The following is a 576,716-nucleotide window of genomic DNA, read 5'->3' on the forward strand; positions in this document are numbered from 1 at the left end:
ATCTGACTGCTGCCTAACATATATGTGTGATCTTTGCTGGCTAGCACCTTAATTAGCCATCAGAAGATAATAATAATTTAAAAACTAGTACAAAAAGGGTGCTCATGTAAACCTCGTAGTATTTGATTACACTTGTACATTCATGACGTAACCAGTAAGACTGCATAAGCAACTGCCAGTCATGAAGACTTTGTGATCTTATAACATTTGGGTGATCTTCTCTCACAAAAACGTGTTGTGATCTTATCACATAAATCTATCCATTTCATAACAGATTTTGTACTAGGTACACCTCACCAGATGAAGATGTGTGACTATTAAAAATAGAGATGATCTGAAAATTTTTCATTACTAAATGTGGGTTGCCAAGTCTATGCAACCTTTCCAAACAGAAAAATAGTTTTGTTGTTTGGTCCTAAAGCTTGGGTTAGAAGTCTTAGAAATAATTAGATATAATCTCCATACTAATAGTTATTTAACAAATAATAACCTTTGTGTATACTGTAATATCTTTGTTTCTTTTTCCTGCATTATAAAACGTATAGTATGTAACTATAAATAATATTGCAAAAACCATATGTAGATATGTTTTTGAGCAAAATTTGGCTATTGGATTAGCTAGAACACTGTTGGGAAATACAGAAAAGTGAAGAAGCTGTGTTTGACATATTTTGCACATAGCTTACACATGCAGATCTAGGCCTCAGATATAGAAGAATCCTATATATCACATGCAGAAGATCTCCAGTCACTTAGGAAACTCATTAAACTGGAAGATACCTTCTCTTTTGGTGTGCTAGTTCTTTTTTAAGTTGCTGTACATTTATATGTAGTGATGTTTATAAGTATCTTTTATGACTTTATTGTTTTCTCCCCAGTCATTTATTTTCCAGCTGACCCCTAAATATACTCCAATGAGTGTTTTATTATATGATGTATCTAGAATGTGTAAATCCATAAATGCTTTACATTATCTATTGTCATGCATGGTGGAGAGGCCAGATATCCTCCCCCTAAATCTGCACTGGAAATTGAGTAGTGCTATAGTCTGATCAGGGAGCAGCTTCAAATGATGAACTAGGTGGACTGTAGGTGCTATTCCACACCTGCCCTGGAAATGTACAACACATGTGGAATTTATTTTTTTAATAGGAAATTTCTAAATGCAATAGGAGAATCATAGAATGTCTTATGTTGGAATAGACCTTAAAGCTTATTTATTTGCAACTCCATGCCATGGTTTGGATTGCTATCCACCAGATCATGCTGCCCAGGAAGCCATCCAGCTTGCCTTTGAGTGCCTCCAGGGATAGGACATAGAATCCTTAGAGTTGGAAGGGACATCTGAAGGCCATCTTGTCCATCTCCCCTGCAATGGACAGGGACACCACAGCTAGATGAAGTTGCCCAGGGCTTTATCCAGCCTCGCCTTGAAAGTCTCCAGGGAAGTGATATCCATAGCCTCTCTGGGCAGCCTGCACCAGTGCCTCACCACCCTCTGAATCAAGAATTTCTGCCGAACATCTAATCATGTATTCAAATTTATGGCTCTCTTCCTGCCTTGAATGAGCATGTGAAGCTCCTTTTCTCCTATTCTCTCATAGTGCTGGCTTGAAACAGTTATAGGATTAATATCCAGATGGAATTGAAAGAGCAGAGAGGACATCAGTAAAATGCCTTGATTTAGCTCAGGTGCTCAGGTTCCAAGTCTTGGTGCTGGAGCTGCACCTTGGTGGGGAGCAGCTGGTGCCTCTCACGCCTCATCAACATAAGCATGTAATGTGCCTGGGCAGTAACACCCGCCCAGCCCTGCTGCTGTGGGAATTTCACCCCTATCACCACTAGCCTAATCCATGGCCTGAGGCAGTGCAGGTGTCACTGAGCATCTTGTTGTGCCCCATACCGCTGCCATTGCTGTCCATGTGGAAGGTGGTCTGCTGCCTGGGAGTGAGGTGGGAAGGAGGAGAGTCTTTATTTCTTTCTCCGATTTACATATTGGGGGATGGATGGATTGAAAGCAGCCCTGTGGAGAAGGATGTGGAGGTCCTGGTGGATGAAAATTGGACATGAGAAAACCTTGCAGCCTGGAAAGACAACACTATTCTGTAATGGTATCCTGGGCGGTATCAGAGGAGTGGCCAGCAGTGTGAGGGACGGGCTTGTCCTCCTCTGCTTTGCCCTGGTGAAATCCCATTTGGAGTACTGTATCCAGGCCTGGGGCTGCCAGTATAGGAAAGGCGTGGAGCTGCTGAGGTGGGTGCAGAGGAGGCCATGAAGATTATTTTTATCAAGAAACAGTAATCATTTTCAGGTCATAATCAAAATGTATTTGCTTCTAAGGTCTAAGATGCAGTTGTTTCTACTGCAATCTTAGCAAAACTTTTAACACTAGAAACCACCTAGAAGCAAAGAGTGATATAGCAAGAGGACGTTGACCGTCTGGCATTTGCCCAAAGCAAAATCCCAAATTTTACATCTGTCAAAAATAGATTTGTTTCTGATTTTGTAATTTTATCATTGATTTAAGTTTTCAGAGATCTTTTTCTGAAAGAGCATCTTGGTGAATCTTCATTATGGTTATGGTTTTCATTATGGAAATAAAAAGGGGGCATTACTTTTGAAGCAACCTACATAGTTTTACTCTTAAACCCATTTGTTAATGGCTGTGGAAAAGTCCCTATGCACAGTCCACCTTGTTCTAGGATGGCTAGTGGAGATGTTACATTTCTCTTAGATACGAAAAGTAAACTTTCATGCTTTCACCTTAGATATGAAAAGTAAACTTGAGTTTGGGCTCCCAGTTTCTCCCTACACGCAGGTCCTGATGTATTCCCGGACTTATATATCCACAGTTCTCTTTCTTCTTGTTGGTATCATATAACTTTGTGCTGTAATAATTTCCTTATTTTACTTTGGTCCATTTTGGTGTTGTTGTTTTTGTTGTTGTTTTTTTTTTTTCCTAGAAAGTTTTCTAAGTAGTAAAAAGATGGATCCATAATTAAGCTAACTAAGCTACCTTGAACGTGCACATGCATGCATGCACACTTGTGCTGTGAGCGCACCTGAAAGGTGCAGAGGCCTCTTTCATCCCTAAGGTGTGTACACAATGACAATGGGGCTCCCAGAATTACTGGATGCAGGCAGGGACTTGGGAGAGAGGGAGTGAGCAGTAGGTTGAAAAGGTCCCTGCATGCAGACCTTCTTGAAGATACAGGCAAGCAAACTTTTTTTTTTTTTTTTCAAGATTTTCCTCTTTCTGTACATTCAGAATGTGTCCTTTCATCCTTCTTTCTATTAGCAGATAGCGCCTTGGGCTCTCCGATGTTGTATGTGTTGCCTCATCACATCCATTATGGACTGATATGGAAATCAGAAGGTATTGCTGAGCAATGTACCAGCCAGGTCATCTATCAAAGGAGAAAGATCCACACCGTTGGGACTCTAATCCCAGCCAGCATGGAATGATGTGTATGTGAACCCATTATCTGTAGCCAGCTCCTGCACAGGATCCATATTCAGCCTTGCACTCACAACCACATGCGTGCCCTCTCTGCGTGACCTAGCACTGCTAGGCAGGGCCTTGTAGAGGCTTTTTCCTTAACTTCGTAAGTCCCTCAATGGTAAGAAGTTATCTCGTGGGAGATAAGCTGCTAACCAGACACCTACTGTAGCACATATGAAGGCCAGGTGGGAAGGATTCCACTGGGACTTGAAACACCAGACAAAAAAAAAACTGCACTGATATTTATTACTTTTGATAGCATACCTAGAGATAAGTCCCAATGACCCAATCAGCAACATTTGGTTTTATATCCTTTTTCCTTAAGGAGGTAATAATTGGGCACCAAAACTTTCAAAGCAAAAGAAATAAAGAAATACCACTTACGAATGTGCTCCTGGTTGTATGTGGGTTGTCAGTACCTTGAAGATGCAGAAATGAGCAGGTTCGTGGTAGTGAGTATCTTTCAAGTCAAGAGATAGGAAACAGTCTTCACACAGAAGCAAAAGGATTCTAAGTGCCCACAGACCAAACCTCAATATCTAAACAAGTTTGTTTCATTCTGAACACATCTGCTTTACTTTCTCATACATTTCTTCCCAAGCACAGCTGGGATCATATCCATCTGCCAAGTCTGATGAACTCCTGCCTGAGCAGATGCTTTGGAAGGGATTCCCACAGAAGAATGCAAATGGGGAATTCTTTTATGTCAGAGAGTTAGTGGTCATGACATGTGCTGGTAAAAACTCACTTGTCTGAGAGGCTGACTGCCATACAGGTAGGAATCATGAGAGCAAGTTTCCAAAGAATTATGAAGGTCATGTAGAGCAACAAGGCTATCTCTGCTGTGCTTTCAAGACCTCTTCCGAGGTGCTAGAGCATGAGGTGTCACTTCTGGGTATTTGCAAGATGCTCTGGGCATCCAAAGGAACAAACAATACTGTTGAGGTAAATTCAGATATTAAAGCAGAAGGTTTGACTAGAATAAAGGCTTGATGCAAACCTGCTTGGAGTCCCAGTGGTGTGCAGCTGTGCTCACAACTTGACTGATGAAAGGTGCAGACTCAGGCACTGTGCTGTGCTCATCTGAAGGCACCTGGTGTGCTTTCACCCATCACTCCCTGAACAATGCCCCTCAGTGAGCTTGAGGTGGGATGGGTTAAGGGCTGGTCTCAGGGCGTCTGGCAGCATGACTAAGGCCTGTGTCATGCCACTTCCCTTTTAGTAAGAGAAGGGCACTGACACGTGTTATTTACTAGGAGAATGGTACTCCCACATGAGCTCTGGTTCTGCTCTAATAGGCAGCTGAAAGATAGGAACTGTAGCAATTCACTTTTCATTTCAGGTTTTACTACCTGTAAGACACCCTGGGTCAGCAAGGAACTTGGAAAATAGATTTGTATGGGCTTTCTGGAACCTAGTGTGTGTGCTTTACACCAACTCTGTTTTAGTACTCCCTGGTAGTGAGGGCGTGTGGTATCAGGAGAGAAAATCCCAGCCTACAGACTGGTCATCACGGCAAGTTAAAACAAGAGGGGCAGGAGGGTTAGTGGAAGAGAAGCAAAGGGAAGGGATGTGTCAAGAGGGGATGTGGGATGATCTGTTTGGGAATCATAAAATCATGAAGATTGGAAAAGACATTCAAAATCTCGTCCTAGTGTCCTCCTACCACCAATATTTCCCCATTAAACCATATCCCTTAGTGCAACATCTAAACAGAAGAAATGGCGCAAGCATTTTGTGGCTGGAGAGGAAAGCTGTACCTCCCTCTGAGACTCCTCCAGCCCTGTGGTCCTCGCCTAGAGTCGTGCTGCCCTCTTACTGAAGCAGCCTTTTTTTTTTGCCATTATTCTCAACTGAAAAGATGTGCATGCAGGAACACTGGCTTCTGGGAACATTTTATTTACTGTTTGATAGCTCTGTACAAAGTAATGTATCTGAACAGCCATGGGCTCTGGATTTATATGTATAGCTGTACTGCCAGACTGAAAGACCACTTGCAATTGTTCCGCTGCCTTTTCCAGCAATCACTAGTTCTGCTATGCAGTGAAGGAGTCTGTGTGCATCATTCTTAACGGCTTAAATTTGCACAGATGTGACACTGGGATTGGCTTTGCCACAGGGCTTGGTCACTGCAGCATCCTGCCAAGTCAGAATCTCTTCAAAGCATAAACAGAGGGAAAACTTTAAAGTCAAATCCACGAGTGCTGCCAGCTTTTCGCTGTTTGTAGTCTTCTGGTACCAGAGAAGATTTTCTTTCCTGACTATCTAGTTTTGTATGTAAGAGCCTATTCTCTGCCCCACATTAGGAACCTGAGGCTGACAGTAGCTTGGTACTGTGGCATCCTGAGGTGCACAGAGCCCTTATGCCAGGCATTTAGTGAATTAATGGAACTCCACACTCTGAATTTTACCTATAGGTACTTGTGTTAGTTATCCACAACTTTATTCATGCAGGTGGGGTGGAACAGAGTGAGGATATATGTTTGCTCATGATGCAAAGCCGTTGTGCTGGTCAGGCGTGATCACTGCAGAGGGATCCATAAACTGAGACAGCTGTTTGGCAGGTTTTCATCCAAGTAAAACCCTCTGTAAACTAATTATATGGCCACAGCTTATAAAGTTAACAAGAAAGCAATCTCCAGACTTGTTCTCTTGTCAGTTGCATATCTTGAACTTATCTGTAGATGTTGCAAAACTAATCACTGTGGTTAGAAAGCCTATCAACTGTTCTGTACTGCACAGATGTAATAATTTTCCAATCCTTCTTTCCTTTCTTAAATGCAAGCTTCTATTTTAATGTGTTCATTTTTAGTGTTTGTAAATAATGGTAAAAAATAAAAAACTTTAAGGAAACCAGTCCACAATTAAACCACTGCAAATTGTAAGCAGAAACGCCAGCTAGACACCTCCAAATAAAATATTTATAGGAACTAGATGTCTTGTATCAGGAGATGCTTCTCCTGCTGTTATCAGAAGTCAGCCCTTTGCTCCCTCTATCTGCTTTTATCCCCGGCAGCATGAGGTGTGCATCAAGCATCCTGCTTGCTTGTCAGTGGGGCTCATACACTGTGTTGTAGCAGGCAATCATCACAACAGTTGTTCACAGGCAGTGTTTTTAGTTCTACCAGCACAACCCACGAGATTCTCTATCAGCATCATCATTATTTATCTGAAGCTCTTCCAGTAAATTGAGTCTAACTAGTTTTCCTTGAGGTAAAAAGATGCAGCCTGTCTTTTATCATTGCTCATGCAGAGAAATCAGTTCCCTCCTAAGCAGTGTAGAATCTGGAGAAGGAAAAAGCCTCACGGCAGCTGTATTATGCTCCTGGCCAACATTAGCTTATAGTCCTTTTCTCAGGCTAGGACAGACTGGCAGGAAAACAACCAGAAATTGCACATTCTTTTCATTGTTGTCATATTGCACAGTTGTATGCTTAATGCTGTATCTCCCTTAGCTGAGAGATTGGCCCCATTTAGCTGTTCTGGTCAAAGCTGCTTCATCAGGCAGCTCTCAGAGACTCCATGGAATCAGTTTCTATACAGAAAAATGGTGAGTCAGTCTAGCTTTACTTTCTGAAAGATGGATGGGCCAGCTTTGGAAAAGTCTTGATGCATAAACTGGAGATCTGCACATACTGCTTTTCTACATTAGGTGATCCTGCTACAAGTAGTACTAATATGATTAACATATGTATTAACATACTAATATAATTAACATAAATTGATTCTGACAGAATCATATTTTTTTCTCATTTTTTATTATTTTTATTATCTTGCTAGAAATCAAATAGGGATTAATAAGCAAAAGCAGTGTTTCAATACAAAAGCTGGTACATGTGACTATTCCAGCCTGTTAATACATTCTTCATGTCCTATGCCTTTGTGGAAACTCCATTTTTATGACGTCAACTATAGTAGAGATGAAAATTTATCATTTTGTTATTATTGAATGGGACTTGTATTTTTTTTTTTTTAATCCCTCAATTTAGTTTACGAAGTGTGACAAAGGTCAGGTAACTCTATATTGATGGACTGCAGGTTGGAACATAAAGCTGTTTCAAATAACACTCTTAACATAGTAATCTACTCTCTTGTCTCCATTCCAGCCCCAAAACAACCAACATAAGTCATCTGCTTCAAAAATTGGTTGATAGAAATAGGAATCTACTACATTGCATACTGAACTCTAATAAGGTTATGAAAAAGTGGTTTTAGTTTGTTTTGGTAATTGTTTACAGAACACTGCTTTCAAATGAAAGGACTATCAGTAGGTTGGCAAATTGAAGTGTTGGCTGTTATTCTGCTTTGTAGTCAATCAAGAATTTTCTAATTTTAAGGAAAGTATTTTGCCCACTTTTCCTACCTTAAATCAGATGTCTGACATATAGATAGCTACCTATCTACAACTACTTGCTGAATCTTTGTAGGGACCTCAGCACTTCCAAAATGTAATTTAACCCAGCTGTTTTGTTCTGCTGTGCATGGACTGTAGATATCTAACTTCTGAAGTCTAATCTAAGCTGAAATTAATTCAATCTTATCAGATAGTAAGAGATACTCAAAATGGCTCTCATCAGATCTTTGCTTTCTGTGAGGTCTACTATACAAGGTTATTGCCTGTTCACAATGATCCTTCTGCTGACCAAAGTATTTTTTTGTAGTTTCTTTTCATGTACTTGCAATCAAAAGAGTTGAAAAACACACCATAACCTCTTTTTCATTTCCTGATGCCCCAGGAAATACAATCCAGCCATACATGATTTTTGGCATTTAATCTGTATGTAAGGAATGATTTCTTAAAATAATTGTTCCTAATGATAATGCGAAAAGTTCACTGAAATGAATAACTATCACTGAATTCTTTGCATATTTTATTTTTCTTTTTGATTTCCAACTCACACACATCTGGCATATTTTACATCTTTGCAATAAAACATGGTTACAATAGCTTAAGGAATTTATATATCCAAAATATTTCACCATGATCTCAAGATGAAATGAACTTGTCTTCCAGATGTTCAATATTCTCCCAATTCTAAGCTACAAACTCAAGATATTGCTTACAGACTGGTGATGAATAACTTAATCATTAGGATGATCCCCATGATTGCCGAACCTTATAAATACAAACAACAATGAAGAAGGAAATTCAGTGCTAAACTTACTAATACAAGGTGGAGAACAAATAAGTAATCACATCAATAAATAATGATATGTTTCTGGTGCAAAGTGCCAATACAAAGAATCCATTATCTTTTTAAATAAATGACTGCAAATGAGTGTAAATTCTGAGAAAATTACATTCCTGTTACATGCCTCATAGCCCTACCGACACAATATGTACATCTATGACAATACAGTCACCAAATATACAAAGAAGAAACATGAATTAAAGTGTATATACCCCTGGGTGTGTAATTTGATCAGTACAATGTGCAGAAAATTATTCTGATAGTTATCATTACAGTATTGTAAAACATGAAGTGCCTTAGTCTGAGTGGCTTCAGGTGAGATTTTTAGAAGAACCGAAAAGAATAACCTCAGTCACCTCCACAATGAAGCTAAGGCTGTTGAAGAAACCAAGCTGCTCAGAGGAAAATAAGGGAAAAACATCATTTGAGGCTCTCTCGCCCAATGGTTTCCTTGCCAAATGCTAGCAATCCAGAAGTATAGCACTTTGTATTGGGAATCATTAAGCATTGCAAATCACGAAACTGAACTTCCCCTCTTTGCTCTCTTTCTATCTAGTCTTTAATTTTAAAAGGAGGAATTTTATTTCTACTGTATAAAGTATAAATATGGCAAATGATGGCTTTTTATCCAAATGCTTCATGAGCAGAACTCCACTTAAAAGGGGTAAAGTTTAGATTCAAAAAGTGAAAAACATGTGTTGGTGAAAATGTTAAAATTACTGTTTGCGCCCAAATTCAACCCTTTAACACAAGCTATACCCTCAGGCAGATCTCCAGTTTGATTTGTGAGAATGCACCTGCTCCTTCAAGACATCAGGTTTAAAGTACATGCAAGTTGTAACTCCACAATAAAATTAAGAAACAGTTTTGTTCTTTATACAAGGTTTTACTTTTACAAAAGTATCCCTTTAAAGTTAAGATGTGCATCTGATGTACAAAGTATCAAACGTATTTTTTTATTTTTATTTTTATCTCAGCTTGAAAAGAGGCTGGAGATGGGATGCATGTTAGGTTCATAGCCTAAACATTGAAACAACTGGACACGAGGTTCCTCAGAATTTGCAAAAGTCTCTTGTGGCGCATCCTACTACCTTTTCTCAATAAACAAAGATATATGAAATAATTACCAAAACATCTCCTAATTCATATAATTTACATGATACAAGCTTGCTTTTCAGCAGCTGGTGTTCAGTTGTGAAAAAACACACAAAGTAAAATGGTTGCTGACTACAATGTACAGCTATTGCTGGGTGTAATGGAATGTACAACGGAGGTCAATGCAGACGTGGTTTTCCACCAGAGACTACACCTTTCATTGCAGCACTTGTGCTCTCAGCTTTACCTGGGCTTTCAGTTCTTCATTCCGCTTCAGTATCTGTTCTGATGTTCATAATGCCACCGGTTAAAATCTATATTGAAAGCTACGATGCTGCCAGAAGCCATGCCAGTAATTAGAGTTCTGAAAAAGACAGGTGTTTGTGTTAGTCCTCTTTTACCTTCTCAAATTATGGTTTGAAATAAGCACTTAAAAAACAAAAAGAACGAGGCTCTTCAGCAATGCTGTATGGAAGTAAACTTCATAAATGCACTCAGTTTGCTACAGAGACACTAAATTTAGGTATCTACATATAAGACCAATTCCCACACTCCCATTATGGCCAGAGGAAGTCCAGAACTCCATTTATTCACTTTCACATAGGTAAAAGCTCAGTATAATTTGAGATGATCTTCTTTATCTTGCCTTGCTTCAAGGTGCCCCTCTGGAAGTGAGTGAGCCTTCACTAGGTCTTCTGCCACAAGTGCCACCCCTTGTATGTAGCTCAAACCTCCAAAGCATCTCAAACAGTACTAACTGGCTATGGGGTGGAAACCAAATTAGGGACCTAATCAGTACCCAGTGCAACTTGACATGAACTCTCCACAGTTCTCCACAGTACTTGGGTGAGCTAAATTGTCCTCTGGACTCCAGAGACTGTACTGAGTAAATCTCCACTAGTTATTATGGAAGCTTATTATCATAGCTTCATGTAAGCTGATCACACTCTGGTTCTCCTAAAAAGCTTTATATTGAAATTTACACCTATACTTATGTAGTTCTGGTGGCAATGGTTGAGATGATTTTCCAGTTATCATATACCCTCCAATTCTGGTAGCTGAATTCTAAAATTGGATTAGATATCTATCACCACTTCTATCAAACCGTACAAAATCCATTCTCTGCTTAATTATGCGACCAGAGCTAAGCAGATACTTAAAGCACTTTGCACAGCTGGAGCTTCCCAACCTAATATTACAATCAGGGGTAGAGAAAATAGGCTAGAAGAAATTTTTCACAGTATAAATAAATCTCTTAGAACACAGCACAGTACTGCATACATAAACTGGCAAAGCTCCAGCAGCAAATAGGCCTCTTCCAGTAAGTTAGGTTTTGATTAGATTGTTTGAGACAAAAATCTTATTTCTCGTCATCTACTCATATATGAATAAATTAGGTGGGTACTTGGTTTGTAGGTTTTTATTGCTCTACAAAATGGGTACATAGCATAAGAATGCTGGAAAGTGTAAGAAAAATAAATGGATATGACTGCTGTATGATTTTTCTCATGTCTTAGTAATTTTTTTTATGAGTCTGTATATTAATAAATGCCAACTCACACATGATGTAAACAGCAAATCCATTCATAACCCTGCATAAATGCAACACACAGGTTTATACCATTAGCACATTACAGTAGTAGAGTAACAAACCGGGTTCATATATATTTACATTTGCACTGTGCATTCCACTGCCACAGCAGTCACTGCAAATATCTCGTACACTTGTACAATGCACCTCCACTGCTCAGAGAAGGTCAAAAAGAAAGGTCCATATCCATTCCTGGTGGATAAATCCCTGGCAATACTGCACATTAGAGTCCACCCACAACCCCAATAAGTTCTCAAGCTCTTCAATGATGAACTTTTGAACTTTTTTTCAAAGCATTTGTTAATTGGTACTGCAGTCTGATCCAGTCTGGTTGTTTGTATGTTCTGAAGTTAATGCAATTTTACTAATATTCTGCTGGCTGAAGCTCTGGCTTACTGATTTCAGTGAAATAAGATCTTGCCTTGAAGTTAACTGCCGCTATTAAGAGACTCAAGGATCAGACAACATGCTGATTAAAACAAGTCAACCAGATAACAACATGTGTAACAATTTCATACCATATCTTCTTAATTCATACTTAAAAATCATACTTTAACAGAGATCTATAGTATGTGCAGTTTTACTCTTTACATACAGATATGAAGGACAGATTCACCTCTGATCATGAGACAGATCCATAGCTCTAATGCCAGCATCACAGCCAGGGTAGATATAGAGCTGCTTGAAGTCACAGGCCTGCCATACCTCCACCACACCGTTGTCTCCCCCCGTTACCAAGTTCTGCCCATCACTGCTCAGGAGAATGGCCTTCAGATAAATACAACAAAACCAAGGTACACAGTTAGCTTTTATGGAGAATGATCATTACTTAAATTTAGTCAACTTACAAGCACTTCTTGTCCCCTGCCCACTTTAAATTTGAAGGCAAAGACTCCCACTTCTCTTTCTTCCAAATAAAAAAAAAATAAACTAATAAATTTGGGATCTTCAAATTTTAAGTAAAACAATTACATGGTTTTCGGTATGATAAATAATCACCACCACCACCACCAACAAAAACCCAACACATTTTCCAGTATTTCGGCCAAGACTTGAGTTAAGCACATAACATTTCTCTGTCTCACAATGCTAGATACCATCAATAACACCTGACGCAGGGCAGCAATCTGCATTCCTAATGCTGCTTCACGTGCTCTTCACAGAGCAGAGCCCCAAAGGCAAGAATTCATGTCTGGACTAATAAATGAAGAATGGACTTCTTTCTGAGTATTTTTGTTTAAAAAAAAAAAATGTTTCTCACTTGAATTTAATTCCAAACAAAAATTCCAGGAATTGTAAGGGATCACACAGAATTTGTTCTTTTTCACTCTGAAAATGCTCAAGTGTACTTTCACATTTGGAGATGAGAGCGTTTCTGTTTGAATATGACTCAGCTGGGAGGTGGAAACTTTACATGTGTGATTTCCTTTAAAATACACAGCAAATAAATTCAATTTATTTTAATAAATAAAAGCAAGACACAACAAGTATTTATTTGTATTTAGATTTACCCTGGTTGAATCATTGATCTCCATCTGAGCTAAGAGTTTTCCATTAATGCTGAAATTGCTGAACCGTCCTCGTTCATAGTAGATGATGCAGTGACCTTCACTAGAAACTGAAATTAAGCGAGGATACAAGCAGTTTTCTGTTCCTTCCAGGGCTCTCAGCAAATCTCCAGTAATTGTGTGTACCAGGCAAGGACCTTCTGTATGTGAAAAGATAATATATCATATTTTCGCTGGTTATACAAACTATATAAACTGTGCACAGAGGCAATGCGTAATACACATTTATATCATTTTAGTCCTGCATAGTTATGAGAAGATGCAATCCTGACTCAAAGAACATAAAATAGAAAACGGAAAAGAAAATGCAAGAATTAAGGAATAAAATTAAGAAAATAAATATATCTCTAAAGATGGTAGTTCATTGTTTCCTTAAACTGGTAACAGTTGTCATTGATCTGCTTCTGAAATATCAGGATATTTTCCCAAGCATTTAGAGGCCTTGGTCTTTCCTCTAAGAACATGAACTCTTCTCAGCCTGCCCATTCACATTAAACAGATGGGGCACTATCAGTGACTAGTAGGAGCAACTCCCAGAGGACATATAGCTTTATCACTGCATATTTCTCTTACAGTCAATGGCAGTTTCTGCAGATCCTCTCCCACAATGAATGCATTATATGCATAGATTTCAGTCATAGGTTTCACTGGTTTAACAACGGGCATCATCTGACAGACAGCAATGTAACTATGATATTGGGACTGTAAGAATTTTCAGAAGACCACACTGTATTATTCTAGAAAGACTTTGATATGAGATTTTAATGTCTTTTTTTTTATTGCTGATGAAAGAGAAACTGAGCTGTGAAATCTACAAGGTAGATTTTAAGATGCAACACTATGATATCTCCATTTCAAAATCTATGAGAAATGCTCTTTTGAAAGTGAGACGTGTACTCCTTCTAAAACTCTGAGTCACAGTAAATAATAAATACATTTTTTTAATGAATCACTGAGTATCCCTGGACCATCACAGTTATCTCCTCCTTGTACAGCTGGCTCATGACTCTCAAAGTAAATTCGTGCTGGCAGACTCAGCCATCTCACATTAAGCCCTTCTAACTTCTCTGAAAATAACACTATGGCTAGGTTTGCCAGGTAGAACAAATCACAGCATTGATGCACTTGTCTGTGAGCCCTCCGGTGTATGTCCTTGTCTGTGTTTGCAACAAGCCTTATGCAGAGAGACTCTGAGTGTGACTGGGTCTACAGAATGCATCTGCAATGGAATTAATTTATTTTCTCAAATTGTAGAATTCTAGCTTTGGAAATGCTGTAATGCCAGTGATGCTTCCAGTTTCAGAATAAATATCATGTTAGATTTTCCAAAAGGAAAGTGTAATATCTTCTCACTTAAGTACCCTGACAAACAGCTCAGCTGATTGATCTTGGGCATGAAAAAGGCACACAACAAAATGTTCAGATTTCAGATTCTGGTGTAAAGGCACACAAACTGCCCACTCTTTTTCTGTTAATGTTGCACAGGAAAATGCAGACATCAACCTGAGGCACAGGATTTTCTCAGAGGAGTCCTATTCACCTCCCTGCCCTAGCACAGGTTGTCAGGATGTCTGCGTGTGTGATGGAGGTGACACAGGGAGGAAAGACTTCCTGGGAGGGAACACATACAGCACTGATGTGCCACACAGCACTGTAATGAAATGCTGTAATAGAAACTGGAAAGCAACTGGACAGAAAATGAATAAAAAGCCTTTAAACAAGCATCTGCTGGAAAACAGTCATGGTTTAAAAAAAAAAAAAAAAGATTTTCTCTACATAATGATGTATGGAATAATCTATAAAGTAATGGGAAATGTGAGAACAGTAACCGAAAGAACAGAATCTGACAGGATGGGCCTCCAACTCCCCGAATTTATTACAATTATATTCTGGATTTGACCCCCAGCAGCATTTAGCTCTAAAAATAGATGTTTCTAAAGCATTGCATACTGAAGGAAGCAAAAGGTAACTAAGAACAAACCTCAGCTATCCTAATAAGAGGAAATTTGCAGCAAGATATTTGAAAAGGGTACTTTGACAGCAAGAATGTATAAGGCTGCCTTAAAAGACAAGGAAATAGCAGTGTTGCAAGACAAAATTAGGTTCAGAGTCCTTCAGTGTATTTTTTTCATAAATGACTTCACTGACTTCACCTTGCACAGTTATGTAGTAAGTCATTACTAGAGTTAATGACCCATTAGCAATTCTTGTTAAAAATATCTTTACCCAAAAGTTTCATATTCAACTTTGAAAGTAAATGTCATTCTCCAAGTCTGTGTAAAGATGATAATCCAGCTGTGAGCTAAAGTGGGCAGGAATAGCACTCAAAAATAGCCTTCGAAAATCACAGAATTTTTAAGGTTGGAAAAGACTATTAAGATCAACAAGTCCAGCTGTCAGTCCATCAACAATGCCCATATAGCATGTCTCTCAGTGCCACATCAACACAGTACTTGAAAATCTCCAGAGATAGTGACTCCACCACCTCTCTGGGCAGCCTGTGCCAGTGCAGTGCCCCTCTTTCTGAGAAGAAATTTTTCCTAATCTCCAATCTTCTTCTCCTCAAAAGCATCAAGCTTTAAAAAGGAATGCAAGGATATTCACAGTGATGAATGAACCACCTGCCCTATGAGAACAGGCTGAGACAACTGGGGCTGCTCAGCCTGGAGAAGGCTCTGGGAAGATCTCATTGCGGCCTTTCAGTACCCAAAGAGAACATACAGGAAATCTGGAGAGGGACCCTTTATAAGGGATTGTAGTGATAGGACAAAGGGCAATGGCTTTAAACTAAGAGAGATTTAGATTAGACATTAGGAAAAAATTCTTCGTGATGGGGGTGGTGAGGCACTGGAAGAGATTGCCCAGAGAAACTGAATGCCACATTCCTAGAGATGTTCAAGGCCAGGCTGGACTGGGCTTTCAAAAAGCTGGTCTGGTGGGAAGTGTGTCCTTGCCCAGGGCAGGGCACTGGAACTAGATATTTTATTAAGGTTTTTTTCAACTCAAGCCATTCAGTGATTCTTTGATTCTATTAATAAAGTACAAAATAGATATTATTGTAAGCAGAAAAAACAAGTGGTAAAAAAAGCAGAAAAAAACAAAGATCCAGGAGTGGAGTGGAAATAAGACACAGGAAATAAGAACTTTTAAGGAATGACAACGTTAGTGTAAAATAAGGAAATAAGAAGGGATAGTACATCTCAAAGGAAAGTAAGAGCTACATCTTGGAGGAAGATGAAGCAAAGAGGAATGGATGACAGAAAAAGACATGCAGTTTTCCAAATGAAGAAAGGAAACTAAATGAGAGAGGACAGAGGAGGAAAAAAAGTGAACGTGGGTAAAAGGAGAAGGCAGGAAGAATAGGGAAAGATTAAGCAAAAACTCATTTAGATGAGTGTTTTATTTACATTGATGTCCAGAGTTGTACAGGAGTTTGCTGCAGGTTTGGAAAGGTATTTGAATGTTTACATTAGTGACTGTTGGATACTCTGGATTCTATAAATAAGCAATAAAGTGTGTGAACAGATGGCCCAAAAATTTTAATGGAAGAGGTGTAACAACAAACATGCAAACTCCTGATTATTTTGAAACCTATCCACCAAAAAGTCTGCTGGGTGAAATGCTATCAAACAATTCCAAAACAAAGCAAATAGACACAGCTTTCATTGCCAAGGAGACTGAGGTCAGTCCACAAATTGCCATTTCATTAAGATCAGGGTAGAGAATTCTGAGCTGGTCGTACCACAGATACAGGTCTCTATCAACAGTTCTCTTCCAAATCTGTGGGTAATTGTAGTACAGGCTGATTGCTGGAAAGATCAACTATTTCTAAGCCTCATAAATATGGATTGTAAGGAATAATGCTCAGAGTAAGCAGCTACAAACTCCCCCAGAACTGCAGAACATTTTGGTAGAGGAGACTTGGGATAACTGAAGTCTGTCTAGCTTAAAGGAAGACTGGAAAATACCATTCAGAAAGGCTCTAAAGACTTAAATAATAAAAGTATTTCTAACCTTTAGCACCACTAATAACAAGTCCCAGCTCTGCACAGACTGACACACAGACAACTTCATGATCATGACCAGTCAGAACAGCCCGAGGAGCAGGATAATCACCTGTTAGAAAAGAAAAAAAAGAAAACAACAGACAAATGGCAAAACAAACCTATCTTAACAACAAAAGAACAGTGCTGTAATTTGCCTTCAATCAATAAGCATAAAAGAAATGCACCATCTGTTTAAATACTTCATACCTAGGTTTCTGAGCATCCATAACACAAATACCTGCTATCAAACATATCTGTCTGTAGCCTTCTGCTAGGAACCTAAGGAGTAGGAATAGTTGAGCATGTTCTTATATTAATTATGATAATTTGTTTCATGAAGCTGGAGTAGGGGAAGAGAGGAGAAACTGCACTGCACTGGAAAGACACTGCCATTGCACAGACATTATTGATTTAGAGTCACATTGAATGCTTACAGATTAAAATTATAGCTAGAGATGGTTATGAATAGACATCATTTTATATATATCACTGTGGATACATATGCCATTATAATCACATTTAATTTTAAAGAGTAGGATAGACTGCTCCCTAAACCTTTCTTTTCTATATGCAGGAGAAAAACATATTTTACTGTGGATTCAAACAAGTGGGCTTTTATGGAGTGTTTAGATGACAAATAGCAACACTTCTCTTGTTTCCAATAATAACAGATGATGACATCACACGAGTAAAGCTTCTATATGCAGTAAGGAATTAGAGAGTATTTGATATCACTTTACCAGGCAAGGAAAAGTTATGCAGTAACAAAAAATTAGCAACATGCTAGATAATAGAGATTTCATCTGGTTATATTTAGTTTGTACAAATGAAATAAATAAATAAATAAATAAATAAATAAATAAATAAATAAATAAAAAGGGAAATTCCAAAGGACTGGAGCTCTGACTACATATGAATTATCATAACATTAGTCTCCCACAAAATAACAAACTGGGTAACCCAGAGTTCTATCAATAAGTCGGAAGCCAAAATCTCATTAATGCCAGTCACCATGCTATACTGGAATGGGAGTCTTGTCAAGCAAGCTTCTTGTCTGCTTTGGACAGGATGACAGGTACAATTGATAATTTTAAAATTATCTATTTTAAAATGGCCTCCTGTATATTTTTTTAGGATATTTGACTCAGTAGTGTGGGGTTTTGATTTCAATCTGTTTTATATGGAACTGACCAAGGACAGAATGTATAATACAGAAGCAGGTTCAACGACAGTTTTGAACATTTTCTGTCAACAGGAGGGTATTGACTAGAATCTTGATATTAGGATAATGGATACTGAATTATTGTATTGGTGGATGGGAACCAATCACTAGATAGTAACTTCATCTGTAGGACAATATCAAATCTTTGCTGGTAAGATGCCATAATATATAGTTGATACAAGGATTCATAAGCTACTGTACAATGAAGAGTGATGATAATTGTTATAGCATGCTCTGCACTATCCAGTTAAATAATAAGGTTGGCAAATGTATTTTCATTATTTTATTTTTTTTGAGCGCAAACAGGTAGAAAGTTGATGCTTCTGTACAAACACAAGCTCTGCCCAATGGGGAGGCAATTTTGGTTGGGAAAGCAGTGAGACAAAGGAGAATTTATTGGAGTCACAATGCAAAACTTCCTCAACATTAGCTTTCACTGCAATACCCTAAAATAGCAAATAGAGGTCAGGAATTATCTTGCACTGTAGACCATAAATGAAATTGTGCTCACATTTTCAGAAATGGGCTCCAAGTAGGGTCACACAACTGATAAAGAGTAGGATAGGAGGGTGCACAGCATTTAAAGTGTTTTCTCTCTTCACTGCACATGCAGCAGAGCAGTGACTTGGTGACCATAGCTGGGGAGTTAAATATATAAAAAATGTCCAATAGTGAAGTAATTTATCTTACAGCTAATGGCAGAACAAGGTCCATTGGGTGAATGGCTGCACATATTTCAACCCTGCAATAAAATGCAGTATCTTACCTGCAAAAACAGTTAAACACTAAAACAAATTAACAAAGGAACTAGTGGAGTATCTAGGCAATAGTGTATGGCTTTCTGAAAGATATGCTTTAGGAATATGGGCTTGAATTGAGCTTTGTGGGTCAATGAATTTACTCTCATTTATTGCAGAAACTCACACCATATAAAGCTGTTAATAAATTAATGAATAGCTGGCTAGGTAGGTGACTTAGAAGGATGTTTCAGAACTTTAATGCCCTGAAAGGCAGAAATATTTTTATTTTCAGTCTGAATCTATTCCTGTCTATCTTACATCTCTTTGTTCTTGTGTCAGCATTGCCCTTCAGCTTCACATCCACCCCCTCACTTGTCTTTTCCCCACTCACATTCTTACAGAAGAAATCAGCCCTCTCAGCCTTTCCTTTTGACTTTATTAAACAAACCAAACTCTTATAATATTTCTTTAAAGTGACAGGTTTGCCTCTTTTTAGTCATTGCAGTAACCCACTTCTGCTCCATTCAACAACCTGGTTCTTTCTTAAAATTCAGTTAGCCAAAACAGTATATAATAGTAGTTCTTGAAATTTTACAGACAATGTACAGTATTTCTTGAATAATCTTAACCATATCTGTTATCAAAATTTTAACTAATAATTCTACATGTTTTACTATCATTTTCTGAATCAGAGAAGAACTACCAAACATGGATTTGAGGCTTTAGTTTTAGATCAAATATAGGATAAGTCAATCTACCTTCACTGCTAATGAAAACAGCTATCTCAACAAATTCTAGTTTCCCAATCCCAAAATCTATCCTGTAAGAAAGAAAATCTTTTTAGTCTGGAAATTGAAGATGTAAACTGAAAACTGGGCATTATTGCTATGGAAGGGATGGATTTTGGAAGAAACAAAAGAGGAAGTTCAATACACCTCATCAAAGATAGCTATATTTAGAGGTTTAGATGCTTACAGTTTCCTCCATTGATGTCGAAAAACCTCCTTCAGAGATGTTCTTTTCTCTAGTGGTCTAATAGAAAAGTAAAATATATAATGCAACTACCTTCAGAATGTTCCCATTCTTTTCTTTCTTCTGTATGTCTTCTTGAAAAAAAAAAGCCCAAAAGGTTTCTTTGACTTACACTCTGATTATAGAAGTCAACATAGTGCTGCCATCAGTCTGCAAGGGAACTAGCAGTACTGAATGACTAGAATTATTTCATATTAGAAAGTTTAAGGGGAAGAGAAAGAACACAATTTTCAAAAAGACATTTTCCTCACCACTTCATAATAAAATAATATAAAATCAAGAAACTGTAAAATGTCAGAATCTGAAAAATGACAATGTTTATTGACTTCTTGTCTTACAAAAGGAAATGCTTATAAGAAACAACTGCTCTGACCTTTGAGACCTTTTTTCAGTAAATAAAAGTTAATAATTGAAAATCTTTATTAGGAGTAAGAGTCAGACACTAATGGTAAATAAGATTCAGTGATACAGGAGAAGCTGTAGCAAAGAGAAGAGAATCTCAATCATATTACATTTTATTGCTAAGGATAGAAGTTGTGAAGTCCAGGAATCATTCAAAATCTAGCAAAATATTCTGTCACTGTCACATCACCTCATAGTGCTAGATATGATAGATAGATGCAACCAGGGGTCAAAGGCTGCAGCTCTGAGGGAAATGCAGGTGAAAATATCTTATCTATGAGCTGAGATACCATCACTGTAAACTTCCTATGATTTCCCCAAAGAAGCACCTTTGAACCAAACTATTAGCAGAAGAAAAAAACACATTTGTGATGTGTTTCTAAAATAAGCATGTTCTTCTACAAAGTCTGAAGTAAAATACGTCTTCCATTCTCTCTGAAAAATACAATGTTTAGTACCATCATAAGGTTCTTCTGTAATAGGGTTCTCTCATTGTAAGGATAAAAAGAAAATGAAAGAGAATGGACAGTGTCACTATGTTTTTCATATTGTCTTTTTCCAGGAATTATTTAAATTGTTCTGGGGACGCATCTAAAGGTCTTCTGTTTAAAGAAACATGAGACCACAAGGTTTCTAGCTTCCACTTCATCTTTGACTTTTATGGAAGGAAGTACAGGGCTATAGCTGACTGATTTGTTGAAAATAGAATCTATATGACACAAAGATTTTTCTGTTAATATTTTGAGGAGATACTCTTCAGAAAACAAAATCTTAGAAGTTGTTATCACTTTAATGAAAGTAACAACGAAGTAGTCCTCCTGAACTTTTACTGTCACAAAAAAAAAAAAAAACAGGATGAAAAAATAAGGCTACATCCAAAAGACATGACTTCAAAATAGGAAATAGAAAAAAAAAAAAAAAAAAAGAAAAAAAAAATAGTCCACAATGGGAGGAAGTGATTTATTTAAAAAAGATTGCTGACAGAAAAATATTCATATATTCAAAATATTCTTACCTCTGGCAGAACTGGTTTATTAGCTGAGGAATGTCAGTAGCATTGTATGTGCCTACAAACAGTTAACCAAGGTGAGTGGACTTACACACATCTTGCAAATATCCAGACTCCATGAGGAAAAATACATAGGATGAGAGCCTTTGCAACTTCAATTACTAATTCTTTTACTAAATTACTTCAAAAGTTTTGGCAAGTCACTGAACTGCCCTGTGCAATACCACTCTCTTAGAGTATGCAGAGAAACATGGGCAGAGATATCTGTTGATAAAATGCTAGATATAAGTTCATTAGTTCAGGTGAATTATTGGCTTATTTACCTTTGCCTAGCAGCCTTAGGAGAGGTGTCTCTGGCTACTGGTAAAATGGTGCTGGTGAAAATTATACATCACTTTTCAAACAGCTTCTACTCTGGCAGAACAGTGCTGAGATATTGTATTTTAAAAATTAACACCTAAATTGCACTTACAAGTGCTGTATGTGGTTTAAACTTGCAAAACAGTTTGCATGTGCACTAATATGCTTGAGCAGAACCTTTGAGCAGCTCTCCAGCTTGCACAAAAGATGTTGGCAGCTATTTTTAAACTGTTGCCTTTTCAAGGTTAACCTAGTCCATGTTATAGTATATACGTATGGGGATATAAAAGAATAGAGTGAATGTTCAGAGTTCTGAAGAGCAATGCTCTCAAAATGCAAATTCACAAAATCAGAGACATTCACAATTTTAAATTGTTTCAAAAATGGTATCTCAAAAAGAAAATTAAAATCTGCTTTGTGACACTTTAAAAAAGTGCAGGTTAACTTGAGAAGGATCCTTTATGGAAGCATGTGCCCTCCCTTTCAGACATACACAAACACACTCCCTGAGAGAAGATGGATAATTAGTGCCTGTGAGGACTGTTATTATACAAGATTTAGGCTGAGAGACAATGTGCTTTACTATGGTCAGTACAGCTCCAGATGGAAAAAGCAGGGTTCACTCTCATACCTCCTGTGACCATCCTCTTGGACGTTACTATAAGTAATGAGAAATGTCAAGACCCAAGATCAATGAAATTTCAGGCTCTAGGGACAAAACAGGAATAGCATTGATCCCTTTAAAGAACACCAGTCAGAAGGTGAATGTAATATGTTGCACAGAGAGGCTCAAGAGGATAGCGGCCAAGTCCAATGTACTTACCTGAAAAAATTTTCATCAGGTTTTAGCACAAGCTGCCTACTCTTCTTCATTTCTTTCTTGCAGAAGTCTGATTCCAATTAAAGTGTGCAAATTAATTTTTATCACTTCCAAATTAGTTTCTGAATTTGTGTCTGTTTCAGATGAAAGCATCTGTCCCTCCCTCACTTTTCTGCAATTCTATCATCTACTTTGGTAACTGTTCAAAGACTCCGAGATAATTCCCATTTTCAAAGTCACTTGTTTCAAAGAGACATTCAACAAAGCAATCATAAAATATAAAAATGAAACAACAGTAACGATACATTTTGAACTTCGGGCTACATCATGTAGTTTCTCTCCCTCTTTTTATGATGACTAATACAGTTGTTATGTAAGAAGAAATTTGTAGACAAATTAGTGTTCAGCTAAAACAAATCCCTATGTACATTGAGAGAAAAAAAAAATCAAAACTCAAATTGTCAAACTCTTTAACAATAATTTTCCTATTCAAACCCTTAGAACTGCGAAGATTTACATTTGCCACATCACTTAAAAGAATTAAAATAAGGAAATGATGCTCTTTGTATTTGTTGTGTCTTCCTAGGAGAAACAGATTCTTCTCTTTCTGCCAGATTCATGTTATGTGGTCATCAACTTAATAGGGTGCAGGTTCAGATACCTATTTCAGACGGCCAATTTTGGCATAGAAAGTAGGTATCTAACACTAGCAGGATAAATACACTTCATTCAATTCAGTGTTTGTCCCAGTGGTACTACTTACTTAACTAAAGCTAGAGAAATAAGAGGAGGCTTAAATATACATAAAAACATAAGAAGCAGCATTCAGCTCCCCCTTAGTCTAGGGGAATTCATACCACTTCTCCCACTCACCAGGAGCATCTCCAGGCTCTATTCCAGGCTGAAGAAGATACTTTTCAATCACTGCTTCGCCATTATGCAGCCACAAAACCAATTTTTGTTGGACCAGAGGAAGGACAGGTAGGGAGATTTGACCTGCATATTGCTGCTAAATGTGCGCAGTTTCTGTTTTCTTGATTTATCTCTATTTTTATCGGAACATTATGTCATATAAAATCCATAAATGAAGTAGAGAAAAGAATTTTGCTGGAGGTTCACAGGGGTCCCCTCCCACATTAATTTATAGCCTGATAGTCCAGAATGCATGAATTTGATGAAGTATATGCTTGTGAATATGGGAATGCGGGTTTGAATTCCATCAGCCTCTAGAGGCTGAGAACTTAGTCTCCTACTTCCTGAACAAACATTCTAACCACAAGGTTATTATGCAGGCTATTTTTGCAAGTCACTCCACGGAAAGCATTGTATTTAAAATCTGGCAAAATTTCACCCTTCTCACAGCCTGTAAAATAACTGTGACAAGTGCAATCTGAACCAGAAACTCCTTTTTGATATGTCGTGTAGGAGAATAAAAGTGATAACTTAATAAAGATATTGATTCTAAAAAAATGTATTAAAACTATAAGGGAGTTCACCATGTTCTCATAGTCAAGTTTCCAACAACTGAGCTGGAGCTGCTACTTGCAAGAGTGTCATCCAAGCCACAGTTTTTCTCCATTCTCCCCTTTAAACCAGAGCTGGTCCTGTATTTTCCACAGTCAAAGCTCAGGTCACCTGCTGAGCACATATCAGCACAGATTCAGATCCCCAGAGGTCCTACAGGTTGACATATGCGTTATGTAGTGAAGACTTCATCAAACTCATGGATTCTGGAGTATGGGATTTTAGGAGAATTGGTAAGGAATTCATTCTGAAATCTTTTGCTCCAGAATGTTTCACAATAGATGTGATAACCATGTTTTCTATTGAAATTCCATATACATTTTTCCATACAAATGTTAAACTATATAAACTTCTTTGGACTAGGGGCTTGTTTTACTCACTCCTTCAGTATTCTGAAACAACTAAAGTTCCTTTTAGTAACTGCATGCATTGAAACTGAAATTGATAATTAACTGTCTTTCAGCTTAAAAGATAATTATAAAGCCAAGCACCTAACCCAGATAATTACTATACCTGACATTTTTCTTTGAATTCTTCACCTTCTTACATTCTGTGATATAAAATACCTTATCTGTGTCTCCAGATGACAGCTTTTAAGAAACTAATCCTTCCTTTTTTTTTTCCCCTGAAAATATCATCTACATCTTTCTGGAAGTTCATTCTAAAGATGTTAACTAATTGGATTTGACCTACAATGAACATCTCACTTTCATTTTTCCTACAAGTCCTAATCTTCTACCAGTAAATAATGAAGAAGAGAAGATAAGGAAATGTTTCTTTATAAAACTACTTCCTTAGCTTAAACTATCTAAAACTTTAAAACTATTCAAAAGGATTGATGAGAACTCTTTACTTCTGAAAATCAGAATCACAGAATCTGAATTAGTAGAATTGCTCAGGTTGGAGAAGACTTTAATGTCTAATCACAACCTAACCATACCACCCTAACTCTAACAACTCTCCCCTAAATCATTTCCCATCATAGGATGGTCTGTGTTGGAAGAGGCTTGAAAGGACATGCAGATGACATCAAGTTGACAGGAAGTGTTGATCTGCCTGGGGTAAGAGGACCCTACAGAGGGATCTTGATAGGCTGAATTGCCGATGAAGTTCAACAAGATTAAATGTCAGGACCTGCACTTTGGCCACAACAACTGCAGGCAGCACTACAGGCTTGAGGCAGAGTGGTGGGAAGACTGTGTAGAGGAAAAGGATCTGAGGGTGTTGGTTGATGCTTGGCTAAACATGAGCCAGCAGTGTGCCCAGGTGGCCAAGAAGAATCCTTGCTTTTATCACAAATAGTGTGGCCAGCAGGAGCAGGGAAAAGATCATACCTCTGTACTCAGCACTGGTGATGCTGGACCTTGAGTACTGTGTTCAGTTTTAGGCCCCTCACTGTAAGAAAGATATTGAAGCCCTAGAGCATGTCCAGAGAAGGGCAATGAAGCTGAGGGGTCTGGATCACAAGTCTTATGAGGAGTGGCTGAGAGAGCTGGGGTTGTTTAGTCTGGAGAAGAAGAGGCTCAAGGGAGACCTGATCACTCTCTACAACTGCTGAGAGGTCTTGGTGAGATGGAGGTTGGCCTTTTCTTTTGACCAAATGATGTCAAGTTGCACCAGGGAAGATTCAGGTTGGATGTTAGAAAATACTTCTCCAAGAGAGTGGTCAGGCACTGGAAAAGCTGCCCAGAGAGGTGGTGGAATTGTACAAGTTTTAGAAGGTGGAAGGTCCTTTATGCATATAATCACTACTGTGATCTCTTCTTACCAACGTAAGGAAAGGAGCAAGCTCTTCTTTTTTTCCTGACTTAGCACAGAAATTTACTAATATTTGACATAAATCACACAGGCATTCAAATAAATAAAATATCATCAAGATAAATAGAGTGCACTGAAATGAAATCTCTCTTCATATTGAATTTGTCTCTTTGTGAAAATTAAGTGCTAAATAAGCCATGGAAAATACATATGTTAGGGAATTTTATATTTTTTTGCCCCCATTCTCTCTCTCTTATAAAAGTAAAATAAAATCAGGTGAGAAAGTGAGGCTTTTGTTCTCCTCTTTACTCTGGTTATAGATCAATGGAAGCAAATTGAAACATAAACAAACTGCTTATGCCAAATTAACAAAATATTTACTTTGTATCATGAAAATAAAACAATTTCTATGAGACATTCAAGAAATACTTTCCCTTATATGTCTGTAACTGACAGGTCTACAACAGCCTCCAATCAGTACTTGAATCAGAGATCAGAACTGATGGTGATGGATTCTTCTATGCTTATTTAAAGAGACAATATTGTTGTGCTGAAAATAATCATCAGAATTTAGAAACTCTGTTTTAAATGAAGAATGTGGATGTGTTGTACAAGACAGGATAAAAGCTGCCCTTGTCTATCGCTGTGGTCACATTTCTGCATTTGGAACCTTGCAAATTAGTGCACTTCTCTAAGTATCCTTCTATAGATAGATGCACTTGAAATATTCTTCTTTACAAATTATTATTGTGTCCCCTTTACACTGCAAAGTACTCTTAGTCCTCTACAAATGAAACATAAACTCTTCCTGACATTTCATCTTTTTCTATTTTTATTCAGTCACATTGCTTCTTCAAGGTTTGCTTGCTACAGAAAGACCTTTCTCAAAGAGACTCATTGAATTCCAAGGAATGTGAGACATTCCTTGTTTAAATAGGCAAGCAGCTGATATAGCATGCTGTGGTACAAAAAGAATACATTAAAATGAAAAAAAAAAAAAAAATTATGTGAATGAAAAATCAAAATATATTGATATACATTCTGTCACTTAAAGGCTATAACCATCTTGTTCTTGCTCATGATGACATGATGCTATAAGTGATAAGAGCAGTTCTGAATTTAAAAATTACCGTCATATTATTATCTCCCACCATGCACAAACTGTTTTTGGCTTGTACTCGGTGAATTGCTTAGCATGTGGTGCTTTTATACCAACCTGCAAGTAAAGTAGTTGGTACGTATGGAAATATCTTTAGAGGCTGACAAAAGAGATTTTAAAAATGAATAGGCATGGCAGAAGACCTCTCAGAGATGCATTTTGTACAGGATATACTTACTGCTGTTTGGATTGTCACCTATAATGTGATGTCGGCCACTCCAGTACCAAAGCAGCAATGTAGCGTCGCGAGACCCAGACACGATGTAGCAATCACCACCAATATAGGACTCTGATCTGGCAAGGCAAGTGACAACATCCCAGTGGCCGAACACAATCTGAGTTAGTTTTCCTGGTGAGTGAAAAGTGATAAAAATTCAGGTTTTCTGAGTATTTGCAGCACTGTGACATAACTAAATCATTAGCAGAATTCAGTTGAAATGTATGTTTTACCTCATGCTCTTAACTAGAATTCCCTACGTACTACAATAAAACTAAAAAATCATGAAGATAAAGCTTTTTCTTTTTTTTTTCCCCTTTATATTCCTTTTGAAGTCTGTGCTCTACATCAATCCACAATCAAAGACTTATATCTGAAAATCAAGTTTATGCTGCACTCACTGAATACTAAGTGGAGTTAATGCTCCATCAGTATTTAAGCAATGATGTTAGCATACAATTTGTGACATTCATGAATGACATGTATAAGGTAGTATATGAACCATCACCTCTTTCTTTCCAATAATGAAAACATTTTTTAGCAGTATAGTAGTATGTTGTAGTATGATATAGTAGAATGTTAGTAGAATAGTATAGTAGTAGTAGTAAATTAGTAGTAGTATAGTAGAATGTTAGGCTAAGTCATCTGACAAAAAAAAAACAAAAAAAAAAACTGGCTCCCAGAAGAGGCTATGCAGCTTCCTTTCTTAGTACACTAGATAAATAGAGACAAAAATAATATTGCCATTAAAATATCGTAACTAAACTTTTGGTTAATCCTTTTGATATAATTAGGTCACTTGAATATAACTACAGTTTGAATAGTTGTCTCTAAGAAAATCACACGCCTTTCAGTTTTCTATTTCATCTTTCATCTTAGGAAGGAAGGGAGGAAGGAAGGAAGGAAGGAAGGAAGGAAGGAAGGAAGGAAGGAAGGAAGGAAGGAAGGAAGGAGAGAAGGAAGGAAGGAAGGAGAGAAGGAAGGAAGGAAGAAAAGAAGGAAGGAAGGAAGGAAAGCATCCTATTAACCTACTATGCTCAGGCAATAATGAAGGATTTAACAAACTGCGCTTTATAATTTATTGAGGAGCATTAAATACAGGTATTAAATGTATATATATGGGTATAGGTATAAATGTAGATATAAGAGGTATTAAATATAGTAGTATTAAGACAACTGCCCACTTTGTGACCTAGGAAGACACAGTTGGTTGTACTTAGGTCACCTGTTTCTGTAGAATAAACTCGAAAACTCTTGTCCCAGAAACCACAGATAAGAATGTAGCGATTATCTGCTGTGACCACGAAACAATGTGCATTGATTTGAATGCTCTGATCCACCAGGTCTGTGATCTGCCGCTTGTTCACACCGGAGTTATTGGCTGTAACAAAATGCAAAACATTTTTATAAGTAAGCCATTCCAACACCTTCCTGTCATCCACTTACAAGGGAAAATGAATACATTTAACTTTCAATGAACTGTGAATTTGTTGTTGAGTAAGAATTCTGAATATGAACATTTAGAGCTGTCTATATGGGTGTCAGAAATAAAAAAATATTGTGAGATTCCTGGTTACTCTTTGAATAAGACAAAAGATTTTACAGGAAATGACAATTTCTCATAAACTGCCTGATGCACTGCATAATATGTGGCAATATTTTACTCTATATTCTCTGCTGAAGAACTCTTCAAAAACAAATTGAATTTCAGGAATGTGATGGAAGTCAATGCTAAAAGTACCACAGACTCAGTTCTTGCTGGTTGGTACCTCTGCTACAGAAAATATCACAGCTTGTGTTGTGTGACCCCTACGTCCTCCATACTTTCCGATTCTTAAATGGATTAAAGACAAAAATAAGGATTCAACCAATTATTATAATTGTTAGAATCACAGAATCGTAGAACCATTAAGGTTGGGAAAGTTCTCTAAGATCACCTAGTCCAACTTTCCAACTGTCCAGCCACCACCAATATTGTCCACTAACCATATTCCCTAAATACCACCTCTACACATTTCTTGAACACTTGCAGGGATGGTGACTCCCCCATATCTTTGGGTAGCCTCTTCCAATGCCTGACCACACTTTTGGAGAAAATGCTTTTCCTAATACCCAAGTTGAACCTCCCCTGGTGCAATTCGAAGCAATTACCTCTTGCATTACCTCTTGTTCTACTGCTGTTACCTGGGAGAAGAGGCCAATCTCCACCTCATCACAACCTCCTTTCAGGCAGTTTTGGGGAGCAATAACGTCTCCCCTGAGTCTCCTCCATACTGAACAATCCTACCTCCCTCTTCCCATAAGACGTGCTCCAGACCCTTCGTAGCTTCGTCACTCTTCTCTGGACACACTTGAAGGCCTCAATGCCTTTCTTGTAGTGAGGGGCCCAAAACTAAACGCAGGCCAAAAGCAATAGTATTCACACTATAGGCAATACCACTTGGAAATTCCCTCAAACAGAGGGAAAATGAATGATTACTACTGAAGCCAACCATCCCATATGTCAAATGGAGCAGTTAAGGAGGAATGTGAGTCATTAACTAACTTGCTCTTGCCTTCCCATTGCATTAGAGGCAGGATTTAGCAATTCAGTAAAGGTGTATTCTCACCTAATATTAACATTCTAAAACTTTGGTATACAAGCTGTTTACCTACTTCATCTATACTCACTGTAGAGACATCACTTCAAATGGCAAGTCATATCATGCTGAAATAGCTGTCTCAGAGCTATACAATTCCAGAGGACAGTTTCACTTCTGACAGTAGCTGTAGAGGAAATCTTTACAACTAACTTCCAATGACTGAAGCTAGCTGAGATCATAGAATCATAGAATCATAGAATTGTTCAGGTTGGAAAAGACCTCCAAGATCATCAAGTCCAACCACAAACCTAACCATACTACCCTAACTCTAACAACTCTCTGCTAAATCATGTCCCTGAGCACCACATCCAAATGGTTAAACTCAGAGAGAACTCACCACATCCAAAGCACCACATCCAAACTCACTCAAAGAGAACATAGGAACATGACTTACTGCACATAGGAACATGACTTATTGCACATAATACTCTGAAATTTCTTTTGTCCCCATTTTTGATTATTCTACTTAAATTTCTCACAGCTGCATGAAATAAGAGACTTAACAAAAAAGTCCACTAATTTAAAATTGCTTATACATGTTAATACCAGGTTTACGTATGTTTCAAGAGCACAAATGTAAATCACCAGACTCTATGGCCATCTACTGAAACATAACAAATTACTCAGATTTTCAGAACAGGTGGGCACAATAGTAATTTGCCAGCTTTTGAGAGGAAAATCTAACAAAAACACTGTCTTCATATGAGAAAACGAAACATATAGAGTGATAAAATTAAGTCTCCTGAAGTATTTGTACACAAATCTTTCGATCACAAATACTGACAACTAGTAAAAGGAACTTTTCATCTACAGATGTTTAAAAATGCTTGTTTTTTTCTCAGTGGTCCTTCAAAATTTGCTCTAAGAACCATCCCTACCCACAATTTCTGACTCAAAAATGTACCTATTACAAAAGTTTACAAAGATAAAGCAAACAGTTTCAATGAAAAAGAAATAACATCAATTGTAAGCACGGGGCCACAACCTTTATTAATAGCACTCCAACAATTTCAGCTGGTACTTATTTTTAAATAGTCAATTTTTAAAAATATTTTTAGATTTACAGTAGTACAACCATTTAAAATGCAATCACTGGGCTATTAATTTAGTAATCCCTACTAAGAAAATCCCAATCATAAATTAATGAAATGAGTTTACATTAACTGCTATGCAAAGAGTTTGTATGAAATTAAAAGCTGTGACCTCTGCCAGACCCTCACATTTTATTTTATTAATGTGACCTGATAAGAGAACAGAATTATAAATACAGACTGACAATGTAGCTGAATTAATTAGTTGTTTCTTTACCAATTGCTGATGATGTTAATAACAAATAGCACTTGCAGTTCATTCAGCATCAATAGGTAATGCTTTTCATTTTCTAGGACTGACAAAAATAAATATTTTCCTATGTTCTATGTTAAACGAAGCATAGTATACAAATACAGCTTAATCAACAATTTTTGAAAATGCCATTTTCAAATATATTTCTATATTTTTATCTTGACATACCAATCAATGGATCCATTTCAATTGGAAGATGATGGGCTTGATCCAAAGAATATCCTGGGGCTCCTCGAAGGCCTAAATGTGAAAGGAAAATAAAGAACATAGGAACTTGTTATCTGATATTTTTTCTATGATTTTTCTAGGTTTAAAACTACTGTGAAATTACTATATCCAAATAATACTTCTTAGTATTTCTTGTTCTATGAGTCTTTTTAAGATTTCTTCCTCTCTGCTGTAGAAATACAGACTTCTTTACTCTTTGGTTATGAAATAGAAATTATAACTATATGAATGCCACTGAAACCTCTGTGGAGAAACTTGGGCCCTTGCATGGATTTATCTAGAATATTTTGCAGGGAAATTGAAGGCTACAGTAAATTTATCATAATCATTCCTTTCTTTAGCAGTCCTTAAGATGTTCTAATTTGCAGCAAGGACTGCATATTTAGTCGTATCTGCTTTCAGGCATTTATAGCATTGCTTTGACTCTTCTGAAGACCCTTCCCATTATATAAGTCACAATAGTCCATGAAGAAAAGAAATTTTTTTGTCTAGAACTGCCATGTTGCACAAGAATATCTTCCATAAGAGGAGATAAAAGTTCTGGAGAACAAGCTGAGAGCAAACTGATGATTGAGATTGGTGTGCCCTTGCAGCAAACGGTATCCTGGGCTTCATCAGAAGAGGGGTGACCGTGGGCAGCCTGCTCTAGTATCAAATGTAGAGGTTGATGGTCCTGCATGTGGCAGGGTGGTTGAAGATTCATGATCCTTGAGGTCCCTTCCAACTCTGGCTGTTCTGTGATTCTGTGCTGCTTGGCCTACTATGGATTTGTTCATATTTCTAACTTTTTTGCCTTATGTTATACATTGGGAACACTCCACTGACAACCTCTGTATTTAGTCATAATGTCTATTTTCTACTGTTGCAATAGGTGACTTGAGAAGGCAAAGCAAAGCCCCACAAGTCCTACAGCTGACCCTGTCAGCTTCTGAAAAACACCACTCTTATAACTTCTCCTTATCCTTCCTCCATTTCTCTCTCTTTTTTAAAAAGCAAATCAGCCTGGGACAGATTTTTACTGGTATTTACTAAGACTCACTAAATCTCATTGTGACATGGGCATGTAAATGACTTTCACTGTGTATGGACTCTTAAAGCTTTACAGAAATCTTACAACAGTACAAGTGGTGTGTGTATGGATATCTGTAGATTATCCTTTATGCTAGACCTATGATTTATTAAAAAAAGATGGTTATACTAGAAAACTGATGCCCCTTCCTGGAATAGTCACTTGAAAAGAAAAAGGCATTGCTGGGTGAAGTGTAAAAGTTAAGAAAATGACCAGATTTTGATTTTCCAAACAGCTTTGCTTTCCTGCTTCCTGCTATTTCGATATATTCAGAAATTATTTCTCCCTTTTAAATTTATACCTGAGTTTTTTTTTTCATGGTTGGTTCACGATGTGAATTCTACATATTTACTATATGACAGGATTGTGTATGGAAAACTAAACCCCAACTTATAGGCATTATAAGGGCCAACAAGACTTCTAATGAACTAGAAGACTTCTCTAAATAATAATTGCGAAGAAAACGCTTGAACTTCAGGATACTGCTGTTTTAGTGACTTTGACTCCTTCACAGCAAAGTATATGTAGGAATTTTGGGATCTACTTCACTTGACTCATTTACTGAGGAGATGTCTACATTTAAGGTAGTGAAACCTCTAATTAATCTAGAATTCCTTTACTTCTACTGGAGGGAGACATCTTAAATTCACAATTTCATCTCCTGAAGGGCCTACTTCTGTCCAGGGAGTTCTCCTATGCTGTAAAGAGGGGATGGATTTTTCTTTTTTGCTCAGTCCTGACAAAGCTCCCAAATCAGCTACTGAGTCACACTCTCAAACATGAGGCAACCTCTTGTTTTTTCCAGGTGGTAAGACACATTCAAAAATTTCCATATGTTGCAGCATGAGGGCTATTAGAGCAGAAAGACACCTTCATTCCTGAGTGGGGCTGCAGCTTGGGGTCCACCACATATTTAGCAATGCACGGGAAAATCTCTGTACTTGCAAGGCCAGGTGAGGAATCAAAGCATCACAGAATCACAGGATGGCTTAGGTTGGAAGGTACCTTAAATCCCAACCAGTTCCAGCCTTCCTGCAATGAGCAGGGTTGCCACTCAGGCTACCCAGGGCCCCATCCAACCTGGCCTTAAATGCCTCCAGGGATGGGGAGGAGACAGGAGAGTCCTAGTGGCAATGGAAAGGTGAGCAAGGACAGGAAAGGAAATGTGGCATGACCCCACTGAATGGGCTTTTGAGACAGAATGAGGAAAATTCTGTTCAGAACAATCCTGCCACTTCAGTTTGCTTTCGGTCCCGCATTACCAAGCTGTGACCCAGAGGAAGGCCTGAAAGCTCTCACAAGCAGCAGACAGTGATGCATGCCAGTACATATTTCTGAAGCCTGGAACATACTGATATAGATTGTGTCAAGAACAGCAGCATGCTCCTGAAAATTATTATATCAAAGTCTGATCTTGATGTAACCACAAATTGACTGGCTGCCATGGGAATGTGCTGCTTTTATGGAGAGTGTTTCTAGGGATGACAGTAGAGGAAACAGAAGCTTTGAATATTTGACAGAAACCTGAATAACTGTATGTTTGCTATGTATTTGTATACATGTAAGTGAGTGAGATTAACTCATATCTAGCTAACCTCCACTCGAAATTAAAAGCTGCACTGTTAAGATCTTCAGTTTTGAAAGAAATCCACCTGTGAGGACCTACCTACTGTGTTGTGCCACCGATTGACAGCAAAGAGCCTGCTGCAGGTGACAGTCACCACGGCAGGAATTGTCAGGTGGGGCAGCGTGTTGGCTGCCACGTGTGTGACCGGAGAGTTTGATGGGAACTTCAGCACCATTATGACATCCTGCTGCATCTGATCTTTAAACATGAGGGGGCTCTGTGGAAGGAAACACTGTTGAGTAGAAAGGAGAAGAGAGCAGAAGAAAACAGAAGGGATAACACAATTAGTGAGGAGGTCTGAGGGAAAAAGAGGTTAAAAAGAGCAGGCAAACACGTGCACATACAGGGAAAACAATGCTACCTGTGCATCTACACTAGTGACGGAGGAGAGCAAGATCAGAAGCTAATATTGGATCATTACATGAGGACAAGTAGAGAATAGGAATGGCAAGGGTCCACCAGGTTATCATTACAGGGTACATAATGATTGCTAGCATTAATTAATACACAATAAAATGCAAAATGATACAGCAGTTAGTATCCATACAACAGAGATATGAGTCAAATAAAAGAATCTGTTTGTAATTGCTACAGGTTAAAATGGCTGAAAACAAGAAATTTTAAGAGGGACTCAAAATTTCAGATTTAGATTTTTTCAGATATTTGATTTTTTCTTAATGAATGCTTGATTGATGTTAATGAATGATATGAAATACATCACTTCTAAACATTAGGAGACATTTTAATTCTGTGTAAAGCATTTACTTATTAATCGTAAGCAATTATAAATCAGTTCAGTGATTCTACAGGTGACACAGGTAATTTTTCACAAACAGCAGTGGTGTTATCATGTGAGATTATATAATGTACTGTTCTTAATGTTACTTTTTTCAACCAGTGTTATAACAATTATGATTATTTTTAGAAGTTCAAATAATCCTTTCCTTTTGAAATATAAAATATAAATGACATTTATTATTTATACCTTAAGAATATAAAATATATGATGTTTAACATCTACACAGTACTTGTAACAACATAGCTGGCATTTCCAGACCAATTCCCATTTTCATAGTGTGCAACCACAAAAAGTGAATTTCTCATGAACAGATGAAATTAATGAAATTACTGTATGCATTACTCTTGATTTACAAAACTTAGAAGAAAAAATATAGCTCTAAGCATTTAATCAAAGGCACTGAGGGGCACAGAGATCTGTCTCATTTAGTCTTGCTGTTTTGTATAATTCTTTGCAAGAAGTACAAAGAAGAACATATTGGGAATGAATTTTGAAGTTCAAATTGAAATTAGAAAGAAGTATAAATTGTATTCTCCCAGGGGAACTGAAAGGAGGATTCCAGCACGATTTGAACTATATTGTTTCATTTCTGGCAAGCAGGCATTGTCCATATATCATCCCCTAACAAAGTTTCCTTCAAAAATAAATGAATAAATAAATAACAACAGACTCAGTGCAAGAAGAGCCTGGAGTCATTCCCATTACTTGCAGAAATAAGAATCTAAATATCTATTTATGAAGTGCATATTTATGAAGAAAGAGCCTTTTTATGCAATATTATGGAGGAAAAGTCAGGACTATAGAAAGTTAATGCTAGTCAAATTCCACCTTGCTCTGCCACACTGTGTACAGCTGTGTGGGCAGTGGGGGCATTAAAGCGTTCCTTAAAGGGATACTTGATGACCTATAAAGAAGCCTCTGATTCAAAGGGAATGAATTCCCGACCAGCAGCTATGTCTCACCAGGTGCATGGCAGAGCTCCGCGGCGGATGGGGCTCAATGAGCAACTGCGACGGCGTCTGCCCGAAGTTCTGGATCTGCGCCTCCATGGCCTGCGGGGAAGGCAGAGGGACTGTCAGGAGCAATATGCGTCAAGGAGAGAGGTCAACACACTCAGTGACAGTGCAGGCACATCCCAAGTCAGCCATGAAAAAAGTCCAGAAAATTCACCCGGTGCTCTCCTCCCAGGCTGCAGACTCAGCCAAGTGTTAGTATTTTGTAGACAAGCTCTGCTTCTCCTTTCAAGCATGTTTCGGTTACTCAACTAACCAGGCTCATTTGCAATAACTGGCGTTATATGTGAAAATGTTAACCTGTGAGGACATGCAGTTCAGGTCTTGAGAGCTTTTTTGCACTAAAAAGAACACATATACCTTAATAAATTCCTTTGTAAGGAGGAAAGTATGGGGATCTCTAATAAAATAAGCCTCTGGAATCTTAAATGGGGGGAAAGAAAGCAAACTGAGAAACAACATTCAAGTATAAAATACAATAACAACAAAATAATTACAATTTCAATAACAACAAAAGCAGGTTAAAAGAAAAAAATGCCAAAAATAAATCTTGCCAGGCACATTCAGACTACTGTAGAAATCTTTCCAAGTTGCCTTCATTCTCCAAGTATTCTGTGCATAATTTTCTTGCAACCTTTTTTGTGGGCTTTCAGACTTCACAGTTTTGTAGAGAAAACTTATCCATTTCAATTTATTCCATGAGGCATCTGCCTACTTTCAAAATAAATACAGAGTAACTCAATAAAGAGTAGAGCAAGTCCAACTGTGATGCTTCCGCTATTGAAACAGTTCATTTAAACACAAATATATTTAGGATACATCCTTAAAAACTTTGGCAAAAGATCGCTCCTTGTAAGAGCAATAGAGTTTAAGAACTCTTATTTCTCAAACAAGTACTATTTTATTTGATCATTTAAAATCAAGGACAAAGAACCCCTCAAAAACTAAATTGGCGGGCGGATTTTGAAATGGTCTATGCGTTATGTACTTACATATGTACTGTACTCTGCACTACTGACCCTCAGTATTTTTCTTGTGAGTTTTATCAATTTTTCATTTGCTACTGTATGCAAAATTTGAAAAAACACCAAAAACATGACTAACTTGGTAAATTCTGTTACTTGTATCAAATTCAAAAAGGTAAGAAGCACATTAAATACTTCATTATATAGAAGAATCCTTTCAATCAATGTATTTCATGATTCCTACAAGCCAGTCTGTGCATTCCTGCAGTCCACAGTGTAGAAGCCAGAAAAGATGTTAGAGATTTCCTGACAGGTCACAGCGTCCAACGCTTTTGATGATCTAGACTGATAGATAATTTAATAAAATACTGCTAACAAAAGAAGAAACTGAATGCAAAGTCCGGTAAAGAAGCTGAAGGACTTTCCATGGTTTGTAGCCTAACACATTGGGTGATGTGTTTATACTGGTACAGGGAATTTCTTCCTTGTTGACTAATTGAGGTCAGACTTTAGGCTGCTTTCTGGGGAACTGGTATGTTTCTTTGTTTTTATTAACAACATTTATTGACGAATTAAAATCATGGACTGACTATATACAAAACCAATGTGTTTGTGTGGACAGATGTTTGTACACATCTTACAGTAGTAAGATATGAACAGTCTCTCTTTACATGTTATGTAGAAACGTCACTCATACACTTTTTTACAGGAATATAAAATTCAGTTTGAATCAAAGTAGTATTTTCCATTACATTCAATACTCTGATTTCCTAAGTTTTATTATATAATAATATAATATAGAATTATAATATATATAATATATAATAATATAATATAGAATTATAGCTGCTTGTGGATTTTGGTTTCAAAATGATGACGACTAATATCAGCAACATCAGGCGCTGCATGATACATGTTCCCACACAGATCTGCCCATAATATTTTGAGAAAAATAATCTTTTTTTTTTTTCAAACAATTATCAAGGTTATTCCTTTAATTTTTGAAGGAATTATGTGATGAAATAAGGGTGTGAATTATATTTGGCAGCGACTCTGAACAAAACCCAGATCTTTCCCTATCACCCCTTAAGTGATCCCGTAAATGATACTTCTGTCCTCTCACAGGCACATTGAAATGAATTATTAATTTTTTTTAAGTACAGCCTGATTCTAATTTACACATGTACTTTTGTGTTGTCCAGTGTTGGCAAATTCTGATTTTCGGGCTATAAATTCTGCATACATAACTCTGTGGGCTTTGCCTCCCAGCCCAGGTGGATTTATGATGTTAGCAGGGGAAAAGAAAGAGGAACAGAACAATAAACATGCAGGAATTTTTTAGATGGATGCTTCAATCGTAACTGTCAAAAGTAACTGTTATTTTACAGTTGAAGATGTCCTGGCAAATATTCACATACCTATTTATATGCTGATGCTTTAAAACACATAAATGAATGCCAAATCCTTCCTTCCATACTCAGAACAAGTGCAGAACCAAGACTTTGACAATGATGAATTGTTGAATGCTTTTGCTGCCTTGCACTTATAAGGACAACCCTCCCTCTCCCACCCTATGATCAGTAATGCCATCCTTTCCTTTCAAAAGTACCATTTGTAAAACTGAAAACTCTTGGATGCTTAAGGAAACTGAACAGTGCTTCTTTACAAGCACTGATGGCACAGCACAGCTCCACAGCTGCACAGCTAGAACTGTTATTCCTCTCTAAATTTCAAAACACATGAAAAGAACAGAAAAATCTTGTCAAAACTTTCACAGAAGATAACCATAAGCACACAGAGATAAGGGACTGGCCCAAGGGCGTTCCTAATGCCATGTGTTATCAGATCATGACATGGAACTAAAAGGTATAGAGCAGATCTGTGAATAACAGTGTAAGGCATTGATTTGTTTACCAGAGAACTACAGTTGTATGTGAAATAAATCTGAAATCTTAACATACACCACAGCTTTTCTTGAACTGTAAATCAAAAAATTTCTGACAAGTTTATTTAAAAAATTTTGGTCTAATTAATCAATTACTTTTCTCCCATCAGATCTTGAGTAACGTATTCGAAGTGCTGCACCGCTCCCTCAAACACATATTCTGGTTAATTTAACATGTATTTTAATAAAACTATTTTCTTCTCTCATTTCACCTTCAAATGTCCTTTGTGTACAAACAAAATAAGCTCTAAAAGAATTAAGTGGCTGCAGATTTAATGCTTTTGAAACAGCAAAGTGGCAACTATACTAGTTTCCACTTTCTTAATAAGGTGTTGCAGGAAAGCTATTTAGTGAGCTGATTTGAGATTCCCTACTGTTTTTAATACACATAAAATGAGATTTGTACTGCAGACACTTTAGGGAGTAGCTGTTAGGATATGATCATATATTGCAGAAAGATAAAATGGGCCTCAGCCTATTGATAACCGTAAATCCGAACAAGGAAACAAAAACATCTGCAAACTTGCTGACAATTCAAAGATTTAAATAATTATATATATATCGTACATCCTAATTTATGCTAGCAAGCAAAGCATTGCTTCATAGCACTTAATATTAGTCATTTAAAAATGACTAATTAATTAATTAATTAATTTAAAAAAAGAGATTTGTATGCTATGCTTATGTACAATTTTGAGTAGGAAATAAATACAAAAAAAATCACCCAGTCTAATGAATAACATTCTTCTTAGTTACAGTGAGTAATATCCTAAACGTGTTTTGCTCAAAGGAAAGAAGTTATTGGGTTCCAGTTTTTATGCTTAATGGCAAACTGCACATTCACAGAGATAGTGGGATACTCCTCTGCAGCTTGGAGGATCAGTCCTCAGTGCCAGCTTCATGAGGAAAGAAGAGTTAGAGATGTCTGTTTTGTTCTCACAGCAGTCTACCAAATTATTTTTCTCTATTTAAGAATGCAGATTGAAAGAAATACAAATCAAGTGTGTCATTAAATAAGCAATCAGTTCCTTCAGGTTCAAAAATACTATTTCTTAGCAGTCAAAGACTCCAATAACAATCGGCACGACCCAGCAGGAGCACAGCTGCAGAATGAAAGGGTTGGTTGGAAGCACTACATACACTAACTGTGCCCAGTGCAGGGTATTCCCACCAGCTTAGCCCCATGTGTGGTGCAGACCCCAGAAGAGAAGCAGCTGGTTTAGGGGCAGTGCTGGAGCACAATTTACAAGCTCTAGATGAAAATATGAGAATGGATATGTATGGAAACATCACAAAGGTGAAGGTTTTGTTTGCTCTTTGGCACACACTCACAAAATGGTAAGCCATGATGCAGTCTATTTTTAACATATTGTTTCTCCAAAAAGAGTTCTCAAGAAATGCAAGCAAAATCATGAAGGAATTAACAAGAAGGGCTCTCTCACCTGCTAACACCCCTTTGCTGCATGGTAATCACAGAGCACAAAATGGATGAAAGTGGGAGTGCTTTTAGTTAGAGTCATGTAGGATGAGAAGAAAGAAACTCCTAAAACCAGATTGCACTGCAGATAGTAAGACAATACTTCTACTCCTATGTGAAGTGGCTTGTTTTGTTCATTTCACTGATTATGACAAGTCACACATTCAAAAAAATATACTCAGTTTCTCTACGCTTTCATTCCTTTTTTCTAATAATCCTTTTTGTATTGTTAATTTCCATAGTCCTTGCTCATTTTGCTCCCTCAGTGTACAAGTATCAGGTTTTTCTCAAAACATTTTCCCCTGCGCATGGGGCAGAGCCCAGGGAAGAATCAAAATCTACATTAATTTGAGAAATATGCACCACAGCCATATTCATCCGTATTTGTCTTTCCTGAGAGTTTCTTTCATTTCTGCACTGAAGTGAACACAGGCATTCTAACGTGCTCTCCTGCTCATGCAGCCAGCACACTCAGCAGCCCCAAGCACTTCTTCCCAGTGAATGTGATTGACAGTCCTTTGGTGGGTAGCATAAGCAGCTTGCAAATGTTATTGTTTTGTACTAGTCGTTTGAGATACTGCTTTTTTATTTGCATCTACAGCTGTTAAACGGCATCAATATCTTCAGGACTTTCGGTAAGTTAGGTTAAGAGTATTGATTTCCATTTTATTACGGTGTGCTCTGAGGAAAGAAGCGCTGTAGTTTAAAGACAAGCAATGACTCAACTAGTCTGCAGGCTTTGATACAGTGGGTTATTTAATCAACATACTCGAGGGACTGAAAGATGGGCACAGAAATGGATTTTCTCTGCAGGTCACTACTTTATTAATTTAACAGTGGAGAGGGGCAACCTTAAGCTCCTTTCCCACACAGGAGGTATCTCACTGGATCCAGTGTGCAATTAAATGGCTCCATAGCAGAAGAGCAATAGCTTGGAGCGGAGCTTCAGCCCCTTCCCAGTCAGCCCTACCCTGAGCTCTTTCTCATTCCACTACGACTGGAAACAGAAATGCAAAACAAAGGAGAATGTATTTCCCATCCCCTTTTCAGGCATCAGTTCATCCCTGACCTTATTTGTTTCTTGGAGCACTGACTTTTAGCTTTCATTTTTACCTAATTAAAGTACTTGTGTACTTCAAGTAATTGTGATACCTATTTCTTCACTCTTATTTTTATAGTTCTCCAGTTCTTATCCCTGGCAGTCCACTATGCCTTTCATGACACGTAAACCTTTAAACACCCTTTCACTTTAAGTAGACACTTAGTTAAAGGCATTGCAAACAAGAAAAAAAAGTGACTACATCTCCCAAACAGAAACAGGGAAGGTGAAGCAAAAATAGTGTATAAGTGGCTATGCCCCAGCCAGGGCAGGTTTGGGTAAAAGTGTCCCTGATTCTTTCAGGCACCTTCTCAAGTGCAAGCCAGTTCCTCTGAGGTTCCTGCATATCTGAGCACAAAAACTTCCTTTTTCCCTCCAGCAGTTGCCATTCTCTCGAAAGCTATGGAAATCTTCCTTACACTGAAAAGCAGTGAAATTCCCTCTGTCCTTCCTACCTATGAAGAAAGGAAAAAGCAACTTTTCTACAATTTCTCTTTCCCTTGTGTCTTGTATCTTTCCAACTTTGCCTGGAACAATGGAGTTTGCCATTGCTATAATGAAATTTTCTCATTAAATTACACTAAAAACTACAGCAAACTCTATTATGCTCTGAAGTGAACAGCTTTAACTCCTAATTCCTCTGACAAGGTCGATGTTGTTACAGGGGTTCCTTGGGACACTGCTCTGTTCATCACTTCCTTTTTATAGTTGTGATAATTTATAAAACTGCGGGTTCTGCTCCCAGCTGATGGCAATTTTGCTGCCTTTCCTTCCCTGCTGTTTGACTGCATACAAGGCAGACAGTCAGAATCCCTTTGCTTGTAAAATTACTGCTGTGCAAAAGTCTGAATATCAGCTGGAACTAAAGAAAGTCATTCATTTTTTATAATTCAAAAATATTTTAATTTCTTTCTCTTTTATATAACAAATTTTCTTATTGTTCTATATATATATATATATACATTCTATACCATATTTTTCTCCTGTTGACTATCATATTTCTTACAGTCATGTTTATAATAATTCCTATCCCATTCGGATTGGTAACATTTACTGAAACTCTGTGTGTTCATTGATGTCATGCCAAATGAAATCATTGCTCTGTCATCATTCTCCCAAATCTGTATTAAGTTTATAAAAGAAAACGCTAGTTTCTTTGATCATTATTAAGCTGCTGAGTACAACACATTACAAAAGATTTTACTGCTAAGTTACTTTTGTGAGAGACATAACAGCATGATACAATAATTCATTAGATATGTAACCATGTCATGAATACTTAAAGATTTGAAACCTTGTCAGTCACAGGATTGTTTTTTACTTTTTAGATGACTGATAACTGTCCTAAAATTATTGTCATATTGTTATGTAATGGACAGCATCAGAAACAAGGACTCCTCTTGAACTGACAAGCAATTTTATCTTTTCTGAAGACATCCTCTCATCAATTTAAAAACAAGAACTTTTATTATTGGTTTTAGATGATAAATATTCATGGTCACTGAAATAATTTCTTATCACTTAAACTGTATCTATATGACAAAACACTCCCATATTTTCTTTGTTATTCATCAGACGCCAACAGTTATGGTTACATTCAAAAGGCTGCATGGACAGAAGCTCTATGTGATTTGTTGGTTAAAATGCCAATCAAGATGATCTTTCCCATCTGGTGCTTAAGTCTATGGAACAAGCTTCTCTTTGACATCTTGATTCTGCAATGCAAATTACTAAATCATACACCTGCAATACAGAATTTCTCTGTCGATATTATTACTTTGTGTTTCTCCTTTATGTGACAGCAATCAATGCATCACAACATGCAGAACTGCAGATGTGTCTTATGTAACATTTGCAAACTCAACCAAATCAGTTCTACCACTTCTCTGTGCCTCCTGTCACATCAATCCTGTTACTAATGGACACTCCTCACACTTAGCTCTTTCCAAGATCTTGCTCATAACATCAACTGCTATTCCAGCCAAACTGTTACTTTCATTTTTTTCTGAGCTTGATTCATTAATTTCAAGTTTCAAGAAATTGTTATTTCCAAAGGTCCTCCTCAAGCTATCCTAATATCCTTCTTCCTTCCCTTTTCCTTCCCTTTTCTCTTCCCTTTCCCTTCCCTTCCCTTCCCTTCCCTTCCCTTCCCTTCCTTCCCTTCCCTTCCCTTCCCTTCCCTTTCCTTCCCTTCCCTTCCCTTCCCTTCCCTTCCCTTCCCTTCCCTTCCCTTCCTTTCCCTTCCCTTCCTTCCCTTCCCTTCCCTTCCCTTTCCTACCATTACTGTCTTAGGTTTGTCCTACTTCCTAATTTTTTCCTTCCAAGCCAAGCATTCTCTGTCCTCTCCTTAATGACATACTTCAACTGATTTCTTTTTCTCTTTTTTTTTTTATGTGAAATATAACCCAGTATGCTGAAATCTTAATTTATTTTTAGACCTCTGGAATGGAAAAATTATATTTTTTCAAGCAGAGTAAATTTATGACATCAACATTCTTTTCTGAGTGGCTACTAGAATTCCAAACACATTGTCTCCAGTAATGAAAAGTTATTTCAATTCTGTCTAAAGCAGATATTTTTTTTACATTTCCTTGAGTAAGAAATAATAAAAAAAAACCTCTGAATTTTTAAAGCTAACTTCTTTTTTGACTGGAACCACTACAGATTTCCAAAGCCTAAAAAAGAGGAAGTAAAGGAATAAAAAAATTATATGAAAACTGTCATTAGCATCCCTTAGTTGGCAGTCACTAAAATTTACAGGCATCCTAAAAAAAAAAAAAAAACAACAACACTGCTGCTGTCTGGGATGCTTCAACTGTTTCCACATGTGAAAAGCAGTGAGTAGCAGCCAGAAAGCCTGAAGTTTCAGTGGTGCCAGGCTAAAAATTGTCATCAATACTTTTAGGAACACCATCCACTGAATTTAGAAATCTGAATTTAGAAATCTGCTAAAATTTACCAATCAAAAGTACTTAAAATAAAGGTGTGTGTGTGTGTGTGTGTAGAAATGCCTTACTGTATTAAACAATGCCTCAGTCAATTTACTAATGAAAATACACTTCCAAATGTCAAGACTAAAAAAAACCTCATAAAGCTCTGGAAGGTTGCAAACATCATTTCTCTGCATTAACAACCATACTATGAGTTCTGTGGACCTACGGTAATTCCTTCACAGCTTCTGTAAGCCCCCAGGTACCACATTATTAACATTTTCCCTCTATCCCTCCTTGTGTCAAACACTCCAAATGTCCTTTCTGTCTTGTTTTCCTCTTTTGTTTTTTATGTATTCCTACTGGACCTTCATCTCAATCTCCCATCCTCTCCACCAGGCGGCGGGAGTTTTGTAAATGTACATCATCCCAAGCAATTCTATTTCCCCTTCTTTATTCTTCCATCTTACTTCTTTTCTTCAGACGCGAAGAGAAGCTGCTCACCCTGGCTTAGTCAGTTAAACACTGGGGCATATTCAGGGCTTCATTCCAGAGACAAAATATATATGTGCATATATATAATATATATATATATATATATATATATATATATATATAAAAAACTTAGAAATAATAAAAAAATTCAAACTCAAGTATTACTGATGAATCACCACTTAGACTAATCAGAAGGCTGAATTGAAAGCAGAAGCTACTTATTCTGTGGCAGTGAGGACAATGTTATTTATAACTGTTCCCACAGTAATAAAGCTCCAGTTACTCTTTGGGAGTAGAAATGCTACAAAACAGAGATAATACTTGTAAAAATCTTTCATTATTTTTCCATTTCATTGAGACAGAGGAAAGAGTAAACTTCTAATGTTCATGAAGATCTTTAGGGAAAGAAACATGAAGCCCCGTCTGGACAAACAGCAAACCTGAGTATCTTGGTCCTTATTCTGCATTCCTGTCTGGAAAGTGGAAGCAGTCATTGTGATCACTACTCAGCTCTCAACATTCAATGCATCAAGCAAATTCCTCAGTGCTATTCTGAGGAAACTGGGAGAGTGAATGTATCTGAAGGACCCTCGATTTTCAAGTGGTATGATCGAACGGCTCTTAATTCTGCTGCTTAGGGAAGGTCACAAGAGCAGAAAGAGCCCAGCTATGCCAGCACCTGTGCAGTTGACAGAACAAAGGGAAGGACTCTCTGGGTAGGGAATAAAAACATAAGTACCGTAGACTTTTTAAGTGCATTAGGGAATAATTGGGAGTGGAGCCAAGGAAGTAGCACTGGGCTGCTTCCTGTGGTTTTCGGGGAGTCTGATGTCATCTGAATAGCGCTCTGCCTCCTGTGCATTTGTAAAATTTTACTGTATGCCATTAGAAGAGAGAAATTATTGGGGACCTCATCAGGTTTAATTCTATTTATTAGCTGCCCTTGCTGTTGGCTTTAAGACATACTGCATGTTTTTAATTGTCATTTTTAAGGAGCGCAGAGGCCCTTGAGCATAGGCATCCTATCGTAAAAATGCAACAGTAATATCAGCAGGAGGTTTCATTAAAACTTTGAAATTTCATCCACACTTTTCTAATTAATTTTTTTCTTGGCAACTAAGAGCTTTAACAGTGCATTCTTACAGCTGGTTTTAACTACATTTTTTTTTTATTTTAAAAGATGAACTATGAGCTATAAAAAATCACAGCTAAACTTTTTAAAATATACAATAAATGTGTGTAAAGCCTCTGCGCAAGAAGTTTATTTATTGAGAAGGGGGTGATTTTTAAAACAAAGTAAAGATTCTTAAATTCCTCTACGATGTCCTTTATTTTTTCTTTTTATTAACTGATTTTACACCTGTTTTAAGTGATTTTTTTTCATTTTTTGCTGACTTTTCTTCCACTTTGATTACATTTTGCTCCTTAGTTGGTCCACTGTATTAAGAAAGGCTCACACATTTTCATTAATAATCTTTCTTTCAAGTTTTATTAATTACTATATGTTTATACATTTTCTGTGAAGTTCTGACAAAATTTGCAATGTAAGAACTAAAAAAGGAGCAAATATTTAGGTCAGGACTTAGTTTTTGGGATTTGGTCTAAACTACATACAGCTGACTTTGGCTGTAGGTTGTGTAATAGGGGTAGAAATCTATAAATGGAAGATGCTTAGCACATCTTTTGAATGCATTTTTTCACCTACTGAATGACTTTGGTCTATGTAAGCCAGCAGAGGACCAAATATCCAATTTTCCATACAGCAAGGCTAGAACAGAAAAAAAACTCCAAAGAGTTAAATTGCATATATTGAATAAGGTATCAATTTTCAAAATTCCTAGATAAACTATTGATTTTTCAAAAATTTCAGATCAAAAAAAGATGCAATGCAATGACTTAGGATGGAAGTTAATGTAATTGTAAGAGGTAGAGACTGACAGAGTTATTGACAAAATATTCAGGTTCTTATTATTCTCATGGCTACCTGTACAAAGGTAACATAGCAGATCAAGATATATAGATGGAAAAGTCTAGGTTTTTCTACACACCATGCTTTCTAACAATGCATTGCCAATTTTATTTTGAAGTTATTCATCCAATGAGGTTTCTACAATTGTTCATATGAGATTTGTGCAGCCTGCAGATCTTAGAAAACTTTTGCCATTAAGCCTAACTTTTCCTGAACTTGATCATCTAACTGCTAAACTGATATCAGAACAAGCAATCTCTCCCTCTCAGCTGGCATGAGCAACTCTCTATGATCCTGCTTTTCTGCTATATTTCACCTTTTGCTATTATTTCCAGCTGAGCCCAGAGCCCATAAACCACTCATCTCTGTCCTCTCATCACTAGGATGCTCTTCTCTGAACTCTCTCAAATACTTCTGGTGAACCAGCGTATAGAATAACATATCACATTCAAGGGGAAGTTCAACCATGACCAAAGGTGTCTATTAGTGACTGCTGGTATATCCCATTGCAATTTGGCCATTAGTTGAGAAGAATTAATGTGCCAGAATGGGCTGTCGAGGGAGGTGGTGGAGTCACCATCCCTGGAGGTGTTCAAGAAATATTTAGCTGTTGTACTAAGAGACATGGGTTACTGGGGAAATGGTGATGGTAGGTAGATAACTGGACTGGATGATCTTGGGGGTCTTTCCCAATTTTGGTGATTCTGTGATACTATGAATTCAGATGATCGTAAGCAGGCAGTCTTTTGAACTGTGGGACATCACAATCTTTCAGTGGTGAAGTAAATAAATGAAGGTACACAATCAAGTCTAGAGAATATAATTGTAGTGGAAAATAAACATTTCTAAATAGCTAAGCTAATGAGTAGTCTCAACTGCTAGGAAAAAAAAAGATAACAATATTTCAGAAAATCATTACACAGAACATACACAACATATTTATAACTACTTATTTTAAGATTAAGAACATGCCCTATAAGAAAACACAAAATAAAATAAAGAAAACAGAGAAGCAAACAACAGAACAGGCCTTCTGAAATCTTGCAATAATAAAGGAGGGAAGGGCATCATTAAAGAATGCATTTTGGCTGTGGCTTTATTCCTTCTGGTTCACTATTGATATAAAACATGATCACTGAAGGCTTTTTTAATGCTTGGAATACAGAACTGACTTAGCAAGGCAATGTATCTACTATACATATTTTATTCGTGCTTAGTGTTTTTATCTCAAATTCGTGGGAAAAAAAATGTAATGAACATAATATTTTTTACCTTATGAATAATTACTATATGTACTGAACAGAAAGCAGAAGCTCTCATTTTCACATATCTTGCCTTCTTCCCACCCTAGGAAGGTGCTCTTACGTTTGCAAAGAACATATTTCTTACAGCAAATTCAGTGGTTATGATGTCTCCAAACATCTGCCAGCTGTCAGTTTATCCACTGCAGGACACAAGAACTATCCCAGAGAACAGGAAAACGTTCAAAACTAAACAGTGGAAAGAGACTGACAGAGAAGTAGGTACAAACTGAAAGGTGTCATATAGTATTCATAAAGCTTTGGAGTATATAGAACTTCAGTTTTGGAAATAGGTTCTACTGTTAAATTTAAAGTAAATGTTCTCAGTTGTTTTCAGGGCTTAGCTTATAAAGAAATAATTCTGTTTGGAGTATTTCCCAGCACACATTCTTCAAAACTTCACTTTGTTTTTGACATAAATTGAAAACAATAATATAGATATACTGTACACAGGCTTCAAAATGGCATTAAAGAGGCACATTATCAATATGTTTAAAACATTTAGAAAGCTCAGCTTTGCATCTTTCTAAATGAATGACTAGATGCTTAGACTATTATCTGTTCCAATAAACTCGTGTGTGTGAAATGCTTTGAATAATAGTTAATTTATGCTGAGGTAATGAGAGGGTAATATAACTGAAATCTGTGCTAATAGGCAAAAAGAAGCCCCTTCAAGCTATTTCTCTTACAATCAGCAGGAGTAATTTTCACCCTATCTCTTTTGCTCTCTGTCTCTCTCACATAAAATATTACTTTGGGTGTATGTTAAAATGTTTGCTGCTAATTTTAAAGACAAATAATTGGTGCCTGTCATCCATATGGAGAAAAACAAAATAACCAAACAATAAAGAAGAAATGGTCATAAACAAGTGGTCTATTTTTCATACTTCTGTAGTAAAAGAGAGTGATAGTGTCTATGAGAGTGATATGGGCTATGGATTTTTTATAAGGGCAAAACACTAAAATTGATCTGGGTAAAAGTCCAGGATATTATGAATAAAAATGTACAGAATAAGTAAACTGTATGAGAAATGGTCAGAAAATTATTCCAAATAACACTCAGAGAAGATTGAGATGTCTCCTGGGCTACGAGTTATTCACAAACTCATCCTAGTATTTCTTTGATGAATTAATTATCTGAAATATTTTTTAAACTGATTAGATGAAGACTTGTCAGCTAAGTCAGTCAGTTATCTGTAGTTCTTTGGTTTGAACGGCTGGAGCATGGTTCGCCTTACATGTTGTGTGAAGGTGCTTAGTTCTGTCTAGATGCTGAGCTTTTTAATCACCTGTACAATGATCAGTAAACAGATCCTATCCCACCACTGTAGACCAAAAATCACCTATAAGCCACAATTTTATTTTAATTCTAGTAACTACATTTTCCTGACCATCAAGAGTTTATGAATTCCTGTACACAAATAACAGCATGGTCCAGGAATAGCAATGAACTCAGATCAGAAAAGATTCACAAAAATATTCAAGAATATTCAAGTTTCCATCTATAATGCATTCATACTTATGTGATTATTTTTTTTATGGTACTCCAGTGGAGGTCCTGGAGTATCTCTCATATAAGGCAAGGCTGAGTAGACTGGGTCTGTTAAGGCTGGGAAAAAAAAGACTGAGGGGGGATTTGATTAATGTTTATAAGTATCTAAAGAGCGGTGGGAGGCAAATGGATGAGGCCAAGCTCTTCTTGCTGGCGTGTAGTGATAGGACAAGGAGCAATGGGGTAAAACTTGAACATAGAAAATTCCATTAAAACATGCAGAAGAATTTCTTTACTGTAAAGATGAGATAGCACTGGAATGGGCTGTTGAGAGAGGTTGGCTATCTTCTTGAATATCTTCTACGATATTCAAGACCCATCCGCACGCCTACCTGTGTGACCTACTGTAAGGAACCTGCTTTAGCAGAGGGGTTGGACTTGGTGATCTCTCAAGGTCCCTTCCAACCCCTGCAGTTCTGTGTTTCTATGGTTCAGTCATACAGAAAAGATTCACAGACAAACAAAAGTATTATTAGCTAATCAGGGTGCTTTCTCCCCAGGTGGGCAAAATGTGGGGAAAAAATGTTTTATTTGACTTCAAAACATGATATTTGGAAAGGCAGGAGATGTAGAGTTCTTGACAAAACCCAATTGAAGTACGCATTTCTCAGTGAAGAACAGAACCCACAGCACATAAGAAAATAATTTCACTTTAGTGATGGTTTTTGCTTGTATGACTGGTTCTGCTCTACAGATTCCTTCAGTTCACTGAGAAAGAAGTTGATATTGATATTGCTTGCTGTTTCCTACTTATTTCACAGCTACCCATGTCCATGTCTAGTCAGTGCTGCTCCAAGAGAGGAAGCGAAGGCTGCTCCTTGTATGGAGGCAATTAAGCACAACTGAATATAGAAGTGGCCAGTGCTGTGGGTACAATTCAATCAAGCAGATCCATAGGGGTGGTTTTGATTTTCTTGTCACATCAAAGAAACTGTGCCCGGCAGAGAAAGATCTAACAAGTTACCAATGAAATAAGAATAAAGAAGAATACCTCCGAGCAAAAGCAAGAACAAGCACACGGTCACAGGGGCTAGTGTTACATTGGAAGTGTTATATAGTGCCATTAGAGCAGCGTGTTAATTTTTTCCTCATAAATTTCCCAGGTTCAGCCACCAGGGAAAGGCTTGCCTTCCCCCTCCCTTTGTTAAAGATATATCTATCTTACTGAGTCTTGACAGCCCGATCATGTCAGCCGTCTGTAGTAGCAGAGTGTTTCAGAAAGAAGGGGGAGAAAAGGAAGAGGAAAAAAAAAAAAAAAGAGAAAAGAAAAAAAAAAAGTGAAAACTGATGTGATCTACTCTGCTTCCTGTGGGCATGTTTCACTGCAGCAGATCCAGAGGGATGCTTTGTTGTTCTTGTCAGATCAAAGATAGAGGTAATAGAAGAAAATATAATATGAAAAATAAAACCAAGAAATGAGGGTAACTGAAATGCACTGTAAGACTATTGCATGATTATGACTTTTCAACTTATTTAAATATCAATTCACCACCAAAGAAATAAATATTGCATAGACCATATGTTCTGTTAGTTGCCAGCAAAACTGTACTCTTAGGACAGCAACTGACTGTCAAACACTGACAACTGTAATAATTTCTCAATTTGCTCAGGTATTTTGAGTTTCAGAACGGGTTCAGAATAAATATCTGAGCCCAGTAACTTTCCACTGTCTTGCCTCCCTTTCTTGTGTTCAAGGAATATGCAGCTGTGGTAATGAGGAACATAAATTGAGTGGGCAATATTGGTGGTAGATGTGCTGTTGGATTAGATGATCCCAGAGGTCTTTTCCAACCTTAATGATTCCATGATTCTATGATTCCCAACACACTGAAGGGATACAAGCTTCTGCTGAAGATGTAGCATACTGGCAGGATAGTCCCAATGCTTTGCAGCTTAGCTGCGTTTGTAGCTCACATCGAATGTAAAGAAGTCAAGAAGTTAACCTACAGCATAGTGCATAAAACAACTGTGTAAGATAATTTTTAACTTTACCTTTTCAAATAGTTCTAATCACAAGCAAATTGAATGTGTATAGAAATAAAGAGTGACCTGACAATATTTTAAACAAATAAACAGAAAGCCTGAAATATTATGAGGTTATACTTAATATATGCTTTTGGAATTGCATGGGATCAATCCACTATATACTACCTGAACAATATTTTGAGTTTGATCCATAATTTCAGCTCTTTTATTGCATTTCCTAATGACAAGGATAACTATTCTGTTTCTTTCCAGCCACAACACTGTCATGCAGAAACAAGTTCCTAACTTGAAAAAAACCACAACTTCTATTGATTTCTGATTATTCAGATTTCCAGGTATTCAGATGTTGTTATCTGCAAAAATCTCAACATTCTTCCAGATATTTCAACTTGGACAAGCAGCAATTGAGAGAAGGAAAAAAAAAAGGGGGGGGGGGGAGGGGTTTATAGCAGGAAGTAGGGGTCCTGAAAGCTGTAGATATTTGGGGAGGATATAGGGATATCCTATAGATATCTGGGAGAGTACCTATATTTTCCTAGAAAAATAATACAAAACCAGTAATGCAAACTAGATTGCAGATACTGTTGGTTACGCATTAGCATTCTGAGCATCAGCCTTCTGAAGTCAGCTGAATCTGTCCGGTGGAAATGACTTGGATTATGATGTATACTAACAGTAAAGATGATTCCAAATAACATCTAATGTCCAATATAACTACTGTTTACATATTAAAAAGAGATACAGGCTTTGTACTGGTGATGTTCTGTCATGTTTCTCCACAGGAGAAGACTGTCATAGTAAAGTTCATTATCAATTACTGCTTTACAAGTACAAGATGAGTTAAGCTGTCATAATTTTCTCAGCTAGAGATCCAGTGCTGTCAAAGAATGTCAATTTTTAATCTGACAAAAGGAAGAAAATTATCTGTTATTCTGACCTCTAATTTCTTGACATTTTAATGCTGTAATTGCTGTGGTTAGTGCTGCAACCATGATTTCACCTGTCAAGCAAGAATGAGTCAATATCCTTAAGCTATTCTTCAAGTTTCAGCTTCCTCCTCACTGCTTTTACATTAAAAAAGTAAAAATAAAATGTAAGAGGTTGTAATAAAAAAAATATATTTCACAACACTTTTTTCCTTCTCCTTATTACGATATGTAAAAATTGTGCACTTCGCAGAATAACAGAAGCTACCATAAATGACAAAACAAGAGAATTTTCCAAATTCTAATCATAAAATACCTAAACAACAAAATTCAGTTTTATATGTCCTGTGGAGCATTTAAGTCCAGATTTTCATTTTGCTCTCATTTTCTTTTTTTTTTTCTTTTTCTTTTTTTTTTTTTTCTTTCCCAGTGGTATCAGAAAATTACAAAGTTGTCTGAAAAATCAAAATCAGTATGTCACAATGAAGCCAGTTTATTTTACCCACCAAGTGCAGATCTTAACTTCCTAAAGAGTTTTTAGAGGGACAGACATATGAGATATCAGAGACTTCAACGTCAGTAACATAAAGTTTAATGCTATCCTACCATTCTGGTTTCATCCAGAATGGCCAAGACGGAAAACAGCACAGGATGACACATTAGAGTGTCAAACATTAGAGAGTTCGTTCAGGCCTCCTGCATACACTTGAGAAAGATGTAGTGATGACAGGAATCACAGAATCATAGAATGGCTTGGGCTGGAAGGGACCTCAAGGATCATCAAGCTCCAGCCTCCAACAACCCCAGTATCTGATACTAGACCAGGCTGCCAATGGCCCCATACAACCTGGCCTTGAACACCTCCAGAGACAGGGCATCCACACCCTCTCTGGGCAGCCTGCTCCAGCACTTCACCACTCTCTTTGTAAAGAATTTCCCTCTGATATCCAACCTAAATGTTAACTGAAATGTCAACTTAAAACCATTTCCCCTTGTCCTGCCATTATCTACCCTTGTAAAGAGTTGATCCCCCACCTGTTTGTAGGCTCCCTTTAGGGACTGGAAGGCTGCAATGAGGTCACCCCGCAGCCTTCTCTTCTCCAGGCTGAACAAGCTCACCTCCCTCAGCCTGGGTTAAGCCACACCATCTTTGATTACATTTTAATTTCAACCAAATGGAGACTGAAGTAACCTCTTCGCCATTCTGCAGTGGATGTGAGGTGCTTAAGCAAATGGTGGAAGCAAAAAGGCCAATGGAGATTTTGAATATGTCACTGGGATCTGCCTTTTTAAATTATCCCTTTCAATCAGGTCAGACCTCAATGTGACTATTTGGAGCCTCATCTCACTAGAAAGCTTCCGCAAGGATTCAGCTCCACACACTGTTAGCTATGGACAGTTTGAAGATGCTACTGCCCTATCCATGGACATTGGTCTGATAATGGCTGCTGCCAATCAATGTGCATTTGTGTGCTTTTTTAACTGTCATTTATTCAGTACATTCACTGTCTTTGGGCCAAAGCAAGGAAATTTTCCCATTTATTTAGAAAATAAATACCAAACAAGCTTGTATGCTGAGATACGAATTTTCTTAGATAACTGCAAAGCTCCATTAATTTTAAATGGCCGTGCTTCCATGTTAAGACACCAGACGCCACCACCTACCATCATAAAATGCATTAGATAACTGTTATCATTACTTGCGTAGAGTCTAGTGTATCTGTCTTTACATTCCAGGCTTTTAAAGAACTTTTTGCTTTTAATTTATTTTCTGGAGTATCTGGTAAAAACAGGAATAAAATAAGAAAAAAAAGTGTCAATACAACAATACAGAGAGAGTGTATATATACTTTCAAAATAAACGTGACATCTACTAGATCATCAAAATGTCAAATGCTTTGTTACTGGATGGAGAATGTCTCCTACTTTCATAAACAGGTATTTATTTTTTCAAGATATTTTGTCTTCTCACTTCTAGCAGTGTATTTTCTTTGCTAATCTTCATTGTGGTAATAAGGATGAAGTTGTGCTTTCAGTTAAAGTTTACTTGGCGTAAATAAAAGCTTAAGAAGAGGTTTATGCACTACTGACTGAGAGGGCATGGGTTAGATGTACGAGTGAGTGAACAAAAACATTTCCATGAATTTCTTGAAATTTCTGATGACAAGTTATGCATGTAAGCAGAGCCACAGGAGAGCTGAAGAGCCTCATCATGTCATAAGATGTTAAATAAGGTGCAGAGACAGACAGATAGACTTCCATCCTACAAGCTGCCCTGTGGGAGCAGATCTTTTAAAGTCAAGACATCGAAGTCTGCCCATGTAAATCAGGACCTTAAGCTATGCTAATCCCTTGCATTCATGGTGCTTGACACCTGTTTTATCATTTAAAAACCACTGCTCCTTTGTTTTTGCAGTTTCCTACTTTTTTGAGTCTTCTCATCATCAAAGTTTTAAATGCAGATGATTTTGTACACATTAGCAACAAATATTTGATATGAATGCAATTTTGTCCATTTATAAAACCAAGCAAATACTGTGTACAAAACAAGCTTTGCAGTGCATGAGGTGAATAGCAACATAAGAAATCAAACGGTTTTTTCAGTTCTGCTCCTGAAAAAGCACCAAATGTAGAAACAACTCATTACTAGAAAGCAACATGACAAAACCCAGAATTACACTGAATTGAATTGCTTTCTATAACGTAATTCCCTCTGAAATCTGTAGATTTCAGAGTAATTCCAAGATGTAAAAACAAACAAACAAACAAACAATGACACATCGCCTGGCAATGTATAAATTATTACTATTTTGCATACAGCAGATGGTAACTATCTGGGGGAATGGAAGATTGTGTGTACAGCTTCATCACAGCAGTACTCATCTAGCAGCTGTTGCTTCTTCACACTTTCCACCTAATTTCAATTGTCTTATCCAACGATTGGATGATATTTGAGAAATAATGATTCAAATTAACAGTCTTACTAAAAACAAATACAGAAACTGGAAGAAAACATATATCAAGGTAACCAGTACTTTTTTTTCTTAAGATTTCCTGATAATGCCATTTCAGATGCACACTCTATATACATACATACATTATGCACAAACATACACGCATAAATGTTTATATGCACAATAGCAAACATTTTCTATGTTGGCATCATTTTGATTATGATTTATATGATTAACACAAAAGTAATCTGAATTATTTCTGTTGTCCATCTAGCAAGCATTTTCATATCCATAAACATTTTTCCCACATTATCTGGTTGAAAAAATTAGATTTTTCCCGTGATTGTGATGCAGTCTTTTTCTTTAGCTTTTCTGTTCTAGTAAGTGAACTTACTAAAAGCAATTGATTATAAAAAGTTTCAGAACTTAAATTATAGAATATACATTATGTTACAGTTTTTCATATCACAAGAGGCTATAAAACATGAGTATATTAGTAAATCCAAGCAAACAAAACACCTTGGGATATCTGTTTCGTCACTAGCTAATTAATTCTTGCTTCTGAAGGTTCAAATTCTGAATCATACCCTACAATTTTTGGCAGCAGTGAAAGATGGAAAAAGTACCATTTCTTGTGAGATGACAGCAGTGTTTAGAATGAAATAGCATAAACACCTACCTCCCTGAGGACAGGATCAGTGATACTGTCCAGGTTCACAGAGCCTTCATATGTTAGGTAGTGGAAAACATTGAGTGCACGCACTGCTTCTGGTCCCCGTTGCTTGTAGCCAAATATAAGGTCAATCCACTGATGAAGCTGACATGACACAAATTCGCTTTCCAGGGCCTGCAAGTGAAGTTCAGAGTAAGGAAGTAAATTCTATCCTGCACTTTTGTGCTTAAATTACGTCTTACCATCTCCTCTTAACTGCGGAATCATTACATTTTTTGTTCAGGCTTATCCAATTCACTTGAAATCTTTCAAATATTAAAAAACAGAATTATATTGGGAAAAAAAAAAAAACCACCTAAAAAGCATTTTTCTTTCATTCAACTTTATATCAAGGTATTTTTTTTTCAGCCACTGACTTTCTCCTAGTTGCAAGGATTTAATAATTAATTTGGGCTTGTTAAATAAGTTAGATAATTCATCAAGAGAAACTGATAAAAGTGAGAAAACAATTTCATAAACCCAATATTCCTCCACATTTTTCTGACTAGTTATAGTTTGCCTTACATCTTAGAGGGAAACTTGAGGATTACAAAGCTGTATTGACAAAATCAGGTTCTCAACTCTCTGTGTGAATTTTCACTTATTTCTTACAGGAAAAGATTCTTTTTCACATTCATTTCTAATATGGGATTGGTCCATCAAGGAAAATACAAGACATTACTAGTTTAGAAATGTCTTCAAGGATTGTTATCCTGTTGCTTAGCATATGGAAAGGGACTAATGCTAGACAGAGGGAATGATGGCAATATTATTATTATACAACCACTACGCCTGTATCAAACTATTTGTATCCTTAGTAGATATCACTGCCTGACATGGAACTTTCAAAGCCTGAAGGCATTACATAGCTCCTCCTTATCCCTTCACCAAGCTGACTCAGAAGGTACTTTAGATACTCTAATTCTTTGATTCCCAATGCTACCTTTAGAGAAGGCTTTAGATAAACAGGAACTGGTACTAAAATGAAGATTCTTGTTCCACTAACAATGTTTCTATATGCGCCCTTGCCAAAAATACATCAGAATCATGCTTTAGTACAGTATCGTATACCTAGTTCCCTCTGATCAGAGTAGATCTGGCTCACTTGTTAGATCTGAGCGCTAACTTCCAATTAGTTTATTTGAAGAAAACTGATAATGAAATCACAGATTGCTTGAGGTTTTCAGGGACCTCTGGATGCCAACTTGTTCAGCCCCCGCCCCAGCAGGGACACTCAGAGCAGGGTGCCAAGGGCCATGTCGAGGGGGTTTTGGAAGATTCCCAAGAAGGAGCCTTTGGGTGGCCTGTGCCAATGCTTCATCGCTGCACAGCACACAAGTGCTCCTGGTTTTCAGAGGAAACCTCCTGTGCTTCAGTTTGTACCCACGGCTTCTGGTCCTAGCCCTGGGCACCATTAGACAAGAGCCTGGCTCTGTCTGAAGAAAAGAATACCAGCCTTAATACAACTTATTATGTAAACATCTATGTCAAGCTTACTGTCTTTCATCTGCCCACAGGCAGAGCTGACAGCAATCTGTTATGTAATGTTATCTAGCACTTTTAATTTTTAAAGATTATGTTTTGTTGGTGTTTGTTGTTTACTTGTTTTGTGTTTTTTTTTTTCTCTTGAGTAATCCTAATGCTTTCATTCAGGCAATCATTCCCCAGTGCTTCAAATAGAAGAGGAACTCTATGTCATGATGGAAAACCAGACTTTTCTCTGACAAAATCAGTGAACACTATTTCTGAGGAAAATGGATGTGAAGGCTCATACTTCATAGGTCACATGGAGCTCAGTTTTCAAGGGCTGAAGTTTGGGATTCTACAAGAACCTACAAACAAATGTTGCAGAGAACTGTATAAAAATGTGTTACTCCCTTTCCAAAATCAAAGGCCATCACATGCAAATTTTACCTAATCTTATTAAAATACATTAATAATAAACTACTTAATTTCAAAGTGTGTCTCTAGATAAATAAGTAATGTCAGATCCATAATTGTATTATCTTGCATGTGTGCAGCATATAGTCAGTAACTGCATGATCTTGTGTACTATTTTTCATAGATCTTTTACCTTATTCAGCTTGAAGGATGTTAGCATACAAGGCAAAATTAAGTATGCTACCATAATCATGAATAAAGAATTTCTTAACTTTTAAATGGTCAGTTTTTAATGTTCCTTTGTATGCAAGAAAATTTAGAGCAGGCTTTTAAGCCTGCTGTCTTTTCAATATCCATCTCTGACCAACTTACAATGAGCAGTCCAATAGTTCTCTTTCTCCTCCAACTCTGCATTTTGTAAGGTTGTGGCCATTTATTAAAAAGGAGATTATGAACTGAAATGTTAGGTGTTTGCAGTGGACAAAAATAGCGTTTTTATTTCTCGAGTACGCAGATAACATTTCAGATAAATGATGGAATTTTGAGTAAGAAGCACACTATTTAAAGGTTGGACAGTAGAGCTGAAATAAATAAATAAATAAATAAGCTTGGGTCAAATCAGCATATTTCACCCATTATCTTCTAAAACATCCTCTCCCCTATGGTAGCAGAATTGAATGCTTATGTTATGTTTCCCTGAGGCAGTTTCAACTTGCATGACCAGCCGCTGCTCAACAGCTCGTCATTCCAGAGAAGGTCTCAGTGACCCTGGCAGGTATGAAGAACTTCTATTTCACAAGGATGATCTGCTCTTTAATAACTTTCTACACAAATGAACTGGTTTTCCACGGCAACATGTCCTGTCCCTTGTCTGCAACACTTTAAGCAGATTTATTGTACTATCTTAAGAGGCCTAAAGCTTCTTTAAAGGTCTGTATGCTTAAATGGGAAATACGTAAGAGACAAATTTAGTTATGTGGAGCTATACTTTTCTCAATTGCACACAAAAGTGGAAGCCCAATGGGTTACTGCCAGGGAGACTGTGAGGATGCTGGTGTGGCAAGGACAATACCTGCCAGGCGCTGTGTGGTGGACAACTGCTGTGGCAGGGATTTTGGCAGCGGCACCTGCAGAATCTTCTCCCTAATTTGCACTAATGCACAAGCTGCTCCCCTTCCATGAAAGTCCCTCCTGAAAATTTATGAGTGCATCACTGTCAGCTGTACATGGTTTGGTTTTTCATGAATATGCAATGCTTAGTAGGGGGCAGGGTGAGAGAATTTTCTGTGTAAATGTAATTTGTAGGTACAGGAGTAACAACATGCAGGAAAAGACAAACATTTCTTTAAGGCAAATAGGTGATGGCCATATAGAAGACAGTATTCAAGAAGACTGTGGCTTTAAAACATACTGGAGGTATTAATAATAATTATCACCTAATAATTATATGTCCTTTTGGACAACAAGTTGAACATGAGCCAGTGATGTGCCCTTGTTGCTAAGTAGGCTAGTGGTATTCCTGGCTATATTAGGCAAAGTATCACCAGCAGGTGGAGGGAGATGATCCTTCCTCTACTCAGTGTTGGTGAGGCCACACTTGGAATACTGGGTCCAGTTCTGGGACCCCCTAGTACAAGAGTGACTTGGATATACTGGAGAGAGTCCAATAAAGGGACAGAAATACGTTGAAGGGACTGGAGACTCTCCCATATGAGAAGAGGTTGGGAGAGATGGGACTGTTCTGCTTGGAGAAGTGAAGGCTCAGGAAAATCTCCTCAGTGTCCATAAATACCTAAAAAAAAAGGGGGGAGAGGGGGCAAAAGGATGGTGTCAGGCTCTGTCCAGTGGTGCCCAGGGCTAGCTAGGACTAGAGGCCATAGGCACAAACTGGAGCACAGGAATTTCCCTTTGAACACTGGGAGAGCTTCTCCCAGGTGTTGAAGCAGTGGCACAGGCTCCCCAGAGGCTAAGGAGTATCCTTCTTGGCAATCTTCCAAAGCTACCTGGACGTGGCCCTGGGCACCTTGCTCTGGGTGTCCCTGCTGGAACGGGAGCTGAACAAGATGGTATCTAGACGTCCTTGCAAATTCAGCCATCTTGGAATGCTTTCTTGTAGTTTTGTACGGAGCTAGGAGTTGGGGTCAATGATCCTTGTGGGTGTCTTCCAAATCAGGATATTCTGTCATATTATTCCATTCTGTTATTCTGTCATTATTATTCTACATATTATGTAGAAGTAAAATTTTAATAAGTATATAGTATATGTAATAATAATGATGCAGCATTATTTATGCTTTTTTAAGAGATACAAACTATTAAACAGAAATGACGTAATATCCAGCATGTTTTCTATTACAATTAATAATAAAGAACTCTCTAGTGAGAGAAAGATAAATATTTTGAAGTAAAAGAATTGTGTTTTTTCTGTCTTTGCATGCAAGCATATGCACACATGTTCCACAGACTGAAAATCAGACCTGTAACTGTTTTAAAATATAAATAGAAATTAGTAAGTTGATCCTTATGCATAAACTAAGTGAGATTAATATTAGCCAAGTTACTGCTTAGTGGAATCGAGTTCTATATCTATTTCCAAATTAAATTCTGGGCAAATGTAAGAATTTCATATGTCACTCCTCAGTACAATTTTTAACTAGAACTGAATCATAGAATCATAGAATGGCCTGAGTTGAAAAGGACCACAAAGATCATCGAGTTTCAACCCCCCTGCTATGTGCAGGGTCACCAACCACCAGACCAGGCTGCCCAGAGCCACATCCAGCCTGGCCTTGAATGCCTCCAGGGATGGGGCATCCACAACCTCCTTGGGCAACTTGTTCCAGTGTGTCACCACCCTCTGTGTGAAACATCTATGAACATCTATGCTTTCCACAAGATGTCTGATTTAAGAAACCTTGGTAATTGCACTTACAGTGAAAATTTCTTTCTCTTAAATTCTGAGCTTTCTGAAGGATGAAGGTAGCACACTTTCATCCTAATTTGGAGTAAAAATTACGTTTCGCAGAGATTCCAAAAGAAGACACTGGTTTTTGTTTTAATGCAAAATGTATGTTGCGTAAAGTATCAGGAGTTCTTACGCCTTTCTAACAAACAGGCATTTTGCCTTAATCAGTATTTGGTGGTTTTTTTGTGTGTCTGGAGAATATAAAATCTCTGAATATGCAGATTATCTCAGCTTAATATTTCACTTACTCTTTCAGCATTTCTTGTACCATTTAAGGGGTAAAGTCTTTTTGATTCTTGCTGCACAATAAAAAAGAAATACTGATAACTGGAATTAGTTCTGTTTGTTTAAGCAAATTAATCTTTTAATAAAAGCAAAACAAATGTATTGTGCATATTTGGGTTATTCTAGGGATGTTTGTGCAGGAACTGATCCTTTATGTGAGCAGCTTCAATACATAAATAGATTCTTCAGAGATATAGAAAGCTTCAAAAAAAAAAAAAGAAAAAAAAGAAAAAAAAGAAAAAAAAGAAAAAAAAGAAAAACCCACTGTCATTTCCCAGTTAGACTGAAACACCTGTGAGTTGAATGAGTAAAAATCAAACATGCTACTGCTGATGAAATAATACGAAATCTTAATACAAAATCTCACACACTGCCTATCTGCTAAGAATGGAATGCCAACTGCTGCTGAACGGTGAGCAAAAACGATAAATCTCCCTGATCCTCGCAGCACAGAGATTTCATAATAGATGTATCTAATGACCATTGAAAAAGCTTTTTAATTATGAAATACTATGCATGCTTCTGAGTAGCCAGAGAACTGTACAAAAATGCAATTGGCAGCAGAAGAGTTTAAATAAATCATTTCAAAGACAGAAAGAGAATTCAATCTTAGTAACAGCTATGTAATAGGAACAAAATATGTATAAGAAAAACAGGACACCATTCAGGCTTTCAAAAAATATAATTTGCAGTGAACACATTTTACTCAACACTGTAATTTGCAATTTAATATGTGTCTAAGCCATAATGAAAATATCATTGTAATTAACTTTGAATTACACAATATTGCATCTTTTGTTTCCAAATTAAAGACTGGTTATTTAAAAAGCTCTGCTTCAGTGTTTAGCAGTGGTGTTTCCTGCCTTGATTTAACATGCTTGACTTACTGCCTGGATATGCTCTATTTCTGGCTCTCAGGACTGCTCAAAGTCTGTGGGGATTGAGAGACTGAGCAGGACTACAGATGCACATCTGTGGAAGGTTTTATGCGTGGGTTTTTTTTCCTGGTAAACTGGGAGATTATGATTGATGAGCCTAGCATTAGGGTAATGTTATCAGGGACACTTTCTGCCTCCGTCCTTTGTGCCATCACCGAGGTCAGACCATAATCATGTTAGCATTGAACATAGTGCTTTATTAATGTTTCATGAGTAAGTCCATAGTAATCAGTCTAGCTTTGTATGGATAAATAAAACTGCTGAAACAATCCTTGATGTATACACTGAGACCTTAGAATCTGCTGTAATAGGTCTTAAAATAATAAGACTGAGTGCCTTTTCCAGTGTTTATAGTATGTCTAATTCTCCAAAGTTTAAAGCAATCTTTTTTGATGGGAAATCATTTTTACTTCCATTTCTGTATTTGGTTAGAAACATGTAACACCTGATTGAACTATCAAATGAAACAACCTAAACTTGTCGTCCCTTTATTAATTAGAACAGAATTTTAGTAAGTCTTGTTAGTCAACTGGTTAAACTACATCTTTTTTATCACTGTGTCTCTGTGGAGTTTGCTAAGCTCTTCTCTTCTTGTCCTCGTAAGCCACAAGATCAAATTCTGAGATTCTTGCTGTTATTAAAATAAAATATTTACCTTTGTAAATGGGCAAGTAGGCTTCATAAAAAGACTCATATTTACCTCCACACAAAATTACACATAATATATGTGTGTATGCTGGTAGCGAGCAAAAAAAATATGTACGATCAGATGAAAATATTGTCAGCTAGGAAAAAATAAGTTTCTTCCTATGTGACACATAGTACCACATAAAATCCTATTCACTGAAATGAAATGACTACCACTGACTTCATTAGACATAGGATCAGGATAACGCTTACTTGAAATGTTCTTCAATTTTCTGTGGCCATCCTGTAAACCTGCTCTCGGCTTGCTTTGCAAACCTCATGCAGAAATCCCAGACTTGCACAAGCTTGCTGTGTTTTACACGTCAGCACTATACCGGGGCTAGTTTTTTTCTGGAGATGGATTCTTGTGTAACAGCCAGAGCTTGGCCTGGGAATGACCTAACTGAATAATACATCTGCTGACCAGCTCAGAACATGGTTCTGACGTTAGGTAGGGAATGTCAGACTTTCCAATTCTATTTGTTCCCTGCGTTGACCTGTCTGTTTCCAGTGACCAAAATGAAAGTGTAGCTGCTATTTGCCCTATGAGCTAATAAACCCTAGGCTAAGGTTTTCCTGAAAATATATTACCTGTTTTATCTTTCAAAAAAAAATTCTGTGACTTCTTTCTATACTTACTTTACGCATTTTTATTGACTTCAGCTACTTGCTACTTTATGATAAGTTTCACAAAAAATTATGCACCTAAAAACACTAATTTAACATCCCAAAGTTCTTCATGTTGCTTCTAGCCTCTGAACTGCTTCCAAATGCAAATACTTTGTCTTCTAGTCACCCAGAAGTGAATCTAATATTCCAGGTGCAGTCTCAAAAGAACCATAGGCAGGTACAACAGTACGCATCTGCTGTGATGCAACAGCTCTCCATAGATGGCATCCAAATACACTGGTGGTATATAGAACCATGCTATATATGATATAGAACTATATCTGATCTAATTGCTGCTCATTATCACTCCTTCCTCACTGCTGCTCTCCTTCAGTACTATTTTTGTTTACAGACTCCTGCTTCCCATTGAATATCTTTAATTTTTTCCTTCAAAGGTTATTTTCAGTGGGCTTTCTGCATCTAATTCAAATAAATCTATGCATCTTTCTCTTGTTTTCTAAGCCATTCCTTACAAATTTAATCAGGCTGCTCACTTCAAGACAGTATGTATCTGTGTAGAACTGAACTTTGACTGGTGATCATGCTTCTGCTAAAAGTAAATGTTAGGAAGAAGGAAGGCGATGCAGAAAACGCCTCCAGGTAGAAGTGTATAATAGCAACACAATGCTCACATGTGGGGATAGGAGTGGAAGGCAGAATAGGAAGAGTGTGATACAAAAATGAGACCATTTGTGCTTTTAGAAATTGGCAAATACTCTATTAGTTGAAGTGGAGAATCTTAACACCGGCTCATCCAATTTACAGCAATCTGAGCATATGTACATACAGAAACAGTCATTAGTGCTACTACAGCTTAATATTTAAAAGCTTAATAATTTAAAAGACTTTCTTCAAGTGATCTCTTAGCACATAGGTCTCTTTATCCTCATTTTTGTGGAAAGATGGAAGAACACAATCTAGGACAGAAAAAAAGGAGCATCCTTTATAAAATTTCACCAAAGGGAATCATCAGTATACATCTCTCATTTTATTCCCCAATAGATGACAGCTTGTTTACCCTTTGCCACTAAGGTATTGAGCTTCTGTTCTTAGAGATGTCAAAACCAAATTGCTGATCAACTTCAGTAAGGTTACCCCTGGACCCAGTTCAGGTTTCACCACAACCACAATCCAAAAAGAGGGTTCTGTGCAGTGACATGGGCACCCTGGAGATGCTTACCTGTGACTGCACGTGTCGCACTTGAGAATGGTAATGGAGGGTAATGATCCTTTCAGTTCACTCCCCTTTTTTTGTGGTAAAATTGCATTTGAATTTATTGCTAGCAGCTATGACAATTGCTTGTTTTTAGAAAGCATGTTACATTATACGCAGTTATAAGTGAAAGCAGCCAAGAATAAGAAGGGAAATGTTTTTTCAGTTTCATCCTGCCCATTATGGACTATTCCTTGGATCACATTTCTCATGCTTTGTTTAGTGCATTTCATATCTGAAGTGATGAGGTTGCCATCACTTCCTTAGGAGACTGTTGTACATATGTCAAATCATTTACTGTTCCACACATCCACTTCTAAATCATAGGAATAAGTTTGTTTTTATAATATTCCTCTACTCTTTTGAACTTCATACAGCTATTTTTCCATCAGCCCCTGAAGAACAATTTTCTTTAAATACACATTTCTTGAAATTAAATTGCCAAACTGATCATAAGAAAAATAACACTGCTAGACATACAGTGCTACAACAAAAGCCCTGTAGGGAATAATGAAAAAACTGAATGGCTCTGCAACTGTATGGGAACCCATAGCTTCAAAAGCTATATAAACAACACAGACAAGACACATTTTAAGAAAGATTCATTTCCAAAAGACAACCATAAATTGAACTATTGCCATTATATCAGAATATACCTTTCATTTTATCCTTAAAATGAATATAAACAAACATTTTAATTCTATCATTAACAGAGATAATTATTTATAACATTAAAGCAAGAAAAAAAACAACAAAATACTGATATAGGTAAGTGTTTTTCGTGCTTAAATCTAGTGGACTTCATGGTAATTTACATCAAATCATTTCTTTCAAAAAAGTCTATAGAGACTGCAGTTATTGGCTAACGTTCATACTTCCAGCTCATCTCTGAATGGGAATTACATGGCTTGAGAAAGGAATGTAACATTTCTTGCAACAAACCAGCACTTACAACAACTTTCAAATTTTTCATTTAAAAGCTGGTAAAGAGAAACAGACTTAAATTTTTCAGGCTGTTCTGCATTGTCCAACTTATGCCTTTCTGATGCCTTTCCATGAATAATTAAATAATCTCATGGAATCTCATGCTTTCTCAAAAATAATTGAATTTTGTTGAAAAATATTCTTTCTTTCAAATAACAGAGAATGTAAATTTCCCCTCACATTCTAATTCATTTATTTAAGCCTAACTCTAAAGAGATGAAAATTAAAATTAAAATTAAAATTAAAGAGAAATTAAAGTGCTACTTACCATCCTGTTAATACGGACAAAGTCTTCAGGCTTCTTGGCCCAAGGTGGGAGCTCAACGTCATTCACAACAACATCATCTTCTCTGATTCCTAGATTATAGCCATTACTGTTGACAAACATCTCTGGTAGATAGTAAAACTCTGGAATTAATTCCTAGGAGGGAGAAAACACAATAAGACCACATTACACAGCAATGCTGGATGGTGCTGATGGAATCAGGTGCTACTGCAGTATCCATGAAAGCACTCTTGTTTCAATTTTGTTTCTGCACATATACTTAAGATTTTTTATAATCTGTTTTCTTGTACTTGCATTCAGAAGTCTTTTACAATGAAATATTTAATCTTTTTTTTTACCTATATGTGTTCTGATGAAAAGCATAAGTTTAGAAAAACAGTGCATATCATTGAAGAAGTCCTCTTCAGAATAATGCATACTAGGAGCTATATGGCAACCTTTCAGTACTATAAATGAAGTGGAGTTTTACAAGAGTGGCAATTTCATTATGTATATAAGGGAGCAGAATTTAGGGTGAATGAACATTTCTACTGTAAGAAAAAATCAAAAATGCATGAGGAGAAAAATGTCAATAGAGCATATGTTCTTAAAAAATAAATATATGATATCTAAACAGGGAAAGTTCAGTAACAAAGTACCTAAGATGACTTCAATGTGTTAATATATTATAAATAAGTTACAGTGAGAATTTTCTCCTAATTTCTTGATAGCTAAATAGAAACGCATTTTGATATAAGAAACATCTCCATATGTTACTGCCTATTATTTTAGCAGAAAGTATTTAACTGCAATAAAAATAAGCTTTAAAGCCCACCATCTCCTTTCTAATATCCAGGTATGGATTAAATCCTCCAAATTCCCTTGTTAAAAGCATTATGGTATTCAGTTGTGTAACATGATCAAAACTGATGTCACAGCACCTGAAACCTGAACCTCTTTGTGGTCCTTTCAAAACTGCAGACATGCAGAGTGTAAAAAAAAAAATCACTGCAGATGCTAGCTTATCCAATTAAATCTGGCCTACATGTCCATAGAGAACAAAGCAGCTAAAGCATAGATGGTCCTTTCAAGATTATCATAAAACACACATATATGAATGTTTATGTTACAATTTAAATTATTTTGTCTTCTTTCCATCATTTTTAATATACTAAAAACAGTCATTTTAGGTCTGCTTTAATGAAGCCCTAAGAAGAAAGAACACTCCTCTCAGTTGGAGAAATGTAGACATAGATCCTTAGATTTCAATGAACAGCTGCGAATTTTGGACTAAGAAGTGTCCAGAAAGGGACATATCCTACAGTACAAATCACTAACTTACAGCCCAAGAGCATTGTCTCAAAGACCAGGCAAATTCAAAAGGACATAAGAATGCTGAAATATTACTGCTTCAAAGTTACATGAAAGCCAATATTCAAATGAAAAAGAATTTAGCAAAGAAAAAAGTATAACACTAAACTATTTTGTATAAAAAGTTTGAATCACATTCCATTCTTTTTTAATAATTTATTTTTTAATGTGGTATGGTTATGTGCCAACCCATAATTTCAAACAGCAAGCATGTTTATGATTCTATCAAAGATATCTAAACAAAACTTTTCTTCTTCAGCTTAACACATCCCAGGATCTAACTGTGAAATTTTACATCTACCATACCTGTATGATTTGTGTTATTCAGAGACACGTTCAGTGTTCAACTGAATTCTAACCTTACAACTTCAATGGTATCTTGAAACAAAGGGATTTAAGTCAATGAATTTTTTTTATGGTATTTCCATTTAGAAATTTTATCTGTGTTGCTATTTCAGTGTAATTTAGTGTTCCCTTGCCTGGTATAGTAGAAAACATAAACAGAAATAGGATAAATAGCAAGCATGTGATTAACTTTCTTTGTAAGATTTATTGTATTGTATATGTTTAGCCTGACCTGTCTTACTCCTGTGCTATGGAAACTAAGCAGTGCCAGACTTCTAAATCGTACTGAAACAGCCCTCTCTAGAACCCTAATCATTTCAGTTATGCGTCTCCTTTTTTTTTTTTTTCATTCCAGTCAGTGTAACAAAACTAAACATAACATTTCAGAAATTTGACAAAACGACTCCTGCAGTCTCCCTTCAGTGTTATTTTTAGTGCAGCCTACAATCATGTTTACTTGAATAGTACTCAGCATGAATTAAACCTTACAAAAAATGCAAACAATAGCACATGTGCCTTTCTCAGTTACGTATTTCCCATACTTTGCATTAACTGTTCAGTTTTCTTTTGTATCGCTTTATACGCCTCTTAAATTTCGTTGTCTCCACTACTGGCTATACTACATAACCACATCTCTTAAAAATACCTCAGGTAACTCCATCTCCTTCTCTCTTCCAGATAAGAAATGAATATATACTAAAACATAGGCCCATTGCAAAGGAAAAAACAAACAATTGACTTCCCATAATTTGTCAGTGCTGGAAACAAATCTCCTAATTCTGCCTTCAGCTATTCAGAAGCATGGAAATTCAGCTAGCCTAGAGCAGTGTGATAGGAAGAATCATTTGTTTCCAGATACCTATTAATGCGTATATTTCCACTTTGCTACATTTAAAAATAGAAAAAACTGTCTCTTCTATCTGCTTCTGATGGCAGGGGCTGGTTGAGGATGGGAGGGAAATACTCTGTCCTAGAGCCCCTGAGCATGCCTTGCTGGAGGCAGCATGGGTTGGAGGGAGCCAGAGTGCAAGGGCAGAGCTGGGAAGCTGCTGGGAAGGCAGGGACAGCAGGCATTGAGCAGACAGCAAGGAATCTCAGCAGAGACAGAAAGATGTCAACTAGGACCCTGGGAGAATTGTGCTAACCAAGAAGCCACTGAAAGAGTGAACAAAGGAATAAAGGAAAGGATAACACTAGCAAAGGATGGGCTTATTTTCAAAACTTATTTGTATTTTTCCCAGCCAGAGGATGTTTTCTCTGTTTCAGAACCTGGTTTGTTTCAGTTCATATTTCAATAAAGCACACAGGTAGACACAGATAGTTCTTTGGGTGCTTTCCTGTTAAGGACAGGAAGAAATATCTCAAACAGTGTTACTGTTTGCTGGTCGCACTTGAAGAGGTAACCTAGCCCTTTCCTCAGATTAAACAGATGCTTGTCCACCCTCTTGTATTACAATTTGACTGTTGGCAACTCCACAGTCCCTCCATCAGCTGACTCTAGTATTTTCCATGTAAACAAGTTTTACCTAAGGCCTGGCCAAAATCTTTCATTACACAATCTCAGATGATTTCCCCTTGTCCTACCCACCAATCCATTGTGGATATGGAGAACAGATTACTCTTTTTGCTGTTTGCAGTATATTACATTTGGAAAGAATTCTCATGCCAGATTTACATTTTTTTTCAGTGCTTAAAAATCAGTACAAATGACAATGATTTTACCTTATGTATAGTTACCTAGCTTAAGCTTTAGTTACAGATCTGTAAAACAATCTTCTTGTCTCCCCAAACTATTAATTAGAATATTTTTTATTCCTTTTTATACAGAGTGGAATTTGTCATATAACATCAGTTTTTATACAATTTCCATTCTTTGGAAGGGTCATTTTTAAACTCAACCTTATACAGAGATTAGCAGAGGAAAATGCACTCCAGTAACAGTAGGTACACCAGTGGATGGGACATAGAGGACCTTTTGACTCCCATCCTGCTCTCCACTTGAATTGTTTGGTAAGCGGATCCTATTTCACCACCAGTGTAACAAGTGATAAAACATCAGTGTAAACCTAGGTATGTGCAAGGGCATGCTTGTTTGCAGCTACCATGATTTTGAGAAAGTTGTTCTTTTCTGTTATGTTCCTACATCAAGCTAAAAACTTACATGAAAGACACATCTCTAAATATTGTCTACCTAAGCTATAAACACTGAGTCAGCCACTGTAAAACAGGTCATAAAGGAAAACATCATGAATAACAATGTAAAAAAGCTTTCCCAGAAGTTACATTAGTTTTCAGGCATAAAATGAGGGAATGAAAGGAAACAAGACACAGAGGGCAAATACTGGAAAAAAAAAGTGCCTGGTATTTTTGACATATCCACAGACAATTAAGAAATGTACATGCATCTTGTTATTGTGTGCCACTCATCTGATATATAATGTTGCATTAACAGATACAATTCAGTAAATTATATTTCCTTCTTCGCAATTGCCAAAACATATCAAAAGATCTAAATAAATCTTACAGAGTACATGAGCTGTCATGGGTAATTTCTTACCACAATAAATATCTAGAGTTCAAAGAGTTAATAAAAATAGGGATTCTGGTGATCTAAATCCATTTGCAGTAATTTCTGTCTAGTTGTCCTTGACATTTCACAAGCTGGTAACCTCCTCTGCTCCCCTTTCATTCACACTTCTAATAAGACAGGTTAGCTTTCTATCATTTAATAGTCACCACCTTTCAAACTGTTCAAGAAGCTTAACTCTTTGTAGGTGAAGAGCGATGTAGTAAAGCTACCGAGGAGTGTAAAAAAAGGTAAAATTAATATTACAACAGGCACTTATTGTCTGTAAATGCGATCTCTAGTTTATTTTAATAGCTATACTAAAACCCCAAGGTATAGTTAACAGTATTATATGCCTTGTGTCTTCGCATAAGAAAACATCCCCAAATGCGTGTTCTAATTTACAAGCCTGTGACAAATCCAAGCTGCTGAGAAATTAAACTTTAAAAATATGTCTTGGAGTGATAGAGGACCACTATTAACACTATCATAATTGTATACCACTTGCTTCAAATCTGATGTTTCTGTTTAATATGTTTTGCTAAGGGTATATCATTTTATGGCTTCCCAGTGAAATCAAATCTAACCCAGACGTTTTCACTTTTCTCATATAATTCACTTCAAGGTTTTAAAGCTGCCCTTTCCTTTTTCTTTCTTTCTTTTCCTCCCAAAAGGTTGATCCCCTGGCATCCATTAATTCCACAAGAGCCCAGTACTGGGTCAATGAGTCAGTCAAGAGTACCTCCATTAGCTGTGTTAATTTACACTAAGGCACCTTAATGACATTTTGTCAGAGTTACCTTCCTAACTTCTAAACACACTATTCAAAAAGTAATATAACAAGTTTGAGAAGCATTAGGAAAGATTAGTGCCTGAACAGGAGATTCTCTGGAAGTCAGAGTTAGCAAAAACTGGAGAGGGGGGTGGTGGGTAGGAAGAAATGTGAAAGCTGACTGGGCAAGTTATGGTCATTTCTGGGTGACTTGCTTCCTCAAAGGTCACTCTGCTAACACTCATTCCTCGTCCAGCTTGTACTGATTATCTCGAGAGAAGGTCGATGTTGATAAAGGGAGACACAATAAAATAAACCGTGTTAGCCAGGTTCTCCCCTGGGTGTTACCACACTCGTGTAGCACACACTGTATTAATTCTATTTCACCCAATATAAGTGAACAAGTCTCCTAGAAAATGAACCAAAATAGTTCAAACGTAGTCAAAAATTGTCTAAGTAGATCTTTAATCGTCTCCAGATTGATAATCTATTGTTTGCTACATTTTTCAAAGGTGGCATATTCCTTGTCACAATTCAAGATGTATCAGTAAGTAGAAATCATTGCTTATTGTTCTGACTACTGACACTGCCCTATTTTCTTTATTTCAGCGTGAAACAATTCCATTCCAGAGGAGGAACGAAAAGGAATGGGAGAAGGAGAGAGGGGGGAAGGGGAGAGAAACAGAGAGAAGACACATGCACGTGGAAGCAAGAGACTGACCTACAAAACTGCAGTTTCCCTAAGAGATATAAATTCCTTCAAAATGTCAGTGTTTACTTTTTATTTTTTAATGCAACGTTCTTTCAATGTGATTTGGAAGTTTTCTTTAAAACATATTGAGCTTGCAGAATGCTGCTGATGCTTAAAATCTCAATTTACTTGCTAAAACTGACTCAATCTGTCTTAAACTATTACCCATGGAAAAGAAAAAACACAAGGCAGATTTTACTTGTCTAAAAAAAATAATTTAAAAAGATTTTTAATTAGACATGATAATAAAGAATTAAGGCAATTCATATTCTTCAGTATGGTACTTGAGAGTAAAAACAGTGGCCATTTTACAACATAAGGCTTTGAAAAATGGAAGATTAATTCATTACACATGCTGTTTTAAATTATTTCATAACCTGTGCCACAGCAATTAATGAGATTAGTGAGATCAGAGATTAAATGTACTTAAAGCAGCTCAGATGAATTTAAAATATATGATAAAGAATACATGAATAATAAACACTTTCTGTTATAAACAGTTTTGAATGTTTATTACTTTGATGGACAGTCTATATTCCACACACCTCATATTTACTGTAAGGACTGAAAAAAATTCCAGCGTGTATATCACGTGGGATTCATTCTTGTGCCACTGCCAAAGATCTACACTTAAAGTTGCGTGTGCAGCCAGAAAGAAGCTACACAAACATGAGGAACACTTGGACAGAGAACATGCTTTAAGATTTTATACTTGTGTAAGCTCTACACAGCTTTTCTTTATCACAGCACTGACTTTCTCAGAGGATTGCTGTATAAATATTAGATGCTATCAGACAGCTGAGCATGAATTCTAGGTTGCTTCACACTCACAGTGCTGAAGCCCTTTATTGTGGAAGACAGAGGTTGCTGTGCTTAAAAAAGAAGGAAAGTAAAAAGAGACTTTGAGAGGGTTTGTTGGTGGTTCCTAAAACCTTATTCCTTTTCCAGTGTCTGAAAAATTAAAATGCATCAGAAATGTGCCAGGCATTCCAAGTAGCAGCACAGCTGATCTGAAAAAAATGAGGTATTTGTAATATTAATAATAGTTCCGTTTTCTGCCCTTTTTCAGAGTGAACTCCAAGACCTCAGGGAAAAGTTGGCCCTGATGTCATGGCATTGAGAAATGTAGTTCATTAAGATCTCAAGCAACAAACAGTAACAATTAGCTGCTTTACTCATTCTTGATTTATCGCTAAGAAACACAGACTCTACAAATGAAAAGGGCCTACAGGGTCAACTATTGCATCCTCCAGCCAATTCATGATTTTCCCTGGTGCTCTTAAACTCTTTTACCAATCTATATTTCTAAGAATCTTGAGAAATAAGGATTTTACTGCTTCCCCTCATGAGGATATTCAGAATATTGAAATTTTTACTTAACTTTTCATATATATGTTGGTTAAGTAAGTATTTTTTCAGCTTTCCTCTGTGGCTTTCCTCTTTGTTCCCTGACAAATAAGTCTTCACCCTTTCATACAGCTGCGTATTTCATAGCATTTATGTTACCATGTCTTCACTCCTCGACATTAATTACCCTGCACAAACAGACATTTTTTTCCTGTATACAACTCCTTAAATAAGTTTTCTTCTCTTATGGCTCTCCAGCTCAGGTATATATTTCAATGTCTGTCCCCAAGAAGAAAAATTGCCAAGGTTTTGTTGTATCCAGCATGAATACATACAAAGAATCAAACAAGTTAAAAGCAAAAACTTGTGTTCTCCAAGAACGTAAGAGCTATGCAACAAATGAAAGACTAAGTAAACTCTTTCAGCTGGAATTTAGATGCCATGAGATTCTTTAGTTGCTATAATTATAAGCACATAGCTCTGGTCTTGCTGTAAGCTTTCTACTATCCTGCTGATCTTTGAGTTTCCTTATTAAACTAAACACAAAATAGAACTGCATTTATATGCCACTTAGGCTACTGAAGTGTAATGCAGATTTATTCCAATTATGACTTTATAGCAATGTACAATTAATTTGATGATATGACGTATTGAATGCTGGTATTAAATACAACTAAAAATCTCTTCTCCTTTCTACCTTTATTTACTCTTTCTGTTTCTCTTTGCTCTTACAGCCATTAATGACTTAGCTTATTTTCAAATCTTTGTTTATCCTTTTTATATCTCAAGCTAAATCAACCCATAGTAGATCGACTCATGACTGATTTCTAAACTCAAGTGCCTTGTATTGTTATTAATTAACAAAACCATATTTTCAACAGCATTTTTAATCCCTAAAGTATCCCTGAACATACAGATCAGGGATTATCTGGAAAAGACATTTATTGGCTAACAGACCTCATCTGTGCCTCCTATATTAGATTTTCTGTAATGACTTAGCTCCAAGTAGTATTTTGTTTTCTAATGTCATAACAGAAATGTATATATATATATATCTAAATCTGACTCTGAGGCTCTACAGCAGACTCCCAAGTGTATTCTAGAATAAATAATTTTACAGTCTTTCCCCTAGTGTGACTTTGACCTTTAATTGTTACTATTTTATCCAACCTTTCCACAACTCCTCTCTTAACATTCAATGACATCAAAGTACTTAGCTATCGTACATGTTCACCTTTTGCCTTCCTTTACTGAAGACAAACATCCCCTTTTGAGCATTTTTAATACTTGTTCAGTTTGAATAACTTGGTATTAGTAAAAATACATTTTGTAACTGCAGCCATTATTCCTTCATTATTCCTGCATCCTTGCAACAGCAGGCAGTGGCAGCTGAAATTACCCCACTTGGTTCATAAGATTCCTAGTGTTTTCATACAACCATTTATTTAGTTCCTTATTTTACCGATAACTCACGTGGTTGCTTGTTTAGGAACAATCCTTTCATTAATTATACATCCTACTTGAATATCATCCCTCCGTCTGTCCACAGATATTCCTTTATCTTTTGCTATGCTTTCATGTATTTAACTGCCCTCCTCCTGTGTACTAAAGCCGGGGAAGAAGATTACAGTCACTTCCAACTGTCTTCCCTTATTGCTCAGTTTAAGGCTCTTATCTGTTGTTTCAGCCCCACTCCTTGAAGGCCATTTTCCCAGATGTTCCAGTGGAGTTCCAGGAAAACCAAACTTTATTGAAAAGGAATAAAATCAAAACATCAGCATTCTAATTTCAAATAAATTGCTGCATGTTAAATACAGTAAATAGCAGCTTTAATTCCTTCCAACAAATGTTGAAATTACATTCTTCTTTTTTCAGAAAAGCAACAAAGCTAATATTTAAAACATTATTAGCTTCAGGAGGAGCATAAATAAATAAGAAATGAGTTTCAAGAGGGCTAGGTATATTTCTTTTCTTTAAAAACCATTTCCTTCTATATGTTAAGACAGCAATACAATTTACAATTTACTTTTTTTTAACTTGAAACTGAATAATAATACCATGGTTTGTCTATACACACTTATGAGACTGCTAAAATATTTATGGAAATAGAAGCTCTGGAATACAACTAAATTAACAAATTTACTTCTTCTTTTGTCAACTTAATTAAAAAATATAATGCTAATGTGCCCTTTTCCTGCTATGAGTGGCAGTTTTGAAATAGAAGAGGTATGTGTTATCTTAAAAATAAAGTTAGAGAGAGAGCAATAAGGCAGTCTTTGCCTACCTTATTACAAGAAAACAAGAATTACAAATGGACAAAAGTATTCAAAGTATTATAAGATTTTTTTTTTCTGTTAAGGTTCCATGTATGTGAACAATAGCTTTTTGTGTTTAACAATAGGCAAGGAATAACAACAGTAAAATCACCCTGCTCTCCGGCTGTTTCTGTATATCGTGTAGAAGTTGTTTTAATCTGATGTGTATTGTTGCATAATACCCTCAGGCACAGTCAAGTAAAAGCTAAAGCTGTACAGAAAAGCCAACATTTTAAATGGGTCTTGTCATTAATGCTTTATTAATTGCCCGAGGCAATGCAAACCCAGAGTTAGGCAAGCTATAACGATATGACACTTTAAGGTCAAATCCAATTCCTGCTGTGTTTTATGGAGTGGGCCAAATATTGAGTTAACAGCAGGAAAGAACAATTTATTGGGCTTTTCTCCATCTCCTGATTATCTGATCTAAATTAGATCAGTTTGGTTGTTTTTCTGTAAAAACAAAACACCTTTTGTCCACTCAACTTCAAAGAATTCTTTGTTTGTTTCTATTTGAATAATAATCTTTAGTAACATTTACTTTAGTTAAACATCTACTTTAATTAAACTAAATTTTCTTTAAACTGAATCTGAATATAAGGACATGAAACATAAAATCTTCTTTATCCCAACATGAAAAAAAATATATACATATATATAATATGTATATCTTACCTTCACATCTGAGGTATCTCTTTGGCTGTTTCTCCAAGACCTGGCTACTGAAGAGAAGGTTCGATCTGGGTGGTCAAATTTGCCATCATTTGCATTTAGAAAGAATGTTGTAAAGGGCTCCTGTAGTCAATGAAATGAAGACGGATTAAGAAGAGAGCAGAAGGAATCATGCAGCAGGTTTCTAATGAAATCCAAATGACTTTTGCAGATCAGAATACTTCATAAGGGAAGAATTAAAGGAAAATACGGCACCTCATCTTTGTATCTATGCATGATTACCTAAACTGAATATATTAGTACATTTATTGGTGCTAAACACAGTTTTCACACACCAATCTTGAGTTGTGATGGGAAAGATTTTTTATATTCACTCGGCCATAAGACTGATTATTCATCAGTGACAGACCTATGTAGAATAGTTCTAGTTTACTATGGTTGCCTACCTCACTGCAATCATCATAAACACTCCCTGTGTCATTTATATTACTGTGCTTTATTTACCCTTATGAGACAGTACGTCAAAATAAAATCTTAAAAAATCTCTTTCTTGGATTTCTCTTTAGTTTTCATTCAATTTAAAAGACCTCAGGAGATTCCATGTTTCCTCTAGGTGGGCAGATTTTCTGTATCGACGTTTTGAGGCAGGCTATGGTTACAGGGTGTCTAACTTAACCATTGCTTATGAGCAGCCAAATATCAACTACTATGTTTTCCCTACTCAAACTATCCTTCATGTTTATGTTAGGTTTTTAGATAAGTATACAGAGGCACTCAGAGATGAATTATCTAGAATCTTTATTTTTGCTAATTCTATCTGAAACTGTGCTCCCAATACTTACTAAATGGAAACAGCTATTATAGAAGAGCTCAAGTCTCTGATAGTCTGAAGAACCATTTTTTTATGTAACTGCTTACTCTGGCAGGGAAGAGCTTGACAGTGGACCAAACCCTTACTTTGACAGTAAGACCTGAACTACTGAGATCACTGCCAACTCCCTGGTTTTCCAGAGCCATGCAATTAGCTCCGTGATTCAATTAATATTTGGCAGTATGTTCACGTGGAATGAAGCAATTTCTTCTTTTTCTCAGAAGTGCTCTGGTGGGTATGTGAAAAAGTTGAGTTTCTTCCTTTAAAGTCATACTCAAATTTACTTCCTTGTATATGTGCTCATTTGGAAATTTTATGAATTTAAGACAATTTTTAATCACCAGATCACAACTGACACTAAAGTTCATCCACTATTTGAATTTTATTCTATATATACTCTATTTCCCTGTCTGAAACTTCTGAACAAAGCTTCTCAGTTAATGAAGAAACTTGGAGGGAATTATGTGCCATTATACATATCTTGTTTAAGGATTCAAGAGGACTGAAGTAATTCATTTGAAGTCGCATTTAACAGCAATTAAAGATACATAAGGAAATCATTGATACACAGGCTTTGGAAAAAAATCTAACAAGAGGAAAATAGAAAATCAGGGAATTCAAATTTTCGGAGATCATTCGTTCTCCATTCTTTACTTTTCTTGTCTTCCCAATGAATCTTTTCTACCATATGCAATAGTCGACACAATCTACTTTCTTTCAAAAACTCCAAATTTCTCTACCTAAGGGAGAAGAAATGGGATGTCTCTGTTATTGCCATCATAGTATGCCAGTACTTCAGAAGTAGCTTAAAGGAATTGTTTATTTTTGAAGAAAGGTATTTTTTCAAGGGACAAAATCCCATCAGAGTGTGGCTTCAAATATGCAATCTTTTTCATTATAATAATGCAAGACATGTTCCTGCTTTCCAACTGAATGCTGAGTCTTTTTTCATCTTTTTTTCTTTTAAGACACTGGGAATTATTTTAAAAAGATACATTCAAAAGAATAGATATTTATGTTAAGAAATATACGCTCAACAGCATATTTCTTCCAATAAGAGACTCACAAAATGTGCTAATTAATTAATTTAAAATAATTAAACCAAATGAAAAATCAGCACAATACAATTCTTGATGGACCTTAACTCCCACTGCACAATGACTTTGTTTGCATTTGTGAATATTGAAGCAGGTAGTGCAAATCAAGTGAGGAGGAGTTTATAAGTTGAACAGAATGTTAAAATTTAACAGTAGCTCAACATGATGAGCAGCATAAAAGTATTACAATCAACTGAAATATCAAAAGAAAAGAAAATAAGGTTTTGTACATCTATATTTTTCATTGCTTTCTATAGGAAGCTTTACTTAAAATGTAAATGAAAAAGTGTATTATTTACATCCAGAGCTAATAAACTGAAAACAATAAAAACAGAGTTGCATTATATTCATTTTGCCTAAAGTTCTATTATTATTATTATCATTATTGTGATTGTGATTGTTATTATTGTTATTATTATGTTAACGTTACATTCACATTAAAATATGTTAACTTTAGAATTGCTTTCATTTTAACAATGTATTCTCCCCAAAAATCTCTGTATATATATGCGGTATCACTGCAAATTATGCTATATTTTTCTACCTTATCAATACAAAAAAAAATGCATATGTTGTTGATGTGAGCACAAACAACTCTGTCTCCTACCAGCCCCTGCCTATCACTATTATTCCTTGCAAGGCATGTAATTTCTTGTGAATACCACTGTCTGTGGGTCACTACTGGGTTTCTGAAATCAGTAGTTGATGGATTAAAAAAAACAGAAACCAGAAATATGATGTAATTACAATAAATTATGTAAAAATATTAATCCAAAATTCCATGACAACATTATTTTAAGCATCTGAGACAAATATACAAAAGTAATAAAATTCATAATCAAGGATTAAGCCTTTAATAGTTGAGCACTACAGGGTGCCCTATTATGCTATCCGACTATGAACTGTTGTGACTATCTTTTTGGATTTTTAATCCTTAACAGAAATTCAAAGCTTTCACTGGCTTTATCTCTAACCTCTCAAATAATTCGAAAGTATTTTTTCTTCCTCTGGAAAGTCAAGTGCTTATATCATATAAATACAATTCAAAACTCATTCAATATATTCATTTAAATACTGTTACTCTACGATACCGATTACTGTCATCTCATGTAAAGGTTTTGTTGCTGTGAAAGGTATAAAGCTGCACAATGTTTTCATTATAACCCCATCTCTCTCATTGCTAATATTCTGAATAAAATTCACGCCTTGTTCGCTGCCAAAGAGAAGAGAAATTTATGGGGCACTTGATCACAATGTGTACAAGCTTGAGCTATGGGAACAAGGAATTTTCAACTCACTGGCACTTTTTTCCTTCATCTCCCCTCTAACGTCATGAAGTCCCACTAGAATCATTTATGGGAGGAGTAGAGGAGAGAGGAGGAAAGGTTGTGTCATTCCAAGATATGTCAAACAAAAGTGTCTTTTCAGCCATTTATGAAGGTAGAAAAAGAGGGTAATTGGAGTTCTGTCATAGTGATGTACACCTTTTATCTCAGATACCTGTGAATGCCTTGCTCAGGTCTACAGAATAGGAGACGAGTTCATTTCAAACTATTTAGAAGAAGATTTAAAATCTTCCCCAACTTTGATTTGGGCCAAGTCATACCTGAATCACAGAATTTCTTCTAACTTATGCAAGTACTCAGTAGCTGTAACAGACGCTGAAAACCAACTGTCTTCTGCAAAATTCCTGATCAGTTCATAATCATGCTTTTTAATACCAGCATTTGATGAAGATGTAAATAATTTATGCCCCATCCCTGGAGGTGTTCAAGGCCAGATTGGATGGGGCCCTGGGCAACCTGGTCTAGTATTAAATGGAGAGGTTGGTGGCCCTGCATGTGGCAGGGGGTTGGAGCTTCATGATCCTTGAGGTCCCTTCTAACCCTGGCCATTCTGTGATTCTGTGATTCTGTAATTCACGCAAACATAGTTTCTTCAGCAGCAACTACTGAGAACAACAAGTTGCACTGTAACTCTTGCTTATTTCATCTGAAAAACCATAAAAACAGCACTAGTATTCACTTTCCACATGATTCAAGACACAGCTCCTTCTTCTGCCTACTTTTCTGTTTTCTGGATAGTTTTCAGGCACGCATTCATGTCACTACAGTATATGGCATTTTGTTTTAACTATTTTGCCATCTGCAACTTAAATATTCACTGGTCCAGATGGAAAACAACTGAAAATAAGTAACTCTTGAACCAGGTGGTAAAGTAACAGATTCATAAACCATGAGTAGTTCACTTCATTTGTGCAAAATAGGACTATAAAAGCAGAACAGTGCATCCCTTTCCAGGGTACCTTTTACTATGTTTGCTGGAGAAAACTTGTGGATAATGGCTCAGATTTTCTAAAGAATAAGTAGAACTTTTTGGTTTATTTATTGACTTTCCTGGGTTTATATCTGAAAATGTGAGATGTGTAGAAGAGTTCAGCCATGGTTAAATGAGGGAAAAGCAATATTACATAAACTGTGGCACTCTATGTTAGTTTTTATGATATTTATTAACCTGACTGAACAATCACTAGATTTTCACATTCAGTATCTCACTCTATAAAGTAGTCATCTAATGTTCAATAATCTGCTAATTCACTTAGAAAAAATGCTGATTGCTTTCAACAAACAGGTGAATTTAGAGATAAAGCTATTTTTTGAGATCATTTGGGTCTCATTTGCAATTATAGCATCAAGCATTCATAGTCTCAGTTTCTTATAATCTAGATACAGGATTCTTTCATTCTATCAAGATTACTATTCCTCAGTGCACAATGGATACATACAAGTTAATGAAGAATTGCAATTTCAGTTCACATATGTGTGAAGGATGCATGTATATGTGTTGGAGTGACCTGCAAGAAAAATAGTGTGTACATTATCTTGATCAGGAGATCTTCACAGTCATCCATACAGCCCTCAGCTGGGACTGTAACCTGGAGAGGCTGGTGAGGTCGAACCATTCACTGTCCTAAAAGCGCCTTCATATTTCCCTTAGAGCAAACTGTATGTGTTAATCCACTGTCATTTTTTGAAAATGTAATTAAATTGGTCATTTTAAAAGATGGATGTTTTATGGAAACTCTTAGTACACAGAAGAGTTTGAGAGAAAACTGTACTAAAGTGAAAAGCTTATTAATGGCAAATTGGTGGCAGAGATTGATGATATCAAAATAATAAAACTGGAGAGAACTGAGTCTAAGGTATAAATCGCATTTTATAAAAGTAGTCTGATAGATTAAATAAAGGACAGAAACAGAGGGAAATATAAGACAGTATGGAGAAGAGTTGACTCAGAAATGTGATATTGTAGTGTTTTCAAAAGAATTGACAGGAATCAAATTGCATCTGTCAAAGCCAAGAAACAATATTCAATCTTTTTTTTTTTAAGATTTCGTGGCAATTACAAAATTCTATATAGATGTACTCCAGAGTGGCTGAAGCTACCTTTCTTACTGCAACTACTGTTTCCTCCAATACAAAGGTCTCGGGATGTATTTTCTTCCCCCTAGTTTAAATTACTCTACATGTTCTGCTCCTATCTAGGCTCATTCCCAGTGCAGTTTTTGTCATTGTTTTTTTTTGTTTGTTTGTTTGCTTGTTTGTTTTCTTCACATTTCTCTTTTTTTTCTTTCCTTTTACTTTTATTCCTTTATTCAGTCAATGTTCTTTTATGAGTTCATTTTCCATTCCTCTTTCACTGTATTTTTGTTGTTCCTTTCTGACAAAAACTTTTTTACAATACAGCTTTTTCCTTGAATCACATCTAATCTTCTGAAATACTGAAAGTGTTTTTTCTATCTGAATCTCTGTACTTCTCATTGCCTTTTCCTGGACTAGGCGGCAATTTGTTTTTTGTAAGTAATTTTTACAGTCTTCATAAAAGTGTATCAAAAGATGACTTCAAAATTCACCAGGAAGAAATCCATACCTAAATGCCAGAAATCTTATTTAGCTTTAACTATCAACTTCACTGGCATGATAGTCTCCCTTAGGATTTTTTATTTACTACTTTGTTGCCAAAAATCTCTAAGGATCACTATGACTTCGTAATCTATGATCTTTCACTGTCACTTTACACACTTATTTTCAAATCTTTATTTTGGTTTTCCATTTCAGCTCTATCAGATCTCAGCATGTTTTCTTTTTTTCCCTTTACTGAGCTTTAAAGTTTCCCCAGGCTTGTCTTCCTTTCACTTATATTGTCTCCTCCCAGCAGGGATTGCTTGTTCTAATCACTTGTGTTTAAATAGTCCTTAAATGGCTATCTAGGTTTGCTATTATTTAAATTCTCCCTAAGTTGTTCTCTACCTTGCCACCAGTAATCTCTGCCCTGGAAAACACTACTTTTCCCTTTGATTTCTACTTTCTCTTCTTCAAATATTCTGATAGTTTTAACAAACATAATTTGTCAGATGCATATTGTGAGGTCATCAAGGTAGAGACCTTGTTCTCTCACTCTTTTTGTACAGGAAAGAAAGAGGGTGAGAACACCTATGGCACTATATAAACAACAGCAGTAAAAATGACACAGCATTAACCTAATACAGGAAATGAATATTCCTTGGTGTGCTGTACATTCAACTAGCAAGCAGACTTTCAGACCTAGGAATTTGCCGACTAGCAAAAGAAGATCTTTAGTTGAATAGTAGCCAAAATTAATAGATAAACATGCAATTAAAACCACTGTTTTAAATGAACTTTAACTGAACAAGGAAGCACATAAAATGTATTCACAGTACATGAATAATTTAGCAACATAAAAAGGAGTCCAGAGATCACCCTTTGGAGGAGTGTAATCAACACTTTGTTTCCCAAGGGTTTAAGGAATATGTCCTGAACTCACAGACACATGAATTCTTCCCTTCTAAGCAGAAGAAAAGGGCATGTCTACAGAACCTGAGATGAGTGATAACACAGATCTCTACCTCTGTGCAGCTCTGTTTTGGCTGGTTGTGTGTGAAATATGCTTACAATGCATCTTATGTGACAGATTTTTATTGTCAGAGCGTAGTTTAAGTTCAGTAATTACACAGTGACTCAATTCTTCATGAATTCAGGTTTCCTTATGAAACCTTAAGTCTCTCATCAACAATCAATTTTCTGTAATTCATTCTGTTAACCAAATAGAGATTCATTCTGTCTTTGCAGTTTGGCCCCTTTCTCTAGGTCTGATTTTAAGAAAAGGATACAAGGATGAGATTTCTAGGACTGAAAGAACAGTTTGAAGCTGGAGCCTATATTTCAGAAAATTTTAAGTTATTAATATAGATCATTTGCATAAATATTACTCTATATTATTTTAATATAGAACTGGTTCTTTGATCCCCTCTCACTCTGACACAGTCAGATATGGTTTTTGTGAAAGGTTTTTTTTTAATGTTGTGTATACCTATCAGTAGTTGAAAATAACAAATGAATATGTGAGTAATATCAGTTTTCTGTATTATTAGAGTCCTTTCAGATGGATTTAGTTTTAGATGGATTTTTTTCATCACATAGTTTAACTGACCTTACACCGCCAAAATTAAATATATTTCAGACTGCCTGGGTAACAAAAAACTGATGACTACTGATGAGTACATATAGTATACATGACTTTTAAATTAGTGAAGAGCACTGAGATTTTGATATAGAGGTAATTGACAGAAGAGATGCTGTAAGTAAATTATTAATAAAAATCAGGATCTAGAAATACTTACAATACGAACAAGCCAAGCCAGCGTAGAAGTAGATGTAGAATAGTGGGTGTTGTAATGGTAAGGTGGAGTCTGATCATCTTCCCATGTCTCATAACGTTCTGCATAGAATACCGCTCTCTTTGGGTTCAAAGCACCAATAGGCTGCAAAAGGATAAGAGGGCAAACATCAGCTGAAGGACAGCATGCCCGACATGTCCTGGGTTAATTCTACGTTAACATTTGCTACCTATGAGATTCTGCAACCAAACTCATTCCATGCTGTAGTAATTCTTTCAGATTGCTGTAATTTTAGAATTGTATTTCAAAGGTTTTGTGTACTAAAAGCATTAAGACTTTCCTTATTTTAATTGACAAATGTTCAGTACCTGCAAACTTTCAAAAAGTTGTTTCCCAATTAATTCAGTAACATTGTTCTGGAAATAGACTTCTAAAACTGCATTTAAAATGCATTGAGGCCAAACTAATATTTCTGTTGCTGTCATTCACCATAATCACACAGCTAATGAAAACTGACTTTTGCTCACACAGGATACTTTGTAATGCGCAGTTCATGATGAAAAGATTTCATGCAGACCTGTTGGTGGTGTCTGGTGATCCTAAGCAGAAATACTTAAAATCCATGCATAGCCCTGCAAGACTGGATTTACTTTCTGACTGAACAAAGCAAGGTGTTACTAGAAGAAATGAACAAGCTTTTTATTAAAAAGTGCACAAAAGCTTGGAAATTATTCACCAAGTCTAAGTCCATTCTCCTTATACATAACAGGCAGTTATGTACAAATTGGGAAAAAAAACGAAATGTAAGACAGTAATAAGAACTGATGATTTTGACACACATATTCAGTTGATGCATTCTTTTCTATAATTTTTTTATGTACTTTATCTCAATTTATTTATTGTAGAATCTATTTATTACTGCGTGATAAAAAGGCACTGGGATAAAGGAAATACAACATTAACTAAATAAAGTATTGAAATAAATGCAAAGTGATCTTAAATCAGTTTATACAGATGAGATATTAGTAGTGTATTATCTAATACCTGTATACAAAGAACCTTCATATATTAGATTTTCTAATAGAATTAATCGATCATACAGAGTTTAATACTTAGAGAACACATTTCCAAACTATAGAACTTATTACAATGTTTAATAATTACTTGTTTTGAATTTCTCAAGTACTCAGTTAAAATTTCTATTATCAATTCATGTTATTAAGGGAATTACAACCTGAAAATAAATATTTTGATCTTTTTCAAAATGCTAACAATTATTCTTGCATTTCACTCCAAAGCACAGTTCTTCTGAGTTAAAATCTACGAAAAGAATTATCAATACAAGTTCAGATCATTGTGTTTCACTGCACTACGTATGTAGTTGAACACTTCTAAGTCTACAGATATTTTATTCTTATTATTGCTATGTTTTTTGAGATGACTGTTAAAAAGACTGACCTAGAACTTAATGATTTCCAATTTTAAATACCACAGCTTGTTTTTAAATAGCGCTTGATGAAAAGTTACATTTAAAAGCACAATGATTTTGTTATTTTTCACATGAAACACTCTTGAGGCTTAATACTTTGCTGTGTCATGGAGATGTTAATAGCTTTCTCATACGTGTAAAATGTACAAGTAATCCCTAAGGATCAGTGTTATCTGATGCAGATTGCACTGCAAGACCTCACAAAACATTCTTGAAAGAGAAATACGAGCAATTCCCTAACAGTTTCCAGGCTTGCTTCGGAACTACTGGAAAAAGAATAAAATAAATATTGGTGTTTTTGTTAATTTGATTACACATCCTGCCACTTTCAGGAAACACACCAGCATTACTGCAGCACGTAGGTTGCCAATACATTAAAATCACTGTCCAATGACTTTCTTGAAAGAGTAACTTATTAGAAGACATTCTTTTCCTATTGGGCTGACAAACTGTGCAGATATATGTGCACTTCACTAAATTATTTGGGGGTTCTGGGTTGGTTTGTGGACTGGATGGTATCTGGCAATACCACCCCGAGGACACTCTACATCCATGCCTCCACCAGAACAAATTCCAGTCCCCAGCTGAACATTTCCAAAGCTAAGGCAGTAATTCACACCAGAGTCTGTTTACAGCAAATGTTCACCCCCTCTGAGAAGGATATACAAAACGGCAGATGAATCTGTGAGATTGCACTTTGTAATGGAAAAACTTTCTGAGAATATTTCTTTCCTTCGCTGTGAAGGTGTATCTTGCCCTGTGCTACAATGAATTCTGAACCTATGAACAAGAGAGGCACAACCTGTCATAATGTTATTGTACACACGTACTTGAGAGCACTACAAGGAAGGGATATGGTGATTATGGCAAGGTTGAAATTCATAACTCCATGTACTTCAATATATATTTGAAAATGATTAGATGTCTATCACCAAATCAACTATGTGGGATTTTTTTTACTGTAAAATGTTTACAGTAGTTAGAAGAGATGTTCAAGTACATCTCTTCTACAGTAGTTAGAAGAGATGATGCTCCAAATCAATTATAAAATGTTTTATTTTGTATATTACCAAAATATTGCTTTTAATGGCAATTTAGCCTTTGAGTCTAAGTAACTTATTTTTATATGTGCATATATATATATATATACACATGTATATATGTGCGGCTGTATATGGAAAAGGTATTTTCTCTCAAGACCTTGACAATTCTTTCTTGAAGACACATAAAACATAATGTAAATAAATCATCATGTTTTCAAGGTTCTTGAGAGAGAAGTGTTATTTCAATTTAGAAGATAAAAGATAGGTTACAAGATTGTGCATTCCCACTTTATGTAAAGTATGCCTGCGCAAGTAGCTAAAATAATCTACTTTCAGAAGACATATGTTCAATTTATTAAACGATAAACCTAAAAAGCTGTATTCTGAAGATTACCTTCATCCTCATAAAAATTCTTTTTAGAGTCAGAATCCATTTTTCTTTCAATTACTTTAGGATTCATTTGAAGGAAAATGCTGAAATGCACAAAATATCTGTTGAATAAAGTGGACTGTTTAGGTGAAACATCATGCGAGTTGTCCAGCTTCTCTCACAGATGGAAAATTTCATGTTAAAACCTTTCTGAAGGATATTTTGTGGGAATTACCCTTTCCTAGCAGAGAGAGAGGGGAAAGGGAAGGGGAAGGGGAAGGGGAAGGGGAAGGGGAAGGGGAGGGGAAGGGGAAGGGGAAAGGGAAGGGGAGGGGAAGGGAAAAGGGAAGGGGAGGGGGAAGGGGAAGAGGAAAGGGAAGGGGAAGGGGAAAGGGAAGGGGAGGGGGAAGGGGAAGGAGAAAGGGAAGGGGAAGGGGAAAAGGAAGGGGAGGGGGAAGGAGAAAAGGAAGGGGAAGGGGAAAGGGAAGGGGAGGGGGAAGGAGAAGGGCAAGGGGAAGGGGAAGGGGAAGGGAAGGGAAGGGGAAGGGGAAGGGGAGGGAGAAGCGGAAGGGGAAGGGGAAGGGGAAAGGGAAGGGGAAGGAGAAAGGGAAGGGGAGGGGGAAGGGGAAGGAGAAAGGGAAGGGGAAAGGGAAGGGGAAGGGGAAGGAGAAAGGGAAGGGGAAGGAGAAAGGGTAGGGGAGGGGGGAGGGGAAAGAGAAAGGGAAGGGGAAGGGGAAAGCGGAAGGAGAAGGGGAAGGGGAAGGGGAAGGGGAAGGGGAACGGGAAGGGGAAGGGGAACGGGAAGGGGAAGGGGAAGGGGAGGGAGAAGCGGAAGGGGAAGGGGAAGGGGAATGGAGGAAAAGATAAAGAAGCAGGGGAGATGGAGATTTTTCTCTAGCTAGGAAGTCCCACCTTGACTTCTCTGGAGATACTGTATTGGATGAAGCAGTGATCTGTATGGTAGACTGGGATTCAGGATATATGGGTTAATTTTGCCATTCCACAAACATTTCTATCTCTCCTGATGTAGGAAATCATACACACTGAAAATGCGCTAAAAGTGATCATATCTCTCTTTTATTTTAATGACAAGACTAATATGGAAATTAAATTGGAGTGAGACAAATTGTTCTGAACCTTAAATTAAAAGTTCTTTCTCTAAAGTTTTACAAAATGTTTTTACCAAACGCATCATTTACTCATGTGCAAGGGCTTATACCAAATAATATAGCTTCTCCTAAAAAGCTTTTATAATACACTCTTTTTTACAACCACACAAAACATCTCCCTCTATTTCAATGTCTATTTGGTCACTTCACTTCTGATGTACCAAAGGTTGCTGTTTATTTCATGCTTCTCTTCACATTTAAATATAAAGTAAGTATTTACTTTAATATTAAAAACACACTTCTATTCATGTCATTCTTTTTTTTATCTGGCTAATCTCTTCAGAGATCTGGCCTTTGAACCAGTGTATTGTCAATACATCTAGTGTTTATATCCACTGGACATGTTATGCTAGCTCATGTAATATTTACTGTTTTGCCAGCTATCTTCATAGAACTACATTCTCTCATGAGAGCAGAACTGAATGCAGCATCCTATTTATCTGGCCACTGAAATATGCTGCTTATCTTGACTCTAATTCATGCAGCAGCTACCTTATCTGTTTATCTCTTTTTCTCATGCACTGCACAAAACTGTAACGGTAAAAAGGAATTTTGAGTTTGGATTTATTTGGTTTTAGCTGAATACAGAGAGCTTTTTCTGAGTGTTTGCTTTTTTTATGAAATAACAACAATAAACATCAACCTTTAAGTAGGGCATCTCAGCAGGGTACTTTAAAGTTTATAATAAATTTGAATTTTATCCAAATTTAAAAACAGCTTTTCTTTGGCAGTCTCAAAACTATCAACTGACATAAGACTTCTGGCATTTTCAAAGTATGAGAATTTCACCTGGTAAATTAACTTTCTATTTAAGAAAAGGAATGTGCAGTTGTGTGGCTTAACCCAAATGAGAAACAAAATATTTTTTGTTTTGGTGGTTGAGTTGCATACGGTAAAGAGGGAAGTTTTAGTTACAGAAACTGATTTAATTTTTTCAGTGAGAGTGGCTCTTGATATCCGTGAACTCCATTTCATAGCATACACATTTTAGGAAGTATTAAGTGTGGTTTGCCTTGAAATATTCACACCTCGACGCGTTCATTTGCATTATTACATTTAGAAGCCTTGGGGCTTTATCACTTCCTTTTCTTGAAATGGCACAGTAATAAGAAAAAGTGGTTATGCTTATCACCACCCGTCAGTCAAACACCTTCTATATTAACAAAATAAAAATTTTCCACTCAGTGAATGGGCGTGTGATATCTCGTACACGTCAATACTAGTATTACTTTGCCTGGTGAAGAAATCATTTTATTTAAACGGATGTATGACTAGAAGTAAATGAGGAGAAATTCCCATTTACAGTTTAATGAGCAGGGACAATGAAGCACGTCAAACTCATGCATTCAGTATAATTTAGGAGTAAAAGTCATACAATTTTGCACAAACAATGTCACATCTTAAGTACTTTGCATGAAAACCATAAACAAAAAAATTCAAGATACAATAGGGGCTGCATATACATTTTGTGTACAAATGTTTACCACTATAGGTATTTTTCCAAAGGAGATCTTAGTAAAGAAGAAAATAAGCAGATCACAGGGTTGCTTGATAGTAAAAAGATAATCTATGTATCTATAACAGCCTCTTTCACTAGCTTTTCATTCTGTCAAACAATAAATATAACCTTTAACCTTGTATATGTAATGAATAAAACTTGAGCCTACGCTGTCTAATCAAATGAAAAGTCCAATATATCCTACAGCTACGTCACCTTCAATAACCATGTGCCCTATTTTTTAAATCTCAAATTTTATGTAAAAAGAGAGAAAAAAAGAAACAAGGAAAAAAATCTCTTGATAAGGGAATTTCCAGACACTTCAAAGAAAAAGGGTATCAGCATTTTTAGACTAATGTTTAAACTTAAATGTAATTGTTCTGAGAGGACAAACAACATTCAAATGCAAAGGTGCCTCAGTAAGGAGTGGTACATAAAGCCAGAATAAAATGTAACAGAAGAAATGGACAAGTTATACGCTCAAGACTGCTTTGCTGAAATGCAAATATTTCAGTATTTCAGTAAATACAAAAGGCATATGTTTTATTCTGTCACTGACATCGTAGGCAAACTGAACACATCTAATTTCATTTCCACAAAACATATGAACTACATTTATAGTTTATATTCACTTAGCATCTGTGAAGATGCAAAGGTGGTGTGTAATATTTTATACAGAAAGACTAGTAATCAGAGGTTAAAATATTTCAAAAGACTTATATTCCATTATCACAAATGACACTGGAACCTTGTGGGACAATGGACAAATGAGTAATTTTAAAATGTTAGATTTTATATCTATAGTTAACTATGAAAGATGTTTTAAACAAACAAAACAAAACATGATAGAATGGCATCACACTTAATTTCACTGCTCTGGACGGCTTTTACGATGCATGTAGTAGTGCTGGAATTCTTCTAGCTTCAGGAGATTGTTTGAGGCATATTAATTGCTGAATATTAAGGACAGAGGCTTTTTGAAACCCAAGAAGGGCAAACGTGTGGGAAGACAGAAGGTCAGGAACTGACAAAGGAGATTTTCTCCATCAGCAGCTTAGCTGGAGGTTCTGAGCTGCCATCAGATCTGCAGGAAAGCACTGCAGGGTAAAATGTGACAAAAGGAACTAGGTCCTGTGGAAAATACACTGTGTGTACCTGCTCCAGAGGTCTGACTGAAGCCTGGTGGTACACTTAGTTTCAGTAATGTGAATAATAAATGGTTGGCTTCAGTTTTTAAGCACTAGGCTGCCCAGGCTTCACCTCCCAATTGAGGAAAGAAGGGGCTTACTTACAGATATTGGACAAGAATGAAAATTAAAACAGAACTGCAAAGGAAATAGTTCAAGTTGGATCTGATTTTTAAGATTTCTACTGATAAAGCATGAATTGAAACAGGGTGCAAGTAACGCGTAACAGCTGAAGTGCACAGAAGTACTGCATTTCATACTAACTGGACACTGCCTTTTACAGAAAGTCATTAATCTATATTTCCTTTTAAAATCATTGTGAAATAAAACCTAAGGAACTGCTATCAGATGTTATTGTAATAAACACTGGAAAAAAAATGGCAATTACACCCCTTTCATCCTGAAGGCTCCCAAAACACTTTACAGATTGCACATGTGCTTTCTCAGACATCCATGGAATAAATGCAGCCCAGATCTTGCCTGAAAGGGGAGACTGCTCTGCTTAAACCACTTCTATGTAGATTTGTTCAAAGTGGCCAGAACCAGGCTTTTCCAGAAGAAACCACCAGTAGCTTTCTAATAAGAGGATGCACTTATCAAACTGTGTAAGAAAAGTTCCTCGAGCAAAACACTGCTGCACACATTGCATGGACTGTGAAAGAAACTAATAAATAGGGACTTGATTTCACATTTCCTTTTAAAGGAGAGCATTACCAGGATTGCGATGATACTTAATAAACTGTACATGCACTAATTCCATAATGAGTCTTTACTAACTCATGAGGAAAACATATCTACTCAGCTATCACCATGCTTCCTGTTGCAATTATATACTTTAATAGGCTGCCATAAAAATTTGGATTCAACCAAAACCGAGTAGCTAATGAAGGACTCATGAGACACAGTCTAATCTTGTTGCCCTTCACCACACACACTGCTATTCATACTAGAAAGAAGTGAATTAGAAGGATTTTGAAAAGTGTAAGGGTCTTAATGATAGGTTTATCATGATTAATATCTCTTAAACAGAAATGTTTTTATATATGCTAGCAAATGAGCCCATACAAGATTCTTGCTGATCTCTATTCATGTTTGTAGATTTCCTTTTATTGTTCCTGGTATGCATTACAATGACATTTTATAAGTGAAAAACACATTTGTGAAGCATACCTATAATACTGTGAAACGGCCAAAGTTCTTACAACATAAGCAGTGTCTCAACCAACTTGTCTACACTTGAGGCATATGCTAATGTAGTTTGATTTCTATTTCTTAAAATATAAAAATAAAAATAACAAAGCAAATTTATTTACTCACCCAAGAGGAAAGGGAGAGGAAACTTAATATGCCTTCTCTTGTTATTTTGCAATAAAGTACTACTCAAGTTACTGTGGAAATCTCACAAAAGCAGGCTTTAAGGAACAGTTAAAAAACACATCTGTAGGCACTGTAAGTACAGCAGAGATGCAAGTCTATGGGATAAGCAGGGTGGGACCTATTTGCCCAAGATTTTTGCAGGAAAAGGAGGAAAGAAAAGCAGACTTAAAGGAACACCAAAAACTCTCATCCCTAACTGAAGCAGATAATGTAGGGACTGCTGCATACACCCTTGAGGGTCATCTGATTCTCTCTAGCCTCATTCCTAAAGCCACCAAGTGACAGCTTTCTGCAGTTCTGAGCCTTACTCGAAGTGCATGAGCAACTTCTGTCTCCTGGCTGAAGAACCACAGATGTGAGAAGTCTAGGATGCAAAAAAGTTGCCATGCCTATACAACAGACACCTCATGTTGGGGATGTTGCGAAGCCTTTCCCGATGAGAAGGTACAGGCACTTGGCTGATACGAACCAGGAAATACTCTACCCAAAACTCAGATCCAAACTATTTCTGTCCTTCTTCCAGAAGAACAAGTAGAGCCCTCCTAGGTGATTCTGCCATGTATGGTTAGGACACACATTTTCATCAGCCTGGTGGCACAAGTTGGGTAGCAGATGTGAATATATAGACCACAGTGTCGTGATATTAGGAAAATAAAATAAGAATTGTATTATTATAAGGAACTAACTGTCCAAATTTGGTTGGAGGACAAAAAACCCTCCACGAATAATAATATGAACCAGATAGTCCTTATTCTAAAATACATAAGTACTTCTTAATGAATAATTATTAAACAAGTGCTGCTACTACGGTCTAGCCCCTGCAACAGTGTGAAAAATTAGTTCAAATTCTTTATTTCCACTGGATCAGTTTTCATGAAGTGAGGGAGATAATTAGTGGGATCAAGGGCCTGATGCACCCAGGAACTGGAAGTCCAAAGGCACTGAGGAGTTACAGGTTTGGAACTGAATCAGTCAGGGTCACGTAAATATTATAATGTAGAGACTCAATATAAAATGATTCTAAAATATAACTCTAATACATACTTTTTTGACTTTATATAAAGATCTACTTGTTAAACAGAATATAAATAATAAAACAACAACATTTATTGCTAAAAAGGATGGCTAAGTGCCTTTAACAGAGTTGAATCATACCTTTGAAAGATCCCTGAAGTTGCCTGGAAGGGTCAGGTCTAACTCTTCAGATTCATAGTTTGTTAAGACCCACGGAAATACAGGGTATTGGTTCAGATCATTGTATGTTCGTCCTATTAAGAAAGAAAATGTTTTAAGAATTAGGTGATGGTATCAACTGAAAAGCAACCCAGTAGTTGCATTCATTGCATTGCATGTTCCTGATTCATCCCACTTGATAGAAACAGGCATAAATTTACCAGACAAAAGTAGTTGTTTAGATGCTCTTGAATCAAAAGTCAACACAGACATCAGCATAACATAAAGAGAACAGTATATTTCAAAATCAATTAAAAACACCATATGCCAATAAGTACCTTATTTTTTTATTTCCATGAATCTGATTCTACAGTACAAGTGATAAAATCTAAAACTAATATTAGAGTATCATTTTTCAATCAACTGTATACAATATGATTGGTTGGTAAAGACTGAGAGTCCAACAAGAAGGGGGTGTATTCAAGGCTTGCAAATCTGGATCTGTCCTCAAGTATATTATTCTGTTATTCCCCACAGTGCTTTTCTGCTAAAGAATGGATGAGAACTCTCTGTAATTGCAGAACTGAAGGTGGAAAAATACATGTTTATTTTAACACTATTTCCTAATCAGTTTGAAAAACAAAAAACATTTTACCATTTTTAAAAATGGACCTGACTGCCCCAGGCCACTTTCTCCAAACATAATGGAAGAAACATTACTGAGATCCCAGAAGCCCAAATATGCAAAAGTCATCTCTAGATTGTTTCAAAAAAACAACTGAAAAGAACTGAAACTTATGAGTTCATCCCCAAGAAAAGTGTGTTTGGAAGAGGTCGTTACTCCTGTGCCAACTGCTATTTAGTAGTATCTAACATTTCACTGATAAGGCAAACGAAGTTGCTCACTACCATCCACCATATCGATTTACTGGAAATCACACAATATGCAACATGAATATTAAAAAACAAAATCAAGTAATAAATATATGTGTGTGCATTTATGTAATATAATTAGCAGACTGAAATAACCCAGGTTAACAATTCCCAGTCCTGAAGCAGATTTACAGCCCTGTCTCGCTAACTGCTTCCTTCCAGATTCTGGACAGATTCCTAGGGTAAAAAACCTGGCACAGGAAAACACAGACTTCCTTGTTCAGAGTAGCATGTGCAATTCTACACAAAAATCAGCTCTGCGTTAATGAAATATGAAACTTATACTGCTCTACAAACACCTTATTTTTTCAATAGAAGTTTATGAACATGAAGTCTGTTTCTATTTTGTATATAGTCTTGCTGGAAAAGGAAAAGGTGTTCACTGTTAACAATTTTGCATTGTTGTTTGTGTTTTGAAAACAAGTGTCCACAGGAATATAAAAAAAAGTAATTTAAGTGTAAATACACATTTAAAAAAGCAGTCTCAGCACTATGTACAACATACAAATGAACATGGATGGGAACAAAGATACTTCTATAATATCAACAGTGAATGAATGCAAAACCATTGTTGGACTCAATAAATTGTTATTATCAATTAAATCAGGAAATAAAGCATAATTTACCTGTATGAAGGAAGAAAAGAAAGGTAGTATCTGGTAGAACACTAATCTTTTGCTTGTTTATTTTCTCATAAATCTTTAAGTAAGCTAAGTCCGTCTCCTTTTCTGTGTCTTTTAAATCAGAGTATTATTTTCAGCTTTAGCAAGGGATTAATGACAATGCAATTTATACAGTTTCTTGACATCGTCACAAGGTTCTATAAAATATGGCCTCTATACAAGTGTATCCTTGCACAACAAATGTTTTTCTCTCCATCAGAATCCCCAGTTAAGTTAACAGAAGAGTTTCCAAAAAGAAAATAAGAACAAGTCCATAAAAAGCTTGGGATGTAAGGAAATAATTTTAACTACTGTATACTTTTATCTCACTTATAATTCAGGGACACATTTACCTTACACGAATTGTTTATGTTTATTTAGACAGCAGACTAAAAGAAATTTGAGATTGAGGAAAAGATGGAAGTGAGCATAGTCTAATAAAAGCACAAGCAAAAAAATGATGATTCTTCAGAATCAAAAGCTGGTAACGAAAACAGATCTTGAAAATGCTTTGCAAAAACATCTGAAAAGGTGAGAACATTCTTTTGCAAAATTCTTAAAAGAAAATTTAGGATTATTCAAAAGCACTGATTTCTATACAGATATTTTCTATATTGAGATCTCTTTTAATTTCAACATTTATTTCATTCACTTCATTTCAAGTTAAATAAATTCCATCAATGAAATTTTGGCTTTCTGTTCCAATTTTACATGGGAAAATCAGAGATAAGTGCATAGTGCAAGAAAAAACAATCCCAACTCTAGCTGCCGTACATGAGTTCTCCTTTGCTACGCGATTCTGACAGGATACTTAAAGTATGGTCACATGAGAAAATGATCCTGTGGAATTAGCTCCATGTTAGCGGCAATTTGTGTGCTTTTAAAAAAAAATTCCATAGTGAGAAATAATTTGAAGAAGATAATCTTGCAGTTTGGACAGGATTAGCTACATACTATATAGTACTTCTGACTCTAGGTTTGAAAATATCACCATAGTCTAAATAAAATAAATAAAATATCTACTTCTCACCTCCTTCAGAATTTATAAATCATGAAGAGATTAGCTACTAAGAAAAACCATTAAGTTGTTTAGTAAAAAAGTTTGTTTTCCTTCAACAATTTTATTTTTAATATCAACAAATAGAAGCAATGGACCCTAGTTTAAATTGTGAAAGGAGACCGAAAGCACATGACAAGGTAGGACCACACATCTATGCTTATCAGAGTGGAAGACAGTGATCTAGGGCTGTAATGGAACTACAAATCCCTAATTCTAAACATGCATAAATATTAGTGGTTTAACTTTCTTAGGAATGTTTTCTTGATCATTTCTGACTTTTTAATGGTCATTTTCAGAGTAAAAAGTCAGCAGATAAATATATTCAGCCATCTCTTTAATTGCAAAAATCTTTTTTTTTTTTCCCTTTAGATAAATAAACATAAAACGTAACCTGTACTACTATTGGTAGTCACTATACCTTTTTAGAAGCTTCAGATTTCTTACCAAGTAGGCTTACAGAGATTAATATTAAAGTCTGAATATTAAATATTGCAAGCCTCTGACACTAATCTACTTGAACAATAAAACTGAGGCATAGTAAATGAGTTCTCAGAATAACTGGATATGTTTCTTCATTAAAAAAACTTTTTAATTAAACCATCCAATTTAACGTTTTTATATGGCACTTTAGTTTTGAAGGTAAAGTGAGCTAGAGACAGCTGACAAAGAAATTATAACTGCAATTCCTTGGTGAAAATGTTAATGACAGCAAAATATTGTTTAATTAGATGATTGCAGCATCTGGATTAACACTCTTTAAGAGCGATGTTCCTGTGCTTGTCTGCTTCTTCACACTTTACAGACATTTTGTCATCTCTAGGTCATTAGGAAAGAATTTTTAATGATTTTTCTAGAAGCAAGTAGTTCGAGTTACATCTAATTAGATGACAATAATAAGCCCAACACATGCAGTAGCTAAATATATACATAATTAACCAGTGAGGGCTTGTACATCACAGAGTAAAAAAGTGGAAGATGCTAAACAGGCAAAAAAAAAAAAAAAAAAAAAAAAAGGAGGGAGAAGAAGTTCATCTGAATTTATTACCTGACTGAAGATGTCATATTTTTCCACCACATTTTAAAAAATAATCCTATTCCACTACAAGAAATGACTTACAAAAATTATGGATATAATTATTCTCCAGTTCTTTCAAGAGCTGTGACAGGTAGGATTTAAAAGAATTAAAATTGCAATAAATACAAATGCAAACACATATTTAATACACTACAGGTTGAAAAGAGAAAAGTATCAAAAATCAGTTAGTTACGGGGAAATAGGTTTCAAAACTAGATTTCAACCTAAAATAGTGGGCATTGCAAACATAGAGAATTACTTCTTGTGCCCAGTCTTTCATTTGCTGCAGTGGGGTTATTTTTAAGCACTTTTTCGATAATTTCAAAATAATTTTTCAATAATTTCAAAAATTCAATAAAAGTGAAAATAATAAAAATGGCCCCTACATCACCCGCAGCATTCAGCTGACACACATGCAATAAGGCCTTTTGCTACGTGTCTGATGAATGGACAATTAGTGTATCATTGCTGCTCCCAAGCCTTCAAAACTAAAGAATCCCTGGGAAAGGAATAGATAGGAGGAGGGGAAAGTGGCCTGGAACATCTACACAGCCAGGACAAAAACCAGGGGCATGGAGAGTATAACACTGAGACTGATTGATAAGTAGCAGAGTACAGTGTTTACCTTTGGGAAAAAAAGAAAAAACAGGGCTGTAAACATGATGAAATATGGTCAAGTCAGCATAGAGTGCATGAAAGAGGTGAAGACCTTAGAAAAAGAATAAGGAGATGAGAAAATAGTTGGCTAGAGGACCAGTGAAACAGGTTGAAACAAGACTACAGAGTTTTGGAAACAAAGAAAGATAAAATTTGAACTGAATTTGCAATAAGAAATGAGGCTAGCACAAGTGGTGAGAATCATATCCTTGCATAGGAAATGATCCAGGGAAAAAAAATTGTGATAGAATTAGACAGTTATTGAGTCATGAGCAGAGATCACAACAGAAACAGTTAAGCTGAAAATGAAGGTAAGGTATGTTTCAGATGTGCTAACAGGGTGATATAAAATCTTAAAAACATCATAGAAAGATGGATTTTTCCAAGGGGACACTTCAGTATTTTAAACACTAAAATGAAGATCTTACAGTCTACATAGTGGCTATGCTTGTTAGGACAAACATATTTAAGAGATACAAGGATAGATTATTGAGTTATTTAGTAGTTCTGTTCTATTGGGATCAACCAAGTCCGTATGATTAGCAACATTAAAAAGCAGGTAAAAGACAGTAGGAAAAGACCCCGCTGCACGTCAAAAATAAGCAAAATGAGTTGGCATCAGAAGCCTCACTTCTGAATTCCTTGCTTGCATCAGAAACTGTGTTGCCAGCAGGAACAGGGAAGTGATTGTCCCCCTGTACTCAGCTCTGGTGAAGCCGCACCTCAAGTACTGTGTCCAGTTTTGGGCCCCTCACTGCAAGAAAGACATTGAGGCCTTGGAGCGGGTTCAGAGAAGGGCAACAAAGCTGGTGAGGGGCCTGGAGCACAGGGCTTGTGAGGAGTGGCTGAAGGAGCTGGGATTGTTCAGTCTGGAGAAGAGGAGGCTCAGGGGAGACCTTATTGCTCTCTGTAACTGCCTGAAGGGAGGTTGTAGTGAGCTGGGGGTTTGCCTCTTCTCTCTTGTAACTGGTGATAGGACTAGAGGGAATGGCTTCAAGCTGCGCCAGGGGAGATTTAGGCTGGATGTTAGGAAACACTGCTTTTCTGAAAGACTGGTCAGGCACTGGAATGGGCTGCCCAGGGAGGTGGTGGCGTCACTAATCCTGGAGGCATTCAAGGAACAGTTGGATGTTGTGTTGAGGGATATGGTTTAGTGAGTACTATTGGTGATGGATGGATGGTTGGACTGGATGATCTTGTAGTTTTTTCCAACCTTGGTGTTTCTGTGATTCTGTGATTCTGTGAATGTCTTTTCCAGTACTGCTTCTCCTTGAATAATTTCAGAAAATGGGCATAAGAAAATAAGAATAGCTTCTTATCATTTTGTAAAGTATTAAAGGCCAGTTAAGCACCATTTAAGAAGAAAGGAAGCTACTAAAACTGGCAAAAAAGGAGTACTAAACTTCTTTGTTAGTGGATCTCTACTTATTTGGAAGAAAAAAAAAAATACAAATTTCTCACTTACCAGCAAATGATCTACATTTCTTAAGTGGAAAGCATCTACTTTGATAAGTGACTGCACTATGGCTCAGATATTCAGACTGGCTGAATAAACCAGTAAGAGCTACTTGACAAGACGAATAAAAAATTAAGGTGCACGTATTTTTCAATGGCTAAAACCAATGATATTATTAAACAAGATTATGCTATTAAATAAAAAGTTGTAGTCCAAAACTAGGCTTCCAAATACTTCCATGATCTTCATATATTTTGGGTAGCCAGTTTCCTAGCCAGTTTCAGCTACAGAAATAGGTTGTCCTTTCAAAAAATAATTTTCTAAATTTTTGCTCCTATCTTAGAGCTTCTTCCAAACTGTAAAAAGAAATTTATTGTTGTGTAGAATTGCGAGTTGGGTTTCAGCCAGTATTAAATTTCTTAAGTTATTCATAAAGTCTTTGTCTGTATGTGTGTAGCTGGCAGGAGATTCAGCTATTATAAGTAAATTTTATTCTAATTTTCAAACTAAACATCGTGAGATTCTATGGGATAGCATCAATGAAGATAGATATTATAATTTTTGCAACTGAATTCTATTTTGTTATGTTTGTAGTCTCAACTGTTGAAAAAAGATTCATTTTTTTCTTTTTTTTTCAAAATAGGCACAAAGTACTGAAACACTATCAGACTAGCTCCCAAGAATCTCACTTTCTTTTATATATCCTTCAAAAATATTTTGAGAGGGTACAGTGGTAGATTCTTCCTCACCTAACATGATGACTGCTACCTTGGAAAATGATGACAGGACAGAAATTACATAGACTGGTAAGGATCCATTTGCAAATGCTTAGCAATACAGATGGCTTTGAAATAACAATCAGAATAAGTGATATTCCTTGTGACAAGGAAAAGTTCCCCTAGACACTCAAATTTACCTCCCTGTCTTTTGGAAATATGACCTTTACCAAAGTTTAAATTTAAATTTGATCATGTTTTGCTGAAACAATTATACGGCAGGTAATGCTCTTGTATTGAGAAGTGAGTTTATACAGTGAACAACAATGAGATTACATGAACAAAAGAAGTTTACCAATAAGAGAGTGATAACAAAAAGTCTGCTGGAAAGTAGATGTGTTGAGTCACTGAGAGACACTATCAAGGTACTGACAAAGCTGCTGTAAGCTTTTTCAAAGGCAATACAAGCTCACAAAGAAAAATAAGAAGAATATGCCAGTAATCCTCCAAACCATGAAACTTGGAATGCATATGGAAGCCTACACTTTTGTAAAGCAGATGAATAATACTAGATGACATTAAGAGAAACTTGTTTTATGTGAGCAATCAGGTGTTTGGCTATACAGCTTGCCTAGCAGCACTATATCAAACAAGAAATTTTAAAAAAAAGAAAAAGCATTTTTCTTGAGACCTCTGAGATATTCTGATGGGATCCCTTCAGGCTGAAGCTTGTTTATTGATGGATATTCTGCTGTAAGTATCACTGCAATTCCTAATTGAATTCAAGCATAATGATGTCTTCAGGTTTTGATGCATTGGTGATGTACCCAAAAATAAATGACCTTGAAGTTTTTAAACTGATTAAAAATGAAAAGTAATTTATCAAATATTGGCTTAGCTCGTCTCCTCTCATTAAGGAGTTTAGACGCTGCTTAAAGAAGAACCAAACATATGAAATTACAAGTGGAAGGCAGTTTTGTTGACAACGCATTGGAAAGAGGCTGAGAGGGCTTAAATAACTTCCAGCTCTCCCGCAAGCCCTCCAAGATTGGGTGACATGGACAGAGAGCCTGTGAGGCTCTGCCTGAATTTCCTAAAAACCAGAAGGGCAGTGAATATGTGAGAGATATGGAGCGGCTGGATGCAGCCAGTGTCCAGAGCCAGGATAGCAGCATTTTCATGGCCCAGTGCCAGAGGTAATAAATGCTCCACAGGGCTCCTTTCTTAGGCAGAGATCTGTGCTGACTGTGGCTATAATGCTCTGAAGCCAGACTGGTGTGCCTGCATACAACTGCACTGTACAGACTTTCCAGTCCAGGCCTCCGGTAGCTTCAGGGATGCTGCTTTGTACTCCACTACGCAAGGTAAACATGCCCTCAGATTTCCAGCCATTCATTGGTAACACTTCTGTATCACACTGGGATAATCTGATGACACATTTATTAATGTCTGTGAGCCTGGATGCACAGAAGATGGCTAGCATATAAACACAGAAGCAAAAGCCTAAAGATTTAAAGAAAGTGAGTTTGACAGCTGGTGAATTCTGCCACTGTCCTACTGGGAAGAACGCAGTGACTCAGCTTAGACTAGTCACAGTAATGGGCATATGGGTGCTACTGTGGGGTTTTGCACTTACATTTGTCTTCTGTCTGGACAGAGGATAACCTCAAGCAGGAAAGTCAGGACCAAGTAAGAATACGAGATGTGGAGCCTGGTGGGATTTAATTTGTGCTTCAAATTAAAGCTCACTGGAGGGAATTGTCTGAGAAGCCTCTCGACAGGCAGGTTGATAAGCAGTACATGCGCTAAAGGCAGGAATCTTAACAATACACTATATTCTAGAAATCTTTGCATATGGTTTAGAAAATTGCTGCTTCTCACATTTAAAAGTACTGCCTAAGTTAATACATAGAAAAGGAAAAGGCAAAAGGAAAAAAATACACTGTGAATGTCTAATTAATAACCATTGCCAGAAAAACTCTTCTTTTGCCAGTAACGAATGGATGTCTGTGGCAGTTATTTCTCATTTTAAATACCTAATCTGATATTATATTTCAGTTCAAAGAACTAAATGAGAAAAGATGCTGTAATCTAATCATACCACAATCCAGGTGACATCTGTACTAGGCAGAATACTGTTGTTATTCTGCTGTCTTGTTGCTGTTGCTGAGAATGATGAAGTAGCAAAATTACATTTTCCCATTATTATTTCCAGACATTCTCTGGCAATGGTTTGTTGACTCTAATAAAGCTTCAGACAAAGCTGTCAGCAGAGGAAATGGCAGGAGAGCAAGGAACAGGCTCCACAACAATACATGAATCTAAAGCCTTGGTGATAGGTTGTGCATTTTCTGAGAAAATGCAATGTGTGTATTTCAGAATCTATCATAAAACTGCAGCTGAATTGCAGAGGGATGAGTGTGTTCTATCAAGTCACAGTGCTTAAGACTTTGACAAACATAAACATATTATGAAGGATTAAAGAGTCAGAAACTTTACCTGCTATAGTGTTGAGGAACATCAGGTATTCAAAATTAGATATCTCTCGTCTTTGCCAGCGCTGAGTCATGTTGGAGGATTTATAAAGCTGTCGGGGAGTGGCCAGAGAGATTCTCCTACAAAATACATTTAATGAATGATTATTTTAAAACCCCATTAAATGCTAAGACATAGAACAGCATTATTAGTGTGATTAATTTCAGATTCTCTCAGATGTTTTTTTATTCCATTTAATGAAGTCAAGAAGACACTATATCCCTTATTTAAGAAATTACTAAAATTAATATCTCTATTTTATTTTACCAGAACTACAACACTATAATAATTCAGAAGAATGTGTTTTGTGGTTTATTTTGTTCTGAATCTGGTTAAAAAAACTGGAAGCAAAAGGAACTGTAGACCTCCTGGTGCCTGTGTTGTCCAGCAGGAATAAAAGAAGCATGCCATTTCCCTATTTCAAAAAGACATGTTGAGATAAGTTCATTAAGGTGAGTGATAGATATTAAAGCACCATATATTTCCAGCACATGGGTTAAAGATATTTACTCCACAATTTGTGCGCCTTCTCCATAGTCCTTACCCACGATTTACTCCTATATTCTAGTAACCTCCAAGATTTCTACTTCTAGCCTGCTTTCTGAAAAAATCCAGGTTTATTCAGTTATCTGCACACGTGTCCACCTGCCCATCTCTCCATGATAACTCCTGAATTGCATTTCATTGAAATTGGGAAAAGAAATTGAAGTTTCTAAGATAATTAATTTCCACACATTGTCTATAAATTAGATGAGTGCATAAGGGAGAAAGAACCAAACTACTGTGCCAAAAAAATCTGTAACAAGCAGGGATAGCTTCGTTGATCACAATTCATTTCCAAAGAAAAAAGTCTTTGCTGAGAAGAGACAAGGAAAATATTTGAAAGGAGGAAAAAATCATGTCTTCAAATACTTTTTTTAAGAAACATACATTTTTTAAATTGATCAAAATAGAGAAAATGTTTGTATGTTGTTTTTTTTTTTCCTAAAAGTATCCTCAAAGTTCATCCTATTCATAAATTTAATACATTATATATATAGCTTGCCAAGAGTAACTAGAAACACCTGATGTTTCAGCTTTCAGATGCCCTCTAGACATATTAACTGCACTGTTTCAGGGCTCTGAATGCTGAGTAGTCTCTTAAAACAAAGTCATATTCAAGGTGTCAAATCAGGGAGCGATTACAAAAATGTCGAACACCTACTTATAAAGATATTTGCACGTATACATATACATGCACTATACGCTGCTCCCAGTTAAAAGGATGACTATTGAAATGTGATTGGAATGAACAAACAGTTATCACAATTATAGGTCTTTATATGTCTAAAAGGTCAGTGCCTAGCTTGTGAGTGTCTACTACACTTAAATTCATAAATTAGGCATACAAAAATGACATGTGAGTGTATGTTTGCTTTTCTTTTTCTTCTTCAGTTTTTATTTTAATCTAAAAACTGCAGTGCATAAGGCCTTGCCAGCTAATTGTGCATACACTCCACTAGTAGACAGAAGGCACTGCAAATATTTTGTTTCCATTATGCTTCTGAACAATCTATCTCAAGAACTATCTGAATGTAATCACACTTTATGATGTGTTTCACAGAATAACAGATTTACAATGGAGCTCTCAAAATTTTATTGTTCCCAGTAAACTATGACTAATGCTGGACACAAATTAATAAATACAGAAATAAAAGTACTAAAGAGATAATTAAATTTGCAAAACATTTCTGTCATAGAATTTCTGTTTCTGTAACAATGAAACAAAAGTATATGCATCAGTATAACCTAGTATGTGCTTTTAGACTTCACCAGCAATCTATCAGTCTTACAAATCTATGAACTGTTACTGCTTCACATCTGAAAGACTGATTTAGGTGAACTCTCTACAAAATCAAATTATAGAGAAAAAGCTCCTTATTTGTTTTCTAAGTTGTTTGAAAGATTTGAAGTCATTTCAGCAGTCTGGAAAAAAATATGTGCAATAAATTGGTTCCACGCCTGCTTGTTTCAGTTAACACAGAAAGACCCACTGTTTCGTGTCTTGCTGAACTATTCCATCTTTGATCAAACAATTTCTCTGTTTCTGTATGCCATCAGAAATGAGAAGATGCAACAACAAATGTATTTCCTTTGCTTCTGGAGAACTGTGAAATGCTTCCTCAAAATGGAAGCTGCAGAAGACCCTCTGATGGGATTATCCAATTTTCCAAGTTTTATTTCCTTTAGCTATGTTTACTAAACAATATTTTGTTCAGGGAAGGAATGTTCTGTATCTCACACATGGAGCATGATCAGTTCCCCTTTCTCAATCACTTTTAACAGCTACAATCTAACTTGATACCATCAATCCTTACGTATCTCATTGGATGTAGCACCTGGCTTCTGGCAAGAAACTCACCAACATTTGCTTTCAGTCAAAACTCTAAGAATGCTTTTATTCTTTAGTGAGATCAAATAATTTCCCAATCGTGTACCTTCCAAAATCCCAATGTATACAACCAGACTTGGAAATTCATCAACAACCTACTGATGCAGAAAAAGTGGCAGTGCTGAGTTCACGTTAAGCATGGTTACCATCCCAGCTAAATTATATGTTTTCCTTCAGCAAGAAACATTATTGTCCCTCTATACTCAGCTCTGGTGAGGCCACATCTTAAGTGCTGTACTTAATTTTGCACTCTTCACTACAAGAAAGATATCGAGGCCCTGGAGCATGTCCAGAGAAGGGCAATGAAGCTGTGAGCACTCTGGAGCACAAATCTTATGGAGAGTGGCTGACAAACTGGGATGGTTCAGTCTGGAGAAGAGGATGCTCAGGGGAGACCTTATCACACTCTACAATTGCCTGAAAGGAGATTGTGGTAAGGTGCGAGGTCACCCTACTTCTCCCATGTAAGTAACTAGCAATTGGACTAGAGGGAATGGCCTCAAGTTGCACCAGGTTGTTCAGGTTGGATATTAGGAAAATTTCTTATCTGAGAGTGTGGTCTGAGAAGGTGCTGGAATGGGCTGCACAGGTTGATGGTGGAGTCAGCAATCCCTGAGGTGTTCAAGGAACGTGTAGATGTTGTACTAAGGGAAATGGTTTAGTGGGGAAATAGTGGTAGAAATGGACATAGTTCATAATTTTAAGGACATAATTATTTCTCTGTAACTTTGAGCATAGATTGGATGCTTTGTTGAATAAAAGCATTAGACATGTAAAGGGAAGGAATGGTAGCAGAGGCAAACTGGAGATTTGCTCAGAATGGTTGTTCTCTAACAGTCTTGAGAAGCAATACCAGCTTGCCTGCTTCTATTAGTCTGTATTATTAGATCATAAATATTTTTTCTTCCATCTTTAGTAGTCACAGGATTTCTCTGTGAAAATAGAAATACACTTAAAATACACAGATTTGCTTCATTAAAACATTAACTCCTTCAGACTGCTTCCATCTTGAATTGCAATTATTTTATGATAATGTAATTAATTTTAAATTTAAAAACTATTACCAGTGAAAAAATCAAACTAAAGAATTTAAGCAAAACGACTTGAAAGTTATGCTTTTGTTAAAATATTTTAAAGTACAGTTTAACCTGGAAAACTGGGCATAGCAAATGTTGATGTTTTACTCAGTGTAACAGTTCCCTGAGTAGATGCTGGCTACTCACCATTTGTGTTTACATTTGTGATACAAATGCACATATTTTTTAAAACTCCTACTAGCGTTCTGGACATATTAATGGGAAGTGAAACTATAGCGTAATATAAACAAAATATTAATACTGGCTGGGTGGATGGGGAGAGAGCAGTGGATGTAGTCTACCTTGATTTCAGCAAGGCATTTGATACTGCCTCTCACGACATCCTTATAACAAAGCTGAAGAAGTGTGGGATAGACGAGTGGACAGTGAGGTGGGTTGAGAACTGGCTGACTGGCAGAGCGCAGAGGGTCGTCATTGGCAGTGCAGAGTCCGGTTGGAGACCTGTAACCAGTGGTGTCCCCCAGGGGTCTGTGCTGGGTCTGGTCTTGTTCAACATCTTCAACAATGATCTTGATGAGGGGATAGTGGCCACCCTCAGCAAGTTTGCTGATGATACGAAGTTGGGAGGATTGGCTGACACGCCTGAAGGCTGTGCTGCCATTCAGCGAGACCTGGACAGGCTGGAGAGCTGGGCAGTAAGAAACCGGATGAGGTTCAACAAAAGCAAGTGTAGGGTCTTACACCTAGGGAGGAATAATTGCATGCACCAATACAGGCTGGGGAATGAGCTGCTGGAAAGGAGCTCTGCAGAGAGGGACCTGGGTGTCCTGGTGGACGACAGGTTGGCCATGAGCCAGCAGTGTGCTCTTGTGGCCAAAAAGGCCAATGGCATTCTGGGGTGCATTAAAAAGAGCGTGTCCAGCAGGTCGAGGGAGGTGATCCTCCCCCTCTACTCTGCCCTGGTAAGGCCTCATCTGGAGTACGGGTTCCAGTTCTGGTCTCCCCAACAAAAAAGAGTACAAAAAAGACAGGGATCTCTTGGAAAGAGTCCAGCGGAGGGCCACAAAGATGGTGAAGGGCCTGGAGCATCTCCCCCGTGAAGAAAGGCTAAGTGAACTGGGTCTGTTTAGCCTTGAGAAAAGACGACTGAGAGGGGACCTGATCCAGGTTTATAAATATCTGAGGTGTGGCGGCCATAGCAGTGACGCCAGTCTCTTTTCAGTGGTACGTGGAGACAGGATGAGGGGAAACGGACATAAGCTGCAGCATAGGAAGTTTTGCACGAATGTGCGTAAGAACTTCTTTACGGTGAGGGTGACGGAGCACTGGAACAGGCTGCCCAGGGAGGTTGTGGAGTCTCCTTCTCTGGAGATATTCAAGTCTCGCCTGGACGCCTACCTGTGCGACCTGGTGTAGGGAACCTGCTTTGGCAGGGGGGTTGGTCTCGATGACCTCTGGAGGTACCTTTCAAACCCTATAATTCTGTAATTCTATGATTCTGTGATTAACTGTAGTTAATACTGTTACTGAGCCAGATTTTCACTGAGTTACTTCACTGCAGTTCTAGACACAAAGAGTATGTAGACAGAAGTAAAGGAAAAGCCATGACTAAAGGGTCTTTTATGGTGCATAAATCATAGAGTGATTACATAAAAACAAAAAGGAAAAACAACGCATATGCTAGATTTATTCTGAAGGCTAACAAGCCCGTTTTTGCTTCAAATTGAACTGTAATAAAAAAATATGGAAATAACTGCACATAATAGTGAAGCAGAAACTTTTCTCAATAATTACATATCAACAAACTTCTCCAGACAATTATTCAATAAATAATGCACAAAGGATATGAATTTCAGAAGTAAAAAAAAAAGTCACCACTAGATATGGAATTCTGATTGATTCATTTGCATTTTGTTTCTTCCAGAACATGTGTTTATTTTTTTTTTTCTTCAGAAAAGAATGCTATTACTTTCCATTTAGAGACTGCAATTCTTTTATTTTGAGGTTTTCAAGGGCAATGTAAATGCTAACAAGATACACCTTCCAAAGAGATGCCTCAATTTCCCCTTGATCTCAGTGAAAACTTGAGAAACTTGGCAGTTTGTCTAAGCATTACATAGGCACCAATGAGACTCTTCAGCTTATGATGGGGAATGATGTTCAGCTGGAAAAGAAATAGTTACCCAATCCTATAAATACTTTGACATTACAGAGTATTTCCACATTCTGCACTGGTATAAAACAAGAAAAATATGGATTTTTAATCTGTAGAAAATGACTTAAAGAATGAGAAAGACACATCCCAGATTGCACACTGATGATTAAGTCTTTAGCTTTTGGCCAAGCCAAGCCAAACTGAGATCTGAACCCAAGGCACCATATTTTTTGAATTTCCTGCTGCCTATTCTCTTTCTAATTTTTATTTTATTTTGACTGGCAATTCATTCTGAATCTAAAAAGCATTCACAAACTTCTGGTTATGCACTCTCAAAGATGATTTTAGGTTTGAACAAACACTGAAACAAATTGAAAAATGGCAGCAAGATATCTAACCCCAGATCAGTGAGGTACACATAAAGATCATTTTACCCAACACTGAAATATGAATGCTTTTCTCGAATAGGATCTGACAATTAGGATTCTTATTTCTGACCATAGGCCGATTTGATATTGAGACAGGAAATGAAGACTGTAGCTGTCTGTAATAAGTGAAAATCTGTAAAACTGAACTTCAGTTGATATTTTCCAAAATGTAGATCTTTAATTTTGGAAACAGAAAATCTTAACTCATTAAACTAATGAATAGAAGGAATTTATAAAATTCAAAATAGGCACTGTACTGATGAATAAATAAGTAAAATGCACATACATTCACATAAACTGGCAGTGAGAAGGTGTATAAAAGAATAATTTTCATTCAGTAAACTAGTCAAGTTTACTTCAGTATTATTCATTAAAGACACAATAAGGATGATCATTTGTGGTATACTTATAAAATCTGATTGAAAACTAGACTTTGAAGAGATAAGATACAAGTTTTATTTCATTCCTTCACTAGGATGTGTGTATTTCCTTTAAAGAATGCAAAATCCAATTTAGAATACTTTCATTTCCATTCTGCAATAACAAAACACATATTAAGTAAAGAGTACTGTTTCTCAAACTACCCTGGAATAATGTTTTAATATTCACAAGTATAAAGATATCATGTGTTTAATATAATAAACACAGAACATATCAACTATTTTAATCAAATTACCTGGCTTGTGGCAAACCATAGCTGGTTCCTACTCCAACGCGTGGTAAGCTGTATACAACTTTTTTCACTGTTGCTTGGTCAGGAAAATTAAACATAACAGAAGCTAAATTAAGAAAAGAAAATAAGGACTAGTAAACCATGTAGCAAAATCTTTATCTCCACCAGCATATATTAAAACAGTTTTGGATTTTATTTGCAAAGAGAAGTTAGGTAAACATTTTCACTCCCAGAGTTATTTTTTGGATTTTTTTTTTTTCGCTAGTAGACATTTCATTAAAACATTTCCAATAAAAAAAAAAAAAAGAAAGAAAAAAAGAAAAAGAAAGAGGAAAGAAGTGAAACTGGAAAAGAGAATTTTCTATCAAACATTCGTAGAATTTACGAATTCCAGTGATCTGTGCTCTGCCTTTCTGTGAAGCAGTGAGATTGATTTATAGGATTGATTTTGACTTGGCAGGACAAGTAGAGATGGTTCTGAACTAAAACAGGGGAGATTTAGATTGGATGTAAGAATTTATTTTTTTTTACAATAAAGATAGTGAAGTACTCGCACAGGTTGTCGAGAGATGTGGTGGATACTCCATCCCTGGAGACACTCAAAATTAGACTGGACGGGGCTCTGAGCACCTGATGGAGCTGTAGGTAACCCTGCTCTTTGCAGGAGAGTTGGACTAGACGACCTTTAACAGTTCCTTCTATCTCAAATGATTCTATGAGTCTATGATTTTAAAATGCAATATATCATTAAAGAGAAACATAAGCACTTTACCAAAGGAAGCACAAATTCTAAGATTAATCAACATTTTTTTGCAACACAATAAACAAAGACATACTTCTGTTTGCCATAAACACTTCCAAAGCTGTGTTCTGGAGAAGATAACGTCTTGAAAAAACAGCCCGAATCTCGCTGAACATCCATTTTCCATGAAGACCTTCTGTATAGGCAAGGACCTTTAAAGAAAGAGACCATGATCATTATTGGTAGAATAGTGTCATCACAACACTCACGAAAACACAGTTACATTTTAACCATCCGTGTAGTACAGGTAATTGTATTTCTTTAATATTTAAAACCATTAGTTAAAATAGGACCTTAAAAGGTCTTAAAATGCAATAAGGTATAGCTGTTAGAAAAATATCAATGAGTAACCTGGTACTCCTAAGGTATATTTTTTTGAGTCACGTCAACTTATTTTCTTCAAAACACAAAACTCTACAACCAAGCAACAATCATGGACACAGTTGCAATTCCACCTCATTATTTTCTTACGTGCTGAATAGCAGACTTATTTCTGAGGCTGTGCAAAGCACAACCAAAATAGTCTGCTACTGACATCCATTTCAGACTTATAAATTAGAGCTCTCTAAATTCCATTAATAAGTGCAAAAAATAGCTAGAACAATATGTTGACACAGAAGCTTTTCTAAAGTTAGGTATATTTAATATATCAAACTATGAAGAAAATGTGTTGGTTTTTTTCATTTTTAATAAAGTACAAAAATATTTTAAAATAAATTAGTTAAAAGTTAGCATTGCTTTGTCAGTTTGTCAGTTTTTCAACTGAAGGTACTAGTCTAGAATTAGATATTAACACATAAGAAATCTCTTTCACTCCTTCACTCTTCTGGAAAACAGACACAAATTACACAATTTAATTAAGTATCAGCTTTATTAACTCATCTCATCTGGGAATCACCTTTCAAACAGTATCATTTGGTGCAAAACATTTTCCCAATTCTTTTCATCATCTGGAAGGCTTCCTTTAGCCCTTCACGCCTGCTCAGGAGAGCTCTGCCCATAGTTGATCCTCTGACAGCCTTCACCTTTATCAGTTTGGGAGGAGGACAGTCCTCTCACTGCACCCTGTTGCATTTACTGAGTCCTGAGGCAGACTGTGCCTTCCTCTAAGCTGTAGCTAAGAGCATCACAGCTAATAAAGTTCAAGGTAAAATGCAGAGAACATCTTCACTAAACAGAAAGGCAACAGAAACTTTTAACTGGATTTTATTCCTCTGTTCTCCATTAGGTGTCTAGACTGTTGCTGCACCAGCTTGCAGTGCTTCTACACCAGCTGAAGCCTTGCTTTCTGCAACCATGACCTCCCCCACCTTCTGAATGGGGAAATCCCAGAGAGCCCATATCTTGCTGCTGTCAATGATCTTTCTTGCTTGAGGTACTGGAAATTGGATTCACCAGTTTTTCACAGATGTAGACACAAGATATTAACATTTTCATAAGTAAAAAAGCTAATTTAGTTTTATACACATTGTGTTAAAAAGCTCCATGGATATCTGTTCAAATTTTATCCTTCTTATCTTTTTCTCATAACCACAATGAAACCATTTCAGAGATTATGTTAACAACGGCAACAAAACGAATGTGCATAAGTACACTGAAAAGTGTTCAAGTGTTAGTTCTGCCCTTGATGGAAACTAGAGAGAGGAGCTCCATACCATCTATATAGAAAGAAGACACAGGTAAGGCTTGGAGCAACAGTTTCATTCACCTCAGCTCTCTAGACTAACTAAACACAGTCTGGAAGGGAAGGAGCTTGATTTCTCTGGTGATCCTGAGCTATGCTCAAGAGGCTACATGCTACTTCTATGCAGTCATGAGACATCTGTGGTATTACTACATTGTACACTAAATTCTTGTGGTGTTAAATTAACCTTCATGTTAAAGCCCTAAATCTCATTTTCACTTTGAACTGTTGGCTTCAGCTTCTACCACTGGATCTTGCAATACTTTTGTCTATGAGATTAAAGTGTCCTCTGATATCAGTATCTTTTCCTTTTGCAGGTAATTACAGGCTGTGATCCAGTTACTAATTAGCTTTCTCTTCGAAATAAACCAAATTTTCCTACAGTCTCTAGCTGAGATCAGATGTAGAATACTGTTGGTATAATTTATGTGAAATGCGGGTGATTAAGAGTGAGTATAACATTTCTAGAATCATCCTTCTTCAGATGTCTTCTTATATATATCTTTTGTCATTACACTTTCTTAAGGTACTGAGAGGAAAACAAGTTTAAAAAACACTGAAAGAAAAGAACAGTCTTAGGGAGGAGTTTGAAATGTACATAACTGTAACCAGACCTACAGCAGCCAGAGGATTTGCCAGAGAATTAGTTCCTTGACAGGTCATCATGCTTCAGGAATTCATTTTTTGTTTCAAAAATGTTTCTAGTTGTCATAATTTTTTTCTAAGGAAAAACACCTAATACTCACTACGTTCTGTGTATTTACATTTTACACCATTCACAGTAATACATTTACAGTGTCTTTATATGAAGCAGAGCTTAGTTAATACAAATCAACACTATCAGCACATTATATGCCAACCACACAGTGCCTTTTGCTTCCTCCTCTTCTACTCATGTGTAAAGCAATCATAGACATACATTCACCAGCTGCCATGAAATGAATGGCTTAAGATAGCATTCCAGATGAGCTTTAAGCAGTAAAAACCATAGGAAATCAGAAGAAGGGAAAGAGGCTATAATTCAGTTACTGTTCTCAATTACACTCTTCTTAACTGTCTGTTAGTCCAAGAGATATCAGATTATCATGCTGATATCAAATCACCTCAATTATTTCAGTATTTCTGGTGTATTGTTTTCCTGTTCAAGATATACTACCTATTTGTCATCTTCCATAACATTCATATTATGCTGTATTCACATGATGCATTAAATCTTCCATTATTAGATATGTACACCTGACAGTCAAAACTACTGACACTGTCCGCAAGATTCTTTCTTCTTACTATAAGAACAAACACAGTTTCTCTCTTCTGAATTCAAATCTTTTAGATGGAATTTTATTTTTTATTTTCATTATTATTTAGAACATATTTTTATCATTTTGCTTTGCCACATCACACAAATAAGGATCTGACTGGTTTATATTTCTTATAAACAGCATATACTATATATTTCATTATTGAGAAAGACATGGAAATATCCACTTGATTCATCAAAAAGCACTGACATTACGTTACCTATTGCTCTGAAGCCAAAATTACCATGTGCTCCATCCTGTATTTTGATGTTTACATTTGAAGTCAGTGCTCTTTACTTTGATAGTTTTATGAGTTTGTCTCCTAAAAACAACTATGAAGACTTCTTTCTCCTAGCATGTATTAATGCCTGAAACATTGTGATTAAGCACAGAATTCTTAATAAAATTAAAAAATAACCAGTCACATCTACATTGGAATTAAGCACTCTTTTCACTTCTAATATAAGAAGTAATTATTTGGTTTAAAACTTATTTCCCCTATTAAAAGCATTTATACAGAAATATGAGTATATTTTAAAGACAGCAATAAGTCTCCTGGTTAGATAACAGACTGAGAATAAATATTTGCTAGAATGCATTGCAGTAAGATGAAGCTGTGACCCTAACAATAGAATGAAAAATCTCCAAACCTCGGGGTTATATAATGAGAAATCTACTAGTGAACCTAATTAGTTTAGATTAGTAAAGAAGCTTGAGATGTGCAGATGGAAAACTCTATTGAAGAGAAACAGAACTACTAGGATGATCCTTGAGGTTCCTTTCAACCCAAGCCATTCTATGATCCTGTGATTCTATTACTGAAGTGTTTTCCTACTTAGCCCAAATATAAAAGCTCCATTATTTTAATTTAATTTCTGATATAATAAAGATCTCTTCTTTGTTTCAAGTATGAGTCAGTTCATTTTGGATCATAAAGTCTACTTCAGCTATCATTCAATTTCTGATAACGAATTAATTGTTAACTAACAACTGGAATTTTGAAGTAGTACATTAACCAGAACATGAGAAATTCTAGTTTCCATTCTGTTAGCATCCCACAGGAAAACACTTTCATATTATGACTTATTTTTACAGCTTCACACCACTTTTGGCATCTCATTGCACCAATCACAGCACTACAGTTCTGACCCCTTTCTTTTGACCCCTTTCTTTGCAATTGAAATAATCACATAATCAAGCATTATTAAGAAATCTAGGAAAGCAACTTGTACAAGTTCTGTATATTCCAAGTTTCTATCTTTATAGCAAGAATGGTCACTTTTCCAAGCCTTTCATAAAGAATTGCTGTTTATTGCTCAGTGTTTCCTTTTTAAAAATAACCCTATTGGATGATTCATTTATGCTTCTGTATTTGAATTTAGTCTACTGTAGTCAGTGGGAATTGATCATTTATCATTTGGAAGCAGATTTCTTGTTCAGGGTGTTCTAATTATAATCCAATTTCTCAATGAAAGTGGCAATTAATACTTCTAATATTTGCCAACCTTTGTTTACATTTAGTGCAAAATGCCTATATTCAAAAACATATATATTTATTTTAAATTTTATTTTATTTTATTTTGTTATCTTTACATTCTGTACTAATAATATCATATAACAAAAGCAGAAAGGTCTTGAAATTTTGTATAGTAGGACTGGTTAATTTTTTTGCAGCATTTCCGCAGAAGAATTCCAAAGTTCCTATAGATTATTTTCTTCAAGGTCTGCGATAGATCTTTAGAATCGTTCTTTATAATTTATAACACAATTTATTCAGTTCTATTTTCCAGTATTTAAGATGTTTTAAGTTATGTGTCCAGGGCTGCAATTTTCACCAAACTTAGCATGTTTTTCTCAACACTGGCAATTACAGCTACAACTTATTCATTTATGTACTGACTACATGCTGTACCTTTTTTGTTTATTTGTTTCTCAATGAAGCTTGAAAGGTTGAGTTTCTTCAACATAAAATACGTTTTACATATATAATGGAATTATAATTTAAATAGCATTTCATTCTTCATTCGTCTTCTACAAGTTTTTGAAGAGAGATACCTGCAAAAGCCAACTATGATTCTATCTCTTTTATGTGTCCCAAGCTTTAACAAAATACAAGATGAAGAAATCTCCACTCATTTCAATTACACAGCATTATCCACACCTATGTTATCAAAAAGAACAAAAGCAAAGCATCTTATTTTTCCCATGAAAAACAGACTGAGGGAAAGGAAATGGGGATGAAGAATGAGGGACAAATTGGTGAGACTGTTTTGAGGAAGAAAGAAAAGAATATGCCCAATTTCTCTGCATTGGTTTTCCAGGATGAAAGGAAAGAAAATTAATGGGAAAAGTTTAGAGAAAAATGAAAAAAGAGGATGTGATGAACTTTCACAGCCCTCCTATCCTTGCAGTTCTGTACAAAAGTGTAGGAGCAACCACATTTTTACCTCCTTTCAATTTCTGGAAAGACAGAAATTTGCATCTTATACCAAGACTGAAGAGGAAGTTGTATAGACTCCACTGTCTATTTCACTATGCATATATACTGAAACTATAATAGATAAATATCTTAGTGTGTTATCAAGAAGCCCATATCCAAGAATCACATATCACTTAGGTTGGAAGGAAGGCTTACTCCATTTACTCCAACCTACCTGGTTCAATGTCAGCTGGATTAAGCTAATCAGAAAATTGTCCAGTCAGATTTTCAGTATCTCTGCTGATGGACTACAGAATCTCTGTGAGTAACTTGTTTTGGTGTTTGAACACCTTTATATCAAGACTCTTTTCCCTTGTGTTCAAGTGAAATTTCCTGGGTTTTAACTTGTGCTCATTAGCTCTTGTCCTGTCAGTAGGCAGTATTGAGAAGAGTTGGGCTGTCTTTCATAGTTACGTTTGAAATAGCAAGCAATACTATCCACAGAATCACAGAATCACACAATGGCCTGGATTGGAAGGGACCTCAAGGATCATGAAGCTCCAATCCCCCTGCCACAGGCAAGGCCACCAACCTCCCCATTTAATACTAGACCAGGTATTATGGGAGGAGGACTGGAAAGACCCCTCTGTCCTTGAACACCTCCAGGGACAGGCATCCACAACCTCTCTGGGCAGCCTGTTCCAGCATCTCACCACTCTCTCTGTAAAGAACTTCCTCCTGACCTCCAACCTAAATCTTCCCTCCCTCAACTTAAAACCATTTCCCCTTGTCCTGCTGTTATCTACCTTTTCAAAGAGTTGAAAAAATAGGCTTTATGCCTATTCTTCAGGCATAAAGCAGTAGTTAATTTTGCATTAACCATTTCATAGCTTGATAATCACAAACTTAATGGAATTTACCTGGCACATTGTTTAGATCAGTGTTTTACATAAGCAGATATGGTGCCAATAAAACATGGAATAATTCACAAAAAAACAAATCACACTGAAAAGATATTTCATCAGAAAGCTATCTAAAGCCACCTACAAAAACATGCTCATGCATATGACTGAGTTCCACATGAGGTATTTATAAAACATTTTGGTATCAATGTATGCTTTTAGAAGCTACAAACAAATGAATACAATCACTTAAAATCATTCTTTACTGTTAGAGATTTGGATTTCTCTCTTTGAAATGCTTGCTAACATCATCATTTCCTTCAAGGAAAATATGAAATTCTGAATTTAGATCTTCATGGGTTAAAAAAACAATGGCTCCTGTGCCCATAAAGCAAATCTTTTCCTGAACTATGTAACATGGAGCTTGCTACAAATTCATGGCAGACTGCATGATTGCTTATTGTATCTTAAACATAGATTGAAATGAGAGACAGTAATGGCATGGAAGCAGGTTAATAGAGCTTACCAAATATCATATTGAGTAAGTAGCATAAAATTCCAAAATGTTTGACAAATATAACTTTTTAATCACTATAAGATCATCTTCTCTACTTCAATTCTCACAGTCACACTTCTAAAATCCCAGCAATGTACCGCACTTTCATTTTTACTTTGCATACTTCGCTCTAGTAGTATTTTCTCCATTTCTCTTTATATTAAGTTCTCTACCCCACTACTTACGGTATATTTTTATGGAAAATGCATCTTTACTTGGAAGCCTTAAAAGCTTTCCTCCAAATAGTTCCTGTGATAGTATGCTCTACAGGATGAGCTGAGTACTGTGTGCCATTATAATTTCTCAGTCCACATCAGTCTCAAAATCTTTTTCAGACTTTTTTTTTTAAATAAATGTTGGCAATGCTTCTTCATTTTTCTCCTCCCCTTCAGGGATCTAAAAAATGTAGATATTATTTTTGTGGTTTTAGGCTTTACTTCCTTGCCAAATTTTCTCAGATTATACTTCTACTTCCAATGTTTTTTTAAGCATTCAAGAGGCCCCTTTTCTTGAAACATGAGGTTCTGCTCACCCCAACCTTTTATAAATTTAATTTCTATGGTCAGCATACTGCTTTAGAACCCATCAAAATTCAGCTGACAGTAATTGATGTTCTTATTCCCACATCCATTTTCAATCATCTGAAAAATTATTTCAAGTTGGCCCATTTTCAGGCCATTTTTCTCTTTTCAAGGGTAAGATTATTTTGCATGTTATTATTTTGTGTCCTAGGAAAGCATTGGAAAAGTTTTCTTGAGAACCAGTGGCAGAAAAGGTTACTGGCATTAAAAAAAAAAAAAAAAACCACCCTACCCCTAGGTAGGGAAAGGCTGTTTTAAAATGTTAACATCCTGATCAAAATAATGCAAAGAACATGTCTTGAGTATTCCAAATGCATTATTTCTAACTGCTTTGCTTCTGTGAGAAACAAATGCATGGTTTTAAATATAAGGATAGTGGCTACTAACATGAGAAGATGTTACCTTTATGAACACAGCATTCTGAAATAAAATTTTTTGTCATTCGCACTACAGGCATTACACAGTCTGTGTGCTTTTTCATGGTTTCCTTCCTTTATTATATGCAGACTATCAATGGAGGCAAATCCGGGAATGCTGGCTAAGGATTGAAATTTTTTTGAAGAATACCATTAGTAAGATATAGCAGATTTAGACATTACCACCTTCTTCAAAGAAGGTATTTGTAGGTTATATTTTCAAACTAAGTTCCAACAATTACTATTTTACTGTTTTAAGTAGAAGTTTCAGTGGATCAGAGAATTCTTAAAGCAGAAATAAAGCCAGTTGTGCTGGCTGGGCCAACAGTGTGCGTGGAGAAGCAGAAGACAAGTATTCTCATGGCACAGAAAGACCTACTGAAGTACAGGCCAAGTCAAAAGACCAAGCTTGCATAAAAATCTATAGGAACAAAATACAAAGTAGAGAAGAACAATTAGTTCTCATTAGTAGTGGGATTGAAGCAGATTGTGCCTCTTACCTCAAAAGGTTTAAGATGATACTGTGTTGACTTTGGCAACAAAGGGAAATCACTCTAGTGAGAAATCTTAACAGAACTGCTGCTTCCATTCTGAGTCTATATGAAGTATTTTGAGATTAATCCAAGCAGGCTGGTGGTGATCACAGTTTTATCTACACTCAAACTGCTCTGAGCAGTTCTGCTTCAGTATAATATACAGTGAAAGGCAACCTTTTCAATGGTTTTTTTTTTTTTTTTTTCAAGACTGCAAAAAAGTTGAGTGGACGAGCTGAAAAATAAGATATAAAGTTGATATTTTCTGAACAAAACACAGAACTTTTTTTTCTCAAAATTATAAATGGAGTTTGTTTTTCTGTCAAGTGGTCTGCTTTGAACCTCCTCAGCAAACGTAAAATAAAACAAGAGAAAGAAAGCTCTTGTGCTGTTTATGGATCCAGGGAGAAGGCTGTGTTAATAAAACACTTGTAATTGGAGTTGGACACGTATTAACTGAATACTCATTTGACAGATAAATGCAGATCTATTTACTTGAAATATCAGTAGATTTGACAGAATTTGTCAGTTTCAGCAGAAGCTGAACAACTACATTGAAACACCAGCGTGAAAATAATCTCTATTGTTGCTTAAAGTGAAAAGTTGAGATGGATATTCAGATACAGTTCCTTTCCATCTTAAAGGTATCTGAATCCAAATCACATCCTTCCCAAAGTATTGCCTGCTCACTGCTGGGCTGGAAATGAGCACCTCACAGTTGGTCCAAGCCAAGCTTCATACAGGTGGCAGGGGAGGGCATACACTACCCAAGTTGCTTCTGCTCCAAAGAAAAGCAATAGCTCCCATCGTGATCCTGCACACATATGCATCAAGCAATAGAGAAAGAAGCTCCCCAATTCCTGCCACATTCCTGCAGGGATTGTCCCGTCAGCACAGTATGTCTCATACCAGATATCAACCAACAGATGCTAATTTACTATGCATTATCCAAGTCCTGCTGTTGTAGGACTCACCAAAAGGAAAAACAAAACAAAACAAAACAAAACACAAGAATAGTATGAGGAATAAAAATCGGGAGGTATCAAAAAATATGTATTTTTTTATGTTCTTTCTCAAGAATAAAGATATCATAAAATCTTCACAGTTCTTTTTTTGCAGAACTTGCAAACTGATATATTTATTCCAAAGTCCAGGTGCAGAGAAAGGTCTAAAGACTATAGTGTTTTGTGAAGGCACTGTAATTGGCATAAAGACAAGTGTAAAAAATGAGTTTTGTAAAACACTACCCATTTATTACCAAATGACAGGTGGAAAGTAATTTTATGCCCTTTCTATAGATGTGATCTGTACGTCACGCAGAAGATACAAGCATCTTGGACTGTAACAATTTCAGTTTTGCTTGATTCATTGCAGAGCTCCTAAGAGCTAAAAACTAAAGATAATTAGTAGCCCAAATTTTTTTCTACTATGCAGCTTTTTAAAGTTTTCCTTCCTAACATATCTCCATATATGATTGATCAAAATCCAATAATGCTTTTTTGGTTAACTTCATATAAAATTTGTTTCATTAATTCCCAATATAATTGGATTAATTTCTACCTCTAAAATGTTAGCTATCTTTAAAATTTATTTTTATAAGCAAAAGGAAGTATATGGATTCATAAAGTTATAAATAAGCATCTGTAACAGCCTCACTGTTCCCAAATGTTTGCAATTACATTTTGTAACAGACTAACATAACCCTCAAGAAATTAAAAATTCAACAGCAGCCACATGCTCAACTGTGACCTGGACTCCAAATCTAACATGTCCCCCTCCTGTCGGCTACCAGATTGCTGGAAGTCAGTTTGCTTGATGTCTACAGGGCTGCTCTACCTTGTATCAATTTCTAATAGCCCAAAGAACAATATGCTGTCTATGAATTACATTGAATACATACCAAAGAATCTTCATCTTACTAATATGTTGCCATTCCAAATGATTCTTTATTTAAACATTCAAGATGGACTTGAGATGAGTTTCTTTTGCACTCCTGGAAAAAGTAGGGAGAAGGCTCTGGAAAGAAACCTGACCCACAGCTCCTATAGCAACCAAAATTCTAATATATTTTTTCTTATTATATACGGAATATTATCTCAGACATGTTACTAAATCTGTGCAAAGACAGCATAGAAATGATTCTTCTAAGTATTTTGAATTGAAGTGCTTGTAAACTGCCCGCTATAACTAAAATACTGTTTAATTAGCTTGCATTCCATTACACATATTTTGCTTTAATATTAAAGAAAAAGTACAGAGGCAGTCTATACTTGCTTAATTATTATTCTACCAAATACAGTAATTAAACACTGAAAAATAAATCAGCACAAAATATACGAACTTCAGCAACTAACATGTATCATATGTAAACTCTATACAGTAAATTTATAATGGTATTTTTCAGTAAATAGCAATGTATACAATATTTTCTATATGTACAATGCGTATAGTCTGTTGTGCTTTCGTATACCTAGCAATCAGCTTGTATACTTTGTACAATGTAGAAGTTAAATTGGTAGGTAACTATATGTCTTTGAGGGTATCTAATCCTGTACAAAAAATAAAAAAATAAAAAAAATCTCATGAAAACCAGGAGGAATATTAAGAGTCTATTTTGCTATCTACAGAAGAAAGATTCTGGGGCACACGCATAGCCATCTGATGTTTCTAATTGCAAGAGGAAGAAGTTCTACGTAGATTTAATATATAGTTCTCTCCTCTTTGGATTTCTAGACAACTGGAATGCAAACCTGCATGTCATAAATTTGGGCATACTCAGAGGCCTTCCTGTGGTGAACTCCAGGTTCCCAGCATGAAATTACTGAAACACTATTCAGCTTGTACGGATACTTTGTGTGAATGCTCCTATGGTTTTATCCACTATAAGCTGCTCCACAGCAGACATTTGGATTTTATGGACCTAGTGTGTTAATAAGAAAAAGTGTGCCAATCTCAGTGTAGGAAACTTCCCTCATGTAGCCTCAGTAAATTTATTCTTAACAATTGCTTAGTTAAGAAAGTTATTAATAACACGGATTTTACCTCAAGCTTTATGAAGAGATTTTATATTTCTACATTTTTCATCAGATTACAAGAACTCACTATTCAAATTTTTCTACTAATCTAGATTCTTTTTTTTTTTTTTTCAGTGTGGGTAAGAGGCTAATTGCTTTACTAGACAATAAACCCTATTAACTTGTATAGACAGATTACTTCCTGTACTGTGATTGGTTCTATTTCTACTACCCTTAAGTCCAGATTTGATGCATATCACATTTGTTCTATACTACAAGCATCCTGTGTAATAGTCTGATAGACTCAGTTTTACAAGATGCATCTTTTCTTTGCAGCTGAGAATCCCAACTCATCTAGTTTTCAGTAGAAGGTGAGCATCCAGGAGAGTTCAGCAGCTTGTAGATTTGCAACCTTTTCACTGACAACTATGAAAGTCAGACCAAAAAGGAAAAAAAAAAAGGAGTAAATTCAAAGCAAGAAAAAATAATCATGTTAAAATGTGTCCTAGCTTTCTAACATATAATGTTGTCCTATGTATATTAAAGTACTCACAGATATACAGTGATCCTCAGTTTTGCGTTATTATTATTGTTCTTTCATTTTAGAAGTTTATTCTACATAAACACATATTTGTGAGAATAAAAAAAAATGCTACAAAAGAATAATATAGTTTAATTAACTGAAGCAATCATTAGAGATCTGAACTTAAGAGTTCAAAAGTTTACAGTGACCTAATCTCATCATAGTGCAAAAGAAATAAGACTGGTAATTATTACTGTAATTGTAATGTGACTATTTCTGGTTCTGTTGCTCAAAAGCAACAACTGAAAAAGCCACTGGGCACAAATTGTAATATTGTTTTGTTAGTGAAAGAGTTTAACATGAAATATATGCTTTTTTCATTTACATTAAAAGAAATTTGTGATGAAAGAAAGATGAGTCCCCACCCAAATTTTAGCAGAAGGATGGGTTACTCTTGGAGAAGTTTCTGAGAGAAAATCCAGCATATACTATTTGACTGTTTCAAACTAATCCTCACTCTGCTTCTATTTCTTTCCATGAACTGCAATGCAAGGTCCAATAGGCAGCCGCAGATGCATCTCAGGTCCAGTACATGCTTTTCAAACTTAATCAAGGGAATATAAAGATGTATATAAAAAGATGAAAGTGACTTTGCTTTATATGTATTGCAAAAGAAAAAAAAAAGCAAAAAGCTGAAAAAAAAAATAGTGAGATGTTTCATAGGGGAAGGTTAAGTCTGATGCTAATGCTTATTTAAAATGGTGACAGTCTGGAGTAGTGAAGCCTTGCTGGGCTGCTTTAATTTCTCCCTGGAATAGCTCTCTCCCAACCTTCGGCAGCACATCAAAGTCTCTGGAGCTCAATTAAAATTGGATTATATTGAAATGCTCTATCTATGAAACTGTGTGCTCACTAACACTTTCCTCTCAGTAATACTCCAGATGACAGTTGCCCATCCCAATTTAAACAGTTGTCATAGAGACCATGAACTAAAGCAGCAGTAACTAACAATACAAAGGAAAGGTAAGTGGTAGGATTTCTGTGAATGAAGGGTTTGGTTTTCAGCTGCAGTGCGCACCCTGTAAGCAGCTAAATGAAGACAACATAAAAGGCCAGTGCTCTCTGCAGTTCTAAGCAGAGGAGCAAAGTAAACAAAATAGGATTTTTGAAAGTATATTCATATTTTCATTTTTTTTTTTCCCAATAACTAAAGAGATGCTTGACACCAATGTGTTTTGGCCACCTAAAATATTTGGACTCAAGTGACAGCCCTATGGAAAACAGCAGGTATACCCATGGAGTCACAAGGCAGTCACCAGCCTGAAAATTAAACCATAGTTTCTAATTGGAAAAGAAAAAATAATGTACTAAGCATTATTTTTCTTTTCAAAATGTTTTATAAGAGGTTCATTAACCACAGGTGATGTGAAAAGCTTTTGTCTTTATGATTAAAACCTAATGCATAAGTCTTGTAAGAAATCCAGTTTCAATCCATTTAGTACATATCATACCACTCAATATGCCTAATGCTTTCCAATCATTTGATTACTAGTTTTAAGTGTTTTACAATCTATAATCACATATATTTTTGATACACTGCAATCAAAGCCTGACAACACCACCAGAAAACACTGGCAGCTTCCAAAAATCCCAACTAATACAACCAGCTTATAATTCTGGCACCACCAGGCAGCAATGTACTTAACAGCGTAGATTGCTGGTAATTATACTATTTTCTCATGTAGATGGCATGTTTCTGGCACCATAAAACTCTTAACCTTTCTTGTAATTGGCTTACGGAGAGTCCCAAGGTTGTTTTTTGTGCCATTGGGCTGATCACCATGGAAATGAACACTCATTGCTGCTTCACTGTGGCGGCTCTCCTTCTCCAGCAGGCCCTCAGCAAGCACGCTGCTGGCTCTCAGGGGAAGCCGGCGTTAGGATTTTGAAGCAGCAACAAGGCAGAGTGCAAGGAGTGCAGGCCAAAGGGGAAGAAAACAAAAACGTGTCAGAAAATCTAAAATCCGCACAGATCAGAATTTGTCAAAACAAGGCCTTACTTTAAATCAACAAGCAGGGCCCCTACAGCTTGGGCCTTGGCAAAGCGTGGCCTCCTTTGCTTTATTATTATTTTTTTTTATTATTATTTTTAGCCCAGCTGTAGAAAACACCATCTAATGAACCTGTCTGAGGCTGCTGTCCCCATCCTGTCAGGCACGTCAGGAAATGACAAGCACTGGGGACAGGCCGCCGCCAGCCGCAGACAGGCCTGCCAGCTGGAGAGTTCAGCCCCAATCTAATCACACCACCAGAAAATAACTTTCACGCTTTCAGCCTGACAGGATGGGTTCAAGGAAAAAATAAATAAATAAAAGAAAAATATATATATATGAACGCACACATACATATAACAATGCCTTTTGTTTCAACTACATGCTTTTTTTGGGGAAAAAAAAAAAAAAAAGGAAATAATTTTTAAAAGCAAGTAGTACTTCATTCTGGTTTCCATTAATGTCTGGTCTTCCCTTTCACAAAAAGGAGCACCAATAAAGCCATTAATGCTAGCAATTGCATCAAAAAAAGCCATTATTGCTGTACTTGATACACTTTTGCTGAGTTTTCCTTTATACAAGAGTATACATACTGTTTTCCTACATATACGTAGATATAAAAATATTTGCACCCATTAGCAGAGCTAAACTTACAGAAATGTATGACTCATGCTATCTGTTTTTTATCATTTCAAAGATGGATTCATTGAGTATTGTATTAAGCCCCCTCATACCCATCACTCTTGGACTTATAATATCATTTGGCCAAAGTCACAATGGAAGGACTGTTCATGCTGCTTAAATGGAAACAAATATTCATATCTAAGAATTACAGTTTTGTTTTCGTTACTATTTGTTTGTTTTTTAAGTATTAGAGCTTACGTCCTCAACACAGGTTGTTCTTTCCGTTTAACATAGACAATAAATAAACAAAAATGAAAGTTTTGAGCATATACCTTCCCAGGTGTCATGCTGAATGATTGTTACCAGTAAACATCCTGCCTTCCTCATGCAAAAATTCCCAATACAGATGCCCAATTCAAAAATTTAATAATCAAAAATTGCTAATGTAGATCTCTGCTCCAGAGAATACACTGGAAGATAAGATGAAAATTACCATTTAAAAAAATAAAAGTAGTTTCCACAAAAAACAGTAGAAGAATTTGTTATGTCTAGAAACAAACAAAATTATTAAAAATACATGTTCAGCTAAAAGAAAAATGTTGTGCTAACTAACTATAACCCATCTACTGCTAAAAGCAAATCAAAGTATATTTAGCAACCAGTGTATATACCTTAATATGTACATCTTAGTAAACAATTTGCATTATTTGAAAGGTAAGTGGGATGGAAAATGACTGGTTCATGCAGAAATTCAGACTACTATTCTAAGGAAAAATTATGAATGAGTGTAGGTCCATCTTATCTCTATAAAATAATAAAAATGAGGATTTGTTATTGCATCCTGCCATTCATTCCCTCTCTACTGACATTATAGATGTCAGAAAGTCTGTTTAAAAGCTTGCTATCTCTATTCATCTTTGTTTCTGGCATGAAATAGAGACTATAATAATCTTGTCAAGCCTACATTTAGACACTAATTCATGATCCTCTGCTGCAATTTAGAGAAAATTCAAACATAACTCTTTTAAAACAAAACTATGACCCCAGACAGAAGGGTAATATCTAGATTCTACTGCCAAATATAAGCTGACTAAAGCCACAGCCATTCTGTTATTTCTGTTTGATGAGATGGTCTAAACAAGTAAAATCGAGTAACTTTCAAAACTCAAATACTATTTTTTATTTTTTTTTCCTTTTGAGTTATTGAGTATTCAATATGGTATTCTCTTACTTTCCTGGAAAGTGAAATATTTTTTTTCTTTCACCATTTAACTACTACTACTAGAACTTTGAAGAAGAAAGAAAGAAATGGAGACTGGAGGTAGCACCCACAGTCAATGCCAGTAAGATCCATTGACCTCAATCTTCCAGCCAAGCCTTTAACTCATACTGAGGCTCCCAACATGTAAAGTTCATGCAGGAGGATACACAGTGGAGTATTGCTCAAAAACTGTCTGCAGACCTGAGAGGAAAAATGTGAATGGAAGTGAGTTACTGCACATGCATTCAATTGGAAACATCTTTTGTGAGTGCTCTAGAGACAACTGAACTTTTGAGAAGAATGAAGATGCAAAAGTTAATGTATAATTCAACCTAAAATCCTCAGACCAACTTTTAAGTCTGAAAGATGGGATGATAGAAGCAAGTGTTATCACATAACCTTTCAGCATTTTGATACATAAGCTAACTAAACTGAAAGGAAAAAAAAAAAAAAAAAAAAAAAAAAGAAAAAAAAAACTTTTAGGGGGCAGGAAATAAAATACTGGAAACCCAGTTTTCTGTCATATTTGTAAGTAATTTTATTTTAGTTTATTTGAAAAAAAAAGAACAGAGAAAAAGTTACTTCTTATTAGAGAAACAAAGGTATGTCATAGGTATATCTACACATAATGACAGTAAACTAGCTGCTGAGCTCTGTCCATTGAAAGCATAGATCAAAGTGACAAAAGGAATGATATGAACAAATTTCCTATCATCTGGTATATTCATATGGCTATTTATGGATTGATGCAATATCTTACCTATAGTCATACACACAGGAATTACCACACACTGACCAAGGAAACACAGACAGCTCCCATTGATTTGAGACAGTGAAATGTTATCTAACAGTATCCAACTGTTAGGTCATGGAGCAGGATTGTAATTATTCTGAACACCAGCATTACTTCCTTTCTAATAATTAAACACACTGTGGAAATTTAAAAGCTTCCAAATGAAGAAAAAGCTGTCCTATTTGAAAGCATTAGTAATAAAAAGAAACCTTGATCCACTGATCTGAAACAGTATTTCTGTACAGAATTTTCCTCTTAGACAGTGTCTTTTTCAAAACCACCATGTACTATTTTATCATTAGCTTATACAATCCTGTTTTATGGTGGTATTATTTAATTTATTTCATTCATGTAGAAGCAGAGAGCTGTGGCCTCTTGACCCCAATTTTCACTTAAAGCAACAAATTTCTTTTTTGCAAACTAACTCAATTTTTCTCCTGTCAACCTTTAGCCTCACTTTAAAATATTAACCTTTTTCCTATCATGATCAGCACCAAACTTTCTTCTATCCAAATTTAACGATAATCACCATATCTTATGATAATGTTATATTCACTTTTAGCTACCTCTGTCAAATACATAATAATAATTTAAATTCTATATATCTTCTTGGAATGTAGGAACACTTGGAGCATTCTTGTACATGCAAAAAGCACAAAAATCTTTCAAAAATACTATTATTTCTTTTGAGTTTTTTGTATTTTGTACTTAAAATGTTAATTAAAAGACATGTTTCTCCTTTGAAAGAAAACAAGAAACTGAGACAATGATGAGGATATTGCCAGGATACTTCCAAAGCAGAGAGCAATGCAGAATTACCACAGTCACGTGGCTTCCTTTTCTGCCAAAAATCATTAGCCAAAATGAAGCTATAGCAGAATTACAGAGAGGAAGTCTGAAGTGGAGGGGATTATTTCCTACATTTATAGCCTTGCCCTCCCAACAAATCCTTTGAATGAGCTATATTGGTATTGCTGACAGAAAAATCCGTTTTATGTAAATTACTATAAATAATTTAGAACTTGAACAGCACATAAAATAAATAAGAAACCTTCATATCATCAGTCTTGACACAGCATCTAGATAAGCTGCATTAACTATTATTAATACTGATTTTGGACTTGTTTGTAAAAATGTTGAATGCTTCTAACAGCTGCTGCATTTGGAAGATTGAAGAAGAAGCTTCAGAGAGACCAAATGTCCAACATCAAGAACCTTACTTGCTTTTGCTATAGAAGAGTGTACCACTGTTACATTAGGAACTGCTGAGAAGAAACAGCTATTTGCTTCTGGAGAGTACTAGATATGCACATTTGTATTCTCTGGTTTGGACCACTTAAGAGTCAGTGGTATCATATGTTTAAAACACCATAAAACATGCATGTAATATTGTCTTAATTATTTGTGAAATAATGCCACGAATGAAAGCAGTAACCCTATCTGTAGATACTGTAGTCTTCCAATACTACTGTCCAATATCAACATGAGTCTCCTTATCATTACATTGTCAAACATTTATCACTGAAAATAAGAGAGTCAAACTGTTCTGTTTAAAAGAAATCAAGTAAGAGCATTACTCTTGGAAGAGATTTCAAAACTCTGTTGGTTGCTAATTGAACTCCTTTCTTAACCAGCAGGAAGATTTTGGGTATTGTTAATATTTATGAAAAAGCATCATAATATTTTTACAGTGGAAAATGTCATTTAATTCTATAGAAAACTGAACACTTAAAATACTTGCTATTTTATAGTGGAATATATTAAAAAAATATGATTGTTCAACATTATTATTAAAACCTTAGAATATGGGAAGTTTTAGTCTGGTCCTGGTGGGATATATTTTTATGAGACTGAGAAAAATACTCCCAAAATATTCCAATATTTTACAAGGTTATACAAAATAACATAAGGAAGCAACATTTTATTTTCCTACATCAGTACAGAAAAACTAAATGGATTCCAACTGAAGAGTAAAACATCCCAATATACATTTTACATGAAAACATTACTTCCAATGAAGAAAGCAAGGTTATGCGTAACTTGCATCCCAGATGTGTTGGATTCTGACAAAACTGAGCTCTACTGTTTACTAGAGGGCATGGAGGTAGAAAATGACAATATTGACATGAAACATCATGTATTTCAACAAATACTTAAAGAAAAAATAACACGAATGCAAACAGTTAGCAAGAACCTATACTTATTAACTGTCTGCTTTTCTTGCTGTTATAAATGACCTGACTTAAAGGAGCATGGCGGTACTCTCGTACCCTTAATGTCTGAGAATTTTTATGGACATTAAATTGCAAAAGATTCAATCTGACTTGAAGATCTGTTTGATTTTAGTAAGACTAGGCCTCTTCCAATACCCACTGAATTCATTCTAGATCTTTCCACTGATTTCAGTACCTTTAGATCTAAAGGAATTCTGATTGGAGAAGCATCACTGCTTGACATTAAAAAGCATGGAGAGTAGCACTAGGCACAATGCAAGAAAAAAATGAACACCCTACTCAAATGCATAGATGATAAAATGAAGAGAGAGGGACATTGGAAAGACAAAATATAACAATAATATCCTGATCTTTTGCTACATCACTGCATTCTGTGCATACACTCTGAAAGGCAGTAATGCCATACAATGAAGGCATCACTATGTCGTGTAAGGACATCCCTTTACTTCATGGGTAAGAATTACTCATCATTTTAACATGAATGAGGCACATCAGTTCAGATATGCCTCCAAAACTAGCTGTCAAACCATTTTTGCACCATTAGTTTCTTCAGCTCTACTTCAGGTTATGAATTAACAGTTTGGGAGATTTATTTTATAGCTATGAGTCATGCAAACTCAGCTGAGAATTTCAACGTCAGGCTGGATTTTTCCAGTTTGCATGTAATTGCCAGTAACTGTAAGCTACTGGAGGTGCATGTCACATGTTGATATTGTAAAACTGAGGTATATAGAATTTTCAGCAAACTGGTAAGTAAAGCAGTAAAGAGAAAAAAGGCAAACTTGTTCTTATTTGCATTTTACCTTCTCAGATAAAGACATTTCTTTGAGGCTTAGATTAAAGATAGAGTCATGAAAAATTCCACTGCACTGCTTTCAGCTTCAGTGGTCATAACACAATAAAATCTCTGAAAGAAAAATGCTTTCCTCCCTATCTCTTTCCCTTTTCTAATAAACAGACATACTAAATTCAAACAAACATTACACTGAGCTGATGGGTAGAGGGGAACAGATTTGAATTTTCACTTTCTATGTGTTTCAACTCTTTAACAAGGGTAGATAATAGCAGAACAAAGGGAAATGGTTTTAAATTGAAAGAAGGAAGATTTAGGTTGGATGTCAGGGGGAAGTTCTTTACAGAGAGAGTGGTGAGGTGCTGGAACAGATTGCCCAGAGAGGCTGTGGATGCCCCGTCCCTGGAGGTGTTCAAGGCCAGATTGGATGGGGCCCTGGGCAGCCTGGTCGAGTATTACATGTGGAGGCTGGTGGCCCTGCATGTGGCAGGGGGGTTGGAGCTTTATGATCCTTGAGGTCCCTTCCAACCCAAGTCATTCTGTGATTCTGTGATTCTGTTTCTTGGTCAGTTTTGCAAGACAGTACACTGCAGAGATCAGGAACTGAAGAGGCTGAGCTAAGGGAGAAGTAGGGTGATGAACCGACTTCTCTCCCTTGGGGCGAGAGAGACCAGAATCTTCCCATCTTAAGTAGAGGCAAAAATTACTTTGAGTAAAGATTTTGTTGATGTTAGGAGGAAAAAAAAAAAAAAAGTGATGACTAGCACTTTGGTCAAATCATACAGTATGTCAAGATAATTTTTTATTTACATTTAAAATACGAAATATGATGCAAGGCTGACAACCCCTCCAGTCAGATATCTTATGCAGTCTGAATTTCCTATAGCAATAACTTCTTTGAACATAAATAGCAAAATCCACTATGATTATCTGATCACACGTAGATAATGCAGTGATTTTGGACTGCTAAACATAACTGTAATATACACTGCAAACAAGTAAAATCCACAGAAGGGAATCTGAACTATCAAGCCGAGAACTGTGTCCTACCTGTCAGATGACCCAGTTTTTAAGTTACATTGTTTAAACAGGTTACTGTGACAGGTATGTAAGCATGAGTGCCCATAGATTATTTAGAAAACCTTTGTAATGAACCTGACAGACCCCACACCTCCTGTAAGGCTCCTCACAGTATCCTTTGAGCCACATACAGCATTCAGTCTGCTGAAACAACCTATTTATTTTTCTTACGTTAATATATTAAAGCATAATATTGAGTAAAATTGCTGTCTATTCTTTTCACCCATATTGTTCCATGATCAATAAGGCTATTGTCGTAAAACACAGCCCTCCCCCTCCAACATACCCCAGCTGCTGACCCACTTCTGTCCCATAGCTCTCTTCCTTCTGTGTTTGCCTTGCTGTTACACATGAGGTGGCAGAAAACACCCCAGGGTCCCCCTGTGTCCAGGTTTCAGACCCAGAGTCAGTTTAAAGAACACAGCACAGAAGCTGTTTTCACAACTAGAAACAACAATGTTCCCCATTTTTTCTTACCAAATTAAGGGTTTTCTTCTGTCTCCCTCAAAAAAGCCCACTCACTATTTTCCCTACAGCTGAGAAATTAGTTTCCCTCCCTTCGTATTGGTGTCAAAGCTTTGGAATAATTCTTATCAGTTAAAAACTCAACTCTGATTACACCATCAAAACCATTACTTATCTGAACTAAACACAGAAAAAAATCAAGAATGCTGACTACTTCTTTCAGTACTACGGATGCTTAGAGACCATTGTCTGAATAGAAATAGTTATATGTTCTTAATTATCATGGTTCCTGACCTTCCTTTTGGTATTAAAATGCAAACATGGAAAACATTATTATCAAGGGAAAACACTTTACATCCACATAGTGTAATATAATTATAGAAATGTTATTGCACATTAAGCCTTTAAAAGCATGTGAAGTATTTTCAAAAACAGATTGTGCTGCAAAATCAGCTGCTAGTTGGCGAAAGTGCAGAAAATAAGACTGGTAATGACACTGGTAATTGAAATTATTGACCCAGTGATCACTCTCTGAGTAAGCAAAACTTGACTTCAGCAGGAATGATGCTCAAGTTACAGCCCCACGATTGGTCTGCACAACTGCTAAATCACTTCCTGTTTCTTCAATCTTGTATATTAAGCAGCTGTAAAGTCTTATACCTTGACATCATTTTCTGCTGTCACTAATGCTACAGGACACTCCAGTTTGCCTTTGTGTTCAGAGGAAGCACTTCTCCTGACATCCATTATGTACACTCTGCTTACATTTGCAAACAATGCGTGCAGAATGACCTCCACATCATTGACAGATAAAGCTGCCTCGTTTGGGAGCACAATTAAAAATAGCAGCTGTGATAAACAGAACATCCCACCAGCTCACTGCTCATGCTCGACCGTAGGAAGACTTGAGGAGCAATAGCCATTGTGTGTTTATGGAAGCAGGGAGGTGACTAAAAAGTGCCCTGTCAGTTTTCTGCTCTGCCTTGCCAGCTGCATTAAAATGCAGCCCTGAGCAATTTTTTTTTTTTTTTTTTTTTTGTCTGGAATTTCAGGAGCAGAGAGTACAAAAGAGCTGATGAGCAATGAATGCTTCACCCTTCCTCAATTAATCTTGTCTCTCTACCTTTGCTTTTGCTTTCCCTCTACATGAAGGTAATAATGACACCCTCATCCATTATCCTTTTATCCCTGTTATTCTCGTGAAATTGCTTAATAATATGTTACAGATTCGTCTTCACTCACATAATTCTTCCTGTCATTTGCAGTATATCATCCTGCAAACATACAGCCCACTTTCGCTGGCCGTTCTTTGAAGATTATTGTCAGTGACATCTTCAGGATGCGTTTGGAATCTGGAGCATCATTTCCGTTGCAATGGGGAATTACACTGACTTATCTGTCATTGCCAAAAGCACAACAAGCAATTCAGTGTTAATGCAAAGGTAACACAGGTTTTTATCATGCCGCCAGAACAAGAGCTCTTGTAAATTTATGCTAATATGGCCCTTTTATAGTTTAATAACCTCCTCCCCGGCTGGAAATAGGGGCACACGCACACTTGCGGCGCACACACACACTCCTGCACCCCACACCAGTAGCCTAATAATCTGTGTCACAGTGTGGTAGGTAATTTGTAGCTGATCCTCTTGTAATTATTTATTTTAAATCTTTTTATGAATGCTAATCTTATAGAGTACAGCGGATCTTCAGTGTTGTTTGATACCTAGAAATTGTAAGAAGCAATAGAATTGCTTCTATTTCTAATGGAAGGTATCAACCACAAACAGTTCCCAGGACGCAAATTCCCTTTTTCTCAACGAAACAATTACAAATCTGTTTCTTTTTTCTTTGCCTTTTTCTGGAAGGCTGTAACTGCTGATTCAGTTTGCTCTCCCCATCAGGAGATCAGCAGCACTACAAACGAGCCGTTTTCCCTGATCCAGGGTGGCATTCCAGAGGGACCCCGGTGATCCCGCATGCATGCCAAATCTGACAACGCATGACAAGCCGGTCGGCGTGCAGTAATTTGACTAATTATACCGGATTAGAGCATATTAATGCAAGCTGTTTTCTCCAGAGTTAATGACCTGCTGACTGGGTTCTGTAAGGCCCCACTAGGTCTACAGACAGCTAAAAAACAAAACCCTGCTTTCTAAGCCCTCGTCATTTCGCATCAGCAAATGAGTATATCAAACTACTGAGCAGCAAAATTCAAGCGACATTTTCTGTGCTACAAACCCATGCAGCTTTCTCTAACTTTCCACCTCAAGGGTTTCTTTGATATAAAATTAAAATCCACTTTGTTTTCTTTTTAGTTTCCTTCCTGCAAAGCACAGAGTCCAGAAAATGAGGAGGAGATTTCTTTCTGGATTTTTCCCTGGATTTTTATTAATGAGCACACAGGAGAAAAAAATAACTTAGTCACCCTAGTGCTGCCATGTGATTCCATTGTTATGTTAAGATCCTTCATTTTATCTCAAATAGATCAATATTATAAGCACCTTTATGAAGCCATGCTCTCAAATTGAATGTGTTTTTCAGGAGGTTAGATCAGTTGAGACAATTATTTGGGGATTCCTTTTTTTTGGTCTACTTTTTTGAAACTGAAAAATATTTTCATATAATGATTGGATATTGGCTTAAAATATTTTGAGCGATCAAAATATATCCTCTGCATTTGAACTGGATTGTTTAAAAATAATTTCATTTTAAACATTTAAAATACATGTTAAAAACACAATCATTTTGACAAGTATGAAACAATTTGGTTGAAATTAATTTTTTTTCCCCATGAGCAAAGGATAACCTTTAGGAACAGGGTGAGTGCTTTGCATGTAGCTATGCATGCATGCAGTGTAGAATCCCATATTCTGAAATATAAAAACAGGTTTTTCAGCTAGAGATTTTAATTTATACTTTAATGAATAACCTTACTATTTTAACACTTAAATTGTCCATTAAGGATCATAAAATAAATTCTTATGCGGAGCTCTCTGTATTTACACGCTTGTGGTTCCTTATTTAGAGCTTAGAAAACTGTAATACTCCATTGAATACTGAAAATATTATCATTTAGTGTAGCAAAATGATTATTTCTTTTCCTTCTACTTCAAGTGATATTTATTTTAATGCACGTAAGCATTACTTTCTGCAACAACTAGAAATATAAAATCAAATTCCTGGTACAATTTTTCTTGAAGGTGGGCAACTAAATCACAGCTCAGATGCATTGAGTACATATTTACAATATAAAAATATCTCTGATGTGAAATATCGCAAATACATTTATTGCAGGGAAAAAGTTAAAATTTCTATTGGTATTGTGCCTATTCAATCCATTATAATTCTGCATGTACAACCTAGGTACAATAAAGGATTATCTACCACCTCCAGTATGTAAGTTCTTTACAGAGAACCAAGTACTAGGCATAAACTCATATGTGTATCTAGGCCAGTACAAATGAAATTTAAATTTGCTTTACCATAAATTAAGTTAGAAATATACTCATGTAGCCCACAATGTCTTGGAGATGAATTAAATTTGGTGCAAATCACTATCAAATTAGTTGTGCTTTGTGTTTTGTAAGCCAAAAGAAAATAGGGCTATCTGAGACATGCTTACAAAAAGCACTTGCTGATTTCCACGAGTGAAAGAAGAGGGCTCTGAGGAACATTACTGTTGCTGTAAAAAGTCCTAGAAGGCTACCTCAGTCAGGAAACTGGTAATGGGCTAGAGAACTTGACTCTAATTTAATAGACTACTTATGATAACTGAACCGAATCCTGGTCTTGCCTTAATTACCCTAAGACCTCTCCTTTGCCATTACCCTGAGGAGACTGAAAGTTATCACTCTTAGACTGCTGCTCGATAATCTACGGGAAATGAGATGACCATTTATGAGCTGAAACGTGGTCATCAAGCGTTCACAAGGAAAGGCACCAGCACCTTGGCATTCCTCTTGGCACTCAGCAGAGGACAGGCACAGTGAACGGGCCCAAAGCTGTCACCCGAAGAGGGATCCTTCAGGTCATGGGTGAAGCCTATCAGAAGGGCAGTGTGGGAAAGCCAGAACTGTTGTTGCTCATGCATAAATAAAGGACTTTGGTCTTCAGGGCTGTCAATCTAGCATCTTTCAAGAGAACTAAATTCATTATACACAAACAGTGCAGATATCTCTTCTAAAAGAAATAAGGCAGGCATTTGATCCTCCTGTGGATAACTGTGTAATCAATTTTATAACGAAGTTGCTTTGACAGTAAAACTAGGTTTTGTAAATGGTTTCATATATTAAAACCAAGAAAGCAAAATGCAAAAGAAACAAGGTATATGGTGACTTAGATGCAAAAAGAATCCAAATAATGTCATATTTGAGTATAGGTAGACCTTATCTTTTACACCAACACATGCACAGAACAACATATGAATTTTAATATATCTATAAAACAGTAAACAGGAGGAAAAATTTACACATTGACACATGAAATCTCCAAGTTTAGATTAGTAGTCTTAAAAGCTTCATTGCTTTTAAGAATTTATGCAATACAGACTTACTGTAAATTGAGAAGAACTGTTTAATTTCTGACATAATATAAGTTTTGAATCTGTTTTATCTAAAATTCTTTGTAACTGACAGAAATTTTGGGGCTTTATTGGAGCAGCCTGATTACCATTCACACCTTCAGATCCCTGTGACACCAGCACGAAATTGTGACTGGTGATTTCCCAGAAACTTACACAAATGCATAAATCATGCTGTTGTCTCTCCTGTTATGGCTATATGAATCCTAGTGGAGAGGGCAGAATGCTTGTGACACCGAGGTCTGCTCTGATAACTTCCACAGAGCTCAAAGGTTGTATCTCATTTACATACCAATGTCCATATAAATATTATTTTAAAAACCCTACTGCAATATGTGTCTGGAGTATTTTTCCTATCATTGTGTTTTCTGATAGATAAACTAAATGCTAACAAAGGTCACCAATCAATTATTAGCAGTAAGCCCAATTTTTCTTCAACCTGTCAATTCTGCTACTGCAGTTGTGAAACAGATTCTTTTTTCTTGCAGATCACCTATATTCCTTTAAAGAGGGGAAAAAAAAAAAACACCTTATAATAAACTGATATCACAAGAAATCAGAGGGGACTTTTACTCCTGAAGGTGTTCATTTTGAAGAAATAATATAACACTTCAACCTATCAATCACAAAACATCTGACTATAAGATACATTTTGTTACAGTAGTTGTCTCATAAGCAGTGCAGTACATCATTTCATTTCTTGTAACTTTGTAAAGGGCATCACTCTGAGATGCAGACACTGAAATTATAAAATAAAACGCCATTCTGAAGATAGCCAGGTTAAAAGAACATTAATTAATGTTGAGTCGGGAAGACAGTATGCTACAAGTCAGTGATGGAAGTTTTCTTTAATAATAAAATGTCTACCAATATCTTATTTTACCTGGGCATGGCAAAGAGTGCCAGAGATAAATGTTTCTATGGTCAAGTTACTGGTCTCTCTTCAAACTAAATAAACAGAGTAATAAAGAATCAAAATCTGTGGCACTCTGAATCTCATATCACTCTGATCCTCTTGGATATATAGAGCTTAGAACAGCCTGAACATCTTCAAACAAGCTTATATCATACAATTTACATTCACTTTATTCATCTGTGATACTAATTTATGCAAAAGCCTTAAAATTAGGTTAACTGGGGAAAAAAATACAAAAAAAATCACACATAAAAAGCAACCATTTGTTCCTATTATAACTCTCTTGTTCCATTGGTGGTCAGTGGCAACAAGAAAAATAAATGGCTGCAAAAGACATATACTACGAAAAAAAAAAAAAAAAAGATAATAAAGGATTTTATTTCACAAGTCACAGTGCAAAGCCACTGTGCATACTGAAATCCAAATAGATAATACATTCCCATTTTGATTACGAAATTGCCAGAACCAGTTTCAATTATTTCTTGTTACTTCCATGAGACACATTATATTAATATTTCACTGAGAGCTGAGCATTTTAAAAATGCAATTATTTATGGGTGTCCAAAGCCCTAAAGCTAGCTATTCCTGTCTAAATGTAAACAAAGATCTGATTGACTACAAACACAGACTACATTAAACTCAATCAGCATTTATTATGCACAGTTTACTCTTGAAGCTCCATTCTCATCAGTTGAGATTCAAGAGACAAGTCAAAACTTTTAAAAAGATACGTCTAAAGCGGCGTTCCCTAAAATTTAAATTCAGTGAACAATAACACATGCAGAGTTTTTGATCTGGCTTAAATATTATCTAATAATGATGGTACTAAATAAAAATCACCAGAAAGCTATAGCATCTGCAAGACAACAAAAAAGGCTTACAGCAGAGACTCCATGAAACATTTAGCTGGTATTTTCCACACACTGATCCAGTGAAAAAGGGTAAGCTGTAAAAATGTGCTTCTGAGAGTTTCAAACCATATTGTACAGAAGTCACATCAAATTAATACTGAGGACCATTTAGAGCTTTTATTCTGAAAAGCTTTTGAAAAGGGATTAAACTATGAAAACTCGCATGATACTAAAGTACCTATTAATGGGTTTAGGGGGGAGGAACAATGAAAGTGTTATTTTTAGATAAATCGTTACTTTGTATGTCGCAGCACAAAGCATTTGCTAAGGAGACACTGCAACAGTTCCCCAGCAATATCCCACACCTCTAAACACTGATTAGCAGAAGAATTTTTCTTGTCATTAAGAACAGTCTTACACAGAAAAGAGGCTCTTATGGTTTTCTCTTTAATTTTCAACTATTTCTATAAATAATTCATTAGGGAAAAAAAAAAAAAAAGTGCTCATACACAAATATTGCCTAAGTTAAAACCGGTGCCATTTTCAGAAGATAATCTGTTATTGTAGAAAATACTGGTGGATTGTTTGTAGCCTTTCATTCACGCATTGGATTTCGGGAAAGCCTGTGCTAACAATCCACTTGCATATAAAAGTTCACACTGTACAATACACTTAACATGCAGAAAAATTATGTTTCCAAAAAATAACAGGAAACAGCATGAGTAGTGAGAACAAGGAACTGGGGTAGTTGTCATCTCATCAAAAATAATGAATGCTCAAGAGATTTCTAACTTCATCTCTTCCCAGTCATTTGTCCAATAACAATAGGCTACCAGGAGAGAAAAGAGGAGGCGCAGAGCACGTTCCTCTTCCTCTGCTCTAGCTAGCACCTGTAACCTCCAAACAACGATGTACCAGCTGAAATCGACATGACGACAGCCCCAAAAGACAACTGGAAATGTTGTTCCTAGCCTGCTGTGCCTCCATTCAGCTCCAGGATGCAGCACATGGTGGATGACAGCTTTGTGTCTGCCCCATCTTGCAGCCTCCCCTCCTCCTCGACACACAGTCGTGCACACACAAAACAGTCTTCTGGCTAATGATGCAAACATGAAGTGTAAAGTCTCCTTAATTTGACCCTTGTTAAACTCCTAATTGGATTGAGGCGGTCTGAGAGTGGAAAGCAACCCTGGATTATTCAAGAAAGCTTTTACAAAATGAAGACCAAATTACAAAAGCCTTCCACTCTGGCTGCAGGACACCACAAAGAACGGGCAATGAATTGCGGCTGTCACTTAAGTTAAAAATCTAATCAATTGCCTTTTTTTTTAAACAGGTAACTTTTTGAACAGTTTCTTCATTGTGATACTCTTCAGAGTGCGCTTGACCCAAATTTAATAAGCTGCTATTAAAGCAGAAGAGCAGCTGTAGAGCAAACACTGTAGAATGATACCGTGCATTCAGGGTCTTAATGATTTTAAAATGACTACAACCATCGCTTCATTCAGGAGGAACAAAGCTCAGGGCTCTTTGCTCAACAATGTCTTAACACAAACTGTCTGAACAGACAGCATTCATTTGTCCTTCATGAACCCAAAAGGTCAGCTGCATTGCTGAGAACATCTCAACAGTTTAATTGTGTTTCTCCTGTAGGAAGACTGAGAGGAGAAACTTGGGGATTCCTTGTGTATGAAAAACTAGCCTTTTTCTTTCTCTTTTTTTTTTTTTTTCCTTCCAAGGAAATATACAGCTTAAGTACAGAGACAAGGGGTGCATGATATGCAGACAGGTGTAAAACATGAAGTAATTATAGAAGCTCAAATTAGTTCCTAGGCCTGAGGCAAAAAAGAGAACAGTGCCTTGACAAAAGGGAATAGCAAATAAGGATAGCAAACAAAAAATGGCTTGAATGTGTAAATTAGCAAGAAAAATGAGACAGAAAAGCAGCTTTACTCTACTATTATTCACCACATGAGAACAGAGCAGCTGAACATGATCAAGAGGGCTTTGGAGGAGAGAGGCAGGCATCAACACCGAAACGAAGCCAAAGAGTGGCAGCTCCGCACTTTCTAGTCAGTCACTCATTATGTGGTGAAGTGCTCTTGAGAAGTGCCTCTTATACTTGACCTATCATATTACTTCTTCTGTAAACACATAATCCCTGCTTGTTAGGTGGTGTCAACACTAGCATTCATTCACTGTGGTAGTCCTTTTGTGTATAGACACTTTAGAAGTGCTGCCAAAACCAAAGAATTGACACCATAATAAAACAATTTGAATTTCAACCAGGTAAACAGATCCTATGCGTTTCTGCAAAATGTAGTGTGCAGAGCATTACATCCAGTTTTCCTTACGTGAGACAAAGCTGCTTTCTTATCACAAAACTATTTTCTTTGTGAGTCTTTTTAGCCAGGGTAGCAACCGCCTAATAATTAGCGCCAGTAAATGAATAGGTTTAATAACAGGAATTATGGCTGCTGCAATTTCTTTCCCTCATGGATAGAAGAGTTTACATATTTTTTACTAGAAGCCAGCTAAGTAAAACACCCCAAACAAAACAAAGTGTGGTTGTGAAAAACTGTCTCCTAAACGCAAATTATGTACAATGAAACTCATCTATGAGGCACAAAACTGGTCAGCTCAGATCAGAATTTCATCCAGTCACATAGATATCTTATAATTCAGTACTTACCTATGTCTGATTACAGTAATTAGATATTTAGACCTTCAATTCAATGATTACACTGTTCTTGTTAAAGACGCAAATTCAATTTTTAAAATCAGTTCAGAGATTCTGTATTTGTAAGCTAACAGAGATTTTGCAGACAGAATATAATCTGAGCATTTATGAAATGCTCTGAACACTTCCACAGGCATTATAAACAGAAGAATCATTATCTCATTCATCACCAAAAATATGATAAGGTGTATTATGGGGAAAAAAAAAAAAAAAAAGAAAAAAAAACAGAACTAGAATGGTAGTATTCGGTTGTAGTGGCACATTTTATGAATAAGACCACAAAGATACACAGAAGGAAGACTCTGACATGTAGCATCCCCATCTCTCAAAACTGAATAGCTACGTTAGCAATGGATAAATTAAAAGGAGGAAGAAAGCAACAATACAGGTCCAATTTTGCAACATGGTGATGCATTATTGCAGCCATACCTAAAAAATAACCTATTATTGTGTTACACAAATGTCATCATCCCCTCACTCATGACTGCCAAGATTTTTTCTTGGGTTTTCCTGGGAGGGAAATTGAACCTACATTCATTCCTATTCACAAGAGAATTTTGCAGCTGATTTGTGCGTGTGTGTGTGTTCAAGCACTGAACCATGCATTTCTGAGAAACCTTGAGAACAACACTACTGATCAGTACAGTTAGCTTGCTTAGCAGACAGCAGCAGGCAGTCTGTCTACTGTTTGGGCTTCAACTCATCCAATCAGGTGCAAGGATGGTGAAATATTCTTAACTGTACTAGCTGTTGTATCTTACTGTTGTATCAAACAACTTTGTCCGAATTCTCAGCAGACTCAACCAATCTGAATAAAATCACATCTAATGGAAATTTAATTTCACACCTTTACCCTTCACCTATCAAGTCCCTTCAGTCCTAACCATAAACACGAAGTCTGCTATACCGTCCTTAAAAAAGAAATCATATGACAATCTTCCTACTTAATATAGTAGCAAGCATTATTATCACCTTTTTATCTTTTCTATTATCTTCTCTATTTTTTTTTTTAAACATTTCTTGCTTTTGACAAAATTAGACAGTAAAGTGAGGCCAGAATCACATTATTTTTATTTCTGTAAGGCAATATGGAATCATGGAATCACCAAGGTTGGAAAAGACCTCCGAGATCATCCACTCCATCTGTTTACCTACCACTAATATTTCCCGACTAGATCATATCCTTTAGTACAACATTTAAATATTTATTGAATATGGAAGCGTATGTCAATCTATAAATATTAAAAAAGAACAGTAACAAATAATGTAGGCTCGTGAATGAAGGCCCATAAGTCCCACATTTAGAAACATTAATTTAAGAACACAGAGTACATGCAATACAAGCAAATTCAGCAGCTTGTACATCCAAAAATTTTCATTATCTCATTAGAAATGAATTCAGAAAGTAATGAAAGATTGGCCAAGGTGTCAATATAATTTTCTACCTTTTTAAATACTTGGCATAAACTTCATTTTATTTGTACCTTCTCAACTTCTGTATTCTCTCTGTTGCCTTGCTCTTCCTGAGCTTATCCTGTTCCCATCCTAATAAAGCTTTCCCTTACTGTATAGGTTGCATAAGCTTCTGGACAGGTTAACCTCTAGGTCAGTGAAGGATGCTGGAAAGGCTGTTTTTTTCACTGCTGGGGGCTCCTGAGAACAGCTCTTGGAAAGCTACCTTATTTGCTCTCACAAAACAATGACTTCTGCCCACAAAAACAGCAGTTACATTCATGCTGGCTCAGTTCAAGCAGAGTCAAGAGTAAGCCTGGGAAATGTTAACACTTGCCAGCATGATTCACAACATCAGAGTCATGATGTGGGACCACTGTGGTTAGATGCACTGGTAGAGAGTCCTCAAAGTGGGAATTCCTGTTTACTGGGGTATTTATATGAAGAAAACTCTACCTGCTTCCACTGTAATTCAAACTTCTTTAGCCAAGCTTCTTTAATCTGCTTCTATTTTGTCCTCCGATTTCCCATTTTGACTCTCTTCACATTGTTTTAAGTCCCCTCCCTCCAATGAAATAAACTTTGCCAGACGTTTTCAAATCAATTCTTCTTGGGAAATTCTAATAGTTTCAATTTCAAATTTATTCTCTTTGATCTTTTTGATCTGATCTGCATCCCATCCTTGATTTTTTTTTTCTAATTCAAAGACAGCATAATCTTTTATTGTCTTCTTTTTTTGTGAATTATTTCTGCATATAAGCTGTATAAACTTAAATTGATGTAAAACTTGATTTTTTAACTGAATCACTATCCTTTTGCCCGCAGAACTGATCATCACATGCAGTACTACAGAGTCAGCGTGAGGATGGAGTTCAAATTCTTTACACATTCACTGAACTCAGATGTGCCAGCAGTTATTTCTCAAGCAGTCCAACCTGTCCTCTCTGTGTCTGATCTGCACATACGGAATATGGCGAACAGTATTCAGTCAACCATTTTTTAAAACTGCTAATGAACAGAGAGTGCAACTGGGCAGCCTGGCCACACAAACCTGGTAAACCACAAGGAAAAATGGAAGAGAAAGGTTTACTAGCAAAAGGGCAAGGCTACCACTAATGTGAAGCTCAAAGAAGAATTTCTTGCCCAATAAGGCAAGCAACTCACATTCTTGGTTAGAATTTCTGCTAAATGATTATCATTTTAGGCAACGAGTATTAATATTTTACAACTATTTTACTACTATTCTCTAGCTACTAGAATGAAAAATGATTTTCATCTTTCCATAACTGATAAGGCAATCACATGCACTGACCCTAACAACTCACAGTATAAATAAGTTTCTAGCTTCAATGTGAATTAAATTGTCTTTTTGTACAAAATTCCTGTAAAGTAGCAAAAGAGTAGAAACGAGTAAAATGAATGCAGCTTCAGAAGTAACAAAAGTAGCAGAGAGAATGAAATTACAGCTGCAATTCCTAGCTTTCAGAAGACCACACTCTGCTCAGATGCAAGCAAGCTCAGTACTCTTGAGGCAGCTGACTACAATGAGAAATGAGATCATGAAACTAAAGTTTGGTCAGCGCAAAAGAATGACACGTAAGCTTCACTGATGTAATTAGCACCATCATTTTAGATAGTTCTTGATTTGGAACATTAATCTTAAATACATTATGAAATGTTTTAAAGTTATGCATAACAGATAAACTCTGACTAAGCATGACCGGACTACTGAGAAAACAAAACTACATCTGACAACTTCAATATTTTAACAGCACAAAAACATAATTCTCCCTAACCATTCTTTAAACAATCTTTCTTCAAGGAAAACAACCACCCATTTCTAGGCATCTTCTAGCTCATGAGTCATTGTAGTTGGTCACGCTCATTTAACACAGAACAAACAAACAAAATAAACAAACAGAAAAAGAGTAAAACATTAAAAATTGTGCAAAATTCTGATTTTCACCTGTGAAGTTAATCCTATTTAAGGATTCCAATGAATATGTTGCCAGTTTAGCAGACCTCTTGTAACACAGCCTACTTCATTCCACGCACCTGGCATGGAAGGTATGTAAGTGGGTAATGTATGTATTAAAAGCCCTCAAGAGTTAAAACCCCAAGAGTTATAATCCCAACTGTACTGCCAGCAAACTCAAACCAGGTCAGATTTCATACTGCCATAAATCATCATGCACAAATTGTATTTAGAGCATACTTTTATGTAGAGAGGGAATCAAGAACAAAGCATAAAGCTAAACATTCATTTTGCCACATTTTGAAAACAAATTCTGTTTACAGAAAACAACATAAGTACTACAGTATGATACAGTTGTTTGCAGCAAACCAGCCAGTCTTCAAATTTTAGTTTTTTCTATACACATTTTATATTTTCCTCCAATAATCCTACCTACTGATGGTTATCATCTCAGCTTTATAGCACTGCCATACAGACTCTGACTAGGAGAACGTGTTCCATGCAAGTTCAGGAGTAAGGATGAAGTTACTGCCAGATCTCCTTTCCACTTTTATCTTCATGAGACAAGAACTCGGGAGAAATTACATTTTGTTTTCTTTCCTTTCCCAGTGAAAATGCTGATTTTCATAATTTTTGTTGATACTGCAAGCTTCACTATGGGGATAGGTTAGGCCAGAGGTGAACTTCAGGTCTGCTGGTGACTACATCCTCTTGCTCAACACACACAGAAATGTCAGCTTGCATGATTCACTTTTTGAACTAGGGATATCTTCTCACCCATCGTGTTGTGTCTGTGTGCACAAATCTGCACAAATCCCAGGTGATTTTCACAAAACCAGATGAAAACAATAATTCACTCTTAGTAAAACTATTTTTCTACTCATGCAGACTAATAACGACACGAACTGTATTTTCTAAGCAGTTGTTTTTTCCATCCTTACATAATACTTTTTATGAAATGTGTGCCAAAATTGATCTCATTCCTCTCATCCATTGCTATAACTTTTAACCTCCCCTTTTTTTGTTTTCACTGTTTTCTACCTGCAAAATTATCGAGTATTTTCTTCCCAACTTTTAAATCTATCTTTCCATGAGCTATCACAAGTTATCATAACTTGCAGAATAAAATCTGCTTTGCTGAAAGGTATAAAGGGAACCAAACCTTAATTGTTGGGGTCCAGAGGAACTCTGAGCTGTGCATCTAAATGGCTTGCTGCAAGTCTGGGAAGAGTTAATGACTAAGCAGGGGCCACACGAAAGTTGATATGCCTGAAGTTACACATCTCATTTATAATTTCAATTCCTTCCTATGTTTTTAAACAGATGTACCCAGCTAATATCTTTGTAATTAGTCTGTGGTACACTGAGTAACAAATTATTTCAGTTTTCTCAGACTGACTCAATACCACATGCTCCCCTACATGTCCAAAGTGGAATGCACAATATAACCATTTTACAGAAGTCTCAGGAATCAGACAGCAGCAGAATAAATCACTCTGTGAACAAGCTGTGTACCAGGCTTCATTAGTTATAATTACCCCCAAAATATGCTCAGCAGAATGCACACGTGTCATCTGGGAGTGACACACAATAGAGTGGGCAACTTATAAACTCCTCCAAGCACAGAAAGAGTCCATAAAACAACTGGCTTGTGCATTTGGATTCATGTGATAACACCTCCTATTGCATAAGCCACCAGATGACACAGATGGGGCAAATCCAAACAAGGAACATTTCTTTTGTATAGGCATTGGACTTCATTTGATGCCTATTCAACCAACAAGCCAGGAAAGCTGAATATGAAACACTAGACCTTTGTCCTTTTTATTTCCCAGATTGTGCTACACTTGCTCAAAATAATGAGACGTGTATGGTTTTAAATACTTTGAACATAATGTCTGAAAGAAAAACAAATAAAAACAAAACAGAAATGTTAAATCTAACATACTTATGCACAGGAAAAAAACAAACATCTCTGAACTGTAAAGGGAAATATTTCTAATATATATTAAACAGCATCTCAATTTCATACACTATAGTACAAAAAGAAGCCAACACTGAAGCTCTTTGAGAACACATATCAGTGATCTGATCTACTCTTTTTTTCTGGAGCAAAAAAAAAACAATTTTAATTAATATTACGTTTGCAGATTAGATCACCTTCCCTTAATGATTATTACAGAACCAACCACATTACAGTTACTGTGAAATGGATCTCATCTTAACTTCACTATGTACTCATTTTTTTTCTGCTTCCTGCATTCTCTGCCAATCATAATAACTTTTTCTGTCTATGACATTTTAATATCATACCAAATGTCTTTTTCCTTCCTTCCTATTCTTATTATTTAACAACTGACTCTGTTCCTGGTCTTCTCATTAAATGTCTTTCCACCTTGTTTCTGTAATTTTGTTATTGCTCACTTCTACAGAGATTCAGTCATGAAAATATTGAAGGTAAGTACTTGTTTACTGAAACTAACCTATGTTTCACTTACAGGGAAGCTGATATTCATAAACACTTCATTTTACAGACCGATTTAATGGTAAGTGTAATGCTCAAGTTAAACATGCTCATGTGTGCCAGTATGTTAATATGAGAATATGTACTGTTTGGAGATTACCCATGTACCCATATCAATAGGAATGCTCAGACATCCATTTAATCACCTATTAAGTGTATAAACACATACAAACATACCCACATAAATACAGGCACACTCTCAAAGAACACCCTGCACCTTTGGATGTTGCATACAGGGCTTACGCTGTACCACTATTTCAACATGCAATGAAGAAACTGTATGACAGTCCCACACCAGTTAGCTACTTCCAAGACAGTCCAGCACTTAAGTCCAAAGGTCTGGCTGAAGAATGGATTGAAATCAGTCACTTACAATTGCCTGTGTGACCCTGAGTGACTCTGAGCTCTGTGAAACTGCTCAGATCTAAGAGGTAAATACTCAGTTATTTTCATACACTAGTCTCTAGCTGAGGTTCATGACTTCAGGTTGCTAACATGAAATGTCACGTAGAGAACAGAGTATATCCCCAATATGCAAGTTCAGTTAAGGTCTCTTATAAATAGCAGCAGTTAACCTGCGATCAGTGACATCTGCACAACAGCAATGCCGCGTGGATGTAAGCAAGGACAGAACCTGGCCCACTTGGCCACATTTCTGTGCACTGCAACCAGGAGGTCAGTGTGCAGTATTTATGCACTGAACACAAGCAGATACTCTGTGCTCACAGGCACAGTGGCAGCAATTTCCTATTTTTAAAACATCAGAGAAGCATGAACAATTGGTGAATATGAGCTGCTAGGGTATTATTTGAAGTTACTGCCTACTCCTCCTTTTCTTTTTTTTTCTTTTCTTTTTTCGTTTTTTAAAGAAACAGATATTGAAACTGTCCCAGCTAATAATTTCATTTTGACACTCAAGTTTAAAAGGTTAAGTTACTATCTGAAGAAAGGTAATCTGGCTGCCTTTCATAGCAGCCTGCAAGCTCTGCAATCTGCATAGAGAGGGGCATTTGTCATCATTAGCTGAGCAGTGACAGCTGGCACCTAGGGTGTCCCAGATTCAAGAAATGGCAAAGGCTCTTTTACCTTAAGTTGCCATTAACCATAGTATGCTTCACAAGAAGCAATATTTCCTTTTTGTTATACAGCATGAAATAACAGCAGTGAATGCATCTACACTTGTTTCAGCATAGAGAACAAGCTGATGTACAATTAGCACTTTAGACATCGGACTTCTTAGAATATGAAAAAATATTCAATTCCTGTGACTTGAAAACAACAGCAATTGTCTCAAAATTAGGGTACTTCACTTTTTTTTTTAAATACATTTTCACCAAATTTATTTATGGACACAACCAATTATGAATAAAACAGTTTTTAACCAGAGGTGTGGTACTGTCACTTCAAGCCAAGGACGCCTAATTACTTAAAATAGGCAGGTTATTAGGTACAGGGAAAAAAATAGTCCTACACTGGAATACAAGTTAATGCAGTACATTAATGCTTTGAAAGAATACTGATGGACCACTATTTTAATAGCAGCAGTATATTCTTAGCACGTGTTTGACAATCTGCTGCATTTTTTTTTTCCTAAACAGTTCCATGAAATTGTGCAGATGAATTAATATTTAAGGTTATAATTAATATACGGCATGTGTAAAAACCTATGAAAGAAGTTGGTTTCACACCAGCATCAATTATTCAATCTACGAAAGAGAGAATAAATGGTTTATAAACAGGAAAAGATCCTGATTCGGTTATTCTTATAGAAACAAAGTACAAAGTTAAAAACTAATATGCTCTGACACTGAAAATAAAACCACTGAATATAAAAAAGAAAAAAAAACCCTCACTTCTCCACAGACTCTCAAATTGGGAAACATAATCCATAATGCTCGATTTTGCATTATTATGTAAACTAGTTTTTCACAAATAAAACTAATTTTTGTGTTAATGTAAAATCTATGCAAATACATGCAGTCATTTATCAGGAAAGCTGACAAGCATTCCATATTGGAGAGGGAAAATGAAACTGCCTCAAGAATAGAGGCAATTAATTATTTCTCTATTTTCTCTTCCTCTGTCTTGAGGCACAAAAGTTATCCATCCAGTTAAAACAGCAAATGAAATAAAGAGATTTTTTTTTTATTTAAACACATATGGCTTTTGCCTGCAATACTGATCACCACAAGGTCTACAGATGCCCGTGGCTAAATTGTACACTGGCAGATGCACACAGGGGAAAACTGTGTTAATGCAGTGTGGTGAACAAAACAAATGAAGAACTGAATTTTGGGGGATGGGGGAGAGAGGACTTCTTTCACTCCATCGAGATACGCAGTTTGCCTACCAAGAGTGGATTAAGTTAGTAATAAATCTAACGTGAAAAGTTTCTTTCTCATCCAACAAAAACCTAAATAGGACATATAGAAGAAAAGATTCAGGCTGATCCACATGATTTTGTAAGGGACATATTAGAAATAATGGGTTTGCCAAGATAAATGGATATATTATTTCATTTTTGCAATTAAGGGCTAATAATACATAATGAATGCACTCACGGAATATAATGAGAAAACTGCTGTCCAACATACTTGCTGTCATTTTTTACCTCCTTAAAGAAGCAATCTGTTGAAGTGTAGACAAGAAGTACAAGAGATACGGCACAGTCTAGCATATGCAGTGCACTCTTGTGCACGTCAGAGTACTAGCAAGAGTTCTGCATTTGTTAGCAATTCCTTTTTATAAGGTTATTTTCAAAACTGAAGCCAACTTAGCCACTTTGTATCTAGAAATAATTTGCATAAGAAAAGTGGAAATGCTAAAATATTCACTGAAGATAAAACAGAATCCTTTTGTTTGCACTAACTTCTCTCTTAGTAGGCCCGCACACACTGAGTAACTTTAGAATTACCACAGTAATGACCAAACAAATAATTATAAGGAATACATTTACAGCTCACTTTTGACAAGTAAATGTCATACAACAGAAGTAAATTCACACCTTTAAAATAACCAGCCATAGGAACAAAAAAAAAAAAATCCTGGAAGACTCCTTCAGTTTTACAAACTAATTATTCCGAATCACCTGAAACTGTAAATAAAGGTTTTAAAATGTGAAATAATAAAGGTATCTTCTTCAGCACACCTAAAACTAAGGAGACTTAGGATATAACATTGTCACCGCCCTACCAGATACACCGTATTATTTTTCTTATTTTCAATGGCACTGATGTATTATAAACTATAACATGCCCAAATAGCAAAATCTGTTTCCACTCTCAAGAAAATTGATGGCAATACTGCAGTAAGACAAACACAGATATTTCCATAAGCAGCTCGTATTTCTCTTTCAACAACTGTATTGGAGATGCGAATTTACAAGAATACTGTCACTTCTCCAGTCATTCCCACTTCAATGACACTGTCACTGTGCCTCAAAGGACCCCATTCTGTATACTCTGTCCTAGAGCTATGCTGAAAAAACGATAGAAGTAGGAAGGGCAGTAGGTGACCTACATTAAACTTTCATACCCAAATAAGTGGAGAACCAGAGTGATTTGGTGTTCTTAATTACAGACTTCCTTCTCCTCCAGACAAAAAAAAAAAAAAAAAAAAAAAAAAAAATTATGCTCTGCAATTATTACACACCACCGGTTAAGAAAAAATGTTGAGTGGTCCTGGGAACACCAATATATTTTAAAGGCCAGAAGACTTTAGTATCAAGCTTTTCCTCAACAAATCTCTCCTCTTCTTCTTTAACTAGTAAGTTGGTTGACATGTTTACATTACAGTTACAACCAGTATATTTTAGGAACAATGAATAAGTGTTTTTAGCAAGTATGTTGCTTATATTTAAGACTGTTAAAAGATCCTGTACCTTTTGGGAGTTCTAGAAATAGTCCTGAACTTGTGAATGTGTATGAAAAATCAATCTTGAGATTTTGGAAGCAAAATCTTTCACCTATTTCTATGAATAGCCTCATCCTTCTCGTATAAGCAACAGAGTAAATTAAGGAAAGTATTTTTGTGGGAGCAATGTGTTAAGCTAAGTCAACAGTATCATCTCTAAAACAATGAAATTAACTGGGAGGTCTTGCTTGAGAGAAGACCAGATGCTCAGGCCAAAAATACACTCTCCTTATTATAATGATCAATGCATTTGATACTTCAAACGGTATAAAGGCACTCTGTATCCATGCTAGTCATAAATTAACCTCCAATTGTTATCCTTCTTTGGCCCCAATTCTGCAAATAACTGCCCATGGGCTTAACCAACTGTTGGACTAAAGAAGACACTGACCTCACCAGCACCAGCCGACTGTTTAGCTAACCATATGTGTATTGGCAGGATCAGGGACTTCATAAGGTTCAACGAAATATATTAATCACTCATGACCAACTCACTCAACTCCTCCCTTCACCCTTATTTTGAAAGAAAATATCTAAAAGCTGCATTAAAAAGTAGAAGTTGGCATTAAAATATGCAAGGCATGTATTTTTATAGCTAAGTTGAAATGAAATTAGTTACATAGGTGATTTACCATACCCATGCTATTGTAAGGAGAGAGGACAGAGGCTTAACATGCATTATATGCAGCATAAAAATCAGCGTTAAACACACAATGTAACAAAACGTATATGACAAAAGGGTGCTTAGTAATACTGGTATATAGGCCAGCATTTAAAGATGTGGAGCAACATGCTCTCTGCAGATTTCAGCAGTTCTAGCAACTATCTGCAAAAGTGTGTAGTTGAGTTTGATGAAGGACATGAAACAAGCTTACGGAAAAACGTCGGTCCCAAAAGTGTATCTGTTGAAGACATACCACTCTCCCACTTCGGATGGACTAAAAGATGTTGGTTTTCTCATAAAAATGTAGCATGAAGAAGCTGAGTGATGCTGTAATTCACATAATGGTATTTCACGTAGTACCACGCTTTAGTCTTGACATTTTCTAACGCTCTGGTCCTCCCTCAGATAATGCATTCCAGGGATAGAAGTTACCAAGGGGAAAGGTTAGCTTAGAGATGAAGTCTTAGGAAGCTGCTCATCCAACACATACGGCTTTATTTTCAAGGTCAACATTGAATATTTTCAGTCATTTAATCATATACAGCACGAAACAGTAATGAGAGCTCTGCAGTGTTGGATGACCTGCTACAGATGTAGTAGATTAAAAGGCGCTAATCCCCACTGATTCCGTACTCTTCTCAGTTCAGTAGAAAAGAACATTCTCAAAGCAGGAGATCTTTTTTTTTTTTTTTTTAAACAGCAGTGTTGGACTCCCTAAATGAAATGCTGTACTTGAAGGAATGTCTGGCTTTGGAGAAGCTGATGTAGAAGTGAACCAAATGAATAATTCAATGCATTTTTTCCTGCTTGGATGTTTCTGCAGTTCTAGTTAAAATCACAATTTGCAGTTGGGCGAGCTCTATGTTTACTTTTGAGATGTAACATTTTAAAGACAACAAATCAATTGCTGTTTTTTTCCCTTAGCAGATTGAAGATTAGAAGAATTTAAAGTATTAACTGTTCATCCGTGTGAGCTATGGTGACAAAGTCCAACATTGACACAAACTCTTCATCTTTTTATTTTTAATGAAAAGTGAAAATGTACACATGCTAAATTTAGCACTAACAAATGTGAATTGTGTATAGCAAAAGTGAGCTAGAATACTTTTTTTTTTTACCCCAAAAGAAAAAAAAAACATCTGCAGAACACTGCAGATAATGGAAGAAAAACATCTGAATACATAATTCTACATAAGTGTATACACCAAAATCTAAGTACAGAAGTGTATAACGTCATCGTAATCAAGCTTTTGCAAACCCTCTGTAACTTACATTCCAGCTTAGCACTGTCATTCCTAAACTTGAAAGCGTAGTCAAAAAGTAAAATGCAAATAAGAGTACAGAAAATCTGAAGTGCCATCAACTTCTTTCACAAGTGAAAAAAAGATGCTGCGCATTTCGGATAATGTGACATTTAAAGCAAAGTCTCCACAAATATCTGTCTTTAGTTTTCCTACTTGATAAAAAGAAAAAAAAAAAAAAAAGTGAATTTATTGTTGCTGGCAGGATGATATGGATGAAATAACCAGGATGAATTGAGGGGGGAAGGGGAGAAAGAGGAGCTAAGAAATCAGATCCATTCAATGAGCCTTCAAACTCACTTCAGCAGCAGGGATAAATAATTTAATCAACTCCGCTTCATTTTTTCCGAGCTCCCCAGCGCAATAGGCAGATATTAAAAAATAAAACTTTAAAATTCATGAGCAGTTGCGTGCAGAAGAACTAACGCTACATACTAAGGAATATAAAGTGCTATCAGTGTAAGCGCTTCGTGTGTATCCACATCTGCGTGTGCCTTTTAGCTCATATTTTTCACCATATGAAAAGAAATCATTGGTGAAATGTATAAACGCAACTTTATTTATTTATTTTTTTTTTCGATGTACAGTTTGGAGGCGTGGGCGAATACCTGCAGTCAGGCGTTTTCAGCACTGTTTGGCACTGTGGTTAACGAGAACACCGCATGACAAGGCACTGCACTTAGAAAGATGTGAAATAACAAGTAGGGTTCACCAAAGGCAGCTATAGGGCTCTAATTGGGGGAAAATAGCTAGAAAACAGCCATTTGGTAAAAGTCACCAATATCAGATGGTGCCATTAACATGACAAATGATCAATCATCATTTTAACGAGGTGATTTTAATCCCCAGAACAACTCCATACATATAAAAATAAAACTCGGTGATGAAAAGGTGTTCCTTCCTTTTATAATTTATTAAGGACGCATCGATAAACGCGAAGGAAAACGAACGGCACCGAATGGTCAGAAGTTCCCCAAATATTCCTATTTTGTATTACACAGTGGCAGATATATATCACCGTTTTCAGAACTCAAACCACACCGCCGACTTTTCGCCATTTGCGGCGCTCGGGTCACCCCCGCAGTTACATCTCAGTGGTTGAGCGGTGGCAGCAACGCCCAAATGCCCGTATTTCCAAACTACCGAATGCGTAGTTTTTACGTGTGAACCCAAGTGATGCAGCGAAACTAATCGCAAACTTTAGGGCTAACCATAACCCAGCCCAGGCTACGTCTGACACGCACAACGCAGCCGCACCGCCGAGAGACAACAAATACACATAAAACGCATTATCTGATGTTCGTATCATCTACGGAAAGCTCTGATTTGGCACACAAGGCGTCATTCTGATTTCCATTCATTTTGCAACATCGTGAAAATTCAGAGTGCCGGCAGTTACGGGCACTGCTGCCTTCTGCCTTCAGAAACCTGCGCGAAACCCACGGGACGCGCACAAAGCTCTCCGCTCCCGAACGCTTCCCATTCCTATCGCGCGGCCGACGACGCGAATCGCGTGTCGGAACTGGGGCTGCGTGTCGTCATCCCGCAGGAAGCGGCCGTTCCCCTCGGAGGAGACGAGGCACGCAAAACCTCTGTCCGCGCGGCTCAACTTTCGTTTTCAACCGGCTCGGGAGCTCCCGGTGACACGCAGCCACCGCCCCCGGCCACGAAGGGACGCAGGCTCCGCGCCGGGAGGCGCCGGGGCGGGGACGCACCGCCGCGGGCCGCACCGCCGAGGGCCTCCCCGTGCCCTGGGACCCGCTCGCCGGCCCCGGCTCCGCCGCTTCCCCTTCCCCCGGCGCTCCGGAGCGGCAGGGCGGGACGTGCGGCTCGGCCGGCGGCGGGGAGCGGGCCGGGCCCGGGTGGGCGGCGGCGGCGGCCGGGAAGGAGAGGGGCCGGGAGCGCTCCCGGGGAGCCACGTGGGCCCGCTCGGCGGCCGTCCCCGCCCGCCCGCCGGGAAACCGCCCCCAGACGCGGGCGGCGAGCGGCTCCTCCCGGCTCCGAGCCGCCGGAGGGAAGGAGGCTGCAGGCCGAGCTGTCACCTGCGGTGTCGCGGCCAGGGCACTGAGCCTTGTGGTACCGATGGGCAGCAAAAGATTCCCAGCAGCTTCCTGGAGGAAGCGGCACGAAGCGCCCGCAGCCAGAGCGAGGGAGGGCGAGCGCCGAGTGGGGCATTCTTCGCTCTGTGCAATAAAGTTGGTCGTGTGGATACGGTGAATGCATGTCGTGAAAAGTGCCTAACGTCGTGACCTCTCCTCAGCGAAAGACAGGGCTGTGACGCTTTAAGAATTAATAATCGGGAAGCGGCTTAAGCGGATTCCTTAAACACAAGCGAGGAAAAGCTTTGGTGTCAATTCTTTCTTTTTTTTTTTCTTTTTTTTCTTTTTCTTTTTTTTTTTTTAGAACGTAGGTGTTTGTTCCAGCAAATACTGCAGAGCAGAAGAGTTTGACTCTCCGAGTGATTTGCAGATCGCGGTCCCGATCTGAAGGATTTGAAGGAGGGATGTGCCGAGCGCACGTCCCACGCCGGCTCCGCGCTGTCAGAGGCTGCGGCTCCGCGGCCGCTGCGTCCTTCTCTCCCTCCCTCCCTCTTTCCCTGCCGCGTTCCGACTCAATGGATACCCGCGGAGCAGCCAAGCGCGCACCTCCGCGCACAGCGGAGCGCACCGCGGGGTGCGGGCACGAAGCGGGGAAGCGGCGGATGGGATTTTCCCTTCTATCCGCTGCTGGTTCCTGGAGGGAAAGCCAACAAGACGTTCAGCTATTGATTCTACCCTCATAAGGCACAAACACAAAAAACCGAAACGCGCTAAGCCTCCGCATCGATTCGAGCTGCTAAAAGCACGCGAATCGCGGAGCTTGGAAGAATGTTTTACTCCGAAGGGCTCTGAATCGCCGCCGATAAGCTGCCCCGTTGGGCGGCCCCTCCGACGGGAGGAGAACTCTCCCACGGGCACGGGCAGGGCCGGGCGGAGGAAGGCGGACGGGGCTGGGGCTGAGACCGGGGCCGGTGCGCAGGGTGGGTGCCCCGCACCTGCGTGCCAGTCCTTCCGAAGCGCCAACACCGCCCGAGCCGAAGGCAAAGGAGAGCGGCTTCCATCTATTTCCCACCGCGCGGAGGAGCGGGGGCTTTCTGCCCGTCACCGCCTTGCCGTGTGTATGTGCGTGCGTGTGTGTGTGTACACAGATCTATCTCCTGGAGAGGGATTAATTAGCCGGCTTGGAGCCGCGAGAGGCTGCAGTGACGAGCCCAGTGGCGATTGGCCGCCCGCCCGCCTGGCCCTGCCTTTATAATTTCCACACGAGTGCATCTGGGCTCTTATACAAACCAAGAGGCAGCGCCTCTGACATATCCACACACACACGCGGCACTTTTTCCACCGTCTGATTAACCGCCCCGCACACACACGGTGATTACTACGGGAAAACGTAAATAAATACGAAGAGGTTCTCTTATTTCGACTACTGGAAGGCTCGCTGTGTCTCAGTGCAACTTTTGTTTTTCTCGCTGCCGGGGAAGGTGCAGCTCTCGATGCTCTCCTCTCGCTCCCGGACCCTTTAAAAGAAGGGGGAGGAAAAGCATCGCCCCCCCTCCCCCCCCCCCCGCCCCGGCCCCCCGCCCGCCCCCCCGCCCCGCACACTCCGCCGCGGCCGATCCCAAAAAGCAGGAAGAGAGCATCCGAGGAGCAGCCGCCGCCCGCGGGAGCCGCGCGTTCCACTCCGGAGGCGGCAGCCCGATTCTCCCCGAAGTTGGCTCCCGCCTTAGCAGCCGCATTGGATCCCACAGCCTACTGCGAGACTCCGGTGTACAATCCGGATCTCTGCCCCAACATGATCGCGGCCCAGGCCAAGCTGGTGTACCACCTGAACAAGTACTACAACGAGAAGTGCCAAGCCAGGAAAGCCGCCATCGCCAAGACGATCCGCGAGGTGTGCAAGGTGGTGTCGGACGTGCTGAAGGAGGTGGAGGTGCAGGAGCCGCGCTTCATCAGCTCCCTCAACGAGATGGACAACCGCTACGAGGGCCTGGAAGTCATCTCCCCCACCGAGTTCGAGGTGGTGCTCTACCTCAACCAGATGGGGGTCTTCAACTTCGTGGACGACGGCTCCCTGCCGGGCTGCGCCGTGCTGAAGCTGAGCGACGGCCGCAAGCGGAGCATGTCGCTCTGGGTGGAATTCATCACGGCCTCGGGCTACCTCTCGGCCCGCAAGATCCGCTCCCGCTTCCAGACGCTGGTGGCCCAAGCCGTGGATAAGTGCAGTTACAGGGACGTGGTAAAGATGGTGGCGGACACCAGCGAGGTGAAGCTGAGGATCAGGGACAGGTACGTGGTGCAGATCACGCCCGCCTTCAAGTGCACGGGGATCTGGCCGCGGAGCGCTGCCCACTGGCCGCTGCCCCACATCCCCTGGCCCGGCCCCAACCGCGTGGCCGAGGTGAAGGCGGAGGGCTTCAACCTGCTCTCCAAGGAGTGCCACTCGCTGGCGGGCAAGCAGAGCTCGGCCGAGAGCGACGCCTGGGTGCTGCAGTTCGCCGAAGCCGAGAACAGACTGCAGATGGGCGGCTGCAGGAAGAAATGCCTCTCCATCCTCAAAACGCTGCGGGACCGGCACCTGGAGCTGCCGGGCCAGCCGCTCAACAACTACCACATGAAGACTCTCGTTTCGTACGAATGCGAAAAGCACCCGCGGGAGTCGGACTGGGACGAGTCGTGCTTGGGCGATCGGCTCAACGGGATTTTGCTGCAGCTCATCTCCTGCCTGCAGTGCAGGAGGTGCCCGCACTACTTCTTGCCCAACTTAGACCTCTTTCAGGGCAAACCTCACTCGGCCCTGGAAAACGCGGCCAAACAGACGTGGCGGCTGGCCAGGGAGATACTGACCAACCCGAAAAGTTTGGAGAAACTTTAGAGGGGAGCCCTAAAAGGGCCCGAACCGGCTTCTGTCCCGACGAAGTTTAAGCTTCCCGTTCGAAAAGTCAGAGATTTCCACTTGACAATGCAAACAGTGTTCTCTTAAAAAAAAAAAAAAAAAAAAAAAAAAAAAAAAAAAAAAAAGAAAAAAAAAAAAAAAAAAAAGAAAAAAGAAAAGAAAAAAAAAAGGAAAAAAAATGGAATATAGCGTAGGCTCTTCACCGAGAAAAGCGAATACAAACCGCAAGCATCACTCCTCCAGTCCTCGTCACGGTTTTGCAGTTTCCCGCGAAAAATAATAATAATAAAAAATTAAAAAAAATGAAAAATCAATGTGTTACCCGGAAAAGCGAAATTGGCCGTGATTTACCGCGGCTGTGAGCACTCCGCCCAGGAACGGCACCCACGGATTATAACAAACGCGATCTTTTTCTGTACCCCCCCATCCCCCCTCCCCCGTGAGTAAACGCTGTTTGGAGACGCCACCTGACCGACCCCGATGTACCTTTTAATTTGTATCAGATATTGTGAGCTCACATTGTCTTTGAAATTGTGGATGTTGGTGTTTTGTGATTTGGTGAACAGAAGTTAAATTGCCATTTTGGATACTTCAAGGACATTTTCTGCTAACGAGAAGATACCATTTGAAAAGGTAGATTTTATCACGGTACTTTTGTTAATTGTCTTTTGAAGTGTCTGAACTTAACGAGTTTACATTTTTTCGTTTCATATATATTGCTTGTTCTATTTCTAACATTCCATAAATATACTTGAAATGTTATTTAAATATATTCGAAAGAAATTTGGATTCTGCTTATATAATAACGCTTGAATATTGGAATTATATATTTGAAAATGCACTTGAAATACACTGGATAATTACCTTTTGTGATTTAGATTTTAATTTCTGTTCCTGATTTATTTAATTACGAGCTAATAAATGAAGTAAAACGCCTCTGGGTGAGCGTTTCAATACCGGATCAAGTTTTCTACTTGAAAAAAAAATCAGAGGGCGGCCACGTTTTGTGAATTTCCACTTTGCTGTCGACAGTTACTTAAACCCCGTAAAGCAGAAAACTTGAGGGAGCCGCCTGATTTTGGATAGTTTTGCAGGGCAAGGAAATGTCGGCGGCGAATTTAGCTCTCGATGGCCACCAGCGGCTGTCAGGCACTGATGCAGTTATTCGGTCGGTAGCGCCGTTCCGGCCGTCAGAAAACAAACCCGTTTTCACGGGGTTTCCCATAGGCGCTCGGGAAGGAGCCCCGTGCCGAGCTAAAACGAGCGTTTGGTGCAAACAGTAAGCAAGAAGCAAGTAAAATTTATAGGTGAAGGGGTCGAGCCGGAGCCAATAACTCGAACAACAATATTACTTCTGCCCTCCAAATCCGTTCTGAATGCGATCAGCCCGCCGGTTGAGCACAGAGCCCCGAGCCCTGCCGCAGGGACAACGTGTGCGTGCTGCACCGCGGCGTTCCCCCACTGCCGCTCCGTCCCCGGCCGCGTTCCTCACCGCCTCCAAATGCAAAGTAACGCGAGGACTGTGCTTAGTGCCCCCGCGGTCAACAAGTGCCGAACGGGCCGAACGTCGGTGTAACACCCACCGGCGGCTTGTTAGAGAGAGAGCGCTGTAAGGAACCCGTTATTCCGAGTGGCTGGGAGAGAATCACTTCTGCCAGTGCTGCGATGAAAACCCCCAGTTCCAGGAATTATTCGTCCAAGAGAAGTCACCTTTCTACAACCACGCTTACGTTCGGCTGGGTTCGATAGTGTTTTTCTCTGAAATTATTTATGACATTTCTGCCAAACAAAAACCAAACGCCTCCCTGTAAAAGTATCTCTCCTATTCCCTCTCCAGAGAGGCTTCTAACGTTCTCCAGCTCGTTAATAAAAAAAATAACAAAGCGACAACGCTAAGAGTAGAAAGAGATGCGGGAGAGGGGAGCGCCCGACCGGCCCTCCTCGCCTTCCCCTCCGCTGCCGCGGCCCGGGGCAGCCCCGCTGTGCGGCCGGGCGGCGCTGGGGGTTGGTGACATTCGGCGACGGCAGGAAAACAGCAGAGCTTTCCCAGGCACCGAGGCTTGGGTACATGCCTATTTCCTTCCTTCCCCCACAACCCCCCCTCCACCCCCCCCCTTTTTAAATATTAGCTTGCATTTCAGCAGCGAGCACGTTTACTACAAATTCTTTACGTGGAAACCAACGCTCTCGAAATAAAGAGGTTCTCTGATAACATCGATAGGGGTAAATCCCTCTGCTGCGCCTTAGCCTGGGACTGCGGTTACCTCCAGGGATTTCAGAGCAATTGGCTTAACTGCTAAATCTGCCCGCGCTCATACAAAGGCACCGAGAGAAAGGCTGCTGGAAAACGCGCCCGCCGCCGTAATAGAGGATTTACCATCATTAATACGCGGAAGAAATGCAGCGGGAGCCCGCGGGAGGGGCGGCCCCGAGCCACGCGTGTCCCCGAGCTCGCTCGCTCACCTTGGGGTCGATCTTCTTGAAGGCCGGGTCGTCCTCGTCCACCTCGAAGTAGATCTCGGTGGTGGTGATGGAGAGCGTCCCTTTGGCCACCACCACGGGGGCGACGAGCTGGGCCGGCGTGCTCAGCACCACGGGGCCTGCAAGACAGCGGCAGCGGCGTCACCTCGGGCCCGGCCGGCCCAACCCCGCGGCCCGGCCCCTTCCCTCCGCCCGGCGGTGCCCGGCGGTGCCCCGCGCAAACCCCGCGGGGAAGCGCCTCGCTCGGTCCTCTCCCGCTTTGAACTCCGCGGTCGGGACAGGAAAAGAGTTTGCGGGCTGCGGGCAAATCAGCGAGCACATGGAAGGGTTAGGGCGGAAAGCGCTGCCTCTCGCACGTAGGTCCCTCTCCCTCCGTGCCCCTTTGCTCCTCGTTAACACCACCGCTGTTTATGGGCCGTGGCGGGGGCTCCGTGCCCCGCATCTCCCGGCCCCGCACCGCACCCCGAGGGCAGCGCCGGGGATGGGGTCGTGGGGACCCCTCTGAGCACAGCACACAGACAAAGGCTGCTGCCATCGTTAGGGGTATTTATGGCAGTGTCATTTTTATTTCAGCTCGCTGTCACTTCACCCTTTTAAAATGCCTGTAACGAGGTTTCGCTCGGATGTACGCCGTAACGAGGCACTGGTGTGGGCACTGGGAGATGGGATGGGAAAACCCATGTGAGAGGCAGCCTTCTGCGCTCACTTTGTTAGGTCTTAATTCAAGAAAAACTGCTTTAAGGCAAAAGGTAGCGCAGGATCACTTTGTCACCATCTTCGGTAGGAATGCAGTGAAAGCTGACAGTGTCGATGCTTTGGAAGCTCACTTGCTGTAATTAAAAGATGAAATATAAAATGCTTTTCTGGATTTAACTGCTGAATGGTGGAGGGTGATTTGTACACACATAAACACACGTGTACGCACACACAAACATCCGATGTACAAACAATAAAAGCCTGAACACTGAGAGACTCAGCCCAGCATTCACCCAGCGCACCTTTAGGAGCAGCCAAACCCATCACCTCAGCGAGTGGCAAAACCCCTTTTGTTCGCTTCCTGCGGTTCAAACCCTTCTGCCCCAAGAGGAAAACCTCGGTCAGCGAGCGCCCACCATGGCCGACATTGCCAGGCCCCAGCCTCGTGAGGACGAAGACTGCGTGTTTGGGGACTGTTGTGGCCTAGCTCTGCTCGCTGGCCCTAAGGCTGGGATGTTGTCCCAAAGCAGGGATGTGGTCCCAGGGCCGGGATGTGTCCCCACGTCCCGGCTGCGGCCCTGCTCCTCTCAGACCCACACACCACAGTGCCACTGCTCAGCATGCAGCAGCGCTTCGAATTACCCACTTAGCCCAAATTAATCCTGTTTCAGCACATCTCACTGTCATGTTCTTAATGTTTCCCTTTGCTGTAACACCCAATTTGAGGCTGTACTGCACAATATTTTGTCATTCTCTGCAGCAAAATAAACACAGAGGAAGGCACAGACTGCTGGTGTACAAGGACAAGCTGAAACGTGGGTTTCAGTGACAGCTCTCAGCAGCCCGGCATGGCAGGCAGCAAAATATTGATACGAACTCTATTTTCTTTCATTTTATTGTTTTCCATCTCCTAATAAAGCAGGGCAGCCTCCTGACCCCGGTCAGCTGATCGGGATCACATGCGCGGGGCTGCCTCGCCGCTCTCCCCGTCCTGCCTCCATCTTTCCTTCCTCCCTGCACCGTGAGAAACAGCCGGGCCGGACCTCGCAGGGCCGGGGAAACTCGGCCGCAGGCTCCGAGGGCAGGCGGATCGATCCGAAAGGCCGCTTTAAAGGCTCATCAATCTTCATCAAGCTTGCTCGAGTAATTACGCCCGATTCCCTTGTACGATTACAAGTGGATTTGGGTTTCAATTCCCCAGGCCCCCTCTCTTTGTGTTTACAGAAGGGGAGGCCGAGGCTGCCGCCCCGCGGAGCGCTCCCCCGGAGCCGGCCCGGCCCCTCAGCCCGCACCCGGCGACGGAGCGCGGAGCCCGGAGCTCCGAGGATGAGCCCGGCCGGCCGCTGCCGCTTTAAGGAGGCGTCTGTGGGGCTTTGCGGTGTCCCAGAAGGAAGGCCATCAATTTAATCCAATTACCCCTTTTCCCTGGTGTTGCGTGGCTAAAATAAAAAAATAAAGGCATCTCTACTTTGCGGTTCAAATGCCAAACCCTGTGAGCTGACGTGCGGGAGGAGACAATGGGTGTGCCCGCACGGAGCTGGGAATGGCTCCGGACCGGAGCACGGGGCAGCGCTGCGTGAACGTGGAGGGGAAGGGGCAATCTCCCCGAGGCTGTCACTGAACGGCTACTGGCTCCATCCTCCCCATCTCGAGGACGGCCCCGTGCCCCAGGAGGCACCCGGGAGGACACCCGCGTCTGGGGCATCCCTATCGATACCTCTGACATGTAACCAGGAATCAGCGGCATTCTGCTTTGCAGAAGAGAAAACGTTCTCTTTTTCGAAATAAATAAATAAATAAATAAATAAAACAGCCGAAAAAATTTTTAAAGCAGTGGATAAATTAGGGATTCGAGGGGAGGGAGTTCAAACTAAGTTTAAAAAAAAAAAAAAATCTTGGCAGTTTTTTTTTTTTTTTCCTCCCCTCTCCCGAAAGCACAACGCGAACAAAATACTCGGCATTAGCAGTGTGTCATTTTTACACTTGTCCTTTGGAAATCTCCAATTACAACTTCCAATTCCATAGCACGTTTAAGGAGCACGGAGTCTTTTTGTTGTAGCCTTCAGGGAGCAAACCAGCCACTGAGAGAATACGAAATTAATCCACTACAGCTATAGAGAGAGAGGATTATGCTTTAATCCCCTTTGGGACAGTCTCTGCATTTTAAGAATCCGATATTAAAATGTTTACAGAGAGCGTAATCAAAATATTGAGGATTTTCCATATGGCAACGGGGCTATCGGGGAAGCTCTGGGTCCCCTTCCAACGCACCCGATTTATCAATATAATGGAACAAAAGCCGGGCACACCTGAGCCGAGCGCCGAGGCTCGTTCCCACGCGATGCTGAGCCCCGGGCACCGCGGAGCCGCCGCTCGGGCGGGGAGAGGGAAGCGGGGAGAGCGGCCGCGTCGGTGCCGTGCGGGGATCAGGGCGGGGATGGAGCCGCCGGCACGCTTCGGCTCCAGGGGAAAAGAGAGGCGGTGGTCGCTCCCGCTCATCCCGAGATTCTGGGTTTGGCAAAAGGACGCTAGGTTCAAGATCTCGCCAGCTGTTTGGACCCTAACCGAGAGCATCTCCGAGTTATTTCGTTGCCTCCTGTCAACCTGAAGCGGTCCGGGCAGCAGAGAGGCTGCGAGCTAACAAAGAGGTTCTGGCCTTAAAAGCAAAGCAGGAATCACTTTGGATCCGAGAGTTTTGTGATCTGCTCAAATGGAGGATTTTCCACTCTGCCCGATTCCTGTGGTCTGCACACGTGATTTACATTTCTAAAATAAATGCTACTACTACGCACGTATACATTTTAAAATAATATTTCCTTTCTGAAAGTAAATGACTGTGGGATTAGGGGGTCCCACATTTTATTCAAAAGCAGAATGTAACCTCTCTCCTCTCTGCTAATTTTTGTTCAATGGAGACTTCAGTTGGTGCACTTGGTTCTTGCAGCTATATTCTAGTGCTTGTATTTTTCAAGGAAGTCAATGCAAGCAAAAGGCTCCATCAGGTGAGAGAGTGTGAGATCTACTAAAGCACCACTGATATAATCCCAACTCTTTAGGGAAGCCCCAAAAGAGTGATATTATGAAAAGTTACTTCAAACGTCTTTGCTTTCAAAAAATTTGGAAGAGTTGAACATGGGGTATGATTAGGAGCCTGAGAATTACACCAGAGGTACATTTACTAAGACGGTTGGGTGTAATTCTTCCCCAGTAAGATAAAGTATGTGCTCTTACATGCTGAATTACAGAAGCAAGCAGTTTTACCTACTGCAGACTTACAAGTCTAAAAGTAACATTTTGGTGATCATTAACAGATGAAAAAAACTCAGTGGGCCAAATACTTTGAAAATGGTTCCAATCATCCAGACCAGTTATATTTTACGGTCTCCTGATAATTATTCTGAAAAGTGGTGAGTATTGCCACATTTAATTCTGAGATAACACTATTCTGAAAGAAAAAAAAAAACAGAATCTCTTTTTCATAAAGGGTTTAGCATGGAAAACACAGAACAGAACAGTTGAAACTAATTACTAGGTAAAGTAGTTTGTATAAACTATAATGGTAATTTAATATGATACCTAAACAAAAAAAAACCTAAATGTTAAGGATAACTATTAAACATCAGCCACAACGTGCCTGAAATAAGACAACTGAAATTACCTCAGCAGTTTCACTCCAAAGCCAAATGTTTGTGACACCAGCTTGCATTAAAAATGACCACAAGTCCCTATATTTGAAACAATTTGTGTGTGACACCAAAAGCTCACGCACACCCAAAACTTCAGTTCATGTCAGATAAACTACATGGCATGCAAGCAGAAACAGGGATAAGCACCAGAAGCCTTTGGGGAAAGCTCTGTAGTCAGGAAAGCAAAACATATTTCAACAAATTAATATCACGCACACACGCATATATAATGTTATTATTAATCTAACGCTCATACAAGCTCTGCCACATTAATAATAAATAAAGAACTTATGATTCCTAAAGAAACAGTTTGCAGAATTCAGACTTTTTTTTTTCTTTTCTTTTTCTTTTTTTTTTTTTTTTTTTTTTACTTGGATCCTATTGGCATCAAAAGTCTGAAACAAAGTACTCTTTGAAAAGACTTCTGCAGTAAATGCATTGGACTTACGTGAGGATGGTGGCCCTCAGTTTGTTCTCCACCACAGCAGATACAGGGAGTAACTGCTTCATTCAAGCCGAAGTTTTTAGAAGAGTGCATCTATACATCTCCCTTCACGTATCACTTTCAACAGTTGCAATGAAGAAAACGATTTGCACAAGTTTTTGATTGCAAAAAAAGAGAACCGAAGTCTAAATGTGACTGTTATAGTCCTGTGTTTCTCTTCCTGCACTGAATAACAACCCCAACTCCTTTCCTGTTTTTAAAGTTTTCAAAGCTCACTTTTCAGGCTTTTTACTCTTCCACAATCATATGTTTCACATTGTGAGGGAGGGATTGATTTTTATAGTTTGTTTGAATGTCAATGCCAGTGTGGATAGGCCATGATATCCAAAATTTTCCCTACTTTTTCCTTTTTCTCCTCCACAAACCATATAGCACTACTACTAACATCAAAGATCAACTTCAATGGTCTTTTTTTTCCAACAGAAATAACTAAACAATTACAGTGACTCAATTCTCTTAAGTGGTGCCATAACAGCACACAAATGTGTTTGATTAAAAATAAAATGTAAATAAAAGTAATTTTATGCATTACAACTGCAAATAAAACAGTAAGAAGCTGTTAAAATACATAGTTACGATGAGATTGTGAATATATTTAAAGATAGTGTTGCGTAAGAAAAAATAAGTCATTTTCTCTCAAATGTATGCATACTTCCTATAGATTTGAATTAAGTGACACACTTACAGGTAAATAGAATTCCAAGTCTTCCTGGTCATATTAAAAGAAAAATATAAAATACGAATTCTTCCTTAGGAAAATGTGCCTCACAGCATTCCTAGAAATGTGTAGCTTTTTATATAGTTCAAAGCATGATGGAAAGCAAGCACTTAACAGAATGGTTACAGAATACACAGAGGCAAGCTCAATACTGTACCAAACTCAGTCTTTTTAGGCATCTGTTCACTTATGGTCCAGTAGAAGAATAAGCTGCGTGTCTAACAGACTAAAGCAATTTAGGATATCAACTTCTGCCTCCTTACGGGGGTAAAGGCTGACTTGCTTGGTGGCATACATGAGAGCCTCATAATTGTGTGAAAGCCTGGAGTGGCTTACATGGGTTTAGTGTTGTTCCAGGACGTGTTCAAGCACCAACCTGCCAGATGATCAGGTATTAATAATACCTGAAAAATCATGTAATGATTTACAGCTGGCCAGAAACTTCAGTGCTTCAGATAAGAACCTCACTACTGCAGTGCATACCTTTGCCACTTCAAAATTAGATTCATACAATGTGCTCTGCCTGGAGCGGTATCTTAGAAGCACTGAGTAATTTAAGCTATTTTAGAAAGTAAGATCTTGATTGTTTAGCAACGCATCCAGATGTGAGTAAACTACACTAATGCAATATGACCTGCGCTGGCTTTCTCCTCATTCTTAGATAAAATTTAAGACACTTTTTTTTTCAACCTAGAAAGCCTTAAGTGATTCTAAATGTGGACATGTAAGTGACAGGTTTTCTTTGAGACAACCACTACAGCTGTCTTTTTAATCAAAAAGTTACAGAAAAAAAGCACACCTTAGAAAAGTATATTTGATAGTAGAAGAAGAAACATGAAAGCGGAGATAGCATCCTGCTATAGCAATATACTGCTGAAACAGGAACTCACTGTAATAAGTCAAGAACACGAGGGATCAAATCCCAGTTGCAAGGCTGAGTGCACCAGACTTGACAGGTATCTTATACAGTCCAGCCCGTGTACCTTGTCATGCCGATAGAGCTCAATTGATTAGAAATGAAATGAAAGATGGGAGCCTTCAGTTTTCAATTTCCTCCAGTCTCCGTTCTGGAAAGGCTCTTCCGGATAAAGCGAAAGCCTTGTATTTCTTGGGGCTTTAGTGAAGGGAAGTATTATGTTCAGATAGCTCATGATATTTTTAAGTTTACTTATTTGGTTAGCTACTCAGATACGTGCGTGGGAAGAAAGAAAGAAGTTGTTAAGTTAGCATCTAACTTGCTTGGTGTATTTGGAAGAATCATCTAAAATGAAATAGTTCTAACTTCAATGTTTCCTGAAAATATGAGTGTTTCTAAACCACACCAGAATGACTGAAGAGTGTTTCTGAGTATAACTGTCTACTGGCCAATGGCATGCTTTACACATCTACACTTTGGTACATCCAAAGACTATCCCACCAAGATTCTCCAGTTCCTTGTAAAAGGAGAACTGAGGCACCAGTCTCTCTCATGTGGGCTTTTTGTTTTACCTGATTTACCTGATTTCACTGCATTTTTTTTTTTCTGAACCTCCTACTCATCCATTACATTTTATTCAAGGCTTTTTCCAGGTTCAGAAGTTAAAAAGATGGAGGCTGACAGAGCATGCTCCCATAAATATTATTTCTTCAGAAAGCCAAGGTAAAAGGACTCATGTTAACAGGCTACCAGCGAGGACTGCTCAAATGCACTGGATGGAGTCACCTCTTGTATGGTTTCTGACCAATGGAACCAAGACCAACCAACACTGCCTGCTCAACTGGTTTTCTAGCTTGCTTCTGTAACATCAGTGACAAAAACAAAATGGAAAAATCTCTGTCCACAAGTCAGAGAAAGTGTTTAGTGTAGGTACCATTAATGCTGTTCCTACCACTCATCTATTTGGGTTGGTCCCTGTAAAGCCCTATGAAGATTTTGGAGAAGGGGGATTTTCCCATAGAAATCAATTGTAGAGTCAAGATGAAATAAGGTGCCTAACTGTGGAGGGTGGCTCCTTATATCTATGCTTTACACCATAAGTACAGAGCTTAAATTAATTTTAAAGCTTGGAAATAAAGAAATCTGGCTGCCATTCTAAAAGTCAAGGATGCTCAGGCTTAGAATGGGGCATAGTAAGGTACAAAGAGAAGAGCTCTTCAAAGCTGTCCTAACAAGCACTATCATCTATGACTGACAACTATCTTATAAAATATTTAACTATTTTGGATAGTACTGTGGAAAACATGATTAGAATAAATACTGAGATGTCTAAAAATAGAATGTTAGAGAAACCGTGAGGCTTTTTTTGTTTGTTTGTTTTCAGTGTGAATGCCAACTGCATATCAAAAGTAGAACTGTTTTCAGTTTATGCCTGAATCTATATTCTAAATTAAACTCATACAAATATGTTTTTCTTTTTTATACTTAGACTAGAGGATCAAAATCTGAATATATAATAAGCAGAAACTGTGGAAATCTGGCTGAATGCATGTTTGGAAGTACAAAGCTTGTGTGGTTACACGTCTGCCATAAAAAGGGAAAAAGAATCACATCTCCCACATTCCTGTTTCTACCCCAAGTAAGCAACCCCTCCAACAACATTTCTGTCTGGAATACTAATTTGCAAGAAAAATGGACTTCAGGAAGAGAAAACTACTCAGGAGTGTACTGAATTCAGTAAATAGTTTCCACTGAAGAGCTTGATAAAATAGGAGAAATATTAATATTTTTTGGGGGAATTTCCTAATGGAACTTTGATATTTGACTGATGTATTTGTGAGCACATATACATACTTTCTTTAAAGAAAAAAACATAAAAGAAGTGAAAGCTTAAGATGCCTTAGCCGCCTGACATGGACAGTAAAAGAGTGAGAGGAGGGAGAAAGGAAATGAGAAAAAAAAAAAAGAGAATAAGGACTACCTCTGACTCTGGAAGCCTCAGAGGTGCAAGCTGTTGGAGGATGAGAAGGAACTATTAGGAAGCATCACTATATTCTTACTCATCGGAAAGGCCGCAGAAGGGTTGGAGAGGGAAAATGAGTGCTCTTGTAAATAGTCTCATGTTTGCCTTCCAGGAGCTTGAGAGGGGTGGGGATGATTCCTCTCCTCTTCTCTGTAAGATGGGTGGGCTGTGCTCACTGCTGGAGACACTCTAAATGCCTTCAACCCATTATTTTGACAGCAAATGATGCAATAAAACTATTTCTAGTTGGCACCAAGAAAATGACACTTTTTTCCTTCAAAATCAAATCTCAAAATCTGCCTAAACAGTAGAAGCCCAGGTTATTGTTCTTTTATTTAATTAGGGAAAACCACCATTCATCTAATTACACCAATAAAACTGACAGAAATTATCCTATTTACCTGAGAATCATTTTGAGAAGGGAACAGAAGAAAAGCAATGAAAATGTGCCCCTACATTTCTTCTTAAGAATCAGCAAGAAAAAGCTGCAGACTTTTCTTCTTAGAGATAGTCTACACTAATCACATCTTGTAAAGAAAAACCAACCTCTGATTTTGGCCACAAGATATTTTACCATATTGAAATATATATATATATATATATATATATATATGGATAAATATTAAATATGCTTTATTTATACGTATAAAGATGACTTCATTTTATTTAGCTTTTCCATCCTAAATACTTCTTTGGTGAGCTTTTTGTGGGCTTGGGTGCAGTTCCTTGGTGTGTTAGTGTTTTTATTGCTGCATCTGGACCTGTGCGAGGCTACAAAATAATTTCAGAAATGTAAATGAGTTCTTTGTTAGAACCTGAAATAGAAAATTTCCCTAAGGGCTAGATAACATACTCTTTTTTTTTTTTTTTTTTCTTTTTTTTTCGTAGGTACTGTCATACAATTGTAACTGTAGCTCTATGTACTAGAATGTTTGGGCACAATTCCAAATATTTTTTTTTTTTTTTTTTTTCAATTGGAAATTGCTCAAATCATGATGGTTTCTGTCAGAAAAGAGACAAAAGGCTTATTTTGCATAGGCCACAAAACAGATGTTGATAATGTTTGGTTACCACCAGTCTTGTCTGGACTTCAAACAGATGACCTGGAAGTGAAAGGTCTTATATCTCATTAATAATAATAATACAAGCTGTCAAATCCTCATGACCTAACGAAGGGCAGTAAGTCAATACGCTCAGTGCACTACCAGAAAGTCTGGAGAGAGCGTATATCACATTTAGTCTTTAAAGCTAACAAGGATTAGTTAGCTATGCTGGCTTGGGGTGGATGACCATCTTTATGAGAAGTAGTAATGCTACCTGCTAGAATGATTTCTATACTGAAGTTGCTAAAAGTTAAGGCAGTGCTAGGCTGCTTTTCATAAATTTTCCTGGCACATTTGTATTGTCGGGGGGGTTCCCTCCATCTAGAGACATCTGTCCAAGAAGAAAGGAAGATTCTGCAGTAAAAGTTACGGTATATTAAGATTGAGACTCATTAAAGGCTCACTAAAGTTAGTGGCTTTCCTTGGGCTTATTCGGATGAATTGCTCAGTCTCCTCTGTACAGTGGAGAGAATAATATGCATTTACTCTGGTAAGGGTGCTGTGAGGCTGTAATCCTCCATCGCTTACAAGAAAGTCAGATTCTGAGTTGATTGAGCCCATGCAAGTAACCAGACAGATGCCTGCCAAAGTCTTTTGACTTCCTAAAATAGTCCAAAGCCTTACATTTTATACCTTTATTTCCTTTCTTCTTTACTAAAAACTACTTTTTAGAGTGTAGCAAAAGACTTTGTCAGGGCTCTTTTGCTTGGCTGGGTCTATTTGCTAATGCCACCAGCCATATGACTTGTACAGAACATGCAGGCTAAATTCTGCTCTCAGATGTGCACAAACAACTCTCAGCCAACCATCTGCAACTCCACGACAAAGAGAATGTATTTCTAAAAGTAAAATACGTAAAGCAGAAATGATTCAACGCTTATCTGCTTTCTATGACCCATTTTAGTGCAGATGTTCTTTTTAATAAGTATTACTTACCTATTACAACACTTTTCCCTTTGAGAATACTAACTTTTCATATTAGAATACATCTGCATATTTTTCATTTTGACAAAAAAAATCATCAATAATAAGAAAACGAACTTATTAGTTAGCAAACTTGCATTTTCAGGCTCTTAAGAGAAAAGGTAAGCATGTGAGAGCTCTGCTGGAGCATTAGAAAATTGAAGTGAGAAAGAAGGAAGAGTTAGTAATATCAAGTCACTACACTGGATTTGATTGTATTAATCACAGTTTTGCAATAAATTAGAAAACTGTTAGAATAGATTGGGCTATCTCAGTTATTAGTTCTAACAGAGAAGTGACTTGCCTCTTGAAGTGAACAGTCTGGGAAGTAAAGGAGATAAAACTGAAACAGAAAAATGTAAAACGTTTTAATACGTAAATGCTAAAACAAGAAAAACATCTTTTAAAAACTGGTTATACTGCAAGACAGGTAAAATACTGCTTCAGTTAAAAATCCTGATGCAAACTTAGAATTCATAATGCTAAGAATATAATAATATAAAATCTGATTTTTATATTTTATTAAAATGCTACTTAATATAATGAAATCTGACTGCCATCAGAACATATGGAATACTAAGATTATATAATAAAAATATTCAGACTATAATTATCTAAAAAATTCTCCATCCCATATGTAATTTATCAAAGTGAACTTTACATTGATTTGTGCCACATGGTTGATGAAAAACTATAAAGAGTCTCTGGAACAAAACGTATGTAGAAAGATAACTTTGTAAGAACAGTCTCAATCTGTTTCAGACTTTCCTTTTTTAGTTTTAACTTCATATATCAAAATATTGTAATATTTATATTCTTCTACTTAAAAGTTTTCTAAAACCTTAAAAGATGGCTTTTTAAAAGCTACCTTACTTTCCTGGAATAAACAATGTTAAATTGTTTTAGTTAAATGTGGGCAATCTTAAATCAATTTAAATCTAGTTTATAATGATTTTGTTTAATTCCTATCCCTTATTGAGGCAATCCAAATCATTATAAACCGAGTTTATATTGATTTAAACTTTAAAGGTAAATTGGGGGCATATCTGAATATAGAAATTCCTATGTGTCATTCCACTTTGGACATTAACTAGATAAAAATGATGTTGTGATGTACCATAACTTCATATACCTAAAAAAATTCCAGATTACGTTCACCAAATCAACATTAACTCCTCAGAATTAGGTAAGAGCAGGCTTTATTAGGACTTGCTCTTCAGATCCCACAGAGGTTGCTCTAAACTTCTTTGGAAGAAAACTCACTTTCCTTGCCTAATGATTTTCTTGATTTCAGCTATCGATCTCAAGTTTCGGAGTCACACTGTATATACTGAAAACTGTGGAAAGCAGTGCTCTCTAAGGGCAAAACCACACAGGAAAACAGACAAGGTATGGAGATTGATTGGCAAAATTGATTATTGATTGACTGGCAAAAATTGCACAAGACTTATGATACTAGGTGTGACCATTAACTCTCAGCAATATTTCCACTTCAGAAACGAGCAACAGTTGAAGATGTAAGGTTGCAGTTAATCTGACATAAAAGCAAGACTGTGGAAAGTGGGTTCTTTTTGGGAAATTCACGGTTTTTGGTACATTTATAGCACCAAGATCATACCACCTCACCTCTCTTGGAGACACCTCGCTTCCCTTCTCACTGTTGATGTGGAACAAAAAGAGTAATTGCTGACACTGGTGGGACTGTCAATATGTGAAAAGTTAATTTGTTTCAATTTCTATCATTTGTCTTTTGCTAATACCTATAGTATCTCCCAATTTATACAAACTGTAAAAGCAAAGGACTAGAACTACTGTTCTGTGTCCTAAATGAGCAGGGAATGTCATCTGCACAGTGATCTCCCGTAAGATGTATATGCTTCACAGAAATACTTAAGGAATCGCTACAATAGAATTCTAATAATTTATTATTATTATTATTATTATTATTATTATTATTGTTGTTGTTGTTGTTGTTGTTGTTGTTGTTATTATATCAGAAGGATGAAGGTATAGGGATTGCTGATTTAACTGAACAGGCAGTCTTGGGGCATATCTGGGAGCTTCAGAGCTGACTGTGAGATTTTCCAGACTGGGCAAGAATTTTTCTGAATGCTTCACTCTACTAATATACACTTGAATATAGTTGCTTGTTGCAGCCCTTAAGCTATAGAAATGGTATGCATTTTTAGCTGGAATCAGTGCTCTTAGACATGAGAACTTAGCCAAAACAATACTGAGTTTTCCCTTCTAAAGGAGAAAGGGACATTGATCAAATTATCCCAATAACGGTCCTACTTGCCTTATCGTTTTATTAACTTAAAATAACAGCGTTTCAGCAATAGTTAGCTGCAGACTGAAAAAGCACATTGACATATTATCTATGATAATCATATACTGAAGGTTGCTCTCAAGTAAAAATATTTACTTCCCCTCTGCTCTAGTTTCAAAGTATGAGACTAAATTCCACTTAGGGTTTGTTTTTTAAACATCCGTTTATAATCTCTGCTACAAATTTCCACTATGGCATCAGAAGAAAATGCAAGAGCAAAGAAAGATAGCTATTTTAGAAATTCAATTATACTGAAAAAAATCCTCAGACATCACTAAGCTTCCCCTTAATCGAGTAACTTAATAAAGATATTCCTAAGTAAATTAACCTAAAAAAAAATCCATACTGCATTTCACAGTTCTCACATTTTTATCTCATTTGAGAGGAGATTGCATTTTCAACTTCCAGCATGCCTTTCTTTCCAGACTACTTCCCCAGGAAATACAATATTTCTTCAAGACAGAGCTGTAACAGAACATACTGGAACCTGGATAAAACAGAGACCTCACTGCAGACCTTCACACGGGGAGAAAGGACAAGAGAGGATCTTTCATGAATGTTTCTACAGAAGATTCAATCCCCAATCATATTTCAACTAATGAAGCTCATACCTTGGCTGCAGCCACATTCCTCCTTAGTCCCTATCTACAACAGGCATTATTTTTTCCCCTACTGGGCTGAAATACACCACAGTGACAGCAGTGGGTGCCAGCAGGAGCACAGCCACAGTGACTCACAAAACATTGAACTGTGGAATTAAGTTCCCACTTCCATTTCAGACAGAACTATTCCATAGTGGTTTTCAACAAAGTCTTCAACAAAAAGTCATAGGCAGCAATAACAGTACTGGTTATTTCTCACATCTCTGCTGAAAGATTGAGCAACAGGCACATGTTTTGCAATCAGTTCCCCCAGTTCATAAAAGCAGGACATACTACATCCAGAACATAAATAACCTCTTCTCAGTGTAATTGTATACTTAACTCTCAATATTAAGAGACTAACTGCAAAGGTTCAGAATTAACAAGTTAAAAAAAGTCTTTTGACATTTATCCTAGTTGTAATGAAAAATCACATTTACCTGCAAGGTTGTCAATTTCCTTCTCTTGGAGGAGACTAACAGCATCATCATCTCCTTCCAGCATAAGCTCTGTTTCTGCATTCTGATTTACCACAGCTTGACTTCGGAAAGTTTTCTTGGATTTTACTACATCTTCTTCAGTGCCTAAAAAGAGTTATAGATGTTATGAATATAGCTGAATAATGTTTAGAACAATTTAAGTCAAGAAGTAAAAAATAAAGCATAAACCACCTTTATTAAAAAAAAAAAATGGAAGGAACATTTTCTAAGACATCATCAAGGTCTAAAAAAATACGCAGTCCTAGTCTGTGCTCCAAAATATATTTTGAATACAACAGAAACTGTTTCACAAAGAGTCTCCTGCTGCTAATAATTATTTTATTGCTTTATGTTCTATGTTTTGGCTTTCAACCTGCAAGAAATTAAGCAGAAATTTCTCTTCAGTTCCTGGTGTCCTCTGATTGACATCTCGGAGCTCAAATCACCTGCTCTTAGTAAAGGAGATGCTTGTGGGAATTCAAAATTTCAGCTTTGGAGATGAATGGAGGAATGAAAGGAAGGTGGGGTAGGAGACTGGTTATCTCAATTTACACTAACAAAGTAGGCTATATAAAGATTCAAAAATACATGCCTGGTGATGGAACTCTGATACGTATTTATGTGTTTTAAGGAGGACAATAAAATGTTTGTACATGGACATAGAATCACCAAGGTTGAAAAAGACCTCCAAGGTCATCCAGTCCAACCATGTGCAAATTTATAGAACTACAGAATGGCTTCGGTTGGAAGGTACCATAGACCCCTTCCAATACCAATGCTCTGCTATGCGCAGGGCTGCCACCCACCGGCTCAGGCTGCCCGAGGCCCCATCCAATTTGGCTTTGAGTATCTCCAGGGATGTGGCACCCTCAGCTTCTCAGGGCAACGTCTTGCTGTGTCTTATCACACTCTGAGTATAGAATTTTTTCCTAACATCGAACCTAAATTTCCCCTCTTTTAGTTTAAAGTCATTCTCCCTTGTTCTATCACTATCTGACCGTGTAAAAAGCTGGTCTCTTTCCAGTTTATACTCTCCCCTCAAGTACTGGAAGGCCACAATGAGGTCTCCCTGGGACCTTCTCTTCTCCAAGCCCATCTCCCTCAATCTTTCTTCACAGAAGAGATATTCCAACCCTCTGATCGTCTTTGTGGCCCTCTGAACTCCCTCCAACAGATCTGCATCTTTCTTATGCTGAGGGCCCCAGACTTGGATGCAATACTCCCGTTGGGGCCTCATGAGAGCAGAGTAGAAGGGGACAATCAGCTCCCTCACCCTCGCCTCACAGAGAGGTTTTAGCTTTTCCTCTTGCCTACAACTGACTTTTTTTTGCTTGGACTGATCATTCCTTAGGGTGGATGATATATCATCATACGTTTTGGGAAGGTCCTACCAGTGCACCTCAGAGTTCATTGACATAATTTAGGAAATAAATCATAGTGTGGCCAATGATAGAATCACAGTTTTTGTTTTAGAACTGCCAGTAGCTTTCACGTACTGCTGTGACATCTACACAGTGTTTATTTTCTTTTTTGAGAAGAGGTCATTAGTTTTATTTTCAGTTCTACACACTCATAGTAGTCTTTAGGGTAGACAGCTTTCTCTTTTTCCATAATGCAAAAGCCTGCACCTTCACCTTGACCTGTATAAGATCTGAGCATCTTCAGTTATGCTGTAAGAAGTAAAAAAAAAAAGAAATCTAGTCTCTCGTCTATATCACAAGTCAGAAATTTTCTTTCTACAAAGCTAGAGAAATAAGGGTGAAATCTGAGAAAAATTGAATGAGCATGAATTTTGATAATTTTCCACAAGGCCTGAGCTTCACACAGTGAATATCACTATGGCAGACGTAAAACAATGAGGTAAAGCCCATTAAAACTCATGGCCTCATACGCAAACAGGACAGCTAACTGGAACATAGTAAGAAGATAGATTAGTGAAGATACACGCATGGACTTGAATTGATTTGTCAGACAGTTTTGTTATTAAAAACAGTGGGGAAGGTGTTATAATTTTCTCTCTCACTCTTACATGATTCTTTTAATTATTTCATACGCAGGCGAGTTGCAGCAAACAAAAATACTGGAATATAGTGTTTTTACTCCTTTAGTGTCTTTACTCTAAAGATCATTGTAAATATGCCACTTGACACCACTACAAACTGAGACAGTCTCCCATTTTAAATAGTCTAATATTAGTTTTCTGTATTTTTATAATTCAAACTGCTATTCCTGAAACAATATGGTTAAGACACGCAAGGAAGAAAAACAACTTGTGTTCTAAGCCCCAAATTAAGGACAATGTCTTTAGTCTTCCTACTTGTCGTTCTCTCCATTAGCACTGTGCTGATACTCACATTGATAAGACAATACTGATGTCAATATCTATGTTGGTATACTGATATTTTTGCTGTGTTTAAAATAGGCTGTGATCTTTACCTCATTTACACGGATTGCTATTTAGTGTAGCGATCTGTAATTATTCACCCAATGTACAAATGAATCATTTTTGTTTTTCCTAATATATAAAAAGGAGCAAGAATTGTAGGAAGTTTGGAAAACACAAAGGAGTAATGTGCAGTAACAGACCTTCTAGTGAGTGTTACGAAAGTTTCTGTAATTTATAAGATGTGGTGATTTTCAAATGAAGTGCTTCCAGAATTCTAATCTGGAATAATCATAGCATCAGTAATTTCTGTAGCAACTGATTAGATTAGTGACTATCCTTGAAACTATTTGTGCACAAAGAGATATTTTTAAAATTACTGGAAAAAAGTTCCAAGTCCCAAATGATTACTACAACGCATCAGCAGAAGCACTTGAAATTTAGTGCATTTTAAATCTCTTGTGATGGGGGTTCCAGTAACCAGATTACAGAAATACTGCCATACAGTCATGTATGCAATGTGATGGAGTAGAATGCATTATATTAGTTTGGCAAATTTGGAGCTTAGCAACAAGACAAATGCTTCTAAGATCCATTCTGGTTTATAATACTAAACATACATTTATCTGAAAGAAATATAGTAAATGGTGCTTCTTTCTCATGATGGAAAAGGCTCTGGTTTGGCTGTTGTTTAAATTTATCACTTTGTTGAGTGCGCCTCAGTTTTGCTGTACTGTACTAAACATTTATCTAAATGAAAGTGCACAAGACCCAGAGTTGCCCTTCAATCACTATATCCTTTATGAATTAGAGTTCCATTTATCAAAATTACAGCAAGAAGAGTAGGGTCTCACAGGGCTGTCTCATTACAAGGCTTGTAAACACTGTCCTTACAAAGAAATGGTTTAACACCTAACAAATCAAAAACTGATTGGGAATAGAATTTATTTGAGATCATCTATCTTCAGAAGACGTGCTGTACTGAGTGCACTTCTTGGCCTTTCTACCCATTCATCAAGAAATTAACAAGCGAATACCACAGACCACCAGATCTCCTTGGATCCTGAAACGTGAAATATGTTCAAAACAGATCTGTCACAGATGTTCTATTTTTATATTTCAAGATGACTTCAAAAAGGTTTTAAAATAAGAGGAGCTCTCAAAATAAGAGTAAAAAGAAAAACAACTTGTCTCTTTAAAACCAGACAACAAACTGAATAAAATATTATATGACATAAAACTATGTCTAGTATTGTTAACAATGATATAAAAAGGAGTGATGAATAAATGAATATTTGATATTTCCACATGTTAGTAAAATTTAAAACTCAAATGATTATTTTAAAGCCACAGCAAAATTACTATGAGATGAAATTCATTTCCAGATACTTCATTTAAAATTACTCTCCGGACACAAGGAACTTCTAATTTAAAGACACAATATGAAATTCTGTCAGTGTTAGTTCCTGAGTCTAATTATGAAATAATTCAAAGACATATTAAAATAGAAAAAAAAAAACAAAAGCAACAAGGTATAATTTGAAGAAAGCACCATTCACAGAATCATGGAATGGCCTGGGTTGAAAAGGACCACAAAGACCATCTGGTTTCAACCCCCTGCTATGTGCAGGGTCACCAACCACCAGACCAGGCTGCCCAGAGCCATATCCAGTCTGGCCTTGAATGCCTCCAGGGATGGAGCATCCACAACCTCCTTGGGCAAACAATGGGCCATACAGAACTGGAACTGACAGATGCTATCAGTTCTTGAATCAAGCTCCTTATTAAAATATGTTTTTCAAGACTTGGGCTTAGAAAGAAACCATGAAATAAGCAGCAAAGTATTTTTTAAAATAGCAATTTGTAAAGAACTTAATGGAAATATGTCACTTGGAAGTCATTGAAGTACAGCTGAAATTAGTGCTCTAATTTCTAGCAACTTGAAGGTCCTGCCTAAAAAGTACTTTGGGAGAATGTAAAGACAAATACGGTGTTTTTAAAAAAGAAACATCTTTTACTACACTTGTTATCTTCTTGATCACTGCTCAAACTGGCTACCTACAAAAGCTTCGCAATAACTAAAGTTCATCTTTAGCATAAAGAAACCAACTATCGTTTATCTACAAAAGCCCGACTTCCATATTCTTAAAAGGTTTTATGAGCTGCACTGTAAACCTGCACAACATTGCCACAGATTTACTAATCTCTCTTCACATGCCATTAATCTTCCTTAAAAAGTGAAAGAAATTAGCAAGCTGACTGAAAACCAAAACAAAACAGAAATCTAATGGTTTTCCCAGAACATGAAGACCTGAAGTTATTTTGCAGCAACACCCCTAGAAACACCTGAAGTAGGCAATAAATAAATAAATAAATAAATAAATAAATAAATAAAAACTGACTTTTTGCCTCTCAGTTAAATCAATAAATTCTGTCACAACAGGTTCTAAAAATCTGAACTTCAAAGGCAGTGAAGTGTCCAACCCTATAAACAGTGTTCCTAAATTAAATTTTAAAATAAGCAATACAAAGATACTGTTGATTACATTTCTGTTCATGTAAGTTTACTTCATTAGACTTTACCCTAATTACTATGATTTAGTTGAGCACAGGAAGGGACTCTCCGGTTCTCTCTTCAGTGCTGTGAATTTAATTATACTAAATATATTCAATATATTCAAATATAACATTTTAGTAATTTTTTTTTCCTGTACATAGTATATAGAGTGAGGTAATAGCATGGTTAATTTTAAGAAAAGTTTGCTTGGTAATAGTGTAACCACCAAAAGGAGACTACTGCTTCTTATAAAGTTATTTCCATAGTTTACTTCAACGAATTACCGATAAGGCAATTTATGCAGTGAGCGCTCTTTGATCTTTGAAGAGAGATGGCAGAATGGAAAGTTAACCTCATTTTAATGTTACCTAAATATACTGACAGGAAATTCTAATGTTCCCAAACATCTGGAAATCTGCTTCATGGGATGGTGTTCTTTTCTATAAGAAAGCTTTTTCATATATTGTCTTTTACAGTTTTATTTGGCTTCTAAAGGGGAGTTTTGACATAAGTATAGTCTGTTCTCTTTATGGTAAAATGCTGCATTTAATTAAAAACTTTCTTTTATAGAATCTAAAGTACAGTTTTTGTGAAGCTTAGCTCTCCTCAGAAACTTTTATGGGTAAAACTGCTTTTCTTCATTACAGATCACTGATATGCTCTGCTCTGTGGAATGCTGCTTGTGTGGCTGAATTTTAATCTAAAGTAGCTTTTAGTATGTTATTAAATAAAGGAATACAGATCTAGTTCCTCACAGGAGACTGCCTCATAGGTGAGTATGTGAACCATAAAACTGTATCATAGGTAAAATGTAATTTATCAACAGTGTTTTTCTTGGAAGAGAATTTTTTGTTGTTGTTGTTGCTTGTTGTACAAATGGTAACTTTTACAGGAACAGTAAGCTGATGTGTATACAGAATTAAAGCACTTTTTTTTTTTTTTTAATTCACTCAATAAGATTATTGCTTGGAAATACCTATAAAACATTTCAGGAGATCATCTTCCTGTTTATATATCATAACAGTTTAAAATCCTACTTTCATTGCTAATCTTTACAAACTCGATTAGGCAGCGGGACCCCCAGAGCAGTTGCAGTTATGGAGAGCGGCTGCTTGGCAGTCTGCAAATTGACCTCTAACAATACCTAGCAAGATTAAATAACGACACAGTAACCACCCCCCAACTGGCCCAGTGCCTTTCTACATGGCTTCAGAGCCAGTCCTCACAGGGATGGTTCACTCTGTGGGAAGAGTGGGGCAGGTAGCTGCGCCTGCTCAGGAGCCCTGTAGGAGCAAAGCACGGCGACCATCGTAACAAACTGTCCCCACCCATGTCTTCTGGGGCTGTGATTTAAATTGCAATGTGTTCCCCAAACTGGTGCCTTTGACTGGTGTATAATTTAGTTTCCCCGAAGGATCGGAGAAGTGACTCTCATTAAAGGAGGGCTGGTTTTAATAGATTTAATAAAAGCCAGAGGAATCTTAAATCATATTCTCATTATCAAAGATCTTTGAAGAAACAAGGGAGAAAAACTATGAAAATTGTGTGGAAATTAAAAATTGCATGTATTTACTTTGGAAATTGCTTCCTACTGAAAGTAGAAGCAAATCACGTTTTCATATTCCCTAATAGATGAACCTCAGAAAAATTAATCAGAGACTTTCCAAACATTTTTCCCTCTTATTTAATTTTTACACCTAACATCAGATCACACAACCTTCTTTTGGTGAGTCATTTGTAAATAAATACTATTGTATACATTTTCCTCTTATAAATTCTCAAACGTTTGCATCATAAAAGTGAGACTGACACCAACTGAGTATAAGGGCAAAGTGAAAGTCAATGTGCTTCTTAAAAGAGGTTGTGGGCTTTTTGAACAATAAATAGTTGTGGTTAAAGTCAAAGTGCTGAGTACCAATATAAAAGGTCCCATACAAAAATAAAGATGAAGCTCTCATGCTTGGCAGTCACTATTTTTTTTATTTTATAGACAGAAGGGGCTATGAAATTAATTTTTAGAAGCTGTTAATACTATATTTATTTGAGATTTCAGGTGTTCTGAGCATGTGAGAAAGAACCTGCATTGGTTTGGTACTGACCATAGGGAGCCAGCGGGGGACAGAGCAGATGTTACAAGGCATTTTCACACTCCTGAAGGGCAGACCTCAGTCTGACTGCAGCTAGAAATCCTTCTCACTGGAACTTAAACCAGTCAGGTGTTTATATTTGGATTAAGATGTAGTTTGCCACTGTAACTCGTACACACAAGAATGGATTCATATTTCACGACTGATGACCTTTACAAATCCCTGTCAGTTTGAAATGTAGCCTCTTGGTGGATACTGTAGTTTGATAAATTGTAGAAAGAATCCAAATTTCCTGATGTGCAGTGGATCACTTAAACAGGCACAAATGATAAACAAGAAAAATAATTAAGAGCAATAAAATATTCCTATTTCCAACCATTTTTCCAAAGTACAGTATAAGCCGACAGGAAAATAACTACATCACACCAACAGTTACTGCTCAGTGGAAAGGACATCAAGGACACTTGCAAGTAAGAGAATTGGATCAATATTAACGCGATTTTCATTTCATGCTTCCCCAACTCCAGTAAGCTGACAATATACTCTGATTATGTGAACTGCCTCTGAGTAACACAGAAAAGGTTATTAGAGCAAGAGGTGGAAATGGAATGCACTTTTTATATTGACAGGTCTGCTAATAGAGTGTACTGATTTTCTAAGCCGTGCAATGCTTTTTCACAGTTTGGTTTTGACAGCAAAGAGGAATTTCATTTATCATTAATTCAAAATATTCACATGTAAGCAAAGGTTTCTTAAGACCTCACTGAAGAGGGTAATCAAACTGTTTCAATAGAAAAATATAATTAATAAGGTAAGAAGGAAAAGGGGATTGAATTTAAATATGTATGACATGATAATGAAACAATGAAATAATTCTGTTAAATGATTCATTCCATTCTTCTGAAATAGAATCTGTTAAAAACTTTTTTTTTTTCCTAAAGAGAATTTACAAATGAAAAGTAAGTAATCTCTTAACATTCAAGCCTGTATTTTGTCTTGAAAGTTTTACATTAGTTTTAAGTTTGAAATACTTCAAACATGCACACATCCTACAGGAAAAGCCATGTTCTGACTCTTATTGGCTTGCAGAGCCCAAAGACATGATCAAAGTTGTCAGCCTTCCACAAAGGCACACCCTGTACTGTGGGATTGTGCCCACATACACTAGCCTTAATTTCACTCCCTGCTTACAAAAATTCTAATAGAGAAAGCTAACAGTGAGAAAGCCTTGGGGAGAAACGAAGTGCCTTTTAGAAACACAGATGCTTGGTACACACTGGCAGCTCGATGGCAGTGCACTGGCATGTAAGAAACCTGATCTTAGCTCCTATACTGGGGCATTCTACACCAACATTTCTAAACCTCATCTAATATTTAAAAATTAGAGCCTCCAAACCACTGAGTCTGGTCCAACCCCAAGGATTTTTAATATAAAAGATTTATCTGTAGATTTATGGTCTGCCTTCTAATTTTTTAATTCTTCCTCTCTGTGGCCAAAGCATGGTCAACTTTGTCTTTTCTAGAAGGCATTTTTGTCCCTCACTGCCTATGGTTTTGCTACCAGATTCAGACAAGATCAGCTCTTTTGAAACAGGCAGAGAACAGTGCCATAATTAGACAGCTAAGAAATGAAGAAGTAGCAAGTAAGTTTAGAATGGTTTTATAGTAAGTATCTGAATTCCCACAGTAAAGCAGTTATTTAAATTCTATTAAGACTACTTATGCACAGAAGGAAGACTCAAAAGCTTCGAGATAACCATTTGCCAAAACGTCTGAAATGATCTTTGCTCTCCAGAATGGTAATAATTTCAAATGAAATCCTGCTCTTTTGAGACATATAGAAAAAGATCTTATGCAGTCTTTACATATGCAAAATTTCCAATTTATGCATAGTGTCTTCTTGAATTCCTCCTTAAAAGAACAGTCCCCATTTTATATTTGTGATAAATTTGTCCACAGAGTAATCTTATTAGAATGTGTAGATTCATTCTTCATTACTCTCTCCTTTACTGTGCAGTCCCAATGGGTTGAGTATGCTGCATTGATATCTGATTTTTATTTTTTTTTTCTGTGCAAATTTCATACCATCCTCACATGGATTCCCGTATCTTTAGAACTGGGATACATCATTTTCACTTCAGCAACAACAGTAACTGGTGGGAGGAAATGTTTCTATTTCTGTGTAGATCAATGCCTATAGCAACATCAGACAAAGGGCAGCACCCACAGGATATTCACATTTGTGAGACAGCAGCGTGGCTCTAACATAGGAACACTTATGTTTGACTCTCAGTTTTGCTAAGGGACTATATCCTAGAAGAAAAAAAAACAGCAAACCATTTAGGCCAGGCTGTCGTAACAACATGAGCTCCTAGTTCCTGAACCTAAAATACAAAATTGAAATCAAAACTTTTCTATTTGCTTGATCAAGGTCAGAATTTTACACGGGATTTATCTATTTTTTCAAAACAAAAATAGCTGCAGCTAGAAAAGCTCTTGGATACACTTTAACAGATAAAAGCAATGCAGTAGCAGTACAAAAGATATCACTGAGATAAAGCAGAATCTGAAGATCTGTTACCAAAACAGCTCATGGAGATCATCTGCCAGATTTTCATTATTTTGTCTCTGAAATAGGGGAATGGTAATTACTGTCCTGGATAGAAAGCCTGTGTGTATACCAAGGAAAGCTAACTTGCACAAATCTTAGCAGCAGCCAGTAGTAAAGGAAAAAGGAAATCAGTGTTTTATTTCATCTACTCTTAACCTGCAGTGTGGTGCTTGTGACATCTTTCATTCTGCTTTGCAAACACTGTCAGAAAGCACAGACCTTCCATGCAACTGTGGGGATATTTGCAAAACTGCTGTTCTTATGTCAAATTTTCATTAACTGTTTTCTATTAAATGTGGAAATGAGATGCTATTTGACAGCACTATCAGCTTTTTTTGAAGACATAAGATTGAACGATTTGAATTAAAAGAGACACCAAGGAGACGTGCATAGAGCATTATGCATAGTCTTCTCAGCTCAGAGAGTTTGTGTACTGTAGATGACGTTCAGGTGTATAACATAAATGCACAGGGAGGTATAGTCTTTAGGCATACAAGAAGCAGAAGAAAAAATTATGTCACGATGTTGCATATATATGATATGAAAAACAAAATCAAACACATAATTGAAAACATATAATACACTAGTTGATAGAATTCTTAACATGGTGTCTTCCTTGACATACTGCTTAGTGCTATATTTGAGAACTTTAATCACAATCTATTTGGCTTTTAATACAGTGCTTTCTGGTGTTTCTGCATCCATGTCTGCACTTTGCGCTATGCTGAAACTCACAAAATCTTCCAGTTTGTTGTACTGCACTGGTACTTTTTGAGTGTGTTTCAAAGGTAACTCTACAAAATGAGGAACACGTGAAATAAGGTCTACTGAAGAACTCACTGTTCATGTGTGGATATGGAACTGCCAGTGCGCATATATGTAAGTCTTTATTTCTTGCGTGCAAATCTTGTTATTTACATTGAAACTCTAAGGTACTTTGGATGTGACATAATAGGAATATATTTTCAGTGGCAAATTTTAAGCAGTGTAATATAAAAAGATGAGTGAAAACACTCAGGCATATTAAAATATTTGCCTTTGGAAATTATTTCCTTTATTTTTTGTAATCTATAAAAAGTTATTCTGTAAATTTTGTGAAAGACAAGGAATCACTTATATTGAAGAGAATCTCATAATCCGCCTCTATCACTTCAACATACCTTTACCCATTCCCTGAAAGCCTGTCATGCCTCCTGCTGGCATGAATGAAAGAGTGGGAGGGAAAAATTCCAAGTCCATACCATGATCTCCTGATTTTAAGCTGCAATAGTTGCAGAACTGCTGAATTAATGGCCCTTGACTTTGGCCATGTGCTTGCATTCCTGTCCTAGCCACCTTTCCTGTATGTCTTCAGAAAATGCCTTCCTCGGTAGAAGAAGTAGTGAAATTTCATCTTGCATTTTGAGACACATTTGATGCAGTTTTGTCTTCTTTACTCCACTAAAGATGTTATTAAACACATTTTTCTCCTAGTAATGTTACAAATTGCCACTCAATCATATACATAGTGGAGAATGGACTCCTGCAGTCAAGAAGAGATGAAGAATAAAGAGTGGAGAAAAATATAAGAATGGAACGTTCTGTATTTTAACTGTAGTCAAAGGAGGTTTCAAGTGGGTTTGCTCCTTAATATGGAGTCTTCCAGCATAGAAAATTGGAACTAAGAAAAGCACATGGTAAAATCTGAGTCTGAGCAGCTACATGCACTCAGTTACTAAAGCTGTCCTGGAGGACTATTATTAGACTGTAATTGACTGAATTTTCTTCCAAAATGTTCCAATGAGATGCACTGAATGTACATGAGTCAGTAACTTCTACTTCTTTGTCAATTAGCAATAGAACTGAATAAATAGAACAAATAAACTCTTCATGTGGGTTGGAAAATATTTTGCATCAGAGTAATTTACTGGTTTTGGTAAGTAAATTGTCATTCAGCAGTACAGACTGATACAGTCAGTTCTTTTCACATGTAAAATATAATGGTGTAAAGGAAAAATATGCAGCTAGAATTCTAAGACTGACAGTGACTGTGATTTTGGAGTCTTGTGATTTCAGAGTCTTGGGAATGGTTTTGCCAGGCCATTCGATTACTTCAGGAATCAAGTAAGAGTCATAGGCCTTCAGAGGCAATGTGAAGGAAGAAAGAGAAGTAGCTATGATCATTTCTACTCAAAAGTCAAGTTTCTGCAGTAGAATCTATTAGCTCAGACTTAGAATAGCTGCTAAATTCCATGTCATGCCAGATAACCTGAAACTTCCAAGGAAAGGCATTTGAATCCAACGCAGAGGTTTCTGGGAGAGAAAGTTTTCACATGCTATTTGGATCTTCCAAAGGCTTGAATATTTTGAATATACTGACATTCAAGAGCTGAGAAAATCAGAAAAATAGACTTACTACAAAGCTGTTATGAAAATCCCTGTGCTAAATATGGCAGATAACGGAAACCAGATAAATATCATTGTGAAGTTGTTAGGATGCAGTTGAAACTCATTTTCCATTATCTAGTCAGACAATAGAAGCTCAGACACTGAGAAAAACAGTAGTGTCCAGTAGTCTACCTAAGCAAATTCCACTACAGTTTACACCTCAAGGTGAAGATCATCATAACATTAGACATATTTAATGAGAATAAATTTATGCCCTTTGAGGGTACTACAAAGTACTAGAAAGAGCAAGTTAAACCTAGTATTTTAGATTTAGTTATTATCACAATTAGTAAACTAATTGTAATAACCTCTTATAGTAATCTCTAATGAAAGCTCTTACTTTTGGACAGAGTCTTCTTTAAAGAATATTTTATTTTTATTCATATCTGACAATTACCATGTAAAATCTTAGCAAAACACAATTACTGGGTCTTATTTTCTCTAAAACCCTCTGAGAATAAAATATTTGGAAGTTTATTTGGTGAAGCAGTGGATGGCACTGTTGGGCTACAATTACAACGCTGTAGAAGCAAATCTTAAAAGGCTATACCTAAAAAAAAAAAAACGCACAGATATTTTTGTCATTCCTTCAGCTACACAGTTAGGACATAAACTTATTCAGAGTGCATTGAAGATTTCACAATCAGTTGTGGAATTTAATTCATGTACTGAAATAAAGTTGTGCAATCAGAATATTATTTTAGGTGAAAGAGATAATCAAGAACATTATTGATTTCAACATTCAACATAATTTTCTTAATATTAAATCATACATCTAACACTTAGCATCTTGTCTTACAAGTAGTACTTGGCTGATAATGAAACTAATGGAGACAAAGAGAGCTGAACAGAGAAAACAGAAAGAAAATGGTGCTTCATGTGAAGCAGAATGGCTTACACATTGTGTCATGTGGCAGCATGACCACATTTAGAGTAAAGAACAAAGGAGACTTATTTGATGACACATGGAAGCATTGTTATGGATTAATTTAATGACTGCATAAATATTCTTAAAATGCTTACCACATTACATCAAGTAACACATGTGATTTCTGCCTACAAAATAGATGGTATTTCTTAAAACTACACAAAACTGCCTGTCAGCCTGTGTTCACTTAGAGGCTAAAATAAAGTGGGTATGTATGGAGTGAATGAAGGTAGTTTACTTTTAGTCAGGGGCTCCTGTTTTCTTTAATTTCTCTTTTATACTCATACATATAACATTACTCAATATTAGTTCTGAAGTTATTTGAGATAAGGGTCATCACCCGAATTTCTCCAGAGCAAAGTATTTTATAATACTATGTGTGTGACTAATTTTCTGGGCAGCGTGGGATAGTGCACTAAATAAATAAAAACAAAGCAAAACAAAACCAAAACCTATCAGAAACATTTTAGCAACTCAAATACTCACAACAAACTCAATCTCAGTACAGTACATCAGAAGGTTATGCTGCCATTCTTCCATAGGAACCTCAAAAAGCTTGAGAAATGGGATGGTAGGAGCCTCCTGCAGTTCAGCAACAAAAAGTGCAGAATCCTACACCAGAGGAGGAACAGCCCCAGGCACCAGGACATGCCGGGGGCACCCAGCTGGAATATAGCCCTGCAGAAAAGGAGCTGGTGGTCCCGGTAGACACCAAGCTGAACATGAGTCAGCAATGTTCATACTGCTAAGAAGGCATATGGTCAAATACGGAGTGCTGTGTTCAGTTCCGGGACCCCTAGTGAAAGAGAGACACGGACTTACTGGAGAGAGTCCAACAGAAATGCCATAAATATGCTGAAGGGACTGGAACCTCTAGGTTATTAGAAATGTCATTACTGTTGTCAAACTGATGCGACAATGAGCAGAACCCAAGAGATAGAAGTTCCAGGAATGAGGGAAGATTAACTTTTAGGTGGGCTTTCAGTCTTCCCAGGGTTAGGCATTTGATTCCACAGTAACGCTTCTGAACAGAGATGAAGAAATTAAACACATTCAATTCACAGAACATTTTGATTTCTTAGAAAGTCTAATCACCAGAAAACATCATAACAAGTTTGTTTATAAATGTACTTAGTTTTCTGGAACAACATCTGGTATATGCTAAATGAAACCAACTTCTCAACAGTTTCTCTGTAGTGCCCTCCCTCCACCTTGTCCTACCACTAACTGCAGAACACGGAGAGCCCAACAGTTGAGGAGATAGGCATCAGGAGCTGTGGAAATCAGCTGCTCTCAGCACTGAGAGGTCACTTCAGAGTTACAGCCCTTGAAACATCTTAATACATTTTTCTTTGATATTGAGGATCCTCACAAATTTAATATTGATTTAGGACCCAAGGGGCAGCCAGATTCCCTATTCTGAAGACAGCCCTGGTCTGTTTAGAAGTTCCTATGGATTTCAGGCTTCCAGTACCATACCAGGGAATCCAAACACCCTTTAAGTTAGCACCTGCTTGAAGCTAACTGCTCTAGGAATTAAAGTCCTTCAGCAGCCTGAAGGAATCCTGACTGCAATTCTTTGAAAATCTGTTGAACTGATTTCATGAATGTAGACTTCAGATTTGAACATTTCAGTCTTCATAAGTTGATGCTCTTGAACTCTGTTTGTATGATCAAACCATATTTCTGATGATAAGCATATACAGCATTTATTGAAACATAGAGCAGTGATAACAACTGCCAGAAGGAGCAAGATATAGTCTGTTTCAGTTAGAACTGCTCTTGAAATAAGGTTGCTAATTAAATGTCCTATTATATTATGGAATGAGTAACTTAAAATAAGTAAGTTCAAAATCAATACTGTAATGCATATACAACCTGCATCTGTAGCCTTGTTTCAAAACATGCATGTATCACATACTACATTATAAATGTGTTTTTTTATCTGTCATGATAATGAGCTCAACAGGACAAATGTTCCTGAGACTAGAAATAGTTGACCAGTCTGACCGGCTTACATATCTATGTTTAGAGCACGGACACAGAGTTACTCATGTTCATGCATCCATTACAAACAAGAAAATGTGGCTTTTCTTGGATCCCTTCTATAGTCTATGGAACATAATCTCCAAAGGCTGAAGGACCAAAGATAATAAATACACTACTTCGCTCTTAAATTGACCTCTGTGGAATATTACTCTATTTCACTGTCCACAGCTGTACAGCAGTGTCTCATCTATACTAATATCCAGTGACTGTAAACTGTTAAGGTGATTAACTGGAAGAGACAGTTCTTTCATCACATGCACAGAATCACTGTGAATTGGGTCATGTCTGTATATCTTATGCATTTATTGGTAGCAAAATTTGGGGAGGAGAAATAGAATCTATAATCTCTTGCGCGAACTTTTCTTCCCCCCTCTTTTTAATTCTCAATTTCAATTAATTTTTTGTTAAATTACATTGAAACTCCATGTAAACTTGAAATAAGAACTGTTTAAAATCCACTGACGTTATAAAATTAAAACTCTAAAAACCTTCCAGTAGTTCCAAAGCTCAGTTTATACCTTGCACTTTGATAATACAGAAAGTAATACCTCTTCAGCTTCACAAAAGATAGAAATGAATCTTTGGATCTATTCAAATAAGAATTTAATTAAAACAAAAGAGAACAGCAGATACAGTGCTGAAGTAATTGTGCTTGAGTTTTCCAACTAGATATGAAATAGACGTAAAATCCAGCGCTAAAATCAAATAATAGCTAGAAATGGAAGAGACTAATCCTAACGGAAAAATTATCCAGTTAATCTCCTGGAAATGTTGCTATGACTCTGATAAACCCACAGTCTCATAGGATAGCTAAGTATATAGCCACAGGAATGTGTTAAAAAAATCTTCAGTTTTGAAATGTTTTTACTTGCCAAGTACTTTGAACACATACACACATACACACCTATATACTCCTATGAACATACACACACACACCCATATGAGTATATTTTATGAAAAACAGACATCTGAACATGCATACAATTGTTAAGAAACATCCTGTAGTTAAAGATATAGAAGCTTTACCCACATGCCTTGTAGCAGAATTTTTATGAAAATATTACTGCCATACAGCAGATAACCAATAACGTTTCCTACAGTAAGAAGCTAAATTTAACACTTCATTTTAAAGCCCTTCAAGACATAATTTAGCATTTGTTATTTCTTTTCTAAAACAAACATATAAATCACAGACATGGTTTTCATTTCCAAGAATTTTCTATTCCTTGATGACTGCAAGTGTTATATAATCACATTATCCTTAAATCCAGCATCAACACTGATTTAGTACTAGAGTAGCTGTAGAGCACTTTTTTGTTTATCAAGGTCATCTTGATGGCTGAACAAACTTAGATATATCAGGTGCTAAGCAGGCACATCTCCAAGGAATCTGGAAATTCTCTCATCTGCAATCCTCAGCATATCTTATTATTTACTGCCAAAGAAATGATTGATTAATTTTGTCATCTTCGCTCTGTGATTTTTGCTCAACTGAAACTGCCAGCCCTCTTCTGCAATGCCTGATCAGACCTATTTAAGCTGATGTCTTTGATCGTAGATATGGAGGAGCTTGCTGACTTAGGCTTTGACTATACATTCCTCTACTGCAATATTTATGCACAAATTCCTAAACGATAACTGACAGTCAGTGTAGATAACAAAAACTTATAAGATGTTTCCACCATTTTACTGATGCTCAAAATAGATTTTCTTGTGCTAGAGGTATCAGTCAAGATGAAAAACTGCTATTAATATAACAGAAGTCCAATAAATGTTGCTTTGATTAATAGTTTATTTCTCACAAACAAAGTATTTGAGGTCAGGAAAAAAAAAATCTATTGCTGGAAAATGATGCTGAACAATTTATAAAAATGCCTTAAATTCTTTCTATATTCTTATATCAAGCTTAGCTGTGGAAGCTGGGGGCACTTCACTATCGAACTGTTCTAAGCAGAATTATCAAAACAAAGCTAATAAAAAATTACAATGAAGGTTAAACCCTGCGGAAAAAAAAAATAAAAAAAAAATCTGCCTCCAGCTCTTTATTAATCACATTCCAACACCAGAGGCTAAAAGTACATCAAACTGCACCAAATCCTTTTCACATGACAACCTCATAAATTATTCAACTCATTAGTAACACCAAGAGGCATAAAAATAACATCAGTGTTAAGGATGTTTTCTTACAGTGAAAGGTCAGCTAAAAGTTTCAGTGTTAAAATCCAAAGGCTTAGCCTCTGAAAAGTAAGTACATGTAGATAGAATCCATGAATTACAACTTCAAAGCCTGCTGCTGCTTTAAAATTCCAAGTTAATTTTGATAAATACATGAAAAATTTAAGCTTGGAATTTTTTTATTTTAATTTTCCTGAAACTTTTGTCTCTTGAAACTTCTATGCAGTCAGTACATTTGATACATACTCCCTTCAAAAATACCTGAGCTTTTAATTTTCCTGTATTTTGAATGCACTTATAGGTAAGTAGTATAGAAATAATATGGTAAGAAACAATAACTCCTTCAGCTTCTCTGTTTCTTTTGGACGTAGGTTTATCTTGCAGGCTAGCTCTACTATACTGGACATCTGTCAACTCCACTGAAATACTATAACACAAAAACTACTTTAACAGAGTCAATCTTTGCAATATGTGGAAGCCATTAAAGTGCAACCTGTATTATATCTTTCATAAAAAAAAAAAAAAGCAAAAAAAAAAAAAAACCCAACACTTCCAGCATCTTCTGAGTGCAATCTGATCCCAATGATAAAATATTCCTACTCTAAAGGCAAGAAAAAAGGCTTGTATGTAAATGGAAGGCGGACAGTATGAAGACTTAAAACTTCGTGATAGCTTCTGAGTCAGATTTCTTCCTGTTTTTATGCTAATCTGATACCTAAAATTAAAATTACTAAGCAATAACAATGTTTTTAAAGAGTTTTTATGCCTGAATAGTGCAGAAAGCTCATACATAGTTTTGATGATTATTTTTCTTTCAAAAGCAACACAGAAATTAGCACACTTCTGCATCTGCTTCTGATAAGATCTCTATTTTGACATTTTGGAAGGCTGTGGATAAAATAACCTTTTGTCAAATGTGTATGAGGTAAGTAGGGGAAATGACTTCCTTAACCCAACTGGTGAACAGTTGAAGTTCTGCACATGACAACCTTTACATTAAAATATGTATTAAATTACACTAGCTAGTAAAACTGCACATGCAGATATTCATATGTTTAACCTTCTTTGAATCGCCGCTATTTGCTTCAGCAACCTGCAAAGCTGCTGAAATATGTAGGGTTAGCTTTATATCCATCATATTCAGAACCTCTGGCACCATTAGCCCTTGGCTGCATATCAACTGAAAGATTTAACTTGCTTTGGGCATATTACTCCCCTTTTCTCAGCTTTTCATATATGACATAAAATTTTACTGCAAAATACTGAAGAGTCCTAGGTGGTTTTGTTTTTTTTTTCCCCAGTACTACAAATTAAAAAAAAAGAGGACAGAAAAGCATCTTAGTATTCTTCAAAAGATCCCCCATCTTTGATAAATTAGAGAGTTACACAGATTAAGCCTGAGAAGTAAATGTACTTTAGTGCTTTGGAGTACTCATGTTCAGTCTCCTGAACAGAAGACAGTAAAACACATGAAACTTTGGGATGTTATAAGGCAATTTCTAAGACTGTTTCTCGCTCCTCTTTCATACTCCAGTTATCTCTCCACAAAAATCTATCATCATCTAATTCTTAAATTCTACGACTGTATCTCCTATGAGGCCAGTAATCTATTCCATCACAAGCATCTTCAAAATACATATTTTTAAACAAGTTGTTACGCATTTCATGATTTGCAGAAATAATGTATTTTTGGCTGAGACTATTCACGCCAAGACAAAAACATCTGATACATTTTAAAAGCAGTTAATTCCTTATTCATGAGAGGTCTCCAATGGAACTGTTATGACACATTAGTTTGATGGCCTAACAGTTTCATCCCTGTCGCTTGGGAGAGACAAGTTTGGTTACTTTTACCAGTGTCTCAAAATTAGTGTCTGGGAATGCCATGTGAACCCCTTGAGGATTAGAAAATTTAACAGCTCACAAGCTCACATCTTCTGGTTCACTGAAGTATGAGAATTGAAAGAATTCCTTTTCTAAGAAAATGTTGTTCAAGGAATTAGTGCTATCCTTATAAAAAACGGGACATAATTCTCAGGGATTCATGGACATGAGGAAAACATCGTTAAGATATATTTTTAAGCAGGACTTAGTACTGACCATATTCCACAGCAGCTTTCAGAAGAGCATCAGAATGAGTAGACCCAAAAGCATTGCGAACAAATCGCCTCCGCCGGCGCAGATCGTCTTCCCAATAATCCAAGCGCCAGAAGTCGTGCAGTTGGCTATGAAATACAGAACACACACATCAGCACCTACCACAGCTTGAACTGTATTTACATACTGTAATTTCACTGCTGCTTTTCTGTTTCAGGAATATAATCTTGTAAAAACATATACTACTAAAACTTACAATATTCTAACATTTCTTTACATGCATTTATGTATTATAAACCTCAGCACTGCCTGTCTCAGAATGTTCTGCCTGCCGCTAAAAACATTAATCACACTGAGCCCATTAACAAATGCAGCATCAAATTACAAGTATTAATGGCACAGCTTGCTTTCTTTTACAGTGTTTTTAACAAGGCTTGTAAATCATAGAATGGACTTCAGCGCAAATAGTTTGCAATTTAATGACTATGGTCCCTTAGCAGACTGAACTTAGAAGTATAAAATATTGCCCACTTGAATTTTGTGGAACTATGATTAAACTAATGTGCTGAAATATTCATTGAAATAATTCCCCACTGCCCCTAGCAACCTGAGAAAATTGCAATTTTATTCATTATTAATAACACTGAATTAGAGCAGCAAAAAATTCCACCATGTGGTAATTGTCTTGGTAAATTATTATTCCAGCACTAACAGAGTACTAGGATGATTTTATAGCTTCCAGCTAATACAAGCCATTAACAACCATGGCCATCTTTGTGTTACATTGCCTTTTTACACTCAAAAGCAATATTAAAGCTCTGTAGAGTGATATAAGCTAGTGTTAACCTATGTTCAACTCAAAACATGTATGTGTAATCACCTGGTATTTAACTTCACATCTACAGAAATGACCAACTCCACTTCTAGACAACTTCTTGACCTTATCAATACAAAGATCTCCCAATTTCTCAATTTTGTAATAATGCTGTGGGATATTCAAAGTTGCATTTTAAGCCAAAATATAAAGAACTTGTTGGATCACTGTCAAATACCCAAAGTGTTTCTGGCTTCACCTTTACATTCAAAATGGTAGTTGAACACACTGTACACTTAAAACAATTCTGAAGATCACAAACTTGCAAGACAATAATTAGAGAACCACTGTTTTAAACCAGTACTATTTAATTTATCTGTAGAACCCTGGAGGTAAGTGGACAAAAAAGCAAAAAGAAAGCAAAAGAAAGAAAACAAAATGTCACAGTTTTCAGCTCTTTTTTTCAGCTGGATTTTCATAGATGTGAGTTAGGTCATTGTTTTCTGTAGTCTTCACTATGGCTATGAACTTGTAGCAATTTCTAGATGAAGTGAATAAATATGTAGAACGCAGAATAATGTAGAACAGATCTCTGCAGTTTTTGCAGTCGACTTCTTTTACACTTTCATGTGTTCCATACAACTTTACTAAATGCTGTCATGAGGCCTGGCTCTGTTCTGGAGGGAAACGCTCAAGGAGAGAGGATGCAGCAGCATACCTTCTAGCCACTCATATTTTCAGAAGTGGTACATCATCATTTTTTTAGTCAATTATTTGTAGCTTTTTTTTTTTTTTTTTTTTTTCCATCCTAAATAACATTTTCAGTATATGCTTTTTGAATTCACTTGAAGGTCTTACTCTTAATGCTGCTGCCTTGTGGACCAGACATTATTTTGCTTACGTATAAGCATTGAGATGACATCTTTGGGAGTTCAGTGAGAGCTGCTTACTCAGTGACAGCAATTCAGAGCATCTTCCATAAAGGTGAGGCTGTTGCTCTGATCTCTCACAGTGGGAAGATGCAATGTTAGTGCCTTGGCCATACCTGCTATGTGACAATATCTTGCTATCCTGAGTACCAGTTTTCTCTCTAGGTAAAACAGGCTACACTGTTCTCATACTACGATACAGCCTTGCTCACAGATGTTGTGTTAATGTGACATATTAGTCCATTCTTTCTCCTACACTGAGCACTGAATGATTTTATCGTGACTGCTAAGTCCGTTTGACTCTTATGTGATATGAATGCAAAAAAATGGGCAGACAGCTACTCTTTGGTTTCAAAAACATAGCTTAAAATCTCCTTGTGCAGTTCAAGTAGATGTTTTAAACTCACAATAGGAAGGATAGTCATGAAGTCATCCTGGAATGTGAGAAACATTCCCTTTTTGCATCCTTCTAAGTTGTGAAAAGGGAGTAAAGATGTTAATGAAAATTGTGTTAAGCAAAAGAGTTCTGTGAAACTGTACATCTTCATAAAAAAAAAAAGACTGTTAAGTTGATAAAAATGACACAATAATGTAAGAATTTAAAGCCTTTTATTGAATTAAGAAATACTCAAAGACTAGGAATATTAATTTTTTAATTTGCTCTGTGTTTAATATGGTAATCCTTTCATTTCATTATTCAGTCTGAAAGACACTGCATATTCTCAGCTGCAAATAACAGACTACTAAAGGTTGCTACTTTAATGAAGTCATAAGTGACATGACAAAATTTTCAAAGAATTTTTATTTACTGGGATTCAAAAGAAGTTTATTAGTTAATCCGGGCTTGACATCTGAAATAGTGTGAATACTTACTGAATGGTCTGAAATAAAAATTTTGAAATAATAGGACTCAAACCATATTTTTAATCATAAATTACACATCTTTTTAAAACACAGCTGGAGTTTTTTTTTCCCTGCAGGAGAAGTTACGTCTTCAAAAACATATCTCATGTTATTAACCCAGGGCTGCAGCCCTCAATCACTGCCAACCTGCAGCCAGATGCAGCGGGAGATAAAGATACAGAGCAACTCAGGGCATCAGGTACTAGCAAGTTAGTAGTGCATTTTTGTTAGAATGAATACAGTTGGACTTTTATGCAAAACTATGCATAATCCAACCAAGATTCTTACATAATTCCTTCTAAAATTATAACTGAAAAGATGGAAACATTCCTCACGAGGAAGATTGTATGGGGAAGATACGTGAAAAGAGCAACAAGATTCTATGATTCTATGAAGAGTCTAGTTCTGTTCACACTCAAATGCTTTTGCTAAGGCTGTTTTGCACTGTACTTCAGTATGTAGTCCACAGATTTGCTTGGAAAATATAACCGTACCAAGTCAAAATGGTTTCTCTATGGGTGAAGGTTATTGCCTCTTTCATTAAATTACTTGTAATCATTCCTAGATTAGTATAGGGCATGAGAAATGCAAGGTGGAGGAAGACAGCTAGTTACTTTAGGAAGAGGATTGATTATCCTTTTGACAGAATGCACCTTACAAAATGCTTGTGTTCCCTTGAGGTCATGATGTAGCCTTCAATTAACATCAGGTAGTGACATAAGGATTCATTTTGACTATTAAGAAATCATTTTCCAGATTTAGAAATAGAAAACTTGGCTGTATTTTAAACGGGAGAACATCATCTTTTCATCTTTGAAATTTATGTGTATTCTTCTCACAATCTGTTGAGCAATCTGATTTTAAAAGTTGTTTTAAAATTTAGCTGATCTTTTCTGTTATAGTTTCTAAATAAACACTTTCAACCAACCTTAAACATTGTTCTTCTCCTCTTAAAATGCACAAGGGAATGTTGGATTTCTTTTGCATTTAGCATTTTTTTAATGCATACAGTCAAAGCCATTTACAGAAATATGACCTTGCTATGTAATTGTAACGTAGTTGTAGAATGGGATGGGATGAATCTCTGTGTAAAACATCAGTCTTCAGAATAAATAAAATATTAGCAATTTTCAGGAATCAATTTAAATAAAAGTAGCAAAGAAATGTATGTATTTGTGTAAATACTTTAGAATGTATGGATTTAATACATTTTAACAGTATGTATTTCCAAAGCAGATTGTCCCTTAGGTGAGTCTTGGACTGGATATGAAGCTCCATAATTAATAACTTATCATAATTGTGTGAAGACTTTGAAAATTTAAGGACCAAACAACAACAAATAAGGACTATGATTCTAAGATAAAAATAATGCAACAGTTTTATTTATTTTAAAAAGTAGAGATTTTCATGAATTTCCATCTTCCTATTTGTCTTCCCTGGTGCTTTCCTTCAGGGAAATAATGCCTTTTGTCTCTCTAGTGTACAGACTATTTATTTTGGAGTTTGTAGAATTTAGAAAAGTTTTAATGAAGTATCAAATCTGTTTTCAACTGTAAAAGGTTAAGAAGACGAAGCTTGACAACATCGGAACATTTAGGAAACAGAAGTCAAATGAATGGCACAGTCTTTGTACACAGACACTGCATACATGAACGAGCTCCATGCAATAATAACAGAGCTTAAGATGCTTTCATCTGACCCCTTCTAAAGATTTTTCTCTCCTTAGATAAAATACCTACATAGTGTTTAACAAACTAGTAGGACTTGGTGCTGGTGGAATTGTCTTGGGGTGGTACAGTATTTGCTAGCATCTATCTTTCTGAATAATAAGTAAACAAAATATGCTGAACGCAGTTAAGTATATGACGGAGTATGGCACCTATAGCCATGCAAGCTAAGGAGTTTGCTTTTCTTCTCTGATTCTTGTGAATTCCTGGCTTACAGGCTCCTGCCACCAAAAAAATAGCCATTGCTTTTAAGCTACAGTGTAAAATTTGCACTGAGCTGCTCATGGGGTAATGTATGCTAAAATGATCCTACAGTGCAAAACTGTCTCATCATTAGGAGTGCATAATGTACTTCATATGCTGTTATTCAAAGTGCTTTGCAAATCTTATTTTTTTGCATGCAAGCCTATCATAGAAAGCCCATCAAGGACACGTTCATATTCTATGATTCCACATTCAAAATTCAATTCTGTATTGCCACGATACAGGAATTAAGTATAATAAAATCAGTAACAGTAAAATAGCGTTTTTCTGTATTTTTCTAACTTCTCTGTAATGCAAACAAAACAAAACAAAACAAGACAAAAAAAAACAAACATCCACAACATCACACAATAAAACAAGACTGGACAAATCCTGAAGCAATAGAAGATTCTGAGTTACTCAAATATAGAGCTTGGAATTAAACACTATAATGTTACTAGATGGTCAAGTACTACACTGCAAAGATGTCTTGGGTTCACAGAATCTGAACTATAGATAGAAAGGTTTCTGGATCTTAACCAATTACCCTCATTTAAGCTTAACTATTTGACCAGCATCTTTATTAAAGTGGCAAGACTTCTTCTTCTTACCTTTTTCTTGCAAGAAATCATAGTCTAGAAAATATTGAATGGTTGATTTATGTCACTAATATTATTGACAGATAAATGGGATTTTACTAAAAAAATATATTATTACATTTTTCCTTGGATTAGATTAAAAATAGAATCAAGCAGAAGACTGTGGCCACAAACTTTAGCCTGAAACTAAAAAAAAAGCTTATAAGTCCCGGAATAAATTAAGTTGTTTAGCTCCTATATGACAGTACACTATAAATGTTTATGTTAAAATCCTGTGGATATTATGCAGGCATTAACTTATTTTCAGGAATCTAGGTAGTAGCTCTAAGTGATGGTTGTAAATCAAGCTGAATGTCTTTATGTAAAGTACTACTAGACACAAGTCAATTCTAGAAGTGGGAATGTCTGCACATTATCCCTCCTGCTACAATCTGCTTTTCCTGGAAGTGATGCGACTACATCGTGTCATTTTAGTAATTTAGTTATGTGAAAAGTACAATATTTCAATAAGCTTTACTTTTCTTAATAACATATCTATTATTAGCAAATGTTATTTCCACAGCCAATTAGATTACATTTAATTTCTCATTACTTCCCCGAATCATAAAGTAGTAGGTAAGTGACATTTCAAATCAGGCTTGTTCTAATGAAAATATGCATATTAAGCAATGATCTTACTTATTTAATTTTTAAGAACTAGAAGTTCATGGAATCATTTGTGAGCTACTTCTATGTACCTCCAAAATGAAATATATCTTATTTCTTTAAATAAAGTTATTTAAAATGCATTCTAAAATGTATGACCAAAGAGATCCAGTCATTTCAGACTGTAAAGATACTTTCCTTAAAAACTATAGCATAATCTAACATAAACCTTTATCATCCTTATCATCCTCTTCATCACAATGGCTGGTACGAACCTACGGACACAGTTACTTACAAAGCAACAGAATATATGTTAAAAACATAATCCAAAATTTCAGACATGGTATTTCATATAATTAATACAGGCATATAATTATACACATTATAATGGAATAAGCCCTGTTTTAATATAGTTATTGAAGGATTACAAACTATTTTGCTTCCACTATCACCATTTGTGCCTGCTGAGCAGCTCACTGTGTGTATTCTCTTCCTTTACGCAGCATTTGATCTTGTTAAAGGCCAGGCATGAGTTTTTTTATGCTACCCTAAACAGCCACTGCAGACAGAACGGTTTGGGTTGGAATGGACCTAGCTCCAATCCTGCCCATCTCAGGGACACCTCCCACTAAATCATGCTGCTCAAAGCCCCATCCAACCTAGCCTTGAATACCTCTAGAGATGGGGCATCCACAGCTTACCTGGGCAGCCTGTGCCAGTGCCTGACTGCCCTCATACTGTAGAATTTTTTCCTTACATCTGATCTAAATCTCTCCTCTTCCACTACATTCCTTGACACTTGCTTTTATGTAGGTCCACTGTTGGTACTGGAAAACCACAGTGAGATCTCCCTGTTGCCTTCTCTTCTCCAGACTGAATAAACCCAGACCTCTCAGCCTTTCTTCACAGGAGAAGTACTCCAAGCCTCTGATCATTCTCATGGCTTCCCATGGACCCATTCCATGCATTTCTTGTGCTGGATACCCCAGATCTGGACACAGCATGGCAGATGGGAACTTGTGAAGGCAAAGCAGAGGAGGACAATCACCTCCCTTGCCCTGTTGTCCACCCCTCTTTTAATGCAGCCCACAGTACTGTTGTTTTTCTGGGCTACAAATGCACATTGTCGGTTCATGTTGAGATTTTCCATCCACCAACACTGTCATGTTCTTCACCTCAGGGCTGCTCTCAGTCCACTCACTGCACAGCCTCTGGGATTGTTCTGGCCCAGGTGCAGGATCTTACACTTGGCCTTGTTGAACTTCAGGAGGTTCACACAGGCCCACCTCTCAAGGCTGTTAGGTTCTCTTTGGATGACACTCCTTCCCTCCATCGTGTCCACTGCACCATACAGTTTGGTGCCATCCACAAACATGCTGAGGGTGCACTTTTGATCCTACTGTCCATGTCATGAACCAAGATGTTAAGGAGACCTCCTATTCCAAGGTCAGGTTGCTCTAAAAGCCAGCCTTGCTCAGAATTCTGTGTAATACAGTTTTCTGCAACTTCATACAAACCTTCCATATGTTTCAAGACAAATATTACCAAGAAAGGTTAAAGCATTTCAGATATCCAATATATAACTCTTTCAGAAGAGAAACTGTGTAGCTCTGTGCCTCTAAAACAGTTCAGAGGAATATCAAGTCAGTCTGCAGAGTAAAGTTCTTTCTGTCTTTCAGAATGCTTTGTTAGCTCAGAATTGTTCCATACAACTTCTGAAAAGATTTTTCATTAAGTCTTTTGGTGACAGCTCTGAAGAGGTATATGGGAAAGTTATGTTTTACTTTTTAATTATGAATCTTAGCTGTTATAATCCACCCTGTGAGCAAGTCAACATCTGTAACAGCAGCTTCCTGGCTGTGAATCCCTGTCCCTCCTCACACTGTTCCATGGGAACCCTCATGCTCAGACTGGATGCTACAAATGCTGTGTTACCTCCAGCTACAGCAGCTAGAGGCAAGTACAGAGGACAGCAGCAGTACACATGTCCATAAAAGATCCTCTGACTGCAGCCCAAAGGATGGGCTGCCAGATGGAAGAGATTAAGTTTGAGTATGTTAATGAATAGGAAAGAGCCTGCAGGCATGGGGGAAGGGGAAAAAGTTGCTTGGAAAAAGAGGTGGGTCACAGAACTGGAAGGATGCCAGAGAATCCATCGTCTTTGTAATACTGGGAAACTGCATGTAAAATAGAAGGAACTGATGATCTATAATTTCAAGAATTAGCTCTATTCTATTTTCTGTAAGACATTTTAAAAATGAAAATTCTTTTCAGAGAATAAACACTGGGTGACAGTGATGAAGCTGAAGCAGCGTCAGTGAGTGAAAAAGGGATACCTAGGCAGTTGGTTCAGGGTAGCATTTGTTGGGGAATAGCCACTGTTAACTTTTTCTCCACTTCTTGCAATCAGTGCAGCAAGCTATCATGGGTATGAAGGAGAGAGGAAGCAAGAGAACTCCCTGCTAATTTGAAAGCAAATGGTATTCTGGTCACTGACAGCTGGAGGAAGTAGTGTGGAGAGCCCAGAAGTCCAGCTAGATGACTTACATCCCTGTAGCATGGCCAGGGCTGCCTTTTACAGAAGTGTCATGAGACTTGAGAGTTGTACCTCCTTTGTAGTGCTGCCAACATGTGAAAAATTAAAACAAGAAGAGAGGTGAGATAGGAGCAACTGCTGAAATGAGAGCAGAAACGTAGACAAAATTAGAGCCTCAGAAATGAAAAGGAAATGGGCTTCACAGAAAAGTCTAGAATTAAGCAGTGAGGACTTTTCAAAAGGAGAAGTGATGGGGTCTAACTAATAGATAATTTTCATTATGGTAATCTTACCAGAGCTGGGATGAAATGAAACAGATGAAAAGATTTCTTCCAAACACATTTTCTGTTACACTGTGCAATGTGAAATTATAAAGGCAACAGGTTGGGAGGCAGATTGGTTAAAAAGTATAGATGAAAGGTTTGAAATGTAATTATTGATTGGTGAGGAAAAAGCAACACTGAGGTGGAAGAAATGAATGAGTAGTAAGTTTATAAGGAACAGAGATGTGAGAGGAAAACTGATGACTGTAGTGGCAAGTGGAAGGGAAATCAGATGGGATGAAAGAGAACTACATGCAAATAATAAAAGCAACTATCATCTGCAGGTGCAAGAAATAAAGTTATAAAAAAAGAAGGATTTTGATGTTAATACCAGCAGTAACCCAAATCTGAAGACCAGTATTTTTATAATTTACAATAAATATACCAAAACCCTAGATTTCTGCCATCTGAGAATTCATTTTTTAATGAACCTCTCAAATTTTGGCATTTTTCTTCTTGCTGTCTGCCACTGCTCCCTGCTTCTAACCTTGCTACATTGCTGAGGTACTTGGGTTCTTTTCTAATAGGAAATCTTATTATGCATTATCAAGACTGTTCCACACAAAGAAGAGATTTTAAAGACAATTCAAATTGTGGGGAAAACAAAAACAAAAATCAAGTACTTGAATATTCTTCCATTTTAGCCAGGACTGTTGTAAGGCTGTTCTTCATCTGCAAACACTATATGCACACTGATAATTTTATAATGACTATCATTACTGGCTATAGCTTTCTTAAATAAGAAAGATAGATAAAACAGCTATTCCATCTCTCGGATAGTTTAAAGGATAAAATCTCAGTTTCTTTCTTTCCTTTAAACTCTTTGAGATCATCAGTGCTTAAGCTTTTCAACAAATCCAAAAGCAAAAACCTTGTAAAGCTACAAAGCACAAACACTGATCTCTCTAAAAGTCTGCTTGTTTATGAATTACATTTGTTCTTTAGAAGTGTAAGCAACTTTAAAGCTTTTTCTTTTCTACCTATTTTAAAGAACTTTTATCATTCTCCTTTTTTTTTTCCCCTTAAATTACCTTAAAACTACCTGCAGATTCCTTTCAATTATTATTTTGTTGACATACTTTGTAAATTCTCCCCAACTATAAAGCCACATTTTTTCTTTCATAGATACAACAATTTTACCCTCTCTTATTTTGATGTCATTTTACAGCTGTAATTTAAATTACTGCTTAATTTACTGGTTCTGAAAAAAGTCACACTGGTTTGAAATTCTGAAGATTCAGACACCATCTCATTTCATGACATATCAGATGATTTTAAAGAGACATTCTGCTTAACTGTCTTTAGAGCTCACAAAAGGCCATTTGGTTCTATTGATGTAGAACTCTGATTTAAATTTCAAATTAAAGATCATTTCTTTAGTATCTCTCCTCTTTATAGCAATTCACTACTCTTATTACCAGAAAAAAAAGTATTTTGATGGTGATTCCTAGCAAATACTGTAATAAAGTACTGCAAAGGAATTCTGCAGAACTTAGCAATACCAAAATACTAATTGCTCTATTTTCCCCACTGAAAGTTAACAGCCATCTTAGAAAATTAATTTTCTTATTTTCATAAAATCCCTTTTTAATTGTTTTAGTTTTGGGCACTATTTCTTGTAATCAGTTTTTGGTTGCCACTATGGAGTCACAGGATATCCTGAATTGGAAGAGACCCGTAGGATCATCGAGTCCAACTCCTGGCTCCACAAAGGACAATAACAATATTTTAGCTAATCTTTTACCTGCAGAGGCTGAAGTTCCAGAATTGCATTTTTGCTTGCCTTGCACGCACATCAGACTAAAGATGCCAATGCCATAAATCTCAATTTATCTTCCAAGTTAACTGTGATGCTAAGACTCATTATTCATTTTACAGCAATGACCCCATATAGATAGATAAATACACACATATTTGAATGAGACTCTAGATAATTAACATATCTCACAAGGTACAAGAACTTAGTATATGATCTCATACATATTGTAAGTCCTGAATAAATACCAGCAGCATACACGGTAAAGCTTTGATTTGAAAGAGTTGTAGGATCATACAGTAAATGATCTATTTTTCTGTTCTGTTTGATTCAGGGGCTTTACACCTCCACTAATATCAACTATAATTCCTGCTTCTAATATTAAATAATTATAATGATTTAATAATTAAATACAACTACATAATTTTAGTTGGAATGGTAGAGTTTTCATATGGATTTAGAAATAAGTGTGAAATAGAGCACAGATGAACCAAAAGTGGGTAACAGAAAATATAGCAAATCATCACAACAGGAGCAGAGGAGTCACCTTTGAAAAGCACAATAAACTGCCATCACAGTTTCTCTTCTATGATCATGTTACTAATGTTCTTGCATTAATAATGAAGGACAAAGCTGAGAGGAACAGAGAATTGGCTACTCTTAAGAAAACTCTTCAACTCCTACAACTTTCATGACTTGAATGAAAAAATTAAGAACACTCAAGTTTAAAAGATGAAAAATAGAAAAAGGAAGCTGAAAACAGAAATCTCTTCAGATGTATAAATTTTCAGTTAGGAAAGATGCCAGAAGGGAAAGCAGTGTAGATAGATAGCAAAATGGATGCGCTGCAAATAGAGATTTTTTTTGCTTTGATAGTACCTTCTCCATTCCTCAAGGTGTTCAAGCTCAGATTGGATGGGACCCTGGGAAACCTGGTCTAGTACTAGATCTGGAGGTTGGTGACTCTGTCTGTGGCAGTGGGGATTGGAACTTGATGATCTTTGGAGTCCCTTCCAACCCAAGCTGTTCTATGATTCTATGAAATACAATGTCCTAAGGCAGTTAATCTCTAGACGACATTGTATTGCCTGATAACGTGCTCCTTATCAACAGGAAAATTTACATAAAATGCAGACAATCTGTAAAGGCAATGGAGATTTTGGGTTTATTGCAAACAGACTGAAAGATGAAACAAACAAACTGATCACGGACACAAAGAAGGACTAGCGATTAGCTTGACTGGCTAGATTTTTTTAATAATCTTTGTCCATCTGATGAAATTTTTCATTCTGAAATGCCTCTATACTGTTAAATAGTAGTAAATTTGTATCAAAAAGCTGTGATTTCAGGGAAAGAACACTAACCATTTGTATAGCTACATGGAAGAAAACATGATAAATAAGCTACGTACAACTTACAAGAATTAGCAATGGAAAGGAGAATAACTCAAATGTCCATGAAGTAAAACCAAAGGCAAGTAATTTTTTATTCATTATTAAATAAATTTAACCTAAAAAATAAGTTTGAAGGAATGCAAGATAGCTTTAGCAAATCTACCGAAATTCTAATGACATATGTTAGTGTATTTGTATTATACACAGATGAAACAATTTTTTTTCCACAAGTTCTATATTCATTTCCTTTTAAGTTAATCCTTTAATACTAAATAAACAACTGAGGCAACATTAAAATTGGATACAGTAACTGACAATATTTGACTTGTCAGTATTTTCTTTCATAACGTTGGCTTGAACGGTGAACTGAGGTTGTCCTTAACTTACTGCAAAAAGAGTAAGACAGAATAGCTTTGACTTGAAGCAAAACTGGAAATGGCTAAAATTAAGCACAGTGTATGTCATGCTGAGCGAGTGGCTTTTCTTACAAACAGTGTAGAAACATCTCAAAGTTCTACTAATACACACCAAAAAAAACCACAAAAACAAACAAACAAACAAACAAAAAACAATCCAAAAGGTATCTTGTAAATGAACTTTGAGTTAAAAGAAAATAATGTGTTTATTTTATATTTTGGCTGTTCTGTCTATATGATGTCACACCAGAAAGAGACAGTATGACACCAGCTTTCACATTTCTGCTGTGAAGAAATAAAACATGAAAATAAAATTAAATTTCAAAATGAAAAATTGTGAAGGCTTTTATTAATTTAGGACAAGTAAAAGAGAAAAATAATTCAATGTTTTCATAAAAACCTTTACCATAAATAATTTTTACTAGGAGATTTTATTAAAATACTGCTTTCAGATTTTAAAAAGTTTAAAAACAAAATTTTCATTAAACACATGTTCCGTTTGTACAAATGTACCACCTGCTGGTAGCAAAATTATTTTCTTCTCAAGTATCTCGTGGGTAGATTAAGAGTAGCTGCTCTCTGAACATGAAAAATGGAAATTCAGGAAACAGAAAAAAAAAATTGGCAAAATTATCTTGAAAACATTTTGGCATTTCATTGCTACAATCTCATAAGAAATCAAACAAACATCACAGAAAATATCTTAATTTTAAGACAGTAAGAAGCTGATTTAATAAACTAGATGGAAAATGTTGATTTTGCCATAGAGATGCTGCCTTTTGAATAACATTAATAGATGAAGTTACCATGATACTATCTAAGGTACCTTAGGTAAATAGTTAAAATTTAAAGTTCATTTTTTTTTAGATCAATATAATTCAATATAATCCATATCTTGGACTTCAAACATTAAACACTTCCAGTAACAATTCTGTAGAGAGCATTCATCTGATATTGCAGCTCACGTCTTCAGTTTGTTTAAAAATCTAGAGCTGTGCTTCCAACAAAACCAGTAGGGTTGGGGTAGACAGCTAACAATGGTTATCTCCTCAGTTACTCCTGTTCATGAGTCACAGCTCAAAGGTAACGGCAACAAGGAACCAAAATTTTGTCTCAAAATCTTTAATCAGAAGGAAAAAAAAATGTTTTTCCTATATATTTTTGAAGTGTCACTCTAAAACTAAGACACAGTTTCATTTTTTTCTTAAATAGACTATTTCTTAAAAATCTATGAATTACTGTTTCAAACCTTTAGAAATTATTCAAGCTTCAACTGTTTAAAAGACAGAGAACTTATGAACCTAGCAATGAGATGAAATAATTAGCTTCCTTGAGGCCTATCAACAATCAGCAACAGTAATTGAAGTCTAATAAATAAATAATAAAGTCGTACCTAAGCGATTATTCTAATTTCTGTCATACAGAGCCGTTTATTAAAATGTTTGTCAAGCAGCACGCTTTTATTTAGCAGGAGGATTGTTTTTACAAACTATGCTGTTTCAATCACGGTAACTACAAATTTTTACATTCAAAACTTGTAGAAGTCTGAAGGTTTTTCTTTCCTTCTATGAACCATACGGGAACACAGTATAGGTTAAGACAAAGTACACAGATCTACTTTTGACCTGTTCTTAAGAATTGAAACAAAGACATTTTGGCCCAACTAGTGGACGCATTCTGATTAGTGTATAGAAGACATATCATAGATACTCCTATCCACAAATGCAACTTGTGTTCCTGAAATAAACATTTGTCAAGTGGCTACAAGATTTTTAATAGAGGCCATGTTTATTATACTATCATATAAATGCTGAAGTAATCTTAATTTTTAATTTTTTTTGTTTGTTTTTTTTGTTTTTTGTTCTCAGGAAAATTTATAAAAGCTAAGAAACTAGCTTGGCAAGCAAACCAAAACTGTTCTATTTATACTTTATTTCTGAGAGTCAATAGGTTCTTTAGAAGTACAGAAGCAATCTTCTATAAAACATCCCAAAATATATCAGCATGACCTAATGATTTATTTTTGGCTCTGCAAAACTCATAGGAGAAGAAGCAGATAACATTAAAAAAAAAAAAAAAAAAAAGACAAAATAAAATGAAAACTTAACGATTTCTGTCTTGAAAAAAATTTTCTGTTTTTATGGGTTTTTAATAATATATGCCAAAGGCTGTAAGGAATCTTTGCATACAAAGTATTTGACTATGCCAAATTCTGGATGTAATTTTTAATTTTTTCCTACTTTTTAAATACTTAATCTGTTATGTAATTGTGTGACAATAATTAGAAACTGATGACTTTACCTTTGTCTATATTATAAATCTATGACATAGAATCATAGAATGGCTTGGGTTGGAAGGGATACATGATCATACATATTCTTCTGTATTTTGTATGTACCTTCATAGTTCAATTGTCGTATTACATTTGCTAATTACACTATTTTCATCTTGTACACGTTCACTAAGCTTTTTTTGTTTCCATTTTTCTTTTAGGACTTTATTGCCATAGTTTGCATGAAAAATCAAAAATAGGAACAGCCTGTCAAATCCATCTATTACATCAAAAAGGAAAGTTAACTAACTGATCATTGAGGCAGATGCTTGATGGAGGAAATAATCAGATCTGGAAACAGAAGGATGAGTAACCAAATTTCCCAATCCCAGAAAACAAAAAATCAAAAACTTCATGTCAGTGAAACTGAGAAGCAACCAAATTTTAGCAGTTCAAAAGTAAGAAAGACAAGAAAAAATTGGACCTGGTCTGTATCTGGGTCTCAAGCCAACTTGACGGTGCTTCTTATTTTCTCCTATGAATCTGTGTCATTCAGAATATTGACTGGCAAAGTATCTGGGACACAGAATCTGGGAAGAAGCCACTGTTGAAGTGCTGAAAAGTCACATATGGAGCAGGTCATGCCAGCCTCAGTTTCTCTATTTTCTAATGATCAACTTGGGGGTCTGCTCTCTCTCTCTGTCCTTCATTAATTTCATTCTTTAAGAACCTCTCACATCATTTATCTGCTTCAGATTTTCTCTATGTATTTCAACAGAAATTGTGGCTGTGAAGTTGACTATCATCTATTTTTGCAAATTGTTTTTCCTAAAGGGACCAAACCGCCTATGACCTAGTAGCATTTGTTTTCCTTCTTTGCAGTCTGGGAGACACAGTTCAAGAAGTTAATACTAGCAATTGACAGTTGTAATTTACTGGAAGATTAAGGTTGTCAAATTATGCCAATTGATAGCTGAGTTGAGTTCCTTTTATCTAACTTAAGATGTCAACATTATTGACATTTAACTAATCAACCCAGGCCCATTTCATAGGCAATGGAAAGAATCTGTTGCAACTTGGGATAAGCTGGGTGATGGGAATGCTGCTGCTCTTGTCTCAAGTAACAAAGGTCTCAGCATTAGAGAAAATAAAAACCTGGGCTTCTCACAAAAGAATCTGGCATCTGAGACTTGCATGAAATTGTCAAGGGAAGGATCAGGTCAGAAAATTCACATGACTGAGTGAAATCTAAGGCAGGATAGAGAAAATGAGAATTATAGGCTGTATGAATCCAGTTAAATAAGAGAACTGGAGAAAGTGGTAGATTGACTTGTCTTATTCTTATATAACTCCAAGCTACATGAAGGTGTCTTTTCATCATCTGCTAAAGGGAATCCTGAAACATACAATAGACAAAAACCCAAGGAAATAATCTCCTCTGTGTAAATTAAAAACATTTTGAAGTTCCTTTTGGAAGATTTCTTACAGAATGAGGTTATTTTTTTAATTGCTTTGAAATAAAAACGGAGAAGCAGAGAGTCAGCATTCAAAATCTACAGACTCAGACTATAATTGCATCACTGGAAATTATTTTGATCTGATAAAAAATAGTAAACATAAAATTATACAAATACAAGAAATTAAAAAAAAATAAAACCTGATAATTCCTAAAAATCACAGGAAGTTATTGAGAAAATTCAGAAAACCTAATAGCTAAATACTTAAAAACAGAACACTCTCTATTATACATAATAATAAGTTAAAAAGTGAACACTGTTTCAGTCGTTGTGAATCAGTGGTGAATTATATATATATTTTTGAAGAACTATCACTGAGGACCAGTTCTAAAAAGAAGTACTAGTTAAACAAGTCTAATAGTGATCCTGTTATATTCAATGACATATTTTAAATTAGACATAGTTTAGAATATATTTCAGAATTGTAATTCCACCAAAATTTGAGAAAAGGCCTTAAATTACTGAGGGAACTTCAATGTATTTTTCTATACTACAGATTGAACATTGGCATATAATTCTATATATATGGAAATTGTTATTTATTACATAAAAGAAGACATTAGTTTAGCTTTTTGTTTGTTTGTTTTTACCTTTTTCCATCTTTCTAAAAAGTTTTTTAAGAAACAAATAACAAAAAGCCAAATCAGTAAAAAGCTTCCAATGAACCTACAAAGAAGTGAACTAAATTGACAAAAGTGTACAAGGTTAAAACAGTCTGAAAGATTATTAAATCTTTTATACAGAACATCAATGTTCATTCTATTTGCATCTCATGTTTTATAGGATTTTTCATTAAATAAGTATCTCTAATACAGTTCTAGAATAGCTTTTGTCTAGTATTTCATGCATTATTTATGCAAACAAACCAATATGGAACTAGGTGGGTAAATCATAGAATCATAGACTCACCAAGGTTGGAAAAGACCTACAAGGTCATCCAGTCCAACCATACACCTGATAATTCTCACTACACCATGTCCCTCAGTACAACGTCTAAAAGTTCCTTGAACACCTACAGGGCTGGTGACTCAACACCTCCCTTGGCAGCGCATCCAAGATTACAACATGATGATAACTTTCTAGATAAAAGTTACTGTTCCTTGTACAGTTATGTATGTATCCCAGTTCTGTGATAAACTTAATTTTAACTGAGGTCTTGACTGAAGGGTGCCTGACCACTCTTTCAGAAAAACAGTGTTTCCTGACGTCCAGCCTGAATCTCCCCTGGCACAACTTGAAGCCATTCCTTCTAGTCCTATCATCAGTTACATGAGAGAAGAGGCCAATCCCCAGCTCACTACAACCTCCCTTCAAGCAGTTATAGAGAGCATGAGGTCTCCCCTGAGCCTCCTCTTCTCCAGACTGAACAATCCCAGCTCCTTCAGCCACTCCTCATAAGCCCTGTGCTCCAGACCCTCATCACCTTTGTTGCCCTCCTTTGAACTCGCTCCAGGGCCTCAATGTCTTTCTTACAATGAGGGGCCCAAAACTGGACACAGTACTCAAGGTGTAGCCTCACCAGGGCTGAGTACAGACTGACAATTACTTCCCTGTTCCTGCTGGCAACACTATTTATGATACAAACCAGGATGCCCTATAAGGCCTGTACTCTGTCATTCAACAGCTGTGATATTTTTTTCCCCATATATAACTGAACTAGCGTAAAGCTAGTTCTTTGTCCTATCAGCAGTAGATCAAATAATTCAGTTCTTTCATCCATATGATTTTGCTGAGAATATTTACAAACTGAGTCTCTTGATGCTATTTAAATTCATCTGCCTTAGTCACACCCATATTGTCATTGACTCAAAGCATCCTTGTTTTGCTGCAGATATTTGGTAATCTCTGCAATTAGCAGTGTGGTTTCAAACTGCGCATACAAACCAAAGCACAGAATAAATACAGAATGGATCTACCATTACTTTAAGAGCTATTTCTTCCAACAGGCTAGTAATACTAATTTACAGACCTAGAAGCCAGACGCTGTTTCTAGATTAACACTGAATTTGTCCAAAGTATCTTGAGTGATTTTGGAAAAAAATAATAGTTGTTCTTGTTCCCAGCAAAAAAGTGTTCAGCTTCTATGCATTTTCTCTCTTGAAATACAGAAGTAATAGTTCCAAAAAGATTTAACTTCAGAGAAAGGATAGGGAAGTGACACTGTACTGTGATATCTACATACAGTGCTAGGAAAAAACTCTTGCTATATCCTCCACTACACTTAAAATGTTGCGATTTAAGAATTGATTCCTGATACCAGCAACATTACTAATCAAAGGTAGTATAACTCAACAGACTGATAATGAAAAAAAACAACAATAATGACAATCTCAGGATGCCTATGATATTACAGATTTGGTGAACTGTGAGAAAGCAGCATGTTCCCCATCAATAATCAGATCATACTTGACAACATTTCTTTACTTGACAGCATCTTCTTTTTCTTCTTGATGCTGTCTAACCTGTGGTTGATCAGCAGCAGGACTTTCAGTCCTTGCACAATGAAGACACCTTTGCTGATACTTGCACGTATCTGTGCAGCCTTCAGCACTGCTACTGTGGTACATAAAAAACTGAGTAAAAAATCCAATGTAAATGCCTTCACTCAAAGAAGCACAAAGTTCAGAACTGTCTGTAATGCACTCTTTTCAGATACTAATTTACTAGAGTTTATCAACTATCAGTTGATAGTCACAAACGTATAGTCAGTAATTTTTTCCATCAGGGCCTGCTCTGCCATAATGAAAGTGACTCATGGCATTGGACTGTTAAAATTCAGACTGAATGAAAACTGAAATCTCAGCACAGAAAAAAAAACATAGGAAACATTATGGAAAACTGTTGGATGAACTGGTAACAAATCACTTTAAATTTTTTTTTAATAACACTTGGTGTTTTCACAACAAACATTTAAGAAAACTGTTTAGGGAACATCTATTTTAGGTTAGAGCACTGCCCTTTATGATATTAAATGCTATTCTGGCTTAAGTGAGATATAAAGTCCAAAACTTCCACTACTAATCCAAAGGAGAATTCTGGCAGCATACCAAAATAACAAAAAAAATGAGCACAATACAGTCACAACACTTTAGTGATACTTAAACAGCAGTAAATACAGCACTAGGAATATAAGGAAACCTCTAGAAATAGGATAAGAAATACCTTACTCTAGTTTCTCCCCAAATTCAATTTTTGCCCAAGAACCTCTCTACCTCATTCAGTGTTGAAAAAGTATATGCATTAGGGGAATAATCATGGTCACACTCACAAATTTTAAAGTTGTTAATTTTGCAAGCAACGTACGTTTTCTTTGTACATTTCATAAAAAAAGAAAAAAATAGATAAACCATTATTCAGCATGCTGAAATGTGCATGTGCTCTAATTTCATCAACAACCAAGAGCACCAGAATCTACTTCAATATAGAGTGTTATGCCCGCAGTCTCCCTGAGATACTTACCACACCCTGAAAGCCTGCCATAGTACATCAAAATGATTTTTTTTTCAAGTTTTGCCAAGGAAGTGTCTCTTTCACAGAGATACACAGCAATAATAATTTGCACCTAGACTTTTAGAACTGATTCTATCTGAAAGTATATACAATTACGTAAGAAAAGCTATGGCTGACACAGCATGCTTCCCCCAAGAATTAATGAAGTTTCATGGCGTGGAACACTGTCAGCCTTTTCTGATGATGCTATCTCATTGTAAACTGACAACCCAAATACTTATCCCCTTTTGAAAATATTGAGTCAGCACAGATATGTGGATTTGGTTGAGGAAACTTTAGTCATTTCTGTTAGCTTCCTAATGGCAATAAAGCTACAGGCTGGCAGATGGGGACGGGTGGGTGGGGAGTGATAGAGAAGCAGTACATGTGTATGTCATTTTCTTCTCTCTGATATTACACAAAGTAAAACAGCTCCAGCTGGAAGGATTAACAGAGCCCTACTCCAGAATAAGCTGCAGCCTGCTAGTCGTGCCTCCACCAAGGTGGGGAATGCCATTTCCAGGCTCCCTGGCTACAGAACTGAACCACAGCTGAGAGAGATATGGTAGTGATCTTTGATATTATGAATGGCATCAAGATGGTGAGTAGGGAACAAGGACTTGCTGTTTCTTGTAAGAAAAGACCTAAGGAGATCCTGCAGTTATCAAGGAAAATGTTCAAAATAAATGAAGTAGTGTGAATAATGTGAAATAGTGTAAATTTCTCACAGGACTTAATTAAGTCGGGAAGTTTAAAGGCCTGTGATACTGTGATAGATATCAGACGTTTACATGAGTTCTTAAAGTAATAACACATTTCCTTTCATAGAGGGAAAAAAAACAAACCAACCTCAAAAACAACAACAAAACCCCCCTAAAGTTATTAAATGCAAGGATATCACCTCTGGCTTAGGAAGTCCCTGAGCTACAAATTGCTGAAAGCTAGGAAGATGTGCTGGGGGAGTGTCACTATAAACTCACCAAGGGAAATACTTGTCTTCCCTAGGCCTCCTCCACTGGCAACCAGCAGATATTAGAGTAGCAGACCTGTAATCTGACACTTATACTTTGCTGCTATACCATTTTCCGCTGTTATTTTGGGGCCAATTCCCCAGAGCCATCAAAACAGTCCCCTGTCAAATAAGTTTCAGCCAAATGACTTTCTTCCTTGGGTTAACAGTGGTGCAAGGTAATTCATGCCATCGCTCAACTGACGAGCAATGGACAACGTGTTCTCAGCAGGAAGACTTTGGCTCAGTAATTCCTCTTGAAAAGGATGTAACTGTGGCCCAAGCCTCTGGAAGACGTTCATAAAAAGGATAATGCATACATGTATAAAGAAATTCATTGCTTTTGAAATAAAACCTAGCCTCTGGTGTCAAAAACTAAGTTTATAAGCTATTAATATTTTTGAAATTTCATCTGATACTTACATTCACTGACAGATTACAAATGGTATTACAAATCACTTGATAAGAATGATTGATTTATAATTTTATAATTTATAATTTTAACATTTATTCTTTCGAGGTAGAAGCTGTACATACAACTGTATTATATATTGTTTTCAAGAAATGTTTAGATGTACTAAGGGACATGTTTAGTGGGGAATTATTGGTGGTCAGACTAGACCACCACGTGGATGGTCAGACTAGATGATCCTGGCGGTCTTTTCCAACTTTGGTGATTATATGATTCCATGATAAACAGTTAATTTGGGAAAGCTGATGTAAATAGGGAAGAAATTCAACAAGTTTCATAAATACTATGTTATTTTGTTTATTTAGAAATCACTCTAGCTACAAATCAACTGTATAGAAATTGTAGTTTCTACTAATATTATATTTTTAATCAACAATACTTCATTTGTTGCTATTTTTTAGAATAAGGATATTAATAAAATAAAAAAATATAGTTTAAGACCATTTATGGAAGGAATATTTTTACCATTAAATTACATAGAGCTTAGACTGCTATGAAAACAATATAAATAAAAATTCTTTCTCCAACCTAAAAAAAGTGAATGACCCTTTTAGTATACAACTGAAAACTGTGAAACAAAAAGAAATGGGAAGTTAAACAAAAGAAAAAAAAATCAGTGTGCTCAGAGCAGCAGTTGATCCATTTGAAAAACACCACTTTATCTGTTCTCTTTTCCTTTGCAAAATCCAATAAACTGCCATTATATTCCTTTTAAATGGTTCCATTACAAGGATTCTATAACAACAGACTAATCTCTTGATAATTATAATAAATGCCTGTAATCAAAGCAGGAACCATTTAAAATAAGGAGAAAGGCTGTTTTCCATCAAACTCATTGTAGTTCTGTGACCTCTGGAGCATTAAGCAACATCATACACTGCCACCTATAACAGCAACAGAGCTTTTCTACCGATCTTGCTCAAATAAAAATAAAAAGGATGAGAGATCAATGGAAATGTGGATCGGCACATGGTAAGAATTCCTACTTTCCAGCTCAGAGCCTTGTTGAACATAAAAACCTCAATTCACAAGATTCCAAAGGCTCAAAACCGGCAAAATTCAGCCAGCAGTTCTGAGGGGGTTTGGTACCCAGTGCTTTCTATCAGGAGGGAGCAGGGGAAGGAGCAGGTATTTTAAGAAGTTGTGTAACGGCTGTGTGAGCTGTATATCACTGCTAATGCTTAAGAAGGTATCACTTCTTGAAAAGACAGCTCATTTTATCACAAAATTTGATATTGTATTCACATGAACAAACAATGATTTCCAGAGATCTTTTAAGAAACTGAAGGCTGATAAAATTACGGGAAATGACTATATATGATCAGAATGGCTTTCATCTGCATTTTGTTAGACCCAGCATTGATTTCACTTTTCAGCTGTGAACAGCAAGAGGCCAGCTGTGGCCAATGAAGGGAGCAAGCAATGAACCAGGGTCACAATAGAGGCTGAGTTGTCAGAAAATTTAACACTTTTAATGACTAAATCTCAGCAAAAAATCTTCAAGTTACAACTGTCTGAAAACTATATCCAGCGGGTCCAACAAACTGTCAGAGAATAGAAGATTTAATTTATGACAAAGTAAAACCTTTGAACTCTAGTTATGTGAATAAACAGCATTATAAGGGGAAAACAAACAAAGCAAGGAAAATATAAAATACGCTGCCTTCAAGGCAGAAACAACTACATTTTACTTCGTATTCCCAGATGTGTTAAAGGGAAATTTATGACAGCATACTGAAAAGCAAGATTCCCATTGTGAACCCTTCACATTTATTTAACTAAGCACAATCATTGAAAATGACCTTTATCCAAACCCTTCACAGCTGTCTGAAAATGATCTAAAACTATTGCCAGATTTTCTTTAACTAACATTACTTAACAAAAAGTCATTACCCCAGGGCCATATTACCCTACTGGCAAGTAAACACAAATCCATTTTCAACAACACGCTACAAAGTTTTAATGAAATATTGATAACAAATTGAAAACTCCCCATTAAAAAGGTGCCAAATAATACAAATCATCACAGTTTTCTGTTCTGGCAATAAATACATTTCCTTATTTCTGATAAAACATTTGTCACCCTTTAGAAGTCCATGTGAACAGGAAAATGGCTGATACTTGAAAAAAATTAAAATTTAAAACTACTATTAAATGAGATGTCACACTTATTATAAATGAAGCTGTTTTAGCAGCATATTGTGAAAAGATATGCTCATCTGTTCTCAAAAGAATGTACATTACTCTATAAAATTAAAGGGCTGCTGACAATAAATTCATGCGACAGTTTTCACTGCGGTCCTCTATTATTTACTAGTGCATTAATAACATTTGATTCCAAGACCGAAGAAGTAGTAGAGTGTCAAAACAATGAACATCTTAATCTTTCTCCTTTTCCTATATAAACACTAAGCATAAAGATTAAAAGATTGTTGCAAGAGCTGTGGGCATCCTGCAGGTCTGGATGGACTGAGGGGAGTTAGGAAAAATGGTACTTGTGGATTCAGAGCTAAGCATTGCAGTTTTTAAAATACCAGTATAGAGCCACGATTAAATTGGGCACACTCTGTGGGGAAGGGAGAAAGGACTTTATTAAGGGGATGATTAGTTCACTAAATCATGGCTTTCAGATAAAGATGATTATGGTAGTTCCTCTGTGCGAGAGGGAGAAGGGTACAGGAGGTTCATTTCACCACAAAGTAATTATGCTGACCTGGAGCGTTACCATTTATCATGGCTGAAAGATGACACTCACCGTTAGCCAAGGGAAACTGCTACTCAAATGCTTCCATCTAGATCAATACACACCACATTTTTCTGCAGCCAAAAGTAATTATACAACAGCGAGCTTCACAATCAATACCACCTCAAGCTGCGTGAAGGTATGGCACTGTCGACTGTCACCGAAAACTACTGCATTTGACCCAGATTAAAGGTTTCCTCCACTGTTACAAAGGATTTTGCTACCTATTTTCTCAGTAAAATCAAATGTATCATTAAAAACAATGAACAACCACTCAGATTTTCAGAACATATTGTACGCTTCTGCTTAAACCAATGCGCTTGATGTCATTTCATAAAGTCTCATTACAAAACTGAATAAAAAAAAATCAGTCAATTAAAGAAAAATCAATCTTCCTAGCTACTGCAAGCTAACATAGTGTCTAGAGCATTAATTTCTAAAAGATGCATTTGAGGATCTGACCTTTTTGAGCTCCAGAGATCAGAAAACAGAGAAATATAACGACCTGAAATATTACGTTAATGTCACTTTCAGCAGTAAGGGTATATTCATGCTTGTTCACACAGAGATGCATTCATATGGTTACCAGCAAGCCATCCAGCAGATAAAACTAGATTTCAAGAGTTTATGTTTTGTTTCAAAATATATCTAAATGTCAGTTTTGATGACTGCTTTCAAAAAGGCAGAGCTTAGTCTTATAAACCAATCTAACACGTCAGGAAAGGTTAGAAGGCATAAAAAATCACTACCTCAGTTTAAAAAAAAAAATGACATCCAATTTTCAAGCTGATTTATCAGTGGAAAGCTAAAATTGATAGTTTGCCATTACTGGGTAGCAGGCTGTCTAAGAAAGCTGTTACAAAGCCTTTCATTTTGATTTAGCCACATGGATCAATACAAACCTATACTGTTTCAATTTTACAAATATTGATTTTCTGATATAACCTCTGTGGGAGAACATTCATCACCTGCCGTAGTAAAAAATATTGAAATTTATTTTGTAAACTATGATTCTCAACAAAATATAGTGTTCTATTGACTGAAGTGAAACCTATTTTTTCCACACAACAGCTAATCACTGTTAAAACGATCTTCTGAGTAATATATTTTTTTTTCCTTTTCTGAGATGCAATAACTGGAAGGATTAACTTTTCTCTTCCCTTCCATATTCCCTTCCATATTCCCTTCCCTTCCATATTCCCTTCCATATTCCCTTCCCTTCCCTTCCCTGTATTTTTCTTTTTTTTTTTCCTATGCTTTTCCAATACCAAAGGAGAAGCAAACTGTTATGGCTGAAACAGCTTTTTTTTTTATGGAACAAAAATTTTTATCTTCATTTGGTAAGTTACTTTGCTCATATGCAATGATTGACAGCCCATTCAAACTGATAAAAAAACTTAATTCAGAAAGAAAAATGTGTCCAGTTTTATAAGACAATTTTCAGTCGTATAGTTGTATATTTCTCACTCCAAATTTTCTGAAGCAGCAATGCTGGGTGAAGTTTAAGGCAGTCATTTCATCAGTTCCTAGTACTTCATTCTAATGTAAAATGCTTAAGAATTTCTTACAGATTGATCCAACAACTTATCCTTTTCTTTCCTGTTCTAAAAAAAGTCCCTTTATGATTTATATAAACAGGACCACAAACATTTCTGACAGCCGCATTCCTGCTAGTGAGTGCAGATATGTTACCAATCAGAGCACTAGTACAGAGAAGACACTGAATGAGATTTAGGAAGAAATATTCTATGGATAAAACTGAAAGAATTTTCTCAGCAGCATATGAGAAATAAATGAAAAAAATGGTAATCCTATGTGTATAGACTACAGTCTAGGACTGAGCTTCAAGTAACACACAAAAAAGTTTAGATAAGTGATAGATAATACTCCTTAGTAAAACAGTATCATCCAGGTCAATGATTATTAAGCAGAACTGTGAAAAATTCCTAAATGACAGAATTCTACACTAAGCAAGAGAAATTCCTGAAGCAAAAAAATATCATCTAAATATCATGAAATCTGGGTAGAATTTCTTAGTAGACCTAGGGCTCAATATGAACAGTCCGCCTATTCAAAGAATACAGAATATATATTGGATACTAAACTCATCTCCATATGTGTACCTGAAATCAAACAATACCAACATCAAAATATCTGAATTTAAAAATAAAAATAAAAAATTAGTACAACAAAAATTTGGTAAAAGACTGAGGTGGGAGAAATAAAGCATAGAAAAGACACAAAAAAACCTGTGGCTGAATATACAGTTAAGGACTTACCACTCTTATGAGGAGCCATTTCAATGTGGTTGAAAACCACCAGAAACAGTTCTTAAGCTTAATATTGTTGATCACACAGAAAGGACTCTGTATTTGTCACCACAGAAATTCATACTCAATCTTAACCACATTCAGTGAGTCTGAAGCATCACAAAAACTCACTCTACTAACACATATTTAAATATAAAGCAAAGCAGCACTAAATACTTAAAACATTTCTCTTAAAATAAGGTAATATTTAAGCACTATTTTGGGGCTTTTTAACCTATTGAAAGATCTCGAGTCGCTGTTACGAAGTATTGTAATTCATGGGGAAAACAAGGAGGACAGATAAATAAAATGATTTATTCAGTGCTGAGATGTCACCTCACTGGCAGCACTAAGGTCATAACTTCTTTCTTTGGGGCATAAAGTGACTGCTTTCACATCAGAAGGAAGAATTCTGTTTTTCCATATGAACTGTAGTATGAATTCTGGAGGGCAGGGTAGATGGAACAGTTGGTAAGCCATATTTGGACATGCCATAAATTGCTGTGATGCTTTGTTGATGGCACTTTTTAAACCCACTGTTGTCCTAAACATATATTCTCAACAAAAATTAAAAAAAAAAAAAAATAGAAGAAATTTGAACATTACTCCTTAACAATTATTCCAATCATTGTACATTATTCACTAGAAATAAAATTCTGCATTTTGAAAATATAATTGCATTTATTACGTAATGAAAATTAATCTTTGTGCAAAAGAACAACTAATAATTTCTGAAGAAATATTTTAATCCCTCATAGATTTGTTTTGGTTCACTTTTGTTTGGAAAAACATTGGTCTTTCATGGTGTCTGGTTTCTTGGATTATTTTTGTTTAAGGAAGTAAGGAAGAAAGAAAAACTTACAAGAAAAATATCTTGTTGACATTTGAGCTGCCATCACATAATCCCAGTTACAAATAAATAGGGCATAGATGGCATTGTTAGTGAATATGTTTAAAGATCCTTACTTCTGCTAGGGCATTTCTACATTGAACTATATACAGCACAAGAAGAGAACGACCTTCTAAAAAGTAATGATGGTGATTATCCACATAATGGTTGGAATATGCAAATATACAGCAGCCATGTAAAGGAACAAAAATCAGACAGCAACTTCACAATGCTTAAGGGCTTCATATTTTACAGCATCAGCATTAATGGAAAAGTTAATGTAGCATTGAATAACAGTGAGTTGCTCAGCTGCTGCTACTGTTGCAGAACATTTAGACTGTGGAAATAAGACATCTTTTTTTCACTTATATAGCATTCCTGACCCACAAAAAAAAAAAAAAAAAAAAAAAAAAACAGGAAAAAACAACAACAACAACAAAAACCTCTCACCCACCCACCCCCAAAATCATACACAATATATTGCTCATTTGCTTAAGAAATAAACCCAAGAGCATAAGTTGTAAGATCAAAAATTCAAAGAAATAATTAAACCAATTAAAGCAAGATAATTAAGCTACAGTGCTGAAGAATATCACAAAAAACTATACTCTGTGACTTAACTCATACTATGGTACAAATGTACAAAACAATCACTTGGAGTACATAAAATGGAGTACACAAAATGACACAGCATTTTTCCGTATTAACTCCTGATCTCAGTATATGAAATATCCAGGAAATTATGCATACTAAATGCCTTATCTTACAGATACTAGAGAGCAAAAACTGCTATTTCCATTTTTAAGTTACTCTAAATGAACACATCAGTGTAAGGAATATCTAAAATTGTGAAAAAGTGATTGTCCCGAATGAATGATTCAGTAAATATGAGGGTGATAATTCTCATCTTATTCACAGTTGGCCCAAAATTTAGCAGAACAGTGTAAATGAAAGTCAATAGTTGTGTATACATATTAAAATTTTAATATAATTTTACACCAAAATGTAATCTGTGCCTGAACAATTTGAAAAAAATATTCAGTATCATGCAAGTATGAAGTAGATGTTTGTCCCCATCCCTTAGGCACAGGGTATTAGATCTCCTAGGAAAAGTGCACCTGATGGAGGTTTTGGATATAGGCTAAGTTGCATTTTTCTATGTATTCCAAGATGAAGCACACTGAGGACAGAGTGCCATTTGCTCCAATGAGCAAAGTCAACAGGGATGTTTCAAAGGTATGCAAAACCAAGATATTCTAATTGGAGTCACAATTTTTGTCTCTACACTGAATACCACTGACTTAGGGAGAAATCTGTGGAAGGGGTGAGTCTTGCCTTTACAGCTGGTAATATTGACTGGTATGGGAAAAAAACAATAAAGCTCTGCGCATTAGAGCCAAGGGATAACTTAAAGAGACACTAGCCAGGAAACCGATGATTTATTGAAACTATCTAAAACATCACCAAGACTAATGCAGGACTAGGTGAAGAGCCTTCAAATGAACATGCCTTCAAACACACACAGTAATACATATTAGAGTTCTGATTACTTGCAAGGAGAATAATACAGACTCATTACAGAACTTGTGATGAACAGTTCTAAACAACTGCATTTTCACTACTCAGTGTTTAGGTCCCCTTAATATAGTACTGCTTGTGATAGAACATCTTATAAATGTTTTGAAAAACATGAATGACAAAAGGAATCTGAAATATTTTCCTAATACAAGAATGACCACTGTGGCCTTTCTACAGCATGCTTCCTTCCTAAGGATGTCTTTCAGAAAATAGTAGCATTACAACTTTACTTGCGAGTTCTGTGAAATGTCGAATTTAACAAAAGGAGAATAAGAATTTAGACTTTTTTTTTTTTTCCACTGCTGTACTCAAGAACTCCTTGTTTACACTTAAAAAAGTGGAATTCTCTATATAAATATTGCATTCAAAGAGCCACCCCCAGCAATTTGTCACTGTGCCACTGAAATAAAGGAGCTCTTCTAGTACTTTCAGAATAGGACATCCCTAAGAATAGGTCCCTGTCATGCATTAGTAAAAATTTAGTGGTATCCAGCAGGACCTTTTGAACCTTCCTGCAAAGCTGTCAATAATGCCCTTTCATAGCTCAGCTACAGGATATCAAATGATTCAGATATATCAGGAATGCCACAGATGAAACCCAACATATGACCTGCAACTATAGCATCTGCAACATACACATTAGAAAAATTGATGTACCTGGCCTTCACTGGAGATCCACTCAGAAAGAAACAGGCCTGCTTCTTTCCAGGGAAGAGGATATGTTCATCAGAAAACAAGAGTAACATAAATGGTATCACTAATCCAAAACAAACAAACAGAAAGTTGAAAACTAATACAGAATATATCTGATTTGCTAAAGGATCATTTACAGTAACAGAAATATATAACTTGCATGTAGAAAGTTGATTTCCTTGTTTTTAAAAATAATTGTTAATACTCCTCTAACACACTAAATTGTACATAGATTCTTTTTTTTTTTTTAATTCTAATTTTCATAATTTCTCTTTACTCCATCAGGCTTCAAACCTTTAAAAAGCCTCCTCTGCCAAAAATTAAGAGGCAGAATAGTTTTAATTCAGGATATAATCAGAGAAATTGATGACATTTCCCACAAGCCTCAAATAAGATTTTTGGCAGTTTTTAATTCATAGGGTCATAGAATCACTGAAGTTGGAAAAGACCTCTAAGGTTATCCAGTCCAACAATCCACCTACCACCAATATTTCCTCACTAAACCATGTCCCTTAGTACCACTATATAAACATTTCTTGAATATACTTCCAAAATCTTTAGAAATGAAAAGCAACATATACTTGGGGAACAACTAAACAATCTGTCCATCTGGATCCTCAGAGTCCCTGTAAGTAAACAAATGCTGAGCTTTTAATTAAATCAAGCAACTTAAATCTTCACTAAGATCACACATTGAATGACTATAACAAAAAATATTTTTTCTTCTTCAACCCTCCTCAGTATGTAACCTTTTTTGTTTGCTTGTTTTGTTTTTGTCTCATCGGAAAGAATAGTAAATTTAGGTTTTGTTCTAGTGGATGGATATCACCTCCTGCTCCAGTCTGTACTTTTCTGACAGATTTTAGTCAATGCATTTGCCCAGATTTTTAACTCAATAGTTCAGTACAAAGCTCTACCACTGAAAATACAGTCTGAAGTACACCTAATAAATTTCCTCTACTATTAAACTGTCATCAACTTTGAAAATAACACTTATTTTTCATGAAAATAGGAGACGGTGGGCTACTATTCAGTGTAAAAGACAGAAAACAAGGCATTCTTAGATAATAAAAATTGGAAACTTAAATGTCTGTGCATTAAACAATTAAAAAATGAAAAAATCTTTAATAATAACAAAAAGCCAATTCCATCCACTGTAAGGCAAATATATCACACTTTACTTTCCTCCATGTTTTCACATAACACGAGATACATTATGCATAAAAATTAAGGCCTTCTTATGGCAAAGTATCCCAAAGGGTCTAGGAGTATTTCTAAACTGGGCCTATGAGACGTCACATTTAGCTTCCTCTTTATGTGCGTTTTTATTGCTTCCTACCATTAGCGCAAACATAACTTCTAGTGAATCATTAGAAGAAATTTCTTGCACATTAATCTTTCCTAGTTTCAGACTGTAACAACAACAAAAAAAACAACAGCAACAACTACAAAAAAACATTCCCACCCAATAAATGTAATTTGCCATCAGGAACAAAGATAAAAAACAAAGGTAACCTCAGGAATAAGTGTACTTAAGTACTTCACAATGAACAAAAAAAAGAAACAAACAAACAAAAAAACCCAATAAAACCTCACAACAACAACAACAACAACAACAAACAAAAAGAATAACTGAGCTGGTACAGAAATTTTAAGAAATAACTGTTTTAATTTTAGTCCATTGGCACTGCATATATAGAATGTTTTTGTAAACAATGGTTAACGTTCTCAAACTGAACAGCAGAAGTACATGTGTCTTATGCATTTTGGGGGGAATTTCTAATAATCTAGACAACTGAATAGCTTGCTACATTATTTTGTTTTGGAATGGTTCACTGCTATTGAACGTTTAAGAACGATTTATGGCGTAAGGCAGTATATTCCTGAAGCTGAAACAATCATTAGACTCTGATGTTCATCTATTTTATTGAACTACCCACAGGGAGCTTTATGGGCATACTATCATGTCAAGGTCACAGGATTAAGTGAGCAGTGATGACAGTAAACAAGCCTTTTCTGTATATTCTAAAGGGTCTTACTGAGTTACTTAAAATGCCATAAACATAAATAGTCTCCTATCTCTACAACACATACATGACAGATGACTTCAAAATCCAACACTCTTGAGCAATGGAGCTTTACAACCTAAACAGCTTATATTATTGACAAAAGATATCAATATACTGGGGAGAAAGAAAATGGGGAGAGGCTTGCAATCTGTCATCATCAAGTATTTTATGTTTCTAAGTGTAGAAGAAATATATTTCCATATACTTCAGGCCTCTACACGAACAGATATTGCTGCTGAAAAAATAGAACTTTCAAGTTTAAATAAAACAACAGTTATATAAAAAAAAAAGCAAATATTATAATCACACACATACCAAATGTATTCAAGCTACGAAAAAAAAAAAACAAAACAGGCAATAAAAACTGTGCAGTAGTTTCAATACTCCTTTGAACAATTTAATTACTCTGCAGAAGTACAGTGTGCGTTACCCTATCCATTTTATCAGTGAGGAATGCAGTATAATCAAGTACAGCCATCTCCTTATGTGAAGCCTATGACAGATGCAGGGTTTCTCAAACAGTCAGAAGAAATTTGTGTAAACTTATTCTCTTCACTCTTAAGAAACAAACAAAACAAGACAAAACAAATCCACCCTCCAAATAAAATCAGGAGTGGCCACTTGAAAGAGAAATGCTTGTTTTTCAGACAGCAGAAAAATGAGTTGTGTGATGATGATCCTCATAGTTACAGATCTGCGAAAATACAGTCTGTATGGACAATATGCACACCAAACTGAAGCAACTGTCCCACTATGCTATGTCAAAGCAAGGAGGGAGAAGGTTCTGTTTGTTAACTTCTGTGTCCCACAAACCATGCTCTTCCTGTGCCACTTGAAAACAGGACCTGTCATGAAGCACCTGTGAACAGCTTTTGCTCACTCACTTGCCTATGCCCCCTGTGTGTCAGTAGTAACAACAGTGCAAGATAGGATGCCAAGCTGATTTCAAAATTATACTGAGCAAGAAGAGATAAAGTCACATAGCCATGAACACAGACTGTGTTTCCAGCTGGCAGTAAAGGCTGTGGATGATGAAGACAAAAATACACTCCTAAGAGTTTTTTGATTTCCTCAAACATGAGACTAGAATCTGACACAAAAACAACTATATAGAGATAAAATGATAGTGACCTATTGGCTTAGAGAACTAGTTTGAAGGAGAATGATCTTGTATAACAGAGAAGTAAAAATGCAAAAAAAAAAAAAAAGAAAAGCAAAAAAAAAAAGCAAAAAAAAAGCAAAAAAAAAAGCAAAAAAAAAGCAAAAAAAAAAAAAACCCAACCAACCAAACAAAAAAAACACTTCAAAACCAAAAAAACATCCCAAAGTCTGATTTCTTTGTTAGAGAGACCAGGGCTGATAACTGGATAACTGAGGAGATGAGAAAAGTGGATATTATATATCTTAGCTGACTACACACTGCAATGAGGAAAAGGGGAAATACAGGATTTAAGCAGTGTCTTAGTATCCAGAACATAAAACTTAGGCTGGCTTTACAGAAGCTTGCCAAAACAAGTCAGGAAAAACAAGAAAGAAGAACTTTTTGTTTGGCATGCAATAGCTTATATTCTTTGAAGTTTACAAACAGGCATGAAACAAACTTATTGAAAGTCTGGGCAATGTTAAAGGGAAAAAAATGGTACTGAATGCTGAGAGAGATAATATAAGAAAAGATCTTTTACCACCATCTCTGAAAGAGTATGGACATGAGAAATATTTGAACCTAATTTTCTCAAATAACTGAGAATACGAGAAACTCGGTGGTAAAGTGATCATTTATTAAAAGGATAGAACTTAAAAAAGAAAAAAAGTTATAAATGTTTTGAATACATTTTAATGCTAGAATGGGAAGAGATTTTGTTCATTAAGGGGTTTTAGATATGTTCTGACTATCTCAAGTTTTTTTCATAATAATTCATCTAATTTGCTGCACACAGAATTATCCTATGTGTAAGTTCAACTGTAAAGGTAGAAAAGACAAATAAGAGGTTTCCTAAGGTGCATGCAGAATTACACTTGCTTTCCCCTGCTCAAAGTAAAAAGGATAAGAAACGTGATAGAGATGTTCCAAATTATGGTATCCTCAGAGTCTGACATTGATTTAATCTTGAGTTCTTTTCCAGCTACTAACCTGAATCTCTCCAAGTTTTTGACAAACATATGGTTGGATATAAATACATTTCAAATAAAAAAGTACAAGACACATTAAGGTTTTGAAAGGAATCAAAATCACTCCACCTGTTTTCTTCTTCCAGTCAAACTTTGCATTTCTAATAATTGCTACAAAAATGTTTAAATCTGTCTAAACACTATAGATTCTTCTTTTAGAGGAAAAAAAATACAATATTACAGGTTAGCATTTATGCTACATAATTTACCTGAAGAGATAAGTGGAAAAGAATCCCAGTATGTAATGGTACTACTTAAAAATAGGATGTTTATCACACAGTTTAGGTCACAAAATAAAGAATAAGAAAAACAGTTTCCTTTTCTCTTTTCCTTTTCCTCCCCTCCCCTTCCCCTCCCCTTCCCCTTCCCTTCCCTTCCCTTCCCTTCCCTTCCCTTCCCTTCCCTTCCCTTCCCTTCCCTTCCCTTCCCTTCCCTTCCCTTCCCTTCCCTTCCCTTCCCTTCCCTTCCCTTCCCTTCCCTTCCCTTCCCTTCCCTTCCCTTCCCTTCCCTTCCCTTCCCTTCCCTTCCCTTCCCTTCCCTTCCGTCCCTTCCCTTCCCTTCCCTTCTTAGAAACATACAACTTAATTTTCGAGAATTTTATAAGCCTTTGTTCCTTTTTATTCTTTGCTTTCCATCCTCTCCTCTATGGAGAAGATGGATATGCATTGCTATACTGCATTAGACTGGATTAGAGAAAAAGTGAGAATCATGTGAGGGAAGTGTTACCTGACTAATGAGAAATTCTTCCCTCATTGTTTCTACTGAGTTTCTGCCTCTGTCTAAACCAGAGGCAGAGAAAGAAGGTGCACAGATGCTAGAAACATTGTCCAATATCAGCACCTGCTTTTGAGTCTGCTGAGAGCCACTCCAGAGGCTGCTTCCTTTGCAGGAACTAGGAGGAAAAGATGAGGAGATGCAGCTGGACTTTGAAGTCCTACTGATAGAAGGAAACTTAAAAACTGACAGACTGAAATTTAGATTCCTCAGGAAATCCTGAGCTGAAAAAAGCAAGGAATCTGTGGGAATATTAGGTGGACCTATTGTGTCTACTTGAACCTATTCTTACTCTTTCTTAAGCATTCACTTACAGTTGAAGGTAGTTTACCAGGCTAATGAAGCACTGGTCTGAACCTGTTTTTGTGACTTCATACTGGAAAATGAACTGCTGCATGTAGCATGTGCTAGCTCTGTGGTTAGAATTAAGGAGGAGCAGAAGACCTCTTAGAGTGCTGAGGTTGATTTTCCCCTTAGTATAAATACACTTTAAAATCCTCTTGTTACTACTGCAATAAAATATGCAGACAGTTGACACTATGTCATTTGTATTTGTATTCTGATCGCTGAATTCTAGAGATTTGTTGTCTGTTACACTAAGAGAAAAAGAATAAGAGCAAAACCTTCCTCTTTGTGTTTGCCATAAAGCACAAGGGGAAAAACAAATTACGGGCAGAAACAGAAGACACTTCAAATAGAAGTGGGAAAAAAAAAGAGAGTAAAGAAGGAAGAAAATTGTTCTCTTATTGCAGAAGCAATAATGTGAGAATATGTCCTCCTTTAATATCAAATATAATATACTGCTCTTCCTAGAGATAAGCAAGTCTTTCTCTAAAGTTGAATAAGTCTCCCCTGAGTACCTTGGTGGTCCTAACATGGGCAAATACTACTTTTTCCAAAACAAATATTTTCTTCAGAAGTGTCTTCCAGCTGTGGGAGAAAGCCCATAGTGAAAAGCACAACAGTTAAAAACAACAGAGTAACCTTGTACTGGGCCCATCTCTGGCTACGTAGTACTTCTTCTTGGCAAGTATCACTATGCTGCAAATACATCTATATCTAAATTACTGTTCTTACGAAGAATATTTTTCTACTGTGCTACTGATATGACACAGTTAACACAAATTCTCTGCCTTCCACCATGGTTGGAGAAAATACTGGGGTAAGCAACCAGTATTGGATGTAACATAGCAGGTGCAGAGCAGCAGAAAGTTGAAAGCATAGAAAGAAAGATAAGAAGGGGATTCAAGTGGTAAAATACTAAAAAAGAGTGATTGAATTAGAAAAACAGCCTCTCACATATATATTTAAATCCTTCTAGAGAAGGGTTTCTAATACCAGATCTAAAATGTGAAAATTGCAGACAGAACATTTATCATGGTAGGGAAGTTAAGTAAAAACAACAGAAGACAGAAAAGCATCTTTTAATGTTTTATCATTATGAAATTGTCTTAGAACTGAATATTTGGAACCCGTAACCAAAATAGCTACTAAATGAATTAAAATGGAGATTCCATAAGATCAGTCTGGAAGTATCTGTTCTGAAAATAAAAATACATTTCACCAGCTCCAAAAATAACTTTGTTTCTTTGTTTGTATAGAATATGTGGAAAAATGCAGAACTTCAACAGACACTCAAACAACAGGCATGTCAAATACACTGCTGGATCCAGTAGACTGGATCAGGTCCTATATCTTTGCTACTATTCTAAAGCTTCCTTTGTAATTTATGTCTAGCAGTTAAAATGAGCCAGAAATGAATGAATAGCTAAACCAGATGAAGCTGATTTGCAGCGGCAGACTGGACAGGATCTTTGTGCTCTCAACTTCCTAAGGCAGCAGCTAGTATGGTGATGGAGACAGAAAAGGCTGGCTGTAATGGAAACTCCTTACTAAATTCCTGTGTTCTCATCCCTCTTACTGTAAACTGGAAACATCTGAAGCAGGTTTAGAAGCAGGGTCTTCCCAGAATCACCATACTAACAGCCCTTCAGCCCTACAGGCTCAGAAACAGGGAGTTCTCCTCTTTCAGCTCTCTCCCCCTTCCCCAGCAGAACCCAATCTCTGCAGAAGCACATGCTGCCCTGAGAGGCAGAACTTGCTGTCTGGCAAGAAACTTTGTATTTCCAGACTGTCTGCCCAGACGAATTTGGTCTTCACCACAGAATGAGTTTGACAGCTCTGCCCTCCACCATGAATGATTAATTTGTTATGGATGTCTCGTTTAACCAAAGATGGATTTGAACAGAAAAAGCCCTTGTATACTTGCTGTTTGGTAAAGCTGCTTTAATGGGGCCTCCTTTATCAAATCACTGAAAGCAAGACAACCAACTCTTACTTTTAAATGCCATTTTTCTCATCATAATAATCCTCCTATATCAGAAGTATATCTGTATATATATAGTGTATATCAGAACTGAAGGTGTGAAAATATCAATACAGACGTATTTGCTCTTTAGATTTTGAATAAAACCTTGAACTCAGAACTCTGTATTGCCCTAGATTGCCTTAAACTTATACAAACTGTAAGTATAACTACATGTGCAGTTGTGGTATCTGATTAAATTCAAGAAGCTGAAATAAGAGCACCCTCCAAACAAGCATGGTGAGAGATAACATCCCAGACACACATGGGGCTGATAACAAATGTGAACCGTGTGTACAGAGAAGTTTCACTGAACTTCTTTTTGAAGAATATACATATATATATATATATATATTCTTAAGAAAGATGTCTATGGGGAGAGAAGCAGATGGGAAGGAAGAGAAGCACCATATGAAGCTGACAGAGAAGACAGAAGGAAGCATATGTTGTGACATGAAGACTATAACCCTGAAAAAAGCTACGGTAAGTGCTGGCTTACAGAGGCTTTGAACGGTAATCTATGAAACACCCTGTGTGATTCTTCCTGAAGGAAATAGGATGTTGCGTATTCACTGTGAATAAGTGGCAATGCATCAAAGAAATACCCAACCCATCAATTTCTCATCCCAATGGAAAAAACCTGCAGAACTCAGATTTGGGTATGATGTTTCAGTTAAGAAGAGGAAAAACTGTATGTTTTGGGTAAGCTAAGATAAATAAGCAGATCATATCTAAAACTGTTAAACTGACAAAATCAGAAAATCAGAATTAAGTTTGGCTTAAAGGCAAACAATGTTTGTAACAATCCAAATAGATTTGTTTTGAATACTATTATTCTTTTCTAAGATACGAAGGACAAAACAAGATGTTTCAATAATTTCTTTTTGTTGTAAGGGAGTTGACGTTCACACTTGCAAGAAATGAGGCAAAAGAACTTCAGTTTTTGCTTTAAGAACTGAATGGAAAATATTTATGAAGATGGTGACACTGAAAAGCAATACAACAGAAAAATATTTCATGAAGAATGTTATTTACCACTCTAGAAATAAGGAGATGAAAGAGTAAATAGGTTCTCAGACTGCCTGCAACCATACTGATACACAGACCAGGACAGCTCACACATTGTTACCATCTTTGAAATAATTAATTCAAGTAGGGAAGTATTTGCATAAAATTAATTTTTCCTTTGTAAATGAGAAGCTAATTAAGAAGGAAATTGAAATGCATGTCACCTATGATTTTATTTTATTTTAAGCTCAACTATCTTTGTTTCTTTGAACATTTTGAAAAGAGTTTCTATCTACATTTTCTAATTTGCAAATATGATAGAATTGGATACACCAAACTCCTTGATTTTTCTCTCAATAATCACAGTGCTGCCAGGAGTTAGGTTAATTTTTGCTTTCTCATAAATGAACAAAGAATAAACTTACAGATCTAACACAGTAAATGATGGTTGTTGCTATCTGCAGAAAGAGTACCCGCAGACACAAAAGCTGAAGGACTTATAAATTCACTGTGTTGAAATGCCAACACAAGGAAAAAAAAATCAACAGCTGCATAATATTTCACAAATTCAGATCTTAATATTTTATGAGCAACTTTGTTAATGGACTTTAGAGGCATTGCCTAAGTGTCTATCATGTGGAACTGACTACCTATTTCTTTGCCTGCCCCTCCTTGACCTGCTAAGGATTTCTTTAATTTACAGTTTCCAAGAATGTTCACAGATTCAAGAGCCACTCAGGGAATTTTTAGGGTACATTCAGAAACATGAAAATTCTGACAGACATGATGCGGTCACTGCGGAGTTGTAGATGTCTGCAAACTTTTTAGTAGCTCTCCTTTCTGAGAGAATAAAATGACTGCTGACACTGTAACTGCACATCAAGAATCCATTGCCCAGTACGACAATGGAATGTAAAATTTTAGAATTCATCTTAATTTCCATCGCAGAAAAAATACTGGAGAAACTGTCTAATTAAGAACAGGTTTTGCCTTCTATATCTAAGTAGTTATGTGAGCCCTCTTTGTAGTCCTTTCTGCAGTGGGAACCTTTCAAATCTGCCCAAGAACAGTGACCTCGGTTATTTACAAGGCACTAGATGTTCTCTGTCTGGTCATCTTCCCACACCTCCTGCCTTCCTAGTTCTTTCTCTATACAGTCCATTAGGTCAAAAGACAGAAGTTACACTTGTATGGCGGATCACACAGTCACCATGGTAGGACCTGAACTGAAAGGACACTTGCATCCTGCAACTGTGGAACCTCTCTGGAACCCTTGTGCTGTCACAGCTTCATCACTTCTCCAGATTAAACAGCCAGAAGCAGCTTGCAGCTAAAAATCAACCACCAGGCCAACAGCTGGACCGAACATGTCCAAAATGGGAACTGAGAAGCAGGCACACAGGGAAAGTGAAATAAAACGGGAGAGTTGTGTGACCCAACGAGAGTCTCCTGCAGGAGTGAGTGCCCAGTGACATGGCAAAGATCTGACTGAAGTCTGCAAAGTGTTTGCAACCAAATTTGAGCCACATCATTCAAAAATGCAGACATTAAAAGGACTGAAAATTAAACTTATTAGATTCAACTCTCCAGATACACAATTTTAAGCCTCAGCTAGGAATAACACCAGTGTCCATTATGAACTCAGGTTGCTTTAAATTAGCCATATCAAAATCCTTTAAATGTCTTTTTTGTAATTACCACCAGAATATGTGTGATGTTACACTATAGAATTTCTATCAGTCTAAACTTCTACATTTTCTACCACCTTAAAAATAAAATACATCTCCTACATCATCCAGGAAATTGTAGTTTCTTTGGAAGATACAAGGATGATGAATATGAAAAACTACATTTTATTTTTTACATTATATAACCACAAGAACCAACTAGACACAATGACAAAAAGAATGAACAGCATATATGACAGTTACTAAATGTTATTTCTGATATGTCTGTTTTGTTATTCAACATCTTTTCTAATAAGCTGAAGCCTCAGGTATGTATTCAAGCTATATTCAAATGTGTTGGTGTATTTTTTTTTTTTCCCTGAAAGAAAATATTTATCTATGGAAAAGTTTTTGAATCAGCATATCAGTCTCAACCAGATTTTTACTGAAAAGCTTTTTCAGAGCTAAGGAGGAACTTTCTGTTCTGCTCTGTTTGACTCAGAACAGACCAGCGGCATTCAAGTAGGAAATTAAACTATAAAAAATCAGATATTTGGAAGCAAAACTTTTTCAGTCTCTATTGTTTGACCAGTTCCACTTTGAATAAATGATCAATTTATTAATTAGCTTGAATGAAAAAAAAAACAAACAACAAAAAAGAGACTTGGCAGCCTGTGGCTTTGCAGACAGACCCAGGTTCAAGACCTTACTCAGAATGAAGGAAAGGAGCAATTTGAGCCCAACTCTTCCACAAGAGGAGGGTCAGCACCTTAGCCACTAGCTATTTTTGTGATTCAGAATTGGAAAAGCAAGGCTTTGTTTTTTGGTATAATATATGAAGAAGTTTCATTTCATCCCTGTGTTGAATACACTCAAGTTTTAAAAGCAGTACTCAACATAGTTCTGATTAAAGTCTCAAAAATTACATTATCACTTACATAAAATAAGAATTATATATTTTGGATCACGCTGTTTTTATTTGTTTACTTCCTTACAGAGGCTCCAGCAGAACTGAGCTGCACTTTGATTAAGTTCAACTGCAGACTTGATAAAGTCAAGCACACACATAAGTTTTGTGTTAAGCATATGGACATTGTACATGGCTGGTATCAACTACTGTTTTGTTGTAGGAGAGTTAAGATTTACCAGTGGATCTTACCACTTCATCACTTGCACAGAAAAGCTATAAACAGAAGAAAGTAGGACACAGCAACTCGTGTTCTGGTTCTGCTTGCTATTCTTACACTGACTATAATGCTAGATGGGTCCTCTGCTTCCTCTTTCAATATCTGTGTGGAAAGCTCTCATCCAGAGGATTTCAGTGAGAGGCTATAATACTGGAGGGAGCCTCAAGAACTTCCAATATACCACTAGCAAAGCTGCATTAAACATGATTGACAAATATTCATTACAATTTACTTGAAATATAATAAAGTATTATTTTAGCAATCTATTGAGGAGTTTTATCTGTAAATCTGTATCAAAGAAGACTTCTCAAGAAACAGTTGAAGCAATGCCTAATTACAGAGAATCCATTTTAGCAATTCTAACACCTACCAGATTCATTTTCCAGTTATATGGTGACAGTTTCTCTTACACTTTGGAAGTAACATTTAAAACCCACACATTTTATGCTACCAGCTTACCTGTGAGAAACAGCTCCCCAGGCACCATGCTTATTTGTTAGTATGTTGAGTATCTTCTGTTTCAGCTGATTGGCTGTAACATGATCCCGATGCTTTGCAGCACTGATAAGATGATCACACATCTTCTCCTCCTCTCTTCTGTCAGCGGCGTACTGAGCACATTGTGACTGGGAATGAAAGTACATCTACTTGATAAAAGATAGGCTATTTGGGAATCACCTGAAAGTGGTAATTTACTAAAATTCTTTACATCGATAGCCAATGAGCTCATTAAGGTAATTTTAAGATGAACAGGACAAAACAATTTAAATGATTCTACTACTACATTTCATCCATGAAAAAGCTCTCAAATGTAGAATTTGAAATATTGATGGAAAATACAACCAAATTGCAATGAACAACATTTAACTACGCACCTCTGTGTGTATGTAATCATGGCTATGTCTTAAGGGTTGGTGTTGTAAAATTTTCATACATTCTCATTTACAACATACATATATATATAATATAATTTCGACTTCATATATAACACAATATTCAACTTCAAATGCTTTGTGTAAAATAAGAACAACGTAAATTTTCCCTTTCTTTCCTCAAATCCATGCTAATTAAATCCAATTTTTACTCCTATTAAAGATCCTTTAGAAAGGTCTGAAGGAAGTAAATGTAGCCATGGTCATGAAAATGAATCCATTACAAGTATCATTTTCTACCAGTAAATTACAAAAGCTAGATTATTCTCAAAAGACCCAATTTTATGAATACCTTTTAAAAAGACCTCAATTTTTGCTTGCACAAATTATTGTGCGTCATTTTAGAAGGTTTAACCAATACTTATTGCTGTAACACTTTAAGCTGAAAAGACCACCATCTTCTAATATACAAAAAAGCAATTACAGTTTAATAAAACTCATGGTGGATTGTGCTTTATTCTTCCTATTTCTGCACATTCTTCCTATTTAATGCAGATCTCATTAGCATTTGCTAAGATTATAACAGTGGTCTTTCCACTGCGTTACAGCTATTATTTCAAATAATCTATTTGAAAAAGAACAAACACTACACTAATTCATAAAGGGTTAATTCATTTTTCAATTTATCTTCTTGTAGAGAGAAGCACCAATTAGTACAATGATCTGCCTTTGTAATGAGGTTAATATTTCACCAGCTCATTGGACAGTAAAATTAAATTTTCATTTTTCTTCCTAAACAATTACAAAGGTTAACAAAATGGAAGTTAACTGTGAAGCAACCACTCTAGGAGGAATTTCCTTTGCCCTGATTACATCCATAGTGGGAGGATAACATTTATATGCTGGTCCATGGTCTCCCTTGCTGTTACATGGGCAGTAACTCAGTAACTCAGTGCAGTCTGGGTCAAGCGATTTCATCTATAATTATTCAATTAAAGTTTAAATGGTAAAAATAAAACAGCCACTCACATTTGCTGAGAGCAACAATTAACATGTACTTAAACCTAAAACTTATACTGATACTTATTAAAACAAAATGACAGATTTAAAATTATGCAAGAGAAAACTACCAGAAATCTCTTTGTTCTTACTACTTTCAGATAGGATGAATAATAAAATGTTCAGTATTATTATCATATACCTAATGCTATTAAAGACAACATATAAAATATTCTTCCAGACTTTAACCATCTCCTTATTTAAGTACACTTGAGGTTCATATTTAGCAGAGACTAAATTGCACTAAATTTTAGTTTATGACTTTCAGACTTTATCGTCTTTATCTAAAATATGTAGCTGAGCCTTTTCATGTGACAAAAATAATGAAAAAATCTGTATATGAAAAATGCATTGGTTTCTTTACCAGACAATAAGACTGACTTAAGGCTATTCCTTCAGAGAATTTAGTTAATATTCTAAATCCTATTTGCTAACAGAAGCTGGAAGTTAATTGAATATTCTCATTTTGTCTAGAGTTCTGACAGATCTTACATCTCAATGTATTCTTCAAAGAACAGATAACTCAATCTTCTATTGTCATCTCAGGTTACTGCATGATGCTCTGATAAATATCAAATGTTATATATTGTTGAGGCAATATGAAACTTCACTCTGACACACACTTAATTGTAAATGTGATTTTATCTAAGTCCGAAATATCCAGTATATGCCTGGTAATAAAGTTGTTGCATTCCCATATGACGAGTGTCTGCTGTCTGCTCTGACAGGATGAAGTAAAGGTTATGTGTATTCAAAATGACAACAGATATCTCTGTGTCTCACACTTTTCAGCTAGGTCAAGGAGCACAAGAACTAGTACATCAAAGTGTACATTTAAGAGAGCTGTTTCAATGAGATAAAAACCTCATCAAAACTAAGATTACTGGATTCTATTTCTAGCCACCAAGTGCTTGTTGACATTTTCTGACAGATGAATAAATTGATTATTATCATCAATACTAAATAAGTCTATCTCCATCCTAATAGAAGGTGACTTGCAAATTAAAATACAAGGAAGTTATGTTTGTGTATGTATATTTGCTTATATACAAATGTATTAAAAAAAAAAAGCAGATTTGGAAATAACTGATACTGAAGTGTTGGATAAAGGCAGCATGAAAATGCAAAACTATATTGGATAAAGTCTTGTCAAAAGTTAAATTTTAACTGTGTTTGAATATTTTTGCACTTTTAAAAACAGGAACTAAATTAATACTGAAGGAATCATCAAAAAAATTTCAAGTATGGAACTGAAAAAAATGTTTTTGAAATAGGTTTTTTGTATGTTTGCCTCATGTTCAAGTAATTTAATTTAAATTACAATACTACTTGATGAAAAAAGAAAAAGAAACCTGGCTCCTTTTAAGGAGAAAGAATTATAGACGTTAAAGAGTTACGGGATCCAGATGTTATGTTATTTCTTCCAGTACTTAAAAAAAACAGGCAATGTAAACAGAATCTTAATGTCAGTAGAGACTCCTAGCTAGCAGCTAAAGTAGGAATCAAAATGTCCCAATATATAATTTGTTGAAGGTAGATATTCTAAGCATATCCAAAATGTTCTGCCACAAATATCCTAAAATATTAATTCTAACAAAAGAGTTATATTTCTTACTTTCTGTGAAAAGCCTATATGCATTATCTGTTTTTCTTTCATACTGAACTGAAATATACTGTTGATAAAATCCAACAAAAATAATTAGTAATGAGGCTTACATTACAATTTGCAATAAATCAGGAAAGTTCTTTGTGAAGTTAAAGAGTCTGCCATATCAGTTTAGCAGACATTCTGATTAAGGGATTTCTTCAAGCTAATGTTTTCATTAATTTCAGTGAAGAGATGAGATATTAAACCGGTTCCCTGTGTTTGACATTTACCAAAGCTTTTAAAAACTAGTTTTGAAATGCCTTCAATATAAATTTCTTTGTTGGAAGAAGAAAATCTTTATTGCATGGGGTTACAGTCTAGGTGACAACTGAGTGAAAACAGAAAAGCAGAAATGCACCAACTCTCAGGATTACCTCAAACTCAGCATGCTTGTGGACATCTTCCGCTCTTTGTCGGTTCAAAATAAATTCTGCTTCATTTGCAACACGCACTATATGGTCTTTCATTGCATGACATAATAATCTAAAATAAAAAAAAGTCACAATCAGCCTTTGTATTTGTTGTACTTCAAATGTGTTATTTGAGCAAATTTGCTTAAAATGCAAAACATAAATTAAAAAAAATCACAGAACTACTATCGTGAAATCATTATGTGCCAAGAGTAACTTTAATCAAATTTTTTTAGTATTTGTAAGAACACAAAGAAATCACGTTACATGGAAAAAGATTGCTATTTCTTATTGAAGAAAATATATCCTTATAGAAGTAAATTTCTAGTATATTTTTCACAGTAGTCTCAGTACTACAGCCTCATTTAAAAAAATTTGATAACTGCTTAAACTCTAATTATACTATTAAATATAAATATTCAAATGTTGAAGTATAAAATTGCGAAATAATACATGCTTTTTAAAAACTTAAGTAAAAAATGAGTATTTCCAAATTTTTTTATGACATCTTAAACTTGAAGAAAAAATTAAAAAAAAAATTAAAAAAAAGAAAAAGATTAAAATTAGATTGAGAATTTCCATCATAAACTTTAAATTAAGACACTTAGAGAAAACCTCAAATACCATGATACACGTAATAAAGCTGCAACATAAACAACACTACATTGTTAATAATGCTGATGTTTTATTGGACAGGAACAATGAAACCAATTGTTTTCTTGTCCCTATATTATGTTCCTAAGGTCGCCTGCTCTATTCAAAATTTCTTTGCACTTCAAATCAGCAGAGAGGAAGTATCTTTCAGGCTGCAAAAATCTGACCGGACTGTCTGTTCAAGATCAGGAAGAACTGTTTCTCTTTGAGCTAAATTGGCACATGGTTTAGGCTTTTCCTTTTTGCAGCATCAGGGAAACATACTTAAGTTTAGAGATTATTATATTAGGAATATGAGATGCCTAGCCAACCCCACCCTAAGGCTGATGTCTGATGCTCAAAAGCAATTAAAAAATAAAAGTCAGGATTATTAGAAATGAAATGCATGATAATTGGATGTTACACCTATAAAATGAGAGTCCTGAATCCTATTCTTGCCTCCTTTGGTGTATTCTGACACCTGTGAAAGAGGGAAATACTTTTTCTGAGTTAATGTTTAACGTGGATATGTGTCATGGGAAGACATTAACGTTGAGATCTCTGTTTAGAGATAAGGACAAAGCAACTTGGATCAAGTTGATGAATACTCATGATTTGAATGAGCCTTTTTTTAATATCTCTTCATTTTTTTTCTCAGAAGTAAAATGTTTTTGACAAAGCATAGCCTAAAGAACTAAAGGTGCTTCCACTGTCCTCTTCAAAATTTAAAATTATTTTTAAATGTACCCTGTTGAAGGTGCTTTGCTATTTTATTAACGTTAAGAATTCAGATGTATGTATTCCAAATGAACATTTATGACTTTAACAAGATTCTCTGACATGAGGACTGGAATGAGAACTGGACTTTCTATGAAGAAAAGCTGAGGGAGTTGGGCTTGTTTATCTTGGAAAAGAGAAGCCTCTGGGGAGACCTCTTTGCAGCCTTCCAGCACTTAAAGGGAGCTTAGAAACTGGAGGGAAACCAAATTTTATAGGTCTCTAGTGATAGACAGGGGGAAACAATTTTAAACTAAAAGAGGGGAAATTTAAATTAGATGTCGGAGAAATTTTTTTCACTGAGAGGGTGGTGAGTTCCAGGAACAGGTAGCCAAGAGAAGTTATGGATGCCCTGTCCCTGGCCATGCTGGATGGGGCACTGGGCAATCTGGTCAGGAGCCTGATTTGGTGGTTGGCAATCCTGCCCACAGCAGGGAGGCTGCAACTAAATCTTTGAGGTCTGTTCCAAATCAAGCCTTTGGTTGATGGCCCTGCATGTGGCAGGGGGGCTGGAATATGATGAACCCTGGGTTCCTTTCCAACCCAAGCCATTCTATGATTCTATGATTCTATATGATGCTATGAGAAGATACTTGAACTGAACATTTAACATCTCCAGTCTAAGGTTATATCACATGTCTTTTTGAACTTATGAGATTATTGACAAAGGAGCAACTAGCTTGATTTCAAAACTTGAACACAAAGATTTCCTCTCCAACCCATCTAATGGACCTTTGTGCTCCAGAAACTGAGACCCCTGAACCACTTGGAGTTGCTGCAACTTTTAGACACCACATGAGACAAATTTCAGGTAGCAAAGAAATGCTCCAAGTCCTCAAGGTTCAAAATTCCAAAATCAAGACAATGAAAAGTAAAAGGCAACCAGTGAGTATGCCTGAGCACAGGGTCAAGATTGCCTGCAGCACTCATTATTATCTTGCCCTTCACTCATCTATTTTCTGCTCTAACTTCCTGCAAAGATTACAGAGAGCAGTCCTACAATCACATCTGCCAGCTTCTTCAGTCCTTGTGGGTACATTCTAGCAGGGCCAATGCACTTGTGAATGTCCAGTTTGCTCAAGTATTATTCCACCAGAAGTACACCTTCTTTAGTCCAGCCATTCAGCGTGGATTATGGAACCTGGCATTCCTGAAAGCTAGTCTTGCTGGTGAAGACTGAGGCAAAGTAGGCATTCAATACTTTAGACTTTTCACTACCCCAGGTAATTAGCTTAGTTTCTTCAGGAGAGGGAAATTATCTGCTAAGCAAAAGATGGCAGAAGTGTTTTACCTGGATAAAATCATAGCCAGCTAACCCTGACTGAATCTTAAATTCATACAGACACAGAATAACTCATTGTGTTGTCTTAATTGGGTTACACTTTATGAACACGCACAGTAATGCCCTCATCACTTTTGAATCCTACTAACTCAATCACATGCATAGCATAAGATTAGAATAAAAGAAACCTCAGACTTTTCTGGCAAGAGAACAAGTGCTTATGACTATCTTGCTGATAGTCATTAAAAAAAAAAAAAAAAAACAACAATAGAAATGACTCAAAAAGGATCCCAAACCAGGAAAAATCTTATATTTCAGTAGTATCAAAAGCCATCGATACACCAAAAAAGTTTCCTTTGAGAACTGCAAATAAAACAAAGGGAGAAAGACCAGCAAACTCACTCCTTCACTACAACATGCAGCCACACCACACCATATATATGCTTCTTAAGCTATATTTAGTTTATGAAACGTATTTTCATGAAATCTAGTTCATGAAATGGAAATGCAATTAATTCTCTCGTCTCTAGCACACCTTTGGAAAGCCCTCTGAAGATAAAAACTCTTCTTTTACTTTCTGATCCAAATGTATATTCTTCAGTAATCTTTACTGTTTCATTTTTATACAAATGCTGGCCTTAGCTTTACACAGTTGTTCTTTTTCATGACCTGATATTCCACCTATCCCTATTTTACTAGGCTAACTAAATCAACTCTCTTAAACATTTCTTGTATAACCATAATATCTCATAAAAGAGATTACTTTCTGGGTTGTACTTGTCACAGACTAATTTCACCTTTTCTGACAGAGCACAGTCAAAACTGGCAGCAGTATTCTAGACAAATGCTCAGCAATATTTACAAAGTAACATTTATGCTGCCTCATCTCAGTGGAAATATATTTTCTGATGCAATTCTAGAGTAGAGTAGTGCTTTCCTTTCGCTTAGCCCTATTTTCTAGTGTTTTGTAAAAATTAAAAAAAAAAAACAAAAAACCACACAAAAGAAGTCAATGATAGACTGGTCTCTTAGCCCTTCAGATATTTCCAGAAGATGAACAAAGTCTTTGTCACATATGCACAAGAATAAGACTTCAGTTTTTCATATTGTAGCATTATATAAAGTAATATGTAAATATTTTATAATAATATCGTTATGCAATGTTGTTAGTGTAGGTATGAAATACATCCATTATATTCTGGTTGATATTTCACACAACAGCCCAACTATGTTTTCCATCCACAAATTTCCATACAGCACTCAATTTAGAGGAAATGTCTATTCTCTGCATCTTTCCCAAGCCATTGTATTGTTCTGGAGTGAGCAAATCAAGTAAGAATGACTTTGAGGTGCAGAAATGCATAAATATTTGCAAAACAGTGGGAAAATCTTTAATTTGAGAACAATAGCACTCTTACACTACTTTGGCAACAAAACATATTTCTTAGTGACATCTCCTTATTACTGACAACTGAACATTTATTGTGACTGAATTTATACCACTGTTCACTCTTCTAATCTTCATCCTGCATTAGCCACCCTCGGAAGACTTTAGATGGACTAGTGTTTGAGACTGTAATTAATTTGGCCCTTTGATCTTACTGACCTCCACACATTAAGTCCTCGTGCAGGACTAATGAGCAGTCTAAGAAGTGTCACCACAGACTTGCTTTACCTTTTATAATGTTTTCTATCCAACTGTGATTGATCAAAACAGAACTGGTCTGGAAAAGCTTTTGGCTTTCTCCTGTGCAACCATGTATTCACTTGCACCACAAACTCCTGATAGAACTGAAGCCAAATGTGTTGCTGTGTCCTTCTTCAGATGAGCTCATCTCAGACGAACTGATGAGCAGCAAAACTTTTTAGTCTTTGAGCTGTAGTTCTTACAAGATAAGGCAGAGATGAAATATTAACTTATGATTTCTTTTTGTCAAGACAAGCTTGATGTGTGTTAACATTAACAAATGAACATGGTTAAAGCTCTGTTACTAGGAAATGGGCTTGATTTGTTTTTAAACTGAATTGAAGGACTTGAAGTAAGGAATTTACCAACAAAGCAGTCTGAGGTCACTTGTGACTCAAATCCTGGTACATGTCTATGGCAAACTGAGTTTTCTGAACAGATAGGTGTGAAATTTCCAGCTGAACATATGGAAAATGGAAGTAAAAACTAGAATTTAGATATGCCAGTGCTGTAAAATAATCATGATGAGGCTACAATGTCTGCTGGAATGCAAGTACAGAGCAGGCTGTACCTCACTTAAGACTGAAGTCTCAGATTATGAGAGATCAGATTGAGAGAATTTCTCAGGACATGCTGATTCATAAATATGAGTTATTTACAAATGTTGTTTAGGAGTAGGCAAGAAGTTACTTTTAAATCCACGTGGCTTGCTTTCCTCAACTCTCCCTCAGTAAGGTTACTTTAGAACTTTTATAGGTTAAAGCAAGATGTGAAAAAAACACATGTAAACAATTAGAAGTCCTAATGTTTCAGACACAAGGTTTATAAAGGCTGGATGTAGAATTCCACGTTCTAAGTCACTTAGTAAATAACCAGAGCCTGGGACAAATTTTTTTAGAGTTTTGGAAAAAGAGACAATTACAAGACTATACCCAAAGTGTAAAAATCATAAAATCATTGCAAACATTTAAATGTGAATTAAGATAGCTTGTGACAAGCAGAGCTATTTTTACACCTACCTAAAATGAAGTATGAAAACTTGTATTTTGCTAACTATTCTATGATGAATTTGCTACCTTGTAGTCAGTTATTCTTTGTAATAATCTTAGACATGGAGAGAAAGGACTCTTCGCTGTTATACTGCTAGATAAAACAATTCTGCTTATGTTACCAGTGTTTCTTTTATCTGAGATAAAACTAAGAAAGCAGATCATTCCCAAGCAGCAACTTTCAAAACAGATTACAAAATGAACATTTGTTATAATTTAACTAAGGTCCTGCTTCCTCTGCTCATTCCTGAAGTTCTGCCAAATCACATGTCCAGGGAAACAGATGTTTCTCTGATTTACTTTCATCAGATGCCCACAGCTTGATTTTTTCCAAGAAGCAGCCTCAATATATTCTGCTTTTCACCAAACACAGTTGTTTTGACAATTATTACTCTTAGTGGAATTCATAAGAAGTGAAACCTATCATTGAACTTGGTACCTATAAATTGGCCTTACTTGAACAGTTCCAAGCTCCACAAAATGAGGTACTGTTGTAAGTACTTCGAAAGCAAATTCCCATAAAATTTGGAAGGTAATGTCTGGAACAGGGGCCTGATTTCTTGCAAGAGGGCAGTAATGAAGAACTTTCTAGAGAAAATTTTGAAAGTACAACACGCAAAACAACTACTGGTCTGCAACACAAACACAACAGCAAGATAAACTTTTCAGAGGGCAACTATTAATGTTTCAGAAATGCCACAGAAACTATAAGAGACTCAGTATCACTTAGAGTTGACTACAAAGACTCTATTTCATTTTTTCTTATACAGATAAAATTGAAAAACAGAACATTCCTAAACAGCAAAGACAGCTGCAGTACAGAATATGGCATTATAAAGAAGCACATCTGACAGGAGCTTAATCTCACAGCTCAGCTGGAGTATTGATACAGACTTAGTGACAGGGACCATACAACAACAGAACTCATCTGTAAAAGACTGAGCACATTTGTTCTTTTATCTACATATTTTTATAGATATATTTATTTATATTGTTACAGGTATATTGTATTTATATGTTTATATAAATATATATTTATTTTAGTTTCATATATATGTGTATTTTTATCTCAGCTCTACTTTCTGGCTGGATTGGCATACATTGGATTTTGCATGTCAGACTGGAGTCCTTTGCACATCTTTCTATTAGTCTTTCACTTCCTGATACCCATGATGTCCAAATACAATGTGTCATGCATTCCTAGATGATTCAATACTGTCTCCTAACCTCAAGGTTATTCTTTCTCATGTGTGCTTGGACCTAACTAGTAAATGAGTTCTTCAGTGTATTCTTACAGATCCATTTACAATTGCACATCATAAATCAAATATGGCTAGTGGCATCATAGATGTACCCCCTAATATTGGGCATGAATGTTTAAGAATTGCAGACAATGAATAATGATGACTGTGAGCTCATTTAGCAGGAAGTAAACATCAGAACTGCCAAACTGCAATAGAAGATGTCCACAAGAAAGTTTTCTGCAATTACAACAATCCTAGTTTAGGTAATATGGAAAGAATCCAGTTTAAGTCTTCACTACCACCCATCCTGGATTTAATCAGCATTTCATGTAAATTAAAAGAAACACACATTTTCAGTCTTTTTAAACATTCTGCCACTCTTTCCAGGAAATTAGTGAAAAATCTCAGTGCAACAGAGTTCAAAAGGAAATGTCTGTCTGTGAATTTTAAATATATTTGGACGTCCAGGTAGGTCAATATGTAAAAGTGTATATTTTCTCTGCTACAGGCAGAAACCAGACTTAAGTACAGAGATAAAACTTTGGAAATTAAGCTTATAATTTAAATGTAAGAAGAAATACAGTCTCATGTTTCCTCAAATTTGTATTACGATCAGATTATTCCTACTATTTAAAAAGAGGAAATTCTGTAAAAAAAAAAAAAAAAAAAAAAAAAAAAAGGAAATCATTTTAAATGAAAGGACAAAATCATCTCAATTTATCAGTGTTATAACATAAAAGGACAAGGAAATGGAAGTAGATTGAGGAGAGTAATCTAAATCTGAAAGAATAACAGATAGTGATCTGCAATGGCTATCCCTGAGACAGGATAGACCCCTGAGATACTCCACTTGTCAAAGGCGTCAAGGTTAAGTACAACCAGCTAACCACAACCTTTGGAATCCAATCATACAGCCATTTTTCTGCATATGTAGTTGTCCACCCATCCAGATTGCAGTATTCTAATTATGATACATGAGTTTTGTGGGAAACAGAATGGAAGCCTTGCTGATGTCAAGGTAAATGCTTTCTACTGCTCTCCTCCTTGTCTACAAATCTACTTGTTTCATCATAAAAGATAAACAGGTTGGTGAGAGATGATTTAGCTTTCTTTGGTAAACCCATATTGACTCTGCTCAGTCACCTTCTCCTTCATATGGTCAGAAGTTTTTCAAAAGGTCTTACTGTATGATATTCAAAGGGACAGAAGACAAGCAGACAAGGTTACAATTCTCCACCTTTTTTTGACTTCTTTGAGTATGGTTGCACCATTTGCCTTTCTGAAAGCATCACTGATCTCCATCAGTTTTCTTGATCTTTCAGACATGACACTTAAGTACCCTTGCAAGACTCTCATTACCATCCAATATATTTCATCAAGTAACAAGGACTTGCATGGAACAGTTTGTCTCAAAGAACCTTGACCTAATCCTCATGCACTACTGATAGTTCTCCTCCTTGAACTCTTTCCAAAAACACAGAGGTTTGGTGAAAGCCGAGGCAAATAAAGCATTGAGTATCCCAGCATTATCTGTCATTAAATCATCCATTCTGTTCAGTAACAGGCTACATTTTGCTTGTTCATCCTATTTTTGCTACTAATGGAGCAGCAGAAGCTCTTGTTGTCCTTGATACTTTCTCCATGTCCTATTTCCAGTCGAGACTTAGCCTTCTTGACATCATTCCATACAAGCCCCAGAAATGATTCTAAATCTCTCCTTTCTATCAAGTTCCTACCTTTTACTTCCTGTTTAATTTCCTTTTGCATCCATTTCCATGATATATTTATTCCCTGACTAGACAAATCCGTCTCTTGATACTCTTGTACTTGAGTACTAGGATTACATGTTTTTATATTTGTGTGATGCTGTACGTAAAGGTCTGCCACCCTTCTGGAACTACTTTCACCTCCAAATCTTCCTCCTATGGGATTCTCCCTATCAGTTTCCCAAACAAGTTAAAATCTGCACTTATTAAGTTTTTAATTCGTTCTCCATTCTCACTTCCCTTGGTATCTTGAACTCCACTATTTCAGTCACTACGGGCAAAGCTTATGTTAATTACCACATCCAAACCCAATTCTCACATCCAACTGTGTGTCAGTTGGTTCATCCTGTATGAAGAAATTATATTCAACATTCTCCAGAAATCTTCTTGACTGCATGCACCCACCTTGTTATATCCCCAACAGATCTCCAGAAGGCTAAAGACTTCCGTGAGAACTAGTGTTTGTGATTCAGATACTCCCTCAAAGGCTTTTTTGGTTCCCTTGCACTGAATGACTGGTTTGAAGTTATTTCACACCATGTTGTCACCTTTACTATTTTTTCTGTTTGTCCATTCCTGCAAGTTACCCATCAGACTGGTATATGTCCGAAAGAAAAGCTCTATAAATTTGAGATGATAGAACGATACTCTCCCTCTGCCTGTCTTTCCTGAGAAACTCACATCTCCCCACCACAGCATTTCTGCAATGCAGAGTTGGCTATCCCACCAAATCTATTTCATTTCACTGATGCAGTTTTGTAACTGACTACGGATTTAATTTCTCCTGCTTGTTTTCAGGTTGTATGCTGTTGTTCACATATTTACTTGAGGTATTTTCTCCTACTCTTTCTTGTTCTTGTCACCTTGCACCCTTTTACTTTTGATCTTGTCCATCATCAGCCCACTTAAACGTGGGTTGTCATCTCCCATCCGCATCATTCCTAGTTAAACAAACTCTTCCCATGTCCTCTTTCACAGCCAACAGTGCAGATGCATCCAGCTCATAATTTAAGAACTCTTCTTGTGTGTATACTCTAATGAAAATCGAGAATATTGATTAAGCTGCTATCAGTGAATTTTTTGACATGTGTGATACTCTCAACATAACATATTAATAACATGAGACTGATAAAAAAAAGAAGATCAAAGTTCAAGATCATAAGCATCATGGCTCTAAATCTTTCAAGGACATTACACTCTGAAATTAAATGTGTTTGCAAATATATTTTCTTTTCTTAACAGTATAACTTAAATATATAGTCAGATACTCCTGTTATATTAATAGCTCTAGTTAAAGTAATAACTGTTATAACAGATTCTTTTTTATACTATTTAGTAATCACAAACACAGTAATCTGTATTGTAACCTATTTTTATCATAACTATCTAATGTAAACAATTAGTATCTTTAGTTTATAAATGAGAAAATATAACTTGGAGGTGGTTTTTTTAGAAAACATACAAAGAAAAAATTCAGGACCAATAAACAAAGCTCTGTTAGATTGTTTATAATTTAGATGCTACAAATATACATAACTCAGACCTTCCTAGGAAAACACTGCATAAGATGAGAAAAAACAGATACAAACCTAATGAAGCGCCAGATTTAAAATGAAAACACAGCTTATTAAAGTGATATAAAAATATCTTGACTTTTAAAAAACTGTTATGTTTTATTACAACTAGTTTTAATGTTTCATTTCAGAACATTTCTAATAAAGTCAAAGAACAGAAAGGTATTCATATGATTTAACACACAAACAAAAGTTAGGTGCTCAGAAAATCACCCTGTAGCATGCACATATCAGAACAGATAAACATCTAACTGAAGATTCTAAAATTATGACCCACCACGTTATACCTAATTCATACACTCTACCTTCAAATGAAAAACTTGCTCAAAACTGTTGATTTATTGTTCAAGAAACCTTACCCAGAAAGTCCTTAAAATTATTCTTAGTCTTCATTTTGCTTTTAATAATTTAAAATTCAATCATTATTGCACAGCGATTATATGCAATTTTACATCCCATTAACCCTGCTTTGTTTTAATTATAAAGATCCTTTGTTAGATTCTTTTAAATGATCCAGTTTATAATTTCAGGTTATCCTAGGGAGCACTTTAATTCAGCTGCACATTCATCAACTGTTTATGTCTTGTTAATTGTTGACAGTTGCACAATTGCATTCCCTAGCTATGATTGATGAATTGCATTCACAAGTTTAGCTATTAAGTAGAATAAATATTTATAACAATTTCCAGTTAGAAGACTGTTATCTTTATCCCCAAAAGGATAAATTAAAAACGGATGGGCTGATTGCAAGGAGGAGCATTCTAGCAATGTGCACACACTCGTTCTAAGACATGTTTATGACAAAAGTATATAGAGGAACATGTGTCTAAGGGCAGTTTGATTAGACGGTCCTTTGATTGCATTTAAGTAACAGTTCTTAAATATTACCTCATTTTGAAGATGATCCACTGATACCTGAATACTTAATTGCTAAAAATATGCAGATGTGCTATTTGTTCTGAATGAGCATTTTATCATGAGTGAGCAATCAGTAATATCTAGCCTCATTAGCCAGGTTGAGAAACAAAAATGAGATTCTCTACTACTATCCAAAAACATAATATAATAATTCAATCTAACACTATGTAGCATTTAGTGAATAATGTGCAGTATTTAACTCACTCTGGTGAGCCCTGTTATGGTGTAAACTGAAATGGACATTTTTAGCAAAAAGAATTTCCAGTGAAAAGAATACATTTCAAACTGCTAGAATTGTAGCGTAACTTCAGTGCCTGTAGGGAGCCAAGGATAATTTACACCACTCAAAGACTGGATATGTTTTCCAGTTTTTGAAATGAATGCATGGCTCAATCTCTGAGATACCAGCTAGACAAAAAAAAAAAAAAAAAAAAAAAGTCCTATAACAAAGAGAAGATTTGATACTTCGCTATTGGTAATGACATACTATCTGTAGAAGACAAACACATAAAACAACAAAATCTCTTCAGTGGGCATACTGTGATATAGACATATATATATATTTCATCTGCTCTTATAAAAACATCTATGTTTGTATGGATTTAATTTACTGGCCAATCAACATGACACAGATTACACAGGTGGCTGCGCTTGTCTTTGGCATTCCACTACCAGCTTGGCCATAGAGTCCCCACTGCTGCCCAGCTGGATGACTGGAAGTACTGACAAACACTACAGAGCGTAGAAGATAAAAACACATATAGCATTAAAAGTACTTGAGGATTGGTAATAAAGTATCTTAACAATTTGCAAAAGCAACGCAGACCTTACAAACATGATGTCTTGTGTTTTACAGGACTAAAATCAGACCAGAAATTCTAGATAAAATCCTCATGAAGTGATAGATAAAATCCTCAAGATGTGCATCTGTACAATAAATGCTGCGCTTCTAAAACAGATGGAGCAGCAGATGGGTTTACAGATTGGGCTCTCTGGACTGTCTGGATAAAACAACCTTGCTGCTCAGGAAAATGGTGGTTAAGTTCTCAAATACATCCAAACATCTATACAGTTTATTGAGTTTCTACTTCCTTCTGCCAATAAACAAAAATTTAAGAATTTGTACATTTCTAAATTAAATATTTGCTATATAAAGTACCGATACAATAGATCTCTTAATTAATATGGCCTTTTTACAATGTTTTTGGAACAGATGGTGAAGAAGTATTATCACCCAATGGAATAAATGCAAAATGGCTACTTTTTCAAAAGCTTTAAAATTAATTACCTTCCTTCATTGATGAGCTCAATAAATGCAAGTCCTGCATTCTTCTGAATAGAATTTTGCCATTCCTAAGAAGATAAAATATAACATGATCAAAACCCAAGTACTTTAAATCACATTTCTGAAGCTGACCCTGATACTTTCCTAAGGAACATGAATTTTGGCTGGACTTCATAATCTAATGCCACTCTTCTTAAGAATGATATGATCATTTAAAATATAAAATTTATTCAAATTTTCTAATAAATTTTAGCTGGTAAGCTTTTCTGTGTTATCCTTAACCAACATTTAGTTTCCTCAACTTGGAAACACACAAAAAAATTCCCACAAATCTTTTTTTTTCCATTCATACATTTTGCCTATTAGACGCAACAAAGCACAGAAGCATTAGTTTCTTCAGTTTGTTTCACTTTTACATCTTGTACATTTCATGTGAGGCAGAGAACAATCTGCATACCATCCATCCATCCCTGAGTTCAATCTTTGTCTTTTTCCCCATTTTGAATGAATAATAATGTCATAATAACAGCATCAGATTTTAAAAGTCTTATACTTCTAACATCGATGTACAATATAAACCCTTGAAACTGATTTAAGCTATTTCATTGGTAATAAAATATAATAATTTCTACTGAATATACCACTAGATTAAAGACAAAATACTCAACACATCATAAACAGACTTTTTGACTTCTATGCTCTCAACTGATTTTGGTACTTCAAATGAGCCTTAATATAAACAATAATGGACAGAGAGAATTAGAGTTAAAGTACTTTGCATTAAACTTATTTTTCCCAGGACTAAAAAGATCAGACAGAAATTCCCAGTTCTTACTTCATGACATGGGCAGGAGAAATAGTTTTGGACAGAATTATGAAATGTTCTCAAATAACTGTTGTGAAAACTAGCCTGTAATCAGCAGGGTGCTTCTTACTGACACCAGGAAAATTCACAGACCTTACCAAGTCAAGCATTTCAAAACAACAAAAAATAATAAACGAACATTCTCATACTCATGATGGGTTCAGAAGCAAGCTGTTAAAAAATCCATAGAATGACCATACTCAGCCCATCACTGAACAAGTAATTGGGGAACACGGAGTATTAGCATTCAAGCCACTAAAATGAGATCTAGAAAATCATTGTAACAGTTCCTTTGTTCACTGGTGTTGATTTTGTTCTTTTCCAAAACCAGTGACTGAAGCAAGTCTAGTGATATAGTTTTAGAAAGAAATTAAGTCTCCCTGGTATAAAACAGTTACTTCATGAAACCAACTAGGAAAGGATTCAGCAGCCTGAACATAGGTGCTTAGTGCCATTTTATTACATTTGTTTATCCTGCCTACCTGCATTTGCAAAAGGGGAAGGTTTACTTGCAAGTCAGATATTCCTGCTCAGTGTAAATGTCTCAGATACTGCATGACATGTAAACCAGCTAACAGGACTGCTGGTACCAAAAATGTCACCGGAAATCTATACAGTAGCAAATGAATTTCTCCCTCTGTCTCCGTAGGTGAAAAATCTCATTGATTCATGCTGAAAATGTGTGAAACCTGCCCACCTTTCTACCAAAAACTAATGGAAGAAATAATACTACAGAGCCATAAAATACAGGATTTACGGTTCATGCATTCCTTCACTATGAACTCGACATATATTCCAAGACTCCTTTAATCTACAAATAAGGGATTATTTGTGCATTATTATTATTATTATTACAATTTCCTCTCAATTTTAAGCAGAATTTAGTTTAACAAATTCATGATCCTGGGATTTGAATTCTACCTTTCAGAGGGGAATATGGTTTTCTTTTTACCAATTTCTTTTCAAAAGATCCACTAAAACATCTAGAAATGCTAAGAAACTTAAAGTTGCTTTTGCAACACCAGTTCAGATCACTGCATGCACTTTAAGAATGAATAAAGACTTGAAGCTATATGCTTAAATAGTGTCAAATGAAAAAAAAAATAATCCAGTAATTGTCTTCATATGCTACAAGACATTTAATTAAAGTACTGTCCACTGTGGTTACATTCTAAATATTTTATATTATGCAGACATACACCGAAAATCTCAAAAATGTCCTAAGTGATAAGGATATTGGAAACTCCTATCCATCAGGAGGAGCTTGGACCCCTCTCTTCCTCTGATACTGATGTTTTCCCATTCACTGCAGGGGAGTTGGACAAGATGGCCTTTAAATGTCCTTTCCAATTCTAAGGATTCTATGATTTTATGATTCTAAAAACATCACTGCATCCAGAAAGTGCCTGTACACATTTCGTGATAGAAGGTTCAGGGTGAATACAGTTACAAAAAATATCCATGCATAGGATGAGAAGAGATGAAAAAAGACTGGCATGACAGTAAAAAGTGCAAACTTCTAGACAACAAACCATAACACAGCATAGATACTATTAGATACTATAGATACTACTTAAAATTCAGGCTTCTTTGAAACTGAGATTTCCTTATTTTCTGGTATTCTTACTATTTTTACTTTTGAATGTTTTTTCCTCATCCAATTTCTTTAAAGCTCTGAAATTGCCACTACACCAAAAAGAACCATTTTTTTCAGTTTATATAATCCTTTCAAATCAGCCTCTGCTTGCAATCACTTTTTGACTTATGATATTAGAAATTTTTCTTTACAAAATTATTATTCTTTTAATAATATTGAAAATCAAGTGATGAATCTGACACATGAATTAATTAATAAATTCATAAAAATGAATAATGATTCTCAAAGTTTTAAAAATCTGTATCTCACTGTTTCCAATTTCTTCAAAAAAGTCTAAAATTTCTTCCCATTTTGCATGTTTCTGAACGAACTACAATTACTGACTACACAGATATCCAATGTAATAATCATCCTACAGGAATGATAATCTCAATCAGTTTCAGCTTCTCTGGAATTTTCACTTCATGCACTTAAATAATCACAGTATTTTTTTTTGTTTGTTTTTTGTTTTTTTGTCACACTGAATATTTATTAAATGTTCTAGTCTAAGATATCAATAACCCACTTGATATCTCAGTTCTTCAATTAATGAATTTTCATTGCTACTTTTTGACAATTTAGTTATATTGATTCTCTTTGAAGAATCTTCTCTACTGAACTCTGAACACTTTTGTATGTTTGGAGAAAAGTTTTGTATTGAGCTGTAGAAGGGCTACCTTCTATCAGAGCATGGAAGTGGAAATTTTTAAAAAATGTGTTTGCATTTCACAACATGAATGTAATTTACCTTCAGTTTGAACTCCATGTGGATGTTGCCTCCTAAAGCCACAAATAACTCACTTTATGTCATCCAAGCAAGAAATATTCAGAGGAAACACTGAAAGACTGAAGGAAATTTTTCTTTATTGCAGAAAAAATATGCCCATTAAAAGTAGGTATGAGCAGAAAAGCTGATTGATTCCCAGACATAGCCCCATAAAGTTTAGAGCAGCTTGTACAGTTTTAAGATCATAAGACTATCCTTCCCACTCCTGGAAGAATTGAGATAAAGATATTGGAGACCGAAAACTTTCTATTATTGCTTGGAATGAAAATGAGAACAAAGAGTTAAGACCTAGGAATTTTATGCCCATATTCTTCTCCCTTACTAGCATATATACTGCTAATAGATTATTAAAAAAATATATATATATGTATTTTTAGTCTACTCTTTCAAGTAAATTTGGAATCAATTTTAGGATTTTATGATGGTCATCTTTTTAAAAATGACTATTTCCACAATAAGAAAGATACAGAGTGACTGATGACATCCCTCTGGAAGGCAAATCAGTGAATATTGGAATCCAGAAGGCTTCTGGCCAAATCTCAGAAAGAAAAAGGAATATGGAACTTTCACAATACAATTTATGTGAATATGACTTTAAAAATGAGAAAAAAATATGGAATGTTTTAGACTTCTCCTTCAGCAGGCTCATTTTCCTTTTATCTTCTTGACTTGGAATAATGTATAGAAATCTTTCTTTTTTTCTTGAGTACACACAGACCCACTGCCCTTCAAATCACCTGTGGTAGGGGAAGACACTAAGATGCATGGGAAAATGAAGAAAGTAATTCTTAAAATTTTCTGATCCAGCCTGTTTTACCATCTATCCAGAAGAGGTTCAGATCAGCATCTCACTGATGTGTAATAAATGTACTTTTAAATATATTGTTACAAAAAATATTCTGATGAGGATGGGCTAGATAAATTAACACAAGTTTTGTGATCATTCAGATGTAAATAAGATATTGAAGAAGAGATTCTGCTTGTTACTGAAGGCAAAACACAGAATTAGCTTTCTGGGTGTAGTGGGATCTGGAGAGGCATCTCACAGAATAGTCAAGTAAATAAGATTTCCCTTCAAGATGGAAAGAATACACTGAAGGTTTCCATTTGAAAGTTAGATTATCAGAAGCAGATGGTTGTGTCATGAAGATCAAGACTGAGCTGGAAGACATTCCACACTTGGACAACAAATTAATACAGGAAAATTATTTGACACTCCTTTAGCTTAAAAAGACAATGCAAGATGTATATCTTTTGAATAACTTCCAGAATCTACGAAGCAAGTGAGAAACATTAAGCAAAAACAAAAATCATTTAACTTCTGGATCAAAGAAAATATAAACGATAAATAAGTTTTTTACTTTCCACACCGTACCAAAGATACAAAGATTCTGTTGTATTACTTTAGAATTCATTTCTGATTTTGGAAATTACATTAAATATGTACATTGACCTATTTTATGTAGGCCGTGTTCTGGATTATGAACAGCCCCAAGTCAACACTTGAATATAAATACACGTTCAAATTGTGCCATATTTGAGATTGGACAATGACATAGAAATCATTTTTCTTTCTCACTGGACCTTTATAGAATGACATAAAGTACCAACTTTAGCTAAGTGTTGTAATTGATCTTTGAGCCTGCAATAAAAAGTTAGAAACTGTCACTTTGACGTTACATGCCTGGCTATTTTTATAAATCTTTCTATACTTTGTACCACGTGTAAAATCTCTGCATTTTTCTTTTTCCTTTTTTTTTTTTTTCTATTACCTTGATTTCTCTCCCACCAAATGCCATAATTCCTTTCTTTTATCCTTAAATTTGCTTAAATAAATTAATGATTGTCCTGTTTCTTTTCAGATAGCCTTTATTATGTATGGCTGCTCTGAAAGTAATGCTTCCTATTTTATGATGCCAGTCTACTACATCAGAGGCAGATGTTGGTAGTACGGTAGTAGAGGTTGAACCTTCCCACCAAAATCCATTACATTTTGTTGCCGTGTGACAAATTGCAGCAAAAGGACAGTCTGACAGAAAGGTCAATGTCAGATTGAATGTGGAGCAAAGGTGTGTCACTGAATTCTTCCTTGAGAAAAAAATGACACCTACTGACATGTATTGGTGCTTGCTGAACATTTGTGGAGACCAAAATGGATGTGAGCACACTGAGGGGTGGCTGACGTGTTTCAGCAGTGGTGACAGTGGGTCACCTCCACAGTTGCAGATTTCTATGAGCACAGCGTGCAGACTGGTAGCTTCATGGCTGCTGAAAATGCATAGCAAATGGTGGTGACTATGTTGAAAAACAGTGTTTTGTAGCTGAGAACATGTTCTATCAAATAGTGCTTTTGTGCTCTGTTGTAGTTTTCATGGAAATAAATAGGAGACATTACTTTCAGAGCAATCTAAGTACTTGTAATCAATCCTGCAAACATCTAAGCATATACCTAAAATAATCAAATAAATTATAATTAGTTAATTTATGTTATCAGATGAAATTAATCATATCTCAAATATTTAAAGAACTGAAACCTTTGGGAGACAAGATATGTTAGCTACTTGCTAGGAGTTGTTGCTTTTCACTGAATTGAATCACAGAATTGTAGGGGTTGGAAGGGACCTCTAGACATCATCGAGACCAACCCCCCTGCCAAAGCAGGTTCCCTACACCAGGTCGCACACGTAGGCGTCCAGGCGAGACCTGAATATCTCCAGAGAAGGAGACTCCACAACCTCCCTGGGCAGCCCGTTCCAGTGCTCCGTCACCCTCACCACAAAGAAGTTCTTACGCACATTCGTGCGAAACTTCCTATGCTGCAGCTTATGTCCGTTTCCCCTCGTCCTGTCTCCACGTACCACTGAAAAGAGACTGGCCTCACCGCTATGGCCGCCACACCTCAGATATTTATAAACCTGGATCAGGTCCCCTCTCAGTCTTTTCTCAAGGCTAAACAGACCCAGTTCACTCAGCCTTTCTTCACAGGGGAGATGCTCCAGGCCCTTCACCATCTTTGTGGCCTTCTGCTGGACTCTTTCCAAGAGATCCCTGTCTTTTTTGTACTGGGGAGACCAGAACTGGACACAGTACTCCAGATGAGGCCTTATCAGGGCAGAGTAGAGGGGGAGGATCACCTCCTTCGACCTGCTGGACACGCTCTTCTTAATGCACCCCAGAATGCCATTGGCCTTTTTGGCCACGAGGGCACACTGCTGGCTCATGGCCAACCTGTCGTCCACCAGGACGCCCAGGTCCCTCTCTGCAGAGCTCCTCTCCAGCAGCTCATCCCCCAGCCTGTATTGGTGCATGCAATTCTTCCTCCCTAGGTGTAAGACCCTACACTTGCTTTTGTTGAACCTCATCCAGTTTCTTACTGCCCAGCTCTCCAGCCTGTCCAGGTCTCGCTGAACGGCAGCACAGCCTTCAGGCGTGTCAGCCAATCCTCCCAACTTCGTATCATCAGCAAACTTGCTGAGGGTGGCCACTATCCCCTCATCAAGGTCATTGATGAAGATGTTGAACAAGGCTATTCTAGATACAACAAATAGAAACTTACTATTTCATCCAGAGCTACTTTTAATTTTGGTCTATAACTGATGTGACAGTTTCTACCATTGTGTGTAATGGTGAAAAGAAGAAATGAAATAGGAACATGAAACTATGTATGGAGAACATATGGTTCCTCCAGCAGTGTGCGTCAGGCCAGACAGAAGACCAAGCTGAGTACTGTAACAGCAGCCAACGAGTATGATTCCACTAGATGCAGAGATCTGAATTTAGAGCTTTCTGCCATGAAGATATGGGTAGCATTTTCTCACTCCTCTGTGGTCCCAGATTAGCAATCCTGAAAACCTGTCTTTGAGTAGTTCTGGTGGGTTTTGGATGAGAACCTCAGCTTAACCTACTAAACCAGGAAGCAAATGTCTGAATATTTTTCCGATGTTTCAGCAATAGAGTCTTACAAATGTCACTGGTACAGAAATAGGATAAGCAGAGAGGAAAATGCAGAATTAAAGCAGTGTAACATCCAAAACTTCCTAAATTTTTTTACTTTTTTTTTTTTTCTCCCTGTTTTTCAAGATATACTGGAACAAAGCTGAATTTCTATCTGTCCGTATTTCTCTGTATAGAGATGCACATAGACATTCTTCCCTTCTATGGCAAATTTCAATTCAGGCTTTTGCAGTGATGCAATATGAGATGTTGTCCTTCTAGTTGCACTGGTAAAACTACAGACAGCAAATAATCCCTCAGGATGAATGGGTAAGCATGGCCAAATAAGAAACAGACCTTTTATTTATTTATTTATTTTTCCACAGTAGGAAAAACAAATACACCTCCATAGGAATTTGCATAACCAGCCTTACTTTCAAGTTACACTGCATATATCCTAAGTAGATTAAGCTTCAGGTTCATTGTTCTTTAGATTTAAGAGAAGCAACTACTATTTAACCTCTTGTTAATTTTCCTACCAATGGTGGTGTAAGAAAGACAAATAGCAAACACAGGAAAGAGTTATCACTTATTAAACAAAAGTTAATCTTGATTGCCCTAGTGATCAGGAAAGGATTGATTTTTGCTGCTTGCTTTCTGCATCAGGCAGCCGCCAGTCTCTGAAGTCCAAGAGATATACCATCCCTTGAGGCAGGGTGCACATGTAGATCTGCTACGGCTTTTGGTACTGAAATCTCTCCAATGCATGGTTGATGGATCTGCCTATATTAATTAGAATTAAACTTATCACCTTTTTTTTTTTTTTTCCTTGACAATTACAGCAACAGCTAAAGCTCTCATTCCCCTCCCTCCACACTCCACTCCACTTTGTCACTTTACTGTTGTGTTTGCTGTAATGTACATGGTAGCATACAACCAGTATGTTCAACATGCATCAAACTGCTGGAAAATGTTTTATGGGCTGTGCTGCGTGGGAAAAGATCCTCCAAAGATCTTTTCTGATTAAGTATGTCTGCCTGTCATACGGAGAGACAGACTGGATTCAACACAAGCAGCTTCTGAGTTCCCAGGTTAAAGACTAAACCATGTGCACAGACACAACTCATAAATGAGGATCACACTGTTACATAAAGCTTGAAAAGCTTAGCTGAAGCCCAGTTTACCCATTAATTATATACTGGAGTTTTCAAGTTATGGGTATACTCTTGATATGGTTTACTTTCTTTAAGAGACTTTCAGTTGGATATTTTTTCATAAAAGCAAACTACTTACAGAATCTGCATACTGCATAATTATAAGAAGGATTGTGTGTAATCATTTGCTTGAAAATCTCCTAACAGATTTTAATTAAAACATTTCTTAGTTAAGTATATTCTTTCTTCCCCTTGCCCCAAAGTGTTTTCCTAGTAAAAGCCAATTTACAATGGATAGCATCTACAAGAAATATTTTGCCTCAACATTGTCTTTCAGAAGCAGATTATTTTAGTTTTGATATTTCCTTTGAAGGCTCCTGAATTATGATCTCAATCAAATTTCTAATGCAGTAGGGGGAGAAATCAATAGAATGAATGTTGTATTGAAAACTGTTAAATCCTGAAATTGATCAGACAATCTGAATATACTCTAGAATGGCAAGTGACAGCATTTTCTCCTAGAGCAACCATTCATGTTACAATGTTCTGCTTTTAGAAAGGTGAAGTAGTAGGTGCCTTGAGCACATTCTATTTAAGAAAATAATTTTCCCCTCTTCTTAGATAATGTACAGAAAAATACCAGTGGGATGAGATGAGACTATCCTTTGGGTCAACATCATTCACTTTCTGCAGAAGCTACATCTCCAAAAGAGAAACACTTGCAAAAGTTCTGGAAGTAATTAGAAATTATTCTGCTTTTCGGCCTAAAAATTATTAATAATAATAAAATAAATGAAATTTAAATCTGATGCAAGATGGAACAACACTGCAAAGTGTTTTTTTTTTTTTTGTTTGTTTTGTTTTGTTTTTTAATGTATAGTTTATTGAAGAAATCTACCTCTTCAATAGTCACACAGCTGTGACATTCTCAGCTAGGCTGAGGGAACAAAGACCAGCTAATCAAGCACAGATCTTGTCGAATGTAACATATCTTCATCCGTTTTATGTTAAAATAGACTAAATCCAAATGAAAGTGTCTGTTTTTATGATAAGTGAAAATTATTACATGTTCATTACCAATTAGGCAGAAAAAAATATATATTCCAAGTACTTAACTGAATGCTTTTAGCTCATATGAGAAATAAAGAAAATACAGACTAAGTAAGCTACATTTTCATCTAGGTGATTCTAGGAAATAAATGAGTGAAGGGATTATAATCCCTTTTATTATAATAAAAGAAATATTCTAAAAATACAGAGAATAGAACATTTTCTTCTTTCCCAATCCCCAAAATGATGCACAATAATTACAAGAGTTCCTTTAAAACTTAAAATGTATTTTTCACAGAAACTCCAAATTCCTTTGGGGGGAAAGAGTTGATTGCATATCCCTCTGAGTCTAAAAGGCTGACCATATGAACTGAATTATCCATGACATGTACCTTCAGACAGTTGTAATGTGATATTTCATGTAAATTTAGACCATACCTTGGACGTGAGCCGCTGGCAATGTTGATTTTATTCAGGAGCTCAGATAAGAAAAAAAACTCTGACATCCTTGCTAATCTGTAATCGTTAACATGGAATTTCCAACATAAAGAGTATAAAAGCATCTAATTTGCTGTAGCAAATTAAAGGAAAACAAACTTCGTATTTCCCTTTCCTTTTCAATGTCTAAATTTACTCTGTTCTTGTGCAAACAAAATTGTAATTTTCAAAGGTTTTTGACATCATCATCATCTATCTTTTGAAAGACACATTTCAAACTTCACCTAATCTGTAGAATGTCATTCAGTTTGAATCTGAAGGATTTACCCACGGTAGGAAGAAAGGCCCTAGTTATGTTAGGATTACTAAAAAAAATAAATGCACTACTTTACCTAGTCTTCCCAGTTCAGATTAATTTATACATAAAAGCTTGGGTAGTGCTCTTTGTTTTTATAGAGAAATTATTTAACTTCATTTTTCATTCATAGCATCTCCTAGCCTCCTGATGTTAGCCAGAGGCTGGATTGTGTTGTATGTTTTACATGCCATTTTCTTCTAGCAATGTTCTATATTATGTCCTATCAGTATTTCAAAGCATTTACGTCATGTTTTCTTTTGACAAATAATTTAAAATATTGAATAGAAAACTTCACCAAAGACTTCACCAAAGATTTTCATGCAGATGAACAGAACTGCAGATCGTTTAGTACACCTATAGGATAAAATACAATATTTTGTGCAGATGCAATGCTTTTTTTGGCCAGCTTTTACACCAGTACAGCCCCCTGTTGACCAAAGCCTGTAGAAACCTTTAACATCATTCCTCCATCAACATTACATTACAGTTACAGCATTAGCTTCTGAAGAACTTGAAATATAAACAGGCACCGGGATGCAAGACTGTCCTTATTTACAAGTCAAGGAAACAACCCTAAAATATCAGCTGAGGTATAAGAATTAAAAGCTGTTATTTCCCCAAGTAATTGGATAGATGGAAAACAGCTCTTGAGCAAACACTGAAGAAAATCAATTAATGTTTAGAATTTCAAAATGATTCGGCTCTTTACATTGTATTAGGTATAAAATGAAGCTTATTGTTAACATAGTCAAATATTTTGAAATTATAAATAACTGGTATAAGAGTCACAAAACCAACAAATTGATTTAGCTGCATTTGCTACATAGCTTGACTGAGTTGTCTAAAGAAAAAGCACTGCAGAAAGAGCTTAAATTTCTCCCTCTTCCTTTCAATCAATATTTGAGGCAAAGTTTCATCTCTAGGGCCCTTAATGGCAGGAATTCCTGGAGCCAGCAAATGAGTAATGTTAAACCTATGATTAGATGATGAGGCCATCAAAGACACTAGACCCTAATGCTTCATTCCACTTTATTCCTGAGAACTGCAGTAAAGCCAAGGACTAGGGAAGAAAGGACTGTAAGTTATTCCTTCCCTCAAGTAAAGGTTTCAAAAGATGTTAAAAAGAAAAAAAAAAAAAAAAAAAGGTTTCATGATATGAACATAAGGCTCAAAAGCTTTAATGGATCTTTTGGAATTTTCCTGGAACCAAGGACTTAACCATTAGGTAACAAATTTTTCAAGTGCTCTGCTGGAGAGGGTTTAAAGTTCAAACCCCACTGAGGGTTCCTGTTAGGGATGTATGTTTCTTTTACTTTTCCCTAACCAATATCCATCCTGGCTAAGCAGGGAAAAAAGAAAAAGAAAGAAAAAAATATAAGAAGAAAAAAAAAAACACAAAGGAAAACAAGATCTAATGATTTCCTTATGACAGCAGCTTGAAGAGAAACAAGCTACGGACTGGCAAACAGCAGGTAAGTTGGAACTCCCTCCTCCAACTTCCCTCCAAAGAGTTGTAAATGTTAATTATTTTTTGATAGATGAATCAAAAGTAGATCTTCATTTCATTTGCCCCTGAAAATGTATTTCTTTTCAGTACATTTTTAGTGTAGATACTCCAAGTGCAGCTGTGAATGCTCAAGGAAAACTGCAAACAAATATTTTCCCTTGGTAATAATGTAAAGAGTTAATGTGGGCATTATATTATATATATATTATATATATATATAAGCATATAATATACATTTCAGTGATATTTTACATCTGCAGGGGACTTGATTACTGATACACTGGTAGTAAGTGAAAGAACTTTTAGATTATCTAGATCTGTTAGGCCATTGTATTTGCCTTATATTACATAAAATGGGTCTGGGGATAGCTTATTATCACTAGTTTAATGTAAAAAGCTGTATGCAGGAAGTTAGCCAATAATAATTCAGAGAAATAAAATCAAAATTGCGATGTAAAGAATCCAAATGGTCAATGGAATTATTTTAATATTGAATATTTTACCTGTGAGAGCAAATCGGAAGCTTAATTGATTCAGATTTCTGAGAAATCAGTTACTGCTATGCTAAAAAAACAAAAAAAAAGCTACAGAATTTTTCAAAATTGAAATATTCTACTTTTGTCACTTCTTAAGGCATACTTCAGCCATGTTGCTTTGCTTTTTGTATATGACATCAAATATGTAGTATTTTATGTTGTGTACCAGAAATAATAAAGCCACCGTAAAGTATGGCTTAATGAAATAATTAGTTCAAAAGAAAGATTTTAATAATGAAAATAATTTTATCTTCATTGTAAATATAATGTTTATAATGTATAAGATAACTGTAAAATTATCTTATTGTAAATAAGAACTGCCTTGAGAGAGAGTTCACACACTGGAAAATGGATTATGTATATCCATACAGTTGTAAAAAACAAATGCAAATATACTTTGCACACTCTTTCAATATAGAAGCACTATGCTGTGCATATATTTTTAAAAATTTATAATTTATATGCTGCCAGAAGAGATTAATTTGTATTTTCCTATAAGGAAATGAAAGAATAGAACAAACACCAATGCACAATTCATAGGTTGGCAGAAGTCCAGCACTACGTTAAAGAACCATTAAAATTATAATCAGAGAATGTCTTACCTGTGAACAAAGCAGCATAACAAGTTCAACCACGGAAGTACTAGACTTCATGCAAACCAGACCTGCAAAGAAATAGTCAAAAGTGAATTTAAAAGATTAATAGTTTTTATTAACTATAGCTAAACAGTTTCAGGAATTCCATACAATCTCTGTGCTGTTTTTTTTTAATCACTTAAATTCAATTACAGAAGTTTCAAGCCAAATTCTCTGAGAATTTCAATTTCAAAGATACTTAAGTGTTCAGGAACTGCCAGGAAATCACCTCAAAGAAAGGCTGCACCAGGATCAGTACAGAGTTTTTTGATCACACCTTTTTGTCTTTTAGCTCAGATTACTATTTAGCAAAATAAATACGAATAAGCCATCTACTTATATCATCCAAAGCTACTCACTATGTGATAAGCATAAGAAAACAATCTTTGAAAATCAGATCGTGTAAATGCTTAAAAATAAACTGAGTAGAGAATAAGGTATCTGCACAGAAATTAATTCAATTTTCATCTGGCAACTGACTTTGAAACTTTGAGTAGTAATGAAAGAGGCACTCATAAAATCTATTTCCTAGCAAATTTAGAATCTCTGTAGTTCATGCTTCTTGAAAACCTTGAATTCTGCAGCATAGTCACAGTTTTTACTTATCTTAAATAATTATTATGTAATTATTTATTATTATTTTAATTATTATAAAACTGTGGTCAGATTACCACAGTTTTGAATATTTTTTTGCAGCTTTGGAGATGCTGATTAACTTTTGGAGAAAAGGATATCATATCTAAGTACAAAAATCTTACAAAAGAGGCTTTGTAAAGGTAGGAGAAGGAAACCACACTTTTAATTTTGATAGCTTCTATTTTCTAAAATCAGATATGCAATACATTGATATCATGGCTTAGGGCATGGAAATGATTTTTATGTGCCATAAAAATGACGAATAAACAAATAATTAGGCTTACAAGAGAAAAGAAGCTGAAAAAGAAGCTGATGTACTGTGAATAGGTTTCAACAAACAGCAATTAGAGACAAAAGCACTCATACGCAATAGCAGCACATATATTTATTGTGGGTAGTGGATAAATACCCTTTTGTGCCCATTTTGCTAACAACCCCATCCTCATTGTACAGTAACACAGAAAACGCTGTAAGAAACCACTAGGATTCCATTCTATCAAATATATGAGCAGACAGTTAACTAATGAAATAAGAGGCAGATGTGAAAAGCTCATTTAGGGAGACAATTGCTGTAATTGATCAGCTATTCTCATGCTCAAGTGCTTGAGGATCAGAAAGATTAATGGGATACTTATCACCTGCAGGCTACCTCCACTGTTTGAAAACTGACAAAGAAAATCCAAACAGAAAAGCAAACCCAACAGTTAAGCTAATGCGGGTAGGAGCAAGACATATATATCAAATATCTTATCGGAGAACAAGTTTTATTGTGAATTAATCCCATATGAGGGCAGCTCTGAAAGTAATGCCTCCTAATTTATGATTCCAGCCCACTACATCAGAGGCAGATGTTGATGATATGGCAGTAGAGGCTGAACCTTTGCACCACCAATATTCCATTACATTTTGTTGCTGTGCAACAGATGGCAGCACTGGGGCAGTCTGACAGAAAGGCGTATGACATGGAAATGTGTATGAAGTAAAGCTGTGTCATTGAATTCCTCCATGCAGAAGTATCACCCACTGACATTCACTTATGCCTGCTGAATGTTTATAGAGGCTGAAACAGTGGATGTGAGCACACTGAGGCTGTGGCTGGTGTGTCAGCAGTGGCAACAGCAACAGTGATCACCTCCACTGGTGCAGATTTTTACAAGCATGGCATGCAAGCTGGCAGGTTCCTCGCTGATGAGAATCAGAATCATCTGAGTTGGAAAGAAGTCTTAAAGGACATCAAGTCAAATCCCCTGTAATCAAGAGGGACGCCTACAGGTAGATGAGGTTGCTTAGAGCCCAGAGTCCAGCCTGACCTTGAATGTCTCCAAGGTCAGGGCATTCACAGCCTCTCTGGGCAGCTTGTTCCATTCTTTAGCTGAGAATTGGCTTTATCATATAACATTATTGTGCACCTTGTACCTGTTGTAGTTTCCGTGTAAATAATTAGGAGGCATTACTTTTGGAGTAATCTACGTATTTTATAATACTAAAAAAAAAAAGTAAAATCAATCAAATACAAACACATTTTCTGTGACTCACTCATCTTTTCCAAAATCAGACCTCAGATGTATTAGAACAAGATGTAGAAAAAACAAAGCTCTCAGAACCGATTTTACATTTTACAGTCTTATAAATTTATATATATATTACATTATGTAACAAAGATTATATGCTATGCATCTGCTGAAACTAAATCATATGTTTGCATGGTTTTGAAAAATTAAAAAAATTGATGCAAGAACTTCACTTTAAAACAGACAGAGATAATAAAAACCTTCTGATTCCCTTCCCTTTCGCTTTCCTTCCCCTCCCTTCCCCCTTCCCTTCCCTTCCCTTCCCTTCCCTTCCCTTCCCTTCCCTTCCCTTCCCTTCCCTTCCCTTCCCTTCCCTTCCCTTCCCTTCCCTTCCCTTCCCTTCCCTTCCCTTCCCTTCCCTTCCCTTCCCTTCCCTTCCCTTCCCTTCCCTCTTTCCTTAATTTGTTTTTTAATTTCCAATGACACTCAGTGACATTTAAGCCATGAACTTCAAACAATATTTAAAAAGTTTGAAACATTGCACAGATATTTAAAATGACAGAATGTATGCCTAAAATAAAAAGACAGGATAAGTACTTGCTATTATAGAATGATTGAATCACAGAATCCTCAGAGTTGCAAAGGACCTTTACAGGTCACCAAGTTCAACTCCTCTGCAATGAGCAGAGACACCTACAGCTCCATCAGGTGCTCAGAGTCCGTCCAGCCTGACCTTGAGTGTCTCCAGGGATGGGGCATCCACCACCTCTCTGGGCAACCTGTGCCACTGCCTCACCACCCTTACTGTAAAAATCTTCTTCCTTATTTTCAACCTAAATCTACCCTCTTTAAGCTTGAAACCATTTCCCTTGCTCTGTTACAACAGACCCTGCTGAAGAGTCTGTCCCCTTTCCTGTATCTCCACTGAAAGATACTGAAAGATATCAACTAAATAACAAAGATAATCTAGTCATAATGATATAAATGCTTTATAATTAATAAAACAGGACTCTGAAGGAAATAATAATTACTTCAGTGCAAAGTTTTCCATTTAAAATCATAAGAATATTAATATGTTATGCCTAACTTTTTAAAACCTTGATAATTCTAAAGGGCTAATTACCCCTTAAGGGCTGAATAAAATGACTGTCTGATCTAAAATTGATGCCTTTTCTATTTGTCTGGATATAGGCTGATAACTTCTTGTATACCAGATCAACTGTGAGCTTGGATGGGATGTTCTGGCATTGGCAAGGAGAAACGAACTGGTTTTGGTAAAATTCTGAAAGGATACAGATCTGACATCTAGTTAAGACATTAGCACACCCATTCATTGTAACCAGCTCTGTAATTGCCTGCTGACGAAATAAACCACTGATAATATCCACTAACATCTCTGATAACCAGTAGCATTTGAAATTGTTTGAGGAGACAGATTTACACAACAAAATTGGACAAATAACTAGCACAGAAGTTGTAGAACTTTTAGCGTGTGAGAACAGGGAGTGAGTTAGGAGCCCCATAAAAAAGCTAATGGTGATATAGATACCCTTTGCAGAGAGCTCAGCTTAAAGCAGTAGGAGCAGATTAAAGAGTGCAACTCCCTAGTTATAAATAAGCAAATACAGGACAATTCTTATTAGCAAATGGAAAGCCACGTGCATCTTGATGAGTAGGAAGAAGGAAAAAAAACACCAACGTAAGTACTTCCTATTCACCTCTTTAAGTTCTTATAGGGTACATGGCTGGAGGTAAAACAGAGCACGGAAACAGAAAACACTCAGATCAGAGACACTGTTTCACATCATAAGTCTCTTGCTTATCAGATTCCTACTCACACTTCAGGGACTCCATCAGCTTGAATCATATGGGGGAAAGTGTGTGCCCTCCATCATATGCTCCATTTCCTCCTTTCTAGCTGCCAAGCCCTCTGTTTTTGTATCCCTTTTGTTTCTTTCCATCTTTGCTTATTCGTGATTAAGCAGGAAAGATTTGAAATATAAATATTTTCTGTTACACAAAACACAATCTTCACCTGTTGAAGATGCTGTGGAGTCAGCAGTACAGGATGATATAAACAGGTCAGGATTAATTGGGGACAGATCCGTTTGAGACTGTTTGGAAAAACTGACAATGGAACCTCTGGTTTATGAAAATTCCACGCAATCAAAAGTTGTAGGAGTAAGTTAAGGAGGAAGCATCATATCTCTCCTATTGAACTAGCATACTCTTGTTTTCATAATCTTATTTTTTTTAATTAGTGCAATCCGCTGTTCAAGGAAGCTCAGCTTGGGCTAAATGCTTTAAAGTTGGTGCTAGTCATTTCTTTCCTCAGACTGTAGCTATTCTATCAGACAAAAAGCAAATGAAGAACATTTTACAGGCAAGTGAGAATGAAGAAAGTGATTGAGGTACCTTCATAAAATCAACACAAGAATTTATAGCATGAAGCAGAATAGAAACAAATTTCATGAGCCCCAAATGCAGGAACAACAGACTTATTCTGCCTCATCATACTTTTTGGGATTTCACAGAGATTTTTAGTATTCAAAATTTTATTAATTTTAATATAATGAGAAACAAACAAACAAACGATGTAAAGCTTTAAAAATGAATGGCTGATTGAGGAAAGCATAGAAACTATTCTTGGTTCTCTTCCCCCACCACTTAGCTCCAATAAGAAGTATTTGCAATTCAAACTAAAACTATTGCCTGCATTCTTCAGCTGCACATAAGTTCTTCCTATACCATCTGTATCAAATGCCATTAAGGAAGCTAATGTAATTACCAAAATACAAGTGGATATTTCCTGCATACAGCAAGGTTAAGAAGGTCACTGTCTAACTGAATGGAGTACGTGCTCTCTATATTTGCTGTTCTTAGTGCTTTTCTTCATAGTCTATTCTCAGTCCATTAAATATAGCCACAAAAATTCAGCATTTAATGGCAACAATGACCACATATATAGATACAAAAACTGGGAGCATCAAGTGCATGACCTTAGCTAATCTGGAATAAATGATGTATGCCTGACAATTATCTTGAAATGCTCTGGTTTACATGACTTCTTTTTCAGTGTTCTTCCGATGCCCCAAAGATACGCTAATTATTTCTTTTCACTATTACTTATTAATGTCTTAAAAAGATTAATTCAACATTACTATTTTAGTCATGCCTGTGGCATTAATCAAACACTGGGTTAAAAACCTCGAAGTCACCATGCTGAACCAGTCAGTGTGAATTTCTACTGCAAAGAAATATAATGTAGGCTGATAAAATCATTAAAAAAAAAATCCTTATGAAATAAGATCATGGTTTTGAACTTCTTTTCATTATTATTAATACAATGTGTGTATTAGTCTAACTGAACACCATCACAATTTCATCTGGTCTTTATCAAAGTTTGCCTGCATTTTCTTTCAATGCTTTTATTTCGTGTCAACTTAAACCCTTATTGGAAGCAATTGTAATATTAGCAAAAGCAAAAAGATAGAAGTTGTTATATCTTATGCTGAGCTTCGAAAAAAAAAGTTGTAATTAACTAAACCTTAGCGACTGCAGAAACTGCAAAAATATTTTACTCAATTACAGTTTCAATTCAGCTGAAAAGTCTCAGGTACAGATAAAGAAACACTTGAGAAAGTTTACACTGTTAGGCCCAGACACAGTGAAAAGTTGGCCTTCACATGATGCCACCAAAACTATAGGAGCTTTATTTTATATGACAAAATAAAAACATTCTATTAGATATATCATTTTATCACCGTAAGAAAAGTGGATATAACACAATTAGAAATGACCACAAGGTCCTAAAATCCTAAAAGATTCAGAAAATACTAGAACTCTCTTTTTTTTTTAACTTATATTTCCACTATTACATCTATTTTCTCCTTCCTACTGCTAGATTTTTTCATGTAATTTAAATAAATTTGTACTGTTGTTCCCCATAGCTACTGATAACTATGTATTGTATCTGCTGCTACAGTCCTCACTGCCTCATGTACCAAAAGACAAAATAGGATTTTTCCACAGGTAATTGCCAGAAATGAAATATGTGTTTTCATTTCTGGTACACTAATGTTCATTTCAAAATTTGTTAGCAATGGTACGAAAAGTTTAAGTTACCAGTTCATACTGGTAACAGAAACTAAAGCACGTTTTAGCTTTGATAACGAGTATGAGTATGAAAAAGTGATTGAGATATTTTAAATGGAAATGCAAGGTTTTTTTCAAGTTTGCTATTGTAAGATCTTTCTTCTTTTAGAAAAATAGTAAATGTTTTCTTGAAATCTTTTACTAAATTGAACTTGGAATCAGAGAAATGAGCTTAGTTTGGTTCGCTGTGGGGTTTTTTTTTTGACTATTAGTCAACCCTTACCTGGGAAAAAAAGAGGAATCAAAACTGTATTAATATAGTGAGACATCCGGGTTTCCAAAAGAAAAAGAATTTAGTAGTTACTCATCAGGAATGAGAATTGTTTTTTTCCAATTTTGAATGACTTACAATATAAAGGACTGCATATTGGTCAAAGTTTGTATTTGATGGACAGTTCTTGAAGAAAAAGAGAACAAGAGTGAGAATTTAAGAAGATGGTAATTATTCCTCCAAAAACAAGATGTGTATTAAACAGAATACAGTGTTTTGCAAGACTACACTCAAAACTGGCTTTAGAACTATAAATGACTACTCATATATATATATAAAATAGTTTGTAGATGTTTGAATTATACTAATGGTCTTAATTTATGAAAAGCAAAAGTTTGCAAATATTTAGTGATAGCAGATGATAGTCTGCAGATGGAAATCATAGTCACGTTGCACAAGAATTACAGCTCCACTTTTATTAGATGAAAGGAAATACTATTCCAAAGAAAATATACTCCTAAAATAACATCAGGCTTACAGATTTAGCAGTTCTCTTCAGTAGCCTTGACTTGACTGGCAGAATATAAAACCAATTCTAGGGACCAAGAAGAATGGCTATGTTAGCACTACAGCCCATTCTTAGTGTAGGTAGATCTCCTTTACAGAGCAAACGATGACATAGGAAAACATGATAATTGTGCATTTGATCCAGTACTTCTGTAGTCAGTCAAGACCATTGTTTTTCCTACGTTTTGGTGAGATTGTGGTGTTATTGTTATTATTGTTATTATCACGCTAGACACAGCACAATACATGACACTCATTACACTTAGTGCCCGAAAATATAGAAGAATTATCATCCAAGTTATCAAATAAAATACCTTTGAATTAGTAATAGAAACCTCTAGAACTTGTATCTTAAAGATACATACCCCAATGAACTCTAATAGGTCAATCTAAACAACAGATTTAATCTGCTCAAACCCAAATCAATCTTTTCAGTCCCTTTACTTAAATTTGCAAAATAAAACAGATTTTAATACACTTGGATACAATTTAAAATACTAATAACGCTATGTAAAAGTTTCCGGTATTACATTCTTAAAGTAAGAAAAGCTATACTTCTTGACTGCAGTTACCAAAAGGACTCCAACTGAGGACTATAAAATATCCCAACAGAATGATAGAGTGGCAGAAAGTCTTGAGAGCACACCCACAGAAAGGGGATTTATTACATAAGAGATACATTTTAAAATTACAGACTTTTGTAGTCTGATCCTATGATCTGTAATGACACTGACAAAACTGATTGGTGCCACATTACGCTGAAGAGTCTTGTGTGGAATTTTTGTCAATTTTCCATTAGGCCAATGGATTGCACAAATAAGTGATCTCCTCATTTGACGAATGAGAATTTAATCTATACAATAGACGCCACCACCATTCAGTTTAATATCTCAGTGAAGATTTTCAAAATGGATCCATTTTTTCAATAAGAGCCTGTGGCAATTCTTTCCTTGGCCAGTGGTCCATTTAGATTTAATCAATACATGCCTTTGTGTTTCTCTGCCCTTCTCTTCAAAATAGTATTTCTTTAAATGGATTGCTTTTCAAGTATCTGTTCTGATGTAGGGAGCAATCAATCTAATGCTATCAAAATGCTATACTGATCAGTTTTAAAAATCAAAATTAATATCAACTATCATATGTCAATTGAGAAATTGCTTCAATTAGCAAAATGACACAAAATTATTCTCTTAACATAAAATAATACAACTTAAATGTTAATTACAGGAAACCAATTCCCTGTTAAATTCAAGCGCAACAGATTTGTTTTACAATATGATATTTATCATATACTATAATTTAATTAGAAAGTGAATGTGTTTCCTCCTCTAGAGTCCTCTTTTAGGAAATGGATCAAAGCAATGAAATCTTAGTGAAGAACATTCCAATTTATTTATTTTTTACTATTATTATTATTATTCTTTTTGGAAACACCTGAGACCAATATACAAATGCAAATATGATCCTCGAAGTTTTCTGATTCCCCCTTCCATTCAAAATTACTGTTCGCTGCTCTTAAATTTGTGGCTACACTTTTGCACAGCCACTGCCCTGGATATTTTATTTCAATGGTTGGAATGAGAAAAAAGGGAATGGAAAATGCTGAGTGAAATATATTTTTTGTTTTTTTTTTTGTTTGTTTAGATGGTAATTACTACCTGATAATTTGATAATGGGAAAAAAATCTGTTTCCACGAAGGACTCTGCTGTCCTCAGTTGGCAAACATCTGATTATTCTCCCATCCTGAAGCCTTTCTGACAAATGGTGATCATTTAAAAAGCATCTCTCAAAACACAGAACTATACACAGCTACAGATGTCTTGAAATAACTTACATTTCTTGTGTTTCAGTTTCCTTTATTTACTTGACAGTAACATTGTTATAGGCTCTCCCTAGACCTGCTTTGACATCACTTTGCTATCTTAATTTGACACATCACAAGTGTCTGTATTGCCTGACAAGTTCTTTCAGCATGAGGGTTTCCAATTGCAAGAAAATCTCCTCAGACAAACATACTATTCATACAGGATTTGATCCTAAAATTCACCATACCAATAGACAAAAATAAGACATGATATAAGACAACAAGACATAGATATTTAGCTTTTTTTCTTTTCTTTTCTTTTCTTTTTTTTTTCCCTGGGGAAGAAAATGTTGGCATAAAACTAGGTTGAACACAGTAGAGACATTTCCCTTTTAGCTCTCTTAGTCCTTGCAAAAATAATTCTGATTCTGTAAGGAGTTTGAAGACATCTAGATGAATAAAGCTTGAAGGTTAATTAATGTTTATGCTATTGTAACACCTTTTCCTATCAAAAATGAATCTTGAAAATATACCTAATTTTAAAACCTTTCTCTAGTTCAGTCTTTCAAGAGTTTTGGCAGAATATTTTTTGCTACTTCCTTGGAGGCAGAGAACCAAGTACATCCACATCCAATGGGAGGAACTACTGAAGTACCTTTACATCATCAGTGCAAGTAAGGGAGTTTTCTTAAACTTGGTTACCGGTTAAAAGGTTTCAGTCTGGGTCATAAGGTGATAAGTAGACAGAAATTGAAGGAATACAGAAGGAGAAACTATGACCAGCCTTAATGAGATTAGTTTTGTAAAGAAACCGGATGTAGAGACCAGGGAAGAGGATTATTAAACTACACTTCATGAGAAATATATCTTTCAGGGCAAAACCTGATACAGAGATGTTATTTGCACCCTATAGTTTACCAGTTAGGTAGTTCTCTGGAAAATACTGCTAGGATTATAAAGTAGATTGATTCCATTTTTGAGCCTGTAGAGGAGAAAGGGTGGGGCAAATACCAGCCTGTTTCAAGCCCAAAATCAGGCAGAGTCCCCTGCTGAGTTCTGAATGATGAATTAAGTGGAATAAGAACCGGAGAACCTCTGCCTGTGGGGAGCTTCAGTCACAGCACGAACATCCTGTAGATACTAAATACTTTTTTGGCATACCACCTCATTTTTCTTTGTACGTGGATAGTAGAGGAGAAAATAATATGTGTAAAAAAGGTGGCTGTTCTTAAAAAAGTTGTACAATGGTTCTTTGGTCCACTATAACAGCAGTGCTGTATACCTGATATGATGAGTCCACTTTTAGGTAATATTACAGTAGTGCCTGAACATGCTAATTTTCTCAATAATAATTTAAATAATTTTTAAAAAGATTTCCTTGATATAGCATCAGAAAGATTTCTTGATAATTTTCTTATTTTTTTTCTCGTTTTCTAGTAAGAGTCAAGCTTTACGAAAAAAAATAAGAAAAGCTGGAAGTTAGGATGAGAAGCATCTATCTTAAGACATGAGAGAAATACCAAGTCATCAGGGAGGTTATTCTACTAGAATCTTAAGGCAAAAAGACCTGTCCTTTCAAAGTCTTAATGGCTTGCAACTGGCTTGCAGCCAACATGCTACAAGCCCAACACTGCTGAAGGTAAGTGGGATTTGAGGACCATAATCAAGCCCCTGTCTTCCTCTATACAGGCTCCAATATTCTGTGCACTTCTTTATGTGCTTTCAAAGAGCAAAAATTGGTACTGTGTATTCTAATCATGTAATTTCTACAGTAGCACTTTCAACAGAAATTTAATAATTTCAATCATTTAGTGGCTTCTGCTTTTTTCAAGGACAGCTTTCAGAGGTTCATTTCAGTAAATCTTACTTTACCTAGTTACCAGCATTTTTTTTTCTTTTTGTTTATTCTAAACTTTACAATTAATCTTACATTTTCAGTCATTTGCTCCAGCAATAGAACCAAACCTAATGGGACTACACACACACTTTGGATTTTAAAGATGCCTTGATTATTAATTAATGTAACAATGGTAAAATAACCAGAGACATATAAACAGAGTGCCAACAACTATTTCTGCACTTATGGTGGGACCACACAAGCCAAAGACAAAAGGGAGGGCATAAGCAGTTAACCCCTGTTACACAGTCTAATATATCTTAGCAAGTGTCCAATTCATTTGACAAGGATAGAGTGGCTCATATGTGTAATTAATTATTGGCAGGTTTATGTTCAAGAAGGTGCCAGATGCTATGCATCTTCTAGTTGCTATCCGGATCTCTGATCTGTGATGTTTCCTGCCATGTTAAACATCTGCTCAGAACATACTTCTGTGCACAGGAACTTCAGAAATGCAAGAGTTAAATCTACAAAATCAGATGACTGTTGTCCTCTTTACTTTCTGGTATTTATAATGAAATCTTTTTAAAGGCATCAAAAAGGCTTCATTATGTGAAAGAAAAATGTTCTGTAACTGGTGTGGAGGCATTTATAGTTTGAAGATTTCACTGTGGATAAATAACTGAGACTGTGTTGTGGCACTTTTTCTTCAGTTCCTCTGAAAGCAAAATTTGGGATCTGTCTTTTCACTAGTAACATATTCTGAAAAAGTGTGAAAGATGCAAAACTTTGAAATTTGTCTCTGCTGGACTGCATATAAAGAAAGGGGTAGATCCGAATATCCAATTAGCTTTTCATCATTTTATTGCTCCTACCATCCAGTCTTCTGGAAACCAAGTGTTATTTCCTGCCTCCATCATTACTGGAATTGGCAGTGTTCTTCAGTAGAAAACACCTTCAGTCCCAAGGCAGTCAGAGAGAAAAAACAAAACAACTCGGAGCCTTCCAGTAAGATGATAAGAACTAATCACAGACAGAAAATTGATTGCAACCAGCACATCAAATCTGAACAGCCAATAAGTAGAGGTTTCAAATTCCTTATTATTTTTCTGCTTATGAAGGGCTTACAAAATGTGTAGATTGGATTTCAGTCAGCATTGATAGTTTTAACTATATCAGTTCAAGGATTTCAAGGGTTTTCTTGTCTTGTTTAAAAGTTAGCATGAAAATGAAATACATAAAAGCATCCTCATTCTTAAACAACAATCAAATCTTTTAACACTATGAAGTCATTTAACGTACAGTTAGTAATAATTCATGCTTTTAAACTTTCTGATGTCATCATTCCAATCGTTATCTAAACAAGGCTTATTAAAAGTTTTCAGATAGTAGCATAATTTCAATGCAATCTTTTTGCAAGTTTTTTCAGTGGAAGATAAAAAGCAATCCATGAGCAGAAACCTTACTTTCACAAATTGAGGAAAGTTGTCTTCCAGAGGACTGGGCCAGGCAATTGACAGGCTGAGCTGTGCTAAGCCTGCAGCATGATTTCTTATCAGAATGTACACTGAGACAACGAGAAAACATGCAGAGAAAGGAGCAAAAGCTAGAAGGGGCAGAGGAGGAATGCATTATGAACTCCTTGGAAACTAGCTCAGAGTTCATGCCTCCATAGGAACCAAGGAATCTATGACATTCCTGACCCTGACTGACACACTGCAAATGACACTAGCCTGACCAGTGCAAAACATCTTTCCCACCTGAACATTTTTTAACTTTCACCTTGACTTCAAACAGGAATCCTCTGATGTCCAATAGGGTTGAGATCATAGCCTGCAGCTCAGCATTCAAAGATTGTGCTGCACTATCACTGGTTTTATTGATCCTTCCCTCTGCTATCCGTAGCCTCATAACAACATAGTATTTTATAAAATTTGCAGATGGACCAGATGAGCTTCCTTCCATTTACTCACTACAAAATGATAGTATCCCCCAAATGCTAGAACATAGCAGATGCAAGTTGAAGAAAAATTCATGTAACTTCAGCCTCAGCTAAGACAGTACTGAGAATCATTTCTTTAACCAGACACTAATTTTTATGAAAATGGTAGATATCTTTTAATCATCCTCTGATAAATGGGCTGAGTAAAAGGCTGATCCTTGCCACCCAGAGCACCCATATAAGACTCATATTCACCACTTTAAAGGAATTTTAAGGAACCATTTTAACGTATACATATGGCCATGCATTCATACACTGAAATGCGAGGACCAAACTTTAGCTGGCATGAGCCTTACATGCTTGTATGTATAGACAAGATTCTTTATGCCAAGAAAAGAGAAAATGTCTCACAGACCACACTAAAATGAGCTTCAGATCATGATTAAAGAATTTCACTTAAAAAAAAAAATCTTTTATATATGTATGTATGCATATATGCCTATAAAATCTGGAAAGAGACTTATTTCATAGTGATCTGAACAGTCACTTCAATGCCTCAAAGACATGATATATTCCCAACAGCATCTGGCCAACAGCAGAACAAGCAGAAAAACACCTTTTCTTACAGATCTCTGCAGATATCTAGATGACACTGTGGTATATCTCCTATGACCATATGAATAAATGCAGAGATTGCAACACTAGAGTAAATGATAATGCAAACTTAATACCATAAAGTGCAGGGTATTGCCTAAACGAAATGGGGATTTTTAAGTGATACTGAAGCACCAAAACCGTTTGGCAAGTACATTATATTTTTTTGCCCAAGAAGCTGGATTGAAGATTCATCTTTAGAAAGAAAATGTAAACCTCTTACAAAGACTACAAGTAATATTGTTCTCGATACTTGGTAGGAAGTCCTAGTAAAGTTTTCCAATGTTGTTTACCCTCATTATGTATTCAGTTAGTAGGAAGACTAAGATACCTTGCATTATCTAACTTCTTTTTCCAGATATAGCATCAGATTCTCTCTTCTCTTGAGTACCTTGGTTAAAATCAGTTGCTTGTGTTGCAGTATATAGCGTCTATCTATCTACTATCCATCACTCTTGTGCCTTGCTCTTTAGTTTCCCCACTGCTGTACGTGTGTATCAATCCTGAAGTACTGACCACTGAACCAGATGGTAGTAGGGTGGCTGAAGTTGTGCACAGAATGTATCTACTCTTTCTAAGCATCCAAGGATTGGAGGTGTCTTTGTTGCCTGAGCACTGAGTTAAAAGTGCTCAGAGTACACTAACTGTTTTAACAATCCCTACATTCTTTTGGTGGCTTCTTCCCTCATCTCCTATCTTCTATGTCTGTGTTCTTTCTTCCTAGATATTGGACTCAGCATTTGGCTATGCTGAAATTTGTTTTTTTCTTGAGTTGCAATTATTCAAAAAAATGATTCAACATCTCTCTTCAGCAAAATGCCTTTTCTTCTCATTTTTATAGCTTTACCTACTCAGTTCTTCTTGCCAGAAACAATTCAATACCGTAATCGAGACTATTAATAAAGGTATCAAAGTAGGATAAAAAAAAAGTAGCTCAAAGGAGTTTCAGCTCTATGAATAGCTTCAGTTTTTGCTTACGTGCAGTTAAATTTTAATTAAAGTAAATTTTAAAGTCATAACACTATGTTTATATTTACTGTCTCACTAGTTAGTATTTATTCATTTATTTAGTTCAGAACGTTTGTTAGTTGCTGTGCCTTAGAATGGGAAGAATTATTAAAAGTCTTATTAGTTGAAAGAAAACATGGAGTTACAAACAAAAATATTTTCTTTGTGGCAGAGTGAGAGTGCAGAATGAACAGGAAAGGAACGTTCTGCAAATGCATGCACTCACTGCATTACAGCACCTGTGCTTCTGATTACAGCAATATTACAAAGGTGCTGAAAAGTTTCTAAGAGAAAGCCAAGGGCCATTTTAAGTACCAAATAGTACTTTCTTTTCTTTTCTTTTCTTTTCTTCTTTTCTTTTCTTTTCTTTTCTTTTCTTTTCTTTTCTTTTCTTTTCTTTTCTTTTCTTTTCTTTTCTTTCTTTTTCTTTCTTTTTCTTTTTTTTTCCTTTCTTTTCTTTTCTTTTTTTTCCTTTTCTTTTCTTCTTCTTTCTTCCTTTCTTTTCTTCTTTCTTCTTCTCTTTCTCTTCTCTTCTCTTCTCTTCTCTTCTCTTCTCTTCTCTTCTCTTCTCTTCTCTTCTCTTCTCTTCTCTTCTCTTCTCTTCTCTTCTCTTCTCTTCTCTTCTCTTTTCTTTTCTTTTCTTTTCTTTTCTTTTCTTTTTTCCCGATGAAACTGTAAGTGTCTTCCTTCTGAGGAAAATTATTATTATGTTTTTCCTAATACAAAACTTGTACTGATTGAGGTAACTAGAAACAAATTGTGCCTGCATTGGTAGATGTCACAGTCATGTTGCACTTGATGTCTTCGGGAGCTTTTAAAATAGTGCCATTTAGCACTCAAGTTCTATCTATAGTTTCCAAAGGTATGTTTTGGTCAATTTTTTTATTGTTTCAAGAAATTGCCTGTCAAATACCATAGAAAGCAAGTCCTTCACCACTTCTACTGAATATTTTCACAGGGCCATGTGGTGAGTTAATGAGGAGAAAAATTTTCTACTCCTATCAGCAACAAAATGTTTTCTGGTTCATCTGAACTTGAATTGTGTATGTATCAGAAACATATTAAGTGTATGCCAAAGAATTTGTAAGAGCTCTTTTGGAGAAGGCATATCTGGCTGACAGTCTACCTAAGTAATCATAGAGGAATATGAAAAGCATTGGTAAAGTTTAGTTGGTATCAGCAAAGGGAAGGGAAAGGATCAAATGTGACTGTGTTTCAATTGGATTTATTGCAGCTTAAGACACTCAGTACAGCTGTACTGAAAATATTTTTATTCATCTGCACTTAACAAAAAGAGGATATAGCTTTTCTTTCAGATACAGATCACATTACACTTGCCTGTAACATTTTCACCTAAAGGCTAGAATGTTGTAATGCACTTTGCATGGAAGGTATTTGCAGACCATATGGAAACTAGAGTTAGTGAAAACATACCTGTGCAAGTGTCAAATGGAACTCCACCATGAGTACAGCTAAGCTTAAATATGTGACCTACACACACTGCATGTTTGTTTCCAATTAGATTCTATATGGACAATTTTAACCTTTGCAACTTCTGTTCTCTGAGGCATTAAAGAACCTGTTCTGTTGATGAACCACAGTAATAGTGGACTGTTTTTGGTATACTTTGTTTGAAGTTATTTGCAGTCAACTGCAAATCAGTCACTTTTAAACTATCATGGAGGACACTTTCCATGTATAAAATGCTCTGGAAAATTGACGAAATATTTGAAAAACTGTGAAGTGTGAGATACTTTGAAAAAATAACTTGTTTGGGGACAAAAAAAAAAATAAACCACCACCAACTATTTGAGTAAGTAAATGGATGAAGAATTTTACAAAAAAGATATGTTATGCAGTACCGGATAAGGTTTTTGAATGTGATAGGATTCCTCTGCTACCAATTCACACAAACAAACGTTAATTGTTAATGATTTTGAATAAGAGTGGTCTTGGTATTTGGACTAGAACTGACCAGGTCATTGCAACCGTATCACTTCAACTCCACTCAAAAGTTAAGAAGTCATTGCTGAGGTACTGAATATCATTTCCTTCAAGAAAACCTCTGTGAAAGTCTTCCATGGGACAGAATGTTGATACAAGTTACAGGAAAATGAGGTGGCATGGTTTGAATTTAAGATATTTTGCTGGAAGTTTGGGACAGACTAGCTGTCTGACAGACTAAGTGAAATAATAACTGTCCTGTATACATTTCTCCAAGAAGATACATTAACAACATCTACCTGACAGCATCAGATATTCTGGAAAATTTTCATAATTAACCTGCTTTAGAAGTATTACAAATTCTTTTCTGTTCAAAATCGCACATCTTCATTTTGCCATCAAGGTTGTCTGAAAGTTTTCAGATTTAAGCAAAATTTGACTGATAAAATTTTTTATACCATATGCAGGTGTTGAAAGACAGCAAGAATAGGGAAGATATTTTAGGCTTTAATAATGAAAGAGACAAGCCTTGTATAATGCAACAGATTTGTTTGTGGTGGTCAATTTGAAAAAAAAAAAGAGCACCTTCAGACTTTATTAGTTCCTTCTTATTGTTGTAAATACAACCTTTGTACACAAAGCACAAATTAAACTATTTCATATACAACTGTCAAACTAAATACTACTGTCAGTGAAAAAAAATCAAGTTTAAATTATCCATGCCCCACAGGAATTCTGTGTACTCACGTATCTTGAATCACTCCACGAATAATCTCTGTTTTGCAGTCATTATATAAAGAGCACATTTGAGGGGTAAGACCACCAGTTGGTGGTCTTGTTTCCAGTAAACAATGACAGGAAATTTATCAAAGTAAATTAGGTAATAGACTAGGAGAGAATTTAGCATTTTTTTTTCAAGTGGAATTTAACTAAGCAAGATTGGTTTAGTTGAGATCAAGGGTGCAGTGAAGACAGCAAAGATGAGAAATACATAATGACTGTGAAATCTGCTCTGTGAGTTCTCTGTTAAGAAGAAAAGAAGTCCAACTACTTCAGAAGGAGAAAACAGAGCTTCAAGTCCTTAAGCATGTGGTGTACAAATTTAATCTGCGTATGGATTTGTTCCTTACACATTGCTACTTCAATATCTTGGGGTGAAAGTACTGTTTTTCAGGAATTAACTCCATGTTAGGATCATAACCAAGGACTCACAAGAATGAATTGGATGCCTGACACAGAAGACAGGATTTTGAAAGGCAGGCAATTGGAGTATGGGATGAATGCTACAGCTAACAAAACTCATACTGCCATGTAGTCAAGGTGTTCCTGCAGCATCTAGCTTTTCTTCATGTCATATGCAGAGAACTGTTGGAGCCCTGTTTAATTTTCAAGAACTTGTTAATCTATTAAAGATTTGAGGTGAAATGAAGACAATTATATCTATATTGTATAAAAACTAAAGTGTAATTAAAATAGTTGTCAAAAAGAAGAGGGTAAAACCGCTATGAATTTTGCAGTTAATTTTATTGAAATGAAAGACTTGATGAAATCCTTGAAACATTTTTACAGTCATCTCAATGTTCTCAACGAGTAGCTCATTAAAATGAGAGCAGCAACTTACTCATAGCTATGAAATAAACAATACAAAACATCTGAAGTTTCCATTCCTTGTATTAAAAATCTAGACAAAAAAAAGGAAAAGGATATTTAAAAGATTTTAATCATAAAATTAAATATTTCTAGTATTATGAACAAAAGAGAGCCAATGTGGGGAAAAACAAAGACCCTAGAAAGACTACAGTCTAAAGTATTTAGAGAAAATGCATATATAGTAGAAGGAGTTTTGACACTTGAACACAAACTGTGTTGTTTGTTTGTTTTTTTTCATAGATCTTCACACATTATAAGCTTTGCACTGATCATAGAAACATAGAATCATAAAATTGCTCAGGTTGGAAAAGACCTCAGAAATCATCAAGTCCAACCACAGCCTAACCATCCTACCCTAACTCTAACAACCCTCTGCTAAATCATGTCCCTGAGCACCACATCCAAACGGTTTTTAAACACATCCCTGGATGTGTTTAAAGTCAACCACCTCCATGGGGAGCCTATTCCAGTACTTAACAACCCTTTCTGTAAAAAAGTTTTTTCCTGATATCCAACCAAAGCTTCCCCTGGCTCAACTTGAAGTCATAATGACTTTTTCCTCTCAGAAAAACAACAATGCTGTCTGTAAGGATAATTATGAAAGGAAAAAAAAAGATTAGTTGGCTGAATATGTGCTTCTGAATGTATGATGTAAGAATAGTGCATGCTCATGTCAATTCACTATTTTGTATGCATTAGCACTGATTCATTACTTCCTGCATAAGCTTACCCTATTCACACTTAGCATAATTTCTGCATTACTTACTGCCTTACTTATGAGAATTTATTTTCCCAAATTTTATAACTACTTAGCAGTAACATTAACATTACTATACATTAAAAAAAACTTTTCTTAATCAATCAATCCAATCTATCATTGCTACTAATTTCCCTTGGGATAACTCTTTACCAACTGACCAACCAGAGCAAACAGCGTCCCTATCAAACCCAGATGCATATATCAAAAATGTTAGACCACATTCTTCAATTTATTTTCTTCCACGCAAATTCAATACACTTTTTTATGATATCACCAGTTTCTCAAAATCAGGATGAAAAATGCAAAACTATTCTGAGAAGGAAAAAGAAAAGCATATTATGGAGAGGTTCTTGCATTCCAAGATGACAGAAAAAGGTGGAAACAGAAGCTGAGATTTTAAATTACTTTAAAAAAAAAAAAAAAAAGTTAAATAAGAGTAAGTTAAACCACAAGACATTAACAACCAATTCTTTTACTTATGAAAAATCATTGGAAAGTAACATTTTTCATATCAATCTTCTAATAGCTAAAAAAAATATAATCTTGTAATAACAGAAACAGTACCTTCAATCAACAGCTCTTGTCCGTGACTGCCCAATAATGTTCGGGATAGAAAAGGGGCAAAATCAACAAAAATTTCTCGCAGGAGAGGGGCCACCTTTTCTAAGGCTCTCTCAAGCTTTGCCGTGATACTGTGGAAAAACAGAGACCATGATTTGAGAAAAGATTAAAAACTGGAAATTAAGTGATGTCAAACCACACCTGTTTAAAGGAACATTAATAGGAAGAAGTTTTATTTATTAATAGAAAATAAGAGAATGAACACTGACTTTTAAATTTGCAGTAGTATCTACCATCAGCAAACTATAAATAAGACCTTTTCATTTGGGTCATATGAATATTCCTACACTTTAAAAAAAAGATAACATTATAATCAAAATGGAAGGTTTCCTTGAATAACTTAACTTTATTGAGTTTATTGAGTTTAAGTTATAAACTTAACTTTATTGACTTTACTGAGTTCCTATAGCTTATTTTCTTTCAACGTGCTGCCCTCCCATTTCAAATTCAGATACTGATTTTCTAATATTCTAAAGGAGGTTTCCATATCACCAGTCTTTGTTTTATGATAGAGCTTCTCTTGAATCTACTTGAAAAACTGATGACTATCTTGGAGTTTTTCATTTGAAACATGAATCTATACTAAGATTTTGTTGCTAGAGATTAAAAAAAAACCAAACCTGCTAGATTAATCAAGACTTCTCTAAACTATAACTTTTCACTGCAAATTTACTTAGTGGATTTTAAATCCGTTCTGATTTTAGAGTTCATTTAACTCTGACAACTTTATGTACAATTGAAAAAACTTTTATTTTAGAATCCAGTGACACAGAAGGTTCGGATGTCTTGTTAATCAACACCCTGTATGATAATAAAAACCTTGCTATTAAATGGATTGCTGATGGTTTTAGTATATTATGGATCTATTAATGGGAAATTTGGGATAGTATTCTGTGAAAGCGTGAGATCAAATTTTAGCACTCTTCAAAAATATATATCAAATATCAGAATTTTATATTTAAATGGATTAAAAAAAAAATCTTGATATAAATCCCTGGTGCACTTACATGTTGAAAACTGACTGGATTTCTGGTCCTCTGGTTTCAAAAATAACAAATAGAATTAAGAAAAAAGCATAGAGAGACCCAAAAATGATTCAGGAAAGCAGGTGGCCCATCTACTGAATTTTTGGTTCACAAACATGCACAAACAGCAGCAAAAGAGGACAGACAGCCTGATCTGATACTACAGCTGCTTCTCATGTCTATTATACCTTATAATGCACCCTGCAATCACTTGGAAACTCTCTGGGGATTTCATGACTGAATTGAGAGTTTTAAAGGATATTCTGTAAAAAATTAACAAGGTTTTCTCCACTCCACTTGCAGATATTTTTAAATGCAAATAAAATTTTAATACCATATCCAAATTCAAGATTCTTTATTTTGCAAGTAAAAGGCTATACATCAGAAAAATTATATATATCTATCATAAAAGTACACAAAAGTAATAAATTGGGACAGGGAAGACTGAAAGAGCACAGCAGTAGTATCAGATTAGAGGAAACACTTTTCAAACATTGAGCAAAAAAAGTAAATAACACTGTGAAGAGTTCTTATAGGCTAGTGCTGGAGTTATCACAAAAAAAGGAACGGAGAAGATTTACTTTTAGAGGGAGAATTAGGTATGCAATTTGTTTAGTTCAGCCATGAAAACAAGTTTACAAAAGCCTACCAAGAATACCAAGAACAGTTTTTATTAAACCTAATGTAATACACTGTATAAATTGCAGGGAACCCAAACAGCTCTTCAAAATAGTTTGTTGAATCTAAATAAAAATCCAGAGAGTCCAAAGACCAGTGATTTATTTCAGGGGAAATGATAAAGTTCTAACAAAAGACTTCATATAAAAATTTGAAATGCAAAGCGTATAACCCAACAGACAGGGAATTCTGGAAATTATTGAAATCACTACTGTAAAAACTAACATTACTATCTGAACCATTTAAATTACTTCCTTGGTAGGATTTTATGCTCAACGGTACAATGCTATTAGATCTTATACAGGTTTACTTTCCTCTTCTAAATGTAGCAAGTTTATAAATGGGAAATTACAGAAGAATCAATTTGCTCTTTATCAACCAGTGCATCATTCAGCTCTTTGGTTATTAAGCCTAATTTCTGAGTGCCTACTTATGAATGTGGATAAGAAAGGAAGAAATCCAGGGAAGCACAAACACTCACAATTATCATCCAGACCCTGCAGTAAGGATGGATGCATTACTTTGTAACGGAAGAAGAAAATCCTTCTTTCAATTTTACGAACTTAACCTCAAATTGTTTTAAAATTGTACTGCAGAATAAGCTAGTATAGAAAGACAAGCAATAGGAATTTTAGAGGGTAATTTTGAAGAAGTATTAGCTATTCCATGGCATGTGCCCCTTGCTATACCAACTCAGATCTAGCATGCCTTTTAGTTAGTTACATGAATGCATGTCCGGTTTCACCCTCTTCAACCTAAATAGAGCTTTTGTTTGCTCAGAAGAGGTTTTCTCTCCACTTCCCAGTGCCCTATTGCCCAGCTGTGCTTGCATTCTGGTTTTTGCTTTCAATGATAGCAAAGAGCTGGTCAACTAAAAAATAATTCTTAACAAAGTTTCAGTGTCTGGCATAGTTCACAGAAGTTAGAATTTTCAGTGAAGTACTATTATAGTACTATTATGGTCTGTACATTCCTAGTATTGCACAAATTTGTAAATATACATTGAATTATACAAATAACTACAGTAGAGCATACGAAAAAAGCTGAAACACATTTTTACATATTTCTGTTTTTTTTTTTTTTAACACTGTTTTGTATGTATGAGGTTGTTGCAGGAAGAGAAATAGTAAAAGTTAGAGCTTGTGTACCTCATATTTTCAGCTGAATCCTCTGGCATTGGAGCAACAGTTTGGACAGCTGGGAGATTTTTGCTGGTAGCACCATTCACAAAGCTGGATGACGAAGAGGAAGAAGAAGATCCTGAGTCTACTGCACCTGTCCCCCAAAAAATACAGGTCTTAATTCGGTCTCAAAAAATACAGCTTTTAGAGACTTTCAATATAGCTCATTTTATTAATCTATTTTTAAGTAAAGAAATCATGTTACTTACTCTAAAACAATTAAAAACATTAAATGTGAGTATAATACAAATTAATACCTTATTTTGCTGGTATAGTTATAATAAACTTAAATAACTACTGAAAGTCAGGCAAAATAAATCCTTACCTCATTTTCATTATTCCCAAATTATATTCCAAAGATGAAAATATTTTTACATCATCATGTAAAGCAAGATCTTTCTAAAATAGAGGTATATTTAAGATGAGCTTGAGTGGAGAATAGAAGCTTAACTATTATATTTTTTTCTATATATACACACTTCTTGGCTGCCCAGTTGCAACTATAGGCAGAAAATAGAATATAAATTTTAAAAAATAACAGAGAAAATAGAAAACACACATTCCTTCAGCAAGTAATGGTGGAAACCAGTGTTCAAAAGAATAATAATACTCTAATAAGATTCTAATTTTTACTTATTCAGTTTCTTGATCCTCAAGTCAAGGAGAATTTTTAGACCTTAAAAGCAGGGAGGGCAGTGAGGGTATCATTTCAATGGGTTGTGAACAGCTGCTCAGAAAAAAAGATGCAGACAGAGCGTACATTTATACTTTATGTGATCTGGGTCAGAGCTAAGGGCTAAACTTAGACTCTAAATGCCAATCTATCATGTTTGCTGAAACGGCACTGTGAGTTCAGACTCTCTGAAGCAAAACAGAAAAGGCATACAGTGGCCACGAGCGGTAGCAAGAGAATCCTGATAAATGCTGTCAGTGTTCTCCTGCACAGTCACTGTGTAATACATCATGGTAACATAGGTATCAACAACAGTGGTGTAGTTGGAGGGATGGCCGTGCTACCAGAGTTGAGGGTGACAAGCAATGAGGAAGATTTAGCCAGGTTAGCAATGAGAGATGGGAGAACCCAGAAACTGAAGCTTAGGGATCAACTACAGTGTTCCAACACTTTTTTAAATGATTACTGGTAACTCCTTGTTGCTGCTTAGTGTTAGCAATTGAGATACAGGCGTAAATATCTGCATATATATATTTATATATATATATATATATATATATAGTCCAATTTCTTATAAACAACAAATAAAATCTCAGGAAAGTCTTTACAGTTTCTTAACTGCTTAAACAGCGATCTGACAATGAAGTCAAGGTCAAATGCTGGTAATAGTGAAAATATTTCAGATAGGAGGGACAAATACATATTTTTTTCCCTTTAAATATTTTTTCTTGAAAAAAAACTTAAATAAAGATTTGACTTTTGGCTGGCCAACTAAAACCAGTTACGTTCAAAACAATATCAAAATGAACTAGGCTTTTTGTGCTACTAAACTAATGATAGGTTCCTCTCCTTCCAAAGTTTTTTTTTCATTATGGCTTTTGTCTAAAAATAGCAGTTGGTGAGTAATTTAACCAGCGATGCCTCCAGCAGAGAAGGCCAAACAGACTAAGACATGTTTAACACAGAATTGAGAATCGGGGCAGGAATTACAGACATCAATTCTATAACAGCAGAAACATATTCTTAAAGAAATGAAGGAAGAAAATCTCTCAACAGAAACACTCAACACATTGAAAGGGCATCAGTAACACTCATCTCATTTCATCATGACAATGACATTGACTATGACAGTGATGACATATAGAACATAAACATGGATTCCAATCCACGAGAAACTTCAAACAAACAAAGAAACAAAAACCCCACACCTTCTTCAGAAGTCCAGCAAAGAACAGGTCTCAAATATAAAATTACATTGGCACAGCATCTGTGACATACTGTAAAATCAGCTGTAAATAGGTTTGGGGGGACACCTAGTGTTTCTTAAAAAACTGTATAATGTTCCTTTTTCATCATAGGAAAAATCTCTGATGTTTAATGAAATTCTCTTTGCTATTCTAAAATCATTAATTACATAGATAATTTTGTATAGTCTACATGTATACAAACCAGAAAACATCTGATTAATTGACATCTACATCTCAAAAACTAACATATATGATAATTGTTTTAACTTAGTTAAAAATTGTGAAATGAGCATTTTAATTTAATACTTATACATTTTCTACATTATGCTGATTTTTACTGCCATTAATGCATTTACCATTTCTAAACTGTTAATAAATTCAAACCTTTAAACATATGCTGGAGAGAAAATACATTTAAAACTATTTCTTAAGAGAATTAATCAATGTGTTTCATCTGGGGGAACTCAGGCATAAAAGACTTTACCAAATAAGATCACAAGAAGTTCAACACGCATATAGTTCTGACTAATTAGATCTAATACTTGCTGGAGTTCCACCTAATCAATACTTTCCCATAAATCAAGCTAATCCACAGACTGGGAGACAAAAACAGTTGCACTAAAAGAAAACAAAACAAAAACCTACCAGAAAAAAAAAAAAGAAGTGATAAAATCTATTAAAAAAAATAAAAACAAAATAAGAAAAAAAAAACCCTTTCAACCACAGTGAACCATGGTATCTGCAGAACTGTCCTCTACTAGAAGTGGTATCAGGGATGTGACTCGTTTTTAAATGCTATTACTTACAAAGAAGAGCTACAACATTCCAGCCAAAACACTCCAGATCTTTAATCAGTGAGGAGACTGAAAAGCTCACGCTACTCAATACAATTTGGAAAACAAGATTTTCATTGTAGAATATTTTTTGCATGATACAAGAGGACCTAAAAGGAAATCCATTCAAGATTAACAGAAGTGGCTACACAAAATGAAAGCATTTATAAAAATGATAACATTATTTAGAGCCTCTATTACTCCCATCTGCTTTAGGATTATTAGATTTTTAGATTTTTTTTTTTAATCCTTAAATAAATAGAAAGTTCTATTACCAGGTATTAAAGGTAATCTGCAAAAGGAAAGAAAAAAAAATGAAGGTCTTCATATTACTCCACGAAGTAGAAAGATGCCAAAAACTTTCCCCTCATTTTCTGCAACCCCAGGGAGATTTTCATTTTCTCAACCTCTGACAGCAGCTGTGATATCCTTGAAGAGAGCTCTTCTCTCAAGTGCTTTTGCTTAGTTTAGAAAGAAAACATATCAAAGCCTGACATTTCAAAGGAGTTTAAGTAAACATCAGTTGCTCTCACAGTAAGGATTCATTTATGATAGGAAACCACAGCCTCCATGGTCAACAGGCTCTTTCATGAAAGACAATTCTACTATTACTATTTTAAATAATTAAGAAGTTCTGTACTCCTTCTATAGGTCACAATAAACTGTTACTGAGAAGACACAACCAGAGTTAAATTAGGTAGGTTCTTACTGAAAAACCTTCCAAAAGCCATAGAATAATTTTTATTGACAAATAATTACCAAAAAAACTGAACTCAACAATGTATGGTATATGCCTACCTAGGACTCTTTAATTTCTTTGATGCATAAGGAGATATTTATTGGTATATATCATACAAGCATCCTCTACTGCAAAGCATGGAAAAGCTAGTTCACTTGAATTCTCAACTTATTCAAAGGCTGTGCAAATCCACTGTGCAGAATCAAAGATAGTAAACATAAACCAAGAGAAAGTTCTATGACTAACAAAGGCCAAGACCTAATATTCCTTTTATTTTTTTAAATTTGAAAAGTACAAAAACAGTAACAGAAAAGATGGTTGAAAAAGAAAATAAATCACTAAAAACAACAAAACCAAAAAACAGACAGGAAAAATGGGGGTCACAAAAATATTGAAGGACAATACCTGTTGTATTAATCATACTTTTTGGTGTAGCTCCTGTTGCAGCAAAGATATTAGGTGTACTACCCGGTGGCAGCCCGCTCCCCGCTGTGGCAGCTCCAACTGTGGTCACAGCCAGGCTACCTGGTGGAGGCTTCTTCACTGGCACGACCACACTCCTGCAGGAAAAGGAACAGCAGATTATGAAAACTCTACAGCAGAACTAGCAAGAACATTTGTTTATTATGAGATTACACTCCGTTATAACGCTCTTGGTAAGAACACGCAATAACGGCAATTTCCTTATTCTTTCTGGGTAGATGAAGACTATGTTAACTGACTGTTGTCTGCAGTTTCAGGTGATGCTGAGAAACTCAATTTCTTTTTCAATGCCTCCAAAATGGAAACGTGTCAACATTCATTGATAAGCTATTGACAACACTATGCGCACCCATGTCCTGGATTTGCAAAGAAAATGTCAAAAAACTATGCCATTGTTCTGCTTTAGTCACAGAATATGGATATTATGCTCATTTAAAAATAGCATTTAAAAAGCAGCCTTGAGAATTTCTAAGCATTTTAGAAAAGAACATACCTTCCACATAAAAATAGAAGATATGTATCTCATAATATATACACACATATACAATGACTTACTGCACTCAAACATATTCATATATGCTCATCTAATCTTAAAGCACTCCTCTTTCAAATCTCAAAACCAAAAGATCTCTTTGCACAGATTAAAAGGGAAGAAGGAGGAAAAGATTACAGGGACATTTACTTAATACCTTTTCAGCACAGGACTGCAAAGTGCAGACAGGTAAATTTAAATTTTTCCGTTTAATACACCCATGACTTTACAAAAAGTATCTGCTCCAAAAAAGTATATTTCAGCAGAAAACCTGAAAAAAAATTTTTTTTTAATCATCATACATATTTTCTATTTAAGTAGATACATTTTTCTTTAAAGCTAAGAATAGTTATTGTAACCATACAAAGTAGGAAGAAAACTCAACTATTTTGTTGTGGCCTCATTTTGCTGCAGAAGTTCCTTTGGTAGCTATTTTGTTACACTTTCATTTAAATATGATAGCACACCATGGATCAAAAGCTGCAGAACTTATTTTCTTTTATTTATTTCTATTGTAATGTAGTTTGTTTATACACATCTAAATTCCCAGTCTTTCTGGATTTTAATTCAAATCCTAGTGATGCAAATTGTACTGGTGATTGAGAAAGTTGTGTACAACTGTTATTCTTTTAATTATCTCTTGACGACAGTGTACGAAGTGTTCATAAGTAATATTTTTTCTTTACTCTTTTCAGTGGGGATCACAGCACCAGCTAACATCTCTATACTCCAAACGACAGTTTTAAAACTACCCTGAAGCAAGTACTTCAGAAAGGTGTTTCTAGGCATATGGATGATTATCTGTCTCCTTCCATTTGTATTAGGAGAAGATGAGTTTGCAGAATTCAGTAGCTGTTGATTAAGATAAGTGATCCTAAAATAATTCCTTTCCTCTGTTGTTAATGATCTCCTACAATCCTTGTGGATATAGTGTTTATAGTGCAGCTGCAGGTGCGTAAAATTGAGCTACAGAGGTAGACTAATCTCTATGTAATAATATGAAATTTCCTAAGATTAGCTCCTATCCATGCAAAATGATCTCAAGTTCAATTAATACTTCAACCGAAGACTCAGTTTCTGGAATACTTGAATACCTGAGTTCAGGAATACTGAATAGGTACCAACAAGAACAGAGTCCCTACAGTGTCACACAAACAAGACATCTTGTGCATCTGAAGAAAGAGTATGTCCTGATTATAGTAATCTCAAAAGGAAATTAAAACCATTCATAACCTACAGCATCTCTGTACAGAAATGCAATAAGGAAGCTAAGATTAGTGCCAATGAAGTATGAATTTGGATATCCCACAGATGATAGAGCACAGGCCCAGGCTGTGACATCTCATCCTTGGGGATCTTCCAGATCTGCCTGGACATGGTGCATGGCACAATGCCCTGGTGTCCCTGCAGGAGAAAGGGCTGGGCCATGTGACCTCCAGTAGTCCCTTCTTACCTTAACCGTCCTACTATATCTGGGGTTGAAGCACAAGAAGAAATCACACAGCAATCTCAGACTGGCCTATGTTAATCGTGCATATATTAAGCAGCCCAAGAACGTGTGTAGCAACGTACAGCTCATAAAGGTGGGAAAGGACAGAGATGCTGTTGATAGCTCCACAAGGGTAAAAAACCAAAACCAACCAACAAACAAACAAACAAAAAAAACCTCAAACAACCCATCTTCTAGGAAAATTAAATATTTTTTAAAAAAGAAACTAGGAGATGTGAGAAAGAAGTGTGTATCCATGCTATACATGTCATTGCAGCAGATACTGGACATGCACCTGGATGCAAGCATGAGGTATTTGAGTGTTTCACAGACTTCTTAGACACACATACATTCTACTGCTTGCAAATGTGAGACAAGAGTGTGAGTGGGATCCTTTCTATTTCTCTTTCCCTTTCCCTTTCCCTTCCACTTTCCTTCCTCCATTTCCCTTCCCTTCCCTTTCCCCTTTCATTTCTCCTTTCCCCCTTCCCTTTCCCTTCTATTCCCTTTCCCTTCCCTTTCCCTCTCCTTTCCCCTTTCTCCCTTCCTTTCCCTTCCTTTCCCTTTCCCTTTCCTCTTTCCTTCTCTTCCTTTCTCCTTTCCTCCTTCTCCTTCTCCCTTTCTCTTCCCTTTCCCTTCTCCTTTTTCCCTTTCCTTTCCCTTCTTCCTTCCTTTCCTTCCTTCCCTTTCTCCTTTCCCTTTTCCTTTCCCCTTTCTCCTTTCCTTCTTCTTTCTCCTTTCCCTTTCCCTTTCCTTTCCCCTTTCTCCTTTCCTTTCTTCCCTTTCCTCCCTTTTCCCTTTCCTTTCCTTCCTTTCCCCTTTCCTTTCCTTTCCTTTCCCTTTCCTTTCCCCTTTCCCTTCTCCTTCCTCCCTTTCCCCTTTCCCCTTTTCCCTTTCCTTTCCCCTTTCCCTTCCCTTTCCTTTTCTCCTTTCCTTTTCCCTTTCCCCTTTCCCCTTTCCTTTCTCCTTTCCCCTTTTCCCTTTCCTTTCCCCTTTCCCCTTTCCTTTCTCCTTTCCCCTTTCCCTTTCCTTTCCCCTTTCCCCTTTCCTTCCTTCCTTTCCCTTTTTCCCCTTTCCCCTTTCCTCCTCTTCCTTTCCTTTCTCCCTTTCCTCTTTCTTTTCCCCTTTCCCCTTTCCTTTCTCCTTTCCTCTTTCCTTTCCTTTCCTCTTTCCTTTCTCCTTTCCCTTCTTTCCCCTTTCTCCTTTCCCTTTTCCTTTTCTCTTTCCTTTCTCCTTTCCCTTCTCCTTCCTCTTTTCCTTTCTCCTTTCCTTCTCCTTTCCCTTCCTTTCCTTTCCCCTTTCCTTTCTCCTTTCCTTTTTCCTTTCCTTTCTCCTTTCCCCTTTCCTTTCTCCTTTCCTCTTTCCTTTCCTTTCTCCTTTCCCCTTTCCCCTTTCCTTTCTCCTTTCCTCTTTCCTTTCCTTTCTCCTTTCCCCTTTCCCCTTTCCTTTCTCCTTTCCTCTTTCTCCTTTCCTTTCTCCTTTCCTCTTTCTCCTTCTCCTATCCCTTCTCTTTTCCTTCCTCCTTTCCTTTCCCCTTTCTCCCTTCCTTTCTCCTTTCCTCTTTCTCCTTTCCTTTCTCCCTTCCCCTTTCTCCTTTCCCTTCTCCTTTCCCCTTTCGTCTTTTTCTTCCTTTTCTTTTTCCCTTTCTTTTTAAGTAAAATATTTTTCTCATCCTATAAAGTCTCCTATTTGAATCTGTTAAATTGCTGATATAATGCTATAGAACTATTTCCTATTTCTTCACTAACTTTCCAAAAAAAATATGAAGCCAAATTCAAAATCTCTCTTCTTAGCTTCAGAGAGTTAATTGGTCTTCCACAGCATCCAAAAGATTACCTACACTGCAAAGCAAGGACTACATATATCAACTTCATTCCTGAGACACAACAGACCAGCCTCCTGGTAAAGTTTAGGAGACTAGTTTATTAAGAGTGTAAAGTAAGGCTGAAAATCATGCAATGCAAAAAAGGGACAGTTTTCCCCATGTTCAACAAGTACTGATGTTCTACATGTGGTTCACGTCTTTTTAAGTTATGAATCAGGATATGAAGACAGGTCAGGTGTTATTAAATTTAAAATTATGAAGGAACATGGTGAGAAACATCTCTGCCATAAGTGTATGTAATATTAGTGAGACACGATCAACCTAGCTGAAAGAAAATGCATTTTTCTGACATGTCATACATGGTAATCTTGTCAAAATGTCTCATTCCTACTAATAAAACAAGACAAAGCAAGTAAATATACAAAATGACATGCAGATGAAGGAGACTAAGTAGACATATGAACAACACAGTAGAATGAACAAAAGAATGTGCAAAACAAAGTAGCAACAGAGCAAGAAAAGTGAAATAGAACGACTGATTGCTTTCAAGTTCAAAACAAAACAACATTCTTTTAGCCAATCAAATCACTCCAATGGTCTACAGAGTGAAAGCAGAAGGCAAATCAAACCAAAGCAGCTTTATGAAAGATGCACAGTTATTTACCTGAAGATAATATGAATGGAAAAAAGAAATTTATGTGATAGATGCCTTATATGCAACTCTGACAGACATCCAGACATTTCTCTCATGAAGAAACAGAAATCTAAGGACTAGAAGAAAATATTCTGACATTTCTTTTTAGACAATGTTTTACACAATATATTTCAGACTTCATTCCAAAATTGTTCACAATTTTCTGCAGCACATAATTCCAGTCCCAAATGTTCATCAATGAGTTAGTCAGCAAAGGATTAGTAGGAACTGACTCTAGCAACTGATTTTCTTTTTCAGTTCATCAGGTAGTTTACAATTCTAAAAAGAAATGGGCCCACTAATGAATATTCTGTTGCTCTGAGCGTCTTTTTCAAATTCCAAGTCTAGGTCTGAAGTAATCATAATTCACATAATGTTTAACATGAATGCTGGTCTAACCTGCACATCACTCATGTAGTGTATTAAACAACTTCAGCAAATGGCTCCAGAATTTGTCTGCAGCTTACGAAACATTACGAAATGTTTAGATAGAAAATTACACTGTTAACGTGTAACGTGTAACTGAAATGTGCAAATGAAGTCTTAGTGCTGAATGTCCAGTTACTGATTTTTAAATTATTTTATATAATGCATTCATCAAAACTTCCAAATTTTAAAGAATATAACATGCTTCTAACCTACTAAAGAAAATGTGCTTTTTTTCTAAATAAAGGAAGTGAATCATCTCAAGAGTGGTTTTAGAACAAGGAAATGAAGGCCTTTGATTTTTTATTCTCAGATGAAGCAGGAGTTTCAGTGTTCACCCCCATTGTAATTCACAGTCCCTTGTACCTCCCTTGCATTTAGGATAAATTAACTGAAGCATCTAAAATAAGAAAATATATTGACAAGAAACAAGGAAAAACTGTAAGAGATAAAAAGCTATCAAGAAAGATGAATGGTCATGGCTGAATAAAGAAACTGGAAATACTGCAAATGTAATGAATTTAAAGAATATGAATAGAGCGTAAGGTAAAACATCATATATTAAATGCCGGAAAAATCACTGAATAACAAAAAAACTATTAGCAAATATTATGAGATGGCCGTGACTGGGGAATGTACCTAATCATGTATCTATGATGTAAAAAAAAATCAAAGAATCAAGCACTAAAAAGCATCAGTTTTTAAAAGTCAATACAAATCTAACATCTATTTTATATGGGCCTATGCAGGTAAAAAAAAGACAAGACAGAAATCCAGCATAATTTTCAGCTGCATATCTACTGAATCATATGATAGAGTAAAACGATGCTAGCTTCTCCTGATGAACCATATATAAACTTCAGATAAGTTATAGCTAAAGTTTCATGCACTGAATATGAGAAGATGCACATCATACAGGTTATAAGATGCATTTTTAAAGAGCTATTTGAGCACAGACTGCTAAATGACAACAAAGGGAACATGATAACAGCTTGATGAAAAACAATCAAGGATTAATATACCAAATTTTTGTTAACTAGAACCTATTAACAAATATAGGATGAAGCTGTTCTAAATGAACAGCTGGGATGGAGTAGCCTTCCCACATTTTCCTCCATTTTATTTAGTACATCAGAGGCTATGACACTGTCCAGGAATACAGACAATGCAACTTCAGCTCCCTTCTTTGTATAACAGGATCTGAAACTATAATTCCCATTCTTTTGGATGTATTTTAGCTGCTACTTCAGGAAATATAGAGTGAAGAGCTCTCAAGTCTTTACTATAAGAAGTAATATTTTCTCCTCATACTACTACTTTTCTCACAGATGTCTTTTTCCCATTCTATTGATCAGTAAAATTTATATATATATACATATATTCTATCAAAACACAGAGACTCTGAGTAATACTTCCAAATATAGTAATTATCGATAATTATAATTATTGATTTAATTATCGATTTAAATGTAATCTTAAAGTACCTTCTTTCTTCATGCTATCTGACATGTATCTGACATCTATCAGAACATGTATCCTGACTGAGTCTCACAAAATGTCCACCTTCTCTATCATATAAATAGCTTTAAGCCCAAAGACTTTCTACGGAAAACCAAAAACCAACTATAAACAAAAAAACAAGATTAAAATATTTCAAAAGTGGATCCTTCAAAATATTTCAAGATGTGGTTTTAAAGAATTTACTGAGCATTTAAACTATAAAACTCTGTAATATTCCAATTTAGAAAGTGGTAATGTCGTAATTAGAGGTGAACAACATATTTAATAGGGAGAAAAATAACTGTTCTCACCCCCAGGAACTCAATGTTTTCAGCTTATACAACAACGCTTCCTATTGGAATAATTCTGCTAACTACAGAAAATATATATAAATTATCTCAGTTTGAAAGAATAATAAACAATAGGTACAACCAAGAGCACTCTCAATTTCAAAAACAGCTTTGTTCTAACAGCTCTCTACTAGAAAAAAAGTAGAATGGAAAAAAAAAAAAAAAAACACTTTAGCATGCAGTCCTGGATAGAATTAGAAATAAATTCACAAATGTTAGTGGTTTGAGTTTTCTAGTGGGACAAATTCAAATTGACTAAAACCCAAGAAAATCCCCAAACTCTAAAGTCAACAACGGATACTGATTTTTGTCAGGTGGAAGATGAGAATGCACAAAGGAATTATTGATGAGTTATGCTCCATTAGTTGCAAATCTAGGTGAAATAACCCTTTTGTGTTTGCTTCTAAAAATGTCGTCCTGGATGCCATTTTCAAGGAATTCAGTTTGACGTTAAAAGACATGTCATAACTTTGAGAATCTGGGCTCACGTGCCTCAGAAATCTGTTTATACAGCTCATAATGTAATTACCGCTACCTTAAGACAGATGAGGCAGAAGGCAGCAATATATTGAAAACTAATTGAAAAATGCAGTTGTCCAGAAGCACTTGTGGGGAAGAGGTCTCTGAAAAGCTGCTCAGAGCTCCAGAGTTTGAAGTGAAATTTTTGATGTTGTCACTCTCAATCTATTGAATCACTGACAGACAATCAAACCCGTCTGGCTGGCTGGCAGCTCATTTTGCTGGCAGGTGGCAAACAATTAGACACACCAATTTGTGCCTCCTGATGACATTAAAGCATGAAACTAAGTTGTATGCAGGGCCTAGTGATTTGTGTGAAAGCATTTCAAAAATAATACTCTTTGCCGTGGCAACTCATTTCAGACTGCCACCTCCCATTATGGCTTTGAGCAGTGAAGACGACAGACTTGAGTTACGTTCGGGGCAAGGCCGCTTCTGTTCAATCCGTCATCAGCGCCCCCTGAGACCTCAATCCCCTCCTTTCATCAATATCACCTCATCATTTACATTCGATAGTGCTTGAACGGCTGCATACATTAACTGCACAGAAGTCCCGCTCGATAAAACATGTTGGACACATTTTCTGCTTTTACATTTCATTTATAACTGCACAAATTCTAAGAATGCACTGCAGCGTGTTAGACAATGACTTCTGTGAACATATCAGCAGCGTGCAACTGCAAGAACATGCAGAGCAAAATGCATCATATTAAATGATAAAATAGAATTCTTAACTTGAATGCTATTTATTACAGTTCGCTTCATGTGTTATTTACCTACATATAAAATGAGCAATTATAGCTAAAGAAAGCCTCTAAAACAACAAAGATGTTCTTCATTTTCTAGTAATTATTTATTACTGCAACTCTTCTAAGACACGTAGCCATCCAAATGTAAGCAAAAAAATGAATAATAATAAAAATCACTAGGAATACCTTTTCATTAAAGTGAAAAATGCATTTCTGCAATCTTGATTTGCTGATAAATACAGAATGACCATGTGTACTTTATAAAAGCCAACAAAAAAAGCTTAAATGAAACAAATAAAATCTGGCAAAACAATACACTCTATTGCTCACGATTCTCCCCAGAGAGGATAAACATGACCAGTGGCCACAAGGTTCAATGAAGTACCAAAAGCTGCATAAACTACTGCAACAGAACCTATAATAACATGGTCCAAAGACATAGTGTTAGCTTCTAAAAAATATGCAGTGTGTATTATTTTGATTATTAGTTTATACAAGTAAACACAATTCTATTTGCATGAAAATGCAGACAAGCAACTAACCTGTAGCTTTTTTCATTTTATTTCAGTGCTGATTAGAATTGTAGAGGCCACAGAAAAAAATCATAAATCATCACAAGCTAAAAGTCATAATGATTTCTCAGGTTATATTTTAATTAAATCTAAACAATATAATTAAATATATTATTATTGAACAACCTTTGTTTCACACTCTCCCTAGAAAATTTCAGGTTTGGGATCTCAATCTGATTCTCCTTTGCAAGTTTATAAAGAAAAGCAAAAAAAAAAAACCAACAAACCCACCTATCTTTTACCTCTAGAGATTACCACAAAATTAATGTAAGTACTTTGAAACCATGTGCAAAGCACACAGATAACAATGTATAAACAATGGTCAGCATTCAGGGATGTAGCCAGGAGGTCCAAACAGCAAGTTGATGTCCTGTCCTGTCCTAGGCTAAGAACACTAGTGTTTTTATGACAATACCAGCAGATCAGTAATATCCCTTTAATTGTGGAGGTAAGAATATAAGCTTCTTGATATATACCAATATTGATATATACCAATATTCTTGGTAAGAATATAAGCTTCTTGAGCCTGTGGACTTGCCCTAACCTTCCAATGTTTTCTTCACAGTTGTGGGTTATAATAAAATGTATGATCTACCTCACTCAACAAAATCAGATAGCAACATGTCCTATTAAAGAAAAAAAAATGTCCTAACAAAGTCAATACAATGGATCTTTTCTTTCTTTCTTTCTTTTTTTTTTTCCTGAAGAAATAAATAATACCAAAGGCTGATGTGGCACAACAAACACTACTACCAAGATGCAAGATGCAAATAAAGCTGTATGCTTTGTACAGATAACAACAGAATCACAACTTGGTCAGCAGGGTAAGAGAGCAGATAAGAACAATCAAACAAAGCAAGCAGTGAAAGAAACCTCAAAGCTTCTAAGTCCCAAGTGAACCTATTAAGTATGAAGTGTCTGTAAACTCTAGACATACAGCACGTCTCAAACAATTCCATAGTTCTACAGAACTATTTTTGAGCATCTATAATGATGGTCCTTGTTTCAAGAAGAATCTAATTTTCATTTGTGCTCACACAAAATAGAGGTTATAGTCAACCTACTGCAATCCTCTCTATGTAGAATTTAATGCTTTTAATAAAGCTGTACTTCAGGAATTTAAACTCATCATTCCAATCATTTTGATGCTAAGTTCACTCCAAAGGCTACAAAGACATCTGATAAGCTAATATGCCACCATGTTAACTTAGGTTTCTAGCATCTTGTGAATTAATAATAAACATCTGAATGGAGTATTTTTCTTTTAATTAACCAAGGTAGAAATCAACTGAATAGGTTCCAGTAAATAACCTTTTTTGTGCTTACAGTTATGTGCTATTAATTCTGCATTCACCATAAATTTATTTACTTCTTAATGTACAGAAAGACATTTCTGAAATTTTGGAATATGATGGCTCCTCATACAGGATGAAAGAAAAATTCCTGACCAGAGAGGAAAAAATATTTTTCACTTCACACTGAAGTCAGTCTAAAATTAACATAGGCACACTGATGAACAAGAAATATCTCCTTAATGAAGTACTTGCTAAGTAAGCTTTCTCTGAAATGGCTATAAGAGCTAAAATAACATTAGAAAAGGTGATATTCATTGCAAGTAGGGCACATTCCACTGTTCCCATCTCAATCCAATCTTCTTTGTAACAACAGATGTTGATTGTTTATTGAATTATTTCGGAAAAGCAGCCTCTGTACTAATCTATACATACAGACAAAAGTCATCAGCTTTTCTATGCAGTTCATGATGAAAAAGTATTTCACTTTTGTTCCAAAATTCTCATGCATCTTCTTGCACCTCATTGTTTATGCTGGAAACATTGATTGCACATTGTTATTTCTTAAGACTTTAATGAAAACAATACTGACATTTTTGTAGGTCTTCCGTAAATGCAGATGGATTTTTTTTTCTTATAAATCATTACATAGCTGTTCAATTGTTTCAGTTTTCCTTTTCTTTAGAATTTTATTTATTTTCCCTACAGGAGGAACTGTTTTTTTAACAACTGTCCTGTAAGTTTCGAGACATATTTTATATCTTTAATTCCTCCTATTTTCTGTTCAGATTAAAAAACAAAACAAAACAAAAACAAACAAACAAACAAAAAAACTTTACAAGGAAACTGCAGGAATCTTGTTATATCAGAAAATTTAATCACATCAGCACGAGTTAAATCTTTACTCGGCTTAAGGTTGAGCCCACAATAAAACAGGCTACCCTTCTCCTAGAAGAATGTTGTCAGTTGCACATCTTACCCTGAAATGAAACTGTGGTAACTCAGACAGGCTGGATATTTAATGTAAATTATTTTCATGAGAAGTTTGGAATCTACAGCCCAAAAAAGCAGGAAAAAGAATTCCTTGTGTAAATGTTCAACTATTCAATATATATCTTTTTTCTCTCTATATATACATATAAGATATATATATATATATGTATCTTAGATTTATATCTTATCCATCTTAGATTTCAGCTTATTTCCTTTTTAAAGATGTAAGTCTGGTTTCCACTACGACTATACAAATCATTTGCCATGGCTGAAGTATCTCAGTACTAGGAAAGAAGTGATGGATCCAAGATTTAAGCCTTCGAAAAAATATTCAACCAATTTGTTCTGTATCAGCAGATACTACTCTCCCTCTTCATTAAACTGTTGTTTTAAAAGAAAAATAGAAGATTTTTAATATTTCTATAAAACAGGCTTCTTTTACTATTAATTTGGAGTTCTATTCACTGCTGACAGAGAAAACCAAGCTGAATCGCTTTTGTCTATTCTATGCAGTATAATTTGCTAAAAAAGAAAAGGTGAAGTAATACAGCAATTTTTTAACAGTCAAATTTAAAACAATAGCAGAATAACAATGTTTGAAAAATTCATCAATTTTCTAAATTTAATCAATGTAAAATAATGAATCCAGCCATATACCTGTCAAATGAATGAAACTGCATGGGAAGAATAGCCTGAGCTTCTCTCTTCAGAGCAGGATCAGGGTAAGGGATTGGATCCGGACCACATTCTGCAATTTCAACTGGGGCTGCCACGAGACTTTTCAGTATTTCCTTGACATTGATGCCCTTGCTTTGGCTGATACTGGATATCGATGATGAGGGTTTCAAGATTTCACTGGGGCTTTCAGTTAAGCTCTCCTGAGATTTCTTCACTTCTGAAGACAGAGTAGACAACAGTTCACTCATAGCATCAGGGCCTGTGCTGGTCTCCAAGTCTGTCCCATTCAAAATATTAGGCATCTGTTCTTCACCAATTCCTGAATCTGTATGAGGAATAGAGCTTTCCAGCTGAATATCTTCAACTGGTGTTGGTGTTTCTTTATCTTTGATGTTTTCTGGAAACACAGTTGGTGTCTCTGCAGTGAAATAGAGATTTTGAATAATATTTAGATTTTTTTTTTCCTACAAATATAATTAGGAAGTTTTGTAATACAGAAATTTACGTTAGAAAGCCCACAAATCTTAAGAATTTACGCCTGAATACTCATTCTGCATACAAAACATTTTGGTTTCAACACCTCTTTTGCATATTTAAAGACTTGTAAGGGAGAGCCCAAAGTGCAAGCTCAGTTACATTTTGATTTTACAGCCCACAACTCATACAGTAATCAAATACCAGAATACTGTCAGGAATAACAGGAATAACAACATTAAAAATCATAACTGATAGACACTGCATACAGGAATCCCTTGTGAAACTACTTTGTTGTAGTTAAATGTTGATGTTAAAGAAAAATGCAACCACTTATGCTTTAGGATTACTAACATAATCACATAGGATATTTATTGCTGACAGCAAATCTTAAGCTTGTATTCAAAAGAAAACTGCTGGACATTTAGTTTGCTTTGTCCTTTTGTTTAAAATGCACGTTATACACATTTTACACACATGGATTTACATTAAATGCATTAAATTCATTAAATTTACATTAAATTTATTTGTACATGAATAATAATAATAATAATAAAGATGCTATTATTCATTTTTTAAATAACTTCCTTCACTACAAAAGGTAAAAATTCTGGCAAATGTTAAGAACAAAATAAACTCAGATTTATAGAGATGGGAAGACGGGAAAGTGAAATCTGCTGAGTTTGGAACATTTCCAGATTGAAATGGACTTTACAGCATCTTGTAACCGAGAAGGCATACTTCTATTCATTATTGCAGTGAAACAGACAACAACTTCATTAGATAAGAATAATTTTATATGATCAGAGGAAAGTTAGCAAAAGTGATTAAACTGCATATTTGTCTTTTTTTTTTTTTTAATAAGCTTGCATTCAAAATGATTTAAAAAATTTCAAACTATGTTATTTTCATTGAGGCAGTTACACTGATAAGAAAATGTAGCTCATTGCTGTATGAAGGATGTACACTTTTTCAGGGGATAGTTTAGATATTTTGGAAATATTTTAGAAACATACTGAGATTAAACTTTGCCTATCTACTTATTTCAAACAAAAATATCCATCAACAATATAACTTTAATAACAAGCACATAGACAATTACTAATTCTGTAATACAACCAGCTGTAAAATATCTATGTATTTACCACCAGGACATACGCTTCTGGGTGCGCACATACCCAGAAAAAAATATTCCATGTAAGATTATGTATGTGTTTGAACAAATTCTACTGTAAAAAGAACCATACTTAGAAGTGTTGACAAACAGATACAGATAGAAAACAATAGTTTTTAAAAATACAAAGCATAATGGCCCATTATATGGTATATTGTTTGCTTTTAACAGCCATAAAAGCCGAAGCCACTTCCTCCTCCTTTTGCTCCTAATAGCTTTAAACACTTCTTACCAAATGGATATGTGCCTTGTTTTCTGAAGCAGGAAGTAGAAGCAGGATTTATGAGCTGCATTTGATGCACTTAGCATCTGCCAGTCAGGAAGTAAAAAATCCAATACTACTTAGTACTGCCCATATTTGGCACAGAGGGACATCTGATCCACAGCATGAGCCTAATGAATTTTCTGCTTGTTTGTCTCTTTAAACTTCATCCATCTAAAGACAACACTTCTGAACCAATGGAAAGAGTAGGACTGATTGTAGCAGATGACTGCTGCCCTATTTAAGCAGGAATTGCACCTCTGTGCTGAATATTCTACCTGCTTGGGGAGACAGCTACAGAAAATGCCAAAAGGCCGGGACAGAACCCACATCTTACAAATGCTTGGTTGTAGTTACAGGAGCCATAGCACTGTATATGAAGTTGTGGCTACTTTATGATAATTCAGACTCCGACTTGAACAGCTTGAAGCTGTTACTGCTAATAAAGAATATAAAAATTGTGTCTATAGCTTTAGGGAGCTAAACGATTTGACTCTTGCTCCTTGGGAAAAAGATTCAGATTATAAAAGCCAAAGAAAATATTTCTCTGCTGATTATTCAATTCCAATAGTAAACAGGAAGAAAAAACTGCTGAAAGTGAAAGGAAGGTATATTGTAATCTATATAAAATAAGGTTCTAAATAAAATAAGATTCCACTGTTACATAAATGAAGAAGACTATACATAAATGAAGGTACATTATATGGCAGACTTAGGGTACATTTACCCTCAATTTTCATTAAGGTCAGTGATGTCCAACATAAAACCAAGGGCAGTAAAGCTTGTGGAAATGTTCTGGAAATTCAAATGCCCCAACAAAACCAGAAGTAAAATTAAAATGTATCAAAACTGTGGGAATCAATTGATTCTAAACCAATTTTTAAGAAAGCAGTTTATGAAATTAGTGATGTAATTGCAAATATTTTTTTCCAGACATTTAAGTGGAGACAGCAACATATGACTGGAGAATACCAAACATGTTTTTTCCTATTATGAAATGGGGGAGAAAAAAAAGATCTGGATAACTACAAAAGTTCAACAGTAAGCAAGATTTCAGGATCTACTTTGGAATAAAATATAGTAATAGAGTAGAACACCAGAAGGCTAAACTAAGAGCTTTCTTAGTATTTACTGTCAAACAAAATACAGCCAAAGAAGTAAATTTCAGCAAAGTTAGAGTGTCACAAAATATGACTGATATCAATCACTGGGTAATTATTCAGTTACCAATACCACACTGTCAAGGAAAAGGCAATCATGATTCCAAACTTTGCTGAAAAAAAGTAATTCTTAAAACAGCTCAGTATTAATGGCACTAGAGAAGACTTTGGTAGTTTCATTATTAAATACTGTACACACTGCCATATTTGAGAAAGATGAAGTGCCACCATGCAGATCCATTCTTGGACAAAAAAAAAAAAAAAAAAAAGCAACATATTATTGCAGTAAAAAAATAAAAAAAAGCTTGGCTGATACAGTCTGGCCAGATTAATGCTGGAAGTGTACATAGCAGTAGTTATTCAAATACTTTTTTGGATGCAAATTCCAGAAATATAATTTAAGTTAGATGGAGTGCAAACTCACTATGAACAGCACTCTGTGAAAACTACCTAAACCCAGTGCATTAACTCAATTTTCAAAGCATCAGCAAGCATCATAGGGGTTTAAAACGTCAAATTTACTTTTTGTAAATCAAAACAAAATAAAATTCAGAATGGATAGAACTGATTAATATTTTTTCTCAAATAAGTATAGTTGCAAAGTAGTTTTTGTGATTCAGAAAAATCTGTCTACAAATGTATATCATAACCATCTGCATTATTACTGGTACTATTGTGGGTAAATTCTAAGCTCTTGAGGATGGGTCACAGAAAACAACAAATTTGATTTGCAGCAATGCAGATACGTTTTATTCTTCATTTATAATTTGGGATAGCACTTCTGTAACTTTCAGAATTCAGGACTAAGGAATCAGTACTTCATATTGTTATGCATTAAAAATCTTAAACCTGCAATGCTTATGCTTTCATAAAAAATCCAAAGAACTCAAAGCAACTTAGCAAACTGATAATTTTAAAAATGAACGGAATCAAAAACGTAACTGATTACATCTGTTGATGTTAGAGCATTCTGACAGTAAGCTTGGAAATTTTCAGCAAACCTCATCAGTTCTGCGCAGCAATAGGCCATGTCAGTAGACAAAGCAGAAACATTGCTAGATCTAGTGATCTTAACCCTGTCAGAAACATGCAGTTGAAAGCCAGATTCCTTCTCCTCACTGTTTCTCATTGTAACTAATGAGTTCATCTACTATATTATGGGAAAAATATGCGCTTAAGGTAACTAAATGACATATTGTATATCTGGTAGTCTCATCCATCACACTCCTTGCCTAAAATATCTTGTTTGCTTGGGATTTATGAAGTGTATTGTAATTGTTTTAACTATCTGAGATACCTAAACAGTTATTTCACTGCCTCTAAATGCTTGAACAATGCAAAACCTACTCTGTTTATTAAAGAATAAGGAAACATTTTGTGTTGGCGGCAAACACATAACATTTTGCCACTATAAAAAATCAACAACACAAAATATTCTTGTTTTAATCTTTATTTACTTAAAAATGGAGAAATTGTGTATATATTCCCATTGTCTTTTTTCTTTCTAAATTGACTTTAAAAAACCCCATCGTACACAAAAACAAGAAAAAAAAAAACAATTGAAAATCTTTAACTGCTTACACTATGGCTCAATACATTACTTTCCAACTCAAGAAGAAATTTATATGAAAGCTGCACTATCCCTGTCATTGTCAAATGTCTGATGCAAGCAATGTAGCAACATTTGCTAAATGGAAGCTCTGGGGGAAATTCAGGTATAAGAGTTATTACTACCTTCCAGTCTGCACATGCACTGGAAAATGTATGCACTGTTCTCTGTACAGCTTTTATGACACTGATAATTACCTTATTAGGTGCATTTCAAAATGCTCCTCCTCAGTATTCTACAAATTTTCAGGGGGCATATACTGCAGGCTGAAGACACTTTCAGGCCATCAAGGCCATGATATTACAGCTTCCTTCAGAAGTGGCAGAGTCAACTAATCAATGGCCAAACACTTGGCTATAAAGAAATGTGAAAATATTCTTCCTAGCAACACTGATCTACTAGTTTTTGCACAGGACAGGTGGCACAGAACCTGTCCTTTACAGGACAGAAATGAAGAACTAAATATGAAGATAGAATCAAAGAGTGGTAATTTAAAACTATGTTGAAAGAAGTAATACAAAAGGGAGTTGCAATGGAAATATTGTCAGTCAGAAGATGAGGCACAAGAGTGAGAAGAATCACACTAGAAGAAACATTAGCATTCCAAGCTGCTCTATATTCACTCAGTAACTTTGGTCCTAATGGCATTTCTATTTCTATGTGGAAGTTACAATAGGCTATAGAAAAAAAAGCCCTACATAGTCACGCTGGTTCTTGCCCAACCACACAATGTACATTCAATTCAGCAGCCCAGGGAGTATTACTCTTCATTCAATAACTATGCATTAATGAACAAAATTGGCCCCATCTCAGAAATGGAATTAATGGGATTCGGTTATTTCTGAGGCAAGGTTAACTGAGAATCAGTGAATTTTATTTAGCAGAACACATTCGCAGAAGAGAAAGGCTCTGAAATGGGAGCAAAATGGAGCAAGATAGACAGGATGGGGAAATCAAGGTTGGGAAGGCAGTCACGAAGACCTTGCTTGGCAGAGGACAGAGCTGATAACAGACTGTTTCTCCACTTGCAAGTGGATGTCTTCTCTTTTTGCTTACTGGAAATTACTCCTATTTGCTCAAATTCCTCATAAGTCTTAAAATATAGCTTTTCCCCACAATCAATCCTGGACTCAGGCAGGGAGATAAGTCAGCTCTTTCTATCTTCTTCAAAGAAAGGGTGTTAAAAAAAATACTTAAAACACGCAACTCTTGATCTGTTTAGGCAATTTTTTAAAGTAAAGTCTTGCTTCTGCCCTACTCATCAGACATCGCTCACTTCTGCGTTTGAAAGAAAATAACAACAAGCAAAAATTAGGAACAATATGATAGCATGTTTTCATTTTTCTATGTCAATTTCCCTAGTTTTTGTAAGAGTTTATGTTGTTAGTTATATTTTTACTTTTTGTCTTGTGTAAACTCAAAACCCACATAAATAATGAAAGATTCTTTCCAGTGCAATTGGAGAAACAAAATTATCACAGATACTAATTGAAAAAGACAAAGCAGTGAAGAGAAAGAAGAAAGGTGTGATTCTCAGTGTGTTGCTCATCACAGGTTTCTACCTCCTGCCCACCTTTGCTTTTGCTTCTTTACGACAACTTTTAAATAAAAAAAAAAAGATGAGTTTTTATTTACCTATATTTCTAATCAACTACAAGTAAATGTTTTTGTTTAGACATTCCTAGCAAAACAAATAAAAAAATAACAATGTGTCACACAGTTTACATTATCCAGCCAGAAAAACAGTTAAGCACAAAATATTTTTCAAATATGAACATATGATGAAGCTTATACTACAAACTTTATATTAAGAACTGCTTTGAAAAAAATGAAAGAACTTTTAAAACATCCATACTCTGTACATACAAATCAAAATATTACCGTTAATTGACCACAAATTAAAAAAAAAATTACAACTGCTTCATGTGTATGCAGTGATCAATCAGTTAATAATGAAATGCAAGTGCAACTCTATATTCCGATGCCATAAGTCATTCATGATATAGTAATATAGTAAATATGATATAGTCAATAAATAGGTGGGATATATTTTTTATAAACAGGCAAGCAATAAATATTCTCGAATTGGATGCAGAAACACAATACAAATCAACTTTACCATTCACATGATTATCATCCATGTCCCATATGTACAACTAGATTTTCTATCTATTCTATCTATCTATAGAATCTATGATTCTATGATTTTGTGGAAGCTTGAGCAACAAATTTTAGCAGGACATTATGGAGGCAAAGGGTATTTTGAGAAGCAGTGTAAAATAGTTCAGTACTATATTGTGTAGTTAGGCTGCTATCCTTCTGCAAAACAATTAGTTTAAAAATAGGTTGGAAATCTACATACTACAACACTAAGAATACAAATTATGATGTAGCAAAGACAGTACTCAGAGTACTGTACACCGAAAAGATCAAGAAAACTCGATGCTTTACTCTCCCCAGATGAAAAAGCAATTTCTGCTTCTATCAAGAATAAATAAAGAAAAATCAATAGCTTTCAGTCCATCCACAGCACACACCTTTAAAAATCTGTTCATTTACAGAACTTTGGGAAAAAATACAGATAGTAGTATCAAGGGAGATGAAAAGCCAATCCATTTTTGATAAAGTATTGTGATAAGCCGCATACTGTTTTTCTCCGCGCAACATGATACAAGGTGAATTGAACCATTACAATGTTTTTATTTCCAAAACAGTCCTGAATATAAGTGATAACATCAAACTTTTATAATGATTTTTTTTTTCCATCATTTGCTTAGTATTAGTTGTGTTCTCAGGAATTTACAGTCTGCCAGCTGATAAGCACAAAAAGATCATTCACACATTTCCACTGCTGGAGACATGGAAGTACTGTTGAAAACAACAGTCTAATAGATCTTCAATGTAAGTGAGGACAGCTTTGACAATGACCAGAGTTGAGAAAACTCATCTTAGTGATCCTGACCACAGTAACCAAAACTCCTTCAAATTCATAGCAATAGCTTGAAGAGGTTAATTTCTTTTATATAATAAGGCTGATTAGCTGCTCTAAATAAAAACACAATGCTCCTCTATTTTTCCATGTCTTATTCCATTGATACAATATTTCTGCTCTAAAAATATGCTCTCATTACCCTCTGTCTGGTAAGAGGAAGGGCTACTCTCAATTTTCCAGTCTTGACTTCTCCACCTTCCAGATGTATGAGATTTTCATACCAATTTTGGGAAAACATCCCAATCTTACTACAGATACAGAGGGAAAAAAAAAAAAAAAAAAAGAGTATTTTCTAAGCTAACTAAGGCACTGCCATTCTAGAAATATATATATTTTTTCATTTTACAATAAATTTACTTAATTCACAAGGAAACTGACCAAAGGGACAGACTGGTAAGGATGTCTTGACTACTAATCACAGAATTCGTTTAGCACTGTGTGAGAGAAGACAAAAATTATGACAATACTGGAAAAAGAGAAACATTTTTCAGGGAGTACAAATCATATGGCAGATGATGTCTAGATATAAAGAAAATTTTGTGCAGAGCTTTAAGTCATACTGCAACACTGACAGATGTGAAATACTAAGAATTGCAAACAAAATTTTCTATCATCTTTGATTAGTCAGGTGAAAGCAATCCCTTAATAGAAAAGATTTTTTTAATGCTATACCCATTTTTAGTAGTTCCATATTTTAATTATAGAACTTATTTTAATCACAGTAATTGGAGAAATCTACTGAACCAAAAAGTCTGATGATGAACCTGTTTGTAGACCAAGGAATATTTTAGATCACTCAACAAGTTCTTACATGTCAATATCAGTTGATCCGAAGTCTCTGTCTTGAAATACAGACGAACTGTTGTAACATTTCAAGTCTAATACATCCTAATTCTTTGATATTGTGAAAAGAAAGAAGAAAGACTGGCAACGTTTAATGTTTTTGGACTATGTTTTTTAGACATCTTTCAGAAGCAAGATAATAGTTCTGATCTGTTTTTTTTATTTGAAACTGTAGTAATAAATTTCTCTAGAATAGTTGCTCAGATTGTACTGCATAGCTCCGGATTACTTATACAGATTCACCTGACTTCACTTTATTAGGGAACTACAGAGCACATAGGAAGAAAGGTATGCAAGAAAGACTTGCAAATTAGTTGACTTCTGTGCTTCAGGAAACATCCTGCTTGCCCAAGATCTGTCTTAACTGGTTCTGAACTTCAAGGGGGAGCAGTAAACAGGCAACGTATCTTTGAAAAGATGAGAGAGTCTAAGTTTTCTCCAGAGTATCCTTACAAGCATTTGTCTTTGACTGACAACTTGCCACGCTGTCAGCATTTGAATCATACGAGCTCTTCATTTATGCGATTGGCATCCAGCCATGAGTAACACGACGTATGAAGATGTTGCAGAATAAGTAAGGCAAGAGAAGGCGTTGTGTGTGTGTTTCATGTCTTTTTCTTTGATGATATACCTGAAGGAATTACTCAGTATCTGACACTTGAAGCAGCAGGTGGAATAAGCCTGCAAACTCATGCATAGAACTTTCTGAGCTATGCCATGATACCTTTGTGAAGGTTACCACTGTAAATCAAGGTGCTTTATAAAGTTCCATTTTAAGGCTTTGGAAATGAATGTATTTATATTTCAGATTTTATTTAAAAATCTGAAGTTATGAAGTTCAGTAATCTGAGCTAAGGAGGGTTGCTTTTGACTCTTAATGCAAATATGTGTGACCTAAAAAGAAAAGAAGGAGCTTGCTTTTGTTTTACAAGTTTTACTTTGTCGAACTCCACAATGTTTATTTTAGAAATATTATAGATCCTTTACATTTATCAGAAACCGATAGAAGAAATGCAAGCATTTGAGACAAACGTACGGCAAAGAATAAATCTACAAAAAGTGACATTTTTCTCCTACAAAAATGTAGCAGAACAGAACATTATAACAAATTAAACTTTTTTAATGCTAAGTGTATGCCATTCAACACAATGACACAATGGTAGAGTGGACACCCTTGAATTATACTTTTCTTCTTCTTCCTGGGTGTGCCCTTTCTCCTTTAAGCAGTATAAAATAACATATATCTTGTGAAAAATACTTGGTTCACAAACCAAAAAATTCTTATTTTAATGCCTACAAACATCTATAGGTAGAATATATATTCCTGCAAAATATGTTTTAAATTCTTTTTAGTAAATTCTACATTTTATTTTTATATAAAATCATGTATAAATTGGGAAAGGCCAGCATCTATAAATGATGAGAAATGAAATGTTCAGCATCAAGTACAATGCTATTTAGAATTCCTAAAACCTTTGCTTGACACCAGCTGCAGTTACAAGTAAGAAGTATATAGCAATCACACACTGTAATATCCTTGAGATAAGTATGGTCTCACATAGCCTCAGATATGTTTTAATAAAAGATAATGCCAACTGTACAGTAAAAAGAAAAAACCATCACTAAAAAGAACTTCATTTTCTTATTCAAATGCCACTAATATTCCTATTCTACTCACCACTCAAGTTTTCTGGTCTTATAAATAGATTCCATCTACTAAAAATCATTTTCCTTTAAGCAGCCAATCAGTCTTCCCAAGTTCATAGAGATCCATCACAAAAAACTCTTGTACAGTTCTAACAATAATAATACAATTTGCTATATTGAACTGACAAAGAATGCATCCTTTACATCCAATTAGTGTCATCCAGAATGAACAAAATATAGATGCTTTATTTCCACATAGCAACTGAATTTTTATTCATGTTTTAATAAAAAGGATTTGGCTTTAAAAACATATATTGACTTTTAAATAATAAAAATAATCGCTTTATAATATGTTGAGTTATCTTAAAATGTAACTGCACTTTATGTGGTAATTTTCATGTATTACATGTTTGCTGCCGAAGTCTGGAAGCATGTCACATCAATAAAAGTAAACTGATTTGCTAAGCCACTGGAACGAAAAATTCTTGAAATGACAAAATAGGTTTTGACTTTAAGCCTCTTCTGACAGTGTTGGCAATTTTTTTTTTTCTTTTTTTTTTTCCCAGTTCCTGCTAATGCTTTTCAGGACTGAGGGACTGTGTTCAGAATTTAAAAAGCAGAAACTTTTCTTCTCTAATGGCATGTGCAGTTTAGAGATTAATAAGCAGCTGAATATTAGAGGTTGAGACCCTGTAGATTGAAACCTTGAAGGATACAGTGACATCAACAGGTAAAATAACTAGCTACAGATAACATTTCCTCTATCAAATAATTTGATCCTAAAGCCAAATTCTTAAGTACAGTTTCTTCTTTATCTCACTCACGCTTTTTCTGTAGCTCTATTGAACCTTTAAAAGAACTAAACCAAACAAAACTATTTCACTTGAATTTGAGGTACAGTAAGTACTATGAACAATAGTATGGAGGATACATCTCTAAATAAAAAAGCTTTGTCTAAAATATTTTGGTGAGTTTGTATGCCTCTACTATTCTAAAAGACTATTTTTAGACATTTTTTTTGATTTTGCTCATCTACTTTATGTCATATAGATGAGAAGAAAAACTTCTCTTTTTGCCACTCATTATTTCAAATATCAAGCTTTGTACAAATAGCAATATAATACTTATTTTGCAAATATTTTTAAAATTGTGTTAAATTTAACTTTAATTCTTTTTAATAACTGTAGGCTTTGAGGCATTCTAAATAATTCCAATTTTCAAGAAAAAGGTAACCAAAATAAAATATCCTATGACTGCTATTCAGGAGCATGTTCTAAAGGCAAAAGGAGATAAGACAGTAGGATTTAACTGTTACAGGGTATTATTCTGCAGTATCATCAATGATGTATTGAATCATACCCATATAACTATGACACAACAAAGAATATGACATAAGCAAATTGAACAATGGAAAAAATATATATTTTTTTCCTTTATGTAGTGGACAATAGACTTTTAAATCAAAATCACAAACTTTGGCTTACTAGTCATTAGAATTTAAAGCAGTGTATAATATAAGTACATGTATCTGTAGAAATTTAAGAAATGCTAGATTAACATTGTGATTGTTTAATTTGCTCTAATGAAACTTTTGACTTAATGTTTCCAGAACAGGATATGATATACGTAACATAAATGACATTATTAGTAAAATGAGAAGTTAACAATTTCTGTTCATAAACAGAATGCAATTTTAAATCTCCTCAGCTTTTTATAAGTCAATATTTTTACCCAATGAGATTTTGCAAAATTACACCATGAACATTTTCATCAGATTTTTAACCTATATCACATTTATTTATTCACAGTACATGCAAGTAAATGGGAAAATAAACATGCAAACTTTGCTAAAGTTACAGTCAGATATCATATTGTTTCAAATAATGACATTTGAAAAACATGTTCCCTGCATTGTATTGTACTATTCAAAACAAACAAACAAACAAAAACAGGCCCAAAACATGTAATAGCTGCTCTGGTACAGAAGCGGTCTCTTTCAAGAAAAGCACAGCACAGCACATTAACTTACAAGCATAAAATAATTCACAGTACATACAATATCAAAGCTTTACATACCATCAAGAAGGCAAGAAAAAGAAAAGGCAAGAAAGGAAGAAAAAGAACAGGAAAAGATATGGGGAAAGATGCTACTGCAAAAGCTCTACATACTTTATGTGGTATGCAGTAGTTTTTAAAGTAGGCCTTACTTTGTTTTTAAGGACCTAATAATTGTAGCAGTATAAGCAGAAACAAAAGGTATGTCGAATTTTCAAAATCCACCTTCTCCTCCTCACTGCTTTTTTATAAAATTTAGTTCATATGATGTAAAGTTAATAAATTGCAGCAAAAATGGGACAGAGGTTTCCTAGAGAAATGTAGTTAAAGTTTTGAAGGTGTCATCAGGTCTGATCTCCATGTAACCTGAGGCGTATACTTATTTATCAACAATTACATCACAGTTATTTCTTGAATTACATTACATTAAATAAGAACACCCAAACAGGTTAGGAGATGATGTTAATATTACCTTTGTAAAATGAGTGGGCAAAGCTCTGCTCAGGAATTAACTTGGCAAGGAATCCATGGTTCAAACTTGGGTGAGGGATAGATGGTATGACCACAACTGTGGAGAAAATCATGGAATCAAATGTGAGCCAGCTAGTATTCATGTGTGGCCTGGTCCACTGTGGATCCATGACAGAAATCCTATCTCATTGAAACATGCAAATCTGGTATTATCAACAGAAAATGCATTTCTAAAGGAAGAAAACAAGTTCTGTGTCAAGAGATAGGAAACAGCGTACCTATTATTAGGGCACTCCAAAAAGCAACATTCACGTGGGAGAAAAAGACATATATATATGCACAGCACATACAGAGAAGACAGTTATGAGTAAAAAAGTTCACAAAAGCTAGCAGCTTTTTATTGCAGAACCGTAACATAAACAGAAAAGCACAAAAATGATGATTTCTCACAATTGCCTATGTATTATATGTTCATGTAATATATTCAAAATGGAAAGCCCTTAAGCACGTGAACTTCAAAAACAATGTATAAGTGGTAAATAAAAACATAATGATTAATCAGAAAACAATGAATAAACATAAATGTAACATGAATTGGAACATATGTTCTAAGAAGAATGAATATTAGAAACTCCATAAATGGTGAAAATAATTAAAATTTAATACACGAAGAAAAACATACATGAAGAGCTTCGAAGACAAGTTCAATTATTGTTTTCAGCATTTTTAGCACAGAAGGCACAGTTATAAACAATCCCATGGGTTCTGAAAAACCTACTGAACTGATAGTGTAAAGTATTTGAAAGTTTGGAGCTCTTATTTCTGATGGGCTCTGACAGCTGCCAGGCTCCCTTCCACTCAGGCTGAAGAAGGCCAGTGAAAATAACACTACTAATGAAAAATCACAAACAGATCAAGGAAGGCAATAGAAATGATTCCTTTTTTCTGATATTCTTTTAGTAGCCTTCTAAATACAGGCACCAACACAGAGGACTGCAAGGAGCCCATCATCACCACCCTTTCAGAAGTACAATCATTCAAACTAAGAGTTCACATTTATATTTGCAAAAACCTGTTTGGTCTTTACACATTTCATTGTAGATAGTTAAAGATATGTGCTCTTACTAACAAATGACAAAGAATTTGTCATCAACTACCTACTACCAACTATTACAGATTTAGCCCCATCAGACACTTTTTTTTAACATACAAATTAAAGAAATGAAAGCATAAAAAAGCAATATGCAAATGAAAATTAGTTATACTCTGTAAGGTAACACATAGAATAAGTGAAATCAGCCAATATACGTTAAAGAACCAAATCATTTTAGAGAAACAAAGTAGCATGTAATTTTCTATTGTAATTTTAAAGTGTTTGAAAATTGTTTGTAGTAAGATAACTACAGTTCTCAAGTATCTAAACATGAAAATGAAAAAGAACATTAAAAGAAAACAAATGTACCTGTACTTGTTGGTGAATTTATTTCTTGTCTGATATTTCTACCTGCCTGGCTCCCAGATCTTGCTGTTTCTCGTTGTGGTTCTAGTATATCACGGTATTTGGAGACCATCAGAACTGAAATAAAGTAGACTACTGCCAAAGCTAAGAACTGAGCCTGTTTGCTGTCGTCCTGTGTTAGAGAAAAAGGAGCAGTTCTATAATACTGTACATTTCCATTGAATTTTCACTGAAGATCATCTTAAAGCTTTATAAAAAAATACCCTTCTGAAATGTTACATCTGTTAACATAGTAAGAGATGGATTAAATAGATTTAATGGACTTTCAGTGAAGTAAAATGCACACAGCGTGTATTAAGTATTTAATCTTACAGGTAATTTGAAAACTACTCAAATCTCCAAAACAGTGAAGTCAGTGGGCTTTTCATACTAAAGGATTTATTCTTCTTTGAGGATGCTCTTAATTCTTCTCAAGAGTAATGGCAACTGACTTCTGATACCCCAAGAACATTGGAATAAATTTTGTCCTGCTGCAAAAAGTTAAGAGGCACTGCTGAAAGGGAAAATTAAGCTTGTTGATGCTTTACCAACTAACAGTGGGTACATATGAAGGCATAACATATCTGGCAAAAACACAAAGACTATGTCCATGGTCTTCTTTCCAGCAGTAAATATAAACTCCAGCTCATATGTTCTGAATTCTTCAACAGGATTGTTATCAGCAGCAATCCTAGATTTTCAGGGCTCTGTGTAAATATAAATACCAGGACCGCAACTCCTTTCCTGCTTTTCTTTTCCACCTACTCCAACACAGACTGCTGTTCTATGGCCACTACCTATTGCTAGGGTATGGCCTTACTTGATCCCAACCCGCTTTGCATCATCTGAGAAGTCTTTTATCATGGGTGTTTAATTTGGTCACATGTCATTGCAACCCTTAAAATAGCTGTAAATTCTCTCACAGATCTGTCAGAAAAAAGTTTCCTCTGCTCTCTTCTCAAGGTAAGGAAAGGATAGATGTCAGATGAACATCACACAAATTCAACCTCATTCTTTCAAGATGGTGAGATCATCCTGACAGATAAATGCTTTTGTTTCAAGTTCAACTTTCTTCTACTGAAAAGTATTCCTAGATTCCATTCTCAATCTGCTCAAATTCAAGTTGGCGAACTTTTTTTATTTGGTTGGTTGAATTTATTTGTATATACATAGTAAGTCCACTTGCACAGCCTTCAAAAACAAACAAAGTTGTGGCAAAGTTTTATGGTAAAAAAGCTGCTGTTATCTGACTTTTTTATACATCTGTATATAATACATATATTCAAATTCAGCAAATGTAAAAATTGGCCTTAAAAATGAATTTGTTGCAGTTGTGCAATGCATACAATAATTTTTCCTCTTACACTAGTTTGAAAAATAGCTGACATTTTTTAGTAATACAGTTTTAATTCAGGGCAGAAATGTTTTATTCTAGTTGTGATTATTTGACTAATGTAAGATCAAGTCTAACTGCAAATGAAATTATGTACTAATCTCAAATGGCTTATCAATATGATTTTAAAGTGCAGAAAGAGGCTGGCAGTGACAAAGACGTGAGCAAATGGTTTGTTGATAATACAAAAAGTGTAATAAATAAAGGGTATTTTTAATTTTGGAACAGTGAAAATCTCTTTGAAAATATAAGTGACAATTTTGAAGAAGAAAGAAATGCAGAGCCTATTTATTACTCACCACATCACGAAAAACAACTGCTCGTAGACGATTGATATCAACATCCTGAAGAAGCCGATCAGGGTCTTTTATGGGAGAAAGATTGCCAGGGACGTTTTCAAGGGGAGTCTACAAATAAAAAAGTTGAGATTTTTTTTTTTTTCCCCAAATATCTTAATTCAAAGCTTTTCTGTTAGAACCTTAATTTGATAACCTTTGCAGATACCACTGCTAATTTTAGATGCTCCTTTGCTCTCAATAGCGGTGTGCTCTCACTATTAGACAAGGCTTCCACAAATAAAGCAATGCTTTCAATTACCAACGCATTCCTAATTATTTAGATAAAAACTGTTAAATTATCTCAGTACGTCAGAATGGTATCCTTTGCAAAAGTTAAGATAATAATGTGCGCACATAAGGTGATTTCAGATTATAGTTGATTCAGAGCAGCAAATCATTTTTTACATGTCTTAAATTTAAAAACCATGAGCAGAAATATTCTCAAACAAGATTTTCTTTTAGTTTTACTGATAATTATTACAGCTGTTCACAGAATAATTCCTATTATTGCAAAGGCAATGAACTATGAGAAAGTGAAAAATGTCACTTTTTGTGAGATTTAATGAAATAACATTGTGAACATAGCTGAGTTTGTAAATGCTATTTGGAAGTAGAGAAGAAAAATCACTAGTTACTAATGAAAATCCTGTTGCAAAAGGACAAGGGGAAATAGTTTCAAGCTCAAAGAAGGAAGAATTAGATGGGTTAAGAATTAAGATGGGCTCTTCACAGTAAGAGTGTTGAGGCTCTGGCATACACTACCCTGAAAAGTGGTGGATGCCCCATCCCTTGAGACACCCAAGGTCAGGCTGGATGGGGCTCTGAGCATCTGATGGAGCTGGAGGTGTCCCTGCTCATTGCAGGGAGTTGGACTAGATGGCCTTCAAAGGTCCCTTCCAATTCAAATGATTCTATAATTCAATGAAATCATAATACCCAAAACAAGAATCTGTTTTGTCAGCTAAAATGTTGTATGTTAGTCATGGGCTATATTAAATTGCTGAAGATTTTAGTTTTAAAGATTCACAAACTCTCAAAGTTGTTAACAAGTTAAAAAAAAATAAATCAATGAATCAATGAAGCTGTAATTAGATATTAAGTAAATTTCATTCAGTCAAAAAGAAAATACTGATCTCTATTGTACATGCACAGGTCTGTTTATTTTTCTGGGACTGAGATGTTCCAGTGACAGATGTGACTGCAGAACTTATTATAACTGCAGATGCTTTGAGAGATTAAAAAGCAGCTGAGCAGATATATAGGAGAGATGTGAGGAAGGGAACTTGATTCTTGAAGACAACAAACAGCAAGAGTGGTAAAGCTCGTTAAAAATGTTGCAGTATACCACTGCATTAACATGTACTTGTTTCAAGGAATACCAAAACATACCTTCGCTTAAAGTCAGTTAAGAGCAAAAAGCCAAAGTTTTTGCCAAATACTTAAGAAGGCAGTTATAATTATTTTATGATCATAAAAAGAAGTGGTACAGTCTTGTCAATGCTGCTGGTAAGAAGCGTGGATTACCTTGGTTGTTGCTGAAGCAGTTACACTCTGAAGAACATCCTGAGCTTTACTGCTGATTAATGAAGTCTTGTTTACTCTCTCTCTCTGCCTTTGCCGACACTCTAAACAGTTTCTCACAGCCACGCAACAAACTAAAACAGTTATGAAAATGATACGAGTTAGAATATTTCTCAATTATTTTCTTAATATTAATTAGTAGCCACTGTATGTCAATAAACATGTCCAAATAATAACTGCAGCAGTTCTCACATTCGACTGTATTGATACTAAGAAAACATTAACAGTGACTCACACGTTTCATCCTTTTAGTTGAAAAATCTTAATGCTTCATATAACTGCTCTATCACTATATTAAAATTTGAAAATGAATAGTCTCTAAATTGGAGCTGTCATATGTTATTGATCAATTATCAATACATAAAATCTGAATGAGTTTATGGACAGCTGGAATCGCTGAGAATAAACCACAAGATTTTTATCAGTAACAAGATAATTATCAAGAATTAGTAAATTATATGATTAATAACAGGAAAAAATCCAAGTCTAAAGATTATTCAGCATTTGATAGATTAAAAATGTATGTAGGGGCACAATATTAAAGAAACAGTGTCAGACGACAGTCAAAATTTATGTTCACCAGGATGAAGTGATATAATAATTGGAATTATTCAGAAAAATTTAAATTTCCCAGTTTAACTGTAACAGCATATAGCAAATGGTAAATAGTGAAGACGGATGCTAGGCTGTTGCAATACATATTAAAATCTGCAGCCTGTATATGCATCTCAAGCTTTTAATCTTACGTAGCCTTGAAGCAGTCTTCCAAGCCTACAGAGACTTGGATAAGGTCTCAGGAGGTATGCAGCAAAACAGTTAGCAAAAACATTTTTTCACAATACACTTTATTTTATATTTTTACTCCGTAAAAATGTACACAACCTGTATAAAAGAATGAACAATTTTAGATGTGCCATTTCAATACACTTTTGTGCCTGAAATGAACCAACCTTGAAAGAGTAACAAATCAGCAAGAACAAGTATTTTTATTTCATCACATCACAGTCAGTACAATAGTGACGTGTGTCACCATTTGATCTAGCTTGAGCTCACTGATCTGTAAGTAATTATTTAATACACACCGTCTGCAGACTTACCCAGCCTCAGGCACTGTCGCATTAGACCTCCAGAAGACATGTTTTTTTCAGCTTCAATCTCACTAAAATTTAGAGAACTGGCAAATACTAGAACGTCAACCATTGCCATCAGACGGCTGAGAAACGTTACTGCTGTCTCTGCTGACATTCCTTGTGTCACTTCAATATTTTCCAGTTCAGTCTTTAAAAGGAGATAATTGAATTAAACAGATTGAACACAACTGAAATACAATGATGGTGTACACGTGTATAAATCTAAATTGTTACACTTAATGATAAACACATTGAAAGTTATTTAAAAAATCTCCCATTATTACTGTTAACGTAAATTGTGAGTGAAATTCAAAGTAAAATAAAATGAAGAATGAGAAAATAATTATTCAGATTTACATACTCTAATAGGTCATACTTAGTCTAAGATAAATGGGAAAGGTATTAGCAATTACATAAAGACAAAATATGGCCAGATAGTAAAACTAGGCAGAGGTGCAAGATACACTTCCATCTTTCCGTATTCTTCTAACCAACCTGGCAGGTAATACATGGAATGAAGTCCAATAGCTTCTATAGTCCTTTAGACACACAAGTAAATGTGAGGACTGGAGAGTGGGAAAATAGTGTGCAGTTCTGCTCTGCTTCCATGAACTGATTCTTTCCAGAGAACACTTACTATTGTATTATCAGAACCATATCAATACTCCTGGAATTGAAAAGGGATGGTTTGCTCCCTCACTACAGCAACGGGGAGGGAGTGAAAATGTGACCAGGTACATGGCATGCAGCTTACATTTCCCAGAAAAAGACCATTTCTTTTCTAACGTAGTGGTATATTCTCTTTAATGGAAACCCATAGAATAATGCTGAATGAGCTCTTTATTTCTGAAATCTAAAAAGGGGTCATGTTTTTCTCCCAGAAGATATTTTGATGTCTAGAATCATGTTTTCAAAAGCATTCAGATGTCTAATAGTGCAGACGAGTGAGCAAACACTAAGTTTAATTAACAAAAGAATTGAAAACTGGATTTAGTGGTTGACGTCGTCCACATTGATATGTCTAAATAGTATCTTAAAAATTGGCTGCAGATGGCATATTCCTCTTGATTGCCATGAAGATTTCAGATTGCATGGCTTTTTTAAATACAGTTTGGTCACTTGGAAAGGCATCACTTCTGTTGTGTTTGCCACTTTTGCTGCACTTGCTTAGAAGCACATATGAGAGAAATACAACACACATTTTATGCCATTAGGGACATTTCAGAAGAAAAAGAAATATTTCTAAAAAATTACTATACTTATACATGAGCTACTTTTTAGAACAGCTTAGAGTATAACATGAAGACTGCAAACTGTGCCAAACAGTATTAAGGAAAAAATGTTTTTAAACATGTAGGATATTACATGGCATGTGTCACCACAATGATAGATAACACTTCATTTAATTTCTCCTAAGGATGTAACATGTCTGTTACAGGAGTGATTTGGGAAATGCTGTCATCTGTCTGATCTGCCCAATGAAATCAGACAAATGGTAAAGTGACAGCTCCCAGAACTATTTCCAGTCTCTCTCCTTTATCCAGGTCTCCCTCCTTGGTGTGCACTCTATTCCGACATTCTGGAAAAATAAGTTACTGTTTTTTGTGAGAGACTGGAACATTGTTTTTAAAAGCACTCATTCACAGAAAATAGATCTGAAAAAATCTACAGCTATAACAGTCTGCTAGAAAAAAGTCATAGAGGGTTACAGAATCCTCAAACTTTAAACTCATGCTTCAAACAACATCAGGTTTGCTAGGAACCAGCTGAGTGCCTGTTGTTGATTTTTCTCATTTTAACTGTATTTTATCAATTGTGATCTTAAAACCTTCTCAGTATGTCTCTTGCAAGTTATGAAGTGAATTCATTTTAATATATATAGGTGTGTTTTACCAAGATTTTTGAAAACATTTAATTTAAGAAAAATCTTTTTTAAAATTTCTCCAAAGTTTTGTTGGATATATACATAGAGAAAAAAATTAAAAAACTAACAGTATTCTTGCAGAAAAACTTACTATTAGCTCTACTTATTAAAACAGTGCACTAATATTCTAATAACATTTTAAATAAATTCAATTGTTATCAAGCTGCCTTCAGGTACTAGCAATATTTTAGATTGGAGTAGCTTAAGAAGACAAGAAAGGGAACTTATCACCACCTCATGTCTACTCAGGATAGTTCAAGAGCAATAACAAGTTTTCCGTACAATTACACGTTCCGGGCCTAAAGATTTTTTTTCTACTGAGAATCACATTTATAACTTAGATTAGCTCAGAGTCCTTCCTATGTTTGGTTCTCTAGCTAACCTAAGTGTCATACATGACAATGCATTAAGTTACTGAATAGAAACGTGTTAGGAGAAATTAATAAATACAGCCAATATATTCTTACTCACATCCTACTACATGACATAGGAAAATAACAATAAAAGAAGCCAAAATGCTAAACGATTAAAACCAAGCTACTTTTGAAAGTGCAAAAACTGAAACTTACAGTGGCAATACTAACCTTAGAACCCTGGACATGCAACAGACAAAACAGACAACAGATCACAACAATAAAAGAAAAAGAAAATTATTTAAGTTAACTAAAAAAATACAATGCAAAATTGAAACAAATTAGTATCTTGGAATTATACATTTTTTGATTTATAATTAAAACAGCATAAAATTTCATTTCAGCATTTGAGAATAAATACTTCTAGAGATAGCTGTGTAGAAAAGAAAAACTGTAAATCTTGCATTATTACAGGTTCCTGTAAACACTGGTTCTTCTAAACCAACATATTTTATATATTATATATGCAGAGCAATTTTAAGAAGCAATGTAAATCAAAGTAATGTTTTCACTGATTATATAGAAATAAAAAGAGCATTTTACAACAACCCATTCAACTGAAATGTAATAAAGTAGTTAATCTTTGTATGAGGAGGCAATTATAAAACATTGACAAAATAATCATAAATCACAAAAAGCAAACTGGTTCATGCATAAAGCTCCTTCCTTTGTAGCAACACAAGACAGTTCAATTTATATATATATATGCATACATACATACATATATGTGTATATATATATATATATATATATATAATGCTTGGGTCTAATTTCTTCAATTTAAACCAACACAATGGTGGATAAGTGAATGGTTTTGAACCACAAAACACTAAAAATTTACCAAGCCTCAAGACTGAGTTAGTCTTCAAATTCCAATCTTTAGAACTGAACTAATGTGTTAACTTTTTTATGTTTCAGTTTGGGGTACAAGCACTTTATTTTCGCAATGGGCTAGGAAGTCATCCTTAAGCTTTCTATGGCTGTGTTTGAAAAAAGAAACAAACTTATTTTAAGCTAATATTTTTGTCATTTAAATAGTGCAAAACACTCAACTAGCAGAAAGAACAAGTGGAAGCAAATTGATTTTTTTACTCTTGAAACAGAAGATATCACACTCAGACATCTTTTTAATACGGCTTCCTCTTCTGTAGCTGGATTGACAGTCAACTTGTTGCTATTTTCTTAAGATTTCTAGCTTATAATTGCTAGCCAACACTACACGCAAAACACACACAAAAATATATAGTTTGTCTTTTACTCCACATATCAGATGATGTCTTTAAATGTTTGAGGTCTGTAGACAGCTGCTCATATAACACCAGCAGTCCTCAGTTCACAATTAAGAGCTACAGTTTGAGATGCTGCAAGAGTGAATTAAAATTCTCGACTTTCTAGAATAAATTGGAAAAAAAAAAATTCAAGCCGCCTGGAAATTTACTCTCAATTGTCATAGTTACTTCAGCTCCATAGTTGTATCTCTTTTGCTGTACTCCTTGAATCCTTGTCAGAACTGTTATTCTTGTAGTAAGCAACGATTTTTTCAAATTTCTAGTTTGTACACAAAATTTATTTTCCTGCAATGAGGTGCTATTAACAGAAACCATTTTCTGCAAACCTTCTTTATTAAAGATCTCAAATATGCTTAGTTAACATTTGCGCACCATCTTAAGAATGTCTCTCTTGCAGCTGTAATTAAAAATAACCCTCAAAGAACAACCTCACAAAAGCAAAGAAACAACAAATAACTATTTTATATTCTATCATCTTCTCTAACATTCTCCAATTCAGTAGGCAAGGCATTTGGAATCTACAGTAGAACATACTCTAGTTTATACTGTAAAGCAACAAAACTGGCTATACTTTTTGTTACTATTTGCCTTCAGTCAATTTCAGTTCTCATGTATAATTCACATCCCTTTAAAAACACCAGCAGATGAAGCCTGCCATTGCATAGACTCCGAGATAGAGGAGGTACATAACTGAAAGCAAGGGAAATACAGAAACGTAAGAATAGTTTATAGTGAATTACAGAAAACCTTCCATGCAAACGCATGACCTTCACTCTGCTTGAGTCAGTCAGATTTGTGTGTCTTGTTTGCTTTCACAAATTGATTATGGGTATGAAAACAGTTTTTCTTTTCTTCTTCCTATTCGTATTTAATGGCCCCGAGTCATGGCACTGTTCCAATTTGCCTAGTCTGGAATGGGTTGGTGAAGAGCAAGGCAAAAGGTAGATTTCTATTGCAAGTATTCAATACCAAATAAATTCCCTGATTAAGATTTTCCACTCTACAGCAGACAAGTGATAATCTTTCACCTCACCTAGAAACACTGCAATTTCAGTACAAATCCTAAAACAGAAAGTCTTTTTGAAACAGAAAATTCCCCAATATTTTAAAGTATTTCAAGTACTGTTCTTGCAGCAAGAGAAGGAATACAACACAAAACAAGCAAATGAAAAAAAATCAAAAATTGAAAAATCCACAATTCCTCCAATATTTTGAAAGTAATTTTGCTAAACTTAGCTCTTGGTTATTTCCTGCTAAAACTCTAAGTCAAGCATTCCAGCACACAGTGTTTATTATACTAGTGAGAAATAGGTGAAATACCTTATAAAAAATGAGATTCAGTGAGGCATATTTATCAACTATAAATCAGATTGTTGAGAAAAGGGGTGGAGTGCACAAGACTTTTAAAGAACTAGCAGCCCAGAATGAGGCTACATCTGAGCTCTGACTGACATACTGTTATCAAGTAACTGATAGGACCAGAGATCAGATAAACACTCTGTGCTTTTGTCTGTCACTTTCTTTGATAGAAAATAAGTAAGCTATTTCATAAAAAGAGGTCGGATTCAGCTCAGGCTAACCTTCATTACAATCTACGGAGCTTGTGCAGATTTTGTTGACTGTCCATAGGATGACTACATCAGAGATAGACAAATTATTTGCTTTATTGAGAAGATCTCCACTGGCTAGAAATCTAGTACATATGCAAAATGCTTCAGTAGATACCTAAATTTACCTTAATTTCTCCCTGAATTTCATCATGTTTTATCATTCTAAAGTAAAGATTATGTGGGTTGTCTCTTACTGTTTGTTCTGTAGCATTCCTGCCCTTGCATTTAATTATTTCACATTTAAAAAAAACTTAAAAAATGCCTCATGCCACAAACAAAACTCACTAGTAGGAAATTAGTAAGAATTACTACTTTAAAATTTTAACATAGACCCAAAAGGCCTTCAGTGGGAATATTTGTGAGTCACCCCAACATGGGGGTAAGTAAAAAAGAAATAAGGTAAAATGAGTTAATTCTTTTTTATAAACTTAATATAGGTATTCTACAGGATCTATAAAATGGAAAGGATTGTTACACCCTGGTTCAAACAGGAAAGTTCCATGGAATAAAGATATAGAGAACCAGAGGTTTTCAAAGACAGACGGACTAAACAAGATGAAGACTCAATGGATTCAATTATACACACAAGGATATGTGACTCAAGCCCACTCATAAGTGATAGGGAGATGAAATAAAAATGTGAATAAGGTCTCCTTTCATAGTATAAATTGCAAGGGATGTAGTGATTTTGTAATTTTCAAGCAAGTTTAAAAACAAACACAAGAAGCACTTCAAAGATTATATAATTTCAGACTTGATGCCATAGGATATTACAGAGGCTAAAAGAGTAAGTAGCTTCAAAACAGATTAGATAAATTCTAGAAGGATAAATTCCTCAGTTGTTATTAAATGTGACATTGTAGACAGAATCACAGAATCATAGGAGTTGGAAGGGACTTCCAGAGATCATCTAGTCCAGTCCCCTGCTAGAACAGGTTCCCTACAATAGATTATACAGGAATTTCCTGTGTTCCATTTAATTACATTAACGAATACCTTCTTCCCTGAAAGATATACACTCAAATTTTGTTTTACAGCTTCTGAATCATGTTTTCCTCAACAGTCTAAGATAATTTTGCTTTCTCTAACCATTTACAGTAATTTTTAGACAGGCAAACATACCATAAAGTAATTTAAAAATGGCTTTTCCAGATATGTGAAGACATTCATTTATTTTGAAGTGGTTTCCTTAATAAAATAAACTTTTGTTCAAGTCATTTATGTGTGGCAAATCTTAGGATATGTTCATATAAAGTAAAAATATTCTGGATGATTTTAGCAGCTGAAGGTGGCCCAAGCACTGAGACTAAATGCAGGAAGATTGTTGCCTGAATAGCACAGCCTGGAATCACGTATCCAGTTTTTGGCTCCTTTATGCAGGAGAGAATGCAACAAAGAGACATGAAGATGATGAAGGCAATGGAGCACCTCTCTTAGCATTACCTTTCTGTGCTGTGCAGATGATGGACCACCGGCACAGGCTGCCAAGAGGCTGTGGAATCTCCTTCTTGCAGATCTTCCAGAGCCAACTCATGTGGCCCTGGGCACCCTGCTCTGGGTGTCCTTGCTGCAGCAGGGGCTGGGCCAGGTGACCTCCAGAGGTCCCTTCTCACCTCAGTCAGTCTGTGATTCTTTCAATAGGTGATGGAAAAAGATTACTGGTCTTTCCTGCCTTGAGAATTACTCACACAGAAAATGTCACTGCTAAGCCTATATTTTACATGCATTTTTATGTAGAGTTATATAAATCTCCTAGTTTCAGACTTCTCTCCCAGTTAGCAGTTCCAGGGAGGAGGACAGTGAGATAATCTTTTGTAACTGACTGCAAGCACTGGACTATTGTGCCCTTTTAAGATCAAGAAGAAATATATTTCTTGACACCACATCTGCCACTTTCTCCATATCAACTCAAAGATGAAGAAAAAGAAATAGAAGACTGAGAACCTGTATGAAACTTTTAATTTATATGATGAATATCCAGGAGAGATCCAACATAGCATCAAGTCTCTTTGTTACTATCATGATAGTAAAGAAAGAACAAGGATGTGCTGGGCTATTTGTGTCTCTCACAATTATTATTGATCCACTTTCACACTAACATTTACAGACAAGCAGTAATGGAAAAGGAAGGTAGTAGAATAAAATGGAAGAAGCTCTCTTCTAGATGGATGTGACTATGAAATCATCATCTAAGCTGTAAGATATTTCTAGGTTAAGTCATAGAATCATAGAATCCTCAGAGTTGGAAGGAACCTTTGAAGGCCATCTAGTCCAACTCCCCTGCAATGAACAGGGACATGCACAGCTAAATCAGGTTGCCCACAGCCTGATCCAGCCTCGCTATGAAACTTGCTAGGGATGGGACATCAACCACAGAATCACTGAGCAGCCTGTTTCAGTGTCTCAACATCCTCATTGTAAAAGACTTTTTCCTATACCCAACAGAAATCTACCCTCTTTAAGCCTTCCCCATTTCCCCTTGCTCTATCACCACAGACCCTGCCAAAGATTCTGTATCCTTCTCTCCTGTAGCTCCCCCTTAGATACTGAAAGGCTGCTCTCAGGTCACCTCAGAGTCTTCTCTTCTCCAGGCTGAACAGCCCCAGCTCTGAGCCTGTCCTCATAGGAGAGGTGTTCCATCCCTCTGAACATTTTTGTGATTTTTGTGGCCCTCCTCTGGATGCGCTCCAACGGCTCCATGCCTCTTGTGTACTAAGGACTCCACATCTAGACAGAGTTCTCCAGGTGAGTCCTCAGCAGCAAAGACTAGAAGGGCAGGATCACTTCCATCAACCTGCTAGCCATGCTTCTTATGATGCAGCCCAGGATACAGTTGGTTTTTTGGGGTGCAAGGGCACAATTCTGGCTCATATCCAACTTCCCATCCACCAGCTTGTACTGGTAATGGGAGTTGCCTTGACCCACGCACAAGATGTTGCATTTGGATTTGATGAACTTCATGAGGTTCACCTGGGCCCACTGCTCAAGCCTGTCTAGGTTCCTCAGGATGGCATTCCAGCCATCTGGGGTGTCGACCACACCCCATAGATTAGAGTCATCAGCAAACTTGCTGAGGGTGCACTTGATCCCTCTGACAGTATCACTGATGAAGACAGTAAAGAGCACTTGTCCCAGCACAGACCCCCTGAGGGACACCACTCTTCAGTGATATCCATCCAGACATTGAGTCACTGACCACCATTCTCTGGACTCGAGTTAGTTTGCAATTATAACAATTACTGAGTAAAAAGTAGTTTTATTTGTTTTATTTCTTATTTCACAGACTAGGATTAATTCAGTTTAAAACCAGCTAATGATCTTTCAGTGAACTAGTTTATATCACAATTTACTTTTACTATCCTAAAGAGGTGGCTAAATTAAGCATTTAAGTAACACATGGAATTCTCATGAAGTGGAGAAATATATGCATAATAATAATAATTTCTAAATGTAATCTTCTTCTGTAAGTAATATAATCACTGTTATTGTTGCAAGACAATAAGAACATCCACTATTTTAACAAATTGCTATGTAGTATATAAAGCTGTAACATATATATATATACATATACACAGACACATTATCCAGAATAAACTAAATAGTGAATTGTGAAATTATTATTCTATAGAAGCTGTTTGCATAAACCGGGACAAAAAACTAAAAGCACTGAGACCATTCAATGGAATTACAGCCTAATTCATGCTGTGCCTGCCTAATCTATACTTTTAATATAGAAGATGGCAAAGAACACATTTTCACTTTCAAATGTTGTCTAAAAATTTATTTTCAAAAATATCTCCCCACGTCCTTTCATGTAAAGTACAATTTTCATCTCAAGGTGTGCTGGTGTGCATTGTCATACATGCCAACATTCTTTAAAAGGTAACACATGCAAAATCTTTTATTCAGCAATCTTAGTATCACTGATGTGACAACAGACAGCAGACTAAAGTCTTTCCTGTGAGTCTTGTATTTTTGCTAATAGCAAGTAATTTCTTTAGTTAACAATGAACTACAGCCATTTTCATTTAGCCATGAAAATCATGTTGATGTTCAATCAGTTGCTAGTAAATACATTCATATCCTTCAATAAAATAGTGCAAAACCTTTTTTTTTTTTTTTGCTATCTAATGAGAAATAAATATGAGAGGCAAAGTAATCTCTGTTACTGAATCACTATAACAAGAAATTAAGCTTGTGTTGCAAAATTACATTGGCAGCCCTCAGGGCTTACTAACCACTTCAGAGAAACATCTTTGTTCCTCCTGTGCTTCACTTTCTCCCCTTTCAAAGATCAATACTAGCTGCAAATGGATATGGGATGTTCCAGATATTTAGTGTGAAAGAGATGGTAGCTGATATTATATGCACAAACATGACATCACATTCAAATACCGTATTACTACTGACAATAACACAATATATATTAAAAAAAAAATTCCATCTTTCATGAAGCATTTTATATGGCTACTCTACCTGCCTGAGCTGTGCTCACCTAAGAACTTACAGCTTAGTAAGAATATAACAGTGGATAGAAACATCACTATTTCAAAACAAGATTAAAAGAAAAAGGAAAGCTCAAAGGTCGGTACCTACTGAAAGAAGTAAAGAGTAAGTAGTGAGAGGTGACTTCTGGTGTCATTTGGCATGCAAATATGGTGGCCATGCAAAACATGTTTATGAATATCAATGACTAGCTATCATGAAGTGTGAATTTTCTTAAGAGTAGCCATGATTCATAACCATAGTAATAATGGTCTTCTCTTTCAAATAAAATATTAAATACATATGAAATATTAATATTCTTTCTTAGTATTACCTCCCTTAATAAAATTAACATTTCAAGTGAAAATTATGATAAAAACTATAAGCACTCCATGTATTGAAGCTTAAAAGTTTCAAATATAAACTTCAATTTTTTTGAAAGGAATTAGTGGATAATGCAGAGGATTCCCTAAAGAAATAAATTCAGCTGCAAACAGTAGTTTATATTACTAACAATGATTTTTAATATGACCACTAGGTGGAAATATTGTACTTACAGTTGGGGATGTGGCTGCTGACAGCAATGGTAAAATTCCTCCACAAGCAATAATAATATTGTCGACCATCTGGGAAATGAGGTGTATTGTGTTGTGTACAAAAATAATATTTTCATTACTATTGACAAAGTCCATCACTGACTTTGTGGAGTGACTGCAAGAAGACACACACACAAAAAAGGGTAGATTAAAACCAAATAATTAAAATGAAAGTTCAGTCAAACTTATTCTTTGTAATCAGAACCCAAATGTTTCTCTGTTATTAAAGGAGATCCTTATCTACAAGATTTTCCATGCAAATTGTGAAAAATATAAATAGAAGTGGTCTAATGGACAAGTTGACTGGTATCTAATTTCACACTAGGATTTGTTTCAGATACACAGTTGAGAAGAATGGCTCAAAATCTTTTATTCCCATCATGCAGTACTTTCATTCAGAAGCAGTTCTACTGTAAGCAACGTGATTGGTTCTTCAGTGTGAAAGTTATTATTCAGCTGATTAACAGAGTTCAACATACTGCATCAGTGCCATCTAAAGTAGCCCTCAAAATACCTAATGAAATTAGGCAGGAGCTTTTGATCATGACTTTTTCTAAACTGTAATTTCGAAAGGTTCATCTGTTAGAGTATTAATGATTTGAAGAAACCTGCTGATAGTGTTTTAAGGTAGAAAACCAATGATCTGGTAATATTTTGACCTAGTATAAACTTTATTAACTAATATTAACCTTAGCATTAGACAAAACTTTGCAAGACAGATATGCTGTTACCTGTAATATCAACAAGAAATTGGTGAGAAACTGTCTCACGAAACAGTTCTCCCCAAAATATAAAAAGTTGTGTGAAAATACTGAAGAATTCTGAGCCTATTCACAATATTTTTTTTTCCAAAACAACCTTTGGCCAGCCAGAAAACAAAAATTAAAAACTTCAATTGAAAATATGCAAAATAAAATGTTTACCTCCAAGTGTCACACAAGTAGAAAGGATAAAAATTATAAAAAAAATAAATTAAATTGGTTATTCCCCAACAACTGCCACAGAACAGTAAATCAAACTAGAAACTAAATGCAATATAAATAGGTGCTTTGAAATAAATAAAGTAAACTTTTCTGTAAATGAATTATTCTGTTCTGGAAATGACATTATACGATGTCTACCATACTTAAGGGCAACTTAAGGGCACTGGTAACAAGAAGTTTCTGATAAAGTGTGCAAAAAGCTAGAAAATCATATCTTTGTCATTAGAAGTAATATAATCAGAAAAACTAACTACAACCAGAAGCTGGCATGTAAAATAAAACTATCAACTATCCTTTAGAAAAATTTATAGGACAGAGTTTTCATTTATAAGATTTGCAGGTAGAGAAGCTCTAGTGCTAAACACGTGCTGAGACAGCAGCATTGTTATCATAGTAACATCCATTCCACAACACATCTGATTTTTCTTTGTTGGCAGAAACACAAAACAGGATTTAAATAAGAAGCAATCATCTACCTTCTCCAAACATGTACATCTGTTTCTAGTGCAAAAAGCAAGTCTGTCAGGAGACGCTGGTGCATGGGAGACCATTTAAACTCTGGAATACGAAACATAGTTGTGCGTGGACCTGGACTGAACTGTCGCCGCTGCTCTTCTGTCATTGGCATCCCTCTAAATCCCAAGTCAACACGTAAATCTCGGTCTTGTTGGGTGACAGATCGACCTTGTACCGCCTATATTAACAAGAAGTTCAGAAATCATGTTATGTTTCTGTAATGTGTTCTTGGATAGATTACAGACTATGAGAAAGGATAGGCTAATGCTGAACTCCAGCCCATACCACAGCAGATACTGATAATTCAGCATAGGTACTATCATTTACTAAAGCTGCTACTCCAAATCAATCAGCACTGCAGTGCCATACCTTGCCTTCCTTTCACCTAGTCACTGATGTTTTTTATTCTCATTCTTCACTTGAAATATCACAGAAAAGACCAAATACAGCATGTACAAGGTCAGCAATTACAAAACACTGTCATGTGAAACAACTGTTATTTTATGCAGCTAGTACAATTTTCATTGAATATTTTACTCAGAATGTGAAAAAACTACACAGTGGGTAGTTTTTGTGGGTGTGGTGGGATTCAAGACATCAGTGTACTTATACATACAGTTCATCATTTTCTAAAACCAGTTTATTCATCTGGTATTTTTAGCAGAATCATTAGAGAATCAAATCTATTCTCCAAAACAGAGTTTTGACAATTTTATTACATTTTGCTAATAGTTTAACAGTTTTATGGATCCTCAGGACATTCTCTAGATTCTCCCAACACGTAGAAGATGTGGATTTTACGACTTTTGTTTCCTGCATTCAGGTTGACTTATTAGGATCAATATCGTGGTGGCTTCTATGTTCTATTCTTTTTCCTTAGAATGATCTTCAAATAATTTTTTTTTTTTCTTAGAATTAACTAAGAATTTAATACTTTCAATTATTTTTCTACAGTATGCCTTCAATTCTATTTTTATTGTTTCATAGCTTAGATCATAGAAGGAAGTTTATTTTATTTTCTTTGACATTTGACCTACAATTTGAATGAAGGAACTAGGGCTGTTAATCTGGGGAAGAGGAGGCTGAGGGAAGACCTTATTGCTCTCTTCAAATACCTGAAAGGTGATTGCAGCAAGGGTGGGGTTGGTTTCATCTCACTGGTGACAGGCGACAGAACGAGGGCCTGGAAATGGCCTCAAGGTGCACCAGGGTAAGTTTAGGTTGGATATCAGGAAAAACTTATTTACAGAAAGGGTTGTTAAGCACTGGAATAGGCTGCCCAGGGAGGTGGTTGAGTCACCATCCCTGGATGTGTTTAAAAACCGTTTGGATGTGGTGCTCAAGGACAAGATTTAGCAGAGGGTTGTTAGAGTTAGGGTAGGATGGCTAGCATGTGATTGGACTTGATGACCTTTAAGGTCTTTTCCAACCTGAGCAATTCTTTGATTCTATGATTCTATCATTGACAACAGCATTAAATCTTTTTTGAAATATGCGTAAGATCCCATCTTTAGTTTGTTGGGTATTTTTTTGCCTCCCTTCACTTCATTTGAGTAAGACACGATTACTACATTCTGGTAAGATAGGGAACTGACTGTAAGCATATTTTTAGAAAAAATTAAGTTAGCATAGCCATTCTCATACAACTTGTTCCCTTTAGGATACAACTATATACATTTTCCATGACACTTGCAATAATGGAATCATAATCATACCAGAACAGAGTAGCTTTTTATAAAGTCAATAGTGCTGTAGTTGCAACAGTATCTTTGATGTCTGGCGCTCAAACTACCATGAAAACCAACTACCTACTTGGGTGGCCAGCCTTAAAAACAAACCAAACCAAACGGTGTTTTCAGTGGTCTCAAAGCTGTTGTAATCAAATCTAAAGTGTTCATATATGCTGCAAATCTAACTGTAATTTTATCATTGTTCTTTACTTATGAAAATGACAATCCTTGGTTAGAATTATCGGATGCTTTAGGTTGGAACAGATCCTTAAAGACAGCTATTTCCAATCCATTTTCAGTATTTAATACATGTTTCTACTAAAAAAACCCACAAACTTTTAACTTCATTTGTACAGAAATTACGTAATGATGGACACCTTACAGTTCATTGGATATTTCAAAACATGTAAAGAAGTGATTTAAAGATTATGACAATTTTGGTGATTACACTGTTAATAACTTTTTTTGAGAAAACTGTTTAAAAGAGATATTATTTGCTTAAACAAACTCATTGTAGTTTATCAAGGATTTTAGTGGGAAATAATGCAATTTAAGTAACACACGGAGAATCAAATGAGGTAAATAAGTTTAGGAGTTGTGCTTTGGACGTGTACTCAGTTTCTACACAATTTGCAAATACAAATGATCTGTTAGGAATTTTCTGTCAACGTAAGGATGAAGCATTTTGAAAATATTTCAATTTTCCTATCCTATAATGTTTTTATAAAAGTTCGTTGAGGTTTATATATAAGTTCTAATCCTAACATATAGTTACAGGCTTGAGGAGTTTTTATAATTCAAGTATTGTAGGCAGAATTCATCAAAGAAGCTGAAGGACAGAATAGTCATAAGGTTACACAAACAGAATGTTTGACAGTAGTATGAAATTATTGAAGACATCTTACTAACTCAGTGTTTATTTGTATATATCACTGCATAGCAAATGAATGCTTTCAGTTGCTTTTTACTCTGTAATAAAAAAACCAATAATTTCAAAATAAAAACTATCCACTCCTTTTTCTTGTTCTTGTCCATTCTCTCCCATTTATCAGTTTGAATGTTATTAACAGTCTTTATTTTAACACCACAAATAAGTTCCTATCAATATTCCTATCAAGAGTTTTCAGGACTTGTTCTTTATTACACAGAATACAAACACAGAAACATCTTCGCAATGCTTGATATTCTGTCCCTGATGTGATGAGCAATTTCATAGTTTTGAAAAATGCTTACAAGATAACTCTATGCATTTCTTATAATTGTTACCTAGGGAAAGTTTTGAGTTCTATCTGCTCTCCTGTTCAGAAGAAAAGTTATTTCCATTGAAGAGAGACTGAGAGGAGAGACTTTAGAACCCACTAGTCAGAGTAACCAATAATAAGTTTCAGGGCAACTCTGAAACTTTATGATTATATGGTATATACTATAAAGCACCAAGAAAAGCAGTTTTTGTAAGTAATGGCTGTTCCACATTTTCAGGAGGCCTGCCTGACTCTCAAATCCTAGAAGAAAAATAGTGTTGTGCATCATGGATATTATAGTAAGATAGTTAATTTGTTAAGACAATCAAGTTTTTCACTCAATAACATTCTCAAAAGCAATCTTTGATTACTTCCTAGAGTCTATCAACAGTTCTAATGTTAAATTAATTTTGTTCTGCAGAAACAGAAAGAATCCCTAAAAAGAAAGTAGGTATCTCTTCTTTTAGTGATGATCTCTGGTCTGGAACTCAAATCACAGTTTTTCTTCCACTTTCCCTAAGTTAACTCCTTTCTTTGCTTGGATTTAATGTGGTGAATATTTATGGCAGCATTTCTGTATAGGAAGGAGAAAGTGTACTAAAGTGCTATAAGACAAACTACATTGAGAATGGTCCAGCGAGAGGAAAAAAACACTTTCATGTGTATCCCATAACAAAATAGAGATATTTCTAATCTTATAAGACATGCTAATAAGAGGCTTAAAAGAGAATTCTATAAGCAATAATTAATCTGCCTACATAAAATAAGGGAAATAGATGAGAGATTCTCTTTTTTTTTTTTTTTTTTAATTAAAGCATGCACAACCACAACAATTATTTTTTACACAGATGTAAAAGATAAGAAATTTTCAAAGCAAATTGGCTTGCAGGATGGACACCTGTCATACTACGCAGGAAATATACTTCAAAAATCTCTCAGACCTCAAACTGGTAATGTATTCAGAAGTAAAGAAGAGTGATTATATGAGATGTGTATAGCTATAGCACTTGAAAGTTACCTGGGTTGTGGTAGTGGTCTGGATCTTCCGTATCTCCTTTCCTGCTTCTTTACCATCATCAGATCTTTCTGTATCTGATATTATACTTCCTGCATCAACATTAGGTACAGTTTTGCTACCAGAAGATTCTGTCTCAAGAGTTGTGGCAGTCATTTCAGCATATTCTAATCCTTTAGATGAGGAAGCCAACTCCCTCTCAGAAATACTACTCATTCCATCTGAAGTTGTGTGAATCTTGAACTCCTTGTCCTCTATTATACTTGAAGTACATGTTATATCTACACTACCCGTCATATGTGCAAGTAATCCCAAATCATCATTTACACCAAGATGCATCTGTGTGTCTTGCACATTAGGAATAGAAATATGATTACTTGAAAGTTCAGGTAGAAGTTTCTCCTCCTGACTAGGTATTTTGTCAAAGAGAAATGAGGTACTGTTAGTAGAAGGTTCATCTTTCTCATCAGCCAGAGTTATTAATGGACCATTATCTTTTTCCTCATTCTTCTTAATAATACCTACACTTCCATGAACATTGTTTTGGAGCTTCTCAACAGCAGCACTATATACATTATCTAGAAGTGATTCAACTTCTACAAGTGCACCATTTTCTCCAGTTACTAGTGTCTCTGGTGATAAATCCATATCATCAAGTTTTACTTCAGTAGCTTCTACCTTTTCAGCTTTTATATCAACTAAAAGGTCATGAACTTCTACATGCACTCCTCCTCCTGGTCTCTCAGCACTTCCAAGTACATCATCAGACACCTTTGTAGCCATGAGCAAGTCCCTCGTATCAGTACTGACAGGGTAATCTGTTTCACTTTCTGGACTTTGGCTTTGTGAAAGGTCTTCTATCTCTCGGATTTCCATTCCACCTTTTGCTCCTGTTGTCTGAGATGAAAGACCTGAGATAGTGCTTACATTACCCTTCTTCCCCTTTTTTATGTTTTCTTCCTCTTGCCTTTGATACTCTTCATACATTTTTGCTAGGTACTCCTTGTGAGCCTCATATGTGACCTTAAGAAAGAAGAGATTATGTGGATGAATACATGCTGTATCACACTGGACAAAAATTAACAAGAATCTAACAAATGCCACCTTGACATGTACGGAGATAGCCACCAGGTGGCACCAAATCACTTTAAATCTTAATACATTACTAGTCCCTGTGAGGGAGTTACCAGTATATAAAAACATCCAATCGTTTCTTACCTTGGAATGAGCTATAGAAAGAGTATCCACCCACACTCTCCAGCCTCCCCATTCATATTTTATTGCATGATACAAGAGAATACGGAATATGTTGTAAACCATCTCTGTGATCTTCTGCTCTTCAGAATTCTTAGGGTTAATGTATCCCAGAGAAAACATCCAGTCCTGCCACACTGAACACTGAAGTAAACATCTAAAGTGAAATAATTAGGTCAAAATATATCCAAAGAAAGCTTCTTTATTTTAATATTATGATGGTTAAAACAGGAGAAAAGTAACATGGTGCATCTACTCTGAAAGTAATTCCAATGATAAGAGAAAACCTAGAAAATACATCAGGGTCAATAAAAATTTAAATTATGTTCTTAAAGGAATAACCAAATACTATTTGTGGGATAAGGAAAAGTTACCACAGACATATTACATTAATTTTTATAAATTCCATTTAAACTGTATACAACCCTACATACAATATAACAGATTGCTATTACTCACAAGAGAACGATGAGAAAATACTGTCCACAGTGACATACCTTCTGTTTTCACGGCTATTACTAAAGAGTTTTATCATATCAGACAAGAATAAACGTCGAACTTCCATCAGCTCTGCACTTGGTGTGGAGTTTTTTAACAGTGTTGCCACCACCTTAAGAATCACTTTGAAAGAATAAATTAGTTACAATAACACATTTTAAAAACATTTGGTTTAAAAACAAAATAAATTAACATAGAATTAATTAAAATTAAATTTCAGCAATGAGTGTAAACAGTAACTGAAACCCAAACACACTTGACAGATGCTACTTATTATTCGTGCTTCCTGAGCCACATCCTTTCAAAGAAAATAAAATATCAAGGTAATATCTTTATTGTTCAAAAATAATATTAGTTCTTACTTGGATTCTGTATTTTCACTGTAGAATCTGGTTCTGGATGGGGTTTATGAACAACTTGAGTGCATACTTGTTCCGTCAAAATCTAAAACGGAGAAATTTATCATTTTTAATTAAATGCTACAGCATATCTTTTTATTATTATTTTTTAAAGTCACCATTTATCATAGCCACATCGTAACTTCATATAAAAAATATTGGGAAAATATTTTTATTCTTCAAGATAAGAATCAAGCTGATGTTTTAGATAGCTCAATAAATATTCTATGTGTGTTAAAGAGATACACTATGAAAAATGTAATCTCCGTGTTGTGCTTCATGTTTGACTTGAAATGCTATTTCTCAAAGAAGGACAAAGTATATTAGCAAGGCAAAGAGAATTGCCTAAGATCCTATTCCAGTGCTCACACTTTGCCTTAATCTCTTCAAAATTTCTGGCTCCTTAAAGCCTTTAACACCTGACCACTGGAGATAAAAAGGGTAGGTTTTTTTTTGTTTGTTTGTTTGAAACACTTGCAAATTGCTAATGAAGAAATTCCTATTAACAGAATACCTATCGTCAGATTGTATTTACTGCTGTTTGAACTGAGTATGTATTTGTTACGGTAAGCAAAATCACCATATTTGTCTCAGTTCAAAGATACACCAATTGTGTACAGCAACTCTAATATATGAACTGCAACACAGGTGTTGAATAAATACATCAGCTATATTTAAGAAAAACTCTAGTAGAATGTTTTATACTAAACAAAGATTATGGAAGTTTTCATAACAAGAATAAAAAGTGAAGCCGATTGATTAAATTTTGCTGTGAGCCAAAAATAGTTTTCCTATAAATTTCATCTGCAGAAACTGACTTAATGCTATTTAAATCAGAAAGCTGGTGAAATCAATAACTTATTCAGGTTTAAAATCCATTAATGGTGGGACATGTTAAAAATGCAAGAGTATTTCATTAAAAAGTTTACTTTTGTTTAGTTAAGATACTCTGTGTATATATTGAATGAGATAAATCCAAACCAACAATCAACCCTCCTATTATTGCCCTCAAAACAAACGTATTTTTTTTCCAAGAACTGAAGTCAGATCAGATATATTGTCTCTGCAGTAGCAATAAATGATAATAATAAACTAAAGTGAATTTCTAGCAGTAAGTAGATTATCTAAGCATTTCTGCTATGTTAACTTGGTATTAATTTTGCAAATCTGTGGTAGGATTCTGAAAGAGTTTGAAAATACTCATTACTCTTCAGAAAACTGCAGTTCTGATTTTAATGCTGCATTAAGAAACATGTCAAAATTAGGAATTCTCAGAATTGGAATGAAAATTTCAGAAATAAAGAAAAAGAGACAATAGTCAAAATTTGCCTGGGGAGGACACTGAGCAACATGATAAAACTTTAAAGTTAGCTGTGCCTTGAGCAGGAAATTAACCTAGGCAACCTCCAGAAGTTCCTTCCAAGCTAATTTTTCTATTCTGCTAACTTAAGAGAATATCATTTGAACGTAAAAAGATTTTAATAAATAATATATTTTTAAGAAAACTGCATTTTCTAAAAATATCCTTCATTCATAACCTTACTATTCACTGATCAAAAATTCTTTTCTGAGCACCATATATCCAAAGATATTTTCTTATACTCCTTCCATATCCAAACGTACTATTTCTTGAAAATGGGTTTTGTTTTCCTCAGCAGGGAGAGAGGAGTAGTCATATACTACATTACATAGGAATAGCCATGTGATTTGACATAATGACAAAGACAGATTAGTCTCCTGAAAATTGTCCCTGAAAAATTAATTAGTCTGTATTGAGGCAAAACCACTACGTTTTGCACCAGGCTACCTGTCACTGGTTCTACGTATGCAACTCTGCTTTGAAGAGTAAGCTAAAAGTTTCATGGTATTAATGCTGGATTTCCAAGAAATATATTTAAGCAACTATATAAACAAAATATATAATTAAATCATTTTACTGGTAATTTATATTTATTTTGAAATATACCCTTAGCTCATTCATTAATCAATAATCAAACTAATACCATTTGTAAACACAATATCTTTGAGTGGGTTTTTGCATGTTGATGTTTAATATAGAATGCAAATGCTTGCTTGTAAGAGAATATTTAAAATAACTACAACAGTCCATGGGTAAATCTTTTGTACTGCTGTGGTCCCGTGGCTCTTCCCTAACTATAAGCTAACATAACTGAAAACTTGAGCTTTGAAGTGCATTTGAGTTACAAGTAGTCACTCATGCATCTTCCCAGTTCTCAAAGAACTTTAATCTGCTACATGCAGATTGAAAACAAGTGTGTATGGATGGATTCACAGCATTATCAGAAATGTATTAAATTAGGTGATATCAAAGTATGAGTGAAAACTGATATTGAGAGTCAGTAAGGTCAAATAGTGTGCTCAAAAATCATAAGATTCAAGACAAATACTTGTATACATGAATTGAAGGCATTTAGGTACTGCTTTTATAAAGTTCCTTCTCTTAATCCCTTAAACTCAGAGCAGAAAGTTGCTTTTTCAAAGTGACTGAAATTTAACTATAATACTTATAAGTCACATCTTTTCAGAAAGTATCTTTGTTCAACTATCATTTTACTACTAGCATTACTAGTTGAAAAAGAAACACAGCAATTTTCGAAAGAAAAAAGTTTTAGCATAGAAGAGCAGCTTCAAGTCTCTGATCTATTATTAGGATCTATTATATTGCCATATTGCTCTGTGTAAAACTATGAAGTTTTATAAAGAATATGTAAAAAGTATGACATTTCCAAAAAACAGTCAAAATACAGAATTGTAGAATCACAAAGGTTGGAAAAGACCTCCAAGATTATCCAGTCCAACTGTCCAGCTATCACCAATGTTTCTCAGTAAACCTTGTCCGTTAGTACATCATCTAAATGTTTCTTGAACATCTGCAGGGATGGTGACTCCACCACCTCCCTGTACAGCCCAATCCAGTGCCTGACCGCTCTTTTGATGAAGAAAGTTTTCCTAACGTCCAACCTGAATCCCCCTCGCCTAACTTGAGGCCATTCCCTCTCATGCTATCAGCATTTATGTGGGAGAAGAGGCTGATTTCCCCTTCTTCCCCCCACCAGAACCTCCCTTCAGACAGCTGTACAGAGTGCTAAGGTTTCCTCTGAGCCTCCTCTTCTCCAGACTGAACAATCCCAGTTCCATCAGCCGCTTCTCACAAGACTTGTGCTCCAGACCCCTCACCAGTTTCGTTGCCCTTCTCTGGACACGCTCCAGGGCCTCAATGTATTTCTTGTAGTGAGGGGCCCAAAACTGAACACAGTACTCCAGGTGCAGCCTCAACAGAGCTGAGAACAGATGGACAATCACTTCCCTGCTCCTGCTGGCAACACTATTTCTGATACAAGCCAGGATGCCATTGGCCCTCTAGGCCACTTGAGCATACTGCTAACTCCTGTTTAGCTGAGCGTGGCAAAATTCTGAGCGAAAGCGATCTTTCTTAAAACTTCTATCTAAAATTTTCTCAGATGTCTTGAAAATCAGAATATTGCAAAGCACAAAAAGTATTAAAAGGTTGTATAAAAATTTAATTAAGCCATACATTTTACCATAGAGATTAGAATCTGTATGTTTAATAATTTGTACCTCATAAAGCGTATTATATGTTGTAACGGTCACTGTGTTTGTATGCAGCATCAACCTTTCTCCAAGAAGAGTGAAAAGACTGTGAGTATGCATGATTTCAACCTTTCGTCTGGAAGAGAAAATAAAAATATGCCAGCTTTGTCTAAAATATTAAACTAAATGCAAAAAAACGAAAGCTAAATATTTCCATGTTGTACTGAAGAGTTTTATAATCAGCTATTCTGTAAATATTATGAATCAAACATAATTTCTTTCCCAATATGAATGCTATTGCAGTAATACACAAAGATTCTCAGTAAGAAATTGTGTACTTAGGATGTGCTTTTGTGTTAAAAAAATTGGCCCAGAATTCTCATACACCATAATCCTAAAAAAGTATGAAATGCAAAGTGATTCAGGTGAATTTTACAGTCAGGACCAAGAAAAAATATCATCTTAATAAGTTGAAAAGAATGCAGCTCACATCAGTGAATTCCATCTGTCCGTAAAAACCACTATTGTTTAATGAAATACAGCATCATAAATATAATACTTACTATACATTTCATCATTATATCTATCTACTAGTATAAAAATACAAAATAAAAATATTCAGATTAATTAGTAATCCACATGAAAGCATTATAACAATATAAAAGAAAATACAGTGAAGTTTCCCAATTGCTCATTCAAAAGTTAACAAAGTCCCTTTTTCCTGATTACTGATCATAACACCACATATTAAATTACACCGGGCTTAAATTACACTGATTTGTCCTAGAATTTTTGAAAGTAGTATTTTATTTTTCAAATATCCATAAGAGAAAGTGGCAACATCTTATAACAGTGTGCACTTTTCTGCACAATGAAGAGAGACTTATCACAGAATCATTTGAGTTGGAAGGGATCTTTAAAGGTCATCAAGTCCAACATCTCTGCAATGAACAAGGACACTTACAACTAGATCAGGTTGCTTAGAGTTCATGAGTTATAAGAAAAACAACATGTATCCAATCTTGTGAGCTATGAGGTAGTGCACGGAAAACATTTAGAACAAGTATATCTAATCATTGCAGAAAAAAACATGTTAAACAGCATATATAACACAGGCTAATACACTGTGTATCTATATTTTGCTGTATTTGAGATTATATATATTTTCAAATAGAATATTATAAACGTAAAAGCACATATAACTCTGTTTTAGGAAGATTTAAATGTATAGATTAAGAAAAAAACACAAGTAAAGGACTGTAACTGTTTTCAGTGATGAAGTAGGAAAAGTCAAGGAGGCAGAGAAGGAAAAGAACAGGATTTTGCCTACTTCAAAGGTTAGGCAAAGTAAGCTATCATCACAGATTACAAAGAAAAATCAAGTAATTTAATTAATGTCCCAGCACATCACTAGTCACTTCTCCAGGTAATCAATTACTTTCACTCTATAGCTTAATTTGCACAGAATATCTATGAATGATAATTGTTTTTTCATGTATACATTGATTATTAACATTGTATTGTTTCAGGTTTCATGAATTATAACATCTCTTTATGCAATCATGCTTTAGCATATTAAAATAGAATTGCAACAGAATGCCTGTTTCCTATAATATGAAATAAATTTAAGTAGTTTATAATTTTATGTGATTTACATTTTTATAATTTCTTAGAATATCCTGTATTTGACTACAGTTTTATATAACCATGCATATGAAGATGTGCGTGTGTGCACAAATAGGCACATACCACAGGCATTAGCTGTGAGATATGAAAATGAGGAGGATTTTTACATGCTGAAGTTGACCATAAAGTGAACATTTACCAATAACCCAGAGGTTGCGTTTTTGTTTTTTTTTTTCCTAAATGAAAGTAACAAAATATTCAAAGATATCTTGGAAGATGCGGAATATACAAATGGATTTCAATGAAAAATAAGTTATTTAACTTAAACTCTAGTTTGCTAGATATGTCATAAATGAATTAAACTAATGTACTTATTTGGAAAAAGGCCTCAAATCAAATCTTCAAATGGTGTACTTTACTTAATCCAACTCCAATTAATTTGAATGATTTTCACTAAGTAATGTTAGAAAAGTCCTTTGAGATTCTTGAGTGGTCTAAGAATTTGCTTTATCAATTCCCAGAATTCTACTTGGCTTGCTCAATCCCAAAAGAAAATCCCATTTGTGAGCGTGTTCTCAGTTAACTGTCTCTCAATTATGGTGTCATACTTTATTGACCTTACTGAGACAAGTGTGTCTAGCAATACTGCACTCTGGCTGACCTCAAAGCTTCTTTTCCTACTATTGTTTTATATGATGAAGTTCTACTGTGAAGAGCACTGCTAATTTCCATCCTACACACTGGAATATTTTAATACAATGGAGAAAGTGAGCAGCCCCAGGTTACACAGTACTGTATTACACAGTACTTTTTTATTCTTTTTTATCTCCAAATGAGGAAAAATGAGACTCAGTAAACCTATTTTGTGACACAGGCTCATTTTCCATGTGACTATTTCTTCCTTCCTTTGGTGCAGAGGCATGTTCTTATGTGCTTTTTTTTAATTGATCATCTACTTATTTTGTTTACTTTCCTTTCTGAACATTTCCCAGTGGAATAACTTATTCTATTCAATTTTTCCCATCAGTATAAAGCTATTTTTAAGTACTGCCCTGACACATTTATTGTAATCACACTGAAAATCTCAGTCGCAAAGTTTTGATGACAGTCACATATTTCCTATTACCTTTAACTGAACATATAATTTGTTAAAACATATTTTTGGAAAATGTTTTAAAATAATTTTAAGGTTTAATTTTAAGTATATAATACATTTGCCAGATAATCAATCTAACTTTCAAACGTCATTATAGGAACAAGTTAACTACAAGACTTATTTTTTTTTAGCGTATAAATACATCAACTGCACATTATTAAATAAAAAACCTACCAAGTTTAAGTTATTTCTGAAGACTATCAAATTAATTAAGATAATTATGACAAAAGGACAAGAACTGTGAACTTACATACATTACCACAATAATTTTAAATTTACACTTACTTATGACCCAAGTGTTTGAGAAAATATCCAAGGACTTTCAAAGCTTGCACCCATATACTCTCACTTTTGGAAGCCAAAAGTTTATAAATTACTCTAAAAAAGGAAAACAAATTCAATATTTTAAACATCACACCTACAACTTGTTTTTCACTGAACAATAATATTTTATAATGAAGTTATGAAATAATAATAAACTCAACCATTTACACAAAATGAAAGGATATACTGAAAACAATAAGCATAGCATAAGAATTTGATCACAAATTCTTGGGGTCAGAGGCATGGTGTCTCGTCACTCAGTTCAATGCTTCAGAACAGAAAGCAAAAACTTCCCTAATGTTTCTATACCAGAAAAATAAAATCAAAGGCAGGCTAAGCAGCTGTGGCTCAAGACAAAGGGAAAAAACTGGAACATAGTCACATCTTGGAGTTTCTTGTAGTACCTGGATGCTACAGAAAACAAAAAGTAACTTGTTCGCTTGTTTTGCTGTTTCTGCTATAGAAAAATAAACAGAAAAAAAGTGTCCTAACTGTGAGTACGAGTATTCCTGGAAGTTTTGTTTCAGCTTGCGCTGAAACAGTTTTAAATACAAGTAGTTGCATGAAGCTTTACATACCTTATAGTACTTCATAGTTGAATTTATCAGTAATAACCATTTTTTCTATTTTAAAAAGTCTCTTTTGTTTTCCAAAATAGTTTCACAATAAAATAAAAATCTACAGTAAACATTAAATTATTAGCAATAAACACTGAAAAAATGCATTACCAAAGTAGGTATTAAAAAAAACCACCAGAAATACTGCTTGTCTGGTAATGATCAGCTACTGAGTCTATGAACAATTACATAAACATATAAATTCCACAGATATTTTTAAAAATATTTTCAGAGAAAATTTAAGAGGGTTAAGGCATGATTTCTCTCATCTTCCTCTTCTTCTCCCTAAATTATGTAGAGCATTCAAAGATAGAGTATTCAAAATAATTCTGAGATAGATACTTGGCTTTTTGATGCTTCTTGCTAATTACATATTCTATTTGAGACTGAGAAACAAGTACAGCAGTTCATCTACCTTCAAATATGATAGTGATAATCTCAAGAGGAAATCTTCCACCTTAGAGATATCAAAACAGTCTATTTCTGAAGTTATAGCTTAAATAAGTAAAATTCTTGAAAAATCATCATGTGTGATATTGTGAAAAAGAAGGAATCTGGGGAGTGATAATACTGAAACTGCTTTTAAAATATTTTCTCACTTCACTGTCTTACCGTATCCCATTTCTCTGATCAAAGGCAGGTATCATGGATGCTGGGTGTTCAGACATCAGTGCCACCAGCAGCTGCAGCACATCATGAATATTTTCATCCTGTATGACAAGCACCAATGTTATTCTACAAACTAACCTCAACAGCAGGCTTCTCATAGAGATCATACAATTGATTACAGTAAAGGATAGGTAATTACAGAAATATACCTCGTGCATTGTTAGCAAGTAATTTAATATGCTCTGCAGTTCATCTTCTTTCACACCTCGATCCTGAAAAAATGAGATGGGATATTTTTTCAGAGAAAATTCACTCTTTAATGCTCAGCCTAAGAAAAACTTGAACTGAGTCAAATAATCCTATAAAATTACTACTTAAATTCAAAGAGCTACTCCATTTTTTTCCCTTTCCCTTATCACATTGGCATATATGGTATAAAATAGCCTGAAGTAAGCCTTCTATTCTTGCTAGATACAACTCTTATACTGTGGGCCCTCAGATGATATCAGCTATTGTTGTCACTCCTCCAAGCCCCACCACAACACCAGAAAAAATTATTGGAATAAGCTGGGGCAGAAAATACTGTTTTCCAGACAAGTCTCAAATGGCAGATTATAACTCAAAGACCATCTGTAACAGAGAGAAAGAGCCAGAAAGAGTCCTAAACTTTTCATGCAGCAGTAGGACCTGAAAACCAATAAAGCAATAACTAACTTAACAACTTCCACAACCTTTTCCTTTGATCTTTCTAGTATCAATCTATTTTCACATAAAAATGAGCTCAAGTACCTGAACAGTTCTGCAGTATTACATATTATTTCTGGAAGTACTTTTAATAAAATATATATATCTCAGTTTGGCGAGGTTAATAAGAAATATTCTATGGATTTGCTACCCTTATGTTCATTGTTAGTATGTGCATCAACATTAAAATTAACCAGAAACAGATGTAATACCTGATAGGTAGCACATATTTACTACTCTGGAAGAGCTTATTACTAAAAAGAAAGAACCTATATAACAGTCTCAAAGATTTCCATCTGGAATAGCTTATTTTACCTTCAATATAAGTTGTTTCAGAAACAGAAGCATGAATGCTCTTAGTGATATGATTTCTTTCTGTGAGGGTCGAGGACCATCTGGAAGAAGCAAAATATACCACATTTAAGTATAAGCTAATTTCTTTAATAACTGCAGCTTCTTCAGAAAAATTGCAGTTCTTAGAACAGATTTCATATTTTATTCATTATATAAGAGCATATATTTGCAAATGATATCATTTAAAACCTTACAGAATTACATTTTACAACACTATATAACTTGAGCACTGTTTCATTAAAAAAAAAAAAGAAGAAATCCATATATGTATATATAGATCTATGTATAAATATTAAAGACATAAGAACATGAAGAGCAATAACAAGATTGAAACTCACACAGATAAATTAAGGTATACACTATAGATTTTCTTCTATAAGCTGGGAGTTGCAAATTCTAACACAGGTAACAGCTCTATTGACAAGACCTAGTCAACTGATCCAATGTCACGATAAAAATGTCCAAGTCAGGATAAAAAATCAATAGTTCCATTGTCTACATTGAGTGAAATTCCACTGACTTCAACAGAAATTTAGACACAGCTAGCACAAATCTACACTGTAAACTTACAAGAGTCTGAATAGAAAGGTGAATTTTATTTAAAATTTCTGATGACAGTAACTCAGAACAACTAAGCCACTATGTTAAATGCCATAAGAATGAAGTCTAACATAGCGGGAATTAACAAAATAATAGTCATGACCATTACCTGCAAGCAGAAACTGAAGCCATTTAATCAAAGAGAACTAAGGATTTGAAAATAAAAATGTTAAATTTAAGCCAGCAAAAAGAATGTCTGTAACTCTTTATGCTGAAAAATATGTGCTTGTGGAAGTATACTAGTAAAAGAGAAGTAACCAAAACACTGAGTAAGAAACAAAGAGCTAAAACAACTATATACACTTAAACCTTGCTGTATAGATACTACATTCTCCCCTTTCATAAATAGTTAAGGTTGAACTGGAAATTTCTTTTTTAAATTCCTACTTTTCAAACAATGTGTGCCAGTCTTAGATTTTGTACAGTGAATATCCATGAAGATTAATTTACAGATTCACAGTCAATTCACATTTCTGCGTGAAGGAGAGATGGAAGAAAAAGAGTGGCTGATTCCCTCAAGTTTTTTTCCCTGTTCTGAATGGGAGAGAAGAACGGGGTACTTTTCTGAAAGAAGCAGATAAGTCTCAGCCCTCTTCTCCTACCATCACATGCAACAACAGTGACTATAATCTACTATATAGGCTTTGATGCAATACGAACTGTTTTCTATGAATACTGTCTAATGGTACTATAAAATACCCATTACTGATCATTAAAACAATTGGACATTTTGCTACTAAATGCAGTACATTAAAAATCACATAGGTTTCTCTGGTTTGTTTCTAGCCAGCAGTTATTTTTTTCCCCTAATTGAAATGCAGAATTGACTCCTCTAACTGTATCACAGAAATCTGTGTCTTCACATTGCCTCTTTCCTCCCACACCTTATCAGGATTCATATCAGACAATATCTGAAAACCAGGCCTAAAAAACAAGGTGTTTTGTCTCTCCTGAAAGACTGTAATTATGGAAACTGAAAGTGGAACACTAAGTCAGTGGAGAGCTCTGCAAAACATTTCTGTAACAGAAATTTCAAGAAAGGATTAAAAATAAGATATCCCAAATGAACTGTTAAAAAGCACCTGACTTTCATACTTCTTACACAAATACCCATAGTTTCTCTGGAGATATGGGAGAACCCTTTTCAATTCTTCAACACGCAAGGAACACAAAAGGCATTTCTGCTTGCAGGTTTTATGCCAACCAGCACAATAATGCCTTCAATCCTCCACTGCTATTCATTCCTTGTTTGTTAGTTGCACCTTGAATCTTCACTGCCATAGAGTTAGGAACAAACAGACAGCCTCTACTCAAAATACTTCAATACTTTGAAAATTAAAAGAGGACTGGCAGAGGAAAAGAGCAAGCTAGAGAAACTGGAGTCTGAGTAGCTACAAATACTGGAAGAAAGGACTGCAGAAAGAGTAATGCAACATTCACCTAATATAGATTGAACACAGCAAATCTGGGATTTTTTTGAGGTACCTAAAACAAATTTGCCACTGCAATTTGTTACTCCATCAGTCTTTTTGACTTCATTACCAGTTAAAGAAGGATTGTTAAAAACGCAGTATTGACAAAAATTGTATAATTTATTCTGTAATTTAGAGGTATATATATTACACACAGATATGTATGAAGTAAATAGAGAAAAGTATCTCTTGTTCTTCAGGTCAGAAATTTCAAATTAGTTTTATTTACTGTCTATTAATCTTTGTGCCGATCACTTCTTACAGACAACTGTCACCACCACTCAGACACTGACAAGCAGAGATGTTCAGTTAAATTCTGAAATAAAACAAAACAAAACTAAATCATCATTAACAAAAAAATAGTCTGATTACGGTAGGAGCAGGTACAGAAGTCATACATCCTTATACATAATAGTAACTTGTTATTTGTTAAAAACAAAAGATGTCTCCCTTATTCCATGTCACAGCGAGTTGTTAAATAATTTCCTGCTTTTAGATTCTATATGTATTTACTTATTGCAGGAAGCACATGAGCTACATCAGACTTTTTTTGTTTACTCAGTATTGTACCACTCTCAACCCACTGGTGTTTTCAGAGAATACCATGCAGTTGTTAAACAATTCTAGCAAAGGTTTTTTGAAGTCATAAATATCCCAATAGGCAATTTTTTTTCCTGAAATTTACAAAACTGTACAAAAAATTAAGCCAGAGATATAGGTAATTTTTTTTTAAGTTCAAGTTGTATTTGTTTAAAAAATGTTTAAAAGTCCAATAACCTATATATACATCCGAAGATTAAAGTAACAAAATCATGTCTAAATTTTTTTGCCTGTCACAGATAGTAAACGCACCTTCTCAAATCCACTCAGGGACTTTCCTTTAAATATCACTCTGGTATGTATTTTGAATAGATGAACCCTCAAATAAAAGACTGATAATTTAATGTGAAGAGTTCTCTAATAATTTTAAGTATTATCATTGAAATGCATCACTTTGCATAGCAAGATAAGAAGAGTTAAATAATTTTCCACTTATCCTATTTGTATCCAAAACCCACAAAAGAAAATAATTAAGGAAAGAAACTACCACTAAGCAATTTTTACTCAATTGTCTGCTTCACAGGCAATCTTTAGATGCTACAAACATTTGAAAACTTTATGATCTTGCATCTTCATATCCTATTCTGTAAGATTTAACAAAATGTTAAAGGCATTTATGTGGCAAATCAAGAGAATAGCTATAATCATAGTTCGAGTATAAGATGTAAAACATAATCAACATTGGAGATTGTTTCCTGTGGAAACTGATTTTACTTATGCTGCTCTTCCTGATGTCAGAGTTATTTCACTGGTTTACTTTAACATGGTCTTCATCAAACACAAGTCAGCTTTTCCTGACATCTATTTACAACTGAATCAAAAGTAAGCAAAGACCAAGAGTAAAATAAGAAAGTAAAATCCATAGTTTTAAGATTAAAAAAACATTGAGCCATATATGTGTATCTAACTAGATATGAAATGGAAAATGATCAATCAAAATCATGAAAAAAATATGAAACAACTATTTTGAAATAGTGTTTCTGATATTTGAGAAGGAAAAAAAAAACACAATACAAATTTAGCATACTAAATCCAAGAAGAAATATCAGTTTGAAATAAAAAAGCAATAATGAAAGAGATGATAGAAAAACCAAATATTTGAGTCTATCAAATAATTCCAAGTGTTTACACCTCCTATTTTATAAGCTGACTACCAGTAAAAGCAATGGTTGAACTTTCACATTTTTTAAAGGAAACAATGTTAGCCTAATCAGAAGCTTCAATATTCAAACACTTTGGTTTAAATGGGGTATATTGGAATGTCAGTATAGGAAATTTACCCACTTGGTGCTTTATTAAGACACAAGAAGGCAATAGGACCTTGAAGCAAAAAGCGTGTATGTATGTAAGAGTAAAGCAAACTATCTCTGCCTAAAAAATGGTACTCCCATACAAAACGTAGGAAATATACAATTCAGATAGCTGTGTAAATAACCTTACATTTTTAAAAGATAGCAACTTACCTGAAAATAGTATAACAGTGTCAAATTTCTGTTATCAGTAAGATTTCTATTACTGTTTCCTTCAGGTTTGAAAAGTCTGATGTAAAATTAGCTTAGAGCTTCAACTGTCTCCAATAAGGAGATATGCCGTTTTGAAATGCTGGAGGGGCGGGATGCCACCCAGGCTCAAGAGGTGGGCCCATAAAAACTTAATGAAGTTTAAAAAGGTCAAGCACAAGGTCCGGCAGGGCATACCAAACAGAAATACAGGTTAGATAATGAGTATATTGAGAGCGCACCTGAAGAGAAGGACTTGAGGGTGTTGATGGATGAAAAACTCAATGTGAGCTGACTTATTAAAGTGGGTCCAGAGAAGGGCCATGGACTTATTCAGAGGGCTAGTGCAACTTCAGGGAAAAATAACCCCCATTTTCAAGAAGAGAAAAAAAGATCTAGGGAATTACAGGCCAGTCATTTTTACCTCTGACCCTGGCAAGATCATGGAGCAGATCCTCCCGAAGGCCCTACTAAGGCACATGGAAAATAAAAATGAGGTGATCGGTGGTAACCAGCATGGCTTCATCACAACCAAGTCATGTCTGACAACCTTGGTGGCTTTTTATGATGGAGCTAGAGAGTCAGTGGATAAAGGAAGGGCAACAGATGTCATCTAACTGGACTTGTGCAAAGCATTTGACACTGTTCCACATGACATCCTAGTCGCTGAACTTGAGAAAAATAGATTTGATGGATGGACTGCTATCTGGATAAGAAATTGGCTGGATGGTTGCACTCAGAGAGTTGCAGTCAACAGCTCAATGTCTAAATGGAGACCAGTGATGAGTGGCGTTTTTCAGGGATCAGAGCTGGGACTGGTGTTATCTTTGTAGGTGACATGGACAGTTAGATCAAGTGCAGCCTCAGCAAGCTTGCAGACAACACCAAGCTGAGTGCTGCAATTGACATGCTAGAGGGAAGGGATGCTATCCAGAGGGACTTGTACAGGTTTGAAGGGTGGGCCCATGCCAACCTTTCAACAAGTCCAGGTGCAAGGTCCTGCACCTGGCTTGAGGCAATCCCAAGCAAATATACAGTTTGGGTCGAGAATGGCTTGAGAACAACCCTGAGGAGGATTTGGGAGTGTCAGCTGATGAAATATTCAACATGAGTTGGCAATGTGTGCTTGCAGCCCAGAAAGCCAAAAGTATCTTGGGTTGCAGCAAGAGAAGTGTGACCAGAAGGTTGAGGACAGTGACTCTGTCCCTCTACTCTGCTCTTGTGAGACCCCTCCTGGAGTACTACGTTCAGTTCTGGGGCCCCTACCACAAGAAGGACATGGAGCTCCTCCCCCTACGAAGACAGGCTGAGAGAGCTGGGGATCTTCAGCCATGAGAAGAGAAAGCCCCCGGGGGGAACAGCAGCCTTGCAGTACCTGAAAGGGGCCTATACAAAGGCTGGAGAGGGACTTTTTAAAAGGGCATCTAGTGACAAGACAAGGGGAAATAGTTTTGAACTGGAAAAAAAAAAATGGTTGGTTCAGATTTGACAGTAGGAGGAAAATCTTTACTCAGAGAGTAGTGAGGCAGTGGCACAGGATGCCCAGATGCCCCCTCCTTGGAAGTACTCAAGGTCAGGTTAGATGTGGCCCCAAACAGCCTGATCTGGTGGGTAGCAACCCACCCATGGCAGGGCAAGGCAGGGAGTTGGAACTGCAGGGGCTTTAAGTTCCCTTTCAAACCAATCCATACTATGATTTTCCCCCCTATTACGATACTTTTCTGTTTCTTACAGTAAAATTACCAGTCATAGACAATAGGGCTCATTTTTTCATTCTGAAATATAAAATGCAACTTAACAAACGGAAGTCCAACATTCATATCATTGTATTTGTACAGTATAAGATTTTTTGCATTTACAAACTTCTTTTTACCTTGTAACAAATGATAAACATGCAGAGAATATGTTGTGTAGTAGCTGCGTGCAGTCTAATAAAATCAACACAAAAATAACATTCTGAAATTTTTAACTGAAATAGTTAAATTTTCCGAATTACTAAAGTTGGGGGAGCTATGAATTGCTGAAAACAGAGATATAAAGAAAAAGCATTACGTAATATTATCTACAGTTTTTTCTATTTATAGTATTCTAAGATTATCACCTTGAATCCACCAGAATCACAAAACATGTTACCAGATTGCAGTTAATGTTAAAAGAAAGGATAACATCTGGTGAAGAAAAGTAATTTAATATCCAGGCAATTAAACATTTTGAGAAGTTTTCAAGAATTTTATCAATTGATGAAAGTAATTAATATGAGTTGGGTAAGACAAATAATATGAAATTAAGTTAATATGAAATTAAATTCAGCAACCCATCACATCAGCAATTATATTTCCACAGTCATTTACTTGCAAATCATCAAACCACTTGCTACCTGTAACATAAGAGCAAGAAGTCTGACTGCTGATTCACATGGACAAAATGCCGTGGCTATGATGGGTTTGCTGATACAGTACCACCTCACTGATTATCTTTCCTGATAAGCCAACAAACTTCAACTCAATACAATGCTCATTTTTAGATGAGAAATATGACAAAATACTTTCTTATAATTATATGAGATATGTAAGACTTTCTGCAGTTTAAACAACAGGGAAGAGGATAAGGAAGAAAGAAGAAAGATGTAATTTGAAAAAAAGGCAATATCTGTAAATCTAACTCAAAAAAAGTGGAAATGCAGACCTAGTGGCTAAAAATATATATGTTGAAAATGTACACTGCCTCACCATTTATTGAATGCTTTTCCAACTACACTATGCAGGCCTTAGTAATTATGATTTTTGTTGTACTGCTACAACAAACAAGCAGTAATCCGCACTCTCTGATTACCTTCCAGGGAACTATCTGGTTGCATCCTTAGAGAAATAGAAGATGTCTCTAGTCTGAAATAGACACAAATAAAAGTGTACTATTCCCTTAAAATACATAAGAAATAGAGATAAAAATAGGGAAGTAAAACATCCATATGAATGCTAACTTTGAGTTAACTGATTCATTTCTCCTCCCTAAATCTGTGTCCTTTGTATCCATGTTCAGATTTTAAAGAATAGATTGTATATTTTTTTCTGGCTAATCAGTTGGCATTACACTTACAAATACTCAAAAAATACACCTAACTGAGAGAGGCAGATCTAAGGAAGACAAAAGCAATACAAAGCTTCTGCAGAAAGAAATGTCATACAGTTTCCACAAAGAGCAAACCCAGCCAGAGGGAATTCTGGAATATGCAATACATTCATGAAGTGTTATTAGGTAACAGCATCATAACACAGAACTATAGGAACTCTTTTCAATTAAAAGACAAAAAAGCATGATAGTAATAGCAAGAAAACAATATTATCAAATTCACAATATCAAAGTAGTTGAACCATTTTCCAGATCACTGTCTAAAAGTAAATATGGCTGACATCTGGAAAATTCACCTCTCAGTGGATGGTCATTTAACAGTGCAATTGTAATTGCAGTGATAAACTCAATGGCTGGGTTTTTAACATAATAATTTATCTCTGAGTTAAGAGCTGATTAACTTGTCTGGTGAAAAACTGTACCCAGGCAGTGCTGCAGGGCAGCCCACAGTTGAATAGGACACCCAAGGCGTGAGGCAGGAGTCAGCCCGATGGTAGGATTCATCTCATCCTAATTTCAAATGTCTACAGCATACTTACAATCACACAAGACCAGCTTCTAACCTTCCAAAGGAGATCTAGTCAGCCAATGGATTCTAGAAAGCAAATGCCCTTCAACTCAAATTGATCTCTAACCCTGCTGAGCAGAGTCTGCTCTTTTTAGGTATTTTTTTAAGCAATTTTTAGTAACTGTGTGAAGAATATAGTCTAACATAACATTATGAAATAACTATAAATGAAGTCCCAGTTCCTATTTTTTGATGAATAAATAAAAATGGATGGAACAATTCTTATCTTAGACTAAATATGCTCACACGCAGCTATTTGTGTGAGACTCAGGAAGTTACAGCTTCACTGCTTATAAGGATACCTAATCTAGGATAAGTATTGTTTCTTACATTTTTATTTAACCTCTGTCCCTCACCCAAATTTTCATATAGCTATGTATGTAGCTGACATAATCGAAGAATTAGACAATAGCTTATACTCATTTAGATTCTTAAATATTTGGATGTGTGACAGCACTAGAAAATCTCCCAATTGTTCAATTTCACAACATGACAGTAATAGTTACAGAATAAAAATAATTTATGAGGTTCTCACATGAATTATTTTTTAGAGATTTTCTGCCAAATCCTCCCTTCTTTGCACAAGTAGTCTGCTAAATGTAATGACATTACAGTTGGAGAGTATAGGATTAGAATGATTTGATGCTTTGGTTAATATGCATCTGTTACAGGCAGCATTTAGCCTGCATGTATTATCGTATTTTGTTGTTGATATCTTTTAATACTTCCTGAGTTAGATCAAGCACATGGCTATAAACAAAGTTAAATCAATCTGTTTTATAAGAGCAGAGAGAAAATATTACTGAACTGAAAATACAGCTTTAGAGATCTCAAAAGAGAAAACTAGAAGTTTCCATTCTGTTTTCAAAGATCACTTAACAATACCAAACAAACATTATCATACTTAAATACCAAAAAGCGTTTTTATGATATATAGTTAATATTTTTTCTTCAACACAGTAATTTTTTTCTGTGTTTTCTGAAGTAGTTCCACATAACTGTGAAGACCACAGTAAAAATCCTTTGGGAACACCTATAAACATTGGAAAGGGTGTTAGCAACTCACTTATCAGAGTTGTTGATGGCTGGTTTACTGCCAACTTACCTTGTCTGTAAGCTTTAGGGGCCTTGACAAATATACATCAAACATTTTCCTGTAGAGGAAATGCACATAATTTCTTTCTTACGCTTTGTACTTACCTAACCCTTTAGGAGTAATGCCACTGCTATCAGCAGGATTAACCACCCAGTAGTAGTATTTCAGTGTGTGCATTAACTGCAGTACTGTTCCTACTCTGCGTATAGTGTTGTAGATTGTAGCAGTTCCAATGAATTCAGCTGACAAGTAGGTATACAAAGACAACTGCACCTGAAGAATGAAATCGTTATCTACATAAGTGTAAGTTAAGTATTAAAAGACTTCAAAGTTTCATTGGGAATTACTTCGGATATGATTAAAAACAATATAAAAAATATTATAAATAACTTTTAATGAGGGCAGAAACTGGTTTATCATCACTGGATTGTCACCTGGAATGACCTCCAGAAACTCCAGAAAAATTGTATATGATTCCATCATTTACATACTGATAAATGTGTTGCTTTTTTGTTGCTTTTTTTTTTTTCTTAGTCTTTTTAATGCTTAATCTGTAGGAAAACCATGCAACCACTGAAAATTTTTTGACAGAATTAGCCAGAATCTTATCTCATCTTATCTCTATAAAAGGCATTGGAGAATATAGTTAAGCAATGGATAAACTTCATAATCAAAAATATCTTTGCTATTACTGTGCTTTCAAAATGAAAAGAAAAAATATATATATATAATATATATAAGTATCATAGCATAAAAGAACATAACTATTTCACTTCGGTGTATGAAGAGTCACAACAAATGTACAACTACCTTTGCAGGGGTATGTATCCAGATAGCGGGATTAAAAAGGATGTGATCACATAATTGCTTCAGCAGAGGTGCTCCGTGAGACAATCCATCCAAATATTTTGCAAATGATAAAAATTGTTCCAGAACTGCTCTGGTTATATGAACTCTAGATGACTGAGGAAAAAAAATTAAAAAGAGGAATTAGATACATATATATATAAATTCTTTGTTAATATACTTAATTTCTTAATATCAAATGATACTTAATATCAAATGATATTTTCACCGGGTTCATCTTTACAAAATACACGCAATCTCATATGTTTTTATTTCATTGGATAAGAAAGGAAACAAACATCAATAACTTATGCTTTCTAATAAAACTGATGGTCTTTCTAAGAACTATATTTTACAAAACATCAGTCAATAACTGAATAAATTCTTGTTCTATTTTCTTTTTTGTTTGTTTTATTACAATCCAGTCAGCATTCTTCCATCCCACAGAAGAGCACCTTGAGAAAAGTGTCAGAAAACCTTAGCTCTTCTTCAGTTAGTTTATGAGTTTTATTGAAATTGAGTTTATCAATATGCAAACACATGATACTAGCAGATTTGTTATTGTTAAATTTTAGTATTTGAAATATTTGGGTTCAAAGTTTCCTCAAATTGCAGGAGACACGGAAGGCAGACTTTCACAAATTTCTTTATGTACCAAGCAAACAAAAGGAACCAATAAGAAAAAAATGCCAAAAATCCTTCTATTTGCTTTCCTTAGAAAATGTTCCATATACTTTTGCTATAATGCTATAAATGCTATAAATACAGTCTGAAAAAATGCAGATTTGTTATTTTTAGATGAGAAGTACATTTCTGAGTAATAATAGTTCAGCTGGGATACTGAGTTTCCCTTGGCTTATACACCACAAATCACAGTAAACAGTCTGAAACTAATAAGAAGCAAAATATTATTTTGATATTCATGACAGAAAAAAATGTATCTGTCTGTCCTCCTTTAAATATTTGATCACATACAAATGAACAACAGACAATTCACAAATTATAAAATGGAGCTTGTCTAGGAATCAAAAGGACATTTTGTTGCTATGTGTAACAATTGAAAATAATGAGAAAATACATCTTATTGAAAAACTTCAACTAAGGAGATTATAGCATTTAAAGAAACAAACAACAAACAAACAACAAAAACAAACAAAAAAACAGCAGAAAGTGGCCTGAACTGTGACTGAAGTCAAACAAACACATCACCTTTGTTTGCTGATTTAACATATTGAAATAGAGCAAAAGCCTGGATTATAGCCTTGCAAAATTTAAAATTGCAGCAGGTGTCTATTAGAACGCTATAAAAACTCAATCTTTTTATTTTTAAATTGCATGTACAACATCCTAAATTGATTAAAATTGTCCTCTGTATATAAACCAATGTTATTTTCAAGATCATCTTTTAACACTTATTAAGTGTAGAAAAACATAGTAGCACAAAGAATAACCTTTTATATAAAACTTCAGTGAAGATAAGTTCTTTCTAGTGAAAGGATGTGTTTTCCTAGTTGAAAATAAAATAAGGAGCATAATGAGAGAAATTATTAATAACTGGCATTCAAGATTCAGGACGTTTTTTAAAATGCAAGATTATCATAACTTAATCATCAGACAACACAAAACCCTAATAGTGATTCCTTCTCAAATGATTGTTACTATATTGATCATATGTTGATCAAAAATACAGTCGGAGTCATTCAAGAACATCACAGCCATAAGGTTTAACTGTAAATATTACTGCCTTAGCAATCTTAAAACAAACTATTGTCAGCTGTATTTAATTATAATGGTTTTGGGCCAGAAGGCACATAGTGGTCATCAAGCAAGCATCTGAAATAAACCTCAGCTTTGTGATAACTGCTCATCGTGTCTGAAAACAAACAAGCAAAAAAATACCCCTTTCAATTGTTTCTCCCATAAACAAAATTATGTTACAGCTTTCCTTCTTCAAAACCCAGATCAACTATTTTATCAATTTCAGAACTAAGCCACAGAGGATTAATTTAATTTTTATTAACACACAAATGCCTACAGTAAACCTAAACTATGGCATGTCTGAGATATGCATGTATAAACTAGGAACAATGTAACAAAGGAAAATACATTTAAAGTGATTCACAAAGAGCTCTAAAGAAAAAGCATTAATTAGACAAACAGGATCAACTCGAGTATCATTTATTGGAATACTGGGAGATAAGAAGACAAAGAAGATGAAAAGACTCCTGTAGACAGCTTAGAAGTATTGCAAATAAAAAATGTTTTATACCACAGATATGCTAGTTCTTACAGCCAAGTGACTGAAAAAAACAGAAAGACAGGAGAAATACAAAGAACAAACCAAATAATACCCGTACCTTTTCAAGGAGGTAGCCAATGACTAGAAAGCCTTTTCCACCAAGCATCTGTTCTTGCATTGCTACTGAACTCTTAAGAAGCTCAACCAAGAAAGCCAATAGGGTAGCACTGCATGTAAGGAACAAGCAATTTTCATGTTACAAATACAGAAAAATCATTTTTTTACACTCTCAATATTAACCATCTATTAAATTAATAGAAATAGGCTTAAGGTGGTGAACAAGCCCTTGAAAGAATTCAAATGTTACATTCCCTGTTGACAAATTTCTCCAATGCTTGTTCTTGTATTACAATAATATAAATCCCACTCCTACCACTGAGTTCATATTCAAGTAGACGGAATTGGAAAAATCATTTTTCCAGCTCTCCTCATTTGACTGTAGAATCATAGAATCACCATGGTTGCAAAATGATCATCTAGTCCCACCATCCACCCATCACCAATATTTCCCAGTAAGCTATGTTCCTCAGTACAACATCTAAATGTTTCTTAAACACCTCCATGGACAGTGACTCCATCACCTCCCTGGGCAACCTGCCTGGTAACTCTCCCAGAGAAGTATTTCCTAACGTCCAGCCTGAATCTACCCAGGTGCAACTTGAGGCCATTTCCTCTGCGTCAACTATTTGACCATCCAGACTAATTGTGTTAAACAACAAAATATGCAGATATGCATCATCATTCCACACTTTCAATCCCCATAGTCACTAGTACACCATGGAAATGAGGCCTCAAATGGCTCTGCAAGCAACAACACCCAGCACAAACCAGTGTAACACCACCAGAGTGCAGAACTTCTATCATACTTCCAGAAGATCAAGTATGAAAATAAATTCCTGATCATTCAGGAATGCGCAAAGAAACACAAGAAACACTAAGGAAATCACCCACTAGTCCATCCCAGAAGTTCCCAGTATCTGTGAGGTGTTCAGAAAGCTCCAGGAGGGTTGGAAAAAAAAAAAAAAAAAATAGTGCTCAGACCTCAGGGGACAGCAAGAAGGTAAAACTATGTTATGAAAACAACAAACAGAGGTAATACATGGCAGATGAGTTCAGCATGGGAGAAAAAAATCACAATTCATTCTTGCATAATGTGAAGGAAACAAAAATATGCTCATCTGTTGCCGAAAACCCGGAGGAAAAGGGGAAAGAAAAAAAACTTTTGTGATAGAAAGATAATATTTTACATTATTTTGCAAATAGTTAAAAAAAGTGACATAAATGCACTTTGCTGACTTAAAAATGAAAAAATGTCATGCTTCTTTTTCTAAGAATAAAATACTCCTAATAATTCCTAACTGTGTAGACAAGTATCTGTAACCATAAGGTTCTCATGCAGGTGGTGGACAAGACAGGGGTCAAAATTGTAGCATTTCCAACTATGAAATAAAGGAAATGTCCAACTCGCATTTTATAAATTTCAATTTTACACAGGTTATCTAGGTAGGTAAAGGTTCCCTTGATATCCAAACACAATCTTCAAGACTGAAATAAATGTTGATATTGGTTAATCCATGTCAGTACCAAAAACAAATTAACATGCTGAGGAAAAGAGGACCCTATACGGTGAGCAAGGCTGGCATGCAAAAAGTAGATTGTAGACAAAGGACATGCTGTGAATGTGAAACAGTGCCTTGTCTTGCTTCATTGCTGGATGGTCGCAATAATCAGTCTAAAAATCACAAAGAGATTTCTCCACAACGTGTCAGTAGTAAAAGAATACAGATAACATCCACTTGCAGAATTCAAAACAGCCTGACAAATTGTCACATCAATTTCAAAACAGATTATATGCAACATTTTTTCCTTAACATGATAGAAAGTTTCTACTGTATTTGTTATTTAAAAATAAGGCACCCATAATTTTTTCAAACATGGCTATCCATGAGAAGCTCATGTAAATTTTGGAATATTTGTATTTAGAAAAATTCTAGAAAGTTGAATAGGTCAAAGAAAACATCATATCAGTGATACTTACTTTCTTACTTTGTGAGTAGCTCTATGACTTAGAAGAATGATCCACTATGCATAAAGTTAAGAAACAGAATAGAGTTGTGGGACTAGGACCTAAACTACAACAGTGAACACTACTAATATTATATTGAAAAGTCAAAAATTACTATTAAAATATATTTAAAAGATTTTTATACCATGAGCATGCCACTAGACTTAAGTTAATGGGTTTTACTTTCACTTCTATGAATGATACTCCAAAAGCCTGTTCAATTGCTTTACAATTTATTTGTCCGTTCTATGAACTTAAATGTAAACTTATGGACTGGAGTTATTTGTATCTCATATTAACATAATTTCTTCACAATGGTAAGAAATTCTGATACGACTCCAAATGTAAATTCTAAGGAATAAGGACACACTAAAATACAGATTTTCTGTATTTGCTTCTTTTTAATTATGCATAAAACATACCAGCCAACTCTGAAATAATCAATGGCCTGATTAACTCAGTTAATATTTAACCATGCTACAGACAGAGAAATACACGAGCTGGTTCTATGCAAGTAAGACTCAACGAACAAAGTTTTTTAATTCAGAACCCAAATGTCATCTTGAAGATTTTAGCTATTCTTAATGGCATTTGACACATTAGCTCTGTACAGAACTACCATAACTGTCACTGCAATGTGATGCCAATGTTACTAGTTTCAGGGAAATTTATTAATTCAGCCAATATCTTTGTGAATGTACTATGACTTTTTTTTTAAGTCCAAAACGGCTTTGAACATCTTTGAAATCAGCTATCCAAAGACAACCCAAGCCAACTCTGCAAAGATTCATTTCAGGAATGTCAGATGTAACTCAAGCTACGCTCTTCATCCTTTTGCATTAGCCAAGACTGCCACCATACCACCATAAACAACAGAATTCACTGGAGTATATATTAATTCAACTCTTGGGATAGCACGTGTGAATGCATCATTACGCCTTCAAGCACTGAAGTAAAAAACTTCAAGTACCAGAAAAAGCAGTTAAGGAGAACAGCCTGACATTCACACAGAGGCACAATGTTTGAGGTGAATACTGTATGGCACAACAGCACTGATGAAAATTAGCACTGTAATTAAATACAGCTAGCATTTGGTCCGCATCATTATGCATGAAATGAAGTAATTAAATACACCTTACAAATTTTAACTGATACAAGGACTTTAAAATCAAAAAGGAAGGGCTTTAAAATTCTCATTCTCATAGGATGCTGAAGCTATCACTACCTGAAGAAAATGATGAAAGAGAGGCAGAAAACAGATTACATGCTTAGTCTCATTTTATTCCCTGAAATCTTCCATGTACTTGTTTCAAGTGAAATTTCTGTTTTGGAGGAGGAAGAATGGAATGAAACTGCACTAAATAACAGCTATTGCATGAAACAGTAATTTTTACATGTCATGTTATCTATACCTTATGCTGGAAAGCATTCAATCTGCCTGAATAGACCGAGCAGTAAAAAATTCTCAGATATGCATTCCTTGGTGCCTTCAAATTTTCTCCTCTGCATGCTCAGACTGACTGCATGCAAACATGTAAGTATATATATTTATACATATAAAGGTGCAATACATTCATAATCACAATGGATTTTTTCTCCTCAACATTGCATTCTAAGGATTTAGTCTGCCTGCCTAATTTAGAGGATTGTACCCAGAACTTTTAACATGTTCCTACGGATAATCCATTTATGTAATCATTTTGAAACCTGAAAGTAAATTTAACCTGAAGATTTTAAACACAATTTTTTTTTTTATCAGCAAATTAAATGTATTTTTAATATGTTTTTAAAAAAAGGTTACTGTTGACCCAGGGGAAATAATGGTTAGAAGACTGTCTTCTAAGAAGAGCAATTTTTCAAACAGAATTTAACAAACTTACCAGTAACTAAAATTCATCGGATTGGTGCAGGGCCCACACTAAACTTGCAAAATTCTGTGCACTGCCATACAAAATTTCTCTCCATTCTTGCCTATTTTCAACTCCCCTGGATACAAAGGCAAATATAAAGGATACTTCAGCCCATTTCTACTTCTCCTCTATGCTACGCCATGGCTAGAAGACATCAGTTTGTCTGCAGTGCAGCTATGATATAGACAAACAGAGTATGTATGCATACCAACACTAAATCAGATAAAACTATCATTTCTCTACTGAAAATATAGTTAATTTTAGGATATTTTTTTCCAGCAGTTTTCAATTATTAATTTGTAGGGAAAAAAGTTTCTGTCCAAAACAAGAAGCTTCTGCATTTCCAGTGATCATGATACTGCTTACTGCATTAATGTATTCTAGAGATAGTTAAGTCTCTGGAATCCATTGCATTAAAAATCTGAAGATTAAGTACTTTGTTACAGCACTGCCAGTGTTTCCACACTCAAAATACATATCTCTTGTGAAGACAAAATATAGAATAAAAATCAAAAAACCACAGGACAGAATTGGTGTGCAGAGTAGTTTTCTCCCATGTCTATAAACTTCTGTGATATTTGTAAAGTCCCTTCTTTACAGTTCAGACAGTCGTGACACACACTGTAAAGTTACAAATACTACCTAACTTTTTAATTCAGGCCAAATTAGAGAAATAATAAAAAATAACTATTATGTTTCAATAGTTCACCATTTTGATTTGACACTACAACGTATCAATATTACAATCCTCAGTGAACAGCCATGCAGGAGTACTACTATACTAGTATATTACTATAAAATAAAAAAGATATTATGGCAATTCACAAAGATAATGGCTAGATAACAGTCTTCAAAATTCCAGCAAGTGACATTTCTTTCTTTTTAAAAATTGATTAATTCCAGACACGTATAAATATTATGTTTTCTCTCTCCACCTACATAGAATCATAGAACCATAGAATCCCTAGGTTGGAAACAATCTGCAAGATCATCTAGTCCAACCAGCCTCCCATTACCACTGCTACCACAAGCACTAAACCACATCTCGCAGCTCCTCATCCAGACTCCTCTTGAACACTGCCAGGGACGGCGACTCCACCACCTCCCTGGGCAGCCATTCCAGTGCCTGACCACTCTCTGAGAGAAAAAGTTCTTCCTTATGTCTAACCTAAACCTCCTCTGGTACAACTTGCGGCCATTTCCTCAGGTGCTGTTTATTGCCTGGGAAAAGAGGCCAAATTCCTCTTGCAGTAGGTGGGCATTATATTCTATATCAGGACTGTCCATATTAAAGAGTCAAAATAATGTTACCAATAAAGTTTTCTGAAAAGATGCTATAATTATTTTAGCACAGATCTGGGGAAATTGGGCAAAGATGTTGTATATCACCTTTGAGGTTAGTTAAGGAGGGCCTGGGCACAGAATTTATTTCGTAAGATAAACAGTAGAAGTGTTTTTAATTGCTATGGTACAGCTTATGGGACGTAGCAAATCCAGTTAGTAACTTCTAGAATAAGTATATAAAAGAAATCTTTTGACTCAATCTACTTAAGCAAACAGCTACAAATCCTTCTAGAGATGCTTCTACAGATCCTTTTAAATATGGCCCCAGTATGGTAAAGTTGAAAGCAACAATTACACTTGAATTAATGCTTGTACTTTATTCTACAATAGAATTGAATAAGTACCAACGATTGCACTCAATACCTTGCCACAATCAATCTGTACGTCAGTGCTCAGCACACCCAGACCCAAAGGAATTTAAAACCACATGCAAGACACCATAAGGGAACAAGGCAAATCCTCCTTATTGTATTAACAATGTAGTATGATCAAAGTTAACGACAGTATCAGAAAAAAGCACTCTATATTTATTTTTATTACATGAACTTAACTTAAACTGCTACATTTTTTACCCTGAAAAGAGAGAAAAAGCAGAATGAAAACTGGCAGCCTAACATTCAGATTGACAGACTATTCCTCTGAATAGCAGGTGCATCACTGAAAACAAGAAAACCTATTTAAGATGTGAGATCAATTTCCATCATTCTAATTTTAGTGTGTGAGAGCATATGAACTTTTACAGTGCCTCAAAAGTAGAACTGTAGGGTACTTCATTGGTCTCACTGAAGATGCAGATAAGACATACAAGGATATACACAAACAGGAATAAAGAACATTCACAAAGAATACCATTAAGCCACAGAGTTGCTATACTTATATTGCCCTACTTTATAATTCAGAATTTTATTTACAGTGAACATATTCATTTAGAAATTAAAATTATAAGTGGATTGGGGAGATTAAAAGCAAGGTGTTCCCTCACAGACCTATTATCAAATTCCTTAAAAGTAAAAATACAAAAAACAACTGAGAAACCTGAACTTACTAAACAGACTTTGAAATGCAAAGGAGAGAAGGAGGTGGGAAGGATTCAGAAAAGTAGTCTGGAAAGCTTGGATACTCAGAATGGGGTATCAAGCTGTTAACGTTTCCCATCTCTGAGGAACACAATAAGGCAAGACCAAGGACAGCAAAAATATCCAAGGGACAATATCTGATTCCCCCTACTTGGCTACAAGTCTGGCTACAGCCAGAGTAAGCCTTTAGAAATATAATGGTCTACTGCCATCAAACATCCCTTGGACTTTTTTTTTTTTTTTTTTTTTTGGCAAAGAAGCACAAAGGTTATCCACTTTAAGATGGTACCACTATAAAAATAGATATTTTGTAATTGCAGAACGCCAGCAATTTCTCAGCAAGAAGTGCAGCCCTGTTGTAGATATTTTTAATTTTCACAGGTAAGAAAAGCATAAGTAGGTATCAGAGCCAGTTATACAAATGAATTTCGGAAGGGAAATAACACCTGAAGAAGGGAAAGGGAAAGGGCATAGTAAGTATGCATAATGAATATCCACTCCACAACTGAATCTCCCTTTTCCCTTCCTTAAGGTCTCCATCCTTTCCACACAGAGATCTTTTATTCTTCCATTTGCCTACTTCCTTCTTCACCTGAACTTTTTTTTTTTTCTCCATATCTACATCCCATTAAATCAAATAGGAAAAAATAATGCACATATATTAGAGAAACAATAATTCAACATTTCTGTCACATCTCATCAAGCAAAAATTTACTCAGAAGTCTTTTCAATATGTGCTTCAGTTGGGATCACATCTTGTACTGTGTATAATTTGCAGCACAATGAATTACAGAGCTCTTTAAAAAATAATAATAACGTAAGCATAGAAGAAATGCATTGATATATTCAGTCAGAACTTTTTTCCTATTCACAGTTGAACTAACTCCAGAAATGGTTCTGTACATTTTATATTGAGCTTTATTACTGTTCTCACTCGATAGAAAGACCACTTAGGACAAACTGGCCTTTTGCTCAATTTCTAAGACATTATGTTAGCTCTCCATTTTAAACAGATTTACTGCTTTATCATTTATTATATACTCAGGTTATTAATAATTTAACATACATTTTATTCTTATATACATAGATGTGTACAGACACATATAATCTTCCTCAAATTGAAAAAAAGTATTTTACCTATTTCTGTGCCATGTATAAAAACATGTATTTCTATGCCACAATAAAAACATATAAAGATTTTTGTCTAACATTTATTCAAACCAATCTCCATCCCCATCCCCATTTCTCCTATTACTTCACAACACTTCAACGCGAAGTACATATTAGAAAACAAATGAGTAACCACCAGCTTTTCTCTGCTTTTTAAATTGAAAGAAATTATTTTCATCACTTTGCTGCTGGGAAATAGAAATAGTTATTTTTAAGACTGCTGTATTTGTTCCAGCATTGTACTAAAATTTCTCACGAAATAAAATAAAACCTATCAGCAATCTTAGCTACAACTTAGTTACCAAGGACGAAAACAGATGATTCGACAAAACTTAAAAAAATTGATAAATTTCTTTAATTAGGTTGAGATAAGTGATCTTCCTGGAGTAATTATATGAATGCATCACGTCCAAATAAATTATTCAAAGATGTAGGTCCTTTTAAGTTTATTATTTTATTTTTTATTTATTATTTTTCAACTTGTGAAATTATTATTGAGCTATTTCATGCAACGAGAAATGTCCAGAATAATTAATAATGGAGGGCATTCTGAACAGGGAAATACTCCATGTACTCTGAATTATGTACTTTATATATTTATTGAAACACAAGAGAGAGTTTATGCCATTCCCAAATCCTTCACAGAAAAATACAGTTAACAGGACTTAAGCTTTAACTTTTCAGTTTCATTACCATACACATTTAGTTTTTATTTATTTTTCATATTTTATGTTACCAATAGAACAAGATCCCCCTCAGACAGGATGCAGCAAGAGGTCGATGTCATCACAGCAGAGGTTTCATGCACCTTTGTTTAGAAGTCTCTTAAAATCCCCCCTAGTCTGCTGCAATTGTAATATGGTTAAAACAAAGCTATGCATAGCTTTGTGACCTTCTGCCCATGTACTAATATGGAAAGTGATATCTTTCTTTCACTTGGAATATTACTAAGTATGGATTCAAATGGCTCAGACTTTGAGAAGTAAATGACATTTGAGAAGTAAATGACATCTACAAGTAAAAGCACATTTATTTATTTTAGAAGTTGAAAAAAACCATCAAAAAACTATTCTTAAAAAACCTTCAATGTGATTTGAATTCATTATTCAATCCAATCACTTATGACCAGCTTAATCTAGAATCTCCTTAGGTTATTATGATTTGCACAATTCTACAGTAAATTATTTCTGCAAATTCAGGATGTATTTTTAATGAAACAAACGTACAACAGAAGTTACAGCATTTAAAAAAGAAAACAAACAAAACATTCCCAAAACAGGAACTTAGCTAAATTTAGTGTTTATCTTGTTTGAAAGAAGCTTACCAAACTGTTGTTTCCACCTGACTGTCATGCAGCTGTCGATTGTCTAGTTGGGCAAAGAGAGGAAAGAGAACTTGAATCCCTCCAATGGAATGAATTGCGCTGTGAATGGAGTGGGTTACGATCGCTTTCACATCCTAAATTAATAAAAGAAAGAAATGGGAAAAAATTCACTAATCTCAGTTTTAAAGGACACTTAGTAATATAACTTGGGAAAACTTTACCATTGAATGAAGTGCAAACTAAATTAGACATATTTTTAATTTAATTTCACTAGTCGTGTTTCAATTACAATAGATATACTTAAAACCAAACACAAAGAAAAACTTCAGAATCATGGTAAACTCTGGCTTATGGCAGGAAGTTTATATTTCTTGATGAAAAAAAGTGAGAAAAGAACACTTCACATGATATGTATATTAAGAACTGAAACAACATAAAATTATATTCTCCTTGTACAATAGCATACAAATACTCTTTTCATTCAAATGATGTTGAGCTATCAGTTATCACAGAACATGAATTTAGTAGCATTAGGTATGCAACAGAGAAAGCATGAAGGACACAATTATTTTTATCAGTTTTTCCTCCCCAGAAAATTAACATACAAAGATTACATTAAGCGTCATATTAACACAACAGTAAGCTGTTTTCTACGGCGAAAAAAAAGAGGCAAAGAACATGAAACGTAAAAGAAGGTAAATATGTGCTTTAAAGGATAAAAGTTATAACCTGGATGAAGTGGTAAGTTTTGATGAGTAACTCTGAAATTTGTATATGTGAACAAAATTAACAGTCAGAAATCAGTTAAACTATGGTTTATGTATCGGTGCTGGTTCAATTAAAATAATTTTGATGATTAAAAATGAAATAAAACACACAAACCTGAAGCATAAGAGCATGTGGGGAGTGTACAAAAATCGAAGGATTTTCCTTTGGTGAGGATTCAAGGCATAGCTGAGCATCAGTAGCCTTTGCATTATAAGTAAAAGCAATGCTACTTGCAAGTTTCCCATCATATAGCACTTGTTTATGGTGCTCAGCCAGATGAATGTCGCTCTCAGATTTAAATTTGAATGTGCTCTGAAAAAAAAAATATATAAATATATAAGAAGCTTTAGAAAATAAAAGGAAGACTGAATCCTATTCCATTTTAAGGCAACGGCTACTTTTAAAATAGCATAAATCCCGTGCTTCAATGACAGTGTAGATTATACATACAAACAATGCTGAAATTAAATAAAAAACAAAATTCTAAATGCCATGTTTTAAACTAACGATTTTCAAACTTAAAGGAAGAATGAAAATCTCTCTTATTCTTAAACGTATCACGATCCATATCTGATCTAAAACTACATTTTATGGTAACTCTGAGAAATCAATCAATAACAAGAAGATAGATTTCTTTCTTTCTGAAAAGCGTTGATAGATTTACTTGGCACACACCTACTTCTGCATGTAACAAACATCTGACAGCAGCAAAAAATAACCAGTAGTAACACACTGTGACGATGCAAATAAATTCATTAGAAATTATCACCGTTTTCATCATTGTAATATGTAATACAATATTTCAATACTGCAATAAGAAATTCAATTTCTATTTCTAAAATGTTTGTTATGTTTTTTCTTTTTTTAAAATATATGTAGCTGATGTTAATTATGAAACACTTTGTTTACTTGTACTGCATATGGCCATCTATATATTGGTCCATGTCAAAAATACTGTTGTTTTCATCTATTTCATCCCACAAATTTCCCTCTTCCTACTGTCCCCAACACAGTAAGAAAATATATCATGAAACTGTAAAACATGTAACCAGTAGGGTTGTTGTTATCTAGGATGGGATAATTAAAATAGGCAATTTATAGACTATCAGCTGCTCCTTCCAAAAATACTGCAGATTCTGATCAGCTATGTAAACCCACAAAATACATCTAGCTTTTACAGAGTTCTCAAGGCTGCTGCAAATGCTGTATAAATTCTCTTGCTTATGACCAAAAGATTGGAAAGAATGTCTGCTCAAGTGAGTGACACATGGCAATTTAAGGTCTTGTGACAAGCACCCATTTGTATGTGGGTCATAAGAAATATGTAGGCTGAATCAACTGGACATCTGACTGCATCTGATTGAGAACCCTTGGAGCAGATATGTCAGTCAGCTGTGCCCCATGCATAGTGATGCTGAATGGAAGGGAGGCAGCAAAGCTGCACTGAAAATGAATGAGATGCAGGCACTGAAACTGACAAGGAAATCAGAATAGCAAACAGAAATAAAGGAATAGGAAGTCAGAGGTTTATTCTACAATTTGGCAAAGTTAGTTAGCATTATTTTTGAGCCTGTTAGGATTAGTGTTGGCAGCAACTGGAGGGAGGTGATCCATTGCCCCAATACAGCACTGGTGAGGCTGCATCTGGAACACTGTGTCCATTTCTGGACTTCCCAGTATACAAGTGAGATGGACATACGGAGAGAATCCAACAGAGATGATGAGGAAAGTGGGGCACCTCTTGTATGAGACTGAGAGGCTCAGGAGATCTCATCAATGTTCATAAATATTTGAACAAAGAGTGCAAACAGACAAAACCATACTGTGTTCAGTGGTGTCCAGTGCCAGGACCATGGACACAAACTGGAGCACAGGAGGTTCCCTCTGAACACCAGGAGTACTTCTGTACTGTGTTGGTGATGGAGCACTGGCACCGGCTGCCCAGAGGCATTGGGGCTCCTCCTTGGGGATCTCCCAATGCCACCTGGATGTGGCACTCTGCTCTGAGTGTCCCTGCTAGAGCAGGATTGGGCCAGGTAACCTCCAGGGGTCAATGCCAACTTCAACCATTCTGTGTTCTTCAATTTGTATTTGGGTCAGGAGTCAGTTTTGTTTGGGAACTCTCAGTGACCCCACTTAGTGCTTTCTGAATATTTCAAACCGTTCAGAATAAAAGAGAGTTCCTTTTGGAAGAAGCTGAACCAGAAATGTTCACCAACTGCTGACTGATTATATATGATTATATATATATGACTGTATTCAGTCTGAAGTATCAGATCTCAACCAGTCTGTAGTAAATACTGCCAGATACAGCACTCAGTTTCAAATGTTTTAATTTATAAACCTGTTTCTCTATCTTGCCATAGTATTCACTGAACCAGGAACAGCAAAGTGAGTATTACGCTTAACAGCTTGAGAGTTGGCTCCTTGTTCAAATGGCCATCTCTACTTCACTCTTCAGGAAATCATTGCTACAGATTACCAGCCTGTCCCAATGATGATGATGATGTCTTTCTCCTCTAAGAGAATATTTAGCTAAACATACATATTTTTGCACACTTATTGCAGAGACAGAAACAGTTCAGTGACTTCACGGATTTCAGAAAATATCTGCTTTCTACATGAATTGTATTTTGGTGTTTTATCACAAGAAAATTCTTCTTACTAAGAAATTTTTGTAATGTCCTTAAGCCCTATCAGAGCTAAAACTTCCAAATATCTTACTTTTACACAGCATTTCCTGACATTTCAAATATGCTAAAGCATTTCAGCAAAAATTTGTATCATTACTTTACCATGAACTTTTGCAACTTTCTAAATTAAGTTAAAATAAAATGAGTTTTTAAAACAAATTAGAACATTATTCTATTTCCTAATTTTCAGTGTTTACTATATCTCAATATTTTATAAGATACCACTGTTGAAAAGACATGCCCAAATAGCTACAAATCAATACAATACTTATTTTGGGGGTAAAAAAAAGACTTAAAGGGACTTCCTGCTATAAAAGTTGAACTAAGTGATCGTAAGTTAGAAACTGTTATGTTCTACTCACAAGAATATTATAATACGACGGAAAGAGGGGTTATTAAATCAGACAGAATGCTCCCTTTTATCACTAGGTTTAACTTACATAAAAACAAAAACAAAAAAAGTTTAGTATACATATATTGTGCTGGGGACTAGCAAAAGTGCATCCACAGGAGGACAGCAGAGGCTGGTAAATGTATAAGGTTTAATTGCAAGTGGTTAATTACCTGTCACTGAAGAAATTAAACTTTGAGATCTAGTAGAATCACCATAAGGGCATAAGTTAAAAAAAAAAAAAGACCCTTTGTTTTAACATGCTGAATAGCAAATATATGTACACATATTCCTTTGTACCTCCTTATCAAGCTCATATGTGTGTATATATATATAAATATATATATAATCAAAAATAAAATATGACCTTGCACTACATAACTAGGTGAAGTGAATTTGAATTTTAAAGATTAGTTGGGGTCTGTTAATATGTGTATGCATTAATGCAGTTTTTACTCCAGCCTTCACAGATGACAAAATGATTGATACTGCAGCACTGATGAAAAGCAAACTCAGATGCAACAAGACACAGACTAATCTGATACCTCATATTGAAATGTATGTGGGAGGGCTAATAGGAGTGTTACAAACTTCACAGGGCTATTAGGAAAATTGTTGGAAATTCCCTTTACAAACAGCACCAAATTCTGCTATCAAGTGCAGTTCTTCCTACCACATTATTTTCCTTGCCCCTCTATTCTGCAATGATAAGCCCCTCAGAATTCCACTGAGATATGCATCACACTCTTCTTTGCTGCCTGGGAACAATGCTGGGTAACAGAAATAGCACAGTGTGAGCAGGGAGATGATGCATTCATATCCTTTTGTCAACCTCCAGCAAGTGAAAACAACAATTTGGAGGGTGAAAGTCCTGTTTAGTAACTGCACAACACTCACTAAGCATGCTTTCATACAGATGAAACCTGGGAATGACACAATGGAATTCTACTGGGTTTCTATTCAACACAATCTAAAAAGCCAAGATATCTTGTGGATGAATGTGAGAGGGTTTAACAGGAAAGAGGCAAATAACATACCTCTATTTTTTGGTGTATTTTCCTCTCTTCCCCTGTTATAAATGTGATTATTTATCATTTCTACGTGCAGTTACTATGGGTAGTCTTCATTATTCCAAGTGGTAGACTTGTGGTGTCAGACTACAAATGGTATTAGAATTTACTACTAGACCATGAACAGTATAAGAATCTATTAATTCATTCAGACAGCATACACATTTCTGGAATTTTTAACTCCACAATCACTAATGAAAATTGTCAAGATGGAGATTACACTTTTGAGCAACCAGTTAAGCAGCTGAAACTGTCTATGTCAATAGAAGTATAGCATATGGCACACGTTTATATTGGAATCATAGTAGTTGAATTTAACAGTACAAAAGTAAGCATTCTCAACTATCATTCCTGTATATATTAACATTAGAAAATAAATTGCTTCAATCTACTTGAAATCAATTGAGTACTTTTTTATTTAGATGTAGAATTATCTCTATAATAATTTAGGAATTTCATTTTCCCAGCATAAATTTTTCATTTTACTATATTCGTTTCATGTATTCCACACCAAATTCTCCAATTAAAACATAACAAATTATGAGGAAACAATAGCAGAAGATCACAGTTTAACTCATCGGCAGTGTCCAACACTTAATGTAACTGAAGCTAAAGCTGAAATATGTATAAGGCTCTGTAGGTGAGTCAGAAGTGAGAAGTGATCATTACAGATGTAGCTGTAAAGGAGCAAGGGAAAACACTTTCTGACAGTATCTGACTGCAAGTGAAATTTATAGATAAAATGTATAAAAACTCATTGTACACACTGAATTAATTTATAGCTATACTTTAAAACAATAGCTACACATTTTTTACTAACCTCTAGGAGGCTTCTGCAAATGGGAACCAAAGCCTTAATGAATGTTTAACTGTGACTAGTAAAAGCTAAGTTTAGTAAAGGTTGATTAGTAAAGCTCCTAGTTGTCTAGACAAAGAAGAAAGGCACGGTACACAGGAAAGAGGCATTAACTCTGCTGAGAACACAGTCTAAGCTGAATAACATACGAAGGAAAAACACCCCTGAAGAATTAAATTACACTTAATTACATTTAATTGACATTTAAAAAAAAATCAGTAAGAAGCTAAAGTGAAAAAATTTACTTTAAGGGAAGCCTATGAATGAAGGAAGGCAATTTGTCAATAGTGTAGTGAAGATAGTGCAGTATCTACTGAAAATGATGTTAGTATGAAAACATGCATGCCTTCTGGAACCCCTCAGTGCTCATGAATGTCACGTAATATTTTTCACTTCTTGCAACAAATGAAACCATTATTCCTATATCATCACTTCAGTATGCTCTTGCAAATCCAGGATTTTAATTTATTCACAAAGATTTATTACATTTATTATTAAGAAGTATAAGGTTACTTTTTTTTTTTTTTTTTGTATGGCAAAAGAGGAGAAATCTTTCTTCAAACAAAATAGCAAAATAGAGTATTAACACTGGAATGAAATATTGCTTGTTTGCACAGGTGACAAACTTCTCTTGACTGACTGAACAATTTGGTTTCACAGCAGGTTAAAACCACAAGCCACACAGAACGGACTGCCTCTTCTTCAAGCAGCCTTAATAGATGTTTGGCTTTCCACACAACATATGTACCAAAAAAGATGTTTTCATTTGTCATAGCCATTTGCTAGCTGTTGTCAAATAACTTATAGCAAACATCTGTGGGATTGTAAATTAATATTGCTGGTATCTAAATGTTGATTTTTGAATTGATTAATACAATTTTGTATTAATTAATGTTGATTTTTGATGCTATGTACTTTGAATATAGTTCAAATGGTACCACAAATAATCAGCAAAAAATAAAATTAGTGAATAATTGGTGGCACAAATCCAATAGTCTTTAGATGGAGTTAGACCTTATCATTCATTTTCAAGACCTCTTCAATGGGCAAACAATTCCTACATGCTTCTGAAAAACATCTGCTTTATTTTTCTTGAGGAGATAACACTATATGTAGTCATTTCAAGTAATAACTAAAACTTTTTTCATACTAGAAATTGAAGATGATGCACACACCATGAATCTGTCCAAACTGTCTCCTAAATTTCCCTAGCAAAACATGAGTAAAAAGCTTACTTCAGCAGAATTTTGCATTTGAATAGAACTGGCTTGTTACGGTTTGTTGAATGCTAATCTGCTTTAATTCAGGTTTTAAAGACAAAATAGGAGTGAAGAGGAAAGTTGTTCCCCTGGAATTCAATACACAAAACATAAAATTGTGCCAATTTGATTATGATCCAAATTAATAAAATTGACATACAATCATGTTTCATCATTCTTTAAAGAAATTACTTGCATCATTCAAAAATCAGATATAAATTAAGAGTAGTTAGGAAACCTGATGAAATATTTATATTTTGATGAAAAATCACACTGTTCTACACAATCCTAAGAGAAGTATCTACATTCACACATAGCTTCCGACTATATTTATCAGTTATTTCTATCGATTATTTTTTGTTTCCAATTTTGCAAAATTATTTTTAAGATCCATTGTTACCTTATAACCAGGTCCTAACTGATGTATTGCAAAAATCTGTGCTGGGTTGAGGGCTTCTGTGAATACATATACAGCTCCAAGTTGGCCACAGAACACTCTGTTAGCATCAGCAGTCTCCGAAGAGCCAAGAAAACATTTGTCATAACTCTGTATTAGAAGAGGCAACGTTAATGAGCTTTAATTATACAAACTATACAATGAAATAATATTCATGTACAGACAAAAATAAAAGAAGACTGTAATGAGGAAAATAAATTAGTTACTTAGTATTTCAGTACCTAAATAACCGTAGTGAACAATTTCATTTTGATTACCTAACCCTTAATTGTTTTATGGGTGATTAATACACTGCTTCTATATCTACCTGCTAGGTTTTCTTTATATTTATTAACTACTTGACATACAACAGAGAATTAGAATAGCAGAGTACAGTATTATTTTATTATTGTGCTATAATAGCTAAAAGTCTGTAGCAGAAATAAATATGATTCTTTTAGTTTGCCCTGGTGCGCAGTCTTGTTCTGTGACCTTATCCTATAATGATTTGGTTTGACTTTAAATTCTTCTGACTTCAGCTTATCAGTGAGGTGAATTTCATCTTTGATTTATCCTCCCTTCTCACCAGTATCTATTTTTTTTTCCTTTGGAACTTGTAATTTCTTTTGATAATTTTGATTTTTTTTTTTTTGACATAAATAATAAAAAACCCAACTTGCAACAAAAGTTCACATCCAAGATGCACAGTGTTGATGATAGGCTAAGACCATTCTGGTGACTGGCAAATGCTGAAACGTCTTAAAAATTTTCATTTAGTCCATGAAAGTCCTGCTTAGACTTAAAGACACTACTGATACTTGTGCCTTTGTTGTCGGAAAGTTTCAACTCGTCCTGAGCAAATAGCCATTTTTAACTTTAATTTTTTTGAGGAATTTGTCTCAGTTTGATGACAACACATTTGTAATTTTTAATTTAAATATATATATATTTATATACATATTTGTGCTATGTCGAGACTATTTTCTTGTTCTTTTTCTTTTTATCATCAACTGTACAACAGACAGTATTTTACATTTAATTTACATATAATTTTCAAGCTAATAACTCAGTACAGATCCCCCAACACCTCAGCTGACTTTTGAATCACCACATTCTCACTCAACATACATGCTTACATTACCAAGGAGAACCCATGCTCTGAAAAAAACCTCAATGCCTTGCCTTTTCTTGCAAGTAAAAATTCTACCAACATCAAGAATGATGATCAGAAGCCGTGACAAGCAGAGCCCACCTACTTTAATTAACACACAATATTTAAACCCTTCCTATAAAACCCAACTTTACTTCTACAATTTAGCAAAGGACAAACAGTTAATTTCCCTATGTACTAATGTGCTCCCTATAAACGCACTCAGAACAGCCAAGATTCATACGATAAACAAGAAATATCAATGCGTAATGAGCTGATGAAACATACATCTTTGAAAATCTACCACAGGTTTAACTTGAAAGCAAAGCACAAGAGATAATTTTGTCTGCCTCCCTCATTCAAATTTTTGGGCCAGAAAAAGTACCTTTCTCCTGCATCATTAGGTGTGTACCCTCATCTCTTCCAAGGTAGAAGAAAACAGACTAAAAAGTATTTTGAAACATAAATAAGTTTCATTAAAATAATTTATATTTTTTAAAATATGAAATCTGATGCATTTCCTGTTATAATGTACTGTTAGGATAACTTGAAATTATTCCAGTTAACATTTAGGTGTATATATATAGGTATACATGCAGTCTTCTCCAGGTGCAAATGAATGGTTTCTGCCTGTAGTAGAAGCAGATAGAGCAAATGACTGTCTTTGCACAAAGATGACTAATGCTATGCAATTGTACATCTCTCCATATCTTTTAATTGCTAATCTCCCTTATTGTCTGTACAAACGAATAAAGTATGAAATGCAAAATGGCAAATTTGTAGCACTTAATTTGTTCTTGCTAACAACATTAATTAAATACTAATTCCTTTAAATATAGCACAGCATTTTTAATCTCAATCAACTGCCTGTGAACTATTCCAAGTCAAACAGTAAAAGAGGCAAAATATGCTTGTTACTGGGATAAAGATGTAAGATGTCAGTCTTTGCTTAATACAATAAGTCTCCTGACACTTCTTCATGCTACTGTTTTCTGACTTTTACTTTATTTATTTATTTAAATCTTTATGTATCTTGTAAATTCTCCATAAAAGAAATGATCTCTGACAATGTTTATACAGCGCTTGAAACAACAGGACTCTGACCACAGTCCAGGCTATTCAGTCCTACTGCAATATACGAAAAATACTTAAGAACAAACAACAAAAATAACATAGAAATCTTTTAACCATTACCAAATATCACCTCTTGGAAAACCAGTGAATTTAATGTGATACAAAAATCAGTTCATGGCAGCATGCATAACTATTTGGCTGAATGAACCTGTTTTTCTTAAGTGTTTTCCTTAATCTATCTCTCTTAAGTCTGTAGCTCCAGAATAATTTCTCATAAAAAAAAATTGAAATATTAATCTGTTGTTATCAGTATCCTCTATACCATATCATATATTAAAATCATTGATAATTAATATCGTATATTAAAAATATTCTCTATACCAGTCTCTCCAACAAAATCTCCACAGATTTCCTTAAAACAGTCATGAAGAATACAGCTAAAAAAAAAAATAAACCACGATATCCATGACATTTTAAAGAAAAGCAACAATATTAAATTTATGAAATACATAACTAAGGAAGATAGGTTAAAGTATAAACTTTAAAAAATAGAAAAATTTCAAAGATCTAGAGAAAATACATCACTTTTTTTTTTTTTTTTTTTTTTTTTGCATTTACTTTGAGCAGTTTGATTTACTGAATGCTGTAAGCAAAGAAAAAACAAAATCTTACATCATTCGTATTAACGTGCCACGCCATGTCACCATAGGATACCAGCTGACCATTCACATAACACCTTATTTCACTGTTTCTCCAGCGATTATAGATGTGCACGATGCTTATCATATACCACTGAAAAGAAACGGAAAAAACAGTATATAGCGGCAGCTTTAGTGCATGATGTTAATTGACCAGACAAATCATTGCAAACTCCTAAAATTACATAAAAGTAAAGTGAGCAGAACTTCAAGTTCACTTGGTAGAACTGTGATTAAATACATGATGTACCTACTTGCATCCTTTTATGGGATTAGGATAAAAAATGCGTACATAAAATTAAGAAGAAAATACAATCCCATACCTGAAAGTGTAATATAATTAAAAACTATATACAAAACACAACCAAAGCCTCATCAGAAATCTATGTGTACTTACCCTAAAAAAATGTAACATATACCTATTTTTTAATCACAGCTATCAGAAACTGTTTAATAAAGGAAATATCCACCACAGCAACTTTTACATTCCTGTTTAGGATCTTATCCCAATTGTTTCATATGATTTTTTTTTCTATTCTTTTCCATTCCATCAATCTTTGGACAACTGTTATATAGTTATTATTACATAATCAAACAGAGAAAACATCACAGCAAAATGCTTCCATGTACAACTGCAGTGGTCCTTCAAATAATCTGTTCAAGTGGAATCCTTACGTCTATGATGAATTTTAATCGTGAATTGTAAATTTTCAGAAGAAAACCTTAAGTTTCCCCTAAAATCCAACTTTCAGAATAATCTAATCCTAGGAACGGGAATTTAACCTTTGAGATTTGCAAATCAACCCCTGCTTAACTACAACAGAGGTATATTATTTCAAATCATATACAAATCAGAAGAAAACAGGCATCCTGGATTCTGTAACCTTTCCATTTTATCTTAATAACCTTGTTTATGATTACTGGTCTACTAAAAATATTTAGTAAACACATCTTCGTGAAACTAAGCTGTGTCCCCTCTAAGGGATTCTGTCCAGTAGATACTACATTTTCAAAGCTAAAATAAAGTTGAACTGTCTATGCAGCAAAATACTCATATCTGCACGAGCTATATTGACAAACTGCCAGCCTTGGAAAGCAGCAGTTCAAATACTTTAAAGTTATTTAATACCTGAGCAAAAGGCCAACTACTCTAGACATCCATTAGTTTTATTTTGTGTCACTTCATGTGATTTTTATACAGCACTGTGTTAAAAATTATAAAAAAATCTATCTGGATCTCTAGGACCATGCTCCCCATTCTCCAAAAAGAATGACAGTAAAATTGTTTTTCAGACAGACACATAAATCAACAAAACATAACAGAAGTCCTCAATACATAAATTGAATTATTTCACTGAATTTTAAGGTGCTTTATTTTTCAGAGAATCTCGTAAACAAAAGAGAAACTCATTAACCAATTATTTACTGAAAGATTCAACTGTAAGAACCTATAAACACCCTGGGTCACTTATAATGTCATCTACACTTATTACTCAAGGAGTAGAGCAAGTGGGTACTCGTAGATGTTAAATCCCATCCTTCAAGTTGTAGCTACAATTGCAAAATGATTTGCTGCAGGTGCATTTTTCTCATTCAGCTCACTAGTTCAGATGGCTAAACTTTGGGGAGAACTCACCTCCTAAAAGCTATTTTAAATAATCAAAGTAGTTGTTACAATACATTAAAAAAAAAAAATTGAACAGAAAATGTGTTCCTTTCATCTTTTCTGCCTTGGTAAGAAACCATATCAAAGTTTATTCTTCCATGGACATCAAAGAAAAAAAAAGAATTTCATGCATGCTGAAGTGTGACCTGTCTCAGTAAATCACTGATGTTTTCAATCATTTAAATTTTCTTCTCTGCTGGCTCTTTCTGCAATTACATATCTTTCAATATGTGTCAAGAAACTAAACAAGTCATCCTCTAAGTGGTTGAGGCTGTCTTTCTCTTCTACACCAACAATACTATCATCAATAGTATCGTGCCATACCATTTGTGATTCTATGATTTTATGATTCTATGATCATCATCTTTATAAAAGAGTGAATGAGTTACAAAATTTGCCATAAATGTATAACTTGTTGAAAAAGTTCTTCATAGAATGCACGTAATTTAGAAATGTACAAGAAGAATACAAATTTTCTTCCTTTACCCTCTTGTTATATTTTGTACTCTGTACATCTGTGATTATTTGGATACAGCTGAAAAGGCATGTCCTTTATGTATTTTTTCTTCCTAATGAACAACATGAACAAACTCTCACCATCTAATCTTGTTGAGTTGAAAAGGACTACTCCATATTTGCTCTGGTGCAGCCTGCTAAGCATGTGTTCAACATACTGCTCTGAATAATGTTACCCACTAAGAATGCAACCACAATGTATGTAATGTTATCTTACAAATATCAATGCTCATTTTTCAGATTGAGTCATTAAAAGAAATTTCTCCTACCTTATATGCAACAAGTCCTAACTTAAAAAAAAAAAAAAAAAAAAAAAAGTAAACTGGGCATAAAATATTTTGGATTTTAATAAATTTATTAATCTTACATAAACATAAATATTTCATATTCAGTTCCCCTCAAAGAATGTATCCTTGCTATGTACAATTAATTCTTCTACTGATTCAGGTTGGATACAACTCACTACAGTGATACTGTAAAGTATAAAAAATCTTAAATACATAATTGAAGTCAAAAGCAAATTCCTTTTAATAAAAGTAGGCAGTAAACTTTTGAAGGAGTGTTTAAACTTCATATCAGTTGCATACTGAAAGCCTTATCACCTAAAGCATTTAATGCTAGAATGGAATTTGAGTAATTCAGAGGCAAACTCTAAATTACTTTAAATAATAGTACAGAGAGAGCAAGCATACTAGCACTGATAGCCTTTCTAACTTCAAAAATAAAATAGTCTACATAAGTGTTATGTATCAGAAACTCTCTATATAAATCCATCATTTCTTCAAAACAGTTCCTATGATTCTCTTCTTTTTACTACAGTGTTCTGGTACGATATTTTGTATAAATACCAGTAAAATAATGAAGTTTTTTTTTTTTTTAAATGCACATAGAGTATATTTCATACAAAAATCTACCTCTCTGTATCAGAGGAAATAGAAATGTTTTTATACATTGCTTTTAAAATAAAAGAAAGCACACTATTACAAATCAAAAAAAGAAAAGAGCAAAATATATTTTGTCAGTAATTCTTGCAGCAGTCCCCAAATTAAGCTTTTACACACATACATATTATAATGCACACTCTTCCACATCTGTTTTCCAGGTCTTTAAAAATGTATGTTAACTTTTTGCTCCCTAAAAACTAATAATTAGCAAGAGTGAAAAAACCCCACTGACCATACAGTGGTACACTTACTTCTTGCTAGTCCAAGTTAATAGATTTATTATTTAACACTAATTTAAGGATGAAGCACTATAGCTTTGGTTCATGAAGTCATGCGTATCCAGCTTTTTTTTTGTTTCAAGAAGTAATGAGCAAATTAATGTTTCTTGACCAACAGCCTCTTTTCCCAAGAGGATAAAAGAAAAAAAAAAAAAAAAACACAAAAAACCACAAATTCTATTTCTCTCCTTTTTTTTTTTTTTTTTTTTTTTTGTGGGAAGTTTCTATTACAGATATAAACATCTCCCATAGATTCAGTAAAATATACACCACTGAAATCCCCGATTAGCTGGTCGCTATGATAATCAGAAATTGAGCACAAACTGCATGACTAAGGCTCTGCTTTAGTCTGTGTTTCTTTTTCAAATCTTCTGTACCACCTAGCATTGATCTGTTAGACAAAAAATGCCCTTTTCCTTCTAGTTTATTTAACAGTAATTTCCATTTAGAGATAATGTTTCTGCTGAGCACATGTTCACTGCAATGACACTATTAAAAGTTGTACCTTTTATAGCTATTTTCTTGTATTTCTGATACTTTTCTAACAGAAAAATAAGTTCACAATAATAAATCCACAGTTTTACTCATTTATTTTTCATGACTTTCCATTTGCAGTGTTTTAAGAGCATTTCAGACAATATACCAATTTGCAAGATGTTGTGCAGTTTGTTCTGTTGTGTGTAGTTTGAACTTACTAGCTGGCTCACTTGTTTGGAAACAAATAGGTCATCAATCTTTTATTGTAACACTGTCCACAAACCCTATAAGGAACTAGAAAGAGCAATACTATCTTTTCATAGCATCATTGCTTGCTGTGCATGTCAGTCTTCAGCAATATAATATAATCTTTTCATTTAAATAGCCTTTTATTTGCATGTTAACAACTTCTTTTCACACATTCAGCTTCTTTTAGTCAACCTCCTTCCTATCCTATTTTTCTGAATCTTTCACATAGTTTCTGCTTCAGAGAACTATTTACTTCTGCTGCTCTGATCTCCAAGGCAAGCTCTGCAAAACACACTTTTTCTTCAGTGTGCATGGATGCACACACACATGTGTATGCTCACATAGTTTACTCCAACTACTTATCACAACTAATCCAGGTCCTTTGCCTCCTCCACTTGAATGAACTAAATTTATATTTTTAACTGTTGTTTCTTTTTTACTCCATGACAATCTAATTTCTTTGAGTCTTAGAGGCTTTCAGAGGAGTAAAATGCCTAAAGTTATCGAGCAATCTCCAAAACCACAAACATTCATTGTTGCATCTGACTCTCAAGAGCTGCTGCCTTGAGAGATGCTGCCAACACTGCAGCACATACAAAATCTTATGATGATGAGGTAGTGACTACTGGGGCAATAGGAGAAGGTAATGGGGAAATCAACAGAAATATTTAAGATGAATTGAGGAGTTATCCTGTAAGGAAGCGATAAGACCAGCTGCCTGGCTGAAATGCCTCTACAGCAATGCACGTAGCTTGGGAAACAAACAGGAGGAGCTAAAAGCTACTGTGCTACTGGAAAACCATGATATAGTTGCTATCACCCAAACCTGATGAGATGACTCCCATGACTGGAGCGTGGCTATTAACTGCTGCAAACTGTTCAGAAGGGACAGACAAGGAAGGAGGGAAGGGGGTGTTGCTATCTAAATCTAGAAAGGGAATAGAATGTGAAGAACTGTCCCTAAAGAATAGTCGTGAGCAAGTAAAAAACATATGGGTGACAGTTAGAAACCAAGGTAGCAAAGGGAGCCTTGTGACTGGTGATTACTACAGGCCACCTGACCAAGCAGAGCCTGTTGATGAGGCCTTCTACTTCCAGCTACAAGAGGCATCATGATTGCAAGTGCTCATCCTGCTGGGGGACTCCAACCACCCAGACACCTGCTGGAATAGTATCACAGCAAGCTGTAGGCAACCCAGGAGGCTCCAGGAATGCACTGTGGATAACTTCCTGAGTCAAGTAATAGATGGCCCTGCCAGGAGGGATGCAATACTGGACCTGTTGCTCACCAGTGTAAACAAACTGATTGGTGACATCAGGATTGGAGGCTGCCTGGGCTGTAATGACCATGCTGTGGTTAAATTCATGCATCCCAGAGTCCTGAGGGAATTAGCTGATGTAGTCATCAAGCCATTCTATGGTAACTGAAAAGTTGTGGCAATCAGGTGAAGTCTCTGGTGACTGAAAAAAAGGTAACCTTGCATCCATTTTAAGAAGATAGAAAGGATCACCTCAGGATCTACCGACCTGTCAGTATCCTCTCTGTGCTGGGAAAGATTATGGAGCAGATCCTCCCTGAAGCTATGCTAAGGCACATGGAAGACAGGCAAGTAATACAGGAAAACCAGCATGGCTCCACCAAGGGTAAATCCTGCTTGAACAACCTAGTGACCTGTTATGATGGTGTAACTGCATCAGAGGACAAGGGAAGAGCCACTGATGTCATCTATCTGGGCTTCAGTAAGGTCTTTGACACAGTATCCTACAACATCCTTCTCTCCAAATTGTTAAGATATGGATTTGATGAGTGGACTGTTAAATGGATGAAGAACTGGCCTCAAGTTTGAGTCCAGAGAGTGATGGTCAATGGCTCAACGTCTAGATGGAAATCGGTGAAGAATGGTGTCCCCCGGGGAAAGTGCTGGGACGGATACCCTTTAATATCTTCATCAATGAAACGGATAGTGGGGTTGAGTGCACCCTCAGCAAGTTTGCTGATGACACCAAGCTGTGGATGCAGTAAACACACTAGAAGGATGGGACGCCATCCAGAGGAACCTGGACAGGCTTGAGCAGTGGGCCCAGGTGAACCTCATGAGATTCAACAAATCTAAAGGTCTTGCACCTGGGTTGAGGTAACTCCCATTATGAATACAAGCTGGGGGACGAAAGGATTGACGGTAGCCCTGCTGAAGAGGACCTGGCAGTACTGGTCAATGGGAAGCTGGACATGAGCCAGCAATGTACCCTTGCAGCCAAGAAAGCCAACTGTATCCTGAGCTACATCAAAAGAAGCATGGCCAGCAGGTCAATGGAGGTGATCCTGCTCATCTGCTCTGTGCTGGTGAGGCCTCACCTGGAGTACTGCATCCAGATTTGGAGTCTTCAGGACAGGAGAGACATGGAGCTGTTGGAGTGCGTCCAGAGAAGGGCCACAAAAATGATCCAAGGGACGGAACACCTCTCCTATGAGGACAGGCTGAGAGAGCTGGGGCTGTTCAGTATGGAGGAGAGAAGTGTGGAGTTGCTCCAAGGTGACCTGAGAGCAGCCTTTCAGTATCTAAGGAAGAGCTACAGGAAAGATGGATACAGACTCTTTAGCAGGATCTGTGGTGACAGGGCAAGGAGAAATGGTTTCAAATTGGATATAAGGAAAATGGCTTTTACAGTGAGAGTGGTGAGGCACTGGAACAGGTTGCCTAGTTATTCTGTAGTTGATGCCCTATCCCTGGAGACTTTCAAGGTGAGGCTGGATCAGGTCTTGGGCAACACGGTCTAATGGTGGAGGTCCCTGTTCATTGCATTGGAGTTGAAAGATGACCTTTAAAGGTTCCTTCCAATCCTAAGAATTCTATGATTCTATGAACTAGAAAAAAAAGAAATTTATCATTTCACATATAACTTAGTATAACATTTTTTAAGCAATCTAAGCTTTGATACAATTTCCATTTTCTGAAGTACTTCTTTTGTTTACAGTAATCTCTATTTTACTACTTATCTGTGCTCAGATATATTATGAGGAGACCTTAAAAATTTCTGTTGGACTTTCAGAGTAATGGTATATCTGACCTTAGCCTTCTTTATCTTTGCCTTTAAGCAATTCCTCCAGCACTATCAAACACTTCAGTGTTTTAACTGCTCCTTTCCTAATATGATTTTTTTTTTTTTTTAAGGAATTAATTTTGGTAGATACTTTAAAAACAAAAATTAAAACTCCTGTATATCTGCGTAATTCTGTGGGGTTTTTTTTGTTTGTTTGTTTTCAAGACAGTCAAGCAAATCAATCTTTGAGTACCCTGAAATTTTCAAAAAGCTCCTGGTATTTAAAAGTTTAAACTCTCATCCCAATAAGATGCTACCAGTTCATATCAATAATGTAAGATTCTCTTTATCGTTTCATCTTCTGATCTTTCCTAGTCCTTCACAGATTTTATTCTCATCGTGTGGCTAACAATTTAAACTGAATAACGTGGATTTTCTACTTAGTGATTTGCAGTATTTGGAAACTTTACCCCTTACTGTTACAATGAACTTATTTATCTGATTAGCCCAACTCCTTCATACAAAGCATGACTCCTCTATGTGCAATTTTAGGTGAGTGCTCACTGACTGACACGTCATATTCTGTTAAGTCAATATCCTCATTTAAAACAGACACTCCAGGTTTGTTTGTTTTCACCAGAATATTTTTGATTTCTCATCTATTTTGTATTTGAGGACATGGTTTTCAGGTCTTTTCTGCCAGACAATTAACCAAACAAAATGCTACCAAAATAGATTTTTCTTTAACATTAAGTTGAAAAATTTACTTTTTTTTTTTTTTTTAATTTTCCACGTCAATTATACAACCTTCCTTTAAGTTCATCTGTGTTCTCATTCCGTATATCATTTTCTCTGAAAACATAATGTGTCTTTGCTATAAAGGGCCTCCATAGGTAATATCCAAAGACATATCAATATAGATAACCTGACAATTTTTTATGCAGCTGAAATCTTTCAAACTTTATCACTCACTGTTGAATAAGTGGATACTTCACAGCTACTTCATAGTATAGCTCAATTGGAGAGAGGAGGCATCACACATTAAGGATACAGACATAATTAATAGTTTAAAGATATTCACATGAAAACATATCTTCCTGAACTTTTGAGCATTAGGCTTGATTATATAACTCTACTGTGATTCAACAAAAATATTTTTAAAAGATTCATTATTCAGAAGTTTAATGAGGATGTTTCCTAGCAAAAGCTATTGCTGAGATGTCTGATTCTGTAAGCAAATGCTAGAAAACAGCTAGAAAATTACACTTCCCAAGTTACAATTTCAACAGTAAACTGCTTTGTAAATATGTAATAAATGAAATGTGTACCTATAATTTAATACATACATTTATTAGTATTTCACAATTAACTAGAACAGTTAGAATAGTGCAACAGCAAAAGCTAGTATTTTCCAAGTTTTGTGTGAAGATATAGTCATTCACAGTAATATCTTGTTAAAACGTGAAAGACTGTTACTGCATTAAAAACAGGAGAAAAAAGGATCAGTTGGCCCCCAACATTTAGTTAACAATAAGATAATCCACAAGTTAATAATTTAATTTGTTCCTAGGTTTAGTGTTTATCAGTAAAATAAGACATTATTTTAAAAGAAAACTTAAACTGTCATTAAAACACTTCTCTGCCTTTAAAATAAATTTGCAGAACAGAATCTATACACTCAGCAGATTTGTGTTTATAAGGCTGTACACACATCATTGAATGATATGCTAGGAAAGAACATTACCATAGTAAAAAAAAAAAAAAAAAAACCACCACAAATTCAAACCTACGTGATAGAATTAGAATTGGTGATTTTGAATCACAAACTCATACCAAGAAAAGTAGTAGAACATAAAGTTGATAAGTGAGTAGCGGCAACCTTCCCTAAAATGCTGGTTTCTCAGGACAGAACAAATTCTGAAATTCAATATATAAATTCTGAGGCCATAAAAAAAGAAATGAGCTTCACAACAAAACACATACAAGGCTATTACCACTGCCAAACACGTAATGGTTGCTGTGTGAGGGAAAGCCAATGCTTAAGCCAACTTCCTGAAACCTTGAAGCAAGCAGAATCATTGTTTCCTACGAGCATTAGACATACATCAGAAAGAAACACTATATGATCTAGAGAAATAATCAACATTCGGTTCATTCAGTATGAAAAATGAGGAAATTCTTCAATATCACTAATAAAGTTTGGATCCTTGTTTCTTCCAGAAACTCTGCCAGCAGAATTGTTTCAGGCATTGTTATCAAGGTCACCAAGTACAGAATGTTCAGAATTTGAATTACTTTTGTAACATACAGATCTTTGAGAGATGACATTCAATCACTTCACAAGTAGTTAAAATTCTTCTGTACCTGCAGCTAATGAAGCAGTATTTTTAAAACAAGTTGACTTCATAAAAGTGTTACTTCAGAAATTATTATTTTTTTCTTGAATTGATTCTGGCCTGTAATTGATATAAAATTCTGCATGACAGTCAGAGAAGGTACTTATAAATAAAAAATTGCATATTATTAGTAATACTAGATTACTAAAAGGATTTTAGTACTTCTTCCCGGAAGCATTTTGTAGCATTATCAATGTTAATTTTTATTATGACTACTACTTTACTTACCTTGCGTGGTTGAAAGTCATACTTCACACAATGCTGGAAACCTTTGCCTTTTGACTTCAGTGATGTAACTATTAAGCAATTGCCAACAAAATGAGCAGAATACCCAACACCTTTGCTAGTGCGGAAACTGAAAAGAAAAAACCATCAATGAAATTAGAAAAGGAACTCTCATGTAATAAAAGAGGGTTCAAATACCACTCTAAACTGCCATGAGAAAGAATAGAAACTGACATCTGGAACAGTGAATTTAAGTTCTTAATTTCTTCTGTTCCCCCTTTTTCTTAGGGTGGGTGGAGGGAGAGGGAATGGTGAGTGATGAGGAAAGGTTTTCTACTAATCTTCATCACAAATTGATTCTGGGCTACATTCTAAAAAAAAAAAAAACAATAAATATATATTTTCTCCTGTTTCCAGAAACACAAGGTAGTAAATCTCCAAATCTAGTATTTGTCAGGTTTTTGTCCCCAGTTTCCTAATTTATCACATTTAAAATATTATTTCTAATTTAAGTTCTAAAGGCATCACAGAACCAAATGCTATGCTTAGATTTTGAAAGATGCATTGCAGTTTTGTGGGGCTAGGAGAAAAATGTAACAGGTAAAACATACAAGTTTGGATTCCAGTTAATTACTGTGTGCAGCAATTTCTTTTTCAGGACTGATGAGTTAGGATACTTATCTATGTAGTTACAGGTATCCACGTTGCGGATTGATTTTCATTTGTCAAATTGATTGTTTAAACCAGTGTAGCATCTAATGATATCTTTTTAAAGTAAATTTAATGAGCTTTCTATGGCAAATATCATAAAGATAGAAAATGCAAAAAGCAAATACTTCTTTTTACATTTGAGATCAAAAGCAGTATAAAGAGAAATTCTGGACTTCTTAAGATATATTCTGCAAAGGAAGTTAGTGGAAATTAATGAATCAAATTAGAACATGTTTAAAATGTATATTTACAACTACGTAAGCTATGTCATTTTTTCCTTTCTGGGTACAATAGATATGTGTGTTATTATTTACACAATTGATAAAAATTTTTATCTAAAATCTTTTTAAACCTCAGGTTATGAAAAATAACCCACTGCTGAAATACATATGGTGAACCTCATCCACAACATTCAAAAGGAAGTTTCAGAAGTATTTAAAAAGTCATTACAAATTTGAGTATATTCATATAGCCCAATAGTCAACACTTTTTCTGTTTCATTGATGTAGGATGCTTTTAAAATAATTTCATGTTATTAAAATAATGACTCTTTAAATGGTTTTACTGTTGGAATATTTTTACTAAACACTTCTATCAGGCTTTTCATAGGACCATTAAGAGGTGAAAAGTATATGCAAACAGTTCAGATTTCATCTTACTTAATAGCTACTGAAATTCTACATCTTTAATCTATCTCACTATGTTAATAACATCCTGTTTCAATATGTCAAAAAATTGCATAATTACAGATTTAATTTCATCTTCAGAAACATATAGTTAAATGTGTTCATTAATGGAGAAAGAAAAGACTTTCCTCATTCCTCACTGTCAAGAATATAGCTGATAAAGCACAATCTTCTGGTAAAAAAATGCCTCTCAATATAGTTGATGTGACTAGACACACCAGGTGGCCAGATCTTAGATGCTCTTCTCTTATGAAAGAACTTGTTTAAAGAAGGTCAAAAAAATGTCATTCCGAATCTCAAATTCCAGAAAGCCACTTCTGTTATAATTAATTAGAATATGCCTACTAAATGGGAAAAGCAGAGTGATTATGCTAAACAGAACAGGAATAACAGACAACTCTCCTCCACATCAGTGTGTCCTTGCACTGAGGTCCTTACTTCCAGCCTTGATTTATCTTTGGACTTGTAGCACACTATGCCTCATATCTCTATTCCCGAGCCATGTTTTAGTTTGCACTTTCCTTTTAGCATATTGTCAAGATGTTAAAGAAGCTTTACTTTCCCAAATTCAGGCTATGTTTTTTCCCATTCTTATTTATGTTTTTATATGTATATGTGGTGCACAATTCTTGTGATCCTCTAGGAGCCACAACGGAAAGAGCATTCTCCTCTGCCACAGCCCTTTGTACAGGCATTCACACAATCTTCCTCACAAAAAGAGGACACTTTTAATAAACCTAAATAAGCTTAAAACATAATCTAATGAACAGAACAAACAGAAAAAAATACATGCTGTCCATCACAACTGACCTCAACAGTGAATTTACAACAGTGCAACTCTCCTTTGTCTGTTGAGGATTATTTTCAACATGGATGCACTTCAAGGATTTAGCTTTCACAATGACCCTGGAGGCAACTATATTCCACAATAAAAGAAACAGTGAACAGCCTCAAGGGAGAACATTACCCATACACAGATAATCTATGATATCACCTAGCTAACTCTATAAAATAACACGAAGGTTAAACATGTAAAAATAGAATCTTGACAACACTGAACGTGTGGTGAGCTATTTTGAGACTTCGATATATTTGCCTTGGGCTTAATGGCATACAAAGAACTTTTCACTGGATAGCTGCATGTCTCAATACCAAATTTGTTTCTCAGTAACATACGTTATCTCCATCTATCTCTAAGGACTGAAACACCCTTAGATGTGAAACTTCTTGGAGTTCAGCATTTTAAGACAAGAAAGCACTGAAATAAAGAAGTAATAGCTCTTTTCTGAGCAGGCCAGATCTCTGCATCTTAGAATAGAATTCGCTAAACATGAAGTCTTGCCACTATGCATCAAGATTTCTCTTTGGGACCAGCTTAATTAGCATTCTATAACCATAATTGAGAAACTGAGAAAACAAATAAGTCTTCTGTTTGCCTCAATATTATATTATGCAGATTATGTTAATTTTCACATTGTCTTTCTTGCCAAAGGTAAAGTAGGCTAGGACTGTTCTCTGGGATGCTATGCAGAAATTGTCTTATCAATTACCTACACATGCAGAACTTGCTGCATACTAAAATGAAATGCATAGAGGAAACAAGAAAATATTGTCAACACCCATGCAGCTTTAGGAGCCTTAAACTACTTCCCACAGCAGCTGGTATATGATTTTACTCCAGATAGCTCATAACAACATTTCAGTTATCAATTTCATTTCAGTCATTTTCTCAAAGCAGCTACTGCATGTTATTACACTTCAATAGCAGGTAAACATTCTCCCATACACTGGTGAAACTGCTTAATGATTCCTGTCTTTTAGCTTAGGATTTTATAAGGAATTTCAGATAGGAACATTTGAGATAATATATTCTCAATCTCAGTATCCTAATCCATTCTTGCCTGAAGGTAAGAAATGATTTCCTTTCTACTAATTCTGTAGTTCCATTACATGTCTTTGCAACTATTTTGCATTATCTTTATTATTATCAGCAGAGAGGGAATGAAGTCAAGAGAGCTTTCCTTGGTACTCTGTTTCTTGTGCCAACATCTGCAAAAATAAGATTTTGCAAAGATCTTTCAGAAGCTTTAGACATTTTCCCATTAAGTGGTTGTAAAAGCACCTGGATTTAAGGACAAAGCTGTACGATTATAACAATCTAGCTTGGGTTTCACCCTTATCTCTCAAAAAGTTTCCTTAACAAATGTCTTTTTCAGAGTACTGTTCACTCCAGAATGTTCTCAGAATTCTACCCAATTTTAACATGGTCTCTTAAAAGAAGTGGCAACTTGCAATTGCAAAATGCAATTCTTTTGCCAAGATTTCAGGTAACAATCACATCTCCTTTACTTTCTTCTGTTTGTTCCTTGAAAATCTTTCATTAGTTCTCTCATTCAGTTTATGGTCAGTTGGTCACCTACAATAACTCTCAGCATCATTCTGTAATCACTACTTTCTAATGCATAACTACTAATTCTGTAAGCATGGCACCCATTATTCACTGCTAGGTACATGACCCTCATTTTATTGTATTAAAATTCGTGCTACTGAATTCTGTTCATCCTACCATTTGAACCTGACTGCTCTGTAACAGTCTATTTCTTCTACTCATCATTCATATATATGTCAAATAATTTTCTTCCAAGATTCTTAGCATTCATTTTGTAATTGATAAGAAAGCTACAATAACTGTTCCGATACACAAGTATCACTTAGCAGTTGCCCGATATCACCCTTGGAAATAGCTTCAATGATTTTTTTTTTTTTTAATTGACTTGCAGTTCTTGAAGCAGCATCCAGAATTAGATAATTACAAAAGTAGTTATTTTCTCTCACATCTGGAAAACTAAAAAGCACTTCTTTACTTCCCTTCTCCATTTCTGTGCACAAGGGTCCACCTTAAACAGCCAAGTTGATGTAAGTCTCTCCCAGCAGAAAGATCTCTGGCCACATCTTTCTGCAGTCAGTTCCCACTAGGATCATAACTAAGTAACTGGGAGTGGCCAGTAAGGATTTACAAATAGGAAATCATCTTTGATCAAAAAGAACCTTGCTACAATTAAATGACTAGATTGGTGAATGACAGGAAAGCTCTGGATATTTTTTTATCCTGACCTTTTAAGTTTTTAATGATTCAAGACTTTTCAGTACTTCACCATCCTCAGTGACAGACTTTATTAAGGATGAAGCTATTATTTCTATCAGAACAGCAAATTAAATTAAATTTGTGATATTTTAAGTATAAAAAAATGTAAGAAACTAAAAATAAAAAAAATTTAAAAATACTGGATGATTATTAGTAAACCAAAGAAAACTATAAATACATGATTGAAAGTTACTTACCAGTAGAGATAGGGTTTATCCTTATCCACATTGATATTGTTTAGTGGGTCCATACGAAACCAGGTGTTAAGGGTAAACCCATTTTGATAAGGCCACTTAGCAATAGGAGGCAATGCAATTGCCTAAAAAGAAAAAAAGAAAAAAAGATAAAAAGAGAACAAGCCAAGAATACATTTTTTGTTAAGCATTGCTAAAAATAATCTCTTTATAAAATTCTTATTATAAATCTGCAGATCTACTCTAACATTCAAATATTAAAGAAAATATTTAAAAACTTTAAATAGTGCTTCTGAAAAAAAAATGCATTGCTTTCCATTTATTTTAAAATACTATAATTTTTAACTACATAAGTAATACTAATAGAGAACATACATCTAGTACTAGGAAGAAACCTTCAGTTACAACAGTAAGGGAGTTCTCACAAGTAGTTCAGCATTGGTACAATTGACTTTTTGACCTTCACATACTGCAGATGAAGTCTTGGTTATAGGTGGAGAATGCATCCAATTTTAAAGATATTTATCACCAGGTAAACATTATGCTGTTACTCTGTATTGGTACTATGCTGATGTCACCAATGCGCATCACTACTGAAAATCTCAATTCAGTGCTTATAAACTTGGTTCTACCTCAGTTCTAACAAGTGATTTTAGAAGCAGTTGTCCACAGTTCACTTCAGAGAATGAACCCTCTCTAGATCGTCATAGTGTAATACAACGTGGAGTACTCAAGAAATACAAAATTGATACTTGTATTTAATGATTTACAGGTGCACGATCAATGATGAGTAGTACGTATATGAAGCAAAATCACGGCCAAGAAAAGGGGAATGCTTACTGCACATTTCAATTTTAAATGTGACTTCCAATAACTGATGCAAATTGCTGCACCTTCTTTGACAGGAATACATATTTGAAATTTTTCTGCAAAACTTTTTCTGAAGATCTAAGAGAAAATCAAATTTAAGACAGACATTTCATCATGACTTGCCTCTGAAGCCCCGAAATGTCACAGCAGTGTATGTCACAGTAGACATTCATATTTTGTAACAGCTATCTTCCTGCTGCATTTACATTTGGTAGAGATTAACAATGGTTTTAACTTAGTAGTAGCAAATGAAATGCTCTCTTTCAAAGCTCAGCTACTAATTCCTCACACAGTGTACTCTGTGCACTTTGGTGGTACATCTGTTTGTGCAGCCAAATATTGAACAAGATCAAGGAAGTATTTTAGCCAAAAACAGGCTTGGTGAAAAAGTTATTTTCCACCAGTTTATTTCCCTGATGCAATCCGCTATACTAACAGCTGTACTGACAAAGAAGAGGTGGTGGTTTAAGCTTTATGATGAGGAAATACATTTGCAACAATCTAAGAGAATCTCCCACCACCCCTCATCGTTTGGAATGAAGGCGCAGAATGACTTCCCCTTAAAAGATTCCAAGTTCTATCCTGAGTGTATACCACTCCATACCAGAATGTATTGAACCTCAAATCTGGAGTTCTCTTTTTTTCACATTTACATTTACTGCCTTAATAAATATATTTATAATATTTATACAACATTTAGATTTTTGTGCAGGCTTTTTTTTTTTTTTCTGAAACCTGATTTATGTGCAGCCTTTCATAAACTGACAAGAGGAAATCCACTTGATTTTCCTTCTTAAAATTCTGAAGATAAATTAAAAAAAAAAAGAATGCAATTTTATTGTCATAAGTTATCTTGAAAAGTAAAGCCAAAAGTAGACTAGATTTAAATCACTGCTTTGAGGGAAAGGAACCAGCTAAAGGAGTTCAAACAAACAGAAAAAGATACTATAAAATTTCTGACTTAGCTGTCACTATGAACTCTACATTTTCCTCAAGGCCCAGATTTATGTAACATAGTACCAATTACATTATTCAAAACAAATGCTGTTCTTAGGAATTATAAATTTTCACTTTAATGGCAATTTCCCCTGTCAAAAATCCAGTGTTTGACATTCCAATTCTCATAAGTGTACCGTTTCAACAGTACAAATATCTTGCAAACCTAATGGAAAGCAAAGTCTGTGTTACTCAGGTATGTACTTCCTCTATTTCCCTTGCACAAATTTCCGAAGGCAAAATACAGGAAATGCAAGGAAGAAGCAATTTATTTGTTCCTCAAATTGTATTATTTTGGTTGAAAACTTACTGCAGCACTACAGCCAGGGAAGTTGAAAAAGGTATCAGGCCCATGTCTCTGTGGCATCTGATTAAGGACTGATAACAATTTAACCGCGTGTCTTGGCTGTGAAAACAAGAAAATTGCACTGAAGTAAATACAGACAGTTTTATACTCATTCGGCTACAATGGAAACTGGACAGTTTTCAAACAACACAGCAAATTAACTCTATAGTAGTTAGCTAAAGTACTTCATAAACATATGTTCAATCAAGATGAAAAAAAATATTCAAGTTTATATGTCCCAGGAGACAATTTATGTTAACTTCAGTCTCTAATGGAATGACACTTAATGCTTTATCTGATCACAGCTTACCCAGATTCCATTTTCGCCTCGAAGCATGCTGAACAAAAGCTTCAACTCTTTGACAGTGATGCTGTAGCTGGCAAGAACCCCCAACATATCAACTAGAAGATCTTCAAAGGAAAATAAAGTTATTCTGAACTCTGAATTTCATTGTTTTGACAGAAAAAAAAAAAAAAAAAAAAGCTGAAGAAGTTAATACCTTTAAAAGTAAGTGTATTCACAACTTCTAAAAATCAACTTAGTGGCTTTAAATATTTTACAAAGGATTTCATACTATCGTTGATTAATGTTAAAAATAAATTTACATATGCAGTTTCAGATGTTGCATCACATTGACAAGCAAAGCATCTATTATGTTTATGAAGATTAATTCTTCCTCTTCTGTACCATTCATCATACATTGTAAACTTATTGCTTGTTCATTTCTATTATAAACTTTTGGGATAAAGGTTTCTTCATTCCTCTGAAGTTAGTATTTTTTGAACACTTCTAATCAAAAAAGGTGTTTGACATTATTTTTTAACTGAAGTACTTCATACTGAATACTTTACTGTTAAGTACATCATACAGAGATTTTTTATGGTTCTCACAGCTTTGCTACAGTGAAAATGCTTCTAATTTTTACCAAAATGAAAAGCTAGAAACCAACCAACCAAACAACCTACAATCAACAACAATAAAATAAAATAAAAATCAGTGAGAAAAAAACAAGACCAAAATAAAAAGAAGTCATCAAAATTCTTAAAGCTTATGTAATATAGCTTTCACTAAAACATCTCAAAATCCATGAAATTTTAAATTAATAGCATTACATAGCTTGCCTTTCACATAAAATCAGGTATAAAATTTTTGCTAGTTGTTGAAGCTTTGTTTTAAAACACAGAATTCCATTTTAAAAATTTGTTAGTTTATGGGATGATGGATTTTGCCTATGCTCTGCATTTTCTTCTGAAATAAACAGCACTACAAGCAATTACTACTGCCTTTAGTAGAAGGAAAAAGAAATTGCACATCTTTGCAGATGTATCATAAGAAATTAACTCAGAGATCAAACTGAAGTACAGACATTCAAAACAAAAAAGCTATGACAATATAGAATCAGCATTAACAATCTTTTTTAATTTCTTCAATGCTCAAAAATCAGAACAGTCTCCCCATAGACCCTTCAAAAGACATGATCAAGCTTGTAACTTCTTTATGAGTCTGCACATTCTCTTTGTTCATCAGTCAAAGAATGACTCTTAGACTTGCTAACAAATAGTAGCATTAAAAAATATTAATTCTCTAGGATGATATCTTGTTTTTAAACAAATTTTCTCTGCAAATCCCCACATATATGTTTTTTGTGTAAACCCATCAGTATCTATTAGCCTCTTCCACTATGAAACCAGTCTCTGGTCTTCATACAAAAGGCATTCAATTCACAGGAGACATACTAAGCTGTTCACTGATGCAGTGAAACTGCATGTCAGGAAAAGCAAAACAAGAAGACAAAACAAAAAAACACTGTAACTCACAGTAGTTTTCACCATAAAAATCAGACTACTTCCCTAATATTAAAGCTCAACCATGTTTTTATTCCTTTCTCCAAACAGTTTGTTTGGGAGTTTAATTAATATGCCTTTTAAAATGAGTAGTAGATTATAATTGCGATAGAATTTCCTGAAGGAAAGCAAAACACAGCTAAAACAACAAGTCATATGTATCCAGCTCGTCCTCTAGTACCTAAAGCCATCTGCCCCCTTCACCATTCAGTCACTAGCATGCAACATGAAGCTGGCAGTGATCGCACATACTGTACGTGACCAGAAACTGAGAACAATAACACAGACACAACTGACAACTCAGAAAGGGAAATCAGCGTGAGTGAATACCAATCTTCAGCTGAGAATTTCCCTATTCCCAAGTCTTAGCTTATGTTTTAAATCAAGCTACTTCAAATTTTGCTTTCTTTATAACATCTCTTGTAGAAGCAAAGATGTTTGATGAAAATCAGAAGACGATTAAAAAAATCCTCTAACACAGATGATGACAAGAGTAATACAATCAATCACAGGAATGACTGACAGATTTTTAAAATCACTGAACACGTGTTATGTTGTTTCATCGTTAAAGTCCTATACTACCTTATGGCAAAGAAAATGTCTTATTTCTCCTCAAGATATTGATGCCCCACAGGCATTAGCAGTACATAGTTACAAAGAATGAATAAAACATTTAGGGAGATACATAAGTATAAATTCCCTAACATTGTATTCTTCAGTAAAACAAAGACCAGAAAGATTGAAGCAAACTGAGGTAACAAGTGCAGATAAAGGAAGGAACATCTATGGAACTCAATGTACTTTGGCAACTAAATACAACAGGCAACATTTTCCCTTAAACACCTCTAAGGAGGGGTTGTTTTTTGCTTCAGTGTAACCAAATATTAAAAAAAAAAAAGCCTGCACTATTACTACACAACTTTATTCATATGTATTAGAATCTCATTGAAAATAGTCCACCTCTGGTTTATAATCATAATAGTCTGCTCATCTGTAAATGAACACAGCTACAAAACACCATAATGTCCTTTTTTGTTTTTAACATTTTCATATTTTCTGTAATGTTAAATATGATTGTATATAAAACTGGTATCCGATCTCATTTCAGACATAAGAAAGTCCAAAAGGAGAAAACAGACACCGTTTCTCATTTGTACAACATTTGAAAAATGCACTGAATGAAACAGATTATTTTTTTTTACTGGCATTTTCTGAATACTTTCATGCTAAGCAGTTTATATATGCTTTACCAATTCATCAGAAGCCTTGAAGAAATACTTAATTCAATCATTTCTTTTGAAAATACAATGGTAAAAGAGTCTGCCTGTCTCTTAAGTAAACAGTATATATCTCACTGGATGAAGTGGCATTAACTTTAGAAGATGTATTGAACAGCATTGGGAATGCAACTTCAGGAAAACTACCTCATGCCTCCTTAAACGTTAAGTAACAGGCAGCCATGAAACAGAGAATTTTAGCTCTAGTTGTGAAGCAGATGTAGCCCTACAGACTGGCAATAGAGAGTACAAGAATTTTGAGTCTTCTTTTATGGATCCAGTTGGAAGATAAATGATTGTTAACAGCTTGTTAAGGGCAGGACAGTTCAAAGCTAACATTCTTGCTTAGAAATCAGGAACTGTTTCAATAGTTAAGAATTTGGTTCCAGATATTCCAGAACAAATACCTAAAACATCACAACAGAACTGTGGAAAATAAAATGGGGCTCAACGGAGACACATCCACTGAGTATGAGGTAGGGTTATGTTCACCTTTCAGACTTCTCTGAAGTTACTACAGATACGTTATCTCTTATACCAAGGAGTCTCTTGAAACAGAGTATCTGCATCACTATTCATCAAGCAGAAGGAAAAGAGAGAACTCCTGTGCAGCTGTTAATAAAAAAGTCTGGCAATCACCTAAGTGAATATTTCCATAATTTTTTGCCTAAAGTATTGATAAAGTGTCTGATCAGCCCCCATCTTAGTATAACAGATTATCACAGTGCACAGATGAAATGTAATAGGTGATACTTCTGGAAAACAAATTACAATACAAATAGCAGTGAACCCATTTGGATACCAATTGACATTGATTAAGCTTTTATTCTTGACCATAGAATCTGCAAAATCTCAAGAAGTGAGATATTTAAAGCACTGAGAAGTCTCAGTCTGACAGTATTCATCTGAATGGGCAACCAAGTTTTTCTCACTGCAAAAGATTGGGTGTATGTTTATTTGCCTCTCTTACTTTCATAAAGCCAGAGGATACTAGCTTCAGACTTAGACTGGTCCTCAAAGTCTGCTCTCACTGTCAGAACATAACAGTTAATACCTATCTCAGGTATGTTCAGACCCTACATAGGTTTAATCTCAGCATTTCAGAAAGAAGTAGATGAGATGACCTAAAAATCAAAGAAAAAGCCTACAGAACAAAACAACAACAACAAAAAACAACGAAACAATATTCACCTTTTGCAGATGATAAAAGCCAACTGCAAAACACTGGGATGTTTTGGGAAGAAAGCGATACTACGAATGCTAATACAGCTCATGTTCAGAACATACTTACTCAATGTTATAAACTATTTTTCCAGAGAATTTCTTACTTTATCCTCAGAGTATAGAAAGTTCATAGAAACATCTGGGGCCAAACTGCTCTACAATTATTGACCATGATTTCGGCATGTGCATATTAGATTAAGATCAGAATAAAAAATACATCAATGTGCTAGCATTTTGTCATCAGGTGACTACTATCTGACTGCTTATTAGATGACCATATTTACTGCTTCCGTTCTATTACCAAAGTGGCCATTCATTATTGTGCTGAGTTGCTCTTAGAAAGAACAAGATAAAATTAAAATGACAATTTTTTTTTTCCTCTCATCTTTCTTAATAAATCTCTCAGAAAACCCACACTCATATATTTAAAATTCTCAAAGAACCAACAGTGTGGTGTTCTCTTAAATCTCTGTTAATTTCATAAGATGTACAAGGCTATGCAGATACACATTCCAGAGCTAGTAAGTCATAAGAATTTCAATTTTCAGTTTTATTTTTAAACTAAATATGTGCTCTCCTCATCTATGTGAGTATTCAGCAGGGAAAGCTTACTGGTGCTTCTTCTACAGAAAGTCTTTCTGAAATACTGTGTGACAACTCTCCGAAAAAAAATAATATAATGGGAAAGAGGCTTAATGAAATTCCTTTATCAAGGTATTACTCCTGATTTATATTAATTGCAAATTGAGAGCGTTTTTCAATTTCCAAGTGCTCCTGGAAGACATATTGAAAGAGATCTTATACTCTTTTGATCTGTGACATCTACAAAAAGCTTAGCAATCTGAAAAATTTGTCTCCAATAAGGACATCATCAGAGGTATGTATGCCATATACGGAAGTACTATTTAGGGGACCTCAAACTGAAGAATTTTTGTTAGTATAATTACTGATTTCCAAGATCAAAACAGTGATACAACTTGAAGACAGGAATGTCTATGTTCATCAAGTGATGCCTTATAGTTAATAAAAAATAAATATCATCTTTCCCCTCATACTTTTCTGACATATATACCAGTCCTGGAAACAAAGCATTAGTCTGTGAATCTAATGATCGTACATCACTCTGAATCTCACAATAGTTAACATAACACTTCTTCTGATTTTAGCCTTTCCACATACACTTGTAAGACTTTGAAATACCATTACAGCTTTTTTGAATACTTATTACAACATACACCTTCTTACTGAAAAAAGCCAAAGACAAAAACATTCCTGAATAATCCATATTTCATGCTGCTGTTATTCTCTTCTTGTTTCTGGTCTGCAATCCTTGTTGGTTTTTTGTTCCACAAAGTCTATATATCTGTCAGGAATCAGATCATCAACTAAAATCGTAAGCGTTAGAATTATGGCAGACAAATCTCCAATCTTTCAAAAATGTCTCACAGCTTAAGTACCCTGCTATCAATCCAAATGTATATAAAAATGAAGAATTGCCTTCACACTTCAGGAAGTGCTTAAGTTTCCCCCCAGGAAAAAGAAGGAGTACATAAATACTAATCACATATAGCTCTTAGTTGTCATATTTAAACTTGATAACGAAACCTACTCCTCTAACTAAATCATTCAGGATTCTAATCTGTACTCTATGACTCAGAGAATGTAGTATACAATAACAAACTCCTTCAAAAGTAACCTAAAACCCTTGTCTGTGAAAGAATTTCATCAGTTATTTTCAGTGAGTAAATAATGTAATTTTTTTTAAACCGTAAAAATATTACAGGCTTTTGAAAACAATCACAGCTGACTGATGATTTAGCTGTGTGATCACACAGAAATAAATTAATAAAATCCAAATGTCCAGCATTTAAAGCTATTCATAATGTTATATGCTGTCACATGTGGCTTAACATTCTAAATATCTGAATAATTCAAAATGGTCGATGTACATCAGAATTAAGATATTATCTTGAAAGTTTAACAGATTCTGTTCTTGGTTATATTCAGCCTGCTTTATTTTATCACTAAATACTATCTTCTCACAAGAATAAATAGGCAATATTTTAGAACAGCATCTACATATATTTTAAACTGTGAATATAAATTCTTGTCTTCGTTTTTTCTGAAATTGATAAAAAATCTGATTCAGTGGAGGTACTAATCAAAACATTACTTTCAGTAAAAAACAAAACATCCCCAAACCCTCTATACTCACAAAAAGTTGACAGTTCAGCTACGTAAGGATTACTTTATCAGTTGGTGATTTATACCTGCTATCATGTCGTCCACAGTACTCATCTTCAGCAGTACCTGTTCAATTAAGCCAACTTCTGTGCTAGTCTGTAAATTACGGACACTTTTACGTAGAATTGCTGTGAACATACTCCAAATTTCAGCTTGGCACGTTACATCACAGTGCTCCAAAAGCTCTGACATGCACGTAATGCTCTCTGCATCCTGGATTATAAAGTTCATCTCCAGATCAAATTCACCACCAACCAGCTACAAAAGAAAATGAGAACAGTGTTACAATGTGATAGGCTTGAATGTCTTTCATACCTGCATTGTCCCCAGAAGTGAATATTTTTTTTGTTTGATAGTAATAGCACCAAGTCTGTCAGAGTTCAAACCATAGAAACATGGTTTGAATTTTGGGTGGTCCTGTGTGGAGCCAGGAGTTGGGCACAATAATCTTTGTGGGCCCCTTCCAACTCAGGATAGAATAGGATAGAATCATATTCTACGATTCTATAAGCGAGGTAATTTTGACAGAGAAACTCACAGACATGATCAGCTGTGAGCTATGTCAATTTGATTTCACAGCAAACTGACAATCACGCTACACAAAACATACCTTGTACAAAATCTACCCACTACTAGCAAAAATATATTACCTTCCTTTCTGTCACAGTGATGAATACAACACTTTCATAAAAAGGAATCAGAAAATACGTGGAATATTCCTTAATGTAAAGCAACTGAAACAGCAGCCTTGCCCAGAGCGATGTAAGGCAGAAGCTACAGAAACTGAAAACCTAAAGAGAAACGGAGGCTTTCCCATAGTTCTGTTAAGAGACAGCTATCTACTCAGAAGTAAAAAGTCACTGAAAATAACTTAGCTATATTTCCACTTGATATAACATAACATTTACATTTACTTATTTTCAAGACTTTACTGCTCTTTCTATTATAACATCCAAATCTCCCTCCAGTCATGTGCAGAACAAGAATCAGGGAACTGTTCTGGACTAAAAGAACGATGGAAAGCTTGCTAATTATACCACAAGACAACTCATTATGTGGCCACGTGAACCTGCTGCTGTTGCAAGGAGAGATGGCACTGGGAGAAGAACAAGCACGCAGATGCAGAAGAATTTAACAGCAATACTGACAAAACTGCAGCCTGATGTCTGTCTACCTGGATCATTCCACATTGTCCTGAATTCCAACTAAACAGCACAACTAGAGGGCACATGATAGGATGACAAATAAATGCTGTAGGTGAAAATTTGCAAAAAACATAGTCAAGACCAAGTACGTCTTTGGACAACTGAATTCACCATGTCATCAATTCCATACCATTAGCCACTTGTGTAATTTTAAAAATATTATCTCAGAACATCTTACTGAAATGTATATAAAACTTAGCTTAAAAAATAATGGTCTTTAACGGCAGAAACATTATTCAGTTTTGAAGTATAAAAAGCCAGTGTCTTACCCTACTTTACCCTAGTATGACTGCTGAATTTTGAAAGTACCAGTGCTGAATTTCAGTTCAATTATCTAATTCAGAAAGGCAAAAGAACAAATTAAATTAATTCTAAAATAATTGTAAGATAATCTTTTCTGTCTGTTCCAGGCAGGTATATAATTAAAACTGCAATAATATTTTAAATTAAAGATATTCAAAGAATTCATCTCCAAGTACATAATTTCAATAGTGATTTTTAATAAAAGGCTATTTCATTGCTTATTTAAAAGCAGTTTGTATTATTTTCAAATTAAACTCCAAGTATGAAGCAATATGAAATAATATGTAAACCCTTTTTTGATAGTTGAAGCTACCAAACTATTCAGTCTTCTTTCAGTTCTGCTTTTCAGAAAATTAATACAACTAAGGATTAGCTTTGGCTTCTGCCCTCACTCATGCTTCTCATCCACTTACTAATTTGTTTTTCTCTATCAATTAAGTACCAATAACCAATTTATAATTTTATAACATAAAAGTTTCCAACATACTAAATATATAGACTGATGTCCTCCTAAGTATCTGAGATTAATTACATTCTAATAAAAATATAGAACTAAAATAAAACTATTTTAAAACTATAAAACTATTATCCTAATTAAGTTTAGTATTTTAATTTAGAAACTGGGATTGCATATCATATATCTGCATATTTGGTAAACATATAATGTTTACTAAAGGCAATCAAACCCTCAAAAGGAAGAAAACAGTATTTCTTTGGTCATTTTCTTAAATCATGAAATAGTTTTACATAGGAAAACACGATACTTTTCAAAAAACATAGATGGAGTTTCTATTCTTAAAAATAACAGTGATTTGCATACACTTCACCAGCAATCTGGTTTGTTCTCACAGTTAACTTCATATCTCTCTCTGTGTAGACAAGTCTCTATGAGATTATTTTATAATCACACAGAGGTAAAGCAGGCACTTGTAGATCCAATTAAATTCTTTAGATGCCTATCCTCAGATGAAGTGATGCACTTAATAGAATCATAGAATCACCAAGGTTGGAAAAGACCTCCAAGATCCTCCAGCCTATCTGTCTACCTATCACCAATATTTCCCCTCTAAATCATATCCCTGGTGCAACTTGAGGCCATTCCCTCTCATCCTATCACTGTTACCTGGGAGAAGAGGCTGACCCTCACGTCACCAGACCCTCATTTCAGGCAGTTGTACAGAGTGATAAGGTTTTCCCTGAGCCTCCTCTTCTCCTGACTGAACAGTCCCATTTCCTCAGCAGCTCCCTATAAGACTTGTGCTCCAGATCCTTTACCAGCTTTGCTGCCCTTCTCTGGACATGCTCCAGGGCCTCAAAAGTGAAAGTGTCAATTTATTTCTTTATTTTTCCTTGCAGGGAATCTAGGATGAGTAAATGTGGAGTCTCCACCCTGGGAGATAAAATCATCTGGACTCAGAGCTGGGCAATCCTCTCTAGGTGGTCCCATTTGAGCAGGGGGTTGGACCGGGCGATCTTCATATCAGCAGGGAGAGGGAAGTTATCCTGCCCCTCTGCTCTGCCCTCACGAAATCCCACATGTGGTACTACATTCAGTTCTGGAGCCCCTAGCAAAAGAAATACGTAGAGGAGACCACAAAGATGATCAGAGGGCTGGAGCACCTCTCCTACAATAAGAAAGGCTGAGTAAGCTGGGCTTGTTTGGTCTGGAAAATAGAAGGCTCTGAGGAGAACTCATTGCGGCCTTCTATTACCTAATGCTGGACATACAGAAAAGCTGGAAAGGGATTATTTATCAGAAATGTAATCATTGAACAAGAGGGTTGTAAAAGAAGGAGGGTTTAGGTTAGGCGCTAGGAAAGGAAATCGTTTGCTATGAGGGTTGTGAGGCACTGGCATAGCTGCCCCATGGGAACCTGTAGGTGCCCCATGCCTGGAGGTGTTCAAAGCCAGGTTGAAGGGACTCTGGGCAGCCTGGGCTGGTGAGAGATGTCCCTATCAGCAGCAGGGAGGTCAGAACCAGATGATCTTGAAGGTCCCTTCCAACCCAAACCATTCTATGTTTCTATGAAAATAATTCAGGCTTATTTTCTTGCTAGATTAATATACTGAAATGTAAACTTTACAACACTGAAATAGAGCTCATTATTAATCTGAAGTGATGTCAAATCTGAATCATTCTGAATTATGTTGTCACTTCTGTTAGAAACAAGATGGCTATGAATGTAAAACATCTCAGAGAATCTGTGTCAAAAATAAACTGAATGTTGCTAAAATTGGCTTCAAGGGAAGTGTTCTACAGGACTAGAGACTGTATTTGTCCATTTGTCATCAGAATGACTGCTTATTTCAATACAAAGAACATAAAAATGTACCTCAACGGTTAAAGTATATTCAGAGGACTAAAAATGATCTTTTTTTTTTTTTTTTAATTAAAATCAACTTCCTTAAAAATTGAAATAAATTAATTAACCAACTAAAAGTTGTGGCAAAAAAAAAAAAAAAAAGTTTTAGCTTTTCTTGAAGATGTAGTCCCAATAATAAACATAAATTCAAAATGTTAGCAGTCACTACAGAGAAAATTTTAAGATGACTAAGAAAATCTAAGCAAAAATGAACTAAGAATAGGCAAATAAAAGACTATGATTAAATGATCAATGTTCAAGAAGTAGTATAAGGCAACTGCCTCTGCTTTAAAATGTGAAAAATACAACATATTTCAGCCAAGAAAAAGACATAGAACATCCACATTTAAATAAATAAAAAAAAAAAAAAATTCCAAAAAAATTCTATACCTACATTTCCCCAGGAAAAGATAGTACGAAAAGGGGAGGAATAACCAATCAATCTTTACAACATAGGGAAGTTATCAGAAGACTAACACCAGTATAATAAGGTTGTAACAGGTGTTGATATTAATGAAAGGGCCAAGTTTGCTGCAAAGCCAAAAAAATTATTTAATGCTGTTTAAAGACACCAACTATAAAGAGCTGAAAAGTTTTTTTTATACCAAGCGCCCAGGTAATAATAGTTCAAAGTTAGTAAATGCAAACTAGTACCATTTTGTATTTTTATAATTTTCCCTACATTTACCATATGACTCTCAAATTCACTATTATCATCCAGAAAAGAGCTTGGAGCCAGTATGGGTAGTACTTTAAGTACTAAGTGACAAAGACTGTCAGTAAGTAACTGGAAAAATTTATAATGAGCTTCCAACTTTATAACTTGAGTACAATTCTGACTGCAATACCACATATAAAGAGTTAAATCTTACTGCCATCAAGTAGCTTATTTTTAACTCAACATGCAGAAGGGTTCTGTTCTAAGACAGATTTCAGCTAGAGTACAGTATGAATACAAGCATATCCTTACAGTGGCTGGTACATTACACCATAAAACAGTGCTCTTTCTATATCTTATAGATTAAATACAATCTTTTTGTTATGTCAGACATTGAGTCTTACTTTGCATTCTTCAAATGACAATTTAATATTCAGTAAAGACGATGCTTTCACTGTGATTAAGTATCTTGATTTATTGCATGTACTTTGCCAAGGTCACACATTGCTTTTAAACTATTCTGCATCTTTCACAGCAAAGCTGTAATAAATGAAGAAGCAAACTAATTTCACACCCCAGTTTCAAGTTAGATGAATACGGCCAACAACACAGCCCCTCACAAAGAAGTACTGAACTAGCAGCTATTGCAAATTAGGCTATCTTCTCTATCCTACGGTTGTTTAAAATGACAGGTTGATATGCCTTGTAAATTGCTCCAAGAATTTAAACCCACGCCACCATCCTCAAAGGCAGCTGCATTACTCATTCTCCATTCTTCTGAATGCTGTCGCCATTCCTCAGCAAGCTTCTCTCATTCATTACAATTTGCAATAGAAGTGTTTATTCATGAGCTTCCGCATCTATACAGAGCTTAGGCTGCTCTTTTACCCCCGTTTGGCTAGAACAAAAGTTAAATAGTCCCTCAAAATACACAAATTGTCTTCATATATCTGACAATATATTCAGATGAATTAAGAAGCAGAGTAAAATATGTGCTTGACCATCTAGAATTAAGATATTTACACAGTTTGAAAAATCAGAATTCTTCAGAATCAGATTCTTCAAGTTATGAAGAATAGATTGAAATGAAGACACTGGACATAGCTGCTAAACTAGACAAAATATCAAATAAACAGAGGATAGGAAATATGGCAATATTTGAAGAAATACACAAATGAAGCATCAGTATGATAGCAATTCTGAATTAAAATTCAAAGTATATGTCAGAAGTTATTTTAGCACAATTTTATTAAATGCCAAAACCAAAACCAAACCCCTGGGGATACAGGTTTTCAACACAAATTCATCTGTAGTGGGGATAAAAAAGAGGAAAAAAAGTCAAATACAAGAATCCTAATAATTACATGAGATGCAAGAAAAGATTTATAGAGGCATTTGATATTGCTACACTGAGTGCATTGTGCTAAAGAAAATGGCTCAGTAGAACAAATATACACACAAAAAAAGCTAAAACAATAAAATGTCAAAATTTGAACAACAGGAATATTAATTAAAACATTTTTCTTTGCACTTATTTTCATGCCAATACATGATATATCATAAATTTCTCAAAATAGCCAACTTTCCCATGGTATCTAAGTTGCATTTTTCTGTTGATTTGAGCATTTTATCTTTCTAATCCTTTGATTTGCTATCTAAAGAATTACTAATCTGTACAGCTGAGAATTACTGTTAGCTAATACAACTTCCTAAACAGCTTTTTGTTTCCTCAAATATCATGTTAGTTGAAATGATGAATTCAAGAGTGCAGTCTATAACCATCTGGGACTTCTTGGAGTGACAGTGCTGGTGGATAAAGGAAAGACAACTGATGTAATGGACCTGTGCAAGGATAAGGACTTTGGAGTCTTGATGGATGAAAAGCAGGATATGAACCAGCAGTGGCTGCCTGCTGAATGCAGATAGGTGGCCAGCAGGGAGAAGGAGGGGATTGTACCCCTCTTCTCTGCCCTTGTAAATCATCTGGAGTACTGTACTCATCTGGAGTACTGGGGCCCCAGTACAGAAGGATATGGACCTGTTAAAGTTGATCCAGAGAAGGGCCATGAAGGTGATCAGAGGACTGGAGCACCTCTCCTGTGAAGAAAGGTTAAGGAATTTGGGTTTGTTTAGCTTGGAGAAAAGAAAGCTCCCGAGAGATCTCACTGCAGCCTTCCATCAATTGAAGTGAGCTTACCAGGAGGAGAAGGACCAACTTTTTACATGGTCTGATAGCAAAGAAAAGTGGGAATGGCTTTAAACTAAAAGAGGAGAGATTTAGGTTAGATGTTAGGAAAAAAAAAAAAATTCACTTAAAAGATGGTGAGGCACTGGCACAGGCTTCCCAGAGGAGCTGTAGATGTGCCATCCCTGGAGATGTTCAAGGCCAGGTTTGATGAGGCCCTGGAAAGCCTGTGTTGGTGGGTGGCAGCTGGTGGGTTGGAACTACTCTAAGGTCCCCTCCAACCTAACCCATCCTATGATTCTATGATTGTGTCTTGTATTTAATTTGAAAACATTTTCAAGTAAGCAAAGATAGTTTTTCAGTTTCATTTTTGTCTGAACTAAAGTGAAATAAATTTGCAGTTATCAGCAACAAAAGCAAGTTTTTAACATGTCTTTTTCTTCCACCTACATTAACACAGATTTATTCTTTATATAGCAGTCAAGATTAAAGTATATTAGCATATATCTAAACATTTCCATCTCTAAATTTGCTATTCATTGCCATCAAAGTAGCACATCTTTCTAGCTTCCTTCATACTAGATTGCTATCTGTTTCGTTTAATCCAAAATGAAGAATATAAATTCCATTATACCAGGCAGCCAATGTCAACAAATAATTAAACTATCACAATGATATCATTACTATCATTACAGTTCTAGAACATCCAGGTCAGATTTATACCAAGGCACTCCATTCTTCTCTCTCCTAATTAACTGTGACCACATTTGCTCTATGTTTTCTAAAGAATAATCTGGACATATCACGGACAATATGACAAGCATTCTCACCTGTTTTCGGCTACTTTGTGAGAACCACTTAGGTTTAAATATATGTGTGTGTGATTATGGTAATCAACTTTGCCTTGCAAGTACAGGAGATTATCGGTTTGAAAACAAACAGTGAAACAAATTCATTAGTTCTCTTCCATTCCTTAATGTTCATATATCTCTTGAGCATTATAAAACAGTTGTCTGGGTTTGGAACAAATTTCCAAGGGAAAAGGAGAGAGATAACCAGCTGGGATAGCAGTGGTAATTTCTTAAAATTCTAACTTAATTCACCATTAAAAGAGAAAACTAGTAATCTTTCTACCTTTGTTAACAATGGTCACATAAAATTCCAGAATAATACTAGTTCAAACTGGAACATCTTTTCTACAAAAACATTATTTCATTGACTTTGTAATCACCAGTGAGTTCACAATACAGTCAGATCACTACTGCTTCTTCTTTTATAAAGATAGGGCTCCATTTCAAGCACTGAAACACATTAGTGACAAAAGAGATGGTGGTCCCAGGCAGAAAAGAAAGCTATTATTTTCACGTCATTAACTAAAACATTTAATTTCTATTGAATTAATTAAGGGTTTTTGTAAGGATTATTCTTCAAGTGCATGAATGAAGATTTCTTCATGTAAAAGTGTTTAGAATGCTAAATGAAACTTCTCAGTGACCAATGCATGTGCTGGTCACACACACATAAAATGTGTTAAATGTCAGAGTTCTTTAGAAATCTGAATTATAGAATCATAAAGGATAGAAAAGACCTCCAAGATCATCCAGCTCAACTGTTCACCACCACCAGTACTGCCCACTAAGTCACGTCCCTAATAATGCATCTACACTTTCCTTAAACATCTCCAGTTATGGTGACTCCACAGCTCCCTTGTGCAGCCTGTTCCAATGCCTCATCACCATTTCTGAGAAGAAATTCTTCCTAATATCCAACCTGAATCTCCCCTGGTGCAACTTGAGCCATTCCCTCTAATCCTGTTGCTGTTACCTGGGAAAGAGGCTGACCTCTACCTCGCCATAACATCCTTTCAGGCATTGTCGAGAATGAATGTGTTTCCCCTGAGCCTCCTCTTCTCCAGACTGAACAATCCCACTTCCCTCAGCTGCTCCCCAGTAGACTTGTGCTCCAGACCCCTCACAGCTTCACTGCCCTTCTCTGGACATGCTCCAGGGCCTCAGTGTCTTTGTTGTGAGGGGCCCAAAACTTCAACACAGTACATGAGATGCAGCCTCACCACTGCTGAGTACAAAGGGATGATCTCCTCCCTGCTTCTACTGGCTACAGTACTTCTGATGCAAGCCAGGATGCTGCTGGCCTTCTTTGCCATCTGAGCACTCTACTGGCTCATGTTCAGCCAACTATCAACTAACATCTCCAGAACCTTTACCAACTCACAGTCTTCCAGGCACTCCATCCCAGGCCTGTAGCACTGCACAGGGCTGTTGTGATTCAGTGCATTTTCAAAGCTCTTTTTACCATCAGTGGAAAATGAAAGGTGAATCTGAGAAGTGATTCTCTCACTGAATTTAGATGCAACATTAGGATCAAACAATTCTTACCATGGCAATGTAGTATTTTTCACTGACTATAAAAGGAGAGCTAGCCCAGACAGACACATCTAAAGTTAAGCCAGATTAATCACAACCAGTATGCTCACAGTATGATTTATAACCAAATGACAGCACATGAATTGCTACAGCAGCATGTCCCTTGCCAAATTACTGTACCCTTTTAAAGGTGCCTTCATTCATTCTAGATTCAAAAATGTTTATTCTGAATAATGTATAGTATGCCACAGCAGTGTGCCACTAAATGAGTACTAATTAGTTTATTGACAACTTTAAAGTACTCTGAGAAAAAAAAATAAATCTATTTCCAAGTTTACTTTATATCTGCAGATAAAGTATGAATGAAGTAACGCATTCATTATCACTTTTGGTACTTCAAACATGAGCACGTTACTATGTAGGCAGAATATTGTTCTAGATTTGCCTTTTAATTTCTTCGGTTTTCTTTCAGTGAAGGGGAACATAGATTTGAGTCTGAAAAAAATTGAGTTAATTTTCTTCATGGAAGCACATACAGAATTGTGTTTCAGATTTGTGATTAAAAAAGTTCTAATAACACATTTATGTTCTATCTATTGCTATGATGGGCTCTCACAAATCAAGTCCCTCCTCTTTGTTTCTCACAGCCTCCTCAGCAAACACCGTGAAGGTGGGAAAGAGGAGACACAGGTAAGACAGATGATACCAAATAACCAAAGCAATATTCTATACTATATCATGTAATGTTCCAAAATGAAATTGTAGGGTCTTTTGATTCTCTCCCCCATTGCACTGGTGGAAGGACAGGGAGTGAGTGAGCAACTAGTGGATATCAGCTCACTATTGTCTGAAAATTTGGGCCTCTGCCCTTACATTTACTTCATGCAGAGAGCTTTGCCCACTGATCAGCACTGAGGTTCAATAAACTCAAATGAATCTTGTGTAAGTGGTCTTAATATGCTATTGAAGGAAAAACTGTAAATTACACACCATCAAGTCATAATCATATGGCATGAATAGTTTTTGATGAAGACTATGATCCCATTTAACTTTGAGTATGACTTGCTGAATTCTACCAAACCCAAAATACTGCTAAATATTGTAGAAAGCATGTTTATTCCCCGTTAGAAGTCTAGATGTATCACCACTATTACACAGGGAAAACATCTAATACAATCACAGAATCTGGAAAAGACCTCTAAGATCATCTAGTCCAACCATCAACCCACTACCACCCATGCACGTCCCCTAGTGCCACATTTACACATATGAAAACCTTTACAGATGGTGACTCCACTACTGCCCTGGGCAGTCTGCTCCAGTGCCTGATTACTCCTTCTGAGAAGAAATTTTTCCCAATATCCAACCTGAGTCTCCCCTGGCACAATTTGAGCCCATTCCCTCTCGTCCTATTACCGTCATCTAGGAGAAGAGGCCAACCCCATCTCACCACAACCTCCTTTCAGGCATTTGTGGAGAGCAGTAAGGTCTCCCCTGAGCCTCCTCTTCACCGGACTGAAAAATCCCTGTTTCCTCAGCTGCTTCCCGTAAAACTTCTGCTCCAGCTTCATTGCACATCCTCATTTTCTGTCAGTAAACAGTTTTGAAATACCGATAGTTTCCCTCACATTTTTTTCCTCAGGTATGAGGAGAAATAAAAAATGTATTTTAAATATCTAGAAGATAATATAAATTGCAAAAGAACAATGACTGTAAGCAATGAAGATTAACTTTGCATTTACTTATCAACATCCTGCTGTTGTCATTGTTATCTCCTCCATGACATTAGCTTTCTTGGGATACAAACCTAAAATTATTACAAGAACCATTTCAGCCTATTTTCATGGGAGAGGTGTTCCAGCCTTCTGATCATGCCTGGGACTTTCCTTTTGAACCAATCCAAAAGATCCATGTCTTTGTTATGTTGCTGAGCACAGTGCTCCAGGTGGAGTGTCATGAGCCTAGAATAGAGGCAGGGGGCATCACCTCCCTCAACAAGCAGTCGTGCTCCCTTTGATAGAGCCCAGAAAGCCAACTTTATGCTGGGCTGCAAAAGCATACTAACTGTCTCATGTTGAGTATTCATCAATCAACATCCCTAAGTCCTTCTACACAAGACTGGTTTTATTTTACGCATTCTACAAAATAGAGGTTGTCAGTGCTTACGTATGGATAATGATAATGCTAAAGTAATGGGAAGGTTAATGTTAAGTCACTTCAGCAAGCTGCCCCAAAAGAAATAGTATTAAAGGAAATATATCTAAGGAACAAAGGTTTCTGTGTATTTAAAGTGACTTGTATGTGTTGTCAGTTATTATTCCAGACTCTCTTCATCCATTCTTAGTACCAAAATTATAGCTACTTAGAAGCAGTAAAGGGAGAAAAACATTTTTTTTCTTGCTTCTTGGCAAACTTAGTATCCGATTGTTGACATTTTTCGGTTGAAATTTCATGGGAACAAGAAACCCTAATAGATGAAAATGACAGTCTATTTAAAAGAAGACAACATCAAGGCATGGTTTAAATTGTATTTGTTGCGGTAGGAATGCTGCAGCAGGGCAGTACGTCGAAACTGGCAACACATACTAAGTTACTGTCATCTTAATTATCCAGGTCATAAATATAAAACAGTAATTTAATAAATATAATCTTTAAAGATTGCAATGGAACAAAAAAAGTCACTTTTGATTAGCTCTTCTGAAGGACACACAGATCTGCAAGTGAAATAAGAGAAAAAATTGTAGAGAGGTATGTTACTTTAAAATTAGAATTATGGGCACATTGCTACATTTTATTTTTTGAAATACAAGTGAGTTATCAACCAAAGCATTAAAAACAAATGTAGCTTAGCTGCAGTCCAGTATAAATAATTTACTGACATCAATTACACTCACATACGTGGCAAGACTGTAACTTATAGATAGGGCCAACCACTTTGGCTTTCATTTGCTGAAATAATTTCAACTCTGCTTTTTTTAAAAACATACTTCACAAAGTCAGGTCTTTCCTAAGTACCACTGAGGCTTAAAAGAAAAGAAAAGAAAAAAAAAGAAAAAGAAAAAAACATACAACAGGAACTATTTGACACAAAAGTTCAGATCACAGAACTTTAAAGTATGCTTGATTTCAGCACGGGACAGAAATTAGCCTGATAAAGGTCGAATATCTCATAAAAGCTTCCTCAGCACAAGACTGCAACTTCTTAAAAGTCCTATCTTGGAAGCAATACAAAAAGAGGCAATTCAAAGTGTTGGGCCATGTCAAATTTTGCTCACGCAGACTTGGAACAGTAATCTAGTGAATTCTGACAGAAGTGAAGACTGATCAAGGCATTCAACAAGTACTTAGCCCAAACCATCAAAACAGAAGTCATCCACCCAGTATTTCTGTGTCACTACCAAAACAATAACCTATTTTTTGTCCTATAAGAGTATGAATATTTGAACTTAAAAAAAAAAAGAAAGTTTAACCAAGGTAGCTTTCATATTAGAATTAGTTTTCTTTAGGATTTTTAATTGACTTTATTAAGGACTGAAACATTTCCCTCTTGTCATAAAATGCTTTAGAATTCTGAAAAACCTAAGAACTGTAAGTCATGTTGCTGCAACACTTAAAGTAGAACAATTCCAAGTAGTTTGGTTATAATAGCGTCATTTTGCGTTAGGATAAAAAAGTGACAAATTATCTTGTTTATGTGAATGGTTAGTGACAGAATGATAGCCCAGAACAACATAGCTGGGGATGCCTGATCTAAAATAATGCTGAAGTGAGAGGCACTCAACAGTGGTTTTATACTTCATTTCATCTTTCTAAAAAGTAGGAGGCTTAATGATTACAAAAAGGCCTTACTTCTCAACATCCTGCTGATTGCTTATATCAGTAACTTTCAGATACCTGATAACACTTTTTGGTATGTGATAAAATACTGAAGAACACCATCAAAATACACACACAAATGAATTATAAAGTGTCATTTGCAAATGCTTTGGAATTAACAGCAAAAATCTCTATCAGTGGCCATACAACTCCTATGGCTATTCAATTTTCATAGTTTGAAGCTTGTTTCATAACAAACATCATCTAAATCTTCAATCCAAGCCACTCAATACCATTTATTTAAGAAATTCAAGAAGAGATGCTATTTGTTACATTTTCCTTGTTCTCACAAGTGAGACGGATACTGATAAAAGACAATAATAGCACTTTAAAAACTCTTTTAAGCTACTTCTCTTTCTAGATAATTCCCAGGCCAATGTTTGATAATTGTTTTCACTGGTTTTTCAAAGGATTTTAGCTGTCATTAACATATTAAGACTTTTTTTTTTTTTGACAAAACCTAAAACCACAACCACTTAAGAGACAGCTGTTTCACAAAGCCAGAATTGCATCCTTCTTGCTGTTATTTTATTTAATTAAGTATTAGTAGAAGTCCTTTATTCAATAGAACCTTTTATTTAATCCACAGAAGTCAAGAGCAAAGACCAGAACTATTTAGCAAAATAGAAGTCAGTTATGCAACTCTAACCATGAAACACAATTTTAAGGGAGAAATTAAAAAGAACATAAATTAGCATATTAGATAGTATATCAGTCAGAAGGTTTCCCTTACCTCAGAAGTTTTGTAACTTTTCAGCTTTCCAAGCTAAACCATTTAATGCACAATTGCTCATACTTCTCATATTATCTAGAGTAATTATGCAATTCTGACCAAGATAATAATGGAACAATGATTTATACTTTAAGTACATGGATTCCCTTGGCTCTTGTTATTTAGTGTCAAGACATTAGTTTGTTACAGCACTTGAAATACACACCTTTCTAAAGATGAAACCTATACAGAAATAAAACCAAATAATTACAGTAGGAGATCCAAGCAATAAGAAAATGTTTATCTCAATGTTGCACAATTTCCATAATTTGTGTTACTATCTGAACTTCAGGAATAAAATGACAGCAAAAGAAGTCTAATCTATATCAGTGACACATTATCCACAAACAATATAGGAACGAGATAAGCACACATTTCTCCATTATAGAGTCTATTTGAGAATCCAAAGTTTCCACATCCAGAATTATAGCGTTGGTTTCATCAAGTTGATGCATTTCCTCCTAGATTTTCTTTGATTAGTTTCTGAACTCTCAACTTTTTGGACCTTTAATATCCCACATCAGTGAATCTCTCACTTTCCTCATGTTCTCTGTAAAAAGATTTTGTTCTACATCTCTTATGTATACATGACTTCATTTCAGCCCTCAAGCTCTTACATTTTTAAAAACAAAGAAGAAATGCTCTCTAACATATTCTGTTTCTGTCACACTCCATTTCATCCACATTTACCTTCAATAGAAGTAGTCATCTCTTTTCTAAGCTGAACCATTTTTCTTTGTAAAATTTTTCCTCATCTCAAGTTCAAATTTAATCACCTTCTTAAACTTGTATTTTTTGCTTCTTCTAATGAATTCTTTTAAAACTGGAGTTGCCAGAGTTTTATACAATATCCAACATGCAAAGACATCCTGGGTTTATTGATAGCAAGACCAAAATAACTGAAGCGTCAGTAATCATAAGGGTATATGTTATAGGACTAAAGGGAATGGCTTCAAGCTGTGCCAGGGGAGATTTAGGCTGGACGTTAGGAAATACTGCTTTTCTGAAAGAGTGGTCAGGCAGTGGAATGGGCTGCCCAGGGAGGTGGTGGAGTCACCGACCCTGGGGGTGTTTAAGGAACGTTTGGATGTTATGTTGAGGGATATGGTTTAGTGAGTACTATTGGTGATAGATGGATGGTTGGACTGGATGATCTTGTAGGTCTTTTCCAACCTTGGTGTTTCTGTGATTCTGTGATCCTGTGATTCTGTGATATACGGAGGAAAGTCATGTGTTCATTGCTGAAGAAATGCATTATAAATACGTACTATCACTTATCATTGTGCATAGCTAATATTTACATGATTTCAATTTCAGATCACATAATTTATGCATCATTGTGCTCTTCATATAAAAACATTTTCCAAAGTACAAAGTCATGCATGACAATGTTTTTCCCCATACTAGTAAAAGACATTTGCTGACTCAAATAAAAAAGAGGAAAGAAAGCTCTAAGAAAAGATTTTTAAAATAGGATTAGAAGCCATTTTTAATTATATTTTTCCTGTGTATCTCTCTCTTATCAATGAAGACTTTGGCTCTAAAGTAATCACACTTTTAATTTCAAGTTATTATGTTCAGAGATGCCTAATTTACACTCCTCAGTCAAATCAGATTACAAAGGAATTTAAAACACCTTTAAACATTTTTATTTCCAAGAAAAAAAATCCATTCACTTGACTGAAATGAGAAAGTAAAACAATAGAATTGGAAGTTATTTACAAAAGGCACTACTTACGCTTAATATTTTTGGTTGGTTTTGCATCATACTCAAAGCCCTTAAACACCTCTTGTTTTTGGTGAAAAGCATAAAATACTATGATGTTAAAAAAAAAAAAAAAGCATATGAAGGGACTACTTAATAATACCTACTCAGAAAGTTGGATTCAGTTACTTTTCTTCCCCTTTCCACTTCTTACACAATTTATTAAGTGCAACAAAAGAGCAAAATCAATTGTAGTTACAGTTAGTTATAGCCAGCATAAATTTAATACTGTGAAATATGCAGGCAACAGCTCCCAAAAGGACATTTGCATATAGCATTCTAAATGTTTCAAGTTGAATCCTGAATATGTGAAATGTTAAAAATCAATAATGATATTTCAAGAGAAGTCATCTGAAACTATCATTTTTACTATTCAGAATTTCTATGTTGTGAAATGCATTATTTATTTTACATTAGTGTATAAAATTTCACATGGATTTTCAAGGACATTTGTCTTAATTTATCATGATTAACACCGAGTAGATTTTTTTCTTTCTTTTCCTATGTAAATCTGTACTCAATTTAGGAGAAAATGTTATTCCACAGGAAATGGAACAGTTACATAAATGGAAAAAGAAGATATATATATAATCATAACCTATAAAAGCTCCTTCAGAAGTAAGGGTTTCAGTAACAATTTCTACTGTAAAAATAGAGAATGCATTCAGCTTCTCTTTAATCAAACAGATAATAATGAGAAGAGAGTGTGCCAAGTTTAATATTTCACCACACGCATAAACAAACGAGAACAACTTTGCAAAAACAGTCACTAAAATGAGTGCACAATCTTGATCAAAATTTCTAGTGTTTTCCCTTTCCAGTACTTCTCCAACTTTTATTACACTGTAAATCTTATTATATTCTTGACATACTGAATACATGCAACAATAAACTATTTCACTAGCTAATGAAATATTTAATTATTCCATTAGCTCTATTTGGAGTATTTCAATTTAAATACATAGCTGGGGGCTTATCTCTTCAAAACAAAAAAAAAAAACCAAAAAACATATAAATCTTATCCATAATAGAAGGTACAGAACTATATAAAGAGAAAGAAAAAAAATGCCATTTCCTTTTCCAGCCACACTGAAACCAATATCAGCATTTTGAACTTTGGAAGCAAGATTAAGTTGTTCTATCTTTCTTTTTGGCTTTTTTTTTTTTTTTTTTTTTGTTAGTTTTAATAATTTATAAGCAATTATTCCTTCATTCAGATTCTGAGCATCTAATTTATAAATGAATTATTTTATGCTTTTTCTGTACAATTCTTATTTGTCTAGGCTATCAGAATTTTTAAAAAAAAGCTCAACTTAACCATAATTTGATAAGTGATATTAAAGAAAAAGAGGAAAAAAATGTTGCAAAGTTAGATTTCAACTGTTTTTAATGACAAGAATAAAACTTATAGCTTGATCATAAAGTAAGCATCACTCCCAAAGATGATGGCATGCTCTGGGAAACAACTTCTGGTGTCAAACTTAACCCTAACTGCAAAGCAGCACCCATCATTCTCCAATTCCAAATGAAACCTGAGGGTCTTTTGTTTTTCCCCGAGTGCTTCTCCTATGAAGTTCTGTATGGAAAGAAACATCTATTAAGTTCTGGTCACATTGCTTCAATCCACTTCACAGAATCACAGAATGGCTGAGACTGGAAAGGAGCTCTGGAGGTAACTTGGCCCAGCCACGTTCCAGCAGGGACACCCAGGGCCATGTCCAGGCAGCTTTGGAAGATCCACAAGGGGACTCCACAGTCTCCGGGAAGCCTGTGTCAACACTCCGTCACTCACAGAGCACAGAAGAGCTCCTGGTGTTCAGAGGGAACCTGCTGTGTGCCCATGGCCTCTGGTTCTGGCACTGGGCACTACTGAGCAGAGCCTGGTTCCAGCCCTTGGCACCCTCCCTTCAGGGAATTACGGATATTAAGGAGATCCTCCTGAGCCTCCTCTTCGCCAGTCCCAGTTCTCTCAGCCTTTTCTCACAGAAGTGGTTCACTCCCGTGATCATCTTGGTGGGCATTTGTTGGACTTTTTCCAGTATTTCCAGATCTCTGTTGTATTGGGAAGCCCAGAACTGGACAAAGTACTCCAGGTCTGGTCTCATCATTGCTGAGGTGAGGGTAAGGGTCAATTTTCTTTCCATGCTAGCAATAGGTTCCTAATGCAGCCCAGAATACCATTAGCCTTCTTTTTGGCAGGAAAACATTAATGGCTCGCGTTCAACTTAATGCCCACCAGGTCCCCCAGGTCATTTCCTTCAGAGCTCTTTTCCAGTTGGGTGCTCCCACTCTGTACTGGCATCTGACATTATTCATCTCCAAGGCAGGACTTTGCACTTTCCCTTGCTGAAATTCAGGAGTTTCCTGTCTGTCCATTTCCTCAGCCTGGCATTTGAATAACTTTTTTTTTTTTTTTTTCCTAATGACTCACATCGTCATCTTACTAACTCCAAGACTGACTGACAGAAAGGACTTTTAATTTGGGTTTCCATTCCTGATAAAGATAGAATATTTTATCGGCCTCCCTCTTATCCATGCAAAATTCACCACTGAGGTTTGGGGAGTGGGAACCGTGCTGAAGGAGCCTGTGCAAGACAGCAACCTGTCTGCTGAAAGATGCATGTGCTGACATGGAAGTCAGTGATAATTGCTATCTGGGCACTATTTTAAGAGCCATGTCAACCATTGTATATTGTCACTGCAAGAAGAGGCTTAGTTAATTCAAAAAGCAGTAATAACTAAGAACAAAGACCAATTTAAGATTAGATTGCTTTTCTTTTTTAATTTTATTTATATATGCATATATAAACATATATATATATATATATTTAACATCTCAGATTGGAGCACTGTTGATTAAGCGCCACTAGATTCCATCTTGATCAACTGGTGGAAGGAAAAACGGGCTTCCTTCTCCTTTCTATGTATCTGTACTGGAACAAAAGGGTAAGCAGTGTGCACAGAATACACATGAGTAAAATTATATACTTAGGGCACAAGCACATTTAAAGAAGACTCTGTATTGAGAAATACTCAAGATCATTATTATACTGAATGGTTTTTCAGTGACGTTAACTTTGATTTTAGTTTGAATTTTAACAAACATGCTGATTTCAAGCAATAAAAATCACATAAATTTTATTTTTTAAGATGTGATTTCAGAGCAAAATCAATTGTAATGAAAATTGTTACCAAAAAGCAGTCTTATTCTAGATGTAATCATATAACTGTATAAGAAAGACTAATTTTATAACAAGAATGCCTTTAAATTTCTAGGTATATAATAACAGCAAGACAGCATGATCTCTCATTAAAGCTAATAGGTTTATAATAATAACTATTCAAACCACCTTTAACAATAGAGGACAACACAACAGTTATGTCTATTAAAAAGATGCAAATGTGATTTACAATGTGCAGAAATAAATTTAACTGCAGGCACTAAGTATGCTCTTCAAGTTCTTACTTCAAATAGATATTTTCAGAAGATGTCTAGAATATATCACATTGGAAACAGGAATGCAGTAAACACTGGGTAAAGACAGTATACAAAACATGCTATCAAGTTCTAGTACAAGAAAGAGATTTGGAAAGCCTCAGATAATGCTTCTTACATGATGAAAAATTACCTGCCGCCTCCTAAGTAAGAAGTGTCCACATTAGTATTATATTCTATTATAAGTGACCGTGTTACTATTCTGCCCTAGTTACAGCACCAAGATCTGCTTAGGCTTTATGCACTTATTTTAAATGTTTGCCCTGCATAAATTGCATGTATTTAACTGGATGTAAACCAGAAGTAAAAATCAAATTTATATTAAAGTTTCAATATTGTAATGTCTTCAGAAAGAACAGAGAGCTGTGATTCATACTGCAGTTAGTCAGGTGAACCTTCCAACAGCTCACAAGACAATTCTGTATGGGGACCATGAGAAGAAACTGCAAGCAAGCCAGCAAGGGTCTGCAAAGATGGAGCTTGAATCTAGCTGATTCAGAAAAAAATATTGCTACTCAATATTGGAGTGTCAGTAAACATTCCAAATTCATTCTATGCATACTCTCATTCAATAACGCTCAGTACTTTACATAACACTTTAACTAATGCATCACAACAGTTTGAATTAATTTAAAAAATGATAAATCTACTTCCCAGGCCTTTCTAACAGGCAAGGCATGAAAGCTTCAGAAAACTTTGGGATCATCTGCTTAAAAGAAGTTTACAAACCTGTCTAATCTTTCCTGCTGAAGCCCTTTTTTAAAAGAAATGATAGACTAGATAAAAATTTCAAAGTTGGATCTAAATAGGCAACAAAATAAAAAAACAACAATGAAAAAAAATTGATGGTAGCATTGCTTTAATTCTACTTGCACACAGGAAATGACACCAAGATGAACAACATATAACCACACACGTACCCACAGCCTCCTCTATAAATGTTTCATAGGCAAAGAAGTTTGACTCATACAGGTTTACTCATTCAACCCCTAAGGATTTTGACTATTGCTATAAATAAATATTTGATAAATAAACTGTTACAGGACAAAATAAGAAAAATAAAAGTTCCTATGACAGAAGTATGTACCTTCCTGGTCATTGATTACCACAAAACAGTGACACTCCAAATCTTTGAACTGATTGCCACAGCTAGGAACAGGTCACCTTCAACTATTCTCCTTCTCGTATTGGAAAACAACTATTTAAAGCCTGTTCTAAATCACCACTTGGTTCAGGAATACAATTTCCGGTTCAATGACTCTGAGATTTGAAGTGCTACGCTCTCTAAGTATTTTAAAATACCAGTTTGGGTAAAGAAGTGTTTCTGCTTTGAGACATCTGGAACAGCTACATCAAGATACAAAAAAAAAAAAAAAAAAAAAAAAAAAGAGTCCTAATCACCCTCTCTGTGAAAAATTTCTCCCAAACATCTAATCTAAATCTAACCTTTTTTAGTATAAAACCACTTCCCCTTTCCCTATCAAATTGTCAAAATCAGTCTCCCACCCAGTTATCAGCCCCTCTTAAGTACTGGAAGGCCACAATGAGGTCTCCGTGAAGCCTTCTCCAGACTGAAAAGAAAAAGCCCAGCTCCCTCAGTCCATCGGAGAAGTGCTCCAGTTATCTTCATGGCCTTCCTCCAGACTCACCTCCACAGCTGTATCTTTCTTGTGCTGAGGGCCCCAGGCCTGGATGCTGTACACCAGATGGGGCCTCACAAAGGCAGAGCTACTCCCTGCTGGCCACTTATTTTTTGAAGCAGTTCAGGATACTGTTGACCTTTCAGACTTGCAAGAGCACACTGCATGTCCAGCTTCTCGTCCACAAGAACCACTAAGTTCTTCTTCATAGGGTTGTTCTCAATGAGTTCTTCTCTCAGTCTGTACAGATAACTGGGATTACTCTGACATAAGTGCAGCTTGGCCTTCTTGAATCTCATAATTCACGCGTGCCCACTTTTCAAGCTTGTAACACGTCCAGTTATGGCCTATAATCTCTTAAGTTTTAGGGTTATTTACTGACTATCATCACTTTGAGGAAATAGCCAAAAAACTAATATAAAAATAGCTGCTTTTACACTTAATTTATTTGATCATAAGTTTAGGAATTATTACACATTCAACTGGTTTTACAGAATTTATAGGTAGTAATACTTACGTATTCTTTGTGTAACATTTGTAAAGAAAGATATTAAAGCTTTCTTGCTTTCCAAACTTTATCTAACTAAGGCCTTTCCATGAGAATGCCCTTTATTCCTCTCAAGTCTTGGAAGATGAAGATCACGTTCTTTTAACCCTTTAATTTATGCCCTTGTTTTTTTTTTTTTCCCCTAAGAAAGAAGTTTCTGACTAAAAGAACAGATGATTAAAAAGACTCTCCATTATAAAAATGGTTTCTTCTTGTTTCTGAGCACACAAAAGGAAGTACCATGGCTTTATGAGATGGTAGGACATTGAGGAAAAAAAAAGTTTATGCCACAATATGTTCCATAAATATTTCCAATACGAGGAAATATAAGGCCTCAATTTTTACTATTCCACAATAAATGTAACAACAACAATAACAGGTACAGTGAGGAAGAATTTACATCAGAAACAAAAACGAACCAAAAAATGATCTGTGTTTTCTTAACGTGAGAGTTTGATTAAAACCAAGTTCAGATCTCCAATGTCACAATGGTAACTTCTAAAAAAAAAATCTTTGCTAGAGGTGGGGTTTACATTAAGTATCTGAAGCTGAAATTCAGTGTATTGTTCCACCAGTTGTCTGCTGTGGGCTGAATACCTTTGATAATTTACAGCCAAAACAGCAAAGGGAAACTTCTGTTTTGTACCTATTAAAATTCTAGTCACTTCCTTAGAAAATCTCATTTGCTTTTCTCTGGAAAATATCTTAAAATGCAGCAGTTGTTAATGCATTTTTTATTTTATTTTTTTACTGCTTTTGCAGTCAAATTTAAGGAAATTATAGAGCCTTTCCATAAGAAAAACAAATTTGGCTATGCTTAGATTTGCTACAGATGATAGACAGATTTGACTAAAAAGAAACTGATTTAAAAGCATGTAGTAAGAAGAGATGGATGCTCAACTAATTCTCTTGGGAAAATTCTTACAGTGCCTCTTTATTCTATTAGAAAAGGGCATCTCCTTTTTAATTTGTTTGGTTGCAGCTCTTAGCCACTTGTTCTTATAATGTTTTTTTATCACTAGATTAACAAGACTTTTCTAACAGAAAATCTTATCACACGAAAGTCCCTATACACTTCAAATCAAGTCAACCCTCATCTTTTTTGATAAGTAGATTTGATAGAGCTTTATGTCCTTTCCTGCAAAATGCTGTACAGACTCAGAAAATAAATGACTTCTGAAGGCTAGACAGAGGGAATGAGAGGCAGGAGGCAGGGGAACTGGAGAAGCTCTAAGCAGAGCAGAGGAAAAAAAAAGAGAGAAAAATAATTGAAAAAAGTGGGATGTCTGTTGTTACAGAGGAACTGACATGTACACACATTTTAAAAGAAATTATGCAAAGAAATTGGACCATAGAGAGGAGAAAGTGGAAAAGGAAATAGATGTTCTGAGAAACTTAACATTCATTTATTTTTAAAATTCTACAATACCTTTAACAGCAAGTGTAAACAGATCCATATTGGAAAAGTTATGCTCCTAAGCAGCATTGAAGTTAGCTTCCACAAAACTAAACAAAACAAAAACCAATACAAAACTGAACCACTGCCCCTTAAATCAGACTTTCTAGTTTGGTTCATATGAAAAGCTATTGTACTCCCATGTTCTTCACCCATCTTCACTCATCCTGCAAATACAAAGGATTAATTCCATTTAATTATTCCAAATTGTTAAATGATTCAAGCATTTTTTCTTCCATGTAATCTTAGCTATGATAAAAAGGAAATCTTTCTCTCCTCCTTCTTCTCCTACTTAGAAATGTCTTTATCTTCTTCCTTCCTAATTTGCTTTTTCTATTATATCCTTACTTTTCATTAGTTATGCAACTTTTTTGTTCTGTGACTACAGCTAAATAATAGTATTCTGGATTTGTTTATAAAACCAACCTTAACATTTAAACTTTAAGTTCTATTATGTTCTTAATGAATACTAAAATAGCTGAGGCTTTTTTTTTGTTTTTTTTTTTTTTTTCACTTGTTGAACTTGGAAGAATTTTTCTGAAGATGTACCAGAAGAAGAATCACTGAAATAACAGTAATTACTGAACACATCTAATTTGCATAACAGCAATGTATAAAATATGCATGAGAATACAAGAGTTTCTTATGTGAACAGTTTTATATATGTCAATGCTCAGTTCTACCTGTATAATATTAAGAGTTAGCTATCTTATTCACAAAAAGGTTTGATATTCCCTGCTTGCATGGAATTCCTGAGGCTTTTATCTGACCGGACTCAATATCTACACATGTATTGTTCCTGCCTCTTCTCCAAAACACTGAGGAGAATTCAAGGATAATTCCAGTGTGGCACTATAAATCATTCTTTCAGTACACCAAGGTATTTCTTTTTCCCAAGGGATTTTTATGTAAATTCACAAAATTTATATACAGATGTAGGGTGGAGCCTCCGGGTGGAGGCTAGTAACAAGCGGTGTTCCCCAGGGGTCTGTCTTGGGATCAGTGCTCTTTAACATCTTTATCAATGATATCGATGACGGAATCAAGTGCGCCCTCAGCAAGTTTGCTGACGACACCAAGCTGAGTGGTGCGGTTGACACGATGGAAGGTAGGGATGCCATTCAAAGGGACCTCAATAGACTTGAAAGGTGGGCCAGCGTGAACCTAATGAGGTTCAGCATAGCAGAGTGCAAGGTTTTCCACTTGAGCCAGAGGAATCCCAAGCATTTATACAGACTGGAAGGAGCAGCCCTTGAGAGCAGCCGTGCAGCGAAGGACCTGGGGTCCTGGTTGATGAAAAGCTTAACATGAGCCAGCAGTGTGCTCTTGCAGCTCAGAAAGCAAATGGTATCCTGGACTCTATCAGAAGAGGGGTGAGCAGCAGGGACAGGGAGGTGATTGTCCCCCTCTGCTCTGCTCTTGTAAGGCCCCATCTGGAGTACTGTGTCAAGGTCTGGAGCCCCCAGTACAAGAAAGACAGAGAGCTGTTGGAGAGGGTCCAGAGGAGGGCCATAAAGATTATCAGAGGGCTGGAGCACCTCCCCTATCAAGACAGACTGAGGGAGCTAGGATTGTTCAGCCTGAAGAAAAGAAGTACCTAAAGGGAGCCTATAAACAGGAGAGGAATCAACTCTTTGAAGGCCACAGAGAGTTCTCCCCAGAGCCTTTCCTTCTCCAAGCTAAACAATCCCAGTTCCCTCTACCTTTCCTCATAGGAGAGGTGGTTCAGCCCTCTGATCATCTTAGTGGCCCTCTGGATCCGCTCCATCAATCACTTAAACTTATTTAGCCCAGTAGTTTAGGACCTGAAGGAAGCACTGCTGTTATATCATTTTTCCTATACATACGCAATAGACTCACTAAGTGACCTTTATCATGTAAATACTTCACTGTGGTCAATTTCCTAGGTGAACACGGGTCAAAATAAATTAAAAAAAAAAAAAACAACATAAGTGCTATATTCAGTAGATTTGTCATTGATTTAAAAAGTAACTGGAAAATGTTAGTACTTGCAATAGCTGTTCATGTCCAGTGGGAAATCTAAATGGTATCACACGTGATGGAACTTTGATATGTGTAACGTATAAAGATGATTGTTATCTTGAATAGTAATATGAATTTTTAGCAGATTTTCCCTTAAAAATTTAAATGATATGCAAAAATTAAGAATGCCCTAAGATTCCATTGGTTAAGGAACATTTCATTTAGGAAATATGGCATTCATTCTTCTCCATACAATTTGCATATAAATATAATAGTATTGATAAATTGACCAGGTCGAAGTCTGAGTAATTCAATAAACACTTAATTAGGAAGATTAAAATCTATGGTGTTTCCAAAGACTTTCTGGCTTAACATACTTATCACTTGAGCAAGATTCAAGAGCAGAAGGCTTTTCATTGCTCATGGCTTTGAATGTTAGAATATTCAGCCTTTAAGGCTGTAGCCCAAATTGTCACAAAACAGAACAGACAATAGACAAAATAGGCCCAGACAAGCAAAACACAATGAAATATAATAAATGTACATCAAATTCTTAGAGACACTGCCAGTTCCAGGGATGCTACTAAGCCAGTGACCATTTCTTCTGCTATGCATTTCCTCTTCTGACATTACACATTCTGCAATATTGCCTGCCTTTTGTTTTAAGTGATCCCATAAACAGGAGTATATATCATGTTCCACTAGTGCAATGCTCAAATTACTGTTAAACACTAGAAATCTTGAAACAAAGTTATAGAGAGGTCACATTCAATAATACAGCAGAAAAAGTTTATGAGTACCAAAATTAAAAAGTAAACAAAACAGCCCACCTGCTCAGACTGAAACCAAAATCCCCAGTCCTTAATTCTTTATTCTTCCTGGGTATCAGTTATATCTTTTAGGATGAGACAAGCTGCAATGACTCGAATAGTCCAGAAACTTAATCCAGAAAAGGAGTATCTTTCTGCACTCAAAAGTTACCTCTAGGTATTTAGGCCTTCCCAGAATTAAGAACATTTAAGAAGAATCAAGACAGCACCAAACGACTTCTGGTGCAGCACAGTCAGCCCTGGCTGTTTCATAGGACAATGAGCACAGAAGTGAAGTCACGCAGGGCACCCAGGAGAACAGCAGCTTTTTGAAGATTCTAAGCCCTTGGAAGCCATCAGTGTTATACTTTATTTCTTTTGATATAAGTAAGGAATTCTTTTTATGCTAACTTTTAAATAATATTTAAAAAAATATAACAAAACAATAAAGAAAATACAGCCACCCAGATTCAACACAATACACTTAAGTATTACTACAGTATGTGCCTCAGGCCTTGCTATTTATTTCTCTGTTTCTCCCCTAATCTCATCCATAATTTCTGAAAAGCATGTCAGAGAAAAACCTAGAGAAGCCCCATGCAGGAGGGAAAAAGTACTGAGAAGCAAACTGCTGCAAAAGAAATATAGCTGAGAAGCACTGGCAGCAAACAAAATGCAGGGGACTCTAACTGACTGCACTTCCCATTGCTTCTGAGGGAGCTGGGGTGAACCCAGCACGGTGCACTGATCCTTGAGGAAGATAAGATGATATGGGGGAAACAGGGTTTCAGCAATGGAAGTTTGTGTTAATTGTCAATGAATTAGGTAAAAAATTCCCTGACCCTATTTTGCTTGTGACACATTATTAGACAAGCAGAGTGCTGCTATTCACCTAGGTTTCTGTAGGAAAAGAGAACACAAGATCGGAATTTGTAACATGTAAGAACACCTAGGTATTTGACTTTGTAACTGCATTAATAACAGATATTATATCCTTCTTACAATATAAATAGTCCCTAACTTGTCGCCACGCTAACTGTAAATTAGTGTGCAGTAATGGATTTGAAAGTGCAGTTAATCAATGGGACGATGACAGGAGACAAACCTTCTATGCAAGTTGGCTCATCTGACCAAATACTGTTCTGCATTAGAGGAGAAAGGCAATGAAAGAATGGCAAAGTCAATTATTTGGGCACTGAATGACATTTTAGACTACTGATGAAAGAAACGTGGCAAAAAGTCTTAATCACTGAGATATATCTCTTGGTTTCAAGTAATTTGGGATTCTGTTTTTAAAGGTAAAGAATATTCTATACCATTAAAATAACAAATGCCATATTTGTACAGATTATTTACTAGGAATTCATAAATTATAGTAAAGAGTGAAGCTGTACACTTTCCACATAGAGCTGCAAAGCAGAATTCAGTGCTTTATATACAGATCCTAGATACTGTCTTCAGTTGAACGACATTGAGATTAGTTGCTTTAGGTGTTCCTCTCACCCAAATAGATATCCATTGGCTTAATTTTTTTAAAGAGATGAACTACAATTTTTGTGTTTTCAATTTATTCACTTTCTTTTATCACAGCAATTCTCAAATCTGTGTTCACTGCTTGTAATTACTCCCAGCATTTCCACCTGCTTCCACTGTCAGCTGCCCTTACATTCTGCTTATTAAGCATTAACAAAAGAGCCTCTAGTATCCCACAGGCCTTTGTGCCTCACTGCTCTTTGCCTGTTCCAAATGACTTTGCTGTAATGAAACCAGAGGCACACAATGGTGCCTTTTGCCCAGGCCCAGCTGGCTTCCTTTTGACTCTGTTCTCTGTGTGCACCCTTAGCATCACAATGCTGAAAGAACGAACGGTCTCATGCAAAATCTTTACAGATTTCCCACAGGTAACAAAACTATTTACATAGAAACTGTCATGTATTAGTAAACACAAGTATCACCTTTGCAAACAAATAGCTGAAAAGTGAAACACTTTTTAAAGATGAATGAAGTTGTAATGCCAAACTACCAATCACTTTGATTCTATAATGAAAATCTATTACTGTATCTATTAATATTACTGTAGCTTTGTATTACAAACTGTAGTCTTGCATTAAACAGATTTTGGAGTCCACTATAAGTATTTCATTTAACTTCAGTACAGTTTCAATATTGGAATAAAAAAAAAAAAACAACAGTAATATCACCCTTCTAGATGTTTCAGATATATTGAAAAAGCTTTTGTTTAGCTAACACTGTCAGTGAAGAATGATTCCAAGTGAGGAAGTAGGCATATATTCAAAGAAAGAGAAAAGATTCCCTTGAGTGAAACGCACTGGCTCATAAAATACTTGAGATTTTGTCATTTTCTCCTTTAAAAGCTATCAATCTGGCAACCATATACATGGAAAAATTTTTGAATGTATAGTCTTCCAGAAGCACTGCAAGAAGTCCTTGCATCAATAAAATGATTGCTATTCCATGTAAAGAGGGAATATGAGTATAAATTTCACATATCAGGGCTAATAAGTCTAAATGCTTTGAGAAGATCACACAGCAGCCGATAAACACTTGGCTTGTCAAATACCAAAAGCTTTAATAAAAATATATGAAGATCATGCTTCATTTTTAATACTAAAAAATTTAAGAAATGGAAAAGCCAAACTAAGTTCTGTACTTCGATAACAAACTCTTCACGCAACACAGAGGGAGCAAGACTGTGTAACCAAGGTATGGCATCAGAAAACAAGCCAGCCACAGACGGCTTAACCATTTCATTTTCAAGATCTACAATGCCAAACAGCCCTCCATCACATTTCTGACATCTCAATGGCAAACTAGTTCAGGCCTGGAGCCCTTTGGCTAGTCATAGTGACAAGCAGCTGAAAACTACTTAAGAAAATGGAAACTAAAAAACAATTCCCTCCTTTTTTTTTTCCCTTTTTCTTTTCTTCTTTTAACACAGTATTTCTTTCCGTTAGCAATCAAAGTTTAGTCAAATTCAACTATACAGAACAAAGCAGGCAAATAAAAATAAAGATGTGAGAGATTTGGAAGCAATGAGGTTTACACCATCGTTTAAGTTCAGTAATCCCCTAGTGTTCTGATGCAATTCCCTAAGTTTCTGACCTAGTGTTAAAAAAAAAATAAAAAAATGCAGAGAAGCTGCCACATATTGAGAGAGACTCAAAGTACAAAACACTAAACTCATTTCAAATCTTTATAAATCAAGTATTCTTAATCTGTAAGACTGCATTCCAAAACCAAATAATGATTAAAATGAATAAGTAATTTACAGAAATGTTTACAGTCCTAGTTTCTAGATTTTACTAGACAAATTACAACACCTACAAACTCACTGGAGAATAAAAATAAATACATTAAAAAACCTGCTGCATTACAGGCACTTACACACATTTTAAGACAGTACAATAACGAGAACTACACTCCCAGATTCCGCTAACAGCAACAAATCAGAGAAAATCTGAAAATTAGAAGCTGCAATACTGGATCTATGGGACAAAGTTAAACAGAAACTACAAAGTAACACATAATTCCTGCAAGAACCACCACCAAAAAAAAATAATTATATGTATACCATATATATGCATACATCTATATATACATAAGAAGAAGATTGCCTTTTGAATCTATTTCCCAGCACCTTTATTGGATGTGCAAGACAGCATCTTCTTCTAACAACAACCTGTTCTTACTGCTTTTGAAAATAAAACAGAAAGGTTTAAAAATAAAATGAAAAAAAAATCAAGTTATTAAAATTACCATTAGACTACCCTTTCAGACAGATATTGGTAAAAATATTTAAGTTTCTGCATTATTTCCTATAACAATTATAACAACATTCAGTTAGGGAAGCTAAGGGCTTCATATATGTAAAGCATATGCTGAGGTCTTTTATTGTTATTTCTCATGATAAAATTATTTTTTAATTATTAATCAGAGTTTAGGCTAAAAAACAAATTGCAAGCTGCCCTATGTGATATTCTGCAAGCCAGAATTGATCAGTTTGCATTTAAAAGTCAGTACTACTTAGACAAGACTTGGAAGAAAGCAACATAATAAGTAAGAAAGAAAGCCCAGTTGTACTAATGGCATCGCACCAGTCAGAGCAGGATCACTATCAAATGACTTGTTATTAATCTGAGGAGGAGTTTCCATTAAAAAAAAGAAAATTAAAGCTCACTGAAGAGACAAAATTGTACAAAATATGGATGGAAAAACTCCAAAAAAATTGGACTAAACTGTAAAAGTTTGAATAGCATTGAATAGCATTCTGAAGCACATCAGAGATAAGGTTATGATAATGTCTTGGCACTTTGGTGTTAAAGAATTTTAAAGAGAAAAAGGAAAGACATAAAGGAGCATAAATTGTCAAACAAGATAGGAGAACAAAGGACAGGGAGACAAGTTTTACCCTCTTGACTATGGAAAATACGTATGAAAGGGAAAAAAAAATAGTGATGCACAGCAAAAATGAAAGGAAGGTCAATGATTCAGCAAAAAGATAAAAGAAGCATCTGCTATTTGGAATAGATAAACACAGGTCCCTGAAATGAGCTCAGGTGCACCACTGAAAGAAAAGGCTTTAAAAAGGGAATCTTAAGTGTGGTCAACTAGAAACCTGAAATTCATGGTCTCACAAACCTGGCCAAATGCAGCTGTCTGAACTGAAGCAGTATTGGAAAGAACAGTAGTGTCTTTGATGAAAGCCAGGCGGAACCTCAGCACAGTTTAAAGACATTCTTCATTTAAATATGTAAGTGTAAGCAATACAAGCAGTCCTTATTGTCAGCAAAGGTCTAGGCAATATGGTCAGTGAAATCCAGAGAATCAGCCAGTTTTCAATCCACCTCAGTGCTTCTTATCCACTTCATCTATTAGTAGATTCTCTCAGAGGATCTCATTGGAGACGGGGTCAAAAGGCTTCGTGAAGTCAAGGTAGACAACACCTCCATGTGCCTGGAAATGTTTAAAGGATGAGCTCTCTTTCCAAGGGATGGAGGTGAAGCTGACAAGTCGGTTGTTCCCTTCTTACTCTTCTTGAAGATAGTTGTGACATTTACTTTTCTCCAGTCTTTGGGCACTTCTCCCAGTCACCACAGTCACCAAAGATTATCAAGAGTGGCCTTGTCCTGACATCAGCCAACTCCCTCAGCACTCATGAGTGCCTCCCAGCAGGGCCCATGGACCTGCAAATTTCCATTTTGCTTTAGTACTCCCTGGCATGATCCTCTCCTACCAAGGGTAGGTACTCCTTCCTCCAGCCTATCTGTGGTCTCCATGGCTTAGGGCTCCTAAAGGCTGATCTTTCTAGCAAAAAACAACCTGAAGAAGGCATTCAGCTTCTCAGCTTTTTCCAGGTCCTGTATCACAAAGGCCCCTGCCCTATTCAGCTTTTTGCTATTTATGCATTTACAGAAGCTCGTTTCTTATGAAATCCCTCATCAGATTCAGTTCTAGTTCTGCTTTGACTTTCACTGAGTGAGGCTCTGCATGCTCAAGCAGTATTCTCTACATTCCTCCCAAGTTATAAATCACAAAGAGGTGGATGATATATTATAGTTAAGACTCCCAAACATAAATTCCTGTAACAATTCTTTGCATGCTTCTTCCTCTCCTCTCAAAAAAAGACCTATGTCCAAGGATGGCAACTGTATTTGTTTGTCCTTTTTCCACATAGAATTTGAGAGCAAGACCAAATTCTGAAATATGCAAATTAAAAATAAAAATTCAGAAAACCGTAATGGATGCAAAACACGCATCGTTAGATTTTTGTTTTCTTAAACAAAGTGATTCCGTGGAATTTTTGTCATATGCTGGAGTAAATGTCTCCTAAACAATTAATTTTTTAAAGTAAATCTTAAAAATTAACAAGGTTGGCAGTTATTTTACATACTATTTTTATACTAGCATAGCACTCCACTGTATTTTTGCCTTTGTTTTACTACACTACAGTGCAATATAAAGGATGATCAACTGAGGCTAGTATAATTCCCTCTTTAAAGATCTTCGACAACATAAAATATTGAAACTATTATCTTCTATAACTATACGTTAGTAAAAAAAAAAAAATAAAAGCTAATAGAAACATTTTACCTAACACTGAATATCACTCAGCCCTTCAAAACACGTACAAACATGGCTTGTCTTTCATAGCGCTACCATCACTGCTGAAATGCACCACCCACTGCCTCATTGTGGTCACATCCACTGTTTGTTCACCATAAACATTCAACAAATGTTGATTAATGTCAATGTGTGCCATTTTTTCTGTGTGGAGGAACTCAATTCCACTTCTTTGCTTCAGATGCTCTTCCATGTCAGATGCCGTTCTGCCACACTACCCCTCTGCTGCCATCTGTTGTATGACAACAAAGTGTAAAGGAACATTGGCAGGAAGGTTCAACATCTACTGCCACTACCACCAACATCCACCTCTGACATCACGGGCAAATATCATAAATTAGGAGGACCTAATGGAGAAGTCCTCATTCAGTGAAAATTTCGTAGAAAGCTGCTCAAAAGTAAAGCACAACAGAGCTGATATGATAGACATTCATAATGATTCAAATGAGGACTTCAATAAAGGCAGCTTCATGACCATTTTTAAGACAGTCCAAAAATATGTTGTCACTAGAACAAGCTGTCTTGTCAGCCTTTCTTTTCTGCTCATGAATTCATGAAACCTCTCACGCTATATGACTGTCTCACCATATGACTGCAAAACTGCTAATGTTGATTGCCAGGAAAAGGTCAAAAATATTTTTCAGCAGAAGAAAAGCATCAGACTGACCTGAATTTTCAGGGAAATTTAATTATTTGTCAATATACAAGCCAAAAAATAGGTGAGAAGACTCTTATTTGAAACTACAATTTATTTCCATTTTTATTTGGGTTTGCTTTTCATTGTAAGTGCAAGCCTTAAGTGTATTGATTTCTCTTGCCAAATTTAGCTTGTTTCTCAGTTTAGGTCAGCTGACTGGAGTACTGTTTTCTCTGCAATGACTTATCCAGTGCCTGCATATGTAACTTAGTGATGACAGGGGTCAGCAGATGGCACTATTACACATTTTTTAATACTAGGTTTTCTTCTGGCAAATTTTTAATTTAATAGAAACCTTTTTTGATTTGCTGCGTGTATATGAAACGTGCACAAAAAGAAAAGGATCAATTTCAGATGAACAACTCAAGCGCTCTACTGATTTTCAGTCTGCAATTTCAGAAACAAATATAGCCTGTATAACTTCTAATAATTACACTCATACCATCCTTTCTCTCTAATAAGAAACAAATATGAAATCCCCAAATAATTATCACTGCAATGAAGCAAGTTATAAATCAAGCTTCAGAAATCCTCTATAAAGAAAATTACCTAGCATACTCTTGAACTTGTATTAGAGAATGAAGACAAAATGAAAAATAAAGTTTACTTACATTGTCTTGAAGCCATAAAATGCATCCTTTCCTTTCTATAAATTAATAGAGTAATTACCACATCACTGTTTACACAAGAATGATTTCAGCTTTTCCTCTAGACTATATTCAGAAAGTCACTCTGACTGAAAATAGTAAAACTTACCCTGAGAAAGATTTCTAATCTCCAAACAAAGAAAGAGTAAAGGTTGAATTAACACAAAGTGAAAGTTTTGTCTTATTTAAAGGTCAGTCACTTATGTTGCCTTTTACACACGCGCAGTTTTCTGGAAGTTTACTTAGTTAAAACATTACCTACATGTATAATCATAAAAGTATGACGATGGTACTTTTTTCTCATGCTTGTTTACTGTATGTATTCTGATCTCTCAATTTTGGCCTATTTAACCACTCTGAATTAATTCAGCTTCTCCATACCACTAGTCTACTGCAAGATGCACGTAATTTCCATTTAAAAAAAAGTGTACTTTAATTCAATATGAAGTAAACAGGGATATAAAAAGCATTTTTGTGATGTTTATGCAGCGTTTTTTCCTGTAGCAAAGAAATAAATCAAACAAGGTTCTTGCAGAAACCAGAGCACTCCAAACCTCACCGGATCACATCCTTATTCTCAGAGCCCTCCACTCCTTCAACTAGTCTCATGCTCGTTCAGTCTTCCGTAGCCCCCTTGACATTATGTGGGGTAATCATTTCTCCTCTCCTGTTAGATGATACTTGAATGGAATTCAGGGTGGCAAAAGGGATTAAATTACTGCCGCACAGCTTGCGTCAATTCCAGAAACAATCAGAAAATGGAGGTGGTTGGAATGATGATACTTCGGCAGAGAACAGCAGAGATTTCACGATAATACTGATGTTAAAGCTGATGATAGTGATGAGAATGTATACAAGATGCATGACTGCTGACCGGTGTGTGGTGTAGACTGTGGCTAACTACCGGAATATGCAGCAACCTACTTCACTGGGCTGACAGCTGATCTCCATTCCCTATCCTCAAGTTTTCATTGCTGCTCTGATTTCTAAAGAGGAACTTGAAGAAGTAGGACAGAAACTTATTCCAGGCAACTTATCTTGTCAGGTTTAGCAACGCAGTCTCCCTTTTCTCCAGCTAGTGATTCATACTAGAGCGGGAAAGAAGTATCTGAAAGTAAACAAACAGAGCACCAAGTCCTCGCAGAAAGTCCTCCTCTGTTCACACTTCACTTAAACGCTAATGACCGCAACAGTTAAATCTGCCTTGTTTGGAAAAGAGAGTCATGTCAGACAATTAAATTCGCAAATTTGCACATCAGGAACAATTACTCATTTTAACTTGGTTGACCACAGCTACAGTAAGGTCAGTAAATTTAGATGATATTTTGAAGCCTGTTGAATAGTCTAATACATTCAGTAATGCATTAACCCTAAATGCAATTATCATTTAAATATAAATGAGGCTTTTCAGTTCTCACTTGAGGTGAAAGCTAATATTCAGAGCTGATAATATCAAAATAGTAACTTTCAACTTCCTAACCCATTTTAACCACCTCCTTTTATTTGTACACTACAATATGATAGTTTTCCTCAAAACCTCAATAATGTTTGCAAGACTTGCATAGACATCTTCTAAAATATTTTGGAACCAAAGCCATCCGCTACACAATATATTTCAATTACATATTATACTGAAGCATAGATGAAAGTAGAATAAAATTTTATATAAAAGGCAGTATGTCCATAGATATGTGGAAGGCAAAACTCTATAGTTCACATTTGAAATTCAAAAAAGACATTGGGATCTCAAACATCTCCTTGAACAATGCATACTGTTTTCACTTCTTTACTAGTATACCAACTAAAAATTTCCAATAGCTTAGAAATAAGAAAGATGTCATTAACAAAAAAATTGGATCAGACTTTGAACAATTTAACATTCAAAACTTGGTGTTATTTCATTTCCCAACAACTACAGGGACGGTACTGGCCAGTTCTCCATTTACTTCCTTTTTTTTTTTTGATAGTGCTTTCCAAGAGTGATTTAAACCTTTCATTAATATTTCCTACTTCAATGGAATAAACTAACAGTACTCTACTTTGGTCAAAATTTCTACTTTCAGTTCCAAACTCCTGAAAAAATGTGCTTTAAAAAAAAGTCTCTTCCAATTACTTGAAGTAGTCTTGCCATTTCTTAATTTGGATGAAAAAAGGAGATAAAAGTCAGCTAGTAAAACATTCAGGAGTTAACTGAATTTCAGAAACCAAACAGAAGAGAGAAATTTACTTATTTCACTTCATCTTGGACTGATTAGCAATTTCATAGTCACTTGCTTTTCCTCATCTCTCTAATCTAAGTAATCTAAGAACTTAAATTTATGTCTTCAATCAGCTATCATAGTTGAACTCCAAAATGAAGTTACAGCAGGGAGAGGACAGTCCATAAAAAGTAGTCTCACTGCCACTTTTAACTGCTTATCATGTCTATCCTGGTCAACATGAGAAGACACTTTCCAACTTCAATGAAATGTATCTAGAATCATTATTTCTCTATAGAGCCTTTATAAAATTTAGCATCCTCTCGAAGATTTTGTGACTTGATAAAAACTATCACCTCTAGCTAATAACTGTTACTTCTAGCTAATTAAATAATCCAATTAAAATGCAAATTTAAGAAAAGCTCAGAAAAGAGAAAACATGCCATCTCAGAGCACAAGACAGGATGAAAACATTCTGTTTCCTATATTTGCATTTTTAATTCTTTTTGTTTTATTATGAACTTATATTAAATAGATTTTCATAAGTAGATCTAATACAAATCCCAAAGTAAGGTGCTTATTGGCATAAAACATGAACGAAAAGGCCATTTTTTGAGAATCACAAGAAATAAAAGCTCAAAATGACGGAAAGAACGAATTAAAATCATTCCAAATTCCAAATCAGTCCAAGTATGATTTAAAATCACATTTTTTTTTCTCTATTTTCTCTTCTGTGATTTTATTTCCAATATTTTGCCTTAGAAATCAGGATTTTAATTTCCTAAAGGAGCCTCTCACGCTTTTTAAATTTTTCTTAGTAAGGGAAATTTGGCAAGTATAGACCATATTCCTCTGTAGGAAATTAACATCTTTAACACATAACTGTTTGCTCTGTGAGCAAGCATTATTTCCTGATGCAGATGCATTTCAGGATAAGATGGATTGTTTTTCCTGTCCAATGTCAATGGTTGGTGATAGCATTTCTAAATGCAAAGTCAACAGAAAGGCCCTAAGTTTCCTTTTGGGAGCAGGAGACAGCATGAAGACAAGTGACACAAACTGCTAATTCAAAAAGCACTCAGTCAAGTGAACTTCCCTTTATTACTCAGATACTGTCAGTTGAGAACAAACAATCTGAGATATCAAGGCATAACTGATTGTTGAGTCATTTCTCTAAAAGAAAACACTACAAAAACACTACCTCTAATGTAGTGTATGTGGAGATGATTAGCACAATTTATCTATCCCTCTACACAGTACAGATCTGTGCTAGATTGAAACAGGTGAATTTACATAGTTGGTACTTATTCCTGAAAAAAAAAAAAAGTTTTGGTTTTGTTTTTTACATTCAAGCTTCTCTCGTGCAAGCCTTGCACAAAGGCTCAGTACCCTCCCAGGTCTTTTTTCTCTCTCCCCAAACACCTACCATTCATTCTTTCAGGAAGAAAGGGGACAGCAGAGAGAAGAAGTTTATGCTTGCTTGCAACAACACAAGCCTGTTTCCAAGAAGACCTATGAATGCTGTACCCTGAAGGATCCATTATCGAGACTTCCAGCAGAGTAAGATTCTCTCTCTATAAAACATCACTGTAATTGCTCAAGTGACAGAAAAATCCCCCACCACACACTGTAATAGAATTTTCTGTTGCCCTTCCCTAGTATTTTTGAAACAAAAGGATCCTTTCCACTGTTGAAAATTAACTGATTCTATTTATGTGTTCTGAAAACGCTTTGTTTTATCACAATGGTTAAAGAAGGAGCTCCCATGAACTCGGACCACCAAAAGAGTGAACACAATGGAAAAATTAGTCCTGCTTTTAGAGAGCCTGGCCTACATTTCAGCAAGAAGACCGGAGAGAATGTCACAGATCTGTAAGTCAGTCATGACTAAAATAAGAAAAATTGTCTAAGTCATACATTCAAATCACTGAGCTCAATTCCTTAAATCTTTGAGAAAATTATTCAAATATGTTTTTTTTAAATAATCAGTTATTAAAACTAAATGTATTTAAAATTATAGTTGAAAAAATCACAAGAGCTTGGATCTTAAGCAAACAAACTGCAGTAATGGTACAAGTAGTGCACTGGAAATTTTAGGGATAAATGTAACTAAACAGACAAAAATCATTGGTTAAGGGGTTTAGTCTGCTGAAACTCACTGCGTCTTGATACAGAGTCTCTGGGCAAGTTAAGAAAAGCATTTTGAAGAATCTGTTTCCATTACTAAAGTAAAAATTCCTGATACATTTTGTAGCAGACAGGTATAAAAACCTTGACAAAGAGCTTAGCGGCCCCTATTTATGGTGACAGGCCTCATTTCAAAAAAGATTATTTCTGCAATTAATTTGTTTTTTCCAACTTAAGTCAGACAGCACTAACGCTTTTCTGTCTAGAAAAGAGGTGTGATTACATCCTATCAGCTCAACTTGGACATTCCTGGCTCTTCTGGAAGCCCTCCAGCTACCTCACACAAGGTTTCTGTTTCAACTTGTTTCCACAGTATATCCCACCACTGCTTTGAGAATAGATTGACCAGAAACCTTCTGCTTTTGAGATCTTTCTGGCAACATATCTTCAGTTAAGAGTGATTCCCAAGTTGGAAAACATCCAAATTATCCTATGCAACACTGTAGGCCGTTGCAGACATAGTTTCCATGGACTGCCTGCAGTACTGTGGAAAATAACCTTTTGATATGCACATACACATTTCCAAAACTAATTCCAGAAGTAGTATTAAGTCAAAGAACAGAAGACATAAATATTTAAGATAACGAACAAGAATAGACTTTTCAAGCATGATTACTTTCAAAAAGCTTCCAGTTCTCTGAGTGAAGGATTTAGTTTTTGCAAATAATGTCATTAGTGAAACAGACTATTCTCTCTGATAGTTCTCAATAAAACACCATGACAGAAGGAAAGATTTTTAAAGCACCCTTTGACATTGTCTGTTTTAGAAAGGATTTGATTAAGAAAAGATGCATCATTGCATTCAAGATCTCTAGGATAACAAGGGTCTAGACATAATACCAGATCATTATTAAAACAAAAATACTGGAACAGCTATTGAAATAAGCTCTACTGTAACCAGACTGGAAATTTCATGAGAAAAAATCTGCTAGTAAGTACATACTACTTCCTTATACAAAATAGGGATTAACCTATTTTCTCCATGTACCATCTGGATGCTCAGCGAATGAAAAAGTCTCTTCTCACCTGCTATAGAATTTAAATGCTTAATCATATTGTGCTCAGATCTGCATTAGGCATGCTGAACTTCATACATCATGGCATTTAAACTCACAGTTCTTCTGCACTTGTCATAACCCAGTATACTAACTTCAATCCCCTGCTTTGCTGAAGAACTGAGCATCACAAGAGTCAAAACCTTATAAAATACACTCACATTATGTAGAAAGAAATGCAGAAAGAAGAGATCAAGAGATGGACTATGTAGCTCACAGTATTTTCTGTTTGATTGTGGCTTTTGTTTTTGTTTGATTGTTTTGCTTATGTTCAATTTTTAGCTAACACAGAACTTCATAAGGCAAATGGCCTAAATCAAGATGCACATTTCAAGGGACTGTGAAGTCTTACAACAACTTCAAAAATAATCACCCAAGAATTCTGCTAGATCTGCAGAATAATTTATGTTGATCTATAAGTGCCAGCACAGAATTTAAAAGTACTCTATTTTAGCAAAAGCACTGCCACACATACACAAACAATTTTGGGCAACAAAGCAAACAGTTTTGGGCACCAAAGGATAAAAACAACTTAAAACTATAAGAGTGTCCAAAGGAGGGCTACAAAGATGGGGAAGGATCTGGAGGAGAAGATGAATGAGGAACGGCTGAGGCCCCCATGTTTGTTCAGCCCAGGGCAGAGCAGGCTGCCCTCACGGCGGCCTCAGCTCCTTGCAGGGAGTGGAGGGGGAGCACTGAGCTCTGCTCTCTGGGAACAGCAATCGGACCCAAGGGAACAGCATGGAGCTGCATCGGCGAGGGTCAGGTTAGATATGTGGGAAAGGTTCTTCACCAGAGGGAGGTTGGACACTCAACAGGCTGCTCAGGACAGTGCTCATGGTCCCAAGTTGCCAGAGTTCATGGAATGTTTGGACAATGCTCTCAGACATATATAGTCTAATTTTTTGGTGGTGTTGTGTGAAGCCAGGAGTTCACTTCTGATGGGTTTCTTACAACTTGGGATATTCTATGATTCTACAAAAATAAATAAATAAGTAAATAAAAATTAGGAAGGAAAAAAAAAAAAAAAAAAGCCCAAGCAATTCTTTCGTGACTATATTTCTTTTTCACCTCTGTTACATATACAAGGCAGCAACTCTCTTCTCCAAAAGGAAAAGTTACCATGGATGAGCTTCACTGTTAATGAAGAAGAGCTGATATCCATGAAAGACATCTCAGCACCTACTTCTGCTAATAGTTTTGAGGCAGACTAATGCAACTGCTGTAGCACAGCAGAATCTTCTCTGCTAATCATACTGATCATAAAGACACTCTTTCAAACTTTCCTGATCTTTAAATATGTTATCCAGGTGATAAGCACCTTGCACAATCTTGCCAGCATTTGGACTGAAATAATCTACTCTAGCCAAAAGCTTGTCACAGTTGGCAAGTTTATGAAGCATGGAGCTGTTATCAGATAAGGAACCACCACCAGATTAAAACTGCTCTCAACTCTTGTGTTTACAAGACTGCTGCTGTGCTTAAAATCTGTCATAGCATAGGTAGTAATGAACACTACTACTAAGCAGTGTCTGTTAAAAGAAATTATACCTTATCTTCATACCCTCAGTAACCATAGTATAACAACTTAAAAATTATTAATTCCTTTAACAAGCTAGCTACATATCCATCAAGACAGATAAAATGTCTAGCTATTGCAAATCAGATACATGACCTGGATGAAAGATACGTAAATACCCATGCAGCTGCTGCACAAACACTGGAATCCAAGATGACACAAACATATGGCCAAAAAAGCAATTGAAAGGATTTAACTGAAAAAAAAAAAAAAAAAAAAAAAAAAAAAAAAAAAAAAGATTGAGTACAATTTACACAGTTTCTTTTGAGTCTCTGCAAACAGTCACTAACTGAGCACCCAGATAACAAAAAGAAAGATCTCCTTGATCAGAAGCATTAGAATAATAGAATCATAAAATCCTTAAAGTTGGAAGAGACCTCTGAAGGCTATCTATTCCAACTCCCCTACAATGAACAGTGATACCACAGCTAGATCAGTACACCCGAGTCCTGATCCAGCCACACCTTGAAAGTCTCCAGGGACGGGACATTAACTACATCACTGGGCAACCTGTCCCAGTGCCTTACCAACTTCATTGTAAAAGATTTTTTCTTTCTATCTAACCTAAATCTACCCCCATTCTATGCTTCTGGAGAAAACATACTTCAGGTAAAGGCAAAATATTCCACCATATTAAATAGTATAGAGAATATTGAGTTAAAGAGTGTTTATAATCTTTCCTTCTCCCCAACATGGAAAATCATACTGAACAAGGAAGACACTTTACTGATATTATACTGCAAGTTGTGCTACCTCAAAGCTTGCCATAATACTCAAATGCCACAGCTAAAGTGGCTGTTCAGGTATCCATAAATTTGAAGTGTCATCCCTGGGAGATACAGATGAACTTGAAGTTTTCTATCAATGGCATCCTTACCTAAACACTATAAATAAAGCACATTATCTGTACTTTTCTCAATCAGGATCACCTATGTGCTGTAAAAATATTTAAGGAAATTAAGATGTACACATGACCTATGTACACATGACTATACAAAACTACCAGAACATAAATTATGTGTTGAATTATTATCCTTGATCTAAACATCTTAAATTATTTTCGTAAAGAAAAAATAAAGATAACAACCCACTCCACATTCACTTATGATGAAATTTTCTAAGTTGAATTTACTGTAATGAATGACAAGAGCCTCAAAAGAAACAAACCACAACTTCAAATACTAAGTAACACTGTTATATTTCATCTATATTTCATTTCTAGAAGCTAAGATATTCTCAGAAAACAGACAAGTTCATCATTCCAGCACTAAATGGTACTTTAGAACACATTAAACTTTTGTTAATATTAAATACACACTATTTGTGTAATATTTTCAAATATTAAGGGTCCTAACTTGACTTCATCTAATGTGCATTTAAGAAACCACACCACTCAAGTACATAAAATTGTAAAAAAAAAAAATAATAATAATAAAAAAAATCAGGTCATAAAAAGCGAAGACACCCACTATTTGTACTTGATTTTTTATAGACCTCTCAGTTGCTGAAGAGATCCCTATGCAGGAGTGACCCTCTGGGACATGCCTGTTCTGGGACAAATAGCCCATGGGAAATCAATCTCCCCAGCAGCATATGGAGTTGAGGACAAACAGTTATATATATATATATATATATATATATATATATATATATATATATATATATATATATGTATGTGTGTGTGTGTGTGTGTGTACACTTTATAGAAAGTTTAATTTGCGATTTCTAGCAAAACTGGAATTCTCAAAACATACAAAACCCATTTTAGATTTAGAAATGGTTTCATAACAAGTATGATTCAAAGACATTCCCAAGTTGAACATTATTAATCACACATACTTCATGAAACACATGCTTCAAGACTTGGTGAAAAAGAGCAAAAAGGCATCTTTATTCAGTTATACAGTGTAGTTTGAATGCTTCAGTCAAAAGAAAAGCTTGTAAAAAGCTTATAAGTAAACATATGATAATCATGATAATCAAGTCAAATTAGCTGCTTTCAGAAATGATCAGTAAGTACAAAGCCATCTGCTTCAAAGTAAAATCTGGAAAAGTTGTACAGATGCATGAACTATTGGAAATATTTCATACTTCTTAAATTCTACGCTCTTTAAAAAAAAAAAAAATTGATTAATCATTGCCTTGAGATTTAAATCATTTTTATTCAGGTTCTGTAAAAGCTAGATATCCATGCTTTCAAAACTCAAATTCCTCAATGCAAACATGATTTCTCTATGTTGGGAAACTCTCACTGCTTACTTTCAACACTGGTCAACAGAACTTTACATATAAATGAAATGTGGTTCAGATAAACCTCGAGGAACCTCTGGAGCAACTAGTTAAAAATTGTAAGCCAGTATAAATATGTAATTGATAAATAAAAAAAGATTTTCAAATAATTGCGGCACTTTGGTATAAATAAAATGATCTCCAAAACCAACCTTTTACCAATAGTCTACTTGCCAATTTCTTGTATTAGTCTTTGTTTGTTTGTTTGTTTCTTCTTTTACAAGAACCCCAATTAACATGGCAGTTTGTCCCTCAGAAGGAAGAAAATGTTCTAAATGAGCGTCCAATCCACAGTCTTCAATGGTGAAAGACTTCAATGGTTGAAAACAGGAAAATTCAGTCTGAACGTCAGTATTATTCTTAGTGCCTCTTTGCAACACAGAACTCATATGAACATCTGCTAGTAACTTACATCCTGACAATTAATTAAGCAGATGAACTTGCCTTTGTCTTGCTAGAACACAGTACAAAAGCATGTCAGGGCACTCTCTTCAAAGCCTAACAGACAAAAATCAGAAGCACATTGTATATGAACTTCCACTTCACATACTGCTTCTTCACAGTATTACAATCAACACATAGCATTTATCTGAAGAATCTCAGGGATTTCCTTCTTCTTTAAAATAACATACATGGTTGGATGTGACAATCTTAATGGTCTTTTCCAATCTTAATGATTCTATGATTCCATGAAAGTTTTTTTCCCTTACTTTATTGCTGACTTTTCTACAAGACTCAGTTCAAGCTCAATAAATGTAATCACAACCAGGGATCAGCAACAATCTTCCCAATTTTCACACTGAGGCATGCCTCTGATTTGATCTTATTTAAAAGCCAAGCTGTTTCTTAGCAAGCCCAAAACAACCCTAACAACACAGATTTGTCTCCTTGGAAAGTAAATGAGCCATGGCACAGAACAACTGTCTCCTTTGGTTCAGGAACAACTACAGCTAAGTTCTTCTTACACAGTTCCCCATTCAAGGTCAATAATGTGTCACTAATCAGTTTGGATATCCTGATCTAATTTGAATTTGAGAAGAGGGAGAATATTATTTAGAAATAGGCTGGTTCACCTAACTAAACAGGCCTTTAAGTAAAGCTTCAAATTTTATCTTCTACACTATAGTGAACTTAGAAGAAAATCTGCATCATTATGGCTCCCCTCCAATTTCTTACATCTGATGCAAGAAGCTCAGGAAGCAAAGAGCTGCTGTGCCATGATGACGCAGTAGGCATAGATGAAGGGTAGGCTGCATTAGGAAAACAGGATTAGCACTTTAATAGGAAAGCAAGCAAACATGTCACATCTACATACAACCATATGACCAATAGAATACTGGATGTAAACTCAGATCACTACCAGAAGGACTATAGGAAAACCTTATTTTAATATCACCACCATATCAAAGGAGAAACCAAAAATATTATTTCTCCTTTCTCTCTCACCTCCCTCTCCCACAGGAATTTAATTAGAGTTTTAATTAGAACCTGAGGCCAGAATAAAGACTTTTCCTACTCAAAAATTTCCTAAGAACAGCTGTACTAGGTCAGACAAAAAAAAAAATTATCTAGAAAAATATCTGGTTATAAACAAGTCTTTTAAAGATATCGTGCAAAGAATGTAAGAGTAGGGTAAGCATAATCCTCACTTGTCCCAATTTTCTCCCATACAAACTTCAGTATTTGTTCACAGACTTCTTGAGCTAGTGGGGATATACTTATTATATAATAGCTTATGCTGCAAACCACATAACAAGTTGTTTCACAACTACACACTAGGAGAGAAGCATCTTTCTTTATTTTGATTGTTCTCTGCTTGAAAGGCATTATGGTACCTCCTACTTAGAAACAATAGCAAACCTGTTCAACTCTCCATGCCATTATTTCAAGCTGAACTTGAACTTGCCATTCTATTCTTTATTCCAATTCTTTTCATAATGATCCTGATTCCTAAAACTTCCTTTTCTGTGATCAACAACTGAGCTAAAATTTTTCACCAACCTATTTTAATTACAGAGTTTCTCATGCTCTTGAGTAGCAAGAATCAACCAAAAGACCATAGGTTTGTAAGTAAAATAAGGATTGTTCCCCCTATATGCAGTTACATTGAACAGAACTGCCATTTGGATTTTTTTAATTATCCTGAATTGCCCCGTAGCGTCTGCAAACCTTGACACCTCATTATTCATTCTTTTTCTAAATGATTATGAATATATTAAGAGCAAAAGCCTCAGCTCAGATCCTTATGGGATTCCTTTCATGACCTCCCTTCACTACTAAAATGGAACATTTATTTTTGTCCTTTTCACTGCACATTTTAATCAGTTTTTACATGTGTAAGGACCTCTTCTCTTATATTCAAGTTCAACTCCTTTTAGGAGCCTTTGGTGAAAAATTTTGCCAAATATCTTGCTTAGTATCAACTGTTCACATGCTAGTTTCCTTTCAGAAAATACTGAGAACTCCATGAGATCTGATAATACCCATCAAAAAACATAGTGAAGTGTTCCCCCATGCTCGGTAGTTCTATTCTTAACTGTGATTTCTACCTGTCTCAGTACCATATATCAGTTGTGCTGGCTTATGCTTTTCTGATCTCCTCCAGTATAATGACTGCCCTCAACAATTCTACTTATCCCTACTTGAATTCCTTAAACACTGGATGAAGCTCACCTGAGCTTGGTCATAAGTTGATTTCCATAGGAGATGTAAGATTTCCTGCTAGGCACAGCAGAGTGGGATCAAGTAGCAAAACAGCCAAATACAAAAGAAGTGAAGGTCCTGTGCTGCAGGATGCACTGCTGAGTCACACAGCAGGAATAGATTCTGCCAGTCCCAGCAGATTCAGTCTCACTGACTACAGGTACTGAGCAAAACACAACTTTTGATGGAATCCTCCTGACTTCACAATAATGCCGTACGTCTCTGATTTGGGAGAAACAAAGACCTCAAGATCAAGGTCAAGAAATTCCTTTATTTGATTATTTTGAAGGTAGTGGTTCAAATTAGGGGTTCTGCTTGAATTCACTTAGTCACATCAAGGAAGAAAATGAACACACATTTGTCACGTTGCTTGGGGGATGCTGGAAGGCTTGGCTCTGCGCCAAGCATGGCTCAAGAAAAGAGTAGGGATATGTAAGAAAAGCCTCCCTCAAAAAAAATCAAACAAAAAGAAGACTACAGCCACATAACCAGAGATGGAATCAGGTCCATGATTTCACATTTACAACTTTATTTCCCAAAAATTTGAATTTCTTTCATATTGGAACACATTGTAGGACATGCCCTACTTTTTTTTAGCAGTACAAGAACAAATGCATTCTCCCTATAATGAAACCACACATTCTCTTCACAAAAACTAGAAGTATTCCAAGTTAGTACACAGGTAAACATGAGTATTAAGAAATAAAATCTTCATGCTCCCTCCTTCTCCTTTACCCTAAAGATACTCATTAAGTAACAGATGTTGCACTCATTTATCAGCAAGTGGAAAAAGCAGACAATGAAGATTTTATCTGTCACAGGCTACCATACAGAAGGACATTACAGGCTTCATTTGGAGCACTTCCAGCAATACTGAAAGACCACACTGTTGTTGAAGAATTACCAAATCCAAGTATCAAGGTAGTTACTGCTGTTTGGTTTATACAGCATTTCTAAGTTTGGGGTTTTTTTTGACCTATTACTCTAAAAAAACTTCTTTAGACCAAGCATCTTATGCTCAACCCAGAAGTAAGTCTGTTGCCACACTTTAAATCACTTTCTCTAGTCTTGACCTATGATCACTCTATCTGTTCACACTGCAGTGAAGAAAAAGTTACCAAAAAATAACTGAAAGTCCATCTCCCTGGACAGCAAAATTCTGATTATGTACCTTAAAACATGACTAACTATATGGGCATAGTGAAATACAAAGATTTTGCCTTCAGACACTTTAACAGCCATAGCATTGAGTACTTGAACACAGCTGGTTTACTATGCATAATTTATGTAATGTTATTAACTGTAAAATTGCAACACTCATGAACATACGAATCATTTACCTTCCTAACATTTTTTTTTTTTTAATGTCAGCGTTTTTCACTACTAGTCCAATAAGACAGTAAATACGTACCTCTAACACCAATACCCAGGATCACAGAATCATATCACACAAAATGGGCAAATTAAGTCTTAACAAGGTTTCCCAGTTATAGGTTTAAGTGGACACACCTGAATATTTCAGCTCTGTAGCATTACAATAGCAACATGAATACATACTTTATCTCAGAAGAATGCTTAGGTATAATTGTGGGGTTTAGAAGCATACTTGGATAATAAGAGTTTTGAAACAAACGTAACTCACCTCTTCTTTATCTTTTTTAATTCAGGGGGCTAAAGATGTTCCATCTCTTACCTGCATTAGATTAAAGCTACTTCAGTAATGCAAAACTACTTTGGCACAATTCCTCAGTACTGCTTTGACTTATTTCTAATTTTTATGCTATCTATACCTGCTTTGTTTTCGTGGAAAAAAAAAAATAATCAAACACTCCTTATTTACTCAAATTTTTATTGCTACATTTATTACTTAACTCTGTTAACTGATAAAAAAAACAATAAGGTACAAGAAAATAAAAAATGACCACAAAATGAGGTCCAAAAAAAAAAAAAAAAAAGGCAAGGGCACAGGCAAAATGGTACTCTTTCTGAGGAATATCATAGAAGTAAATAATCCACACAACCTCCATCTATATGTTGATCACATTTCTAACAGGAAATCTTTACTAATTTGCTCAGTAAACTAAAATCTTTGTTCAAATGTTACTTCCAAATAAACATCATTTCACATTTAATTTTCATTCATTCTTGTCTAGTATAGAAGCCAAATGTTTTTTTTTTTTTTGGCTGCCTTATCTTCAGAAGATAAATTTAAAAACATATCTTCATTTGTGATCAATCTTTTGTTTAAAAGCCCTTCATGGAGTCAGAATCTGGACACTGTAAAGACTTTTTGTCACTCTCTATAACAACAGTTCTTGGTACCTTCTATAGAACTATCAACAAAACCAGCCATCTTCCCCTGCAAAGTAAGTTAATATTTTAACTTGCATTGTACTCAAGGTTTTATCTAAGCTACTGATTCATTCATTCCAAGATCTTTTTCAGCAGTTGACAGAGCTACTAGTAAAATCTTCTTTACCTTAATTTTAAAACTTACTAAGCGTGCGCATACAAGACCTTGCAAAACAGAGGTTTTATTTTGTTGTTGTTGTTGTTGTTTATTTCTTAATATAAACAAACCCTTGAACCTCATCAGAATACAGTGGTAAGATTAGGGAACGCAGCATGCTATAATGCTACATGGTTCTATGACCATGCAGAAAGATGGCTGGCACAGCAGGACAGAAGGACAGTGGTGTTACAAATGCAATGTGATATAATGCTACAAGCTTCTTCCTAATGCTCCACTCTTGTAAATGTGGTTGGACTATGATCCTGGGGGACTGCCCCTTAAAAGAGGCCAAAGGCAATGAATGCTTTAACCTTTGCAGATCACACTTAACTATTTTCTTCCTCTACGTTAAAATATCACAGAAATAATGAGAGAAACCAAAGCCAACTCTGAAGGCCATACTAGCTTACTGCAATGCAGGAAGCTGAATAGAACCAAAAAGGCAAAGAAAGTCCTTCTCTCTATCTAGATTTCATGAAAGGAGTTGCATTGATTCAATGGCTGGGTACACAATTTGTATAGCTTTTAGCATTTATGTTCAGCATGCCTGCAGGGGGAAAAAAAAAAATAAAAATCAACAACCTACAATTTAAAGTAAAAGCACTGTGGAAGTTGATTTTCCCCCTACTTTTAGAGAATCAAGCTCATGGAGAACACAGCTTACTTGTCAAGCACATAGGATTAGAAAAAAAAATAAAGCTTACTACTTTTACAAATATGTCGGTTTTAATTATGTGGTCAAAGGTTTTGAACATACCCAATTCACATATATACTATTTAAATGATTTATCTGTAAAACAACATCCCATGCTCTAGATGAGTCTTGCTGGACATGCATAGTTAAACTCAAGCTAATTGCTAAAAAAGGCCATTATTTACATTTGTAGAATCAGAAAATCTTATTAAAAGAAAATGAAAAGAGGAGAAAAAAAAATAAACATTGAAGAGATAAAATATTTTTTAAATCTATGCAAGTCAGCTAAAGTACAAAGAAGTATTTTACTCCTTCAACCAGGATGTTAGATGAATAATCAAATGATAAGAGACCATACATTCTGTCTCCTTCTCTCACACTCTTCCTCCCTCAGTGCAACCTTAAGGAGGAGTTCCTATTGAGGTAAATTACAAAATTTTAAACATTAAAACTGCCCTTTGAAATGATAAGGTTAACTTCTCTGCTTCACTCTACCTAATTTCTGGAGGAACGTTCCATGCTTTACTTTCTTTTCCTAAATACAGGCAACATGAAGAATATGGAAATACTGAAATAATGATCAACATATAAAAGTGTAATCTTCATCTTGCAGAATTATGTACTTACTTTCAATACATCAAATACTTTACAACTGTATAACTTACAACACACATTACACTTTACAAGATGCACTTTGAGCTATTTTTAAAATATGTGAATACCAAGTAGAAACTTAATGCATATTTCAGTTGCAACAAGTCATCTACTCCTGTCTGAATACTGTATTTCCTTATTCTGTATCAACTTCACTTTTACCCATGTTGGGATGACAGTGGATCTGACATGTGAGTGGAAGAGCCAAACAGGCAAATATTCTGAAGGGCAGCCACTGCAGGACTCCAGAAAGAGAGGGCTCCAGAATCACCAAGAGCATCTTCCACATAAACACTCAGACTTGAGCCTGAGCAGTGGTGCAAAACCAAGACGACTTCCTCCATTGGTATTGAAGACACAGCCACTGTGGAAGGACTCACAACATGATTTCACTTAAATAATTCACTGATGTGAAGAAAGGAAATGCAAGCAGCCTGGAAAACACTTAACAACTAACAGCATTCAACCTGGCCTCTGCTGTCATTTATCAGATTCATATAATACAAACTGAAATTGCAAACTGCAGCCGTGAAAATTGAATGCTAAGACCAGATACTTTAATCAAAGAAGAAAACTATTAAATATAGTGTGTAACTGCATCTTCCCATTTATCTGGACCATTCTTCCATCTTAAAAAGAAAAAAGAAAAAAAATTTCTCCTCATTCAAATATTACAATTATTCTTATTCTGCGTAGCTACTGTGATTGACCACTTCTCAAACTTTTCTTCCATGTTTCCAAGAATACAAATTCTTTCTTTAGATGAGATGTCTCTTGAATCTTCTGCATTCCAAATCCTTTCTTTAGACTGCCACTCAAATGTCACCTTATTTCTCATTCCTTCCTTTCCCTCTTCCATCCATTTCTGCTAAAGCAGGTAGCTTTTCTTACCTACCAGTTGCCCATTCATCGGTTCACACTTCTTACAATCCCTTTTCCTCCCCCAACCCTTCAATATCAATCTCGAATCAATAGGCACATCAGGGTCTTTTAAATATTTATCACAGGAGAAGAATTATGCACATAGTTCCTGTTAGTCCTTGAACTTGCCCAAAGCAAGTCTCCGGCTTCTGATACTACAAAGCACTTTCAAAGTGCCAAGTCCAACAAGCACACACCTTACGCTGTCAACAGAGCTTTATTTCAGAAACTTAATCCACCACAGAACTAGATTGCTCACGGCATTCCCCTTTAACCACAGCAACTGAAGCCTTAGGTCAGACAGCTGTTTCAGTAGTCAGCTGGAGAATCAAAACTTCGTTATCTACCTTTTCCAAAAACAATTTAACGACTGAAATTCATACACACATCTAAAATAGCTCAAAATTTGAATGCAGGACCTCTCCTGGTTATTCATGTCAAAAATTGTAACTAAGTTAATTAGCTGTAAAATATGATGTATTAAGTCTCTTTTAGACCAAATATGCCTGTAAACACTGAGCCATCCCATATAACTTCACGTAAAATTGAAGGGAGCATATAAACAGTAGGGGGGAATGGCTATTCACAAGAGTGGACAGTGATAGGACAAAGGGGAAAGGTTTTAAACTGAGACCAAGGAGGTTTAAGTTAGATATTAGGAGGAAGTTTTTCCACACAGAGGGTGGTGACACACTGGAACAGGTTGCAAAAGGAGGTTGTGGATGCCCCATCCCTGGAGGCATTCAATGTGGCTGGATGTGGCTCTGGGCAGCCTGGTCTGATGGTTGGCGACCCTGCACATAGCAGGGGGGTTGAAAATCATTGTGGTCCTTTTCAACCAAGGCCATTCTATGATTCTGAAAATAAGAAACAAAAGCATTCTCTACCTGTAAAAGATTGTTTTGATTATATTGAAGAGTGTCCAAGAAGAAATAATCTTAAAGAAATGCCATTAAGAAAATATTATTTAACAGCATCTTTGCAAAGTGTTTTTGAGCTGAAATTAGAATTCGGGAATTAAAAAGCAAAGTCACATGTCAGTGCAAGTAGGCAGAGAGAGAAATGTTGCAACACGAGATAAGCTGTGAACTTTTAAGAGAGGCAAAATAGATATGGATTATCCCATTTACTGAAAAACAGGAGAATATTTTCTTCATCTGAACTAGTTACAAACAAGCATACAAAAGTTGTGCTCTTACAAGAGAAACACACGTTATAAGAAAAGCACAGATTATTTGGAAAAAAAAAGTCTACAACACATGGGGCCAGATCGCTGAGGTATCTTACAGGCATATAATCGTTTTGAGATAGAATAGACCTTCAAAGGTCATCTTAGTCAAACTCACCTGAAATGAACAGGAACGTCTACTGCTAGATCAAGTTGCTCAGAGCCCATCCAGCTTATCTTAAATGTATCCATATGTGTGGTATCCACCACTGTTCTGGAAATCCTTTTCCAGCATCTCACCAACCTTAATGTAAAAAACCTTACCTTATACCCGGTCCAAAACTCCCTTCTTTTACTTTGGATGCACTCCAATAGGTTCACATTTCTCCTGTACTGAGGACTCCACAGCTGGACACACTTAAGTTAATTCAGAACGCTGTTCTAATTAATTTCAGTCTCCTGATCAATTTGTTGCTAAATATTAAAATACTGAGACTATAACTGCTAGATATTTTTTAAACTCCATAGAATAATCAAGATTATTTTAAAAGCTACGTTAAAATACTTTTTAATACATTGGGTTGAATATCAGTTGCCACTGAAGCCAGCTTAACACAAAACTCAGTCATCTGAATATTTTTGGTATGTGCATTGTGAAAATACTTACTGAATCAATGTTACAGAACTGCTACATTATACAGAATGGAAGACAATTTTCTGATTACCAAGCCACGGCAAAAAGAATTCATTAAAAGTACATGCTTCTGCACTGCCCTTTTAAAGCTTGACTAAAACTGGGAACACGCATACTTCCATTAAATCACTACACTCCAGGAAAGAGCAAAGGAAAATAAAGCACACATCAGCAGTCAGCTTTAACAGTCATAACTACTGTAACTTCCAGGCAAAGAACCTCAATACAGAGTAAGATTAAGACAGAAAAGGTAGTAGGAGAAAAGCACTGAATGCATTCACATCCTCTATATGAAAAGACTGACTGGTTCCAGTACATAGTAATATTGCCCTCCAGTGTTTAACACTATTTCTTTTAGGAATCATTCCCAATTAATAACTCTATCAGTCTCCTTAGACACGATCAATTATAACACCAGTGACACAGAAGGAACAAAATGTGAGCTTCAGGCTAGGTATTCAACGGAGAACAGACGAACAATTACAGGCAAGGATTTTAAACTTTGCTGTTTAAAGTATGCTTTTTTTTCATAAAAATGCTTTAAGATTACACTTTTTTTTCCCTCCTCCTTTCTTGGTGCTTTTTACAGTACTGAACAGCAGTATTCAAAATGACACAACAAGCAGATTTTTTTTTTTTTTTTTTTTTTTAAAGCATTAGGATTTCTAAAAGGCAATGTCATAAATGAAATGGAGTTCTCATTGATAAAAGCCTCAGTCTACAAGGAAAACTACCATTCACTGCAGTTACAAATTCTGGGCTTGAAATCATATGAAAATAAAAGACAAGATGTTTCTTTGCCAAAAACCACAATGAAGCTTGCCATAAAAGCTTTATTATTTAAGAAAATGTAGAATTACATAAAGGAGTGTGTGGGACAGAAAATGCACCAATAAAACCACTCATTTTAACAAGGTAACTGTCCTGTAGCCAAGCAAAAAAATACCCATGAGACAGATGCACAGTGTGAAAAAAATATACACAATGTCTAAAGAGACAAAATAATGAACTTGACATTTCAGTGATTTTAATACAAATATGGTCTGAAATCATATATATTCATACCCTCTTCTACTAGAACCTAAAGAAATGCTTTACAGTAAGTATAACAAATTGCTCAACAAAAATCTTCACATATACCACAATTCGTACAGTCAATAAAAAAATAATAGAATAGTGTTGATTAAAAAAAATAAAAAATTATAGAGCTCTAAGAAAAAAATTACAAAATTCAAACTAGAAATACCAGGCCTGAACATACAAATACCACTAACAACGCCACATGAAGACAGATTATATTGATATTGACTTTGCAGTAATGGATCTTAAATTAACTGAAAAGTAATCACTCTGTTATTAGGAAAACATCCATAGTACTAAATATGAGAGATCTAATTTGGTTCCTAAATAAAGGGCTAATCTCCTGAGGAAAAAGAGAAATTGGGGAAAAAAAAGAAGAGAAAAAAAGCTTTTCTAAGGTCAACTGAAATAAAGAATCTAATTCAGGCATTTTTCCATCTCTGTGTGAAACCTCCTCCATCTCTTCCCTCTCTGAATGGCTTTAAGGACTATCTAAAGAAACAATGGCCTCAGACTCACTAACTATTAGGCACTCTAGTCATTGCCAGCTCTCCAGTTTCTTTTTATCCTCTCTTCCCAACACATTCAGTCAGCAGAGTCATGGGAAAAGACCTGTCAGAGAAGCCATGATGTACTACTGTAGGCTACGCTTCCAACTCAACAATTTCAGAATCTTCTAACGGGTGTATGACAACTCCAGAAGAAAAGAAACTACTCCACAGTATCTTTAGATACTCATTCCACAGCCCTGCAGCAGTTAACATCTCCTTTTTCATGGAATGGTAAGTTTTCACTTTGTTTTGAAATCTATTTTCTGAAATACAGAAAACATGATGTGTTGCCATACTTCCACAGGGTAAGAGCCAGCTAAGCACATTTTCGTAATGTCTTTATCTTTCACGTTCTAATGAATATTGCTTAATGCTTCCAACAATTACTTGAAAAAAGGTTGTGGTGAGGTGGGGGTCAGCCTCTTCTCCCAATTAACAGCAATAGAACAAGAAAGAATGGCCTCAAGCTGCACCACAGGAGGTTCAGGTTGGACATTAGGAAGAATTTCTTCTTAGAACAAGCGGTCAGGTGCTGTAACAGGCTGCCTAGGGAAGTGATGAATACCTCCCTGGAGATATTCAAGAAATGTGGAGATGTTGTGCTAAGGGACATATTTTAGTGGGAAAATGGTGGTAGGTAGACAGTTGGACTAGATGATCTTGGAGGCCTTTTTTACAGTCTTGCTAATGTTATGAAAACTTCTCTGAAAGAGTGATCAGGCACTGGAACAGGCTGCCCTGGGAAATGCTGAAGTCACCACTCCTGGAGGTGTTCACAATCTGTGTAGATGTGGTATTCAGGGACACGGTTTATTGAGGAACATTGGTGGTACATGGATGGTTGAACTAGGTGATCTTAGAGATCTTTTCCAACCTCAATGACTCTAGGAATATCTAGTGACTAGGTAACACATGTATTATTACATTGCTTCACTGCAGAAGTATCTCAAGATCAGAAAAACTAAACCCAAGAAAAGTTGCATAATACTCTGACCAAATCTATATGCAACTAAGATTAAGGCACTGAGAAATTTGTTTTTATCCAAGTACAGACTACTAAAACCAGTCTATTTGTCCGATCTAGACAACTGCAGTCATCTCTATTTCATCAGTAGAATTTACTCTGCAAAATCAGAGAGTAAACTGAGGGAGCTGCAATTAAAAGTATTTAATTTTTAACAAAAATGAAACAACTTTCATATGAATTTCTCTGTCTGGAAGTAAAGGAAATATGGGCAAAGCAGCATCCTAAGATATTATTAAAAGGCCAGAAACAATGCACTTGTACCTGTGTGCTCCTAAGTGTCTGTCATTTAAGGTATTCTAATGTTTTAAAAATAAAAAAGAGCACATTGTAAGGCACTAATTATACATAATTATCTAGGTCATCATAACCTAGAATTTCCTCCCACTTGCTAACAATGACAGCTATGTAAACATCAGAAAAAAACAATGCACCCAAATGTAAGTTTTTGATAAGTTAAAGAAGTTCAGTAAGTCACTTTATAAATAATTTGATGGCAGCAAAATTTACAGGTAGCTAAACCTAGTCAAAAATTAAGGTAGCATCACCACCAGCTTCTGCAGATGTCACTGCAGAAACAATTTCCACTACTTGTAAGCAGCAATTTAGTGCAAGGCAAGCTTGTGTGAGTCTTACAATTAAGTTCTAATACAGATCTTCCATATTCCCCAGTATTCTCTTTGAAAATAGTCATAAAATTTAGTTCTAAAAGGGCTGCACCAAAAGTAATGCCTTCTATTACACTGGCCCACAAAGTTAGAGGTGGATGTTGGTGGTATAGCAGTAGAAACTGAACCTTCCCACCAGTATTCCACTACATCTTCTTGCTGTGCAACAGATGACAGCAGAGGCGCAGTCTGGCAGAATGGCATCTGACGCCAAGGTGTGTCACTCAATTCCACCATGAGGAAGAAATGGCACCCACTGACTTTCATCAACACTTGCTGAACTCTTATGGAGACCAAAAGGTGGATGTAAGCACAGAGGCAGTGGGTGGTGGGTTTCAGCAGTCTCAACACCAACATAAAAGACAAGCCACACTCTGGATGGCCATGCACAGCTGTCACAACGTGAAATGAAGAACATCTTGATCAGCTCATCTGTGTGAATCAACGAATGGTGGTGACTATGTTGAAAAACAGTGTTTCGTAGCTGAGAATTTCGCTCCAATAATTAGTGCTACTGTGCTCTATCTGTTGCTGTTTCTATGGAAATAAAGAGGAGGCATTACTTTCAGAGTGATCTATGTAGTAAAATTGTTTAATCTCTGCATTGTTTTTCTAACTACTCGTGACAGAAAGATCTAACCAGTAAGCATGGCAGCAAGGCCTAGTCAGACAGGAGGAACAGAGGTAAGGATTTTGTTCAGTATCATACATTCAAACAGTAGAGGAAAACAAAGAAAAACCAGTATGTTGTCAAAACTTGGGGATTTACAAACTAAAGGATTATTACTTCAATCTGTTCCAGAAAGTTCATGAATAAGAAACAAGAAAAAAAAAAAAAAGCAGCAGTTAAGACTGAAAGGTATAATTTGAGAAAGCACTTTTCACTCCAGTTACAAACTGAAATGGAGTTTAAAATTATTTTTCAGTTCATCACTTATACTTATTTTCTGTTTAGACATGGAGTAGTTTCCAACAAAGAAAACACAAGTAAACTAGGACTAGCTTGAAAAAGGCATCTGAGGAAAAATACAAGAAAAATACCTATAAAATTTTAGGTGCTACAGAGAGAAGTCATCAGCTCAGAACACAAAAGCCGTAAGTGAGAGAAGGCAGGCTTAAAATTAACTACCACAAAATCAATTTTTGAATTCCTCACCACAACAGCATATGCTAGAATATTTTACGTATGTCCAAAAGAAACAGAGAATTTCACTTAGAGTGGAGTGTGGGGGAAGAAACGCACTGATGGGTGCTCAGTCCAAAGGCAAGAGCTTTGGCTAAGAACTGTCAGAGTCATGTTTTGCTAGTAGCTAAAGCAGCAATTGGAAAACATGTCATTATATCCTTACCCTGCTCTTAAATTCTTCTCTACACATCCACTCTTGAAAACACAAAACACTAGACTAGATGGATATTTGATTCAATAAAAGTATTATGCTCTAACATATTTTAATAAAAACAGTCAACTTCCCTGGGGAATGGTGATGCTTACAGTCCCAAAATAAAAAAACAAAAATAAATAAAATAACATATAATAAAATAAGATGTCCGGTGAAGAAGTCACAATGAAAAACTCTGCAAAGAATCAGCAGCTGTCCTGATACGGACTTAGGCTACTTACTTTCTCAGGGCACATACACCAATTCCATTTGGCCAGGGCACCGCCAATTTCCCTCCAGTTTTTTTTTTTTCTTTCAGTGGGCTCTAACAGACTTCTCTAAATAGATACCAAAGCATATCATAAAAAAAAAAAAAAAAAAAAAAAAAGTACTTCAGAAAATTGTTTAACTCAGTTAACATTTACTGAGGAAAAATGTGGAAGACCATGCATGTGAAGTTTTATATATAAAAGGAAAAATACAGATGATATGGCATCCACTTAAAAGCATATTACTACCAAAAAAAAATCAAGCCATAATGGAATAAAGCTGGGTCCGAGGGACAGAATCACCAAGTTCTGTAGAGCATCATACTTGTTCAAACACATGCTATTTCTGCATTTTCTCATTCTGTCCATAAACACTCCAAAAGTTCTGAAAACTGCATTGTTTTTCTGTAACAGAGCAAAGATTCAAATGGGTGATTAGGGTAAACAATCTTCAGCTTCTCTCTCTTAGATTCCCAATTAGATTAATTAAATATCAATGATTAAATACAATTAATATTAAGGAGCCTGCAGCAAATGACAATGTAAACTCCACAGTTTTCCCAATCAAACACAGATAGAATATTTAGAGCAGCCAGATGCAAAATTTTTCATAGATCAATTAACTGTTTGGCATTTTGTAGGGAACCAATTTCACAGTGGTAATATGCAGATTAGTTATTTTAAAAAGTCTTTTCTATCTGAAGTGAAAATCATTACATTTGACTAACGGAAAAATTATATGGTCAAGTCTTGTGTGTCCTGACACGGTATGAATTGGACAAAATCTTCCTACATATTATTTCTGCTTAGCAATTGAGTGAGAATTGAAGGTTGGTAATTAATGCACCCAAATAGAAAAATCTATGAAAATCAACAAGAAGGGAAAATTCAGAGTGTGTCTACTTAGTCTTGTAATTCATCAGATCAAATGTGTGCTTCTGAGGCAAGACTTCCAGACTTCTCAATTTTGAACTCATTTGCTTCAGTGTACATCACAACATGACCCCGGAGTGCTCATTTCGCTTCAGATTTTGGTATTTATTTTGGATGACTGAAATGAAAGATGGACTACAGCAGTACACATAGAAATCAACTCAAGGAAAAGACAAATCCTAAGAAAGTGAATTTCAGATGCTATCAAACATTTTGCCTGGTCTGAAGTAATTTCATCTAAAAAGCACATTATGTGGCAATTGGGTTCTCTGCACCACCTGCTTTGCTCTGCAGAACCCCTGGTACAAGCACTGATTGCTAATGTGAGAACTTTTCTTACTCAGAGATTATAAGAAAAACAAGACTACATTCCAAAGATACAATCAAGATCCGCAAATGTCTAGGTATAAAGATTTGTAGAACCCTGACAGATCCAAAACGCTCCCACAACTGGCTAGCAATAGCTCATCTTCATTAACCAAGGGACTAAGAAGCTGACTCTTAGTTGAAGACTGTCATCTCAGTAAAACATCTGGGATCATGTTATGCTAGAATTTCCATAGAAGATAAAGTTCCCAAATTTGGGACATATATGCTAACAGTAATCCCAAATACAGGAGTCTAGCATACAAATAGGTTGCCCAGTGAAGTTATGGATGCCCCCTCCCTGCAGGCATTCAAGGCCAGGCTGGATGGGGCTGTGAGCAACCTGGTCTAGAGGGAGGTGTCCCTGCCTATAGCAGGGGGTTGGACCTAGATGATCTTAAAGGTCCCTTCCAACCCAAGCCATTCTATGATTCTGTAATTCTTCTGAGCCCAATTTCACAATTCCTCCAATTTTCCAACCAAGACATGGCTACTACAGCTTGAACTGAATCTACTTTGGCAGTTTTGCAAAAAGTCTTGACACAAAAAAAAAACCTACAACTTTGAGATCTTCTAGACAAATAGGGTTGAATCTTTAAAAACAATCTGCAAATCAACTTAATCTAAAGAGACAGTTATTCATGACCCTTGCTCAGAATGAGTTTAATTCCTTTTAATTCTTACTGGAACAAAAGCCAGCATAACAGTAACTTGCTACTATTGCAAGGAGTACTTCCAACAGAGATGTCTTTTGAAAAAAGTAGAACAGATTTGCAAAGGGTAAATCAGATATGCACAATGCACTGATTTTCAAGCCCAGATTCCATGAAGGTACAAGCCATAATTAAATAACTTTCTACTCCTACATGAAAAAGAGTGTGTAGAGAGAACAAAGAAAAGCACATCTAAGAAAGAGATGATGCTAGCCATTTTCCACACACCAGACTTCAATACAGCCCACAGCCCAACAAGCATCCTTATTTGTTGATCATCCATGAGGAAGATGAATCTGGTTCACTTAAAGGAATCTATACAGCCCTTACAAAATTAAAAGCAGGTTTAGCAAAGGTACCTAGCACACAGTTCATCTCACAAAGGATATGAGGTTCAGCTAATAGATTCCCCTCCCCATGTTCTAAGAGGTCTTGAAAGAACACAAGGGATTTGCAGAGCCCAGTTAACAAGCTTACCTGACTGAAATAACACTGGAACCTAAGCTTCCTCACACAGTCAAGGACAGGGTCACAGGGACTTCATCTCATTCTTCTCCCCACTCTCTCCAGACTACTTGAATGTCAGTCATCAAGGAAACAAGAAATATACCAGACAACAGACTAAGGCCCTTGAGTGGATTGCCTGGGGTACTTTGGGTCCTCAATGAAAAACTGATCCCAGATTAAACAGATCCTCAAGAAGGACACGAAGGACACATTATAGGGCCTATTTATATCAACTAAGTAAACAAAGAATCCATTTCTCATTTGCTAGTGTTCATCAGTTCCATACAGAAAACTTCTGATAAGGAGTCTAGTATTTATATGCTACTAACAACACTTGATCCATTTTACAGCAAATTCAAATTCTTCCTTACGGACGCAAGGAAACACAGTCACGCTTCCATTCAGCCAAATTTCTTAAAGTCTGACCATGAACTTAGCTTCAGATGCATCTGAGAGTCTTTAGGAAGAGGAGAAGAAATCACAACCTGGCAGACTTGAAAGAAGTTTGGGTCTAGATGGCTTATAGAAGTATGCTAAGAAGGAGGTGAGAAGGGAATGCCACTAAAACAGAGTTGGTACAACAGAAATTGGAATGTCATGATTCCACACACTCAAATTAGTGCTATCTTGAAGACAACTTCTACAACACATGGCCAACTATATCAGGCAGAGACATTCTGTCTGTGTTTTGGGAAAAATGAAGGTGTATTACAGAAAAGAAAAAAGACTACAATGTGAAAAAGATTCAAGGTTAGCCAGCTTTCTTTCCTCACAAGTTGCAGAAAGCAAGATTCTAGAAAAAAAAAAAAAAAGTAATTTTTGCTTCTAGATTCACACTTATAAAACTTTTTTTTTTTAATTATTATTTTGTTTTTAAACAAGATTTCTTCATGTCTCAATAGAAAGGACTGAAGTTTTAGACTTCGTATTTAATACTGAAAGTATAACAAACTTGAAATGGTATTACTCACAAGTATTTCTCTGTAAGTAGATCCTCTTTTACCAGTAGCTGATCCAAACAACTGAACTTCCAAACACCCTTTTATTTTCTGTTTGAAGTCTGACATGAAGTCACAGATTTTCACTTTTAAGGACAACCTTACATAACTCCATTTCAACATGTCCCTTTACACCAATTATTAGAGTATAAGCAGCAGTCAATTACTCCATGAACTACTGTCAAATGTCAAACAACTCTAATGAAATAATTGCATAAAACTTAGGAATCACTGTCTTCTATATAGTTACAAAATTTAAAAAGCTAGTCAAAAATATCTTTTATCACAATAAAGACAAAAGGGCATTTTCCTCATTCACCAACCACAAATAAAGGGTCTAAGTAGAAATCAATAGGTTTATGAACGGAATCCATAGGCTTCCAAGTATGTTAAGAATATCATATCAAACTAATATCTTCACTTAAATAAAATCATGTCTGTAATCAAACCTTTGCATAACGCAGGCATGCTTTATTATCATAAACATTTTTTAAACTCAGATAGAAAAGAGAACTACATTACATGATTTTTAAAACAAACGTAAGCCACGGAATTGTAAAATTACTAAATGTTGAAGGGATCACCTCCAACCTACTATCTTTTCCTTCCTTTAAAGCATTGATGCCAATCAAAGAAAACTTCATAAATCCATGTTAGCATTTATAATTATATATTTAATCTATTAACAATGGTAAGAGTTCTACAAGTTGTTTAGCACCACACTCAAATACCGAAATCAAATTTGAAATTCAATTGGAAAAACTGAGTGCAAGTTACATGTTAACAGTACAGCTTATCTGTATGTATTGATTCTTTGGATAATGAAATTCTTAACAGGGTTTAAACAGCATATTTTACATTGATGGCCAAGAAATTGTAAGGGATGTTTCAGAATTATTTAACTCTCACTTTTCAAAATGACTGCTTACTCAATCTATCCTCCTGAATACAATTTAACTGCTGAAAAGCTCAAGTTACCTTCAAAAGTGGCACTTGGACAATCTCCACTACTGTTCAAACTTAAACATTTCCTCTTTCATCACTTAACAGAAGATAATGGCCTAAGATACCAGATTTCATGAATGTCTGAGGAAAAAAAAAAAAGTCAAAAACCAACCAACAAAGGAACAACAACAGCAAAAAACTTTCTGAGATACAGAAAAGGCAACTAAAACTTCTGGAAAGTTTATACATTTTACTTTTGCTTTAAAAATAAAGAAGTTGTATTGGCTTATATGGTATTGCATTATGACAAACATATACTTGATTTGCATAAATTTCAAGGCAAATAATTTTCTCTTAATATATTAAATATTACGCATACACTATTAAAAATGCAAACTGAAAACGTTCCTTAAAGCAGAACATACTATATCTATCAAACAAAAAAAAAAGCCCAACAAGGGGCTTTTTCATTGGAACATCTTTGTGTAGTTTCTCATACTCTTAGAAGTCCTGTGTTGTTTGGTTGTTTTTTTTTTTTTTGCTTTCAGCAGCACAAGGGCATCCAGTGAAAAGTACATTTTTGATGTTCATAAATCATAACAACCTATGAAGGGAGGTAAAAATATAATCTACCATGACAAGGCACAAATGAATTAACTTTTTACTTGTATTGATGCTTCCTAAAATCCAGCATCTCGTCACAAGAGAAAATGATTTCAGTAATCTAATTCTAACCCTTCATAGATCTCTGTATCACAACGCAATCTGGAAGTAAAACTTTCAAAGACCATACCTAAAGCTGTGACTTCCTGATACCCTGTTAACATCCCACTGTGAAAATAACCAGGTTTAATTTTCACTTAAAAGAAGACAATTTAAACCAATTGGTGTTCTAAGAAGTTTAAGAAAGAATGACTTCCAGTCAAGTTAGAATGTTTCATTTTGATTATTTAAGTTTGTAATTATTTCTATCATTAAAAAAAAAAAAACAAACTTTTTTTTATCCCCATAGGAAATGTGAAAAACAAAGACAAAACACACAACTCTGAGACTGATGGTCCATTCCTCTCTAATAGAATTAATATAAGCACATCAAAGACATCTATGGAAAAATCAGTTTGCTAAAATACTCCAGCTGGAAAAAAATCACATTTAAAATATTGTGAACGTAATTTGAAAATGCATTAATTGTAAGGAATGTAGCTAGAAAATATATGCACATTTTTCTTTTGAAATGCATAAAAAATATCAATTAGCCCCAAATTCAGTAAGAATAGGCACAGCTCTGTTGTTCATGAAAATTTAAGCATGGGAAAATGCAATCTATTTACTTAAGATAAAAGACTATGGCAGCCCCACATTCATTCAAAAAGTAACAATATTCACTTTGAAGAATAACTTAAAATAAGATTTTTTTAAATAAATATATTTAAGAATATAAAAGAATTATTTTAGTTATGGGCAAACTGTAAACTAATGGAAAGTCACAAAGTAAAACTATGGAAACTGAAGGAGGAATATATGTAAATCTAATTGAATGGGCCTGCAAAAAGAGGGAGGCAAAAGAGGAAAATCTGAAAGGTCGCATCAGATACTTTAGCTGCCTTTACTAGGAATACTTAATAGTAGTCTATAAATGCACTCACTCAAATGCATCTTCGACGTTTGTTTCAACATGACAATTTTTCCTTACTTCGTAAGTGAAGTCATAACCCACTGTTGGACATCATTTGAGACAAGGATTGAGGATCTAAAGGAGACTTTAGATATGTTACCATATATAATTAGTAAAGATGGTAAAGTACTGAATAGGTCAGTCTTTAAGTACATCAGTTCAGATTTCCGTTCTGTAGAAAGCAAAATCCAACCAACAGAATAATTAAACTGTCATTTGGCCAGTTAATGCCTGTAACAACAATCCAGTGCCTGACTAAATAGACACATCTCCTTATACTCCACAGTATCCAAGACTTCTAGAGACATACAGCTTTTTTAATTAACTTTTTACTGAGTTAGCTCTGTAGAGTCCCCGCATCTCAAAGGAGAAACTTTGTTCACTTTACTCAACTTTCTAACAAGCTAAGAGTCACTTCCTGTTGAGGACTGTAATAAGCCCAGCAAAGCCACATTTTTTTAAAAAGCAGTAACCTTTAGTATTCTCGAAAGGAAAACAACAGGAATATTTGTACTTTTGAACAGGCAAACAAAAATGCACACTATCTGGAAGCCAGATTTCTAGTTCTGCGCAGAACCCTCGTACCTTCCCTCTCCCAGAGCCTACACTTGCATGCATGCTTTCTCACTTTTGACTACCACTAATACAAAGCCTTTCATTCTAAATTATTCTGTGAGTCATCACTTAACATTTTGTAACCAACCCAAGACTTATTTTTTTTTTTTCCCCCCACAGGTTTTAACCAACCTCTACAGTTCATCTTGAATGCTTCAGAATCCCGTGATTCAAAGCTGGATAACATCGTCTACATTAACAACTGTGCACAAGTGCCTTGAATTGCTTATATTTACAATTATAATTTATTGATGCTCACTAGACATTCCATTTTCTTTCATTTTTTCCATGGATTTTTAAGTATGAAAAAGCAATCCTACTAAACAACGCGTGTGCAGTTGAACGACAGTTTGCAATTAAATCTGCCAGACATCTGTAAAAGCCTTAACTAGTCCCATGCAAGGAAAAGAAGGGTTCCATAATTTAAAAAGCACAAAAAATGAAATAAAGTTGATCTCACCTATAGAAAGGAAAATAAAATAGTAAGGTATAAGTACCAAATACAGATAAAGAGAACCAAATGTTTCCAGGAAGAACATACACGCTTTGGTTTCTGTCAGTCAACCCACAACCATTAGACAGTGGTAAGAAACAAGAAGATCAAACATTAAAAATAAAAACAAAAGAAAACCCACAACAACTGTACCATGACACTGCGATGCCCACGGAAAAAAGAAAACAAAACGATGTAGATGTGTTCTGAACATATTCAGAACCAACATAAACTTACAAGATTTCTCTATATTTGTTACTTATCATTCAACGCCCATAACAAATAAATTACAGCTTTCTCCTACACAAGTGAGTTTTAAATAGCAGTACTCGTCTCATAAACTTGAAAAAGAAAACATTTAATTACTTCTTTAATGTACTCTTAATTACAGTATTCCAAGCCAGGGTAAAACATGTCAACCACTATAAACGCTCCAGGAGAAGCACATTTACAGAGTTCCTTCTGTTCAGCCAATGACTCAAAACCACAGTGTAGCTACGAGATACAAATCCTACAAGACACAAGCTTTGAGCCTCTTGTGAGAAAACTGGGCAAGCATTTTCAGTGGATAGAGCACACAGGCTCTTGCTTACACAGCTAGGCATTATCTCCTACTAAGTAGCATACCATGTCATGCCCTATCTATATAGCACAAAACTAAAGCACTCCCATTGACATGGCACTGAAGTAGAACGTGGGTTTAATGACGTAAGAAGTTTAATTTAAGTTCTTTACTGGTAACGTTTTCCTCCAAGAAGACTCTGAATAGCTTCATGTCTACGAAGAGAGATGTCAGGAATCTTCAAGAGAGCAAGCCAATTACACTCTGTCAAATAAGACTTTCCAGAGGAGGCAGAGGAACTGCTAAAGAGCCACACATCACAGACAGTTCTTAAAAAAAAAAAAAAGGCACAGTCCACAAATGACAATGTGTCTAGGAAAGTCAGTATGCATAGCTAAACCTTGTTCATCACTTGAAAGGATCAATCAGATTTTTTTCTAATAGTACGTCGCCATTGCAAATGTCAACTCAATCAAGACAGTCCAGACTTCAAAAGCCACAAAACAGCTGAGTTTTTGAAAAACAGAGAAATGACAAGTACCATACATCAATCAATCTGTGTTAAGCTGCAGTTCTGTTTACAGCTACACATTAAAATATTTAACTCACATTTTCTGTACCGCCTAAAGAACTGCATTTCAAAATGCTTCCATAATGTAAAGAAAACCAGCATATCTGAGACCAAAACACCAACACCTCCAAAACCTGAGCCTTATCCTAGACTGTCCCCACAAAACTCTAAAAAATAGGTTTTTTTCTATGACAGCTGAAAACAGATTAAGAATCTGGAAAGTACTTACCATATAGCAGTACCAACATGTATTAACAATTACTGCTAAATGCTGCTTCCATCAATAACTCTCTTGGCTATATAAATTTTTAATAATGCCTCAGTATCCCTTCATTATGGTGTTTCAAAGATTTCACTTTACTACACAAAGGGCAGGCTATTTAGGTGGATTTTGATTCTCTAAATAAATAGAAATGCCAAGATGATTTTTCTCAGATGTGCTGTTAAACAACATTTATCACCTTCCCATTGCCCAAGAAATCTTCAGGATATCTTAAAAGAATTTTAAAACATTAGCTGCACCACCAACTGCAGCATCTACTGCATCCTGCTTGTGCTAAGAATATACAGTCTCCTCAACAGATTTTATTCTAGGAAACACTACATAAGAAAGGAAACTTAGAAGCAAGGCTTTTTGAAAACCTCTGAAGCAAAAATATACATAGCCAGTTCAGATACACTGCTTAAGCCAAAGGGAAACTTTTAATGTCACACACCCATGAAAGTCCTAATACCCCTACGGGGGAGGAATGCAGGGAGAAAGACAACACTGAGACAGTAATTTAGAAGGACATAACTGTGGATGGTTATTTGTCAGCAGGCTGGCAGCAGGTTGCCTGATCAACTTCCTTACTGAGGATGCCTTAAGATCTATTGCAATTTCAGGAGGAGTACGTTAAGAGAGAGGCATTTCTGATAATTTAAACAAGGTGCTCTGCAGATTCCTCTGATCTCCAGAAAGGATTTAGATAATATCAACACTTCAAACTCCTTACAGCTTTTTCTGCACATCTGGATAATATATATATATTTTTTTAATGAAATGCATTCAGGATTGATCTGATCTAGAAGAAAGTATTTTGTATGCACGCTCTCTTTTGAAGGCGTAGTAAATTTTGGCTAAAACACAACCCAGTTGACCTAAAGTTAGTCAAACAGTCAGAGAATGTCATAATTGGGGCAGTAACAGCTCCATTACAATTATCACAGCCATGCTAACACCAGATGACAACCTGGGACCACATTACACACAATGCAAAGACATAATCTTTACTATAAAAGCTTTTCAAACAAAGATACTTTCTTTTTACACTCAAACTCTTTATGTGCTCAAAGTTTGGTTTTAACAGAATGAGTTCTTATTTAAAAGAGCCATCACTGCTCATTTGAAGCTCAGTGTTCTGGTATTAACAGATGGTGGTAATTCTCTCATATATCATAAAAATAATTTTTAAAAATGTATAATTTGTCATTTTAAGATCCCCGTATTTTTCAGCAGACATTTCTTCACTTAGAGGAGATAATTGGTTGTATTCACAGGTTCCCACTCATACTTTAAATGTAAGGCTACCTTTCAGCAATACCATTTATTAATCACTAAGCTACACCTAGGTAATTAACTTACATCTTTTGTGCTGATAATTTTAAGAACAGATTCAACTGGAGAAGTATGAGCTTTGACAGTCAAAAAGATACCGGTGTACATGGTTCAGTCCCATTCACTTGGAACTTCTGCTTCTCCCCCTTCCATCCTTTCTTTTGACTGCTGCTTAGAGTTGCACCAAAGGCTCTTAACACATTTTACATGTATTTGCATTGCTCTAAGCTGCTGGAATACTGAAAAATGTGATAGCTTTCTGTGTAAACTACTTTCAAGTGAAAAGAAGGATTAGACTTGAAAACTAATTTTCAACTGAACCAGGACATGCAAAGCAAGTCCATCCAAATCTATGCATAAGTAGAAATTAATCTCTTTTTGTAAAAACAGATGTTTTTACTATAATTAATTTTTTTGTTATATGAACCTTTTAAATTAGTTGTGCAGGAAACCATCACAACTGTGATAACTGGGAATATCCTGCTTTGGGGTTTTATAAAATAACTGTAGCTATTAACTGAAGCCATTCTTGGTGAAGAAGAGTTCATTTTAAAGACTGTATCAACTTCTATTCAGCGAGCTCTATCTTTAAAGTGTCAACTGTCAACAACCAACTCCTCTCAGTGAGTACCTAAACACTATTCCAGCCATAACATGTTATTATACATTACGAGTTATTTTGAACAAGTGTTATTTTTCTACAAAACATAAATGATTAAAATATTAGAGCTTCATAATGACTGTGTAGCATAGTACTAATTCTAAGTTATATATATTTATATGCATATAAACTGCTATCCAGTGTTTTATCTATAAAGATTCCACTGTCTATACAGTCATCAATTCTTTCCTAACAAACTCAGTGTACAACTTTAATGGTTTTGGCTCTGTACTGAATATTTTTTCCTACTGATATCAAGCACATGCGACTTTGAAGACTACACTAAGAGCTTTTCTAGACTAGTTTCAAATAACGGTACTTATTTGAAAAAGTATTATTTATAACATATGATAAGAGCCACAAAATTTCCTTAACTAATATTAAACCATTAATAAAAGACTTGATACATTTTCAGCAGAATATCAAATATATCTACATTTTATATTTCTGAAATCCAGGAAATAAAGCCTACCTACAGCATAACCATGATCTGGCAGAACTGACAGAAACAGGCAAGTGTGTTCCATCCAAGGCTAGCTATTATCAAGCAGGCACAACAGATGAAAAAGTAAACAGTCGCTGCTGCAGCTCGCAGAGGTCTGTTTTCTTTCCTGGCTGCATGTGGTGCAAATTGTCCTTCGCTGGGTTAGGCACAGCAATATTGACTGGATTATTTGTAAGCAGATGTTGCAGCTCATACCGTGAAAAGAAGAAAGGGGTTGCTAATAATTAAAAGTCTTTTCAGACTCTACCTCTCACCTTTTGGGAAAGAGAGCACTTTTAATCTGCCCAGGGAGAATAAAGACCTAAATGTGCAAATGATTAAGAGAGTGACAAGGAAACACTGAAGAGAGCTTCAACTGTTTATGAACTTGAAAAAGTATAAAGAGGTCTTATCAACTGTTTTGGTGCAACAGGACAGAGGGACGGGGAGGGAACAGAAACAGTGAAGCCAAACTCTTCTCATTGGCCCCCAGAGTCAGGAGCAACAACAGGTACAGAAAATTCCACTTTCACCTAAATAAAAACAACTTGGGATTCTTCATTTTTAGAAATATTCAAATCCCAGCCATACAAGGCCCTGCTTCCCTTGGTCTAGTTGACCTTACTTTAAGAAGAGATTTTTGTCTAGAGACCTCTAGAAGTCCTTTTCATCCCCAACCATCCTACGGTTCTATGGATGATTCTGCTAGTCTGTGAAAGAGCCCAGACAACAAAGTTGCACAGATGCAGCAAAGACAAGGCTTTAGGAACTGCGGAGTTCCAAACGTGGGGCAGAGGCTCTACAAATCTCTTTAAGACAAAAGAATTAGAAGAATGAAGTAGCTTTTGTCCTTTAAGCTGCTGGCTTGGAAGACCTTGCTGAGTCAAGTGCAGTCTTACAAAAACGTTTTGATAAGTTTTAGTTATTCAGCATTTGAATATTAGGAGTCAAATAGCCGCACTACACCGCAGCTTGCCATTCACCAGAACAGGCCATGTACTTCACTAGAGTAACAGAAGGGAAAGGTGGAGTGCCAACATTTCTTTGCTGGCAAGTTTGTCAGCAAGCTTCTTGCTTATGGAGGAGCACACTCAGGCCAACAATCTCACCAAGTATATGTAAAAATTTAGTAGACAATAATAATTTTTGTGGGAGCTCTCAATATTAAAAGAAAACAAATCCATTCCCCAAACCACTGGAAAGCTCATTCTCCCTGCAGAACATCCTCAAGCATAATCATTCAAACCTTGATTTTCAAGGGATTTGTTGTTGTTTGGTTGACTTTTAATGTTTGTAGTGCTTCAGCCTTTCCCAATCTTTAGGTACATTTACTAACATTATGGAGATACAACACAATTGGAGTTGACAAAACTCACATTATGATATGTATGTCCTACTGGAAGGGACAGAGTGGGCTTTCTCACTCTGCAAGCTAGAAAACACACATGAATCTTCAAGCCAGAAAACTCTCCTGATTATGAAGTCATTTTTTTAATGAAAGGTTGTTTTTTTTTTTTAAACTCTTGAAGTGATATAGGAAGATTTTGAGTTCACAATTAGTTCAAAAAATAGTTTTTGATGCAGTTAGCTACACAAAACTTAAGAGCAAACTCTAGTCAGAGATGAGCAATCATTGTTTTTTGTAATTCCATAGTAGTCTGTTTCAATAGGTTTGTAAAGGCACCTTTGTATTTCCAAGTATATACTTGTATTTATAAATATTCAAAACATGTTCATCTCACAAAAAAAATAAATTGTTAAAGTGGCTCTTAAATAATCAATTCTAAGTAGGCAATCAAAATTCAATAAAAGTTAGAAAACCTTACATCACTGAGTAGCTGTCAGAGAATACTGAAAAGGCCAGAAAAAGTGAGATCACGTAAAACAGATTACAGTGCCATACTGCTGGTACTGGAGTTACTTTAGCTGGCTCTGGTTGGGAGACTGATTATTTCTATCCTTCTCTACACTCTCTGAGCACAACAGAAGTCATCAGGTACCACAGAAACATGATTAAATGCAGTCAAACAAGTAACAATTTCACTGGTAGCAAATAACTTGCTCTGTCTCACATTCAGCTAATTAAAAAAAAAAAACACCTAATATTTAGGCTGCATAGTTAAGAAAGCATCCAACTGCACACAGAAGAACAGCTAAAGAAATCAAGCATTTTTAAGTTGTTGAACAACAAAGGCAGTATCCACGCTCATGCAAGCCTTCTGTGAATCTCTGTGCTGGAACAATTTCATTGACACAACCCAATCTTAAAATTAAAGCAGGATAAGCATTTTACAGAGTTGTCTATGAATGAAAATGAATTGGTATCTCTGGTACAAATCTCAGTAAGACCAAAACTACTTAGACTTACTTGCATACTGAAAACTGTTATTATCCGCATGCTTCAAAAGCAGAACAAACTCTAAGCCAAATAAATTACCAGAATAAAATTCTAGCAGAGTAAAGTCAGAAGTTGTGATGTTTCTCTATTGGAAACAATGCAGTCTTTCCCTTTGAGATGAATGTCATCAACAATCTGCTTAATTCTGAAGTGAAGAAACTGTAATTCAAATACTTAAAATTCATCATCATCCTATAGTTGAAATAGATACTTCTATCGTTAATGTGTTACTCTCCATAGGAATACATATTTTTAATCGTTCACTGCCATCATACTGAATTTCAAATATTGAGTGCTTTGTCATTCACGGTGCATCCCAGCTGAACCTTGACAAGACAGAAGTAGTAGGCAGGCCACCACATTCAAAATGGTTGTTTCAAAAGGTCTCCCATCTTCAAATGTAAAAGCAACTTCCAAATTTAATTCAGTTTTAAAGATAAACTAAGGGATTTGTCTAGAAAATGTCAACCACATTGATCCTTAGGTCACTAGCCATATACAAGAAGTCAACTAACAGGCAGCTGCAACAGTCTTGTGTATAAAGTGCTACAACAAAACATGAAGCAAGGGAAGTTGATTTAAGTCGGTAGACTTACCAAGATAGACTAAATTACAATGAGAAAAAAAGTGAAGTACCAAGTAATGAACAGATTAGATTAAGAGATTGAACAAAAATAGCTCAGATAGCTTATTGAATTAACATAACTGTTAAAAGCCACAGTATTTATCAGGGTATAGTCATCCCTGTTTTCATACTAGCCCAATCACAGACTTCCACTCTGACTGAAATCAGTATATCATGTTATTAAGGGAGCAGGAACAAACCCACCAGTAGAAATTCAGGGATGGCTATGTATCTTTCTCTAGTTGCTGTTGTTTATTTTTTTGTTTTTAGAATGTACAGTTACCCACAGTACTTCTTATATTTGATAAGCATGAGTGGAGGCATTGGAAAAGCACTAAAATGAAAGAAAAACCTGCACCACAACCTCCAAAACACCAGCCTCGTGAATGTAATGAGCTATACCCAGTTTTCTACCCTTTTGAGTAGTGGTCAATAAGGCATGGTGGGGGCAGTTGAGATAGAATGCCAACGGGAAAGATTAGTGTATAACCAAGTACACTGCTCAATATCTAGTCTTGTAAAATACATGGCTTAAATGGAGAATGAGGTCACAATTCTGTAAAAATAGCTTCTTGACAGAGCAAGGTGCTAACCCTCAGCCTGATGCAAAGGGATAAAATAAAGTAAGGGCTGGAGTCAGATTCTATGATCCTTGCGGGTCCCTTCCAACTCAGAATATTCTAAGATTCTATGATCCTGGGGTCTCAGGTGGGGGAAAAGGAGAAAGAATGGAGGTGTTTTATTGATACCAGTCTCAGAACTTTATTACTTCAGTGTGACAAATATAATAAAAAAGCCTTAGATGTTCATTTCCCTTATAATCTATGAACTGAATCTTGTAAAGACAAGTGAAATATAGACCTAAGAAGAAAATAGCAATCCATAATTAAGTGGTAACAAACATTCAGTGATGTGCTTGCTATGGCATTTTTTAAAAAGTTACTGCCTATAAAAATACATCAATTCATCTTACAGAAGCACAGCAACAGTGCTGAGATATAACTAGAGCTTCATGATTGATACAAAAATTGAAAAGTTTCCCATCTGTAAACATCTAACAATATCTACCCAATAATGACGACAGCTGCAGTATGCTTACATAGCTGCCCACAGAATATTATTAAAACCTCTAGCATTGACTATTGCCCTTTATCAATCTGATAGCTTCTACAGACACCTCAAGTCAGCTTAGAATGAAGATAATAATGGCAGGAAAGGGACCAATAGGGCAGATATCTCGTACAAGAATTGACACCTTAATTCTAGTATTACCTAAACCTAAAAACACAAATGCCATTTAAGGAAAAGCAAATAAACAACACAAAAAAGCCTTGAAAATTCCCCAATACTTTGTTAAAGTATACTGTAAACTAGTGGACAGCTGTAATAAGAAAATCGGAAGGCTTCCGCAAAGAAAATGGAATAAGATCCTTAAGCCTGCAAAGCTAGTTCTACAGGACAAACAGAGGCCACATGATAGAGTGAGATTTAGCCTCATTCTCAGAGCACAAAAGCAATTCTTCTCTCCATACAATAGCAGAACTCTACCACAGGAAGTAGCAGCAACCAAGACTTTAAGTAGATTCAAAGAACTCAGATACCAAAACTCGGCTTTAGCTCAAGACATCCTCCAAACTATGTTTAAAAAAAAGAAAAAAAAGAAAAAAGGAAAGAAAGGAAAGAAAAAGAAAGAAAGAAAGAAAAAAAAATCTTACATCTCACGTTTTTCCTCATGACTACTACTACAGACAGGCTTTAGGGCCAGAGCCATCTTTCACATGATTCAAACAAACTGTTCTGAAGTTGCAAATGCCATTCTTGCAAGCATGAAGTGCGATAAAGCTCTAAAAAAAATGGCTTACCTCTCCTGATAGGTGACTAATGCTGAAGTAGGATGGAACAGCCAAGAAAATGAGAAGAGCTAGGCAGAAGCGTGGGCTGAAGTCAACAAGAACAGCAAGAGACTTTTTGAACTATGTCTGGTGTTTGACCTACTTTCTCATAAGCACTCTGCAGCCTGACAAAACATATATAAAGAAACAAAGTTGTCCAGATTGCATAAAGAGAACATCGGTCAGTTACATCTGCATCAATTTGAAAACTGTTCAAACCCACGTTATCTCATCTGTTCAAGGTGCACAGGCAAAATGAGCAGCATGTCAGCACCAGTCACAATTTCCAGCATCAGCTGGCTTCCTGTTCAACTCACACGTCTTCTGCTGTCATAGAGTCAGCACCACAGAACTCAAATAAATCCTGTGAAATTCAAACTGCAACAAAAGAAAAAGCTTTCCAAAACTAAAAGACAATGCAACTGACGTAGTCATACTGGAAGAAAGCTGGACATACTACATACATAAAGAGATACTTTAAAATATACAGTGAAGGAAAAACATTCCCAAGACTATTAAAATACCAAAGAAGTAGAGAATTAAGGAAATAAGTCAATAAAAATAACAAAAGGAAGAGCCATTGGAAATGCATTATAGACCAATTAATTAGAACCACGTGTGAAAATCTTACCTAGGAAAAAAGTGGAAAAAAGACACTTGAAGTAGAGGAACACAGGTGGGCAGACTGACTGATTCTGTTCCACCACTAGCATCACATTTGCTGGAGTACGCAGCACAAAACTTCATTTTAAACACATACCATAAGTATAAAAGAGTATCAAGAAGCCAAGGAAATATGGAGAATAACAATGGACACATCCATCATAGTAATAACAACATCCTTGACACTTTCCTAAGAAAACTAATAGAGCTGTCCAAAGGGGAAAAGCTTCCTCATCAATAGTTGCATGAGCTGGTGTCAAAATACCCCCCAAAGAGAAAGCAACAAGAACAATTAAAGGATTACACAGATCACAAGGAAAGCATTTTTCAGTTCTGTATTCTGTAGTACGCAAAGATCAACACATCTCAGAGAGAGTGTACTGAACCTGGGAATTCACAGAAATCCATAAAACAAAGAATATCAAAAACCTCCTGGTAACAGAGAAATGCACGAGGCATGATAGCTTCCCACCTACTTCCAGCAGTGTAGCAAGACAATATACTAGAAAATAATGGCAGAGAAGTCTTCAGTTCATAGACTCTAATCACATGAAGGTCAGAAGATAAATATTAGTAGATCGTCTAAGGAGTTCAAGTTAACTCCTGACTGACCTCCTAGTTAACTCTTTAGCATTTTAAGGAGTTAACTTCAATTAGTTCATGGGTTGAATCTTCCCTCCATTATGTCTTCTACTGTATCAGTAAACCACAAGGAATAATACAAGCAATACTAGCAACTCTACTGAGTGATGTTCCATTAAATAAACTCACCAGTACAGTTTAACACCAAGTACAAAGCTGTTTCAGAGGAATAGAAGCATCACTACGAAAATAGAAAGAATCAAGAGTAGCAACTAATCCTGTCAAGAGTGCAGGTACTCACAAGAACACAACACTGTCCAGGTAGAAACTCGACTGTTCAAATGTGGCAAAGTTGAAACTCCAACAACATATTATGCATGGAAAAAAAAATTTCAACACTGGATAAAAGCATGTTATCACCTCACAGACACAATAAATTACTGTGGCTGTCAACATCAGAATGTAACGTGAAGTAACTACAAAAAGCAATAACAGATCACTGTGTGGGATCATCAGATCAGATGGTAACAACTGCCTAAGAGAAATCTCAGGAAGAACATTTAACAAGAAGGTGACTTTCCCAGGCAAGGGCAAGCTAAACCATCATTTAGACTCAGACAAAACAGTGTAGAAGGAACAGACTTTCTCAAGTTTTACACAGAAGACGGCAGAAATCTCAGATAAACTAAAACAAAAAAGTATCTCAAACTAACTTCTGATTCTAGCTGCTAATAACAGAATTCTAACACTCTAATATAGAATTAAAAAACTAAAAAGCTATTACTAAATGGCTTATAGATGCCCAACAGTGTAGTCATATTTATTTCAGGGACTACACAAACTGATATTGAGATCCACTCTCAACACTGTCCACTCATGATCAAATTTGCATCAAAAGTCATTCAGAAATAGCATAGTAAAGGACAAGAAAAAAAAAACAAAAACATTTTAAAGTTGCTATTAAAATCCTTAATATATTAGGTACGTAACGTTTAGAAGTTTAGGGATAGGCCATCAACTTTACCTTGTATCAGCCATGTTTATAATGTTTGTTTTACATGTGAGTAAATTTTCAAATATACAAGCATAGATTTGAGACATTTGCTGCACTGAGAAGAAAAAGATTAGCAGACAATGTAACCTCTCTCTTCCTTCTGTAGGAATACTGACTGTTGTATGTAAGAGTCCATCTGTTAAGTAATGACTGATCCAGAATGCATCGCTACTGCAGCAGACTCCCAAGCAGTTTCACATTTGTATACTTCTTCTGATGCTGACAGAACTGTGAAACACTCGTTTATTTTTAAATGTAAACGTAGATTTTGGCATTAGCAACTAAATAAGTAGGTAGATCTCATAACCAAGCACTGTAACTCGCACTGTACTTCGCCCAAATAAATAATATCATAATGCATTCTAAAACCTAAAACATAAGCCAATGTTAGTCTAGCTGCTGATGTATTAATAGTCAGAATTAAAGAAAGCTTAAATATGTCTAAGTAGAATGTAAGAATAAAGGTTGTTGGGAAAAGATTAAAGATCAGTATCTGTCATGATGTCCACAAATACGTTAATGTCATTCCTTAATTTTGGATGCTACTTTTAAAGGAATGGGTAAAACCCAATAAAGTTATGATGACTTGTACCATAGTTATACAAAAAAATGTATTTAAAATCATAGTTCAGTTAAGTGTCAGACTCCTTGTAGAGACAAAGGAGAAATATATGAGATTACCATTTTGACAAATTCACAAAACTACCAAGAGTTTTAACTCTCTGCATTCATTCAAGCCATAAATATTAAAATGATCTGACCAAATCATGTCTTTCTCTGCACGCTGCAGCTTTTCCATTCAATCTGTGCTAGGTCAAATGCAAATAGCTATCACACAAACGGAGGAATACGTCCTTTTAAAGTATTGGAAAGGAAAGATATTCTTTATACGACTTTCTACAAAATGAGTATAGGTTAGAAGCATTCAACTCATTTGAAACAAAGGCAGTTCCAATTAATTGCCATTCAGTTCTGAGCAGTCATTTTTCTATCCTATTTTATACACAAAAGCAGAGGATATTTCATTGACTGAACTGCTTCAAAAGCTTTGCTGCAGCAAATCTTGCATTCAGGAGCAGCACCAAATTGCACATAATTGAAAGTGATTCATTTTTAGATCCACTCATTTGGCTTCTGTAGGTTCCTCAGGCTTTGGTGTAGGTAGCGCAAAAACATTAAGTCATACAGTCCTGCAGTAACTCTTTCACTCCATGAAGTGAGCAGATGACTACGGAGCTACATTTTACCAATGTTCTTATTTCCAGCTATCTATCAACGTACAGTAACATTTTGCACCACACAGACGTTACACAAATTCAGCAACAACGCTTAATTTGCAGGTAGGTAATTAAGTGTTTGGGAAAGCGTGACAGATTATTAAGACACGAGCAACCCAATACAACACCGCAACACAACTAACTCTTTATTACACACATAAAAGCATGCAAAACCCATGCGAAAATCTCCCTCCTCCTCTTCCTCTGCACAAAATGCTCGCCTAGCTCTGAGCTCACAGGGTTAAACCCTTCACATGTGTCAGCCACTAAGAAAAGACAGCAGCTCCGGCTGCTTGCTTAACCTTTTTCAATTAGAAACAGACACTACATTCACACCACTCTTCTTCCAAGGAGGAAGTCACTGGGTTACACGGCAGCACCCAGAACCTGAAGTTGCTAACGACTCGATCGCCTATTTTTATCCGTTAGGAAGGGCACGCTCTCCCGCGGGAGAGGAGGCGGTGGGAAGGGGACAGGGGCCCTGCCTGCGGCGCGGGGTCCTGCCGGGAGTTGGGCAGCGCCGGGGGTCTCTGCCACGCGCAGAGGAAGGAGAGGCACGAGAGGAGTCGGGCAGGAAGGGTGCTCTGCCCGGGGCTGGAGAAGGGCCCTCCGCACGGGCGGAGGCGACTCGGGCTGCGCGGGGCAGGCGGCAGGACGGCCGGTGCCCGGGGCCGGCAGCGGGGCGGGGAGGCGGCCGCTTACCAGGTTCAGCACCGTCTCCACGATGTCCCGGTTGCTGACCTCGCCGACCTGGATGAGTCCGATGAGGACGGCGAATTTCATCCGGATGTTGCGGATCGGTACCGACGGGTTAATCATCCCCGCGGGGAGCACCACGGAGCCGGCGCCCGACGCCCTCGGCTCCCCCATCGCCGCGACGCCGCCTCCGCCGCCGCCTCCGCCGCCGGCCCCGACGGAGATGAGTCCCGCGGGCTGCGGCTCCGGCCCCGCCGCCGGCTTCTCGCTCGCCATTTACCCCCCGCCGTTACCGGCACCTGCCGCCTCCCCGCCCGGCCGGGCCGAGCCGAGCATCCACCGCAGCCGCAGCCGGCGGGGCCGCAGGGAGCCGGCCCGAGGCGCGGGCACCGTCCCAGGAGCCGCTCCCCCGCTCCGCTATAATGAGGGATTATTATGGGCGCCGATGCCCCGTTATAGTCGCAGCCCGCCGGCCGGGGCCGCCTCTCCGCCGCGGGCCGGGAAGAGCGGGAGCCGCCGAGCGCGGCCCGGCGGAGGCGAGCGGCGCGCAGAGCCGGCGGAGGCGGGAGCGATCGCTGCCGCCGCTGTTGTTGTGGAGCCGAACCGCCGCCGCTCACTCCGCCATGTTGCCGCCCCCTGCCTGCGGTAGCCGCTAGAGCGCCTGCGCCGAGCCCGCTGAGGGGAGTGGCCGGGCCGGGCCCCCCCAGTCGGCCGGGGACAGGTGAGCAGGTGCGCGGAGCCGCGCCAAGGAGCGGGCCCGCTGCCGGGCGCCGACGCCCTCCGCCCGACGCTCTGAAGGGATTACGCAACGCCGCCCGAAGCGGCACGGAGACGTCCGTTCGCCCGCCTTCACGCGGGGCCGCCCCCGGCACAGGACTCGGGTTCGACCCCGCCGCTCCGGGGCGCCCCCTGGCGGGAGGGACGGCCGCAGGGCTGTGGCGGTGGGCGGCCGTCCCAGGATTCTGGGGCACCCGGCCTGCTGGGGAGGTGCCTTGCTGGGCACCTCGAGTGTTTTCCAGCCTCAGTATTGGCTGCCGTGCCTTTCTCTCAATAATCCCAAGCTGCTGTGTGTTAAGAGCGTATGAGTGCAAAGCTTTTGTTATTTCTTATGTTATTTCTTCTTGTTCTTACTCATATTTCTTACTTCTGGTTCTCAGTTGTGCTGTTACACGTGGAGACCTCCAATCAATAGCGGTTTTATCGAGTCCCTTAGTTTCAGTGATGCCAACGAGCATTTTTTCAATCCTTTGTGGTGTTACATCAGAGAAAGAGAAGCACTTTGATATCTTTTGAAAAGGCTTAAATTATTCAAATAGTCGCTTGAATAAAACTGTATATATTTGCTCTACATGTGCTGGAGATGATCCATCCCTATTCACAAACATTCTGTTTTGGCTTTGTAGCAACTGTAATCACAAAGTTAAATTTTACAACAAATCTTGATCCCAGGTCACAGAATACCGTTCATTCTGTTTCTAACCAAAGTTGGGGAATTTGGCAGGAGTGTCAGTCCTGCACAAACTGCACAAACACAGTGAATCAGCAGGACTTGATTGGTGCACCCTCAAGAATTACAACAGCTGCTGTAAGCTCTACCAGGAGAATAACTGAATCATTGAATTGCAGAATGGCTTAGGTTGGAAGCAACCTTAAGGATCCAACTCCCCTGCTGCAAGCAGGGTTGCTAGTCACCAGCTCAGGCTGTCCAGCGCCCCATCCAACCTGGCCTTGAACACCTCCAGGAATGGGGCATCTACAACATCTCTGGGCAAAGAAGACCTCAGCTCTGTGCCACTGGAGTCATTAGCTCTATGTACTTGTAAATGCAGTATGTTACACCTATATTTTTGCAAGCTCTGTAGGTGTTTGACAGTGCACATAGACCAGGTGCACAGACATGACTGAGATAGTGGTTACCTGGGAGTTTTGGAAACAATGTGATTTCATAAAGCTGCATAAAGATGGAGAGAAAACTCAGAAGATTTGTTATAGGAGATAAAGCACCAAGTTTTCTTGAAATTCTTTTTCAATTGGCTGCCATTCCCTAGTAACCAACCTTTGTGAAGGTATGCTGTAATTTGTCACATACTCCTGGAGGAGCCAAATGTTTCATTCCCACCAGCCCCATAACAGAACTAGTGAAGTTGAATACATATGGAATTAATTGCCTAAATACCAGGTCAGTCATGTTAGTTTAAACAGCAGAAGAGGGATATTTCCATGAGGTTACCCGACAGACTTTAGACTGTAGTGTGTAAGCTCTTTGTATCATTATCCAAGAAATCCTAAGTGAAAATCTGCACCTTGGAATTGTCAGTGAAAGACTCCATTGCTTGTTTTGCCTTTCCCAACTTCCCATAAAAACAAACACAACCCATCCAAAAGGTCTGCATACCAAATTGATATGCAAATGTTCCTGTTAGGCTGCCTGATAATCTTCATCTTGAGCTGAGAAAGGAACATTTCATGTTCTTAATGTTCCTATCTGGCAATCAGATATACTCTTTGAGTCTAGAGGTCCCAAATTAGTGTAAACTTAGGTTATTTAAGTATGCATGCAAATATTTTGGAAAATTTCAGAACAGAATCATTTAGAATCAGAGAATCATAGAATGGCCTGGGTTGAAAAGGACCACAATGATCATCAAGTTTCAACCCCCTGCTATGTGCAGGGTCACCAGCCACCAGACCAGGCTGCCCAGAGCCACATCCAGCCTGGCCTTGAATGCCTCCAGGGACGGGGCATCCACAACCTCCTTGGGCAACCTTTTCCAGTGTGTCACCACCCTCTGTGTGAAAAACTTCCTCCTAATATCTAACCTAAACCTCCCCTGTCTCAGTCTAAAACTATTCCCCCTTGTTCTTTCACTATCCACCCTCGTAAACAGTTGTACTCCGTCCTGTTTATATGCTCCCTTGAAGTACTACAAGGCCACAATGAGATCAAGCCACACAATGACTACGTCTTTAAAAAAAAAAAAAAAAAAACAAAAAAAAAAACCCTCTGTGACATTCAGTAAAATTCATAATGCTTTCGATAGCAAACACCCAACAGTTTTCCCATTTGTTTTTCCCATATCTAGGTCTGTCTTACAGGGTATATTTCCACAAATAGTATATTCAGTTGCAAGCTTCCTGTTGGCTGATACACTGACCAATTTTCTTGATATAATTGATCAAGCTGCTGGTAAATGGGTATGCAGTTAAGTTATAACTGCTTTTCTACTGATAGGTATATAAATGTGGATCATTGTCTACTTGTACAAATTGTGAATAAATTTGTTACTCTCGGATCACCTGTTGAATTTGCTTAAATTTTTGAATTTGTTCAGTGTCCTTTTTCTTGTCTTTGTGATGGAATAAATGGGCCAATAGGACAACCAAAAATAGCTTCCTTTCTCTAGGAAATTGAAATAATAAAATATGGCTTGATATTTATTTTATCCATTCTATACCTCATGCTATTCATGGAAGATTCCATGATTTACACATGTTCCTTAATGGTAGGGTAATTCATCATTACAACTTTTCTATATACAACTATCATTGCATTCCTCTGCAGTGAATTTCTGATGAAGTTGCAATCATGAGTTTGTTTAGAAGTTGTATTCACAAAATCCTTCATTATATAATTTCCACTTCAGTACTTGGACTAAAATAGAACTGACTGACTCTTGTTTCCTCTGCTAAAATCACGTAATATACCATGTGTAGTACCAGAAAGGAACGTGTGCTAAAGGAAGCTGAATTTCCAACATTATGTTTAGTAGAAGGGAATTCTTTTAGTTCGTAAACTTCTATTTGCTTTTACAATTTTTCTTTTTTTCTTTTTTTTTTTTTTTTACAAAATCATGTTGTCTTTATTTTTCTAAGCTAGAACACCATTTAGAAGTAGCTGTCTTCTCTAATCAACAGTGTTTGTTTATGATAAGCAAACTTTCATTGAGGTGAGCCATTCATCAGCTCTTGTGAACATTATTGTAGCACTGGCATTCTAAAAGAACAACAAATCTGTAACAGTAATCGTAGCCCTGTAGTACCTTTGTGGTTTATTTTCAGTGTTTTCTCCAGGCTGAATAGCGCCAGATCTCACAGCCATTTCCTTCTATTCTAACACCTCATCAGACTGAAAAATTAAGATAAGAGTATATATACTAGAAAGGCTACAGAAAATTATTATTTCCTTTAAATACGGTATTTATCTCCTTTCTTTGATATTGACATACTCCATATGAAGACAATGTCTATTTGTCAGTTCCACTCCTGAGGTGTCTGGTAGGGTCCCAGCCCAGCGGGGTGTTCTGCATTAGCAAATCCCAATATTTGCATAATTATAACATTTTCATTTCGGCTTGCAAAATCAGGCATTGAAAACAGGTCCAGAGAGGTATGGCAGGAGGCAGCATGTGTGGAAGGATTGCTCACAAAGACAAAACTGATGCAAACATATGATCTCATCCCTTTCTGTACCTTTCACAACACTTGAAATGAGAGAAGACAATGCCTTTGGTCCCAGAGCATACTGTTGCACCACCTGTAGTAGATAATAGAAGGGTTATTTCATGATATTCTTTAAATTTTCTTTGCATATACTCCCTGAATGCTAGAGGTAAACTGGAGTATAATTTCAGGAAACAAAGAAAAACACATGTATCTGTTTCCTATGTTTGCAACAAACAAACATATGAGAAAATAAAGCTGACAACTGAGTGCTTAAAGCCTTACCTCCATTTTCATTTGAATTTTTAATAATTTGTAGCAATAGATACTCCTTTAATTGGGGGGATAAAAAGCTTATGTAGCCATTCAATGGAAAAAGCTTGGAGAAATGAGCTTTAGAAGGCAAGAAGACTCTTGGATACAAACAACATAACTACCTGTTTTGTACTGTAATATATTTGATTTACACTAAATCTTAAACATCAACAGAATGTAGGCATTTAGGCAATGTAGGTCAGGACAAAGCAGATTTGGAGAAGTTAAAGAATTTTCATTTATCTGCTGCATTGGCATCAAAATACTGCTTGCTTTACCATGTCCGCATGAGGACTCCTGTTGTGCTTAATTAGACTGTTCTCATGAGAACAGATAATGTGATTTGTTCCTGTGCCAGGCTCAGGAAGTGCTATTAGCCCCTTGCTCTCAAAAACCAGGATTTCTTACCACTTTTAAATAAAAAAACTAGGAAATAAGAACTGAAAGGCCATCTGAGCATCTGAACTTATGGTGCTCTGCGTATGTATTGCACCAAATATTTCCCTTTGCTGTTGTTAAACTTTCACATGACAGGGCACATTAAAGCAGAAGTAAAAACAAAAACAAAAACAAACTGAAGTTAGGCTTTTCTTGCTTGTCTTATTGTTAATTATTACTATTTATTTTTTTCAACAAGACGTTCTCTTCAGTCCTGAAAGAGAAAAAACATGGGAAAAAAAAAAAAAATCTTGTATCTATTTCCAGAGGCAAGTTTTGTTATAGTGGTTCTATTTCAGAAACTTTGTAACAGGCCTTCCAAGACAGATTATAAACATTTCAATCACTACGAAGCACACAAAGCCAGTTACCATTTCACTGAGTTGCTTTGATTTTTATTGCTGCAAGTTATCAAAAAATTCAGTTGCAGTTGGTGGAAATATATATATATATATCTTCATGAAATTTGTATTATTTAAAATTAATAGTTTATCCGCTTTTTATGCTCTGACCAATAAAATAAAATAAATGCCACAATTTTTCTCATGATTGTAAATATTACTGGTAAGATTTCATTCAGCATAAGCTTTCGTGTAACGAGAAGTAATAGTCATTGAAGTAATCAGAATTACTCAAATATAACTCTTTAAAATGAAAATATTTATCGATTTTGTCGTTTTTTGCTTAATTGATTTCATTATGGTATAATCATAGTAAAAGATGCATAGATGTAAATAACAGAATTCATATCATTATAGAAATTGAACAGCACAATTTGTTATGGTAATACTTAGTTCTTGTCTTCTTGGCCTTGAAAGGGTTAATTCTGTGATTCATCCACAAATCTTACTTTAAAACCATGAATCTGAGCTACTTAAATAATTCAACCACTTTATGCTCACCTTTTATTAATTTTTACATTCTTAACGGTGAGAACCTTTTCAATACTGAAATTAATAGTCATTTTTAATATTGAGGTCACCTCTTTGTTGATCCTTTTCATAATTTATTTTTCATTTTGTTGCTGTTGATACTTCATCTCCTTTTTTTGTAGATGCTTCACACTAACATTACCTCTCGCACAGTTGCTATTTGGTAACATGAGAATCCATAAAGATCTATTTTCTGTACAACAGAAAGGACCTTAAGAAAAGTCATGCTAGTCTCTCTTCTCCCCATCTCCTTCTCTTTGTTAAGCACTCTCTTTGCCTCCCAAGTGCCATGATGCCAACTAACTTGAAAAATTATCCTCTGATGCTCATCTTTTAAAAATTCCATCGCGGTGTAAAAGGTTCACAAGGAAAATGGCCCATACTGCCACTGTTAGTCAGACACTTTTTACAGCTAGATTTCCTTGTGCTGAATTTAGCATGTAATAATTTTTCTTAGAAGTTTCCAACAGAAAGAAGAAGTTAAGGTCATGTAGCTCATAAAAAAATGAATTCAGGAATCCTAAAATGTTACAACAAACTAACATTACACAGATTGCCCCAAAAGTAATGCCACCTATTTACTTCCATGGAAACTACAACAGATATAAAGAAAAAAATAACACTATTTAATAGAATATATTCTCAGCTATAAGACACTGTTTTTTAGTATAGTCATCAACCTTAGCTATGCATTTTCACCAGCAATGAAAAAGAGCCTGAATACTGCTCTTCTAAAAATCTGCACCAGCGGAAGTGACCCAATGTTTTGCAGCTAGTATGATAGAATTGTTGCTGAAATGCACCACACACAGCCTCACTGTGCTCACATCCACTGTTTGGTCTCCATAAACAATCAGCAAGGATCAGTGAATGTCAGTGGATGCTATTTTTTCCGCATGGAGGAATTCAGTGACTCACCTTTGCTTCATATGCACTTCTATGTCAGACATCCTTTTGTCAGAATGCCCCGCTGCTGCCATCTCTCACATGTCAACAAAATGTAACAGAATATTGATAGGAAGGTTCAACCTCTACTGCCATACCACCAACATCCGCCTCTGACATCATGGGCCAACATCGTATAATAGAAGGCATTACTTTCAAAGCAGCTCTTGAATTTTAAGTTCCATGCACATGGGCTAAGATGCTGCTGCTTCAGACATTTTTGTTTTAATGTGTTTCCAAACAGTTGGACTTGATGATTCTTGTGGATCCCTTCCACCACAGGATGTTCTGTGACTAAATGATCCTATGATTCCAGACAATGGCTTAGGATGGAAATTATCTTTTGGTGGAAATATTCCATGCATTAATATGGCAAACTAATCACAGTCACAGAATCACAGCTGTTGGAAGGGATCTCCAAAGATCATCTAGTCCAACTCTCTGCTAAAACAGGTTCTTCAGAGTAGGTTACACAGAAAAGCAGCCAGGAAGACTTAGAATATCTCCAGAAAAGAACACTTTACCACCTCTCTGGGTACCTTGTTCCAGTGTTCTTTCACTCTCAAAGTAAAGACATTCTTCCTCATGTTTTTGTGGAATATCCTGTGTTCTACCTTGTGCTCGTTGCCCCTTGTCTGCCATCTGGCAGCACTGAAAAGAGCTTGGCCCCATCCTCTTGACACCTGCTTATTAGATGTTTAGAACTGTTGATAAGTTCTCCTCTCTCTTCTCTTCTCCAGTCTGAATAGCCTCAGTTCTCTCAGCTTTTCCTTGTATGGAATATGCTTCAGGCCACTAACTGTCTTTGTGGCCCTGCACTGGACTCTCTCCTCTCTCCAGTATTTCCCTGTCTTTCTTTAACTGAGGAGCTCAGAACTGGACACAGTACTCCAGATGTGGCCTCACCAAGGCAGAGTAGAGGCAGAAGATCACTTTCCTCACACCTGCTTTCCACAGTCTTTTTAATGCACCCCAGGATACTACTGGCCTCCTCAGCCACAAGGGCACACTGCTGGTTCACGGCCATCCTGTTGTCCACTAGAACACCCAGGTCCTTCTCTGCAACCAGTAACTGTGGGCAAAAAGGTGAAACAGATAATGTCCAAGATTTAAAATCAATAGGCTAGTTTATGACAAAAATGCATATATGTTTGAAGGCCTAATTTTTTCAACTGTGAACACTTGGCAGTATAACAAACTATCATTGAAATCATCAGGAAGCTACAGTACATATAAATGTTATTTGGTATTATCTTCATAAAATACATATTAAACTACTCTATCAGGTACATTATAAACAGTTAAAAAGGACCCCACCTAGAAAACATATTCCATATTGCAGTCATGCAAAGCAAGTAAATTCAGAGTGGTTTCATGAATGAAAGGAAGTGAAGGATTTGTACAAGAGGATTTATTTAGTTTGTTTTCATGCACTGAAATGAAAAGAATTTGTTACTCATGATAGTTCTTTTCTTTTCTGACATTACTGGCAATAAATAAATAAATATTAAAATCCATCTGTAAAAGAACCATGGTACATTTATTCCTCAGGTTCCAAGTATTATTTATTTTTCCTTGCTTTAGGATTACCCTTTATGATATTTTATTGATTTTGGCTTAATCATTTCGATCTACGTCTATAGTAGAAGGGTTGTGGTGCACAGTAGAGAAAAGGATGTACTCCTGGATGTTGCCCAAGGAAAGTAAGTCAAAATTACTTGTTCATCAGAATTCCAATAGGGTTTACGTTTAAGGTCATAATCTTGAATTAATTGTTTTACATCTTTCCTGAAGTAGTTTTTAAAACTGGATTTACTACTTCAGTTGCAAACGTACTGTGCCATATAGACTGAAAAGATTACTTCATGTCTTGAAGACTACTCCTTTTAAGGAAAAAATGCCAGGGTTATTTGCTTTTATTGCTTCTACATGACATTGTTGACTCTTATTCAGATTGTGACCCTCTCTTGCCCCTGGATCCTGTTCTGCAGAAGTACAAATAAGCTGGATGAGCCACATCCTGTATTTGTGCAATTTAGTATGCCTTCTAAAAGTAATGCCTCACACTTCTGCCTGTTCAGTAAAATCCTGTTTTCCTCAGACCATTCTTACAGTTTGTCAGGACCATTCTGAATTCTAATCTTGTCCTCTAGGGTATACAGTTGCTTCCAGCCTAGTGTTGTTTGCAGATTTAATAAGCACACACTCTATTCCATCATCCAGATCATTAATGACATTATTGTACATTATCAAGCCTTCATCACCCCTATGGAAGCACACATGGCAGTGCTCCATATGGACAGAGAGCCACTGATACCTAATCTTCATTATAAACATTAGTTGTAGTACTATAATTAGTAATATACACACCATCTTTCTAAATTTTGCTTTTAAATATATTCTAAGACACTCCTAAAAGCTGAGTCAACACTGAGGTGCATAACAGAGTATTTTGGCTGGGAGGACCCTTGGAAGGTGACATAATCTGATTCTTCCCTCTTAAGCTCTTCAATCTGCAGCACTGCAAAACCCTAAGTGGCATCAGCTTCAAAGTTATATCCAATATGAACTTAACTTCTCTAAGTTCATTCATTCATAGATTCTCACTGAATCAACTGGTTCTCTAACGTTCTTCATGGCCTCTTCTAGATTCACTGTCTTTTTCACACTGGAAGCTCCAATTCTGACATAATTCTCAAAATATTTCCTCACAAAGGCCAGCTTGTTTATGCCAACAGTTTATTTCAACTAAGCCAGTTGCTATAATTTCACTAACGAAACCTAATTTTTATTTAAACTTGCATTGTTGCAAAGGAGCAACACTTATCCATGCTTATCTTCTTGCCACTTAGCTAACTCCTTTTTTTCTTACAGATCTGCTTTGTAAACAGTCACCTGTGCCACAGCAATATTCTAACCTAGATGCAGAATTCTGCATTTGCTTTTGTTTAATTTCATGAGGTGCTGTCAGGTTCCTGAGGAGTAACCCCCTTCTTGTGATTGGATTGGCTGAGTTAGGGAGGTTGGCTGTCTGAGTCCAAGGTCAGCTCATTCATTCTAGGAGCAGTTGTGAAGCAGAACAAGGGCACACCTCTCATTCCCCCGAGAACTGCTTTGAAAATGAGGCTGTGTGGCTGGCACCAGCCTGTGCTACATCCCAGCGGCTTAGCATCTATGTCTGCACCTGGTCGTGTACCTTTGTGATCCTCAACCTGGCCCAGACCCTCTGATTTGGTTTCCTGTCATGGCACTGGACTTGTTACTGCCGAATTTTGGGTGATCACTGGACCGAGGTTTGATCTGCTTGCTGCATCTGGTTGCAGACCTAATGACTCTATGTTCTGCATTGTTGTTAGTGAGGTTTGCACCTGCCTGCCTTGCAGCTTCACTTCTCCTGTCTCTCATTTTATTTTCCCTCAAAGAACAGACGGCCTCTGCTGCTCCCTGGCAGGTCCTTGTCAGCCTGTTTCTCTTCCTTTTGAGGTCCCAATACCGAGCCCTACAGCACTGGTGACCAGCCACCACCTGGGTTAACTTCATTCACTGTGATTCTGTGAGCCCAGCCATCCCACCAGTTCTTCCCTCAGTGAATTGTACACCTGTCCAAGACATGAGCACCCAGTTTCCCTGCAAGAATACTGTGGAAAACAGTGTCAAATGCTTTACTAAAACCCAGGCAGACACCCTTGATGATTACCACCAATATCCAGCCAGCAGTTGGACTTTGAGCTGCTGACCACTGCCCTGTAAGCCTGGACATCCACTCATCTCTGTGTACGCTTCACAGTCCACCCATGCGGTAACTCTGTCTCCTATCTACAAAGATACTATGGACATCATATCAAAAACTTATCTAAATCTGAGGTAAACATCATCCACTATTCTCCCATTATCTGGCAGTACCAGCCAAGTCATTAAAGAAGGCAAGTAGGTTTGTCAATTATGTCTTCTTCTGATAAATCCACACTGACTCTTCCAAATCATGTTCTCCTTCATGTGCTAGAAAATTATATTCATGCTCCATAATTTTCCTTTGCACCTGTGTGAGGCTAGCTGGCATGTAGTTCCTACAGTGCTCTTTCTTAGCCTTCCTCCAGATGATGGTGACATTAGTGTTCAGTCATCAGAAATTTTGCCTTCACCGTAACATTTCAAGGATGGTAGCAAGCAGTCCTGCAATTATACTGGCCAACTGTCTGCAGAACTGAACACGTGTAAATGTCCAGCTTGCCTATTGATAGCAGCTCACTCTTCCTTTATGACAGCTAACACTTAGCTCCCTCAGATTCTGTAAATAGTACAGGAGCCTGAGAGGGACCAAGATATGGGAGTAGACCTGACCAGTTAAAGACTGAGGCAAAGACATCACTGAGCACTTCAGTCTTCCCCATATCTTTTGTCACTAGCCCTAGTGGGTGAATTGCTTTCACTCATTGTATTGCTCTTCCAGTATGTACCTTAGCATGAGAACTTGAATCTGCTGTCACAATGCTTCTTTGTGCTGGGGATTTGGGAATCCATCACACTGGGTCTGTAGCTGGGCTATGTTCTCAGAGGAAGAGTGTGCATGCCCCATTGTACTGTACTTCAGGCCCTCTTTCCTGTTTTTCTCCACCTTTTCTTCAGACTTTGGTTTTTATCCCCTGATAGATTGGAGTCCTCCTCATGAGGTAAAGATGCCCCATTTTTTCTGATAGATGCCACCTTGCTGTAGTTGGCTTACTTCCTCATAGTGCTGTGGTCATAAAAGCCAAAACCCTCCTTACAAAACCAGCTGTGCAGCCAAATGCTGAAGCACTCCATGTTTCCACTCTTGCAAAAGTCAATCTCAGTTCCTGTGCTCTTCCTCGCAGCTCCCAGAGCTCTCTAGTCTCTCTTGACAGTGCTAATGCTCACAAGGGCGACAGAGATGATACTCTGAGAGCTCAGCAAGACCTCAGATTGCAGATTTGACAATCTCTCTGCAACGTCTTAGATCCAAGCTCCTGAAAACAAACCTAAATACAGCAAGTCTGATCAGCAACTTACTATCTTTGCCATATGCAGAATGCATTCTCTGAGCATTGAAGCCTCTTAGTGCCTTTTAATGTCAACTTTACAATACATAGATCATAGACATTGTTCTTCACCTGTTTCAAAGGTCCTTCATTTGCACAAATGACATAATAGAAAGATCTGTCTTTTGTTGGTGGAAGTCTCAATTGTTTCAAGCCACTACTCTCTCAAATGTGGCTTCTGGCTATATAATGATGCACTGGCAGCCTCAACTTGAATACTGTGTGCAGTTTTGGACACCACAGAATAAAAAGAACATAAAACTATTAGAGAGCGTACAGAAGAGAGTTAGAAAGATGGTGAAGGGTCTAGACAGGAAAACATATGAGGAACAGCTGAGGACTCTGGATGTGTTCAGCCCCAGAGCACAGGAGGCTTCATGGCAGCCTGTGGCTCCTCACAGGGAGCAGAGAGGCAGCGCTGAGTTCTGCTCTCTGGAGACAGCAACAGGAGCTGAAGGAATGGCATGAAGCTGCATCAGAGGAGGGGCAGGGAAGTGTTAGAAGGTTCTTCACCAATGGGTGGTCAGGCACCGGAACAGGCTTTCCAGAATCATGGCCCCAAGCTGCCAGAGTTCAAGGAGCATTTGGATAACGCTCTCAGTAATATGGTCTGATTTTTGAGTGGTGCTGTGTGGAGCCAGGAGTTGGACTCAATGATCCTTATGGTCCCTTCCAACTTGGGATATTCTATGATTCTGTGATTTCTAGGTCTCCACTGAAAACATGTAGATTTCCCATTCACCTCCTCACTCAGCTCCTTCACATGGTAGCTCATGGGTTTGAGCAGAGAACATCTTGTACATATGAGGACATCATCACTGCCAACTAAGTCTTGGAGCAAAGAAGTAGGTACTTTGTGCAGCCTGAGACTTCAGTACTCGCATCCTTTCTCAGGTGTTCCATCTGTGTCAAGACTTCTGATGTGCTAAGAACAGTCATACTAGCTTCTGTTGGGGATCATGTGTTGTGATATACCACCATCGTTGTTGTGGTAACTCCTACAGTCCTATGCAGCCTCAGAAAGATTCTCCAAGGTTCCTCGTTTTTCCCTCACATGTGAAGTCCTTCATTGATTGCAGAGTTGCTGTTCTCATACAGTTTGCATCTTTCCTGGTCGGTGGCACTCCCTAGATGTTAGTTAAAAAAGAAGCTCAGCACAGTCATGTTTCCCTCCCCCACACACTAAATTATCTGCCTGCCAGGCTACTTCTAATATTGTTTCTTGGCTGCTGGCCACGATGCGCTCACCTCCTGAATACTAAGCCTTTTTTTTTTTTGCATGTCTGTGTAAATTATTTCTACATGTAAGTGAAGGAAAAAAATATCCACAAGTTTCGAGTGATTTTCATTTTTCCATGAAGTAGGAACATTAGAGGAAGAAATTCTGAAAAATTCTTCAATGTACATCCCTACTCAAAGTTTTTCATAAGATTTGGCATTCCTAGGAATAGAATAGATAGATGAATAAGGCAATGGGAAGTTGATAAGGTGGGTAAGTTTCACTGAAGCCATTTACACACTCCTGCAAATGTGCCAAGATTGTCTTAAGTTTCATAGTTACATATCATTTTTTTGACAAAAATATGTATTTTTCAGAAAACTCATTATAAATGTACAAGTTTTTTTTTTTTTTTTTTTTTTTTTTTTCATTTGAAAGTCCACTTATAGCATTTGTTTACCAAGATACTCAATGAAAGAAAATCTCCAGGAAAACTATGCCTTCCAAAATGTGTCTCATCAGGGCTGTAAAAGTTATTGCAAGATATTCTAATGTATCATTTGAAATTTAGTAGATGATCAAGCAATTAGGCTGTCATAATATGTAAGCACAAGGGAATAGTTACAATTACACTGAAAAAACTTTGGGATTTCTGGACTGTAGAATCATGCTCTCTACAGCTTTTTAATGATTTTTCTTGAGTAAGTATAGGGTGACTTTTAAGAATACATTAGTATGACTTATTCTAGGTAGAAAAACAACTTTTTTTAATTCTCTTTGTTTTTCTTACATTGAAATAATTTTAATGTATTTCTGCATATAATAACGTGATATAGTCTAAAATTATTTTCCTTTACAGGTTTTACAGATGCAGCAAGTAATATCAAGTAATATCTAAGTTGCAATGTATGAACATTATATTTGATTGGAACTGTCAGTCTCACTGTGCTTTGTATACACTATATTTCAAAGGGCTGTGTTTTTGAAAACAAAACAAAACAAAACAAAACAAAAAACCCGAGGTTTATTAAGCTTTGACTAATTTTCTTGGATAACTATTGTGTTTTTATTAACCTCCACAGAGTTCAATTACTTGCAGCTCCAACTTCAGGTAGACACATCAATGCCATCTTTAATTTCTTTATAGATAGCTGGCGAGTAATTTGAGTTTGATGTGAGTGTGAGGGAAGGAAAACAATCTTTTCTTCAGCTTTTATCTTCATTGTTGAGTATGGATAAAGGTCACATAAATAATTTCTTTCTGAGTTGCTTCCTGTGTTTAATAAGAGAGCCCCAAAGATCTTATTATAGTACCTTATTTCCATTTTTCTTTCTTTTTTGAGCTTTGAAGATTCTCCATAGTTTTCTCTATCTGTGACAGCTTTCTTTGTGCGTAGCACTATCTGTAGGAGCTGTTATCACAACTGGTCTGTCTAACCTGTACCTTTATACTTTTGCAGCAGTAAATAAAATTGCATCTAAGATTGCTCTTCCATTCTTACATCATACAGCTTTTTTTTTTTTTTTTTGTCCCAGAATTTTGTCTTTTTTGTTTTGTTTTGTTTTAAGATGCACTGGAAATGTAGATAGTCTCTTTTTTCACATATTGCAGAGTATTGTACTTGCTTTTATTCTGGGTAGGCTCACTTGGAGTTACTCTCAGCCTCCTGAAATCAATTTTTAGCAAGCTTGGGAGTAGAAGCCTTTCTTTTCAAATATAGCTACCTCAGTTTGTGAATGGTTTGCTTTATTGATTGGACACTCATTCTTGCATTTAAAAGCAAAAATAGCTAAATGATTCTTAAGGAAAACTAAATTAAAAAAAAAAAAAATCCCATGCTTATGATCGAAGACATTCTGATAAACATTTTACATTTATTGTCAGTTTGCTCTGCTTTTGCACTCAGACCATTGCCCTTCCAGAAGATAAATTTTTTTAATTATCCTTTTTCATTCTCAGCACAACTGTGTGATGGACAGATGCGTTTGTCTAATTATTTTTTCCTTGTCCCTTCTCAGAAATGGGCTCATTGGCCAGCTCCATTGATAGATTTTGCGTTGTTCTCTGCTACTAAACCAAATGATTGCAGCTGTGTGGTTTAGATCATATGTAGGCTCCATCTCCCTTTAGAAAAAAGAATTCTCATGTCTCTTTCAATCGTTTGGACCAGTTCTCTGCTTGCAGCTCTCTCATCCTTACACTGTAGCACAAAAACAGGTTATACACCTACTGTTATAAATACTTAAACAACTAGCAGAGCACTCTTTTTTGTTGTTTGTTTAGATCTACTTATTGAAGTTTTCTAAATGATCGTAGTTCCTGATTTAGTAGATCCTCAGCACCTGTTTGTTCTTCAGTTTTGCTTGCAGCCTACTTTCCTGGTGGCTTAGTTTCTGGAAAATGCAGTAAGTCCTGAACTCATAGTGGCTCATCCTAGAAAAATTTCCACAAAAGGATTCAACAGCTTCAGCTCAGATTGTCCACTGCAGCTGTTTTACCCCCAAATTACTCAATTGATTTCCTTTCATTTCCTTTCCCAGACCTCCAACTCAAACCGAAACAAAGTTTTGGATCTTGGATATATTTATGCTGATTTTCTTCTTCCTGGGGAAGTCTGGATTAGATTCACAATTCTGTTGCCACCGTGGCATTTTAGAGTAGCTGTTCAAGGAGTCTAAGTGGGTTTCTAGCAGCAAATATACATGCTGTGTTTTAATGATGAAAAATATCATAGGACTATTGACAGTTTGTCTATTTTAAAACTTTCCTTGGATGTGAATTTGTAACAACAACACAGAATTCAATCTATAATTTAATACCCCATTGTGCTATTCTATTACCCTTTCTTTAGATACCAGGTTTGATAAATAAGTCTCTCTGCTGATTCTACAGTAGGCTTCTTACTCATCTCATGAAATATGATGCTGCTTGCAACTTACCAAGAGTTTCTATTCTGCCAAAGAAGAAAGAATGGTTATTTGTGTTCTTGTATCTAAGGTTCTCAAGACGCGTTCGGTCTTGACAAATCAAAGTCCTGACTATTCATAGTCTTTATTTCTGAGTAAAATTGTAGCTTGTAATGTTGGCATGCCTCATTAGTTTATTAGAAAGGAATTACATTTCTCATATTTGGGATATAGCTGCACGAAGAGAGTGGAAACCCTACATCCCACCAGATACTGCAATGTAAGCAATTATGTGCCTCCGCAAAGATTTCTATTATTTTCTACATAGCTATCAAAAATAAATTTAAGGACATATTTTCAAGTATCTCTTATGTTTCAGAATCACAGTTATTTCTGATAGCTTTTAGGTGATTCACTTTTCTAGGCAAAACACAATTGAGAGAAGAATTTAAAGAAAAACATAAAGATTTGTTAAATGCAAACATTTCCACCTGAATGTATGGAATTATTTGTTGCCATCAAAGTGCTGAATTCTTTTTTTCTGGCATAAAAAGTATAGTAAATTTATGTTTCACTATAAATTTATTCTTTTAATTTCTTCTTTTCTTATTTTTTTTTCAGTTTGATTGCTCCAGCCTATCATATAACAAAGATGTTAATATGGTTTTGCAAAAATGACTATTAAGTTTTTTACACACACTGCAACAAATAAGTTTTTGCTAGTGCTTGTTTTACTTATGAAGAGAATTATAATATAAATACGAACCACAGAAATTGTGCATATGCAAACAATGTTTTACTGACAATGTTTCTGTTATTGCTAAATTAGCTCCATTTTCTTGTTTTCAATTTTTGTAGACTCTGATTGTGCTTTTTGTCTTTCACCAGATTTTAAGATAGCCAGGAGGAGTTGTTTTCTCTTGTTTGTATAAAGCACCTGCAATAACACCTTGATTCAAACTATTTTCTTAGTAGTATGACAGTTATTTTTTAAATACTATTCAAATCATAAAATGAACGATGCTCCTATTCAATGGAACAAGTAATTCTAGATGAAAAATGGATTTCTCATCTTACTTCTAAATCCTGCTGAGGGAATACCATACTTAACAAATCCAGGAAGAACAGAAGGAGGAAACATAGGGACTTATTTACGACATTGAGAATTTCCACTATGTCATCACTGCCACTTTCTTACATTACAACTGAAGATATGGAGTAAAATTCATGTAATTTTTTTTTATGTTGATGAATGTGCAGTAAAAATACTTGTATAGCTTAGTCTTAACTCAGAGTGGGTAGTGCTGGGTAACTTGTCACATAAATAGTCTTATTTACTGCTAATAGTGAGGTTATAACTCTTGATAATACAAGGAACTAACACAAATGTTGGGTTAATTCTAAACTAGACAATTTTTTTTCTATCAAAATTCTCCTGTAATCCATCTTGGAAAAGCAAACAGGCCCAGCTTAACTTCCCTGACATTAAGAGTTGGATTTTTAATTCATATCAATCAGCATTTCAATGAGAGGACACTGAATTAAATGTTATAATATATATTGCTGTAGAATCTGGTCCAAAAGTCTTCCTATGATAATCTGATAATATGAATGTAGTTAGGCATTAAAGAATCCTGAGGTGTTTGCAGTGTAAATAATAAACGTTGATCATCTGCTGTTACAGTTTATGACTATTAATATATTCGTATTCTGAGACATTGACTTGAACATAGGTAGAACACTCACATAAAAAAGGAAAGTGAGATTGAAAAGTCATTAACATTTCTCTGAGTGATGCTACAGTGGAAATTTTAAGCAACAGGTAGTAAATTCAGTCAGCAGCAACTGCGGCACCAGGAGCATATAACAGCCCCTACTCACCTCTTCACTTTGTAAACCACAGTAGTATATATTGCTGTATTTCCTTGTCAATACTATCATGATAATTTTTAGAAAAACAGAAAATTCATGGGCTACGATACGACACTGGCTTCTTTTTTTGGTACTATCCTAAATAATTAATGAATGCATTTATTTACTGAATTATTAAGCTACTTTAGCATGTCTAGCAGAGTGTAGATATATCAGAGAAAAAAAAAACAATAAGTTAAACTTTGACAGTAGGCTAGGAATTGCTTTTACTTAAAACTCAACATACTCAAAGAATTTACTTATGGACATAGTTGTTGTTGTTGTTGTTTTAATGCTCTTTGTTACTTCTTCCACGAAGAACAAATATTAATTTCCTTGAAATTAAACCTCCGGGAGATAAGATTTAGAATAAAATTTGCTGAAATTAATGATGAATTTCTCTAAAATTGAAAGTAGAAAAACAAGGAAATAAGTTAAAACAACATGCACATCCAAAAGATACCACTCTACAAGTATTAGTCCATAATTATTGTATTAAACCTTGTATTTGGAGCATACCTGGAAATGCTCATGTCTTTGGTCCTAACTTCCTAGATCAATATTTTAGAATAACTGACCATTAGCTGTAATAAGCCTCCCACAATATTATTATGTATACGTAAGATACAGAAAACACATTGGGGACACACTGTTTTTTGAAGAGATGGAGCTTTGAATATTTCACATAATCAAACTTCCAGTGTAAAGTGGGATCTGTCCAGTCTCACTTCAGATGTCTAAATCTTATTCAGCCAAGGATGGAGAAGCATTTATTTGGATGAAAATGCAGGCATATGCCAGTCCTATTTTCACACTATACTTTTTTCTCTGTACTGTTCAGTGAATTATAATCAAGCATCTCTTTATGGGTCACTTATGACTATTTTCATACTGAAACTACTTTTGAAATCAACAACTGTCAAGTTTCTGTCTCAGAGATAGTCAGCCCATGCTTATCCTGTAGTCAAGAACATCCAGAAGATTCTGTTACTTATTTTTTGGCAAGAAAAAAAAAAAGGAATTTATCTCAGATCAGGTAGGATATCAGAGCAGTTATTTATGGAACAAATAGTTTTACATACTTGGTGTTCAAGTTCAAATCTGAACTGGTGAGAAATAAATGAAATTTAAAACCATTCAAGAAAAAAAAGCAGAAATCATCCTAAAGGCTTGGCTATGCCCATATGCATATGTCTAAAATTCAGCTACAAAAGAAATTAAATCTATATTTGGGTAACTATGAGTGGAAATTACCTAGGTCATCTCAGCTAATTAGTATATGTAGAAGCTGAGCATCTAATATTGTGTTATGAAATTCCTATACTGAGCTACTGTCCTGGTCTCAGCTGAGATGTTGTTAATAGCACACCAGTGTTTTGGTTGTTGCTGAGTGTTTACACTTTATGTATTTTCTGAAAGTTATCTCAGTTCTCACTTCTCTATTTGCACAAAAATTTACCTTTCAACTGAATACTAGCATGGCATCTTCCTAATAGTTTGCTTTTCACTTCTGAAGCTTCTCAAGTTTATTAAAATCTCTGTACAGTTAAGATTAGAATGAATTATTTTAGGTGACATTATGGCATTGCCAAATGAAGAGAAACCTTGTGCTTCTTTTTGTATGTGATGTCTATATTCAGTGTCAAGAATCGCAGCTAACAGAGTGTTATGGTTTCCTGATTATACTACAAAATCAAAACCTCAGAAAATTAGAAACATGTACATGCAAATGCAAATTTAATTTTTCCTTCCATTCACTCTTGCAGATACTTCTTTTTGTTGATTACAGAGGCATTTAGGATCACTATACCTGTACTGTGCATTTAGTGTTCCAGTTAAATAACCAAGATAAATGAGGTGAATCCAGGTGTTACTGAGAAATGATGTAGATTGAAGTAAGATAGACAGCTGTTCTAGCACTTTCCACAACAGTGTTCTGGGAGTATAAAAAATAAGGTTAATTAAAAGTGTTGTGAGTGTTACATACATATTTGTACTGTTGTAGACAGTTAAAATTCTGTAACATACTTTTGCAGACCTTGATTACACAACTTCTTTTGGACTTCTTACAGTGAAATAGAAATAAAATTTGTGCTTTAAAATATTTGGGGGATGAAGTTGGTAAAAGAGCATGGAGGGAAACTGCACATTCTAATTCTCCAGGTTTTAATAGTAAAATGTTGGTTAAACTAACTTGAAATGCATGACAGATGGTCTTCCATTCATCCTTTCTACCATCTTTTATAGTATTCTTTCTCCCTGTTTCACTATTATCATATCCAGCTAGTCTATCTGTCTGATTAAACGACTAAGCCAAATATATAGATGGTCTAACTTGACACTTATTAACTCATTTGCATCTTCTACCAAATTGTTCCTCAAAAAAATTGTTCAGTGATATTCATATTGTGTTCTCAGGTTTTCAAAATAAAAAAATTTACTTCTATTACTGTACTTATCCCAGTTATGTTGGAGGGGAGTGTGCACACATGTTCAAAGTGAAAGGACTTTGCAGGGTCTATCTTTCACATGGGACTTGAATAAGTCTTGGAAAACACTGTTCTGAAAAACATACAGACCCTTGCCATGATACTACATAGTCATATGAGATAAAGAGGGACATAGGTCCTGTAATCTGAATATACTCAAGGCACAAAGACAGGCTTTAACTGAGATCTTTATCTAATCCTAGAAAGTCTGAAGGAATTCAGTATGTCATCGTGTGAAAGGATGGAGTATACCTACCAAATAGATACATATTCAGCTGTGATGGATGGTGCATGTTTTCTTCATGACTGATCTCAGTTTCTTTCATCTTTTAAGAAGAAATTGGCTGGGTCATGTTAGGATGCTTTAGAGATAGATAAGACCTTTTCTGAAGATCTGCTACACATCTTTAGGAAGAAAATATTGGAGACTGCTGAGTTTGTCAAGAAGAGGAAAAGAAGGGAGCCACATTAAGAAGATGGAAAACATCTTCAGTGACAGCGATTGACAATAGCAGCAGAATAGTAGTTGCAACTTATGCTGCACAACACCAACAACACAGGCTGAAGGATGACTATGTGAGTCTCTAGGTTCCTGTAACAATTAGTAGTCTAGGCTCTTTCTCAATTGCCTTGCTGTGTCCGTGAAGTCCCACCTTTTTGGCAAACGTACATTTCTTGTAAGAGCTAAAAATTTAATTTACATATCCATCTTTTACTGATATTTTCTTTTTTACTCCTCTAAATCAAAACTGGGACATAGTTGAAGATAAACACAGCCTTGTTGAATTTATCTACTTTCCATTTTGGAATTGCAGTGTACTTTCATTTACATCAAAAAAGTTAAGCTTGCCTGCACTTTATTTGCATTATACAACTGCCAAAGAGGTTGCAGGTGCCCAGAATGACAGATTAGTTAAGATTAGTCTTTCACCTGTTCCTGATAATCAGGAAAAACTAGTTTATGTGGGAGTGCAGTGGTAAAGCTGAAAGAAAATAGCTCTGTATATCACAAATTCTGTCAAATATGTAAACCTGATAAGCTGAAGTATGTATAGTATAGGGCTGTCTTTGCTGGTGAGTCCCCTGCCAAGGAATATCCCTGAACAGCCCAGCATTCCCTGCTGACTGATAGAATATCTTCATCTGCCATCATCTTCTGAAGAGACAGAAATAAAGAGAATGCCTGATACATACACTTTTTTTCTGTAAAAATAACAAAACCTTTTTTTTTTAAAGTGAAGAGAATTCAATAATCTCTGAACAAATTGATGTAAAATATGTTCAGTGTGATTTATTAGATTCAGTAAATTTAAAAACAGGGGTAAATAGCACTGTTGGTACATTTTGTATATTTTTGGTAGTTAATTAGATAAGCTCTGTGCTGTTTTGATTTGATGCTGTGTAGACTAAAAGTGTTTGTGATTTCAGTGTTGCCAGAGACCCCAATTAGAGATATATCCTGCCATAATAAGCTCTGTGCACATATTACTTCCTATAATAATTGTTTATTATTTGCAAGAAAAATTCCTAGTAACCTTTATAGCTCTGGAGTCTTGAACATAAATAGAAAAGAGATAAGGTGTATTCTGAGTTTTGTGTGACATCAGAACTGAATTTGGCTATCAAGAGAGGCTAAAATGAGACTTTAAAATGTCTGTGCTTCATTTTAGGTCTATCACACCTTTTAAAATGAAAAAAAAAATAATTTAAATGTAAAATAAAATAAATGTAAAAAAAAAATTAAATGTAAAAAAAAAAAACTCCACTTACATTCAAAATACCATTTTAAAAATTTATTAAAAACACTAAAACTCTGATAATTTTTTTTAATTTGTTTTGTTTTGGTGTTTGTTTAGTTTTTGTTTGTACATCACCAGGTGTAAAGAATATACTTCTTCACCCATTCTCTTCAGATTTTCTTGCATGTAAAACTGGTATTTGTTTTGCATACTGATTATTAAGCCAATATGGCCAATGGATTTGCTACTCATACCAAGTTATCTCTAGTTCCTGAACATCCTGCATATGTTGATGTCACCAGCCACGAAGATGTTCATTTTCTGTGTGTGTGAATGTAATATCCCTGGCCTTAATTTGGTCCCTGCAGTTCAATATTTATGTGATTATTTTTGTTTATATGCCTCATGAGTTTTCTTATTGTCTCTTTTATTTTATGTAGAAACAGCCTGTTGGTCTTGATTCTGTTCTATTCTGCTCTGTTCTATACCATTCCATTTCATTATTCTAAGAGTGAACTAGTAGCTATTTATAGTTTGGAAATGATTGCTGCTACATGTATGAAAATGATTTTGTAACTTTGGTTCATTTATTAGTGAACGGTAGTCCATTTCTGCAATAGTCCGTATTATTTGTTATCTCCATTGGCTTTCCTATTGGACAGGATAAAAAAGAAAGAGGAATTCTTGAGAAAACTAACTTCACCTTTATGAATGATCCTCCAAGATCATAAATGAGACACCTAGTAGACATATGTAAAAAAAATCCATGTTTCCTGTAATTTACTAGTACCTGAATACAGTCTCTGTGATCATAGATATGTTTTCATGGGTAGAAATGTAACTGCCTGACCTCTTCAGGGCTAACCAGAGGTTAAAGCCCATTAATGAGTGCATTGTCCAAGTGCCTCTCACGCACTCACTGGCATGGAGCATCAGTCACCATCGTAGGAAGTCTCTCTCAGTGTCTGACCATCCTTACAGTACAGGACAGATCCCTAATGCCTGGACTGATCCTCCTCTGATGCAGTTCTGTGCCATTCCCACACTGCCATCGGTTCTGGAGCAGAGCCCAGCACCTCCCTCTGCCTCCTCTCCACAGGGAGAGCTGCAGAGAGCAGTGAGGTCGCCTCTCAGTCTCCTCTTCTCCAGGCTGAGCAGCGCAAGACCTTGACTTCTCCTCGCAGGATGTTCCTTTGGTCCTGCTGCCAGATTTTAGAAGACAAGCGTTGAGGTAACAAATGCTAATTACCCAAAAATGTTTGTATTTATTTATAACTCTGGTATCATGTCAGAGATGTTCTCTCATCTGTTTATGACATCTTAAAAACAGTGTTGGAATTTATTAGACAATTCACTTTAGAATGTTTTAAGTTAAATGTCTTTGTAGCTTCTCCAGAAAATTGTAGGTAACCTGTGTTCTCCTTGAGTAGGTAGAAATGGAAGTCTAGGCAAAAGGGAATCTGACCTCTGTCAATACTTTGGGTACAAAGTAATGTGCTGGTGAAGAAAGCCATTAAATATTCCAACATGTTCTCTTACCTCTATTTTATCAACATCTGTATTTAGAGAGGCTTCATTAGTTTCTAATTATACTTACTTCCTTATTTTTTTCCCTCATTAAAAAATGAGTAGTCAGCAACTGTGCAATTATATCATCACTAATTCTCTTCCTCTTCATTTATTAGCAAGAATCTTTTGCTCTAGCGCTTTTTTTCCCTCTTTGGATATAAAAGTCATTCTTACTCCTTTTATTTCTTTTGACTAATATTACTGTTATTAGTAATTCTTTATTAAACATTAATATCATGGTCAGAAATTGTAAGACCCAATTCTTCTCTCTTATGTAAAAAAGAAATCTGGAAAAAACATAGTTAAGGTAAAAGAGTTAAGTAGAATATTTTCAATCCCAAATTTTTGCAAAGCGGGTTTGCTTTAATCTTAGATTCCACCCGTTCTTTTTCTTTTATGATCCCTTTAGCTTTCATTAGACATTCGTAAAACAAAGTGATTCTAAAATATTAGGCAGGAAAAAATGCAAGATTCAGCTTATGTGACAGATTTGCTAAATGTTGTGTGATGGCTATGCTGGAGGCGAAGAAGAGAACAGAATGTCTATGTCTCTGTTACAATGCCCACAAAGTTACCCATCAGCAGATTTGCTCTGGGTTGTACATAAGCAGGGTACCCACAATACCTTCGTCCAAATGAATTAAGTCAGTATATGCCTTTCTGAAATGATCTTATATGCACAAATAAATAATACACCCAAAGTCATATTATTTCTATGTTAGTTGTACAGAAGTAATAAAATTAATATAATATATATATGATAATAATACTAGTTAGTGTAACAAACTTCAGAGACCTCAGTCAAGATAAGGATCTCAAAGCAGCAAATGCTCTACAAAATACAAATCTTCATGCAATTCGTATTCCTGAAAATGCCATACACATTCAGAAGAACACAAAGCCCAAAACGTTTTTGCATAATATTTTTATGTAATGTTTTATACAAAAATGCACTTCATGTGTCCCTTGATCTTCTTCCTTCTACTTTCGCTTTTTTTTTTCTGTTATTTTTTTTCCAGACCTTTCCACTGATCTCCTGTCCCATTCTGCAAAATGGCCTCCCTGCTGATTGCAATGCTATTTGCTACTGTAGTTCTCTTTCTGCTCACATACTTCCTGTGTGTTCCCTTATTCCTCCTTAGTCGCTCCTGCTGTTGTCTAACAATTTCCACAGACCCTACCACTGTTCCACCAATTCCCTTTTCAGACAAATGTTGCTTTTTATATCTCTCTGTATCTCTGCAATATTCTTTTAACTCCTCCCTCTGATTACAGCATGCAGTTATGTAGTGCTGTTCCTGCTCTTTGAAATAAAATGATTCTCCATAGCACTATGCTTATCCCTTCAAAGATCCTTTCTTCTGCAGCTATTGTCCCTGCAGATCATGTATTTGTTCTGCTCCCATTCACTGTCATTATACTAGACCCCCTTAGAAGAGTAATATCCCTCAATGATCCTTGATTTTCCCATGTCTCTCAATTGTCTTCTAAATAAGAAATGGTTATGTGCTTTCAAGTTCATGGAAAGTTCAATTTTGGTATTATCAGCAGCAAACTTGCTTTCACGCCCAAATTCTCCAATGAGGAGTATTCTTCTCTTTCAGTCTTCTCTTGTGCTTTCTTATTTGGACTGTCAGAGTGTTCATCATGCCTGTTCTTATTACTTCTCTTTTCACCGGATCCATCAGGACTGAAGCTAAGTGTTTCACATTCATCGAGGCAGCTGACATTATTCAATAGTTCTTCTTTTCCTTCAGATACTTCTTTTCTTCCAGCCATGTTTTTTTCCTTTGTTTCTCACTGATCTTACGGAGAACAACTATGGGGTAGTTCCACAGGGATGAAGAACAATGATAGAACAAGAGTAAGAATGGTACTGTCTCCATTACCAGAGCTCCGCTTTTCATCCCTAATATATAAGTAACCCAGCTCTTAAAAGAAAATACACTATCAAAAATCATATGCTCACATACACATGTTAACACCCTGCAGAAGTTACAACTGTCAATTGCAGTTCTTGCCACTTTGCTGCTCCTCAACCCTGCCTGATGCACTGAGTTCTTCCTTAACGCCGTTGCTATTCTTCTGTCCTATACCAATGTCTACAGCAAGTAACTCAGATCCCCTGGCACTTACTACCCCAGTTATTCTGTCACTCTCCTGTATGACCCAGGTTTATCATTTTTCATTCCACCTCTCTTTCTTAAAGAAAAAATGATAGTGTGAAGCTCATAATAACATTTATTTTTCTGGAATGCAGAGTTTAGGTGGGTTTAAATCTCCATTCTTATTATTTTTCCTGGCTGTGAGCAGGGAATTAATAATCTTCATTTCTGAGGAAGAACTGAGATGGCAGAGCAAAGCTCAGCAATTCTACACATTTGCCTTTTTTACATATATTTTCTAATGTTCCTTCTTTCTCCCTCTGCCTCCCATATTTCACCCCACAAGTTCTGGAAATGTCTACTGTGAAAAGGCAACAAAGACATTACTGCTTCTCTGCCTCTATTAGTTACGTGGAAGATGAATCACTGTACAAACATGATAAGATTAGCATCCTGTCCTCTCATGGCCTACACTGTGAAAGTCAATATGGTGGCCATTATCCAGATTGTGTGAGTTGTGCCAGGAAAAAAGCAATCAGTCTTCTGACTGCACACTCTGTGCGCAGTTTTAGGATGCTGATCCTTTCTCCTGAATGTCATAAATATGACATGTTGCTTCAATAATTTTTTGCAAAGAAAGTTCAAGATGAGTAACATGATGCCGTTGGTCTCTATGGCTGCACCTGTGCTTTATTTGTTTTATTTCAGCAAACATAAATAAATAATAAATAAACAGGAAATATGCTTCCTTAATTCAAACTCAAATTGACAATACCAGGAACCATAAGCTCTGTGTTTGTACATGTGCTCTGGTTATTTACCAAAGCAGATCTTCATTGACACCATTTCTCATGCTAGAAAATCTGAAAAAATTACCCTTGCCTGGAAAGAAGCAGTTGTTAGGTTGTTTCTTTTTTCTTTTTCAGAATTAGGAGGAGATCTTATTGCTTACCACAGTAATATATTTGTCTGCTATATGGATGATACATCTTGCTGTTAAAATCAGTCAGTCTGAATTTCTGGAGGCTCTGACTAATGAAATGCTGGCAAGCTTTTCTTTTCTAGCTTTCTATTTCTTTGGTAACAATTTTAAAAGCAGTTCATACGTTTGGAGGAAAGAATATTGTATTTGAAGTAATGGCATAGGCTCTTGTATGATCTTTCATTTCTGCAAAAGTATATAATTTTTTCCATATTATTTCCTCATGGAAGTCTAGATGTTTAATGTTCCCTCACCTCTATATACATTCATAAAGCTACACTTTTTTTTTTCCTGTTTTTTTTTTTTTTGTTTTTAAAAAAGAAGAGAAAGAATAATTTCACCCAATTTCGTAATCCAATAAATTTAACTACTTGATTCTTATATTTGTGAAGTGTAAGTACACGGATGTTGAAAACATTCACTACATTTATTTTTGGTACAAAGGATTTCTGGTGGCAATACTGAAACTATCAACAAGAGGTAATGTCAGTAGAAGATGAGGCACGTCAGTGACTTACGAACCTGAATGTTTAAGATTTATTACAAATCTTTGCCCCAAAAGAGCCCTTTGATATCTACTGTTTTATCTCCAGTAAGAACTGTTTTCTTGTACACAAATTATTTACACTTCCTTTTGATAAGCTGAACCTATTGACACTTTCAATCTACAAATGAAAGATATTTTCTTTGCTCTAAATAATATATTTCCTGTTCATAATATATTTTTGCTATACCCTTTTAGGTGTGTAAATACAAGAACTGCATACAATATTCAATTCCATACTGAGGAAAAAGACCTCCCAGCTCTTCTCAAATACTCCTATGCATTTACATATGCTGCCTGTCCACTGTGATTTCCTGCAGCTTTGTCAAACTTCTTTTTCCTTACATGGATATTTGGTATTAAATTGCATTAATTTGACTTTCTACCATTATTTGCTATTCTAAGTGGTTATAAATTGTATCTCTGATATTGCATGATTTATTCCAAATCATTTTTAAAAGTACAGATGTGGCCTTCCAGTACTCGAAGGAAGCATATGAATAGGAGGGGGAAAGACTGTTTATGAGGGTGGATAGTGATAGAACAAGGGGGAATGGTTTTAGACTGAGACAGGGGAGGTTTAAGTTAGATATTAGGAGGAAATTTTTCACACAGAGTGGTGAAGCACTGAAAAAGGTTGCCCAAGGAGGTTGTGGATGCCCCATCCCTGGAAGCATTCAGGGCCAGGCTGGATATGGCTCTGGGCAGCCTGGTCTGGTGGTTGGTGACCCTGCCCATAGCAGGGAGGTTGAAACTTGATGATCATTGTGGTCCTTTTCAACCCAAGCCATTCTATGATTCTATGCTTCTATGAAATGGCATTTTACTTCTAGTACCGTTTTCTGCTGGAGCCTCTTAGGAGTTCTGTGGAACCTCAACTTCTCAGTTTAAGGAGCTCAGCAGAACTGTAGACTTAAGAGGCTTCTTCATCCTCGTGCTTACACATTTGTTCCCATCCTCATGCATGCTGCTCTCTTTCTTATGTCAACTGTATCAGTGAGCAGGCTTTACTTGAACTATTTTTTAGTCAGATGTGTGATTGAAGTAGGGTGCAAGAACTTCTTAGCTGACCTTCCTGCCTCTCTGACACGGATTGGTGGGGTCAGCCAATTCACACTTCATTTAACATAAAAATTATTGATATTTCATACTTATTTATTATGATTATTATTTGACAAAAATGTTATGCATATTTGAAAGGCTTTCCAGCAGTTGTAGTACCATCACACAAACTCTATCCATGGATAACAAATGACAATACTTTTAATTTCACTGAAGTGCCAGAGAAATTCTTTATGACTAAAAAACATACTTGTGACTGTGAGGCGTATTAACAAATTGTTTTGTACAAAGTTGGACTGCCAATATGTTATCAATAATATGAATACGTACAGAGTTTTTTGCCTTAAACATGATACTTATAATGAGTAGTAAAAATTATTTCCTTTCTTCGCTATAAAGCAGAGAAAAATACCCATTTTGAAGGGTTCATGAGGAAAAGAGAAGACTAAATAATACAATTATGCATTACTATGGTATTTCATGTTCCCTGTAATGTGTTAATGGTTTCCTAGTAACAAAGATACGGTATTACAAGGTATTTTAAGTTGGATAGAATACTGTCTACTGTAATTTGAAATTATTCAGCTTCTGAGAAAATTGAGACCACAAATGCCTACTTCATTTGTCTGCACTTGATTGCTGAAGTATATCACATAATTTAGAGTTGTCTTTTATTATGTTTGCATCTAAAATTTTAAATAGTATATATTCAAATGATCTGAATAGTAAAGCTGCTACAGAGTTTCAGTAAATGAAATAGAAGAAGATTCTCCTTAAACTATCATCAATTTTTAAGCTGCAGTATATATAAAGCATAATATAAGGTTCAAGATATTTTAACCTAGTTGAAATATTTCAAATGGAATGTGTCATAGAAGTGAATTCCTAAGATTTTTCTTTCATCTCATTTTTGGACTTTTATGTTTCAATTTGATCTATGACTTTGGTAAAGTTGTACTTTATTGAGGGCAGAAATTTTACTCTGGTAGAATGATGAGAATATAAGAATATGAATAAACATCGCTTTACAACTGTAGTACTTAATCTTCAGAAATAAATATTTCTAAATGTGAAAAAAAAGACACAAATATAACTCTATCCTTGTAGTTTTAGAACTAATATTCTCCTTTCTCTCTGAAAGATCTAAAAAATTGTCATTTCATTCTCTGAGCAAAGCTTATTTCAATATGCATCTGAATTTTTATCAGTTTTGCCTTTGAGTCCACAGTAAATAGAGCACTACAAATTTTTCATATTGTGAGTTCTCCATAATGTCTTACTATTTTAAGAAGCTCATAGTTATGAAGTTACAGATCGTTAATTTATCCTTATCACTAACATTCTAGCTTTGTGACTACAGTAAAGGAACTTCTCAGAATTCAAAACAATTTTGTAGTGTTATTTACTCCCTTGGGTTTCTATTTTATTTTTCCTACAACTGTTTACACAGATTGTATGTCACTTATATTACAAATATATCTGTGAGGAATGGATAGAAACTCGTTATATGGAAACACTGTAAATTCTCAACACTGGCACTCTATCAAAGGCTGGTCAGTTGGAAAATATTTTTTCATTTATGTTAAAATAGAGGATCAGGATGGATCATACAGGCACACCAACATACGACTGATGCGGATATCTAAGAGAGCAAAAGACATTGTCAGATGATGTTTTGCTTTCACGCATTGCCTATACTCAAAGTCTCATGAAGTAGGCAGAAATGGGCTAATACAGACTGTATTTGAATGATAAAACACCGTGACAATATAATTACATTTTTATGATTTCCATGAGAGGCATTTGCCTATGATGTGCCACATAAGGAAAGTTTCAAATCCGTTTTTTTAGGCCAACTGTTTCATATTTTCTTATGTGACTGTGTAAAGAATGACAGACTGTATTACCATGATAAACCTTGTATAAATACAGAAAAAAGAAAAGATTTAGACTTTTTAATGCATTAAGTTTTCAGTGAAATGTGAGACTGAAGGGAAAATAATTATATAGAGAGGGTTTCAATTCAATTAGTGAAACCAAATGGCTTTTTCCCCGTGCTTATTTGTTTATTCTTCAGATACACAAAATTTTCACATTAAAAAATTTGATTAATGTATGGCAGAATTTTATTTTTGTTTATTTCCTTACTCCTGTGCTTTTGTTTGTATATGCAACACAGCGTGCTCTTTATGCCTATGTGCACTTACTTCTCTGCCCAAAACTTCTCCATTCTTTTTTCAATAGTGCAGCAATATGGTGGACTGTGTTCATGCATTCCATTTTCTGACATGAATACCATTTTATTTGTCAGACTGCAGTGACTTGCTTGCATTTTGTCCTCTGTCTTGTTTTGAATCTCTAAATTGGCACGTATACAATCAGTGGCTAAGAGTATTGTCAAGCATTAAAAGATGACAAAAGATCTTGTGATGATTAATTTGAAGGTTGTTCTATTCAAATGCTCACACCTGTTGACAGGATGTACCTAAAGTCACTGAAGTAAGTTGCCTGCAGAAGGGAGACTGTGATTTCTTAAGAATACAGGCTTATCAAATGGGATCTACACCAACACACACAGCTTGAGAAACAAACAGCAGGAGTTGTAAGCCACTCTGCTACTGAAAAACCATGAGGTAGTTGCCATCACTGAAATCTGGTGGGATGATTCCCTTGATTGGAGAGCAGTTGTCAATAGTTACAAATTGTTCAGAAGGAGCAGATGAGGAAGGAGAGAAAGAGGCATTTCTCTCTGCATCAAGAAAAGAATGTTGTGTGAAGAGCTGTCCCTGAAGAATGGCCATGAGCAAGCTGAAAGCTTATGGGTGAGATTGTCTGATGCAACAAAGGGTTGCACCAACTTGTGGTTGGTGTCTACTACAGGCCACGTGATCAAGCAGAGTCAGTCAATGAAGCCTTCTACCTCCAGCTACAGGAGGCATCACAATCGCAGGCTCTTGTCCTGCTGGGGGACTTCAACCACCGCGACATCTGCTGGAAAAGCAGATCAAACTGCAGGCAGTCCTTGGAAGCCCCTAGAATGCATTGAGGATAATTTCTTGAGCCATGTAATAGACAACCCCACCAGGAGTGATGCAATTCTGGACCTGTCTCCCACCAAAACAAGTGAACTGATTGCTGACATCAGCATTGAAGGCTGCCTGGGCTGCAGTGAACTTTCAGTGGTGGCATTTGCATTTTTGAGGGATAATGGACTGGCAAAGAGTAAAATCTGAATGCTAAAATTTAGGAAACTTCCATCTCTTTACTGACTTGTCAGAAGAACCCCCTGGGATTCCGTTCTCAAAGACAAGGGAGCAGAGCAGATTTGGCAGATCTTTAAGGAAGCTTGCACAAGGGCTTGCCAAACCCACATGTAGGAAGTCAAGGAAGTGAAGAAATGAAGGTGAGTCCAGCATGACTGAACTGGGACCTGCTGGTCAAATGGGAGGAGCAAGAAGAAAATGCACAAAAAGCAGAGATGGGTACTATGGAAGAAGTATAAGGATGCTGGTAGGCTGTGTAGAGATGGGATCTGGAAGGCCAAGGCTCAACTGGAACTGGTCTTGGCAAGGGGTGTAAAGAAAAACAAGAGAGGCTTCTACAGGTATATCAACAGGAAAAGAAATATCCAAAAAGGAGAACTCTTCCACATAAGCAGTACAGGCTGGCTGGTAACAATGGAGAAGAAGAATGTTGAGGTAATCAAAAACTTTTTTTTTTGCCACAGTCTTCACACAGCCCTCAAGTGGATGAGTTGGAAGGTAGGGACTGAGGAAGCAATATCCCTCCCACTGTAAGTGAACATTAGATTTGCAACCACCTGCATAACCTGAACATTCACAATGTCCGGATGGAGATCAGTGATGTGTGATGTCCCTCAGGGGCCAGTACTGGGACTGCTGCTCTTTAATATCTTCTTCAATGACATTGACAGTGGGATCAAGCACACCTTAGCAAGTTTGCAGAAGACACTAGTCTGTGTGGTGAGGTCAACGTGCCCAAAGAACAGGATGCCATTCAGAGAGACCTAGACAGGCTTGAGAAGAGGGCTGAGGAGAACTTCAAGAGGTTCAACAAAGCCAAGTACAAGGTTTTGCACTCAAATAGAGGCAACCCCCATTATTGGTACAAACTGGAGGATAAACGGATTGATCGCAGCCCTGCCAAAAAGGACCTGGGGGTAATGGTGGGTGGGAAGCTGGACAAAGGCCAGAAATGTGCCCTCACAGCCCAAAATGCCAACTGTATCCTGGGCTGCATCAAAAGCAGCATGGACAGCAGAGCTAGGGAGATGATCCTGCCCCTCTGCTCTGCACTGGCAAGTCCTCACCTGGAGTACTGTACCCAAATGTGGAGACCTCAGTACAGGAGTGACATGGACCTGTTGGAATGCATCAAGAGACACTGAGCAGTACACTTGTATGACTAATTTTGAAAAACTCTGTTAACAAGGAAAACTGGCATTTTATGCTGCTTGGAAAAGGAAAATGCTTACACTGTGTTTTCTATAGACAACCAAAATGAGTAATAGGACATAATAAAGTTATAGTATGTAGCAAATGAGTTCATTTTACAGCAGTGAACTAATATCTGCACAGGTTTTTGAAAACAGAAGCATTATAAATTATATTTGATGGATATTGTAATTTATTTAGATATTTTCAGTGCTTGAATTTAATACATATTTGCTTCTATTCCCTTAGCTGGTTCATGGTTTGAAAGACAAATAGTTACAGGGCCAGATAGCTCTTATACAATAATAAATGAGAAGACAGTGAAAGACTTAAATAGCATGCCTATAGATTGCTTCCATTTTTCAGAGCGTTCAACTGCAGAAGCCTTTCTTCCTATAGGAAATCTATAACTTGAAAATATGAGTGGATATAGTGCATATCTCCTGAGTGTGTCAGTCCTCTAAAGCACTGAACAGCATCAGTTAATTAAATGTTTTTGATTGACTACTTTGAAACAACAGTTCCAAAGCATGAGCTTGATACGCTGAAATTAACCTCTGAGTGATTGTCTGAAGAGCAATAAGGAATATCTTCAGAAGATTTATTCTTTGTGCCTGACCAGAGTCTTAGACTAACCTATTGAAGAAACAAGACTTAAAAGTCTGTTTTAGGTGTTATATATAGTCTAAAACATGAAAGTTCTTAGAAATTATTCAATACTAGTATGGATATTCACACTATATAAAGATGTCAGAGTATCCTGACAGCTTAGTCATTTCACAGGTAGAAAAACTTTCTAACCGAGGTAGGTTCAATACGTTTTTTGTAATCTGAGATGCTAGAAAAATTGTTCTTTTCATTGTTCACTGGATCACCCACTTTAAAACAAGAAATAAAAATCAGCTCAAGTAAAACAGATGAACCTGAAAAGATTTCATATTATTTTGTTTCAAGAAAGAAATCCAAACAAACAGAGAAAACATGAAAAGGGAGTTTCAGTTTGAAATCAGCATTAAAATATATTTTACTGTTCAGATTCATGGTCCTTTTTGTGTATAAGTTAATGATGAGAACTCTCAGAACAAACATTCTTTTGAAAGTCCAAAAAGAGTTTTTAGTGTATGAAAAAGATAAAGTATACAGAAGCATGTATATCGACTTTCACTTAAAGTCTCCAAATATCAAAAGCCATTCTTGCTTAACGTGTTGAAAGTTTGGCAGAGTTATTCTATGTATCTTCTCTCTTGCAGGAGTCCATTTTAAGCATTTTCTAAATTCAGGCATAGAAGTAATAATTCTCTCAAGGTGAGCACTCCTAATTCCCACTTTTTCCAAGGAGGGAAAGCAAGGTGCCACATTCCTCATGGTAGGAGTCAATTTCTGATGTTTTTTTTCCTTTCCAGTAAGCTTTTATAATTGCTCCTTAAACCACCTAGGCTTCATAGATGTGGTGCCTCTTCCCAGTGGGTGGCCCTTTAATTCCTTTCTAGACCTGGCGGGGAGCCTGTGTAGTCACAGCAGGTAAGACATAAAATTCTACTGCTGAAAATGTTAGCAGTATGGGCAAAGTATATATAAATGTGTATGCAATATTTCAGATTTATGAATGAAAAGAATTTTAATTCTTTTCAGGAAATTCTAGAACTTTACATGATATTAAAATTACTTCATATCTGGTGAGGGTGGGCAAACATCCCAAAATCATGAAAACCAACCTGAATGATAAATTGGGAATCTATCTGAGCATGGCTCAGCTTCATCAAAATCATCAGCTGTAGAAAATTTTTCAGACTTAGAGTTTGAAGAGTAAAACTTATAAATATTTATGTTCAGATTACTATTTCCTCTAAGCAATTATGTCCAGATTTGTAGTTGAGATAAGTGAAGACATTAATCTAAATTTATCTGCATTCAGTTTTATCTACATAATGTATAAGGAAATTAAAAAATATATAATCCTACTTATATATAATCTTGCCTCTATGATTTTTTTGTCCAGAGGAGCCTCCACATCAACAGAAACCCAATAAAAGTATCACAGAGATCTACTTGACCACTCTCAAACTAGTTCTTAGCACTGAAATAGCTGAAGAGGTGCGGACTAGTGCAGCAGCTTCTGAATGGCTGGGATGAAGTGCAAACAGGAATCATGAAATTATTTTTTATGGCACTGATTGTCCATTGGAGGTCCTTCTGTGAAAAATCCATCACCAGTGTCAGTGTATGCATACGTTTATACATGTATATATGCATGTAAAAATGGTCCCTACAGTCACTGCTGGCTGCAGCAGTATTTTACCAACAGAAAACAAATCTGCTACAGTCAATAATTTTCTTGGTATGAACAGTTCTTCTGAGTAGTAGAGTGGAAATTTATTAGTATTCTCTATTCAGACACCTCACCAGTCAATTGGAAACCTGGTCTATAAAGAGAGTATTCAAAAATTCTCATGTAAAACATGTATAGGTTTTATGGGATCTAGGAAAGGCTGACTGTAAATAACATTATTTGCAGTACATGGATAGCTATGAATCCATAAAATTTTAAGATGAAACTGTGTTTGTAAGTGAATACAGACTGATAGCTTGTATGTCCTATTGTATCTTATAGGATATCATTAATTTCATGGAAGTAACTACACAAATACTATATACCTGCTTATGTAAAAATATCACATTAAATACTGTTTTCGGCAAAATAAAATCATATGACTGCACTAGGATTTGAGTTGGATATAATATTACTCTATTTTCAATGTCTTTAAGCCATCTACACAGTACCTGCTGCAAAATGAGCATGCCTTCACTACTGATGCAGTCTGAACAGATGATCTATACTACAATCTGCTTTCCTTCTAAAGACTCTATTTATTTCCCTTGTTTGTCCTAGTTGATACTCACCTGGTTTTCCTTCCTATTTGCAGAGGATCTCCACGATGTGAAGTAATATGGAGAGGATATGAAGCAAAACAAAAATGAATCTTGTGTCTTGCCCTGAAAGTGGTCAGCTCATCTTATAGTGGGGAAAATGAATTGGGCTGACATCTGGACTAGATGTTTGACCTTGCTCATGTGTCCACTAGCACAGACATCCAAGTACACTCTTGTCAGCTTGTCTTTATTAGGAGACGGGTTTCAGTGGTGCACACTAATAGCCACATCTATTTGAGACTTGATGGATGTACTCCCCACTTTATTATGTTACAGTTATGACAGCTGAATCCAGCAGACACAAATCTGTATACCTGATGTTGTTCACATAATTTTCATATTGGTATCTGTGCTCTGTATGAACTCTTGTATTTAAAATTCTGTATGACAGTGTCCCTCTATTACTTCAACATTCCTTTCTCTGCCTTCAAAATACCCATTTTCTTTATTCTTTATTCTTTTTTTTTTTTCCCTGCTCCTACTCCTCAAATATCAAGGGAAAATGCCACTGCCATGAAAAGAGAAAAATTGCCACAAGATTGGATATTAAATCTTAAACAAATCACGTTAAGATCCAGTCTAAATTTCTATGATTAGGGTTCTATCTCACAGCTTTAACTCATGGAAGCTCTGCAGCTAGCATCTAAGCTGGGATTTCCCTGCTGTTAACATAGGAATGACATCTGTCATCTGACCTCCGTCTTTAAAATCATCTAACAATCTTTAAAAAATAAAGTGTATTTGTTTTGTCCATTTATGCTGTGTAGTAAGAGGTAAGCTTTTATTCATGCTTTTACTGTGGAATTTATTTCATTCCACTGATATTTCATGCTTGAGTTAAAGGCTCAAAATTATTGCTAAAAACTTGAAGTACACAGATAACTGACATATCAGAGAATAATATTTCAAAACCTAGCCATTTTTGTCTTTAAAATGTGCAGGATATTTTCCATAGTGGTTCCATTACTAGGTTGCATTTGAACTTTTCTTAAATCCTATTTGTTGATTTAATAAGAAGATAGATTACTGGAGTGCAGGATAGAAGATTTTGCTGGATTCAGTAAAGCTACAGAAGTATTTGGCATAGAGGATCCTTATATGGTGGACAGTTCTCTTAATTAAACGTTGTGTCTTTGAGCAGTAAAAATATTCACGTATATTCATCTACATATTGTTATAAATTGCATCTATACCAATGATGAACCTATCTGCTTTAATACTACTACTTTCTAGGCACATATTTCTTGCATTAATCCAAATTTAACCTATTGCAAATAAAGTTTTCTGGTGACTGTGGACATCTAATGACATGCTTGGAGAAAAGATCAAATTCTTGTAATTTTCCTTATCTACTAAGCCTTCTGATACCTGTAGGTTCTACAAAAGTCTAGAAAGTTACTGAGTATTAATTCCCAGTTGTCTACACAGATCATCAGGGTTTTTTTTGGATGAATAATTTCTAATGTTCTTTATCACAGTTGCCAGCAAAGTATGAGAAGATGGCAGAAAGAACTGCAGCATCACAAACATGCAGCATTAGACTCACTGAGTCAATGACGGGGGATGAAGGGAAGGATAGCTCACAGACACTACATAGCACTTCTGTATGTACGGTCTTGATGAGCGACTGTTCATGTGTTAGAAGTACACAGGTAGAAGCAGAGACAGGTAGAAACAGTAATGTAACAGCAAAGTATTGGCTCTTATGACAAATCACTGGCTTCAGCTTTCAGGTGGCAGGACAAAATGCTGTATGTTTCTTTACATCCTCCCAGGGCAGTTGCCTGGTAGATCTAAGGGATATGTTGTAGTGACAGCCTAGGACAGTCCATCAAGTCTGCTGTATACATCATCCTATTATAAACTCAGTAATCTGCTACCAAAATCTAAGATTTTTCATTTTTCTTTTCTTTTACTTTTTTTCCCCATGACTCCTGATATTTCTCAAACTTAATTTATTCATAAAATAATTATTTCTGCTAAGAGAGCAAAGGGATGATAAAATGCTGTTGGTCTATCTATGGGAGAGCACTGAGAGTTTTATTCTGAGGCAAAATACAGTTTACTTGCTTTTAAATCACAGTGTCGAGTTGCTTGTTATTTTTTAGCTGGTGTCAGAGATCATTTTACCTAGATAACTTATCAGGACTGCCATAAACAGCAATTCATGGACCAAAACTTTCTTCTTGACTATCCTGACAGAGCTGTAAGAGGTAAATATATGAGCTTGAAAGGAAAACCCATTGGCTTTCAATTACCGAACAACTATGTTTTAGAGGAATGCAGATTGAAAAATGTATGAAAACATTATTTTTATGAATTTTATTAAAAGAACAAACTAATTAAACATATACATCACTGATTAAAGCTGCTATTGCTATATGAGATAAATTGAAAATGTTCTAATACAAGGTTTAAATCAAGGTAATCATTGAAATTGAATCAATAAATCAACAGTATCAAACTACCTAGTCACCAAATTAATATAGCCACTTAAATTTAATTATAAGGTTGGCAGAAGAAAGATGTTTTTTTTTCTTTAGTTTTGCCTTAGTAGTCAAAGGAGAAATTGTTTCCTTTCACTTGCTCCTAACTGCTGCTCTAGCTTGAAAATGAGCTCTGGTCAGGTAGTGCCCTTTCAGGAAGGAAAATTAGCCAAGATAGTAAAACTGTTTTTCACTGTTTTACAGAAATTCGGAGACTACAGTGAATCTTTAATCTTCACCATTTCTAGTTAGACCTCACATCCACTAAAGCAGTCTTTTTATTTCTGGTCTATTTCCTCCATACATAAAAATTGAAATTTTAGGAAACTTAAAATTCAATGGATGCTTCTGAATATAATATTTGCATCTTCCTTCCCTTCCCTTCTTATTTTTCTTCTTTACTACTTTTTTTTGTTTCTCCTCTTTCTCAAAGACAGTCAATGATGATAGATTTTGCATTTGGGTTTTTAGGATTCTATGCATACTTTTTTCTTTTCGTATACTTACATTTGCATGCAAAAGCCTGCCTACACTCAAGAACAGAATGACACCTCTCCCCATATAGGGAAAGTAAATGCCTTTTTCATTTTCCTGGCCTTTCTGCTTCATGTGGTTATTAGAAAGGAATACCTCTCTATTACACAGTGGTAGTAGTAGAGAACTTTAATACAAATCACATTCAATATTATCTGAGGTACTTTCTATGTGACTTTGGGACTATGTAGGTAGTTCGTGCATTTTAGATACAGCCTTGCCCAAGCCTCTCACAGGGAACAGTCTCTAGGTCTACTTGTTAACTTCCATTCAAGTATTATCAATACAAAATCCATTATCAGAACGTTGGACTAAGTTCTCTGCACAAACACAAACATAAGATGTGTGAGAACAGTACCACAGAAACTATTACCAATCTATGAACCACAGTCCTGTGAATAAACGATAATTTGTCAATGTCTTGTTAAATATAGTTCAATAACCTGGTCACTTTCTTGAATCAGCCCATAAAATCATAGAAGTAATTATGCAGCTTCATTTAAAACACAAATTGAAGGCTTGTTCCAACCATTTTTAGCCTAGTTAAGCACTGTTATGCTTGTATTTCTGTCAATTCCTGGTGATTTATTGTAGGGCAAATGCACTTTTCCTGAGCAGCGTTCAAATATGGACCTCCCTACCTGAGACACCAATACAACTCTGCCAAGCTACAGCCAGCATGCCAGTTCTAAAGGTGAGCTATATAAAAGATGAACTATATACCGTAAGGACATAAATCTGCTGCAGATGTGAACAACTTATGAGTGAAACATAACAATAGAATGATAAAGCTCTGCAGTAACATGTCGTTTTTCTCAGTTTTCTGCTGTCACTTCATGTTTCCATGGCTTAATAGCTGCATAAACATTGCAAACAAGAAAGTACCATTGATTCAAACAAATTCAGGCATTCACAGGAGTGGAATATATCTCAGTAGGGTACTTGTTCTTTTTTGTTATCTCTGAATTGCCATGATGCGCACAGGGTAAGATTGGCAAAATTCTCCTGACTGCACAGTATGCAGTGGGATGAGGCAGGGCATACAGATGGGAATGGGCAGCAGGCTGAGGAGTGCTGTGCACTTTTTCCATTTATGTTTCTAGAAACTTGTGTCCTCGCCTGCTTGTTTGCAATGGACATGGCCACCTGCCCAAGATCATTTAATTGCATAGGTTATTATATTAACTGCCAACTGCCATGCTTGGCACATGAAAACAGTACTTTTGAGCTTACTGAAAATGAACTGAAGTAGTCCATAGTTGCTTTGGGTTGAAGTGTGGCTGACATTTTCCACAAACTGTACAAATGTAGGACCAGATTTTGAAACACTTAACACTGACGGCTATGGAAAAAAAAACGTTCTAGATGTGTCCTCCAGCACCAAGGGCAAGTACTGGAGGAAAAAAAAAGACCGTATAAACATATGAGCAATTTCATCCTCAGAAGAAACAATTCTCATTACAGATTAGTGACAGTAATATATCTGTATATGCATCCATCTCGTCCATGGATTCTATTGATGTAGTGGCCCCAGCTCTTGTGCTCTGAGTGATCCTGGTTAGGCCTGGGAAATCACCAAGGAAAAAAAGCAAAGGATTTGTGCAAGAACACAGTGGCTTATTCTTATGCTTACATACATAGAAACAGATGTACAAATACAAATACACAGAAACTTAAGAAAATGAAATTTTTTTTTCATCAGATAAAGGAGTGTGACAATTGTGGTAAGACAGATAAAAAGAGCACTGAAATTTTTCATTTGAGAAAGTCAAGCCATAGCCAGTTATTTAATTCTAAAATTACTAAACTGTGTTCTGATGTCTTAGGTTGCTATTTTTTAAGAGATTACACTACATTTTACTGAATTATCTTTCTCAGAGAAATCAACAACTTTCAATTTTCTATGTTCACTCATCGAACAGAAGTGTTGATGAATACTGGCATGTATGAATCTTGCACAAAAATGACTTTTACACCGATGAAATTACAGCCATCATCACTGACAAAGTGGAAGAAGTAGAACCAAATAAACATCATAGATGAATTTTATGAAACTGTTGAATCTTAAACGTAGTGTGTCTTCCTCCCTTAGTTATCCAGAGCATGAGATCTTGTGAAAGGCACTGTAGCTTCTTCTTTTCCTATTCAATGGGCTTCCCTCCAACTCTGCCAATTTTTCATTAATTTTTCCCTAAATTCAAGCAGATGCTGAGTATTTTATCTCTTTGCTTTTACATGCTGGGGTGAATTTTATTTTGAACACTAAATGAAATGCACAGTATTTGCCAAATTTCTAATGGTGGCTTTCCTTTCATGAGGAAGTGACATCTTTAAATCCTTGTACTGGTTCAGAGAATATAGTAAATTTGACTTAAAAGTTCAAAACCAAAGCACACAACACAGGCTATAATTTAATCTGAATACAGGCCTTTTCCCCTCATACCAACAAAACTGTAATGGTCTGTTTCCACATACATAGGATGTAATGGTTCACTTGTGGCATATATTGCCATTTCCTATAAGCAATTTTTGAAAATCCTTAACCTATATGTATTTATTTTCTTTTTATAAGCTGATTCCAGCGGGGACACATACTTTGCAAATCAAAGCAAAGCAAAACAAAACAAAACAAATCAACAGCTTTTAACATCTACAATTATTATTATATTGAAGCAAAGTAAACTTGAAATAAAATGTAAAAACAAAAACAAAAAAAATCAAATTTAGAAATACATACAGAAAAAAGAGAATTATTACATTACATTTACATATGAGTATAAAATCATCTGAATGAAAAGAAATATTGTAAATGACTTTGATTACCTAAAGATTGACTGAGGAAGTGGTTTATGATTTTCAGATGCATTTTGGTTAAATACACATCCAATTTTTTATTGATGTGCATTTCTTTTCTGCACATTTATGTTATGCAGGCTACAAAACCCTGCTGTGTCTTCAGTGCCACAGGGCAGAATCAAACCCAAATCATTTCATGTTTATTAAATAGTTATAAACACTAGTATTAAGAACAACATAGTTATTATTAGTAGCAACTTAATTATTAGTTAGTAGTAGGAGGCAACGCAGCTGGCATTGTTGGAGGGAACTTTGCAGTAGGGATTTCAGGTGGAATAAATGATTTGAGTCCATTCTGTATGGGAAATAACCACCTTTTCTAGGAGTGCTTGTTTGTGCTGCATTACAAGGGCAGGTAGAGCTGAGGGGCACCCTGAACTGAGTAAACTATTTAAAAGAACAACTTCACTGATGAGGCAAAATTCCAGCCCACGACTCCAGCATTACAGTGAAAGAACAGCCCAGTCTGGCTTCTAGAGGATCTGTATATTGAAAAATATATAGTCCTAACACTAAATGACATTTTTTGAGCTGTTCTGCTGCTTTTTGTTCTCGTGTTCTTGCTCAGTTTCTATTTCTGTCAAAAGCATGTATTTTGCTATGCTGAAGTTTTTACTTTTGTTCACTTGTTTCTACAAACCACAGTCTAAGCTTATAGGATTAACCCTGAGAGAAAGACATCCTCCCCTGTCTGTAATGCAAATCCTTAGAATGTCACAAGCTGATCCTCTGTAGGATGAATGGATATGTGCCACTCTGAAATTACTACCACTTTTTTTTTCAAAAAATCTCAGATAACTTCAATCAAATGCTCAAAACTGTTTCCTAAGAGACTGAGATTGTTGATCTAGTGCTGAAGTTCTGCACAAAGTACACTTCTTACTTCATATATTAAATTATATTAGAGTGATGAGCACAGTTGTAAATTTTGTAAATTACTAAAACCAAACCCTGTGTTCTCAGGCTGCTGTTCCCACTTGAAGAATCACATCATTAACAATTAACAGTTTGAGCCGTGTGCCTTGGCACATCCCTACTTGTTCATCAACACAATAATGAAGTTGTTTACAGTGAAGAAGAAAAGAAAAATATTGTGTGTTGGAATATCAGTAGTGCAAACACTGGAGGTCTACACGTTGTCTTCTTTCTTTATCTGAGCAAGAAGAGTTCCAGTGATGCTGCAAAGGGAGCAGATAAAAGCAAGATAAATATGTCACTAAAAGCAAAATTTTAATTGTTTGTAGCATGCAATTACTGGGTACCTCAGTGAGCCACATGTCTGCCTGTTCTTTTCAATTAAAGAATGCAGAGGAAAAAGAAACCATTGAAGAGACTGTCACTGGCTGACTTGCACCGTGCTTTTTATCATCAGCAAAGTAGTGGAGGAATCTATTCTTTCATAAGAGGACCAATACTAAATGATTCAGTTAGGGATTTCCATGATGGCATATGCATTGGTAACTCAGGTGGGAGAAGTCAACCCTGACAGAAGCGTGTTCAATCTCATGATAAAATGTAAGGGTTTTTCTATATGAAGGCAAAAGTCCATTTGACTGATGCTGAAGAGGCCAAAGTTTTCAGGCTGGAGCTGCATAGCTTTTGATCTATTTCTTCTATTCCACGACCAGGGGAACAGTTGGAAGGATATCTCTTGTAAACAGTTCTCCTGGACTTGGGTCTGATTCTGTGCATGGAAGCATAGTTGTGCAAAGTGAAGCAGTGGGGTGTCTCTGCTTGTGAACTTCATTAAGGAGTGTTTTCACAAAGGGATATAAAAGCCAAATACCTGTTCTGCATTTAATAGCAAAAAAAGTTTGAACTGCGGAATAAGAACACATCTTGTACTTATTCTCTTTACCTAGAGTTAAATGCAGAGTTCGTTGACAGGATGCTGTGAGAAAACATTATCTTAATAGTCAGTCTGTCTCCATTCAGATGATGATGCAGATATAAATGGAGTCTATTGTGGCAACAATAGCACATCCATTTTTTGATCCTTTATGACTACAAATCAATATGGTTTTGGAAGAACATGAGGGGTGCAAATAATTATCTCAAGGCACAGACAAAAGAAATACAAGTATTTTTTAATAATCCTTTTTACACAAAGTCACAGTTTTTAATGCATTTACTCATACGATTTCTTCCTATAAGACTCTAAATTATTGTATAATTCCATAGGAAAGAATTTGTATCTATCTTTTGCATACTGAGTTCAAGCACTGATATATCTATGAAAAAACATGATATAAGCAACACATTAAGTAACACAAAACATGTTCATAGAATCATAGAATTATATAATTGTTTGGGTTGGAAGGGACCTTTAAGATCATCTAGTTCCGACCCCTCTGTTATTGGTATGGACATCTCCCCCTAGACCAGGTTGCTCAAGCCCCATCCAGCCTGGCCTTGAATGCCTGCAGGAAAGGGGCATTCACAGGCTACCTGGGCAACCTGTTCCAGTGTTTCACCACTCTCACAGTGAAGAATGTCTTTCTTATACCTAGTGTAAATCTACCATCTTCAAGTTTAAAATCCTTTCCCCTCGTCCTATCACTATACACCCTTATAAAAGGTCCCTCCCCAGCTTTCCTGTAGGTCCCATTCAGGTACTGGAAGGCCACTATAAAGTTCCCCTAGAGCCTTCTCTTCTTCAGGATGAAGAGCCCTAGCTCTCTCACCCTATTCTCATAGGGGAGGTGTTTCCGCCCTCTGATCATCTTCAAGGCCCTCCTCTGCAACCGCTGTAACAGCTCGATGTCCTTCTCATGTTGGAGGCTCCAGAACTGAATGCAGTACTTCAGTGGAATCTCAAGAGCAGAGTAGAGTGGCAGAATCACCATCCTCAACCTGCTGGTCATGCTTCTTTTGATGTAAACCAGGATATGGTTGGCCTCCTGGGCTCCAAGAGCACACTGCTGGCTCATGTTGAGTCTTTCATCAACCGACACCCCCAAATCATTCTCTTCAGGGCTGCTCTCAAGCCATTCTCCACCCAACCTGTATCTGTGCTTGTGATTGCCCTTGTGATTGTGCAGGACCTTGCACTTGGCCTTGCTGAACTTCATAAGGTTGGCATGGGCTCACCTCTCAAGCCTGTCCAGGTCCCTCTGGATGGCATCCCTTCCCTCTAGCATGTCAACTGCACCACTCAGCATCACGTCATCTGTGGGCTAGCTAAGGGTGCACTCGATCCTCTTGTCCATGTCCCCTGAAAATATGTTAAATAGCATCGGTCCCTGCACTGATCCCTGAGCACCACTTGTCGCTGGTTTCCATCCCCTGAACACTTCCTTTGATTCAAGATGCAAACAATTGTGAGATGCTAGGCCTGTTCTGTGTATTAATGAAAAACAGTGTGCTCTTACTCTTTCATGGCAGTTCTTGTATTTCAACTGGAGAATAGATTAAAAGTATTTTTTTCACAAGAAATGAGAGAGATGAGTCACCCGCAGATTATGCATCTAGAATTTAGATCTAGGCTCTTTAGGAATCTTCTATTATCAGCAGAGAGAGAAAAATAATTTAGTCTTGTGATCAGGTTCCAACAAAGGGCATATTAACCCTTCTTTGATAGTGTACATTTTTCTCTCTAGATCATAATGTATCCTACGGGTGTTAGGTCATCCTCGACATCTGTCGTATATCTTAATTCAATATGGCTCCCACTCAACGTAAGTCCTCCCTTATCTGTTTTGAGGTGTATGGCTGGTGGAAAGAAAGCATTATTTAATGCCTTAATAATACTACTAGTCTTCTCTTGAATACCTGCCTGATTTTACACTTGTTGACAATTCTGATACTTTTCCTTGCTTTGTTTTACTTTCAATTGTATTATAGATTCCTATTTTAAACTGATTCAAGACCTTATATGCTGCTTACTGTTTTACTGAAAAATTGTTTGCAACTCTTCTTTATAAATATCAAATACAAATCAGTGAAATACTAAAAGCAACTCTATGTTAACACTTCACTTTCTGAAAAATCATCCAAAGTACATATTTTGTAACAATTTTATGTTATGAACACTTTCTTTGAATTTCCCATTATTGCTACTAATAATGATACGAATGTGTCATCTTGGAAGTATTTATCTAGCTTCTGTGCTAGAGAAACATACTGTAATATTCTTCTGGTCAGTTATCAAATGTATCAAAGATAGTGCAGTTTCAATATTTTGCTTCTATTCTATACATCCATTAAAAAAAAAAACAAAAAAAAAACTACAGGCATATGTCAAGTTCTTAGTCACCTATGTAGCTGTAGAAATAACACAGCATCAATCAATCTTGGAAACTGAGTTAAAGTTGGCAATTATATTTTTCTGCACAGTCATTAAATATTTAATAATTCCCTTTGTCCTTCAGGGAATAAATTTAAGACAAATGGCTTCCCCTCTAAATGGTCTCAATTCTACTGAATGCCCTGAGTAAGCCTTTCCTATGACAAATTATAGTTGGTTCCATACATCTACTACCTGTTCTGCTTGGAGACCAAAATCAAGCTTGTCCAGATGTTCTTATCTCTTTCACTTCTAGATAAAAATTCTTTGTGAGTCATTTTAAAGTAGCCCACTCGTATCCATGTGTGTGTAGAAATTCTGAAAGAAAGGTATCTTTTTAAAATCAAATATTTAAACTGGAGTATGTGTGGTTCTTTCTTTAAACTATTTAAAGTACCAAAGGAAATGTGGAATTGAAAAAGAAGAAAAAAAAAACAAAAACAGAATCGAAAACAAAAAGACCTTTACCACTTTAGAGAGTTTTTCTATTTATTAAGAAACATTAGTAACATACATTTCAGTATGTATTTAATCTAGTTAAAAGATAATGACTGTCCTAAACTTTTTCACTATATGGATTTTATAATCTATCTGTATGTCTGTTTTGAGTAATAATAATCTATTTTTGTTAAACACTAGTATTCTGAAACTGAGTCATAACTGAAAAATAATTCAGTAACATTTCGAACACTTCTGAATATAATTTAATTTTTGTTAACTGTCACCTATTTTAATTAGCTCTTCTGTGATGAGGGAAGCAAGTTCATGCTGTGTTCATGAGAAAGCTGATTTGAAAAAATTGTTGTCAAGGTAAACTTAAATACAACACAGAAAATGTTCTGAGGCTATTGGATCTTCCAGTAACCTGAATGAAATTTTATTAAAATATATAAATCTACAATACCATACAGAAAATCTCAGAATTATAGTCACAGTATCCACATATTCTATAAAATAATTTTATTTGTTTAATAATTAAAACAGTTATAAATAGTAACGGCAATCTCTTTGGCTTGTGGATACTTCTAGGTGTCCTTTTAGTGAACGGTGGAGAGCTGTCAGGCACCTGTTCAAAGCATGGGAGAAGGAGGGGACTGGTGCCTGAGGATGTGCTTAACACTGTTTATCAAGATGCAAACAGCATAGAAAAATGCAGGAAACTGCTTCTCAGTGCATCTTTTTTGTTTCTTCCTGTAATGCGAGACCTAAGGCAACTTAGACACAGGGAATTTATGGTTCATGGCATTAGAAAGCAACTCAGGATATGTTCAAAGGGTTCAGAGGAGCCACAAGTGTCAGATCCACTGATAATGCAGCTTGTTGGATTACAATATGGGTAGGGTTGCTGCCTTTGCCAAAAGTGCTACTGTCGCACATTTATTCTCTAGAGAGGACAGAAATCTTACCAGACAACCCCCAGACAACAAGGTCAGAAGCACTGATGCACACACAGAAGAATAAAAGAAAGAATAAGTAAAGGGTATGGTGGTGGGTCTTTTTCAGAGCACTCACAGACTTTGAAATTTCCTCACTAAATATGTTCTTTCTAAAAGGTGTTTTTGTACCAAAATAGAATGCATTATCCAGTCAGTCTCCATGGTAACTTTGTTTCTTATTAAATGGAAGAGGAAAAAAGCCTAATTAACTCATATGACCTTTTATTTGTTGAAGTGTTAAAGCTATACCTTTAGTGAGTATGTCTGCTGAATATTGAAATGCTCCATTTCCCTTTGGCTGTTTTTCTCTTTTAAGAATTACAGCTCCTTCACATTAAATTTAGATCATCATGTGCAAACAGCAAATGGTGTATCAAGGGGAAGAACGACGCCTCTCTGCCTCTTGAAGCTTTTCTTAAGTTTCAGTTATAAAGCTACTTCACCTTGGCTCTGCAGGAATGCTCAGGAATTATGATCCTCATTCACTTCATAAAATCCAAAGTGACAGACTTCCAACAACAATGTCTGAACTTAATCAAGAGTGTTTCCTTAAACAATTAGTTTAACCCTTTAAATCAAGCCTAGAGCAAGAGCAATAAAAAGGAAAGATAAAATAGAGCACATAAGATAAAATAAGGGCATAACTGAACGAGAAAGGTCAAGAAAATCCACGAGTCTGATTATAATTTACACTGTGGCCTCTTTACATTACTCAAAGTGTAGTAAGCATCTACTCTATTTGTATATTAAAACAGCACTGGGAAATAATTCAGTCAAAGAATACTGGAGTCAATATTACAAAAAATAATTCAGGTATTTCTCAAAATTTTACTATTTCTACAAAATTAAATATATAACAGAGAGAAAAAGAATAATTGAAGAGTTGAACTTTGAGTTTACTTTCTGATTTTTTCACAAAAAAATCTGATGCTTGATTCTGTGCCCAGATCTCCCTGACATTCAAGGAAGAACTGCTTATAAGTTTAACACTGGCAAACAGCACCTGAGTTGGGCAACCCTGACAGAGATAGAAAGTTTTACCCAAAGTTGCTGTGTGGCCTTTGGTTATGCTTAGCCCAATCTTGACTGGGGAAAACATCATTGTGAGTGAGAATAAGGATGGGAAGGAAGAGGAAAACCACCAGGTTTACAAACTAGGGAATTACTAAAACTATACACGTATATGTGGATGTCTCCTCTCCCCACAACATCCAGAAGGATACCTGCTAGACACTCATCATTAATCCAGCAACAACAAACAGCAGGCAGCAGAATGATGTTGCTCATCCAGAGCATGATGCTAAACTTGCTGGTTTGCTGACATGCCTGGTAGCACTTCGTGCATCTGTTGGAGTAGGGCTCCTGTGGCTCCTCCTTGATGTTCTCACCACACACAGGGACACAGCTGCTCTGTGCACCTGGGAGACATCATGTGCTCTCATGACCAAGAAGGCCAAAGGGATCCTGGGGTGCATCACAAAGAGCATAGCCAACAGGTTGAAGGAGGTGATCCTCTCCCTCTACTCTGCTCTGGTGAGGCCACATCTGAAGTGCTGTGACCAGTTCTGGGCTCCTCTGTTTAAAAAAAGACATGGATCTCCTAGAAAGAGTCCTGTGGAGGGTGACAAAGACAATGAGGAGTCTGGAGCATCTCTCATACAAGGAAAGACTGAGAGACCTGGGGCTGTTCAGCCTGGAGAATAGAAGGCTGAAAGGCAATCTCATCACTGTTTGTAAACAGTCAATGGGAGCAGACTCTTTTCAGTGATGAGCAACAATAGAATAAGGGGCAAGAACGTGGAACACAGGAAGTTCCACTTTAACACAAGGAAGAACTTCTTTACTGTCAGAGTGATGGAGCAATGGAACAGACTGCCCAAAGAGGCTGTGGAGTCTCCTTGTCTGTAGATATTCAGGACCTGCCCAGATGCTGACCTGTGCGACTTGCTGTAGGGAACTTACTTTAGCAGGGAGTTGGACTGGATGATTTCCAGTTGTCCCTTCCAATTGCTACAATTCTGTGATTACTCCAGAACTGCCATGTAGTTGATTCCTGAATACCAGAAGAAACGCTGTGTTTCTCAGAGAATATTGTCTTCTTGTTCCTTTTTTTTTTTTTAAATAACCTGCTGTCACTGGTATTTAATTTATGTATGTAATCTGAAGGGGCAGTAGGGTATTCCTGGTGATTCTAGTAAATAAAGATATTCAAAATGTCACTGCTCTGTGACATTTGGCCTAATTGAAGCTGGCTCAAGTAAACAACAGGTCTAGAAGAAAAAAAAAAGTGTTTAGAGCCACTGATTCTAAGAAAGGAATAATGTTCTCAGTAGAAATGTGAGCCTCTCCTTATGTATTATAAGAGTTACCTTTGTTTAATATGCTGGCTCCAGAATGCACCTATTCTTTATGTACATCTGCTGTGTGCATTCATGTATCCTATGCAGTACAGCGCTCTTAGATGTGAGCTTTTTTTTAGCGTTGCCCCTTTCATTGGCCAGTTTATCTGTAGACTTAAGGTATTTTTGCAGTGAGTAGAAAAAAAGAATTTTCATGCTTAGTATGTGTTGCTTCTTTAGACAGAATGCCCTCTGGGATTAAGTGGACCATACCCCGTGTACTTTGTTCTATGGACTATCCTTGGAAGTGCAGGCCCATTACAAAGGCTAAGGCAGAGTAGTGACTTCATAGAAAAGAGAGCACTCTTGCATTTAAAATAAAATAAGAGTGAGAATATAGATTATGGCACTGGGACCTGACCACTTGACAGAAGATCCAGGGAGGAATGGAAAACAGATCAAAATTAGCCTTGGGTTTTGAAGAATCTTCCTGCTTCTCCTGTAGGATCTGGACAAAGCCCAAGGCAGCACAAATAGTCACAGAATCATAGAATAAATATCTTTACAAATAACAATCTTTAAACAGCAGAGAAACAGTTAAGAAATTTACCATGCACGAGCTGTTTCAGTCAGTCTGTTACAGTATTATTATGCTATTATGACAACAGTGAAATGATGGAGAAAAATATAGGAGAAGGTCCTCTGAAGTCTGTAGAGAAGTTGTGGAAAAAAACAGAAGTGGCCTCTCAAGTTGACTGGTGCAGGCATTTAAGGTTATAGTGGTATGTAAATGCAATGATGTGTAGATGGGATAAGTGTCTACGCCAGTGTACAATATTTAGCCTCTGATATAGAGTGACTGTATTCACTCAAAACAATTTCCGTCTGTGTATGGAAGGGAAGCCATCCAGAGGGACCTGGACATGCTGGAGAACTGGAACCATGAAAACCTAATGAGGTTCAACAAGCCAAGTGCAGGGTGCTGCACTTGAGTCGGGGCAATCCCGGGTATTTATACAAACTGGGTAAGTAAAAACCAGGTATTTATACAAACCCCTTGAGAACAGCCCTGTGGAGAAGGACTTGGAGGTTCTGGTGGATGAGAAGCTGGACATGAGCCAGCAGTGTGCACTTGCAGCCCGGAAGGCCAACTGTGTTCTAGGCTGCATTAAAAAAGGGGTGGCCAGCAGGGAGAAGGAGGTGATTGTCCTCCTCTATTCAGCTCTTGTGAGGCCCCATCTGCAGTACTGCATCCAGGCCTGGGGCCCCCAGTACAGGAAGGACATGGAGCTCTTGGAGCAGGTCCAGAGGAGGGCACTAAGATGATCAGAGGGCTGGAGCACCTCTCCTATGAGGAAGGGTTGAGGGAACTGGGATTGTTTATCTTGGATAAGAGAAGACTCTGGGAAGATCTCACCATGGCCTTCCAATATTTGAAGGGAGTGTGTAAACAGGAATGGAAACAACTGTTTACAAGGGTGGATAGTGATAGGACAAGGGGGAATGGCTTTAAGCTGAGACAGGTGAGGTTTATGTTAGATATTAGGAAAAACTTCACACAGAGGGTGGTGACACACTGGAACAGGTTGCCCAAGGAGGTTGTGGATGCCCCATCCCTGGAGGCATTCAAGGCCAGGCTGGATGTGGCTCTGGGCAGCCTAGTCTGGTGGTTGACAACCCTGCACGTACTAGAGGGGTTGAAACTAGATGATCATTTTAGTCCTTTTCAACCCAGGCCTTTCTATGATTCTATGATTCTATGATTCTATGATTCTATGATCATGTCAAGCATCTTGTAACCTGCATAGACTCTGATCTTCTTGGTTTTTTGGCCATCGGACATGATCTATGGTCACACAGAAGGTTTATTTATTTATTTATTTATTTTGGGGGACCTACTTAGTTTCCAGAATCTGTAATAATTTGAAGGGTGCATCTCACATTGTAATACTATTATGGTTTATCCTAGCAGGCAGCTGAGAACCAAACAGCCATTTTCTCCCATCCATCCCACTCACAGGGGTGCGAGAATCAAATAAGTTAACAGTGTGAGAACCCATGGATGAGACTTCCAGCCATCTTTCTTCTGCTGTGAGCTCAAGTCTTGGGCACAGTACACCAGATGAGAGTTCATGAAGGCGGAGCAGAGAGGAATTATTTCCTCCCTCTCCTTACTGACCACCTCTGTCGATGCAGCCTAAGATACCATTGGCCTTAGAGGCTGCAAAAGCACACTACTGGCTCATGCCCAGCTTTTCATACATCAGGACTCCTAAGTCCTTTTTCGCAGAGTGCTCTCAATGAGTTCTTCTTCCAGTCTGTACATCCCCAATTCCTTGCTGGCAGGACAGTACGAGAAGCTGAGAAGTCCTTAACTCAATGCAAGCACTGCTCAGCATTAACTAAAACAGCAGTGTGTTATCAATGACATTCTCATCCCAAATCAAAAACACAGTGCCATGTCATCTACTATGAAGAAATTAACTCTGCCAGTCAAAACCAGGGCAGATATGTAACTGATAATTTATATCTTGAAACTATATATCTTGTGTTTCATACCCTAGAGCATGAAATGTCAATAGGAATACAGGTGTGAAGATTTTGGAAGTACACAGAATAGTAAGAGACAAATCTATTGCTTTTTTTTAATTATTGTTCTTGCTCTCTCAAGTGATCTCTCAGCAGGACCATTACAAGGTTTACGCTTAGAGGAAACTAGTCCTCCAGGCAAAGAGAGTGTAGGAGCAAATCAATATCTGGAGGACCAGGACTGGGAATGATCTGCTCAGTTATTTACTCATGAGCTTTCCAGTGTCTTGTCAAATTAATTACTGGGATAAAGGACAATCCAGAGCGGAGCAGCACAAGATACCAACTTCAGGTTGATGTAGGATTTGCTGGTATTTTGAGTGTCTGCAAAAACATCTGACAGATACATGAGGCTGAACATTCCCAATGTGCTTGGGACTATCACAAACTGCACTATCAGACAGGCTAAGTAGTGCTTCCAGAGACTTAGTTGGGTATCCTCATACACAGATTCAGCATGTCTGATAAGTAGAAGATGTGCATTTTCTCATAAAAGACCACTCTAGAATTCTGAAAATTATGCTTTCCTTCTCCTGGATTCAGATGGAATCATGGAAATATTTGTGCTGCTCTCCAGAACACAGAAGAGAGCTATACGGCTGATTTATCATATTCTGAATTTGTGTGCTTTTGATCATCTCGTTCTGAGGAATGACATAATCACACCTGGGTTCAAAGTGATGCACTAGCACTGTGATGCTGCAGCAAATTTGCTCTTTCTGTTACTGTTCCTCAAAGTGGTGAGTCATAGATTGCATCAGTGTGCTGCAGAGCAGGATTGGTGTGGATCCTGAGTCACTGTGGAAAGCAGTTTCCTTAGAGAGGAAGGCATTAAAAATGCATACAAACTGAAGACAAGCTAGGATGTGATCTAGAATCTGGAATGGCCTTGCTAAATATATGACAAGGTCCTACAGGATAGCTGGCTTTCCAAATACTCCCCAGATATCCTTCAGTGTGTGAAGATGAACTGGGAAGACCAGAAGGTTCTGTATGAGCTTGAAATAAGTGAGGAAGATCAAGCTTGGCCTTCTTTGCTGACATGTCATTTGGGGGCAATCAAACAGAAGGTAGCATAGACATAGGATGGGAAAGCACTTTCTCATGGGATTCTGCTGTCTGTTATTCACTATCCACACTGGAGATACATCTGGTCCCAGACCCCACAGGACTGAGGAATTATAGTGGCTGGCATTATAGTATGTGTGAAATGTTGTAGACATTTGCAAGACAGTAGTAGCTCAGAGAAATATATGAAGAATCATTTGCAAAATGTGTCAGATATGTGATGTGGCTACTGAATACCAAGGATGCTTAGACCAGAACAATATACCTCTATACCTTGCAGATGGTCTGGATGAGAAGTCACTCTCCCTAAACAAACCATCCTCACAACACCGATTTGAAAACACTGTACCTGTACCAGTAGCTGTCAAACTCCATCAACACAATAAATATTTAGAGTATTAGAGCAGTCACTTTCCTGCAGAGTGTAATGAATAGCTCTGGGACAATCTAGACAATTCCATTTCCCTTTTGCCAATATGCATTCTGTATCCATTTCAAATAGCAATTATAGGTATGATTCAGGTCAGGCGTGGCTCTGTGGAGGAGTGATGTTACAATGAATGCTTATGTAATAGCATTTTGTAACGTTGCAACAGTTTTGTTACTGTTGTTGTTTTTTCAATAGAAATATATATATATAGTCTATGCACAACAGTAGGTAATTCCACCAACACTAAATATTCAAATATTTGAGAGTAATATTTTGTAAACATTAAGAAAACGATCATAGTGCAGTGTCCAACAACCTCATCCTGGAATCTTTCAGGGTTTTTGCTAGTCTTTGTTACCTCCTCTAAGCCACAACTTGTTCCTCAAGATTGGAAAGGAATTCCTGAGTCATCAGCTACAATAGATTCTTCTCCTGTTATGCACAAATTAATCTCTTTCTAGAACTGAAACGTTGACAAATCTTTAGGTTTTGTCCCTCAAGTTTCCAAATGACCTGTATAAGGGCTGTTAGAAATAATCTAATCTTCAGTAAATGCACTCATGGACCATTCATACATACAGCAAAGCATGTAATTCATCCACAGTTTCTACCTATAACTAACTATAACAGCTATAACTGTAAATAACTTCCAGGTTAAGTAAAACCTTAGAACTGTCTCTGTCTACGTGGCACTACACTTTGTACTATTAATGTGCTTGTTGCTTACTCTCTATTCTTCACAGCCATTATGTTTTCCTGTATCCTGTTAGATCTTGATCTATGCAGCTAAATCTATGCTTTATCTTGCCAGCAAATTAGTATATCCTGTGGGGTTCCTTCTAACATCATTATCTTCCTTTTCAATTTGAAAGTGCTTCTGAGTGCTCAGAGTACTTTTCAATCTCAAACTTTTACTTTTATTCAGTGATGTTAAGATTCTCTGTTACTTTTTCATGATGGCTGTCACATTATTGTGTGATTATTCTTATTGATCTCATCTAAGTAATTTGCAGTGAGATATCACTTACCAAGAATGCCTCTATATTTCACGTGAAATGCAGAAAGTACCATCTGCTTTTGGTTTATATGCTAAGTAAGATCCTGCCAAGTACATGCATTTTGGATTGGGATCATTTCTTTGGTGATAAACTTTGTTTATAAAACACTCTTTGATCAGAAAGTGTAGATTCTTCTCTATAAATTCACAGAAAAAAATAACTGAATAATTGAATTGTATTTCTTTATAAGCAAAGTTTAAATAAAATATTACTGGAAGAATGTTCAGTCACTATACTTTTTTTTATTTTTCAGTAGAGGATTAATGATGTGTGTTACTGTTAGAAGCTGATGTAAATTAATTTAACCTAAGGCTTCTAACAATAATGTAGTTGAAATAATTTTAATTATTATCATTCTTATTGGTTCAAATATTTTTTTCATTAAAATCTGTGGCTTGTTAAATGAGCTAAGACATATTTTAAAATGAAATGGCATTAAGAGTGAACATGCCATCCGTTATATGGAGAGGCAGCATAGATTATATTTACATTCTTTTGACATTGTGCTATAAATCAGGTTCAAATTCTGATTTAAGTCAAGATCATGTGCTTCATGATTGTCATAGTTTGCACATTATAGTTTAAGAGGGAGGCATGTAGCATCTTAGGATACCCTTGAAAATAAAAAATCATCCATTATTCACAGTACAGACAGTCCTGTCTTTTGGTTACCTACACGGGTACATGGTAAGATACAGGCATGGCTGTAACACCACTCTGATGTTGCTCTGGCACAAACTCAAGGTGCAAACTTCAGCTTAAAATCAACTCTTTGATAAGGAGATGGGTTCTTTGCTGGGGCATCCTAGCAGATCTCAGAGGAGGTCCCACTGAGGCATTTAAGCAGAGCTTTAACTAACAGCTCTCCTGTGGGCCGGACAATGGTCTCATTATCTCTTGGCCCTAAGCCCAGGTAGGCAAATCCCCAGGAATGGAGTGATGTGCTCAGAGGCTTGAAATTCCACATTGGCTATGATGGAAGAAATGGCATTGTTCAGTGTGAAAAAGTGCCCCTGGATGACAATTAAACCAGTGGTATTCTTCAGTGAAATTAGCTGAATGAGATTGATGTCTACTGCTGAGTAAAAGAAGATTAGATGGTTCCTAACTAGCTATTTCCCTATTTGAAATAGATCCAAAGAAGAAACAGCCAATAGGAATCATAGAATCATAGAAAAGAAACAGCCAATAGAAATCATAGAATCATAGAATAACCGAGGTTGGAAAAGATCTCCAAGATCATCCAGTGCAACTGTCCACTTGTCACTAATACTTCTGCACTAAACCATGTCCCTCAGTAAAACATCTAAGTGCTTCTTGAACACCTCCAGGAACAATGACTCCACCACCTCGCTGGCAGCCTATTTCAGTGCCTGACCACTCTTATGGAGAAGAATTTTTTCCAATGTCCAACCTGAATCTCCCCTGGCGCGGCTTGAAGCCATTCCCTCTAGTCCTATCACCAGTTACATGAGAGAAGAGGCCGATCCCCAGCTCACTACAAGCTCCCTTCAGGTAGTTATAGAGAACAGTAAGGTCTCTCCTGAGCCTCCTCTTCTCCAGACTGAACAATCCCAGCTCCTTCAGCTGCTCCTCATAAGGCCTGTGCTCCAGATCTCTCACCAGCTTTGTTGCCCTTCTTTGAACCCGCTCCAGGGCCTCAATGTCTTTCTTGCAGCAGTACTCGAGGTGCAGCCTCACCAGAGCTGTGGGAGACAGTGTCCAGGTGAGTCACTCAATCATAAGGAGGAGGTTGAGTTAATCAAGCAGGACCTGCCTTTCATGAACCCATGCTGTCTGGACCTTACCCCCTGGCTGTCCCACACATGTCATGTGATCTTGCACAAGATGATTTACTCCATAACCTCCCCTGGCCCTGAAGTCATACTGATAGGCCTGTAGTTCCCCAGGGAAGTTATGACCTTTCATGTAGATGGGAGTCACACTGACAAGCCTCCATTCCTCTGGGACCTCTCTGGTTTGCAATTGCAAATGCTATAATTTAGCAAACTTTGGACGTTGCATTTTAATTTATTTTTATTTATTAATTTGTTATGAAATCTTTTCCTAGGCTTACAGTAATGTGAGTGTCTTAATGCTGACTTTATTCTTCTTGTTTCAGGTTTTCGCAAACATCACAAAACAGCAAAGGAGGTGAAGGGACTGATGTGATAAATTAATGAAAATTACTAAAAACACCACAGTGCACCATAAAGAAAAAAATAAGGAAGACAAGATACAAGTAGAGAGGTACTCTTACCTTTTCTCAGATTTCCTCTGTGAGAGAAAGCTCTTTATTAAAAAGTGGTGAGCTAAAAAGGGCTTGAAATTGCAAGCAAGAAAACTGCCTCTGGCTTTTTCATTGTTGCTGTATTGAGAGAAAAATGACTTTGTCCTCACTTTTTGTAAATAAAAAGGACAGTATCAAAGGTACCTGGCTTCACCTTCTCTTGACAAAAATAAGCCGCAGGACCCAAACGTTGTGTAAATGCAGGAGTCAACAAGGGCAGTGATATGTATGCCTCTTCCCTTGGTATCTATTTGCGTTTCTGATAACTTTTTCTATGTTCTGTCCTTGAAGAAATGTTAATGTTTTAAAACAAAGAATATTTGATCATCCAACTGCTGATGTTTAATCTGGGATAATTTTGTATCACGAAAAGCCAGTTCCTTCACAACACTGCTCTTTCTTTTTCAAGTATTTGCATCCCCAAACATTACTTTACATCACATTACTTTACTTTGAGACTACCTTGAGTGTGTTTCTAAATTTCTCTTAGTTTTCTGGGGAGGTGTTGGCATCTCTACAGAGCATTTCTTGTCTCCATCATAGTTTTTTAACTCCTTGTTCCATTTTGGTTAGAGTATTGATTTGTAGCTGGATGGTAGCAACTCAGATTTTGAATTGCCAACCAGACACAATCCAAGCAAATAAAGTATCATGTATTATGCTGCCTCACACTGCATTATTCTGGTCTAATGAATGGTTTTGATGAAATCGACTGTAATGTGGATACTAGGATATGTCCTGCTGTCCATGTATTTGGTGAGATGTTCTTCATTTCCACTAGTATTAATCTGAAGCATGTGTATTAGTGAAGAATACACCTTTGCCTCATTCAAGCTTTAATTTGGAGTAATTGAAAAGTGCCTAGTCATTAAATACAAAGTTTCTCATTTTATGAAGCATCATTATTCGTTTTTTGGAGGGGAAACACAAGATGTGCTTATTCTATGATTGGATTCCTTTTCTAGTATTTATTCTTCTGAGACACTTTTGTTTTCCTTGACTTCTTGTTCTGTTCTCGAAAACATATGATAATCTCACTTTGCTCTCCTACTGCTACTGTTTTCAAGCTGCTGCTGTTGTAAGCAGCCTGCCTGCTGAGACATAGTGTATTTAACACCTGAAACTATCTTAGGGACCTGACTTCTGTACAGAATACAAACAATTGTAGATAGGCCAATGGGTATGGATGAATTAAACCCAACCCAAACCTTCAGATGGAAAAGAGTGGGGGGTTTTTTGTTGTTGTTGTTTTTGGTTTTTTGTTTTTTTTTGGGTTTTTTTTGCTTGTTTGCTTGCTTGCTTGCTTGCTGTTAAGGGTATGGAAAGTAATAATCACCAAAAGTGTTTCTAGGCTTTGTGTAAACTTGGGAAATGTTTTAGAAGATTCTTCTGATTGTTCATGCAATCAAAGTATGCATTTACTAGTAAAGCATTTTTTACAGCACTTGATTTCTGTGATCATTTTTTCCCACTGCATTACTGAAATCGCAATTGTCAGTGTTAACATTTCAAAACCTGTAAATGAAGCTCTAATTATCATCAGTTCAATTTTAAAGTAATGATGCTTTAAAGATTTTCATTCCTTTATTTGTTATCTGATTGCTAAACTGTCTGAAGAAATTTGAACGTGTATTCAAACTTTTCTCCATATCTACAAAGCATAGAAGCTTTCCATCTTTGAAATGAAAGCCTGGATTCTGAAATATTCAGATAAATTTGGGAGGCATGACTACATTACAAAGAGAAATAGAATGACAGACATTGGTCCTCATCCATTCCACTTTCAGAGACACCACCTGATCTAGAGATGCCACAAGCACAAAGAAAGAAAGCACAAGAATGGCTTTTGTTTCTTATTGGAAAAAGGGAATATGCAGTGGAAAACTTAATTCACACATTTGGACAACATTTCAATTCTGAATTTCAGCTCCATTACATAAACTACATAGAAGTTTGATTTTTTACTATGTTTTTATAACCCATTGCTTTTACTAATACTAAACAAGAACCTGAATTTATGCACATTGCAGCTTTTCTCGGAAATGGAATACATTTCTCAAAATTCACGGCACCTCAGTTTACACAACTAAAGTCCTGATATAGACATTCTTTTTTGCTCTATGGTGAGGGAAAGCAGTCGTATGAGGTCACTCTGAAAGTAATACTGTGGAAACTATAACAAAGAGAACAATAATGCTCTTTGATAGAGCAACTTGTCAGCTACAAAAATAGTTTTCAAAATAGCCACCACCATTAGCTATGCATTTTTGCCACTGATGAACAAGAGCCTGCATGCCAGGCACCAGAGAAAGTGACCCACCGTTTCACAGATGCTATGATGGTATCATTGCTAGGAAAATGTTGCCCACACAGCCCATTTTTCATCAGCCCAAGGAGTCAAATCCAGACCATTCTGTGGTGTAGCAGGGCAGTCCACCCAATTGGCAACATGCTCCATGGTCTTCAGACTGGTATGGAGCCTGGCATTATCATGTAGCAAGAGAACTTCTCCAACCTGACTCTGAGAGTTCAAGATTTTGACTTAGTCAGAGTTGTGATGTAGCAATCAGAGTTAATGATTTGTCTGGGTTCCAGAAGATTCAGAAGGAGCACCCCTTTCCTACCCCAAAAGACTGCACATCATTTTAACCACAGAGGACTGCTTGTCTGATTTTGTCTGACTGCTTGACTGATCTTGAACTTTTTCTTCAATGGAGAATTCACTTGTTGCCACTCCATGGACTACTGTTTGGATTCCAGCTCACAGTGGTGACACCACATCTTATCACTCATAATGATGCAATCAGTCACCTTCAGCCTCATTAGGTGATGACAAACTTGCATTTGGCATTCTTTCTGTTCCTTTGTGAACATTTGTGGGACTGATCTGGCACAAACTTCATGATATTCTAACATTATCACCATTCCAATCCACTGAAGCCACTATTCAGCTCTGTATACAGTTTCCTAGTTGTAATTCGCCAACTCACATGGATGAGTTGATGGAGACACTCTCCATTTTGTGGTGTGACAGCTGTGCACGATCGTGGTATATTTCATCTTTCTGTCAACATTGCTGAAAAACACCACCCACTGCCTCACTGTTCTCGCATCCTCTGTTTGGTCTCCATAAATAATCGCCAAACAAACATAGATGAATGTCAGTGGGTTCCATTTTTTCTACATGGAGGATTTCAGTTCCAAACCTTTGCTTCATACTTACTTCCACATCACATGCCATTCTGTCATACTGCCCCTCTGCTGCCATCTGTCATAGAATCATAGAATCAATCATAGAATCATAGAATCATAGAATCATAGAATCATAGAATGGCCTTGGTTGAAAAGGACCACAATTATCATCTAGTTTCAACCCCCCTGCCATGTGCAGAGTCATCAACCACCAGACCAGGCTGCCCAGAGCCACATCCAGCCTGGCCTTGAATGCCTCCAGGGATGGGGCATCCACAACCTCCTTGGGCAACCTTTTCCAGTGCTTCACCACCCTCTGTGTGAAAAACTTCCTCCTAACATGTAACCTAAACCTCGCCTGTCTCAGTTTAAAGCCATTCCCCCTTGTCCTACCACTATCCACTCTTGTAAACAGTCTTTCGCCCTCCTGTTTTTAATCACAGGATTGTCTTTTTCTGCTTTATTTCTAGACATGACCAGTTCACATGACTGAAGAGGCAGCAGCTTTTCTTGGTGCAGAACGTGGGAGGGGGACAATAGTGAAAGGAGACGTCAATATAGGGAACCCAAGGTATACAGCCTCAGGTGATGCAGCTGTAGGATCAAACTCTTTCAAAAAAGAGGCCCTAGAAAGTGTTCTAGTAGCCTCTTCCAATGTATAACAGAATCTTCATTCAGATTTTAAGTTGTGTAAATTAATACGAGGTACAGGCATTGTACTTGTTTCTGAATATCTAATTGTGCTTTTAAGAATAATGGTTTTGTATTGCTGAATGATATTTTGCCCGACAAAGAAGTAATCCTTTATTTCTGTAGGTGCAATAGCAGTCCTAAAAAAGAAATGGTTTAGAAATACACTGAAAATTTTTCAGTGTATCTGAAAATGCTGGTGGATGTTTATCCTCAAAAATATACCAAGCTCCCATTTAGATCTCTCAGGTCTGAGTAGCTGTCAGACTCAAAATGTCCATAAACCTTCAGTAGGCACTCAAATACCATATTATTTTATTTCACAGGCCTTTTATATACCACATGTAATCATCTATTTTTAATAAATATATTTTTAAATGTCAGTAAATGTTCAATGAGAAACCACTGATTGTGTAAAAATAGCTTTGTTTCTAAAACTGACTGTACATACATACTACAGGAAAACAGTTTTAAAGTGGGATAATCTAAAACCTGGTATAACTTTTAAAATAATATCTTGAATAATTAATGTATTTTCAGATTTATTTAAAAATGGACTGTGCACTGCTTGAGATTTTCAAGTTTAAAAGCCTTATGACTTAAGGTTTCTACCTATAGTTCAAAGACCACCCCTTTCAGATTGAAAAATGCGTCAGGACAAGATGAGTCATCTTTCTACCGGTGTTGAAAGTGCTATTTAGAAAATAATAATAATACCAGAAGAATTGGAAGCATAGTAAAGAGAGACAGGAATGTGATAGGGAGAGGGAATCACAGTAAAATAACAAACATGGCTGGATTGTGTTTGTTAAGTATGTATGCTCTTCGGGGAAAAACATATAAAAGAGAAACAAAAATTAATCTACTGGGTTAGCACTATAAATGATAATGAATTGAGAAATTATTGTACAGACCAAGTAGAATCTGCTTAAGTCAGAAATTGTTTGAGGAAGAATTTTAAAAAACATTCCAAGGATTAAAGGTCTTATGTGGTATCTGAGGATTTGATGTGAACTGAAACAGGAATACCTGAAATATCACTAGAAAGAAATAACTGGGAATTGTTTAATGATAAGAGATTTCAACTCCTCAAATTAAAACGGACAACAGATAGAATGAAAATGAATGATAAGTTCAAGGTATTTTTAGTAATTCTGGCTTAAATATTTATTCACAGAAATACTACATGAATAAGAAATGGTGATAAGACTGAGTTTCTTAAAATGTGAGAAAACATTATTCTATAAGGTAGGTTTTAGAATATCATCTTAGGTGCAGCAACAAAATGCTGGCATTTTTTTCTTGTAAATGTTCATGAGAAAAAAACAGTTTTTGTCTAAGAAAATCAATTTCAAAAGAGGAAATCTGAAAGATTTAAATTGCACTGAATAGTGTTTCCAATACGTTGTTGGTTTGGAATTTTCTTGAACTGAAGATGCAAAATATCTTCAGAATTTACATCTCAAGTAAAGAAGAAACATTCAGGTGAGGGTTCTAGGTCTAATATCTCTGAAAATATGCCAGGAATTAATATTTTTTCAAATTGATTACATGAAAAGAGGAGCTCAATGCTAGGTCTTGAAATATCGAAGGTATGAGACAAATAAAATCAAAACTTCCATGTTGTTGCTTTTACCTTAGTGAATGCATGGCTTATTCTTGGAAGTATGATATTGAGGGAAGTAGACCTCTAGTCTTGCCCAGTATATTTTTTCTATGTTTTTATGCAAGGAAATGAGGAGGGAATTTCTGTTTCAGTTAAATAACTACTGTGGTATTGTCTTAGGAACTGAAGGCAGAGCAAGATGGGCATATATTAAAAATAACTATAACAACAAAAACAACAACCTCACACAGAATAGAGGCTCTACTCAGGAAATACAATATGCTCTCGTCAGGCAGTCAACATCCAAGAAACTGGAAAGAGTTGCCGTATGAAAGCACAGGTCTTGACATCAGGTTTTAAAGTTTAGTCTGTGAGTGGTGGGCAGTGCTTCATGGCTCTTATGCTCCATATTTCAAAAAGGAAAAATATGGAGCAACCTCACTCACAAGAGATGAATCTCAGTAGTAAGAAAAGCTTTAAAATAAATTTGGAAGGAATACTATTTAACAGCATGGAAATAAATCTGTGTTTTTATCAAGGAGAGGTAAAGACTAACACAATAACACTGATAAGAGAACTAATATTTCTAGAGAGTGAACTAATGTGTCTGACATTCACTAAAGTATAAGTTATGGTGCCATTTGATACAGTTGGTAAGTCTGAAGGAGAAAGGTTCAAAAGCATAAGGAAGGTAAGGGGGAGAAGAAAACTGGTCGTATAAAAAAATTAATGCTTGCTACCGATGTTTGCTACCAATGTCCCTAAAACAAGAACTCTGGTAATTTATTAATGATGCAGGCAGAAATTCTATGGCTGTACCAGTTAAACTAAGAATAACACAGTTTGGGCATAAAAGAAAACAGATAAACATACATTTGCCATCAGCATATTTAGTCTGTAAAGTAAAGAAAAGCTTGCAAAGATGGAGAATATTGAGGTTTGGTACAGCCTTTTAGAAGGAACAAGTAAGACCACTGATAATTTTAAGACAGAGATGAGTTTTCAAAGACAGGTTACATAAAGTGATTGCCTGCAATACCAACCTATTGTTGATTGCTGAGTTCCCTCTAAGCCTCATGTTTCTAGACTTAAAGCTAAAAATCAATACCAGTCTCAGGAGACCCATGATAGTCAGACTCCCATTCAAGGAATCTCTTTCAAGCCAATAGAATTTTCAGAATGGTGAAAAAAGCAACAGAAATCCTCTCTGAGGTTGTTAGTGCCTTACTAATTCTTTGTAATTAATTGCAAGAAGCTGCAATCTCTTGTTGTGAAATTCCCCCATGAGACCCCGGATGCAGACAGCTGCCTTGCCTTCCACTCATACACCCAGAGATTAACTGAAGTAACTCACCACAAACTGCCCTCAGAGCTGGTCTAGTCAAAGCAACTCATCATTGGCTCTACTGCAGAAGCCAGCAGTGTGGATGTAGATGTCTAAAATAAGGCTTCTCAAACCTTCGTGAGGGTTGTGGTACTTACAGACTGAAAAGTAAAACGGGCATAAGCCTGCAGAGAATCTGCTATGTGAATTCTCAGAGGTAGCTCTTTTCCTTTCTACTTCCATGTTTTTAAGACTATTTCCATGCCTCCCACATTTCATAATTGAAATGTTCCAAGTAATTGTTTTACAAAACTATTTAAGTTCTGTTGTTGTTAACTACACCTCATACAGAACAAGATTTATCTCAAATCATTGAAATTTATTCTTTAGCTTAAGCTAGCAATCTCAGCCTCTTCTCTGTTCAGCAAAAGCAGGTGTGTGTCTTATTCAAAGACAAGTATCTAAGATAGGTGGGACAAATTGCATTCAGTAGACACCTGTCTAAGAGCTATTTAGAGAGCCTTAGTGTTGAAGGTGCCTAACCCTCACATTGCAAACACTAGAAGAAAGTGTAAGCACCATCTGAGTGTTATTTACAAGGATTTACTGGAGGTGAGATAGGCTAAGATTTCTATTGTTCTTAAAGCAGAGATTCTAACTTTACCCTCACTTAGCTGATCATTTTTAGTCATGCACATCTCTGCCTACTTGATAGTCAGGACTGCATCCCACCTCACTTGCTGTAAGCAGAGAGTGGCAGCTGAAGTAGATCCATCAGCCTTTTTGTCTTTTCACAACGCATGTGCTCTAACATACTTAATTTGGAAAGTAATGTTAGGGGCAGCAAGGGCAGACTGCTTTGCAGGAGAAGCTAGGCTGACAGCTAGGCAGGCAGGCAGAGCCTCACCAGCCAGGGCTGTCCCACCACTACCAACTGGGACCCAGCCCATCAGGCATGTCCATAGCAATAAAAATGTGAAGGCTGTGTATGGGATCTAGGTCCATAGGGTCTGTGGCCAAGCACGGGCAAAACTGTGACACAATGACAAGAGTCCCACTATAAAGCAGCTCCGAGGGATGGAGTTGGTGCTCTGGGTCTTCTTCCAGCTCTTTCTCCAAGAGCTCTGATGTTGTTGGAGGTGTCTTGAAGACCTCATTATCAGTGAACTGGCCTTGCTGGAAACAAGTGTGACCTCCAACTCTCTGCTCACAACGAAAAAAAGTCAAAGTAAGTTCCTAAAAATTAAAAATAACATTTGGTAATCTGGTAAATACTGCAAGCTTCTTTTTCATTTAAAGGAGGGCAAGTGAGATACATTTGGTGTCTGCTGGGTGCTTTTTAGCAGCATTGGCTCAGTATGCTTTCACTCTCCCTTGGTCTAAAAGAAAGAGAGCTATGTTTCTCCAAATGTAAATCTGGGATATCATTCATGGTCTGATAACTATGTTGACATTCAAGCTTTTATAAAATTATGAATGGTTATCATTATTTGCCATGGGGATATTATTCCTTTACTGTTCCTCTTCTCAAAAATAATTGGATTACTTAGTCTTAAACTTTGAAAACAAACATTAAAATAAATAAATAAATAATTTACTGTAGAACAGTAAAGATATCTGAAAAATGATAGATTATATTTTCTGAAAGTTGTTAATGACTGAAATTAAGCAGTTTGGATAGAAACTTGCACAGCAGTAACTAGGGTTTTCAGTCCCACTTGTTCTATAATTGCAATATTATTCTCCAGATGATTCAGCAGTGCACTTACATAAATCATGAGCATACACCTGTATTAGCATATTCTTTTTCTGCTTAATCAATCCACTGTTTTCCTGCTATGTGCAATGCTTGTTCCCTATTGGAGGTGTCAGGAGACAACTCCTTTTCTCAAAACATGCTAACCATTCTGTAGGATGGCATAAAGACAAAGACATAGTCCTAGTTTTGAGTAGAACTCAAATATTTTGGTAAGCTGCTTTCCATAATACAGCCAAATATTGGTCCAAGTATAATTAACCCCACTAAAAACACCATCCTCTGCAATTTTTAATAAAAAGAAACATAACAGTCCTTCTGTACCTGTCAGAAGTAGCACATGCCCAATATTTTTCCTTCCCACATCACCTTGGAGACTACAAATGCCTTCAAGCAGCCTAACTAAACTGAACCTCATAATCTATACTTTTCAATGTGTATTATGATTTCCTAGATTAACTGTAGATTTGGGTTTACAGCATGAAGTGCTGAAGAAGAGCTATGTTTTGGCTACTGTGTGGTAGATTGGGCTTTAGTTTTCTCATGTTTGTATTAAGATGCTGAGCTGTTGCTTAAATGTGCCTCACTCAGGAGGGGACATCACTGAGTAATCGGGCAGCAGTGTCAAGGGTGAAGCCATAAGGTCCAGGTATTCAGCGGGAGTACCTGCTCAAAAAGTGGTAATGTAACTATAGCCGTCCTACAAAGCTACATCATATTTCTAAACTTTGTGGTAGCTCAGAGATCCATCAGTCTGTTTTCCAGTCTTTTTATGATAAAAAGAGACATTATTGCTGTTGGAGGCTTCAGGTAAAGTATGTACTCAAAATATTCCAATTTGTTATGTGATGTAAGCTGTAAAAGCAAGAGAATGTTTTCATATCCTGTTTTGAGAGACAGAGGAAATTGAGCAGCTGATGAATAGAAATGCGTCAGGAAATGCATGTTTTTTTCTTTCTTAAAATAGCTATTCAATTAGTATGTTCCCCATTATAATTATTTTTTAACAACTGCTATTTTATATTTGTTTGAGCTACTACAAATTTTTTAACAGGTTATATTAAAAGAAACATATCGCTGTTGTCACACCAATCTGCACTCTTCTCATTTTCCTCATACAATTCTTTGGACTTGCATTTTTCTTTGACAAAGAAATGAGGTTTGGGGCTAAAGACACCTGGCAACATTTCCTCATTGATTTAAAACACTGAATCAGATTTCTAGTTCTGGCTCACATTGAGGCTGTGTTTTGCAGTGGCTTTCAGATGCCTGGCATCAACACAGTGAAAAGAAAATGATGATAGTTCCAAAGAAGTAGTTGGATATCTGAGCCTGTCCCCAGCTTTGAAACTGTCCAAAAAGGACTGGATAGAAAACAGGGGGATGAACACAATTTTCCATATCTGAGTCCCTTCTTCTGTCTTTCATTTCTATGTGTTGAAATTTTGTTCTGAATCAGCTGTAGTGTCATAAATCAATTAAGTTTTACTCTTGTTATCTTGTCAGGCGTTCCAAGCTCCAGAGAGTAAATAAAATAATGAAGAGTTTTTACATAGCTCTGAAAAGGAAGGTATGTTGAAGGAAGTTTAAAAACTATGAAATCATTTGAATTTCAGTGATTATAGTACTCCAAATATCTAGTTAGTGAGGTGCAGCTAATGAACATGTCAACTACACTGTGGAACTGAGAAAATAAATCCAGATTCCTGACCAGAAATTGTTTCAAGCCTTGCAGCTGTTCATTTCGACATGCAGCACTACACTGGAACTAATCCAATAAAAACTCTGAGAGTTCACCTTCATCCTCCTTTTCCCTCAAGGATTTCTCTTTTGGCAGAATCTACTGTGTTCACACTCTGTTTTGTCACAGTTGTTCCCTTCTTTCTGATCCTTTGCTAAATTGGAAAGTGTTTCTCCTTCAGCACTGCAAAAATATTTGTAGCTAAAATTCCATCCAGACCCCACAAATTAAAAAAAAAAAAAAAAAGTATTTCACTACCCTGTAGAATCAAATATTCAGTTTTTCACTTACATTAAGGGCTATCGTTTTCATTCCATCTTTTGATTGTGTGCACTTAGGGGAGACCCACTTTGCAGAGGCCATCTGTCTCAGTAGCACCTTCAACTGACTTCCTGTACCACAAAAATATCTTATATTCCTCTGCATGCCTTGTATCGACATATCTCAGCATAATTTAAAAAACTAAGGAGCTTGCTCTTCTTCCTAGGATTACTCTGTCATCAAACTTTCATCTATAAAAAAGCTATATTAGCTTTTTTCTGTTTTTTTCTTGTTACATTACAGAAAAATACAGTGAGAAAGTCTGCTGAGCAGGTTGTGAGGTGCAGAACTGGGTCCTCCAAGGAGACAAAGAGTTTCTTCTCTGGTATCTACTGACACACTGCTGAGCAATCCCAACTTCAGCCTAATAGCCCCCATCATGTGCAGGAGGGAGAAAGAGAAAGGCAAAGGAAGAAAACTCTGTAACTTTCAAATCTCAAACTGGAGAATCATGGAGGATTTTAGATTCTTCAGGAATTGTGAAAATTTCTGGAAATTAAGATTTCTTTCAAGGATTTTTATCTTAAAATGGAACAAGGCTGTTTTCACTAAAAGGTAAAAATATATGGGAATATTTAAATTAGTTAACTGGGGAAGGAGGGGGACAGAAAGCCAGCAGATGCAGAAAGAGAACAGAATTCAAGATGATGAACTATGTGTCCTCAGGTAAAGAAGTGGAAAGTGTCAAAATGAAAATTGTAATTGATGAGAGACAATCTCTTTAAATAGATTTTCAGTTAGACAGTGCACTGACAGTGAGAAATAAAAGTCGTGTAAAAATGCCAGAAGTCTAAGAAATAATAAGAAAATCAGTGTCTCTTGCTTTAAACTAGTATATTCATATATAACATGCAAAAAACTCAATGGGAGAAAATCAAATAGAGGAAAAATAATAGAAAAGTGAAATCTATATGGGAACTATCGCACAGATGCACATGCAATTACAGCATAATGTAATAGGTAATATCCAACTAAGATAACAGTGTTTTCTGTGACCTTCTAGAGCAATCATCAAACCAAAAGACCAAGAAACAGAAATAAAACAGAGGAGATTCGGTCAAAAGAATACATCTCAACTAGGGATGGTGTGATGCTGAAACGAAATTTTTAGGTAAGAGCAGTTTCAGTTCTATGGAATAGGTAGTCAGGGAAAAGGTGGAAAGAAATGCAATAGAGGCTTACTTAACAAAACTCAAAAAATGTTACTGAAAACTTATTTATAAAACATCTAAATCTGGGGTTTTTGTAGTCATGGCAAATCCCATGCATCATTCATCCTCCTCTAACCCTCTAGCCCCCCAGATCCTGGCTAACATACTATTTAATGTCAAAAAGAAGACAACATAATTATGAGGAAACATTGTTTCTTTTAAAAAGAAGAAACAAGGGACAAACACAGGGTAAAATGCTTTCATTTGACATTTAAAATGCATTAAATAGTAAAAAAAAACATATAAAACTTTGAAATAAAATTCATATTACGAAGATATGTTAGAAAGATCAAGACAGCACTTAAGCCAGAAATAAGAAGGCATTTTTCAAAAGTTCTGTTAGCAAAAAGGAACACAAACTACATGGACTTCATTTGTGAAGCCCTCACTAAACGCTTCTAAAGAAATAGCGCACATTAATTAAAAGGAACAATTCTAGCATGTTTAGATATAGAAAAACAGGGCAATAATAAATGGCTAGTTTTCCAGTATGGTGATTTTACCAGCTACTGCTCCCTATTGGAACTAGAGGGCCCCAATGAGACTGTTCAGCATACTCACAGATGACCTGGAAACAAGAGGAGGTCATTGTGGTGTCAGGGTTTGCTGACATTGCTGCATTTTAAGGGGATATATAAATAGGAGAACTGATTGAGGAAAAAAAATCAGAAATGGCTGAAGATAGTGAATCACAGTGTCATAAAATCATAAATGAAATCCAAAGGAATAAAGCCTGGTTATTCAAGAATAAAAATATTCCTAAATTAAGATGTCAGGTGTTGATATCTTGACTAGGTACTATTCAGGAAAGATAGTTTGGAGTTATTTTAGACCCATGAATGTGCTAGCTCAGTGCTTATCGCTGTTTTAAAACATATACAAATTTTATTAGGAAAACACTAGGAATCAAAAAAAAAAAATCATGACTTAATACATTTAGTGCTTTCCATTCTGTTTGCAGTTCATCTGTTTTCATTCAGAAACTCAGAAGTTATTTGGTAGAGCTAAAAAGGATACAAGAATGATTAAAGGTGTTTGGTGATGAAGGAGTGGGAAGACTTGGACTTCCCAGTCTGGAAAAGGATTGAATAAGATGAGCTTTCATGAAAGTCCATAAAGTTCTGGATGACATTGAGAAAGTCAATGGAATTGCCACTTTTATTACAAGACCTGAAGAGTAGCAAATGAAAACAGCCAGTGGCAATTAATATATATATATATATATATATATATATATATATGTATGAAAGGAGTTTCTTCTTAATACAACATATGTTTAGGAAGTAGACCATTTTGCTACAGAATATTGTGGTTTCTCCATCTTTATTTAGACTTTAAATGCAATTCAGCACATTGCTCTGAAGACAAGTTAGCTGTATAAAGATTTTCTCAAGAGGTCTATCAAGAGAGTTACACATTTGGTGAGTCAAGAAGAAGATTTCAAGAAGATATCACCCAGTGATCCACTGTTTTCATATTCTTCTGTATGTATTTGCTCCTCTCAGACGCATGGTGTAGGACTAGATACTGCTTTGGTCTGACATAGTAACATCTATACTAGCAAATGAAGCACAGCCTGAGAGCATAGACTTGCCAGGACAAGGCAATAGAGATCTGTAGTTACTACAGTCTTTGTTTCCATCTTCTACAATGTGGTTTCAGTCTATGAGAACCAGCACGTCCCAGACAATGCCCAGTTCAAAAGAGAGTGGTGGTCAAGAGCAGGGAGGGGCAAAGAAGTTTGGGCATGAAGATATAAACTCTTCAATGTCAACTGATGTCAGAGGTTGGAAGGCAGACAAGCCTTTTTTTTCATTTTTTTATTTTGTCGCCTAGATAGACTGGGAAATCTGAGCTGCCTGAACTTAGCTTGCTCAATCTAGTTTGGTGCTAATGAAGATTTATAACAGCTGACCTTAATGAACTTTTTTTTTTTTTTTTTTTAATTTACTTTTCTGTTGCTTGTGTTTTGACTTGCTTTTGTGTTCCTAGTTTTTTGTGGGGAGGAATGCTGAGGGAAGGGGGAAAGACTTTAGGATATCCTAAGACTTTAAGGCTTCTGTTCTTATGGAAAATTGGGAAATAAACTATATGAAATAAAAAAGAATTATTTTACATAAACACAATATCATGATGCAGAAGAGAACAAATTCAGCTCAGTTGCCAGCATGTCCTTGCTTGACCAGGTTCCTGTTCTTGCAGCAGGAATTTGATTAAGTAAGAAACTCAAGATTTACCTATACATATTGGATATAATTAAATTCTGAAGTTGGTATGGATTCATCCACTATATTTAAGTTTTTGAGCTACATGCTCAAAATATTAAAGCAATTTTCTAAATTTTTGCAATATTCACTTCTGTGTCACATTTTACATCTGAGACCAATTATTTTCTTTAATCTCTATCCTATCCAGTTTAGTCTCTTTGCTTTATCTTTTAAAATTCTAAGAGAAAATCTGACGATAATAATTTCTGAGATTTGGGCAGAGTATGGAGAATTTTTTTCCTGGAGCCATTGTCTAAACGTCCCATGAATTCACATTTTCTTTTTCATCTTCAGCTACATCTTTAAAATTTAGAAGTAACTTTAAGTGCATGCAGGCACATTTGTTAGAATGGGTGCAAAACTGTCATTATATTAATAAGATAAGCAAAATATGTTCAGTATTTTTGAAAAGCAAATTCATAACATTACTTTAGTATTATTTATAAGTCTTGACATTCTATAATTTGTAAATATTCAGTAAATGAACAGTTATGTAGAAAATGGAAGCAGAAAGACTATTTGCAGAAAGTAATGGAGAAGGACTATATATCAGAGATTTTTCTAAAACCATGTAGAATTTTTGTTATATGTATACACTGATTCAAATAGTTTCCTACAATCCTTAAATAATTAAAACAATGTATAAGAACGTTATAATGCAATCTACCACAGAAGGGCAGTCAGATGGTGTAAATATATAGGGTGAGCTATTTTCAAAAAGCACAAATTTATTTCACCACTGAAACTGTTCCAGAAGAAACAAAATATACCATTTATACAGATGATTCAAAGAGATTTATCAATTATGTTCGACCTTAATATCTAGCAAATTTGCTAGTATCTTTTTCTAAAACTGACCTAATACTTCATAGTAAATACACTTGATAATTTGTTGAGAAAAACACTTAATAAAGGATGCATAAATTAAACTCATAGATCTATACCTAGCGCTCTTTGCCTTTCTTCATTTGACACCAGTGTGAGAAGACAGTCATTTTGCTGGAAGATACTAGTGGCTAAATTCTTCCAGTTGATCTAAATCTATTCCACGGCTGCCCTGAAAAGGCTAAAGTAAATAAAAACGCATGATCCCATTCAAAAGCCTAAGCCCTTCACACACACTGGCCAGACTTCTGTGGAGCTGTAGCTGTGGAACTGGCAATAGACACTGGCTTGCACAGAGCTCTTGTTCTGTCTGCCCTTTCAGTTGAGTGAACATGTACACATGTCAAAAGAAATAAAAATGGGATCATTTCTAACAGTGGTTATTTTGTGCTATAATTTTTACACTGCACAGCATAAAGAACCTCTCATTATTTACCTTTCTCAGAAGAATTCTCTTTCTCATTTAGAATCTGCATTTAAAGAGTGCATGGTACTTTTAAACATTCCTCCATCCCTAGTGTCATGTCTGTCTAAAGTCTCTGTATACCAGACTTAATCCTGATTCCCACAACAAAAAATGTGATGAGTAAAAGAGAAGGTAAATTCATATCCATAAGCCATACCCAGATATCAGCAATGATTTGTACTCTCAGCCTCATGTGTCTGTGTCACCCTGCTGAGGCAGCCAAGGGGCTTAGCAGAACAAGCATTTAAATCCTGACTGAAAATACCAAGCTACAGTATTTGGTTAGAGGCTTACGTGCCTGCAATATCTCTTTGGCCATCTCATATAGCACAAGTCCTTTTGTACAAAGTCAGTCAGCTTTTATTTTGTGGATGTGCCATCACTGGAGGCATCCAAGGCCAGGCTGGATGGGGCCCTGGGCAGCCTGATCTCGTGAGTAGCTGCCGTGCAGATTATTGGAACTAGATGGGTTTTAAGGTCCCTTCCAACCTAAGCCATTCTATGGTTCTATGGTTCTATTATTCTTTCAACATTACGGGGAAAGCTTCTTGCAAAGGCATAGTTTAGTGGTAACAACTCCAAACTCTGTTTAGGTTAGTGAACCTCCATTGCAGGATCGCATACCCCAAAAGTGTCCAACATTTCTGGACTTGTAAGACATTTCTCAGTTTAGTTGCAACACAAATGAAACATTAATACGTACACATAGACTAAACTGCAGTTTGATTTAGTTGGACTGTCTGTATCCTACAACAGAGGTGATGATTCAAAGCCATCAGTGGATACTAAGTCTGTGTGTCTATGTTGATTATTTTAAAGTTGTTTCTTGTGTGATAAAATACTTGACTGGTTAATTTACATCATACTGAATGCTGTACTGGTAGAAGATGTGATTAAATGTTTTCTGTGTAAAAATGGCCTCATCATGGCTTCTTCTCAGAGAGCTCCATTAAACTTTGACACTCTGGATAGCCTAATAGACATACTATTTACTGTCACTGCTCCTTAATGGGAGCTTGAGGAGTTTGTCTGGAACTGAGGTCACTGATTTATATTCTTTTGGCTCATGCCAATAACTCCTTTAATTTGTGCATCTACAAATGGATACAGTTACTGATCCAGTTTCCAATTAGACAAAAAAATGAAGTCTTGTAGTAGTAGTTTACTAGCAGTAAATTTTTTTTCTGTACAGGTGCCAGAGCACTGAAACATTTGCCCAGAGAGTTTTTGGAGTGTTCTTCTCTGGAGATATTCAAGATCTGTTTGGACAGAACTCTGGGTAAAGTGCTTTCAGTGGCCCTGCTTGAACATCTGGGGTTGGATCAGATGATGTCCAGAGGTCCCTTTCAAACTCAGCCTTTCTGTGATTCTGTGACTAGATCAGTATTTCATTCTTGAATTAATACTTTTTTCGTAGATATGCTATTATTGTATTTATTTGCTTTCTATTCATTTATATTCTGTTACAAGATTTAGGCTCAGATAAATAGTTTTATAGCTCTGTTATTATGCAAATAATTTTGAGGTCATTTGAGGGTATTTTATAGGAAAACTTTGAGATGTAGTTTAAACCTTTAATTTTCATCATGTAAGTGGTTATTTCTACAACAAAGCTTCATTATATCTTTATATTTCCCACATCTTTCATAATTGTACATAAATTCCGAAAAATTAGAATATAGCTATATGAAATAAGTAAGCTTATATGATGCCTGCTATTAAAGAAGGACGAGTTTTAAAACTGAACACTTTTGTGTCTTTGAAATTTAGCTATCTCATTCCTTTAGGTCATTTATTGTAGAATACATTAGATTGCTTCTTTTTCTTAGGACATTTGGCAGTGCTAAAATATTAGCTCATTTTTGCAGTGCAAAAGTCAACAAACTATTTCTGTGTAAGTATGTAAGTTATCTGTGTTATTATCGTGTGCTTCAATTTTATGATGATTTATGTCATTGCAATAAATACATTGAGCAACCTCTAGATCTCCGTTTTAATGAATTACTGGAATTTTTGTGAATTAGCATTTCCTAATCTTGGTTCTAAAATACAGTTTTCTGACTAGATCAATATCACATCACTGTGGTAATTAATCATTTACACAATGTTTCCCTTAAAGGAGAAATATAATCCTTTTACATCCACCATAAAATACACTCTCTGGGATTTGGAGCCCAGCCAAGCTGCGCACTGAACAGAGGAAACTGTTTGTTATGCGTGGATGCTAAGACACTCTTCTTAGAGCTTCACTATACATACATCTAGTGCAGAGTTTAAGTTGCCTGGATTTTCTTAATGCACATTTTTGTTTATTCAAATGTTCAAATTAAGAACATAATTGCCTTGAATTTGAATACCTTCTCTGAAGCAATCCATTGAAACGTAACTAAAATTTTCTATTTTCTTCGTTTTTACTTTGACATACATACATACATACACATATACTTAAGTTTAATGTGCAGGTTTAAAAAGATTGTTTTTCTGCCAGCAACATACTGAGTTTGAAAATGTCCATAGGGTAATAGAAAATGTATAGTGGTGATAAGGAGTAATTTCACAGTTAACTGATCATGATGTTACAAGATGCAGTACACCCCTCCTAATCTTTCCTAACCCTTTCTCTCTCTCTCTCTTTTTTTTTTTTTTTTTTTTTTTTTTTTTTTAAGGTCTAATTAGTATTGCCTGGTGGTTTTATACAAGCTAATGAACAGAATAAAAAACGTGGCAGTGAAAATGCCTGGCTCCATCTGTGGTCAGGTACTCACTATAATCAGAAGATGTGTTCTTCTGAACCAAATCTTACCTCCAACACCTTGGAAGTAAGGAACATCACCTGTCTAGAGCTCCTGAGAAGCAGGGCGATAAAATTCCATGGTCTGAGGGAGCTTTAAGGTTAAATGTTTTATTTCACTGTTGTAATTTCCTAGGACTATGGGCATTGTCAGTTACCAGAGCGCCAAAAACAGCCAGATCTAAATCCACACTCCCATTAATATCTTCTCTGTGCTCGTAATTTGGTGAATGTAATGAAATTAATTCTTCTTAGTAAAGTGTATGAGTTTTAAAATAAAGAGTATATGCCAGAAGAATTCTCTCAAATTGAAATTTGCTTGATTTGTGGTGGTCTTGGGATAGAAAATATCTTTTCTGGCACTGAGCATAACCTGGGCCTGGATTTTCCTGATCAGATTACAAATGCAACTACAAAAATGCTCATAGCCCCTACACATTAAACAAAGAAAAGGATCTGGGATCTGTTTTCAGTCCCAAAAAGGCCTTTTGAAACAATTTTATTCCCAGCAAATTTTGCTAGCTTTAAATTTCATTCCCATGCAGTAAGAAGTCATGAAACAAAAGGGTCATTCCACAGTTAACTCTGTATTACACTGCACAGGATCCATTACTCAGAAATAGATATCTATGAACATGCATTTTACCAAAAATGTAAAACATTTTTCTATATAGATAAAAAATTTAGAAGGAGAAAAATCAAGGATGATGCTAATAAAACAGTATGTAGATCACTCTGAAAGTAGTGTCTCACATTTATTTCCATGGCAACTGCAACAAAGAATACAATAACACTATTTAATAGAGCAAATTCTCAGCTAAAAAACACAGTTTTTAACACAGTCACCACCACTAGTTATGCGTTTTTGTCAGTGATGAATAAGAGCTGCATGCTGTGCTCATAACAATCTGCACCAGTGGAGGTGAGCACCATTGCTGTCACCACTGCTGAAACGCGCTGCCCACTACCTCAGTGTGCTCACATCCACTGTTTGGTCTCCATAAACGTTGAGCAAGTGGTGATGAATGTCAGCAGGTGATATTTTTTCTGCATGGAGGAGTTCAGTTCCACCCCTTTACTTCATATGTACTTCTATGTCAGACACTGTTCTGTCAGACTACCCCTCTGCTGCCGTCTGTCACACAGTGACAAAATGCAATGGAATATTGATGAGAAGGTTCAAACTCTACTGCGATATGATCAATATCTGCCTTTGACACCACAAAATAGGAGGTGTTACTTTCGGAGCATCCCTCATACATCACTTTGGAAGGCATTTTTGCATACTGGTTTTTTAAAATGTCTTTATAGAAAAAGGTATGTTTTTGTGTTCTGTAGAGTCTAAAAAGAGGTAAGAAGTGGGACTGATGAGCAAGTTTTGGAGGTCTGTTCAAAATTAACAATCTAATGTAGTGGATATGAGGATAATCTATATTTGGCATAGAGAAATTAGCTGACATCATGACCACAACGTCAGCACTTAAATTCTCTTGTCCTCAAGTTGCTGTCTTCTGTGCAAGTACAGAAGAGATTGCTACATTCATCTTACCAGCGTTTGTAATGGAGGGAGATGGAGAATGTGTCATGATGGAGAAAATGCCACTTGATACTGGTGCCTCATTAGAGGCAAATACATATATGAAATGATGAACTTTTTGTATACTAAAATATGCAGTGTTCAGGGTATTGTACATTCAAGAGACTAGAAGCAATAAGATCCGCTTTTCAGTTACATTTTTTGAGAAATTTTGTTCTTCCTTTTTTATTTTCATGTCACGGCACTTAGTTGGTCATAAGCTTATGGTATTATTCCTGAACTTCATTGGAGATAGAAAACTTACACTTCCAAGAAACAACTCCTGGCTATCACAAATCAATTTGGTTAAACAAATGCTGTTATTCAGAGGCAACAAGAAGGGAGTGAGGCCTGAGACTAAAATCAGTGCAAAGAATAACAACATTTTGCATTCACTCTGCATAGCTACTAATGCAAACATCAGGTAGACAATATCACTAATTAACAAAAAGGAACAGAGAAACAACACATTCTAGAAGAGAACTTAGATGCATACAAGATACATAGTGCAATACTTTATGTGGTATGGATTGCTCCTGGAACTGAGTGTGGATCATGCTAGATGCCTATTTTCCACATGGTGGACTTTGAGATGGGAAATGACTTCTCACATTGTACTCTGACATGCAGCAATGTCTTTACGTAAAGGATCAGTCAGGGCATATGTGACATTTAGAAAGTGCCCAGTAAGCAAAATTTTTCTCAGCAGCTTCGTACTTATTGCACACACCTAGAATATCTGTAATGCACAAGCTGTAAATCTAGTGCTTCCAAAAAGCACTGGATTTATTGTATTGTGCACTCCGACATTTTCAACACTTACAGGGGTCCAGCACTCCCCACTGAGCACACTTGCTGTCTTTGCTGGAGGGCTGTACTGTTCCTGGAAAGCAGGAGCTGCACACTGCTGGACACCCAAAACTAACATGTTTTTTGAAGCATTCACAGATGAGAAATCTGAGTTGCAAAAGAGGCCATGTCTCTGGAAATTATTAATATATAATAGCCCTGCTCCTAGAGTTAGTTATGGATTACTGGGCTGTTAAGTAGTTATTTAAGAGATTCAAGGCTCAGAAAGAATATGTAGAAGAAAACTTTTCATTCCTCAGATAGTAGTCAGAGCATTCCCACACAAAGGAAGCGTATGGGAAGAGTACTGACTACTCCAAGTCATTACAAGGAAGAATTTTTCTCTGCAAAAATAGCCCCATAGTTCTCAGGCACAAAACTGTCCTTTTTCATCTAACTATATTTGTTCTCTCTTTTTCTATTTATAGAAATCTTCATTTATTTTTTTTTCCCAGACAATGTTGTAACTTCAACAGAAAGGGAAAAGGATCTAAACTGCCCTAAATCTACACTATCACTCTTATCAGTGAGACTGAGTGATGGAGACCTAAACTCCTCAAGCATAGAAGAAAGTAGAAACAGGTTCCCACTCCCTGACCAACAGTTTGGCATATGCTGGAATGAACCAGTGGCCAAGTTGCTTAGGTGACACTTGAACACACCTTAAAAGAAAGGTGCCGTATTAGCTACACAATCACCAGAGAGCATCTCTTGGAATAAGTCTGAAGAGCAGCTGTGCCATCCTCATTCTGAACCCCTCAGCATTGTTCAGAGCGATGTAGAGTGGGTGATCAGGCCAAGACATTGTCACAGAGTTGTCTTCTTTATGGCTTTAAACTGAAAGAGGGTAGATTTAGACTAGATATGGAAAAGAAATTCTTTACTGTGAGGATGGTGAGACACCGGATCAGGTTGTCCAGAGAGGTTGTGGATGCCTCGTCTCCAGACATATTCAAGACCAGGTTGGATGGGGCTTTGAGCAACCTAGTCTAGTGGGAGGCATCCCTGCCTATTGCAGGAGGGTTGGAACTAAATGATTTTAAAGGTCTCTTCTAACCCAAACCATTCTATGATTCTTCTGAGCCCAACTGCACAAACCCTCTAAGTGTATTCTCATGAACACAAGCCCCAAGGAAAACGTTTTCTTTCTCTTGTATCCTGCCTCTGGCCTCTCTAATCATTACCCTGCACAAACGCACTCCTCAGACCAAGCTCTATCCTGAGACTTTGAATCCCCTCTCTATGCTCTTCACTAGTGCTGTCTCACATTGTTCCCTATCTATTTAACTGGTCTTTACCTATTTGTCTGAGCCATGGCTTATTTATGGCACATGAATCCCAGTCCATCCTTCTATAGAGAGGGTTTTGGCTTCTGAATTTTACATGCACAGTGACAACTTCTCACAGCCTAATAGATATATCAGTTGTCAAAGAGGAATTCATACTCTTTCCTACTAGAGCTTTCCTAGTGGTCAGATGAAAGTGTCTCCTTATTGATTTTTTTTGACAACACTGTTTAGGCTTTCCACCTTTGAGTCTTTGATGCCAGGCTTGTGTCCAGGTGTTTGAAAATTAGTCACTGGGGCACATAACTCTAGTTATGTGATCAGAGTTTCATAGCATCTATTTATAGGTAATGAATGATGTACCTGATGTTTCAGATGACAATAATTCTGCAAAGCAGGCTGTAAGAGATCAATTGGGAAGTTTTTGTACAGTTGAATGGAAGTTTAAAGACCATAAAGCAAGATTGTATCTGACCAAATTCCTAGTTTAGGTGCTTCAGCTCTTTTGTGGTTATAGCCCACAGAGAAGGAGTTACCAGTCTTCTGGGATATACCTACAAGGATTAAGTGGCAATAATGTAAATTCTTATGGCTGCAGATGAGATCCTTTTAGCACATAACAGCTGGTTAATTTCCTGCATAGGGGCATTCAGGTACTTTAAAACACTTAGGTTCATTTGACTAAAAATGAATAGAGCTAGAAATAAAAATATTAGCATTTCTATGTGAAAAATAGTTCTTTTTTGCATAGTAAATACTTTTTTTCAGATCTTTTATACCTTATATTTCAATGAAGCATCCAACAAATCAACAAGAAATCAATAAATTTGATCAGCTTGCTTTAGATTTATCTTCAGGATTGTGGTACTCTATGCTTTGCTGATTTGCTTCCTTAGGAATTAATGCATATATCTTCTAGACAAAGTCTCATTTCAGCAACCTTTAGACCAAACTTATTTCTTAGAGTCGCTTTAACCTCAGTAGAGAGACACAAGATATCTTGAAGGGTTTTTCAACTCCTACTAAAATTAGTTTTCCAGTGTCTGTGAAAATAGTATCTCTGTGGAGATGTAACTTTCTCCTCATCACAATTGAGAAATTCTGGAAAATTGACATAGATACCTAGCTTGTAGGTTACTGAAGTTATCTGAAACTATACTTGCCTTATAACTTGAAATATTTTCTCTTTTTTAATCCTTTGGTTTTTCTTTTCAAATTTCATGTTCTTCCTGGGTCTATTTTGTCTTCTTCTATTCCATATGCTTCTTTCAACCTATTTTAAGTCCATAAGAACCGAGGGCACTCAGCATCTTGCAATGTTAGATTGAAGTCAATAAAACTGAGTGAATGAGTCAATCTGAGCACGAGCTACAGTGCTTGTCTGAGAAGATTCCTATTCATTTGACCACCACAAACAAGCTAGCAATTTCAGTTTAGCATCTTTTCAGGACTGAATCTTTGTTTCAAATTCCTTATGTATCCATTTCATTTGTCTCAAAAAAAGGTATTTTTGTAAAATAAGATTTTCTTTCACTTCTTCCTGAATGTGAGATTAAGAGTGTACAAACAATAAGAAGAAAAGAAAAATGAATAAAAAGCAAAGTTTGCAGAGTTCAGACCAATATAAACGCCAATATAGTTCTTATGAAAATCAGTCTTCCTCTGTTTCTTCAGCAGAAAAGAAGAAAAAGATAAAAAGCAGAATGGATTCCTATATTTAATCTATCTGTATGTAGACAGAAGGTCCTTTATCCCTTCTTCATGTTAGAAAGATGATGCTATAATCTTAGACTCTGTATCTTAAATTTGACTTTTACCCTGTTGGTTAGCACAGTTACTAAGTTCCCCACTATTGTTGGTACAGATGGCATTAAGTTGGCTCCTTTTTCTTTAGTCACAATATAACATTCAGTCACTGAAGAGGAGTATGTGTTGCATCCTACAAGCACTCATAGGAGCTGATTGCTTGTTGCAGATGATAAAGCTTCTTTTTGTATACAGTGTATAAATATTGCTTGCTTTTACAGTGTGTTGTATAAGGGGATACCTATTGATGCTAGCCTGGCCATTTAAATATCTTACACAAAATTGGCAGTTGTTCTGTTGGATATCCTGGAGTGGCTGGCTATTAAGGAGGTGCTACTACCTTACTTGTTGGTTTTACTGAGAAGATGCTGACATTTTTTCCCTAAACACTAACTATGCCAGTCCTCAAGGCCTAGATGCTATCAGATGTTGAATGTAGAACATCTATCTTGATGTAGTCAGGAAATGCTTAGTAGCATTTAGCCTTTGAAGAGACAGTAAATATTTTTCATTACCTTTAGAGTGCCAGTTATTCACAGTCACTAAAAAAACTCTGGCTTTTTTCTTGGTATGTCTTTAATAGACACATATATGGTAATAAGAGAAAGGAAAACATCTTTACTATTTCACTAGCCTTCTCCCCCCAAAAAACTCACGTAACCCATCCATTTATGAGTAATTAGGCCTCATTGTAACAAAGATCAGACTGATCACAGGAACAGAAGAAACTTTGAGTGGTGTTGAGGGAAATAATTTTCTTGCTAACAAATGCTGTGTGAATAATCTATGATTTTATGATTATGTGATAAGAATCCATCAGAAGAAATGTATTAGAACAGTCCTTTTAAATTTTGTAATAAATGGACATAAAGTACTCATAGATGCACAGCTATGTTGAATAATCTGTTAAATTTGCCTTTTTTTTCTTTTTTTCTTTTTTTTTTTTTTTTGTCATGCCTTTCTGTAAATAAGTTTCATCAAAGCAAAAATAATAATTCTTTTTAGTAGTCATTCGTGCTGCCACAATAGAATTTGGTCTCACTTGTCAAAATAATCAAGGCAGACAGTGAAAAGCTTAATGTAGAATTGGGGAAACTTTAAAACTGCATAGACTCAAAGCAAAAGAGAAAAAGAGAGACTGCTGTAATGGCCGTCATGGAGAAAGAGTGATTGATGTTTTGTGCAATGGAATACAAACTTAGTGTTAACTAATAAGTACTCAGCCATTGTCCCACTAATTAATCAAACTTTATCACAAAGACCACCAGGGCCTCAATTAAATATTGTATATTACGCCTTATTATAATTATATAGACTTCTAGTTGCATTGCAAAAGCAATACATAACTTAATTGTTTCTATTTAATGTATTTCAAAATAACATATAAAACCTCACCCAGCAACCTAGGGGTTTTAACAAATTGTTAAAACCGATATTCATGTGTACAGTAACAGTGCTGTAGCCACAAAATGCTGGCATACATTTCAATAATGTTTATAAAAATCATACTTGGAAACCCATCGTCTTAAAAGGTCCTGACTCTGGCTACCAGAGCTTTAATGGGGTTTCACAGATCCAAGCCAGCCTTAGTTGTATTCCTGAAGTGTAAAAAAATACATCAGAAGCAAATACTGGCCTCTTTCCTTAAGAGTTTTTAGGAAAAATAACTTCCTTGGAGAGCTCCACTGGGACAACTGACAGATATTATTACAGCTGATAAGACTACTTCTGGAGAAAGCAGAGTGCAGGCATTACAAGGCCTTATTGCTACAGATATTGACCTAAAGTAACTTTATTGTCTACCAAATGCAAAGGCTGTCAATAGGACAGACAAGTGGGAGGGAGATACAGATGGTTTTGTTCACAGCCATTCCCTCAAAGAGCTCAGAAACTCAGTCTGTTGTGCTCAACAGTGTACCCCATGCTATCTATCCCACTGACATAAGTGGTTTCGTAAATAATGTGGCAGATTCAGATATAAGCTCTATGGATAAGGCAAGATGGAGAAAAAGTGTCATAGCCCATACTCTTTGTTTATGATGCAGCACAGAAATTCAGGGAATACTGCTAATATAAACATGTCTTACCTAAAAGAAAAAGATATTGAAGGACTTTAATCCTGGAGAATTTTCCACAAATGTCATTGGAGTTGCAAAAACTGTTTTTTGTTGTTTTTGTTGTTTTTTGTGCTGTTTTTTAATTAATTTATTTATTTTTATTTTTTCCAGGTATTCCAAATCCTGTGGTCTTTAAATCCTGCAGGATAACAACTATCTACCTTGACGTTCAAAGAAAAGAAGGACAGCCTAAAAGAAGCTAAAAGAAGTCTAAAAGAAGACAATACATTTAGTAAAACTAAGGTTATTTAGTGGTGTCATCTTTTTTAGACTAGTTGCTTTCATTAGCTGTGACCATATGGAGCTCACAGATGGCAAATAAAACAGTGACGTCCTGTTCAAATAAGAAAGGAGTAAGAAAAGCAAATAAATTGCTGGCAAAATCAAGATGAATGATGCATGTGATATATGTCAGAGAGCACACAGAATGTCATGTACAACTATTATGGCGCACTTGAGTGTGGAATGATTTTAAATTTGAAGATCAGGAGCTATTGACATGGGATAGCAACCTTAGAGATCAATCTTGAGGAAGAGAGAATAACCCTTTAGCGCCTTGAAAATGTCAGAATGAAGGCTTCTTTCCACTCATTAACTCTATTCCCACTTTGGTCCATCCATACTGGACTTCGTTTTTATCTTCCTACCCTGAAGATACTGTCAGGGTTATTGACACTTTCTCTGGCACTTTCTCTTTCCCCTCTTTTAAGGAAGTATTTTGTTCTGCATTCAGTATTGCATCTAGCTGGGCAAGGTGACATTTTGTAAGCAACATGGTCTGTTGTTTCTCTCTAAACCCAGAGGTACAGTGAAATATTGGCTCTATGTACCTGCTGCACCAGTTCACCGTGAATGCATCAGAGGGAGTAGGAGCAAAGGACCATGCAGTCAAAGTAACATTCTTACTGAGTTTAACTTAAATTATTTAATACTTTCTTCAGCTTACCAGGCTTTGGTAAAACTTGTATTAAGGTGCATACAAAGTTCACAGAATCATGGAATTGTAGGGTTTGGAAGGGACCTCTAGACATCATCCAGAACAACCCCCTCACTAAAAAAGGTTCCCTAATGTAGCTTATACAGGAGAGTGTCCAAGCTTTTGAATATTTCCAGAGAAGAAGACTCCACAGCCTTTCTGGGCAGCTTGTTCCAGCTTTCCATCACCCTCAGAGTAAAGAAGGTCTTCCTCATGTTTGTACAGAAACTCATGTTCCAGTTTGTGCCTGTTGCTCCTTTTCTGTCACTGGGCACTGCTAAGAAGTGCTTGGTCCCATCAGTTTGACTCCTGCTTGTCAACGGTTTACAGGCTGGTTTGGCCCAGTTCCAGCTTGGGAAGAGGGACCCAAGGACCCACACCCCAGAAAAAAAAAGGGAAAGGGAAAAAGGGTAGTGAGATGGGCCTAAAAACAAAACAGTGGTGATGATGTGAAGAGAAACAAACTAATTTACTGGAAAAGATATCGAAATGCATGATAAAACACTGTAATACAATATATATTATATATACAATATAATACAATATAGTTGGAATTGAAGCTAATAAGTCAAATTAAATGAGGGTGCCCAAAAATTGAAGTCCTTACTCTAATGCTGAAAGCGAGATGTCTAGCCAGGATGAATGGAAAGGCAAAAGAGAGGGACATCTCATGATCTGCAAACAGCTTTTATCTTTCCCTTTGAATGGAAAACAGAAATGGAACAACACATAGTTCTCTGACATGTGTAGTATGTAGTTCTTCTTCTCTTCTGAGAACCAGATACCCAGAACTATAGACGATCCATGGACCTGGAGCGTGAACTATTTAACTCCCAGTGCACTACGTGATATGATGTAGAATACCGATTACAAAAACCACAAAAACATGATACCACCAATTAGGTATTTACAGGCATCAATAATATATACCCCTCAGTCATCTCTTCTCCAACTGAACCATCCCAGGTCTCAGCCTTTTCTCATAAGGGAGATGCTCCAGGCCCCAGTCATCATTGTGACACTCCACTGAATTCTCTCTAGATCTCCATCTTTCTTGAACCAGAGTCTAGAACAGGACATGGTACTCCAAATGTGGCCTCGCTGGGGCAGAGTACAAGGAGAGAATTATCTCCCTCAGCCTGCTGGCCATGCTCTTTTCAATGTACCCTAGGATACCACTGACCCTCTTGGCCACAATTACACACTGCTGGCTCATGGTGAACCTGTTGTCCACCAGGATGCCAGAGCTTCTTCACAGAGCTGCTTTCCAACAGGTCATCCCCTAACCTTTACTGATGTACGTGGTTATTCTTCCGTAGGTGTAGGAATCTACACTTCCTTTGCTGAACCTCATCCTCTCTGCTCAGCTCTCTGCCTGCCCGAGTCTTGATGAATTTCAGCACAGCCTTCTGGTGTGTCAGTCACTTCTTCCAGCTTCATATCATCATCAAACTTGCTGAGGGTGGACTCTGTCCTTTTATCCAGGTCATTGATGAGAATGTTGAAAAAGATCAGACCCAGTACCAACCCCTAGGGAACACCATTAGCTACAGGCCTCAAACTGGACTCTTCACTGCGGCTCACAACACTTTGAGCTCTGTCTGTCAGCCAGTTTTCAATACACCTCAGTGCCCACTCATCTAACTCACACTTCCAAAGCTTACCTGCAAGGATGTTGTGGGAGACAGTGTCAAAACACTTGCTGAGGTCAATAAGTGCAACATTCATTTCTCTCTCATCACCTACCCAAGTCATCAAATCATAGAACACTACCAGATTGGTCAAGCATGATTTCCAAGTTACTGAAGATTGTTCTGGCAAGCAAGCCTACCCAAGTCATCAAATCATAGAACACTACCAGATTGGTCAAGCATGATTTCCAAGTTACTGAAGATTGTTCTGGCAAGCAAGCCTACCCAAGTCATCAAATCATAGAACACTACCAGATTGGTCAAGCATGATTTCCAAGTTACTGAAGATTGTTCTGGCAAGCAAGCCTACCCAAGTCATCAAATCATAGAACACTACCAGATTGGTCAAGCACAATTTCCAAGTTGGAAGAATGGAGGAATGTGAAATATATGTTATACGTAACTAAATGTAACTAGTAGTAATTTCTGATTATTTTGTCTGACAAGTGAAAGATTTACATTTTCTAAAAAATGTTTAAAAGCAAACAGGGCTTAGTCAGGAGAATCAAAACTATGGGATGTCAAAAATGTTTCTTTTCACTATAGCCCACTAATTCTCTTGAAGCTTGTATTATGCTAGTCTTCCTTGGCATTCTGTAATATATTCAGTGTACAAATTAATTCCTTATTCAAAAGCATAAGCATGCACAATGGTGGGATACGTTAACCCACCATTGGGTTGTGCCATTTGATACAGACTCAAATATGCGAAGTAAACCAGATCAGACCAAGGAATAATATAATAAGATGTGACATTTAACTATAACAAGGCAAATTCAGAATAGGGCTTAGGTGGTCTGCAGATCCAAAACACAAAGTTCCCAAGATCCTCTCACTCACCGACTTTTTCCTGCTGAAAGTCTCTAAATGTCTTTAATCCTATCTTCGAATCAGAAAACCTAGCCTAATGCATCTTTCTTGGCATATGTACCAATCTACCTGGATTCCTCATTCTTTATAATCTTTATTAGGATTTAGAAGTCTATCAGAGACATGGAAGGTAGGTGTTCTAGACAGTCTATATAGCATCATGACAAATAATAATATTTCATTTATTGTAATTTCATGAATTTTCTACTACCCTAGTTCTACTGAAGAGTACCACCAGTTCAATTATCTTCATGCTAGCAAATACAAACCCAAAATTCTTGCCTTCTGAGAATGTATCCAAAAAAAAAACCAAACAGGCTATGTGATGACATCTCCTACTTAACCTCTTACTGCTGTGTGAAAGTACAGAAAAGTATGAGACACAGAAGTAAGGAAGACAAATCACAGAGCAAGTGACAGTCATTGGGATGTTTTGGCAGAAGCTGGGGGTCCTTGATTTTAGGAAGTCTTCAGCTAACACAAAACAAAGAGATGACGGTCACCAACAATGGTGGTCACACTGAATATGGTCAGCCACAATCCACGATTTCAACCTAGCTCATTGGTTGGAGCACAATATACCTGAATCACCTCCCAGAGAATGCAGCTGTCCAGTGGCTTAAGCCAGAAATATTGAAGCTGCCATCTCCCGTGTCTTCTGACCTTTCTGGAAATATATATGCATTTTCATCTGGCTGGTTTGGTTCTTAAATGATACAGATTCAGAATTTAAATACTCTTTTTAAAAAAAGCTTTTCAGCACTTAAGGACTTACATCTTGTTGAAGGGGATGGATTTACAGGCCAGATGCTTAAGTTACCAGAAGATGATGAATTAGAAAAGTAGCTATAGAAACTCAACTCCATTAAGTTATTTAAGTAAAAGACAAGATCCAAAATCTTAAAATGCTCCTTAATATCAAATTGTTTTTAAGCATTCTTACAAGAGGAACCAGTTATTTTTTAGGAAATTTACTTTGTGAAAGTTCTCCAGTTTTCTTCAATTCACCAGCACTTGAGGGGAAAAAATATAAAAATCTTTTATAATCCTTCAGAGCTTTGCTCGTATTTGTTAATCAACATTATTTATTTATAAAAATACACTCTCAAGCACAAAAAAGGGCCAATCATCTGCTTTTTCGGGGGATTCATAAGCACATGCCTGCCTTTCACAGTTCAGAACATCGACTTCAACAAAAAGCTGTTATGCAAAAATTCTCAGAAATAACTCCTGCTTTTTTCCACTTTTCAAAATTTTCCTACCTTAGAAATCTCTTATCTTGGGATCCCTCCCAAAAAACCAAAGTGATCTGGGAAGACTTTCAGGTATGAGGCAGCATCCTCTCTGCAGGCCTAATCAACAGCCTTTAAAGCTGATGGAGAAAGCTCCCACTGATTTGAGTGGGAGTTGGTTTGAAACCTTTAACTGAGTATAGTTTAATCAGAACAAAAAGCTGTTCTGTGGGGTCTCTTGACTGAGTGTAGATATTATTGTACTTAAATAAATAACCCTTGGCTACTTTTCTCCAATTCTGCTTCTTTTTCTCAATTAAGCAGAGTACCATGTAATAAAAATCAGTCCTGATGAAGAGAGCCCACTGACATCTAAGTTTTAATGAGACTCTTTTTGTGTCAAAAGGCCACTGCATCTTTGCTAGCAAGGTATAAAAATAATTTCAAACAGGCCCCAGGAAAGACTTTTCATCATGGGAATGGTTTTTCAAAGATTCAGTCCTCTTATTCTTTCATCTGCTCTACATGATTACTGCCTAAATAGTAATCAGAAGTTTGGTTAATAAAGACAATAAGCTACTTTGGAATGTTTGAAGTCTTCCTCAAGCATGATGCCTCATCAGAAATCAGAGAACTAAGCAGAAAAGAGTAATTGAGTAGAAACATTGAAAAAAGAACAGTAATATCCAACCCCTGAAGTGAATCCATTACCGTAAGCAAGAGGGTGGAAGCAAGAGAGTTCATCTCAGACTTCTTGAACAAAAGTATAGTGATTTCAGCTACTGAATTCTTTCTAGCCTGTAACACAACCTTTGATACATAGGTCATACAACATGCCAGGGGGAAAAAAGTAGAAATCGCTTGTTCTGAAAAAAGGTAACCATATTTTTTGTAAACTTTGAGAAGATTTTCTGTTGCTTTGATGAGCTTCCAGAAGGATTTTCATTGACTGTAATATAATATGAAAGAGTGACATTTTATTTCTGAAATATTGTGTTTTATTGCTGTTCTCCCACCTCTGAAGAAAAAAGAAGAAGAAAAAGAAGAAGAAAAAGAAAAAAGAAAAAGAATATGAGAAGGAGAAGGGGAGGGGAGGGGAGGGGAGGAGAGGGGAGGGAAAAGGGAGAGAAAGGAAGGGAGGGAAGGGGAAAGGAGATGAAGAGGTTTTGGACTTTGACTCCCATGTATGACACGCGTTCAGTAAATTCAGCACTGTAGGTGATACACCTCGTTCCCATCCTCATGTGCCTACTTCTATCTGAGTTGCCAGAAAACACTGGTGTTCTCATAGGATGGAAAAACAAAAAAAAGGGAAGGATGCTTGAGTAAGCAAAATACTCACAGCTCTAATACTTATGAGCACCCTGATAGACCAACTGAGGATAAGAACTTTCTTTTTCACCTCCCAAAATCTCTGGTCCTGTTTGTAGCAAGGAAAAAGACATTGTTTGTTGTTTTGTTTTGTTTTGTTTTGTGTTGTTGTGCAAGGGATTCTTCACAAATGGCAGATCTAACAAAAACACAGAAGGTAAGAAAAGCCTCTGGAGAAAGTGTCCTGAGGCCTTCAGGCAGAAGCCTGTGGTCAATAGGCACTGAGCTGCAGTGAGGAAAGGCCGTGCTTCTTGGGAAGGCTGCTGGGAAAATGCCAGAAATCAATGGCGTAGAAGCCTTACTTACAAAGGCTGCTCCATTTTGCCCTTCTCAGGAGCGCTTAACTGCCTGCCTAATCCCTCACCAAATAACTGCATCAAAGAAGCCCATGAACCCTGGCCTTCTGCCATCTTGTTTTCTGACAGGCCTGATTTCCCATCATCTCCTGCCTTGCCAGCCTCAGTGGGATGAAATATTATACTCTCAAGCTTCAGATAGCCTTAGTTCACATGTACTAGCAATTGCACAATGGATCCAATCAGTATGTTATTTTATTGGTAGCTGTTTATAATGGCTTCTCCTGCAACTTTCTACTAAGTTTTATGCTATGTTTTTATTTGGGCATTTGATTGATTTATTTGATTGTATGGATGTGTGCACTGTATGTATGCTTCCTTTCATGGAATATTAATTGCATAGATCTATTCTGATTGGGGAATACATTTGTTGTGCTTCAACTTCGCAAGCAGTTAATCTCCATAAAGCCTTACACTCACTTCATATCAGGGGAAAGTTCTTGACGGAGATAGTGGTGAGGTGCTGTAAGATGCTATCCAAAAAGGTTATGGATGCTCTGTCCTTGGAGACATTCCAGACCAGGTTGGAAGCAGCTCTGGGCATTCTCGTCTAGTACCAAACCTGGAAGTTAGTAGCTATGCCTATGGCAGGGGGATTGAAACTTGGTAATCCTTGGGATCTTTTCCAACCCAAGCCATTCTATGATTCGATGGTTCTTTGAGCTAAAACGTCCTTGGCTCTATGCAGCACCGTTCAGCAAGAATTAAAACATACATTTGTTATCAACTTTTTTCTCCTGAAGCCAAAACATACTAGCATGCCAGACACTATGAAGAAAATCAACTCTGTCTCAGCTGAAATCAGGACATTTAGCGTGCAATCCCAAGTGATTTGATCCTGTGCTGATATCCTAACAGATCTGCTCAGGCAAGGTTTCAGCTGGTCTCCTGATGCATTACACACTGTTGAATGTGCAGGAAAAATGCAGACAGACTGCATGTGCCTGTGCTAAAATCCATGCTATTCGTCTCAAGAGCAGAGATCATGCTGAGACCCCCATCTGTGTACGCACACCCATGTAAACACAAGTGATAGTTGCCGAGTTACTGTGCATACATCTTGCATTTCCCCATAGCATAGTTTAGAGCAAGGAAGTGAGGGTGATGGGGAATGTGAGGGTATTTCTCCGAGCTGGTGGCCCAATGGCCTGCTCATGCTGGAGAGTCCTGTAAGACATGGACTTCTTTCTTGCTTGAGGCCAGAGTCTGGCTCTGCCTGCGGCTGTTGCTTAGAGGTGAAAGGTATTATGGTCTATGAGTTGATAGGGAAGAAAAAGAGGCAAATTAATAATGAAGTAGACTGAATTTTAACAGCACTTCTGCTCTGTTTCTCTCTCAGAGGATTAGAAAGGTGGTAGTGAGACAGTTTGTTAAACAAATCTGTTCAGCTTCTGACCTTCACTGCTGCTGAACAGTTTTCTTCTGGCATAACCACCTCTCTCATTTGCAGAGAGATAAATAAAAATGCATGCAGTAAGATATAAAAGAGGATGCATTGTTTGAAGGAGACACGTGCACCCTGTGCCACTCACAGCTGACCTTGAAGCTTACAATACAGGACAAATGTAGCTGCAGGCAAGCTCACAGCTAGTCCTGCCTCCGTCACTGTCAGCAAGAGGCAAGTTGGAAAGCCTTCCAAGGCACTTGTTTGGCTTGAAATAGCTTCACATTTCAGAATTGCTTTGAATTTTCCTTTTTTTCATTTTAGACTTTGGTTGATTTTCCAAAGCGTAACACTATATTAAAAGGATTTTCTGTGCTGCACCCTGTGCTTTCTTCATGTTCCTTTCCTCACCAGCCATTCTCTTTTCCTCTTATGGTTTGTTGCAGTACTAGGATATAGTCTTTAAAAAAAGCTAGCAGCTTGCTCAGCCAAGCTCTGATTTTTTCCATTATTAGCATGTTTAAAGTTGCAATCAGCCATAACAGAATGGTAGGGGAAGAGGTTATCTCACGGTCCTTTTGTGCAGCCTGAGATAATAAATTCAAAACCAGTAGATAGCAGCTCCCATGGAGGGTTACACAAATAATAAAAAGACTTAGGAATTCTAAATGAATAGTCAAAAAGGTCAAAATGTGAATGTGATGGAAAATATCTGAGCAAACCCCAGATTTTTCCCACATTTATTTTCTAGAAATATCACATTTATTTCTCAGAAATAAGAGTTTTTCTGATTTAACTTTAAAACCATCCATTTTAAACATTCCTAGTAAATAGATTTTCAGGAGCCTAAAACCAGAATGCTTTTAATATAAATTCTGCAATCTTTTGGAAATTGTGATGACCAGGAATTAACGTTCCATCGGAGCCAGAATCATAGAATGACTTGGGTTGGAAGGGACCCCAAAGATCATCAGGTTCCAACACCTCTGCCAGAGGCAGAACCAAGAAGTGATGTATCTGTCCCTCATTTAACACCACTTAAATGCCTTTATTGCCAGTCAAAGGAGGCAGAGATATCCCAGAATCCATCTAAGTATGCATACTCTAGACAATAAAAGTAGACAACAATTCATTCAGTAACATTTATGAAAGCAACTGTATGCATTTGCACTAATTCCCATATTGTATATTAACATTATCCGTCTTTCCCATAGCCTGTTCCCCTCTCTCTTCATAATGTTCCCATTACTTACCCATGCATTATCCAGGACCCAGTCCTGCCAAGAGGTGCTTGTATGCTTGACTTCATGCTTGGACCTCATGAGGGCCTGTCTACAAATGGGCAATCTCAGAGACATATGGTTTAGGTACAGAGACTTTCATGGACTGCTTCCAACATCAGTAAGCACTGCACGATAGCAAATAAAAGATTCTCCCGGCATATGTGTACAAAACAGACAAAACAGCCCTCCTCTTTCCTGCAATGAGCTGTTTCCAGGGATACTCTCAGTGCTATCCTGTACTTTCCCAATGTCTAGACTATGTTTCAGCTGTTGCTGAAGCTGTGAGTTTTTAAATGTGTGAATTCAGTTTCAGAGTTTCAATCACGATATCCAAAATGCTGGTTTCACATGGTGCACAAGGGATAAGTACGAGCTCAGCCTGTCACTGCAGACTCTCATAAAATTTTTGAAATGGTAACTTCATCCCATCAGGTTTTTGGGTGGATCATGTATCTTTATGTAGATGACATAAGGCCAGTTAAACACTGTATAGTGTGTTCTAGCTATTCAAAAGAAATACTATTCTATCCTCAAAGTTAACTATCAAATTTGTACAGTAAGCCGATCTAGTAGCAAAATAATGTGGTATTAATGGAGAAGAAGAGTTTTCACTCTTGGCTTCTTCTCCATTAATACCACATTAAATAATAACATTAAAACTGGTGATTTTCTCAGAAGATGGGACAAAAAGCTTGGTCTGTTTTAGAAGCTGAGGTGAAGGCCTCTTTTCTCACCCTGACTGAGGTCTGGGTACCTTATGCTGCTATTTAAGAAATCCCAATGGAGTTCCTGGCCATTCTTCCAGGCTGGCTCTGAAGCCACCTCTGGCTGTGGCACTGACAGTGCAATAAGAGTATTGGGTCACAACAGAGGACAGTTCTCATTAAGCACAGAAAAATGGGCTTCAAGAAAGACTTACAGTTAATAAAATAAAGGGGTAATAGACAAAATCATGACGGTGCTCTCACAATTTAAAGTAATAAAATTAAAGATTACAATGAGAATGTTACAATCCAGTTGTGCAATTGAGCTCAATTAGAGAATTAAATATTTTAGTCTAGACATAAATATCAGAGCAAATAATCACATAATAGAATCATAGAATGGCCTGGGTTGAAAGGGACCACAATGATCATCAAGTTTGAACCCCCCTGCTATGTGCAGGGTCGCCAACCACCAGACCAGCCTGCCCAGAACCACATCCAGCCTGGCATTGAATGCCTCCAGGGATGGGGCATCCACAATCTCCCTGGGCAACCTGTTCCAGTGTGTCACCACGCTCTGTGTGAAAAACTTCCTTCTAATACCCCGTCTAAACCTCCCTTGTCTCAGTTTAAAACTTCCTTCCAATACCCCGTCTAAACCTCCCTTGTCCTATCACTATCCGCCCTTGTAAACAGTTGTTCCCATTCCTGTTTACACACTCCCTTCAAGTACTGGAAGGCCACAATGAGGTCTCCCCAGAGCCTTCTCTTCTCCAAGCTAAACAATCCCAATTCCCTCAACCCTTCCTCAAAGGAGAGGTGCTCCAGCCCTCTGATCATCTTAGTGCCCTCCTCTGGACCCGCTCCAAGAGCTCCATGTCCTTTCTGTACTGGGGGCCCCAGGCCTGGATGCAGTACTGCAGATGGGGCCTCACAAGAGCCGAGTAGAGTGGGACAATCACCTCCTTCTCCCTGCTGGCCACCCCTTTTTTAATGCAGCCTAGAACACAGTTGGCCTTCCGGACTACAAGTGCACACTACTGGCTCATGTCTAGCTTCTCGTTCACCAGGACCCCCAAGTCCTACTCTACAGGGTTGCTCTCAAGGGGTTCTCTCCAAGTTTGCAGAAATACCTGGGATTGCCCCGGCCCAAGTGCAACACCTTGCACTTTTCTTTGTTGAACCTCATTAGCTTCACATGGTCCTTCTTCTCCAGCTTGTCCAGAACCCTCTGGATGGCTTCCCTCCAGTGTATTTACTGCACCACTCAGCTTGGTATTGTCTGGAAACTTGATGAGGGTGCACTCGATGTAACCATTTGTGTCATTGATGAAGATGATGAAGAGCACCAGTCCCAAGACTGACCCCTGAAGGACATTGCTTTTGACCAGCCTCCACCCTGACATAGAACCACTGATCACAACCCTTTGCCTGCGTCCAGCCAGCCAATTCCTAGTCCATCAAACAGTCCATGCTTCAAATCCTCTCCTCTCCAATTTAGAGAGAAGGATGTGGTGAGGGACCATGTCAAAGGCTTTGCAGAATTCCAGGTAGATGACATCCACCGCACTTCTCCTGTCCACCGAAGCAGTTTCTCCATCTTGAGATGGAGAACTTGGTCAGGCATCATCTGCCCTTGGTGAAGCCATGCTGGCTTTCTCGAATCTCCTCTTCATCTTGCATGTGCCTTAACAGCTTCTAGGAGGATCTGCTCTACGATCTTCTCAGGCACAGAGGTGAGGCTCACTGGCCTGTAATTCCCCAGATCATCCTTTCTCCCTTTCTTATAATAAAACATAATAAATAAATAATAATAAAATATATTATAAATAAAATCTTTTCAAAATTCCTATTCGTACAACTTCATTAGAAAACTTAAAATTGGCTTTATTGTTACACGTCTCAGCGCTTTCTGGAAAACATCTCTTATATTAAACTGGCTGTGATCTCCATTGACTGACACACTCTTCTAGATTTTAGTTGAAATTTGTTTTGTACTTTTGTACTGGTTTATTAAGATTTTGCAGTGAGTTCAGTTTATGTAAGGCAGTTAGTTCTGTTGCTAGGGAGCACCAATAACAGTCTTGAAGTATAATACGCTAAAGTGTGTTTAAATTATTTTAAGGCAGGCCTAGAACAGTTTGAACTACATTCACAATGTTTCAGGTATTCCTATTTTAATGGTCTTGCACTTAATATTTTTTTTTCAGGAAAGTCCAAGAATGCTTTGGATTACCTTTCTTTTCTTTTCACTGAAAAATCTGTAAAAATTAGAAATGTCGAGGAACGTGACCTTGATGGTGGAATCCTCATTTCTTTTTTCCTTTCTACTGTCTGTGATTGTGTTTTCAAGAGTGAAACAGCATTCCCTTCTCAGTCCTTTTTCTGCTTCTGATCTCCCCAGGTTAGTTTTACTTCAACATTTGAAGACCTTCTCCTTTTACTTGAAAAAAAATCACTGTAGGAGACCTTCTCCTCTTCTAGAAGAGAAAATTCTCAAACTTATATGTAGGACCCCTTATAGAGCAAGTAGTAAAAATGTATATGTAAATGGGAGTAAGAAGAGAACATTGAGCCAAATTCAGATCATCATAAGAAATTAAAATATTTAAATTTGACATCATACATTAAGTGTGAATTGAGAGATATATCTTGACTAGACACATCTTTAGCATCAAAGAAGACACATCAGCTGCCATTGTATTAGGCACTAACCTTGTAGTCTCAGAAGACAGGTATATTTTTTAATTACAGAGAAATGCAGTATATATTTGGAACTTGTTTCACCTCTGAAGAATGGCAGGATAATTTTGCTTCCATGGACTTTGGACTGTATGGTCTGCTGTTTTTACCAATTCCCATCAGGAATATCAGAGCAAATCTGTCACAGATGTGCTAGTTGCCTTAATCTCCTTAAAAAAGCACCAAGTAAGAAAAGATGAAGTTAAGAATTAGAATAAAATGTTGCACTGAAGATAATGGAATTATCCAGACAGCTTCAATACTGCAAAATTATTTGTGGCAATATATAGACGGCTGACAGATGAATATGCATTTTTTGAAAAATGGAACTCAAGATAAAATGAAAATTCCAGCAACCCATAATCACAAGTTAGAGTAGCACTCACCAGCATCAAATCCGGCCATCTTTTGTAAGTCAAAGTTGTTGATTTCTGTCAGTGCTGTGCATTTAATGTAACATACGAAAGTAAAACGTCCATAATAACTATCATATTTTTGAACCTAATATTTCATGCTAGGGAAAGCTTGATGCTTCTCCATGAGAAATGAAGGGTAAGCTGAAATTTTAAAAGTAACAATCATTCTTGCTCACAACACAAGCCTTTTACCTCAGAGTTATCTATGAGAGTAGTCATGAGGATTTTAGAAGCTCCTGGCTTCTAAAGTATTTTTAGTACTTCTTACTTGATTCTCTATTTGTCCTTAACAATGTAAATGCACTGTATGTAAAATGGCAGTCTGTTCCTTGATTCTGAATAGGGCCTACACCTTTTTCTTTAATCTTTAGGATACCTAGAACAATCTCTCTTCTCTTTCTTCTCTTATTTACTATCCATGGCTCTCTTGGAGACATGTATCTATAGTTAGCTAATAGGAAGGGGATTATTTCCCACAGCTACTGTGCTTTATATTGCTCTGCTCTGACAGAAGACTCACAACACAACCAGCTGGGATAGGTCTGACTTTTTTTCGATGATAATCTTTTTGTAATTACCAGTGAAAAAAATCACACATCAGTCTCTTGACTTCATATGCCTTTGGGGAAAGAAGGAATGAGTGAAGAGAGAAGTGAGTTTTAATTGTATCTTTTATTACTGTGTCCCTTAAATAATGAGTTCTTCCATAACTTGTTTCATCAGACAAATACTGCACTTCTGTAAGCCAGAACCTTCACTCCCATCCCTCATCTTCTTAATGCTCTGTTTCTCCTCAGCCTTTAATTCATATTATTTTGATCCAGTACTGGAACAAGGTAAAGCAGGTGCCTGATAGGCAATAAGGCTCATAAGATTGTTAAACCATTGAGGACTTCTGATAGCAAGAAATGCAGAGTTCTATCAGTTTAAAGCAGTTGAAATATTTCACTTGCTTGAACTATTGTCAGTTTTTCATTGACATCCAGAAGCTTGGCTGTTTTATTCTGAGAGCTATTTACAGTCCCCAAAGTGTAAAAGATTATTTTATTGTACGCTTTAATATCATTTTCTTATTTTGTACTCCCTCAGATTACTTTTTTGTTATGACATACTGGAGAGTAGTAAGAAGGCAAGTATCATTTTTATATTGCAATTTTCTGACAATCTTTTTATAACTGCCTTTTGCTGACATAAATACCATGTTAATAAATAATAATGACATGACGATTCACAGTATTACAGAACTCTACATATATAAAGACCTTATATTGTCCCATTTCAAAATAATTCAGGGCCTCTGGCTTTCATTGTCAAATGATTCTCCAGAATTTTATCTAAGATGACTTTTTTTTTTTGGACTTAAATATCACTGACTATCCTCTTTCAATTACTTTTGTAACGTTTGAGCCCTCTGAGATGAAGATCCAGTTTCCTCTGTGTCAGCTAGTCATTCAGCATGTCCACGGCTTGTGGCGAGTGCTGAGAGCAGGACAAAGAACTTCCTTCTCCATTCCAATTATGATAGCTGCTGCCAGTGCAATGTTTTTTTCCTTGTTGGGATGAATTTTTCAGCTCCTCTTTCTGAATCTTCAGAATTACTTAATAAGGTAATTGTTTGGAGAAACATTACTTCATTGATATGATGAGCAGCACATGCAGAAAAGAAAATGCTGATTCTCTGTAGATGAAGATATCTCCGACTGAATAGAAGTGACAAATACCTCTTCTGGTTTTCATGTCATGTCTTACAAAGGACGATAAAGATGCCTTACACGTTCCTTCTGAATGCCATTTTCAGATGCCTGTACCAGTGACAATATGTAGCTGTTAAGGCTGACTGCCTTATGCATAGTCTCTCACTCAATTCTGAAGTGTCAACAAAAGCAGACTGACCATTATAGAAAATATGAAGTTGGTGAGTAATGACTAGAGAGCTTAATTTATTGGTCTTGTTTTCAACCTGACAGTTTCAGTTGGTGTTGAGTAGATCTGTTATTATGAGAAAAAATGAATAATCGTTCCTTAGTCATCACTTTCACTATGTATTCAATATTTTTATTTTATATTTGTAGTTTAGTGTTATGATTTTTAACATTTTCAATATTTTCTCCTGCCTCAGTCTTCTGTTTTCCACTTTTGGTGATCCTAGTCTATTTTTTTGCATCCATGTGATCATCCAAGTTTCCTTTCTTCAAGTTTTTTCCAGTTCTATGTTTTCATAGGCGCTACCAGCTGCAGATTAACCCACACCTGTTTCAAACAGCAATTTGGAATGACTCCATGTCAACAGTGTAGTTGGTGTCAAGTAGCAATTTTTGGTCTACAAATGTCCAAATAGATTTACTTTTTCCTTGTATTTGTTATGTTAATGGCACTAATGCCATAATATAGAGAATGGCAGTGGGGCAGGCCAGCTGCTGGGAGCCTGGCTAGCAGCTCTGGCATTTGCCAGGTTTGGCTTTCTGAAAGAGAAATAGAGTAAAGGTCTGAATACTAGGGGAATAGAAGGCCACACCTTTTTAGGGAGTTCTGTCCCAAGGAATAAGAAGCACTATTCAGATATTTTCAGACTGGCATTTGCTATTGTTTCTGTGGAAACACCTTGATCCTTGTGTGATCCATCATGATGTGTCCATCATACTGCATCCTCTATTAATTATAGTTGGTACTGGGCGGCGTTATCTTCATGGTGATGCAGGTAATGGATAGTCTTGGTCTTCCAAAGTGCTTATCCAAGATTCGGATTTGATATTTTTTTCAGTGTCTTGTCATCCATTTTTTGACCAGGCAGTACAACATTCCCCTTCCCCTTCATCATCCCTTGACAGCAACATCTATTGCCTAGAGATGACATGGGGTTGAAGCATGAAAAAAAAGTCCTTCATAGCAGTGGCCTAGCCTGGTCCACATGAGGATTTTACTTTCCATTGCAGCAAATGACGTGTTCAGCCTGCTATGGTCTCATCACAGTATGCTGCTGAATCTTAGAGGTTTTGCAGGGTGGACGCATCCTGCCAGAATCCCTTTGAAGAAGTGAGAT

General features: G+C 36.1%; 3 protein-coding genes and 1 pseudogene across 14 annotated transcripts; 3 read left to right on the plus strand and 1 right to left on the minus strand.

The window, feature by feature from the left end:
• Positions 1-8,356: 8,356 nt before the first annotated feature.
• Positions 8,357-478,052, minus strand: NBEA (neurobeachin). Of its 12 annotated transcripts, none has more exons than XM_085216021.1 (60): positions 477,364-478,052; positions 400,525-400,756; positions 394,219-394,319; positions 393,873-393,968; positions 391,700-391,821; positions 386,964-387,090; positions 377,142-377,261; positions 374,210-374,356; positions 367,655-367,852; positions 366,773-366,906; positions 357,942-358,050; positions 355,549-355,701; positions 354,843-355,011; positions 345,736-345,815; positions 344,886-344,948; positions 344,680-344,777; positions 343,412-343,504; positions 340,372-340,480; positions 336,736-336,817; positions 336,373-336,496; positions 335,840-336,032; positions 334,625-335,644; positions 330,596-330,813; positions 329,098-329,251; positions 321,313-321,336; positions 318,787-318,967; positions 317,633-317,763; positions 316,070-316,177; positions 314,342-314,510; positions 312,881-312,976; positions 300,172-300,610; positions 288,514-288,650; positions 284,566-284,692; positions 281,658-281,785; positions 262,381-262,442; positions 249,518-249,582; positions 237,264-237,372; positions 233,770-233,936; positions 192,819-192,943; positions 173,463-173,606; positions 170,357-170,395; positions 159,425-159,561; positions 109,923-110,040; positions 109,090-109,192; positions 102,327-102,442; positions 93,251-93,363; positions 83,966-84,106; positions 76,300-76,419; positions 66,161-66,313; positions 56,238-56,405; positions 36,320-36,382; positions 35,909-35,998; positions 34,187-34,379; positions 31,392-31,463; positions 28,463-28,618; positions 27,199-27,369; positions 16,963-17,064; positions 12,892-13,088; positions 11,997-12,148; positions 8,357-10,153 (listed from the first exon to the last, which is right to left on the minus strand). In XM_085216021.1, exons 1-60 carry the CDS (start codon positions 477,631-477,633, stop codon positions 10,063-10,065), a joined length of 8,919 nt encoding a protein of 2,972 aa, XP_085072147.1. In that variant the 5' UTR covers positions 477,634-478,052; the 3' UTR covers positions 8,357-10,062. The 12 variants fall into 12 exon arrangements, with proteins under 12 accessions (XP_085072147.1, XP_085072146.1, XP_085072145.1 ...); XM_085216020.1 differs by having other exon boundaries at positions 34,187-34,364; positions 288,496-288,650; XM_085216019.1 differs by having other exon boundaries at positions 288,496-288,650.
• On the plus strand, positions 153,327-154,528 carry LOC146545783 (uncharacterized; the record flags this gene model as incomplete). Its single annotated transcript, XM_085216788.1, has 1 exon — positions 153,327-154,528. A coding segment is annotated over one exon (771 nt), but the record flags the coding sequence as incomplete, so codon positions are not given.
• On the plus strand, positions 155,690-157,894 carry MAB21L1 (mab-21 like 1). The gene has a single exon (XM_010727127.3). It carries the CDS (start codon positions 155,861-155,863, stop codon positions 156,938-156,940), a length of 1,080 nt encoding a protein of 359 aa, XP_010725429.1. The 5' UTR covers positions 155,690-155,860; the 3' UTR covers positions 156,941-157,894.
• A 31,420-nt stretch (positions 478,053-509,472) lies between the features above and the next one.
• On the plus strand, positions 509,473-534,649 carry LOC146545784 (uncharacterized; annotated as a pseudogene).
• The last annotated feature ends 42,067 nt before the right edge of the window (positions 534,650-576,716 follow it).

The sequence above is a fragment of the Meleagris gallopavo genome, chromosome 1 (genome assembly GCF_905368555.1).
Source record: "Meleagris gallopavo chromosome 1, MGAL_WU_HG_1.1, whole genome shotgun sequence".
Taxonomy (NCBI): domain Eukaryota; kingdom Metazoa; phylum Chordata; class Aves; order Galliformes; family Phasianidae; genus Meleagris; species Meleagris gallopavo.

Coding starts and splice junctions, on each gene's coding strand:
- MAB21L1 (XM_010727127.3), top strand. CDS start 155,861: ATGATCGCGGCCCAGGCCAAGCTGGTGTACCACCTGAACAAGTACTAC.
- NBEA (XM_085216019.1), bottom strand. CDS start 477,633: ATGGCGAGCGAGAAGCCGGCGGCGGGGCCGGAGCCGCAGCCCGCGGGA. Junction 318,968..321,312: donor CTAAGGTTAGTATTGCCACT/GTAAGTTTCAGT, acceptor CTCCTTTTAAAG/ACTGAACTGGAAAATATTGA. Junction 233,937..237,263: donor ACAAGCATGCTGAGTTTGAG/GTAATCCTGAGA, acceptor TTTCATTCCCAG/TCACAATGTGCTCAGTACGC.